This window comes from Triplophysa dalaica, chromosome 1, assembly GCF_015846415.1.
Source record: "Triplophysa dalaica isolate WHDGS20190420 chromosome 1, ASM1584641v1, whole genome shotgun sequence".
NCBI lineage: Eukaryota > Metazoa > Chordata > Actinopteri > Cypriniformes > Nemacheilidae > Triplophysa > Triplophysa dalaica.
The window spans coordinates 23,666,440-24,171,618 of NC_079542.1; the positions used below are offsets into that span (position 1 = coordinate 23,666,440).

General features: G+C 38.7%; 35 protein-coding genes, 1 long non-coding RNA gene and 7 other non-coding genes across 82 annotated transcripts in view; 17 read left to right on the plus strand and 26 right to left on the minus strand.

The window, feature by feature from the left end:
* Window positions 1-3,193, minus strand: part of LOC130425919 (cytochrome P450 26B1) — a 14,848-nt gene extending 11,655 nt beyond the window's left edge. The window contains exon 1 of the mRNA XM_056752364.1: window positions 2,331-3,193. Within this exon, the coding sequence (XP_056608342.1) occupies window positions 2,331-2,534 (204 nt within the window). The 5' untranslated portion in view covers window positions 2,535-3,193. The remainder of the gene's footprint in view (window positions 1-2,330) is intronic.
* A 12,250-nt stretch (window positions 3,194-15,443) lies between these two features.
* Window positions 15,444-104,933, minus strand: exoc6b (exocyst complex component 6B). 2 transcript variants are annotated; one of them, XM_056756483.1, is made up of 22 exons: window positions 104,807-104,933; window positions 87,981-88,146; window positions 87,733-87,780; window positions 87,545-87,635; window positions 86,786-86,831; window positions 85,017-85,221; window positions 76,705-76,866; window positions 74,864-74,932; window positions 68,411-68,494; window positions 67,713-67,759; window positions 67,117-67,237; window positions 66,842-66,913; window positions 66,617-66,714; window positions 65,715-65,820; window positions 63,613-63,722; window positions 54,585-54,696; window positions 52,002-52,136; window positions 51,661-51,840; window positions 42,928-43,069; window positions 39,718-39,791; window positions 20,688-20,800; window positions 15,444-16,872 (listed from the first exon to the last, which is right to left on the minus strand). In XM_056756483.1, the coding sequence occupies exons 1-22, from the start codon at window positions 104,893-104,895 to the stop codon at window positions 16,746-16,748; spliced, it is 2,397 nt and encodes a 798-aa protein (XP_056612461.1). In that variant the 5' UTR covers window positions 104,896-104,933; the 3' UTR covers window positions 15,444-16,745. The 2 variants fall into 2 exon arrangements, 1 of the variants encoding a protein (XP_056612461.1); XR_008907515.1 differs by lacking the exon at window positions 39,718-39,791 and having other exon boundaries at window positions 16,731-16,872.
* badb (BCL2 associated agonist of cell death b) lies at window positions 104,835-108,227 on the plus strand. 3 transcript variants are annotated; one of them, XM_056764367.1, is made up of 6 exons: window positions 104,835-104,974; window positions 105,575-105,682; window positions 106,010-106,033; window positions 106,460-106,593; window positions 106,919-107,124; window positions 107,287-108,227. In XM_056764367.1, exons 4-6 carry the CDS (start codon window positions 106,467-106,469, stop codon window positions 107,398-107,400), a joined length of 447 nt encoding a protein of 148 aa, XP_056620345.1. In that variant the 5' UTR covers window positions 104,835-104,974; window positions 105,575-105,682; window positions 106,010-106,033; window positions 106,460-106,466; the 3' UTR covers window positions 107,401-108,227. The 3 variants fall into 3 exon arrangements, with proteins under 3 accessions (XP_056620345.1, XP_056619572.1, XP_056618918.1); XM_056763594.1 differs by lacking the exon at window positions 106,010-106,033; XM_056762940.1 differs by lacking the exons at window positions 104,835-104,974; window positions 106,010-106,033 and adding an exon at window positions 105,482-105,498.
* Window positions 107,965-110,358, minus strand: zgc:101765 (uncharacterized protein LOC450036 homolog). Of its 3 annotated transcripts, none has more exons than XM_056758754.1 (3): window positions 110,150-110,260; window positions 109,676-109,760; window positions 107,965-109,530 (listed from the first exon to the last, which is right to left on the minus strand). In XM_056758754.1, exon 3 carries the CDS (start codon window positions 109,498-109,500, stop codon window positions 108,634-108,636), a length of 867 nt encoding a protein of 288 aa, XP_056614732.1. In that variant the 5' UTR covers window positions 109,501-109,530; window positions 109,676-109,760; window positions 110,150-110,260; the 3' UTR covers window positions 107,965-108,633. The 3 variants fall into 3 exon arrangements, with proteins under 3 accessions (XP_056614732.1, XP_056615476.1, XP_056613987.1); XM_056759498.1 differs by lacking the exon at window positions 110,150-110,260 and adding an exon at window positions 109,965-110,105; XM_056758009.1 differs by lacking the exon at window positions 109,676-109,760 and having other exon boundaries at window positions 110,150-110,358.
* A 67-nt stretch (window positions 110,359-110,425) lies between these two features.
* On the plus strand, window positions 110,426-118,835 carry LOC130431062 (membrane-anchored junction protein). 3 transcript variants are annotated; one of them, XM_056760314.1, is made up of 11 exons: window positions 110,426-110,573; window positions 110,778-110,882; window positions 110,973-111,024; window positions 111,110-111,185; window positions 114,334-114,453; window positions 114,522-114,556; window positions 115,417-115,562; window positions 116,912-116,963; window positions 117,532-117,556; window positions 118,030-118,099; window positions 118,570-118,835. In XM_056760314.1, exons 2-11 carry the CDS (start codon window positions 110,785-110,787, stop codon window positions 118,616-118,618), a joined length of 723 nt encoding a protein of 240 aa, XP_056616292.1. In that variant the 5' UTR covers window positions 110,426-110,573; window positions 110,778-110,784; the 3' UTR covers window positions 118,619-118,835. The 3 variants fall into 3 exon arrangements, with proteins under 3 accessions (XP_056616292.1, XP_056617762.1, XP_056617068.1); XM_056761090.1 differs by having other exon boundaries at window positions 110,458-110,573; window positions 110,826-110,882; XM_056761784.1 differs by lacking the exon at window positions 110,778-110,882 and having other exon boundaries at window positions 110,445-110,572; window positions 110,944-111,024.
* Window positions 118,836-120,629: 1,794 nt separating this feature from the next.
* On the plus strand, window positions 120,630-121,317 carry gpha2 (glycoprotein hormone subunit alpha 2). Its single transcript, XM_056757203.1, has 3 exons — window positions 120,630-120,747; window positions 120,851-121,035; window positions 121,213-121,317. The coding sequence occupies exons 1-3, from the start codon at window positions 120,630-120,632 to the stop codon at window positions 121,315-121,317; spliced, it is 408 nt and encodes a 135-aa protein (XP_056613181.1).
* A 2,858-nt stretch (window positions 121,318-124,175) lies between these two features.
* On the minus strand, window positions 124,176-146,001 carry ppp2r5b (protein phosphatase 2, regulatory subunit B', beta). 2 transcript variants are annotated; one of them, XM_056752466.1, is made up of 13 exons: window positions 144,562-146,001; window positions 138,360-138,556; window positions 137,729-137,830; window positions 137,506-137,598; window positions 133,834-133,964; window positions 133,686-133,745; window positions 132,454-132,562; window positions 128,902-128,955; window positions 128,751-128,801; window positions 128,241-128,360; window positions 127,970-128,097; window positions 127,748-127,849; window positions 124,176-125,899 (listed from the first exon to the last, which is right to left on the minus strand). In XM_056752466.1, the coding sequence occupies exons 1-13, from the start codon at window positions 144,755-144,757 to the stop codon at window positions 125,731-125,733; spliced, it is 1,512 nt and encodes a 503-aa protein (XP_056608444.1). In that variant the 5' UTR covers window positions 144,758-146,001; the 3' UTR covers window positions 124,176-125,730. The 2 variants fall into 2 exon arrangements, with proteins under 2 accessions (XP_056608444.1, XP_056608450.1); XM_056752472.1 differs by lacking the exon at window positions 144,562-146,001 and adding an exon at window positions 139,447-139,564.
* A 284-nt stretch (window positions 146,002-146,285) lies between these two features.
* batf2 (basic leucine zipper ATF-like transcription factor 2) lies at window positions 146,286-149,289 on the minus strand. The gene is made up of 4 exons (XM_056755912.1): window positions 149,134-149,289; window positions 148,075-148,548; window positions 147,860-147,967; window positions 146,286-146,937 (listed from the first exon to the last, which is right to left on the minus strand). Exons 2-4 carry the CDS (start codon window positions 148,150-148,152, stop codon window positions 146,584-146,586), a joined length of 540 nt encoding a protein of 179 aa, XP_056611890.1. The 5' UTR covers window positions 148,153-148,548; window positions 149,134-149,289; the 3' UTR covers window positions 146,286-146,583.
* Window positions 149,290-149,493: 204 nt separating this feature from the next.
* arl2 (ADP-ribosylation factor-like 2) lies at window positions 149,494-151,285 on the plus strand. The gene is made up of 5 exons (XM_056755901.1): window positions 149,494-149,690; window positions 149,829-149,939; window positions 150,513-150,675; window positions 150,801-150,881; window positions 150,962-151,285. Exons 1-5 carry the CDS (start codon window positions 149,626-149,628, stop codon window positions 151,094-151,096), a joined length of 555 nt encoding a protein of 184 aa, XP_056611879.1. The 5' UTR covers window positions 149,494-149,625; the 3' UTR covers window positions 151,097-151,285.
* A 790-nt stretch (window positions 151,286-152,075) lies between these two features.
* LOC130429766 (uncharacterized) lies at window positions 152,076-156,462 on the minus strand. Its single transcript, XR_008907682.1, has 11 exons — window positions 155,875-156,462; window positions 154,640-154,686; window positions 154,176-154,465; window positions 153,997-154,044; window positions 153,776-153,822; window positions 153,575-153,599; window positions 153,153-153,201; window positions 152,951-152,972; window positions 152,669-152,714; window positions 152,447-152,492; window positions 152,076-152,276 (listed from the first exon to the last, which is right to left on the minus strand). It is a non-coding gene; the product is annotated as an uncharacterized LOC130429766 (long non-coding RNA).
* Window positions 152,341-152,412, minus strand: LOC130431990 (small nucleolar RNA SNORD31). Its single transcript, XR_008908384.1, has one exon. It is a non-coding gene; the product is annotated as a small nucleolar RNA SNORD31 (small nucleolar RNA).
* Window positions 152,562-152,632, minus strand: LOC130431976 (small nucleolar RNA SNORD31). Its single transcript, XR_008908380.1, has one exon. It is a non-coding gene; the product is annotated as a small nucleolar RNA SNORD31 (small nucleolar RNA).
* Window positions 152,784-152,908, minus strand: LOC130431995 (small nucleolar RNA SNORD22). Its single transcript, XR_008908385.1, has one exon. It is a non-coding gene; the product is annotated as a small nucleolar RNA SNORD22 (small nucleolar RNA).
* On the minus strand, window positions 153,038-153,107 carry LOC130431962 (small nucleolar RNA SNORD30). The gene has a single exon (XR_008908378.1). It is a non-coding gene; the product is annotated as a small nucleolar RNA SNORD30 (small nucleolar RNA).
* On the minus strand, window positions 153,436-153,508 carry LOC130431982 (small nucleolar RNA SNORD31). Its single transcript, XR_008908382.1, has one exon. It is a non-coding gene; the product is annotated as a small nucleolar RNA SNORD31 (small nucleolar RNA).
* Window positions 153,663-153,732, minus strand: LOC130431970 (small nucleolar RNA SNORD30). Its single transcript, XR_008908379.1, has one exon. It is a non-coding gene; the product is annotated as a small nucleolar RNA SNORD30 (small nucleolar RNA).
* LOC130431954 (small nucleolar RNA SNORD29) lies at window positions 153,894-153,958 on the minus strand. The gene has a single exon (XR_008908377.1). It is a non-coding gene; the product is annotated as a small nucleolar RNA SNORD29 (small nucleolar RNA).
* A 1,281-nt stretch (window positions 156,463-157,743) lies between the features above and the next one.
* sb:cb1058 (uncharacterized protein LOC394209 homolog) lies at window positions 157,744-161,518 on the minus strand. 3 transcript variants are annotated; one of them, XM_056749557.1, is made up of 4 exons: window positions 161,395-161,478; window positions 160,642-160,705; window positions 159,544-160,167; window positions 157,744-158,596 (listed from the first exon to the last, which is right to left on the minus strand). In XM_056749557.1, exons 3-4 carry the CDS (start codon window positions 160,126-160,128, stop codon window positions 158,447-158,449), a joined length of 735 nt encoding a protein of 244 aa, XP_056605535.1. In that variant the 5' UTR covers window positions 160,129-160,167; window positions 160,642-160,705; window positions 161,395-161,478; the 3' UTR covers window positions 157,744-158,446. The 3 variants fall into 3 exon arrangements, with proteins under 3 accessions (XP_056605535.1, XP_056605533.1, XP_056605534.1); XM_056749555.1 differs by lacking the exon at window positions 160,642-160,705 and having other exon boundaries at window positions 161,395-161,518; XM_056749556.1 differs by lacking the exons at window positions 160,642-160,705; window positions 161,395-161,478 and adding an exon at window positions 160,308-160,436.
* A 986-nt stretch (window positions 161,519-162,504) lies between these two features.
* Window positions 162,505-167,367, minus strand: b3gat3 (beta-1,3-glucuronyltransferase 3 (glucuronosyltransferase I)). The gene is made up of 5 exons (XM_056748383.1): window positions 166,920-167,367; window positions 166,654-166,819; window positions 165,102-165,456; window positions 164,457-164,747; window positions 162,505-163,320 (listed from the first exon to the last, which is right to left on the minus strand). Exons 1-5 carry the CDS (start codon window positions 167,005-167,007, stop codon window positions 163,222-163,224), a joined length of 999 nt encoding a protein of 332 aa, XP_056604361.1. The 5' UTR covers window positions 167,008-167,367; the 3' UTR covers window positions 162,505-163,221.
* A 129-nt stretch (window positions 167,368-167,496) lies between these two features.
* naa40 (N-alpha-acetyltransferase 40, NatD catalytic subunit) lies at window positions 167,497-172,748 on the minus strand. The gene is made up of 8 exons (XM_056759511.1): window positions 172,398-172,748; window positions 171,476-171,571; window positions 171,293-171,345; window positions 171,082-171,177; window positions 170,197-170,355; window positions 168,874-168,957; window positions 168,691-168,768; window positions 167,497-168,525 (listed from the first exon to the last, which is right to left on the minus strand). Exons 1-8 carry the CDS (start codon window positions 172,401-172,403, stop codon window positions 168,381-168,383), a joined length of 717 nt encoding a protein of 238 aa, XP_056615489.1. The 5' UTR covers window positions 172,404-172,748; the 3' UTR covers window positions 167,497-168,380.
* A 1,765-nt stretch (window positions 172,749-174,513) lies between these two features.
* rcor2 (REST corepressor 2) lies at window positions 174,514-183,673 on the plus strand. 2 transcript variants are annotated; one of them, XM_056753493.1, is made up of 13 exons: window positions 174,514-174,968; window positions 177,674-177,796; window positions 178,089-178,145; window positions 178,424-178,504; window positions 178,916-178,968; window positions 179,055-179,216; window positions 179,527-179,651; window positions 179,754-179,820; window positions 180,326-180,571; window positions 181,038-181,115; window positions 181,387-181,444; window positions 181,683-181,900; window positions 182,033-183,673. In XM_056753493.1, the coding sequence occupies exons 2-13, from the start codon at window positions 177,676-177,678 to the stop codon at window positions 182,387-182,389; spliced, it is 1,623 nt and encodes a 540-aa protein (XP_056609471.1). In that variant the 5' UTR covers window positions 174,514-174,968; window positions 177,674-177,675; the 3' UTR covers window positions 182,390-183,673. The 2 variants fall into 2 exon arrangements, with proteins under 2 accessions (XP_056609471.1, XP_056609463.1); XM_056753485.1 differs by lacking the exon at window positions 174,514-174,968 and adding an exon at window positions 175,398-176,278.
* Window positions 183,674-183,794: 121 nt separating this feature from the next.
* Window positions 183,795-235,863, minus strand: mark2b (MAP/microtubule affinity-regulating kinase 2b). 7 transcript variants are annotated; one of them, XM_056753424.1, is made up of 20 exons: window positions 235,464-235,863; window positions 234,846-234,903; window positions 213,732-213,905; window positions 213,168-213,221; window positions 210,968-211,016; window positions 209,765-209,830; window positions 209,453-209,523; window positions 207,120-207,176; window positions 203,981-204,217; window positions 203,207-203,326; window positions 202,889-202,991; window positions 202,669-202,781; window positions 202,427-202,565; window positions 202,182-202,321; window positions 200,664-200,752; window positions 197,362-197,499; window positions 192,424-192,687; window positions 188,895-188,921; window positions 187,289-187,327; window positions 183,795-186,000 (listed from the first exon to the last, which is right to left on the minus strand). In XM_056753424.1, the coding sequence occupies exons 2-20, from the start codon at window positions 234,894-234,896 to the stop codon at window positions 185,565-185,567; spliced, it is 2,367 nt and encodes a 788-aa protein (XP_056609402.1). In that variant the 5' UTR covers window positions 234,897-234,903; window positions 235,464-235,863; the 3' UTR covers window positions 183,795-185,564. The 7 variants fall into 7 exon arrangements, with proteins under 7 accessions (XP_056609402.1, XP_056609410.1, XP_056609417.1 ...); XM_056753432.1 differs by having other exon boundaries at window positions 187,289-187,324; window positions 234,846-235,862; XM_056753439.1 differs by having other exon boundaries at window positions 202,889-202,988; window positions 234,846-235,860.
* A 164-nt stretch (window positions 235,864-236,027) lies between these two features.
* On the minus strand, window positions 236,028-240,458 carry krcp (kelch repeat-containing protein). The gene is made up of 13 exons (XM_056749995.1): window positions 240,272-240,458; window positions 239,820-239,981; window positions 239,669-239,741; window positions 239,408-239,467; window positions 239,040-239,301; window positions 238,802-238,933; window positions 238,528-238,715; window positions 238,206-238,402; window positions 238,007-238,098; window positions 237,619-237,673; window positions 237,337-237,434; window positions 237,046-237,140; window positions 236,028-236,953 (listed from the first exon to the last, which is right to left on the minus strand). Exons 1-13 carry the CDS (start codon window positions 240,331-240,333, stop codon window positions 236,819-236,821), a joined length of 1,611 nt encoding a protein of 536 aa, XP_056605973.1. The 5' UTR covers window positions 240,334-240,458; the 3' UTR covers window positions 236,028-236,818.
* An 806-nt stretch (window positions 240,459-241,264) lies between these two features.
* Window positions 241,265-245,376, plus strand: adad2 (adenosine deaminase domain containing 2). 3 transcript variants are annotated; one of them, XM_056751802.1, is made up of 9 exons: window positions 241,278-241,393; window positions 241,729-241,905; window positions 241,984-242,286; window positions 242,470-242,605; window positions 242,869-243,036; window positions 243,587-243,801; window positions 243,937-244,171; window positions 244,448-244,580; window positions 244,725-245,376. In XM_056751802.1, exons 2-9 carry the CDS (start codon window positions 241,770-241,772, stop codon window positions 244,833-244,835), a joined length of 1,437 nt encoding a protein of 478 aa, XP_056607780.1. In that variant the 5' UTR covers window positions 241,278-241,393; window positions 241,729-241,769; the 3' UTR covers window positions 244,836-245,376. The 3 variants fall into 3 exon arrangements, with proteins under 3 accessions (XP_056607774.1, XP_056607780.1, XP_056607769.1); XM_056751796.1 differs by having other exon boundaries at window positions 241,265-241,393; window positions 241,742-242,286; XM_056751791.1 differs by having other exon boundaries at window positions 241,729-242,286.
* Window positions 245,377-245,746: 370 nt separating this feature from the next.
* LOC130419136 (uncharacterized) lies at window positions 245,747-273,637 on the plus strand. 2 transcript variants are annotated; one of them, XM_056745595.1, is made up of 20 exons: window positions 245,747-245,885; window positions 254,169-254,552; window positions 254,837-256,522; window positions 256,605-256,877; window positions 256,955-257,335; window positions 257,417-257,842; window positions 260,874-261,140; window positions 261,248-261,505; window positions 261,596-261,841; window positions 261,925-262,182; window positions 262,260-262,568; window positions 262,664-262,933; window positions 263,014-263,097; window positions 263,175-263,337; window positions 263,579-263,643; window positions 263,745-263,956; window positions 266,012-266,265; window positions 266,340-266,453; window positions 272,808-272,979; window positions 273,148-273,637. In XM_056745595.1, exons 4-20 carry the CDS (start codon window positions 256,630-256,632, stop codon window positions 273,387-273,389), a joined length of 3,969 nt encoding a protein of 1,322 aa, XP_056601573.1. In that variant the 5' UTR covers window positions 245,747-245,885; window positions 254,169-254,552; window positions 254,837-256,522; window positions 256,605-256,629; the 3' UTR covers window positions 273,390-273,637. The 2 variants fall into 2 exon arrangements, with proteins under 2 accessions (XP_056601573.1, XP_056601581.1); XM_056745603.1 differs by lacking the exons at window positions 266,012-266,265; window positions 266,340-266,453; window positions 273,148-273,637 and having other exon boundaries at window positions 272,808-272,917.
* Window positions 273,638-273,967: 330 nt separating this feature from the next.
* fam113 (family with sequence similarity 113) lies at window positions 273,968-278,165 on the plus strand. 2 transcript variants are annotated; one of them, XM_056745616.1, is made up of 9 exons: window positions 273,968-274,019; window positions 274,174-274,261; window positions 274,356-274,435; window positions 275,556-275,788; window positions 275,892-276,042; window positions 276,718-276,952; window positions 277,067-277,135; window positions 277,507-277,632; window positions 277,708-278,165. In XM_056745616.1, the coding sequence occupies exons 2-9, from the start codon at window positions 274,186-274,188 to the stop codon at window positions 277,821-277,823; spliced, it is 1,086 nt and encodes a 361-aa protein (XP_056601594.1). In that variant the 5' UTR covers window positions 273,968-274,019; window positions 274,174-274,185; the 3' UTR covers window positions 277,824-278,165. The 2 variants fall into 2 exon arrangements, with proteins under 2 accessions (XP_056601594.1, XP_056601605.1); XM_056745627.1 differs by having other exon boundaries at window positions 273,989-274,019; window positions 274,170-274,261.
* Window positions 278,166-278,197: 32 nt separating this feature from the next.
* cskmt (citrate synthase lysine methyltransferase) lies at window positions 278,198-279,480 on the minus strand. Its single transcript, XM_056745682.1, has 2 exons — window positions 279,352-279,480; window positions 278,198-278,911 (listed from the first exon to the last, which is right to left on the minus strand). Exons 1-2 carry the CDS (start codon window positions 279,437-279,439, stop codon window positions 278,238-278,240), a joined length of 762 nt encoding a protein of 253 aa, XP_056601660.1. The 5' UTR covers window positions 279,440-279,480; the 3' UTR covers window positions 278,198-278,237.
* Window positions 279,481-279,507: 27 nt separating this feature from the next.
* On the plus strand, window positions 279,508-286,970 carry otub1b (OTU deubiquitinase, ubiquitin aldehyde binding 1b). 4 transcript variants are annotated; one of them, XM_056745658.1, is made up of 8 exons: window positions 279,544-279,576; window positions 280,093-280,181; window positions 281,207-281,305; window positions 281,478-281,693; window positions 282,464-282,582; window positions 284,204-284,288; window positions 284,386-284,580; window positions 285,108-286,970. In XM_056745658.1, the coding sequence occupies exons 4-8, from the start codon at window positions 281,586-281,588 to the stop codon at window positions 285,303-285,305; spliced, it is 705 nt and encodes a 234-aa protein (XP_056601636.1). In that variant the 5' UTR covers window positions 279,544-279,576; window positions 280,093-280,181; window positions 281,207-281,305; window positions 281,478-281,585; the 3' UTR covers window positions 285,306-286,970. The 4 variants fall into 4 exon arrangements, with proteins under 4 accessions (XP_056601618.1, XP_056601636.1, XP_056601626.1 ...); XM_056745640.1 differs by lacking the exon at window positions 281,478-281,693 and having other exon boundaries at window positions 279,508-279,576; window positions 280,123-280,181; XM_056745648.1 differs by lacking the exon at window positions 279,544-279,576 and having other exon boundaries at window positions 279,583-280,181.
* Window positions 286,971-288,167: 1,197 nt separating this feature from the next.
* shroom4 (shroom family member 4) lies at window positions 288,168-326,957 on the minus strand. The gene is given in 11 exon segments (XM_056747967.1): window positions 288,168-289,742; window positions 289,830-290,102; window positions 290,230-290,368; window positions 290,503-291,120; window positions 291,225-291,866; window positions 292,014-292,075; window positions 293,181-293,417; window positions 293,420-295,679; window positions 297,906-298,064; window positions 307,798-307,949; window positions 326,701-326,957. Coding segments are annotated over 11 exon segments (4,965 nt in total). The 5' UTR covers window positions 326,854-326,957; the 3' UTR covers window positions 288,168-289,472.
* A 3,590-nt stretch (window positions 326,958-330,547) lies between these two features.
* On the plus strand, window positions 330,548-336,367 carry cmtr2 (cap methyltransferase 2). The gene is made up of 2 exons (XM_056759190.1): window positions 330,548-330,697; window positions 333,757-336,367. Exon 2 carries the CDS (start codon window positions 333,793-333,795, stop codon window positions 336,001-336,003), a length of 2,211 nt encoding a protein of 736 aa, XP_056615168.1. The 5' UTR covers window positions 330,548-330,697; window positions 333,757-333,792; the 3' UTR covers window positions 336,004-336,367.
* A 6,409-nt stretch (window positions 336,368-342,776) lies between these two features.
* On the plus strand, window positions 342,777-353,568 carry calb2b (calbindin 2b). The gene is made up of 11 exons (XM_056751157.1): window positions 342,777-342,968; window positions 345,421-345,497; window positions 345,764-345,853; window positions 348,861-348,941; window positions 350,691-350,747; window positions 350,824-350,901; window positions 351,008-351,063; window positions 351,155-351,194; window positions 352,633-352,686; window positions 352,885-352,956; window positions 353,043-353,568. The coding sequence occupies exons 1-11, from the start codon at window positions 342,875-342,877 to the stop codon at window positions 353,157-353,159; spliced, it is 816 nt and encodes a 271-aa protein (XP_056607135.1). The 5' UTR covers window positions 342,777-342,874; the 3' UTR covers window positions 353,160-353,568.
* A 1,738-nt stretch (window positions 353,569-355,306) lies between these two features.
* On the minus strand, window positions 355,307-369,598 carry gba2 (glucosidase, beta (bile acid) 2). The gene is made up of 17 exons (XM_056746510.1): window positions 369,345-369,598; window positions 366,010-366,263; window positions 364,296-364,387; window positions 364,109-364,224; window positions 363,426-363,644; window positions 363,015-363,254; window positions 361,678-361,934; window positions 360,086-360,211; window positions 359,445-359,629; window positions 359,151-359,255; window positions 358,971-359,078; window positions 358,543-358,694; window positions 358,325-358,431; window positions 357,314-357,456; window positions 357,069-357,184; window positions 356,224-356,415; window positions 355,307-356,078 (listed from the first exon to the last, which is right to left on the minus strand). Exons 2-17 carry the CDS (start codon window positions 366,198-366,200, stop codon window positions 355,860-355,862), a joined length of 2,568 nt encoding a protein of 855 aa, XP_056602488.1. The 5' UTR covers window positions 366,201-366,263; window positions 369,345-369,598; the 3' UTR covers window positions 355,307-355,859.
* A 287-nt stretch (window positions 369,599-369,885) lies between these two features.
* On the plus strand, window positions 369,886-374,627 carry rgp1 (GP1 homolog, RAB6A GEF complex partner 1). The gene is made up of 10 exons (XM_056746522.1): window positions 369,886-369,904; window positions 370,027-370,167; window positions 370,489-370,604; window positions 370,694-370,827; window positions 371,559-371,642; window positions 371,936-372,085; window positions 372,706-372,852; window positions 372,998-373,125; window positions 373,771-373,948; window positions 374,054-374,627. Exons 3-10 carry the CDS (start codon window positions 370,489-370,491, stop codon window positions 374,275-374,277), a joined length of 1,161 nt encoding a protein of 386 aa, XP_056602500.1. The 5' UTR covers window positions 369,886-369,904; window positions 370,027-370,167; the 3' UTR covers window positions 374,278-374,627.
* Window positions 374,628-374,768: 141 nt separating this feature from the next.
* On the minus strand, window positions 374,769-375,865 carry msmp1 (microseminoprotein, prostate associated 1). Its single transcript, XM_056746531.1, has 3 exons — window positions 375,739-375,865; window positions 375,527-375,635; window positions 374,769-375,417 (listed from the first exon to the last, which is right to left on the minus strand). The coding sequence occupies exons 1-3, from the start codon at window positions 375,839-375,841 to the stop codon at window positions 375,252-375,254; spliced, it is 378 nt and encodes a 125-aa protein (XP_056602509.1). The 5' UTR covers window positions 375,842-375,865; the 3' UTR covers window positions 374,769-375,251.
* Window positions 375,866-379,743: 3,878 nt separating this feature from the next.
* pik3c3 (phosphatidylinositol 3-kinase, catalytic subunit type 3) lies at window positions 379,744-391,532 on the plus strand. Its single transcript, XM_056743628.1, has 25 exons — window positions 379,744-380,169; window positions 381,074-381,262; window positions 381,607-381,750; window positions 382,433-382,562; window positions 383,377-383,463; window positions 383,571-383,666; window positions 384,271-384,342; window positions 384,449-384,553; window positions 384,634-384,726; window positions 384,855-385,040; window positions 385,233-385,375; window positions 385,908-385,986; window positions 386,072-386,139; window positions 386,224-386,329; window positions 387,108-387,224; window positions 387,319-387,450; window positions 387,534-387,662; window positions 389,653-389,722; window positions 389,808-389,872; window positions 389,967-390,051; window positions 390,146-390,220; window positions 390,306-390,474; window positions 390,615-390,705; window positions 390,813-390,938; window positions 391,315-391,532. Exons 1-25 carry the CDS (start codon window positions 380,105-380,107, stop codon window positions 391,327-391,329), a joined length of 2,637 nt encoding a protein of 878 aa, XP_056599606.1. The 5' UTR covers window positions 379,744-380,104; the 3' UTR covers window positions 391,330-391,532.
* A 349-nt stretch (window positions 391,533-391,881) lies between these two features.
* On the minus strand, window positions 391,882-397,178 carry si:dkeyp-75h12.7 (uncharacterized). 3 transcript variants are annotated; one of them, XM_056743670.1, is made up of 8 exons: window positions 396,965-397,178; window positions 396,777-396,841; window positions 396,405-396,525; window positions 395,371-395,531; window positions 394,412-394,632; window positions 394,125-394,284; window positions 393,643-393,752; window positions 391,882-393,501 (listed from the first exon to the last, which is right to left on the minus strand). In XM_056743670.1, the coding sequence occupies exons 1-8, from the start codon at window positions 397,081-397,083 to the stop codon at window positions 393,040-393,042; spliced, it is 1,419 nt and encodes a 472-aa protein (XP_056599648.1). In that variant the 5' UTR covers window positions 397,084-397,178; the 3' UTR covers window positions 391,882-393,039. The 3 variants fall into 3 exon arrangements, with proteins under 3 accessions (XP_056599648.1, XP_056599663.1, XP_056599657.1); XM_056743685.1 differs by lacking the exon at window positions 395,371-395,531 and having other exon boundaries at window positions 394,412-394,538; window positions 396,965-397,176; XM_056743679.1 differs by having other exon boundaries at window positions 396,777-397,050.
* Window positions 397,179-397,191: 13 nt separating this feature from the next.
* On the minus strand, window positions 397,192-415,201 carry tesk1b (testis associated actin remodelling kinase 1b). Of its 3 annotated transcripts, none has more exons than XM_056743657.1 (11): window positions 415,074-415,201; window positions 414,217-414,739; window positions 406,616-406,737; window positions 405,677-405,725; window positions 405,070-405,216; window positions 404,176-404,258; window positions 401,725-401,815; window positions 401,515-401,598; window positions 400,260-400,346; window positions 400,057-400,159; window positions 397,192-398,572 (listed from the first exon to the last, which is right to left on the minus strand). In XM_056743657.1, exons 2-11 carry the CDS (start codon window positions 414,415-414,417, stop codon window positions 397,470-397,472), a joined length of 2,070 nt encoding a protein of 689 aa, XP_056599635.1. In that variant the 5' UTR covers window positions 414,418-414,739; window positions 415,074-415,201; the 3' UTR covers window positions 397,192-397,469. The 3 variants fall into 3 exon arrangements, with proteins under 3 accessions (XP_056599635.1, XP_056599627.1, XP_056599618.1); XM_056743649.1 differs by having other exon boundaries at window positions 414,941-415,194; XM_056743640.1 differs by having other exon boundaries at window positions 414,217-415,194.
* Window positions 415,202-423,076: 7,875 nt separating this feature from the next.
* On the plus strand, window positions 423,077-427,875 carry faah2b (fatty acid amide hydrolase 2b). The gene is made up of 11 exons (XM_056748608.1): window positions 423,077-423,641; window positions 424,339-424,421; window positions 424,498-424,631; window positions 424,841-425,050; window positions 425,159-425,278; window positions 425,382-425,517; window positions 425,610-425,727; window positions 426,359-426,478; window positions 426,594-426,702; window positions 426,882-427,070; window positions 427,479-427,875. The coding sequence occupies exons 1-11, from the start codon at window positions 423,456-423,458 to the stop codon at window positions 427,658-427,660; spliced, it is 1,587 nt and encodes a 528-aa protein (XP_056604586.1). The 5' UTR covers window positions 423,077-423,455; the 3' UTR covers window positions 427,661-427,875.
* Window positions 427,876-428,539: 664 nt separating this feature from the next.
* Window positions 428,540-434,002, minus strand: nelfa (negative elongation factor complex member A). 3 transcript variants are annotated; one of them, XM_056748588.1, is made up of 12 exons: window positions 433,898-434,002; window positions 433,327-433,536; window positions 431,838-432,009; window positions 431,185-431,346; window positions 431,009-431,098; window positions 430,780-430,907; window positions 430,512-430,581; window positions 430,307-430,395; window positions 430,094-430,205; window positions 429,658-429,959; window positions 429,462-429,561; window positions 428,540-429,371 (listed from the first exon to the last, which is right to left on the minus strand). In XM_056748588.1, exons 2-12 carry the CDS (start codon window positions 433,534-433,536, stop codon window positions 429,187-429,189), a joined length of 1,620 nt encoding a protein of 539 aa, XP_056604566.1. In that variant the 5' UTR covers window positions 433,898-434,002; the 3' UTR covers window positions 428,540-429,186. The 3 variants fall into 3 exon arrangements, with proteins under 3 accessions (XP_056604566.1, XP_056604575.1, XP_056604557.1); XM_056748597.1 differs by having other exon boundaries at window positions 429,658-429,956; window positions 433,327-433,581; window positions 433,898-433,981; XM_056748579.1 differs by having other exon boundaries at window positions 433,327-433,581; window positions 433,898-433,981.
* c1h4orf48 (chromosome 1 C4orf48 homolog) lies at window positions 434,002-436,543 on the plus strand. 2 transcript variants are annotated; one of them, XM_056748621.1, is made up of 4 exons: window positions 434,002-434,146; window positions 434,394-434,542; window positions 435,029-435,117; window positions 435,332-436,543. In XM_056748621.1, the coding sequence occupies exons 2-4, from the start codon at window positions 434,419-434,421 to the stop codon at window positions 435,401-435,403; spliced, it is 285 nt and encodes a 94-aa protein (XP_056604599.1). In that variant the 5' UTR covers window positions 434,002-434,146; window positions 434,394-434,418; the 3' UTR covers window positions 435,404-436,543. The 2 variants fall into 2 exon arrangements, with proteins under 2 accessions (XP_056604599.1, XP_056604609.1); XM_056748631.1 differs by having other exon boundaries at window positions 434,059-434,146; window positions 434,417-434,542.
* Window positions 436,544-442,527: 5,984 nt separating this feature from the next.
* On the plus strand, window positions 442,528-452,736 carry nat8l (N-acetyltransferase 8-like). Its single transcript, XM_056754152.1, has 3 exons — window positions 442,528-443,005; window positions 444,141-444,305; window positions 446,967-452,736. Exons 1-3 carry the CDS (start codon window positions 442,687-442,689, stop codon window positions 447,332-447,334), a joined length of 852 nt encoding a protein of 283 aa, XP_056610130.1. The 5' UTR covers window positions 442,528-442,686; the 3' UTR covers window positions 447,335-452,736.
* A 2,001-nt stretch (window positions 452,737-454,737) lies between these two features.
* LOC130439721 (DNA polymerase nu-like) lies at window positions 454,738-488,720 on the minus strand. Of its 7 annotated transcripts, none has more exons than XM_056772514.1 (28): window positions 488,647-488,672; window positions 488,127-488,319; window positions 483,377-483,517; window positions 483,137-483,197; window positions 482,950-483,036; window positions 482,019-482,824; window positions 481,701-481,822; window positions 479,746-480,234; window positions 479,467-479,630; window positions 479,194-479,306; window positions 478,919-479,067; window positions 478,508-478,576; window positions 478,351-478,411; window positions 477,969-478,033; window positions 477,396-477,479; window positions 477,045-477,137; window positions 476,788-476,898; window positions 476,466-476,531; window positions 467,703-467,760; window positions 466,465-466,542; window positions 463,507-463,618; window positions 462,368-462,450; window positions 460,417-460,548; window positions 456,913-457,023; window positions 456,175-456,250; window positions 455,767-455,834; window positions 455,584-455,645; window positions 454,738-455,285 (listed from the first exon to the last, which is right to left on the minus strand). In XM_056772514.1, exons 3-28 carry the CDS (start codon window positions 483,489-483,491, stop codon window positions 455,217-455,219), a joined length of 3,504 nt encoding a protein of 1,167 aa, XP_056628492.1. In that variant the 5' UTR covers window positions 483,492-483,517; window positions 488,127-488,319; window positions 488,647-488,672; the 3' UTR covers window positions 454,738-455,216. The 7 variants fall into 7 exon arrangements, with proteins under 7 accessions (XP_056628492.1, XP_056628249.1, XP_056628403.1 ...); XM_056772271.1 differs by having other exon boundaries at window positions 467,703-467,763; XM_056772425.1 differs by lacking the exon at window positions 488,127-488,319 and having other exon boundaries at window positions 467,703-467,763; window positions 488,647-488,720.
* Window positions 488,721-488,809: 89 nt separating this feature from the next.
* On the plus strand, window positions 488,810-498,472 carry ptgr1.1 (prostaglandin reductase 1, tandem duplicate 1). 3 transcript variants are annotated; one of them, XR_008909521.1, is made up of 12 exons: window positions 488,810-489,091; window positions 489,167-489,212; window positions 489,359-489,418; window positions 489,850-490,017; window positions 490,143-490,240; window positions 491,416-491,466; window positions 493,625-493,791; window positions 493,906-494,062; window positions 494,190-494,285; window positions 494,473-494,554; window positions 494,739-494,873; window positions 495,069-496,634. XR_008909521.1 is itself a non-coding variant. In XM_056772909.1 (9 exons), exons 1-9 carry the CDS (start codon window positions 488,986-488,988, stop codon window positions 498,439-498,441), a joined length of 990 nt encoding a protein of 329 aa, XP_056628887.1. In that variant the 5' UTR covers window positions 488,810-488,985; the 3' UTR covers window positions 498,442-498,472. The 3 variants fall into 3 exon arrangements, 1 of the variants encoding a protein (XP_056628887.1); XR_008909522.1 differs by lacking the exons at window positions 488,810-489,091; window positions 489,167-489,212; window positions 489,359-489,418; window positions 489,850-490,017 and adding exons at window positions 492,750-492,932; window positions 493,031-493,224 and having other exon boundaries at window positions 490,171-490,240; window positions 491,416-492,618; window positions 493,601-493,630; window positions 493,730-493,791; window positions 494,003-494,285; XM_056772909.1 differs by lacking the exons at window positions 491,416-491,466; window positions 493,625-493,791; window positions 493,906-494,062; ... (2 more) ...; window positions 494,739-494,873; window positions 495,069-496,634 and adding exons at window positions 497,675-497,739; window positions 497,881-497,986; window positions 498,120-498,238; window positions 498,331-498,472 and having other exon boundaries at window positions 490,143-490,351.
* The last annotated feature ends 6,707 nt before the right edge of the window (window positions 498,473-505,179 follow it).

Genomic DNA, 505,179 nt, shown 5'->3' on the forward strand with positions numbered 1-505,179 from the left:
TGGACTCCCCTTTGACCTGGAAACACTTTGTGGAGGGAGATTATGGTTGTTGAGTGCAGTGTGAGTGCTCACCCCGGGGACCCCCTTTTCTTCTCTATTCTATCCCCCTACCTTCCTCCTCCTCCCAATACTGCTGCCAAGCCCCTTCTACTTTCACTCCCACCCCCCCATTCCTAGAGACAAGAGGCTGTTTGAGGGGTTGGTGGTGCGTTCCAGAGGTGAAAATGGGGCCACACCGTGCTGGTGCCAGTCATGCCCGTTTCATGCTTGCTAATCCCGACAACCCCCGGGAGAGAGCGAAAGAGGGGGGCCGCTGGATGACTGTTCCTAAATCCCCAGATCTGTTCATGCTCTCTGGAATTCTGATCAGAGCCTCAAGCCCTGTACCCTTTGTCCCAGGGTGTGAGTGCATTTGGTAGGGGGGACTATGACCCCCTGAAGGCCTGCTTTTTTGCCACCCAGACAGAAGCAATCTGGGTCAAGGTGGACGCTTGGGGTAGAAGTAATCGTCTGTTGCCCGATGGATAAACTGTCCCCTCAATAACTGATATTGTATGCCACTCAGCATACAATGATATTGAAATATATGCAAAAAATCTGGTTGTGAACAGGAAGTGCTCATTTGAATGTATGCGTCAATATCGATTTGTGTGTTCTGTCACTCACAGTGCATTTGTGTTTTCATACACTGATGTGAAATGTATTTTTTTCAAAAATACAAAGCAGCACACACTAAAAATATTTTACCATCACTCTATATTTAACAGGAACTTGGAGCATTGTCGTGCAAGACAGACAAGAAATCTTTGCAGCTTTTGTGGTTATCTGAAAAAAATAATTCTCATTTTTAGGTTTATATACAGACAAAAATAAATAAATAAATCTTAGACATCCTGAAGCACTGCGCTCATCTATTATAAAACACATCTATATGATATATATCTGTGCTAATCACACATTTGACCCAATTTTAAATTCTGCCCCTGCACTGCTCAGATTAAAGTTAGTGGACCAAAAATAGCGTAAATCGACAGGGTTAAGATTACATCTTAAATGTATCGATATGCACAGACGCACGTTTGTAAAAGCACAATTAAGAAATATAAACATTTCAAAATGTGTTCTCTCAGTTGCTGAGAGATAGGTTACACCTTCAATATGAAGTGACATAATTTTGGCACAATGAACATATCCAGATCCTATTGATTTTTAAATATGTAACTCAAAGAAGAAATCAGTTTGCTTGTTTTTCTAGTAAGCCCGCCAACTGCATGGAAATTCTCTACTGGAGCGCCATCAACTTTGGAGAATCTATTCCTGACCAAAAAGAATTTGATCTCTGCACCACTCAGACCAGGACATTCCAGTCTACTGAATCTCAGCAAAACGATGAAAGCGACCCACTCCAGCCACGGCCATTCAGTGTCCAGAACATCAACCACATGCACCATGGATTTCAAATGGAAAGAATTCCTAAAACATGTTTATTCACGATGCGCCTTGCGAGATTTTTCTTGCACTTCTTTTATTACGTCCACGGTACTGGTTAGGATTTGTAATTGCGAAATAAAATGCTTTAAAAACATTACAATTCCCCGAAAGTTTCTTTATTTCTTTATTTTCATGTGCACGCGGTCTTTAGACTTTCTAACACAAGCCGGACCATCCGGATTTACCCTACCGAGAAATATGGCACTGATGTCCCCGCATGGATATACACAATCGTCTGAGTTGGCCTATTATAAATAACTGCTATCATTAAATCACTGCACATATTACACTACATTACCTGCATTCGCAATCCATCTCAGCAACGCGCTTTTCTCCTTGAGCCCGAAGAGTTTGTGCGCGTTCTCACAAGTTCTGCTCAGTGGCGGTGTACTCTTGCGCATCAGAAGCCAAAGACTACAATATTTCTGGCACGGCAGCGCTCCTAATTTGGCACTCGCAAACAGGTTGTTCCACGTGGATTAAAAACTGGCTGTATGAAACAAAAATCGTATGCTATCTACAACAAACAGATTATTAACGGCATGGAAATATGGCACGTATGAAATTGCACACATGGGAATGACTAACCGGCAGGTTGTTCTCTTTTTAAAGCGCAATATTGCGCACGAGCAAACACGTGTAAAAAACATTAGTCGACGTTATCCTGCTTCGTTATGTATCTTTGACAACCAAAGTGAGCTACCTAGAGTGGGACTATGCACTTGTGAACAGACGGAGTTGCGGTGCCTGGCGCGCATCAGAGCAGTGTGCGTGCGACAGTAAGGCGACTGGAAACTTGGAAAGCAGAAATGAGAGATGCTGAGAGATTTCGTGCTTACCTGAAAGAACCAGTGGCATGTTTCTCCAATGATGGGGAACCCCATGGATCCCTTGGGCAGCGGCAATTTGCATCCCTTGTCCCGTGTTGCGGTCCATCTCAGTTGCCAGAGTTGCTGGGACACGGCCAGGAGAAGTGCCATGGACACTAGACACGCAGCCAGCGTCGCCAGCGCCGAGACAAGGTCAAAACTCTCGAAGAGCATGGCTGTGGACCTCCGGGTATCTCTTTGGAGCTATGAGCACTACAGTGGATAGCCTTTTCAGGAGTAGCCTATTTAAGTGACTTAGTCTACTCAGTTATGTTTGATTTTCTACAACTTTTCTGAAAAGCAAAAGTTTTTTTTCAGATGAAAAAATATTCAAAAAGTTGTGGCACCAAAAAAGTTCAGTGGTGAAAAGTAAATTCAAGAATTTTGTGTTTCTTGTTAATTAAACGAGTGCTGGTTATTACAAACCGAGGTTGAATGTTGGTATATCATTTTAGATTATAAATCGGTCTCAACAATTCCTATTAAATTTTGAAATGTTTAATTGTGGCTTAAATGTGTCAAAGTTGACTTGGAAATTTAGTTTGTTTAACTGTAGTCTAGAAACTCTATTTAGTTACTATTTAAAGAATCTTCTCAGGAAAATATTGCACTAAAATCAAAGAATGATCATAAAGAAAACGCAGAAATAAATGATGAGAAATAATCCTCAGAAGTTTGATGCCTAAGAGCAGTAAAGATCTTCAGATAAATGTAGTGCGTCGCGCTACCCCGCTTTCTGATGCGCTTTTAGGCTACTCGCTACCTCTCTCTTCCTTCTCCCTCTCTCTCTTCACATACAGTTTCTCAATGTGAGTTCGAGTCGCACAGCGAGCTTCCAATGTGTGTTTATATACCAGAGGCAGCGCGGCGGCATTCGGCCAGGGTGCAAGCGGCTCCCCCCCTACCCCACCCCACCGAACTGAGGCGGGGTGAAAAGTGAACGGGCCGGGCGCTGGAGCGTGCGGGACTTGGACAAGAGCCCAAAGAGAGAGAGGGGAGGAGGGTGTAGTGCTTATATTGCATCGACGAGAACTTATCACCTGCGACTCGGGGAATATGCATATGGTTTGGTGGTGATGCGGGCTTTCATGATGCGGCCAGGTCGGGGATTGTGATTCTGCTAAACTATCTGGTTTAAGAAGCATTATGGCGAGAGGCAAATGGAAATGTTCGAAACAGCTCTTCGTGGTATATGGACCATTACTGCAGCATAATACACTTGTTGGTTTATGTTTTGTAACCAGTGCGTCTGTTCTGATGCGCGTCTGTCTCTATCTATCTATCTATCGCAAACTTTTGCTATTTGTTATTGTTCCAGATGAGCGCATAATCCCCTGCGTAGCGCTCTGATTATCCGAAGCTCTTCAGAAAGTGCAGATTCGTGCCTGTGTCATCCACTGCTGCCGGGACATGGTTTTGATCTCGGTCACCTTATGACCATAATCACCCACAGCCAGTTATGCAATGATGCTCAGCATATGAGACGACCTGTGCAGATCTGAAGCCCAGATGTTACCTTGCGTCTGCTGCACTGCCGAGACTCACAGTGATGCGCTCAATGAAACTAATACAACGAGAGACACAGAGAGAGAGAGAGGGGAGAGAGAGAGAGAGAGAGAGAGAGAGAGAGAGAGAGAGAGAGAGAGAAGAGGGATTCTCTACATAAAATATCTTCTATGAGATAATCAAATATGTTTTAAATGTTACAAGCCCCTAAAATACAAAAAGCACCGCAATTAACCGCAATGAAAAGACAGAGAGCAAAGGGAAGATGAAACCACACATTCATTCTCACTTTGGAAAAGTAAATGCTTACGAATTCTTCTTTCAATTCTGTTTTTCTTTTAGATTTTAAAGTGAAAAATAAGTCCGTCCCGAGTTTGAACTGTGAAGTTCTGCGGATATCTGTTGTTTGAAGATATTTTCCTCAGACATTCTTTCGCTCACGCTGTCTGCCGCTGTCAACCTGGACGCGTCTCTAAACGTTACACTGCCGCCTAGCGGACAAAGAGGAAACTGTCCAGCTCTCAATCCAGCGCTGTGTGTGTGAGGCTGAATTTAACCGCACGTCTATCATATATAATGTAGTTTGGCATTATCTACTTAATATTAAAATATCTGTTACGATTACCGTGGACCTTGAAATAGTAAAATAGTATACATAATCTCATAAAATGTATTATTATTTCTTATTTATGAATAAGTTTAAAAAAAGATTGTGCCATTATATGTTTTAATTCATATGAATTTATATAAATTGGTTACATTTGATTAGGAAATTGGAGTAAACTAAATTTCCCCTATGTTTGTAAGTGCAAGTGTGTATGAATATGTGTGTTTTTGTGAGTGCACTAAAATAGTCTTGCCCAAGATGCTAGATTACACCCCTCTGCAGAGGATAGGTACAGTAGGTACAGAGATGGATTGCTATTTGATTAAGTGTCTTTAGCTTAACCCACCTTTAACCAATTCAGTTTTTCATAACCAATGTAAGCAGTTCACCAGCCACAGAAAGGTCAGTATTCGATGTGTAGACGTAAAATATAAGAGTTGTGTTTTTAGTTATCTGAATGTTTTTTATTCATCGTTAAATCTCATAACTAATTGTAGTAAAAAATGACTTTGTCTTTACACAAGTGAATTAGTGATTAATTTTACATATTAATTTAAACATGTATCAACAACAGCCAGCCAGCCAACCAAAAAAGATGTCATGTTTTGCAGTGTTTAAATGGACATTGCATCAGCAACCAAACCTCTTACCAGTAAAGTCTTAAGTAATTGTGGATTCTACATCTTTTTACAATACATGTAAAACTGGGAAAGATCTGGGTTTTGATTGTAACGTGACTCACCATCGCTTCTCATGTACACAGTGAGTGCATTCTGAGCTGGCTCGTGGTTATAAAGCTGAAGGAAGTGACAGTGGGAAAGAGGGTACGTTGACTAATCACCATTACAGGAAACATAGGCCAAACACAAGATTAATGGATCATTAAAAAAAAAAAAGTTGCAATACAAAAACAACAGAAGTAAGTCAAATGTTTCACAGACATCAGTAATCAACTATTTTCCATCATCTACATTGTTCATGTTTATACCAGTGTATACCATAAAGGACTGAACTGTTTGTGGTTGTCATATTCTATTTGTTTAATGATTAAGCTTTCCAGAGCAACCACAGCTTCAGTAACTGAGTGAGGCTTTTTAATTTGTTTGTCACTGTGGTGATGTTTCCAGAAATCCAATTATTAACATGACCAATACTAGAGAGTAGGTAGATTGCTAGACGTTTGTTATATGAAAATCATCAGCATATTCCAATTCACTTAGATTACGCAGACCACTGCCGGAATATGAAGTTCACGGAGAGGTCTGATAGCTTTCAGCTGCTAATCTGGTTTGAATTACAGTTAGTGGACGAAGTTTAGCCACAACAGTTTACAGTACATAAAGTCATTACCTGATATAAAGCTTCAATCATTGCGGTTTGCCTATAAAACACTTATCCAATGTTTCCATGTCCATTTTGAGACCTTGTAGCATAACATTGAAATGTAAAAAAGTTTAACAATCATAAACCCATTGAACATTATCAAGTGCTAAAAGAGACCAGGTGAATCAGAGTGTCCAAAAAGTCACTTTGGTTTTGTCACTCAGTAAAATCAATAATCCTGTGCTTTCCCTTAAGAGACATGGCATCGGAAATATTTGCATTGACACTTGATTGTTTTTATTATATTGCTGCCACACTTCCAAACAATGCTTTTCTAACAAAAACACCAAGTTGTCCGGCTACTGACAGACAGGTGCTCATTTAGACTGGACCAAAATCAATCATTGTAATCAAAGTTGTAATGACAGAGAAAGTGAGATGAGAAAATACAGTGCAAATAAACATATAACTTATAATAAATAAAACAATATGAGATGAAACAGAACCATCAGCTTCAGCCATAAGACACGTTTCAACTGAAATGCCATTGGTAGTGATGTCGTCATAATATTTACCAATAAACACTCACATAAAGGATTATTAGGAACACCTGTTCAATTTCTCATTAATGCAATTATGGTGGTGGTGTAATGGTGTGGGGGATGTTTTCTTGGCACACTTTAGGCCCCTTATTGCCAATTGGGCATCGTTTAAATGCCACGGCCTACCTGAGCATTGTTTCTGACCATGTCCATCCCTTTATGACCACCATGTACCCATCCTCTGATGGCTACTTCCAGCAGGATAATGCACCATGTCACAAAGCTCGAATCATTTTAAATTGGTTTCTTGAAGATGACAATGAGTTCAGTCACCAGATCTCAACCCAATAGAGCATCTTTGGGATGTGGTGGAACGGGAGCTTCATGCATCCCACAAATCTCCATCAACTGCAAGATGCTATCCTATCAATATGGGACAACATTTCTAAAGAATGCTTTCAGCACCTTGTTGAATCAATGCCACGTAGAATTAAGGCAGTTCTGAAGAGGAAAGGGCGTCAAACACAGTATTAGTATGGTGTTCCTAATAATCCTTTAGGTGAGTGTATATTTACATTATTTGTAAATAGGCCTATTAAAGGTGTGATGAACTTTGCTTGTTCATTGGTTTATACTGTTATATGAGTTCTACTTATGACGTTCACATGGTTTTTACGTCCAAAAACATCAAAATCAATAAGTAATAGGCTATTTTCTACCCAGGTTTTGAGGCCAGCTCTGCAAACGTTCAGTATTAATGGGCGTGTAGCATTGAAGACACTTGGAAGTAAACACCCACTGCTTTGATTGGATAGCAGTTTGCATTGTTTGAGGCTTCTGTGAATTTGGTTCGAGACGTAACGTTGGGTTACACATTAGCACCATTCACAGTTTTTGCACGGCATTAGTATCTGGAGTCCTCCTGTGATTTATAAATGACATCCCCACATCAGTTTTTCATGTGACGCATACGCACGGCATGATTTTATTCAAATTTACTGACTTATTTCCCGGATGTGATGGCAAGACTTTGCGTACAGTTTGTATAGCCTATACTTGTATCGCGTTTAATGATATATGACCGAACCTGACAACGTTTGAGACCAGTGATCCCGAATCGGACAAAAGATCACCGCGATCGTGAGCCTCAAATGTTACGAGAGTTTCATGATAAATAAACAAACAGGAGACTCCCGGTAACTTATGGATATCACCCAGCACCCAAAATAGTACCAAAACACTTCAAAGCAGCCTCCATTATACGCTAACAGTGTATACCACCCTGAAAATGTATAAATGAGCCCACCAAATCACAGAGATTTTTAACGGCCTGTTTGTGGGCGGGGCTAGAGAAGTAGTCTTTAATATTTTTCTGTGGAGGTGGTGTTCAACCTATCAATGATAGGTGAACTCCAGCACCTGGCATTCACTGGGCCTGGTGTCAATAACAGATGTAATCTCAATAACAAGGGCGTTTCCAGCTCTGACACTTACATGATGTTCGCGAGAATACGATATGCTCTTATATAAAAAAAAACTCGGGTTAAAATTGTGATTTTTATTTATGCCTCCTTTAAATGCAAAAAAAATCTGGGTAATAACAGTGCGCCCAAAAGCTCTATTTCAAACACAAGTTTTTTAGAGAGTCAAAAAGCAAGAAAAATATCGAGACTCAAGGCTTCATTTAAACTGCATTACACAGATTAAGTATTATCCTGCATGTGGAGTTGTGTACAGCCTGACAGAGTCAAAGTTTCAAACACATTTATCCATAATTAACTCAACACAGAGTTTGACAATTTATTTACGGTGCCCTGGTGTAAATCGACAGAACACACGAAGCCAAGCATAAAAGACAGAGATCAAAACAAATGGCACGATAAATAAGTCACAGGAACTGCACATGAATATGTTGAGACTCAGTGGGGATACAAATTATTTAAACATGTTTGTAACAACTGCTTCATCACAAGTCAAAAGGCCACAGCTAAGAAGTTCAAAAGGACACGTGGGCCCAAGTATAACTCCAAAAGCAGGTTGCCTCGAGGTCCATCTGGGGTCAATTGAACAACAAGATGCAGGAAGTGTGATTTCTATTAACACTGTCAACTTTTTCTCATGTCCTCCTGTCACCCTTGCGCTGTGTTTTGGGCCATTCAAATTGCTTTGTTCTTTACCTCCTAAACGGATTATATAAAGTTATCATTTTTAAGTGGATGGCAATTGTGTGCTAAAAATGTGTTAAAATAGTAGTTTGTGTCAGGTAAGATCTGAACATGAAGTTTGGGTATGCGTAATTCGGGGAAAAGATAACTTTTGGTTTTGTTAATGAGAATCTTGAGTGGCAGTTAGTCAGGAACACCTACAGATTTTCACATTTTACTCTGGGAGTTTCCAAGGCTGAAGCAGATTTTCTTCAGGTATTAGAGAAGTGACTCAGTGGATAAAAGAGTGGAAAGACAGGATCGAATTAAGTAGAAGTGCCTGACAAGCAAAACATGTGAGAATCACATAGGCATACGTGAGAATTATGAGCAACTTAGTGTGAGAGACAGAGGTTAATAGGTGAAAAAAATAATTGTATTTAAAAATTTTATAAAGGTTCAGTACATTCTTTATGATAATAGATGAAACATATGATAATTTGGCCTTCATTTTGTTTGGGACTGTTTTCCTTCTCACCAGTATAATTATTAAAATTTTTGATCATCTGTGAACAATTCAAATTGATAAAATGTGATCAATTGTGCTTATAATATAAAACATTGCACAACACCTGCCTTACATGTAACCTAAACTGAATTAAGTGCAATGTTGTGCTGTTTTTGTGATTTTTATTTTTATTATAAAGATGCTCTTGTTTGTTTAAAAAACTATCTGTTCCTCTGAATGCATATGTCTATCAGCTCCTTTCCATTAAATAAAATGATGCATTTATATTACCTATCTCTTCACGAGATCTATTGTGTAAAAAGAAATTCTGCACAGTTTCATACTTTGGGAACCCCAGAACACTTGTGACCTGCAACCCAATGACAAGCACATTCCCGTTCCTCAAAACAGATGGAGAAGAGAAGAAACAGATGAGAGAGAAATGACTATTTTCTTGTAAGAAAGCCTTTCAGATGTGCCGTGTGAGTGTAAGGTTCAGCAGTAGGTTATCTAAGAGAGGAACAAATAAACTAAACTTACTCTCTAGTCTCATGCCAGTGAGACTCAATGTCTCTGTGATTTTTATTACAATGTAATTACTGCTTAATAACAGTTAATAGTCGAGTTATAATGCAAGTAAATATTTAATATTGACAGGATGTCAGTACACATATTGGACATGTTTCATCATCGTTTTCCTAATTCTTAAGTTTAATTAACCTAATTGGTTAGCTTTGTTCTTTCAAATAACCTTCCATGCAAACATCTGTTAGTTGCGCTAAAAAGTCCAAAGTCTGTGACGTAGCTGTGACCAGCATGATCCCACGGCACCTTGTAACTATTTTACGAGGTAGCTTATCTTATAATGTCATTCATTTAGTACGATCTGCTCTTATTATTGCTATTTTCTAACAATGAATTTTGTTCATCAAATTTTGCCTCCTTGTAAAATAGTTACTGATTCCTGTGACAGGCTGTTTGTGACACGCAGTTCCAGAGAAGTGTGAATACTTCAGTAGACACACCTTCATTATCTTATTCCTACAAAGATGGTGATGCCAAAACATGTTTTCTTGGATAAATACATTGTGCCTTCACCAACTAAGGCTTTTTTTGTGAAACAATGACATTCTCCTCCTTTTATTCAGAATAACCCAACAGTTTAAAAAGCTTCCCGGGCAAAATTAAGAGACCCTTGCAAACGTTCATTTAATCAGCATTTCTAGATGTGTTGTGGCCATTCCAGTCCAGTGCCTGTTGAATTTCAACAAAATCAAACATAAAGTCATCCAACAGCAATGTGAAAGACTGACAGCATGCCAAGACACATGAAAACTGTGATGAACATGTAGGTTTACACATACAGAATTATTTGAGAACTTTTCCTTTTCGTACATGTACAAATATCACTTTTGTACTGCTTAAAAGTGAATATGAACTTGATTTCCTTGCAATATTTGGGGTCTGAAAAATACATTTTTTCCGTTACTTTGACCTGTTTCTCCAGTTTTCATTTTCTGCTAATAAATGCAAATAGAAACCAATTTGGGGGAAACACATATAAATAGAAAAAAATAAAACATTCTCTTAATTTTTCCACAGCTGTGCATTTATTTATTCATATTTAGTACAATTACATTATTATGTATATATAGTATGAAGAAACTTTAATACACACCTTGAAATATGAAGAAGATCCAACCTTTCATCTAAAGCCATGAAGAATGGATTGAAGAATAGTTTTAATCGTTCTGGTTTGAAGAACATGTGGAGTCATTTTAGTCATAAACGTCTATAAAAAGAATCCTTTATGGTTAATCTCCTTACAGCTCAGTTTTGACATTTTAGCCCTCAGTATTGACATAAATGCTTGAAATCAAAATCGTTCTTGAAACCGTAAATAACATTATTTATTAGAGAGGGGGTTTCAATTTCAGGACAAGTTTCTACAATAGAGATATCAGCATTTGGAGAGTAACAAGACCCAAAAGAATCCGACATCCAAGGGAGTCCAAATCTAATCTAACCACATTCCCAGCAACTACATTCCAAAGCAGTCATTCAATCCAATTTTGTCTAAAAGCGGGAAGAATCTAAATATCTGGTCCTTTGTCTCTAGTATCGGATGCATCTAGCTGATGAATGAAATGTGGTTTAGGTTTTCCAGTACACTTTTATTAGTGTCAGAGCAAAACAGGTCCCTCATTTACTCTCGGCCTTGTTTAATGTCTTATGGAAGGTATGGAGCGACTTTAACATCTTGAACTGTTAAACATGACTGAGATGGATTCATAAGAAAATGGTACAACGATACGTGAAACTTAAATGAGAAACTCATCAGGTGTCCTGATGCCAGGAGCACAGGCCACATGTTAGATCCACATGTTACTGTAAGACTGACGTATTTTACCTTGATTGGATGAGATATTATTTGTGGCTATATTGCAGATGACGGATGGACATTCACCATGCCAACAGTGTTCAACTAAAAGCTGTGCAAAGACAGACAGTAAAAAATGGAGTGATTGAATGTTTAGGTGGATTGAGATAGATGGCTCAATGATGACCCCCACCATGCACTGGCTTTGTGGGGGCCACAGCTATTAGCATCTCCATGTGACAATAAATTGCCAATCACACACATACACATTCACTCACACCCTCCGCGCTTCACAGCAATGATGGATTGGCCCCTTTAGGCCTGTGTAAGAACAAGGGTGTGTGTCGCTGTCAGTGTTCAAATTTAACCCGAAACCCCTCCCAGAACCCCCCAAAACACCTTGACTGAAGGGGAGGACACACTGAGCTCAGAGGAAGCCTGCGTTTTGTTTCCGTAACCTTTGGCTCCTGGAGACCATCAATAACCTCCCAGTAGCACAGAAAGAAGGAGGGTGGGCCGCAATCCATCTTCATCGAAGGAGAGGAGAACGTGTGTTCGCTGTCTCTCCTCTCTGCCACCATCACTCCATCTTTTGCTGCACTCTCACTTTCCCTCACTCGTTTTTTCGTACATTCATCTGTTGTTGAGTTAAAAACAACTTTGATCTGTCCCAGATAAAAGAACCCAGTTTACCACGGTTACATCAAGTTTACTTAAATCGAATCTAATAAAACATTTCTGTTTAGTGAAATAAAATAAAATATTGGCCTCATTTTTTTTATAAACTTTTTTATAAACTTGAACTAAATGAAGCATTCAATTGTCAGAAATAAAATAATAAAAGTTTAAGTGACAAATTATGATAATAAACAACAACTAAATAAAATAGAAAATAAATTAATCTTATACTGTTCACTCATAAAAAAGTGCTTTAAGAGGTACTTCAGTGCCAGAGATGAACCTTTCTGTTTCACAAAAGGTTCTTTGTGGCAGAAAAAAAGTTCTTCAGATTATAAAAAAGTAAGAAAGAGGCGGTTCTTTAAAGAACCTTTGACTGAATGGTTCTTTGTGGAACCATAAATGGTTATTCTATGGCATCGCTGTGGAGAACCTTTCAAGCACCTTTATTTTTAAAATAAACAAACAAAGAATAAAATGACAAAACCATATAACAGAACTGCTAAAACTAAAATTAACTGAAAAATACCATATGAAAAGGTCATTCAAAATATGAATGAGACTACAATCAAGCTAAAAACAAAACTATTATAACATTGTTTGCTTATTGAGCATGAATGCAAACCCTAGTTACTTCACAGTATTGTTAGACTGAGGTTCAGCCTTCCCAATAAATACAGTATATTGTCGACATCAAACATAGCTTTGATCAGTCAAATGGAAGATTGTGGATCCTTATGCTGTAAGATAAACTACAGTGTACAGAATGGAAGAGAGAGACTGAAGAGAAAGGTATTAGTTCACAGATGACCATATTTCCATAATCAGTCTGATATAAAACCAGACATGCAAACGTCTGTTCTTCCCTCTTTAGCTTTTTATCTGACCCATTTGCAAACCCACACACACATTTTAACCATAACTTCCACCATCAGCACATAAACATTCAGGTTATATTTAACTCTCTTCCGTATGAGACTAATCTATCTGTGAACACACTATCAGCTCTTGTCATCGCTGTTAAAACTCACTTTTATCCGTTTCATTTTTGGGGGGCAGATGTTTATTCTATATTCTTTTGCATGCTATGATGTCCCAATCGTCCGTCTCTCTCTCTCTCTCTCTCTCTCTGTGTTTTTCTCTGGATGTTGAGACAGGGCTCACTCATTGAGACGGTGACCTCATCTGACCTCTGCTGTGAAGACATACAAGGAGACATGGCCACTTTTACTAGAGACATTCATCAATGTCTTTCTCTAATGGACAGCATTTTTTGCGCAGACAGATGTGTCAGTGAAACAAAGCCAGTCAGGTTAAACTAAGAAACAACATTCATTAAAACTTTTAATTTGAATTCATTAGCAATTTTTTTAAATAGGCTAAACTGCATCCCACTACTCCATTCTGTTTGGATTACTTAACTATTATAAACATTTTTTATTCCCAAAAGCAAAATTGGGCTTCCCAGTTACGACTGAACTGACTGCTAGAAAGCTGACTACCTCATACATCTATATACCATATGTATTCTTAAAGTTCTACTGGATGACTTGAACTGTTATTGTCAGGATATGTTTGTCAAGAATGCCCTTATAGAAGACCAGGAGTTTTTACAAATTTTTCACAATAAAAAAAACTTAACTGTTGGGGTAAATTAACCCAGAAAAGGATTTGACCCCCACAATGGGTTGAAAATAACTGCATTTTTTTGTGTGTGTTAAAAGGACAAATTTACCAAAAATCATCCTAAATGCACTTCTGTTTTTATATTATTGATTGTAGCCCAATTGAGCACATGGGACAATTTTATTGCATGCAAATATGAGGCCTGATCTTGATAAAAAGATGAGATCTTATACTTTCATCTTTTTCCATCTCTCTATCACACACACATATGCAAATCGACATCATTCTACCGAGCATTTGGATCAGCGTTGCAATGTAAATGTATCAATGCAAACACTTTTGGGTACAAATTCATCCCCAAAATATACTATACATGTGAGCACACATATTTGTTTTTATCGATTTCCACAGAGAAAAAATACTTTTAAAGTGTAAAAGCTGTATATTACATACCCTCAGCCGAAACATAACCTTTCTGCATTTTACATGGCTTGATTTTTAAGCTGTTTCCACTTGGGAACCAAAACATTTCCCAACTTGATTTAAAAAATGCTATCACAATCTTTGTGGGAAGACACGGTGTACCAGGACAAACCACACAAACACAGTAGCTTTGAAAGTAAAGTTAGGAGCGAAATATTGTGGCAAATCTTTTCTATGCTAGAATATCTCAAACTTTCAATCAATATTTTACTCGATCAGCTTTTCCACCTAGAAATTATTGTAAAGGGTAAATTTAACAGAACAATACAGTACAAGGTGGAATTGAGATCATCTTATACTGCCCATTTAAACATCATTAGAACACTGTCCGGATGACTGGGTCGTCACACTCGACAAAACTATAAATAATTTAAGCAATTCCATTTCTTCAGTTTTGCATTTGGCTCAACCGTCCATCCCATAACTGAAAGAACTTCCGAACTTTGCCCTAAGTCCTGGGGCTGGAGGAAGGGAACCGGGTGCTGAGATGGACAGTAGGATGCAGAATTCATCATCCGGATCTAAGCTGGCATCTCTCGGTTCATGAACCCTGACAAAAAGCCTGTCGCGCTCAAGTGAGCCCCAAAAGATTTGTTTTGCTCGAAACATGTGGGGGATCTGCAGACCCTGGAGGGCCACGGTGTCTCTTCTGAGAGGATGAAGGAGTGGAAATGGAAAATGTGTTTGTGGTATGGTCACAGTTCAGTGATGCTCTCCACACAGAGATAAATGGAGGTGGCAGGGTGCAGACCTCACTGCATGATGGGACAGTGATCACATGAAATTGGATGGAGCAGGTTTTGTGCCACCATGAAAGGACGGAAAATGGAATCTGATGGAGTGCAAGTGAATGAGAGTTGTTTACTTGGTCGGTCAAGTATAAAGGTTATAAAATATAGTTCTAGTTTATCTTAAGTCATCTAAAAGTCAGAAATTATTCACCACCAGGGCTCGACTTGGTCTCCTTTGTAATTTGCACGTTCTTCGTTTGCTTCTCTGGTGAAATGTGAGTATAGAAAATTTTGCATTTTGTTCTGCAATATTTTTCAAATGTCAATATAAACTCCATTATCAGATGATGTCAGTTGTCAATTATTTCAAGGCTATCATTGACTAATGATCAGAGCACATCTAAACAAGTGAGCTTCTGTGGAATATATAGTTTGAGTTCTAGTCAGTGACATGTCTCGACCGCATTCCCACAAAGCAAATTGTTCATTGAGTGCAATTTTTGTTCATGGCTAAAATTGGATCACATGTACAAATAAAGAGAAAAAAGATTTTTAAATATTTTTCATTTGGTTTATTATATATCTGTTGCCATTATTAATTAGTATTGTTATATTCATAAGTGGTTTAATATAATCTGTACAATGTACATTATCTCTCCGTAAAAATCATAACATAAACATTGTTCTCATCAATCACATCAGTCTGCTAATGCAGCATGTTCTTGTGCTTTTCTTTCACTCTTACCACACCAACACCGTCCATTATTCATATAGCCAAGTGCAGGTGTTGTGCGGAAGCCACCATGATCAATTATTGGCATGAAATTAGTCAAGGCACAGAAAGGAAGAGCTGAATGCACAAAGAAAAGACACTTGGTGAGAGAACAAACCAGGCAAAAATTCTCAGAAAATATAGATAATGCATTATGCATGCTGTGCCACAAATACAAGTTCCCTTAATATTTTCATTATTTTTTAAGGACACACATATTTTTGGACAATAAAAACAAAAATGAAGAAAAGACTCCTGTCTTTGCCACCTAAAACCCTCAGATTCATTTGAAAAGAAATACGTTTAACATATTGCACCCATTTTCAGAAAAAAAACATCAATGGAATGGGAAGACGCTGTTTAATAGTAAAAGCATGTATATGTTTAACACAAAAAAACTTGTTTGTGTTTTTATTTTGTTTATCAGTATCATTTTAAAAGGCAGGTAGCAGAAACATTACAGAACCCCACCTGAGCCAGCGTCAGTCAGTTCTTGCACTGAATGGTGTTCAACATATTTAAATGTACTGATAATGAGATGAATACTGTAAACCTCTCTTCTGATTATTAGAAATCCAATCAGAAAACATCTTAATCCATGTAACCTAACCATAACTCCAAAGCTGTCACTCAAATGATAGTCAGGAATCGTTACATGTATCCAGGGATATTATTACATTTGAACTGTGAGTGACTATAAAAGCAACTGTTGTTAGTGTTCCTCTTTTGTATAACTACTGCACAAATGTATGGAATACAATATTCACCACATAGAGTAACGGTAGCTGTCAAATTAAATAAAAAGACAATATGTTTCTGCTTCTGAGGAAATTTGGGACAAAATAAAAGTCCTATTAAAGGCAACCAAATGCCTGTTCTACAGAGACAAATATATTTCATCTATGTAGTAATAGAGGAAGACTTCAAGCTAGAAACAGACACCTTACCACACAGCCACAGGTTGGCAGATTTAACTGCACCTTCGGGAGGTGCATGCTTACATCATAAGGGACAACTCATCTCCATGTGTTCTGGTAGTGGTAGCTCATCGGGCTGTGGGATTGTCTGCAGGTGCATTGGCCTTTTCAAGCCTGGTTGCTGGAGATGAGATTTCTCAGCTGTTTGACCACAGTGTCTATAAGCTTCTGCTTGTCCCGCTCATTTTTACGGAACTGTGCAAACATGTTGTTCTTACGACTGGTGTCCTTCATCCTGCAAAAAACAAACAATTATGAGACCAAAATGCTTTTTGAAAGTTGAAAGTAAATGTTCTCCTCCGCTTTATGCTTTTAATAAAATACTGCTTAAAGTAAATCAAACTATTAAAGAGAGAGGAGAAAGGGAAGGATTAGAGGTTGAGCAGAGGCAGAAAAAGCAATGTGGCTTCATTAAAACAAAAAAAACTTTAGACTAAATGCATGTCCTCCAAAACCAAATTAGTCGTTTTACTGACTGAATGGCACATGACCTGAAGGCAAGCCAGGGAATAAATTGTGAACTAGACGCCATTTGCACTCACATACCATGTTGGTCACAGAGTGTTACATCCCTTGAGAGCTCAAGGAAGGGACCACGGAGTCTTCTAAGACAGCCTTTCCACATGCAGGAATTTTGGAGCAGTTCTGCATGGAGGTACAAATGAGCCCGCTCTCTTTCCTGACACGTGTGCCAAGCCCTCATTCTCAGTAGCGGAGAGATCACTGTGCCAAAGCACACACATTCCTGTCACTCGCAACCAGCCAAACCGTGCCAGAATCTCAGGACCGCAGTCTGACACAATACTTAAAGTGATAGTCCACCCAAAAATAAAACTTCTGTCAGTTCAAACCTGTTTGACTTTCTTCCGCAGAAGAATGTTGTTAACTGTCCTCAATTCACTTGCATTGGTTTTGTGTCCATACAAAAAAAGTGAATGGGGTCCAGTGCCGTTCGGTTACCAACTTTCTACAAAATATCATCTTTTGTGTTCTACGGAAGAAAGTCATACAGGTTGGAAATGATGAGAGTGTTAGTAAATGATGTTAAATTTAGTACATTTTTGGGTGAACTTTCACTTTAATGATCTACCCTCAAATATATATAATAAGGCATTAAAAACAATTCTGTTCTGCACAGTCTGAGCATTCGAAAGAGGACAAATGAAGAAAAACAGTACTTTAGTAATTCATCTGATATAGTATAATTTACCTAAATAAGACATTCTGGCCAGTCAGCAAAAAAATGATGCATACATTTACATACAAAAACAGCCTTTTAAATGATGGTAGAGAGTAAGTTGAAAACTGTACAATTAAACTGGTTTTGGCAGAAGAAACTTTTGTATTAACATCTTCAGTGTACAAATTAAAGGCAAAAAAGTATAGATTAGGACACCAACAATGCAAACTACAAATATTGAGAAAGAGAGTCAATCTACTACTGTGGTTGATACTGAGGCACTCTTTGCAACCAACCACACAGGCTCTCCGCTCACTGTTCTGCTCCTATCAACTCATCCTGTAAAGCTTACCCGCTAAGGGTTTTTGGGCTAGATAGCCATCACCACGCGTGCATAACTCTGTTGCAGTAGTGATACGGATCACTGCTTGTAACAGAGAACTGCCTATCATTGCCATGTAGATAACAATCATCACCGCTTTGCACAGAACCCTTGCTTTGTGGCTTTGTTGTTTGCTTCTGGGGAGCAACAAACAAAGGATGAAGTCAGACAGTGGGACTAATGTGTATTTGACAAAAGGAGTAATAACTTGCCTACCAAATTATGTATTTTAAGTACTGCATACATTTTTGAAGGGAAGTGTTATACAAAATGGCACACTTATTTGTTCACATATGCAAATTAATCATTTAACTGGTGCACCCCTATATTCTCTTTGGCCAACCATAGTTCCAAAACTAAACAGAAATATTTTTATACAAAGGCTGTCAAATGATTAATCTCATTTTAACACATCCATATTATAAATTTATGTTTACATATGTCTGTGCATAATAATTTTGTATTTATAAACACATACCCACATACAAATTTTTCTGTATATTTACCATTAATCAAAATAATATATAAATGTTAATAAAAAAATATATAGGTATACATAGGTATGTCTGTTTGTTTTAAAAAAAATAATAATATGCACAGTACACAGATATTATGTATACACAAACCTTTATACTGGATGCGATTGATTGCGATTAATTGTTGACAGCCTTAAAGATTTTTTACATTTTTTGTAGCTGTTTGGGTAAAATACCTTTAACTCAAAGTCAGTCAGACTCTGCCCCCTCCTTGTCGTCAATTTAGCTTGTCAATAGATTTAACAAATTTCTATATACCCATTTCGTGACTTTCTCAGAAAAAGCATGCCGTGACAAATCTAGAAATTTTTTGACAAACCACAGATTTCGTTCAGTAGAAAAAATCCACCATACTACTTTTCCCTCAAAAGATAATATAGACAAATATCTCAGAATATAGCCGTTTTCTCGCATAGGTTAACATGGATTCCGTGGGGCGAAGTTGTGATTATAAATCAATTAATACTACTATTTACACTACAAAATGGCATTTACAAGTGCAGAGGTGTGTAATTTGTCCTCTCCAGAGATAATCTTCCGCAAACATGTGTAAATCCATAAATGTTTTGACAGTGTTTTGATTTGGCTTGAGTTTTAATCGAATTCAATTCAGTAGGATGAATTGAATGAATAAAAGAAACTTGCTGGTTATAAAAGTACATCACTGTTAGTCAAACGGAGTCCAACTTCCTCACTTTAGATGCATTAAACTTAGAAACAGCCCTGAACTTTTCTGGCTAACGATTTTAAACAAAGTACAACTCATATTCTTACTCTTATATTAAATCTTTATTACCTCTCTCCAAATAGCAACTAAATAGCCTTGTCTTTCCAAGTACACTTTCATGGAGAAAGACTATTCTCTTCAACGAGTCTGCTGTGCTTTGACTCCAGACACACACACACACACACTGTGTATGTGTGTATTCCTGTTTAGTAGCGTGCGAACCCTTGCCAGGCTAAATAATACAGATCACTTTCACCGAGACAGAGGGGCAAGAGGGTGAAGCTGAGGTAAGTGTAGCACAAATGGGATCAGGCGGGTATGTGTGAGGGCAAGTGTGTGTGTAGGATTGTGTAATGTCAATCCACGGTTGTATATCACATATACAAGAGGGCAGCCAGAGGAGAGAAAGAGGGAACGAAAAGAAAAAGAGAGTGACAGAGGAAAGCTTAAGTGATCAGGAGGTCACAAGTTTAGTGAATGTAAACACACACACATAGAGGTTAAATAAACAACATGCGAAACACAAGATATAAATACTCTTCCATACCATGTAGAATAAAAAAACAATATTAGCCAAATCATACACAGAGTTGCTCGTGCGGGTGGGTTTTGGAAATGTTAAGTTTTGTGATTTTAACATCAAAAGTTATAAAAATGCAGGAAATCTAAACAATTCATAGCACATTAAAATAACAATTCAACCCCCCCAAAAATCTGTCTTTTATTCACATGTCATTCAAAACCTGAATATGACTCTTTCTTCAGTGTAATACCATAGAAGATATTTAGAAAAATGGTTTTGTGTCCATTCAACGGAAGTCAATGGGGATCAATGGGTTTTAGTTACCAACATTCTTTAAAATATCTTCTTTTGTGTCAATATTATTTTACATCCTTTATTACAGTATGGACCATTTGAACATAAAGGCAAAAGAAAATAATGTCAAAATGCAAAACAAGAACAACATTTCAAATGATCATAAGCATTGGCCTTATTCTCTTCATGCAAATTATAATTTCTTATTTAGGGCCAATCATGATTTGAACATTTCCACAAACGTAAAAAGCACTCTCATCACACGGTCACAAAATGCAAAGTACTTACGACCTACAAATCCTGCTCACGAGTGACAGATGAGAGAGCGAGGAGAGAAAGATTCAGAATGAATGAGTATGTTGCGATGACGAGAGGAATAGAGCAAGAAAGTGTACAGGTGAGACTCACTTCTCCAGAAGGGCCAGTGCCGTGTTCGGATTCACTCTCAGGTACTTGCAGGTGGGCCTGCCGTAGTCAGCCAGATACGTGGACCAGTCCCACTGAGTGAAGAGATCCAGTAACTACGGACGGTGATGGTGAGAAAGAAAAGACAAAGAGAGATCGTTAAAGTTCATTAAACACTTTGTTGGCCCTTGTTAGATGGGCCAGTTCACTTTTCTCAATGTTACATAAGTGAGCGGGGCCTCTCAAATGAGATTATAGAGGAGACACAGGGGAAAGTAACATGACAAAGCAGGGAATTAAAGGAGAATGGTGGGAGGTTAAAGAGGGAACAGCCATTTACACTCTTCCACGCTGAATGCGAGGCTGTTTCAGCCCCGCTTGTGACCCGGACCTGACCCGTTAATGGGCCGGTAATGACCCGTGATTGACCCGGCCGGTTACTGACCTTGCTGGAGCCCTGCCAGAAATGCACCCCTCAGCATTGGCTTTCCAAACAACAGCGCACATTCCTTCCTCCCAAACAAACCCGCACGCACAAACGCACACACATTCAGCTTCAGCGGTTTGCCGTGGAGTGCAAACAAACACAAACATGCCATCATCCTTACAAAGAAAATATGTCTAATCTCACACCTAAATACAACAATAAAGTCCATTTTTTCGAAACCAGAAAGAATCACATGTGTGTGTATGAGGAAAGCTTTATGATTGACAGCTGTGTGTTTGTAAGCCACCTTGTCACGACACCATACACAAAACAACCTGTGCGGTGGCAGATAAGCACCTGTGTGAGATAAGCGATTTGGGGGATTTGCATGCATATCTGGTTTTCTCCAATCCTCTTCCTTTTGGCATGGTTCATGCTGCTCTGGCATAAAAGGAAGGCAGCCACCGATGCTAAGAGAGGTGGGGCCAGGCCGTTCTGCTGTCATTTGTACCCCCCTACCCATACACACGCGCTTGCATACCACGTAGCGTTAGCTAGTGTGTCAAACTCGTCCATGACCTGGGTTTCACCTTTCCGCTGTGCCTCCCCGCCCCGCCTTCACCTTCCCAATGAACTTCCACTCAGTCTCTAGCTTTCACCTCGCCGTGACCCCCGACAGTGTTATCGGGTCCTCTCTGAACAAACAGAGGGCCACGCTAGAGAGGAGCTGGGGCATGGGGGCGGGCAGTCGCTGGATTATCACTTCCTCTCATTCTTCTAAAAGAAAGAATGATGGAGAGAATAGGAGACAAAATAGAAAACATGACGCTGCACATTGATGTTTTGCTCTCGTTCCCCTCATAGCCTCAGTGTCACCCCGCGTTCACACTATCGCTCCGCTGCGGGCCATTTGGATAAGGGCTCCTAGCAGTTAGTCTGAGCGTCGTACTTGTTTGTGTGGAACGCTGCAAAAACGACTATTCTCGATTATAGCCTAGGGGTGTTGGGAATTGACTGCTGCGTCTTTTTCTCCCCCGTAGACTTGTTGCTCTTTCTGGCAGCACTCTGGAAAAACAAGGTTTGATTTGTCGCTTCACGGCTGTAATAAATCTCCAAATGCTCAGATGGGGAGCTTGTTATGTAACTATTACCTAGTAGCCACCTACACACGGCTCACAAACAATCAGTCAATAGCCGACAATGATGCATTGCGACTTCATGAGATGACTGCAAATGACGGAAAACTGACAAACTGATTTTCTAACCCATTAACTCAGTTCTTTTGCTGTTGCGTTCTGTATTCCCCTCTGTTTTCTTTCTGCGATCACAGTCACTTCATCCATACCTTCCGCTCTCATTCTTTTCGCGTTAGTTCTCTTTCTGTCACCTCTGGCTGCCCTCTGGCTCTCGTCTTTGTTTAGCGTGTTCTCTGGAACTGTGCCGTCAGCCCCAGAGGCGCATGCAGGCCAAACTCATCTGAGCTCTACCCTGAATAACGATAACATTGATAATAACCAGCACAGAAAAGAGAGATCAGAATAGAAATAAGCAAGGAATAACACTAACCACCTTCATTTTGAAAGAGCTGAAACCAGAGAAAGATGAAGGGATGAACAGAAGAGAGAAACAGACACCAAAGTGTTTATTGAAAAATGTTATGCTGTAACACACATGGGCCTACGGTTATATCTTATATTAAAATTCTGAAATAATATATCTTAAATAAATACGTCTTTCAAAACTCTACTGAACATGGGATGAGTCATGATCTGCCGCTATGCATGTTGCAATCTGAAGCGAAGCAAATAGGGCAGAAGTTTACAGTCGTAAATCTCAACGATGAAACAAATCCAATCCAGATACAGCAGAAGGAAACCTTCATTGTGACCAAATGAGAGCACGAGAGATCCAGAACACCAAGTGCTCGGAGAAGAATGGATTCAAGATGATAACAGAGGACTGTGGATGATCTTGTTTGATTCTGCAAATGACCTTTGACAGCTTGAGGGGCAGTAGCAAAAACTGTTCCAATGTTTAAATCATGGGCGTCGGAAGCACAGAAGATGTGGGGGGTTTCCCAAAAAATTTTGAGAGTGTAAAAACGACGGCAGTTTACCAGCAGCTTTGGTTTTGTAGTGAGAAAGACACGTGACAAGCAGTTTTGAATGGTTTTGTCGCCATCAACGAAAGTTCTAATCCGCCTTTTGCCGAACTTACTTTTCTACAGTTTCACATTACATATCAGATCGCACAGGCATTTATTTAAAAAAAAAGGAAGATTTTTATTAAAAATGGCTAACAGGTGTTTCGTAATAAAGTGTATAGTAAGGTCATAATAAAGTGAATAGTAAGGTTAGGGGTAGTGTAGTCTCTGCCCCAGATGGCCGTTGGCTGAACATCTAATGCATAAGGCACACTTTTAGAAATACTTCAACATGTTCGAAGTCGTCATCTGATTGGTTGAATTCTATAGGATTTCCGGGAGAAGTGCATGTCGCATTCTTTAACGGTCCACCTGGAAAGAACAAAAAGCTTTCTGATCAAAGAAATAAGCTGTTGCGTTTACATCGATTGCAATAAGAATTTATCACGGTCGACTAAACGCTTTCTTAAAAGTAAGTGAAGATCATGGCATAAATGTATAAACGTTGTTGCTGTTAACTTATGACATGTTCATTAATGTACAATGGTCTGTTACTGTGGGGACACTTTGGTGCCTCTAAACATGAGGCTGCACAAAAAGAAACGTGATTGGTTGCTTTACCTGTCAACCATATGGCCTCTTGGATGGGAATTGGCAAATGAAAGAGGCCCAAGGTGGCTATGCAAGACTAGGGGCAGTAGGGAGGTCTTTATTTTCCTAACTATAGGGTAATCCATTTTAATACATATAATAATTTACACTATTATTATTGTATAATGTAGCTCCTTGCTGTGTCGAAACAGGATGGAGTTTATTTGACATTGACACTAAATTAGCTAGGAAGAATGGATTTGAGAAAGCAGCTGCGCCGTGAAAGTTAAGGCTGTAGCTAAAATGCGGAATGGAGTTTAATTTATTCGGCATTCCTAAAGTGGAATGGATTTGACAGACTGCGCTTTGAAAAGTTAACGACAAATGCACTCAATTAACGACAAATTGAGTTGGTCCAATATCATTGGTTTTAAAAAGTAAGTAGACCCGTTGCGATGCGTTTATTTGTAAATGTTATGTAATAGGAGCAAAACTGACAAATAAAATGTTTCGAACACTGTAAACTTCAATGCAGCTTAATATCTTATTCACCGAAATAAGAGCAATAGCACCATGTGATCATTAACAATCCAGATGATCAACAGTTGGCATTTGCCGTGCTCTATATAGTTTAAAGTTTGCGACAAATGTATTTCTAGGGGTCTGTGAGAAATCTGTTAACAGTAGTGTAAAGAGTGAAAAGTGCATCCATATCTTAACATCAACCTTTGCAGATAACAGAGGACTGTGTATTAGATGACTGGAGTCAAGAACACAGACACAAGTGCAGAGGGTAAAGGGGGAATGAGGAGCACTGAAACATCACTCAACATCTACCAAAGTTCAATAGGAGGAAAATGATAAGCAGTATCTGAGCTCAGAAAAAAGGAAAAGTGGCTCCCCGTTTCTCCAGCCATATTTCAGTCCTAACAGCAGTAGCACCACAGAGGTCAAAGGTTATCCGCTGAGGTTATCTTGACTTAGGCAGCATCTACGCTTAAGTGTCCAGCAAGCAGTAATCATGAGACGGTCAAACACAAATCCCAGTCTACATAAACAAACATGCTCTCAGCCGCAGGGGAAGGATATTCCTGTCCATCAGCGAGGTTTACCAACTCGAATGTGTGTTTTCTCTGTCTGTCAAGCAAACACTTTCAATGACAAAGTTCTAGAACGCCAGTGCTGAAGATAACAGCAACTGTCGATCAAAACGAGAGGAAAAACAGAGCATCAATGCAGAAACATGTGAAAGAGCAGAGGAGGGAAAAAAAGATAAAAGGACGGGAAGGATGAAAAAAATTAAGATTATGAGGAAGATGAGAAAACAATGATGAGGGGAAAAAGGCAGAGAGAGAGAACGACAAGGAAAGGGAGGCAAGTTTAAGTTGTTGTACAGTAAAGTTGTGTGCCAAAGGATATAACACAATGCACCTCAATGGAAATCAATCTGTAAACTGCACTTTTAAAGCAACTGGTAACTGTTTTGCCCAACATGACCTCAGTCATCATCAGTCTCGAGAGCAATCGTCTGACTACACAAATCTGACAGCCCCAGCTCTCCTACACTACAAAGGCAAAAAGGGGACTGTTGAATAAAGTGTTCTGCGTTCTACACTTCGTAAAAACCAGTTTAATGAGTGCATCATCCGGGGACATAAAGTGCACTTTTTTGGGGGGTAATTTTCAATGTGAACATGTTCATGAGACCGTAATGCATTCACCTTACATTGAACTCTGAGCAGAGGGAGACAAGAGTTTAACATTGAACAATGACCACTTACCACTGGCTCACTCTGATAGGATGCTTCACTCACTTGTGCTGGTGGGGCTGTGTCACCACTGAGTGGCTTGTATAATTACATTAGGAAAAGCAGAGACGTACGTGATTAAGACTAGACGTGAGTCTCAAGAGGGATTCAGAGCATTTTTCACGTCAGCAGTCCAGCATGGAGTATTCTGACAGCCATAACTTGATTAAAAATGGGCTATTTAATCCAAACATCTCTGGGTCTAAATTAAACAAAGCACTTGCGGCAAAAATATCAAGAGTAAAGATTCCAGCTCTTAAACTTGACACTTAATTCAGCGATGTCTAACTGGTGCGTGGCAGAAATAACAAGTCGCTACAGGACACTGATAATCTTTAATTGCCGAGGGAACTCCAAACATGTTCAAAAAAGCAGTCTCGGGTCAGCGAGTGGTCAAGATGACGATGGTTCTACTGAACGTACCAGCGATACACTCTGCCTCCGAGCTGAACCCCACTCGGGTTATTGTTCTGTTATCAGTTCTGCTCTGTTAGCAAGCTACATCAGGAAAAAGTGAAAACAGCCGTCTTCCTGAGGCCACCACGTCTAAGGAGCCATAGCCTGGGGAAGACTTGGCCCCAAACTCACCTTCCTGTCCTCTTCATACCAGGAAGAGTTATCTCCAGGGTTATAGATGGTCAAGCGGTCACAGAGACCTGAGTAGAGTGGGTGAACCCAACAGGATGCAAACTGGCCCAATGTTTTTAAACATTGACCGTGACCCAATGGTTAAATAAGTGAATGAGAAGCTTAGAAAAATCTGGTTTATCAAAATCATAATCAGGTCACAAAGTATGGCAAAATTATTATAGGATGCAAAGTCATTCAAAGCTCTGCTCTTGGCCTACAAGATCACCGCTTGTCTGATCATGCTGAGAGCAGTTTTATACTGTGGTAGGCTATCTGAGAGCAGTTTTATACTGTGGTAGGCTATCTGAGAGCAGTTTTATACTGTGGTAGGCTATCTGAGAGCAGTTTTATACTGTGGTAGGCTATATGAGCCCAGTTTTACTGCTCTTATGCTTTTTGTTGCTTTTATGTCCTTATGTTATTCAAATTGCGTCCATTGTTTACCTCATTTGTAAGTTACTTTGGTTAAGAGTGTCTGCTAAATGACTAAATGTAAAATTATGTAATAAACAATATTGCCTCATTGTTATTACTAGGTTTTATATAGAACATAGGATGTGGGATGCCCCTCTGTGCCCCTCTGGTTGACTTATTTAATAGTTACAGCTGTAATTCATGCACGTTTGACAGAGTTTACGTTAGCCCATGGGAAGACGTGGCCTCACTCTTACCTTCCTGTCTATTCAGAAGAGAGTGTTATTGCAAGGTCAATATGGCAACCATACAGAAACTAGCCTTGGTACAATAGCACAATGCAAAACAAATCAACCCAGAATATAAATCAACCATTTCTGGACAATAGTTAATATTGGTGAACAAAAGTAAATTGCTCAAGGTCAATGAGCTTAAGTTATCGCCGTAGTGGATCATTGGCAATAAATTCATCCTCACTTATAAAACATGAAAAACATCACAGTACAGTATACACTACCGGTCAAAAGTTTGGGATAACTTGACAAATATGTTTCTCATGCTCTTAAAATTCTTTTAATCTGAAGGTGTACGTTTCAATGTTTGAAATGACTTGTGTGGACAAAAATATAATTGTGCCAACAAATTAATTTCTTTGTATTTGTATTAAAATATATATTTTGGAAATATTACTTGGACAATAGAATGAATAAAAAGCAGCCATGAAGTTGTCTTATAAAATGCCAGGAGAACGATTTTGCAAATTGTAGTCAAAGGGCGACTACTTTGAGGGTGACAGATTAGAAAGTAGAGTTCACTTGTTTTGAATGCTTTTAGTCCCACAGATAAAACTGTATTATTCCATGTTTTTTATGAGTTTCCTATTATTCTAAAATGTGAAAAAAAAAAGTAAAGGATGAGTGACTGATCCCGCAAGTATATATTTCTCCAAATAAAATGTGTGATGGAAAATGTCCATGATGCGCTTATATACTAGTTTGACAGAAGCCCCTGGCCTTGGGAAGACATGACCTTCCTACAATGTAAAAATTGTTGCTCGTGCAGCATTGGGCCAGTCAGAGGTGTATTTAAAAACTCTGCAATGTCTATAGATGGTGTAGAAGTAAAGAGAGCACCTCAATGGAGATCAAGTTACTTTATACTGTTGAGGCTTATTGTACTATACTATATAATGTAAATGACATCAACCTTTAGATATCGTGAAGATACTATACAGTTTCACAGGGTTGTCTCTTTGCACATTACATTGAAAATGAAACTATGAAATAGGCCATAGCATAGATGAACTGTTATTTAAAAAAAACTGTGTTACACACAATATCTTTTGTCAATGCCACTCCCAGAAATCATATTTGTTCCAACAGTGTTATCATTGTTCACGTTTATGAGAAAAGATGTAGAAGTTCATAAGACTTACAGGAAACCGAGCTGGCCGAATCGAACAAATCAAAACTCCTCTTCCAACTGCTGTAGGAAAATGAAGATGGAATGTGAATGTGTGCGTGTGACAGACAATAAACCGGCATTACAGAACTCCTACCTCTTTCACAGGGCATGAATAACGGCATAATCTGATAAAAGGCTTTTTTTTGGTGATGGTGTGGTGCTGTCTCTATGGACATGAACTCTGATAGCCCTCATGTTCAGGGTCACATAGAGGCTACAGACTGAATCCTGCTTGCTCATGATCACCACGGCATGAAGACAAACAGATAAACAGCTGCCAAAGAAAGGGAAAAGGGAGAGAGAGAGAAAATAAAACTAAATGAAACTAAGGGTCAGGTTAATGCATGTCGTCCCAGTGGAATACACCAAATCCTATTTGCGTTCCTAAATGGCGATGGAATTGGCATTTGTAAATGACCTACAACACATTGTGCTTTCCGGTAAGAAGGTGATGAGGGTTGAGATGGAGGTTGTTAAAGAGGCAAGACCGGTAACACAACCTGTCAGACAAGTCTTAAAATAGAAAATAACAGCGTGGAGAGAAAAAGAAAATGATAGGAATTTTTTTTAGGGTTCTTTCTGTACTCCACATGTATGTGAATGGAAGTGGTATGGAGAGAGGGGCTCAGACTCTAGATCCTGCCTGACTCCCTGACTGGACCAAAGCCAAGGTTACTGGAGGGTCAGCTCTCTCTCTCTTCATCTTTCCAGCATGTACAACATGCACAACACACACAGACTTACGGCTTTACCATACAACCCCCCCTCGGCCTGCCTGCACTGACTGAGGCTGTGAGAGACTCAAGAGGGAGAAAGCGAGAGACAGATAGCACGCCTGGCTTATCGTCCGCTGGCTCCGAGGGAATGCGTACAGGGTCGGCCGGAGGCCACTTGACTGGCCCACCCCCCTCTCGCTCGCTTTCTCCTTTGGACGGAAAGACAAGCGGAAGGCTGGAGAAAGTGATTACACCTGGTTTGGTTCTGGCTGTTAAATAGAGGAAGGTCAGCCAGTGTGCGCCAGGGCCAGGACGAGTTCACTGTCCAAAACATCACATTCATGCGTCCTCCCACTTCCTCCCCTCCTCTCTCTTTCCTCATCACTTACACAGATGTCAGCTGTGTGAAGCTGGCGGCAGAAATACATGAACGTGACTATTTGTGCACTTTATTATATTGATGATGCACAGCATTGTTGCCGAGTGATACTGGTACGTGACAAAAAGACAGCCTCCAAGGAAATAAAGAAAGAAGACAGGAGAGCAATGCATTTAAATAATTTAAGTAAGTTACATTTAAAGCACCTTTACATTGAGAACATTTACATTTAAAGCATAATGAACTAGATTTAAAATGTTATAACTGTCATTTACTCTGCACAATGAATAGAATTGGTCTGATGTGAACATTTTCTTAGAAAATGCAAATTTGAGTTTTTCAAGTTTATACGTTTTTTTATTCAAGTTAACATTACATTAAAGTATGTTTAAAAAGCTAATTTAAAGCCATTTCCATTAATAACTTTTTGGTTAAAAACGTCTTATCTTACCCTTATTCAGCACGGTAAGCTTATAATAATAATGTTTAATTCAAGCTCTCTCTCTCTTCATCTTTCCAGCATGTACAACATGATTATGATTACACATAAACTGTCAGTTTGGTGTATGATATGAGAATAATAGCCATCAATACAACCTGCTTTCCAGTAAAGACCAGTAAAGATCCTACAACTATGGCATCATTTGTAACCCTGTCTGTGAAATGCAATGTTTTGTGATTTCCTGTTTGATCAAAATTCATTTTAAATAAAAGAACGTGCTCAACATGCGTCCAGAAGAGTATGCGTGTGGTGCAGATATAAAACACCTGCTCCTGCATCTACTCAAAACGCATACGTCGTGGACGCCAGCTCCTGCATCTGCACCGCATGCATGCATGCATGCATCTCGTGGTAGCGAGTTGGAGACTGACACGCACAAGACACAAAACTTTTTTAAAAATTTGTACAAAAGTATACACAGCGCTTCATAAAATAAAGGTTGATCCACTGAAGTCACATGGACTATTTAAACAATATCTACTTTAAAGGGATACTCCAGGCAAGAAGCCTAATTTCCGTAAGTTTTACACAACCCTCAAGGCATCCTAACTGAATATGACTTTCTTCTTGAAGAATAATGCAGTCAGAGTTATAATACCACTCATCATTTTTCTTCCAAAGCGATAGAATGGGAGTGAATGGGGGGGCATTTTTTGAAGCACCAAAAGTTGCATCCATCGATCAAAGAAGTGCTTGACACAGCTTTGTGGTGTTAAAAGTCTTCTAAAGCGAATCTATACATTTGTTTAAGAGAAATATCTACATGGACAGCGCTATAAACGTTAATGTCTACCTTTCGTTATCCCTCGGCTGCTTGTGAACCAGAGGCTTGTTTTTCCGGCAATTTTGTTTCTTGGATGAAGTAACCCTTCAAAGTTCCTTTGCTGTCTTTATAGGTTTCTACAGTAACAGCTACCTTCACGCTAGCAAGTCACATAAAGAAAACCTACTAATTCCTTGATTTTTAACATCATCCACAAAAACGGGGGACATGGATGTGCAACAGAGAAAGAGGTAGAGAACATAGAGAAAGATGGAAACGGGTGAGCTACAGAAGCAGTATTCATTTGATAGTTTCCCTCTCACTCCAACAAGAACACACACACACACAACCTACGTCAGTGTCATCCTCACAGGGCTGACTGAATGGGGTCGTATTGCAAAGAGAGATGTCAACCCCCTGCTCAGGGAATATCTGCTCCCTCACTGACTCCATACAAGCAGGGCAGCTCATCCGTCTGACCCCTGGAGACCTCTGACAGTGGCTCAAACAGGCCTTTCACTGACACACACCAGCAGGCCATTGAGATGGAGCAGGGGGATGGATTTAAGCGTGACACACTCTCTGGGCATTGAGGGAGGAAGCAAAGGGGGGACGATTAAACTGTGACACCTGTCAGTGGCTTGTTAAGGGAAACTATGGAGAAACGGTCTGATGAGAACAGTGCCCATGTCATTTCCTGCTCTTTCTCCTTCCTACATTTCCACTCCGTCCCACTCTTTTTCAGTTTTTCCATGAGCAACCTCGGAGAGCTTGTTTGCTTGTACAATCAAAGTTCTGTGGCAGTCTCCATTCTTTCAAACCTTCTTGCTTTCCCAAAGGAACCACACAGAGAGCTGATCTGTGGGAGGCTGGATTTAAAAGGGGTGAGGGGAAGACCACAGGCCATATGGTTTCATTCTCAATCTCCTCTTTCTCGCACACCTTTGCTGTCTGACCTCAGTTACTGAACCCTGCAGGTTGTGGTTCAGGGAGACGACGGTTGACCAAGAAGCTCCATTAAAAACAAACACACGCGCAGGGTGCAGTTCATCGTACATCACTGAGAGAATGTGGGACGGAGGTGGTCTTGTCAACTCCCCACCAAGCGGCAACCTTCCGATCTCTCTTGTGAAGCCAACAGAGAAATGACTTAAACTGCAATTCATTGACTGACCGCTAGAGACTGGCTCCAAAACAGAGCAGAATCTCATGGTACAAAATATTTGGTCTATATAGTTAAATTGACCCTTCATGTCAACTGTGAGGTGGGTCAATTTTCTCACCAGTTTAATTTATGTTAAGCCTTAAAACTCTGCAAATTAGGTGCGAGGTCACTTGAGTGACTAATGGATTCAGTTATACCGGCACCACAACTCCAACCACGTCCCGGCTCAGGCTTTTTAATTATCTGGGAGTGACGTGCTGGTAAGATGGCGATGGCCGATTTAATTTTCAAAATAGCTCTTCAAAAACCTACGGGTGACGTCATATTTCATACAGTCTATGCTCCCCACGCACTACTCGCTGTTGCTAAAGGTAAAAACAATGGCCTCAGTTGAGTAGCATGTTTAGCGTGATTATTCAGACAAAATGCTAATCTTAAAGTGTTTAAGTATGAGTTTACTAATTCAAAGAACAAATAATTATTTCATTGATAACTTTTGAAGGTAACTTGCATCTTCCACATGAGAATCAATGTGTCTGAGCCTGCACTAACCACCAATACATGGCTTTGGCTATGAATGTTTCATGCAAAATAATGCAATTATCCACATAAACATACGGGCTTGAGTGATGTGATGTATGTACAGTAAAAACCGGTGACAGTTACTGTTACCCAAAAACAGACAGGCACTTCAGATTTGTCTTAAAGAAACCGAGCTTGACTGGAAAATACCAAACAGTAAGTCTGGAAACTGTTGGAAATCCCACATCCAGGATTACATTTTAGTTTCAAAATCACAAATAACCTTTACATGCACCTTAAAGTCACTCATCAGCCAGAATTTCCACTTCTTCATTTATGATCACACTGAGTCATCATAAATCAAATATACAATGTTTTTCACTTTCATTTTGTCTTCCTGAAGAGCTGCAACGGTCGGGTGGTATGACATAAGATATAAAGGGAAAACCCCCAAAATATGGTATATTGGGTAACACTTACAAAAACACCAGTTCAATTGAAAACTGAAACAAGATTTTTTTTGTTTTAGCTTGCTAGCTTGGCACCTTGCAAACTTGCAGACAATATTTTCCTTTCTCTCAATGCTCTACCGCAACACACAAGGTAGCTTTATGTACAGGGTTCTTTCAGGCACACAATGCTACTTGATAAAAAAGTTATAGTTCAGCAAAAAGCTGGAAAAGGAAAACAAAATTGCTTGTTTCATTACGAGAAGTCTTTCTGACTGAAAGAACATTCTCCAGATTCCCTGACTCTCCAGAGGAGGCTGCTGACTGAGAATTGGGAGCAAGCAGCAAATTTCTCTTAACCGCAGTGAAGTCCTTTCAGAGGGGGCCTTTCAACTTCTGGCCCGCCAACATGTCCCCGCCTTGCTCCCTGTTGCCGGAACAACATTTTTTCACTATGGGTCACTAGTGGACTAAGAGTTTGTTTAGCAATTACCAAACACACACACAAAAACAAAGGCCTGTACACCTCTCCAAAGTAACCATAGTGCTAAATCACTGGATTGTGCATCAACATTATTCAGATTACAATTCATCTTTCACTTCTGCATACACCTTAACTCATGATTATACCAGAGTAACCACTTCAGACAGCACAGCTAAGTCAAAAGTCAAAACACAGAGACATATCGACTAGGAGAACAGTGATGAGTAAGACAAAAAATGGAGGTTAAAACTTGAGATAACCATAATAAAAACAGTCCGATACAGAAAGCTGACACTGACGACGGTGAGACTTATTAATGTCTAGACAATTCTATCTAGAAGGTGCCCAGTAGGATCAAACGGGCAGACAAAGCTTCTAATGGTGGCACTGGTGTAAGGGTTTACTGCCAAGGATTGAAAAAGCGGAATGGTAAGAGTTATAGAGGAGAAAAGCATATTACATTGAATCCTTTTAACAACGTTCCAGGAATTCTGGGATAATGCCTGCGGACAGGCCACAGGAATGTACAGCAGCCTCATGGTTCTAAAATTCACGGGAGAAGGGAAACGTTCTCCCGCCCCCTCTGCTTTTCTATGCTGTGCCCCAGAACGGGCCATGAGGAATGGGGAGAAAAGACACCACTGCAGGGAATGTGAATACCGTCTCTCAGACCATTGTCCTGTATGTGTCATTGGCATAAATAGATAAGGGTGAGCTATCATATGGTAACCTCTAAAATGCCTTGTGGCTGTAATGCACCTGCACAAGGGTGCCAAATTCTTCTTATAAACAGAAGCCTTCCAGCCCCTGCTGAAGTGTTTGGTACTCCAAAGACCATGTGCAGTTAATGATCAAATTAGTCAAAGCTGACAGTAATAATTGGCCAAACTCAACACTCACTAGCTGTTGAATTCCCTTAAATGATGCATGTGTTACGTCCATCTCTGTATCCCATAAAACAGTCATGTGAGCCCACAAGGTCCTCCGCATTTGCCTGCTGGTTGGCTCTTTTCACATCTCCCCCTAAACCTGAGAGTAATTTGGGAAGGCTGAGCATTCAGGGCAAAAGTTGAGGAACGCAGCAGGCCAGAGATTGTGCGATGCTGGGGGGACGGCCTCACCGCAGAGGCCAACAGGCCTCCCACACCAAGGCTAGCCAAGGGTTCCCTTGCCACAAACCTTCCCTGATATAATTCGCTAATATTGAGTTTTCTAAATATAGTTTTGAGGCTACGATTTACAATAGCGACTTCTTATTTTTATATATGCTTTCAACTAAAAAAAAAACTTTTTATAACCCAGCAAAAGACTGTCAAGAGATGACTTTTTTCATACAGCTTGCTGCATACACTCTTAAAAATAAAGGTACTTAAAAGGTTCTTCACAGCGATGCCATAGAAGAACCATTTTTGGTTCCACAAAGAACCATTCAGTCAAAGGTTCTTTAAAGAATCTTTTGAAGCACCTTTTTTTCAAAGTGTATTCTAGAAATGGCAACAATAGCCACCTACTGTACAGGATTGTGTGAAAAACCGGTGAGGCATTCCTAATGTACATTTGTGTTCCAGATAACACTCTTAAAAATAAACTTACCTAAAAGGTTCTTCACATTGATGCAATATAAAAAACACTTTTGGTTCCACAAAGAACCATTCAGTCAAAGGTTCTTTAAGGAATCACCTCTTTCTTACATTTCTATAATCTTAAGAACCTTTTTCACCACAAAGAAACCTTTTTCACACAATCCTGTACAGTAGGTAGCTATTGTTGCAATTTCTAGAATACACTTTGAAAAAAAGGTGCTTCAAAAGATTCTTTGATGCCTTAGAAGAACCTTTTGGTTCTATCGCTTTGGATAAAAGCGTCTGCCAAAAATGACTAAATGTAAACAAAGAACGATGTGAAACAGAAAGGTACGTTGGATGTTAAAGGTTCTCTATGGAACCATTTAGGCAAAAATGTTCTTCTATGGCATCGTGAAGCACCTTTATTTTTAAGAGTGAAGGAAGTCATAGAGGTTTTGAACAAATGTGGGTGAAATATCTTTTTCTCTTTGAGCAATTTTTGTTAAGAAAAAGGCATTTCTGCCATCCTTATTGACCCATATGACTCATATGCAGTGGTGGGAAATGTACTGGATATTTGTACTTAAAGGTACAATGTGTAGGATTTTGAAGGATTTATTCACCTAAATGTAATATATAATACAAAACTATGTTGTGAGTGGTGAAGAAATACCTTACAAAATGAAACGAAATGTTTATATTACCTTACAATGAGCCATTTTATGTATATACACCGCGGGCACACCCTTACATGTAATTTATTAATGTGCACAGCCATGTTTCTATAGTAGCACTACACGGACAAACTGAGCGCGTTTCGTAAAACGAAGGATGCGCGAGAATATGTTCTTCTTCTTCGGCTGTTTTTTGGGGCAGCTTCAAAGCGACTACATAGAAGGATTAGCAGAAGAAGAGGAAGAACAATAACAGCATTTACTTGTCGTGTTTTTTTGTAGAAATATAAACGGTTCTTTGTTGCAGTAAGAAGCAAAATTTGCGCTAATGGCGGACCACACATACTCCGCACAAGAGCCGTTAGAGCGTCAATCTGTTCGTTCAAAAAAGAGAAAATACGACGCAGCAAGGCGAAGTCGAGACAAAAAACGTCAGAAAACCCGAATAAACATCGGCATGGCTTTTCCCAAATGGAGGGCACTGAAGCAGGAAAAGGGTTTGCTAAGCGACGCCGAAGTTGCAAGCTTTCTGCTGGACCGGTAAGTTTGTCTAATTTCCGCTATATAAGTGAAGTGTTTGTTTGATAGCTTTAGCTAATAGATGAGCATGAGCATCAAGTGAGTTTTTCTTGTTTTTAGCACTTTGTTATTGTACTATAATTCCTTTTTGCATGGCCGTGTGCAAATCAAGTTAGAAATCATTTTTACAATCATAATTTGCATACATCGGGTGTAAACTATATTATAATACTGCTTAGCTTCTGTGCATACAAATGTGTAATTTAATAATTGATAGGATAAAATCCAAACTTCCACGTTGCATAGTTTATCAGTAATACAGTGTCAACGAAGATTTGAGAAGATACAATTGATCAATTGGGGTGATGCCTTACTTTAGCATTAGCAAGCGGTTTAAATAGGCTGTATGTTACGAACCAAGTTACCGTGCCAAAAAATGCTATGCAAAATAAGCGAATACATCACTGACACAATGTTATACAAGTAACAATCATTTTCACTATAACGATTAGAGTAAATAATGAATTAAGTCAATTTAATTAATTTGTTTTTCTTTGTAAATAAACCTCGTCACTTGATTTGCAAAGGTTACTCTCTGCTGTCTCAGACGACGACATCTCTGTCCTGTGTCCGTAACTTCAGTGTGTTGTTCGCCTGTGAGATGTAGATTGCAATTATCAACACCACCGATAGTGGCCGCTATCATTTATTGAACCCTTTTGTCCTGTGACGGCAACCGTAGCTACTCTAATAGAAGGGAGAGGATGGTGGTGGAGCTTTAGGTTGCAATTTCAAACTACGCCAATAGTGGTCTCTGTTACTTACACAGTTCACCTTTAAGTACAAGTACTGTTACATTGTAGAATTTGTACTGGTGTTAAAAGAGTAATTGAGTAAAAGTAAAACTTACTCTTCTCAAAAACTACTCCAAGTACTAGTAACTCTACTTTTTAGGCGGTGTTATTTGATGAATTAAAAATAATTATAAATAACCAAATTTGGAGATTTATTTACACAATTGCTACTTTTAACAAAAAACATCATTACCTCACTGATAAAGCATATAACTGGATACAACTCAGACAAACTAACCACTTTGGACAATTTAATCTCATGATATAGCCATTTGGATGAAACTTGGCGAACGGAGTGATACAGGAACTCCATATCTCAGACGAGCCTTCGTATTGTGTCCCTTTCCGGCAGTGAATTTCATGTGCGCAAAACCGCAGTTTTATGCTCGATAAATCTGTGTAACGCAAGTTTTCTATGCCCGATTTGAGTGGACGGGGTTACATGATGGGACTGATTATTCTCTTTAGCCTTAACATATAAACATTAAACATGTTAATGTAAAGTAAAGACGACAATTTAAGGAAAATAGCGCAGTAAAAGTATCGATACAGCACTAAAAATGTACTCAAGTAAACGTACACTGTTTTTAAAGTACATAAAATAGTACAATTCATGGAAAAAGCTTCTCAATTATAGTAATTTGAGTATTTGTAATTTGTCCACCACTCCTCATATGAAATACAACATGAGATATTTTGAAACATACATGCACTTAAAGGTAATTCATAGAACCCAATTGGTATATTCTATAGTCATATTAATAAAATAATTGATCATAACATTGATATATTGAGTCTTTAAATACAGTGACACATTAAAAACTATTTGGGTGAACTAATCCTTTCAGATCTTTAAGCATAACCAAGTTTTGTTAGAATGGTCACAATTGTTCTTTGTGTGCTTACATTATGTTATACATTCACTGTATTGACAACTAGTTGCTAATTGTGACGCCATTGATACAACGCACATCAACCAAAATTTTCCTCAGTTTTTGGTTATGACACCTGAATATTTCTGATTTTCATTTTGGTAACAGAATTAGGTTGTCACTTTGTCTCCAAACCAAAGGGTATATAACTGCGTTTAGTGCTCTAAACAGGACTGACAGCAATATTCTGCTGCTGTGTGAACGTAACTAGAGAGGACGAGAATGTCTGAGCATTTATTATGTCCTTTCGTCACATCAGTCCTTCTTCATTCGTCCTCTTGTTCCTCACCATCTAAGGCGCTTTGAAGCAAAGTCTGGATGCTCTTCTGTTCTTTTTATATTCTTTTCTTTTCAGATAGGAGAGTGAATCCAGGTTCCAGCCTCTCAGCAAAACCCCTCCCAGGGCTTCCGGACCTTTCCGTTGTCTATCTCCAGAAGGATTGACCCGCAGCCCCATCCCAGGACCCGGGAGACTGGGACACAAACGGGCCCTTCAGGTTGATTTATCGGGCGTATTCAGGCCCAGGCACGCAGGGGGATGCCTGGGTCAACAGAACGGTTCTGACGTCTCTGATCACCAGAACAACTCCTTGAAAAAGCCACCTCATGAGAGAAAAGGGAGTAAACGTGCACCTCAACCAACTTCCATCTGATGCTTTTGAAATTACAATAACAATGACAGTAAGAATAATACAAGATATCTTTGCAAAGAGCCACGCATCATGACAGCTCAAAAGCAAAACATGACATTAAAAAAAGCCAAATAGCTATTTTGTTTATTCTTTTATTTAGCATCCTCTTTTCTCCTCTCTTAAAAAAAACAAAGCAAAACCACACAAGCGCCTTCATGGATGAAGTCAGGTTTAAAAAAAAAAACTAAATGGAAAACAAGTGGCACTGCATCATGATGGCAGGCGGGACAAAACGGGATTGTTTTAGTGGAAGAAAGAGCTATCCGTCACTTTCTGTCAGCTCATTCATCCAGTACTCCCCGAGCATCCAGCTCATCCGTCATCCCCTCTCTGTTCCTGACATCAGCCCAGGTTGTCCACTTTGGCAACGAGGGAGGGGGTCCCAAATATGGACCCTTATACCCCCACTATTATTGTTTCCCATCCTCTCTAGATGTCTGAATTTAAGAACACACACACACGATACATTCTTTCTACCCACTTTATTTCAAGCGTCTTGAACAAACTGTAGGGATGAAGAAGTTTGCTACAGCTGAAACATGAATGGATGTTGAATTTAATCTAGCCTCCAAGCAATTTTTATGGTTAGTAACTTTTAAAAAAGAAAAAGTGATTGGTATAACATATGCATTCCTCCTTGTCAAAACCGTTGCCTTGTGTGTCTGGATCAGTAGCACAAACTGCTAGGCCAAAACTCTGATAACATAACATAGTTGTATATTAAGTAAACTGTGTTAGAGACAGAACAGTAACATAGTTACAGGATGTGACTATGGGAAGAAAGCTTAACAACATGCCCTCTAAATCTGGGAAGAATATGTGCCTTGATATGTTGCTTCTCTGGCTGCAACATCACCTTGATGTTATAATCAATGTGTTAAAATTGCAATGGCAGAGGCAATGGTTTTTATCCATGGTTCCAGCTCGGCAACGTTCATTCAATGCTGAAGTGTGTAGAGGTGCAAATAGGATAAGGTGACCCGTAAAGAACGAGCTGAAAAGTCTTACCTTAAACCTAACACGAGGAGGTCTTGAGGCCACCTCCAGACCAAACACCACAGTAAACCGAAAACCACCCGAAGGTGAATGACTGGCTGGGCCTTGAGACCACAGTTATGAATACAAACACACAGTGGCTCACATATCGAGGGCAACTTTTGGAAAGAAACGTTCAAACAAAACCAAGGCTAGCATGAAGGTTTAGGGGGTTGGGATTGGCGGTAGAGGGGAGAATAAGAAAAATTGGGGGGGATGTTGAGGGGTAAACAGGAGAAAACAGAAGAAAGGGGGAAAGAAGAATGAAAGAAACGAAAAAGGAGTGGAAAAAAACAAAGACCTACTTGTCTCAAGTCGATGAAGGCGAGCAGCAGAGTGTCCCCCTGGAAGCCAGGCACCGGGCCGGCCCTGGCAAACCCTGTGGGAAAGAGAGAGGGATAAAGAGAGCAGGGAATTTGCCATGGAGTGGGAGATTGGCAGACGGATGACAGCCGGGACAAGGGGAGGACAGGGGGAGGTTCACTGGGGGCGGGGGAGGTGAAAAGGGGGGGCTTTGAAGGTTTTGTGGGTGCTGGCAGGGAGGGGAGGGTTAGTTGGGTGTTTCGGGGCAGCCCCTACCATAGAGTCATGTCTCTGGGTCTGCCACCGGCTTTGTGCGGCCCATCCGAAAAATCATCATCAAACTCTCATTAATTCTCCTCAACGTCAATGTGGCAAGCCAGAGGACAGGACGAGAGGCTTCCATCACCCCGTAACCTAAAACTCAACACCCATTCCCATGTGGCCGCTGCTGTCCCATACCAGTGGTGTGGTACTGAGCGAAAGGCCGGCGACACTTGTGAAAAGCCAATAGGCTGGGGGTGTGTGAGGAGCGCAGGAGTTGTAGAGCGGTTTCTGAGGCCATTGGACCTTTCTGTGCCTTTGGAAGAGAACCCGTAAACAAGCAGCTTCGCCATTCTAAAAAACGGAACATTTGACACGCGGAGACAAAACAAGCCGGGGCTTGTAGAAATCCTTTTCACCTCGTGATGCTGCGTGCCTTTCTTGCCTCTACGCAAATTACACGCCTGCCATCTTTATTTCTGACCCCCGCAAACGCTGAGCCAGCGACTGCTTACCCAGCTAGCTTGCGCTTTTGTTGGCACGTCTCTGCCCTGAGACCAACGATTTTACGAAATTCCCTGTTTGTCTTTTTGCAGGAAAGAGACCTTTGCCAAAGGCAGTACTGGTCACATGACGTGTCAGAGCGCATTTCATCGAGACGTGAGAAAAGAGAACACCTCTAGCCTTTCACCTTACTGCCACATACTAGCATAAAGCCCTATTAGGGACTACGCTAAGAAACCTCTCAAGGGATAAAAAGGGACAAGCTGTCAAGACCTTTATGCTCAAAGTGCACTGGAAGTAACTCACGACACTCTCCTTTTGACTGTTCCATCATTCACTCGTGAAGCTGTATGGGTCAAGGAGGCACAGTAGAGGCCAAATCTTAGTTTAAATTAGACACTTGAGGCCTTGAATTAAAACTGCAGTGGGGTGACCACTAAAAACTTTGACTTGAGAACAGAAATGAATTTGTACTTTTAATGCGAGGACTTAACATCATAAGTCTAAATGTACAGTAGGGGTTAAATGACTTGAGATTTTTTGAGGTTGACTATTACGTGAAAAAAGTTGCGTTGACGTCAACTAGTCGATAACGTCAGTAATAAAAAAAGTACGAGCTAGGAAATGTTTTGCAACAAGATTTGATGGGTGTGGGCAGTAAGTGTGTGTGCCGGCTGCGGGAGAAGCCTCTACAGGCTATGCAGTAAAAGAAAAGCTAATGGCTGTGAAGAGCAGCCTGACGTTAATTTAGATCTGAAGCTTGTGTACAGACTAAACTTCCTTTGGATTTATAACAAGTCAACTAAAAGTGTCATGTGCACTAATAGACGAAACAACAGTTAAATGTGTCGAGCTTGTTTGTGACAGCCTATGACTTTAGAACAACGTCAATATAATGATAAGCCTAATGCAGCAGACGCTTTATCATAGCGGACTTACAAACGCATCATCTCAGTGACACAGGCTCGACCTGATTTTGCCAAGTGGTTGATGTACTCAGGACAACATATTTTGTTGACCTAAGGACAACATTTTTATGAATAAAACCTAAACCCACACCAAACCCCAATCCTAAGCTAAGGTACTGTGTTAAAATAATCACATGACCCGCGGCTAGTCGACATCAAGCTTTAAATGTCGCGCCAGAGCATTTATGTAGACTAGTTCATGCAACCCCTAATGTAAAGTAACATGTAAATGTTCAGACATGTAATAATATATCTAAAAACTTTCATAAAATTAAATAAGCTTACAGCAGCTTGAAATGTTTTTCTTTTTTTTTGGTGAAAATTTTAAAGATGATTTATAGTTATACAAAGACATGTATCATCATCATCAGCCCTCTTCCCAATCTTTCTCTCTCAAACTTCTCATCTCGCCCTTCTTTCCCCCTATCTACATCCCACAACGCAGACATGTCAACACTGTTGATGGATCCAACCACAGACACATCATATATGCATTCAAGTGGTTACATCTTTAAGAAGTTATTTTCGTTTTGTGTTATTTCCTTAGAAACAACCTTGAAACTTCAAAACCGTAAACACGGTGACCCCATACACCAAGACTGGGGCAAATAGAAGAGTGTAAGCGGTGGTTAAAAACCTCTTTCCCCTATACATGAGTGGCATTTCGATGAAAGCACAGTTTTGTGGTTTGGGGGAAAATAAAAATAAAAGCGGCGACATCCAAATCAATGTGGCCTCTCAAAACAAAACCGATCATTGATATGGTACTTATCAGACTGCTTGATAAACCAAAGAACTATCAGACCAAAAAGGCAGTGTACGGTGAAACTGACGTGGCCGTTTTGTGATGGGGTCATTTTGCCTGTCTGCCTGTGACATCTGTGTGATGGCGTGCGCTGGCTAAGGATCATGGGAAATCAATTAACCAGCTGGGGTTAGAAGCTCAAAGGCAGTTTTAGATGTGGTCACACACAAACGGGCTGAGCAACAAAGCACAAGCCAAAAAATGCATTCACTTTCTTTGAAGCACTCTCACCTTTTTAGAATTTAGGGTAAGATGTTATCAATGTTTCATTAAATGAGATGAATACACTACAGAGCAAAAGCACATTTGATGCATTAGCAAAAAAATGACGTGTTTATTTATATCTTGTGCTTTAGTGTGCCGATATGAATATCAAAATAGATTTCCAAACAATGTTAAACAAAAATTGTGATTTTTTTGTATGAACAAGGAGTCCTGCAGCAGAATGTTTGACTCACACAGAGATCTGATCCATAATTGAGTCAGTCTGAGATTACACGTAGAGAAAAAAACTCAAGACAGCATAAATACATTCAAACTGTGGCAATATCTCCATTCATGTTTGAAACAAACGATCCATCAGATCTCTGTGGGTCATCCGGTCTGCTAAAACTATGTTTTTTTTTTTAAGGAAGTTTATGAATTTTCTACAAATATGAAAAAGTGAAACTTACTCTCACACTCTCTGACATCCACATTAAACTGTTGCAGGGCTCCCATAGACACCTGCCTGACATCCGACTCCAACAGCAGCTGTAGCAGGGAGGTGGACAGATGTTTACAGGCAGACATGCATGCAGTCTGAGCCACTTTGCCCTACAGAGAGAAAAGAAAAAACATGTAAAGTTCACTAAGAACAAACTTCAGGAGAAGTTGAAACAAAGGACATTTATTGGAAGCGTTGGCATGTTTATTTCTCCCCACACATTGTTATCTCATACATAGATACTTCTTTCACTCTTCCGATTAGTTCTATGGGCGTACATACGAGAAACACTCACAACTCATCACATGACGTTGTATTTACAATCATACTAATCCATGCTTACATGCAATCTCACAAAAATACACACTTGGGTTTAGCAGCACTAAGCTGGGAGAATCACAATACTGTTTGAACACACTACCACACGATCACCGACACACATGCACATACGTAGACAACTGAAGCTACGAGCCAAAATCTCAAATATGCCTTGTCCACTGTCCAGCACTTTCCTGACAATATGGCTAATACTTCAGGGAAGACCCAAAGCTATTAATATGACACTAAACCTTAAAGAAAACAGTAGACTGGAGGGCCAAGAGTCTATGTGGAATTCTTATCTGATGGGGTCAAAAAATAAAAACAAAACACCATTATACAATAGGACTTCCTGCGCATTGGAAACACATAAATCTAGCAATAAATCTAGTGAAATGGGGGAAGAATGCACAATAAATCCATAAGAGAGAGGGGGGTCATTTTACTCCATTTCTGTCTATGTGGAATGGATAGAGAATGGAAGAACAAACACAAAGCTTTTCTTCAGACATGTGTTCACTTCACTACAGCCTTCCTAAATTTGAAGCCAGTAGCAGTTAGAACTTATGAACCGGTTCAGTTGTAGCTAACAAATAAAACTTAAACCTGCATTCCCAGTAGATCCAAATCGTATTTAAACAGTCGAGCATCACATAAAATAAACAAATGTCATTGACGTATAGTTGACAAACAACCCAACTGTGCTGCATGTGCAAAGAAATGTTTTTTCTTAGAACTTTCAGACATTTTTTATTAATATTGGTATATACAGCAGTGGAAAAATTACGAGGCAATTCTAGTCCAGTGTCTGTTATTCAACAGAAACAAACCTCAGGAATGACATTAAGTCACCAAACAGCAATGTGAAAGACCGAAAGAATGCAAAATTGTGAGAAAAAAAAACATTTTTGAACGCTTCATAAAATATATAAAAAAACATAAGTACTGTGTTGTTTAAACATGAATATGAACCTGTTTTTTGCAATATTTAAGCTTGCAGTATATGTAAGCAAACACTGCATCTTTTATTATCTTTATAAATGCTTATAAAAAAAACAATAGTTTGGGAATGGATTTTGGGAGAAATAATGTCAATTCACAGAATCAAACAAAAATAAAACACCAAAAAATAAAAAAAGTAAATTCGGAAAAACTGAAAATTGTTTTGAAGTGGACCCTTAACAAAGTGTTTTTTTCCACAGCTACTTTGTTCAGTAACGCATTATTCGCTGCATGGGAATCACATGCATGACAACCAGAAAGTATGTGAATACTTAATATAATAAAATATCCACTGTTTGAAGCAGAGGGTATGGGCAGGGGGTGGCCATGTTACATTTTAAGTTAATTTACTGAAGAGCTTCAAAAATGATGCATAAAGTATACAGTACACGCATAGCCCATCTGACCGATGTGGACCTAAAGGTTCAGGTTGAGTGGGATCAACAGGAAAAACTCTCCCCTGCTTCACTCTCTCTCTCTCTTTACAGAGGGGAAGCGTGGGGGATTGTGATTGTGTTCTGTTTGGAATCGGCTCCCCTGTATAATTGCACTAATCCATCTCCAGCAGCTTTGGAAATTTGCAGCTCCGGCAGTTTGTGGCCTTAGTGCAGATCTACAGAAGACAAGGAAGAAGACAAGGAAGGACATAAATGAGTGGGAAACGTTCCGTGTTGATCCAACATGACAGGTGTGCAAAAAGCTGCTTACCAAACAAGGTAGAAGGGTCGGTGCTTTTACTATCTCCCTCTCTTTCTCTGATATGCACACACTGAGATCACACTCAGTCAGCCACTAATCAGTCAGCAGCACTGCGAGCCCCGACCAGGCGATTACACATGATTACAGTGCATGTGTTGCGCTGCAGTGATTAAAAAATAAACACGCTTGTTTTCCGGCCCCTCGTCTCTGTATGTTTAATAGCCATAATAAATCACAGGGGCCAAGTAATAAGGGCTGTTTGTTGTTTCTTTTCCTCGTGGTGGAATGAAAACACAAGGATACCTGTCTCCTGCTTGGGCCGTTCTAATCATTCACAAGCTTGAATCATTTGGTCTGATTGGAGAGAGGCAGTTGTAAACTTGAAGTGGTGAGCTTTGATATTTTGTGGCAGATAGAGTCAAAACCTACGATCCAGTACTGTACGTTCTGCACAGGGATGAATAGAACGGCCTGGTGTGCGCTGATGCATTTATACTATGCAGTGTTTATTATTTTTACAAAATTTCAATTTCACATGCTATGGCATCCTGGAAATCATTGTATCGCTGTTTTCCTTTTGAAACCATATGTCCATATTTTGTCATTTTAAGTCAAACTTTTTTATTTTACATTATATGTTTTGCAATTATCTAAATAAAATGTATTATAAAGTGCTTTGCAACTTTGACAAAACGGAATATAAAAGCAGTGTTTTATCCCTATCCGTAAAAAACTGCGAAATTTGGACAATACAAGGTTTCGGAATGACACCGACAATATGTTGCCATATGCTGCACATGTGTAGTTTGTGCATGTTTTAAAAGGACGAAAATGTAAACATTTATGCCAAAGGTGCTTTCACAAAGGTAACACATCTGATGTAAGCAAAATGCAAAAATTGGAAGTTGTTAGTTTACATTTATGTCAAAGTTTTCATTTTGCAATTGCTTTTATTCAAATATCATGCATGCAAAAGTGAAACAAATTTCAGTTAGGTATAAGAATAGTAAAGCAAATCACTAGAGCTCAAAACATTTTTCCTCTTTCTCACAAACAAACAGGCTCTCTAGCACATCTGGTGGGTTTGCTATCATGATAAAATATGATATATTGTGATGTACCAGTCAAAAGTTGGGACACACTGAATTTATCTTTCTCATGATCTTTTTAAACCTTTTGATCTGAATACTTGCGGTTAAAATGCTTTTCAAGTAACAGCGCCTGTGTACAAAACAACATTTTAAACCAAAAACACTCTTTAATGAATGAGTTCGAGCGAACATTAAATACCCAAAGCAAAGCTGCATACTTTTGAAGTGAAAACTAAAAATTTTTTTGTTATTTACTACATTTATTTTATTTTAAAATATTAAGCAAAAAAACTCATTTAAAATACAGACCAATCAGGCTGTGATGCTTCTGAGATTCATCCTTTCACCAGCATTAACCAGCCATGCATTAATCTGTTAACACTTAAATGCAGTCGCTTACACGTGTGTGCGTGCTTTGAGGTTGATGCAGACAGTTTCTGCTTAGTGTGGCACACCCCACTCACAGTAGCACATTTGTTTTACAGTTCAGGGCAGAGGGATGTTAACAATTAGCCAAGGGGTTCGGGAAAGAGAGGGTAGAAAAAAAGTATTAAAAAAAGGAGGAAAGGTTGAAAGGACCGAACAAAGGCCGCCCGCTTTTCTCTCCAGCTCCTTTAATTAAACAAAGGCTCATTAAAAACTACTCAACAGAAACTGGCTGTCAAAACAAACAGAACAAGACAGTGAGACACAGAGAGACTGATATAATACCGAAGTGAGAAAAGGCAGCAAGATATGGGGTTGTGAACTCGATGAGGAGAGATTTCTTAATAATATGTTTGAAACTTCACAACACTTCTACAAACAACCTCATGGTGCACCGCATGCGGTCCACCCGAGAAAACTCTCAACGCTCTCTCAAGTCTCAACCCGCTCGTATTTCAAACGCTCCTGTGTGTTTGTGCAGCACACACCAATCCTTGTTTGCAAAAACAACAGCACCGTAACAAGAAGCAGAGAGCGATCGCTCGAGGAGAACTGATCCCTGTCCACGTTCATTACGGCCCGCTCTGAGTAAGGGTGATAATATGTGCTGAACTTCCCGACACCGAGCTGCACCGTTCCAGCATTTCCCAAACACACGAGAAAACCAAGACGGCGGCCAATGAGTTTGGAGCAACAATACACCTCAAATCAGGCTTTAAGTAAATAAAGACAAACACTGTTCCTCCGACAAGGTGTTTGATGATATCGATACAGAAGGCCTTTCTTTTACCTCTGGGTTTGCACAGTTGGGAGTGGGCCGTGAACCATACGATGAACCTGGTACATATTCTGACACCTTAAGAACTATTAATAAAAGCCTGTTAGAATGCATCTTAATCAAAAAAATAACTGCTATTCTTGAAAAGGTCTCGCCTACCAAAATAAATGGCTTATTCACACACACAAGCACACTTTAAAGGTGGTAAAACAGAAGGAAGACACATGCATGGTCCTTTAGCTCTATATGCTTGTGAGGAATGGTCACACTAGCCATGTTTCCAATTAAATATATGCGCAAAACTGGAATATTTGCAGATAAAGCACCGTTTCCATCCAACGAGTCAAAGAGAAGAAAACCGTAACTTCCTGATAAACTGCCGCCAAATATAGAAAAATGTTAGTTGCTTCGTTAGGAGAAGTCACTGTGAGCCTTTTGTTATATATAAAATGAATAACTTGCGTTTCAGAGCCAAGAATGCTTGCTTAAGGCTCTTATATTTATTTCGCAAAATAGTCCACTGTTTGTCATATCCTTTTTGAATCATCTCCGCTCGCACTTCTTGGAAGATTTGCGCTTTCCGCTGATGTTTTCCATCAAGAGTGGTTGTTCCTTCTTTGTCATATATGACATTTAAAAATGTTCGGAACTCCTCGTCCACCCGAACAAACCTGTCACTTTCCGTCGTTTTTGTTATCACGTGATCTGTTGGAGCAAAATCACATGACTTTTTTGAAGCGCATGCTGGAATTTATTTGGTAAATGCGTTTCCATCTTAGTTAATGCACATTTTTTCTTATCGGATAAAAAGTTTATCCTACTCCGTTCAAAATGTATGCGCATCTTGCCGTTTCCATCCAGGTTTTTTTTTATGCGGTAGTCCGAAATGCGCATAAAAATAGGTGGATGGAAACGTAGCTACTGACATGGATTCACACTAGGGAAACAACCAGGAGTCAATCTTTTTCATGAATGTTGGCCATTTAAGGAGACAGTGACCAAAGCGACAAAGTTGAATGCAAACGAGCAGCGACACAAATGTTTGGCTACCAATGGGAATGCAGACAGCGAAGCTTGCGTGACCTCTCTCAGATTACGAATCGAAAGCGATTTCTGATTTCACTGCCATCTTTATCCATTTTTCTTTATCTGTCATGTTTGCTAACATGTGATCCAGCAACCTTACCTCAAAGGAAAGGAACTTTTTTATGAAGGGATTCTGTATTAATTCGTACAATGTGAATTGTACAGAAATATACGAATATTAGAAAAAGCATGAATGAAACTCCACCCCTAAACAGTCACTAGGGTGAAAGTATACATTCGTATAAATTTATCTGTATTTAGTTTTAAATGTGAGAAGATTTAACCGGTAACCAAAATTTTAAATTGAAACCACTTCCAAATTAAATATAAAACATTGAAGCCACTTGGAAGATTCCTCAAAGAAGCTGACCATTCTGTGGCTGCACCAAATATAACATAACAAAGCTTCTTACTTTATATCTGCCGCCATTTTTTATAGCCAGAATTAAAAGCCAATTTTATAGAGATCAGCCACTGGGCACAAAACACAAAAGTTTGATGGATCAGACCCACACAACATCTGGCAAAGCATGACAGTCTATGAAGAGACTACCATGGTTTGAAGGAACAGCGTGTTATGGCACAAAAAAGGTTCTAATACTTTGCACTTCACATTCTTATTAGCTCATTAGCTCTTCATTTAGAGTTCAATATAAAGAAACACTGTCTTTTCAGTTAACTCCACCAAGTGAGAATTCTTCATGACATTTCAAAAGTGTTTTTGAATGTGACTTTCCTTTGTTACCTTTTGTTGAAACCAGTGTACAGCCAAGAAATCTTTTCTAGCCAAAAAACACAAATCTTGACTGGCGCCTCTATGTTCTAAAGCCTTGAGTTTAAATACAAGCCTTAACATACTTGTCATAGTAAATCACCACCATGTGATGTTACATATATATGTAGTCACTCCTTTTTTAATGCTAAAATCGCATGGAACAATTTGAGACTAATATTCTTAGTGGTGGGCACACAAGTTTTCTCTACAGTGAGTATTTGAGAGAATGTAACAATGGTAAACAAACCTCTGGGACACCTTGAAGGAAACGCTTATGCTGACATATCTACCGATGCCTCATTTGTGCTCCATAACAAGTGTTACAAGTTGTTGCATCTAAACATCAAAAGCATGAGTGGGTCAGATGAACACCAGGCAGCATGCGGCATTGCTTTATTACGGTCACGAGAAATGGCAACAGTTATGCCTTCATTATACCACACAGACAACCATACTCACCGGTAGCGTGGCGTGCTCTATAGCATTACCCTACAGAAGACAGATAGAGACAAACTTTAGGTCAAAAGTTCAGAGTTTACGACTTTCCCCGGGTTCAAACGCAACGTCGGTCAACCACTCTGCGTATGCTCATTTTGGCCGAACTGTTTTCCAATCGAAAATCCATTGGCGTGTCAGAGATGGGTTGTGGTTAAAATGGTAAAGATTAAGCGAGCAAGCATGACTGATGGGACTGTGGCTTTGGAGTCATTATCATTTTGGAATTGTGTGACAAGAAGCCAAGGTAGCTCACTTCTACACACATGCACGTAAACTTCAGGTTATTTCCAGAGCGGCAAGTTCTTCAGCTATCCGGAGCGTGAACCGGCACGTGTATGGTTATGAGAACTAAGCTCAGTTAAACAGGATGCAAATATACACATGCATGGCTGGAATGTACAAACAACAATATACGTTCCATAACTGAGATTGTTTGCCTGTGCTTGTGTATTTGGGAATCTTTTGTAAATTCAGATGGTGAAAGTGAGACTTTCAGCCTGACCCTAACCTGACCTAGGGTCGTACAACCTCTGCCCACTGTTGGTGAAATCCAACCAACAACACTAGGGCTGTTTTGAAGTGGGTTGAAAGGAGCTGTTCTTCTCTTGTAGTGAGAGTTAAGAAAAACGGGAGATTTTAAGAGATTACAGAAGTAAAAGGGCAGCACTTGAAGCTGCCACCAGCCGTGAATCAGGCGGAAGGAGTTTGGTTGAGGCCCAAAAAAGGGAAAATCCTTAAATTCTTTGATTATTAGAAATCCCCAGGGTCAGGGGTCAGGGCCAGTCTTCAATAACCAGAGCCGCAACCATAGGTCACGCCACAGGATCTCTGTTACTCCATGTCAGCTAAGCCGCAGGGACTTAAACACCCGGAGCACGGCAATCCTCTTACATGCTATGACCCCACCAAAATTTCCCTCAAAGTTCAAGTAAACTGGGAGTCCAATCACCTTTAAAGCAATGGAGTCTATGGACACAAGCTCTTGGGAACGTCACAATGAATGGCTAACAATGCCAATAAAAGTTACAGTCCTTCATAGAAGGATAATGAATAAATAAGGGAGACTGCGGGGTACAATGATGGATGATGTGTCACATGGCCTGACTCATAGAAACAAGGCAATGCAATATAAAATTGACATTGAGACTAATAGCACTTGTTCTCCTAATAACGTAACAACATACAATCAATGATTAAATGGAAAAAATATATACATATTTTAAAGATGCATCAAAGCTGAAGAACAAATTTAAAAGAACAAATAACAGTAATATTGTGATGGATTTGGTCAAAAGGGTTGTTGAAGATTTTTTTTTTTTTTTTTTTATCACTTGAAACAAAAATCTGTGTAAAACTTTGCAATTAGGTTGTATTTTTTAATATTAGTAAATGCCTTAGCAAACATGAACTAATAATAAATGATACAGCTTGTCAGCATTTATTAACATTTGCTACTTAATGTCAATATATATTTTATGTTAATTCACTGTGCAGACGCAACTTAAGGTTTTAAACATGTATGAGTGAATTCTGACATTAACATGAACTAAGATTAATAAATAGCTCATGGTTGGTTTGTGTTAAAAAATGTATTAACCATGTCAAATACGATCTTATGGTTACAGTAAGTGTTACCAATATAAGCAATTGATAACAAAAAGTCACAACTGCAGAATTTAAAGGAACAATACTGTAGTGGAGTAGGCGGGGCGAGACCGTGGTTCGAGTCCGGTGAGTAATTGTGAATTAGCGCCAGCTGTGCGCACACCGGGCTCGAATCACGTAGGAGATTGGGAGCATATAAAAGGAACGAGCGACCGGACCGTCGAAGAGAGAGGACCGGGCACGAACTTGTGTTATGTTTGTATTTATATTGATGTTTTGTTCGCCGACGGTCGTCCGTGAGGGGCCGCCGGCTGTTATATTACTTTATTAAATGTTTTGAATGTCTTCCGGTTCCCGACTCCTTCCTTCCTTTTAATGAATCTTATTACAAATACAAAGATGCAACAACAGTGAAACACTCACAGGTAGGTGTGTGAACACGGCAAAAGTGCTGCAGAGAAAAGCGATGAGGTCAGTCAGATAGTCACTGGCCTGCCCGCCTCCCTGTGCAGCTGTCCAATCATAATCCGCCAGCTGTAGAAACTGGTCAATTTTTTGATTCAGGTTAGTGTAGATCTCTTCTTCAGCGGCATGCCTTGCATCCTGGATGAACAGTAAGAGAATCAAAGCAATAATGCATTATACGATTAACAGTCACCACAAGAAGGCGTTTTGTTGGTCGCTTGGGAAAATAGAATACACAGAAGTTTTCAACATCATGTCTGAGCTAACTGACAAAAAAGCCCCTGGCTCCAGTCTCTTACCTTGAAGGTGGAAGTTCCATAGAGTTTGGTTGCATTAATGGTGTCAGGTGGCACGTTTGTAATGTTGGAGATGAACTCCTCTAGGTAGTGACAGCACTGCTCCAGGTGAGTGGTGTTGATGATGATCTGAACCAACTTTTGGAATCAAATACAATTTAAAATCAATACTTTGGATCATTACATAATCCATGTTATCCGTTGAAGGATCCAGTGCTATTATTTACATATTCATTTTCATATGAAAAGGAGTTGTGGCAGAAAGAGACGATGAGATATAGTAGTTTGTAAAAATGTCACAATATACAGATATCGTCAATAACCATGATATTAATCACTGTGATTATTGATATCGTGTAAGACTACACATAAAATAATATTGTACATAATTCAGCGCCAGTATCTGGTTGACACTCCAACATGATAAGTGGTGGTAATTGTCTAAACTATTTTTTTATTTTGCCTTCAGAATCTCTCTCTGCCTCACTACACTTGTATCTTGAGTGTGATTCATTGGCCAAAGAAAAAACACACAAAAAAAAATATTAAAGATACATTTGACTGATAGCACCATTTCATTTGATTATGTTTAAAAATAATAATATTATTGTAAATTTGTGAAGATGTTATTGTGTCTGATATGTACGTCACTATAGAGTTACAAAGATGACATGTTCACATACAAAGTTTAAATAGGCTTATGCATTAAATGTATACAATGCACACGGCGCGTAAATAGGATGTTTAATAGTTATGCATCATAGTGTTATGCAGGTACAGGTACAAATGTAACAGTAATAAACTTTAACAAAAAATATTACACGGCTCATTTTAATGCTTGATTCTGATTGGCCAGTCGCAACATTACAATGGTTGTTCTTTTCAAATAACAACTACTCAAAACTAATAACACCCTGTAACCCGGATGCTGGAAATCATTTTGAGAGGAACAGTTTAATATTCCACAAAAAATAATTATAAATATGTCTTTAAACAACATACATGATATTATATTTACAAATGATTAAACCAATTTGACTGTTCGTGACATTTGAACATCGTTTCTTACTTTAAAACCGAAACTAAACTGCTTTTTCTTGCAGAAGGTCTTCATTCTGTAAAAATTAGCTAATAAAATATTACAAATTCACATTTTATGTCAACTTTTTTTCTTATGTGGCAAGAAGCTGTGTAACAAGCAGGATAATGTACAAGCGGCCGTCTGTTACCGCGGAAGAAGCCCCTTCAGTGTGATACAAGACCGTCCGCATCGCAAAGGGTCCTGATCACACTGTCGGGGCTTCTGTCTGCCATAACAACCGGCTGCCTGCACATAATCCCTTACTTATTGCAGTACCCTAATCACAGAGAAAAAGCAGTGCATTAGAGCAAAGATAGTGGAGGTATGAGAAATAACAACCAGCAAACATGCCAAATGGGAGCAATTCCAAAGGGGAAAGGGTACAGAGAGGAAGTCAATGGTATGTTTAAAGGGACAGAGAGGGTCTGTCTGTGGAAAACAGACCTGGAGCTGCTCTACGTTCAGTAAGTTAGTCTGTGGTGCACATTTCGAGGTCCACAGGCAGGCCAGAGCTGTCAGCAGCAAGGCACTGAGGCACATGGGTGCTAATTGAGCCCAGACCTTTAGCTTGGACCCTCGGTTCCCTCCCGCTCGCTCTCTTCTCTCATGGTGCACCATGCAGGGAGGGAACCCCGGCGCAGAGCCTGGGTCACACTTCCGCACCTCTGCCAGATCCGGGGCAGGAGAAGGGGAGGAAAGAAGTGTGATATCTGATCTGGTGCCTCACTGTGTGTGTACAGGCTATGCTGCACGGCTAACAAAGTAATACCAACATCAAAGCCTTTGGTTCAGTGTCAGCCATCTGAATGAACTGAACTTGAGACGTTATTAACAGGCCTTGCTGCAACAGTAAAGCACCCATCTCTAGATCACCAAAGTGGAGAACAGACATAACAAACTTGTGCGAGAAACACGGGCACCAAAAGTGAAGTAGGGATGAAGAAAATAATGAGTTTAAAGGAGTATATTTCAGAGGTGTGATGAATTACCTAGATATAAGGCAACGATATAATATATAGTGCTAAGGTCTGATCAGTTTAGAACACTTTTCAGTGGATGGGAGTTTAGGATGGGAGTAAACCAGACAGATACACCCACGGAAAAAGGTCAAGAAGTTTTTCTAATATTAAAATGTATTATTTGTAGGTATGTGTTTAGGTCAAATGATCATTTGTTTCATTTTGTTAACTCCAGCTCATATTCACTTTTAAACAATACAACAGTAATATTTTATATGTACTTAGGAAAAGTTCAAAATATATTTTCATGTGATAACCTCAAGTTTTATCACAGTTTCCATGTGTCTTGTCATGCTGTCAGTCTTTCACATTGCTGTTGGATGACTTTGTCACTCCTGAGATTTAATGTTGTTGAAACACAATAGACACTGTGCTGGAATGACCACAATACTAATCTAATCTAAATGCATATTAAATGAAAATTTGCAATGGTCTTTACATTTTTTCTGCGACTGTATTTTGAAGGAAAATAACAAAGATCCTCACCTCTGCCAATCCTACATTCTTCTTCTTTGTGGCATACTGTAGACAGTGGCTGAGGGTTCGGGTGAGCAGCAAGTTTGTAGATTTACGGATCATGTCATCAATTTCTGTCGAGCTAAACAAGAAAGTGAATGCTGTTAGAAATCCAATAACAAATGCAATATCCACAATCAGAAATGTCTTCTCCTTGAACAGAAAAGCATTCCATTTCCTGTACTTCAAGATGCTTTAGATACTTTGTGACAACATACTCATTGCTAAAACGATACTTCACCCAAAATAAAATTCTGTCATTATTCATTCACCTTTATGTCAATCAAAACCTGTGCTTGACACTTTCTTCAGTGGGGCACAAAATAAAATATTTTTCCAAATGTCTCTGAGAATTTGTGTTTATACAATGGAAGATTCGATTCGTCATTAATTTCCAAATTAAAATTTCAAATACGACAAAATTCCAAATTGGCCATTCCATCAATGGAAGACCGGGGAAATATTTTGGTCATGTCAGATCATCACATTTTGAAAACCAAGTTTGAAAACGGCAGTTAGCACACAAGAAAATTGCTTATAACTTTTGACCAATAGGTGGCACGGTCACCAAATTTCTATGGAGCGAACAAGATGTGCCAATGATGATATGTACAAACTTTCGTGTCAATAAACAAAGTTTTGCAGTGTCAATATTGTCAATCAGTAACGTTTTGTTAAATTATAAGGCAACTAAGTGGCACAGACCCACCACCTTTTTTGTGTGTTCTCAGACTGTGTCCATAAATCAACGTGTAAAGTTTGGTGAGTATTTCTCATTTCGTTAAGAAGTTATAAGCATATACACTTAGAAAAGCAAAAAAAAAACACAAGCTATTTTTTCGGCCACTTGGACACTCCCCAAGTTTCGTATCGATACTTGACAGTTTGGTGAAGATAAAGCATCAAATCTATTTTGGCGAGCTCTCCCTCTAATTCATTGACGTGCTGTACAATAACTTTTTGTCAGCACCGTCTCTAGATGCTACGTACCAAATTTTGTACAATTGGGTCAATAGCTCTAATGATGGAATTGGCATGAGGATTCAGAGGAAAGAATAATTTTGTTTCTATGCTGTACGGTTCAGAAGTTATAATAAAAAATGTATGTGAAAATTAGGACTTTTGGTGGCACTTGATGGATTGAGATAGAGACTGCAAATTTGAGACCATAACATATGAGACTGTCCTTTATTTGTGTGCCAAATCTCATACCTTTCCCATGTACGGTTATATGGGCTGCCATAGAAGAAGAAGATGAAAAAGACTAACGGATACAATGAGAATCTTCGCCTTCAGGGCTTGACCCCTTATAACAATAGGGGGATGTGCTTTCATTCTTAAATATCGGGTAACGCACTCAGTTTGTGCAAATCTCATATAACTCTTGAGTACCTATATAGTAGTATTGCATACGTCGTATCATCATAGAGTATTTAGCTTGATTAGGGGTGGGCGATATGGACAAAAAATAATATCTAGATATTTTTGGTGATTTTAACGATAACGATAATTACACGATATCCATTAAAAATGTGATTTAAAAAGGCAATTTAAATAGATTTAAAAAAAAAGAGTTAATTCATCACTGATGATAATAATGGGCACAATGTAAAATGAAAACATTGCTTATTTATTTTCTTTAACATGTAAGTATTGAAGTAAAAACAATTCAAAGACATACAAAATACTAATTGAACTAGTGTAAGAACATCAAACTCTGAGTAAACATTCAGTTGTACACCTCTGCTGTAATGTAAATTGTGCAGCATACAAGCAAGATGAAATAATAATAATAATGAACAAATAGCATCTGTAAATAAAGAACTCTGATCTGTAACATATTGCACACAGCCATGTGTCCTTAGGGCCTTATTGCCTTACCACCTATGGCCTTATTGAACAAATACCTAACTTCAAGTACTGCCCAGTACAAAGATTGCACAAAAATAAAAAGGAAAATCTGCCCAAAAGGTGCACTTCCAAATCAGATTATCTTAAATAATATAATATACATTTGTTAACAAATGACATCAAAGTAAACAAGGTCCACAATTTACAGACAAATAAACTATAGTCACTATTATTAAAGCACACACTGGCATGGACAGATTCTGAAACTTTATAGAACATTATAGGCAAACTGCTCACTGTTCACATGTAGATTTACTTCAAATTATGAGCCAAGACAAATCCGTCATGATAATACAGAATGTACTCGGGTCTTGTCTTTTAAATGAAAGAGCTTGTTGTGCAGTATTCAGTCGCCGTTTCTGTTTCTCCAGAAGTCGGCTTCGCGCATAAGCTACACAAACACAAGAGCGCGAGGCAACATGACGTCATCGTGGAGTGGGCGGTCAGGTAAACAGTTAAGAAACTCCCCTTCCGCGCTCGCGTTCACGTGCGCCAGGCACGTTCTCGCGTGAATAATTACGAAACAGCTCTCTAGTCACAGATTTCGATGGGTCACAGATTTCGGCACAGCGCCGGTGTTCAACTTGCGGGCGGCCATTCGCTTACCATGCCTGTGAGAGAGATGACGACGTGTATGCGCAGAACAGCAATCACGTGACGCCCTGCTGCAGCCTCTGAATGTGTGGCGTTTTAATGCGTGTTTTTTCGGAGTAATTTAAATACTCGATAATGAGAATTTGCACATCGTTTACACAACAAACTCGATATTATCGCAGACGATATATATCGCCCACCTCTAAGCTTGATCAAATTTATAAAAGAGTATTTCTGGAAAAACACGAGCTGCTGGAGGCTGGCAGTGGGACGGAACCACAGAACGAGCACACAACACATTATCGCATTAAACCCTTCGTGTTTTTTACCCCAACAAAGAACAAACTTATGACTTAGTTTGACTTACAGCTAGCAGTTCATGTCCGGCAAGTTTTATAGCTTGGACCGCTCCATCTATCAGTTTCAAACAATCTAAAATCCACCATTATATCCACTGTTTATATAACATCCATTACTAAAATACTGTGAAAAAACAGTCACAGGAGAGTTGCCCAATAAAAGGTATAGGATCCCTGTTACGAAACAGGAATCCAGACTTTTAAAAACTTTCTGGGGGGAGTGTATCAAGCACAGAAATACTATGTCATACGTCTAATTAGTTTTTTAACAAGTTGACCCTGATAACCATGAGAAGCAAGCATGATCAACAGTGTAAAGAAGTCAGAATGCATGACATAGCATGTTATCCCGCCATTAAGGTCCTTGCGGCTTTTACATAGCATATAAACATTTTCTGTCCTTTTTGCTACTGATGAGCTAGCAGTGTTTGGTGCAGCTAAACGTCTTTCAGACCTAACATATGGAAAGCAGAATCACAAACAACGCTATTGTGGGCCAGAATTACATAAGCACCGTCTGAAGCACAAAGTTTTCTATGTGCTCTAATCTCAGGCGTATTAACCCACCTCCTCTGAGTGAAAAGCAGTTCAAAGTGGAACCAAAAACAGAGCAAGATGCCGACGTATACACACATGAACACTATCATCCACACCGACATGGACTAAAGGACTTCACTCCGCTCCTCAGAGCCCAATAATCACATTCTCTGGGTTTCAACGATGCATGATACAAAAACCAGAGACCAACCACACACAAGTACACAGTTTAACTTAACATGAGGGAAAAGGGAGATATCATGTTTCTTTGCTCTTCTCTTATGTCTTATTAAAGAACAATGGGGGTGGGCAAAGAAGGGAGGCTAATTTTGTCAACCAGTGGTCCCGTGCTCATTAGTGTAACTGCAGCTGCATCGTCCTCTTCGTCCCCCCCCCCACCAAATTGTTCACAAATGATTAAAAAGAGAGTTAAAAGAAGAAGGGACAATAAGTCTCAAATGTGTCAGTCAATGCGAGCCAAGGCCCAGGGTGCAATAGCAGTTCCCCCTCGATCGGGGCAACAAACACATTCCTCGCAAATTACTAAATCGTCTTTCATTGTGTTGAGAAAGGCTGAGAAGGAATTTAAAAACGTTCCTCTTCTCAGCGGGGGAAAAATCTGTGAGCTCCCTCTGCTAACTTGGCAAAAGGGAAACCGAACTGAGCGAGAAACTGAACTGAGCTGAGAGACTGAGAGATGGAGGACAAAATAAAAGGACAGGCACAAATTAATTCAACAAATTCAAACAGGTCCATGTGCATACAGTAAGTAGAAGCATACAGACGAATATAATGACAAATACACTCGCACTCACAGTCTGACCCCAAGGTCGCTGTGCAGTATTCAGTGTTATATTGTTGAGAAATCATACAATGACTTGAGGTTTTCAGCTTACCCTTGTCTGTCTAACTATGTACTATAACACAAGTGTGATCTCGTGAAGAAACATTATTGAAATGTTTTTAAGACAATGCTTTATAATGTTAAACCTCAGTTTGAATCAAGTGTGAAAAAGGACTGTCTTTGAAATGACGACAGAGGGACTCCGAGTATCAAGGCAAGGAAACAATTGGTCTTTTGGTCTTTTGTGATGAGCTATCTGGAAACTGACTGCATGTTTGGATGAATTTAAAGCCTCTGGCTATTCCTCATCTTAAAGGGGGAAGGGCTACAAAAAACAGAGAAATTGGGGTCTGATTAAAAACAGACATTATTCTGGCATTTTCTCTCACGTGTATTCACTGAAAAATGGGGAGGGCAGCTTTAAAAAAAAATAGAGAGGGACAAGACTTGATTCTAAACCCTGAACACAAAACAGGAGACGCAAATAAGAAATCAAACATCACCTTGGGGCAAAGCTGAAAATATCTGTTATTTAACCATCACAAACAAAATTGTAATTTTAACAAAGGTAACTTCAGGTTACACAACATGAGGTCTTGTAAGGAAGGGCTAAAGTTTACTAGACATACGGGTAAAGGAGTCTGAGACATTCCTAAAGTCTGGTCTCAGAGCACCTGCACATGGACCCCTTCCCTCTCTCTCAAACCGCATCTCATCTCAATATTAGTGGAAGGAGACCACAAAGACTAATTGCCTCCGGTGTACTAGCCTGAGTAGTAAGCAGACCTGTTCCTTTACTCCTTTAGTGTGTCAATCATAGATTTCCGTTTCCAACAGCAACAGGTATTTTACCCACCCCCCTTCATACATACCCAACACACAATAACCAGCATCCTGACCCTGCTGTCATCCGAGACCTCTGGTTTGAACGCCATCTGGCCACATCTTTTCCCCATACTCAATAACACTTGTGCTAATAAGGATCCATTTTTACAAATGTCAAATACGCAAAAATCCAGCCAGCCGAGCCTTTATTTGACAGTGTTCTTAAATTAGCTGTGGAAAAGGAGGGTTTTGGCTGGATCTGGAACCCTTGGACCCCACACACTGAGGCTCGGACTGCTCAGAGTACAGCCAAGAGGGGACAAATGTTTATTTTTGAATTTTACTTGACACGAGTGTTGGGATCGACCACGTTCCGTAAACCACAAAGGACGTGGTGGATGTAAAAGGAGGCAGTGAGTAGACAAAGTATTGTCTGGAGTCCCATAAGAAGTGAGACAACTTCTGTATATGCACAAACTGTAATGCAAGTTTAGTATACAACACACTGTTATACATGGCAGTGACTACTAAACTACAAATCTAAAATCTAAAATGGCTCATCATTCCCAAAGCCTATTCTTACACATTATACCACATGCCTGTACTATGTGGTACATTTCTGAGGACACTGAAGAAGAACCAACTGTCTTCAACTATCCTGGTGAACTTCTATCGCTGCACGATAGAGAGCATCCTGACCAACTGTGTCACAGTCTGGTACGGGAACTGTTCTGTTGTTGAGCGCAAGGCACTGCAGCGGGTGGTGAAAACAGCCCAGCGCATCACAGGAACTACACTCCCTTCCATTGAGGACATCCAGAAGAAACGCTGTCTGCGTCGAGCTCGCAGCATTCTCAAGGACTCCTCTCACCCCGCTCATAGACTGTTTACTCTCCTGCCTTCCGGTAGGCGCTTCAGGTGCCTCCGGGCAAGAACCAGCAGACTAGGAAACAGCTTTTTTCCCAGAGCTGTTTCATTATTGAACTCTGCTCCCCACTGATTTCACTACTTTAACTTAATGCTGCTATTACATTGTTTACATTGCACTACAGGGCTGCCATTCATGACTAAACTGTACCCACCAGTACTTCATGTATCTGCTCTACCGGACTGTTTACACACACACAGCATCATTTGCACTCTATACTGCTCACTTGCACACCAGTAACATTACACTGAATGCTCATTTGCACTAATGGACTACTTTCATAACTGCACTAACTCACCTACTGCACTGTAACTCATCTATTGCATTATTGCATCTATCGCATAACTAACTGCATCTACTCATCTATTGCACTATAACTTCAATAACTGCATTAACTCATCTACTGCACTGTGACTGTATATCTGCATCTACTCATGTATTGCACTGTACCTTTAATAACCACATTAACTCATCTACTGCACTGTAACTTTAATAACTGCATTAACTCATCTACTGCACTGTAACTGTATATCTGCATCTACTCATGTATTGCACCGTACCTTTAATAACCACATTAACTCATCTACTGCACTGTAACTTTAATAGCTAATGTCTCTAACTAATGCACACTCAAGTCACTTGCACTATTGTATAGTCTATATTGTTATCTGTTCATAACCTCCTGTACATTAATGTTCACAATATATAGCCTTCTGTATATATTGTTCATAGTACATACCGATTGTCATATTTTCATAGTACATGCCCATCGTAAATTATTTTCCTAATATTGTATTCTGTATTTATTCACACTGTATATCTGCACTTGCTAATTGCACTTCTGGTTAGACCTAAACTACATTTCGTTACACTGTACCTGTATATGTGTAATGACAATAAAGTTGAATCTAATCTGAATCTAATCTAATCTATGTGAGGGATAATGTACAACATGCTTTTCATTGTCACAATATCATAGAATGTATTAGTGCAAGAATTTACAATGTGAGAAGACAGAGGATTGATATTAAAGACATAACACATCTACAGCAAGTACGAAATTGGAATATTTAAATTAAGATTCACCATATTGATAGGTTTGATTTCAATATTTGGTGGTTTCAAGTTTTTTTTCCAAACAGTTTTCCATGTCAGGTAACTGAATTGTCAGTCACATCCATAACGGAATTGTGACATCCATAACATTCTTCATAAATTGGCACAAAAGAAAGTTTAAATATAATAACTATTTCATGTTCTATGAAGAGTCATCCCTTCTCCATTTGTTGTGTATCATTGCTTCTGGTTTGCATATTTTATTTTGCAGAATCCTAAAAAAATGTCACATCTATAACACATTATTTTTTTCCCTCTTTTAAAATAGAAAACTTGTGCATAGACTGGTATTTTTCTGATGTCTGAATTAGGGGTTTAGTAAAATAAAAACAGATGGTTCGATATATCCCAAATAAATACATTCTTTGAGAATTTATATTTCAAGTTTCGACTAAAAATGTCACATGCATAACACTCAAATTGCCCATTTGGAGTAATTCTTGCAGTGATTGTAGAAATGTATTTCCAACACAATGCGCAGGTAGTCCAGAACAGGGCAATCATTCCTTTGAATTTAAGCCAAAGATCTGAGAACTATGTTCAAGTATGTTCTATTATCGTGGGCATCATCTGCAGGCTACAATGTTAAAAGTGTCTGGTCGGCTAGACGGTGTCTCAAACATGAGTAATCACTAATGATGATGATAATGGAGATGTGGTAGGATTTAGGTTTATATGAGTTTTCCGTCCTAAAGCATGCTCCCAAATTTCCTCAGTGAACCCATAAGGTGTGACACGCCAAAAAACCACATAAACATGCACACATGGATTAGGACGCCCAGCGGAAAGATTGGCTTCTTAAATAACCAGACCTGACGGGGCACTCAAAGAAAGAGCCAGAGACAGCAACATCAAACAATTTCACGTGGAAGGAGACGTCTTAGAAAACAGCTTAATCAGAAGGTAGTGCCTTTCCCCCAGACGGAAATGCCAGCGATAGCAGCACAAGACTGTGACCTTTAGGCCCGACCCCGTGACCTACTGTTCCGTTTAGGAGATTAGGAGACGGGTGAGATATCAGATCGCAACACTACGTGTCTGGGCTGGGTGGTAGAGTAATGGTTAGGGATGAGGGCGTTAAAATGAAGGTTGAAAGTTCAATCTCAAGCAGAAATGGCCTACGTTTTAAATTGATCATGATCTTTATTACAGAGATTGTAAATATCGAATAACATGTTGCGAGTTTTAATTGATAAACTCTTAACATCTGGTCTCCAAAGGATGTGATCAATGATGTAATCGAAGACATTTCGAGTCTGTTTACACTTTTCAAAAACACCAACTTAATATAACATGTTGCTTAACAGAACCTTAGACACCGACATAATATCGCTTGTTTATTGGGAAAGACAAAATTGCTTTTTTCACAACAGTTTGATTTCTACCCATGCGAAACGGACTTCACTTCTGAGAAATATCATAAAGGGAGATCATACCGAGGCACCATTTCAAAGAGCAGTTTATGCTGTCCAACATTCTGCAGATTAAGAGTAGGCCACACTAAACAGTTCAGAGCATCTGGCAACCTCATCAGTAATTCTTAGAACTCATAAATTGACCAGAGATCAGTCAACACAGAAAAATTCCTTGAAAAAACAGCCACTAGCACTGAGCATGCAATTAATTAGGAAAACACACAGAAACTGTTTGGTGCCTATGTAACTTCCACTCTGAAGTTCAGCTGCTTCTCTAGGGGATTGACTTAGACAATGGGGTGTTTTTAGTGATTTCACAAAAGAAAAATGAAAGGTTAAAATCAACAAATAGGCAGACTGGAATTCAGGTGGCATTATTTACTAATGAGGACATTTGGACACAAGGAGTATGTATGCAGGTGTCAAACAGCTTAAAGGATGTTTCCTAGTACTACGTGCACACACTTACCTAAGGTGCAAGTCCTCAGAGTACTTCAAGCAGGCATAGATGAATTCTTTGAGCTGTGAGTATACTTTAGGCACAAATTCAGAAAATGGCAGCTTCTTCGGACAAGGCATCTGTGTAAAAGAAGAATTATCCTGGTAAATGCGCATAGCTTTTCAAGACACACCATTTCACACATCATGACAGATTGGAGCAGGTTAAAAACAAATATGGCTCTATCAACAGCAGCAAAGTTCCATGCAGCCTTGGAGCCAGTTGTCCAGAAGGTTACAGACAAAAAAAACATTGCACTTCAACATTTGTGTTGTAAATCTGAGTGTACATATAATTATTTTTGATATTGTAATATTTGAAATGTCTTAAATATATTTATAAATAAATATGTTTATTAATATTATTATATTAAGTTGATCTATATATATATTAATCATATTTAAGGTGGACTATTAGTTACCAACATAATGTTAACCTTTATATGCATTATTGTGGTTACTTCAGTGAAGAATGTTTTCTTAAGTAAAGAGGATCTTTACTTTTTTAGGACAAATAGTACACTTTTATTTTCACTTGAGTGGACATCTAAAGAGGTGACAGTGTATGAGATGTCCTAGTTTCTCTTGTAGTGGCTGATGTGCAGCTATGCCCTCAAATCCCATGCAACCAAAATAAATGGCTTTTTGAATAGCTTTCCACTATAGTGAGTAAGGGATATTGTACAGGCAGCCGGTTGTTATCGCAGAAATAAGCTGCGAAAGTGTGATTAGGATCTTGTATCACACTGAAGGGGCTTATTTCACGATAACAGTCGACTGCTTGTACATTTTCCCGCTTATTACACATGAGTAAAAAATTGGACATGAAATGTAAATTAAAAAATATTTTATAAGCTTAATTTTACTGAATGCAGACCTTCCACAAGGAAGAGCCATTTACTTTCGGATTTAAAGTAAGAAGCGAAGTTCAAATCTCAAGAACAGGCAATTTGGTTCAATCCTTTGTAAATATAATGTCGTATATGGGTCAATGACGTGACATGTATTTTTTGTGTCCAAATTCATTATTTTCCTAAAAAGAATTTGAATAAATACATGTCATATATCAAATGGATCTACAATATGTCCTTTATAAGAAACCCTTGAAATTCAATAGATTTTTTGAGTTTTGGTGTTTGAAAGACCAAAAATGTCAGGTGGTGCGACCGTCCGAACATACAAACAGAGAACAAAACTGAGAAATAAATGTTAATTTTCTCAATAAAATTCTTAATAAAATATTTTGGCATAATTTTATGTTAAATTTCTTATATATGAGGGGAAAAATACTCAGTGCTAAATACATTAAATGTATATTATTTTAAATTAATATATGGTTGCACCACCTGACATTTTCTTATTTGTCATTGACCCATATGTTATTAAAATACATATTTATATTTTATTTGTCAAAATTATTTGCTCCATCCGGGTTACCGTTTGTTATTAGTTTTGAGAGGTTGTTATCTGGGAATAACGAGCCTGCAAATGTCGCGGCTGGCCAATCAGAATCAAGTATTCCAAAGAACCGTGTAATAAGAGTTAATATATTTAACGTTTTATGACTAAAACAATGGATATTACCTTAAATCCAGATAAGTAGATTTTATTTAAGCAAACCAGATGCCCTAAAAATATTAATGAGTATAAAAAACTTGAGTGAGTTTAACCATGAATTAAAAATTCCAGCTCTTCCTAGTAAAATCCACTTTAATCCATATAACAACACAAGATTTCTTACATTTTTTGTGATAATAGACAGTTTGCCACCAGCAAAGCCAAAATTCCTTTAAAATAGAGAACAAAGAGCATACAAACTGCATGATAAAACAGCTGTAAGTACTAAGATAGCTAACCTCCTTTGATTACTGTAACAGTATGGGGTGCACTTCTTGTTGACGTCAATGAAAGAAATTAAACGCATGGTTTCGTTCAAGCACCTCCGTGGATGCGCATGTTAGTAATCAGCTTCTTGAACATTTGTGCCTATGTGAGGGACTGTAGGATGTGCAACTGAAGCAACCCATGAGAAAGTCTTTGAGATAAAAGCTTTCTTATGTGTCTGATGCTCACCTTGTCAAGTTCAGGATCCTGGAAAGGGAATTGGCCTGTGATTCGCTGGTACTCCTCTGGGGTCGCCACAGGTATGGGGCTATAGTTGTCTTGATCCAAGATTTGCCTAATCAACAGAATAAGTGGGTGTCATGTCAGTTTTGTTCAATGAGAAAGACAGTGATTGAACTGAACTGACTTCACAGATTAATCGCTCATAAACCCAAGGGCAATAGCGGCGGTATATTTAAAACAACTAAATGATCTAAAAAACATTCCCTGGAACCATGAGCAGTGTGTCTGTGCATCAAATACACACACAGAACGCATCTTTGAGAATGCCAGTGTTCCCAAAGCAATGAATTATTGAGGCAATTATAGACTCCAAATCTTCTTTCCTCCATTGAATGAGTCAAGTGTCTCTGACATGGACCGAAAGAGACTTCAGACAAGGTTATGACAACCTTTCAAGATTCAAGACTAAAAAGTCTTGAATCTTGATCTTAAACTATCCTTCTCAGAGGAGCTTTAAAGTATTTTTATTAATGAATTGACATTTCTGCTGTATTAACGTTGTATTAAATGCATTTTAAAGGGATCCCAGGACAAAAGAGAAGAAATGTTTGTCCTTCAAGCAATATGATTTAGTCATAAGGGGGACATTTGATAGTGATTTTATTTAGTTTGGCCTGATAACATTTTCCTGTCCTTCAACTGTTGTAAATCCTTCAATCCACAGCTTCTAGATCTCAGGATACCACAGATATCAGATTCAGGCAACTTCCTGAAATGCTTTATAAACCACCATATAGTTTACTTTTTGGGGATTTTTAGTAGCCGAGTATCGAATTACACAAATTATTGCTGACAAACAGATACAGAGATAAAGAAAACAGAGAGGGAGAAAGAGAGAGAGGGAGCACCTAAAAGACTGATTCCACTTCTTTAGCAGGATCTCCCCATACTGATCTCTCATCTCCAGCAACATGTCAAACAGCTGGTTTACTGGGAAACCATAACCCTGCAGAAAGAGAAAAGGAGAAGTGAAACATCTTTTTTAAATTTATTTTTTGGCCAACAAGTAAAAGCGGTTTTGTTTGGGCCAAAAACAACAGAAGTCCTGATGGTCAGGCAATTCCCCAACTCACCTGCAGTGTGTCTGCAAAAAGCACTATGAGGTTCTTCAAATCCAGAATCAGGTCTGGGTCAGTACAATAGGACTAGAGACAGAGAGAGATGGATTACAGCAAGACCACAGTTGTGATGTATGAGTTGAGTGTCAAATACATCATCTAAAAAATAGCATTTTTAACATTTGTTTTACCATTTCCGAAAAGTATTTTTTATATATCTGACAGTTGTTATTGGTGTCTTGCAATTGCTAGTGAAATGAATATGTTTAGCGAATAGTGAACAGACATACTGAATGGGTGCGCAAGGCTGCAATGGTCTTGGACAGGGCCAGCTCCCACAATTCCTCCACGTAAGCCCTGTTAACCAGACCCTGTGTGGTGTGCAAAATATGGTCCTCCACCACAAAAAAACTACAAGAAAAATATGCCAATATTTGAGAGATTAATATGAAAATATGCCAAACAGACACATTGAGCTTTAACAGCTCCGAGTCCATAAGAGGAGCCTAAAAACAGTGCCTGACATCCCACTGCTGGAGAACCCTGAGCCATCCTTGTGCCACTCAGGGTGTTTATAAAAGCCTCTATTCCAAACACCAGCCTTCCCCGCATTCCCATCCAGACACTCAGAATAACACCCATCTGCCACTACACATCCCCAAAATCATAAATTTTAAAGCCCAGAAGGTTTCTCGGCAGCAGTGGGATGGAGATTTAGGAAAGGGCCGGAGGAAGGGTGGTGTTTGGGTAATGGGAGAGTCTACCCTGAGCCAGGAATGGATTCGACTGTTTTTATTCTCCCCTTTATTAAAACAGATGTTACAAGCATGTATAATTGATTTTCAGTTAATTTTGCAATTTCAAACAAAATGCACACTGCACTTACCCGACAATTTGATTGAAGTAGCGCCTGTACCCCTCTAATGTTTCATGCTGGAGACCACCCAAGGAAAGGGGAGTTTATGAACGTTAGTCAAATGAGCAGTCTGCCGTTATACTATTATTATATGTTTTCATGAAACCATCAACAATTTCCAACAGATTTACACCTAAAATATTTCCCTAAAACGTCTACATTAGATTTGCTTTAGAATTAAATATACCTGAGAAAGAATGTTACCTATTCAAATGAAGTCACAGAGCTGGTGAAATAACATTTAATAAACAATTTCATTAAATAAATGACCTCAACACTTCCTATTAACATAATGAATATAGTAGCATTGTATAAGGTGTAAAAAACATTACAATTTGCACAGAGCAATTATAAAACAAATGGTGGCAAGATATTATGTGACAGTACCATAACATTCATTTTATGTATTGAGGCAGGCTGGTGCATTGAGAATGACTAGATGGTAAGACCTTTTTGCAGAAAGTACAGTAAATAACCCTGCTCTCAAAAGGACTTCAAAAATGTTAACAAAATACTATCAGCAGAACATTAAAACTGAATCAAACGTCACACTTTAGAACTTGATTATATGTGTAAAAAATAGCTTTATCTTAAACAAAAAGTGCTTTTGGACAATTGTTGTTTACTTGCAAAATGGTCAACAGAGACAGTGCAATCTGAGATCATACCATGTTCGAGTGGGGCTGCAGTACTAGTCGGGCCTGTTTCCGTCTCTGCTTCCTGTAGTAGTTTTCAAACGTGTCCCGAGCACCCTGGGTACAACAGATGAATGAGACGGAGACTGTTACTATGGCAACAAATCCTAATGAGTGTCCTTTAAAGGGATAGTTCAACCAAAAATGAAAATTCTGTCTTGAATTACGCACTGTATCAATTTATTTGTTTGGTTGAACACAGAGAAAGATATTTGGACGAATGCTTGAAACCAAACAGTTCTTGGACCCCATTGACTACCATAGTAGAGAATTACAATTACAGAATTATTTGCTGCCCTACATTCTTCAAAATGTCTTCTTTTGTGTTCAAAAGAACAAACAAATTATCAAGAAATTTTTCCTACTATGCAAGTCAATGCGGTCCAAGAACTGTTTGGCTACAAGCATTCGTCCAAATATCTTTCCCGGTGTTCAACCAAACAAAGAAACGTATACAGATTTAACTCAAATGCGAGTAAATGATGAAAGTTTTTATAATTGGGTGAACTGTCGAAAAAGTCGTGCAGAACCAGAGTAGTGATTGAGAGGAGCTCTTCTCTCCAGTTGATGTCAGAAACATTAGAGTCTAGCTTCCAATAAGAACATATCAGTTGAGTTTATTTCTAATCTCGTAAAGAAACTCATACCACAAAGCACCCAAGGGTTTAAAAACAAAAGCACTCATTCACCACTTAAAGACTTGATCCTTTTCCCCAAGTGCAGGGCCTGCCAGCCTCCTATCTTACACGAACTGTTATCAAAGTCTGTAAGGTCATGACACCAACACAAGCACACACGTCACCAACAGAACAGAGAGCCGAAACGATAACATACTCTAACAGAGACACAGGAATAAAGACAGAAAACAGAGGCAGTATGGTTGGTGCTTATCATTTCTTTGCCTCTGAATTTAATCAAGTCAGGCATGTGACTGTGTTTCTTTTACTAAGACAGTACACAGGCTTGATCACACTATCACTTCACATCTAACAGAAAGTGGTACTCACTCGCCTCGGAGACTCAATGCACAAGTTTATTTTTTTACTCACTCATTCTTTTAGTATTAGAGATGCATCGATATATTGGAATCAGGATCAGAAAGAGCTTTATTGGCAAGTATGTTACAAGGAACTTGTTTTGGTGACAGGAGCATCCAGTACACAGAAACAGCAACAACAGTACACAGAGACCATCAAACAATGGAATACAGTACACAGATGATTTAAATAAGGCCCTATAGGTATATAAAATGAATAAATACAATACAATATACATATGGTAAAGATAGAGAGAGTAAAGCTATGTGTGTATGTAAATATATACAAGTAAAAAATAAGAATAGAATATTGTAGTACAAGGTATGTGCTTTATACAGCAGAAATGAACAAATATCATTTATAGAAAAAGTTGTATAAAATCAGGAAACTGATTTGATGGACAGGAAAATCACCAGTTTGATGTTCAATATTAATAGTCATTATTAGTGGTGGGACGTTAACGGCGTTAACGTGCTGCGTTAACGTGAGACTCTTATCGTGCGATAAAATTTTTTTTGCTGTTAATCTATTCTCAAAGTTGGGGCAGTTTTGACTACCTTTGAATTTTTCCTACCATGGTAGTCAATGATGGCAAAATCTGTCTGGTTATAAGCATTCTTCCAAAAATCTTTCTCTTGTTATCAGAACAAAGAAGTTCATACAGATTTGGAACAACTCGAATGTGATCTACAGATTTCACTCGGAATAATCGGTTATCGGTAATGGTGGAGGAATGTAGTATCGGTGCATCTCCGTTTAGTATTTCTATTGTTGATTCTTAAATATATTTTTAAATGGCATTTCTCTTGGCTTGTCTGTTAACTCAAAACTATGGTATTTATCTTTTGCAGAATAAGAAATCCCAAAATGAACGGCGAAATTTTGTCATGGTCAGAAAGAATTCTAGGATTGCCTACTCAATAGAATGCCATCTGCAAGTTTGATCTTTTGGATTTTTGAATCACAGAATATTGCTGCTGCCTATGTCATAGAATATCTTTCCCAATACAGCACTTATAGATTTTGGAGCAGAGTTGTGTACTGCTTTATGACTTGGTTCAACCATCAAAGCATGCCTATTACGCCACAACACGGAGTCCCTAGAGGGGTTTGGACCTGCAAACCTTCAGATACCAGCCCAGGCCTTTGACCACTGGGTTACACAACCCCTAGACCACCCAGATGTAATGATGTGTGAGGAGGAATACTGTTTGAAAATGTCAAATAACTGCGAAATGACCTTTAATAACAGTAGGGATTGAAAAGATATTCAGATTTGATCCACAACAGAAGACAGAAAGGAAAAATTCTGTGGAAATCAAAATGAAGATAGTAAAAAAGAACTGTTGGAAGAACTTCTGTTGAGTGCAAAAAAGATGCAATAATTAGTTATCCGAGAAACGCTTGACATTGCCGTTTATGTCAAAATGAACGACTCCTGCAACTTTACATTTAAGATCTGTCTCTAAAACTGTGTTGAGAAGTCAAAGTTATTTTATACCAGCAAGAATTTGATCATTGGATGTTGGAAGCCTGGCCACTGGACAATCAATCCCACCATCGAGCCGAGACATAAATCATACAAGAGATTTGGAGGACGATGGGAAGATTCAGATTTTGATGAGAGATTATATGAGGGCACATGAATAAAAAAAATTATGACAAACACAGATAAATGATTTGTAAGCATTTTTAGTATTCCATATTTGTTCCATTTTAATTTTATGGTGAATTTAACAATAAATAAGCAATAAGGAGACCTGACCTGACCTGAAGTAGGATGCATATATTACATCTAAATAAGTCAATCAGCTGATGCTGGTGGAGAAGGCGTAATTTGTTCTGGGTATAAAGGGAATATAATGGAACAGTCCCCATCACTCAACATCCGGTTAAAACGCCTTATCTCTTACAGACGTTCTTAACCCTAACTGCTGTTGACTCTGTGATTCACTTATCATAAAATACAGAGCCAAGATCAACTAAGCAAGACCAAAAAGTCTCTTCTGAGACAGAGAGTGATGGATAGACTGGTGCTGGATAGCTAGAGTCTGGGTGTGGTTCTCTTCACCGCAGAAGTAGGATGGAGGCCTGCGCCTTTTCCTTATCCATGGTTTGTGGCAGCAGCTGGCCCATCACCATTCTGTTTACATTGATCAGAACTACAAGCAGGACGGGGTACAACAGATACATTGTTCAGAGACTCCGAGAGTTTCATCAGGAAAGAGGGTAAGAGGACCGAGTACAGGAAGAGAATCTTTATCGCTACATAACCGCACCTAGTGTAAATAGATCACGTTCTGTCTGAACTGGAGTAATTACAAGGCGACTGTGAGATTTCACTCTGAACGGTTTTACTATGGACTACTCTGGCAACAATCAAGCCAACAGACTCCATGTATGGCTAATGGCTGGAATGCACTACAAATTTTTAAAATCTGAACAGTTTTTTTCGAGCTAGACATCATACACTTGCAGACTTTTTGAAAGTTTCAGATAGAAACACACTAACTGATCGAATCTGCAGACTGGCACAGACTTTCTGCAACAAGTCCAGACTAAAAATCTGGGCAAAATCTGAGCAAAAGTCTTGTGTATTTTAGCCTCAAGTTGTTGATGACAAAAAACAAAGATATCATTCCCTCAGAGATCTCTCCAAAACTACTCTTCCTCATGCCAGTTACTTCATGTCTTGTTAAACAGTCAGACAACATTCTTTTCTATATTGTAACATCACAATAACAACAAACAAATACATTTATGGTTATTCTTAGAACTTTATGAATGCACAAGATGTACAAAATGCTATTAACCCTTTCACGCTTAAATTTGTGACGACCTCTTTTTCTCTGATTTTACTGCTCTTTGAGAATGTAAAACAGAATTAGTTTAAATTATGCTTTGTTTTGGTTTGAAGATAAACTGTAGCTCTATGCGACAGGGTTTAAAATGAATATAAATATAAGATAAGCAAACTACCAATACATTTTATGTATATAATATCAATATCAGATAAAAGTATGATACAAAAAAACAGACATAGGGAGAAAGAGAACACACTACAAGCCTTAATGGAAGAGCTCTCCATCAGTGTTTGATCTCTTGCTCTGTATCATCATTAAAACTCAATATTTTAACACTTGATCTACACACTCCACCACAGCCCATGTATTCATTCAGTCAATTCATGACTCCTGGCTCAGTCATTTGTAATGTTTCAGAAACAGAGCAGGAGAAAATACGCCTTTATTGGTTCTGGAAAAGTCTGAAAGGAACTACACGAAAATTATGCCAGATTGGTCTTTCGAGTTTGGCTGTATTCTGGCAATGTGAATACAATAAGGCAACAATGAGAGACCTTGAGGCAGGGAGGTCGCACTTTCAACACCTAAGACCTTGTATCGCTCTTTCTCCTTTCCCCATTTGTCTGCTATTTTCTTTCCTCATTCAATCACTCCAGCGGGAACACATTTTCACGAAGTCCATTTAAAAGTTATTACCTCGTGCCTCATAAAATATTAATTGTTTGACAGCGGCGTGAAAAATGTCAAATACATTGTTTGCGTTTATTTCTTTCAGCGTACTTGATCATTCCTTCTGCATTCTTAAAAAACAGAACAGGCTACACCCTCTCGGTGACACTCTGACCTCTCGCATGTCCTGTGCTCTGTCCTTATTTTGTCCTCAGTTTGGCTTTCGAACCCAAGTTCAACTTCCCGTCTCTCTGCATCAGTTCCAAGCGTATAGTTCCAGGCACCGCTGCCTCACACACACACACACACACACACACATAGATACAAAGCCAAGGGACATCTTGGCGAGGTCATGGCCTCCTGGTATGAAGGAAACCTAGGTGAACCCCCTCTCCATCTTGCCTGACTCCAGTACACCAACCTCCGACTTCGAGCCATTTAGAGTTGAAGTGCCATTGTATGTCTAAAAAGGTCATAAATAATTTATATATTTTATCATTCCCTCCATTCTAAAATCTTTCCGGATCGCTCAAGTCGTCTCCCTCCTTACAGTGGTGTGTAACTGTGTTTACATGAAGTTTGTTTAAATTATCTGGAGTGATGTCACAGTAAGGGCAGTCATCATATAAACATACAGCAGCCTCAACAACTTCCTTTCCTGAGGGGGCGTTTAGGACACCGCATATGCAGTAAATGGAAAGTACCTGTGGCATGAACGCCCCCATAGTGTGTGCTCACCATAAAAAAAACCTGTCCTTCAGGGATGTATAAAGTGTCGTTCTGATTGTTTTTTTATAAGCGGTCTGATTTCCCAGGGTCTGGGGTGACTCGAGGGTCAGCGTTAGAGCATCAAGGGAAGGAAAGGCAAAAAAACATTGACATTCCTCTTGAAAAAGAAACACATCGACTTGCATATCAGAGACGGCGACACTCTTCTCATTTGTTTGCTTTCTTTACTTTATCTCTCGCTCTCTCCGTCACAGGCCGTGGGATGTCTGCATCACTTGGCTTAATACAGTGTAAGCGTGTGCACGGCGTGTCCTTTTCGTGACTCCATTGGTCCCCAACCCACTTCGTCCTTGCATTTCCTTCTTTCCTCAGCGTCCTGAGACGGCTCCCAGACCCGGTCTCTAGAGCCGCCTCAGACTGGTCGAAAAAGTCAAGATGTGAACTTTAAAGACTTCCTTTTTACACCAATCTCTCAGCATGCAATTCTCACAAGCCTCCTCTACAAAGACTATTGTAGAAATGACAGGCCATCTTCTCCCACACGAAATTTACAGGCCAGAGGGTCATAAAGTGACATTCCACCAACTCAAACAATTCTTCAAGAGACCATGAGCAGCTGTCATCGGGTACGTACTGAAAACAAACATGTGGCATACCCACGCTCGTACATAGACCTACACCCATTCTTGGTTGGATGTTCAGGCATTAAACAAAAGCAAATAGTTTAAAGAGTCTTGACTGCACAGATGAGAGTCTAGCGAGTTAATAGCCAATAAATTAGCATTGATGCATTTAAGAACTGTTTTTCATTACTTGTGGCTGCTTTTGAATGCAATGTTTGTTTGTGCAGGAAGCACTTCAGGGTACTTCTGGGTGGAGAACTTACGGGTAAACTATGGAACAATTTCAGTGGCAATTTTGTGCATACCAATGGACAGAAAATGAATAAAACTCCCTTAGATTACTGCATACAAACCTGGCACGGATCAACAGGTTTACAATCAGTATAACATTAATACAATGTTTTAACACACACACAAACTCAAAAGAAACTGTTTCTCACAAAAAGAAACACATGTGTATGCATACATGCTAAAAAACATGTTCTCTGCCTTAGATCCAGAAAGGGCGAACCTGAAATAAAACAGACAGCAACATAATTTCCAAATGAGCGGAGAACTACTCACCAATACACTGTAGATGTGTAAACAGCGATAAACAGGTGAGAAGTCCACCAAATCCTGTGCACCTGAAACCTGCAATACATGAATGAGACAAAACACCTGACGTCAGTGAGACACATCACCTGTACCTAAACGTTTAAAGTAAACTAATAGAAATGTTTTATAAGACTCTTTAATTACAATCTATTGAGAATTCCAAGATCCAAGAGAGGAAGTGTTATGCCTTAAACGGATAGTTACATTAAACAGAAAATTAAATTTGGTCATCATTTATTCATCCTCATGTCATTCAAAAGTCATGCATGTGACTTTTTCTTATATGAAACACAAATTATTTTTGAAGAAATGCGTCAGTCAATGGGGGCCAATGTTGTTAGGTTACCAATTCTTCAAAATATCTTTTATAAGAAAGCAAGCCATACCGGTGTAGAAGGACATGAATGTCAATACATGATGAACGAATATTTACAGAAATTTTATTTAAGATTTTGATGTAAAGCTTGTAAGGCCAAATGCATAAACATACATTGAATGTAAATACCAATGCCCTTCAGTGAAATGGTTGCAGTGCAGTGCTTTTCTTTCGACCTGAACAACCCTTGACCTTACCAGTATAGGAAACACTCTTTTCCAAAACACATGCCAAACAAATGACCGCTAAACAATGTCAGCCTGATCTGGTGCCCACAAAGTGGCAACAAGGGAGATATAAACCCAGCTATGTCACGGCAACAAAGGACAAACAATAACCAAGAGAGAATGAGGAAAAACCATTAAGTGTTGATGCACCACTGGGACGGCACTGGAAGGGTTTGACTGGTTCAAGAACACCATGATCACACTAAGGTGCCACCCTAGAAAAAGACAGGATGTACATGAGTATGAGAACATCGCTCGTGTGAAAAAGGGTCAATAAATGGGCACGGATATGAGGCTTTTAGACACGAGCATTACTCAGGAAGCCCTGTTGAGATTGAGGCAGACACTAGCATTGCCCCTCGCACAGAAGCCACAATAGAAAAGCATTATGACGCATGGGAAGATGGGAAGAAGTCAAACAATAGACAAAACTACAAACCCATATGCTGTCTTTTTCTCATGAAAAGTATTTTCCAAAACTGAATTTTCTTGTTTTTCACATGCAACAACAGTTCAGAATGTCCACGCTCTGTCAAGATCAGTTTATGAAATATAAGGAAGTCATATGATTTGACCTTTTGTATCACAGAATCCATGAATAAAAGAATGATTGAAAAGACCCAATAAGGTTCTATGTTACTGATGTTCAACTTATACAATAGGTAAAAAAGATGTGGAGGTAAAAATTCAGTTTTGGCATGTTATTCACACAAGTGCCCATTTTGTATTGCTTTGCTTTCAGCAAGACTCACACAACAAACAACACTTATCTGAGCATATCCAAACTATGAGCACCAATCTTGACTGCATCACTTTAACATATCTCCCTGGAGTAGTCGCAGTTGGGGAGCACATCTCACATGCTCCACACGTCTGGCACTGCTCCTCAGAGGAGAGGGACAGCCGTAATGACACTAAACAAGAGCAGAGCTGAGACGCTCCATTAAGAAAGGGAGGAGGTCCTGGACTGGGCCAGAAGCCCAACAGCAAGTCCATGAAGATATTAGAGTAAAGAGGCAGTACAAACGGGACGGATACAAAAAAAGAGTGATAACCATGAGATCAAACAGTAAAAGATAATGGGACTAACGAAAATCGTTAACAGATATGAGTTTTCAATGTCCTCCACTTCTCAGGTCAGAAAATCTCTGTAAATGCTGCTTTAAATCTATTTTATCCACAAAGCTTGATGGATTCGCTCTCACCTTATCCGCCTCTTCATTCTCCACATCTAGTATCCCAGAATCCTGTTCTGTGAAGGGGTTGCTGCCAGTTCTGTCCAGACACGCTTCCTTTTGTATTCTCCGTCCACTCGCTGAGTGCTGCTGTGATGTCACGGCGTTGTCACGTGCGATCTGCACCTGCGCCTGAAAAGATAAAATAATCAGAAACATGCAAAGCAGCAATAAACGCCAAAAAAATATATATATTTCTGTAAACGCTGTGCTTAGATCATTAATTCAGTGACCACATCAGTCAGGTTCAGGGATTTCATGAATTAGGCATCACAGCTATCAAGAACTTACGTATCTGGCACACAGGGCTGAGCTGGATGTCAGGATTTTTATAATCACTTAATAACACAAAACTTTCCTAGGGCTTCTGAAGACTGGGAATATAAGCCACATATGTGACGCTGTACGTGAAATTCGGACTCAAGTCTCATAAGACTAAAGTGTCATTCAACAGCAATGTGAAGACTTAGAGCATGACAAGACAAATGAAAATGAAAAAAAATTGAGGTCATCACATAAAAAATATTTTGTAAACGTTTTCTTCATACATACACAAATATAACTGTTGTAGTGCTTGAAAGTGAACAAACTTGTTTTTGCAGTATTTGAGGTATGAAAAAATACAGAGAATCTTTTCTGTTATTTTGGCCCGTTTCTCCAGTTTTCATTTTCTGCAAATTATTGCAAATAGAAGCAATATTTTCATTTGAAATTTGGTAGAAATATTGTTAGTAGTTCACAGAATGAAATGATAACTAACATAAACATAAAAATAGTAAATTAAAATATAATATAGAGCAAAATTGCAATAAAATAGTCTAAAACAAAAAGTATGCATCAATCTTTTATTTTATAAAAAGCTGATTTATCATGGCTAGAACAATTAAATATAACAAGACATCAATGAAACCATGGGAAAAAGTAAGTATGCACTAATTACAAAAGCCTACCCACCCTCAAAACAGAACTACGTCAAAGCTGCACTGGTCCAACCAAAGTAGTGTCCCAGTAGTATTTCCCAGTAGTGCCAACAAAGGGTAAGGCACCTGTGAAATTGGACCCCCCAATATGCAAAACGTGAGAAAAAGTTGACTGTTTTTCTCTCAATAGTATGCTATTCTTTAACAAAGACCGTTTGACATCATTACTACGCTTAACGCAAATGCTTAGGTTATTTAATAGAAGGCAGGATTGAGGCATGGAGGGCCCTCAAGCAGATGAAAAAGGCCCTCATTATATAAAGAAAGAAAAGAAAACGGGGGAAACGTCAGTGGAAGATGCAAAAAGAAGCTGCAAAGGATTTAAGATTGATGCTGTAGATGCTTGGTGGCTCCTTTAAAGGTAACATTATTTGTTCATCTCGGAGAAGTTCTAGATGTTCAAAAATGCTCTAATTGGACTAAGCAAAGATTGTGCCTGTGTCTATTGTGCTCAACTCGCGTTGTGTTCCCTTTATTTCTTTAGACACGTCTGAAGTTCTGGTCCTCTTTCTAGTCTCGAGTAGAGGCATTTGCGTCATTGGGAGGTGGAATGGGATTGGGACACATGAAGAGACCTTTGAAATTCAAGAACTCCTTCGCATTAAGAAAATCAAAACTGAAGTACTTCGTTTTAAGTGAGCTGAGCATTTAAACCCAGTCTGCGAGTTCAAACTCCAACAACAAGGTTCTGCATACTTGTCATGTATCTTAACACTAGAGAAGAGTTCTGGTCCTGATAGGCTTTCTTTTGGTGCATTTATCTGTATATAAATTATGTTGTACCCTTTATTGTCCCCATTTACGTCTGATATGTTAAATTATAAATGCCCCATTTTACATGTTGTACTTATGTCTTTAAAGACAATGGGTTCATGCTTCCTCATCTGAAGTAGTGACATGTGCGTCAGAGAGAGAGAGAGAGAGAGAGAGATGGAAAACAGAAGAAAGGAAGACTGCAGGAATTCTTCCCCTCACATGGCCAACTGAAGAGCCCCATTATGAAGAATTACTGCATGTGAAATGAAGTCCATGTTACCAACAGTAGCACATTTAAGGTTTTAAACCACCAAAATATGACTCTGATGGATAATTTGTATGGCTTTGGTGTGCAGAGGGAAAAGACTATGACCATTTACTAAATTAAATGTACATTAATATAATTGTCTGTATAACATTGTACATGTAACCAAACTCCTCCTAAAACCTGAGTGAAACAAGATATTCAATGAAAGAAACTGTAGGATAGGATTTGGATTGGATGGATTTTGTCAATTGAGATATGATTGGACTGTGAAAAGTGGGTGTAACATACCAGAATGAAGCCAGGTGGTTGAAGCGGAGAGGGTGGAAAACACCAAAAAGATTTGTGAAGTCATTTGAAAAGGAAAGCTGTTTTAAATGAGAAGCATTTTAATGAATTTTGAATAGATGAGCATGAACATAGATGAGTACATGGGTATACACTTCTGGAATGAGCATCTCAGATTTTCTTCCTCCTTCAAAGTGCAAAAATACACGGCAGGAGGTCCACAGTAATAGTACCGAAATTGTGAACATGGCTTTCAGAGAAAAACAGCCGAGGTTTCAGAATTAAAGGCGCTGTGTGTAATTTTGGAGAATCTATTCACAGAAATGCAATTTAATATAAATGTTTCCAGAGGTGTATAAAGACCTAACAATAGGAAGCTTTATGTTTTTTATACATTGGAATGAGCTATTTCTATCTACATACACCGCAGGACCCCACTTCGCAACCTCACCACTTGGGCCGCTGAGTTCCTTACACTGGACATTACCAAAGTCTACAAACACATTTTTAATTGGCATGTCATCAAATTGTTGTTAAAAACAGAAATGGGTACAAAGAAAGGGAATATGTAAATAGATATATGTTTCCATCCAAAGTTAAGAATTTGACAAACTGGAATATCATATAAAGTTGCAAATAATGCATCCAAAAATCATAACTTTCCTTCTGATCATTTACTAAATAAATAATACATATAATAAATAGCTTGTGCATTAGAAAAAAATATTTTAAAGCACATTTTTAGAATTTATGCGCATCTTGGCGTTTCCATCAAGCTTATTTTATGTGATATCCCAAAATGTGCAGAAAAATAGGTGGATGAAAACATGGCTAGTAGTCATTTTGTTTCTGTTTATTTATGTATAGTGTTCATGGTCTTTGTGTTCCCTTCTTTTTCAATGAAGTTCTAAAGTTAAATTTGGTTTGTCTGCAAGAAAAACCTATTACACCACAGACAGGCGGAATATGACATCACAGACAATGCTAGACAAGTCAAACTTTTCTTGGAAATACAGGCAACAAAGAACTTGTGATCAATAACAATCTCTGACTAACCAAGTTTTCCCTATACTCAATCCCCCCTCACACACATATGCTTGACTCTCCCTATGCTCGACAGCTTACAATGGAGCCATTATTACAGCACTGGATATACCAATATATTTATTTTCAGATCATTTGTTAGTGGAATTAAAACAATCACAGGCACAGAGACTGAGCCTAATTTCCAGTGGAATAGGAACCAGTCTGCGAGTCTGGATAGCAGAGCCCCTAGACAAATAGCCTTCTGTTATTAGTGGTTCGCTCACTCGCTCATCTGGAGTCAGAGATGGAAGAACAGAATTGGGGGGAGGCATCCAAATCTCAAGAGAAGCCATCTCCGCCGTTAAAAGGAAAGTGGAACAAGCTGAGGTTGAGGGTCTTACACTGGAACAATGGATTTATTTATTACCCAAAGGTTCTTGTTGGTGGTGATGCCGTGTGCCTAGTGATGTCAACCTTCGGAAGATGGAAACTTCAACTGCAATGCTGACAGTTACAATGTGAGCGTAATATGGGAAAGTAGCCGTATTGGCAAATATAACCGAGAACTGGACAGGTTAGGGGTTTTACGCAAACTACACTGCAGCCTCTATTAAAAGAGGGATTTGATTATGGCTAGAAAAGGCGTTCTGTTCTTCATCAGTCAGCGGTGACCAGTTGATCGATTCTTCCCCCGATTTAACAGTCGGAACGTCACTCAAACACACAACCACTGGAGCAAAAACCCACAAAAAGGGAGAACAGCCAATGGCATGCTCCTGTATTTAGAAGAAACTACTAGAGAAGAACTACAAAAAGGCCACTGGGAGCACCGACAGTCACATCTGTTCGCGAAGAGAGGTCACAGGTCAGAAGCAGGAGCCAGTGTCTGCATCAACAATGAAATATATAAGAGAGTGCTATAGATTGATTCTCTGAGCTAACAGGAAGCTTGCACACGGTGACATTAGAGCTTGATTTATCTTCTACTCGGTTTACTTTTGAGGAACAATTCTGTATAGCTTTGCTCAAATCAGCACGTGCCGGGTTACAGCCAAAACACACACACGTGAACCCGAGCCAGGACGACAATTCTTCCAGGACTCAAAAGACATGCAAGAAAACAAACTTTTATATGAGGAATGTGAGGCTTTGGCAAGTGCCGGCTGGACAGACACTTTTTTAGAAGGTTACTGGAGTTTGAATCTTGGTTTAGCTCTACACCAACATTCCACCTCTGCGGGGGATCTTACATGGCGGTGGAGACAGACGAGATCTGGAATGTGCTCTGCTGTCACCTATTGGACACGCATGGAACTACAGAAATAAAGTTAAAATAAATAAAGAGTCCTTTTTTTGCCAGCCAATGAAAGAGATTGATAGCATGTTTAATAAGAATTGAAGTAAAACATGAGTGAAGTTTCTGGGACTTTCTGATTGGTTGGTTGCAAGGTAACCCCAAGTCAAATAAGCCCACCACTTTTTAAAATAAATATTTGTTTGTGCTCAACTAAACAAAGTAATGGGAATGGCATCAGTAACATAAGTAGAAAGTATATTATGAGACTTTTTTGGGGGGGTGAAATGCTCCTTTGAAAGAAATACATTTTTAATTTACACAAGAAAGAAAAAAAAAAAAAAAGGCATGATGGTATAAAAGATTGCAGCCCTTCCTGGCAAGGTCTAAATATAAATAAATGAATGATCTTCATTTTACTAACATAGTACATTTAATCCAAACCTTTAAAAAACGAACTACTCCATTTCTCACTTTCATAAGAAGATAGGCCTCAGGATACACAGACAGGCTCCGTGAGGAACGATTAATTCAAACATTATGTTCACAAAAGGAAGTCACTAAAGATCTGCTCCAGCAGCAACTCAGATCAAGGCTTATCTCTGAGACTCCAGCAGTAGCTGAAGATGGTTGCCAAGACTAGGCCAGACATGGATCTCATCAGCAGGAGCAGAATCTGGGTCAGACTGAAGCCTGTGATAATGGGTGGAGGAGGATGTTGGTGTAAGAGGAAGCTCAAATTTCCATATTTTTAACCCAAACAGTCACACCACGTGTTGATGCTTTAGACGCACAATAATTATGTGCATTTGTGTGGGTAGAAGCGCTTGTTGCAATTTCTTGGGTTGAAGAGAGTAAACATAATAAAATACAATAAGCTGTTCTGAGGAAGAGGCCACTTTAAGGACAATACAGACACCCAAGAAAACGCATAACGAAAATCACATGGGCAAGTGTCTTTCATTATCTGTTTGGCAATCGTAACACTTTTACATGCAGCCAATATTACACTCAGGGATTCTTTTTTAAAGTGGCAAAAGAACATATCTTGGCATCTACAGAGCTTTCTTTGAGATTGTATGTTTGGAACAAATGTACGACGTAAACAAAACATGAATCTCCAGTGATTTCTCGCAATTTCCCTCTTTTCATCTTGCGCAATCTACTTTTCACCCGGTTACATGATTCCCTACTCAATCCCTTCAATAAATCCCAAAACTGAATGCAATCGACCCGTAATTCTTTGCAGCGAACTGGTTACAAAACAGCAAATGAAACGAGGTACTTAATAGGGTTATATCCTACACTAAAAAACGTTGCTTCAAAGGATTCTCGATACCAGAACCGTTTGGTTCCATTTAGAACCTTTAACATATCTGAAGAACCGTTCCGTTTCACAAAAGGTTCTTTGTGGCACAAAAAGTTTCTTCAGATTGTAAAAAGTTTTCAAAAATGGTTATTCTATGTCATCGCTGTGGAGAACCTTTTCATGTGATGCACTTATAGCATTATATTTTTTGCACCCAGGTCCAATTATGTTGACCTTTTTTTTTTCATAATTTAATTGCTACTGTAACTTTAAGTCTATTTACTGTATATTGGACAATGTAACCAAATAAAATAGCTGAAAACAAACTTGGTCTGTAAAATGCAATCGATATACGGGAGGTCGTATATAAATTATTTTCATCATCGTTTCATGTATTGCATGATGTGTCCCCTTCAAAGGTAAATCAAGAAATCTCATGAATGGTGGCACCAGAAGAAGAACCCAAGTCGAGGGATGAGCATCTCCTTTAAAAACAAAGCAGATGATCAGACTAGGCAGCAGAAGCAGCGGGGAGTTCAAACCAAACCGACCCCATTATCCAGATTGGACTGGTGGAAACCAACCAAAAGCTGGAACTTCAGGAGCCAACCGTTTGTTCAAAGCATGGACCACGGCGGAGGCTGATGAAGAGAGGGAAAATAGGACAAAGTGGAACGAAACTCTGGGCTGGGGCAACTGGAAGGAGACCAGCATGAGAACAAACAAGTATCTTTGATTACGACTCATGGTGTCTGACATAAGCAACTGCATATGGAAATACTGAATAACTTGCTAGTAAAACCCATATCTACTATCATACCTGGATGAAAACATGTTCTTTCTCATTCTCACTAACTTTTTCGAGAAAGCTTCTTTGAATTTTAAAGCTCAAGCTACAGTATATATTCTTTGAAGTATTTACCGTATACTACAGTCAAAGTCCTCTTGTGAAAAAGCAGTTACAACCCATGCCTTGAATGGCGATTTTTTTTCAAACAAAATCCTACTACATTTGACCAATTTACTAAAATACTACCATAATGTAGCATTTTGTAATGCCGCACCTCTACTGAAGTGTGCACATACAAGCAACACTTGTGGTTATCAGGAAAGAATATGCAGAGAAACGGGTAGTGAGGAAAGACAGAAGTTTCTGAGGAACATGTTAGTGCTGTCAATGCAACAGTGCTTAGATGTTGTGGGTAGTTACCAGCACGTTGTTGTTTGGTTATATTGTGAATTTTAGCATTTTGCTATTGATTTAAGAGAACAAAGACAACCCCCAGCTCTCCTTGATATACTGATCCATTTGCAAAATACGGGTCACAGCGTTATTTCCGCACGTAAGTTCATTGTTTTAAATGTAGGCACGTGTCAGGCGTGCGTAAATAGGGAGCAATGTGGTCGGAATGCGCATGCGGTGTGAAGCCCCCGTTTTTCTAAACGCATCAGTGCCGCATCAAACGCTCATCGCATGAGAAAGCAGTGCGGCTCGCGTTTTCTGCGTAGTTTTACACGCAAAATGTGAATCGCCCCTTTTGGGAACGTTAGCACACTACTTATGTTATTAACCAAAAAAACTAGTATTGTTCCTTAAAATGCATAATTTGAGATTTTATTCATAACAGTAGAACATGCAGCGCTAGACAAATAATACCAAATTGTAATATTTAGGGTTACCTAGTACTGCAGCATTGCTCGTAACAGACACAACCAATAAAGCACAATAATACCAGCCATCTACCAACCAGCTTTCTCTTCTATTAAAAGGGACATAGAGAAAAGATAATAAATATGCAAAAGACAAAAAAGAGGCCACGTTTCCTTGGCGCTGGGCGGAGCTCTTAATGCTTATTTGGCATTTCATATTTTAATGCACTCCTCACCCCATCTTGCTCTAATAACTGTAAAAGAAAGCAGAGGACTTTTCTGCATTCCAATGAAAAATCCAGTCAATTTCTCTCATATGTGTTCTCTCGGTCTTCTCCGCGACTCCGTGCACTGTCCTTGAAGCAGCGTCCACACGCAGTGTTCCACTGCTCCTCTGGCATAAACAAACGCGACCTGAAACAATCTTTGATTCGGAACAGATTGGTAGCTCTCTTTCCTCCAGACTAAATTACTAGATGGTCAAAGATAAGAAGATGAAAAGAAAAATTACAATGAACTAGAAGAACAAGGCCTCTGTCCTTCCCTCAGAGCACTCGCATTTAAACCTAACTGTGACCAGCAGGTCAAATGTGAATATGAACTGTAAGGCAGCGGTCAATGAGTGCAATAAAAGCAGTGTAGTTCTGATAAATCTCCAGTCATTATTCAGATTGTTTAATGTCATCTCCCTCTCTTACACACAAACACACACACCTGTTTCATGGCAGTCTCTCCGATCTTATCTGAATGCTTGCGGATGCTCTCCAGGAAGTCTTTGAGGTCAGACATGGAGACGTCTCTGATGTGTGTGCGCAGACGTGATATGTTCTCTGCCATGATGCTGCAGAATCGATACGATCCCGCTTGAGGCAAATAGCTCTCCTCCAGCTGTTCCAAGGTTCGTAGTGCCGGGTAGTATCTGAGGAGGCACACGAGAGGGTCAGGGGTCAGAAACTTAAGGTACAGAATATACAGGAATGAAAGTTTGAGAGATTATTTTAAAATCTGCGTCATGGTACAATAACTGTAGGGCCACTTTGCAGGACACAGGCCCTCCAGGACTGACTTTGGACACCCCTGCTTTAGGGTTATTTACATTTAGCGTACACTTTATAAACTTGTTCCTTGCACGATTACATTCTTAGTTCATTCTTGGTTTAAAAATAATAAATGAGTGCACATCAAACTAATGCAACAATACATTTAGAATCGTAAACATCAGTACAGTAAAATATCAGAATACTTAAGTGCACATTTTTATAACACACTTAATAGGAAGAAGCAGTATATATCTCGTACTTCAAAAACATCTCTATTTTAGATCACACATGCGGTCCATGTTTTTAACCTTTGGTTAAAGACTTAAGATCTCAGCATGATAACAATTTAACCCAATCACAATGATCTCAGAGATGAGCTATGCTGGACTCTGGGCGAGCATGTGTATTCACACACTCGCAGGCAATACTGCAACAAAGTCACGCAACATTACACAGCGGACCTGATGCCGAGGAGAGCGAGTCGCTCTTGGCCGACCCTGCCACTACCTCCAGGCTAATGGCAAAACCAAGCGCACGAGAGAGACAGAGATAAACAAAGATGAGAGATAAATAAAAACCAAAATGGATGGAAGAGTTACAGGCCCATGTCAATCTTCAGGTCACATAGAGGACGAGACAAACCAGAGGAAAACTGAAAAATCGCTTATAACACATCTTATAGACAGTTTCATTGGACGCACGCGCCTGTAACCCAGTTTTAACTCTGGGTCTGTCTTTGAATATCGGTCTGGCTAGTGGCTTGAAATATAATTTATATTTGATTTATATCATTATTCATTTAAATGAATACTTTATTATACATCAATTGTATTCAATTCAAGTAAAACTACTCAGTTGCTGATCCTCTACCGGGCCACATGACCTTTGTTTATGTTGTTGCCACTGTCTATAACACAGAGTGACGCATGTAAACATATTGTGTTAGCAGAATATATTAACTCATATAGTATTTTGTCCTATACAATATGGAAAAAAGGCATAATAACACTAAAACTCGGGACAGACAATGTTTGCATCTGCTAAATCTTGTCAGAAGAAATCCAGTCTCTTTGAAAATGTATCCCTCAGTGCCTTTCAGGCCTGATGGCTGCCAAATGCTGCTTTGTACATCTCAGACGTCCCTCTGAAAATCCCTGGTAAGCACTCCAGTCAGAGCAGACTGCATGAGAGTGGTCAGAGACTGTTTAAATAATCAAAACCTTTCTCTCTTTCCCAGCTGAGAATTATCCCCTTCTCATCCATATCTAAACAATGTCACATTTTTGACATTTTCAAAGTAAATGTGTTAAAAATATTGTGGTGACTGTGAACTGCTCTTATGTGTTTAAGTTCAACAGGCATACATGTGACTCTGCTGCCATCTGGTGCCATATAGTCACTGCAGTATACAGAACTTTGGCCAAATAATTTATAATCTCATACCTTTTGGATCTCATCTGCTCTTGCAATTTGCTGTACATCTCCAACACTGAGGATAAAAGCAAAATGTGGGAAAAAAAACATAAGAATCACACACCTCAGCACACCTGAACATTTCTGCTTCTGTAATGAGCACTTCAGAGGAAAAACTAAATTTGTATGATCAAACCTTGAAAAAACATTTCAAATATTTAATAACTTTTATACCATACAAAAAGTAATATATATTATAAGGACAGTTTTGCCTTACACATCCTTGTGTCATTCAAACCTGTTTAGGGTTATTTCTTCAGCAGAACACAAAAGAAAATGTTTTGAAGAATTTTGGTCCAAAAATCACTGAGACATTTCTCATTTCCTCTCGTGTTCCACAGATGAGTCAATGTACAGGTTTTGAATGACGTTAGGGTGAATAAATGTTGACAGAATTTTTATTTTTGTGTGAACTAAACCTTCAAAGAGTTTGGTTTTGGAAAAGTATTTACAAACACATTTGGGATCACAACTGTATACTCCGCTATGTTATTTGTTGGACTTAATGTGTTTTATGTTGAATTTCAGATTTGATCAGTTAAACACCAAAGTTACAGATTGGTTATTCTTCTCCTGATGAAGAGTGTCAGAACAAACAAGATATTGGACTTTATATAGAAATCGAGGTTATAAAGAAATTTGAGAACTCAGTTTACCAGCTGGAAAAAAGTGCAAAAAACTAAGCCCGACCCTCAAATAAAAACACAGGCAGATGGCAGATGGTTATACCTGGTAAGCAGTGTGCGAGTTTGTCAATGGTGGTGGCAATATTTCTCTGTTGCAGACGGCATTGTCTCAGTTCATCCATTGTTGTCAGGAGCTACACAAGAGTTAATCATTTATTTTATAAACACACTGAATGTATTTTGGATATGTTGCATTCTTAACCAGATAATTAAGTATCTCAAGTTTTGTACCCCTTTGCCATTGCTTTGGAGCTTCTGATTGGTCTCAGTCACCTGACCCTGAAAACGACAAGACAGCCACTCAAATACTAAACCATAAAATCTTATTTTAAACATTTTTTCCTGTCAAATTTTTCACAAGCATGCAATAACCGATTGTTTATTTATTTAGAAGCACTATAACAAGGACCTTAAATAATTTAAAGTAAATTGTTTCATTTAGGATGTCTCCTCTTTCTGCAACTTCCCTTAAAGCTCACCTTAAGTTTCTGGGCTTCTCCACGCACTTTGAGCAGTTCAGTAATGGAGTCCACAAAGCCCTGGAAGTGATGGTTGCACATCTTCTCAATTTCGCGGTCGTGGTTACGGATCCGCCCCTCCAGTTTCTCCATGAAGAGTCCATGCTCCTGCCCATCGTAAACAGACCTGCAGGGAAAACAGGGAGGACATGAAAGATCAGCATGAATGAAGAGGATAAACTTATAACATATGTAATACAGCTCAAGTTTCTTTTTTTGTAGGAAGAGATACTGATTATTACTGATTAAGTATGACATGACTGGAAAGAATACTCGGAATATGACAAATTTAAGTTATTTTAAACTTTTCAAACACAAATGTCAGCTTTATTAGACTTTTTTAAAGAGATATATTTTAAAGAACGCCACTCACACGCACTTGCCACTTTTCACCATTAGGTGGCAGCAGAAGATAATAAAACTGATATAAAGTAGATAGTATGGCAGAGAATATGCATGTGATGTTCTGTTAACTAGCAGACCAATTCTGAAGTCAAACACACCAGCACATGGCTTCGCCTGTGCTAACCCTTATCCTGCGGCTCAGGAAACCCCCTCCTTCCATCAAGAAAGTCTTGACAACGCTTATCAGTCCCGCCACAAACATTCACACACAGTAAACATCTCAAAGCCAAGGTTACACTGTGGTGAAATAAGGTGGACTGCATTTAACATTTTTATCTATAGCGAGAGGAAGATCCTGGAAGGAAATGGAAGACCTGTACGTCCATAATGTGTACTGCTGAAGGGCCTATAGGAACAGGATTGGCAGCCACTGGATTTCAAGTCATTTAAAGATGAACTTCAGACTATAAACAAACACAGGATGGCATTTCAATAATAGCAACTGCAGGCTATAAAAGTCAGACATCATTTTGGAATATTTGGTCTAGGGTGAGTCGCGATTTATCACATCCAGAATAAAGGTCTGTGTTCACTTATTATATGTCTGTGTACTGTGCATATTAATTTTGTATTTATAAACACGTTCACATGCGCATATATGTACACATATTTAGGAAATATTGACATGTATTTATTTATATTTACCAATAATTAAAATTATATATATTAGTTTAATATTTTATGTTTTCTTAAACATATGCATGTGTATGTGTGTGTGTGTGTGTGTGTGTGTGTGTGTGTGTGTGTGTGTGTGTTTATAAATAAAAATGTCCACAGTACACATACAATACAATGAGGGAAATAATTATTTGATCCCCTGCTGATTTTGCAGGTTTGCCTGCTTACAAAGAAATCTATAGCTTTTATTGTAGATTTCAAGACAGTTTCGACCACAGTTAGCAACCAAACCATTAGTAACACACTATGCCACAATAGATTGAAATCCTGAAGCACCCGCAAGGTCCTCCTACTCAAGAAGGCCCGCCTGGCTCCTCTGAAGTTTGACAATTAACATCAAAATGATTCAGAAAAGGCTTTGGCGAAAGTGCTGGCACTTTCTGAGGGAGAGAAATGTTGACTATGACCCCAAGAACACCTTCCCTACAGAGAAGCATAGTGTTGGAAACATTATGCTTTGGGGCTTTTTCTCTGCTACGGGTACAGGATGACTTCACCGCATTGAGGGGCTGAGGGACGGTCCCATGTATCGTAAAAAGGATGTGCTTTTAACATGAGAATGACTCAAACCATATTGCCAAGACAACCAAAGAGTGCCAAAGAGAAGCACATTAAATGTCCTAGTCAGTCTCTAGACCCTAGTCCTATAAAAAAATCAGTGAAGGAGGCAAAAACTCCAATTTATTCTGAAATCGATTGATCGTGAAAAAATGTTTGTCAGCCCTTATTAGGACATTAAATATGACATTTGATGAAGACATGGGAACTATGCAATTTATATTACTAGATCATATTTACCATATGTACGTTTATTGCAATAATGGGGAATTATAAACAGGTGAGTCTTGTTCCTCTCAAGGCTCTTCTCCCTGAACTTCCTGAATATGCCTTTGTCTTGCTCACTGGCTGTAAAGTTCCATTGAAAATTATATGTAATTGGAAAACCAACATGCAAATAAAATGTATATTACTTCGACACTTTATGGGGTCATACAAAATGTTCTTTTGTTCAGGGAAACACAATAGGATGGTGCACAGACAACCCAGTCTCACAGCAGTTTGTGACATAGTCACGAAATTTTTCATGTCAGTCCATCTTTCAAAACACATACCACGTATGTATTCAGTATATACATTTACAGCCAAACAAAAACTACTCCGAAACCAGATACATACTTTTTTACTAGTGGGTGCATGATGCTGTCGTTCATTTATGTAATTAAGTATAGCAAAATAAAGTTAACTCACTGTGACAGATTATACCCATAAATTTCTCATACATAGGACTACCAGTAAAACTGATAAAAATTTGAGACTAAATTATTCAGACACTTTGACCTGACCGTGTTTTTTTTCTTTCATTACTAATATACCATTTTACACCATCGGCTGATCAAAATTAAGCATTGTTTGGTAATTGGTTGCTCTAAATTGGTATTATCTAATTTTGTACTAAAATTTAACAGCTGAAAGCTATTGAACCTAATCCATTACACAACTTTCTATCAATTGATCTAACATTATCAAGATAAATTAAGACACAGTTTAACTCCGAGTTCTTGTCATATTTTATTAGCATTTCGGTTTGACTGTATATAACCTTAAATCTTGGAAAGCCGTACATATTTTAAGAGGTGCTATAAACCTCCCCTTACCCTACCCAAACCCTTAAATCTCAGACGCAAAGACTGATTTTGCTAAAACGCACTTATTTTACGAGGTGGCAAAGCAATGATTAAGGCCCACACGAGGGGGCAAAGTCAAATCATAACATAACATATAAATGAGAATTCACACGAATGAACCACCTCGTAAAATAGGTACCGATTCTCATCAGACAATGTTGATATTTATATATATGAAAGGTGCTTTGAATCAATAGATTACATTTTGTGACTGTCACGAATTTCCATGAGACTGTGTTGGCACAGAACACAGGGATCTTGAAATGCGTTTTGGCCTGAATGTGCAGACTACTAATCAGTTAAATATGGCACTGACTGCACACTCCCTAAGTAGGGTAACTGATAAATACCTAAACACAAGCTAAATAACATATTCACCAACGTTTAATGCACAAAACTATTATAGTCCACACTAAAACTGGGACCCTCATATCATGCATAATACAGCAAACACAGCTTACAGCTGGACAAAAGTTTCATGCTGATATATTGTTAAAGTTGGAGAATTTGTTACAAAAATTATGCTTTGGTGGCTCTAGAAGCAAAGCAGATTAAATAGTAGAGAATGTAGAGATACATGTTCTCAGAGAGGGTTAAACAGCTGATGGAACTGTTAGACTAAAATTAATTCATTCCCTTTCAACAACATTATTAAAAAGATTAAATGAAATGTAGACATTCAAATTATTAAATTATTGTTATTTTAAAAATGTGTCCAAAAATGCATAGAAATAAGGAAGTGTTTACATAGAGACACAAGAGCAGCAGGAATGGGAAGAAAATGTTGAACAAATTGTAATGAGCACAGCTGCAGAGGTCCTGGAACACAAGACTTTCACCATCTGCATTTAGAAAGCCTTCCAATCGAGTAATTAGAAATAAATTACAAACCATTCTGACGATCAGTCAATTTAACAAAACATATGAATGTTTGCTTGTGTTAAGAATGTTTCCCCACTGACTCTCTGAACTGGTTCTTTCCGTTTCACAGCGTGGGCCAACGGACTATTTGATGGTCATGACAAGTCATTACTTTTGGCTCTCGTATTTAAAAGGCACTTTTGGGAAACAGTGTGACTGTTCCAGAACTGAAATGTGATATTCTCCTTGAATAAAATTGGAGCTTGACATCTTACTAACACTTCCCAGTAGAGAAGCAGTGAAGAAATAACAGATGTGTGTACAATATGAGTGCACAGGTTTGAATGCACTTACAGTATGAGAGCCAAAAGTTTGAAAATGTCCCCACAAATATATAACGGCGGTGGCATAGGACCTACTAGATACATACTACTGAACACATGTGGCCACATTCTTTCAAACGATTACAGCATTGCTATGAGCTGTAAGTGCCTGTGTATGTTTGTCAACCTGTTACACAGGATTCCTATTCACTCAGTTTTACTCTACAAACTGTCATCACCCTTTAACCAACTCAAGGGAAACCTATGCTTATGTGTGCTATGATGTCATATCCTGTTGGCTGGCTGACTTCTAGAGATAGGTCAACGGCAGCTGGACGACTGAATGGATCGGAAATAGGATCTAAACTTAGAAAAGCTCTCACCTCAGATCAACAATAGCACACCTTTTTAGCCTACATAAATCAACAGATACAATCTGAAAACAATGTGATGAAAAAGTACACAACATTGTCAATAATAACAGGACATGTATAATTTTATTGATGGTCTCTGGGCCCAAATATGCAGATAATTTACAGAATCAAAATGTATTGCTACAATGGCATTTGCTGTATTATAATGACAATCCAACCATTTTTGCTCCATAGAAAGTAACCTCAACATAAATCATATCTTTAACATGAGCATAGTTGGTAGAATTTATTGTCTTATATAAACGCTTTAGTAGTAAGCTGAAGTGATGTATCTGGTAGCCCTATGGATCAACCAATTTAAAAAGATTAGTGCTTCAGTTTCTCAATGAATTATGGTTAAATGCCACCATATCAGAAAGCCAAAGGGCGCTCTCGCGCAGAAACTCTGAATATGGGACACAAAAGAAGAACAGTTTACACAAGTAGTTCCAGGAAATGCCAATGGTCATATTCTATCGCTGTTCTTCTAACCTTTTCAGGTATTTTCATGATAATAAAGTATATTTATAATGATGATGTTTGACAAGTGTTGTTTTTTCAAATGCACATTATCAACGACTCAATCTCGTAGTGATTTTAGATCGAGCAGTGCTTCCTACTGATCAAAGAGCCATTGTTCATGGAAGAGCTACGCATAAAACACAGTAATGAAGCCTTTGCGATTTCAGAATCCCCCCGTCATAAAAGCTCATCGGCGCCATCTTGTGCAACTAGCCCATAAGTGTGACTAGATATATATCGTCCCAATTTTTAAATAATAGTTCACCCAAAAACGAAAATTCTGTCATCATTTACTCACTCTCTTATCATTTCAAACATGTATGACTTTCTTTTTTCTGCATAATTTTGGTAACCGAACAATGACGGTAACCAATTACCTCCTATTGTATGGACACAAAACTAATGCAAATCATTGGATACCAGCGTTGTTCGGTTGCCACCATTTTTCAAAATATCTTCTTTTGTGTTCTGCAGTAGAAAGAAAGTCATACAGGTTTGAAATGACAAGAAGGTGAGTGAATGATGAAATAACTATCCCTTTAAAGGAAACTTTAAAGGTCCTTTATTTACAGCCATGTCATTTAAAACCTGTATGACTTTTATATGAGATATGCATATGACATTTTGAGAAATGGAAGTCAATGGGGGTTAATCCTGTTTGGTTACCAACATTCTGCACAAAATCTTCTTTTGTGTTCACCAGAACATGAGGGTGAGAAAATAACATTTTTTTTTTTTAAATGAAACATACCTATGAAACATACCTCAGCCAACATCATCTATTGTAGTTCAGCCCATTCTCTAGTTAGCTGTATCTACCTCACCTTTTAAAAACCGGATCAGTCAATTCTTACTACTAGCTATCAGTCAGCTACTTATAGGAGTTGTCCAGGTACAGACACAGGCCAGGTACAGTTGTCCATCACCTACAGCTGAACCTTTCAAAAACAGAACTGCTTGTAATCCCGGCTGATACAAAGACTTGTCACAACCTTTCCATTCAACTGGGCTCATCAACCATCACACCTTCCAGAAAGGCAAGAAACCTTGGAGTGGTGATCGATGATCAGCTCAACTTCACGGATCAAGTTGCCAGCACCGCCCGGTCCTGTAGATTCATCCTCTACAATATCAGGAAAATTAGACCCTTCCTATCAGAGCATGCTACGCAAGTCCTAGTGCAGGCTCTAGTCCTGTCCAGACTGGACTACTGCAATGCGCTACTGGGTGGACTTCCAGCATGCACAACCAAACCACTACAGATGATCCAGAATGCTGCAGCAAGAGTTATCTTTAATGAACCGAAGAGAGCACACATCACTCCTCTACTCATTAAGCTACATTGGCTCCCTATAGTTGCTCGCATCAAATTCAAGACTCTGCTCCTGGCCTACAAGACCACCACTGGTTCGGCACCACCTTATCTTCACTCCCTAATACAGACATATGTACCCGCCAGATCCCTACGCTCTGCAAACGAACGCAGTCTTGTGGTGCCATCCCATAAAGGTAAAGAATCTCTCTCGCGCACCTTCTCCGGATCTGTTCCACCTATGTGGAATGATCTGCCCGCTGCTAAAAGATCTGCAGATTCTGTAGCCATCTTTAAGAAACACCTGAAAACACATCTCTTCCGCCAACATCTGACTGATCTGTTCTGACTCTATTTTCTTCTCTACTCTTTTCTTCTCTACCCATTAAAAAAAAAAAAAAGGATGAATGAATGATTCTGTCTACTGTGTTAGGCTATATGAGACTAGTCTTCTTTTTGATTGCACTTATGCTTTTGTTGTACTTGTGCTGTCCCAATTGCTTCCACTACCTACCCCACTTGTAAGTCGCTTTGGATAAAAGCGTCTGCTAAATGACTAAATGTAAATGTAATGTAAATGTAACATGACAAGCACTTCAAGCAAATGCTGAGCTGGATAAGGTCTGGCTCTTGGATGTAGCTTTATTGACCCTGCACTAGATGCTCATCTGCCATCGAGCACTGAACTGAAGGTTGTAAAGTTAGAAGCTCTAAAAGAAGAAATAGCCTTAGTGCAGCACACGGACTACACACTGAAACTCGATCACACTACTGCGGCCCTCTACTGCAGGGAAGAACTGGCAGCCACAGGAGTTCATTAATCTCAAGACATTTTCTCATGTCAATGAACTTAAATAACCTTTCCTGTCTTAAGACTTTATCATTTTGTGCAAACCAACCAAGCACATATTTATAAAAGCACAAAATGACTTCTAGTCAACCACTCTCAAAATGCTGACACCGTTTTGCTGGATCCAGTAAGAGAGCATTGTTCACATGTGATTATCAGCTTTGAGAAAATGAAACTAGCTCAGCATGTGAGATACTCCACAATCCTTATGACTCCTCAAAATGAGCTTCAACACAAGTTGGCCTGACAACACAGAGCAGCATTGGAGAACAATGATACTATTTGAAAGGATAAAATGTTATCCCATGTCATTCTAAACTTCTCCTTTCCTGTGGAACACTAAAGAAGATATTTTGAGATACGTTTTTGTGATTTTGTCCATACAATGAAAGTAAATGCTTTTTTGGTCACCAACATTCTTCAAAATACCTTATTATGTGTTCTGCAGCAGAAACAAAGTCATACATATTTGGATTGACATGCGGATGGGATTTGTGGGTGAACTATCCCGGACACAAATAAAGAAATCTAATAATAAACTAATGAAATTAAATGAATTGTGAAAATTTTCAAATGTATTTAAAGCAACAATCTTATTGGCAGATCAGCATTATGAAAGAATACTAAATATTAATTGAATAAAATAAAATAAGGAAATGTGTAGTCAAACAGAGAATGAAATAAGTATGTAATAAAAGCAAAACTGCCAGACACTAGAAAATATTTAAGCCTATTGCATGCAAAATTTATGTTCACACATAATGGTAAAGGCAGGACACAGTTATAGAAGCAGCTAACATCTGAAACACCTAAGGTGTTGTCAGAGGTGCCAGATAGCGAGAGTGAAAGACAGATGGGAACAGTAATATAATAAGTAACAGCAGTCACTCTAGAAACTGCAAATTTATCTGTGGGTACAGAAGCAGTTGTGTACAGATATAACAGCTGGACTACGAGACCAGAATAAAACCCCATATGTACTATAGAGAAAGATTGCTAGATGGCCTAGGTAGCTGTGCAATGCCAGATTTAAAGCACTGAGCAACAGAATGATGCCTAACGTGTAATTCAAACATTGCTGATATTTATATAAGACATAATAAAAAACTTAATTAAAATCTCAACTGTTAAGACAGCAGGTTTGTTTACCCATGACATTGCAAGAAATGCTACAACAAATATTGAGAGTTGAAGTTGCAAGTTTTTTTTTTATTCCTATTAAAATGAACAGTACTTTTAGTACAAATATGTAAAAGTGGCTCTAACACGCAGGGTTTCTCATATTTATCTTGAATACCTATCGACTCGTATTGCATACATCATATCTTCGAAGAGTATTTAGTTTGATCAAGTTTATAAAAGACAGATACAGCTGTACGATTACTTCCGAAATCATACGGCGCGTGCAGGGGGGAGGGGTAGGATGAACTAAAGCACATTGTCAACAAAATACAGACATCAGTTTCACTCACTGCATGCGGCATCTTTAGCACTGGGACGGCTCCATATATCAGCTTCAAACGATCTCCAAATGAAGTGGTATATCCACCGTTTATATAACATTCATCACCCAAATGGAGTAAACAAACAAACACCTGAACTTTGCAAACATATGCTCTCTCTCTCTCTCTCTCTCCTGCACACAAGTGAAAGTGACGTGTGCGCGTGCTTATTCTCCTGCTCTCAATGCTGTTGCAAGGGCGTGCCACATGCTTTTCCGGGAGAATTGTCCAATAAGGGACTAAGCAAAATTGTTACAAAACAGTTTGATATGTTTGAAAAAAACTTTTTGAAACCTGTACGATCGCTGGGGGAGTGTGTTGAGCACAGAAATACTACGTAATACGTCCAACTTGTTTTTGGCAAGTTGACCATGTTAAGCATGAGAAGACAGCACGTTTAACATTGTAAAGAAGTCAGAATGCATGACACATCGTGGCAGCACCTCTTTAAAAACTCACAATAGGTGAACTCATTTATATCAAATGCCTATAAAGTATATCTAACATCAGGCAGGCTACCCCTATGGTGTCCATAATGTTGATCAAAAACTACTGCTTTATAAAGTAGCAGTAAACATTCTTATGACATACAAATATTTATGGAAATAGTTTTAGATAAAGTAAGAGATCCTTTTGTAGCCAGTGAAACAAAAACTAAACAAGAATAATCGACACAAAGATTGTGTCTTTGACATGTTTTCATTTTGAAAGAGGGAAAGTTCTTAAGACTCTATTGCACTTCTAATCTAGTAAACCCCTGCAGAGAAAGAAGGAAATTAATTTGAAATGCTTCTCTGGTAATACCAACCCAAAAATAGACCTCAGACAAGTTATGACACCAACAGAACAATTTCAGGGAACATCATTCAAGCAGCATTAAATTGGTTCAGTTGGGCCTGCAAGTAGTACCCTAAATGTGTGTGCTTTTGCAATGACTCAGCTGGGTGTGGACTTGGCTTGATCTTTGTGGTGAGTTGGTCCTTATTGCTCAGCGTATGTAGCACACAGATTCATTTTACTCACCGTATGGATAAAAACAAATCACTACAAACTCTGTTCTGCTGTATGTGATTGTTTACTTGTCACATTATGAATTTAAAACCAAAATGGCATTTGGCAAAACTACATACAATAATCTCAAGCTTTGGCCACAGATCAGACTTCTGCACACCCAGCATTTGCGCCCCTACTGTGGACATCCATAAGTGATTTCCTTCATCAGAATGTGTATTGTTGGCAGGTTACATTCAATGTGATTTCCGCTTTTGTAAAGGTATTAAGTTGTAGAGGGTTTTCAACTGTGCAGCGAGAAAAGAAAAAACTGATGCGTTTTATACTTCGGTGGATTGTGCAATGAATTTATTGAAGTGCCATATGCAACCAGCCCTTAACACCAGCCATCAATTCAACATTATCAGCCAGTTGGCTAGTAAAGAATAATTTCTGGTCTTTAAATTTTGTCTGTTCTGTCAGTAACCACCAATTATATTACCTATTCAAAATGGACTTGCAAACTTCTAACAATAACAGTCAAATATGCAAAAAAAAAAAATATATATATATATATATATATATATATTTGAGGGGATTTTTGTATGACCAGTCATTTCTAATGAAATTCACATTTGTCACACTTTGTTGCTCATTCTTTGGCTTTTACTGAATTATAACCGTTCTTTAAATATCCTGTCCTATAGAAATGTTCCTACCTAATAATTGGCCACAGTGTTGTGCAGTGTTTCTTCGAAATTCCTCAGGTGGACGCAGGAGACAGCTAAAAATATTTCCAACATTCCTCTTCCCATAATTGGAACAAAGAGAAGCACCCCTTCCTTTTGGAAGGGGTTAATAACTTCACATGGGCCAATACAAGAAGGGCTCACACACAGTCAAACACAAATGCGACAAATTCCGAAGGACATTAATGCAGCGTTCAGCCTGCTTGCAAAGTTTCATACTAAAGAAACGAGCACACAGATGACAAAACTTAAAGAAAAGATTTACTGTTTTAATGATACTTTAGAGATTGAACCCTCAGAGACAGTCAGAAAGATAACATTGTGATATTGTACAACAGTTCAATTGCCAATCAAAATCATGCATGCTGTTACAGCTACATATCGGCACTCTTTGTTTAGTGTGCTAATATACAATCATAATGCATTCTTGCTTGTGTAATGCCAGGTTCTGCAATTGCATAAATCTGTCATCTACATTGGTTGAGCCTGTTTATTCGTTACTACGCAAGTAAGAAAATGGACACAATAAGCACTTCTGTGCCACTGCCACTATATAGCTCTGCAGCTAGGGTTGGGAATCGTTTGAAATTTATCTATTTCGATTCCAATTACGATTATTTTTGTCGATTTCGATTCTTATCGATTCCTCAGGCCATCTTAGATGTAGGTGACATTTTTTCTTGAGTAGAACCATAAAGAAGATTGTTTGATAAATCCGCAGCCCTCTCTGCTTCATGTAATGGGAGTTTATGGGGTCCACCGTTCTAAGAGTTCCTAAAGCACATAATTCCAAAATGTGGTTATTGGCGACATGTTGACGTTTCGTGAAGTGACTAAATTTGAACGTCATTTTTAATTATATTAGCCATACTGTACAGTCTCAACACTCCCTTTCTGCAGGTGGTGCTAAACGTACCAGATGCTGGTATGCCATCCGCCACCAAATACTACAAGAAGAAGATTGCGATTGTGTGCAGGGGCTGCACATTATGGCCAATATTATTAAAAATGATGTTCAGTTTTAGGAAAATATCAAACGTCAACATGTCGCCAAGAGCCACTTTTTGGAATTATGTGCTTTGGGAACTCTTAGACAGGTGGACCCCATAGATTCCCATTATATGAAGCAGATAGGGCTAGGGATTTACCAAACAATCTTCTCTATGGTTCTACTCAAGAAAAAAAAGTGTCACCTACATCTCGGATGGCCTGAGGGCGAGTAAATAAACGTCAAATTGGAGTTATTGGCTGAACTATCCCTTTAAGTATCCGATTCCTATTCCTTTTGTTTCAAACACGCTTCCTACCCTATCCATTCCGATTCCGAATTGGAATTTACAATTCCTAACCCTATCTGCTGCCCTACGAGACACGACAAGAGATTGATTTTTTCTTTTCTGTGTGTGTGCTATGCCAAAGGGCATTGCAATAGGAATGTCATCACAGGTCCTGGCGTGCACACACATTAGGAAAGAGCCACTCACTACAGTACACACTAAAAAACAGCCTGCAGTTGCATGAACACGGTCATTATAAAGCCATTTCTAATACTAGCCATAACCTGCCCGTTTGAGTGAGGACATTTAACCAAATTAGTTACACAACAAGTAACCAAACAAGTAATTATAGTATGAGCAGAACTACAACTCTTTGGGGAGGCATGCTGGAAACACTGGAGAGCCGAGGCAGAACAGTCTGGGGAAACTGACTCACTAAGGAACATCGAGATAGACCAAGACCCAGTCTGTCAGTTTTCCCTCTCTCTCTGACACACATAATTTCAGACATAGAGGAACAAAACTCATGCTTGAACGATGAAGGACTGCATCTAAAGTCTGATATGTTTATGACACGCTTTAGAGTCAAGTAACAAGGATACATTGTTAATTATACAGCCCACGGGCCACGGTACAAATACTGACACCAATGTATGCCATTATGCATTAACAAAACACACGTTGTTTTTGTGCCAACAGCAACTCACATTTACAGGCAGAGGCTTTCCTGTAGCTCAGTGGTAAGAGCATTGCGTTACCAACACAAGGTCGTGGGTTCGATCCCAGGGGATTGCAATACCTATGTAAAATGTATATGACCCACACTGAAAAATAAAAATAGGTACCAAAATGGTAGCATGAGAATGGTTAAACTTGCATATGTCAACAGAATATATGTAAACTGCAATTTAGCTTCTCCCAGTAAAATAAAAAATTACAATGCCTATTTTTTCCTTAAACACTGCAGCGTTTTGTGTAAATAGTTCATCATACGGCTGCGCGATAATTAATTGCGAAACCACTAAATCCTATTGTAATCGAGCTGGCTGCGAAATGCAATGTGTCAAATTTTTTGAATGCATAGCTTCTCCGTGAAACACGGCTCAGGGATCAGTAGGAAATGCTGCTCGATCTAAAAGCAGTGTGAGTTTAAGTTGCTTATAATGTGCATTTGCAAAAAGCAACACCCGTCAAACGTGATCATTATAAATATACTTTATTATCATAAAATACCTGATGAGGCTTGAGTAACAGGGATAAAAAGATGTCCATAGCCATTTCCTAGATTCTAAAATGTGTTATGGTCTTCTTCTGCAGTGCGTATTGTCTTTCGGATGCAGCAGCATTTTCCCGTACTTCACTCAAAAGCTGTGCTTAAATCACGTGATATTTATCGTCGGTTTATCTTGACAGCCCAAGTGGGTCATTCTCTTTAAAAAATGTGTGCGCCATCGTCATCTTCATTGAAAATATGAAAATGCACTTCCTTCCAGCAATGACTATCCATCTTAGATGACCTCTGAAATGGTTTTGGTGTAAATTGTTATTTTTTCATTCACTAATGCTCCTCACAACATTTTCAGAGGTTTACAACCACCTGACTTTAAATAAATCTTGTTGACTTTGTGGGCAGCACTGAATGTTTCTATCTATTGTAATAGTTGTGTATGAGTTTCTTGATTGTCCTCAATATAAAAAGATGAATCTCAACATCACACAGTTACTGTTGGACATGAGTTAAATATCCAGAAATGGTGAAATAGCAAAAAAAGACAATACTTTTTCAAATTATTAATATTTAATCAATTGAGCCCAATCGAATATGTATATAAAAAGTGAACATCTGATGTTTTTCTGATACCCACAGTTTGTAGCCTCTGGTGCTACAGCAAAGTCCTAGTGGCCTATTTTAATATATAATATAACTACTGACAACAAATTGTAACAACTGAAATTAATTTTATCATGAGTAGAAGTACTTACAAAGTAACTAACAAGTAGCCTTTCCATGCCATTCATAATATAACTAATTCTAAATAATCTCCAATAAAAACATGATTCACTCTGAAATGCTCTTAACATGCTGATTTGACAATTAACATCAAAATGATTCAGAAAAGGCTTTGGCGAAAGTGCTGGCACTGATGTGAGACCAAAATTGACGCCTGTTTTTGGAGGGAGAGAAATGTTGACTATGACCCCAAGAACACCATCACTACAGTGAAGCACAGTGTTGGAAACATTCAGCTTTAGGGCTTTTTCTCTGCTACGGGTACAGGATGACTTCACTGCATTGAGGGGCTGAAGGACGGGCCAGTGTACCTTAAAAGCTTGGATGAGAACCTTTTCCCCTTAACTAGATTTTCAGCGACTTGTCTAGAACTCGGGTCTCTGGTGTGATAGTTAGGAGATCTGCGTTGTGCTTGCCAAGTATACAAATAGTATGTCCGAATCCGCAGTATTCATAAAAGAGTAGGTGAGAAATTCCCGGATGGCTTACTGATGACACCCCCACATTCTGAAGCACCCAGCGACAGATCCTTGGAATACTTATCTATACCATGAGCCCACGGGACAGGATAAGGTCATACAGGAGCATGGCGGAGAACTGCGAGGCAGGTGTTTTCTAAAGTGAGTATTACTAGCCAACAACGACGTGTTTGTTTGCATTGCAGTCGCATTTGTTAAAGTGCTGTACCGTAAAGTTAACCTGTAATATGCTACAAAGTAAAGTATATTTGTGATTTTGCTGTGAAAATGCAGTGTTTTAATCTTGAATCTTGTTTGACTGTTACATGGACAGATGACCACACTCGTAAAAATCACAAAGTTGGTGACTGTGGTCAGCTGCGAGATGGCAGTAGGATGTGGAGTTCAATGCCTGTAGATCATTTTTTACAACAATAAATTGAAATAAAGCATTAATTTATGTGAGGTTTGCTTGTATATGTATTCATAATTATTAAATTCATTTATTTTCAAATAACCCATCAAATTTACATATTTTTTATTCATGTTTATTCTATAGTTTTCTGTAAATAAAACATTTTACATTACTTCATGCATGTCATTGCTTCACGGAAAACGTATGCATTCACATTTTTGTATTCTGTATTATTGCATAGATGGCATATGGCAATACTATTACATTAAGTAGCCTTAATACAATACTGTATATCATTTTCAGGAAAAATAAAAGTATTGGTCAGCACTTCTCAATAATATTGTGAACAAGTGTAGGTGTGGGCTAGCAATGCATTTTTAGGGTACTCTTAATTTATAAGCAATAATAATTATATTCTTGAAAATAGAATCAGAAGTGCTCTCCTAAGGCAAGATCGTCAACAAGTTGCCCGACATCTTCTTTGTGAACACATAACAAACATGTTGCAAATGCTGTGAAAACTCATGGAAGGTAAAGTTAGCATTACTGATGTTAATGCACCTGTCTCTCATAACTTAAATTGTTGCGCTAGTTATTATGTCGCGTGGATAATCTCTCGCCTATGTACACTCCAGTACCGTAGGTGGCAGATATTCACCACAAACGTATTTTGCTCCCCGTCATTAAAAAGGAAAAGAAGATCATCAATATGGTTCTTAACCCATTTAGGCCCATTGAGAACGTACCTACTGAAATTGAGTACGTACTCATTGAGTATGCGATTTCGGACTCAGCAAATGATTAACTAACCTTACTTGAAGCAGGGAGGAAGCACTGGGGGTAAGAAGTCAGACTAGTAGTCAAGACCCAATAACTGAATAAGAAGCAAAGTAAAAACACAACTTAAATACCCTAACAAAGCACAGGTGACCTGGATAGAACTAATAAGGACACCCGAGGAAGAGCTAAGGCAGGGGGAACACCGTGGGCCTCTATAGGCATGGATAGACCCAAAACATATTGCAGAGACAACCAAAGAGTGGTTTAAGGAGAATTACATCAAATGTCCTAGTCAGCCTCTAGACCCTAATCCTATAGAAAATCAGTGAAGGGGGCAAAAACCTCAATTTGCTGAGCGACAGCCAAGAAACCTTAAAGATAGGAGTGGACTAAAATGTATCCTGACACATGTGCAAACCTGGTGACCAACTTTCAGAACTGTTTTACATCTGTGCTTGCCAACAAGGGTTTCTCCACAAAGTTTAACTTAAGGCATATGCTGAAAATATACATTCCTTATGAACATTCTTTATTAGGCCAGCAAACATAAGTCCAGTACATGCCTAACAACACACAGACTTTATTCTATTGTGCAGTTCCCTATAGGACGTAAAAATAAGAACCAGTTACATACAATGATAAAAGTTGTGTTGCAACAATATAACTTCAAATATCACCAAGGGAATGAATGTCACTTCACAATCCTGTATGTGAGTCCCACTACAGGGTGTGTAAAGCTAAGAAGCTGTTATCAATGCACCCCACACACATACACCCGCACAAAGTTTAAGTAACAGGCATTGGCTTTACTGAACGATTACAACTTAATACTTGGTTGAAAAACACTTTCAACGTTAATTTTATATTGTTAGGGTTTTGTGAAACTTACAGAACACCAATAACGAACTCATTATTCAAAGCGAAACTCTGATATTTGACAGGTATACATTATACTGCTCTCAATAAAATACAACTTCATCTACTAAAACAAAATACTACACGTATGTTGTTTTTCCCTATATTTTCCATAACATTAACAAGTCCTGACAGAGACTCCTAACTGAAATCTGTGATTTAACTTAATTGGTTAAAAGGTTCAATCTCAAAAACATTTAGGCGTTTCTTTTGGTAAATGCACTTGCTTTTCATGAGCAGTATACAAAAGCTTTCAACAAGCTTTCTCTCAACCGAACAGTCTGGGAAGTTAAAAGCCTGAGTTACTTCCTTAAATACAATTGACAGCACCAACACAAACTGTGTTCGCGTCTCTTTTGGTTCGTTTTTTAGATAATAAAGAGCGTTATTCATCATTATACTCCAATATCAGCCTCCTCTCCGGGTGTCACGCAGAGACACATGTGAGAGGAATGATAACTAAACTACTCTCCGGCTCTACCAAGCGCTCACTTTACCAGCCTGACAACAACTTGAATGGAAGATTTCTGGCAACTGAGAAGTTAAAGGAACAAGGAGAACACCCTCCCAGGGCACCTTTGAATCAAAATGTCACCACACACCCCGAGCCCCTTTACCCTCCTGTCCGGTTACTGACTTACCGGAGTGTGGGCCCGATACAGTTAGTGTCTGTGCTCTCAATCTCGCGCAGGATCCGCTCGTGCTCTGCCGCTGTCTCCGCGCTCGCCATCTTCCATGTCCTCGCGACGCGCTCGAGAAAATAACGCGCTGCGAGAGAGACGGGGAAAACACTGGAGCTTTTACTTCCGGTATTACTATTGAGCGATCAATGACGGGGATATAAGTTTTATAGGGAACAAAATAACCTTTTAAGTATGTTTAATCATTACGAGAGGATATACCAAGAAGAAGTAGCTACATTAAATATTACACATGTTTTAATGCAATTTTTGAAATGTTTATTAAAATAGAAAGAGAATGTTTACTACAGGGCATTTTGACGAGAAACGTGTTTATATGGTTTATCTAATATATTGTAATTTGTGAGATTTCAGATGATAAATACAACTTCTACGTAGCATACACTTAACCCAATACAACAAACCATTTGATGTAAGACAGTGACATCTAGTGCTTCATGTGTAAAACGATCAAACTAAAAATGGCCAAACATGTTATGTGGCGCAGAACTCAACGAGACAAAATAAACGATAGTTGCGCAATTGTTTGATAGGCTAAATGCTGGAATGAACTCCTGGAATTAAATATTTGTTTTAAAATGTTATATGTGCTATACACTGGGAATCATTCACACGCTTTGTTTAGTTTAAAGGTTTGTATTAACAAGTTGTAAGTGCCTTGTACTGTGTTAATGTTTATATGAAAGCTGTTGCGCTTCTATACCATAGATTACGAGTGTAAGGAGAGCAGCAGAAGTCCAAACAGAGCCAGTCCAAACATCAACGCCAGAGCACCCGGAAGAAAGCGCACAAGGCGCCGACACACTTAAGAAATCGGTAAGAAACTCGATATCTGATTCAGTATTTGGCATATCAATAATTAATTCATGGAAGAAGCTAGTTTACAAAGTAGGGCACAGTTTAAACAAATTAGAAACTGACTGCCCCTGTTTTAAAAACGTCGACTTTGAACACGCGAGGATAAAACGACGTTTGTAGACTGATGTTTTGACGCATTAGAAGCTTGACAAACGTCATCATGTGTGTAAAAGTCTCAATTTCGGAAAATTGACCCATGACTGGTTTTGTCGTCGTGGGTCACATATAATCATTAGTAACTAACGTTACTTTATTTTTGTGTTTTCTTATGTTTATTTATAATAGAAAAACAGTGTAACGTCCTCATGGGTATGTACGCTACTAAATGTATATATATATTTCGCTATATAAAGGTGTAAGGTCATACAGATTCGTTCTGTGAATTCACCTCTTGAGTATGTGGCTTTGCCAGTTTGTATCATAGAACGTTCACAGCAGACAAAATGAAAGTTAACGCCATCACTTTTCTTTTGTGTTGTGGGGTGAGATGTTGATTGTGTTTTCTCTTTGTGTTACTCATACAGCTTCAGATCCATGATATGCTCCTACAGTTGTCGATCTCCATATGAGCTCTTTTTTATGTCAAAAGCACTGATAGCTTCAACTCATTTTCATATCATACTGTCATGGGTTAGAGATTTAAAAAAATGTGTAAAGTACCTTTCCTAACAAATATCAAACTGTATAGGTTTTAATGAACATGTCATTAATCTACCTGTTTACTTTAACTTACAGTCTAATCATGGCACAGATATTTACTGTTTCTGACAATGACTCCGAGTCTTCAGATGACCAAGAGGACTCCCTCAAGACACATAAAGAATCACCGCAAATAAAGCTGCACATTACTGTTTCTGCCCGTCTGAAACGTAAGTCTCAAGTGCCTGTGGGATAGTTACAGAAAACACGTCATTGCTGCTGTATCCTGGATACACAGCACTTCAGTACATCTACACCACAAATACATAACTGTACCATTAATATCAATTGATATGCTTACATAAATTAACCACAACATTTGTACTGATTGAAACAAACAAACTAGAAGTTAAGGACAGTCATATTTGCCGTTTCATTCATCCATATATTCGATCTCAAAAAGTTATTTCGATGAGTAATTAAATCAATTAATTTTCATATAGTTAAAAAGGTAAATCTGGGTCAAGGGTCAGTTATAATCAAATGTCATTATAGGAGAACAACTGGCGAGACAAAGGAATCGCTCGATGAATGAAGAGGACTTGCTAGAAACCGGAACAGGAGAGGAAGGTGAAAAGTTTGGAGGTGAAGCTTTTAGGCGTCGAACCCATTCCGCTCCCCCTGCACTGTGGGCAGCTAAGAAATACGGCCGGCAGCTGAGAAGAATGAGTGATGAGTTTGACAACCTTCATGATAAAGGGGTAGGAATACTACTATTGGGTGTAATGAGAACAGTAATGGTTTAGGCTTAAAAAATATTAAGCACCACCACCTTCAAAAATGATTTCTGATGAACCGTTACCCATAACATGAAAAATAATAATACATTAATTCCATTGTTTTTTTACCCCTAAATCTTATAGATGAAGAAAGTGAGAAGTGCAGGAGCAGCACGTCAGATGCACCCATCCCCCAGCTGGTTGTCTTTCCTTTGGAGTCACAAAGAATCTGATGCGGAGTCGCGTCCCGCAGAGTGATTGAAAGGGAACGTATAATGGACTACTGTACATAACAACTGCTTGTAAAAGAAAAGGATGCACTGCATTGAAGAGAAGGAACAATTTCACTGATTGGAAACCTTTATCATGAACGTCACTGGTGGGACCCTTGACTAAATGAAAAGTATGATCTGACTGGCATGTGCGACGGAGAAAATACCCATAATGGCGATTACGCTTTTTTTTTTCTCTGGGAAGATTATGCAGAGAATTTATGACTCTGAGACCTTAATATCACCATATACAGAGCACATACTTTCTGACACTTCTTTTTCAAAAAGTTACATCAAGATGACAAAAATAGTCCAACTTTTAAGGGCTAAAGCCCTTTTGTTTAAAAGGTAGATTAACAAAAAGCTGAAATGATGTAATAGTTTTTAACAAATCACATCAAACTCTAAGATGTTTTATTTTTGCATACAAAGTGTCTACTGAATTTTTACCAATATTTTTAGACAATTGTCTGTACAGCAACAATGAACTTGATAGCATCTACAACGGCACACAAAGGATTACTGTAAAAGGACTTTGACCACTTTGAGGACCCTTTCATTTTTTATTGGAGTGATAATAATTTGCGATGGTCTACCAAAGCAAATTGACAAAACAACAAAAATGGATTTAAATACCCACAACTACATATTTTTAAGTTCTTGAGATCCAAAAACCAAGAATAGGAGCGTCATCGTAACTGGTATTACTTGAAAATGACAAAACCATTTATGAATGTTTTTTATTACTTTTCTTTGTAATTTAATGTTTTTACCTAGTAATATTAGAGCCTAATAAAATCCTTTTTACCCCAATACTTGAGGTACATGTTCTGTTTTTGTTATATTGAAATGTATGAATATTAAAAACATACTGTACGTAACAATCTCTGTAGAATCTGCATTAGTCATGCTCTGTACATTTTTGTTTGCATTAGAAATTGTAAACATATGCTGCACCTTGAACTAAATCTAATCAGCATTACTGAGTTTGCCAACTGAAACATAAGTCAGGCTAATATACTTGTATTGTGTGAACTTCTGTCCTATAGTTAAATTTGAAAGCCATGAGTCTCTAAACTAACAATCAAAATCAGTTTATATAGTATATGTTAGAGAACTCAAATTTGTGTTGTGGCACTTATCGCAATGACAGTTAAACAATCTTGGAATTTTGATGTTGAACTTGGTGACTTGAGTTCTCACATCACATTAATCTCTGTCAGGACACTTGTGTTGGATCCCAGCAAAACTTTTTTTCACAATCAAGAGCAGAGATCCTTTCCATGTCTTTTCCACTAAGCTCAAAGTCAAAAAGACAACCATTCTCCTTCACACGTTCAGGCTGACGTGATTTTGGAATGACTGGAATGTCCTGTTGCAATGCCCACCTCAGCAACACCTGGGCTGATGTCCTGCCACTCTCTTTTGCTACATCCTGAACAACAGCATCTGACAGAAGAAGCCCTGTTCCAAGAGAAGAGTAGGCTTGAAAACACACCCCTGTTTCCTTACACATTGCCCTCAGCTCCTTTTGCCCGAGCTTTGGATGGAACTCAACCTGGAGAACAGCTGGAGGCACTTTACAGCTCCTCAGAAGCTCTTTTATGTGACCTACAGTATAGTTAGAGACCCCAATGGCCCGAAACTTTCCTTCGGAGTAAAACTCCTCCAAAACTTCCCAGCTCTGAGCACGGTTTTCAGGGTTACGTTTATCCCCCACTGGCATCCCCTGTGTACCTGGCCAATGAATAAGATATAGATCGATGTAGCCTAGTCCCAACTGCTCCAGGCTCCTCAGGCAGCCATCCCTGGCTTTGGAGCCCTGATCCTTGGGACCTAGTTTACTGGTTATGAAAACATCCTCTCGTGATAGACCGTGCTTGGGCAGCAGACAACGAAGGGCATGACCCACATGTGTCTCATTATGGTACACTGCAGCCGTGTCAAAAGCACGGTAACCTGCTGCCAAAGCAGCATCTACAGCATTGTTGGTGTCCTCTTGACCTTGCAAATGAAATGTCCCCAGTCCCAACAGAGGCATCCGCGTCCCGGTGTTGAGTAGTACGGATGGCTGTGGGTCTGTCATGAGGAGACTCTGGACACTATTAAAACTCTCCTACAAAGAGATCAAGTATTGACAGTAAATATATCGGTAAGTATCAATGTATTTAAAGAATAAACGAAAGATAAAACAGCACTTTAACACATACAAGAGACACAAACTTACACAACAGGTTTTTTGAAACAATAAAAAGACAAACCGTTGCCTGTTAACTTGATCAAAGTCCAGGGTACGTGCTCCATAGATTAGGAGTTATAAATAATGCGTTCCACATCTGAATTAACCTGAATAAACACGAGTGTTACCACGAGATAAACATTGTTGCTACAACCTAATCTGTAAACAGCTTCACTCTCACTACAACGCAAGCTAACCTGATCATGTGACAAGAACGGGGCGGAACGTATTTCCATACATGGCTAGAAATCAGTGCTGCGTCCGAAATCGCATACTATGACAGTATGTATTCATTTAAATGAAGTACCTACCTATCGACCGTTCAACACGTACGTTCTGTATAGTATGAATAGATTTATGAACGTACTGCATCCCCCTATGTTTTATTGTCATGTGACCCGTATATGCTCCTAAACCTATGACGTAACACCAAACTGTATTTAGGCGTAGGAACAAACGTAATTTATTCACGAGTAATTAATACATCTGTACTCACATTAATTAACTTGACTCCCGCTTTGAAATTTGACCGTTTCTCAGCTCCCGTTGAATCATGGGATAGAGAAGTGTCCATCCGGAGCACACTCACAAATCCGGCGGATGTAGTAGTAGACTATCCGAGTATTTCTCGCATACTGTTTTTGTGCAGGTTTTGGACGTACTACTCATGACTCATACTCATTTTCGCCTACTATGTAGTATGGAAGTAGGCGATTTCGGACGCAGGGTTGGTCACCATAGAGATCGCAGCAGTGTCACTCCTCATTGGATTTCGCGGGGGACCAATCAGAGTTTGTTGTCGTGTGACCTGAAGGCGGGAACGCTGACACGGTTTCGCAAGTCAAATTTAACCATTAAACCGCCGGTGTTGTTGGAAACGTTCCTGCATTGAAGTTGGCTCAAATATTTGATACTCAACGGTAACTTATGTGCTTGTTTTTAACCATGTCGTTTTCATTCAGTAAACATCATACACATTTATTAAATAGCTTCAGACGTTGAGCAGTTCTTCAAGTCTAGTCAGTAATTTTGTCTTTTCTAGATACAGTACTTTGCTTAAATACAAGTGATTTATTATACTGTACTAAAGCTATCAGTAATACCTTTTACTTTGATATTTTAAGTGAAGGCATGCCAATCCAGGCTTTTTCTTTTCCTGTACCTGAGACCAGATTTTTTCAGGCTGGACAGCATGTCTACAAATTTAAAATAAGGCGAGAGGGGAGCAGGTAATACCGTGAGGACTTTGGTGGGAGAACATAAAGTGTTTTTCTTCCTGTTGAAATGTTTGGACATGTCATGGATTTTGTCTTTTAAAGAACATATGAAGAAGTCATGCTGGATGGCGCACTAGTCAGTGAGGAGCTGGAGGTATCATCATTGATATTATTAGTTTAGATGTGATTAGACTGTACACAAAGAATATTTTGTTATTACATGTCAATTTGTTTTGCAGTCTGCTGTTCGTGCAGTGCTTGCAAACCTGGATGGTCTTCAACCTTTCACCACCCAGCATTTCAACATTTTTCCATGTATGCTTCTTTTCATTTCAATTTATTTATATAGCGCTGTTCACAATGTGCATTGTTCCAAAGCAGCATTACAGGAGCAAATCAGAAAAACACAGCACAGCGCATGGTGATAATAGAACAAGCAAGATCTTTCTAATAAATAATATCTAATAAATAAATAGAAAGAACCGGTCTCCCGGTTAGCAAGCCAACACTGCCCTGCTGGGGCGAGGAACCCAAACTCCAATGATTAATAATGGAGAAAAAAAAACAGACTCAGCCGGGAGGGCCAGATCATAGCTGCACTCAGTGACCCTGATCAAAAGCTACCGAGCAAACATTCACGAAGCAAAAGGGGAAATTCAACCACCCGCGACCCAGGAAGTCCCACTCGCCAAAACTGTGTAGGTCCAACCCGGTCCCACTCCGCAATCGACACCAGAAAACAGAAGAACAACCAGGGAAAATTAGTAATACCATAATGTAACTTTATTCCTCTGTTGTCCGACATCGACCACACAACAAGACCAAACCAGACCCACACAGCCCCAACAAATGAACCAACCACAACCAACAAGCCCCCCCCCCCCCCATTCTCACAAACACCCACCCAGGAACCTCCAATCAGGGCCACTGAATGCAGCTATAACTTCAAACTGCTGTCATGTGATGTAAATTTAGCGATTAATACCAAGTATTTTAATTTAAGCATTAATGTGACAAGTAGTCCGTCTTTGCTCTTGGTTGGGGAAGGAATTTCTGATCTGGGATGGTCAGATGGTCGCCTTTCTCTTGGGTGGTGATGGAATTGCCTGAGATGGAGCTGGGATGGTCAGTCAGCTCTCGCATTAAGATGGGACAGGATTTTCAGCTGTAGCTGGCGTACTCTCTAGTTGGGGGTGAGCATATGACGTTCATCTGGGCATGGCGGAATCTCTCCCTTTGGCAGAAAGAGAACAATTAGTGTAGCTGCTGTTCATTTACTATGCATTAAGTGAAAGCTTGGCTGAAAAGATGTGTCTTTAATCTAGATTTAAATTGGGAGAGTGTGTCTGACCCTCCAATAATATCGGGAAGGCTATTCCAGAGTTTAGGTGCTACGTATGAGAAAGCTCGTCCCCCTTTGGTGGATTTAGTTACTCTAGGTGTTATCAAAAGTGTGGAGGTTTGAGATCTTCGCGAGCGCAATGGGATGTAATGTGATAGATGGTCTGTTATGTATGTAGGGGCTTAACCGTAGCCTGTAGCTCCGTGGTAAGAGCATTGCGTTAACAATGCAAGGTTGTGGGTTTGATCCCAGGGGATTGCTAATACCTATGTATAGAATAATGCAATGTAAGTCGCTGGATAAAAGCATCAGCCAAATGCATAAATGTAATTGTAATTAAAATAACTTTATATCAATACGATACTTAATGGGAAGCCAGTGAAGGAATGATATCAATGGGGTTATGTGATCAAATTTTCTTGACCTGGTTAGAACTCTGGCAGCTGGACTCTGAACTAACTGTAGTTTGTTTATTGATGATACAGAACAACCACTAAGTAGTGCATTATAATAGTCAAGTCTTGAGGTCACAAATGCATGAATAAGCTTTTCTACGTCAGCCACACATAAAATATTTTATAATTTGGCAACACTTCTAAGGTGGAAGAAGGCTGATTTGTGGCATTTGAGATGTGATTTTTAAATGACAGGTTGCCGATTAATATAACGCCTAGGTCTTTAACTTAATATAACGCCTACTTAATATAAAGTCTAATATAACGCCTACGTCTTTAACGCCTAGGTATTTGGTGGAGTAACAGTGGAGCCTTCAATTTGCAGGTTATAATCCGAGATATTCTGTTCAGGTGTTTTTGGTGCGATAAGTAATATTTCTGTTTTGTTAGAGTTTAAAAGAAGGAAATTAGTAGTCATCCAATGCTTTATATCTTCGATGCACTCTGCCAATTTGGATAGTTGGATGAAATCATCTGGTCTTGATGAGATATATAGCTGAGTATCATCTGCATAACAGTGTAAGCTATTTCCATGTTTTCTAATAATGTTGCCAAGGGGCAACATGTATATGTAGAAAAGCAAGGGTCCAAAAACCGATCCCTGAGGTAATCATTAATTTACTTGTGTAAAATTTGACGATTCACCATCTAAATTGACATATTGATATCTGTCTGTTAAGTAAGATCTGAACCATTGCAGTGCCTGTCCCTGAATACAGGTATAATTGTGTAAACGATCTAAAAGTATTTTATGGTCTACAGTATTGAAGGCAGCACTAAGGTCAAGTGGGACTAGAAGTGAGATGTTACCTTTATCAGATGCTATTAGCAGGTCGTTTGTAATTTTAACGAGCGCAGTTTCAGTGCTATGATGCAGTCTGAAGCCAGACTGAAACTTTTCGTGTACGTCATTATTTTGTTGGAAAGAGCACAACTAAGTGGAGACTACTTTTTCTAGTATTTTAGACAAGTAAGGTAGATTTGATTAGAGGTCTATAACTTCCAAGTTTATTGAGGTCTAAGTTTTTTTTTATAAGAGGCTTAATGACAGGCTGCTTAAAGGGTCCTGGGACATGGCCTAGATTAATTGCTTCTTTGAGTATTCAATATTTTGACAGAATTTGAGCTGATAACAGTGCAATTTCATGTAAAACTCGACCTTATGATGCAACAATTAGGTTTTTACCAAAGGTTTTCACCGTACTGATAGGTCAGATGTCAACATTTGGTTTAAACACCCATAGGAAGTCTATCTTAAAGCAAAGTTTTTTAATGTCAGGTTTGTGAATTGTCGCAGCTATAATGACCCATATTCCTCTGAAATGTGCACACATTTAAATAACTATTTCATGTTCTATAGCCATCCCTTCTAAATTTGTTTGTTATTATTGCTTCTGGTTTGTACATTTTTATTCACAGTGCATCCTTACTCGTCACATACATAACGCATGAATTTGTCTCTCTTTTGAAGTAGAAAACTTAGACTGACTTTATTATCAGGGGCTTAGTACAATTTAAACAGATGATTCAATATATTAAGATTCAATTTATATTTTATGGTTGGACTGAAAATGTCACATCCATAACACTGGATTATTCAGCATCAATTTAAGATTGATAAGTGTATGTATACAAATCTGATAATATTAATGTTCGACACATCTAGATATGAGTAAATGGGAACGAGTTTCCAAACTGAGATTTATGAAGGGAGGTGTACAACTGTCTACGTACCCTTTCGTCATCACGCTGTATGTGGAGTGTCATGAACTAGCCAGTCAAACAGGTGAGACTCAACTCAAGCCAACTACCTAACTATTCACTATCAATGCAATGTCTGCTCTAATTTAACAGAGACAACCACCAGTGGCTCACCAGTGCCAATACCGGTGAGTGTCTCTTACCACATTTTCGTTACTAATGTCATATTCACAAAAATAGAAAGCCAGTTTAACTTTCAATTGCTTTAACTGACAAATTAAATACAGACATAATTCTAAGGGGACAGGGACACATAGCTGGCTCCATACATAGCTGTCTCAAAGAACTAGTTTGACTAAATTCTACACTATAACTCACATGTTAAACCCACTCTAGAGCAGCCTAGTTTGAAGCTTGAGTCTGCAACTTGGACTCGAGTCGCACATAAAGTGATATCTTACCCAAAAATTAAAATTCTGTCTACTTTACTCGCCTTTTGTTCTGGTGATACCTCATAAAATTGCGGACAAGTACCAAATTGTCGGCGTTTTAATATCGTACAGACCGCAATGCCTCAGAAAATCCGATCTGCCTCTTTACATGACAGTCACATTGACACATATCTGATTTATATCAGTTTATTTACACATTTGAATGAGGCCTGAAACTGATCTCTAATATCCGAATGCATGTGTTTTTTTCCTGTTTACACTATGGTGGGTCATATCCGATCTGTGTCACATTGGAGGAAAAAATCAGAATTGGGTCACATTTAACTGGCAGTGTAAACGGGGCCTTAGACTCGACCTCACTTGACTTGTACCTCAGAGACTTGCGACCTGTCTGCAGTACAGCGTTCCCTTACACCAGAGCATTAAGATACATTGTACTGAAGCCAACTAGCCAGATCATCTGCCTGTCAAATCTGATACTTGTTTTGTGAAAACTTTGCTGTTTAGAATAAATTGGTAAAACCTAGTTTTTAGAAACAATACATTGCTTTGAAAATCCATGACAACAAGACCAACTTCAATGATAATACTCACAGGAAACAGAGTCAATGCAAAACAATCCACTGTGTGGCAGTGATTCAGTGAGGAAAGTCCAAACCACCTTGGTGGCACATCCAGATGAGGGCTCTATGAGCCAGGACTACCAAAATAAACTATCTTCACAGAACGTTCAAAGCCATCAGTAAGTGTTTTTGTGTTATATAATCCTTGTTTTGTATTCTATGAGGAAATAAATCATCATTGTAACTAAGGTCGTGCCAATCCAATATCTCATGGTGTATTTAGACATAAATTTAGACACTATGAGACATAAATAATTAAGAATATAAAGTAATAACGAAATAAGTTTAGCTCCACTTCATGAGCCTTTATCTGTCATAATCCTGCCCCGCCTTGTCATGCTTTTCTAGTCTTGTGGCAGTCCCACGTGTTTAGTGTGGAGAAAGACATGGCATTGTTTATTTTGACATGCCATGTTCTCTCCTGTCGCGTATTTTAGCCCAGTCCCCTTGTTTCCACATTAATCTCGCCCTCAGTGTTTGATTCTCTACACCTGCCCCTTGTTAATTATCCTTTGTTAGTTCCCCTATTTAATACCTTTGTGTTTGATGTCCTGGGCTGTTTCGTTTTGTTTGGTTCATTGCGTGTGATGTGTTGAATTTACCTTCCTTGTTCAGTAAGTGTAGTCCTGCATAGTGTCAAGTTTTTTGAAATCTGGTGCTCTTGTTTTTTTGGGAAGACTTTGCTTTCAAGTGTTAGTTTTGGTTTTCCCCCATCGTGGGCTTTTGTTTTTGTTAAATAAAATTTTGTGTTTTGCACCGCTGCCTGCGCCTGGCTTCTCCTTGACATCCCTGACATTATCTAACACAAGCAAATTGATGTCAATCATTTAGCAGTCCCAGTGATGACATGCCATCAAATTAGTTGTGTTTATAATACATTTTATGGGACCTTGCTGTCAGACCAGCACAAACCCCTGAGATATTTCTGGGATTTTCCGTATTGTTTTCTGTATGAAGTCTTGAGTCAGATGCAGCAGTTATGAAACAGCAGAGTAGAGGAGCCTGAGCGCTGGGCGCCATCTCAATGAAGCTGTCATTCAATCATCAGCAGGCAGAACATAGTAATTTAGCTGTTAAAATAACATCCCATCTCATCCAATTCCTCCTTATATGCAAAGATGTACAAATCAATAAACAGTGGAGAACAGAATTTGACATCTCATCTTAATTCCGTTGTGTCCTCATTTACTTTGTGGTGGGCGATGAGAAAATTCTGTCGGTTCATTCTGGCGAGGACTCAAGTAATTCAGTGGAGTTTACACAACTCACCTACTGCGTTGTCAAAAATAGATACTTTACTGAGGATTTGTGTGCGTTTGATGCAAGCCCTCAGGCCGATAAGCTTGCAGACTTGCCTAAAACAGGTCTTTTGTTTTTTTATTAAATGTGGTGGAAATGGGAACAGGAATTCAATGTGTCAAATAAAAAGAGAACAAATAGATCTTTCTCTCTTCGTTTTTCTCTTTAGGAAGTCCCCTTGCTTGACTGATGGTGCAGAAGAGATGGTTTGTGGCAGTAAGGTAAGTGTGTGTGTGTGTGTGGTTCTTGGCAGTGTGTATGGACTTGGTTTTTATATGTTAGTGGGGACCTAAACCTGAAAGCACATCAATTCATGGGGACCCGTCTCACTGCGGGGACAAAAATTGAGGTCCCCACGTGCAAAAAAGCTTATAAATTGTACAGAACGATGATTTCTGAAAATCTAAAAATGCAAAAAGTTTTCTACAATCTTTACGTGTAGGGATTGGATTAGGGGTAGCGGATAAAATATACAGTTTGTACATTATACAACTCATTACGCCTATGGACTGTGTGCGTGTTTGTGTGTGTGTGTGTGTGGTAGGCAGTTATATCACTCACACACTGTCTTTTACTGTTAATCATCTGTAATTGCCCCTGCAGGGTGCACAATCTGACACATTAGCCCATTCAGGTGGCATGACTTTTCCATTATGTTAATTATAGAAGCTGATATAAATAAAATATCTGTTTTAGGTACATTTGATTTCAGAAAGATTTAGGATTGAACACATCCATCATTGTTAATCTCTCTCCTATTTCTTGCTCTGTTATTCTTTTATTTTGCAGATTCATGCTGATTCAGAGTGTAACGGTATATTGCATACTCAAAACTATTTTTCCTACCTTGCATGTTTCTATTCATTTTATCCAATTTTTTCTGATTATGTAAGTGCAGTATTGTCAGGATAGTACTATAATTTTGTTCAACAACAAACAGTATGTTTGTTTAAGGAAATGGTCTGACGAAAAATAAAAATTATGTTCTCATTTATTCTCTTTCATGTCATTTACAACCTTGTATGTGACTTTATTCTGTGAAACACAACATGAAGTTTATTTAACAAAGTTTGGAAAGAGCATGATCATGTAATCCAACCAACGTCTTCTTTTGTCCTCTGCAGAATCAAGTCAGATAAGTTTGAAATGACAATAGACTTAGTAAATGATTCAAGAATTTTCATTTTTAGGAGAACTATTCCTTTAATTTCTTTACTTTTAACTTTGTATTAATTTAAATCTTATTATTGTTTTAATTTGTTTATCTTTTTCTGACACCTTATTTAGCTGCCCCTGAAACTCCTGACCCAAAAACAGAAACTGAACAGAAAATGGGGATCATAACTCAACTTGCGAGGTGAGAAATTGTACTATTTAAAATTTGTAAAAGTACAGTGGCAATTTTTTTTACAGCTGCAATGTGTGTTTTTTCCACCAACGGATTTGCAACAATGACTATTTTCCAACAGGTTTCTAAACACTCCTGTCTTCCATTGTGTGAAAAAATGTTGCTAGATTAGACTTCTTAACAAAAAGAGCAATGCTTCAAGCTCAAAAGAGCTACATTGTTTTTAGGAAATCTCCATTGCTCATAGGCATCCTTCAAAGACTGTAATAGGAAACAATTATAAAAAAAAATCACGCAGAGCAGCTTTAAAAATGAACAATAGCATGTCTTCCAGTGCTTGCAAGTGCATTTTTTAATATTCACATCAAGGTGTCTAGTTAGGTATAATAGTTAAGACCTTTTTTAAATGTTCCATGAGTTAACTAAAAATAGCCTGTTTTATATTATTCACCTACACACTCCTCATGTTCTTTCCACAGCTCACTGTTTCCCTTCTCTATGTTCTTCCGCAAGAGTTCTGCAAAATAACATTTCATCGTGTGATTCCTTGACATTTGTAGATCTTAAACCTGTTCTTGTTTGAGAAAATCATTTTCAGTTTGAAATGTCTTCAAGGTCTGAATTGCAGATGTTCAGTACTTATTGTACATAGTTTATGTGTATTGTGCATTATGTTTTTGAAATTTGTTTAAGCTTTATAAATTACTGTTCTAATATGTGTTTGGTTTTGCAAAATGTTCCTAATAAATACTTCCAAACAACTGCTGTTGAGTGAAAATTCCTTTTGTTGCATGTCATTTTAAGCCTGAAATGACGTAGTGTGTTACTTGCATTAAGTGTGCACTTTTATGTGAGCATTCACCTAGGGCAGAAAATAGAGTTTCTGTGTGTTTGAGCATCCATTCACTAAAGTGAATATGTGTGTGTGTGTGGCAGAGCACTCTCAGTAAGATGATGTCATCAGCCAAGGCATGCCTAATTCCGTTACTGTGCATAGAATTCTCAAAACCCACACCCTTTTCTTTGCAAATTGTTATGGGATCAAATGGAACTCGACGAAGATCTGATTTATTTCTCAGACTTCTAATTTAGATTCATGACTCAAAAAAGTGAAGATTATCTATACTGTTTTTTTTTTTAAAGAGGTTTTATATTACTTTAACCTGAAAAACATGAAAGGCAGTCATGATAAATGATATAATTATGGATATACATATATTTCCATGTGATATATATACATATACTGTATGGGTCACACAGGGTTCTTGATCATGAAAGACCGTGTAAGTCCCTCTCGATATAGAGGCATTAGGGAGGGTCTCCTGATGCACATGCACAGTTACACTGTTTAGTGGGTGTGACTATGCTGGAAGATGAGGGCTCAGTCTTACCTGCACTACATATATCACTCTGAAGAAAAGAACTTCATCTTGTGAGACTTCATCCACTTGCCTACCTATCTTGAGGTCAAGTTTCTTCTGAACACACTTTGACAAAATAGGATTTACACACACAGGTAAATTTTATAATATTAGAATATCAAAAACATACTTAAATGTTTGCCATATTGTGTGAAATGTACTTTAACGTGATATTAAGTGGACTGATTTTCTAGTACCCATTATTTATTCTTGACAGAAGTAAGTTCAATTTTTTCAGGGGAAGTAACAATTCTTTGTATTTGTATTATCGTATATTTATATGTCATTCCAAAACCAGCTAATTCAAGCTTTATTTATATTACTTTTTTCTAAAACTTTTCAAATTTGAGCTGTATTTGTACTTCCATGTTCCTCATTCAGAAACATGTTGGTTACATTTTTTTAAATTGTGTTGCTCCAAATTTTAGATCCATCAATATAATGCCTTAGAGCCAAAAATATTTTAGGCTTTTATGTTGAAATGTATTGGGGTTACATTGTGCATACGGTATTGCCTTTTTGGTTTGTTGGTTATGGTTATTTGTAAGATTTTGATTTTACTTATTGTAGTTTTTAATTTCCAACCCCAACTTTGTGATGTTACTGAGAGACACAACTTTTTACCTCATTTGTAAGTCACTTTGGATAAAAGCGTCTGCTTAATGACTGAATATAAATGTAACTTTAACAAAGAGGAGCAATGAGTTGATCAGATAACAATATGTCGAACATAAAGAGCATGCGGAAATGCTCAACAATTTTGCATTTATATGATATACGCCTATTTCTCTATTATTTGAATATTTTGTACTAATAATATTTTATCCTCACTGAGCATAAATAAAACTAAAAACAAAAACATTTGCAGCATGAAAAACTTTACTACAGTTAATAGGAAAGCAGCAGAATAAATTCCCAAGACAAAATGATGCACTGATCAGTCCTCACAAATAGGAAAATGATTTAATACCAATTTCTTATTTGTGAGGACTGACCAGACCTTCATTACACAATATTCTATATATCAACAATTTTCTCTTAAATAAAACATGAATGTTTATGTACAGTATAGGTTTTAAAATCATATCTCTTATTGTGTTTGTAGGTTTGACATCCTCATGTTCCGCTGTGTGACATCTGATCTGATTGTTCTCATGTTGCCTGTGATTCTGTTTTTTTGGCTAATGCCTCTTACCTGGAGCTTTCAAGCTTTGAGTCCTGGTTGCCACCTCTACCGTGAGTGAAAACTAACTCTTGTGTATCTACACTTGTATTGTACAGTGCATAGTAACTTATTGATTCAGTGAAATATCTAATGGAAACTTCGGTCTATATACAGCATTTAATGTAACCATACGGACAGACAAGCGAGGGACTTGTCGAGGAACTCAAGTAGTCTATGCTTGTGTGGGTTACTGTGAGTCGAGTGCTTTCCCGTCCCGTTATTCTGTGTCACTGGCCTCCAACTTCACCCACAACATAACATCTGCTTCCCGCTGTTGCACCATTAGCAAGGATGCAAAGGTATATTAATGACACCATTTTATGTTGTTATTTACACCACTGTCATTACTAGATTAGGGATGGCTGGAGATTGGATTGCTATTTCCAATATATATTTTTGGGGAAATCTGCTTTAGGTTCAGAAATGGAAATGATTTTTTAATCATTGGTTGTCATTTATTTGTTTTGTTTTCTTAGGTGAAAGTCCGTCTGCACTGTCCTCGTGGTCGACACAACGACGATATTGAGATCTTGACTGCACGTGCCTGTCGCTGCAGCATGTGTCACAAATCCCGTTATTGAGATGGCGTTGTGTACTATCAAATAAGAGCAGAACTCACTCCTTGACAACTCAGTCTAGAAAATTAAACACACCAATAAATATTGTTTACCCTTTAATCTTGAATGTAAAATTTTAAGAGGATTCAGTTGAAAGACAACAAACAATGTAAACAATGACAACATAAAATCTGATAGTCTCTATTTCAAAACTCCAGCATCAGTGTCACCTAATGACATCAAGAATGTATATTATATATAAACACATATATCAATTCAAAAAATATTTTGCACAAAATTTGCGTTTATGTTTTTGTACAAGATTTTGTATCTAATCTTTTGATGAATTAAAGTACATTGTATGAATGTTTAGTGTCCACTTTATTTAACTATTGACTTTTTTATATAAAACATTATATTGCTTTACATAACAATAACTATAATTATTTTTGTTTTGCCTTAAATCTATCTCTGCCTTAATTCACAGATACTTATTTTTATTTGATAGATCGTAATAATATTGTTTTCATGGATTCTTTTGGTCACAAAAAATAATTCTAACATACAAAAGGGTCCATTGGACATTGTGTTAAAGATGTTGCTACTATTGACTACATTGACTCTCCAAGCTTACACTGGGGAGGTACAAGAGAAAACAGATTTTACAATAACCGAGCCAATTTATAACAGAAAGATAAATGTGTTTTAAAGCTTGTTGTTTTGCAGAGCCTCACAGTTGCTATGAGAATAGTAAAGCCTGTAGTTAGGGAGTACGGAAAATGTTGTTTAAGGAAAATAAAATAATATTTTCAGAATTAATATTTTTTTCAAATCTTGTCTTTGGGGTAAAACGCCTCAAGGGGGCATTGCTTCATAATACCATAATTTCCATTGTACGATTATTATCACATCCTTTCCATCAAATGTAATCTAAGTAGGTGTCTGAACAAATATATTTGAGCTTTACATCTAAATATTAGCATCATCTGACACCGTTTTTCAGCATGGCTCATTTATTAATAGGCTATCCTATTGATCTGTCTTTTGAATATTTTGCTGTAGCTATATAAAGCAGATTGCTTTGTCTGGGTGGGGGCATATATTTAATCACCTTTTTAAAAGTGCTTTTAAGACTACTTATCTCCCTCTCTGACATAGACGCCTTTACTGTTAGTAAACATTGTGACACGTTTTTGTGGGCGGAGCTTAGGTGGAGGCAGAAAGACCCCCTTGACCGCATTACTAATGCTGAGTAGCACGTTTTGTTTGCTTGATTTTTGACAATGACTAAAAAAAATCGGATTAAATTTGAACATGTAAGGACACATGTCTAGGACACATGTCTGTCGTCCTTGTTTTTTGTTTAGAAATGGCAGCAGGAATGTGTTAAAATGTCAAATTGGAGACTGTGTTCTGTCGATTGTGACACTAAACAACACAACAAGATGATATTTTAAACTCCTTGTGTAGCCGGATCTGTGTTGGTGTGTGTTGGCCGCTTCTAACCTTCCCTGTGTTTTACCTCCAGCTCATGCCGTGACGTAAGCGTGACGTATTGCGCAAAAGGGTCCATAGAGAAATCTGACGTCACGCCCTATGTTGTATGTTGCGGTGGCGCCGCCTTCTTGAGAGGATAATACTCCACTGCTATTATTGATTTGATATGTACCGTTACTTGTTTTGTGTGATATATGGAGAAATTGAAGTGAAATTACCACGGGACAGTCCTGAACAGTCCTGTTTTTCAACACATCAAGACCGGCCAACCATAGTTATATTTCCTAATCAAACAAGAAAATCAAAACAACGCACTAACATCCATCCTCCCGAGATGGTGCAATATTAAACGTGGCGTGATGTCTATTAACAAGCTCTATATATACAGAATATCTGATAGCAACTCTCACTTCGGTTATGTAAACTTTGCAATTCAAAACACCACAATTGTGTAACATTAAGCAAATTAAGTAGGACTACTTACATTTAAATTGTTGTGTAGGTTTTGTTGTCACATAAAAGGAAGCCCCAAATGGTTTGCAGCACTTTGATAGTGCATGTTCGTGCTACTCGTAAAAAGTCATATTCAATGTCTATGAAAAAAAAAATTGAACCGATCAATTGCTGACAAAAGTATCTGTTTAGAATTATGGAAAATATATATATTCGAAGAATTTAAATTGCAAAGTGTTAACTTTCAGCGCTGTATGCAAATAATCTGAGGAGACTTTGAACGTGACATAGTGTGTTAATGTCATCATGAAACTTTGCCTTTATGACGCCACACAGAGCGTCTGGTCTGGTCTGGTCTAAAGCACAAAGGTCTAAAACACTAGAACTAGTCGAATAGAAGTAGGCCAGGGTCTGCGCTTTAATGTGGGTGGAACACAGGTCCCTCTTTGTAACATCCTATTTACAGTGTTTAATGGTAAATAACATGTATTTAGATGTTATGTAGATTAGAGATTCTGTAGATTGTGCATTATGTAAATACTTTTTGTCAGATTATATATTATATTGTATTTATTAACATTTGGAACATAGCTCATTATCAGAAGCTTCTAAGAAATTCTTTTTTTAACCATAGTACCTATTGCTGTTGTTAAGCACGTTTATCATACAGACATCAATGTAATTATAATTCCCATTCATCTCAACTGGAACATTGCACAGCATTATAAACAACTGCTTATGTTTAAGGAATGAATAGGAATCATAAAATGTACCCTGCTTTATCGACCTCATTAATGTTTTTGAACGGTTAGTTTATAATGTTTCAGATGTAAATAAAAAGTTACAAGAAAGCTGAAACGAGATCCTCTGGTATGTCAAAGAATGAGTGAAAATAATGAGTGTTCTTGATGCGGAGTCACTCAACAGACGTATTCATGTTTACATCCCACTTTTATACATTCATATCCCAAAGCCCCCCATCGCTCCCCCAAAAATACATTGCTATGTTTAAACACAAGACATTGATCAAAAGGACAGTGCAACTCTATTGATGCTACTTCTGCATACAGTTTCAGTCCATATTTATTGCCGTCTCTATTCTATATCATTTCTTTCTTTCGTTTGCTCATATGAAATGTGATGTTTCGCAAATACCGGTTCTGTCAGAGTGAAGACTTTCTTTAGAAGGAGAACAAGAATGATATTGTTTGCTATTTTCATGTTTTTCTTGGTAAATGAGAGAGACTATTGAAATCAATCATGGACAGTGGCAGTTCATTTGAGTTCATTTAAGCACAATCAAAGTGAATGTTACATTCTCATCTAATCCCTGTTCTTCACTAAACCTCTGCTCTACAACATCCAAACATACGAGCACACTCTCACACACAGCGCAATCTCTTCCTAGGCTTTCTTGAGATGGCTACACAACCAGTTCCTTTCCATTATCAAGCCTCCACATTAATAAATATAAACAACAAAAAACAAATGTACAAAAAACAAGAAAGAACAGAACTCTGTTCTCTCTTAAAATTATACTGAAACACAAGATTGCCAACAAGCATTTTGATTGAAAAAACAAATAAATAAAAATCGGCCAACATAGATTATTCAAACAGATAACAATATTGCTAAATTAAAATGTGATGAGTGTTTTCATAAAAAAACAAGATAATAACAGACTAAAGTATTGTCACTTCATAACATGTTTAGTTTTACCTAGCAGCATACTTCAGTCATGTTTATGAGGTGCTACACTAGTTTACCCCCACCAACACTATAATCAGACATAGATATCATATTTATAGATATATATATATATATTATATATATATATAAAAACATCAGTTATAGGAGCATAGAAGTAGTACTTATAGAATAAGCTGTAGAAGTAGGAACATTAGAATCATTACTAGAATTTTCATCTTTAGAATCATTAGTAACTTTCCTCTTCAGTGTTTGACTTTATGCAAGAGTCTGTTGGTCGGTAGACGGGGGCTCGGATCGCGCCCGAGAGAAACAGAACCAGTTCTGGAATGACGGCAATGTACGATGCATAAGTGTTTTTGAATTTGAGTGTGCGCGTGCGGCTTCCACGTCTGAACCCTGGGCAGGTACATTTTGCACGGTAAGGTTTATGATATAGGTGTGTGTTAGAATACAAATAAAAGATGCAGAGAGTGTGAAAAGCGTGAATGAAGCATATGAAAGAGTAGGACGCATGTGAGAGGTACTATTTTTTTCTTTTACAGTATGTCTCACTCGGGGTGTGATGTGTGCTTCAGTGTGTGTCAAATATCTACATATGGACTGCCTGTTGTATATGTGCTCTGTCTGGCACTTGGAATCGGACTGTTTGCATGGTGTGTGTGTTTTTTTGTGTGTGTGAGATTGAGGCATCGATTGGTTCCGAAGTCAGAAATATTGATCATTTTACAGTGCTGTGATATTTTTGAGTGAGTGTGTGTTTGTGTTTGCGTGTGGTTTCTAGGTGGTATTGGTAGTGCTGGTCTCTGATTGGCTCCTGGTGGCGTTCTCTCTTTCTTGCAGGTTCTTCTGGTTTCTGCTGGCCTCGGCCAGGCTCTGCAGGCGGCTTTCCTGCTTCTCCTCCAAATTCCTCCACAGCTCAGCTCGCTCCCTTTCTTTCTTCAGCTCCCTACAAAGAGAAAAAAATGAGGGGGCAAAGAGTTGGGTGAGTGTTTATAATTTTAAGAAAGATGAAAGATTAAAAACTCAACAGGAAATCATAATTGACCTTCATTCTTTTCTTTTTTGGACATCTGAGATTTCACATATTTTAAAGGAAGAGTTCACCAGTAGTTCTTTGGTTCTTGCATGTCTCCTGACTAATTGTCATGTGCCTGTTTTGGCGGCACCAATGTGTCATAATGATTTGTATTTGTATTGCATGTTATATTGGTAATAACTCTCTTGCAGTGCTGTTCGGCTTGTTGCGTTTCAAGTCTGGAGAAGTGTTTGTATCATGTAGTAAGTGTGACGGTATAATGACATATGCGCATTTCTATAGGAAAGCACAGTAAGGTAAAATACCTTACTGTACTCTGGTAAGTGTGTGCGTTGGGGGGTGTTGCGCATGCGCAGAGGGCAAAGCCCCAAACGTCATGGTTTGCTACTGGTACAAAGACAAATATTATGTGAACACAAGCTTTTATTCCATAACACAAACTAATACTGTTGCATAGTTTAAATGTAATTTACTAAAATTCATATATAATATAAGTATATTTATATACATTTAATAATACTAAAAATAATAATACTAATAATATATATTATTATATAATAATAATAATATAATATATTAATATAAATTAATCTGAATAATCACACTTTTTCTTAATCGCACATAAAATTAATGTATAGTTTTAAATTCTAGAATTTCACATTTAATCTCCAAATTACTGAAACAACAGATTTCTTTAACAGCATCATTTTATGAATGAAAGCTAACATTCTGATTAGTACTGCAACTGATGTCTCCATTAAATTGAAAAAAATATATATTTTAACATTCATTTTAGCAATTGTACAGTACAATCGAAAGCTATCATGTCTAACATGTAGGAAATATATAAAAATGTAATGAAGTTCTTAAACACTTAACAGTCTTTAATGCTTAATTCTAAATTAAAAACATAATAATTCTCATTAAAGCTACAAAACGCATTGAATTCCTTGTTTCTTTTGTTCTTTAATTGATATTAGTGACAGAAGTCACAGCAGCAGGTTTAGAATGGGGCCCCTTAAAGAGCTGCTTCTCTACGCAGATCTGACGCCCTTTCCCATTTTCACAACTCTTTGCATTCATTTGAGATTTAATTTAACATGTTGAAGTCTGTGCTTACGAAAATACTAGACAAAACGCGCTTTCTGGCATAATCTTGTGTGGTTTTGTTCATTCAAGCACGAAAGATTAACTTAATGCTGGTGCGCTGTCTGACAGATTCTGACAGAGAATCAGTGACGCAACCTTTAGCCCTTGACTGTATACACCAGATTGAACTGCTGTCGCGTTGCATTTTACCGCGTCGCAGAGCTGGAAGCTGTCTATCTACACTGAATGCGTCAAATCTTCTGTTTCAAATCATGTAGCGCTAGACAAAGGCTGACAAAACAAACGGATGCTGCGTTAAATATTTTTTATGCGTTAGTCTGAAAAAAAACTAAACATATGCGTTAACGTGTTGACAGCCCAAATATAAATAAATAAATAAAAGTGTTGTATTATAACCAAAGATCAAAGAAGTTAACTTCGGACGAGGTACGGATGTCCGATGAGACGTCTATTCTTTTAAGCCCGTCCCCACCGTCCACCTGGTTCCATTCTAATATTTAATGCTTAATTATTCCATTCCAATCAACTCCCATTAAGTCCCATCATAGATCTTCTTCTGCAAATATACTGGGTTCACCACATTACAAGAAGTACTGTTAAAAAAGTAAAATGTGCTGTTTATATTTTACCTCTAAGCTGTGTACTCACTTCTGTTTCTCCACTTTGTACGAGGCAGTGAGATCATCAAAGAGCTTGCTGTTCATCTCCATGAATGTCTTCAGTACATTGTAGATAAGAGAGATGATCGTCCTAAAAATAAAATGTAGAAATGTCTTATTGGCCTGGTGATGGATTCTGATGGGTCTCTTGATTGACGTCAATAACATTTTTAAAAGGTTTTTAAATGAAGGATTTCAAAAAGACACTGACTGGTTCCAGTGCTCTTTGGAAACTCTGTACAGAGTGCCGAACACCAGAGGCAGAATGACCTGGCAGTTCTCCTCTATAAGACTCAGAATGTACTCATTATTCCAGAAATACAGAGCCCGCTCTGCAACCTGAAAGAGAAAAATTAAAATAAAGAGAGAGAATGAGGGCTTTTTCATCACTCGTCTTGTGTTCTACAGCACTGATGACAGACAGACAGGGGTAGTATAACACAATATGGGAGTTCTGCTGGAGTGTGGAAGAGGAATTTGACCTGGAAATGAGGGCTGGAGATGCAGGCAGCGATCTCTTTGAACAGAGGCTCCTGCACCCGGATAAACTGAGATGGTTCAATCACATCCAGAATCTCCTCGATCTCTCCCAGGAACATCACCTGAGGATTATATACAAGCTATCAAAATCCACAGAAAATAAGCAAAATGTAAATCAAGAAATGTTTAAAAATATAAACTATGAACACCATCAATTAATCGTCTCGATCAAAATATCAGACTATGGACAAGATTTGTTTTGCAAGATGTAAACAACACGGCCCAGAAGTACTTCCTGTTTCACCTGACAGTATGTTAGAATAAAATACAACCAATAGAACAAAATACAGATTTGAAATGTGAAACTGACATCTTTGAAATGGATTCAAGTGTGAAACACATGTAAATAAATAAATACAAATAAAAAACCTGAAACAGGAAGTGCTTCTGGGCCAGTGCTGTATCATATCTTGCAGAACGAGTTTCCACGCTGGTATTCATGCTATTCTTACCTCTTTCTGAGTGCATGTTTTGGGCCAGTATCTCAACAGCCCCCTGATGATCTAATAAAGACAGTAAGGAGACCAAAAAATGTAACACTCATCTTGGATTGTGTGTGACATATTTGTTTTCAAAAGCATGACAGAATGACATTTGACTTGCATGTTCTGTAACTGTGGCATCCTTCTCCATGAATTGCACCACACAGTAAGCCAGCTAAACAACAAAGAACAACATTTGAATAAAGTCATCCGTCTAAGTCTACAGGTTGTCTACACACCATATGAGTAACCTCAAAGCCGTAATGATTGTATCTGCAGGGGCTGCTGGTTTGAGGGTGTGTGTGGAGAGGGTTGGATAGGGAAGGAAGGTCAGGGGGTGATGGTGGTCAATGGAGCCATACATAAGGGAGATTGTTCATCGATTAAAGTGCAGACCCACCCCTTCACTGTGAGAAAAAATACAAGCTCTAATCTGCCTTACAGTTTGAGTTGAAGGAATGAGCTGACATCACAAATAAAGTCTCCTGCTAATCTGAATCCTGAATGCCCCCACATGGCTTTATCATCAATCTGCCAGCAGTGACACATACCCATACTGAACAATACATAAAGGCATAGTTAACCCAATAATTATCATTCTTTTACTATTTTACCTTCCTTCTACGGACCCTCATGTCATTCCAAACCTATATGAATCTGTTTCTTTCTCCAAAACAGAAGATATTTTGACGAATGTAGGTTACAATTGGTCCCTGTTGACTTGCATTGTATGGACAAAAAACCATTGAGACATTTCTCAAAATCTTCTTTTGTGTTCCCCAGAAGTCATAAAGGTTTTTTGACGACACAAGGGTAAAAAAATAATGACAGAAATTTATGTTTGGGTGAGCAATCCCTTAAAGTGCCAATATTGTTGCTATATTTAGTTGAAACTAGTTCACCCAAAACTGAAAATTCTGTCATCATTTACTCACCCTCTTGTCCTTTCAAACCTTCATGACTTTCTTTCTTCTGCAAAAGACAAAAGAAGATATTTTGAAGAAAGTTGGTAACCAGGCTGGTGAGAACCATTTTGATGAATAGCAATGTGTAACATGTATAAAGCAAGCACTACAACTGCACTAAAGTAATAAAATATGCAAGTTTATATGTAGTAAGTATTCATTTAGATGACATTTGTATATTAAATGATTTTTGACTAATGAAATTGATCTCCCAGGTTTATTTGCCTTGCTCATGTCTTGCCTTCTATGGGCTTTAATCATTAGACCACATTATTTACAGTATAATACATTGAGTTAAGGTATAATGTGTTTAAAATGAATTTCTGTTGCTGACAATTGGCTAGATTTTCAATACGTCTGGCAAGAATGCCAGTTTATGAGTTCAGGGGAATTTCAGAATATCAACCGTAACCTAGACTTTCTCATTTATTTGCTTAGTTTCAGTTTTGATCAATTAAAAAATCCCTATTAATATCCCAGAATCATTCATCTGTGGAGTAAAGGTATTTTTCATAGAGCCAATAAATTGCAGAGTTACAGTTAATGACACCATACGTTTCTGTACACTCGAAAAGCACTTAATCTACATTTTAAATGTCACTGAACCACCGAGACTAAACAGAAATAAATAATGACACTACAAAAACACACAATCACGCATGCAGAATTTATATGAAGATTAATATATACCCTAAAGAGAAGACACACAAAAAAGCATCTGAGCCCCAGAGATCACAGACAAGACTGAGAAAAAGATGCTTTTCCAAAGGGACGTCACACAACTTGTGTGTTCACATGTGTATGCGCCTCTGAGTGCATTCGGGGTTTTGGTTACCACGGAAGCCCTTCTGCATGGTTGCCTGGGTGAGATGTTAGGGTGGAGAAAGGTGTGTGTGTGTCTTATTCGGAAGGACTGATGTCACATCTGTTTCTTTCCCTGGGGGGTGAGAGGCCATCACCTGTTGTTTTATTATTTTCCTCCTGAATCTTTATCTAACTCAGGAACATTATAATTATACTAATAGTTTTTTATTGTCTCTATTGTTTCCACTATACACCATACTTTCCTCCTCGAATTATTTCTTATGCAAATAGTTAAAAATAGTAACTATAACACCACCCCCACATGTGACACACAGTGCAAAAGAAACATTGAAGCATACAGTGCCACACAGACTGGTGACAAAATCATTTCTCAAAAAAAAGTCTGTCAGTCTGTTTAGACTTTCATCTTCCTTAGAGCTCTCTAGAAATGTGTGATGTGCTGGAGAAGCCTTGGGTAATGAAGAATTTGGCTGCACTGTGCCTTCGATTCTATGGAGGCTGCATAAAAGAAGATTGGGCCAACTGAAGGCATTCCCTGGGAGCACCCCCAATGCCCTCATGGGCAGTAAGAATTATAAACACCCTGGAGTGGGCAATGAATTATGGATGGGGTGATATTGACAAGAGGCGGGAAAGTGAAGGAATGTAGGGCAAGCGCTTTCAGAATACAAACATACACATGCTGACATTCGGGTACTTGATGAATAAGTGTGTAAATGTTATGTGTGGCCAAAACCAAACATTTGAAAGAATCTTAAAGAAAGATTTTTTTCTGTACAATGACCATTTATAGTGACCACTTCTCTACAAAAGACAAATTAAAAAAAGCAGTAAATTGCCATAACTGCACTCCATAACAAGAGTCTTTTAAAGCCAAATGGCAAGGTTTTTAGATTATCTTTTGAGAGTTGTAGATTTTTTAAACCATTATGCTTTTTTCTTTTTGAGCTTGACAGAAGGGATCAATATTTTAGGCAAAGAGCAATTTCTTATTTTTTACCCCAAAGAAAAACTGCATGTATGTTTGCAAGTAAATCATGACGGAACTTTTCTTCTTAAGTGAACTTTTCAAAAGTGTCAAAATATTTTTTTGACCTTTGTATTTAACATTATTTAAAATGAGTACTTAGCGCCCTCATGTGGTGTGTGATCCATTCATATAACACAATGTAAAAAAATAAGTGTTTCGCCTTCATTTTTACTCTTTCTTTATGAAGTTTAACATGCTTAATACGAAATTCAAGATTTTTACATTTGAAGGTCCGCACAAAACGACATAATAGTTTCACACATTATCGGTATTACTACTGGTGCGCAGAAATTACGAAGTACTGGCATAACACTCAGAGGTGTGCATTTGATTGCTTTTGTCTTTTGTGACTAAAACTGTCCTCACAAGCTAAGTTCCAGACATAGTCACCAATCCTCGCCTCACCCCACCTTCCCTCTGGTACAGAAATTTCATAAAAATTCTGTCAGTTACAATTGGAAAATACATTTTAAAATATGTGAAAATTTCTACTGTTTTTGTTTATTTGCAATATACCATCCGATATATCGTAATTAATGATATAAGCTCATAATTTTATTCAGCGAATTTTATACACCAAAACATTGATGCTACATGAAAAGTATTAAACAGGCCTCAAGACTGAATTTAAGCCCTAAAAATCCTACCTCCTAATGAACAGAAAAAGTGTTTACCAAAAGGCAGAAAGAATTATTACTCTACTGAGGTAGGCAGCAGTTTAAAACTATTGTGTTGCATTACTACTGAGATTACATGAACAAGCTCCTTCTTTCTTATAGATCTCCATTCACTTTACAGTTTCAGAGCTGTGTGTGCATCCCAGTGCGGGTGTCACAGTGTGTCTGACTCTAACCTGCGCATGGAAAATAGAGAGAGACTTGGCAGTGTGCAGGGGGATCAGGACCCTCACCAGGAACTGCTTATGCTCTGATTTGAGGGGCAGAGCAAAGCCATTTATGATACTGGAGGAGAGGAAGGAGAGAAAAGGAGAGCAGAGGAGTGAGTAGGATGCAGTAGAGTAAACAGGATTAGTATCAGTTGTCTGCATGATGCTCTGTACACTCATTCGCTACGTTATTGTTCATCAACTAATCCCCCGCTAACCCCCCCATCATTCCTCTCTTTCTGACTGTCTCCTGCTCTCTCCTCCTATCATTTGTTTTGTCTTATCTTCCTTCTCAGTCTATTCCTTCCATTGCTTAACTATTATTAATTCCATTCTGTCTATATTTTCTCTCACTTCATCTCTTTATTCTACCACCTAACTATCTCTCATGCTTTACATATTCAATCTCCATCATCCCTTATGTCTCGTTCTTTAGTCTTATTCTGCATATCTCTTTACTTTATCTCTCATCCTGTCTGTCTTCTCCCTCGCTACAGCTTTCTCATTCTACCTCATTCTCTCTTTCTCAGTAGTGATCAGAGAGATGTGTGGGTGGGAGGCACTATAAATACTACTGGCATCAACCTGAATTTAGACCTCCATCCCCAACACTCTGACTCATCCCTCCCCCTGGTCCTGTCTCTCTCTCCCCTCTTTCTCTCTGACAGAGGTTTGCTTTGTTTATGCTATTAAACATACTCAGAAATAGGCATCATTTTGATTTGGTAGAACCAAATAGGCAAAGTGGCAGAGGTTCGCATAGAACATGGCTGTGAATTACATTTCTGGACATGCTAAAACGGGCAACGTTTGAACACGCAGACGATGCAACCGATGATGTTGGCGGTGTCTGAATCACCAGCTTACACACAAAACATATAGCATCTCGCCACAGTAATAAAGTAATACAGGGATATCAGTGTGACGTTATGTAACACTATGATTTACAGCTTTGAAATGATGGTTTCAAATGTCATAAGATATATTTACTTCATAACAGTGGATATAGAATAAATCATAGGGAGATACACTATGATTGAAATATTCATTTGCTTTGTAAATGACATTTGATAAAATAAATAAAAATAATATATGTACATCATTTTTACTATTATTTAATATAATCAGTGATCTAAAATAAACAATAAATGCAGTTCAATGTTGTTCTTTCTACTATGAAGGTGTAAAACAACATCTACCTCCCCAAAATCTCCAGAAGTTCAGCGACTCCGTTGAAACGCTCAGTTTCATAAATGAACCTGTAATGTTACAAAAAAAAGTAAAGTAGTAAGCGCATTGGCTGTGTATTATCATTCCATGTCATGTTCTTTGTTTAATGTGTCTGACCTGAGGAAGATATTGTTGATCTGTTTGCGGATGTAGGCCCTCAAGCCCAGGAGTTTGCCGTAGACACGGTGCAATATGGTCTTCAGATATTCTCTCTCTCTTGGGTCCTCACTGTCAAATAATTCCAGCAGCTACACCCACACACACACACACACACACACACACACACACGCACACCACACACATACAGTCAGCCTTTTTGCACATTATTAAAATCACCAATGGTATGTCCTTACACCTAGCGAGAATGTTTTAGTGGTGTTATTTGCCATTTCTTGCTAAAAGCAGCAATAAACTGAGCTCAAAAATAAAACACATTATAATAGTCAGAGGTGGTTATAGACTCCCTTTCACTAGGGGTTTAGAAATGTCTTTTAGGAACTATCAGACATTATATTAACCAAAGGATTGAGGTTTGACCAGCTAGCTTTGTCCAGTTCGACCATGTTGGTAGATGCTGAGAAACTCAACATGTCATCCGCCACTTATGCCCTAGTTGAGGAACTCCCATTGAGATGAATGGAAATGCTTACAGATAGAGGTGTAACAATACGCTTAGATCACGATTCAATATGATCAAAGATTTTTATATTAACAAGATACTGTAGGTCACTGCCACTGAAATGAATGGGGAGGAACGCAACACTTAATATGGCCGCCCTAGCGAAGCTTTGCACATGCGAAGTATGTAACGCAACAAGAACAATTATGTTGTTAATCGAAATTTTATCATAGGAAACAAACGTTTTGGTAAAGTTAACATCATTGTTTAATTGTTTAATTGGGATTTCAGTCGGCGATTGTAGAAATACCAGTCTTCCTGTCTAAATTTGGGCAGCAAAATCCGGGAGACTTGCAAACCTTGGGAGGGGGGTGGATGTGTTGTTGTGAAGGGCAAAAAGGGCAACCCTCTGTTATAAATCTTTTAATTATTTTATATCTAACATAAGATAATTATGTTATTACATGTAAATCAATACATTTATTCAGAATAATATTACAAACTGTTTCATGCAGCTCACATGCCCATGAATCCATGCAAGGTATCATTTTAATTAAATATTTAAAATTTAACGTCTGACATAAAATACATCTAAACGCAGTTTAAAAGGCTCGAGCACATTGTCCCTTTGCGCGTCCCGTAGTTCGGGTGTTTTTACTTTGTTTATTAGTTAGCAGAATGTTTTATTTTCTATTTACATGGATTGTTGGATGTACCAGTGTTTGCATATTGCAGTTAGTATTTACAAGAACCGCTTGAAATAAACCCTTTATGGACTGTTTTATTCAAAGTTGTCTACAGTACTTACAACTCTTTACATAACACGTTTTTTTCTCTCTAGCAGTGGCAGAGCTAGAGTTTTTGTATGGGGTGGCCGGGGGTGGCCAAGACTTCTTCAGGAGGCCCACAGACCATGACAGAAAATTGTTGTGTAAACCTGACCTGGCATCGAATTAATTATAAATAAATAATAGGATAGCAGATTAGAGGTACAAGTGATAATTTACTTCCCAGAGTTTGTCACAAATGTGACAAATGAATACAAAACAATTGCACAACGTAATGAAATTGATGTAATTCTAAATGTATGTAGATGTTATACATTATAAATATAAATAATGAAAATGTTGAAAACAATTTAATCCTAACAACTTGTTTAATTTACACAGAAAAAAGCAGCACCATAGGTGTCTTTGTGCTGATGTGGATCGTACATCAGCATCGTATCAGATTTTATAAATATAAAACATATACTCATTTCATTATTAAAAATAAATGATTGATGCTGATTATTTCCCTTGATGTTGTCATCTTGATTATTACTTTCGGATATTAGAATACATTAAAAGGTTTTACATGCTACAAAACAAGGTGAGAAGCTGTTTTGATTCTCTAAGGAACACAAAAATCAGTTATTCAAACGGGAAATATATAGAAAACACAACATTCAATCACTAAAACACTCAACGGCTTTAGGATATACATTTAAGTGTCTGACTACTCTACATAATTAATCTCTTTCTTAAATCCTATCTGTATGCTGTTATTACAGATAAACTTTGTAAGCGTGGCGCAGCTCTTCTTCACCGGTGAATCGTTTAAACTCCTCTGATTGGACAGTATATTCATACAATAAACTTGATAGCTCTAATGCTCAATGCTGTAGCAGAGCCAAAATGCTGTCATCGACATTCATTCTTATTTAGACTGTAGCTGTCATAGATCCTTTTTTATTAAGCAGGGACCGTTTGCCCTCTTTTATCTTGAATTTGGAGGGCAGTTTTGTTCACCTTTTTGTCATATTTCTGTTCATTTCCGACACCGATGTAAACAATGTATGTTTGGAACCAATAATTCCTTTTAATAAAGACTAACATAAACTTACACAATGATATGTTTAAGATTATATTAGGTTGGATTTGGTGACTTAAACAACCAACTGAGAAATCGAAGAATAAAAACATATGATGAAAATAGCGGTAAACGATGCTGTTAGACTTGCTTGACTTTCGTGTGCGGTGAAGTCATGTGCACTGCCACCGAATATTAAAAGCTTTGTTCAATGAGAGGTGAAATCAGCTTTCAATCAACATAAGTAGCAAATCAAATTTTGGGGTGGCACCCAGGGTGACCAATTGGATGTTAGGGGTGTTCAGTGCCCATTGGACCCCCTCTGGATCCGCAACTGTTGTAAAGGCATAAAAAGCTTAACAACAACAGCTAATGTGGTTTTAAAATATGATATAGGTTTCAGTAGTTTAACTTTAGGGAGACATCCAAAAATTCTGTTACAGTAGACCAAGAGAAAAAAACAATACATTTACGACAGAAATCCTTAAAAAAAGAGTGAAAATATTACTTCTGCAGATCAAGCACTAGCTATAGACTCTGCATCTAGACTACATGTCTAGGAACGAGCGTTAAATGAAAAACGCCGAGTGTAATATGGGGACCTATAGCTGTGTAATGAGAGGACATTTTTAGCGGGTATCCTCTCTATACTACTCCACTTCGGCTACCGTTCAATTTCGCCTATCAAAGGGCGCCTACACTGGCTCAAGCCACGGAGCCATCCTCCTGTTCAAGTGAAAGTGTTCTGGTTTCCGTCGTAAGAAATAAGGAGAAATAACTAGATACAGGAGTTTACAGGAGAAATAACAAAATGGAAGGGTGGCAGGAGATGGGTGTACAAAACGGGAGACTCCCAGTCAAAACGGGATTGTTGACAGGTATCCCCTTAACAGACTTTGATACAGTACACAATACTGTGTTAACAATTACGATTGCATTATGAATTTTGTAAATATATACATATATTTGACACTCAAATGACAGATTTTTCCCAAAACATTAACCGTTTTTGTAACATTTGTTATTTTGTAAAATAATTGTCAACATTTAAGGTTGAATTCAACCATTTTTATGTAAGCCAATAATAACTGAATAGAAACTGAATAGAAATACTAAACTTTAACATAAAAATATAAAAAATATATCTCATTTTTAAATATATTGCCATAGCTACGATATATTTCTTAGTAGCTCTACGATACATATCTTAATGTTTTTGAATTGGGATATGCGATACATTGTTACACCCCTCCTTACAGATCCTTATGCTTTCTCAAGGTATTAGGAAACTCTTAACACACACAAAAATAGCTCCATACCTGCAGAACGAATTTCTGGTCCACATAGCGCTTGGCAAGAGACGGCTGGAAATCTGGACTCTCAAGAAAGCGTAAAAAGAACTCATACACCAGCTACATTTAAAAAAAGAAAAAGGAGAGAGAGAGACAAGCTTTAAAAAACTCATAATGTTTTCTCATCCCATGGTGTGAGTATATGTGTTAGTGTGCGTTTATGTGTATATAAATGCAGAAAGATATGTGCCTGTAAATGCGGCCAGGAAGCTTCCAGAGCTGGTTCATCCTCTTCTGGGTCAAACTCCGGGTTCTCACTGGGTGGGAGAGTTCTAAAAATGTTCACTGAGATCTGCAGTGAAAGAGTAAATGAGAACCAGACGAAAAGAGTTAGCACAATAAGCATAAGATTATTCAAACATCCCTTTAATGTATGTTTTTAACCTCTTGAACATGTGTAAAGTGATATTAATACCATTGTACATGATTTTGTTAGCATTGTACTAAATTATATTCATATATCACAACTTTGCTTGGAAAATCTTGGTATTACCATGGTGCCCTATCCAAAAATATGACAGTGATAAGTGACCTGTCGTCCACAAAACAATACAACAAATTTTCTATCAAAATATTAAACGGACTGCTTAACAAAACAAAAATCAATTGTTTTCCAATTAAGGTGTTTTTCTAATCCGCTACATACAGTTCAGAGCTACTGTAGCTAAACACAAGGAAACAAATGGTTCTTTAAGTGCACTTTAGAGCACTGAGATCCAGCACGTTCCTCAACGCCAATTTATCTCCCTCAGCCTCATCTGCTTATTTATCAAATCTCATTCTACTCCATCACTTTTTCTTTCTTTCATGATCCATCTCACCATTTTAATAGCCTCTGGGTAAAGGGGCTCGATGAGGACCCCGCGGCTGGTGGCCACGCTCTCCACCAGCTCGTTGAGCGCCGCACGTTTGATCTCTTTTCCCTTTAGGTCGGCGACGCAGTCCAGAAAGTCGAAAAGCACACTACACTGTTGAAGCTTCTTACAGAACAAGTCGTGAAGTTCGGCCACTGGGACATCTAAGAGACAGGCATGATAGCAGAGAAATCAAATTTAATGTACAAAGCACCACAAAGCACCAGACACGTCAAGATCTTCATTCCTTTATGCAGGAGAGCACAAATACATCGCTGCACATGACATATAGAAGCGAGAGGAATATAAATTCTTCAATTTACAGTTATATTACTAGATACATTTATAATAATTTTGTTTAAACAATAGTTATAGATTTGTTAAAGTATATTATTAAAATAGTTTATAATAATACGTATCACATATTTTGGCAAGCACTTTAAAAAACACAGTGCCACACTTTATTCATTAGCACCTGTGCTAATAATAAGAAATATCTTCTCAAGTACAATTGTGACACAGATGAATTCGTTTTTACAGATGGACAAAAACAAGGCCTGGTTTTATTTAACTTTGAAAATGTTCATATTTTTCCCAGCATTATGGGTTAAACTAAAATCTAGTGCTCGGGCTTTTCATTATTTGATAAACATAGTGTTCAGGTTAAAATGTTTAAAATAATAGTAAACAGAAAGAATAAAAATTGTGATAAAAAATCACAATTTTACAAAGTTTGGCAGTATTTGATTTTAGCTAATTGCGTTTATCTGATTTCTTCACAAACATAATATTGTCATTCTGTGTTTCCACACTTTTATACTCACAAATACACACAGACTAACATCTATAGGGTAGACAGACAGCATGGTAATGTATACTTTTGAAGTGTATGGATGGGATGCTAATGAGAAATGAGCGGAGGCGTCTGGTGCTAACAGGATTAGCGGGTGCTATCTTTAACCCTGCGCTGTCTTGGCCTCTCTGTGGACGCAGCTGCTCAGTCACCATAACTATGAAAATCTGCTTCATTCATCCAAAAACTCCCACAACTTACATGTCCTAATGTTCCTGTTCAACAACATTCTCTCAGTTTTTCCAGTCCCAGCATGGCACTTCATAAAATTATTCTCCATTAAAAATGAATAAGTCTTAACCTTCACTGTGTGCCTCAGACAGAGTCAATCAAAAGGGGTGGAGTAAGGAAGGTGGTCAAATGAGAGATGTTGAATCAAAAGATTGTGGAGTATATAGACCTAAGCCATTACAGAAATGTCAATGGATTTAATACAAAATCTAATGGCTTCCATTACAATGCTATTATGAACAGGGATGCACATAAGTGCAAAATAAAATAAATGCGCTCTTTAGACCGCTCATTTGCGTACTGACACGGTTTAAAGCGCTTAATGCACAAGTACAATCCCTGTTTTAGACGACCTACGTGTATTACTGGATAAGATTTACTTTAGAACTGAATGCTGTTAAATCGTATGTGGTTTGTTCCCGGTGTTTAAAAGGACACTTGGTCTAAATGGCGACAGACCGGAGTATTTGTAGCTCCGCCTTTATCGGTTCGTCTATCGTTCCTAGACAAGCACGCGTTGCACGCAGACTCTGTGAATGTCTAGATTTGCAATGCTCAGCGCTGCACGTCGAAATAAATGCCGCTTCTCGTAAACTTTCTACAAAAACAAGCTGTTTAAACTTGACACTTGCACGCAGTCCGTGTTTATTAATGTTATACTCGATCCTAGCTCCGCACCGCACGTTTCCATGTGCGCTCGCAAATGCTCGCAAACTTACTTCTCAGCAACCTGTCAAAGGTTGTCGTTTTAGGTTTCAAAGTTGGTGTTGAATATTAATATTAACTAAGAAGTAATACATTTTCATTGTACTATAAGCTTTCCTGTATCTCAGTGGTAAGAAGAGCGTTGCGTTAACAACGCAAGGTTGTGGGTTCGAAAACAGGGGATTGCAAATGCATATGAAAATGTATAGGATAATGCAATGTAAGTCGCTTTGGATAAAAGCGTCTGCCAAATGCCTAAAATGTAATGTAGAAAATGTAAGTTTAATATAAATATAGTTTTAATCACACTGTATTATTTTGTTCATTGTTCTTTAAAAGTAACTTTTTTTAATATGTAAATATAATTTTTCACACTATGTGCGGTGTGAGCACCCAATCTCCAGGCGCTCTCTGACAGAGAACCTGACAGAAAAACTTATGTGCACCCCTGATTATGAATACCATTATCTGTTTCCAATTGAAACCATTACAAAATTGCTTTGTGTAGTGTTTTGGGCCTTATTCCAGTATAGTCTTTTATAGTGTTATATTACCCACCAAATAGCGTACCTTTTTATCGTTACCATAATAGTGGCGTTGACTCCTATATTCTCTCAAATTTTATCGTTATAATTATCATTCTTGGTGTAAAGAATGAAGGACAATGATATGAAAGAGTGTCTTATGTAATACTGTATGTGTTTGTGTGTGTTGTAGGAAACAAAGGGGAGGATGAGGTCCACGAGAGCGACACAGCCACAGCAGTCAGAACAGCTAAATTGTCCAGGGAAACACGTGCACAGAGACACAGGGCGGAGAAAAGGAAAACTGGAGGAGGGGACAGGGAAAGAAAACAAGTGAATGGGAAATTCTAGAAATATTCCTTAGAAATTAACTTCGAAACCACAAGAAAATGTTCAAAACCAAAAAGACATTATACTGACTCGGGGAAAAAGAAAAAAACAAGAATTTCTTGTCCGAACATACCATTTTTGTTATAACAAGTTAAATAATGCATATCTCCCTTTTGACATGACACTGTTGTAATAAACTCGGTAATGTTTTAAACTCATAGCTGCTAAATATAGAGTAGCCAATAACAGTGGGACATGAGAGCGAGAGAGATGCATGCTAGGAAAAGAAACCGTGAGGAGGGAGAGTGGGAGATGATGTCATCGCTCTACCCAGATCTTCTCCTCATGCTCTCACTTTACCCTCCTCTCCATCCTTCTCTCACTCCCCCTGTAGTTCTTTCTGTAGCAGTGGGTTTTTAATGAGGAAACTCTTTCTAGTTAAAACATATTACTGTGTTTGGGTGGCAAAACAGTTCTTGTTATTTTGGGCCACCAAAACCACCTCTCTGCCAAAACTATCAAAACCGCACGTGAAAATGACTGCAGGACAAAACAGGAACAGCTACATTTTACAGTAGACTTTTATGAGGATGTGAGGATTTTCAAATCCAATTTTCTTGTGTTTCTTTGACATGATATGAATCTGTTAACGTTTTAACATCAAAACAATAACTAAAAGTAACACTGTTTGGTGCTTCCAGGGAAAGTATCACAACCTCACTCCGCTAAACTCAACTAAACCCCAATGAAGAACCAGAACGAATCATTACTTGGAATACGACCGCTATATATTTGTTTTCTTTTGCCAATAATGGTAAAGCTCTGATGTTATGTATTCAATCCAAAAACATCAATAACAACTATTACAACCTCCTACCAAACGGTTATTAATAAACCTTATCTCAAAGTCATAAGACAACAAAAAATCACACCCTTTTTTTCTATTCGCCATTCTTCACAATGAACAAGGATAGATCTGGCCTGAGGTCTTTTGCTGAACAATAATAATTAGTCGTCTGTACACCGTGCAAGCACTCTACAGCTCGCCACTGCTCCTCCACTTACTGCTTCACATGCTTATCCAATTCACTCTCTCTTTCTGTCTCTAATGCTCTTCTGTCTCCTTCTCTCTCCCTGTCTCAATAATCACTCACTCCCTCTCTTGTTTTCTCCCTCTTCCAATCTTGCCCCATTTATTGATCGGAGGAGGCCAGAGAGGGAGCAGGCCTTCTGTGTACTGTAACCTTACACCAGGCCTGACCAGCTGGACCCTGCAGAAATAAGCAGACAGATACATATAGCCTGCATTGTGAAACGCGGTTTCTTAAACAGAAATAGATAGATTTTCACAATGAAATAATAATTCAAAACTGAAAAATCTCATCGCAGCATGAATCATGTTCTCTACCCAATTCCACAGGTTCTTATTGCTAACCATGAGCAAACATATTTGGCATAGAATTCAAATGACAGAACTTATCTGCATATACACATATCCTTGCAAACAGAATGTATAAATATTTAATATTGTAAAAATGTTACACACCCTAAAATGTCTCGGTTCAGAGCACATGGAGTCGTAGAGCTCTGAGATGCCTATTGTCTAAGTGAGAGTTTCACCCTCCGGCAGCGACAGCTATTTACAGAGACACAAACTCACGAGGACTTGAACTCAACTCACTATACTGAGGTGGATGAATAACACAAGCTGACATTAAAGGAGAATTTATAAATGAGAATAAACACTTCACCATCACATCATTAACAAGCCTACGATCTTATTCCCATAACTAATGACAGCCTACAGAACAAAGTCAACTCGAATGTTGTACATATTTTTGAATGGTCAACCAATTAAAGACTTGGGTCACGTTTTGGGATTGATAAGGTGTCTCTGCTGTTTTCTTCACCTGGTCGCTATTACACTCACACACACAGCTTATGAACATAAATTCACAGCACTCAGACCAAAGCACTCAGATGCACTATATGTCAGGTGATGTCTGTCATGCTCCAAACAGCTGATCTTGCATTTAAGTACTATTTGTCACATTGAAACATGGTGTACCAGTAATGGAGTTTATGAAAGTTGCAGATATACAGTACATAAAGAAAACCTGCAATTATGCAATAATGCACAAAAAAAATGTGGCACCGGTGTCATTCCAGCGCATGGTAACACAAAATACTTTGTTAATAATGCCCTGTTCATTTTAAGTATTTGTTTTTGTATTTCAAAGTGTCGTCTTTGATTGCAAGAATTTTGTGAGCTGCAAGAGCTGATTTGTCTATGTTGTCTATATACTCTCTAAATGTATGTTATGCTGTAATATGTACTGTATTTATTTGTATGAAAACAGTAAGAAATGTTGGGGGGGGTGAGAAAAGCAGTGAGTTATTAGGTATTGATTAACCCTGATGGCGGACATTTGCTCTGCCATGCACTAATAACTGATAGATGTTATGTTTACAGTTGTGACCATTTGCTTAAATATGTATAAATAAATGTTTTTGCTATGAAGGAAATCTCTGTATTTCAGAAGGATTCAAAAATCAAGACTAAAATGGGTTTAATGATATTTGTTTGTATTCATTCTTTCAAAAAAAGCTCTAAGAAGCCCGCAGAATTGGATATACATCTGGAAGACAAAAGAGCCAAATAAACCCACAGCCAGTGACAGGGTTGAAATTAAACACATTGGATTTAGTGAAACTAACCCAAACCCTAGAAGTTGATTAACACTGGAGATTTGTCTCAGTGACGTGAATGACTGAAAGCAGGTCAGCTGGATGTTTTAGCAGGACAGAGGTTCAGTCTGGAGTCCCTGTGACACACCAACTGGCAGCGCACCCTCAGCTGGAGTGTGTCCTGGTACCACTAAACCCTGCTTCACTGGAAATGTCACTCAGATGATTCCCGTATTACACAAAATGAATCATATCCTGCAAGAGTGTGAATCATGAAGTCGTGTAGGTTCTCTAAGGTTCCTATCACAACGTTGTATAACTGATTTAGTAAATCGCTTTATTGTTTTGCTCAATATTGTAAGTGGCTTTTTATAAAAGAGTCTGCAAAGTATCTAAATTTGTAGGCTAATATCTATACGCAAAAGGCCGAATTATTTTCTACCTCCATAATATATTTAATGCAGGAGCTCTTGACTGCTTGGTGAATAAGCAGTTATGGCCAGCTCATAAAAATCAGGATAAAACTAATAGGGTCTCCTAACTAATGTTTTTGAAAAACATTTCCAAAAGAACTTGCTTACAGATAAAATAGGCCATGTTGATCTGAGAACCATTATGCTGAGATGCCCAACTGAACAAGCTGATGTATCTACACATGGAGTATTTATGGTGGTCGTCTATCCAGCAGCCTTATTATAACATCAAATGATTCTCAAGAAAGCACCATCAATTCAAAACGATCCAAATATGTGTGAATACGCCCAAATTAAGGATTTTTGTCTGTGAACAACCTTTATCTTGTGACTAACCACCTCATGTCCCAGTTAGATGTACGTACCTTTAAGTAAGGGCAGCGGCGTGAGCTCCACCTGGGAGCTCTGATAGCGGAACTGTGAGGAGCTATGGGACCGTCGCTGCCGCGCACGGCGCATCGAGCGGCGGGGAAAGCCGTCTACCTTCTCCGCGCTCGGCACTGAGAAGCCCGTGGTCGGCGATGATGGGCTCGACGGAGGTAGCTTCGTTGGGGTCTCCATAGCTGCAGCGGCGGTGCTCGAAAGATGATTGTGTGAGGACGGAGCCAATGGCGAGAACAGGCTCTTCTAAGCTTAGAGTCTTTATTCACCTTCTTACTGAGTCAATGTGTGTTTCTTGAATGGAGATAGTCAAATGATCGAGCGAAGATTGACTGAAGTTATCTAACCTGGTCCAAATACGGATAGAGAGATGGTGGAGAGCTCGTAAAAGCTATCTCTGTTCAATTTGACGCGTCTCTTGCTTGTGTCACATTAAACCCCATCAAAAACGAAATTACAATCGTAAATAAGCACAAGGGGGATCCGATTACTTATGTCTTAATTAAGAGACATCAGGGTGAACAGAAATTGCTACAATAAAGACATCTCTGTCGTACTGTCGTCATCGGCCTAAACTCGGTATTTATTTAAATATTTATAGGTTAGAGGAATACATCGGTACCGAATTTAAAATGGGGTGTAATAATCATTCTGCTATCCGTTCATCGCGGGCCAATCGTTCAACATTGAAAACAAATACGCGATTATAAAATCCTGTCATATAACTCCTTTACACAGGTACAAATGCATCACTTATTCGTTTGAGGTTATCGTCACATTACCAGTCACCAGCTCTGCGCCTCAAGTCCTTATCAGAGTCACCCAATGTCCCCCTGTTAATTCCGTTATTGTACCGTCGGTCGGGTTCTGATCCACGCAGGGCGGGGATGAACTGCCTCAAACGTGCCTACATGTGCACAGCATCACGGCGGCCGCTGCAGCACAGATACCCTCTTCTACCTCCTCGCGCTCAAATACACCAAACCGCCGTTCAATGACTTGAATCACAAGAAAGTCGATAGTCTTCCTCAATATCGTCTGTCGTCCTTCTTCTCCGTCGTTTCCCCCCCGTTTCTTTATTTCCCAGCAGCTAGTGTCGGTCGTTGTCTTCAGGTGGTGCAAGTAGATGTAGATGCTACACACTGCAGATGACGCTCACGTCCTTCTTATTTATTTATTTACTTATACGCGACCCGTTGTTAGTCATCGCGATGTTATGACTATACCCTACCGATAATATGTACCGTTTATCTGACTGATTATTAGATGTGTGTTTTTTTTATTTCGTCCGTATCTTTATAAGACAGCTGTTTTCTACCTCAGCCTCTCCCCTTCTCTTCCCTCTCTCGCTCCCTTCTGGCTGACAGTCTCTATTAGCCGCTGTGTTTTGGGACTGTCAGGTTGGCCATTGTTCTTTCTTCATTCGTTCATCATTCCACCAGCTAACCCGTTGCTGTGTTCACGATTTTTTGTTCAATCCGGCGCTAAGTGTTGAATAAACCCGAGGTCTATGATATTGTTGTACCGACGAGGTGTTGCAGACTTATTTTAAGACCACTAAATGTGATGCGTTAAGGGCGTTTTGGCTACGGAGAGACAATCCCTAACTGCTATGACCCCTGAGAAAGACGGAATCCAAGTGGCTGTGATGTTTAGAAAAAACACATGAAACATGATTTATGAATACAAAATGATTTTTTCCAAGCATACAAAATGCATAAAAAACAACTTGGGCCGAGCGGGCCATGGTCTTGAGATGTACATTAAATATAATGCTGTGTTATAGCTACATGTAATTTAAATACTTATCTCATCTGTAAAAATGGTTTAAATAAATACGACAAATTTTATTAACATATTCACACCTAGTAGGGAGGGACATGGTTTTGAGGAACAGTAATGTTGTAATGTAATGTAAAAGAACAGCATTAAAGACTCTGTGCAGTAGGCTTTGTTGTAGTGTGTAAAGCATGTCACCAAATAACAATGCAACTGAGGTTTGTGTTTTAAATTTGCGGCAAGTAGCCAACACCATTCACAATGTCCCAAGGAGAAAATTCGCTACTGTCAATGAGTTCTGTTAAAGACATTTCCAGTGAATTATGTGGAGAGCCTGACAAAAAATCCAGGTCCAAGGGCAAGGGGTTAGGATCAGGGATGAAGGGGAAATCTGAGCGAGGGGGTGTAGCTGTGGATGGAAGTCCTTGAACGGTCATGGGTACTGGTGGACCATGTGGGCACAGTTTAATGCAATGAGGTTCATGTTGTTCCAAAGCAGTGGTATAGAATTGAAGCTCTTTCTTCAGTTCTGCGATTTCTTTCAGGTATGCCGCATTGGACTGCTCTAGAGTTTGGAGTTCCTGTGTGGGAAGATAATTAAAGTTGTTCAAATGTCGTTAGTTGAAATGGAAAAGGTATACAAGTGGCAGGTAACTTTGGAGGATAGTAACAAAACATTAAACAAAGATACACATTTCAACTAAATAAAAACGGTACAGGAAATTAGGGTTGAAATGAATCCCTCATTTACTGTTAATCTTGGAAAAGTTATAGGATGTGAATAGACTGGCACGTAAAAAGGGGGAAGTCCAATATTTGTACAGCAATAGAGAAACAGAAAGTGAAAGGGATACACTTTAACTACTTTAAAGTTATATTGAACGCTGGAATAAAAACACTAGTCATTAAAATTATGCAACTGTGAAATATCAAAAGCAAGTTAAAGAAACCTGAGACAAAAACTCTGTTATTTTAACCAAATTACAGTCATGGCTTATCAGTCTGTTTTATTTGTCCCAGTCTCAAGCTGGGTTTCCCAGAAATGCCTGTCAGCACAGACGGATTGTGCAATGCTTACTTTCATCCACACCTACGTACTACCCAGTAATTATTGACAAACGAAAACCAAAAGTTTGCTCCACAGTACAGAGAAGCTACAGACACGCAACACAAACTGACATCAAGCCCTTTTTGCAGGATTGTCCATCGTTATTTTTTTAGATCAACATGTGGCAAAGGTTACATGGCTGGTAAATGCAATAAATACAAATATTTAGCACAAGCACACTGTTCCTGTTACTCAAAAGAACCAATGAAATATAATGATAAAACGTCTTTGTATATAAGAACCTCCCAAATGCATACACTAATTCAAAAAAGTAACAAAAATATTTGTGTGGCTTGCAAGTAAACACATTTTCGAAACAAAGTGAAGATTATGTGTGAATATAAGAACAAAAGATAATGGCATTCACAAAGGGAGAAACATTTAAAGGAACTGACCTCGTGCAACACGTCTGCTTTTTCCGTCTGTTTTTTGCGACTCTTGCGAGCTGCATCTCTGTTCTTGTCTCTGCGCTGATGCTTATGTTCACCTGTTTGTTCTGTCGTCTAATATACACCATCAGATCACATGATCAGAGTCACAATAAATAAACAGTGCATATGTCCTGTATAAAATCTAATAAACTTAAATAAGCTAAAAATATTTATCCTACCCAGTCTGGAGGACTTTGAGAATCACTTTGAGAGAAAGGACTGCCTCGGTCAAAGTTTTCCATGAAGGCAACTGGCATCTCTAAATATACGGATGAGTATTCCGCTAACAGTTGAATTCCTTCAATCGCTTGCACATGAGAATGAACCACCAGTTCTTGCAAAAAATTGTTTATTAACGCAAACGCGTTCAAATGAATGCTGAAGCAAGTGTTGAAATGAACTGAAGTGCCTGGTCATGATTGAAACTTTTTATGTCCTTTGTAACGTATGCTGTAGGCGGTGGAATGAGCCAATAGCTCTTTCATGAGGTGACGCAACAACGAAGCGCATTGAAGTGTTTTCAGTTTCGAATTATTTTAAATGGTCCGGTTAGCGGAGGAGGAAGGTCAACTCCTTCCGGAGGGGTATTGCCCGTATTTAGCTTGTTCTTTTCCCGCTCCTCAGTGTGACGTTTCCGAAAATTCTGGGATTTCCTGTAATAAAGTGCGGCACACACGGATAATGTTTTGTTGGAATGTGCATGCTTCTCTTTACGTTTGTCATTTTAAACTTGTAATTTCACAAAAAGCAAATGTAAGAAATCCTAACTCACATTGGTTAACTGTATGTGTTGTATTCGTGTTCATATTATTTCATTTATTGAAGTAAGGTTGTGCTGTGTTGATAGAATACCTGCATGGCTCTACTAACTAATGCATGCTTGGTTTCATTTCCATTCGGAAGTCCGTAATAAAAAGCATTACTGGTTGTAAAATGGACAACTCGTTGATTCCCAAAGTTTGTGTCTTATTAGAAGAACATGCCAGTAATCAAGGATATGGTTCTGCTTTGTGAAAATCTGATGGCTGGACCCCTTATCAGAGCCTGTGGCCATTAAAACCAAATTTTCCAGGTAGTAATAATTGTTTTTCATTTAATTAAAGAGGCTATTTTGTGTTCATTTTCTTTGTGAATATATTTGATAAAGTTTACTTTTATCTTTAATGTAAAAGGACATGCGACAGAGTATGTGATTGTATAACTATTAGAAAGCAATATGTCAGATATTGGTAACTTACCCAATAGAGTGATCAAAAAGTTTTTAGGTATGATAAGAGTACCGGACAAAAATAGATGAAACCATTATATCATTTGAATGGCCTTGTTGTGTGATTCCTTCACCTCGTGTTTCTTGTGTTTGGAGAATGCACAGGTTGCGCTGCTGCACATATAGCAACAAATGTTAAGGGCTGACGATTTTTTTTAATCATGATTAAACATTTTAACTGACGGCAATTCACACCAATCCAAAACGCAGACACGCCCTGCAGCGATGTTCCTCAGCCAATAGAATAAACGAATGGTCAAACGACAGATGCATCCACCAACCATATAAAGCTAACGTTCTTGCTAGTGGAATTTCTAACCAATCATGCATGAGTGTGCTGCGTCATCTCAAATAAACACTTCCATGTTTTCAGAATGGCTGTGAAAGAGCGCGTGTGTTTTATTTGTTAAAGAATTATTTCGCATTTAAACCAATTAGGGTGTTTAAGGATATAACATTGACGATGGGATTACTCACGATCTTGAAGAAGATGAAGCACAAGGAGCGGGAAATGCGACTACTGATGCTGTATCTTTTCATGACAAATGCATTCAGGATGTTCATTTCATGTATTTACTCTTCTTATGGGACTAATGTTTAAAAATGTGTGTAGATTAACGTCATTTGTGTTGATGACACTGTGCATCCTTAACATTTCGATTTCAGTGGTCTTGACAATGCTGGAAAAACAACCATCCTGAAAAAGTTTAATGGGGAAGATGTCAGCACTATTTCTCCAACGTTGGGGTTCAACATAAAGACTCTTGAGCATAGGGGGTAAAACGAGACCCGATGTTTCGTGATCCTTTGTGTTTATGTATTTGCTCAGCTTCAACAAGAAGTGGAGAGCAGGCCTACTGCATTGTGGATGTTTATAGCACACAAAAATCTGGTTTACGTCTATTTGACGTCTGCATTTACATCTGCAAGACAATCGCAATACGTAGTTTGCTCATCTGCGATAGGTGTTGGGGCACATAATCTGTAAGATGTTTATGATTTATGATGGATGTAAAATTGCTTTTTCTAAGATGTTTAGCAAATGTTTTATACACAGGAGATGTTTCCCAGATCTTTAGCATACGTATAGACATCTCCGAGACGTATTGATGAGTTGCAGTAAATGCACACGTCAAACATACGTAAACCAGATGGAGTGTGCTATCAAGGTTGATTACTAAAATGTCTAAAATGACTAAGGCCTTCGAATAGTTAATGAGCATGTTTAGAAAAATATAAGCTATTTTCATTATTTATGAATTTGTTGTTGATTAATAAAAAACAATATGCCTTAATTTAACATAATGGGGAATTAGTCTTCATTTAATAAAAAGGTATTGTTTTTCATAGGTTTAATCTGAATATCTGGGATGTGGGAGGTCAGAAGTCGTTGCGGTCGTACTGGAGGAATTATTTTGAAAGCACAGATGGACTGGTGTGGGTAGTGGACAGTGCAGACCGATTGAGACTGGAAGACTGCAGAAAAGAGCTGAGTGTCTTATTACTAGAGGAGGTGAGATCGCCAGTGTCTTCAGTTAGATGATGTTTATTTATAATTACCTTGGTAGTTGTATAAAAACTTTTATTTTAATAAGCATATTTTTACATTCAATTCTTCATTTGCGTTCTCTTAAACAGCGATTAGGAGGAGCCACTCTGCTAGTGTTTGCCAACAAACAAGACCTGCCTGGTGCACTATCAAAAGATGCCATACGAGAGGTATTTCTTACACTTCTGCATGGCAGGACACAACCGTGAATAATCAGTTAAAGTGATCATATTTTTTTTTTGCTCCACAGGTTCTAGGCCTGGATGACATTAAGATGCATCATTGGTGTATAGTGGGATGCAGTGCAGTGACTGGCGAAAATCTGCTGACAGGCGTGGACTGGTTACTTGATGATATAGCAGCTCGGATCTTTACATCTGACTGAGGGACTGAACATTTCAACACATAGGGACAATTCAGAAGGCTCCTGTTAAACGTATTAATACAAATATATCTTAAGATTTAAAGTTTAGCTCCAACACAATGTACCACTTACGGATGAGATATCATTATACTCCTTTTTCCATTTGCCCAGTATATCTACTGCATTGTTTCAATAAACCTGTTACCATTACCCTGCTCAATTCAATTCCTGGCACACTGCAGAGATTACCTTAAGGATTACTGAAAATGACTTGTTTTTAGTATTGGAGCTCAACTGCGCTTTCAATTCAACCCTGAAATTAGCACAATTTCTTAATGTTAGTCTTTTAATCCATTTTGCCAACTCTTTAAAGAACCAGCAGTCCTCGTTTTCTTTAAAAGGCAGCTTTGTTCCATTGATATACTTAAGGTAAGGCTTTAACTCAAGTTTAGTTTGGATGCTTTGAAGGGGAATCTAATGCATTTAATCTCATTTCTATATTTGGGTTACAGGCCTTTGCTTTTCAGGGTCAGGTTTACCATAACTAGTGAATTTCTCCAATGTAGTCCAATTCACTTGGTTGAAGCAGAATCCAGCACATTTCAATGCGTTAACATCCAACAAGCTTAAACCAAAATCCAAATATAGCATCCCTTGAAACATGGGGATAACAATTCAATTTAACATTCCTATTTCAATTATTCAACCATGAAGAAAAGTTTGCACAATACAGATTAAAATTTTAAATCAAGTGATAAGCATTTCTTCTGTGTATTCGTCGACTTGTGCAACGGTTATAAAAACAATGCACATTGTATCAGTCACATTTCAGCCACACAGATTTAGAATTTAATGCAGTTATTGATAATCACCACATAGGTAAATATGATACATTAATCCTTAAAATTAATTTCAAAGCAAAAAAAACCCCAATTACTTTCATCCTAGTTGGGAAACATTTCTAGATGGCCGGTAAGAGACATGAGATCTGAAGACAAGATATGAGTCAAGAAACCATTTATTCTGTATAAATGCACATCCAACATCCCAGTACAATAATTTCAGAAGTAACAAGTATCATGAAAGACATTCATTGTTAGTGCAAGACTGTACAAATCAAGCATTGAGAGATATCAACTAGTCATGAAACATCAGACTGAGACAAACGCAGAAACACCAGCATCCAGTGACATCAGGGAACCTAGAAAAGCAAAACATAACATTACGGCACAAGGAAACATTACTGGTATGGGTTTGAGTTATGGTTCGGTTCAGAGGGGTTACCATTCACTCATGACTTTTCAGTCTGGGGCGGTATTCACATCATCATGTCCATACCAAATTTAAATGTAACAAATGCGGTGTACCTACCCTAGTAAACATGCAGTATGGCAGCAGAGGCTATGCATGGAGTCCCCTGAGAGGAGACCGGAGAGTGTGCGATTAGATTATGTGCAACATTATAGGTGAAATTAATCTTAATACTTTGAGATCAGAGAGTACCAATCAGTCACTTAAAACTCAGACTGGGGCGATATATCAGTCATCACACCTACTAGTTTACAGATAATTTAGAGGAATCTTTAGTCTTACCCACAAAGATGAAGCACTTCCAAAAACCACCAGTTCTTCAGTAGTACTGAAAAGAGCCAACAAACAGAAATTAGAATGTTTGTTTTTCCAAACTAATTATCCGGTTAAGGCTAGTCCCTGTCAGACTGTTGGCAACCCCAACAAAGTATCCCCTTTTTGCACAAGCAACACCAGTGGGTTCACCTTTTCAGGTTCTGGTGTTGACAAGGCGTAAGACGTGTGCACGTTACATCATAAAAGGACGAGCAGTGATTTGTAAAGCAAGTGTAGATGTGTACTCACCTATAAAGCTATGATGAGTCACCTATAAACAAAAGACCTGAATGTTACTTCAGACACACAAGCAAACATCATTCAAAGTAAGGACTGTAACATCAGTTAAAAAATTTGTCAACAGAATTTCAGTCGAACAAGATTCCACAAGTATATCATCATGAGTTACAGCAGGATTGTGTTGTAGGCAAAAATGGCACCTATCTCTCACCTGTGGGTCCTAGAGCATACAACTCCTTTCATCTTTGATCACAAAAGCCCTAAAAACAAATAGAAAAGCAGTGTCAAACAACACCAGTACAGTTCTTGACATTTGACTTCGTGAAGCCCATCCCACAGCTGCAGCTGTTAGCATGCAAATGATTTCCATAAATCACATACCAACCAAAAATAAGTTTAACCTCATTTCCCACCAGTGAGCCATATCAGTAACTACATTAAAGATCAGTGATTTGGTCAAAAGGATTTCACCCCACATGAAGTATAAAACTGAGTATGGATCAGAGTGGTTTACCAATCAATCATGATTTTTCAGACTGGGGCGGTAATCACGTCATCAAGTCCATGACCAAATCATGTACACGTTAAATAAAACCAATAGTGATGTTTGTATAGCCAGTGTAGACAACTCACCTTTTCATATATCTGGTGCACCACCCTAAACAAAAACACATGCATGTCACTTCAGACACACACAAAGACCAATGTTCAAAGTAAGGACCAACTTCAGTTAAAACATTTGTCAACAGAATTTCAGCCGAACAAGATTCCACAAATAAATCATCATAAGTTTCAACAGTTGTGTTTTGGGCACAAATAGCACCTACAACTCACCAGCAAGTCTTGAGGATACAACTCATTTCATCTTTATCACAGAAGACCTGAAAAGATATTAGGAAACAATGGTTGGCAGTGTCGCAGAGAGCCAAAGTTGTAATACAAAAATCTATCAATCTCTCAGTTGTTTGTGTCTTTTCACATTGGTTCAAAGTGAGCTAGGAGTTCTCATCACAGAGACTTGAGCATAAAACTAGAAAGTGAAAATCCATACACACCTTTACAGCTAGGTCACCCGTTTCAAGGTAACTTTGTGCAGGGACCACCTGAGAGAAAAAAGATCTTTCATGTTTGGCACATAGAAAACAGCTAAATTTAACTTAGTCCGGTCAGGTCTTTGGTGACTGAAGCAATGGGGCAAAGATGCAGTTAATAAACAGAGGTTTAAAGAACTCACCAGGAAGCCAAGGCATTCCAATTCTCCAGTAGAATAAACTCAATGAACCTAAACAAATAACAGAGATAAGAATGGGAAGCTGCAGGCAAAGACTTCATATACCACAAAAAAAAAATCTGATCAGACTTTGGTGACTAGGATGCCATATGACAAGTCTGTCGTCCAGTAAAATAATGGTAAAAAAATTAATCATCTCAGACCAAGCTGAATTAAAGACTTGTGTATATAAAAACTACTTACAAATATAACATGGGCACTCTGCACACTCAATCCCAGCTTCATGTGGCACCCTTAGAATTAAAAACAGAAAAAAATTATATTGCAATTGGATGACACTAGATCGAACACCAGCAGTTTGCGTCAAGTCAGAATATAAAAGACAACATCACTGAAACTCAGACATATGCTTGTCATGGAAATCATCATTCTAAAAATTATAATAAATCATTGTGAACAAAACTCACCTTGATATTAAAAGCCCTTGACTTCAAGGCACCAGAGGCAACTGAACCTGAAAGATATGCCAAATTAATTTACAGGGTCTAATATACAAACACTAAACTAACCCAAACAACATTTCAATGTGAGGTGGCAGTTCAATGCTACTCAGTTAAGAACAACTTCTTCAATGCATATCAGGAAGAGAGAATTCATTAAGTCATCAAGGTAGCACTTCATGAGCCCTCAGCGTTAAATTGATAATTTGACAAACTGCAAGTGTACATGTAACCAACACACTGCTTGACATGCTGGCTAAATTGAAAAATTTAAGACCGATCACCCACAGGTTGTTCCATACCCAGGCCTGTACAGTGAGACATGTCACACAGAACGAAACAATTATGAATGATAAACTATATAACCTAAAGAATAACTAATGACTAAACTAATATTTACTGTAGTAAGCTCAAAAACACTATGGTAGCTGCAAAAGGAGGAATCTTTCTGGCATATGTGGACAGATATACAATTCTTGTACAGTAAAGGAATGGAAAACGCAGAACTCATTCATATATTTGGCCAAATTTACCCAGCTCTGTGTAATAAACTACATAGTTTTATGGGTATATATACTTTAAAATAGTAGACGTTTATACATAACTTTAAACCTCTGAAGCACCAGTGCTTGCAAAAAAATAAAAGTTGATGTAGAGCTACACAAAAAAGATATTTGGAGAAATGTCAGTAACCAAACTGATCTCATCACCCTTTAAATGCCATAGTAGGAAAAATACATACTATAGGAGACAAAGGGGTCGAGATACGTTTGGATACTGATATTCTTCCAAATATCATCCTTAACGTTCAGCATAACGCATCAATTTAATAGGAACAGAACACTTGCATTGTACACCAAACCATCATCAGAACATTTTCATATTTAATACCAAGTTCTATGTTGAATTAAGTTTTCCTGTAGCTCAGTGGTAAGAGCATGGGTTCGATCCCAGGGAATTGCAAATACCCATGTGAAATGTATAGGATAAAGCAATGCAAGTCGCTTTGGATAAAAGCGTCTGCCAAATGCATAAATGTAAATGAGTTGAGCTACAATTGATCTTATTGGAGAGTTCATTGATAACCATAGTTAGGCCTGATTCAAAAGCGAACATGTGCACCAATGCAAGCGAAAACGTTAAACCTTATAGGCTGAACGTGAACAAACGAATACATGGACATCGCACACATATAAACTCACCTTTCCAGCCCATCAGCTGTAGTTTCATCGTGGTCCGCATGACTGCAAAAGAAACTGCAGTTAGGACAAGCATAGCCACGTGGAGCTTGCGCAACATGTGAACTTTACTCGGTTACTGTACATTTGAATAAAACACCAACTTAACCAAAACGCCAATCTCTCGTCAGATAAATATAGTGCAATCACAGTGTCTCAGAACAGGTCTGTGTAAGTTATCATCATTGAGAGACAGAGCTAATCTAAGCCGTTAGAAAAAAAAAGCACGTTTTTAAACAATCATCCATAAAATATACAATTATTGCAGATTAACATCAATTGTTTGTTGAGGAATAGATAAAGCAAATGTAAAGAAGTGCTAAACGAGTTAGGATGGTTTAAGATTCAAGCGATAGCCTAAATCACCATCGGTTTAACACACCGCTGCATGTGCTGTATTAACTCATAATGATAAAAACGAGCAAAACGCATATCATAGGCACACGGGGCCACATTTAACTAGTAATAACATCGCTGCAGAGAAATAAAAAAAAATACTAACGCACTAAAATTATATGTTGGTTGAAGAAAAGATGAAGACACCTCACCTAACCAGAAGCTGCTGCAAAATGAAAGAAAAAACAGAGCCGGCGCCTTTTATTTGCGTCACCGTCCGAAAGCCACACCCACTTTGCGACAGCCCGCAATTTCAAGCATAGATATAAATAACTAGATCCAACGTAAGCATCTGAGCCGGTCCGTTAACTCAAAATCAAGCTTACTGTGATGATTATGAAAACGTATTGTTGTGTAAACTGAAACATTATATCTACTACACTAACATATGACAACAACGAAAGGTTGTCCATTTTGTTCGGGAAATTAAATTCTTTCACAGCCATTGCACCGCAGTGTTGGGGCAGTCTAGCCAACTGTGAGTGACGTCAGTGGACCGTTCCAAGATGGCCGACACGTCTACGTGCCTGGAGCGCTTACATGTGGCATTTAGTTATTTATATCTATGCATTAAACTGCGCGGCACTCTGTTTATTTAATAATAATTCAAATTTTCACATGTATGAAATAGCCAGACCTACAACATTTGAACAACAGATCACAGTATACAAGAAAGCACAACATGTGGTATATTTTATTCCACGGTGCAAATCTTTCATTTCCAGTGGTATATGCTAAATGAGTAGCCTATCAGTTGACTTTTAGCCTAACTTTCAAAAATTCTCAACTTACTGTTTAATCAAACTACTAAAAGATAAAATAAGGCAAAGTATGGTGTTCAATTCTCTGAATTTGTGCTCTGCATTTAACCCATCCAAGTGCAGTAACACAAACACCGTGAACACACACCCAGAGCAGTGAGCAGCCCAGGGAGCAGTTAGGGGGTAATGTGCCTTGTTTAAGGGTCTCACCTCAGCCGTTGTGTTGAAGGTGGAGGAGAGCCCTGATCATTCACTCGCCCCACCTCGATCCCTGCTGGTACTGAGACTCGAACAAGCAAAGTTTGGATTACAAGTCCGAGTCTCTAACCATTAGGCCACGACTGTCCCCCAAAAGCCAGTGACATGGGCGCAGAACCTCATTCAACCCGTAGTGATACAGTCCTAGGGGGGAAGCCCTCGCCCAGCCCATAAAGTATATTACTGTTAACAATGTTATTATTGCATAATGTGTAATGTTTCACATTCGGTGTACTTTATAGTAAACACTAAACACCATGCTTATATTCCATTCTGAACGCAAGCAGGGAGAAAATTTTCAATGCACAGACAGGTTTTAAAGAGGTGAACCCCAAAAGCTTGATTATTGCCATTTAAAAATATTTCTTAAATGCAAAGTGGAATTTTATGAAGGAAATTGAATTGCATAAGACTGTAGTCTGTTTTTCCCCTCTTTTTCTTTTTTATTGATATTGTGATGTTGTGATAAATGTGTAAAACAAGACATTACAAAACGAACAACACCCCTTGACATCTACAATCTTCTAATTTCACTTTATGTGATGTCTAAGGAAACTGAGTACTGAAGTAAAATAGGTCTACATTCTTTACATTTCTTGGCTCAGTTGTTTAAATACTTCATTGCCACTGATGTTATACCAGTTGATAACATTTCCAAAAAGCTTTTTGAGCTCCCAGAATTGTTTTTTAACTAGATCCTTTGGAACACAATCTCTGGAAAAACACAAGATCGAGGACAAAGTACAGAAGCCACAATACTGTTCACAGCTCAAAAAGCGATCACATCCATTCACAATCTCTCATTATGGGATGATTAGGGGCATAAGCCTCATGTTTTCCCATGAGGGAAAAAAGATCAGCTGCATGCCCTTTACTGCAATAGTTAGTACTGCAATAACATATTTATACACTGATGAAAAGTTTAAAATGTTGACCTGTCTTTACAAGTTACATAATGATTAGTAAAATAAAGTTTGGTGCTGATCAGTTCCACTCAACAGAAGAGACATATTAAATATTGGAGAGCATTTACGTTAATAAATAAAACTGATTGGTTTATTAATAATTAAATGAATAACTTTCATAAACTGATCCATACTAAAATGAGGTCTGATCTACTCTTATCTGAACTCTGCTAAAACACAATTCCTGTCCATTTTGGATCTGACTGGTGGTGAGGATGAAGATGTCGATGAGATCGGTGTCAGGGTCACACTGTAAAGATTGGTAATAAAAGACTCCCATCCACAACGCAAAGCTCTGTCAACGGCCTACAGAAGAAATGAAAAAATATATTTATGTTAATGTCACAGAAAACTACAGTCTTTACAACTTTATAACAGAGAACATAGTGAATTACTAAGATTCTTGAGAAACCCTCCCCGACTAAGGTCACCTTGCATAAATCTATACTAAAGATGGTCATAATATCACAAGCTTTTTTCTGACTTCATTTTGACCAAAAACTTTAACATATCAAATTAATAGAAAGGAGAGCAGTTCGTTTTTAGAAATGGCAAAGAGATAGAAGATGAACTGACATGGTGTATTGCACTACAAGTAAACAAAGTGATGTTGGCTTATCTTGTCTAACAGTCCGTGTTTCTGCACATTGTGAAAAGGAACTTTACCCCAGATGCCTCTCTAAAATATTTTCCCTTTTGAAACAGAATAACTCAAGTTCATAATGACAAGAAGAGTCAATTAATATTAGTATTAAAACATTAAATGTTGTATACAACTTGTGGAGAAACATGTTTTAGACTCTTTGCTCTTATAATCACACATGGGAACACAATTAATAAAATAAGAACTCTATTAATGTTTTTTAACAGTTTCTTGTGTTGTTTTAAAGGAATGGTTCACTTAAAAATTACACTAAAATACAATTATCATTTACTCAACCCCATGTCATTCCAAACCTGTATGACTTTCTTTCTTCTGTGGGACCAAAATAAGATATTTTGAAGAATGTTGATAACCAAACAACATTGGCCCCCATTGACTTTCATTGTATAGACATAAATCCATTTCTCAAAATATCTTGTTTTATGTTCCACTGAAGAAAGAGTCATATACAGGTTTTGGATGACATCATGGTGAATAAATGATGACAGAATTAGTTTTCTGATTAAACCATCCCTAGTAGTTTCTCTCTGTGCTAATGTGTAAATCTTCAATCAACACTAATTCATCATTCTTTGCAGCTATATCTCACCTTGCGGTAATTCTTAAAAGTGTTCCTCTTTTCAATCTCTGTTGACTCTCCATTTATCTTGCCTTCAGTCTTGTTCTCCTTTCTTACATTTTCCAGCTCATTTTCCCGTTCCTTCTTTCGCAAAATCAGAATCTGATCATCTGCTTGCTCCCTTACAGAGAAGTGGACCAGATCTGGTTCTCCGTTGTTTGTTACCTCCTTAGTTTGAGCTTCCTGCAGCACCGCTCTATTATCAGTCTCAGTGGTTACGTTTTGGCTTTCTTTTCCTGGGGATAATTTTGTTAAAGTTTTCCTGCTCCAGCGGCGACTCAGTCTGCTTGGCTTTCTCTTTAATAAAGTGGTTCCATCGTCATCCACCATTCCCTGGTTAAATTCAGTCAAATGGTCATCCTCTTCTATCCAGCCTGCGACTGTCATGTTGTCTGGACTGCTCAGGTTTTGCATCGGCTCATCTGTGATATTCCACTCGATCTGTACATCATCTCCATCCATCTCATCCAAACGCCAGTAGAATCCATTAGCCTTGTCCAGAAAGAGAGGAGAACGAGGGGCCTTGTTCTTCTTGGAGCTCTTGCCGATAGTCATGGTCTTGTTAACTTGAAAAGTTAATTCGGTCTTTGTAGTCTAAAGCGGAAGGAAAAAGGAAACAAGTGACTTCAACATGTGATGCTGTTCATAGTCATCTATGGAAACACATAACAAATATATCCACTGTTGCTGGTTTTAAAGGCTTGAAAATTTTATCACACCACAATGTTCCTTACACAAATAAAAAGATAAACAAGAGGGGGCGAAGAACAGCTGGATTCCTCAAGCTACTGTTAAAATGAAATCTGCATGGCCTGAAGTTTATCTCTTCCCTCAGAAATGTGTTTATCAGTCACGTCATCATGGGCACACTGTTCAAAGTTCAATCTGTGTGTATACAGCGTATCAGTAAGTTCCTATTTATGGACAATATGTCTACTAAGCTACACTCATTTTATGACTCAGATAATATGAACCTCTTAAAATTCTTTGACTTTGACTTGGGTTGGTCGCGCTGGAACTTTGAATGGTGCCAGAACAGATGACTGTCTGTGAGCCATAGTCACTCACATATATTTCATACTGGACAGAGGTTTAAAGATGATTGTATTGCTGTATTCTTTCTTGCAATAGTCTGTGGAATTTTTGACAAATAACAAAACAAAATGCAGTGGAGTAATAGTGGTTATACAGATTGGATCATTTAAGCTGTGAAAGTAAAGCCTATGACTTGCATAGACTTACAGATGAGAACAATGGGAACTCATTGTATTTAAGATTTAATAATATAATCTTAAAATACCTTTCTATGGACATGTCAGTTTAGATGTGCTATTTCCTTCTCAACACAAAGATATTGTTATATATAATTTATTGTTCATTTAAAAGCATTGTATAACTCCTGAAGTTGAAGCTGTTTACAGTGAAATATGAATTTTGTTGTTAGATAGAAAAGGTTCTAAGAAACCCTGCAAATCCAAATTCTTTCAACATTTACTCATTCTCATGTCATTCCAAATGACTTTCTTCTGCTAAACAAAGAATGTACTTTGAAGAATGTTGGTAACCAAACTGCACTGGCCCCTATTGACTTCCATTATACGGACACCTTTCACAGAAGAATGTGACATGCATATGTTTTTGAACAATGAGAATGAATAAATGCTGCCCGAATTATTCTTGGGACAAACTACTCTTTTATTTCTAGCAGACTGGCCATCCCTGTCCGAAAATGGTTATTGTAGTCCAATAAAATATATATTTTACAGATATACAAACAAATAAAAAGAACAAAACAGAGGATGAAGAAGCTGAGTGACTTACCTGCTGGCTGTTTTCGAGACTCTCTCTCAGTACTTCGTGGCCAACTCACCTTACTCTGACAAACACAATCGTCATACTGTCTAAACCTGTCAGAAACTCCTCTCTCTCTCTCTCTCTCTCTCTCTCTCTCTCTCTCTCGTGTTATGTGTCATTTAATTAACTACAGGGGGTAAGCAGCCAACAAAAAAGAAAAGCCCTTCATGAGCTATCTGACTATGAATCATAAAAACAATCAGTATCACAGTGCTGTGTTCCAAAACTCCTAGGTGTCCTATGCAGGTCTCATAACCGTGTTTTGGAGATTATTCACAAGGTGGGATAACATGACATTGTGAAATATTTCTGAAAAAAAAATCTCCACATTTGCTTATTTGTCAAAACAACAGTGGATAATATAAAGTTTAAAACAGCGCAAAATAAGAGCAAGATACATCGTAGAAAGGTGATGGAAATGAGAAAAGAAATGGGAAAAGAATGAATGGAATTCAGAATTGTAAACATAAGGTGTGGCATTTAAGAGACTCATTGGCAACAGGGTAATGGTTTTTTAAGTTGCCTACTTAAGAAAATACATGCAGACGTGAATATCTACATGTTATTTTACAAAGGTGTGTTGTTTAACAATCTCTGTTAGGATCACTGTTTTCTTCAAAATCTAACTGAAGCTTGAAGCATCTTCTACCCTAGTACAATCGCTCTCATATAGAAGGGTTTTAATGATGTGTTATAATCTTTATTATATTGCCCAGTGGCAATGTACCTTCCTAGGTGTTGTCAAAAACAAACAGCTGTTCAGCAGATGTGTTTGCCATTGTATGTGTGACCGTAAGCCTGCAATAGAGGCCCCTAGCAGAGGTGCAGTATTGCATCATAAAACAGAGGGCGTGTAGAGTCTGGATATTCATTTGTTGTGGTTTCATGTGCTGTAACTCACATGGAAACATTTTAGCAGTAGCAGGTGAAAGAAGTCATACAAAAAATCAGGATGTCTCAGAATCTGTTCAGGAGGATGAGACATTAGTTAACCTGCATGTGATTGAAAAATGTTGATAATAAACCCCTAACAATGAAAAAGTAAAACTTAAGTAAGGTAGACAATACAAACTGGGCATTATTTTATCTATTATAATTGTCACATCATTACCTCTCCACAAAAATGTTCTTGCATTCATAAAATATTTTCATTATTTTGTCACAAGTACAAATGACAATGTCATTGTACTTTGTCTCCCGGAGCCTTATCAGCACCACATACACAAAATGAGATTCACAAGAGATGAATGGCACAATAAATCGCACCATATGTTACTTAATTCTGCCCTCACCTCTCAAACCAAAATAAATAGTTTTACATTGCCATAAACAACAACGATAAGACAATCACAACAAATGCAACAAACAAGTACACTACTCTTACATACAGCATATACAGATATTCCAGGCTAACCCACACTACAACAAAACATTTCTAATGATATAAATGCAAAATATATAAATACAACCTTAGTTTACTGTTTTTAACAGTAAGCTAAATTCTCTTTTAGGTACAGTTCAAGTGTACAGATGATAAGGACTGAATATGAGATACACTGAAACCATTTATGGAAATCCACTTCCTCTTTGCCTGCATTGATTTAAATACACCACTTTCATACCTAATACATCTAAACCAAAGTCCAAAGAGTATTTTGTGTGTGTCAGGTCAAGGAGTCAGTTCATTACTAGTGTCGTTTTTTTATGAGAATCTCTTAAAATCATAACTTTGGGACGACGGGGGTTTTAAATCTTTGTTGATGAAAGTCCAGAAATGTTTTGAGGAAGTACAGCTCACACCTCCACATCAGGATCTGAACCCAACCCTTGTCTCTGCAGTGCGTCTTCCCGCTTCATCTTTGGTTTCTCAGTTCGGGTGTGCCACACCAGCACCTGAGCAAGAGGAAAATAATGCCAACGGTAATTAAAGCTTAAAAGTTCATTCCGCTTATTACAATTCATAACGAATGACTCAATGGAAGATGAATAGACCAATACATCATTACAGATTACATTTATTTGGCAGACGCTTTTGTCTGAAGCGACTTACATTTCATCATCCTATACAATCATCCTATGTTTCTAAGTATGTGCAATCCCTGGGATCGAACCCACGACCTTGGTGTTGTAACCGCCATGCTCCAGCCACTGAGCTACAGAAAAGCTGTTTAGTCAATTAATGTTTTCAAGAATTTTGTCTTCCTGCATGACAATGTGGCTAAAGATAGAAATAAATAAAGATATTTAGATAAATAAATATGTAAGCAATATAAATATTTAACCAAACCACAAATTAGTGTGAGAAATGGCTGATGCCACACAACAGTTGTAGTAAAAGAGAACTTCTAAATCCAAACCATTCATTTATTTGGCAGATTAAATGGGGAGTTAAATGGGTTATTTTAGGCTGATTGAAAACTAGACGTGCAAATTTCATCCTGGATCATTTGCAAGGGCTTGACTGCACAATCCAAGTGCTACTGTCCCAATAAAACCTTGCATCTCCATATTTCATGATTTTTATTTTTGCCCTAAATCACTCACCGTTTGTCACCGGGTTTCGCAAATATCTAACCAATAAATGGTATTAAAACGTGCTTATCAACTATGACGACAACAGGGTATTTAGTCATTTTTAAAAGAATAGTGTTTTTTCCCATTTCCTAAATATGGACTTCTGAGATGTGCCTTTTGGAAGGACAGTGGCGATATGATCTATACTATTATATCAAATTTTCCCTAAAACAGATCATACTATTAGATATAAACAGGGCTTAAGATTGCAGTACATACTGACGCTGTCAGACTGAAACCTAGCCCAAAACTAATAACATATAAAAATGAATTCACTGCAATGAAAAAGCTATAATACTTTATACTGATTAAATATTTGCAGAACCCACAGATAAACAAGAAGGGAGACCAATAATAACAATTTAAGTAAAAAAAAAAACCATCAAAATGGAGATATGAGGTTTTAGTCTGACAGCGGCAATACATGAAGTCTGGGAGTTGACGACAGGCCCTACCTTGGTACACAGGTCTGCTTTAGGTTCAAGGTCATCCATAGTAACCAAATGCTGAAGGAAGCTGCTTTCCAAGAAGCCCATCTGAGCATCACCATCAAAACATGCTTCAGGATTAGACAGAATCAGCCTTAGGGATACTGCAAAACCAGCCATGTCCATGGGGAAAGGCCGATTGGGACGCCAGCCAGTGTGGAAGCGCACAACCCTTCCATCCTGAACCACCGGGCTCTCAAACTTCATCCCTCCCACTAGTCCCACAGGCCACACAGAGACGCGGTTTGTGTATCGCATCTGAGATATTAAAACATATATAAAAAAAGACCTTAACGGTAAAAAGACAAAGATGATAAAGAGTCTGGTAAAATATAGCACCACTCAGACTGTTAACATTTTCATGCAAAACCTTAACAAACATTAGCCTATTGCATAGATCATTGCAAGATCTCTCACCGAATATCCAGAAGTCAAAACATAGGACCACATAATGGCTTTGAGATACCCTATGATTTCAATCACGGTTGTTTTAACTACACTTACACACTAAAAACTGTCTCTCTAAAAAAGATGTGTCAATCCAATTGCAATGTGAACACATGCATTTGCATCTAAATCCATGTGTTGGTGTAACCTTGCGACACAGCTTACCTCTTCAAAAAGCTGCAGGCTGTAAGTGTTGTCATCATCAGCAAAGTACACCACAGCCTCTTCAAGAGCGGCTGCCTCTTTTCCCTCTGCAGCAGCACCCATGTCCCTGAGCCAGCGCAGACCCTCATTTCTCTGCTCAGCACCCCGGGGTTTCAGCCAGCTGGGATCATTCTCCTGAAGCTTCTTGTCTTTGGGGGTCAGCTTGTGTAAGTGGGTGTAGGTCAAGCCAGACGCAGCTAGGAAGTCTGTGACAAGTGGAGTTGGCTGTGCAGCGTCCTCCACCACGATCCAGTGTAACCGAGGAACGTGGAGGAAGGTGTGAGACAATCGACTGAGCTCAGCCTTCTGCACCAGTCTAAAAAGACATGAGAAGAATACAAAGAGGAAGAAAAAAACGAGTGTTTTAATGGGAGACTTCTTAAACTTCAATTATTTGTGTTTCTTCTAAACAAACTTCTCTAATACAGCTCAGATTGCTTAATTAATATAGATACAGAAATACGACTTGTTTTGTTAGCTCGACGAAGTTAATGCAAATAATTTTTTTTAATTTGTATACTTTTTGAGGTACCAAAAACTGACCCAATGGAACATGTTTTGTAACTTGAAAGCTTTTATTTAAACAGACCTAATAATCAATTTTCATCGGTCACTATGACGCAAGGTGATTTTACGTGCCAATTAGCATATATGTGACGTCATCGCGACTTAAATGCGTTCTTTGATTTTCTATATTTTAATACCGTTTACATATTTAATGTTTCTGTTGTCAGAGATAAAAGACTAATAACAGACAAATGCTCACGTTCGGTCAGTAACAATGACACGTGCTTGTACACGCCGTTTTGTAATAATTAATGTATTAACTTACAAGTAACTTTAAGCTGCTGTTGGGTCATGAAAGGAAAAAAACGGAGTTAGACTTTATTCCACTCACGGAATGTTAAGGTTTATACAAAATGACGCTGGTCGCTAAAAACGGTGTGTAAACACCGCACAACTGGTTTGTGCGCATCTTTATGTGTATGAGTGCACGCGACGAGAGGGTCTTATTGAATGACAGATGCACGCTTTCAGAATCAGATCCAGAATCAACGCCACAAACAACGTTATTAGAGATCGATATCTGTTACGAAAAGATTTTCAGTTCGTTTGAAACTATGACGAAACAAATTATACGGTGGTGGCACGTCATGTTTTGTTTATATACGCCCATGGCTCCGCACCGCGAGTCTCCGTGAATCCCGCGTGAGTTTTCTGAACGGACGAGGCGTTGAATGGGAAAGGCCACGTCCCCTTATTGTAATCCGTCAAAATGACTGACAGCCTTCAGATTTTTCCGTCACGGGTATACAAAATCTGTCAATGACGGAGAATTTTCGTTTAACGCGACCTCTGCTTTACCATCCAACATCATGTATTATGTTATATTGCGCTCTTTCTCTTCATGCACAGCACACATCTAATACCTAAGAATACACCTAAAACCTGGCAGCGCTCAAAAACGGATATTCTTTCATTGCACACGATTATTGTTTTGCTGACTCTATACCTTGCATATGTTGGTGTTATCACATAAATTGCGTGCAGATTAGGTTTAGAGATTTTTGACAGTTCTGATGTTTTTATGTGTTCTTGTAGCTTCTGCAGCTCCCCTCTGAGTTGAGAGATCTGCTGATCTTTAGACTCGCCATAATCTCTGCAGTCACAGCGCTGACCTGCAGAAAAACGTTCACATCATAACATCCATGAAACTGTTCACATTTACACTCGTAACATAAATAACAGAAGTTATAATATAGACAAAGGGCATCTTACCGAGCTGCATTAGCGCATATATGAGTCCTAGCAGGGACACCATGAAATAGAAGACAAACACAGTCTTCAGCTTCAGTCTCACTCTCATGATGACCTGCTGATGCTGAAATCAGGACTGACGGAGGGCGATGGAACCAACTGTTATCCGGGCATCCCATGTGAATGCATTACAACGACCACAACTGCGGCTTAGGGAGGACAAACAGGGTCGTGCTTTGCACGCATACACTGATATATCTTGATAGGTGGTGGATAAATACCACTATGTGCGCTTACTGTCGCAATGCGTTTCAATCAGGATCGAATGGGTTATGCACTCCTAGACAAAATACTATTTTCCCGTTACTTCGTTCGGTATGTGCATTTCGGACTGCATTGTGACCCGTGCATGCAAGTGCATGCAGTATAAACTACAGTGCTCCCATTCATCCTCTGCGCACTCCCAACAACTTCCGCTTCGAGCGTGCAACACGATTGAACGACCGCCTGAAATGTGGCGACGTATTATAGTTCCGCTCTTTAACATTGTAACACTTCTACAAACCGGATTAAAAAAACATCAGTCAACATCAACAAGTCAAACAAGATTCCTTTATTTGTTGCATACAAATCAAACACATGACAAAGCTGGAACGATGTTTCGTTTCCGTTCAACAATGAGCACACAAGAGTAACGTCCACCAATCAAACTCTTGCCACTTTCGAAGTCGTATGTAACATTTTCCCATGACCTCGTGAAGGAAAATAAAATGTACATGGTAAACAGATTTTATACAGTGGAGAAAAATAAAAAATATACAACAATGACATAAAATGCTACAATAAAAAAAAAGTAAAATGAAAGTTCTACACTTGGGGTCCACCATAACTTTCCAAGCATTTTTGCAATTCAAACAACATAACCCTCATCCATCAAGCAGTTCCCTAATAGAGCTGTTATAAAATAGTTTGTTACAAGCTTAAGTTAAATGACCTGAGACAGTCTAAGCTCAGTGATTGATTACATAAACAGTACATGTTTTTGTTTTCGGATTCTTAAAAGTGATATTTTAGCAAACTTCAGCTTTTGTTAAAATACATTTACCCTGAAAGTGGTATAGAGTAAGATGGTTGTTGTAACCACTGTGACCACCACTTGCATTCACTCACGGTGTTCATAAAATAGCGGAGGATGGAACTCAACAATCTGGAGAGGAAAATATGTTATGAAAAATATGGACAGACATAAAGCTGCACCTCACCATGCTGATACCTGAGGTGAGAGAAGTCAAATTTGGCTCACAGTGGCCATTAATGAGACTTAGATTGGAATACTCTATGTGTAATTGTAAATGAGCATAAGTTAAAACCAAGAGCAAGCATTGAGTGGCCTATATAGATGGAAAGATTGTTATAAGGGTTGAGGTTGTGGAGAAGGGAAGGGAATGAGGAAGCTCAGAAACAATACTGGTAGGCTTGCACTTAATGGCAGCAGCCTCCACAGTGGCCGCCTCCATGAGCATGCCCCGAAGCCTCGCCATATTTTGTTCTTCGGCTCAGGATCTCATAGGTGCAGTCGTCTCCACAGCAACCGGACATGCTGGGTGAAGTTTCATCAATCTCAAAACTGAAAGGAAGAAGATGGCCAATAAAGTATTTATGTTTTGACACCGAATAAGAATTCCAGGAAAATCACAAATACTGTTAATGCAATAGTATATACATTTAAATAAAGATGTGAAGCAAGAATATCATAGACGGAGGAGAATTCATCCAGACGCATTGGACTTACTGTAAAGCCTCCCGGAAGAACTGGTAAGCCCCATGATTGTGTTTAAATACTGTCAACATCACCTTTTTCATTTGTGTGCTGTGCAAGAAACAAAGGAAGAAACTTGAATTCATGACTCTGCCTTAAAGTACTGAACGGACATAAATTCAGTGCGAGGATGGAATGGAGTGTTGGATGTAATACCTGTTTGCAATAAGCTGAAGGATCTGGATGAGGAATTTCCCCAGGCCTTTCCGTCTGAGTCTACTCTCTAATTGAACCTCATAGCTAAAGGAAACATTATTAGAATCAGTTAAATTAACTCTGTCATCATCAGTGAGAACACAACAGGTGCGATTTCAAATAACCTATTCATAACGTTGTGTCTATACCAGAAGTGAGTGACACAAGGTGACAAAGCACAATAAAAGCCAGTATAATCAGTGATGGTGTACACAGTGGATGCGGCACAACACGACAAATGTGTCATTCTTAATGGGTTCTGTTGTCTTTTGACACATCGTATCATTTACGTCTGGTGTAGACACTGTGTTAGAATGTTGGTGTTGCCTTGGTCTGTTGCGATAACAACTTTTTGTTTGGCGATTAATTGCATCAGAAATAATTGCGATAGTCGATATTATTGTCATTTTATAAATATTTTAATGACATAATATTGCAAGTACACCCTTTAACAGAACAAAGACCTTTTAATATAATATTTGGAAATTGAAATTAGAACTTAATTAATAACGGGAGTGTAAATATTAAAAATTAATAACGCAGACACTTCCAGTCCTCAATTATAACTGGTTGATTTACGCTACAAGCTGTTATAATAACGTTTAGGGTAAGCAGAGCCCTTGATATGTGAACCATGGAGAGGGCTGCTCGATTCTATGTCCTAATGTGGCCGTTTAAAATACACTTGCCCAAATGAGCAATGAAAAACAATGGCTCTTTATCTGGAACGACTTTTCCATTTGTGAAGTGCCCTTCATAGGAACAAAAACAGTGCATTCATTTTCTTCTAAGGTGTATTCATACATTTGACATGTCATATTTAGCTTAACTATCTGTAAGACTTCTCTCGAGCTCCAAATCTTTTCACCTGCCACTGTCTGCCTGTGTGTGACTGTGCTTGTGATTGTGTGTGCGCCGAGCCCAGGTTTTGACACAGAGGGCAACGCGATCGGATACAATGTTAAAATGTTTTTATGTAAACTATACATATATAAACACAATGGCGATACATTGCATGCCAAAAACTACACACTTGGACCGGCCAAGTGTTGCCATTTCTCGGATCAAAGTAAATTATACTTAAGTTATGTCATCACACTACTTCAATTCTTCATGTATAGTGCAATGGCTTTCTCACTATATTTAACTTGTTTTCACTAAACTTACACTGAGGTTAACAAACTCATTTTATCAAACAAAATGTAATTTAAATATTGATTCATGATACTTAATTTCATTTTCTCAGTACTGAACAATACCCGAATTAAAAATATAGAAACTTACCAATACAAAACTTCATCTCCACACTCTACATCAAATCGGAAGTGGGAAAACGCTACAGGTGATGAATCAGCGTCACGGGCAAGGAGATACCACGCCCTCTCATCCTTCATCTCGTCCCTTTTCTCCCTCTCCTTCCATCCCCACTCACTCTGTTCATATCTGCCAGAACACAATTACCTCATTAAACGCCAAAGAAATTAAGTAAACACCACATTCCCCACAGATTTATAGTAAACACATCCATTTAAACTAGAAAATTACTAGTGAGGCTAGGATCACCAGAAAAACACTTCGACTTAAATGTAATATGTAAACATTCAACTGACTTCTGCTCTGTCCGCAAGATATACTGGAATATCAATAGTAAATTCAAGTTAATAGGCATTCTGGACAGAATCTTTTGATGCTATATTTGGGGGGAAAGCACAACCTTCTAGCAATAACAATTTGTGTGACAGTCTGTGAAATCCAGGCTGAAGTTGAGATAATACCTTGTATGAGATGGGCATGAAAGTTTGGTCATTAACTTCACTATGATTTCAATTTTTTGACATGCCTTTACTCGGTCAAATATAAAAGGGATATTTCACCCAATAATGAAAATTCTGTCATTATTTACTAACCCTCAGATTGTTCCAAACCTATATAAATGTCTGTTCTGCTGAACAAAATGGAAGATATTTGGAAGAATGTCAGTAACCAAACAGTCCACAAAGATATCAAGCTTATATTTTCACAGAATATCATTTGCGTTATCCAGGATGACTTTATGTAGAAAACAGTTTTTTTTTTAAATCACAAAAAATAACTTTAGCTGGGTTTTCACAGACCGGGTCACATTTAGGACATTGTATTATCCCACATGGTGACTTGTTCAATACCTACAGCGTCTGCATGTTGGCTCTAGTCAAATTATAGGCCCACTCCACTGTTTCAGGACTCAATGCAGCTACCCGTTTACACTCAATCTCCAGATTTAACCTGTGTTAGACGTACACAGTCACAACATTAGTATGGCAGAATAAAACAATGTAACTGTTTCACGGTTTTGCCTGCTGTCCACAAAATTGATGGTAAGAGGGAAAAGATAGCGTACCCATTTCTGTCATACTTTTTGAACACTGGAAAGGCAGAAAAGGGGTCTTCAAGCTGAAACCAAACCATTGAACTCTCTGTTAATACTTTTCTATTGTAAGCACTGCATACAGAGACATATTGACACTACGCAAATGACTACGTTAAAAGGTATTTTCATTAAAGCACTTTTTAGATGACATACCTTATTGGCTGCAACCACCTTGGCACACACAGCATCCATAGCTGCCCTTTCTTCAAGCCGCCTCTGCTTCTTCTCCTTTGCTCTGTTTGACTTTCTCTAAATGTTAATGGAGAAGCAGTGTCAAATACAAATCTTCAGACACAGACTGAACATATCATTTATAATACACCAAAGAAACGTTTTATATTCAGCTAGAAGCACAGGAAGAACGTTTTTTCATCTGCAGGTAGAATGGTATAAAAAGCAGGAAACAGGTGCTGAGCAACTCTTGAACACGTGGAGATGAGCGTGGTTTATAATACTTTCTTAAAGGCTTCACGATGGCGGGTTCTGTCTGAAAGCTCACTTTCCTTTTACTAAAAGCAGCCATTTATGTACAATTATAAGTCGATTGTTATTATATATGAACGCATTGCTTTCGCGGGCTGTTTAATATTGCAGTGGCTGTCTGGCATCATGTCCGCCGATTCAAGATCTGTATAATCTTAACATAATAGACAACATCCGCTAATTGCTCATCATCCCGTTATTTTGGGGGGTTTAAAGTTTCGAAGGGTCGTTAATGTTAATATCGTAAGTTTGACAAAATCGGCAACAGTTTGCCTTGTTAAACAGATCAGTGTTCTGGCGCAGTCGACAATCTACGTTACCTGAAATGAGCAAGAAACGAAAGGTCGACATTATGAAGAACATACTGTACAGAGAATCGACCCAGGAAGGCAGGAACTGACCATTTTAAACCATGAAATCTTCACTAGCGTTCACACCTCCTAGTTTTACACGATCTCCATCGCGCACACACACACAGTACTTGAGTGATTTGCTACCATTAGGTCTTTGTTTAAATTGCTGCACGCATTTATCAAAACCCAACGAGCGTTAAAAAGGCAAAGCTTACAAAACACAAGACGGACAAACTCACCCCCATTTTGTAGATTTAATGCGACCACCTTGACGCGACTACTGTGGCGTTACTTAAAATGCTTTAAAGAAGTTAGAGATCAAAAATGATGAGATGGGGCTTGTGGTAAAGAATGTTAAAATGCTAACGACCTAGCTAGTTCGGTAGCTCGAGAGTAATAAAGCATTTAGCTACGGCCGATCTTAAAAAATCTCCCAGGTTCGCGCCAAGAAACAGGATCGAAAATTCCGCGCTCCAATCTGCCTTTCTTTATCTCCTTCTTTCCTCCCTCCCTCTCTTCACTCTTTCTTTCCCTCTCGGCAGCATTGGGCATTAGCGGCAGCCGCTGAGTCTTGGGGAAATGACGACATAGGGTTTGGGGTTAAGGTTCAAGCTGTTTCCACATGCTTCCTCGAGTGAAGATGAATGATGACATAAAGCAATTAAAAGAAATTGATTTAAATACCCAACAGAATATATTAAAGGCATAAAGCTGTTTTTGTTGATTGCAAAACAAATCCCGTAGAATTGTTAAAGATGATACAACCAGATATGACGTGGCAAAGTTATTATTGTACTCACATACACTGGAATGTACTGTATCAAATTCACATATTGTATTATTATATAGGAATAGATTTGTTGGTTTTTATTTCTTTCACTTTTAAATTCAAGATCATTCTTATCAGGAAGAAATTATGCAAAATATGGAGAAAATCTTCCAGAAATACAGTTGACTTTGTTGAAAAGCCTGACATAATGTGCAATTTTAGAAGATAAATATAAAATCAGTGCCATCATGTTCGGCAAATAACCCTTTGCTTTCTTCTCAAAGAACAAACATGATCTCTTTCAGCTTCAACATCATATGTCATCCATTCAGGAATACTTGAACATGCATTAAATTATCTAATTACATTTGTTCATTTATGTGTTTGTTTATGGGGATTAATGCAAAGAGGCTGGCAAATAATAAAAAAGTGAGATTAGATTAGATTCAACTTTATTGTCATTACACATATACAAGTACAGTGTAACGAAATGTAGTTTAGGTCTAACCAGAAGTGCAATTAGCAAGTGCAGGATATACAGTGTGAATAAATACAGAATACAATATTAGGAAAATACTTACATTAATTTACATTACATTTATGCATTTGGCAGACGCTTTACCAAAGCGACTTACATTGCATTATCCTATACATTTAAACTTGGGTATATGCAATCCCCTGGGATCAAACCCACAACCTTGCTCTTACCACTTAGCTACAGGAAAGCTTTACAAATACTTTACAATGGGCATGTACTCGGAAAATATGACAGTCGGTATGTACTATGAACAATATAAACAGAACGCTATATAGTGTGAACATTAATGTACAGGTGGTTAAAAAAATGTCTTGTATCATAAAGGAGACACACAATTATGAATAGTGCTTCACAGAAATAAGAAAAAATGTCTTACTAGTTCAACAGAAAGGTTCATGTTTTGTATTGTAGTTTGCAAATTCAGTTTAATCTGTAAAATAAAATTAATCAGAAGTGGAACAGTTAAACTGATCTTCAGAAATAACAGATTTTTATCTTACCTGAAATATCTTGGAAACTAATGACAAGAGATGTCAGATAAAGTGCATTTGACGTCCATGGTGGCAAAGGGCAAAGACAGCTAACTCCAGCTCATCAGTACCCCATTTGTCCACAAGGCAGCAGTAGTTGACTGCAGGGCAACAACTAAGTTGTTACTGTGTGTGTGACATGCTACTGTGTATCACAACGACAATGACCGAATGATTTGGATTGCGTTCAGTGTGTATTTTTATATGCCAGTGTTAAAATGTCTAATAACACTCAAAATAAGAGCGGGTTGACTCTACAGCAGAAATTCTTATGTGGAATCTCACATGCGTTCAATGAGCAGTAAACATAAACAGAGGTGACAGCGACATAACTTAAGGGGTATTTCCATGTGTTGAATGCTGTTAAAATTCTGGCCCCGCCCCTCACGCAGATGGCCCTTCACAAAGCCCCGCCTCGAATCTTTTGTTTTCGGGTAATCTGTCTCGCGACGGGGAGAGATGGCGTTTTCATAAGGGGAAGCAAGGGGGGTCAGAGAGTTTACCGCTGTTAAAATCGCTGCTTCCGTTGCACCACAACTCACATTAGAATCACGTCTGCACTTTTGATCTAGGCCTATTCGAGTTGTGTGATATACAGGTTTTAATAAATGAATAACTGTTGTGTGTTTCTGAATGACAATGGGGCTGACTAACAAGGCCATATTAATGTGGCATAATAACAATAGGTCGGGCCTCACCATGTGTATATCTGACTGTTGGTTGTGTGTTGAAACTGGGTTGCTGCTACACTATGAGGCCTGTGGTTGCCAGCAGAGAATATTAGACTCTCTGGCTGGTGTGTATGTGCGCGTGTGCACGCCCGCGTTGGGGGGTGCAAGAAGAGGAGGAAAAGAGAGAGGGGGAGGGGAGGAAACTCAGAGGTGATGAGGATGGAGGAAGCCTAACAGAGAGGAAGAGGAGTAACAGAGGAGGAGAAAAGACAAGGATAGATTATCATAAAAGGACAACTAAGGTGAGTTTGGAGAAAATGGAGATGTTGCTTTTGCAGAGAACTGGGAAGATGGCAAAAAAGAGAGGAGGGAGGAGATGGTAGGAGAGGGAGAAAACCAGAGAGAGAGGATGGCTGGGAGGGGTCTTGTGCCACAAGTGCTGGTATGTCTATCTCTGTTCTTGTTTGCAAGTAAAAAGAGCCACAAATAAAGAATATCAATGTATATGGACGTGCCAGGAAGGATCTGTCCATCACTTGGGCCTGCTGGTAGAACAGTGTCTGGAGGGGGTGTTTCAGATCAATCTGAATTCTATCTGTTTATTTTAATATGTATTTCAGTATGAGAGTTTTGTAAATATATATATATATCTTAAGTTTGTTTTTACCAGTAATGCCTCTGGGTTTATATTTAATTAGTGTAAACCAAGGCCTAAATGATTGGGATTTTATTTGGCTCGTTCATCCCTGTTTTACTTGATAGGGCAAACGAGCTAAAATATGATGCCTTCATAAAATGCTCATTAATGTAATAATATAAGCAAGTTCGAGTCTTCTTTCTCTTGCACACATTAGTGAAAGCTCTGGACAGCCTCAGCACTGCATTGCACAGCTGACGAATCCCTCCGCGCACACAGCAGGAAGTAGTTCCGTATGATTTAATGTGGGGGCACCGCAGGTAACACAAATTAAGCGTTCGCTTTAATGCATAATATTGATTGTTTACAAAGCTTCTCACGATAGGCTTTAATATTTGTTCGTATCCCAAACAAACAGATATTAACCTCTAAATAACGAATGTTGTGATGGATTCCAATTAAAATTTTGTTTACAACCGAGAAATCACAGATATGTAACTAAGATGACCTTACAAGAAACGAGCCCTGCATCGCTCGCTTATTTATTCCGATGCCGGTATAATGGACTATATAATTGACATAGAAGTTAGTCGGGGAGAGGCGAACCAGGCGGAAGATTATCTCAGTAGTGAGAGGTTCTCAGGTCTCCCCGGCACATACACGGATAGGATCTCTATGCGGCCGATGCTGTGAACCGGAGAGAATGAGAAACGTGTGAATATCCACTCAAGTTTATACGTAGTTGCAGCAACATAAGGAAACGTGGCCAGAGTTGATGTTTTAGAGCACTTGTCTGTCGCTCAGCAAATTTGAATAGGAAAGAAAGCAAGCCAGGTAGTGAACTGCTACTCGGACTCGTAACTAACGTTGTAAGGCAAATGTTCAGCGACAGCTAGCCAACAACTGGAATAGGGACATAAGCGTGGCTCCACACAAAAGGACTCAGATTGAGTGAGCGACTGTGCGAAGAGTGAGGTGAGGAGAAAGATGATTTCTCATTTTTCTTTACTTTTTAAGTTTCAACGATATATTACCGCCGTCCATACATGATCCGTGCGCTTTTACTTGCAGAAATGTTTAAATGAACAAGGAAAGGATGATTGGATGGTGGACGGAGTGATGCGACCTCTCGGAGGAGTTTAACGAGACAATTGATAACTGTTTTTCAATTGAAACGCCGTTAAGGCTCGATAGGGACAGTTTGTTTAGCAAAGCACTGCCCACCGCCGCAAACAAAGTCTTTGACGCTCATCTGAAGAGTGCGTTTAATTCACAATATACCAGACGGCAACTTCATTCAATAGAGACTCTGATTGTGACGTCACAGCCCGTAGTAAATGGTCGTGACGGGGTCATTGTATAACGCACGCACACTTAAGTGATTTTGAACATTAACTTAAACTAACGTTCGTCTGCATTTTGTGATGGGTAATACCCATTTAACAAAGTTAAGGATAGTTAACTTTTATTGATACGTTTTACTATTTGTTCTTCTCACGTATAGTCTGGCCGTCTTTGTGGATGAAGTTTGGTGGTTTGCTATCACAGTGGCATCGTTTTATCCGACATTAAGAAACAAAGCCGAAATGAAACAAATACTTTCTGGGATTGTAACGCGCGAACGTTATCACGATGTGTTATTGTAACATTACTCACTCAGTGTCCAGCGCTTAGAGACACAAGCAAGCGCATTTAAATCTCTTGCTACAAATAAGATGCATTTCAGTTTGTAATGAAAAGACATCTTTGCGAATATAGCAAGCCATCTGAAAGAATGTGACTTTGGTAGTCAATAAATATTCAGAACTCTATTTCTTGCTGAGACATGTTCTCCTCTTCCTAATCTGTATTGTGCAACATAGTGGTTAGAAGTGTTTTGATCACAATGTACTACTGTGTCTTCTTATGAATAAAAAAATCAAGTTTCTTTCACATTTTATTACATTATGAATCCTTTTGAAATCATTTGTGTCAGGGATGCTGCAACATGAAGCGCTTGTAGGACAAATTGTGATGGTTCACCTAAAAATGAAAGTTCATCATTGGCTCACCCTCTTGTGATTTCAAACCTGTAAAACTTTCTTTCTTCCGCAGAACACAAAAGAAGATATTTTGAAGAATGCTGTTAACCGGCATCCATTCACTTGCATTGGTTTTGTGTCCATACGATAGATGTGTATGGGTGACGGCACATTTCGGTTACCAGCTTTCTTCAAAATGTCTTCTTTTGTGTTCTGTGTAAGAAAGAAAGTCCTACAGGCTGGAAATGAAAAGAGGTTGAGTAAATGATGGTAGAATTTTCCTTTGGGGTGGACTATACCTTTAAAACAAAAGCTAATGCTGACCCTGTGAATCTCCTTTCTCCTTTAGCCATGCCATCGGTGATGGAGCGATCGGGCTCTGGTGTACTGTCCCGAAGCAGGGCCAAAACCGTCACGAATGGCAGCAGCCAGCACTCCGAGGACGAGAGCAGTGATGAGGAACACCCACATGGTAAGTCTGACACATGCACACACCATCGCAACAACCCGAAGCCACCATCTGCACCTTAATTCACTCGTATGGGAGCCAAGAGTTTCCTTCCCAAATTGCTTCTTTAAAGTGTAAAATACTTCTGTAGATTTGTGTCTGTACGAGTAGACACCCATTTATGTGTTCTCTGTGAGGCAGGCTGTTCTCTTTCCTGGTGTCTCCTCCCACTTTTCATCCTCTGCCCTCTGTGAGGATGCACTGCCGGTGTGATTTCATTTTCCCCCTAACCGTCTCTCTTGCTCTTTTTAAACAGACAGTATGATTCGCGTTGGCGGGGACTACCAGGCACAGATCCCAGAATATAAACCAGGTAAAAGGAAAATGGGATTCTCTATCAGAACTGCATTCCAACTCCATGCAGCCATTTTTGTAACATGATAAAGGTGCTTATGCATAACACAGACAAGAGACAAGAGAGAAAACTGCTAAGTTTACATCACACCAAATAAAGCCAGAAGAACAGCAAAGAGGTGCAATGTTAAAAAAGACATGCTTTTGCAGGATTGTGTTATTTGTATGACACTAAAGTGAGAATTACAGAACTGAGATAGGCTGATACGTGACAGAGGTGTTTCCTTATGTTGGCAGACTGCGCATCTCGCTTTAGTGAGAAGGACCAGAGGAGCATGCTGGTGTGGTCCCCCAACAGCCGAGTGTCTGATGCCATGTGTAAGTATATTATTCACATACAGAAATGTCTAAAAACGGCTCTTGAGTACTTTGAAAGGACACTACTATAATATACATAGTCTAAAGAAGGAAGTCCTATTTTAGCAATGTACTACTACTAATGTATTTCATGGTCGTCTGGAATATATGATTCTGATTGGTCGATGGCAATGAGAAGACACTTAACCGTTCAAGTGACATTTTACTTTTATAACTCTGTAGTTTTATTCTGATTGTATAATTTATATTATACAATATTGTGATTCATCACATTGTCCACAAATGAAATTCTGCATCGCTTTGTAGCATTTTTCCACTGGGCAACACTTAATGCTATGAAAGGGTCAATGCGATTTGTATATTCTTGAAAAAAGGATTTACGTCACGTAAACATTAATCTCTCACCCTCAGTGGATGAGTACATTCTGCTGGCCAAAGAGAAGCATGGGTACAACATGGAACAGGTACTTGCTGCCATTTCACATCATACAAATATTAGGCCTCATCTGTCGGATGTGACAGTCTCTGATGGGATGCTTTATCTCAACAGGGTCTTGGCATGCTCCTGTGGCACAAGCATGATGTGGAGAAGTCACTGGCCGATCTGGCCAACTTCACTCCCTTTCCTGATGAGTGGACATTGGAAGACAAAGTCCTCTTCGAACAGGCCTTCAGTTTCCACGGCAAGAGCTTCCATCGCATACAACAGATGGTGAGGGAGAAAGAGCGGGAGGCAAGATGGATTATATAAGAGTCATCTGCCGCTCTCACATCTGCCTACAGGAGAGCAGGCGTCTGTAGATGGAGCCCAGTATAGATTCGCAAGACTTTCTAGAGAGTCTTAGCGAGGCGAGGTCTTGAACTGTTGAACTATTGATTTGTATTGAGCTGAGGGTTTTCGTGAGCTTTACGGCTCTGTGTCTGATCGCAGTCAACCATTACACTAAAACATACAACTACCACGATCCAGGATTGGAGAAACTAGTGTGTGCATCACACATTTATGCATTTTTATTTTACAGCTGCCTGACAAACTGATCTCATGTCTGGTGAAATATTACTATTCATGGAAGAAAACCAGAACCCGGACCAGCGTCATGGACCGCCAAGCACGCAAGCTCCTCAGCAAAAGAGAAAAGGATGAGAGGTAAGATGAGTGGAGAGAAAAAGACACTGAGAGAAATATGGAGAGAAAGGAAGATGAATAGTAGAGTTACAGTTTCTAAGTGTGGGTTTTTGTTCCTGACAGTAATGATGAGATAGAGGAAGGAGATCCAGGCAGCGATAGTGACTTTGAGGTTAACGCCAGGAAAGAGGTGAGCCGTGACTGTTAAACGCTATGACAGATCCTGTTGCAGTTCAGTATGTTATAAAGTGATATTGATCAATACCTGTTGATGCTAATATTATGTGTGTAAATACATGTTAACCATATAGTTAAATGTATGCCTTTTTAAAGCTGTATGCTAATGCTTTCTATTATTGGGGCACAAAGGAAATGATTGCAACTATTTACCATACAATAACAATAACCGTTGATAGTGCTCACAACAAAACAATACATTTGCTAGTTGTTGCGTGTGTTATGGGGACACGTGCCAATTAAAATGTGATTTTAGAGCTTCAGCTGAGAAACTTTGTCAATTATTAATATTTATGAAAAGTTTACTTTCTAGTGCAGCATAAACTGTCTGTGTAGGGAAACACTAATGAGGTTCTTCCAAATTTCACTTTTGTTTTGCCACAAAGATGTGGAGTGAATAAATGAGTTTTATTCTTTGTTTTTTATAGATGTTTTACTTTTCATGTGTTGCATTTTAGTCTGCAAAGCAGAACCCTGGAAAGGGAGGAGGAGGAGGGAGCGATAAGGGCCCAAGCAAGACTGGTCCAATACGGAAAGAGAACCAGGGTGCACAGTATCGACACCATCCTCTACGGGCTCGCCGGAGACCTCCTAAAGGGATGTACCTGGAGCAGGAGGACATTGTTGCCGTCTCGGCCTCCACTGACTCAGGAACTCTTACGATTAGACAGGTGGACACACAGCTGGTGTCACTTAAGAGACAGGTGACATACACACAGATACATCACTTGTGAAAAACACAGTTGAATGATCAAGTCAGTGCTAATGGTAGTTCCTATAGAAATTGACTACATATACTGTACATTAATAGCTGGAATTAGATGTGACCACAAAAAAAGTGATCAACTGTTTGTATCCCACAGGTTGTGCACTACTGAAGTGTACGATTTAACCATATTAGAAAAAAAGTAACTTTCCTTTTGAGACATCTAAAACATTACCGCATAACATTATAGTATTTATGCTGGAAAGAGGAAAAAAAATGAGATTGTTGACTGCATTATTAAAAAAAGCAGCTAAAATATTTTCTTGGAAAGTTTTATCAATGACTACCAACCAAAATGCAGTGCCAAAATAGTTTGCATCTTAAAAATAAGTTTACTGTTACCAACCATGCACACATTAATTATCAAATTCAACCCTCTTTTTTTATGATCTTGTTTTTATTAGGTCCAAAGTATCAAACAAACCAACAGCCTGCTGAAGCACAACTTAAATGAAGGAATTGATGGCGTGAGACCAGCAGAGGTATTTCCTCATGTGTACTTCTCTGGCAAACACATCCACACATCATTAAGAAACTGTAGTAATTGTAGCACAGAGGTTTCATTGAGGAAGACATCACATTACAAGGTGTTGAGTTAATTTTGTACAGGGTTCATTTCCAAAACTTGGATAAGGCAAGCAACAGCATACACTATAGTGCAAGAGCTTACTAAATCTGTATCTGGATTCAAGGCCATTGTGTTATGGTAAATCATAATGATCATTTTTTTCTTGTATTCTTTTTGTTCTTCAGCCCAACCAAAAATTGAACTCACGTTGGTCAACTGAGGAACAGCTTCTGGCTGTTCAGGGTGAGATACATGATCATGAATAAAGTTGATCATAGAAATTTTGCATGTGGTAACCCATTCGGTGTTTACCACGTGTGTTTAACACAGCACATTTATATACATACTGTTGCCGTGTACAATAAAATATTTTTTGAAACTAAAGGACCCTGAAAAGATGGTTTACCTGCTATGTTGATCATGTTGGATTCTGGGTTTTCTCAGTTTTATAATTTCAGTATATTAAATCTGTCTCCTGCAGCTGTCCGGCGTTACGGCAAAGACTTTGCAGCCATAGCTGACGTGATTGGCAACAAGACTGTAGCACAGGTGAGCTCATTCTTTGTGAGCTACCGAAGACGCTTCAATCTTGAGGAGGTGCTGCGTGAATGGCAGGCAGAACAGGATGTGGTTCTGGGCAGCAGGGGGAGAACGGCAGACGTGGAGCTGAACGGGTCGACGGGAGTGGAAGATGATGAGGTTAGGGATGAGGAAATTTAGAGCATCCTTAACATGTGAACAAAGAAAGAATTGTTGTCTTATGACTTTTTTTACTTTGTAATGTTTAGAAGTGCTGTTTTTTCATTCTTGTCATTTCTCTTGTTGTTATAGGCGAGGATGGATTGTATCTCTCCCCCTCACTCTGACAGTCCCCTCCCCTCCTCTGACACCAGTGTTACTGGGAACACCAACTCGGCCCAGTCTTCTCCACCTCTGGCTCAACCTCCACCTTTACTGCGCCCTGCTCCCCCCGCAGCGCCTCCCAGCCTGCTCCGGCAGCCTCCCCCATTACAAACGCGACCTCTACAAACCCGGACGCCCCACAACCACCCTCCCCCTCCTCTTATCAGACCGGCAGTGGCATCCTCTCTCCACCAGGGGACACTGAGGAACTCTCTAGACTCCTCTACCGGACAGCTGCCGCCCTCTCTGGTGGGACTGAAGGTGGAATCCACCCAGTCACACTAATCGTGGTGTAGCTGTTGCCCTTTTACAATGATTTAGGAGTTTTAGTGACCCATATTCTTTGATCAATGGAGAATTTACAAAGGTGGTTTGAAGTCCGTGTGAAAGGGCAATGTTAAAGAGACAGAATAAAAACAGAGGTGAACAGGAAGCAAAGCTGGGTTGGAAATGCACCAAAACACATTAGTGAGTTAGGTCAGAGATGGCTAACATGCAAATCACAGAGGGAATTATGCAGTATGATCCCCTCTTCAGGACAGAAGGGACCCCTCAGTATACAACCATATACATAAAAGAACTCAGTCTTGCCATAAACCTTACTGCCCCACACTCACCTGTCCTCAGGTTCTACTGTTATACCTCATTAACAATCCCAAGCACAACTACAGCTATTGAACACCATCTGTCATAGAAAGTTAAGCAACAACGTAGAGAAGTTTTAATTTTAACCAAAATTAAGAGGTGAAAAAACCTTATACACTGGATTGCTATGGCAATGGAAACTGTCATGAGAACAGTCACGTGAGTTCCTTCCACCATCTCTATGGCAACAGCTGCACATCATCTAGTGTGTGTGTGACTACATAGTGTTTTGAACCACACCTGGTATCAGGAAACTGGGAAATTGTGTTTACTCTCCCATTGAAGAGCCATGATCAGAGAAGCGGACTGGCTGAAGCAGTTTTTCTTGTTTGTAAGATTAGATATTGTTAGTTAGTGAATTTATGTAGTACTAGTTAATATTGACTAAGCACTCGATGACGCAGAATACTTGATTGATTTTGTTCCAACTCTGAATACACTGAGTTTATCTTGCTCTTAAAGGCACAAACGTGAGCCGTTGAAACACTAATTATGTCTGAAAACGCTTGCTTTTTTGGAGAATTCTCGTTTCTTCCAAACGTTGTACGTGAGTACTGTTTACATGTGAAATGGATTTAATTGTGATTATTTTTGGTTGTTTTCAGATTTTTTTCAAAATAAAGAAAAAATTACCAAATGAGCATGTTAGATGTTGCATACAAAACCCTAGTACAACTTGTTATAGTGTAACATCTAAGATGTGGGGTGACAAATTTCTAGCCACAAGTAAACTTGTCTATTTGGTGTTTACGATGCAGTTATGTGGCCTGGGCTTTGGACCAATTGTGTATTTATTTGTGGGTGGGACTTTCCACTAGGAAACCACAGAAAACAAGTAACAAAACTTGTATGTTTAGTTCATTACAGTGAGCTATTGTAGAATTTAAAGGAACGCTTCTTTTACATTGCACCTGGTTAGCTAAAGCGCTCATTCAGTGAGCAACTAGAAAAGATAATAATAACACTTAAGTGTAATAATAAATATTCTTCCCCACACACTATGCATATTAAGCCTTCAAACATGTCTGTTTATATATAGCCAGACTGAATGTAATTGCTTTATTACTATTATTGATCATGGTCATCTTTGCACAAAAAGAAAATATTATGTATTTCTCTATCCAAACCCCCTTAAACCCGAGAGCAAAGAGTCCGACACAACATAAAATTACAGCAATGAAAAACAAATGTAAATACAAATAATCAACCCTGAAGAAAATAACCAATACTAAAAAGAATTGGATCCCCAGCACCTTAAACAAATTATCATTTGTGAGAACAGCAAATTACGTGACAAAAATTCATTATTTTCTATGAAGATATAAAACATGTGCACAGTTGTCTCCAAACTGTTGACTGACTTTATAAGGAGACATGATCCCCTCATCTTTAAATAACAATAAAGGTGACGGTGCACCCAATGTCAACTAGAGGATCCATGCAAGCATGTACAGTTCAGCAGAGATGGACGGATACACACGTTCACTGAAGCACGACACCAGTGTACCCTTTTCCCCCTGCTTTTTTTCCTCCACTTCCTTTATTCTTGCACTCTTGATGTGCTTTTGCACGAATGACGTCGGATGTTTCAATCGTGAAAATGATAATGCAGAAAAAAATATTGGAATTACCAGACACCCGTTGAAGGCTCCAGCCAATGTCTGACTCTGCGGCCGTCACTTGTGGTCTCAAGGTTACGTGTTTATACAGTCTCTGCATTGAATATGAAACTAGCCTTTTGGTTATTCGGATATGACACTCCATCATCATCATCATCACGGATACACACGCTCAACATTTTGAGTGTACCCTCAAAGCCATAATGACAAACCACCACCTCCAGACAGGACAGAGATGAAAAGTTCTTAACTTGAATCGTGTCATACCAGGCAGGCGTTGGATGAAGGATGATGAGAAAGAGCTTAACATCAGTTTAGTCACAACATTGGCATGGAATGATTTAGTTGCAAGTCCTTGTGTATTTTCCAGTGATTTTCTTTAACACAAAAGTTCATACCGCCCCATAATCCTTTAGGGCTAGAGTCTGAAAGCTTCAATGGGAGTCATATGGTGCTTATAGGACATTCTTAACACAAAGGCAGGGTACGATCAAGTACACAAAACCACCAAAAATATTGTTTCCTAAGAATATTAAAACAATCATTGGTAAATACAACAGTGAAACATTAAATTTCTCTAAGAAAATAAAAAGGCAACAGAAATACACATATTCCAGTGCAGCAAATCTAAACCCAGCAGATTAATTCAAATCACTTTTGCCATAATATATACTCTTCTCAGTACTGTAATGGCCCTTCACTTATGGTTATATGGTTTGGTGTGACTCCGTTGACAGAATAAGGGATGCTGGGAGTGTGTGTCTGGAGACAAAAACATCAATCCTGTCCTACACTGAACAACTCCACCCTGTGAATACTGGGGGGGTTAATGGGCCCCCATTTAAATTAGGTTTTTAATGGCGTCTGTCCCAATTGGCAACAGGTGTGTGCATGTGTATGAGGAGTTTAAAACCGAAATGAGAGAAGAACAGCAGAAACAAACCTACGACTCGTCTCCTTTCAGGGACACTGATCTGAGAACACTTACAGATTTTCCCACGTACTCCTAATTGTAATCTCAGTGTGCAGGATTGAAGGGCCAATGCTCTATTTTTCCTGTTTGTGTCAACCTAAACCTGTCTCACACCAGCAGTTTACATTGTGTTATTGAGTAGTGGCAATTTTCTCCACTCTCACTTGTTCTGAGACTTTATTTAAAAATGCTACTTGTGCACTTCCTGCGTTTATTTCTCATTTCAAAGTTTCAGCTCATTGGCGATTTTTGAAGCGATGTTCTTGAATGCGATGGACGTTCCGGATATTCTCTTAAAGCGCACGCCGTTGAGCGAGAGGCGAGGCAGCTTGCAGACCTCCATCTCCCACTGAACAAAGTCGTCGCGGGCGGGGTTGCCGGATATACACAGCAGCATGTAGCGCTCCCGCAGCTCGTACTCGCAACTGTTGGCGTCCAGCACCTTCCGAATCTCCTTCATCATCTCACCTGGCTCCATGGAAGAGGTGGTCTTCATGCTCCACGTGAAACGGAGCGAGCGAGGCTTTGCTGATTCTTTGAGTGCGGAAAGGGGCGCGGCCGGAGGAGTCCCGTCCCCTGGGGAGGAGGAGGTGTCCTTGATGTCATCCTCCGCCCCCACACTGGTCTTCTCAGACTTCTCTGCACTGCTGAGCATGGATCTGGAGAGAGAGATGGACAGATAGGGATGGTGGTGGAAGAGGTTGAGAAGATGTCGGTAGGGGTGAACAGAAACAGAGAGAAATGAGAATAAAGGAAGATGTGTGGGGGAAAAGTGAGAAATGGTTGAGAGACAAGAAGGAAAATTGAGAGTGGAGGTTGTTGAAAAAAGAGAGAGAGGATGAGTTAGCGGTAATGGTTGGAGAGAGACACAAGGTTTTAAACAACAGGAAAAAGAGTATGCATGCACATGTGTGTGTGTAACTTATGTAGTGCAAACACCTGAGACAGAGGAAAGTCTTTTGCTGTAATTGAACTCTCTCACTTACAGACATTCTCATGTCTGCTTCAGCTCAGGATGTGAAGTTACACATAACCAAATTAGAAATATTATTCTCGACTACATATGACAGCTCAACAGAGTTTCATCCAGTGAGAGTCTGAGCCTCTAAAAAGTCCTGTTGAACCGGATGTTGTTTTAACTTCCGTATTATATTGCATTTTATTTTCATTTCACAGGGACTTTAAGAAGCTCTGAATATTATCAAATTGGCTAATTTTATATGGTTACCCTTTCATGCATTAATTATGATAGCCTCTTTCAGAATGGGTCCAGTTTGTTTATATTGAAAACAATATTTTAGCAGTTTTACATATTTTTTTAATTACTTTTCTCATTTGTTCAGTAACTTGTGATCTAGCTATTTACTGTATTCATGTAAAATGGGGACCCTAGCTGACTTCCAAGAGGGCCTCAGGATGACTAATAAAAAAAGACAAAATGAGCATAAAAAATAAGGATTAATAGTCAATATCGGCTCTGAAATATTTTGTTGTGTAGAAATTTTGGTTTGTTGTGAGCGGGAGGGGGGCCTTGAATATAGTTGAATACAAGGGGGATTGAGAACCCCTGATCTAAACTGAAGCAGTGCGAATGTTTATCGATGGTTTAAAAATAGTTAGTAAAACTAGTATTATTAATAGTGCACAAAACAAACGCACAAGCAAAAAACTTTCATCTATACATGTGTTTGCCATGTAAGAAAGACCGGCTGTAATTTGAAGCTCCAAACACATTAATCTCTTCAAAATCATGACACATCTCAGGCACTCGAAGGAAAATTCCCTCACGTTTGCAAACACATCCACACTCTGCAATTATTCCTCCAATTAAATCCTGTCTACTTCTATTTGATTTGCAAAACAATCATTAAAAAACCCACGTCGATGCCCATCTACACCTCTTTACTGATTCATTTGGATATAGGAAACCTTGCATTTTGTTCTCACCTGCTTCCCTCCTCTTGACCCTCTCCCTCATAGGGGCTCCTCGAAAAAAGTAACAAGTTTAGTCTTAGTCTGAGTTCTTACTCAACTCAGTACTCGTACAGTTAGTGCAAAGAAGAAGGCCAGTCTATCAGCACGTGAGCTTATAAAAACATTTACTCTTCAAGAACCACCCTGTGGGCACAGAGTCCATTGATTCACTTGTTCACTTGCTTTCATTTCATATTTATGACAACGCAACACGTGTGTGTACAATCATGTATGCGCAAAAGGCCAATGAACAAATGAATCGGACAAAATCTTTCAGTTTTATGAGAATGATGCCCAAGATGCTCTAAAGGATTTCTACACAGCCCCATCACCATGGTAACTACACATCTAACAGTCATCTGCACCTACAGTCCACCTGGCTCATAACAGAACACACAAGCATCCCAAACACCAGACACCTAAGCAACCAATATTATTATCATAACCCTACTAATAAAACCACACAGAAGACCGAAATCACTAACATAGAAAGAAAGTAAAGAAAAAACAGAACACACATTAATCTGTAAAGAGAATGCAAGGGGTTAAAACACATGCAAAGCTGCAGTTAAAAGGCTCTAAAACAAATCAAAGCATTACATTTCATCAAATAACAAACAGGAATTAATTACTATATACAGATTTCAGTTTTGACCACCAGAGGGCACAAACACATCAGCGTCTTAAACTGCTCGCTTGTGCTCTCGGGTGGTCTGTAAAACCATACAAGCACCTCACATCATTTTCAAGGTAAACAGGTTATGAACACAATATAATTACATCAGATGAAGAAACTCTTTTTTTTGTTAGGTTAACTCAGTGTGTTAGTGACTTCAGACAGATGGTGGCTTCCATTCACCAGGTGCCTGTGTGTGTGAGTCATCAGTCCAACACAGATTCAGATATAAATATACAGAGAGACAGAGAGATATGTGATGGGAAAGTTTGAAGATGTTTGATCTCAGCTTCTGTGGCTGCTGTCTTTGTTAATGTAAAAAACACGCTTCATTTACCTGCTCTCATTTCCAGCCCATAGAGTTTTTCAAACAAAACCTGACATTAACATTTATTATTTCATTTAGAAATTGCCTTTATTGTAGTAAAATACTGCTATGGTTTATTAGGATGATAGATGAGTTTTGAGAAAGACAAAGTGTTTTTTTTAATTGACAGAGACCCATGCAAATCAATGCAAAGGAGTTGAGTTTGTAGGCCTAGGCTGCCGATTTCTTTTTTCCATGACATCATATCCTATTAGCTGTCTTAATGGTGACAACAGGTGTTGTTATCAAAGCCCCGTGTTATTTGATCAGGCAGATGCACTAGTCACACAGTATCTGGGACACAGGTGAGATCACCAGGTAAACTGACAGGAAGGGGAAATAAAGGGATGGAGTAGGGGAGAGGCTTTGGGTGTTACTCTGGTAGTTAAAGGCGGGTGAGGTTTTTAGGGCTGGAGTTGGTGGTTAGTGGGGGTCATGACACTGCATACAAAAATAAATTGAAAAAACCCACTGAGGGACGAGGAAAGAGAAATATAAGGTCTTAAACAAAGGGGGATTATGTCATCGTTGCCTACCTTCTGGGGAATCTGAATGAAAGATTTCTACAAAACAAGGTAAAAGAAAAAATAGAAAAAGGAAAGATGCATACATGTAAATTAAAGACCAAAAACAATGACATTTTCAAAAAATGCTTGGTTTCTTGGGGCATGGCAACAATCAATTGAAGGTTATTTGATGGGTTATCTGTTTCAACTCTTCAAGGTGAGCAGGTAACATTAGTAAACCGGGTCACAGCATGCAAATAAACCATCATTGTCAATTATTAACACTCCTTTAAAGGGTTTAAAACATAAAATCCCTAAAAAGCACTCAAAAACACACGACAACTAGTCACAATACATGTTCACCATCTGTTTGTGTTCATTTCACCCAAAAAACTCTATACAGTACATACATATTCACAGCGCTTCACTTTTTCCACACTTTGTTGATACACCGTTATTCCAAAATGGATAAAATTCATTATTCTACAATGAGTACTCCGTTTGAAATCAAAAAAACAAAAAAGCATAAGTATTCGCAGCCTTTGCTCAATACTTTGTTGAAGCACCTTTGGCACCAATTACAGCCTCAAGTCTTTTTGAGTATGATGCTACAAAAGCTTGTCACACCTATTTTTGGGCAGTTTCTTCCACTCTTTTTTGCAAGACCTCTCTAGCTCCATCAGGTTGGATGGGGAGCGTCTGTGCACAGCCATTTCCAGATCTCTCCAGAGATGTTCAATCAGGTTCAAGTCTGGGCTCTGGCTGGGCCACTGAAGGACATTCAAAGAGTTGTCCTGTAGCCACTCCTTTGTTATCTTGGCTGTGTGCTTAGGGTCATTGTTCTGTTGGAAGATGATCCTTTGCCCCAGTCTGAGGTCCAGAGCGCTCTGGAGCAGGTTTAAACCGAGGATGTCTCTGTACATTACTGAATTCATCTTTCCCTCGATCCTGACTAGTCTCCCAGTTCCTGCCTCTGAAAAACATCCCAACAGCATGATGCTGCCACCACCATGACAATTGCTATTCTTTTATCAGAACATATAATTTTGTTTCTCATGGTCTGAGAAAACTTTAGGTGCCTTTTGGCAAACCTGCAGGCGGGCTGTCATGTGCCTTTTACTGAGGAGTGGTGTCCGTCTTCCGTCTGATTGGTGGAGTGCTGCAGAGATGGTTGTTCTTTGGAAGGTTCTCCTCTCTCCACAGAGACATGCGGAGCTCCGTCAGAGTGACCATCAGGTTCTTGGTCACCTCCCCGATCGCTCAGCTCTAGGAAGAGTCCTGGAGGTTCCAAACTTTTTCAATTTACAGATCATGGAGGCCACTGTGCTCATTGGGACCTTCAATGCTGCAGAATTGTTTCTGTATCCTTCCCCAGATCTGTGCCTCCATACAATCCTGTCTCGGAGGTCTACAGACAATTCCTTGGACTTCGTGGCTTTGTTTGTGCTTTGACATGGACTGTTAACTGTGAGACATTGTATAGACAGGTGTGTGCCTTTCCAAATCATGTCCAATCAACTGAGTTTACCACAGCTGGACTCCAATCAAGTTGTAGAAACATCTAAAGGAAGATCAGTGGAAACAGGATGCTCCTGAGCTCAATATAGAGTGTCATGGCAAAGGGTGTGAATACTAATGTACATTTGCTTCTTTCGTTTAATCTTTTTAACAAATTTGGAAAGATTTCAAACAAACTTCTTTCACGTTGTCATTATAGAGTATTGTATTGTAGAATTTTGAGGAAAATAATGAATTTAATTCATTTTGGAATAATGCTATAACATAACAAAATGAGGAAAAAGTAAAGCGCTTTGAATACTTTAGGGATGCACTGTATATGAACTGTTCTCTCACAAACACATTGTTAACTTTATAAAAAGCATTTTTAACTATTTTCAACCCATATTTTTCAAGTCATTTGGATTAGTTAAATGATACTGTGGATATATGTGCTTTTGGAGCTTCATCATTTAGTCCCATATAAAGATGACAAGATGGGGCTTTTAATATAAAAATGTTTGTTTGTGTTCTGAAAATAAAAGTCATATACATCTGAGATGGCATGAGAATGAATAAATGGAGTGAATTTTAAATTTTGGGTGAACTATTCCTTTAAAGTCAACTGACCCCATTTAAAGTGTTAATACAAATTTCTGTCAGTGCAAATTATTCTAAAGCAACAAATCTTTGCAGTTTAAGAACATAAAAGTAAAACTCATTATTACAAACTGTTGACGACCATGTGACTAGAACTAGAATCATTTAAACTGCATGTGGAGTCATTCCCACACTGCCTCCCTCAAACATACACACAAAAAGAACATAAAACAAACAGACAAGTAAACTGGAACACAAATGATAGGTTTGGGGAACGGCGACTGTGATTTCATCCTTTCCTTTTGAAATCTGAAACTGGGCATGAGATGAAACACTGCTATTGTACATGTAGTGAAATCTGAGAGATCGTGATTCTAGTTCTCACGTGTTTTCTGTTGTGCTGTTTAAAATTGCACTATTTAAACAAAAAATGGTCATGTTGAACCGTCTTGTTTCGCAGCGTAAGTTTTACATTGACTGCTATGGTGGTATTAGGGAGAGCATGCCAAGGTGTCCCCGCCATAAGTATTTATAGAGCAGGGGAATTCAATACCTCAGCTGTTACCAAGGATACTGTCGCCAGGGAGGTGCGGGAAAACTAGCATTGTGTTGAGGCGTGTGCTGGAACTTAGACACATGGATGATGAAATTTATGAGAAATATGAATGTGTAGAAATGAGATTCGTTTCGAGATATGAGGGAATAATAGCACTTTGAATGAGAAATAAAGGCCTGACCTTCGTGAGCTTCATGAGCAAAAATCGACATTCATTAAAGGGAAAGTTCACCCAAAAATGAACATTTTGTCATCATTTACCGGCCCTTAAGTTGTTCCAAATCTGTATAAATGTATTTGTTATGTATAACACAAGAAGATACATTTTAAAGAATGTGGGAAACTAAACCGTTCTGGGGCAATATAGAATACCATAGATGTTTGTCCTACTATACTAGTCCATAGTGCCCCAGAGCTGGTCAGTTACAAGCATTCTTCAAAATATCTTTTTGGGGTCAGCAGAACAAGAAAATGTATACAGGCTTAGAACAGGGTGAATAATAGATGGCAGAATTTTTCATTTTTGGGTGAACTATCACTTGATCTGAAATAAATTGAATTGTTTCCACATTCTAATTCATTGTAATGACAAAATATTACACACAAATACACACACACACACACACACACACACACACACACACACACAAAGCTCCCCTCTTAGCAGGAAGCAGAGGTGTGAGAATGTGCTGATGCCGCCATCTGTTTTTTCCTCCATTTAACAAGTCTCTTGTTTTTCATCACCACTTAATGCTTCCATCCTTTACAGCCCAAAATACCCAACATTCATCACACTCATCCTCACACCACATCTCTCAGCAAGACTCAGGCTTCTTGTGTTAACTGCCCTGTCTCTCAGCACAGCATGTCAATCCAGGGATGTACTGAACTTTCTTTCTCTCTCACCTGCGCACAAACTTAGAGGTGAACTTGCTGAAAATGCCGGAAGCCGCTGGTCGTCTTTGTTGGCTGTTGCCGTGGGAGAGCGAAGGGGAGGCAGGGGCTCCGTGGTACGGAGAACCCTGTTGGTCTCGTGCACCCCTCTGTTGCCCGAGGTGGAAGGTGTTGCGGGTGGGCACCCCTCTTGGGAAGTTGGTACGGTCCGTCCCAGCTGCGCTGCTGATATTGTGGGCTGAGGGGGAGGCACCAGGTGCTCTCTGTGGGGGATCACTGTGACAAAGCAATTTTAACCGAACAAAAGGAAACAAAAATTAGGAAATAGCAAGATCATTATTAAAATATAAGCAATATATCTAATATATAAAACTTAATAATACATAACTATGCATTTATTTTTTGTTCTGAATTTTTAACTAGTTAATTTGTTAAAAGCTTTTAAAAATGTTAAAAACCTCAATTAATGAATAACAAATGAAGGAAGAACATGCAAGGTTGATTTCCCCCATTTAAAAAGAATTGCTGTTCCACAAATGAAGGGTGGGTTCAACCTTAATACGTTCATCAAAGCTGCATCATCAAATAAATGTGAAAACATTTTTATTATTATTTTAAGAACATACCATTAACATTAGGGATGCACCTATACCAGTATCGGGTAGCGGCCCGATACCAAGCTCATGTACTATTACTGGTACTCGTACTCGTACTGACACACCGATACCAATGACCGATACTCACGTGACATAGGTTGCTATACTGAACATGAATGCATTGTGCTTGTGAAGCTTTCAGAGCCAGCGTTTAACTGCACAATGACACGAACACATAGACAAACACCATTTGTGGCAATTCGTCAAAATAAAAGTCTGCTTAACTCAAACAAACGCTCTTTGCGGCATCCCCTCAAAATTAAAGTCCGGTTGACTTGAACAGATTATAATACTCTCACATTTTACCACACCACCCCCCTTGATTTCTTTATAATTCGACCACAGAGTATATTGTTTACTTTAGCAAACTGAAGTAAATGTGCTAGTAAAATTGTGCAACTTATCATACAATTTTTTAACTTAATATAAGTAGACCTAAAAACATGAGAATTTTTTTTAACCAGTAAGATACTGGTTTATTAACATAATTTTACATTATACAGGCATCGGTTATGGGTATCTGTGAATACCAGAAAAATGGTATCGGTCCATCCCTAATTAACATAGGAAAAACAAATATGTGTTTGAATCATGTCCTCAGGAGCTCAGACATACATCTCTTGAATACATTATGTAATCTCACAATGGAGAAAAAGTCAGCTGCTTAAAAAAAATATCTGACATCACATATCGGAATCAATCTTTCACCCTGTAATCGGCTTAATCTCGCTCTCTGTCTCACAAACATATTATATTGTAAAATGTTCACGTGTGTGTGTGTGTGTGTGTAGAAGCGTGTGCAGTGAATCATCCCAGCTCCCCCGTAGCTAGCCTTTCTGCACGCTGTCTGTGAAAAAAATCTCACTCAACCATGTCATGTCCATGCCAACATCAGTTTTAAGTGCCAACCAGTGTATCTGAACCTTGCCAAAACCAGGCGCCAATTGGTACAAGCCAGGGAAGTCACATGACTTTGGGAAAACAATCTGCTGAAAAGCTAGATTACAAAACACTATCTGAACACTTCAGCGAGGAGGTGATGGTGTCAGAAACATGGCTGTGTGCCACTAATGACCTTATTTCATTCATGCTTTCACAAAGCTACACACTGGTTTGCATGAAATCAAAATATTAACAAAAATTGTCATGTGTGTTAACATGACTTTAATAAAGATAATAAAAATCTTGATTCTTCACGCAAAATTGTAATCTTGTCTACAATGGTCTGCATTTAGCCAGTTTTTTTGTATTTCTGACCCATTCTGGTGTAAAATGGGCTAAGTTTGTGATCCATCCAGTTATTGAAGATAAATAAATGCAGTCCTGCAATCCATTCTAAAAAAAATCTTAAATATCTGTCACAATACAAAAGTGGTTTGTAAATGCAGTTTCATGTGGACTTCAAGACTTTACAGCAAAGCATAATAGTTGATTACCATATGACAAACTCATTTCTGTTATATCTCAAACATCTCTTTCTATGTTGTTCACTTTTTGTTACCCTGCTTGGAAACTTCCGGCCATCCAACATGACTTCAATACATAAACAATTGTGTATTTTGAAGTTCAACAGGGGAATTCACATCATTTCATAACACATCAGAGAGGAACAGAATCACTGCACACATCATCACGGGTGGAGTATCTAGTTTTAACACTGTACAATGGAGGAGGAATATTCAGGGGTCAATTTGGGGACAATCTGATATACAGGCTCAAACCAGCGCAAACACAGCACCTAACTAAAAGGACACAGAGGTTCCCATGGTAACACTATAGTATGCTAGATAGGACACACCCACCTCTGAAAGCAACACACATCTGAACACACGGAGCAAACTGTATGAGTTTAAAGTTACAATCACAACTCACACACACACTACACTAAGATAACTCGCTGGTTATTTTCAACTCATGCTTGGGTCAACCAATGAAACATACCCAAGCACTGGGTTCAGTTAAAGTCCCGTGAACCGGAAGTTGCGATAGTTTTTACTTCCGTATTTTGACGCATTTCCAAGTGAAATGGAATTCCTTGAATGAGGAAAAATAGTGGGTGTGGCTTTCGTCTTTATCTCCTATTTGATTGGATGTATAAAAACTGCCATTGCATTTTGAGATGGAACTGACAGTTGAAGGGAGGAGTTAACAGATGGCCCCGACCAAACCATCTAATGTCTAAGATGGATAGTCATTACAGGAAGGAAGTGCATTTTCAGATTTTAACTAAAGATTATGAGGGCAGACGGTGTTTAAAAAGAGAATGGCCCACATTGATAAACAATTTAAAATAAACACTTCAATATTTCATGAAAAAATAGGCATTGTAATTTTTTATTTCACTAGGACTTTAACATAACTATTTCACCCAACCATGAGTTGAAAAGAACTCGGCAATGTTGTTTAGAAAATATAAGCAGGAGCAAAAGCCCTGTGAAAACACATCTGCACTTACTTGAGCCACGTTTCTACGGACTCTTGCTGCTGAGATTTTCACAGTGGCAAACCACACATTTCAAAGTTGTTAAAGTCAAGGCCCATCACATGACTTGCATCATTCTTCTCCAATGCATTAAACACGACAGAGGTCCGCAAAACACACCTAACCATCAGTGGACGATACTTAAAGCTGCAGTGTGTACCTGTTTCTCCAATTTTTATTTTCTGCAAATAGCTGCAAAAAAAAAAAAACTATTTGGGAGGAATATTGTGAGTAGTTAACCTAAACACGTACCTAGAAATAGGTCTTTGAAATGGTCTATCTTTTTATGTAGCGAGGAAGGCGGGATGAGATCTGTGAGGCAACGAGGGTGGGGTATCTCACAGAGGAGATCTGGAGGATAAGAGGAGGAGCGAGAGGACTGCTGACGAGAGAAGACCTGACCCGGACATGTGTTTAGTTTGTATTTATGTTCTTGTGGCCGGCAGTCGACCGTGAGGTGGCCTTTTACTTCCGTGTTATTGTTTGATTATTTTGATTAAAGTTTGTTAAATGTTTGCCGGTTCCCGCCTCCTTCCTCCCCTACTTTGAACTGTATTACAGTAAAGTTAACTGCCATCTCCTGTTTCAAACAGAGATGGCGATATAGAGGCAAAAGTTATGGATTGCAGCTTTAAGTAGACGGTGTCAAAACTATAACCTCAAGTGCTAGCCATCTAAACTGACTTTAGTAAAAACAAAGTTTAGTAAACCAATTATTTTTCACCAATATATCAATTACGTGACTTGACTATGTAATATAATTTCATGCTACCTTCACTTGTTTTCACTAGTTTCTTCACACACACTCCTTTCCTGCTACCTAGCGATGCCTCTATATGACACCATATGCAAAGTTTTCCACATGGCGGTCAAAGGGGCGCTTCACACTGCGCCTTGAAGCCCTGATGCAAATCATGTGAAAGGCCTTGAGAGACAAGGGGGAGTCACACTATGTGCTATACATGGCCCGTCACTCACTCATATATACAATGCAGAGATCTGTATATATGTCCCTACCACTGAGGTAGAGTTGAAACAACACACAGAAGGATAACAAAACACAAAGGAGTGAGGGAAGCAATGTATCAAATCAGTAGTACCTTTCCTCAATGGTCCCCAACCACGCTCGGAAGAGCCTCAGCTCACTGCATGCAACAGACCAGCCATTCACTTACAGCAACAGTACTGACACCAACCATTTACACATCATGCAGTTTCTGATGTGTGTAAAAATGCATTCCATAGTATTGATGATAGGGACAGAAAGATGAATATGATGCAGATGATACATGACGTCGCAAGTCGGACTCGTCCGCGCACCGCCCACATTAACAGTAATGCTCAACAGTAGGCCACTGCGCCGATGCATGTGTTTTGCTAAGATACGGCACATGGAAATGTCATTTGGCCAAAGAGTGAAGTGGGGTCTGTTTATTGTCAGCAGAGGGATGTTATCTTTGACTGGGGGGATACAGGAATGAGGCACAATTGCTCCACGGAGCACATTCACGTGATAATAAAGTTAAAATTAAAAAAACTGTCCCTTCCGGGGACAGGTATCGTCATTAGTCTTCTTAACAAGCAAAAAAAAAACATAACTTGATTAAAATGATTATTTCTTAACTTTGTCCTCGAAAAGCTGCTAAATAACACCGGTGCTACATTTCCCACAATCTCTATATTCACCCCTGAAGAGACCCCTCCCTATTCATCATAGCACAGTTCATCACTTAACGTGACATCGTACTGTAGTTGACATGACTAGTCAACTATTTCCAGTCTGGCTCTCTCTGCGGCGGCGTGTGGACTTGCCTGGGCCGGTGTGTGTGCAGGTCTGCGGGGCAGGGATGGGCAGAGGTGGAGAGGGACTTGTGATGGCGGGGGCGTGAGGAGGATGAGAGCACGGCGCCGGCCGAGGCCGTGGAGGCACGGGACCCGGGAGTGCTCAGGCTGAGGGGAGAAAGAGAGGACAGCGTCCCCCCGAGCGCACACACGCATAAACCGACACACGAGTGTGCACGTATGTGTGGAGGCAGGGAGGGTGGGAGAAGCATTCCATTAGAAAAACCACTCAATGCACACATTAGACAGAATGAGACAGACCGATAGACACGTAGAGAGAGAGACCACAAAAGAAGAACATGAGTCTGGGCATAAAGAGAGAGACAGTAGTGAATGGTACAAGAGCGAAACAGAGGTCAAACAGAGTTCTGATTTCACAGAAAAGCACAAAAGAAACACACACACCCACACGCAGCATGCAGGGATTAGTTGAGCTTCTGGTGGAGAAATAACATGCTACCAACTTGCTATGTGGCAGAGAGAAGCTAAGCCTATTACAGACGACTACAGGAATCTTACAACAGAGTTAATGGTGCTTTTCCATCACAAGCCACCCTAATCCACTTTAAGATATACATACACTCACAAAGACATAAAGAAGCACACTCACATACGACACAGACAGAATAAAAACAGACAGAGTGAGAAATGGAAAAAGGAAGCGGGATGTGTTGGGAATATTTAACCCGACACAATGAATATTGAATGTCTTCAGATAAGCTCATGAGAAAACACAGAGTTAAATCATTAAGTAAACAAAAGGTTATAACTCTTTAAGACCCCATGAAATCACTGCCTTCTTGCCTGGATTAACTTCCTATTAACAAGGATGTTAAGGCAGTACCTATTAAAGGTCTTTAAAAAAAAATTAAGAGAGTACTTAAGAGAGTACTTGTAAGGATTTGTTATATTTCTGAGTAATCGAAAAATAAAGAAACTGCGTACATTTCAAATGCATTCATCTGCTTAAGATTTGTGTCAAAAGTACACTAACTTATTTAAAATTCAAACCAGCTTTTTTTTATTTCATGGGGTCTTTAACAAAGTCATTTACACAAACCCATAGATAACAACAAATGCACTGCACAGTGCTGGCTTATTAAAACAGTTAATACTTTTTCACACTTAAGGTCTTTGCACATTCAGTCCGAAATTTTCTTATGCGTTTTTCCCTATTTGGCTCTTGTTTGTACGGTGTCTCTGAATTGTTATAAAAGACCACTCAAAATGCTTACCCGGATGCGAAAAACGCTGAAAATGTGATTGACACAAAGTGAGGTCGTATTTATTTTTTAACGTGCGGAAATTTCGGACTCAATGTGCGATTGGCTTGAGTCTGGTTCTACAAAATGAAATGAAAGCAGAAGTGGACAGTACTTAAGGGGTAATTCACCCAAAAATGCAATTTGTCTGGGGAACACTTAAGAAGATTTTTTTTTTTAAATGTGTCATTGGTTTTGTGTTCAAGTCAATGGGGGCAATGTTGCTTGTGTACCAAATTTTTGAAAATATCTTTTGTGTTCCTCAGACGATTCATATTTTTTATTTTCGAGTGAACAACTCCTTCAAACCCAAGTACATTCTGCAGTATCTGTACTTGATTAAAATGTTTTTACTTTGTTAAAATGTTACTTAACTACATTAAGAAGCATATATCATACCTTTTTTACACCACTGCATTTAATAAATGCATGCTTTTAAACCTGTAATACTTTCACATAAGTATTTTTGCACAGTGTTACTTGATTGTTAAAAGGTAAAAAAAACATTTAAAATGTCTTTTTGTAATGTACACTCTTAAAACAGTTGTGTCAAAAACAACCCATTTTGTGTTTAGTTCAGGACAACACAATAATGTTTTGTTCTTAACTGAACACATTCTCTGTGTTAACACGTTTTGTGTTACTTTTACACATCTTGACATAATGTGTTAAATAAGATTACAAATACAATGTTTTAAAATTAACACATCCATGTTAAGAGTGTAGTGAGGTAAAAAGTACGAAAAATGGTTTATAATGTAGTGAAGTAAAGCTTTTTGAAAGTAAAAACACTAATAACTTACAAATACTTGAAAAAAGTTCTTCAGCCATTAAAAATACTACTGTCCACGTCTGCATAAAAGTATAACACTTTTTGCAAAACAAATCACAAATCTCCAATCGTGCTTTAATGTTCTTCAACTTCCTATTTAGACATGCATTTTAAGATGTTATATTATGACGAATAGTAACGCAGAATGGCATTTAAAAGGACATATCTACTATTTCAACTGCACATGTTTGTTATTCTTTGTGTAACTGCTGTAACCCAAGTCAATTTCTACACTGATGGGTTGATTCTTTACAGCCTATTGTTCAGCATCAACAAAAACAATAGTTGAGTCATTGTGGCGCATTAATGTGAAAGACTGGACACTTAAATTTTACTTTAAAATGTCTCAATCTTTTCCAACCCAAATACTAGGACCTAGTGTGAACAAGCCTTCCGTATGTCTAATGGCACAGGGGCTTCTACACTAGAATCTGTGAATTCAGAGGAAACCATCTTTGTTCAACATGACTCCAGTAGGCAGAAAGCTCTTAATAAAAGCATGTCATGCATAAGCATTATGAATACAGTCATTACACAATCCAGTGCAATGTGTGGCATGAAGCATATGCATGTATCCTCAGCAGGTTATGTTAGTCAGAGAGGGGTTATATGGTTAGTGTGGAGGTGCAGTGGAGGAAGCCAGAGAGTTTGTGGTGATTAAGGGGTGGGTTTGGTGAGAAGATGCGGACTGATGGGGGTTATATGAGGTTGGGATGATGCTGGTTGATATTATAATGTTATGCCGGCGAAAAGGGTTAGGGTATGTGTCTGTGGCTACCAAAGGGGTTTAAAGGCAAGAGATTTGATTGTGTGTAGTTGTGTGTGAATTTGAATGAAACAGTTCTCGATAATTCAAATCAAAAAGTCTCATTATTCCTTTCGCAATCCAGGGTGACACGTTATTCAGGCAGGATTGTGTCTTTCTGTGGATCAAAAGCATGCCAGCCTGGTCATGAAGGTAATGGCTAACAGCACAGAGACAGCGGCAGACTGACCATGTCTGTATGGGGATGCATAACGGTGTACATTTTGTGACTGATTTTGTCGGTGATCTTATTTGGATATGTGCTTGCGGTAAAGTACTTTGAAAGGTACAGAAAAACCCTTTTTCTCAAACGAAAGTTTTTTGTTCTTTGCCATTTTTAGATGTATTATCTTGGATGTATATCTGGATGTACCTGTCTTTTCCATTCTGCACTCCTAGAGTAGCTCTCTCAGAAATGGGTGAGTTTCTGCTCCGGCTTGTGCCCGTGGACAAGATACTATTCTGAAATCACAAATACAGACACACATAAAAACATTAAAATCAACAGAAAATTATAAGATGTAAGGAGACTACTTTAGGAGTCGTTTTGTTTTGCCTTTCAGAATATATATATATCGAAATATCCTTATACAAGCTCAGTTTACTTGAGATGCAAAAAATGTGCAAGATAATATCTTTATCTTAATAATCTTACAGAGAGCCATTAAAGTTGTTTTATTCTATTGAACAAACACTACCGATCAAAAGTTTGGGATTACTTGACAAAAATGTAGAAAACTAAAACAAAAAATGGATAACTTGGATAAAATAATGAATAAAAAGCAGCCAATAAGAGTCGAGCATAGATGGAAATCCTTCAATACAGTTTAAAAAGCGTTCCACGTTGAGACATCAAGAAGCTGGCTTAAAAAATGCAAAGAAAATGATTTAGCAAATTGTATTCCAATGGTGACTACTTTGAAGGTGCTTTGAAAAAATATAGTTCATTTATTTTGAATGCTTTTAGTCACAACATAATTCCAACAGTTACAAATGTATTATTCCATGGATTTGATGAGTTTACTATTATTCTAAAATGTGGAAGAAATATAAATAAAGAATGAGTGAGTGATCCCAAACTTTTGACCTGTAGTGTAAATCTTAAAAAAGTTTCCTTAATTTATGGTTAAAACTGAAGTACTGGACAGTGGGGTAAGAAAAAGATAATTAAATTTTCTGTTAACCTCTGTAATTTTTTGTATGTTGTATATTTGTTAGTTTTTATTTATAAAGGTTTCGACACATTTTTTAGTTAATAATTAATTTATATTATATAAGCATATCTAGAGAACAAGATTTAATTCATGTTCACCAGACTGACTGTAAACAGACTGTAAACCCTGTATGAATGTTTAATGGGAAATTAGAAACAAATACATGTTTCCTCTTTTTTACTAAACGGATGTACGGCCATCCAACTCATTGGGCACTATTAAAAATCCCAGTTTTGCACTTTGTATGAAGTACAAAAAAAAGAAAGTGGAGACCTACACATCTACAAATATTTGCCTTTTTGGCAAACCCAGAAACTCAAAACTCTAAGTTTGCTTTCGCAATGTGTAAACGGAAATCTCTGAAGCGTTTCACAGAAATAACCCAAGACAAGCCAAGAACAATGGACATGCAAAACTTCTCCCAGTCAGAGGGAGAACACTTCAACACTGGGCAAGACCTCTCAGCCATCTGCTACTTAAGAAAAATCATTGTGAAACACAAACGTCTATCCAGGAACAGAAGCAACAGTTTTAATAATATGTTCTTCAAGCACAAGGATATCCTGCAGAACATGACCTGAAAAAGTTGAACATGGCCAGCTTTATTGAAATGAACATTACTTGCACATATAAGATCAAACATACTCTTAAGCAAACCTATGCATCACTGAACTTACAGTAGAGGGTGTGGAGCTCTTTTTGCGTTCGCTGGGCACGACGGGACTGGGCGGAACTTTGGTGGAGCTACTTGAACCTTTCCTCACAGAATCCTCACCTCCAGCCTTGTTTTCTCCCTGAGACCTTTTCGAGTATGAGCCTGATGAGCAGAATGACAGAAGAAAAAGAACGACAACGTATGTAAGGATTTAGATAAAGTGCTTTGTGAGAGATTTTAATTCACAAAACCTGCAAATCAACGCACCCTGATCCGTCGATCTTCTGATCGGCTTCTGAGTGGATGACACGCTGCGCTGTACCTTATGGGGGGAAGACTGGGCGTTACTGTTTGTGAGGTCACTTCCTGGGCGTGGATTTAGAGACAAGATGACACCCTCATCGAGCTGAAAATGTTCAAACACGCATGAGAAAAAAGAGGTTGACAGCTGATGAGAAATCACAGACAGATTTTGCTGAAGTGAGGTAAGTGTGTACGTTTACAAATACCTCAGAATTCCTAAAGTCAAGAAGCAGGTAGGTTGCCATGACTTCATTGTATTTTTGGGTGACGAGGGACTCCTGTATTTCCTCTTGAAAGAAACCCATCTGAAGCATTATATCTGCATGGGCAACACACATACATACATCATGTAAATAAGACTCATTCTGAGATATCATCATGACAATGTCGGAAAACATTTAATTTAGACCAATGTGTCATACACACCTGTCCTCCTGGGGTCTTTGTAGTCGGGTTGGGGTTCAATATAGGGCTTTAACTCTTCTTCGTCAAAACCTACATTCATCCAGCGATCCTTCATGATCTGCTGCTGAGACAAAAACAGACACGCAGAAAGAGAACCACAACGATTGTTAAAGATAACATGACTACATCTGAACTATTAGAACGACAGGTTGGGCTGCTAGCTGAAAGACTGACGGTTTAAATCCTGCAATAAGCATAAAATTAAAGATAATGTCTGTGTCTAGTGCTTCAGTTTACATTCAGATATCAAATTAGTCCATACGGTTAAATCAAGCTCACCTCCAAACTTCCTCTCTTGGTGGGGTTGAGGATGAGGAATTTCTTCAGGAGGTTCTCACAATCTGTGGACATGTAGAAAGGAATCCTGTACTTTCCCCTTAACACACGCTCTCGCAACTCCTGTGTCAGAGAAAGAAAACAATAAGAATAGGCATGTGACCAATTTTACAAACAAGACTAGTTGACATACAGTGTAATGGTGGAATTTTGTTGCATTTAATAGTCAGATAACTGTCATCAAGATCAACACTTTCCATCTCCATGTAGTATTTTTGTATTAAAATGCAATTGTATTCAAAAAAGATATCTACCATATTAAATTACACGCCTTATGAAAATGTATATGCAGAATATATAATTAAATCTAATAAAAATAATAATACTTGTATAATAATAATCTTTTTGCTATTAGCGTAATACAATAATATTTGCATTATTAAAAAGATCAATAAATTCTTTGTTAACGCAGGGGATGCATTCTGAATCTCGACTTTTTGATGCAAAGCTACAGTAATTTTTTAAGAAATAAACAAATATATTATTTAGGATAATTCACTGTATTGAGCATGGTAACAATATATTTAATCAGAATCACAATATTTGAATGACTATATTAATATTAAATATTGAATAACATTAAATACAAGCACACGTATAAATGAGACAAAGCAAAAACTAAAAAGCACACTTATTAAAAAAATATCAAACAACTGAAAGAGAAATGACTGTATGAAACACCATAAAAACAGGCACTTACTCTCGTCTCTGCCATACCTTTAAGTTCTGTCCATCAAAAGGTAGCGAGCCGCTCACTAGTGTGTAGAGTATGACCCCGAGACTCCACACATCCACCTCCGGCCCGTCATACTTTTTTCCTTGGAACAGTTCAGGGGCGGCATACGGTGGGCTCCCGCAGAACGTGTCTAGCTTATTGCCTACTGTAAACTCATTACTGAAGCCAAAGTCAGCAATCTTGATGTTCATGTCAGCATCCAGCAAAAGATTCTCAGCCTAAGGAGAGAGAAAGAATGGAGTGATAAGGATGTATGCTTTTAGATGTCACACAGCTTTGAAAAAGAGGGACGACGCTTTAAATAAAGAATAAGATTCAGCAGTCACAGTCTCACACAATAAGAAATACACACATGACCCACATCTCGTTTTGAATTTAAACACACTGAATTTCAGAACAGAACTGCCTCTTTCTCTTCCTCCAGTGTGTCTATCCAACTTTCCTAATGAGTTCCCTTATGTGTGGATCTGTAAGGTGCGTGTGAATCTGTAAGGCATGTGTGTGTTTGTGTTGAGACTCGCCCTCTGAACTGCCACTCAAGATCTCTACACACCAACTTCAGATAAACAGGGAGGCTGTGTTGCCTAGCAACAGATGTGTGGTGCCAACTGGGCTCAGTTTGCAGAGTTAAATATTACTCAGCCAACAGAGCCAAACTTTAACAACGACACACACACACACACGGCAACAAAGAAATGGACGGATGAGGCATGAACAGAGTGTACATCTGACAATTGTGCTATTATACCATCCCTCAGCAGATAGAATTTAGCCGTGTTGCCCTTTGATAAATCTTATCTGGGTGTTCGCTGCTTTCTTGAAGCTTCATGTCAGAGGCTTTAAACAATCACATTTCACAGACATCTTGAAAGACTACATTTTGTTTTTGCAGAGTAATAAAGTTTAAAGGGATAGTTCAGCCAAGAATTAAAAGACTGTCATAATTTATTCACGCTATTCAAAATCTGTATATGACACTTTCTTCATTGAAACCTAAAAGAAGCTAGTTTGAGAAATGTCTCAGTGGTTTTGTGTCCATAAAATAGAAGTCAATGAGGCCAATGTTGTTTGGTTAAGGCGGACATTCCCCACAATCGCATTTTTCTAACTTTTGTAAGCGAGTAATATTGCTCTAATAGCATTAACAATACCTGCTAAAGGAAAAAGCTCAAAGTTCAGTGACAATCGAGTTATGGTCTTTAAGACAATTCACTTTCAAGGACTACAAAGAATGGCTGGAAGTGACTACAGCCCTCTACTTCGCGGGTACATGATGTCACTATTCCATGTGCTTTTAATAACCTCCGCCATAAGGAAAACACCAAAAAAGGGCCGAGGCCTTGCTCAGAGAAGAGAAAGAGCCGCTGGATTAGTGTTCGGTTATCAGAGATTGTAAACATTAAACTGAGCTACGGGCTAAACTACTTTCACTTTCATCACAGTCCTACAGCAGGTAAGAATTCAGCTACACACATTCTAAAATAACCAACGGTCAAATAACAGCTTTCATGATTTTAACATTGGCTGGGAAAGCTCTTCTCTGTAATACACTGATATTGTGTGTGTGCTCATACCTCTGTCTTACACACGTCTATGAAACGTCCTCTGAAGTCCTGCTTACAGTCTCCTAGTCAATCTGCTTGCTTTATTATCCAAACCGGGTCCAATATAAAAAGGCAAAACTAACGCTTCTGTTATTAGTGATAATATAACCGGACTGATGCCATTCGGTCCGGTGTCATTTCCCTCGCCATAGTAGAAAAATAGGTGATCTCTGACAAAGATTGACGTGTGCGTATGCACTAGCAGACCTCCGTTACACTTTGACCGATCCGCGTGTTTTTAACTGATGGTGTGAAGTTGACGCCATTGTTACGGTTTATTGCTGAAAGCAGAAGCTTATGAATTCACGTGCATTGAGAGGGGGACCGACCAATCACAACAGCTTGAGTAGCACAAATCGCTGATATGGTATGGGTGGGACATCTTCACACACACACTCTAATTGGGGAACCAATCACGATAGGCCTGGTCAGCTTTACTAGTCAGAGCGTTTCGTAAGGCGGGACTTTAAAGAAACCGGAAGAAATACAGTCGTTTAGTGAGAAGAGAGACAGCAGTGGACGATAGACTTGAAATATGTGAAATTAAAAGGGTTTTTTGAAACTAGAAACATGAACATTCATTGTTAAACACCCCAAAAATCAAAGCTTCAAAAAACATCGGCCTTTAATACCATTCTTCAAAAAAAAGAAGAAAGTAAGTCACGGGTAATGATGCATTTTCATTTTTAGTTCAACTAATAAACATGTTATAGAATACAGCATAATCATTTAAATATTATTTAATTTTTGTTATATAATTAAAACCATTACATCCCACCTTTTATGAATATCTATTTTGACAACATGATGTCATGTGAATCAGACACAAAGTAACACTTTCAGATTCTTTCATGTCTTGTTGGCTGATTTATTTAAAGCATCAAGCTTTTGAAGGTTAACAGTTTGCAATGAAACTTTTATTCTCATGCTGCTGTTGCTGACAAACAGCAAGGACAACACAAAGATGCCTTGTCTTTTCTGGCATTGCTGGGTGTTTCTCTCACATGAAGTCTCATCAGGATCAACTTGCTCTTCAGCTACAAAATATCTTTTGCCTGTGGTGCCGGTGCAACAATCAACACGGCTGAAACTGCCGCATGAGAAATACGATCTAGAGCCTGAAAGCCAACCCTTAACAGCCAGAAACCTCTGTAGCCATAAAGGTGTGGTCTAGCGGTTTACACACACATATACACAGATTCATCACACATCTGAAAAAGTAAGTGCTTTATTATTTGTGGTTCTACTATCAAGTCAATATGTCTAACCTTGTTGTATTGTAATCAATACAACTCAAGTACTGCGGTGCCATTACTTGGACATCTGTGTCTGTGTCAGACAGATCACTTTATTCTAAACCTATCTGGAACCATGTTTTAAAGATAAAATAAGATGGTTGTGATTTAACATGTTTTAAAGTAACATGTCACTGTAACTGTGATTTGGATAAATTAACGTGATTTCTTCCCCTGAACTTCTGTAAAGAACTTTAATGACAGGAACATAAGAGCCTCACCTTGAGATCTCTGTGTACAATGCACTTCTGATGGCAATACTGCACAGCAGACGCAATCTGGAGAGATAGAAACAGAAGGTGAGGTGAGTATTCAGGACAGTAAGTGAAGTCGGCACTTTAATTCAGTTGCTCTATCAGTGATTAAGCTGCAGAATTAATGAGCGCACACACAAATGCACAAGCACACACACATTAATACCACAGTAGATGTCTGAACCATAGCTTGTCACATACAGTGGGTGCGGAAAGTATTCAGACGCCCTTCAATTTTTCACTCTTTGTTATATTACAGTCATTTGCTAAAATCATTCAAGTTCATTTTTTCCTCAATATACACACAGCACCCCATATTGACAGAAAAACAGAATTGTTGACATTTTTGTAGATTTATTAAAAAAGAAAAACTGAAGTATCACATGCTCCTAAGTATTCAGACCCTTTGCTGTGACACTATATTTATATATTTAACTCAGGTGCTGTCCATTTCTTCTGATCATCCTTGAGATGGTTCTACACCTTCATTTGAGTCCAGCTGTGTTTGATTATACTGATTGGACTTGATTAGGAAAGCCACACACCTGTCTATATAAGACCTTACAGCTCACAGTGCATGTCAGAGCAAATGAGAATCATAAGGTCAAAGGAACTTCCTGAAGAGCTCAGAGACAGAATTGTGGCAAGACACAGGTCTGGCCAAGGTTACAAAAAAATTCTGCTGCACTTAAGGTTACTAAGAGCACAGTGGCCTCCATAATCCTTAAATGGAAGACGTTTGGGACGACCAGAACCCTTCCTAGAGCTGGCCGTCTGGCCAAACTGAGCTATCGGGGGTGAAGAGTCTTAGTGATAGAGGTAAAGAAGAACCCAAAGATCACTGTGGCTGAGCTCCAGAGATGCATTCGGGAGATAGGAGAAAGTCAACCATCACTGCAGCCCTCCAGCAGTCGGGGCTTTATGGCAGAGTGGCCTGACGGAAGCCTCTCCTCAGTGCAAGACACATGAAATCCTGCATGGAGTTTGCTAAAAAACACCTGAAGGACTCCAAGATGGTGACAAATAAGATTCTCTGGTGTGATGAGACCTTAATTCTAAGCGGTATGTGTGGGGAAAACCAGGCACTGCTCATCACCTGTCCAATACAGTCCCAACAGTGAAGCATGATGGTGGCAGCATCATGCTGTGGGGGTGTTTTTCAGCTGGAAGGACAGGACGACTGGTTGCAATCTAGGCACAGAAGAATGTGGCCAAGTACAGGCATATCCTGGACGAAACCTTCTCCAGAGTGCTTTGGACCTCAGCCTGGCCCGAAGGTTTACCTTACAACAAGACAATGACCCCAAGCACACAGCCATAATAACGAAGGAGTGGCTTCACAACAACTCTGTAACTGTTCTTGAATGGCCCAGCCAGAGCCCTGACCTAAACCCAATTGAGCATCTCTGGAGAGACCTAAAAATGGCTGTCCACCAACGTTTACCATCCAACCTGACAGAACTGGAGAGGATCTGCTAGGAGGAATGGCAGAGGATCCCCAAATCCAGGTGTGAAAAACTTTTAGCATCTTTCCCAAAATGTATTTTCTACATCCCTAATGACCATCATTAAAGTACCAGGGGAACATACCACACACCAGGGCTGTTTAACTGCACATAGCCCTGGTGCAGCTAGAGAAGTTTAACATTTTGGTGAACAGGCCAAACAGTTTATGTCTGTTGTCCTCTTTAAAAAAAAACACAGGTGCAGTTTATCACACGAATAGGCAGGTAACTGACAAACGAAATTAATGTTAAATTCAGATGGATAAATTAGGGCCAGAAGGGCCATATCATTTTTAGTTTACATAAACTAGTTTTCATTTTTCTAAGTTCTGTTCTATACAAAAGTAATATATTTGTCCACAAAAAAAATGCAGTAGTATTCAATACTATAGCATTTATTATGGTAAACTGCAGTAAAAGTCCTAGATACAATAGTATTTTGGAATCCTACAATAGTATACTACAGCTTTACAACAGTTTATCAATTCACTACAAGGGTACTACAATTATCTATAGCGTATACTACAGATTCTTTGTCATCTTATTGTTCAGGTTAATGGGACTTTTATTTTGACAGGTCAATGACAATGATAGTCAAAAGTGCCCCAGAACTGTTTGCTCTCCTACATTCTTCAAAACATATTCTTTTGTGTTCAACAAACAAGAAATGGATGAACTAGAAATGAATAAAACATTTTTCCTACTAAAGTTATTTGTTTTCAAGTTTATCGTACAGACGAAAAAACTTTGACTTTAACACTGTAACATGACTCACTCACATGTGCTCACACTCACCTGTCTGAATTTGGCACGCGCTTCCTTTTCTTTCATCCTCCCGTGTGCAACAAGGTAATCGAACACCTCACCTTAAAAATGGAAAAGGGGAACACAACAGAGCAGAACATGACAAAGAAGTTGTTACAGGTGAAGAGAGGGTGATACATTAAAGAAAAGGGGAACAGAAAGATTAGTAGACAAAGAACAAAAGAGAAAAGGGAAGATATAAGAACATGACCACAGCGGTGTCTGAAAGTGATGTGAAGAGAATGTTTGTCAATTCTTGACTTGATTGACAGCTGACAGTTCACATTCTTGTAACCCGCTCACCTCCACTGGCGTATTCCATGACTAAGTACAACGTCTTCTCTGTCTCGATCACCTCAAATAACTTCACTGAGGAGAGAAGAAAAGAGAGAGAGTTCACCACAAATCAAAAAATGAACACTAAAATAAATATTTTAATGTGCTTGCAAAAAATATCAAAGTCTGACTGTAAATTAAAAAAAAGTGAAATGAATTTGAACAAATTACACTTTGAAATCATATTGCTGTCCCAACAGGTTTGCATTGTTATACTTTTGTGTCATTTCATTGGTGTAAGCAAGCCTTCACACAAATCAAATTCTGTAGGGGTAAAACATCCCCAAAACTGATGAGAAAAACTACATAGAGGGTGTTACTGCTGTATGGACACCCATAAGGCACAGGAATATTACCCCATGAGAAACCCTGTGTGATTTATGAATGAAAGCAGCAGTGATAAATACATCTCTGCTCAAACAAGGCGCTGCAGGCTTTGCTGTAAATGTTGTGAAACGTCATATCTATCTCCAGCAGCCGAGCGGATCAAAACCAAAGTTTAGCTCTAAATATTACATTTACAAACTGAATGGAGTATGAGATTCACAAGCAAGCAGCTCGAGAAGATTTTCTTTTTCTTTTCAACAAAGTCACTCAAAAAAGGCAACTACTGTTTGACAATGTTATGAATTAAATACAAAATCCCCACTTTGTCTGTCATCACTGAAAGATCAAGGAGTGTTTCAGAGTTATCAGACTCTGCCGTTGAACAGAGAGAGCGAAAGCTCTGCATTTGGACTGATTTCTCTTTCTCTCTCTCTTTCTTGTGCTTCATCCTCAAAGGGGGCAGGTCTCTCCTTTCATATTTCAGCTCTGTGCTTTGATATTTATGAGCACACGCTGAGCGCTAATGAGCTAGCGCTTCCATCAAGACCGCGAGTCCCTAACCGCGACAAACACAGTTCGGTTCATCAGCATCATTTTACTCGTGTGTAAGTTTGTGCAAGTCTGCCGTGAGTGATCGCATATCATCCCACAGCAAACCTTTCATGGCCAGTGACATCAAACCTTTATGAATGCTGATCTCTGCAATTTTAGCAAACTGACGTGGACTGGTCAATACCAATTATTTATGTTAAACGCTGAACAAAATAATGACATAATTATATAAAGCTATTGCATACAGTGGTAAAGCCGGTTTGGATAGAGGCGAAACTCTGGGTCACTCACCGATGTTTGGGTGATTCAGAAGCTTCATGATTCTAACTTCTCTAAAAAGCTGTGAAAACAAAGAGAAGAGAGTTTGAGAAGCTCATTGGATACCTGATTTCTGAAACTGATAGTGAGTTCCAACTGCCTCAAGGCATCAGTGTTTTTTTCACATACAAAAGTCCAGGGCAGACTCCGTAAACAGACACTCATGTGAAATGTTCCATTACATTTAACCCAAACATGACGGCATCATACAACATTCATTTACATTCTGCAAATGATGAAATCAATAGGAAGGACTTCTTTATATGTAGAAATATCACCAACTTCGCAAACAGTCTTTGAATTCTTGCAGATTTGCGTTTCCAAGTCTGTATTTCTAGCGCATTTTAGGGTGTTTTCACACCTGGAATGTTTGGTTTGACTAAAATGAACTCTGGTATGATTGTTTGGTCCTGTTTATTTGGGTAAATGTAAACGCTGCCTTCCGATCCCTGGTGCAAGGTTTGAATGAAATCCAAACATGGACCAAAGGCATGTACTTTAAACGGACGAAAAACAAGAAGAGATAAGATGCGAGCGTAAAGATCACACAGTTTGGTAATATATAGAGCAGTGGTCTCTAACGTGGTGCCAGCGGAACTTTGTGAGGTGCCCGCCAAGTTCAGGTCTCAAAAAATAAAAGCTGCACATGAATGCTTGGGACGATGCCGATTGGGCGAGTGCTGCATCATCATGAGTGTGTCTTTAAGCTTCACCAAAGTGCAAAAATATTTCAAAGAGAACTCTATTTCATGCCTGTGAATTTGATGTGCGTTCTGTGTGCAGAAATATCACATAAATCGGAAAGACATGTTATCATATGAAATATTTGTTTAACAATGTGAATGGTGCTCTGGCGAGACAGGTCCAGATTCACAAGGAGAGCTCTGCACAGAATGCACTGCGCTTGAGTGGGGTTTTGGCGAACAATTTCTGATTAGAATAAGTAATGGCGTCTTAAAGAGATGACATAATTCCAAAGAAGGTAAAAAAATTGCCCCTATTTAACAAATGTAAACAGTTCAAAATAAAACGCATGTGTGACAGTATGCTGAATCTGCTTATTAGCACTTAAAGTGAAGATAGGATTAATCTACATTTAAATTAATATCGAATATATGCAGTGTTATTTTACATTAGATTATTTTATTCAATTACTGTATGAACAATTTTGTATAACATTAAAATAATATATGTGAATGGTTAAGGTGGTAGACTATAATTAAGGGGAAATTGACTGTTACATAAAACAAAAGGATTAAATGTAACATAACCATAAAAGTTAAGTAAAACGAAAGAATAATGCTTTGCATTATGTATCGCACAGTTTAAAGTATTTTATTTTTATTTCCAACAAGTAGCCCTCTGGATGATTTTATCTCTTCAGGTAGCCCTCGCTTACAAAAAGGTTGGAGACTTGTGATATAGAGTGTTTATTAGATCTGCGTCTGTGTTTATGATGGAAGAATTCCTGGTGCAGGCATACACTGAGCAAGTATAAATCCGCGGTCACACTTTTCGTTCCATTAACTTGCATGCATTTGCATGCGAATGCGTCAGACCGGAAACGCAAGCCCATCCAAAGATATTTTGCATTTCGCTGTGTAGCCATGTTGAAGTTTGGTGAACTCTGGCCTGCAAATTCCCGTCACATGAGTGCGTGAGACAAATAGAAGATGAAAATGGATGATGAAAGGTAAGTTCTGTATCGCAATATACATCATAAAAGCAGTCCAATCACGGTTTCTACTTTATACATATGTTGTTAGGTTTAGTAACTTTAGGTTCCTTGTTAAAATGCCAGTGTGAACGCAAGCTAACCAAGACTACATTTATTTTTTTCTTTCAAATGCTTACAAATGCTTATGTACCGCAACAACCTGTGATTACATATTAACATAACTGGACTTACATCACATTAACATTATGCCAGAAGCAACAGCAGTGATGCATTAACTACATTTTATTAATGACCTCTATTATGGTGCAGCAGTTCTAGCAAAAAGTTTCACTGATGTATTCAATATTTCGTGGTCAGTGTCAGTCTGTATGAGTGTTTTGGGGGAGGTAAAGGAGGAACTATTCATTCCCGTCGGAGGAAATCCTTCAGCCTCTCTTCCTGTAATTACTCATATCTCCACACAGATATACAGATAAAGATGATCTGCAGACTCACTTTTTGAAGACTAGTAGAGTTGAGCTGTGTCTTGTCTATGATTTTCACCGCTACCTGAAAACAAGAGCACAAGCGAATCTTTACACGACTCTCTCGGTCACATTTTTGCTGTTATGAAATTTTTAAAAAGAACATCACCACATCATCACACATACTACAAAAATGACTATAAATGCAGTTACATCTACGAAGAAATACATCCTGTGGACAACTGATAATCTAGTTGCCTTATTTCTTTACAGAACTGAATTGCACAATGACCCCCTAACAAGTGTACTGTGACTCGGGATAAGCATTAGCTAAATAACCTATTTGTTATGACCTACTAAATAATGGTGGATGACCAATATTAAATTAGCGCTGTTAGTCATGTGAACATGAAAACTATATTAGAGGGGTTTGAGCATGTACTGTAGACCAGTTTGACAAACACAAGACTGTTTCAAGGTTCAATGTGTTTATCATCCATAGATAATACTTCTCAGACTTGACAAACCAGATCCACAAAACACAACACTTTACAATCTTTAAAAAGAGACACAGATACACAAGTGGTCAAGTTACCTCTTTACCGGTGAGGACATGTCGGGCCAGTTTAACTTTGGCAAAGTTGCCCTTGCCGATGGTCTTCAGCAGTCTGTAATTGCCTATGTGGGGCTGCTCTTCGGTTGTTGTCGCAACCAAACTCCGACATCGTGGCACGCTAGAACGCCCTCCACCTTTGGCATCGGAATGGGTCTGAGGAAACAGGAAACAGACATATGAAGATACAGATCATATATGACAAAAAACTTCTAGTAACAAGCAAAGATGTTTCAAGGTTTTTCACCCCCTGGCTCTTAAAGAGCCGCAATCCCAGAACATGCACTTTTAAGTGTTTATCCAGCACAAATTGAGTCGCCAGTGTGTATGCAGAAACACCCTGTAACTATACAAATCTATCTATTCTTATTTTTGTAATCTTAAAACCATAACAGTGACACAAAACAGGCTGTTGGGGATCCCCTAACCATTGATTTACGCCGGACCATGATCGGTCGCAGACTCCGCCTTATGAGCAGGTAGCTCCACCTTTTGCCAGAGACACACTGTCAACCCCTTCCAGGCAAGAGTAGATGTAGCCACTAGCCAGCGACAAAAATGTCTAAGAAACAACAAGTGTGTGCTGTTGTTGGATGAAAAATGGAACTTAGAAGTAGGCCGGGAGGAGACCTTTCCGACGAGCCCAAGTTTGGCCCGCTGCGACCTCGGGGGAACGTTGTTATTAACGATCGAAAGTCCCGGGTAGGATGCCGAGAACTCCGCTTCAGGGCACTTTTTTGGGATCGACAAACAAACATCCGCCGGTCCGTATCTCCGGTCAGGAAAGACTTAGAGAAACAAGCCAGGACTCGTTGGAAAAGTCTCCACCGGGGCATTCGAATGATGCAGCCCACGAGTCGATGCGAAACCTAGGTCGGGAGCTAGAGATCCCGGTAACCAGAAAGAATGAAAAATCTAAGCTCTCGGAACCAATGGCCTGTCAGTATAGCATGGGTTTTGCCAAAAAAAAAAAAAATACTCCAGAGTGAACGGTATCATCTGTTTGTGATCAAGCTTCATCTCTGGAAGAACTAAGTATTACACATAGTTTTAAATCGCCTTTCTTAAATAATGTGTTAAGCACATTCGCGGCTAAACCTGAGACTTTACAGTGGTCCAGAGACCGGTGTTAAGTCGTAACGTTAGTGGTAAAACGCATACCGGCCGTCGGTTCAGATGACTTGTGACCGACATCATTTCTTTGAAGCTTATTACAACGAAAGAAAGTTATGGCAGTGTCTTTCTCGGTGAGTTCAGTGTTTTCTTTTATGTCCTGAGTGCGACAAGACTTAAGGGCTGGTTATACTCGACGCAGTCGCTAGTTCGCCTGGGTGTGCGCACCAAATATGGCGTCATCGCGGTGTTCGCTTTGGGTGAGCGCGTGCTCATTTCGCGTGGCGGCGTGCACAATAATTCTTGTGACTCGAGCCAACAGTTCGCGCGGCGCCGCAGTCAACATGAAAGCTTTGAAGAGATTTTGCCTCAACATGTACGACTGTACAGACATCTTTAATCATCAGTGTGTCTGTTTTATATTGTATTCAGAATAAAACAATATTTATAAACATTGCTCTTTTGAACTGTTCTTATATCATCTTATTTTATATAACAAAGACATCCAATGGGTTAATCTATGGCAATGTACATTTAGCAGTCCCTAACCAACAATATGTAGAAAAGTGTCTGCATTATGCACAGAAATGAAAGAGTGAACAAAAAGTTTGATATAAAAATGTATTAAATCAACAAACAATAGTTTGAAATGCATTTCCCCGTCCAGCACATACATCTGCTTCACAAGAGCGATGTATTCTACATCTCCACGTTTTGTGGCATGCAGTGGGTGAACATTCCATCTCCGTTTTAGCCCTTTTTTTGATAGTAGCAACAACACAAAATCTCCCACGTTTCCTTGTCGAGCAGCTGCTCGCAAGACGCCATTCTGAATGATCTGACGTAATTCCGGTAAAATTCCTACTTTTCTTCTACTTCCTGCGGATTTACAGAACGATGTTGTTTGTGCTCCCCCTGTCGTTTCAAAGAATATCTCAATGGCGAACGCGTCAAGTATAAACGTCTCTTCCGTTTGGGGAGTTGCGCGCGGACAGCGAGGCTCGCGAAGCGGAGCCAGGCTCGTGTATAAACAGGCCTTTAGAGCGGATAGAAACAGAGTTCGCATCTGTAAGACAACCTGGTTGCTGATCTTTACATACTGTACCTGTCTGTCATATACAAGTCCTCTGAATGCATGTTTTTGCCAACATCCGTGTTTATGTCCGTTATTAATATGCATGAACATGATTAATCATCAATGGCCAACATTTCATACAGCATATGTTGTTCTATCTATGTTTTTGTCTTCTCCATTCAATTCGTATTCATGAACAAGGCATTTAGGTGATTTTTATCACAGTTAGTGTATGGTTTTGGTTGGATAGGGCATAACAGGCGTAATTGCGATTTCCACCATATTGCTCGTCTTGATGTCATCCAAAGCACACGTGTAAGTGTCCACATCATATTTTGCATACGGGGAGAGGAGCAGAAGCTCATTTGCATTTAAAGAGACTCACACAAAAGCGGCGCGTTTTCGATTGCAGCCACAAATGGCCATGTTAAACATATTGTAATGAAAGATATGTGGTGTATTTTAAGCTGAAACTTTACAGAGACATTCTGGGGATACCACTCACTATTTTTACATTGCAGAAAAAAAAAACTGGTTTTGTGGCCCTTAAATGCATCATGTTTCATTCTAGAGCATCAGTGAATGTTTGAACCTTTTTTATTAGTTTGAATCCCTTAATTGTCCTCGGCTGAAATTATGGATGGACAGTCACTGCTAGAAAGGGTTAAAATATGAAAACTAAAGAATCTGAAGCACATGGAGGATTTTTTTCTGAAGATCAGTGCTCCGATGGCTCTCTTGCGCAGAAACTCCAAATTTGGGAAACAGAAGAAGAACGATTAGATCCAGGAAATGCCAATGGTAATATTCTATCGCTGTTTTCTATAAACCTTTTCAGGTATTTTCATGATAATAAAGTTTATTTACAGTGATGATGTTTGACCAGTTCTGCTTTTTCAAATGCACATTATAAACGACTCCGATTGAGCAGTACATCATACTGATCAAAGAGTCGTAGTTCACTGAAAAGCTGTGCATTAAACAGATTTGATTCCAGAATCGATGAAGACATGTATAATTAGCGTGAGTCGCAATATATATCGCCCAGCCCTAAAGCACAACTTTTTTTCACGGCATTTGTACTATTTTAATACTTTTTGCAAAACCCACAGACAAACATTAAGGCCAATTTTACTGAATTATAATAAAATAAAATAAGTGGAGTAGCAAGGTGTCATTTTGAAGGTCACAAAATGTTCATTTTTGTTGTGGATGGTTTAGATGATTGATTGCATGCTTCGAAATACGGTATTGAGAAAATGGTGGCTGTAAAGTATGGGCCTTATAAACTTGCTGAAGTGAAATTAATAACAAAAGTTCGGAACTGGCAAAATATTTATGTTTATTAATCGTGATTAAAATTTTGAGCAAAATAACTGTGATTATCATTTCTCATAATCATGCAGCCCTACTCAGGACAGTAAATAAAAAAATAAAATGCATTTAGCTATACAGCACAATTTAAAAATCACTCCCGTAAACACGGCTGTCAATCTAAATACAGGTTTTGTAAAGGCATACAATTTCAGCTTACACTTACCTTTTAACAATATACAATACTTATAATATACATGATTACAGCTCAGAGAAACATAAAATGAATACTGTGTAAACTAAAGTAAAACATGCCTATTGTTAATTTATGAATTCCTTTAGCACTAGTGAACTCGCTCAATGTTCCTTTATTGGTTAACTCTGACCCAGCCCCAACCTTACACACACACACACACACACACTAGGGCTGGGCAATCTTCCCAAAAACCCATATAACGATCTTCATAGCAAAGAATCTCGATCCACGACCTGAATTTAATACAGGGCGGTACATTAACTTTTTTAGGTTTAAAGATTTGAAGCACAGGCCAAACAGTTGTACAGGTACCAGAAGTATAAAACGTCTGTTATCATCTTCAGAGAACACAAATGCAGATCATAAAAAAATAGACTGGTTAACAACAAAGGACATTAATGTTATATACAAATGGATCAATGAGGGCCAGACCATTTTAAGTTTCCCATTTTTTATTGTTCGGTGTTGTCCATTTTTTACGCCACAGTGAAGGCTTATCAGCACACTGAGGCGCTAAAAAGTGTTGCAGAACAAGAGCTAGCTGTGTTTCACAGCTGTTTGTTTTGCATCCAAGTCCATTTCATTTCTTGAAATTTCTTAAACATGACGTACATCATTGTAATGTCTTTAGCTGTGCAATTTAGGATCGTTGATCAGCGGATACTGCACACAGCGAGTTCGCCAGTATGAACGCACATTGCGCTCAGAACGACTCGCACACAAACTATAGAGTTGTATTGCATACTTTGTATCTTCGAGGAGTATTTAGTTTGATCACATTTATAAAAAATAGATACAGCTTTACCATTGTTTCCGAAAACATACAGCACGTGCGGGGCGAGGGATAGGCTGAACCTAAGCATGTGCGCACCCTTTGTCAACAAAACACAGACATCACTTTCACTCACCGCATGTGGTTCATGTCCGGAATCTTTTAGGCTCCATATATCAGTTTCAAACGATCTCCAAATCCAACGTTATATCCACTGTTTATATAACATTCATCACCCAAATGCAGTGACAAACAAACACCTGAACTTCACGAACATATGCTCTCTCTCTCTCCTGCACACAAGTGAAAGTGACGTCTGCTCATGTCCCTTCTCCTGCTGTCATTTGGCCGTGGCGCATGCTTTTCCGGGAGAATTGTCCAATAAGGGACTTAGAAAAGTTGTTTGCGAAACAGTTTTATATTAAAAAAAAAAAACTTTCTGAAACCTGTACAATCGCTGGGGGAGTGATTCAAGCTCAGAAATACTAGGTAATACACCCAACTCCTTTTTGACAAGTTGACCATGTTAAGCATGAGAAGACAGCACGTTTAACATTGTAAAGAAGTATGAAAGCATGACACATTGTTGCAGGGCCGCTTTAAAGTTAAACACAGAGAATGCAAGATGTGAATGAGTTCCTCGATAATATAGTGTTTTTTAACCTTACTATAGTAAACATATAGTATACTACTACCGTTGATCAATTTACAACAAGAAAATACCACATTTTGCTATATCAAATACTATAGAACACTACAGTATTTTTTCATTTGAGCGTTTAGGTTAACCTTTGTTCTATTTTGACGGGTCATCGTGAAGACGCTCCCTCAATAGATGCTTGGTTTTCTGTGTGTGTAGTTTAGTGACGATAGTTTTTCTCAAACCGTGAAAACACTTAAATACACCTGAAATAAACTCTCACGGGAAACTCAGGAAATGATGTTCATGTGTTTATGACCTTATACAGTGAGACACATATACATTCATGAGTATCACGCGCATGTTAAACTGTGCAACACAAACTCCTTCAAACACGCAGAACCGGCAGATGACAGATTTATAGCAGGATTCTGCATCCTCATAACTCATAGCGCTTAATGCAGCCAGGAAAAGAGTTTCATTTACATTTACATTTAGTCATTTGGCAGACGCTTTTATCCAAAGCGACTTACAGTGCACTTATTACAGGGACAATCCCCCTGGAGCAGCATGGAGTAAAGTGTCTTGCTCAAGGACACACTGGTGGTGGCTGCTGGGATCGAACCAGCAACCTTTGATTTACCAGTTCAGTGGTTTAACCCACTAGACCACCATCTCCAACCATCTCCAGTTTCAATCGCAAAATAGACTAAACTAAGTAAATTAGATCAAAGTCACACGCAAACAAGCACAAGGACAAACACATTTCACACAAACAAGCTGCTCTGTCTAATGGACTTGCAAAACTGTATCGCACGTGTGAGACCTCACAACACGGCCAAAGTGATTCGAAAGCATCTCGCGGTGCTTCAATGTCATATGTCAATGGGTCTGTGCATCGCTGAATGATGTTGAACACACCTCTTGTTTTAGTCGACAGACAAGATCATGATCCATGAGATTCTGTTACAAAGTGGATTGAGGACAAATTTAGGATAAAATTTAGGGAGCATATGCGACTAAAATGGTGTCAATTTTGAGCCCTGTACTCCATCATGCCAAAAGCTTGAGGATTTTGTGTTCACATCGGATCTCGCGAGATCTCATCACACCCCTAAAAATGAACATACAATCAAATTCAACCCATTGTTTACTTAACACATATACAATAAAACACATTCTTTAAAAAAAAAAGGTGCTTCAAAAGGTTCTTTGCTGCCATAGAAGAACCTTTTGGTTCCATAAAGAACGTTTAACCTCTGAAGAACCTTTTGGTTTCAAAAAAATTCTTTGTGGCGATAAAAGGTTCTTCAGATTATAAAAAAGTAAGAACAAGATGCTTCTTTACAGAACCTTTGACTGAATGTTTTTTTGTGAAACCAAAAGAGGGTTCTTCTATGGCAAAGCTGTGAAGAAACTTTTAAGCACCTTTGTTTTTAAGTGTGTACAAACAAAGATAAAAAGGCTGGATGTTTTCTGTTGGAACTTTTTACAAACTCAACTGAGTCACATAGTTCAGCATGTTGTAGTTAAGAGAGAATTCAATTTTGAATGGGGAAGTTGAATTTACCAGGAAAGTACGTCAACAAAGTTCATTAAATAGCTCAATAGTTCATCACAGCTTTCCTGTAGCTTAGTGGTTAGAGCATGGCGCTAGCATCGCCAAGGTCATGGGTTTGATCCCAGGGGATTGCACATATTATTCAGAAACAAATGGTATAGTACAATGCAATGTAAGTCGCTTTGGATAAAAGTAAATGTAAATAAATAAGTGCATCAGTTTACTTTATCTTTATTAAAACTAAGGCAGTTTTGCACTGAAATTCTCATATTCTGTTTATGTCAACAGTAACTCCCGCCTTTTTTTATTTGATTGGGCACCTCAATGATATTGACAGTGAAAAGTGTTGTTAGATCACTAAAGTAGCTCTCAACATCTCTAGCTATTGTATAAAAATTGCATCACCATAATACAATTAGGCATTTATTTTAGGGCTTCTAAAACCACATAAAAATACGGGGACCACAATGGTGGGTGTGGCCATAACACCCTAACACCACCACTAACAACAATGGACACACCGAAATTTCTTTATATAATGGAAAAATAGCAGTTGAATCTTACTTTTGGCCACTTCAGCATTTAAACGGTGACAATACAGAAAGAGTTTGTTTGCAACTGCACAAGTGCCATAAGTGAATCCGCTGAATGTGCACTTACCGCTAGGCCAAAGGACAGAGAAGACAATGACGTGATCATGGCACGTAAGTAATTGGACAAGAGAGGAGAGGAGGCATTAGCATAGCAGATGGCATCCAATGAGTGTCCTAGTGCAGTGGTTCTCAAACTTTTTTGTATTAAGTACCCCATTTCAGATATTTTCAAGCCAAGTACCCCTTGACCAGACAACAACATTTTACTTAAAAATTCAGTGAAAAGAGAGTCAAACAGTCATTATATCTAAATTTATTAATACATTTTTTATGCATCTTTGTGTAGTCCCAATTTCATATTTAAATACTATTATCATAATTTATTGATTTTCATTATGTATTCCTAAATGTCAGTTTCTCTCAAGTACCCCTGGGGGTACGCGTACCCCCATTTGAGAACCACTGTCCTAGTGAATGAAAAATCCTTATCTCCTCTGACCTCGCTGCAGTCCAGGATGTGATCTAAAACACCCGACAATCCCCTAATCCCACCAAATTACCTCAAATCTCCACTCCAAATTAAGATTAAATCCCAATTTCCCACTTTACCCCATTACACAGGAGAAACATACAGATCAAGAAAGATTAGATTAGATTGGATTAAAGTGGATTAGATGAAAGCAGATGGGTACATCTGCTAAAATCACACACAAAACCCAAATGTGGACCTGCGCAATCAACTGAATGCCGAGGTTTCTCTAGGTTTCCTGTTCTTTCATTTTACTATTTATACAATAATTAAAACCATGTGAAAATGCCAAAAGTAGCATCAAGGACTGTTGATAATTTTCTATCTGACTTTACGGGACTTTCTCCATTTCATACTCTGGCTAAAGCGGACAGTAATCTCATTAAAGATAATTTCAATCATCAAAGAGGGCCCCAGCCAAATCCAATATGCCAGTATTTGTGTGTTGTGTGTGTGCGCAAACCACAGTCCACACATCTGAGCACTGTAATTCATGACTGTTCCATCTTCAAAGACCAACTTGACCAAAGTTCAAAGCTGTAAACTTGATGCTTGACGTCATCCCACTTAATGGTGAAAACTCAGAGCAATGTATCCGAATACAAAACTTTTCTTATTTTATTTAACCATTTCACAATTTTGTAAGGGAGGCCACTCACAGGAAAGGCATGAGAAGCAAAGGGCAATACAAATACAGTATTCCCACACTGTGTGTGTAGATGTGAGTTTACATGTAAATTGAGCCAAGAGGGGTAGCAAAGGTCAGGGCATGAAAGCATAGAGATTGACAGTGTGCTGACAGGAACAGGGGGCAAGGACTTAAGGCATTAGAGGGCATGTGTGCAGTTATGGCTGGCTAGGTTTTAGACTTTGGCACAGCTTGCGTCCAAAGTCACAGGAGTGCTGATACATAAAGCAGAAGCAATATCAATACATCACTCATAAACAGTAATGAATCACCAGGTTACAATGACACGATGCACTTTTACAATCGCACACTCCTTAATGGCTAGTCTAATTTCCTTGTGCATAAGAACTACACGTGATGTTGTGTTACGCTTGGAAATGCATGAGATCGTACTATTTGTACTCGATATAAGTAATAAATAAGTGACAGAAACAATTTTGTGGCCGCGGTTCTGACAGAAAGGCTATTTCAAATTTAAAGTATTTGATTCTTACCAAAATTCTACAGATTAACAATGAACTCAGAGTCCAAGTAGTTATAGGGTTGGGGCGTTGTCTTCGAGTGAAACATTGTGATGGACAATTACATTCGGGTTGTGCACGAAGTTATAAAGTCAAACGTGATTTTTCTATACATGCATGAGCTGAACTCTATACATGAGCAGCGCAGTTTACAAAGTCACAATGTCAGCTCAAGATCGTGATATCTATCGGCCCAACCATAAGTGGATATAGTCAAATGAAAGTTAACATTTTCAACAGTTTTATCAATCCTATTTAGTACTGAAAATTTCTAACAAAGTAAACATCTATCACTTTTCCAAACCCGCTTGTCCGTTTTGCAGGGTCGTGGGACTGTGTGAAAAATGTAACTAAAATTGCAATAAACTGGTATTATTAACAACATTCAAGGTTTAATTGAACCTGATGTAAATGAATCAAAATGAGAAATAAAACAGAATTTTAAAGGGGTCATATGGCACGAATACATGTTCTTCTGTGTCTTTGGTGTGTTATAAGTTGTTCTTGCATGTATTAGACATGTAAAATTGCAAAAATTAAAGTGTTGGAATAAAAAAGAAGCATTCTATTCTATCTCACCCAGACCTGCCTGAAATGCCTCGTTTAACCACAACCCCACAAATCTATGTCAGTTTGTGGTATGATTTGACTAAGACCGCCCAAACGTATACGCAAGTAAGGTGGGCGCACCTGTGAGCACAATTACTTTGGAACCTTGATGTTCCATCCCGCTTTTCAGAGCGATGAGCTTTGTAAAAAATCTGCACGTTTCAGAGAGGCGGGGCAAAGAAGAGATACAAAAACAGCGTTTTTTTAACCTTAAATCGTAACCTTAAACATTACATCTCAAACAAAGGATAATATTCACTTAGCCGTATCATATGACCCCTTTAACACAAAATTAAGAGAGGAATAAGAAAACCTAAACCATACACAAATACATTTAACTTGTTGATGCAGATCACATACCAGACAATTCATATCATAAAACATACATATTTATTTTTCTATAGCAGGGTCTCGTAACACTCCTAATAAATAATATACCGATACAGTATACAACTGTATTCATCTATTCACTGGCTCATCAATTCGCTAGTGTATGAACCCCCTTAGTATACAGCTGCTCAAAGATAGACAACGAGGCAGCTCGCAAAAAAAAGTGGCTGGAGAGTCTGCAAAAGGGATCATTTGTAGTATCTCAAACTATATTCTTTGGCATCAACCTTACTATTAAAGAATCATCTATGAGGGAGTCCATCCGGGTGAAACATAATTCACTTTTTGCTCCCTCCTCTTACTGGGTCTTGTCATCATCTATCTCTCCATGTAATTATAGTCTACGACACACACAGACAGCAGTGTGGATAGGATAATGTTCTCTCTGACAACATGCTGTCTGTCGCCAAATCTTTTTTAGGTTTTCTGGAGTCCTATACACTTCAGTGCTGAAGCTTAAATACCACCTTATCCTGAGATCCGCTGTTTAGCTGACACTGGTTCACCTCAGCAGGAAGCTCAGGACAGCTGATCAGACCAGCAAAACACTTCATGCATTTACACGCCATGGAAAGGTTTGACTTTTAATGACTTGGTTATCGGTGTCATCAATGAGCCTTCAAACATTTCTCAACAGCCTCTTTTAAAAACTGTGCGACACATTGAACCAGCAGCACGGGAATCTTATGGCAATTTTCCACTGCATTGTACCGTCAGGTTTAGTACAACACTGCTCGGTACAGCTCACTTCACTTAGGCTCAGTTTGCTTTTCCAGTTTCCAAAGCAGTTTAGTACCACTTCAAAGTGGGTGGGATTATAAATTTATCGTCAAAGTTGCGCCATCTATACTGCTGTAGCATCATTGTGAACGCGACAAACACATGCACAACACAGGAGTAATGGAGCATATCGATTGCGGATGGCAGCAAAACAAAATACTGTAAAATACCAGAGAGTTTGGGAAATCTTACAGCAAAGCAGACAACGATCATTTGGTTTGTTCGTAGCATTTAGCATTGCGTTTAGGGTGTTAATCTCTATATTTGTGTCACAAAGCATATAACGAAATGCCAATATTACATATTAAAATGTGTATTCGTGTGCTGCAAATCCAATGACGCTGGTAATGATACTCTCTGCCCAATCATTCACATTTTTTAATCGGTACAGTACGCTTGGAACTAGAGATGCACTGATTGCAATTTTCTTCACCGATTCCAATTTTTGCAGATTCCGATTTTATATCCACAAACTGTAATTGACAGTATATAAAAAAGTGTATCTTCAATACACATTTTTTTATATTTTTATTAATATCATTACATAAATTATTGAACATTACAATTTCCCTAAATACAGTTCTACAACCTGCATTGAATTACAGAATCTTCTCTTGCCCAAATAACGGTTAAAATGAAGAACTCTGCGACTGAAAATAAGTATAAATAATAAAATAAAACTAAACTTAATCAACCTTTTTCATTTTTGTACTCTCACAAAAGTCTAAGATAACAATAAAATACTTCAACTTTATTCTTGTCTGTTTCTGTTTATGAAACTATCATTCCTTTATTTATTTTTTCTGAAATGTAAAATAACTTGTCTTTATCTTGGGTCTGTGGTACTAAAAGAAGTGGGTTGATATTAGCTGCACTTCAATAAAATGTGAATTCTACTCTAAATATGTATATGTTTTTCCCCTTTTTTGTGTTAGTAAAGAACTCAATCAGATATATATCACAAATATTGGTTGATTTATTAATGTTTTATAGAATGGATTTTTTTCAAGTCGTGTTGAATGTCATTTTACCTCAGTGAAATGACCATAGTTTTAACATTAGATACATAGTGAACGACTTCAACATGAGTTTAGCATTTGTCAGAGTTTAGCATCACAGTTAGCATGTATTACATACCCGAAGTAGACTGAGCAACAAAGGTGAACTACTGGACAGTCAAAATTTGTCTGTGCACTACATAATGTGTGTGTGTGTGTGTGCGTGCATGCGCATAGACTCCCGCAGTTCGGTGGAACCGCGCAGTCACAAGCGTGAGTGAGCCGTGAAAGACAGCAGTCTTTGACTTGACTTACTTGCGTATTTACACCGGTCACGGCGATCATGCGAAAACCGGCCGATTCCAGTTTCTGACCGGTCATTCGGTGCACCTCTACTTGGAACCTCAATCGAAGTTGTACTAAAAAACTCTTAGGTACTAGGTACTGTACTCAGTGGAAACCCCCCCCCAAAAGTGAGCTGTACTGTGCAGTACTATGCAATGGAAAAGCACCATTACAAACACTCGACATACAAGTAGCTGTAAAGGCTGCTTTCTTGTTCTGCTTCAAAACATACATAAATACTCTTGCACACGATCCAGCACATCTTTAAAGAAGCAGTCAGTCGCTGGGTCGTGACTGCAGCGTTACCATGGAGATCTGTTGTTCGTCCTCATGCTATCTTCTCTTTTCTTAACCTTTCTAAAGGACAGTTTCCTTCTCCCTCTGCCCTCTCCCTCCTATTCTTTCTACTGGCTTTCTTGCTGTGGTGAAGTGAAATTGGGCATAATATTCCAAGCCATTTCTGTCTAGAAAGAGAGAAACTCTTTTTTTAACGTACACAGATGCGGTCATACACGCCCAGAGAGCGACAGTCACGATGAAAAAGAACTATAAATACTTCACCACCTACACATACACCATCTTTCTGCTTCTCTTTTACAAACACCAAACGCGTTTCCTACAAAATGCTATTATATAAACAACATACTAAATGTACCATACTATTTTTGGTAACATGCAATAAGTTTATTTAAATACAGGCATACAAAAATTACTCTTGCTAATCTGCAACTAGGAATAGTTATAACCATCTACTCAGTGAGTCCAATACAATAAGTGCTCCAGATTCTTAAATAATTTCTGATCCAAAGCATCAACTTTAAGTAATTATTAGTCTGTGTGACTTGATTTATTGAAGCAATTTAATTAGATAAATTGTAAGGCACCAGGTGTAACAAATGTCTTCGTACAGTGCAGACAGTAAAATAAAGCACATAAGAAAGTCCAATTTCAGTAGATTCAATTCAGTCTGCAAACTCACAGTGTTTTCTAGCAGCGCCACAGATGAAAAGCAAGAAAACACTGCAGACAAACTCCTACACATTTTTTCCAACCAAACACACTGTACTGCACACAAAAATTATTACAGGTAAGTGTGCAGTCCTGACTAGGACATAAAGCTGTTAGCTTGTATCATGGTTTGCTGATGACGGCGTGATGGTGTGCGAGTAAGTGAGATTGTTGAACTATCCCTTTAGGGTGTCAAACAGTCACACGTAAACACAACATCTATAAAGCAAAACATATTCGTTTGGATAAAACCAGCACTGACTTATCAGTCTTTTCTTCCTCTTTCACACACACACACACACCTACATGACGTCAAGCTCCTGACAAAAGAAAGGAGGCCTTTGCACTCCCTTCAGTCAGCTTCACACCCAGTGCAACTGGAAAGGCCTGTTCACACACACACGCACACAAGAGTTAAAGACTCTGGACTTGATCACAGTGACTGCATGCTCAGTGCTGTAAAAAATGCAAAGCCGTGTGTAAATGTGAGCCCTGTTCGAGCTGCTGAAGGTCAGGGAGCTAAAGAGGGTTTATAGTTTGCAGTGTTCACAGTATCACGTTAAGCGCACAAATCAGCTGCACAACCTCACAATGCTGAACTCATCTTAACTCCATGTTGGTGCGCTGCACTGCTTTCTGACAGTATTCAAATTCCTCCCCTTTCAGAAAGGTGAATCTTGCATGACTCCTGTTTTTTTTAGGATACTTTCATTGTTTGGGTGTGGTACTTTCGCCAAAATGTACTTAATACCATCTTCTATTGATCAGTACACTAGCTGGTTTGAAAGCAAACTTCAAGCGGTGTTATAAATAATAATAAAATAATCCTCTGCATATCTGACATTGGACTCTCCGGCTAGGTTTCTTTCCACGGGTCAACCCCAATGCATTTAGACAACTACATAAAACAGGAGAGGGACTTTTTGGTATACCCGGCAGACACATTGGAATTAATTTCATATTGTAGCAAAATAATCAATTTTATATACAAACTACAAGATTGTGTAAAACTGTCTGTAGATCTTGTTTGTAACATACAACCTAAATGGTACTTAAACACTGCATGTTGTTAAACCCCGACACTATGGGTGGGGCTTTATTATAACTATTTCTAATAATTGTACGTTTTTATAGGATTTACTTTGTAGGATTTTATATGAATCAGCCACCTACGAATTACCGTAAAAAGAGACCGTAACATCCTGCTCCATTCTGACTGGAACTTAACCTGAAGTAAATAATCCATTAGATTGCTAGGCAATTTTGTCTTTGATCACTTCCAAGCTAACGTTGTTCATGTGGAGCAGATCTAGTTAATCATAACCTTCTGATGTTTAGTGTGAAACGTCCTCTGCATCATAAAAAGCCAGCTTTGAGGAACATGACGGTTCGTTTTTCTTTAAGGGGAGTTTCCCATTAGCACTTTTGGTGTGTACCCGAGTTCGATTAACGTCAGAGTTCGATTCGTTTGGATGATGTGAACGCTGTTTTTTGAACGCGGGTGCAAACCAGCAAACTGTACCCGAGTCCGCTTAAAAAGAGAGGTGAGGAGCAGTCCATGTGAACTTCAGTACGGAGTGAATGCAATTGTACCAAATCGAGGAAAGTGAACCGCTATTTATGACACATTATTTGGTAAAAATGTGTCTTTGTGAGTGCGTTTCACTCACTTTTCTGACGAGTGTGACTGACGCGCTCCAAGCAGAGAGCTGTATATCTAATTTATGTTCCCCTTATGTGTTCTTCAGAGCATTTGCAGTAGATTAGTAAGACAGACAAAAGTGCCGTTATGTACTGAAGCTTTGTATACCAAACTAATGGTTCAAAAACTTAGGGATTAGGGATAGGACCAGACAGTCGAACAAAAAGGTGAAGTGAGTATTGTTCTCTATGCTTAAAAGCTTTCGAACGTCATTGGCTGGTTACGGTAATAAAACAAAAAACAAACACCTCATTAGTCTTACAAAATCAGCAATTGTGTTCTGAACTGCAAAATCGACTGAGCTGTAAGCTTATGCAATACATGTTAAGATCACTACATTGTAGGTCTTCCCTACCTCAATGAAAGCAGATTTCCACAGAGCTAATCATACGCTTATGTTCCGTCTAGTACTTTTTAATGACAGTGAATCTGATGTAATGCCTACCGTCCCTTCAGATTTCACTATAACTGTAACCAAGTAACCATGACTAATCTCGAAAAGATGACAAGCTAACTTTAGCCTTTGTTTCTGAAAAAAACATTGACAAAACAGATTCCCATGTCAACAAATGACAAATGTCCACAAGTGACAGCCCTAAACTCTATTACACTTATTACAATTTATTTATTTTAACTACATTTCCCTAGAGCTATTGACATAAGGTCTTGGTATCAGTAACACGCAGGTGTCACAACTTAACACATATTGTTATCAAGTTCCAAAAACAGTAAATCACGATATTGTAGGGATGGGCACGAGTGCTCGGACATGGCAGCGATGATCGATGATGAAAATGATGATCAAAAATGCCCATCATTACAATATTGTAGTATCTGTGATGTCACATGAGCCAATTAATTTTCATATATCCTGCCTATACAGCAAGACAACAACCACTGGCATTCAATCTATTTGTGAATGGATCGGAAGTAGATGTTTAGAGTTACAATAAAATTGTAATAACAGTAGACAAGCGTTTCTCAAAGTGTGGGGCCGGCCCTACTGGTGGGAAATAGAGACATTACAGGTGGGGGGCAGCAAACAATTCCATAACAGCCTTTGAGAATGATTTCACTTCTGAATGTTAATTGCAGCTGCACAAAAACTTTAATGTGGAGAGGTGCATCGCCCTACGGTGAGCAGTTTCTGGCACGAGCTGGGCAGAGACACATCTTTTTACAGCGTGAGCTGGGCAGTTTTCAGTTCAGACATTTTTATAGCAAGAGCTTCACAGACATAAAGTGAGGTTTGAATGTATTCTTATTCTGATGTTATATTCATTAAAAGAGTTAGAAATTATACAACGAGTTAGAAATGTATACAACGCAAGCTGCACAGACACGCGTCTTCTTTATACAGTTATAAGGTCAGGCGGGTCTGCGCAAACTACGCGTCCTCTTTATACAGTGCGAGCTACAGTTATAAAGTCAGGCTTGTCTGATATGTACAGTGCGAGGTTTAATGCCTCTAAGCCTTGTTCATATTTGTTTACAACGCGCACCCCACAGCACAGCACAGCGAGAATCACAAGACAAAAGTGAAACATTTGTTGGAATCACGATGCCAGCTCAACATCGTCATGTCTATCAGCCATCGGCTATGCACGATGGCATTATCTATCGGCCCAACCCCACAATTGATAAGTTTGTGAAATGGAATGAAAAGAATTTGACCAGCAGTCAAAGACAGACATTGGACAAAGTTTATTACCATTTTGTCAGGGCGATTGGGGACAGGTGGGGCTCGAAGCCTTCTCTACCTCCAAATTGGAGAATTTTAATTCAATCATGGTAGTCCCTCGAGGAAACATCATACAGAGTGATAGGAGTACTGTTGCTATAACTCAACAAACTTTTCCTCCATTGCATTGTCCCACCTAGCAGCACCAACACCACTGTCTCTCCTGTTCTTCGCCATGTATGAATGTTGTGTATGGAAGAGCGGTTCTATGCTATGCTTCTATTGGTCAACGTCACTATAGCGTCATAGCTGTCGTGAGCGACCAGGAAAAAAATTAAACATGCTAGTCTTTCTGTCGTAATGTTGTGTGACCTCGCAGGAGCACTTTTGGTTATCGTATACTATGGCGAACTATATGAGATGGCACAATTGAAGCTTACGTCTCGATGGCCCATGTCGTTTTCAAATTACTCATATATCCTACGACATGCAAATTAGGCCAAAATCGAGCTAAAATCATGTAATCTGGAGAGGCCATAAATGAGCCAAACTGTTCCTGGCAGTGGTTTCTATGAAGTCTTAAAGGGGAAAGACACAAAACAGACCTTTTCTGCCTGAGAAATTGAACATATATTATATGTTTTATATTACTATGCCATCTGAGAGACAAAAGAAACATGTCATGACCCCTTTGTGTCAAAACTAAAGCATTTAGAGTTATGTCCTTTTAAGATTAAATCGCTTTGGATAAAACTGAGCAAACAAGGAATTACTGACTGGCAATCCCTACAGATTACATGACTATAGTTTGTTGAGCATCTAAAACGATAACATACCTGAAATGCTCTTAAGTTCCTGTTCAGTATCCAGGGAACATAAACATACTGATATATTAACAAATGTATAGCTTTAATGCACTAAACTGTATGCATAAACGTAAATGTTTGCACTTACACATGTACCATGGTGTATTACAAATTCCCCTTTTATAGCATCAATGTAGCACATGACCTATTTTGTTAATAAAAGAATACCACATCACAGTTCACAGTTTGAGGACTTTGACGACCCTAATGGGATAGTTCAGCCAAAACTCAATTTTTTTTATAATATTAGCCATAATGTGCAGCCTCTGCACACAATCGCAATCTACTTCTTGTAGTAGTTGGTGGCGGATGGCATACCAGCGTCTGGTACCTATAGAAAGGGAGTGTTGAGGCTGTACAGTATGGCTAATATTATTAAAAATGACGTTGAAATTTATGAAAATATCGAGAGAGTCACTTCACGAAACGTCAATATGTCGCCAGGATCCGCTTTAGGAACTCTTAGAACGGCAGACCCCGTAGACTCCATTTATATGAAGCAGAGAGGGCTGCAGATTTACCAAACAATCTTCTTTATGGTTCTACTTAAGAAAAAATGTCACCTACATCCTGAATGGCCTGAGGGGGGAGTAAATAAACGCCAAATTTGAGTTTTGGCTGAACTATCCCTTTAACTTATAAACAAGACGTTATCTGTTAAATGAGGCATGACATGCCTGACAGTCCACAAAAGCTTCATCTACGAGCACAAATAGTGATTGCCAAAAGATCAAAAAGATGCAAGGTATTACACACTATTCAACTGACATAAAACATCTCAGTGACACCCCAGACCATCAGCTTTAGTATTACTGCTTACAATAACCAAATGCCAGTAACACGATTGATCCCAGAATGCTAATTTTACAGAAATGGCATGGAGAACACATTTAACTTCAGGGCAGGATTTGATTTTGTCCATTGGTTGGATCGTGAGAAGTGGGTGTTCTTGTTGTCCAAACCATATGAAACCAGATATGAATAATAATTTGCAGTGGATTGAGGACTATTCCACGCCTGGAACATCAGCATCCACATGTGAAGAGGCTTTTTAATTGAAGGTCAATTTCACCCCATGAGAGATCTAACAGGTTATTTTGCAAAGTTTTCTCTATGTTCTATAACAAACCCATTTGGCTATTGCCCAACAATATTTTCCCTGTGTGTGCATCCTAGGTGACGTGGACTGGAAAGGAAAGTAATTTTAAAGGCAGAGGAAGTTATCACACTCTGACGAAAGATAAAGACAGACATTGTTTGGAAAACCATACCATTTCTTTCTTGTGCAGAACACAGAAGATATTTTGAAGAATGCTGGTTACCGAGCAATGGCGGTAACCATTCACTACTATTGTATGTACTAGGGATGTGACGATTACTGGTTTAATGTATAACCGTGATAATAACGTCCAACGTTTAGTATTACCGTATCATATTTGATTTACTGTTAAACCGTCCTAGTGTTATGACTTGAAAAACCCAGTCCAGCATCAAACAAAGATATCAAGAGTATAATGTAGATGCATCATGAAACATGGGTTTTGTTCATTTATGTCAGGTGTAAATTAGGAGTATTGATATTGACACGTTTACTCCATATTTCTGTTAACAAATGTAAATCAAACATTTACAGGTAAACTCAATATTAAATTTGGTTTTATATTTGATAATCGTGATAATGTTGTTCACTATAACCGTGATCTGAAATTTTCACACCATTACATCTCTAGTATCGACCAGGGGTGCCTCACACGTTCTGAAAAGTGAAGTTGATGGCTGTTTGATCGTCCCCTGGTGGCTGGCTGCAGCGCATGTCGTAAACCCCGCCCTCTCCATGTAAACAAATGGAACAGGAGCCACATTATATAATTTAATTAATTACTTCAAATATTTTTTTTCGGAATATCTTTTCTGATATTTCAATCCGTTTTTTTATGACATTGATGTGTGTCCAAGTGTTCGTTTTTTTATAAGTTTGGTTCATGTTAGCTATAAGATGTCATAAAAAAGAGGTGCGGTAACATGATTTCTTCGTTTACGATTGAGTCATCAGGGAATATGGGTAGGACAGTGATACCGCGCTGCACTTCGTCCTCACTACTGCGCAGACTCTGGCTCCACTGACTATTCCTTCCGTGCATGCCCAGGCTCCAAACTGGCGTTTTGGGGTAACATGTCAGCCCCCTTCATCAGATGTGTTCCGATCAGTTTTCTACAATGGAAGGAAGCAGTGTCACGCCGTCCATCTTATATTCAGTTTATCGTATGGACACAAAACCAATGCAAGTCAACGGGTACCACCCTTGTTCTGTTACCAACATTCTTTAAAATATCTTCTTCTGTGTTCAGCACAATAAAGAAAGTAATAAAGATTAGAAATGACATGAGGGTGAGTAAATGAAAGAATTTTCATTTGTGGGAGAACTATGCCTTTAAGAGAAGCAGGTGTAAGGCTTTCTCTCTAAATCTGTGCTGGGATTCCAGTGATCTGTAACAGAAGCCAATGGTGTCAGGTCACAGCACCAGTAAGGTGACACACGGAGGACAAAAAACCTCTGCGTTCACACTTATTTGGGTCGCGTGTGCTTTTTGATGCCACAGTGCTGGTGAGAAGACTGACATGGTCCTCAACTCAAGATCATTTGATCCACATGTCCTACTGACATAAACACTGCTGTCAAGTTTATTCTGCCTAAAGTGACGAAATAGCACTGCAAACATATAGATCACATTTCCAAAAATGCAAAGCATGATCCGAATCATAAACATAAATGCAGCCTCAGTTTCAAGTCCGATTTTTATGCAAAGCATCCTTCATTGTTCCTGAACAAACCCATAGCGAATAATGCAAAATTATAACACATTTTCATACCTCTCCTCCTACATAGCAGGCTGAATCTCACCCACAACCTCACTAGTATGATTAACACCACTGATTCATTTTCACATGTTTTCTCAGCTAAAACACACACCCTCTGAAGAGGTTAGAGATCTCGATAGGGCATCCACAGAGCTGGACAAGGAGATAAAGTCCTTCTCTCTTCAGTACAGCACATAACATACACATTTTAGTGATGGTCAGCTTCCATATTGCATGAAGCACACTCAGCATTAGTCACAGTGCATGAATTATTAATGAGCATCGAATCTGTTCGTCCTCCTCACTCTGAATGGCTCGGTTTTCCATCCTTTGGTAGTCACACTGCAATCTGTGCCTTATCACATTGAAAGGGGCAAGGCAACTTTCTTCATATTTTGTAAGACAAAATAACCACCTGTTGACTCTTTAGCCCAGTTTTAAACACCAGAGTAACGTTAACTTTGTCCGTGAGAGCAAGATATCTGACACACAAGATGACAGTGTTTATCCATTGAATAACTTTAAGAATGTACATTATAAATAAAAGGAGTCATACCAACTTTATGACATCAGCAGTAAGGAAGAGCAAACCTTGAAAATCAACCCATTAAAAGTTAAAGGAAGTCACGTTGCTTGACGGAAAACTCTTCCTCAACTTGTTTCTTTCATAGTCACCTGTCACGTAACTTTAAATGCTCTTAAGGTCAATAAAATCTGCCGCAGAATGTTGTAGTTCAATGCTTGTCAACTTAAAATGTACACAGCTATGTGAGTTTATTAGAAGATGCGTCTCACCTGGCTTGATGAGTTCTCTATAACACCTACTCCTTGAGGCCGGGTTGACATTTTCGCCCTGGAATTCTCACAAACAGGGCCAAAGGGGGAAATAAAAAATGAGAAGTTTTCAGTGGTGGAGAACCATTTAGAAGCTGGTTATCCGAGGCTATTCGTTGCGTTTCAGATAGAAGATATCAACGTTGCTAGCTAGCCCGAACTAGCCACGCAGACAGAGATCAACAAGTTGAAGCCCAGCATAAGTCCAGGATAAACAGGTCCTCAGAAATGATTTTTTAAGGATTTGAAGTTCTCCTAAAAAGGCTAGCATGGAACTGTCGTAAATTTGTGTTTGCTTCGCTAGCAGATCAATCAACTTATAAAAACAATTCATATACTTCCAGTTCCTGAGAATGGTTGTAGAGATCACGAAAAGAAAGCAGTTTGATCTGCACCTCTGCGTGGCACGTAACGTACACACCGATATAAAGCGTTAGGCCGACAAAAAATCATTTACAATTTGACCGACCTTCAAAAAACAATAAGTGTCAACAAAAGGTTGAAAAAAAACTCCTCATTCAGTTTCAGACAAACGAACCAAAAGTCGCTGGAGAGACGACAGACGTAAAGAAAAACAACCTTGAGTGTTTATACTGAAGGTCTTACAGACGATAGCCGGGTTTCCAAAATGATCAATCCCCAAAAATCCTCAAGATCCACAAAACCGTCTTCTATCACTCAAGGGTGGTCAGAACCGGTTCTTGTATGATATGAAACGTCTTCGCCTTTGCGCTGGGACTCACGTCCGAAGACAAACATCCACGATCAGGTTGTTAAATCCATGATTGGCTGTGGTGGTGGTGAAATTGGCTTAGGTGGCGGGGATCGGTGTCGTACTGCGGCCGAGCTGCTCAAACGCTCGTGCCTGATACCGGAACAAGCGCGAGAGGCAACATGGCCGATCTCCGGAGCGCGCTGTACGGGGAGGGGCGGCGGATCCGTACGAGGATCCTGTCACGGCGTTAATCAGTGCTCACATACTGCGGTATTCGCTGCTGCAAACGGCGACTGCAGACGTCGGGTGACATCATGTGGTCGTTGTTGCCGTGAAGATTTTGAAATACAAGCAAGGTACCCGAGGAGACGTTTAAGACTTTCACATCGTGACAAATTAATTAGCTATTAACCAAAGAAATCAGACGCTGACCTTTAAAAAGATTTAATTTTGAACAGATTTGCATATTATACAATAACATTTCACATAAAACATTCCAAAGTAGTGATGTCCACCCACCACCTCTTGTAATGGGCACGATATCAGGTGTAGGTTTATAAAATCCATCTCGTTGGAAAAAAATCATGGAATTAAGATTTGCATACATTAAGTTACATATTTCAAGTCTTATGAAGCCATGCAATAGGAATTTATGGGAACATGACTAAACTTTAGTTGCGCACTGCAAATATTTCACTTAAGTCATAAAAGCTACTTTTCTCCAAAGAAACAGAAGGAATGACGTTTATCAATCTCATTTAAGTGCAACCTGAAGTGATGGGTCATAAGGTTATATGTGATTGGAAAGCAAATGAGAAAGGCACGATTTTCACTGAATATCGACATCAAATCTGTTGTATGGATCCAAACGTGGAACATAGCACACTTTCAGGTACTGGAACATTTGCTAAATAAGCTGTGATGACATCAAATATAATGGTCAATAATGACATTTCTTGGTGACTTATTCCTAACAAGCTGCCAGGCCACAACCATGATATAAAACATAGTCCCCATGGTTTACACACAAACAAATGCTAAGTAAGTGACATATTGCAGATACCTGAGTTACACACTATTACATGTCTAAGGTAATTACACCATTTGAACCATTTAAATAAATCCACAAACAATATTGAAATACCATAGCATAAAATGTATGTAAAATTGGGCGATCTCAGTGTCTCCTAAATGTAAAATTAAATCCGAACACAAATATTTATTCTTGTTTTAGCTCATTTACTGGCATAGTGATAAGGTCAGAGAAGAAGCTCCCTTCATTGTCACCCCCACCAAAAACCATCAGCATTTGTGAAGCTGGGTCTGAAAGTTCCTCCTCCTCATCCATAGATTCCTTTAAAATAGGACACGAGCATAAATCACATTTAAACCTGTCAAGACTTAAACTGATTAGTATATTCAGTGCATAATTTTAATATGAAGTACCTTTTTGCATGTGAATGGCATGGTAATGATGGAATGTCCTGCTCTTGGTATGGAACTCAAAGGGGGTAGAGTCAGAGAAGACCAGCAACTAGTGTCTGAAACACAAACATATTTAGAAGAACAATAGGAAATATGCTAAGGATCAAAAATCTATAAAACAAGCTTAAATAATTCGAGAAGTACAAGCTCTATCAACAGCATCTGTGGCATCACTCATATGTAGAGGCAAGGTATGAAACCCTGAGCAAGTATGGAGCAATAGAATTAGGCCAAGAACATCTTAATCTGCACCTGTGTTGAAAATGAATGCGTCACTCAGGGCACTAGTCCCATTGTAGCCCCCATGGATCAGGAAACGGCTGTCTGAGACAACAGCACAGCCATGCCAACTGTGATACAGGAAGAGTCAATAAATCAATTGGACAAAAAATGAAGACAAAACCTTAAGTTTCCCGACCAAGTAAGCCATGCATTATTATAAAAGAAGGGCATCCAATACTATAAATGTTAATTTAACAAACTTCAGAGTTATAGTAAACCAATAGTCATAAAGTAACATGTAATTTCAAAAACCTTCTGGGAGAAGGGGCAACTCCACTTGTCTTTACAGCAGAAAATTCCATCAAGCCTGAAAAAAAAATAGATTTGACTAAATATTAACTATTTATAGAGCCTTGAAGTAATTTTCAACTAACCGTATTTGTTACATAGACATACTAGACATAACCAGGAAACCTAAACATGAACAGTAGCCTCACTAGCATTATGAAAAATGTATTTCTCCACATTTCACAGACAAAACTTTACTTTCGAGGTAAAACTAAGCCCTAAACTTAAAACAATTTTGCACAAATACAGTAGATGTAGGTTAACATGAGACTGGATAAAATATTCACTTGGTAGACTTTACCACACAGTGAAACTAAAGTAAAAGCAAGTAAAACATTCTCAAATTGTTTACCAAGGTCTAGCATGAACATGTCATTGAAGCAGACAGGGGTGTCCCATCCTCCAAACACATATATTCTTCCTTGCATCACACATGAGGAGTGCCTGGACAGATTGATAAATATCCATTCATGTAACAGAAAATTCTAATAATCATGCATCTTGAAAAAATATACTGACAAGCACTTCAAAATATGCTGAAGTGGTCTTACCCAGAGCGAGGAGCAGGCTTCTCTCCAGTGACAATGGGCTGATACCAAATTGCCATTTCAGGGTTAAAGATGTAGATGGAGTCACTGCAGCCATCTGGCTCTGGATGGGGGCGAGGAAAAACTCCTCCAAACACAAAGAGCTCTCCTCTGAACATACTGCAGCTGTGATAGGCCAGGGGTGGCACTTTACCCTGTGCCTAAAATGGTAAACAAGGATATACTTAAATCTGTTTAGTGATCAAATGTTTCACATTTCAAACACATAAGGAAGGTTAAAAGCTGGTTTGTTGTTACCTTTGAAATAAACTGCAAACAAACTAACCTCAACCAAAGTCCAGCGCCAGCTTTGTGTGTCCAGGATGTGCACATCATTGAACCATTTCTTGTGCTTTGAGCCGCCAAATACAAAGATACGTTTTGATTCTGGGTCATAGGTTGCTGTGTGCCCGATACGAGCCTCAGGGGTGGGTCCTTCAGCCAGAGTTTCGGCAGGTACCCAGGATAGATCCTCTGAAAAACATCAGTAACAGTTATAACCAACCAGTGATAGCGTGGTATCTTACAATGCAATACCAAATTAAGACTTCTAAATTTACCTGTGCACAGTTTCCAAATGGGATCTTTGCAGAACTGCATTCTGGCACCTTGTCCTCCAATCGAAATAGCTGTCTGTGGATCAATGGGACAGAGAGTCTGACCCCAGCGACCTGACGGTTTGTCCAATGGAGCTGGAAAAGGATGCAAGTTATAAAACACACAATTCCTAACAAAGTGCACATGCGCATATAATCCTGACCTGATCTAAATATGCAAGTAATAGCAATGTTCACCTACCAGTCTGTGAAGGAGTTTTGGATTGCTTTCCTTTAGCTTTGTGGTTCTGAGAAGTGGCAGCTGCAGTTTGTTCTTCTTTTTGGGAAAACAGACGTGTTTGTCCTCCCCGGGGATTGTTTTTGATCCGTCTGTGAGGTGTTGCTTTCTCTGAGCCATTAGGACAGATATTCTCCTTTCCTTTACCTTCATCCACCACATCTTCCCCCTGTGACCTCTTCCTCTTGCCCATACACTCCTTCAATGCAGAGTTTGTAGGGTTGCACTAGAAAGGCATTGAAAGTAAACACTGACGTGAGTAATAGTAAATATGCACCTTTGGTGTGGTCAATTAATGCATAGTCTGCAAATAAGCGTAAAGCCCATTTCACCTCTGGTGTGCATTCCATCTGTGAAAATGTCAGCACCTGGTCCAATAATTCACTTGTAGTCTAAGGAAATATGATTGGAAAATTTGAATAAAAAAAAAAATCATACACAGAATAGCCAACCGTTGCCCCATAAGTTCTCTACACAAATCGAGGTCCATGTGTGTTCTTGGTTAAATATTATGTGATTCAATTTAAAAATATATATCAGGAGATACATCTGGGCTTTGTTATGCAACCTATTTTTTTTCAATAAACACCTACTTGGTTGACTTTGACAGTTAAGGTTGCTCCTTTCGACCAAACACCATCTTCAGGAGTCTCCCATGAAAGACATCTAAAAAAATACAAGAAAATGTTTTGTAAGAGGTTCAGAATTTAGGCTCAAACGATTTCATCTAAGTGTTGAACTTACTTGCTAAATGGTGTTAGTTTTGACATATTAATGGGGATGTTCTCTTCATCTGTGAATTCGACTGAAACAGAATCTCTGTTTCCCCAGTCTCCTCTGGTGAAGAGAACGATTTGCTGGACACAAGGCTGGATCTCAACTGAGTTCTGCCATCCATCACGGCAGCTGTGAGGAATGATAATGAAAATAATTATCTCAAACAGAACGTTTGTTATATAAACATGTTATACATTTAAATCAGAGAAACGACATAAAACAATGAAGTAATTGCAGCATTATGTATCATGCTATGGTTGAAAGAAAGAAGTTCTCAATATGTAAGTTATACAATGTATAAAACAAGGCTATCTGAACCGCTGTACCATGAAGATAGACTTTCGAGCGGCGTAGAATTAGAGTCTTATTAAACACACAAACAGCCTTGCATGCATGTTTAATTCAGTAAACAACATTACCTCCAAACGAGCCGTGGTGGCTCATCTACTGCAAATACTGCATAAACGCCGAAGCCTTCCATTAGAAAGCGTTTAAATGTATATTCAGTAAAGCTGATACAGTAAATATCCAAAAACAACACCACACAACTACTAAATCCAGAGGTCTATTTCCCGCCAACCTGGCTCGTCCCGCAATAAATATAAAACTCGCGCCATCCCCAACACACAAGATTCATGGAGCTCAGTGATTGGATGAGTGGGTGGGGGCATAATGGAATTGACCAATCCAGTAGAAGAAAAAGAGAGTCTTCCTGTTGTTAAAATTATTGATTGACAAGCAATCTCGCCAATGGATGAATTACGTTTGACGTGCGTTTTTCTTTATGTACAGAAAACTGACAGAATTCTGTTGAGAAATGAAAAACGCACTTATTAATATGCAATCAACCCAACAAATTGAATCAACGAAATCTTTTAAAATAAATGAATCTGAGTTATTTTGAGTCATAATTGAATTGTAAATTGTAAAATCATGCCAGTGACGATTTTGGCTAAGAAGGTGGGTCATTGCCTGGCTGGACATTATCAGTTAGCAGAAATTTCACTAAATAAAGAGAAAAACAAAGATTAATCCAAAGAAGTGGATTGTTGAGTGTTGCTTCATAATACTGCTCAAAGGCGACATCTGCTGATCAGCTTTAGATCGTGAAGGGTTAATATATGAAGAGTTTGGTTCCAAAATGAGATAAATCCTTTTTTTAAATCAAGCTTTTTATTATCTTAACATGTTTTTATATTGCTTTATTATGTTAGTTAGCTGTATTTTTGCTGTTTTTTGGGGGGGTTATTATGGCTTAAATCAAAACAAACCAACTGCAGCTTGATTGATTTTAATTGGAATACACAACAAGAAAAATCTATACATTTAAATCTATAGTTTAAATAAAGTGTCAAAAAATAAGAATTTATATATGTACAATACAAATGCGAGCACTGTCACGTGACTGCAGTGTCGTAACGTATCCGACTCTGCGTAACGTTACTTTTGTGCTTCATAATTAACGAGCGAGCGAGCAAGAAGTGATCAAGGAGTGCTAATTAATAACTGGATGTGACAATAAACAGCATTTACTAAGTCAGGTACAGTTAAACAGCGTGTAAGCTACTCCTGTGTTGTTATTAAACGCCAAATAATGCTACAACTTTACATTTCAAATAAAATCAAGCTTCGCGAGCCTTTTAGCGTTTGGGCGCTGACCACGAGTCAGTTTATTAAATTACATTTACACAAGTTCTTATGAATTCGGATATGCTTTAAAGTAAATCCAGTGTAGTATTTTGTGTTCAGTATCTAAGCCCGACAAAAAAGAAACAGTTCTCACAATTTATGGCTGAAATACACGAGTCAAATGCTGACTGAACACAAAATCTTTATTTCAACGTGTGATGTCTCTTAACATGAACATAAATTGCAGTGTATCAATCCAGGTTTTAATACGACACCATAGAGAAGATAATGGCAGGTCATAGTGGCAATGCAGAGGGGAAACGTCTTCCACGAATGGCTGCCACATTTATGATGCGCTTTGCCTCTGAGCGCGAGCCCACCCTTGGCATCCACAGGGCCAGCTGTCGGCCTCTTGTCCATTACAGTGAGTTTGAAGATTCTCCTCATACTGGAGAAGATTGTGATTCCACTCAACCAGACCTTTGTAACCTTGCTGATATAGGGGAAGCTTGTAATGTAGGCCCCCAGACTTCAGAAATCCAGCCCCTGGAGTCTCCACCCCATGTGGAGGACCTGGGATCTGACCGAGACTCTCCTTCTGCATGGAGTCTGTCTGAAATAACAGCAAGGGAAAACAACCTGGAAGGACTGGAAAACTCTCCACATGAGCAGTCTGTGAAATTTACAGACTGGCACAAAAAACGCATAACAGCTGTATGCACTGAACAGTTCGACAGGCTGCTCAGGGAATGTCCAGAGTACCACAGCACCAAGAGCTGCTTCGCTGCTTTTGTACTGGAGAGAGGTAAGTATCTGTCCAACCTCCAAACAAAACAATTGCTGTACTTTTGGTGAAAAGTGCAGAACTTGTATTTGGCTGTGTTAGAAACTTTACAGTTGCCTTGTGTGTATATAATATACCTAAAAAGCTGGTTTTTAACCGTTTTTATCAATGGTTAAATATGTTTGATATGTGTGTGTGGTACAGGTGGGCAGCGCTGTGACGAATATGAAGTGGTGGCTCTGGGATCGGGTCTCAGCTGTTGCAGTGGTTGGCTTTCTTACACAGGCTCTGTTGTACACGATGGCCACGCCATTGTACTTGCACGCAGAGCCCTCAAAAGGTGCAAATAATTGAGTGTAGTGAAAGACAGGGAAATATAGACAGAGTTATTACAAACACTTACTCTACACAAGTGTTGCACTGTTCAGAATATAACAATCTTTTGTTCCAAATGAAAATATTTGAAATGTTACTTTCTGTATTTCAGAATATTTATGCACGTTATCAGTTTCTGGGACAGATGTACTCACATAAACTTAATAATAGACTTTAATCCACCGTAATTAAAAACATATATATGTCTTTTCTTGTGTGATGTCACAGGTACCTGTACAAACAGCTCCTGTTGTTCTACAGTTCTGATCCAGAACTGCAGCAGCGCTCCATATTGGAAAGCATTTCATCTGAACGACTGCTTCAGCTCAAACCACATACTTATCTTCACCTGTACACTAACAAAACACCCAAAGGAGCAGCTCACTGCATACTTCTGTAAGTACCAGAAGTTTTGTTGGCAGAGGATTGCGTCAGCGTCAAAAGTGATAAGTTCGATCCCAAAAAAACACATTTTGATAAAATAAATTATAGATTGAATCAGTGTTGATCAATAAGAATGAAATTGGCATCTGCCTTTAGAAAGGTCAAACGTGTGCTCTTGAATGAAAAATCTTTTATCATTTACTCACCATCAAATGCTTTTTTACATTTTCTTTCTACTGTAGAACACAAAAGAAGATTTTTTGAAGAATGTTGTTAATCAAACAACATTGGCCCCTATCGACTTACATTGTATGAAGACAAAACTACTGAGAAATTTGTCAAACTATCTTCTTTAGTCTCTTACAGAAAAAAAGTGTCAAATACATGTGTACGAAATGTTGACAGATTTTTTATTTTTGGGTGAACTACTGTTATCTCCTTTATATTGTTGCCAGTTGAGTATAGTTTGTCAGCTTGTGTATGTTATACGTAAAAAATATCTACTGTATATCTTATAGATAATAAATAACTGTATGTACTTTATATATATTTGTCTTAACAGGAAGTCTGACAGCAGTGCGTTCTCCTCTTTGAAACTGCAGTGCCATGCCAGAGGCTCTCTCATTCCCGCTGCCTTCCTGCTTCCCAGCATCGGGGGTGCTCGCATCTGCTGCATGTCCAGCAGTGATAAACTCACACGCTGGACTGTCACTGGAGTGCAGGGAGCGCTGCTGAGTCATTTTATTAACCCAGTCTACATTACCAGCATTGTACTTGGTAAGCTTTGAGGATCGGCAAATGGCTGAACAAGTGACATTTAAAAAAAGGCAGTATAAATTGTCTATTTAAAGTCATTTCTAAATGCCAAAAGAAAAGTAGTATTTGCTAACTCTCTCTTCGACTGTTTCCTAGGTGATTCCAGGCACTGCTCAGAGAAAGTGTCTGAAATTATCAACAAGCGCCTGGGCACTGGGTGGAAGGACCCACTGCCCCCTCCATTTAAACACACCACTGTGCTTTTTCTGAGTGGAGAGAATGTAGGGCCTGTCGAGAGCTCAGACTACTGCAAAAACCTCAGTGTTAACTGGTGTTTGGGTGACTCCAGTATTGAGGTTTTGGACTGCACAACTGGATATGCAATCAACAAGTCAGTCATACTGTTTGCACTTTTGATACACTACATAAAGATACATTGGTAAAAAATGTATTTGAAAATTTTAGTTTACTCTGTTAATAACCTTCCTTATTTACATTATGTTCTTGCCCATTGCTTTGTTATTTTAAATTATATTTGGTGGGTATGTGGGATATTGATATATTAAAAAAACAGCTTCTGAATGATTTTCATTTAATAGTGCTTGGTCTTATTTATAAACTGTAACTTATTTCTATACTGAGATTGCATTTGAAATTATTTTTTCAGTTCTCCATTTGTAAGTGGTCCTGGATTCTCCAGCAGACTTTGTAAACGAGCGTTTTACTTCTGCTTCAGGAAAGTCTCAGCACTGGCTGGACATCATGACTTTGTGTCATTTGCCACATACTTCAATGCTAAAGTATGATTCTTTAGTTAGGATGATAACATTATCATCAATTTAAAATAAGTTTTTTCTTTATACATTAACTGTTTGAGTCTGAAGTAGTATAATGTAAACGTAACGCATTGTGTGCACTGTTAAACTGTCGTCTGTTCTATCTAGATGGCTGCTCATCTATATCAGGAAACCAAGACTATGGTCAATCTACAATTCTTGGCCAATAACGCAGGACCTTGGAACTGCAAACACTTGGTAGATTGCTTTCTTCGTTAAATGACAGGTTGAACCAGGTTTAGGATTCTCTTAGGATGCCAGCTATTTCAAGCTTCAACTATTGCTTTAAGTGTTTGATGTTCGACTGATTTACCTTACCTTTGCTTTTTATAGGTTTTTGATGTTTAAAAGCAGTCATGATTCATAGTGTTCATTATCAGATACTGAGGTGGTTGAAAAGTATATGAGTGTAGAACTTATAGATTTCTGTTGAAGATGTTTTTGTTCCAAAATGTGAAAAATACCTTAGAGAACTACCAACTAGTTTGATTGTGCGTTAGGTAATTTTTGTGTGCTTTCATTAACTTTACTTTTGCAGTGTTTGGATTATGTGTTTTTGTTTTTTTTGTAATTTCTTTAGTATAAAAGGAGGGATGTGAACAAATTTTCTTGACTCACCCACACATTAATGTTACAGTAGTTTAACTCAATGCAGAGAACACATACAACAGGCATGTAAGGCTTGTGCCTCTCATAATTCATGTTGTCTCTTATTCCTAGTTTGTAAAGCAATAAGAATAAATAAAAAATACATTGTGAAGATGGTTCGTTCTATCAGAGTATTGGTGTGAAAGGAATGTATGGATGTATGATTTATTGAGATATTTTAATTTGTAAACATCTTATTATTGTCAACAGAGCAGCTATTTTCTTATTACCTTGGTCGAATTTGAATGTTGAGACAAAACAATGGCACTGATAGGCCTGTATTTGTCAGTGCATGCTATTCTCAGTTTAGACAGCACTAACATCTATTTTAGTCTGTCTGGGACTATAGGCTAATAGCCTGTCTGGGAAACTGCCACTTCAAGTTAAACTTAACTTACACAATGTATAGCATTGAAAGCATAGATTCATTTCCCCGCCCTATTCGAAAATGAAAGTAATGAAAACGAAGGCTGAACTAACCACAGCACAGGAGCTTATATATATAAAATGTTTGGTTTGTAATTTTTGCAGTGTACAGCAATGGTAGCTTTGCTCATGTGCCTCTTGATGATGAACCTTGGATGACCAAAATGATGCCTTAAAAACAGGTGTCGGTTGGAGGTATGTTTTATTAATTCATTGTAAGCATACCGTAAAGGAAATACGAAATGTTGACTGCTGAAGAGAGCCGCTGTTTTAACCGTGAGATTTACGGCTACAGATGTAGTTTACTATTCATTTTGTTAACAAATATTGTTAGGACCCAGTCAAACAATAAGATAGGCTATTATTTGTCATAAGACCACAATTTTTTCATAAGCCCTTTCAGGGAGCAGTGATGTCGAACGTCAAATGAGCTGTAGACTGCTCTTGAAAATCGCTTCAGGGGCCAACTGGCTAACTGCAATTAGTTGTGACTAATAAGTCTCACTTTTTAGATTTTAAATTAGATCAATCTACCTTTTCATGTGACTGACTTAAAGAAGTTTTTGTCTTGAAGAAAAATAAATGGACTCTCAAGTCAAAGCAGTTTATGAAACTGGCACCAGGTCTGATTCTCTTCTCTCTCTGAGCTGTCGTATAGGCTGATTTTATTAAAACTACAGCCAAATGCACAATAAAACAGTTCTTATTAACTTGTTATTTTTCTTGTACGTAAAAGGGAGTAAACACGACCACTTAAAACTACACAGTCAGTACAATAAACTCATAAAACCTTGGATAGCCGCGGGAAGTGCACCCCCTGGCGTCGAGAGACGGACAAACGGAAAAAAGCCGGTGTCTTGTTTCGAAAGGCTGCGTCCTTGTGTCCTCCCAGAGGTCCAGGGGGGCACAGATTTTGTGGCATTTATCAAATATGGAAATTTATCTCAAATTGTATGCAATCAAGCATGAGAAAAATAAGACCACCATCCAAAGGAATCGATGTTCCAACATTGTATAACTGAATATGTTTTTCGTTTAATTAAAATTCTACGTTTAAGATTATGAGTCTTTATTTGGGGGGCGCAAAGCGATGTACAGTACAGAGAGGGGGCCTCGAAAAAGTTTGAGAACCACTGTTCTAAAGGATACGGTACACATAGGATTCTCAATTTAGAAGACATACATGTAAAGGAAACCGGAAGTACCACGTTGCTATGACAACGTTGCACTCGCGCACCTGTCAAATTATTTAAAATAATTTCTACCTGATTTTAAGAGGTAAAAATTTGGTTAATTTGTACCCTTAACAATGCCAAAAGTGTTAAACAAATATCAAATGTTTTGCATTACTTTTAAATGTAACAAAACACTTGTAAACCTATTTACTACAGCTGCCTGCTAAGAATTATAAAACGTCACACAAATTGTAAATTGTTAACATTTGTTAACCAGCGTGACAGGAGATCGTGGTTCTAATTAAACTCTCGCTGAAAATGCTCTTTTAACTTTTTCTATCACATTCAGACCATAAAGCCATTTTTTTTATAAACTTGATTTAAGACTAAAATTTCATTTGTATTCATAAAGTTTAGGTTTAGGGTAAGGTTTGAGGTGTAGGGCTTTAATATCTCAATAAATTGCCATCATTTTGATATATTTTTTAATTTAATAAATTTAAACTATGTTATTATTGCATAATGTTTAATGCACAACAACACTGAGGTGCAAATAGTAACGTTATTTGCCGTTATTTATAAGTATTTGCGATTAGTGTAATTCCTGCCTTCTGCGGGCTATTTGTACTCGGTGTAAATAGACACTCGTGAATGAAAAACTTTGTATCAAAAATAAATTAATTTGAATTCATTTGTCTATTCACTAATATCTTTTGAAAACATTAATAACATTACAGTTTTGGTATCAATTACGTTACTGTTCCAATGACAACAAAAGTGTCTCATGACGTCACAGCAATATTGAAGATCAAGTGTCACGAGCGGTCTTGTCCAAATGGCGCAAAAACGAATTTCAGACTTTTTTACTCAACATTAATATCCTCATGCAGGACTTTATCATCTTCAACCCTGAAAGAAAGGAATCTTTCGGAGTTTTGTAAGCAGGTCAGCAGTAATGTAAGACAGTTATTTCTTTATTTGAGATTGTGGCTAGGTCTCCAGGCAGAATGTGTAACGCAATTGCAGCAAGCAGTTGTCTAATAGTGTGAATGGTTTGACCATGGTTATTATTGGTTGATGTTTGGATGGTTTAGCTGCCGCCGCTCAACTACTTTTGGAAAACAGATTGCGCTTTGGCGCGAACCCTCAGGGCCCATCTAGGCCCACTGTGATGCCCTAAACTGGGGAAAAACTCCTTGCAGTGGGCAGTTGGGACGGAGCAGGACCCGTCCCAGATCGACCAACCAGCGATCGAATGGCTGGGGATGGGGCCCAAAGGTATTCTCCCTGGGGTCTTCCCATGAGGGCCGCTTCTGCTTCTGCCGCGGCTGCTGACGTGTTGGTGGTCGCCTCTTTAATGTCTTCCAGGGGGGCGCTTGAGTTGGGGGCATCGGACCCGGAGAGCGTCGAAGAGGACCAGGGCTGCTGGGAAGCGTACGATGCACGGGATCTTGGCCGCCCTATCGTGGAGGCTATGCTTGATAGCCTCGGCCTGCTTCTTTACTGTCGAGAACTGCTGCTCAACAGTATCACCAAAAAGCCCCCCTCGCGAGACGGGTGAGTCGAGGAGGCAGACCTTCTCAGCATCACTCATCTGTGCAAGGTTCGGCCAGAGGTCTTTCTCTTGGACCATAAATGTGGACATCATCCGTCCCAGGGCCCGCTCAGTCACCTTGGTGCACCGAGACAGCACGTTCCACCTGGGGCACATAGACGTATCCTCTAGCTTCCCCACCATCAAGGAAAGAAAGGGTGGCGGAACTAGTTTGACGTGTACGCGCCGAAAAAAGGCCGTTTAGTGTACATTTGTAATTGTATTCAGAATGAAATCCTACAAGGACTTCTTAAAGAACCATATGCAACTAAAATGACATCAATTAGTTTTGTAATACAGTAGTAAATGTTTCTTTTGTTAATTCTTCATTGACATAATTATTCAACCTGTAAGGTGGTGGAAAATGTGAGAACAGAAGAACCACCAACCACCCACTGGCCCAATGGCGGAGTCCAAGTGGCATGGCGAAGGCATTCGCGCGTTCTGTCTTTCCAGCGCTCTGGGTTGTTACAGTTAACGTTATTTTAACATTGCATAATTTATCTGACTCCAAAAGATAAAAAGGAAACCTCGTTGAATGATATTATTTGTATTTGATTATCATGAGTGATAATAATCCTGTAATTTGGGTCAATGTTCGATTCTTCTGCCTTATTCTAAATTACACTCCTTCATCCGATTCTCAGTGTCGCTTAGAGTCTCGCGCCGGCCGTTACACGCGGATCTCACGGTCACAAACTCGTCAGTCTTGGTCACTGCCAGAGGTTCTATAAGTAACACTCAGAAAGCATTATTTTATCTAGTCCCCTTAGACTATAAAAACTTAATTAAAGTAATGATTATTTCTAACCAGAGGTCATGACCACTCCATAGAGATAAATAGACCAATCTTATTTCCTCTGATGGTAGCTTTGTATAATCATGCCATAGTTTCCTATGTACACTTAGTTAGAATAATATTTCAATAACCAGAGGTTTGAGACTTACCTTATTTTGATTGGTCAGACAACATATGTGCTGTTCTAAACGGAAACATTAGCCCCTACGGTCTAAGTACACTTAAACTAATGCCAAGTAGTTAGCCGGAGCTCTAAGATCTCAGCTGGCGTGCCCCAATGCTCCACCTAATACAGGATTTTAGTCCGTCACTAACCTGAACGTAGATTTGTGGTAACAAAGGATATAACGTGATCTACTAAAGTTCATAAACTCAGAATAATGCGTAACAATTCAAACATGACAATTTATTAGTCAGGTAAATGTTTCTTGCCAATTACAATTCAATTCAATTCAAAGAGTACGAAAACAAAACATCAAATCCTCAAAGATTAGTCTACGAGTCTAAGACGCATACCTGACAGTAGAAAAAGATGCGATCGGAAAAAACACAGTGCTGTGTGTCTGAAGGCTCACACACAGAACCGTGGGGTTCATCATAGTAAGAATTCCCCAGAACATTTTGCTAGCTTCCCTTAAAAACCCAGACCAAAATATCCTTCCTCCACACAACAACAATTTACATTGTAAAGGACTCTGTCCTGGATCTGATCAGGCCACAAATGGGCATTTGCATGAAGACACAACCTCAACAGTGAGCAGAATTTCTTAAAGCCTCAAACCTATGTTATGATCTGCTCCACTGCTGTGGATATGAGACCATTGTACCAATCGCACTGAGACATTTCAAATGATACCAAATATGCATATGAAGATTCTTTGTTCTTATAAGATATGGTATTTGTCAAATCCAGTTCATGGGTGAGCTTTGAATTGCTCTGAGCTCAGTTGGAGAGAGATGAGAGGGGGAGAAGAGAACAGATGTAAAGGTGTGAGTTGGTAATCATCATTCATTGTTATAAGCTGTCTGAGATGGAGATGCAAACTCTGCGGGGAGTTCATTGTATTGGATGAAGTTCTGTGTTTCCCAGGATATGGTGCCCTTTTGGTGAGGACACCTTGGCACCAGCCTTACAAACCCCTTAAAGACTACCACCCTGAAGAACAGAGGATCAATGAAGTGTTTTCAATCAGGTATTGAAAACACCTGTGGATATCAGGGAGCAGCAATAAAGCCTAATAAGCACCAATTAGGCAGCTTTAAAATGACTGTGATACTCAGCTCCTTCTAGACATTTACTGGTGTGGTTACAAACATGGTGAGGTCAAGAGAATGGTCCAGGAAGACAAGAGAACAGGTGATTACTCTTCACAGGAAGGGCAATGGCTATAAGAAGATTGCAAAGATGTTAAACATACCAAGAGACACCATAGGAAGCATCATTCGCAAATTCAAGGCAAAGGGCACTGTTGAAACGCTACCTGGTCGTGGCAGAAAGAAGATGCTGACTTCGACTGCTGTGCGCTACCTGAAGCGTAGAGTGGAGAAAAGTCCCCGTGTGACTGCTGAGGAACTGAGAAAAGATTTGTCAGATGTGGGTACTGAAGTTTCTGCTCAGACAATACGGCACACCCTGCGTAATGAAGGCCTCCATGCCAGAACTCCCAGGCGCACCCCCTTGCTGTCCCCAAAGAATAAGAAGAGTCGACTGCAGTATGCCAAAAGTCATGTGGACAAACCACAGAAGTTTTGGGATAGTGTTCTGTGGACTGATGAAACAAAATAAGAACTGTTTTGGCCCATGGATCAACGCTATGTTTGGAGGAGGAAGAACAAGGCCTATGAAGAAAAGAACACCTTGCCTACTGTGAAGCATGGCGGGGGGTCAATCATGCTTTGGGGCTGTTTTGCTTCTGCAGGTACTGGGAAGCTTCAGCGTGTGCAAGGTAACATGAATTCTCTTCAGTACCAGGAGAAATTGGATGACAATGTGATGGAGTCCGTCACAAACCTGAGGCTTGGAAGACGTTGGACCTTTCAACAGGACAATGATCCCAAGCATAACTCCAAGTCCACTAGAGCATGGTTGCAGATTAAAGGCTGGAACATTTTGAAGTGGCCATCGCAGTCACCAGACATAAATCCGATTGAGAACCTCTGGTGGGACTTAAAGAAAGCAGTTGCAGTGCGCAAGCCTAAGAATGTGACTGAACTGGAGGCTTTTGCCCATGATGAATGGGCGAAGATACCCGTAGATCGCTGCAAGGCACTTGTGTCAAGCTATGCTTCACGTTTAAAAGCTGTTATAACTGTAAAAGGATGTTGTACTAAGTACTAAGATTGAATGTCACTTGGGGGTTGAATAAAACTGATAATGATGTGAGCTCAGAAAAGACATTTGTGGTTATTTCATTATAAATGTTATGTTATATTTGTCTGACCTACACGTGACTCTTTGATTTAATTGTAAGCAGGATGACTGAATGATCATAATCAATGTCAAACCGACCAAAACAATCAATTTCAGTGGGGGTTGAATAATTTTGAACACAACTGTATGATAGATGAATATTGTAATACATGAGATAAATGAAATAGAATAATAAAATGAAAAAAAAAACAAGAAACAAGTGTATGTTTCTATCCTGATCTATCAACAGTAAAGAGAGACGTTAGTCTTAGGTGGTTTTATGATCAGACTTGGAGGCAGTGTCTGTCATGTGGTCCATTATTCTGTTGAAGAGCACATATGCGACACGCTGATCATGATGCATATGTTTGATAATGATTTGTATTTGTTATGCGTGATATTTTGGTGAACTGTCTTGCTGTGTTCGGCTTGTTGCGTTTCAAGTCTGGAGTAGCATTGTAAACATATAATATGGTAAGTGTGATGGTATAATGATGTATTCTCACCTCTAAACTGTCACGATTCGTGCAGGAAGTACTCGAGACCAACAGATAGACAAAATGGGTTTTCTTTAATCCAAGGAACATACAGGTAACACACGACATCAAGAACATTCAATACTGGACAATGACTACAAACAAGGAAAGAATTTATATGACACAGGTAACAAGGGATACAAGGTGGGGATTAACAAATGTCCAGAGATGGAGATCAGGAGAGACGGGTGCTAGGGATTACGGGAAATGTAGTCCGGTGATGAAGATGTGTAGACGTTGAAGTGTTATAGTATGCCCCCCCTCAAAAAGGTGCGACCTCGCACCATAACAGATCCAACAGTGGAGGGTGGCAGGGGGTTCAGGAGAGGGACGTACTTTGGTGGGAGACAGGTGAAGACAGGTAGACAACCAGAAGGACCAAGGGGGTGTTGACGGTGGAAAGAGCCAGGGTGGAGACAGAGGGACCGAGGACCAATGTGTAGCCGGTGAAAGGGAGCCCAACAGAGCCAAAGGAGGTGTCTGGAGGCCGGACGGGACCGGCTCTGAAAGTCTCTGGAGGCCGCATGGGACTGGTTCTGAAAGTCTGAAAGTCTCTGGAGGCCAGACGGGACTGGCTCTGAAAGTCTCAGGAGGCCGGACGGGACCAGCTCTGAAAGTCTCTGAATGTCGGTTGGGACCGGCTCGAAGACCACTGGAGGCTGGACGGGACCAGCTCGGAGAGTGGGGCCCCTTTAACCAGCCCACAGATTAGGTCCCCTTTAATGTCCTTTAGGTCCCCTTTGATGTAGAGTGGGTAAACTCTTTTAAAAGTTCAGTGGTTGTCAGCTGGGCAACAGGCTTAGTCGACCGGGTTGGCGCCTCATGCTGTTGGGCAGCGGGGTCTGTCAGCTTGGCAGCGGTCTTTGGCGGCTGGTTAGCCGTCTCTAGAGGCTTGGCAGCGGGTTTAGCAGACCCCAGATTTCTGCACGATTTGTCTCTGATGGAGGGTCTCAGGAGATCGCGACGTGAGCTGGATCGTTCGTCGCGTGCATGGATGGGATTGGATGATGATCGAACTCATCTGGAATGGTCTAAATCAAACGGAGTCGAGCACCCAATAACCACCGGATGAGATAGATACACTCCGCAACGGGTCTGTCCCTGAACTCAGGACCCCGACGCTGAAGTCATCATCCAACCCCATCAAAAAACCAAGATCATTCCAGCTCCCCTAGCGACTCAGAACGAGAAAGCCCTCCACGTTTATCTCCATAGGACGGTCGTCCTGGCTGAGATGGTCCTTCAGATGTTAAACCACAGATAATCTATTTTTCTTTAAGGTTCCAGTAGTCTGTCACAGTTTGTGCAGGAAGTACTCAAGATGATCAGATAGACAAAACGGGTTTTCATTAATCCAAGGAACATACTGGTAACACACGACACCAAGAACATTCAAAACTGGACAATGACTACAAACAAGGAGAGAACTTAAATAACACAGGTAACGAGGGATAAACAGGTGACGGGGATTAACAAATGTCCGTGGTTGGTGATCAGGTGAGACGGGTGCAATGGATTATGGGAAGTACTGTTACAAAAGCACAGTAAGGTAAAATACTTACTCTACGTGGGTAAGTGTGTAAGCGTGTGTGTTGGGGGATGGGGTTGCGCTTGTTCAGAAGCCCAAGGCTCAAACGTCACGGTTCGATTCTGCATAGGCATACATATAGCATGTGTTTATGTGTTTGTTTTTATCCTCTATCCTATAATCTCACTGACATCATTCTTTATTCTCGGCAGCAAATACTTTTGCCTCCGTTATTTATTAACATTAAACTGAAGCGGCTCTCCCATGGCACAGTCATAACTTCTGCCCTGGCACAAAAAAAAAAAAACACAGCACCTCAAATACACTCAAACAAGGACAATAAGTGATCAGCTGAGCCGTTGATGGCACTCTTATATAAAAATACACTAAATGATTCCAAACACTTTTCTTCTTTCTGTTCCTCTATTATCTCTAGGAATTTAATTGGGATAGAAGAAGAACAGAATTCCGAGGATGGCGAGCACCCTACAGTCTGCAGAGCAATTCCTAAGAAATGGGCGAACTTTACTAACTGCAAGCCACCTGAATTGGGATCCTGTAATGGAACGCTTGGATCAATGCAATTTTTTTATAAATGATGAGAAGGATTCAGTTAACTCTGCAGCAGATAGGTGGAATATTTTGTTCGATATAGTTTTTTCTAAAGGAGAAGAAGCATGTCACACATTTTTAAAAATTCTCGACAAAACAAGATTTGATGTCTTTCCAAGACCTGGATTAACGAAACCAGATTTACATTACTGGATTAGCTGCTACTCCTTCCAGGATGAGTCACAATTTCAAAATGCAAACAAATCAGGTTGGTAACATGCACAGAAATGTTGTTAATACCATAATGCAGTTGATTCAGACAATTAGTTTTACTAGTAATTTTAATTTCAATTGAGGATAACAAGTAAAATGCTACTTTGAAACTTTCAGAGTGTGGCAAACTAAATTACTATTATTTTTGATAATTTATGTCAGGTTACTGGAAATATATGAAATTAGTTTGCCAGTGTGGCACAGTTGACCTGTGGCCAAATGTTCTTAATCTCGAGCACAGTTTGGAGATCTTGATCAACAAACCTGTTTCTTTTTCAGACTCAGATCCTTGTACAATATACCAAGACCTTTTGAGGCTAAAAGCAAGACAAATACTGGATGAAAAATGGAAACAAACCATAAACTTCTTGAAAAATAAGCCACAACGAATGCCCTTTAAATATATACCTCTTGTTCTGGACACAGATTGTGGTGCTGTTTCAAAACTTAAAAATAAAAAGGCTCATAAAAGTCGCTGGAAAAAACTGAAGGTCTGCATTCCAACGAACAAGAAAATGTTGTCACCTAAACAGTTGGTAATGAATGATGAGAAAAGCATTTTGCTTGTGGGAAAACCTGGAGTGGGAAAGACAACAGTTGCCCTTGAGATTCTTAGGCTCTGGACAGAAGAGAAAAGCATTCAAGTGAATTACAAGTATATGTTTTATTTCGATGAGCCACTGATGAGAATCTTTTCCCAGTCTCCATTTCCTCAGACCTTGAAGGACCTTCTTATCCACAACTACGTATCCCCAAATGAAGCATCAGATCAAGTGCTTGAAAATATTGAGAGCAATTCAGAGAATGTTGTCCTAATCTTTGATGGCATCATGGATGTAATTAGTAAGGCAGTTATAAAACGGCTCATGGATAAAGAACTTTTAAAGGATGCAAAGATCTTGACCACTTGCAGACCAGAAGCTGAGGATTCAGGTTACCTGTCAGACTGGTCATCTTATAGAGTTGATGTTCTGGGCTTCAATAATGAATCCATCCATGAATACTTCAAATGGATGTTGGGGACAGAGGTTGATTCAGTTGTCTGTGCTTTGGACAACCCGGAGCTATTTAGTTTGTGCTCTGTGCCACTGTATGCTTTCATAGTGACTACAATCATTTCAATAAGTCCAGATGAAGCCAGAAATAAGCCATTTACAATTACTGAGATGTATGTAAGAATTTTCGCTTTTGCATGAAACAGCATGGGGACCAAAATGTGGAAAACCAGGATAAGTACATTACAGACAACAAGAACGAGATTGCATCCTTAGCTCTCGCCTCATATAAAGCAATGCTAGCAAAGACAGTGAACCTAACAGATATTGAACATAAAGACAGAACTGTACAAAATGCTTTTTTGACAACAATGCATTCCACAAACAAGCCTTCTACCTCTTCCAGAGTGTCAGCATTCCTTCACAATACAATGCAAGAGTTTTGGGCAGCTCTCTTTCTCATTCTGAATCCTGACAACATACCTCATTTGCTGAATCAATGTCGCAGCAATGAAGAAGGAAAATACCTCAAATATATCATTCCATTTCTGTCTGGACTTCTGTCCGATAAACTGGGGGAGTTAATAGAGTGCTTGGTCCCGGTAAAACAGATCCAGGCAACACGTACTGAGTACTTTCAGAAGATTGTAGACACTTACCTTTACACTAATGAACTGAACCAGGATGGAGATTGTGAGCAGTTTGACAAAGCTGAGAATATCCTTTTTGTGTGCCGATGACTTTATGAGTATCAGTCTTCTGAAGCATGCTGTCTCTTTCTGGAAAAGATTCAGTATGAACTTGATTTACAGGAACAAGGGACACTTGATTCCCATCAGTGCTGTGTCGTATCCTATGTGGTCAGTCAGTCTAAGAAGCACACTGTTAATCTGGACCTCGCGGATTGTGAAGTTTCTGACCCAGGGTTAAAACTTATTCTAAACTCAGTAACAAATCTCAAATCTCTTAGGTACATGGTTTGTCGGTATAAGACATTTATTTTTGTGTTTGCCATTGTATTAAAAGTATTGAACATGCTTCTTTTTTGCCAGGACAACAAGCAAGTTGCAGTCTCAGATGTGGAAAGTGGCACTTGAAACAGGACAGTTTTCAGATTTTGAGAGTCTGCTTCAATTATTCAGCTCTGAAATGCATCTTATTGTTCATGAAGAACAAGACCAGATAGTGATTCAAAGAATAGGTGAAGTCCTTATGCGGAAGAAATCTAAGAATGTTCATCTTCATCTGCATGTAAATGAAAGCTCTGTAACAGGATTTTTGCCGCAGACCATATTTAAGAGCCTTCCCAATATTGCAACCATTAGGTAAAAACAGTTAACACTTTTAGCACAGATTACAATGTATATGAACTTCATACATGTTTTTGTTCTGGAATTCCTAGGATTTCTCCCAATCACATGAAAGTAGCTGTAGAGTCAGAGCTGTATCTTCAAGGAGCTATGTATGAGAGGAAGACAGGTCAACGATGTGTAAGAAATCTACTGTCCGTGCTCAGCAGTGATCAAAGAGAAAACATTAAGGAGCAGTGTGATTTTGTAATGAAACTGCATGCGCATGCTAGGAAGATGGATGTTTGTCCGCTTTTGCAACCTGTGTTTCATGCATTGCCAAGTATATGGGTTGTACAGCCTTCAAATGTAGCATTGCTCCTGCAGACCATGAAAGTTCTAAAAATAACAAAGCCAGCTGAATTAGATGTCACATATGAGCAGTGTGAACTTAAACAGTTTCTTCAATGCATGCCCTATGTTTCAGAAATCAGGTAAATAAAACATCTACAAACAGTTTTGTTTTAAAAGAATTTAGTTCTTGTCTTAAAACAATCTCATCCCAAATATTACAGGTTCCCTGGTGCTTTTAGACAGCCTGAAGAAATCCACAAGATTGTAAAGATTGTTGCTGATCTTTTCATTCTCGCATCTGAAAGTGGAGAGGAGGCACTCTGGAGCCTTTCTGTAGCGTTTAGTTACTCAACATTCCCCTTTGCTGAAGAGGCTGAAGATGTGCAGAGCTCCTTCTTTTTAGATCTCTTCACCCATCTAAATGAGAGTTCGTCAGGGAAAACTGCGTTGCCGGCATTGAAGCCTATTCTTAACGTTGCTCCAGCTGTATGGATACTGGACCAACTAACACTAAAGAAGACACATGCTCTTAACAAACTTCTGGAGCTTCAGTCTGTTAAAAAAAATGTGGAGCTCAGATCCTGCTCATTCGACAAGGATAAACTTAGGAGTTTCCTAAATTGTTTATCCTATATTTCAAACATTAGGTGAGTTGATTTGCTTTAGATCAAAAGTTACCAGCCTTTTTGGGTAACACTTTTTAATACTGTTTCATAGTTAATAGGTAGTTATGCAAAAACTAATGCAGGACAAATAGTTTGTGCTGCATTAACAATGTAGTAATTACTGATAACTAATAAGGAAGAAAGATTAACTTATCAGCAGTTAACAGTATCCAGTTGTTTAAGGTAAGTAACTGTTGATTACTTCTTTAAAAGTCATTAATAAATACTGAATGCTGTGTGTGCTGCAGAATTGTAAAATAGCTAAGGCTCATTTAAAATATTTATCTATTAACTACTCATTAACAGCTGCTAAAAATACTTGTCAATAAACTGGTGATATATGTTCGGATTACTATTAAAAATACAATTTGAACTAATTGTTTATTTTCAGTAAACTTTATTTTATTTCAACAAAGTATCGTCTAATATTGTCCTTTTCAAGATTTTATTTTTCATATCAATCGTATCATTGAAATAAATTTAATGATTCTTTAACTATGAAATACAACCCCATTATTACTGCACAACTAGTTAATTTACCTCACAAACATATCTGACATACAGTGGGTACGGAACGTATTCAAACCCCCTTAAATTTTTCACTCTGTTATATTGCAGCCATTTGCCAATTCATTCAAGTTAATTTCTTTCGTCATTAATGTATACACAGCACCCCATATTGACAGAAAAACACAGACTTGACATTTTTGCAGATTTATTTAAAAAGAAAAACTGAAATATTACATGGTCCTAAGTATTCAGACCATTTGCTCAGCATTTAGTAGAAGCACCCTTTTGATTTAATACATCCATGAGGCTTTTTGGGAAAGATGCAAAAAGTTTTTCACACCTGGATTTGGGGATCCTCTGCCATTCCTCCTGTGCAGATCCTCTCCAGTTCGGTCAGGTTGGTGGACAGCCATTTTTAGGTCTCTCCAGAGATACTCAATTGGGTTTAGGTCAGGGCTCTGGCTGGGCCATTCAAAAACAGTACCAGAGTTTTTTTGTGAACCCACTCCTGCGTTATTTTAGCTGTGTGCTTAAGGTCATTGTCTTGTTGGAAGGTAAACATTAGGCCCTGTCTGAGGTCCTGAGCACTCTGGAGAAGGTTTTCATCCAGGATATCCATGTTCTTGGCCCCATTCATCATTCCCTTGATTGCAACCAGTCGTCCTGTCCCTGCAGCTGAAAAACACCCCCACAGCATGATGCTGCCACCACCATGCTTCACTGTTGGGACTGTATTGGACAGGTGATGAGCAGTGCCGGGTTTTCCCCACACGTACCGCTTAGAATTAAGGCCAAAAGTTCTATCTTGGTCTCATCACACCAGAGAATCTTATTTGTCACCATCTTGGAGTCCTTCAGGTGTTTTTTAGCAAACTCCATGCAGGATTTCATGTGTCTTGCACTGAGGAGAGGTTTCCGTCGGGTCACTCTGCCATAAAGCCCCGACTGCTGGAGGGCTGCAGTGATGGTTGACTTTCTCCCATCTCCCGAATGCATCTCTGGAGCTAAGCCACAGTGATCTTTGGGTTCTTCTTTACCTCTCTCAACAAGCCTCTTCTCCCCCGATAGCTCAGTTTGGCGAGACGGCCAGCTCTAGGAAGGGTTCTGGTCGTCCCAAACGTCTGCCATTTAAGGATTATGGAGACCACTGTGCTCTTAGGAACCTTTAGTGCAGCAGAATTTTTTTGTAACCTTGGCTAGATCTGTGCCTTGCCACAATTCTGTCTCTAAACTCTTCAGGCAGTTCCTTTGACCTCATGATTCTCATTTGCTCTGTCATGCGCTGTGAGCTGTAAGGTCTTATATAGACAGGTGTGTGGCTTTCCTAATCAAGTCCAATCAGTATAATCAAACACAGCTGGACATAAATGAAGGTGTAGAACCATCTCAAGGATGATCAGAAGAAATGGACAGCACCTGAGTTAAATATATGAGTGTCACAGCAAAGGGTCTGAATACTTAGGACCATGTGATACTTCAGTTTTTCTTTTTTATTTAAATCTACAAAAACTTCAACAATTCTGTGTTTTTCTGTCAATATGGGGTGCTGTGTGTACATTAATGAGGAAAAAACATGAAATTAAATGATTTTAGCAAATGGCTGCAATATTACAAAGAGTGTAAAATTTAAGGGGGTCTGAATACTTTCCATACCCACTGTATATCTTCTTGTTGCTTATTATGAATCTGGTGGACAATAGCTGAAATTGTGTTTTAATTATTAACTATTAAGAAATTATTGGTGACTCATTATTCATGACTAGAAATGAATTAACTTATTACGGAATTATAGTTACTATAATATAAAGTTACTATAAAAACGAAAGCTTGTAACTTTAGTTACTTACAATCTACATACACACACCAAAACAGAGCTGAATTTTTATGGACACCAAAGATTTATTTTAATAAATACTAACAGAAACTTTACAGTTACACAATAGAAACAGTAATCAATACAATATATAAAACTGGGTATGAATTTATCGCAAGAATTAACATATTTGCTGCTGTGACTTCTGCATACAGAATACAGTGATTAAGAGGGGGATTCTTTTTTACTTTTTTTGTTGAAAAGGACAATAGATCGATATGTTTTGAATCAATATAGATAAAAATATTGCAGTATGCAGAATTCTACGAAATTCCCAAAAATATTTTTTCTAATTAATTAAAACTATTCATATAATGACTGTTTACAGGCAAAATTATTATAGTATATAGTTCTGCAGTAGACATAAAAGCATTTAGTTGTAATTAACAACTATTAAATAAGGAATAAGTAACAAATTGTTACTTACCTTATACATCTGGATCTGTTACCTGCTGATAAGTTAATCTTTCTTCCTTATTAGTTATATGTCATGACTAAACAGTCTTAATGCACCACTAACCATTTGTTCTGCATTAGTTCCTGCATAACTTCCTGTTAAGTATGAAACAGTATTATAAAGTGTTACCCATTTTTGTATAGTAACTTTCATTTCATGCATAACCCTGCCAGCTGTGCTGAGGAGTTTTTCCAGGCAGTGTGTGGGATCCTCTCAACTGACAGGGAATGGAATCCGAAACAAGTTACTGAGCTGTTACGACTGCTTGGTTTTAGAATTTCGTTGACAGAGATGCTGCCAAGTCGCCTATGTCAGGCTATTGGCAGTGTTCTTAAACTCCTGGATGAAGAAGAGATTTTTATAAGTCTCCTCCCTCAAGACATCTTGTGTCATGGTTCCTTTTTACTTTTTTCAAATATAAAAAGGCTTCAGACATTAAGGTATTATTTTTAGCAATAAAAAGTTAATGTATTGCCTTTTTTATTAAATGTAATCGACGATGTTTGACTGTTGTAAGATTGCTCCTCTTGCTTATTTCTCTCCCCAGAATAAATGAAATCGCAACATCTAAACTAGCAAGACTGGTTAAGTCAGCTAGATCAGGAATAAATTCCATAACTGTGGAAAAGCTGTCCGTGGTTTTGTCCAGCTCTGATCTATCAGAGAGAGCACTTTGCCAGCTATTAAGTAGCCTGACATGTCTTCTTAGGGTCTGGACCGTGCACAACTTGGATCTTTCAGATTTTAAAATTAAGGCTCACCTATTCATATGCCTCCTGAGTCATCAGGGTCCGTTGTCTATAACGTAAGTGGAAACTTGTTATCCGTGACGTCATAAAAGCTGGCATATTTTACAACGTAATCACATTTGAAATTTGTAATTTTGTAAATACAGATTTCAAATGGACAGTCTGCAACAACTAGCAGAATTTGTATATGATGCTCATGATGAAGATCTGACACAGATGTTTCTGGAAAAAACTGATGGAGACTTATCACCTTGTAGTCTGTCCTGGGATGTTTTATATTATCTGATACGAGGTGCAAAGAAGCATGTGACTCTTGACCTTGCAGAGGGAAGATTTAATTTAACCAACATTCCGAGCCTTCTTACTGTTCTTGACACAGTTCGCTTTAAGAGGCAAGACCTGCACATTTAAATTTAAGCTATACCTTCTAGAATTAATGGTGTCGTTAATATTAAACTCTCTTCAAACTATGCAGGATAAGTGCACGATATGTGAGGGCTGCATTGAAAGAGATATACCGGCAAAAGGCAGGCCATCTAATTGCAAAGTTATTGCGAGCATCAGCTGACCTTATTAACCTTTCCATGAGAGAGTTGGATTCCACTGACTGCAAATCCCTCTGCTTTGCCCTGCACTACAGTGATGGAGTTAAGCTCAACCTTTTGAACTCTATCATACCACATAATGAGACTGAAAACATTGTCAGACTCCTGCACAGAGTTTCTGATCTCAGGTATAGGTATATTATATGTATTGTTTTGTTCCAACTCACACTTACTGTTTTACTTATGATGCTTTTCATTCGACCAGGATTGATAGAAAGCTGCTGTTAAACTTCCTTCGTGTTTCTAAGGCAATGGAAAAACAAGGTTATTCCATGTCTGCGCTCTTCACCGCACTAAACTACAAATTGGACTTTTCCGGTCATTCGTCGGTCAGTAGTGGTCGTTTTGGTCATGAGAATGCAGATCCTCTTTCTCTAAGTGTGATGGATTGCACAGCCATTTCCTCTGTCATTGAAACAACAGTCTGTCGCACAGAATTATTTTTATATGACTGCCAAGCAGATGATTCTGCACTTGAATGTCTGTTCCCTATATTACACAAAGTGCATCTTCGGTAAGTTTCCAAATATTTTACATGGTGGATATAAATGTACTTTCATTGCATTATTTCTACAGGTGATTCATTTGCAAAAACGTCTGTCTCAACAGCTTAAGCAAAGGTCTCCTTTGCCAGTTTCTGACCTTGATTTTAAATTCCCCCATGGCTATGTCTTTGAAATGGGCATCATCATTATCCAAAGCACTTGGAAAACACCTAGACCTCAGTGACACTCCTCTTAACTACCGTACCTGTGAGTCTCTGCAGTTAGTCTTGGACTACACAGAAGAGCTTACCGATCTGAATCTCAGTTATTGTCAAATCACAGATGCATGCTTGGATCTTTTAGCCCTTCACCTAAACAAAATTATGAATCTAGAGTGAGTATACCTGAGCAGTTTTCAATTGATTCTTTTCATATAAGCAGCATTTTTATTGCCTAACCCTTGCTGTTTTTAAGTCTTACTGGCAATGACATAACTGAAAAAGGAGTACAGAGACTGTGCAGTGCCTTAGAAGGAAACAGTTTCACAAAGACCATATGGTGATTATGGTGTAACCTTTTATTTCATGCCATTTACATTGTAAAGGAATAAAAGACTCATCAAATCTTTTTTGCAGCCTTTGTGACAACCAAATAACAGAGACTGGCCTCCTGGTGGAGGAAGCACGTTTTGTTACCCTACATTCTGGTACAATGCGACATGCAAAACAGCCTAACAATTTTGTGACAAAAGATGTTGGATCACAAAGCAGGATGCAAGAAACATGTTTGACTTCTAAGGTATGGGAAAACTTATGTAGTGTGAGACATGCAAAAGCCACGATGCAGATCAATTGCAGATCAATGCCACACTTGGAAACTTAAAAGGATTAAGACATTCATGTAGAGTAAACTGAGTACAACTGTTCTTCTCTTGTGAAATACCAAAAGTACATTCTTGACAGATGTCATGACATATCAAGCTCTGTAATATTTATGATACTATACCTTTATTGTAAAACATTATCCTCTTATTTCACAGAGACAAGAACATATGGAGCAGTTTGATCCTGAACTAGAAGTGAATAATGGCAGGATTTTCTATAGGTAGCAAATACTATTTGTCTATGCATTACTTATATTATTATATCCTGTCTATTCACGTCCTCTTTATACAACAATGTTACATGTTTTTTCTTATGTTGCAGGTTTCAGTGCAGTACAGGAGGCCTTTTCATGTGCAGGGCAACTGGACTCGTGTTCGGAATAAAAGGAGCCGGATGTGTAGAGTACAGTTTGGTTCACTGGGATATGCATCTCCTCTGCGAAACACATTATGAGCCTGCTGGTCCTCTGTATGATATCAAAATGCCTACAGGAGAAATGTATGAACTTCACCTTCCACACTGTGAAACACAAGGTAAAAGTCGTTGCTAGTTAATCCATCATATTGTTGTACTCTTACTATTTGTTAAGTGCTTCTTTGGAGGTGCAGAGGTGCTGGCTTATAGTTCAGTGTTCTTGCAATCCATGAACCAGTCAGCTAGCAGTGTGAATTTAACTCATTGGATTTCAGGTAGTTTATAGCCAATGACAACTCATGCTTATCCTACTTCTGCATTAAAATAGTCTTATTGGCGTGCCATAAGTAGTATAAACCAACACACTGTCAGAAGTCTTGGTGAGTGGTGAACCACGTCCACCCCCAGCTTCACATGTCTGGATCTCTTCACTGGGGATATTGTGCCTAAGCAGCACTTGCATGCTCATAGCAGAATGTCTATTATCAGTTGCAAGTTCCCCGCAATCGTATTTTTCAACCTTTAGTTAGTGTGTAATCTTGCTGTTAGATCATAAACAATACCTGCATAATGATAAAGCTCAAAGTTCAGTGCCAAGCGAGATATTGTCTTTAACAGAATTCGCTTTTCAAGGACTACATAGAATGGCTGGAATCGGACTACAGCCCTCTACTTCCCGGGTACATGATGTCACTATTCTAAGTGCTTTAAATAACCTCCACCCAAAGGAATACACCAAAAGAATGGGCGAGCCCTTCCTTAGAGAAGTGGAAGAGTAGTGTTTAGTTATCAGAGATTGTAAACATTTAGAGCTACGCGCTAAACTACTTTCACTTTCATCACAGTCCAACAGCTGGTAATAAGAATACAGCTACACACAATCTAAGATAACTAATGCTCAAATAACAGCTTTCATGACTTTAACATTGGCTGTGAAAGCTGTTCTGTGTAATACACCGATATTGTGTGTGTGTGCGCTAACCTCTTTAACACTTCTTTGAAACGTTCTTTGAAGTCCTGCTTGCAATTGTCTTCTGGTCAATCTGCTTGTTTGATTATATAACTCTGGTCCAATATAAAAAGGCAAAACTAACGCTTCTGTTATTAGTGTTAAATAATATAACAGATCTGACACCATTCGGTCCGGTGTGATTTCCCTCGCCATAGAAGGAAACAATGCGCAATCTCTAACAAAGATTGACGTTTGCACATGCCCTAGCAGACCTCCGTTACACTTCGATTGATGCGCATGTTACTGTCTATTGCACAAAGCCAAAATTTATGAATACACATGCAATGAGAGGGGCACCGACCAATCAAAACAGCCTGAGAAGTGGAAGCTTGCTGATATGATATGGGTGGGACATCTTCACACACACTCTAAATGGGGAACCAATCAGGACAGAACTGGTCAGGTTTACCAATCAGAGCGTTTCAGAAGGAGGGACTTTATATGGACAGGAAGAAATCCAGTCGTTTTGTTAGAAGAGGGAGCGCAGTGAACAATACCCTTGAAATATAAAAAGTTTTTTTTTATTAGAAACATGTACATCCATTGTTAAACATCCAAAAAACATAATAAAAGGCTCATAAAACAGCAAAGACTGGCTCCTTTAAATATAAAGTAAATTAGTGTTTTAAACACTCTTTATGGACAGAACCCCCCTCACATTTTGCTCTTAAAGTGATAGTTCACCCGAAAAGGAAACTTCTGTCATCATTAACTCACTCGCATACAGCCTTACGCACACCCTTGCAAAGTACAGTGCTTCCGACTTGTAGGGGTATTGAGACACACGTGTATTGAGGCATGTGTACTTGTACTTTGTACATGAGGTAACAAGATTCCGGCAGCGTGTAGGCGTAAAGAAAGGGATCTATTCTTCAGCCTTTAGACTGACAACAGTATTTAAATTAGATGGAACTATGTTGTTATAGTTACTTTCCAGTAAAGAACAAAACAAAACCTAATTATACAATTTCAAAAAGTTGAAAAGTGGTTTAGCTTGGTGATTTCTTTATCGTGATATGTCCAATGTTTTCTGAAATGTTTCTCCACCAACAAACAGTTCAAGAGTAGACTCAATAGTGTTACTGTACCATCATCATTATGCCAAATAATTTTTTGTCATTTCTTTTTTCAATCATATATCTTAATCATATATCTTTTACAGTTGATGCAATTGGAAATCTTTCTGTTGTCCATACACACGAAAACATACTGGAATTCATTGCTCCAGTTAAAATGACTAAAACCCATATAGCTGTAAATGTCTGTCGGTTATCTAACTATGGTATCGTGGATGAGAACAATCAGGACTGCAAAAAGATCAAAGGGCAAGTGCTGCTGTTTCTGGAACCTAACATCTCTGATAAACAGCAAAGAATATGGGTTTTTCTATTGCCTAACAGTGTCCCACTCTTGGAGGTATGCCGGCCCTTAATTTAAACTTTCTGTGTAATTTGTTATAAACCTCACACACATTCTTGTTTGGTTGGTAGATAAAGGAACAGCAACGAGAATATCAGTTCATCCAAACCAGCTCTAACTGCACACTATGGATAAATTCCAAGTACACTCTGTTCGCAAAAAAGGCAGAAAGAATCCAACCAAAGGTAACTGGATTCAGATATTTAGCCTTGAAGCTAACTCTAGAAACAGAGATACCCACTGAAAATGAATATAATGGAAAAAGATCTCAGTACCACAAAAGCAATTGGAAAGCAACCAAGCATTTGGAGTCCTATACTCTCAAATCACTGTCATAGTACACGTGGGCTTAAAATAAATACTAAAACTAAGAATACAATACTATTATGACTATAATGATAACAATAACCAGTGCTGGAAATGGCAAGCAGAAAATCAAGGTATCTTTTGTCCATTCAATATTCGTTTTCACAAAATAAAAATTGAAATTATTTAGATTTTCTATATTTTGTTATGGAAATTAAAATAATGAACCTCTTAAAATGCCGTATTCTTAACCTGAAGCTACAGCACGTTTTTTTATGAACAGTTACGAAGCTCACCAACCGGGGTGGCAGAGATGCTGCTAAGGAACTTCCGTCATTCGGGTCCTTTTACACAAACTATCATGGCATTTAGCAGGACTTGCAGATGAGATTCTCTGCAAGAAAATAGTTAATAACCATGTACGGACATAGTTCTGAACTAGACAGCAGTGTAAATGACAGCAATAAATATATTTCTTGCACTTTGCCAGACTTACCATAAACAAAGAGAATTTTAAAATGTTGTTTGTAAAGTTACTTTGTTTGATGTTAATGTATGTAAGCACTTATTTGTTATTTTTGGTTGTCACAAACTGCTCCGAGACTCAGGGGTTGAAAATCTAAATGCAGCCAATGTTCAGGGCAGGCAGAAAACAGTCAAAGGTCGGGGGAGGCAGCAGAGGTTTCCAAAACGATAAACAAATCCAAGAATCAAAACACAAGAAATCCAATAGAAGACCACTCAGAAATGCAGTGGGACACAAACAAGACTGCACAATGACAGAATGATCGAACCAGGCTTATATTGACAGTGGTAATTACACACGGGTGAGAATGATCAGCGTTCAATGAGTCCGGGCAATGGGTTATGGGAAATGCAGTGAATAATGAAAGTCCCCGGTTGCCAAATACACTCACATTGAGTTTCTGAAAGCCAGAAAAATGACGGTCACCCCAAAGGGGGCGATGCTTGACGTGTCCCATAATAATGCACCTGACAACCCTGATGCGCACACATAGCGGCTGTGCACATGCAGGACAGGCAACATGTATGAAGCACACACATGTAACAAACCCAGCAACACATACAGTATATAACACCCAGGCAGGAATGTGAATGCATGCTTGGTGACGCATGGCCCACTGGCCCATTCAACCTTGGATGCTGACCGACTGTTGAGCCCTCAAAATCCACATGACAGGCAGAAATAGCGGCCAGGTAGAACTTAATTGTGGAAAAAGATTTGACTTTACCCATAAGATCCTGTAAGAAACACAAAACATCAGGAACTGAGCACTGATATGATTTGAGCCAATCACACCACCCTTCAAACACTTGCCAATTACAACCATATAAGGACCGTGTAGAAACGGCCCTGGCATTTTGTAACCACACACGGGTGAAGCCCAAGCGCGTTTAAGTTTGTCCTCTCATGGGCCAGGCCCAGAGAGCCACCTTGTCCAGATGTGGGTGATAAATAGGTCAGAGCGAAAGGGGAGGCATCACAGCTGGGCATATAGCAGAGGGATTATCTCTGCCAGCTACGGTGCTTTGGACCACCTGGGAGCTATTCGAAAGAGTGACAGGCCCTTCTCTCTCAGTCTAGCCAGTGTGGGAATTATCCGACACATAGGAGGACAAGCATATAGCAGCACCTTGGACCATGGGTGGGCCAGTGCGTACACCTGGAGGGGCGCATGCAAGTCCTTTAGCGAGAATAACATAGGACAATGGGAGGTTCTGCCTGACCGAATCTCCTCCATAACAAGCCCACTTTCTGAGGGTGGAAGCGCCAATCTCCATAGTGTGGTTCCCCGCGACAGAAGGTCCAAACCTCTGTTCAGGATGCCTGGAACATGAGTCGCGAAAAACGACAGGAAAAAACGCCGGCTCAACACCAATAGCTTGTGAGCTAGAGCGTGAAGTTTCTGTGAGAGTAAACCACCCTGGCGATTGATATATGCCAACGCTGTGGTGTTGTCGCAGCGTAGGAGCACATGATGTTCTTGCAGGCGGGGCAGAAAATAATTCAGAGCTTTCCATATGGTCAGGAGCTCTAAATAATTTATGTGTGAACATAGTCTGCTCGCCCACAAACTGTTCACCATCCTGCCCTCCTGGGTCGCACCCCAGCCTGTTAGGGACACATCTGTTGTCATGACTTTCCACATCACTACTGTTCCCAAACGGGTTCCCTGTGCGTAAGAATCTACGTCCCTCCAGTGGCAAAGAACTGCCGTGCAGGTGTGCATCACTGCTACAGAGCAGCCAAGATCGCCTATCAAACTGAAATGTTTCATGAATGCTCTCATTCTCAGGAGTCCCAGAGGCAAAACCTCGATAGCTGAAGCCATAAGACCCTGCAATCTGAGGCATGTGGGATACTGCACTATCGTCCCCTCTCTAAACTGCAACACGCAGCTCATTAGAGAGAGAGAACGCGCTCCTTTGAGAGAGGTGCTCGCATGGAGACCGAGCTCAGCTCCAAGTCCAGGAAAATCACACACTGTAAAAAATGTTCCGTAAATTTTACGGAAAAATACCGGCAGCTGTGGTTGCCAGTAAAATTCCGTAAAAAATACAGGAAAGGAACGTAAACAGCTTTGCAGTTTAAAACTTCAAGCTGTGTATGAACTTAATACATTTGAGTCTTTTACATTAACAGAATTTCTTTATATAAAATTTTAACTTGGTCCAAATGCACAGAAGTGAAAACATTACATTTACTTAATTTTCTTCTTTGTAATTTGTTATTAAAACATCAAAGTCATTTTTAAACAAAGCAACATGCAGCATGACATCGGCATGCTATTGCCTGACCTTGACTTAAACACAGACTCCACTCTTCAGCATAGTGGTGACCCACAAAACATTAAATATCAGAAAAAAGAGAGAAAATACAAATTCCGTAGTTTTTACGGAAAAATACCGGCAGCTGTGGTTGCCAGCAAGCTACCGTAAAATTACGGGAACATCCTGTTTTTATTCATCCAATCAATTCACAATGGAAAACATGAGCCGCACCCACTATTCAGCTTTGAAATACGTCAGAATACTGAAGACGATCATCACTTCTGCTTCACAGGGACTGCAGCATAACAGCCATGACTTGATGCTTTATTGGTGTATTCAAATCACCGTTTTTGTGATCAGTGTTTGCTTTAGTTGGCGTCTGTCAGCCGTCATATATAAATTACCATTTTACTTTGGGCTGCTATGACATTGTTTTATATAAAACATAGTTTTGTAGCAAATGACAACAAGTGAAAATGTGTTTAGATTTTTTCAAAAGCTAATTCCACGATGTTGTTTAATTACTTTTTTTGTTTGTTTCAAACGTCTAAATTAATTTACATTTAAAATTCATATTTCCAGAAACAATCAAAAACAATGAACCGTCACAAGATTTGCATTTGGTCTTTGACTCACAAATCAAGAATCAGTGTATGAATCTCAACAGTGGTGACTAACAATTGAAAATCTTACACCCGCAATGCATGCTGGGAGTCATTGATGAGTTTTGTGCTTTGATGATACCCAGAATGCATTGCGTTTATCTTTAATGGTTTTTTCTGTTGTCACCATTGTTGAGACACACTGTTATATTCTAGATATCTGCTAGAACATTTGTTATGCGTCACATGTGCTGTCAAAGACTTTCAGTATATTATTTAATTTCATGCAATATCATAAAAGATGATAACAAATAACTTTAAAGCACTGCCTAAACTCTCAACCATGTATTTACTCTCCAACCTAAAGAAGTTAATAGTTAGCTTTGTCTGAGCTTTTACCCACCTGTTTCGGTCTATGTTTCAACACACAGATATCAAAACTGGGGAAAGACTTCTTCACATGGAAAGCAAAGGGTCAAGATCCCAACTAAAGCAAACACTCATCACCATAATGGTGACTCAACAAAACCATTAACATGTAAACTTGTGTTAATTCTCAATTAGAACTTTTGTAGACGTGCAAGAGAAATAAAGTGACAGTGGTGTCAGTAAGTGAAGGTGATAAAAGTGTTTGTGGAGTTAAAAAAAACTCATCGTGAAAACTATGGAATTTCACTGTTCAATTCCCAGAGAATTTGACAGTGTTATTTTTCGTATTTTTACGGACGTTTTTTGACAACAGTTTTCTCTGTGAAAACTACAGAATTTTACCGTAAACTTTTTTTGCGCTTTAAAGCACTTTAACAGGGTTTTTCCGTAAAAACGATGGATTTTTGCTGTTAATTTTACAAACAATTTTACAGTGTTTTTCCGTATTTTTTACGGATGCTTTCTGATAACATGTTTTTTGTGTGAAAACAACAGAATTTTCCCGCAAACTTCACGGGCATTTTTAACAGTGCACTCTGACTGGGTCCAAAGTTGCTTTTGTTCACATTCACCCTTAACCCGAGAGATGTGATGTGGGTGTAAGCACACTGCAGGTGTACCTCAGCACCTCCTTTTCTGATTCGGCCATGATAAGCCAATCATCCATGTATGTCAAAATCCGCAGACCTAACATTCTCAGGGGAGCCAGGCCGCCTCCACACACAGACAAAAAATCATAGGGCTGAGTTAGAGGCCGAAGGGAAGAACTGTGAATTCGTAACATATGCCCTAGATAGGCGAAATTACAGAAAGAGAGTCTGATTAGCTTATGGCTCGCGAACGTGGACTCTGGGCCCCCAACGGTCGGACATCAGGCCGGGTCGGTAGGGGTTGGGTTGTGGGGTTTCCTGGCCGCGGTGGGAGACGGTCTTCCCCAGGGTTTAGCATTGGAGGGGGTTTGATGGGCGGTCTCTCCTTGCTATGATGCGGGTTTCGCACCCCCACGGGGGGGTTAGGCAAACGCCTAGTGGGCAACTGACGCGGAGCTCCTTTCTAGGGAAAGCTTCGTCCTCTTTCTTTTTGTCGTTGCACCATTGCTGCATCAAAGCCACGAAACATTAAGAGCCCTGACAGCAAAGGCCTAGGATTTATAAGTGGCTTGATGAACGGAGGAAGAAAAACGGTCCATTTTGCCAGGCCATACCACCTTCAGGGGGGAGAGCAGCCAGCCCTGGACGGGGTTGAGATGCCTGGCGATCGACGGCTCGACAGCGGGGATCACCCAAGCCAAGAGCCTCCCTATCTTTCACCTCCAGACCTGCGAGACCGTGTTTAAGGTTCAGCTGGTCGCTCCAGTAGTGCCTCACGTGCTTCATGCACGCTGCCAGGACAGGGAAGAGTTGTTTCCTCGGGTCGGGAGGGGGCCCAGCACTTTCCCATGATACATATCCCTCTCCTGGTAAGTGGAGCTCTGCAGAGCCGGCCACGCAATGTCATGGCAAGCGGCCGCTTGTTCCCACACGTCCAGGGGGATGTACTGGGGTAAGGCCGCGGGGGTAAACCTGGGGAACCAGAGAGTTGAATGGCCTCCACGTCCTCTGAGAACCAAAGAAGGCCCGCGTCTTCTTAATGCCGGAACCAACTGGTTCATCAGGAGGTTGCCCCAAAGATATCCTCTTCGGGGAAGCAGGGAGGTCAGCCCAATTAAGTGATGTTACCGTGTCCTCCATCTGATTCAGAAAGGCAGAGCTCAAAACACCTGGTAGCTGCAACTTTGAGTCGACGCATCAGGAGCTTTTTCTGCAGCACAAGGCAATGGCTGGAATGCTCCGGGTTCTCCAAAGCCTCTTCTGCATGCTTGAATGTCACGTCTGGCAGATGCTGATCAGACGATATCTCCTCCTGAAGACACACAGTGAGCAGAGGTATCCAACTGAACTATGTTACAGCAGAGATTGCGAGAAGCGAATGACAACCGAAGAACAGCAGCGCAGTTAGACCTTATATGCTCTCAGGTGAGGCCTTACCTGTGATTGGCTACGCGCTTCTGTCTGTCTAGCCAGACTTGGTGCAATTGGATGCTTCTGCAGAGGTCAGGTTCGGATTCCCTTCCCCATAGGTGGATCTCGAACACGAGATGATGAAGAGAACCAAAATGGATGCAGACAACATGCTGCTGCTTTACATTTTTAATGCTAAACATTCCTACCTTTTTTTCTAAATCTGACCTCAAAGGCTGGTTGGTTGCTCTGTGAAGGCTGAAAGTGTGCTTGAGTCTGAGATGTAAAGCAAATATCTTGCCAGCTTGCTCCGACAGAAATCTATAAGTGTTATATCAACAGCCCTTTAGTTTTAGAAAGCTCTCTACAGCTTTTTGATATATGATTACAGATTTTTTGTATTTTTCAGGCAAGCTTATTTGAATCTCTTCATGCTGATAATTACCATCCTACATATGAGGTCTTTTTAGATAAATCTGTGATTCAACTGAAAATTAAAATTCTACGTAAAATAACGGGGAAAGGAAAGATGACCCCCAAAACAGCATGGAGTCGGATGATAATTGTTAAAGCAAAACAAGGTAATAACACTTTTTGATTAGATATTATTTGTGCACAATATACAAGTATGTAATTATCTGATTCTTTTTCTTTATTTCATCTATAAATATTCAAAAACAATCAGTCTCTTATTCATGATACAGTAATATTTGATGTATTTCTACATGATTTTAAATTATTTTCTTAAGTGTGTCCCCAAGGAAACATAGAGCGTAACAAAAAGTGGAAATCTGATCTTGGTAAAATCATTGAAGAGCTCACCAGTGACCAGCTCAAGAAACTAAAGCATTTAATGCGAAACTGTGAAAACAGAGTTTCCATTCCTGCGTCTAAACTTGAAGAAACAAATGAAGACAAGTATGAGTTGGTCAATTTGATTGTTGAAACATGGGGATTTGAAGAATCGGTTAAAGCCATTAAGAGTTTATGAAAAAGCTCCCTCGCAACGATGAACGTGTGAAAAAACTATTGGAACCATACCTGACTGTTTGAACTTCATGGTTAGAAGAATATCAGACCCTGCAATGTTTACATGAACATTCAACAGTTACCATAGAATGGTGTTATTTTATGCCTGTTTGTATGCAGCTTGTAAATATAACTGTATATACAGTTGTGTAATATATTTTGACTGCATGGTTGTTCAGGTTCATGCATGTAATGCTAATCATGTTTGGATGAACTGCATTAATAGATTGTAAAGAAATATATATATATATATATATATGTGTGTGTGTGTGTGTAATATTTTTGTCATCACAGATTGAACCTTTCAATTAACTGAGCTCACATTATTGTTTATGGCTTTTCTGTTTCAATCTTTTGGGTTTAAACCAACAATGAGTAAAAGGTCATCCCTGACTTTACACCTTTCTCTTGCCTTTATACTGTTCATTTTTTAAATACATTATGATACAATATAATATATATTATATTATATTATATTATGTACACTTAATTTGTCCTCTTAATCACCACAAGGGGAGCACTTTCACATTTGTTCAAAACTCAAAGCTCATTATGACAAGCACTTGATTCTCATTAACATCTATCTCGACGCGTGAGTGTTTGTGGTATATTCACTGTAAAAGTTATGCAATCGCAAATATTTCGACACTACGCGTGTCTGATTGTCTTTGGTCAACATAAAGTTCAGCGAACAATATGATGATGACTTGTTGATTTTTAATGACTGTGATATTAATGTCAGGCAGGCAGGTAAAACCATGATGGGGATGGTGACTCAAAGTCAGGCATCTCAGCTCCTTCACAACAAGTTCGTAGTGGTTTTAGGAGATTCAAGTAAGTAATGACGAAGTTTAATATTGTGACCATAATATCCTTCTTGATTGTTCACTTAAAAGAGTTAACTTACATGATGCTTCTTTTTCTCCAGTCCAGCGCTCCGTGTACAAGGATTTAGTTTTACTTTTGCAAAAAGACGCTTATTTGACGACTTCTCAGTTAAAAAGCAAGGTAATCCGATGTCAATTTCAATTATTAGTGTGCTGTGCTTTGACTACATACAAGCTTTATCATGCGGTTGTCCTACGGACAAGTAAACTTGTCATTCACTTTTCCGAGTACAAAAATGACTTGGCCAAAGATAATAAAGGATATTTCATTTGAATTCCCAATATAATTGTTTCGGATCTAGATTGGTCAAGTTTGCTCGAACTAGTGTCCGCTTTGGCGCCTGAATTTGGTTATAGGCCTACTCTCCGTGACTGCTATAAAACAAAGGCAAGCAGTTATAATTATTGGTGTTAAGGCTGTAGATTCACTTTTTTTGCACATAGCACTGGTGCTACAAAGGTTTAAAGCTTGGTAGCACAGGACAAACTGTAGGAGCACAAGTATAAATCGTCTGTTGTCATCATTAAAACAAATATGCAAGTGCAGTTCATCGTAAATAGACAAGTAACTGACAAAAGACATTAATGTTGCATACAGACGGATACATTTAATGCTTTTTTCCCCTCTTTTTTACTGTACAATAGTGGTATATTTGTCCACATAACTTACTGTAGTATACTTTAGTAAACTGCAGTAAAATGTTTAGATACCATAGTGTTTTTAAACTTTACTAAAGTATACAGTGTTTCTCAATTCACTACATGGGCACTACAATTTTCAATGGCAAATACTATAGTTCAGTACACCACAGTATTTTTGTCTGAGTATTTAAGGGGACTTTTATTTTGACGGGTCTTTGGGAAGATGCTTGAGTTTTTGTGTTTGCCTATAGCTTCACTCAAACTGTAAAATAAACTCTTCAGAGCATCTTTGGAGATAAATTCATGTGTTCATATCTTCATACAGTTCAGACGCAGATAAATCCTCATGTTGTATGTAAAACTGTGCACGTAATTCACTGATTGATGTTTCTATCACAGTAAATAGTAGACTATACATTGCTTAGATGAGTATCATTAGTAACTCCCATTCACTTGGCAGTTTGAACCATAAACTTTTGTTTTAGGACAATTTTGTCAGCACCTAACACACACGCGTATAGCGCTTTAAGGTAACATTACGTGGAGTTTTGTGGTTGTGCAGTAAGTGATGCTAAACGCCTCTCATTCATATTTTCTAGGGCGAGCTTTCATTTGAGAATGATTGTCTAGTGGAAGGAGGGAGACTGGGGACGATGAACAACGGAACTTCATACAGGGAAGTGCGGCAGTACCGAACAGACCACCATTTGGTCCGGTTTTATTTTGTCACGCGAGTGTTCTCGCCCTACATGAAGAGTATCCTGGCAGACTTCGACCATGGCCTAAAACCAGACCTGGTCATAGTTAATTCTTGTGTGTGGGATGTGTCCAGGTGAGCTTTCACTTCAATATATTTCTATATATACACAGCGCAGGTAAGACAAAAAACTGTATTGCCTTAACTATTGTATTGTTGTTTCAATTTCACTGCACAGGTACAGCCGAGAATGGGCCTTGGAATACAGAGATAATCTTCGAAAGTTCTTTGTGCAGCTAAAGAATACTTTGCCGGAGGACAGCATGGTTGTGTGGAACATGACCATGCCTCTGGGCAAGAAAATAGTAGGAGGTTTTCTGGTTCCCGAGGTGGGTTAAAAAGAGTGTGCCATATGCAATAAGGGCTTTCGTGCCACGTTAATGATTTCGTAGTTCCAGAACTATTTGTCGCTTTTTGTTATGTGCACACTGCAGGAACCGGCATGAATTTAGCTCAGTAACGCCTTTTGGAGGGACGAAAGTAGCTCCTTCTCTGGAGCAGAGTCTAACCCAGAAATTAAATAACTAACAGGCATGTTGACTGGTTGATCCCACGTGACAGAAAAGTCATTTAAACTGTTACAAGACAAACATGCAGAACGATAATGTAAGCAACATTTTCCTGTTATCTGTCTGCACATTGTTTTTTCTTCGGTGATATGTAGTACTTAAAATTGCCATAGATTTTGTCTCTTAGCCCTCCTTTTTGCTTTTTTAATCTCAATTTACAATCAAGAGAACCTCTACAGACAACAAAACACAACTCGGGTCGTTTTTTTTGAATGCCGCGCTGTCGACCAGCCTATGTCGTAATGTTGTTGTCATGACACATTGGTGCAAATGCACCTGCTAAAAGGAAAACTTTGTTCAACATCCCTCTTTTCACTAGTTATGGAACTTTGTTCCTTAAATAATCTGGTGCGAAGCAGCTATAGAGCCTGGCAAAAAATGTCAATGGTAGCAATAATGTTTTTTTTATTAATTTTTTATTGCCCACAAATTCAGATCCAGCACGTCGGTCCACTATTAAGATTTGATGTGATTGAGGCTAATTTATACGGAGCCAGTCTTGCAAACGAATTTGGATTTGATGTGCTGGACATGCACTTCCAGTTTCGCTTCAGCCTCCATCTACGTACGAACGACGGTGTGCACTGGAATGCAGTTGCACACCGCAAGATGACATGTCTGATGCTTGAACATGCCGCACAGGCATGGGCAGTGCAACTGTCAAACCCTGGTGAGAAATTCGGTGTTCTGTTAGCATAAATGTCTCTGTTTTGTGTATGCTAACATTTGGAAATAATTTGTAATCTTGTGACATTTTCAACGGGCGGTCTGTTTTCCTTTACAGATGATGGTAAAACAGTTTATCGCCCACCATTGCTTCAGGGCCCTTTTCCACAAACTTTAAATAGTTCTGGTCAGTTTCATGGCACTGCACACTTCACACATTATGTTTTGTCATTCTTATAACATTTCTGAAAAACTTGATTCTGTTTGGCCAGTGACAATATAAAGCACTTAATATTTTGGAAAGCCCAACCTCTGTTTTGCAATTAATTCAGAATAGGCCTGTTTTAGTAAGTTTATCTAGAGATACTTTAAATGACCTTAAAAGCCTGTCAACCACTACTGTATGGTTAGAAGTAAGTAGTAATGTCCATCAAAATGTTTTGGAAGAGAATTAATGATAAAACTACAGAATATGCTGTCAGTAAGTACTGGCAGATATTGTCTGTAGGACTCCTGTTTGTTTTGTTTAAAGTGACATTATTTACCCTCATCTTTTAGGTCCAGGGTTGAAAACCGAGCAACCAAGGCAACATAATGGCTTTGGAACACAATTCTATGTGGACAATATACCTCGACCCTTCACAGCAGGTTTTCACAGCTTTGAAACGGGCACCTTCCGCAGAGGTTACTTCATCAAATTATCTTTATGTAAGGTAATATTGTCAACATGGTGCTAAACAGTGGATTTTTGTTTTGAAGGTGGTGACAATTCAGCCTCCAGCTGGCCTGTGAACAACTTTGTCATGAAACAGAAACACAGAAGACCATATAATCCATATGCACGAGAGAAACCACGTTACCTCTACAAGAATTAAACCCATCGCAACAGAGTTCTTAAAACTATTGTTCTGGCCCTTTAAAGTTAAAGGTATTCTGCATGCCTGATTTTTCGAAAGAACCGAAACCTTTTTGAGAATATAGGCCATATTGGTTGTTCTGCTAGATTCTCTTGTTATATAAGACGTGTATTCATTAAAGCAAGCAAGGAAATGTTGATGCAGGCTTTTAATCATGTTTGAAATATCTTTCCTATACATACTGTACTCATTTACTCTGGATAAGTGAAAGATTCTTGTTGACTGCTGCCAGAGAGTGGTTTGTGTATTAGTGGCTTGCTACAAAAAATACTCGTTTTTCAATAAACATTTATTAAAACATTTACATTTTGTGTTCAAGCTGATGACAGGTAACCAGTTTTGATTATGAATGACTATGATTACTAACATACATTATTGTTTTAAAGAAGAGGCAACACGAGGAGTAATCTGATAGCAGAAATAACTGACCCCTCTCAATTCCCCTACCTCTTGAACTCCCACATCAGCTGCCTGATCTGTTTCTCTAACCTCTCTCTCCAGCCAAACAAGCCTGGCATCAGGATCCTCGTCTGAGAACTGTAAGAGACTTCCCGAGGTCCTCAGCACCTGTAGGCACTGCTTTATTATCTGACCAGCCTTGACTCTCCCTTCATTAGATCTAACTAAAGCATCTGTAGTACCCTTGTCTAGTATCAAGTCCAGGCTTTTGGGCTCAAACTGTCCTCTTAACTGTGTGCAGTCCATCTCTATGAAGGAAAGAACAGAGGATGGGTTCTGTGAGTGTAATGATGAGGTATTGGTGTGCTCCTCCAGCAGTCTTATGGCCACAGGAGAGATGTCAGCACATGTGACCTTGACAGCACATGGGGAGTGTTTGTAAACACAAGGTCCCAGGGCAGAGGTACCACAGCCCATGTCCAGGATGTGTAATGGGTGACTGTGGAAATGAGACATGGTCTGTATTACAGGGAGAATGAATTCCTTGACTGGGTGAAATCCAAAGAACCACTCAAAAGTTTTGTTTCCATTTTCTACGTAGAATCTGTCCCATGTTGCTTTTTTGTCCATGTTTTCAATCAGCTCATCTGTGAACACATAATTAGTTTAAATGTCTTTTTGTCAGACTGAATTTATGACAGAAAAATATCCTGTCATAATGACAAGCTCTCTTGTCTTTTCAATCCAGTATGACTTTCTTCTGCAGAACACATAATATATTTTGATGCACAGCCCCCCGTTCACATCTAGTGTAACTATTGCAAGTGAATGGGGGGCTATTAACGACATTCTTCATAATATCTTCTTTTGTGTTCTGCAAAAGAAAGAAAGTCATACAGGTCTGAAATGACAAGAGGATGAGTAAATGGTGACCGAATTTTAATTTTGAAGGTGAACTCCATAACCCAGCACTCCTTATCGGTCCTAAATGCACTGTACAACACGGCTTTGGCTTCATTAGTGCCTAACAGCATCTGTTCTGCACTGTCAGCAAGAACCTAAAATCAATTCAGAACTGGTCACTAACTTGTCAAGCTTGTATGGTGCCATCGACGCGGCTTCGTCAGCTTTTGAAAATGCCTCCGTGAAGCAGCAAATCGGTTTAATAGCAACATTTTAAAGACACTGCGTGCATTTGCGATCAGTGAATGACATGACCCGGAAGTATACACAGAATGAAGGGGACGGCAGAAAAATAATTGAATCAAGATGGCGGATGAGCTGCAGGAATCCTCACAGGGAGAGATGGAGGGTAAGTGGAAAAATAACGTTGCTTCCCTCTGTAGTAAAGATCGGTTGCCATGCTTAAACAAATCAACCAGTAGGGTCCCGCGCGAGGGATGTTGGGTTAGAAATTAAATCAGCAATGCAGAGCAAAGCACATCAGCTGTAGAGAAGACACATCTGGGCTTTTTATTAAGAAACGAAATGTGTCAAAGAATATCACACTGTTTTTACATACTGATTCGTATTCGCTACGCTTATAAAACGACGCTGTCAGTTGAAACGGCAGGTTGTGAATCGGTTCTACTGTAATAAACAGTAATATGATCGTTTTGATGTTTGTTTACATTACGTCTGATTGCACTGTTGTATTCTGTGGTATTCTGTATTCTTTACTCTATGACGTCACCGTGAATGCAGCGCTTCGATTGACTATAATATCTCATATCTCTCAAGTCATTATGGGTCCATTTATTTCGTTGTTGTTGCTGGTGTGCAACTTTTAATAGACATGAATGAATACTTTTCTCAATGTTGGTGACAGATTATTATATGTGTTCTGGTTTTCATTGAGGAAACTGCCTCGCATCTGATGAGGCCATATTAGCGCAACAGGACCGTATTCAGCATGAGGTGAGTGATCACAATTATGACTTCATACTTCTGTGTGTTCTCTACTAAATGCTGCTGTACACAACCCCGTAACAAAAAGGCAAAATGCTGTTCATTTGAACATAAAAGTGTTGTGAAACACCAAAATGGAAAAAGGGTCAGAAATGTCAAATGTTTATCTCACCTGTCCTCTATTAATAAAATATAACAATACATACACTTTATTACAGTGTGCACAATACATTATACAGTGAAAATACTTTCCTCCTGCTGTTGCTGTTGCACTTTGCCATGCCATATTCAAATTTACATTTGTGCTTTTATCCGAAGTGACTTGTACACACATTTTATTAATATGTGTTTACTGAAAATCCACATCTTGACCTTTGTGTTGCTAACACAATGCTATGCATTTTCCACATTTTTAGAATAATAGTAAACTCAATGACACAACTGTTATGACTAAAGAATATTTTCTTTCTACATTTAAGCATCTTTAAAGTATTCCTTGTGTGCCTAGAATTTGCTGAAATCTGCTCTTGGCATTCTGTCAGCCAGCGTCTTGAGATCTCACCATGGGATACTTTTCAATCAGTATTGAAAGATTTCTCATTAGTTCTGGGCTGTTGTTGAATGCTTTTTTATTATTTTTTTGAATTCTTTAAACATGTAATTTTTTAATTGAGAACTTTGTTGGAGTAAATGATCTTTAATGACTTTTTGTTTTTGCTGTCTACCTCACGTGAAGCTATGACATGGCTTTAGACAAGAGGGCTTTGATAGACTGTTTCAGCGGCAACAACAAAGCCAAATGTTATGTGGCCCAATCTTAACTTCCAGTAGAACTCTGCTAACAATCAATTACTGTTGAGTAGGTTTAAATTAATTTGATACAATACATATACAATAAAAAATAATATTAATATAAAACAATTTGTTACAGATGGCGTACAGATTTACAAAGTTAGGACGGTGTTGTGAAAGATGACAGAATTGTAAGATTTGGGTGAACTATAACTTAAATAGCTTGTCTTTTGTTTTAACAGATAGCCACCACTAACCCTTTAGTGTCAGGCAGACAAGATCTCTCTGTGCTTAAGGGGGAATATGCTGCAGAGGACACCATCTACCAACTCAAGATAAAGGTGACTGCAGCTTTATGAGCTCACTTGGGGCTTTTTTGCACTGCACAAAATTGACCCACAAACTTGGATTTCAAATCTGGGCACGTATGTAAAAAGCCACTCACTCAGAGTAAAATTTTACTCTCAAGTTGATCAAAATTCTAAGAATGACCTAATTTTACTATTCTTACAGTTAAGAACGAGTTATTCAAAAGGATTCATATGTGTAGAGTAACAAGATGTCAAGAAGATGACCCTGTGGGGAGTTCATTGTATTGGATGAAGTTCTGTGTTTCTCAGGATGTGGTGCCCTTTTGATGTGGACACCTTGGCACCAGCCTTACAGATATCACCCAGCACCCAAAATAATACCAAAACAGCCTCCATCAATTTCCATATTAATTTAAAGGTTGATCTGATATTTTTATTAATATTGTTTTTTATGTGTGTTCAACTTTAGTTTTTCTTGGTTTTGGTATTCTTGTACAGCTGCTTTGATGCACTGCAAACTTTTAAAGCGCTATATTAAACTGAATTGATTGACAGTGAGTTACACAATAAGATCGCGCAGGGTTCATGTTTGTGATCGATCCTTGTAGAGAGAAGCTAACATCTCCAAGACAGCGCAGAAATGCTATAGCGCCAGAAATAGAAGTAATCATAGAAACATATTTGTCAACTGGAGAAATGCAACTATGCAGCAGATATGATTTGGTTCTGTTACAATGGTCACAATCTAATTACACAAACAATTACAGCACTTACAGAAACTTACTGTGTCACTGTTCATTTTCTATCAAATACGTTGATATTAAAACAGCATGGAAAAAATATCTGTATATATACACACACACACACATGCAACTGCAAACTAATGACCCCATACTTAACAGCGCCCTTTTTTCCTTCTTGGTCAACCAACCAACCACAGTCTTTAAAAGACTGTGTCATACATAGCAACGGGGTCAGCCCCGCCTCCTCACTAAGATACATTTTTTTTAGTCTTTTCCTTGCTCAAAGTTGCTCTCGGATTGGTCCTGAATTGCTTTAAATCTAAGACACCTCTTTAAGGCTAAAAATCTAATATGAAATTGAATTTCATGTTTTTAAGAGAATGTTTGCTTGTGAAACATTACCCTCATTATGGTTAAGGTCTTCACATTCTACTCTCATCCACAGGACCTTCAAAAGAAATATTCCCACATTCGGAAAACACGGCCGGATGGGAATTGTTTCTACAGAGCCTTTGGCTTCGCGCATTTGGAGTCATTACTGGAAGACAGCAAAGAGCTGCAAAGGTAATGTACTGTTTGATATGATCATCCCAATGATCCAAATGATTTTCCTGGTGGGCGGGGGGTGGTAACTAAACATATATTTTTGGCCCCAAACTATTTCCTATAAACAAACTATTTACAAAAGAACAATTTAGCTTTTTGAAATGTTCTTACGTCTTGTATTAATATTGTATATTTTATTTCTACATTCTTATCTATATATATAGCCTACATATACATTTATTTGACAATATAGTAACTTTGGATTTGTTAAAAGAATTAAAAAGAGCTATTCATATCCAAATAATATTCACAGCATTAACTTTTTGCTCATTTTAGATAATTCTGTCACAAACTACTCCATTTCCAGGCCATGTGTTATTGCTTTGTCATGAGCTAAAAGTACACGTTTTTTTCTCTCATGAAGCATTGTTCGGCCGAATGGTGTCAAACCCATAAGTCGTCGGCTGAACCAGTAATGTTTGATGTAACGGGTATACTAATTATTCATCTGTCATTTGGGGTTCTTGTGTGGGTTGGAAAATAATACGCATGGGGGAACGCGGATCCAGTAGCCAAGAATATTTTGACTCGCCTCAGCTGATACCAAGCTGCTTTAACACGGTCCTGTGCTTATTTGTGTTCAAGCTCTGTCTGAAGAGCTGGTTTCTAATTGCAGGGACTTTGCAGCGTTGAGCACTTTAGCCAATCGCAGGTAATTTTGGACAGCAGCCAGCTATAGTGAGAACTCCATACATTGTCACAATTTAAATAAACGTTTAAGCTCATAATGATCCTGGTCTATTTTCTTAATTAAGCTTTATTTAGCCTTGATGGGCTAAATGGGCTTTGCCTTTACAGGCTTTGGTAAAAAGGTAACGGAAACTTTTGTTAATATCACATGAACAATATAGGCTATTTCTAAAATATTTGCATAAATCAAAATACATTTCATAAATCACCAATCAAATATAGAATAGCTAACAATATTTAAGTGGAGTCATTCTGGTTGTCTCTCCAGAAATGATGTCATATATAATTACCACATGTTTAAAAATGCATTAACCAGGAATTCCTATTATTTTGTTACTTGTTGCGTGAGAACATAATCGGTTTTGTCTACATCATGTAGATGTTATGCAGGTGTGGTTTGGGTCGCAGCGTTTTTGTCAAACGTTTAGGGTCGGGTTAGGAAATAAAATAGTGCCGCTGTTTGATGGCAGGTGTTCTTCAAATTACTGCGTGTGCGGGTTTATCAAACAGGACCCATGCAGGACTCTGACACAAAGTCGCTGAGAGAGAAAGTCACGCAAGTCTGTTCACTGCAATGGAACATTTTTTTCACAGCAACAGTGGTTCACGGATCCTCTCTCTTAACGGCTCTGGGTGGAGGCAGGGTGGGCCAAGCTTCTGATAAGGGGGCATAGCCACCCTGGCCTCCCTGTGGAGCTGGGCCTGGCTGTATCTCTCTACACACCATGTACCTAAAGTTGCTGACATCTGCACTAGCTTCTACCTGTCTTCTAAGGAACATTGTGTTGTGATATTAAAATAATTGTTATCCTCCTTATCACTTTGTTGGACAGTGTTGATTTACATTTTTTTTAAGTCCCTATAATCAGTTCTATTTTTAACACTTTAGGTTTAAAGCTGTGGCAGCTAAGAGCAAACTGGACCTTGTGAACCAGGGCTTTACCGAGTTCACTATTGAGGACTTTCACAACACGGTGAGTTATAAAAATACACCATGTTCAACCGTGTACATTTTACATAAGCACGAATAGTTTCTCATCCGCTTTAGTTTTCTGTGATTTTCTCTATCAGTTTATGGACTTAATTGATCTGTGTGAAAAGCAACAATCGCTTGGCGAGCTGTTGAGCTCCTTCAATGACCAGAGCGTGTCTGACTACATAGTGGTTTACCTGAGGCTTCTCACCTCTGGATACCTGCAGCGAGAACATGGCTTCTTTCAACACTTCATAGAGGGAGGTCGCTGTGTCAAAGAGTTTTGTCAGCAGGTGAGAGAAAGTTGGAATTGTTGTAACATTTTTTTTTATAAACTATTGAAAAGGGCATTAAAGTGATGCAAAAAAGTGTTAGCTACATAATATTAATTTTCATTCAAATAAACAGGGGTCTAATGTAAAGAAATGTGAAGATTTGCTTCTTTAGGTGTGCATATTTACACTAAATGTATTTTTCAATAAATCCCAGAATGTGCTTGGAGAATGTTTTAATGCCCATTTTTTTATGTACATAACATCTATCTTACTGTTATTTTTACTTTTTCATTGAGCCCAGACTTATCTTTAGAACTGTTTAATTCATTAGTGCCCAGTTTTACAGACATTTTAAATAAAAACAACTTGCCCTGACATTTCTTAAAATATATCAGCGTCTCAAGATCAAGTGCACCAGTTTACGTTTTTATAAAAGCCACTTATATATCCTAATTTAAGAAAGGCATAATCCAGGTTTAAACGAAGTCTTGTCTGTGAAACGGATCATTTACTTGTGGTCCTTAATACTCGGTTTAATTTTTTAGGAGGTGGAGCCCATGTCAAAAGAAAGTGACCACATCCATATCATTGCCTTAGCAAAGGCACTGAATGTGCCCATATTAGTGGAATACATGGACAGAGGAGAAGGTGGAACAGTGAACCATCATATCTTTCCTGAAGGAAGAGAGCCGCGCATCTTCCTCCTGTACCGTCCTGGCCACTATGACATCCTGTATAAGTGATTCTCTTTTACTCTATGGTTCCATTGTAAAGAAACCAGCCCAGTTCAGCAAGATTGAATCATACGTCTGTATTCAAAGCTTTTGCTAGGATTAAACAGTTCTCACTTCAGTTTCCCCACAATTACAAAAATACTTCTCAATACAGAATTAAAAGCTCTCGATCGCAGAAAATGAACACTGCGTCAAATGATAGCGTTAGGGTTGTACAGTAGGGTTTTCTTTGTAGATGTAAATGTTATCGCCTCGCTTTTATTGTTTTTCTTTTGTTAGACTTTCATGAGTTTTATTAAAGGGATTTACTTTACACCTCACTTAAGGTCTGATGTCAGTTTGTGTTGCCAGAAATTCCTCATCTTGTTTGACTGTAAACCACATGTTACAATGTGCACGTCAGTCAATGTCAAAAGGTCCACGAGTTTTATTTGTTATTTATAAACTAGTGCTTCAAAGACAAAACACCATTAAACGACCATTTTTGTCGTAACACAAACGGCGTTCGATCTCGTTGATCTCGTTCCTCATTGCGGTTTTCTGTGCAAGTCACACGAGTTGGACAGGATCCACCCAGCTGGACCAAGAACAGCAAAAAAGATAAAGCCCATCACAAATACACTCTCCTATAAAAACAATGTAAAAGACGATGCATTAGTGTGACACTTTTCACATTGTAATTAACGTGACACGGAGGGAAAACGCGTTGATTTAAAATAACAGTTGTACACATTTGTTTCAGGTAAACTTACCGCAACGCCGATACTCCCTTGAGCGGTTTTTGTGGTGATGTTTGAAGCATGTCTAAACGCATATTGTTTAGGTAGAAGTCTCGCAAGCTGGACAAAAGCGAACATCGTTTATAAATCACACGCGTAGTCACAAGAGAATGGCCAAACACACACGCGCACGCTTACTTTAGAATGTCACGTTTCCCGCCAAATAGTTCTTTCAGGTGTTTGATGACGTGCAGGCCAATAGTATCCAGCTGCAGGCCCGTATCCACTCATTTTAGGACACACATTAACAGCATGGCGGAGATCACGGTGATTTATGTCCGGTTTTTATTTATTAGTTGTGAAAAATCAATGTATAAGTTATGTGTTAATCGCAACTATAAGCAGACACATTGGATAAAAGAAATCGTTGTACTATTAATCGTTTTGTGTGTTTTATTTCTGCTGACACTCGGCTCTCTTTTTAAAAAGGGTCTTGTCCATCTTTATATTTATTTATTATTTGTTTTTATGTTTCTTTATTTAATACATAACTCATGTATTTATGGTTTGTGTGACAAAGTCACTTTGTCAGTTTAGACAAACAAAATCTTAGCTTCGTATACTGTGATAGGATGACTGAGACCAGTTTTTACTGCACCTGTGCATTGTTGTTCTTTTGTTGCACAAATTGCTTCTATTGTTCTTCCCTATTTTGTACGTCGCTTTGGATAAAAGCGTGTGCTAAATGATTAAATGTAAATGTAGACTGTGAGTATGTGTGTATTTTTCATTTCTTTTTTTTATTCCAGGAAGACATGGGGTATATTTTGTGTGAAACACGTGATAAAATGGGACTGAAAGTTAACTCTTCTTTTTAAGAGTCTTAATTCCTAAGTGTTTATTATTTCGGTTGCAGTTATGAATATACTATAAATCTATTAAAATGTAAAACATATGTTCTGTTTGAGTGTGTTTTGTTGATGTTTGTTCATATAAGAAAAGCAAGACTTTGTTTTCTATTTATTTTAATTCTGAAAAATAATGTATATTTGACATTAAAAGTCTAAAAAAAGTGTTTGTTACAAACTGAACAGATTCGCGTATTCGTTTAATAGGACTAGTTGTTATAATCCTACTGTTTCAGCACAGTTTAATTGCCCAATAGGACATTTCCCATGACTTATGCATTACAGGGGGAGCAAAGCTTATGGATAGAGGAAAGGAGGTCGGTTTCATGGGTTCGTCGGGTAGGCATACTCGGGGATATGATATGAGGGATATGGTTTTAGAAATGCATAGCACATTATTAATTATGAACATCAAGTAAATTATATTTTGAATATAATATATTGATTATGTAGATATTATGAACATTAAGTAAATATTATATCTAGTAAAATAGAAAGAACTACGCAAATAATAACTACATTAAAAAGTACTTTATGCATTTTCAGATATTGTACATAAAAGTGAAAAAAGAAAAAAACTGTTGGTAGAACGATCTGCGCTAAATGGTTCGCCTTCATTTCTGGCCTGAAACTGCTGGTTTGCATCGTGTGGCCTCAACGTATGGTGCTGCGGGCCTGCAGCTGGTTACATCTCGTTCCGGCCGTCATGTGTCAGATGAAAACAGGCTTGTTTGACCAAACGTTTTATGGTTATTCGACTGGCTGGTTTCGAATCGATCTCGCGGTACTGTGACGTCATCCGCCTGTCGGATCTTGCAGCGCAGCATCAAGTGGAACAAGTCTATTCATTCACACTGAACTCTGATCGTCCGCAATATTTGAATCTGATTGGTTGAGTAGGTAAGTATGTTATTTATGAAGGGGATGATTTGAGACAAGAAATGCTTTTTTACAAAATAGCAGAGAAACCACATTCTTAGAACAAGAGAAAGTATTTCAAGTATATTAAGAATACTAGAATGCATAACATTTTTAGGTTCAAATAAAGTTTTCCTAAACTGATACAAAATGTCTTAAGGTTTTGACTTTTTTAAACCTCCCAGTTCTTTCAGAGTTTGGTATCGACACATAACTATTACTGCGATGTATGGATAAGTATAAAATAATAAGCAGAATTGTCTTTAAATAGTTTTAAATGGAACACACAATAGCATGCCAGACTTCATGAAACTACCCTATACAACTTCAGAAAAAATACTTTTAATGGTCAACAATTTATGTTTTAATCAGAAAAAAAGGAAAAGGAGTAATAATCCACATATTTTCTTTCATCTCCTTCCTGACCTATTTACCATGTATGATACAATTAACAGAATGAACAAGAACTTTATAGTAAACAAACTATAAGGTTTATACACCTTAAGCAAACCTTATTGAAAATTTGCAGCTGTAATACAAATACAAACATGTATTCCTTTTTTGCCCTTCAAATACAAACACATTTACTTCAGATTGTTTTGCAGGGCGACACAATGTAAGAACTTTAAGGCGGGTAATGATTATTAAAGCAGCATTCTCTTTCCTCTTTACTAGTGTCCAGTTTCTAATAAGAAGGAAAAGAAAATCGAGTAGAATTTGCCCCAAATGTTGTTGTGTCAATGTGTAAGACATCTCATTTAACTGAAAAAAAACATTCACCATATTTACAGCACATTGACTCCAATGTCCATTAACCATCTTCAAAATTCCTACTATTGTTAACACCATATTAGGTTTTTGGTAAAGTAAGGCAGGTATTTAAGACATTCCTCAAACTCAATCTTTGGTAACAAAAATTATCCGAGAAAAGTTTAGCAAGCACAATAAGGCATATTGAATACGAATAAATGAGTATAAAACTGGGTGCCTCACAAGCAAACTAATCACAGGCCAAAATGTTTCATTAAGAAAAGTTCCAGTTAGGACAGAATGAAACTTCTGTGACTTGAAGATGCACTGGGCATCCACTATGTACACTTACCCAATGTACATACCAATTCTTTACAAAACAAAACATTTTAAATGAGATTTACAATAAGCCGGTTGGCACAACGGTAGTGTTAATTATAAATGAACCCCTTAATGTATTATTTGATTCTCTATATTATTTACTAAGAAATCATATGTGTGGAAGTATATTCACACATAAATAAATAAAGACAAGCACAATCTCCCTGCTGTTTTCAAAGAGCAGTGTATGTGCACACATACAATATGTTCTTTGGCGGTTTAAACAAGTGTCTGAGGTTAACTCGTGTAAGCGCAAAAAAACATTCCGGCCGATATTAGTGCAGCTGCGGTGGAGTCCTAAATGACCACCTCAAGTACATGTAGTGTATTGTTTTCACGTTGAACTGAGTTCAGTCTTCAGTAATTGTGTTTCACCAAATGCAAACCTCAAACCATTATAATGTCCATTTTTGGGAACATTTCGCTGTACATATTGCAAAGCCATTTCAGTTTCTAACACACAGACAGGTTAAAATAACACCCATCAATCAAACCTAGGGTCAGTAATGGCTGTACCCCAGGCCCAGGCTCTCTCGAAGTCCTCTGAGCTGCTCCTCCCCAAGCCTGATCTTGTCCTCCAGTTGTCTCTGTTCTACCAGTAGAGCCGCTTTCATCTTCACGAAGTGACCGTAGTCACGCATCTGTTCTGGTGTCAGGCAGCGACCCAGGACCTGGCCGACAGCCTGCTCACGTCGGTCCACGTGTTCCTTGAGCTCCTGAGCCTCTCCCATCTGCCCCAAAAGCTGCTTTTTCTTCTCCAGAAGTTGTAGCTACGTAGAAGTGGCAAGTGAAAGAGCATAAGGATGATTTTTGGCATAATAGTAAGGAACACATTTTTTATACACCATCTCTCTTACCCTCTCGTGGTGACCAGTCTCTGGATCGACACAGTCCAGGGCGCTTTCCACCCGTAGAAGCCTTCCAGAAAGAGACAGCAACAGGCTGGTCACCTTGTCCAGGTCACCAATGAACATGCGGTACTTGTCCACCTCATTGGGCTTACAGATAGCGAGAACCAGGCTCTCCACCTCTTCTCCCAGCTGAGCGTTGGCCCGTATGTCCTCCTGAAGACCCCTCTGTGCCTCGCGGAGAACACCCAGCTTTTTATAAAGGCTCTCCATCAGCTGCTTCTGTAAATATGTTTGATCATGGTAAGGATGTGAAAATACACGTAGGCACAAGTAGGCTAAGATGATATGAGTTTTGCAATTGTAACCACAACAATAACATTTAAGTGTTAAAAGAGACAACTATCACCTTATAATTAAGTTCTTCTTCTTCCTCCACTTTCCTTTCAGATATCTCTCTCATCCTGGCAAGAAATTGGGAGTTCTCGGGTAATGTGTAACAGGTCGACCGTGGGACTTGAGTTGTGGTTGTTAACAGTCTAGAAGGCCTAGGAAGGAGGCATGGATATTGTTATTGATAATGATGGCTTGGTTTTGTGAGGGTTGAATATGACTTTCAAACAAATGTCAAATATAAAACGTTTAAAGAACAAAGAATCTTCTCATAAAATAATTGTAATACCTCTCCAGAGTGCCTCCACTCATAGGGTAGCCCCCTCGCCAGCTCTCTCCACTCATTTCTGTCTCTGCACTCTGAGGAAATAAATCTCCTATCAGATGTTTTCTAGATACTCCATACTCCTCATCCAGAATGGAATCCACCAGGTGCCCTCTTGTAATTCTTGTTGATGGAGCCTCTTCCGTCAGCATGTTGTCAAGGTCTGTTTCCAACACAATAACTGGTCGGGCAAAACCCTGCATCTCAATCTTTCCATCCGTTTCCCTCGTGTTAACTTCTCCGGCACGTTCATTCTCACCGATCTCATCTATGTCTGTCTCTATAGGGAAGTTTCTGTCGCCAGCACCAGATGGACTGTGAGAGTAAATATTATGGAGTTTGGGAGCGGCACCAGAAAAGCCAGCTTGCTGGTGGTAGTTGTTCATGGAGAAGTAGGATTCTGGAGACACAGGACCAGCTGATGAGCTTTTTTCTGGTACTTCCAGAGATCTTGTAGCGGTTTGTGTAGCAACAGGGTGAGGATGACACCTATCCCAGTCTGCTTGGTGCTCATGAAAGATCGGTTTTACCAATGTGGATCTAGGCTCATGTTTTGGCATGACAGAAGTATGGGCAGGAATTCTAAAATCAAACAGAAAAATATTGAATCAACAAAACTATTCACTGCACAACATTTTACACAGACACTTACTCTATATTGTTCTTTATTATACGTCTGCATGTACCTTGTGCATGGCTCCGCTTGCGTTGAAGGTTGAATATACTCTCTTCTCGTGTCATAATTCTGAGGTGACACATCTCTCTCCCTAGGAGACAGGGCAACAGGTTTAAAAGTGCGGTGTGTAAGGGCCGGGCTGGGAGGAGCTACTGAGTATTCCTGACAGCAGCAGTGATGGTTCTCGGCAACGTCTCTAGGAGGAAGACTATAGGAACGCTGACGTGTCATTTCAGGGACACTAGGGGGATAGGGTGGGCACTGCTGTGGCCGAGGTGGGGAGGAAGAGGGGGAGGAATATAGTGGAGGGGATGTGAAGAGGTTGTGGTGGGATGCTCGCCTCTTGTGGAACTGCTCCCATTTTGGAGGTGGTGGACGAGGAGGTGGTGGTCCTTTTTTCTTTTTTACCTCACCTATCCCTACTCTATTCTCATCCAGGTCGCCAAGAGTGGACGCACGCATTCTGCTGACATTGGTGTTGGGAATGGGATTTGGGTGTTGTGTCTCCACACGAATGTCATTTTCTGACATGGCACGGTTTCTAAGAGGTGAAAATAATGCAGGATGCTCCTCGGCGCGTTCAACTCTGTGACTGCTTCGACCAGCATAGGCAGGAACAACAGCACCCTCTGCCGTCCTGTACCTGTAGTCTCTGGAGAACAGAAAGAAGACACAAATATTATTATGTTATATGTGAAGTTCTACTATGAGGGGTTATTATACGCTATACATTTTTTTTTTCGAATTGTCCTTAATCAATGAAACAGCCTGTTGGGAGAGTTAAAAACAAACACTTTACCTCTCTGTCAGACTGAATTTCCTGTTTAGTTTTGTTTGTTCCTGTTCCCGTACCGGATGGACCTAGAGAAAAAAGAAAAATGTAAAAACTAAGTTGAATAATAGGATGTTTCATTGTCTTAAAATGCTTCCTTACATTTATTTATGCTGTATGGCCAAAGCAATTATATATGAATACAAGTAAATATGAATGTATTTTGACAGTGGGAATTTAACTAACTTTATAATTTATCATATTGACAAATTAATAACTCTTGAAATTTTAACACACTAATTATTAAGCATATAGTATAATCTGACAACGTGCTGTGAAGACTACAAATAATGCCAGAAAGGATGAAGAAAATGTTTTTGTCTGTAAGAAACCATACATTTTTTCTTACCCATAGGATTTCAACGAATGTTACGCCATCCATTTATATGATCGCACAGATATTAAAATGCTAAGTTGATATCACCATCTTCAAATGCTATAGCTTCTTAAAGTATACACAAATAATGCTTTTTAAAAGGATCTTAAAATGTATTTAAAATATTTATAAATTTACGTGAAAAAAATTAACACCAATAAAAAAAAAAAAAAATACCCAAGATAATGGTTGATTTAAAAGAACTTCTTTAAAAACTTTTTTTAAGAGTTACTTTGCAATTACTCTTTTACTATGTGAACATTCAGTTTTTATGTATTGGCAACTGCTAAAACAAAACGCACAAGTTTTTCTTAAATTTTAGAGCCATTTTTACTGTTCTAGCCAACTTATATAAAGTATTTTTGTGATCTATATGGCACCACATCAAAATTTCTTAACAATGACAGCTCAGGTGTAAAATAGTTTTTTTTGTCTGTATTTGATTCCTTCTGTGTGGATATATATATATATATCAATGAACAAAAACGCAAAATAATAAAAACATTCAAATAAATAATTTTGGTTTACTGCTTTTTGAAACGAAGGCTTACTAAGTGGACTAAAATTCCTTCCATGTCCAACATATCACTACCAACACACACATAATGTATAAGTTTTCATAAATGTTCTTATGGTAACTACAAAGTGGTATGAAAATCTGGCATTTAGCTGTGGTGCAACGGGTTGATGGTTAAAGGAGCCCTTAGTTTGAAAAGCTATTTCAGATAACAGAACATGCTTGATTCCCTTCGTCTTACCTCTGTTGGGGTGTAGGTCCTGCTCTTGTAGGCTGGATTTCCGTGGTAGCCATCATACGGATTGTGCTGGCCAATCACAGGCTGGAATGCTGAGCAGTGCTTTTGGACATTGGTGGCAGTGTTGCCATAGTAATGCTCTGAAAGCTGGTGGGAGGAAGGGACTTGTGGACCGGATGTCTGCTTCCGACAGACATCATGAGATGAACCGTGAGAAATCGTTTTGCTGCTTATACTCTCTGTTCTGACTGAACCGTGTCTCTCTCTGACTCCCATTCTTTCTCTCTCTGTAGCAGTCTCTGCCTCTCATCCCATTCTTGAAGTATTTTTTGCTCTTTCTCCCTTTCTCTACTTAATCTTTCCATCTCCCTCGCTTGTTCTTGAAGCTTCTCTTGCTCCTTAATTCTCTCTTGCTCTCGTCCCTTCTCCTCTTTCTCTCTTAATTTCTCCTCTCTTTCCATCAACACCTCTCTCATAACGTCTTGGTCATTTTTTACACGCATAATCTGTCTGCTGGTGTCCAGTGAGTGGATGTAGGGTCCATCTTGGACCACACCCTGGTATGAGAATCTCCGTCGGCCCAGGTTAGTGGGCCCTGACTCAAGTGGCTCAGGTGAGGATGGATGGTTCTGTCTTTGTTTGTCTGGTCTCTGGTTTCGACTTGTCAAGCCTGATAAGTTTGTTACAGACTGACTCAACTTCCTGCTAGTTTCCTCAAAAAACCTCCTGCGGTCCGCAAAGGGGGGAATGTCGGACTCGTCTGATCGACCTAAACGACCACTACTGGAACTTGTTCTTCCTCTCAACGTCCCATTTTTTCCATACGACATCTGTCCTGTCGCTTCTTTATTCTTGCTCTCTGTGGGCTGCTGGTTGACCAGTGGGGTTTCTGGTTGAAGCTTGCGTTCTAGTGTCCAGCGCCATCGCCGTGGTTTGCCTGCAAGTGTTGACTCCTCCACTACATGTACACACGCTTGACTGTTATGTTCAAAGATCTGGGTTTGCGTTTGAGAAGTTTGATAACTCGCAGGACTTGATCTGGAATGTTCTTCAGCATGTGTGGTATCATGTACTGGAACTTGTAGAGGGGTTGGTTTGGATGTTTGCACAGATGCAGTTGGAGGGTCTGGACTTGTAAAGGTTTGTGTTCTCTGTTGATTTTCTATCTTTTCCAAAGGAACGACTGCCTCTGTTTGAAGATCTGAAACCTCCTCCTCCACCGTCTCCTCACCGCAACCACCAGAGTTTCTACTTTTCTGAAGCTGAGCCTTCTGCCTCTGGATCTCATTTCGCAAGTTGGTGGCAAAACGTTCATTTCTACGACGTGATTTAGAGTTGCGGAACTGCCGCTTCGATGACTGTTTTGTGACCTCGCCATCATCTGCCTGCGCTTCTCCTCTACGGGTCTCATCAGGGTGGGTGTCCACACGAACTGCATGCTCAGAGAACCTATTCCCTGTACGATTTTCAGACTGCGGCCACGCATTCTGTCCACAATCAAGCCTTTCTTCATCTAACCTGGGATCCTCAGGTTCTGAAGTTGCCAGTGAACCTGGTGTTGAACACCTGCTTGCTCCCCACTTACCCTGGGCCGTATCTGGGCCGATCTCATTAAGATAAAGTGGAGACTGTGACCACTGGCATGTAGAAGATGTGGAGCGGTCACTTTTGTCACTGGAGAGATTCATCACACGTAGGTGAGGGGCTAGAAGTTTCTCTGGGGCGCTGTGTCTGTGCATGGCTGGCTGGACTTGGGTAGCTATGTCTTTATCTATGTTCCTTTCCAAAGAGGTATTCTCTATAGATTCTGATTGGTCCTCTGAGTGTTTTTTCTCACTCGCTCTACCAGATTTTCTTTGAGAGTTGAAGGTATAATACGGTTCTAATCTGCTCCCTTGTTCACGGTCTTGTTTTCCATTCAAATAAACATCGCCTGTCAACACTTCCTGGATTGGAGGTTTATCTTCAACCACGCAGCTGTCCAGACTCGGAATGCCAACAGGTGCAGACACACATCTCTTATCTTCCACACCTGATTGGCTCCTGGTAGCCCTGAAACTATCCCTCCTCATGGGTGGCTGAGGTGGTGCACCTCGCTGCTCCTCGCAACCGTAGGAGGATGGCCGGACCTTAGCTTTGGGTCTCTGAGACAGTATCTTTGATTTAAGACTTTCACATTCTTCCTGTAAGTTTCCAGCAGCCGAATGTTGGCCTCTGTCTGGATACCTGCTAGAGGAACCCAGACCCTGAAGAAGGTTGTCCATTGAGTTGGTCTCCTCAGGTTTGACCGGGACTGTATAATCAGATGTGTTAGAGCTGGCAGAGAAGGAGCTGTAAGCGGAATCACGTTTGTTGTTGAAGATGACCGGATCGATGGGTGAGAGCTGACTGTCATAGTATCCCTGGTGAGGAGGATTCTCTAGACTCTCCATACTCCCTATTGAGCTGCTGCGGTCTGTGCTGTAGTGCCTGGAGATATGACCCCACTGCATGGACAGCTCACTGCACAACAAAAAAAAGAAGCAGAAGTGAGGAACAAGGTGGGACGTTTTTTTATAAGTCCTTGAGAAAAGCATAGTGATAACCAGAAAGAATTTACAATGTCAGCATGGAATGTCAGTATTAAATCAAGGAAAGTGCACATGGCTGTGTTTATAAATATTTGGATTACATTAAGGAAATCTGGATTGTAAAATCCTTTAGTGATTGAGTAGAGGCATAGCCGCTCCACTCTTACAATGGAGGAAGAACGCAAGTGAGAAGAATTTACACTTCCACAGGGAAATCACCATCAATTCTAGTCCCATCCCAATCTCATCACCCACCACCTCATACAGAACATGTCTGAACATTTCACCATCAATGTAACCAGGGCTGGGAGCCCCTCCAAAATTACCCAGAAGACAATTAAAATAATAAAAAATGTAATACTTATTTGTATTATCTATTAAACAATGACAGAAAAATGTAAACATGATGCGTGGAATGAATTTTGATTATATATCTGCCCAACCAGAACATTCAATTGACCCCCAGTTGAGCCAGCCTAGTACCAGGTGTGATTGTAACATTATATCTATACAATAAAATAGGCAGATTGGGAGGAGGATTCACATATTAGAGGATAGTGGGAAAAACAGGAATAATTGTATTCAGTAAATATCTTAAATAAAGTTCAGTGTTTTATCATACACCTAAAAATTCAATGGTTTGTCTAACCTGAGGGGGCATTAAAAGCAAATATTCTGCAAATATACTGCTGGACATTACTTTTGGTCACTACTATACTGGATATAAACGTCAACTATACTATGCCCTTTATTTTATGATACAAGTATGCTGCACTAATCCACCACAATATCTAACATAAGTTAAACGTTAAAGGTATGTGTGTTTGGTCACTTTACTGGTGATCTGCTTGAATCATAGGTCTGAAAATAGTGGTGGCATCCTGTGACGAATTTGTTGACATAAGATGTGAGATCATCAGCTTCCTGCTGATTGTTTTCGTTGTGAAACTTGCTGGAAGCAAAATTCCCTACTTCAACAATGGGTTCTATCGCTCACCCTCTATCTCACACATACAAAGATCTATTAAAGGAGCCAGTCTTCGCTGTTTTTGAGGCTTTGATTATGTTTTTTTGGTTTAACAATGGATGTTCATGTTTCTAATAAAAAAAGCTTTATATTTCATATTTTGTCCCTCATTTAACAAAACGACTGGATTTCTTCCGGTCTATATAAAGTCCCTCCTTCCCAAATGGGTAATGCTGACCCAGTCTGTCGTGATTGGTTCCCCTCTTAGAGATTGTGTGTGAAGATGTCCCACCGATTCCATATAAGTGAGCTTCCGCTTCTCAGGCTGTTGTGATTGGTCGGTGCTTCTCTCAGTGCACATGTACTCATAACTTTGGCTTTGAGCAATAACAGTAACAATGGCGTAAACTTCACTTTATCTGTTAAAAACATGCGGATCCATCGAAGTGTAACGGAGGTCTGCTTGTGAATGTGCAAACGTCAATCTTTGTAAGAGATCGCAGTTTGTTTCCTATTATGGCGAGGGAAATGACACCGGACTGAATTGCCTCAGACATGTTATATTAATTAACAATAATAACAGAAGCGTTAGTTTTGCCTTTTTATATTGGACCCGAGTTGGATAATAAATGAAGCTGATTGACTGGGAGACATTTGCAAGTAGGACTTCAAAGGACATTTCATAGAAGTGTTTAAGAGGTATACAATATCAGTGTATTACACAGAACAGCTTTCACAGCCAATGTTAAAGTCATGAAAGCTGTTATTTGAGCATTAGTTATCTTAGTATGTGTCTAGCGGAATTCTTTTTACCAGCTGTAGGACTGTGATGAAAGTGAAAGTTGATAAGAAAGTAGCTCAGTCAAATGTTCTCTGATAACCAAACACTACTCCAGTGGCTCTTCCTCTTCTCTGAGGAAGGCCTCGCCCAATTTTTGGCGTTTTCCTTTGGGCGGAGGTTATTCAAAGCACTCGGAATAGTGACATCATGTACCGGGGGAGTAGAGGGCTGTAGTCCAATTCCAGCCGTTCTCTGTAGTCCTTGAAAAGCGAATTCTCTTAAAGACAATATCTCGCTTGGCACTGAACTTTGAGCTTTATCATTATGCAGGTATTATTTATGCTCTAACAGCAACATTACACATTTACTAAAGGTTGAAAAATGCGATCGCGGGGTGGTATTTAACCAACCTGTTTTCACCTCCAGAGTGCCAGGGTACACTGAAAGGAGTGAGGTGGAGCTGCATAGCCGGCGTGCCATCTGAGTTGTCACTGGTGCCCGTGGTGCAGGGTGCCTCTGACAGCTTCGCCAGGTGCCAAGAGTGGGGACGGATCAGCGGTACAGTGCGTCTGCTCAAAGACACAATATTATTAAGTCAGAGAGAATGAACAGTGCGGGATGTTTAAAATCAACCAAACATTGACAAGCATCAATTACTGACAAGATGAAACCACAATCTGGAAACCACAGTATTAAGCAGTTGGGAGAAGGCCCTATATTCCCAAAGCAGAGTCTTGATAAATGCAGTAAGCGATCTAGGGAAATCTGTTCGAAGTAGCCATCTGGAACAATTTGTATATCTGCCATTTACTGGTTTACTAAAACGAGGTTCATTGACAAGAGTGAAATATCTCACTAATAACAATTTAAAAAAAAAAACTCAAACAAGCAACTAAAATATTAGGAAGAACAATATATTGGTATGACGAAGAAAGCAGGAAGCTTAAAGTTTCAAGAAAAGATGAATGCAGAATATTAAGATAAAAATTTCTACCTCTATTCGTTTTGATTAGCTATCTAATAGTAGTTTTACCTCATAGTAGTTTATTTTTCGTGGAATATTTATGTAATATAACATGAGATAAAAGGTTCTATTACTACATACGCATAACATATTCAATAAATAGAGGTTAATATAGTGTAAACATCTTCAATTAGCTCAAAACAGAAGCATAACTAAACATGTTTTCTTAAACAAACCTCGAAGTGTACAATACGAATACAATTTAACCCCTGATTTACTTTGTTTGCAGAAGAACTAGACAAAATTCCCCAAAAAACACTATTGCCCTTAGCAGAAATATCAAATGTACAGTAGCCCCAAGTTTAGTAGAAGATATCTCCTGTTCCTATCAAAACACCCTTCAAAAAAGCCAGTGAAGCAGGCTGAAACAACTACTGGTGCCTAAACTTCGACTTCTGCTTTTCTGTTTCTTTACAATTCACAGCATGTACAGATACTCACAACACTCCAGATGTTCTCACCGAGACAAAAAATGTCAGATAAATCCAATCCAAGACTGTTGATAGATGGTTAGCTTCAGGTTCAAGGTGAAGTTCAGGCTTAAACCGTCAGGAAGTAACCCGCTTTAGTAACCAAAGGAAAACCCTGAGGTCCGTCTGCGCTCTGAGTGGTCAGTGTTTATCAGGACCTAACAGCTTCAGCGGTCATATGAGTGAAGGTTAGCAGTCATTTAGTGGTGATGAGGCCGCCTGAGGCTTTGACCAGATTCCTAGTCCAGGAAAAAATTTACAGACAAATACTCCCCCACTTCCCCTCTTAAACATCAGCTCGTTCTCTCTCTCTCTCTCTCTCTCTCTCTCTCTCTCTCAATATTTTAAGTCACATCCAAAGACCAAACATTCACTGAACTCCCTCATAGGGCACATTCTCTCTCACTTACACACATCCCACTCGCTCTCTCTAATGACATTAGGCGGAGAGGAAGCGGTGCTCAGACGAAGAGGAAACTTTGTTTGGGGAGATAAAGTGGCAAGCCACCGCTAAAATAATAGCTAGCATTCTCTCCTATTATTGTTTGAATGGGGAAAAATGTGAGGGCCGCTTCCTGTCTCCCTGGGAGAGCAGTCGATTTCAGCCAGCAGTGGTGAGCGAGTGAGGGGGTAGAGAGCGAGAGAGTAAGAAAGAGAGAAAGAGGATATATGGGAAAATATACAGAATCTGGTAAGCAGAAAAATGGGAAACGAAGCGGTCGAATAAAACAAAATAATTGAAACAATACACTGTTGATGTGGCATTCAGCCAGGTTTTTGTTTTTATGCTCTTTTTAACAGTGCTGAAAGCACAGCAAAACAAAGCTTATACAAAATTGTGTGTGAGGTGTTATTTTGGCAATTGTCTGACAATACGACAGAGCGAGAGAGACATGTGATCAGCCAAGGACAAAAAAGAAGGAAGACCGCACGCACCCTCGTCCAACACCAACCCCCCCCCAAAAAGTCTTTAATGTTACTTATTAAATGTTAAATGATTAAAAACAGGAAACTGTCTACCAAAAATATACACAAAAACAAACTATTATAAACTTCTCAATTCCATCTGCCAATTTTGGAAATATCAGTTCTAATGTTTATTTGTTTAACAGTCACCTAAACAATATTTAATAAAATCGGTTGATGGTTTGTGCAAATATCTTATGCTAATATCAAATAAGATGCCATTTACAAATGGCCCTTGAGGAGTTTATACTAGGCCAATTTTAAGGAATTATTACGGATTACAAAAAATTTAAACAATAATTAAACACAAAAAGTAAAGAATATTGGGACGGTTTCCCAGACAGGGTTCAAGCCTAGTCCTAGACTAATTTTAATGTTTAACGAAAACAACTAGCACTGATACCTTAAAATATATGAGCGCGATGTTTCGTATCAAGATGCAGGCCTGTAAAGTTGTTTGTAAAATAAGTTTTTTAAATTGACTTAAATATCCTATTTTAACTAAGGTCTAGTCCTGATTTAAGCTAATCCTTTTCCGGGTAACAGCCCCATTGTGGCCTCTAGAGACTTCCATACACAGCTATGAATACATATCTACATGTGCTTTTTTGTTTTTTATTTTTAATAAATTTGCAAAGATTTCAAACAAACTTCTTTCACCTTATCATTATGGGGTTTTGTTTGTAGAATTTTGAGGAAAAGAATGAATTTAATCCATTTTGGAATAACGCTGTAACAACAAAATGTGAAAAAAGTGAAGCGCTGTAAATACTTTCCGGATGCACTGTATACATTTATAATTTCTTAACTTTACTATGCATCATATATATTAAAGTTGATTTTTTTAGCATATATTGGTTATATTAGGTAAAATGATTGACACCCCACCACCACAGACATATACTTTAATTATTTAAGCAACTGTGCTGAGGTTGTGTTTAAAATAACTGATGACATCACATCGTTTTCTTTTTACATTTGTGAGGAATATTTGGTGACACACATACATGAGTCAGTTGTCCATTTCCTCTGTTCAATACTATAAAACCCCCTCATCTCTCTTTTGCCTTCTCACATCAAAGTTTTCTCTAAGCAGGGATCTCTCTCTTACTGTGGGGTAAGGTGACATGGTTAACCAGAGACAGTTCAAAGCTTCAAAATACCCTACTGGCTGTTTTAGTCTCACATTTAAAAACAAGCCTAACATTTGTTGTATAAATGCTGTATTAATGAAATATGTAGCATATTGGAATTAGTTCCCACGTAAAAATGTTCTAGTGTACTTTAGTATTTAATATAGCAAACATTACTCAAATTATTTCGTTTTTTAGTCTTACCATGGTAATTATTAAAGTATCCTACAGTATTTGCTACAATTTATCCAATTATTATAGATAATAGTGCAAAATATTGCAGTGTACATTAAGCAAGTGTGGTAATACTGTAAAATATTACAGTATAATACAATTTACTAGTATATAAAACATTTTCATCTAGATCTGTGTATTTAGAAAATGTTGGTTTATTTAAAAAAAGAACATGGCACAGCAGCGTTCGTGATACGACATGAAACCGTGATATGTCAGCTGGTATAGTATCACAATATATGTTTTGCTATTGTGACAACCCTACTGTGGGGGATGCATAACTTACTGTGTCCATAACTAATCTATATTCGTTTATTTAGCATAACAAAGCAACCCAGAATAGGTCATGTCTATGGTCATTTGTACAGACTGTACTGCAGATCTGTCAATTCTGTTTCTGCTCAGATCCAGCTGGCCATGTCATTAACAACATTAAGTATAATTACTAAATCATATTAGTTTTTAGTCAGATTTCACTGGCCTTTCAGGGAGACATTCCAAAAGAATGTGTGTGTATGTGTCTGTATAGGCTATACTTGTGAGGGTCCAAGTAAAATAATGGTACGAAGTGCAATCAGCATTGTTTGCTCTCTGGTCACCCGCTTCCCAAAAACAGCACACGAGACATTCAGGCTGCATTCCATGTAATCACCCAGGCTTTTACCAATATGGCCACAGTAAAAAACCCAATGCAGGAAGGGAGCAGTCGTGAGCAGGGCTCTCCAACACAATAGCTTGTTTGTCGTTTTGGATTCACTTTCACTCAGACGTCCTTCTCTTTAAAATTACTTTTCTAGAGGAATGCATGCATTTAAAACTGCTTATCAACCACTTTAAACCCAAGCAGAGAGATGTGACAGGTTATGTACTACGTGGCCTTCCTTCAATCGAATGGTAATGTTCATAATAATGTTGTAAGTCAACAGTTTGATCGGTCTTTCCTTGGCAGCAGCACATTTAAAATCTCGTCCAGTATATCAAAATCAGTATGTTTGTACTGTAAAGAGAAACGGGCAGAATTATGCACAGCTATCTAGCTTAATGCATCTGTTAATACATTTTTTTTGCAAATCTGAGAGTTATGTAATTCCAAATGTATTGATGACATGGTATATTTCAGCCTGCTTTTTTCTATTACTGCTGCAAGATCAACACTATTCTGTAGATATACAGTAAACACAAACAAACTTAAAACACTTTACAAGGTAAAAGTGTTAATTGGGCATACAAATGCCACTACGTTGCACTAGGACTGCAAAGGTTGTGAATTTGACTCCCTGGAAGCATGCATTCTAGAAAAAATATATAGCTTACCACTGTCGCATTGATGAAAAATATCTGCTATATATATAAATGTAAACCTTTACGCTACACACTGAAGCTGGTGTGTAAAAACTTTTCAGAGGCTGTTTTGCTCCTTACATGTGGAAAGTCAGGAGGGGGGGGGGTGGTGGTAGTGGTCTTGAGAATGTGAGGAATGTCCATTGTTTTGGCATTGAGTCTCCTTTGTTCTTGTTTCTTAGTGCAGCGGGCAGGATCTTACTGTAAGAACCTCGCTCTGACCTTCATAACTTTCCCCTAGAGGCTCGACCAAACCACTTTCTGTTAGATCATAAACACTTGAAGTGCAATTGAGGTTCTCCCAGAGAGACCAGGCAGCTTTTGATAGATGATCATTGGAATTGCTTTCCACACGTTCTTTTCCCCCTTGAGAGCAGTGGGGTGCATTGCTTTAAAACCAGCATACGGCCAGTTGGATTCTTCCAGAAGATTACAGATTGGTTTCTGTAATGTGAATACCACATGGCTAAATGTTCTCATTTGTTAACTTCTTTTTTTATTTAATGGGAAGTGCCGAGACATGGAAAAATTGTAATGGTTAAAGTTAATGTAATTTTAAAGTGAAAAATATTCCTTCTATTACAGTTTTATGGCCGAGACAACTATAAGGAATCCATTCATAGTTTGACATTGCTGCTCGCCTGAGTATCCAGATGTGCCTTTGCAGAATTGGAACCTTTTTTGGAAACTATCAATATTTCAGCAATTCTGTTTGAAGGAACTAGTGTCTCTGAAATGAGACAATTCTGTGTATGGTTGGTCTATAGTAGATATTTGAGCCATAAATCCAGTATCACCAACACATGGGTTTCCTCATGTAAGGACCTACCCTTCCTTTATGTCCGGACACACTTATGTGAGTAATTGTGTCTGCGTATGATTATTTCACAGCAAAATATTCACAGTCCAAATATGGCTAAAATGTCAGACTTGGCTTGATTTAGGGAGAAACGACATAATTTTGAAATAGTTCTTCCACCTCCAACAATATAATACAATTGTTTGCTGTAAACTAACGGTTCTGTCTCATAGTTCCCAGCCCAGCTCCTAAAGTGGCTGTTAAAGTCTGTATGTGTAACAGGAAGTTGGAATAGGAACTAGGAGGAACCAGACATCCAGAAATTTCAGAGCCACACTGTTCTCTCTGTGGCAAGATGGGCACCACACCCCTGGTTACAAGGATAACCTCATCGGATCACTTCAACACCGTTTCAACAAGGTATAATGACAAAATGTATATTTTTTCGAACAAACATTGACAAATAATGGCAACACCGTCCTGTTGCTTTATAAACTTTGTTGTTTTATATACGCTTATTGAAGCCTCAAAGCCTTGGCCCCAATTCAATGGGATGACAAAGCCAGGTAGAGCCAAGATACTGTTTGATAAAACTCTGATTGTGTTCATAAGTCATACACATCCGGGATGGCATGGGCTGGGAAAAAAAGTGGGGTCATTTTTTTAATGCAATATTATTACATCAAGAACAATCCAGCTACAAAATCACAAGCTGGGGTCAATAAACAAACACGCATGAAATCTGGATTCCAGACAGCAGCTGCTGAACAATAGGAATGTGCGTTTTTGACCACCGCACACCACAAACATCCTTTGAACTGGACAGCTCACCTTCCCATTCACAAAAGAGCAGCTTGAGGACACTACATCTCCGTTCATAAACTGAAGGACAGAAGGGAAGAGAGAGTCAGGGAGAGAGACAGGTGATGTACACACATGCATAAACGACACAACCTAATCATTGACGGGAAGGTAAAGTAGTGGTGCACAAAACACACACAAATACCAACATCATATTTTCCTTTGTTTTTAACTTGAGGTGGAAATCTGCCCTGCATGATGCATGTGACCCTGAGCATCCAAAGACAAAACTCACACATACTTCAATCTATTAGGAAAACTCTTGCACACACAGTCACGCTGAGGTCTTGTCTTCCAGTCATGAACCAGCCAGGAAGAATCTGTTTTCTCTATCGCCCAAACATACATTTGCAGAAATGCTGCTATAATGTTGCAGAACAGATGCGATGGGAACGCAGGTAAAGCTGTTATGTATGGTAGTACATGTTTTGAAACATGGAAAAATACCATACGCGTTTTCTAACCTAGTCACTATCGTTGTACACGCACACTAATGTACAAGCTGCACACAAAAGAAAAACATGTAGGCCTCCAGTGGTGTTTTTTTCACACGCTACCAAACAAGCCGCACTGTTAAATTAGACCCCTCCAGGAGCCTCCAGCAAAGTTCTGCTAGTGTGACTAAGGCTCGAACCCACAAACAGAAGAATACAAAACACACATATGTTTTGCCAAAAAAACACAGTCAAGAGAGAAACCACAGGCAGAGTACACACAGAACTTCTGAGCCGATGCCAAAGAAACGGATGTTAAAGCAAAGAAAAGGAATTTTTCTTTCCATCTCTACAGTCTACATCTTTCTCTCTCTCTCACTTTGTACCCTGTATTAGCATCTGCAGAGCTGGTGTTTGGACGGTTCTCCTGTTGGTTCAGAAGTGCACATTTTACGTTTGTTCTTCTGAGGACCTAGGGTATGTTTACACAACACCGTTTTTAAGTAAAAAATTAAAAAAAATCATGTCACAAAGGTCAAAAATGTAAAGAATAGGGGTGTCACAATATATCGGTATTGGCAAATAACAGTGATATTAAAAACTTTGTCTATCAATATTTTGTTAATACTACACATATAATAATATGATAAAAATAACTCTGCACCTGTTTTAACTTTTGCATTGAAAGCCTTAAGAGAATTCTCTTTAAAAGTCCCATGAACTGGCCATTATAAATGATCTCCCCACATCAGTATTTCATGTGACGCATTTGCAAGGGATAATTTGACTCAAATTTACTGATTTATTTCCCGGATGTGATTGCAAGACTTTGCGTATAGTTTGTATAGCCTATAGTTGAATGGTGTTTAAAGATATATGACCGTACCTTTCAGCATTTGAGACCCCTGATCGCAAACTGGACAAAAGATCACCACGATTGCGGGTCTCAAATGTTACGAAAATTTCCATGATAAATAAACAAATGGGAGCCTCCCTGTAACTTATGGATATCACCCAGCACGCGAAATAATACCAAAACACTTCAAAACAGCCTCCAATATTATGCTCAGGGCACATCAAGAGATTTCTAACAAAGCAATTGTGACGCATAGTACAAAAATGTTTTACTCACATAAGATTCCTATCGGATCCATTATTCATGACACAGCACTGCTTATTAATTTTGGTCATTCCACAAATCCAGTGTCATTCTCTGCCTTGTTCACGAAGGAATCCTCGGAGAAATGAAACAAACAAATGCGCCATGTTTTTCCCACATGAGCTTGAACGTCTTTAAAAATAAACTTTAACCACGCATTACTAATGTCAAAATCCGTAGGAAGGTTGCGCAGCGACTGTATTTTTCCAGGGACCAGGGATTGCACAATAATTGCTTGCTCGCTCTATCTGGTTCCTCATCGCGCTACCTGTTTTACTTCAGAACTGTTATGCGCAAACCAGGAGGCGGGGCTAGAGAAGTAGTCGTTGATATTTTTCTGTGAAGGCGGTGTTCAACCTATCATAGATAGGTGCATTCCAGAACCTGGCATTCACTGGACCTGGTGTCAATAACAGATGTAATCTCAGAAACAAGGGCGTTTTCAGTTCTGACACTTACATGATGTTCGTGTGAATACAATTCCCTCTTATAGAAGAAAAGCTTGGATTACAATTGTGATTTTAATTCAAGCCTCCTTTAAGTGTGATTCATTGGCCCAGAAAGACAAATAAAAATTAAAGATGAATTTGAACTATAATAACATAATTTATTACACAATAAATGTAAATAATAACTATAAATATTATATAAAGTCACTGTCCTTCCGAAAAATCAGATGTCCAAATTTACTGTTTTTCATGAAATGGAAAAAACACTTAAATTAAAAAACACTTAAACGATTGAATACTGTGTTGTCAAAGTTATTAAGCACTTTTTAAATACTTTTTATTGGTTTGATATTTGCAAAACCCAGTGCCAAAGGGTGAATAAAGGGTGATAAAGGGCGACTAATAATTGTGAATAAAAATGCTGAAATATGAGATACGTTGTTTTAAAAGGACAGCAATGTACAGCAGCGTATCATTATATAAATTATATACAAAGAGAAATACTTTGGGCCCCAGTAACAGTGTTTTAAAAATCTGATATCGCGACAGCCCTAGTTAAGAACTTACAGAATGATAGAGGTAAAAGTATGTTGCTGAAAAGAATGAAGACAGGAAGGAGTAGATTATAAAGAGGGAAGTAGGACAGACTAAATAAGTGAGAAAGGAGAGAGAAAATGACAGAGGGAGGAGAGAAGACGTAGACTCGGCTGTCTAATAGCTGCTGATGTAGTAAGGCCTCATCAAACTGGAATGTGCTGGGCTCAGCTGACTAAAGAAGTTCAGGGAATCTCCCACCGACTGGATGTCCAGTCCACAATCACACAAAGCACATCACTTACCCTGTTAAGCCAAGCATTCATAGGCAAACATTATCACCTAGAGCGTGTGCAGGCATTTATAAAATGTGTCTGATGTTTAGATGCCTCTTGTCTGCACTTCTTCCCTTAACCACAACGAGGCAGCATCACATGACACTTGGGTGACTGTCCATATGCCTGGAAATCCCATGTGGCCAGACTCTGTTTACAAACACTGACCTGGGTGCAGTTTATACTTTACTGCCCTGTAGCTAGAAGTGTTATGGGATCAAGAACTCTGATCCGAGATCAGACTACACCGAGTGAGTCAACAAGGGTGTGTAATTAAATTTCTGTCAAGGGCGACAAAACTCTCTAGTCTGCCAAACTCTACAGACGTCATCTCACTTCACTCCAGCTAAAATAAACAACAGACACATAATCAGAGGCTACCGGTGGATTTAGCCACTGTGCAGACACTCTCCCACAGTGTATATCCAGAACACATACTATGATGTGTCACAGTATTTTGGTAGGCGAATAGCAGATTCACTATAGTAAGCATGTGTTTTTCAGATTATGGCAGTAAGCAGATAATATTGGTTAAGTGTGTGTGTGTCTATGCGTTAACAAACCTTCTGACAATGATTTTAAGAATCCTGTAAGAACCTTTGATGAGGACGAGAGCTTCTTGACGAGACCCATAGAGAGCAGAACCATTGATGTTCACCAGTTCATCTCCCACTCGCAGCTTCTTGCACTGTGCTGCTTTTCCTCCCTCTTCTATCTGTAAGAGAGAGAGTTTTGAGGGTAAATATCAGAATCTCTTCATCAGTACTCTAAGGTAATGGGACATGACACAATGAATATATTCCACAGATGTGAAAATATACATTAAATGTTGTAATATTCAGTATTTCAGTATACAAAATGCAATACACCATTCTAGAGCAATACTTTTTAAACTTGTAGGCCATGGCCCCCCGGTGGTCTGTAGTGCTATTGCTGGGGGTTAAATACATTTCTTGTTCAGTAAAGTCTGAATTTTGTTGTGAAAGGAATTACTCTGTAGCTTCTGTCACAAAATTTTATATCATTTGTGAACTGTATGCACTGTTTTTATAAATTACATACAATGTAAGAATTATATTACATTTTGCCAGATTATGATTAGCAAACATTAAATACATTGTCATATATGTTGTGGAATTTATACAGTATACTGTAATTATACTATAGTGTAATATACTTTAGTGTAGTATAACTAATATAGTATCCTGCTATCATATCATTGATTAATGGTTAATTAATAAAACTGTAGTTTTTACTACATTTACTATAGTTATGTTCATATGACTGTATATGATTCTTACGAAACCTTTAAAACTATGAATATTGGCATACTATTAATAAATTTACTTATTATATTACTGCCAACTGACAAGAACAAAGAATGGGGGCCTTGAAGCTTTTGGTATGTTTTTGGGGATCTTACCCCTCTGATGTTTGGAAAGCTCCTGGAGGTTCCCCAGCTTTACACTTTTTGGATGTTTCTATACTCAAACACCTGATTCAAGTCATTTATTTACATTTTAGAATGTTTCAAAGCATGAAATGTGTACGTCCAACATGAGAGATCTCAAAAATGTCCAACATATTATATAGACACATATAGAGACTCTACTATCAACCGGAGTTTAATTGCTTAATAGAAGGGATCACTTCACACACACTGAACCACACATACCTGAAGATAAGCACATTTACACACTCCGTATTGTGTATGATCTCCATTTCACATTTCTTCACTTCCTTCTGTGGTGTCAAAGGTCAGATATACATACCGTGTATATCTCACGGCCATTCATCAAACACACTTACAGACACACAATACCAAGTTATTCCATTAGGAAGCCTCCTACATAACATAGAACAAAGGTTCAAAGATTAACTCCAAAGCCACATAATTCCCATGCACAAAACCTCAGTCTACTCAAAACGCACTCATCACACTTTCGCTCAGTCACACACATGTAAATCGCAACCTCCAACATAAACATGCACCTCTCTCAGACACACACGTTACAAAGAGTATGTCTCACATTAGAGCTTAATCTTCAGATTAAGCACAGATCTAATGCTGCAAAGCTTTTAAAATAAAGTCACACTATGAAGTTTGAAGAACGCTTAAAGGGGGATTGAACAGGGTTTCATGCATTTTGACTTCATAAATTCTGACACAAGTTGTCAAAAAAGTTGAGTGTATCACGTAGTAGTTCTGTGATCGATACACTCTCCCAAGGTTCGTATAGGTTTCGGAAAGTTTTTTTCCAACATGAAAAACCATTACGTAACAACTTTCCTTAGTCCCTTATTGGGCAATTCTCCCAAAAAGCACGCCCACACATCAACCAGCGAAAGAAAGAGCATGCCTTGTAATGTGCTTTGCATAAGTACAGCTGTGTTTGTTCACTGCATTTCGTTGAGGAATGCTATACAAACGGTGGATATAACGCCTGATTTGGAGATCGTTTGAAACTGATAGATGGAGCGGTCACAGCGCTGCACATGCAGTAGTGAAACTGATTCATGGGTCAAATACGTTAATATGTTCCCATCAAAATAAATTTACAAAAGTGATTTTATGTCCATAAAAAGCACATTAAATGTAAGTAAAATGTTTACTTCATGGTTTCAACTAAGTTTTTGGAGAATAATAAGTCAAAATTTGGTTTAAATAATGTTACATTGTCATCGGTTGTAACACAATGGGGCAGTGTCCCGGACAAGGCTTACACTGTGTCTAAACTGGATGCGACAGGCGTGAAGGGACATGACAACCTGCTTTTTCTTAATGTATCGCCGCGCCACATCCAGTGTGGACAATATTTGAAGTTATAATGGGTTCTAGTGCGTTTCTAATGTCTTTTGTCGTTGCGTCGCACCTGTCACGTCTGATGTAGACACGGTGTCAAGCCTACTCCCAGACTAACTGAAATGTTAGAGGAGTCATTGACGAAAACAATTTACACTGGCATATCTTAAAATATATCAGTGCGATTGTTTTGTCTCAAGAAGCACAGCAGTAAAGTCCTAGTCCTGGCTTAAGATAATACTTGTTCGGGAAACCGCCCCTCTATTTATGTACAAATTCAATCAACATGCTTATTATAACTTGTAAATATTAAAATATATAAAAGAATAGCAAATTACATCTTGTTGTGCTTTAAATGAGCAAAAATTCTATAGGTGCTTAAGATTAATATGAGATTGAAACTGCATGTGTTATATCCACTTTAAAGCACAGATTGGCAGGCAGCTTCATGTAAACTTGATTAGGGGAATAGAAACATATTGTTTGCGTAACTATGGTCCTGTATGGCTTGTGAATGATATATATTTAGAGTTTGTGTTGACTCTATTTCTCTAAGTGTGCATTGCTGGGATTCATCTGCAGGATGCACATGTGTTTTACCCAACAGGGTTTCAATGCTCCATTTAGAAAATGTTATTTATGTGGTTACCGCAATGAGTTTTTGATTGTCATGAAATCTCATTTACATGATGGACAATCACAATTACATCCAAATGGCACTTATGTTTCATAGAGAAATATGTTTATTTATTGGCAAGTAGTTTACACCATTATTGTGTTGTTTCATAAAATTCTATATTGAAAAAGAGGTCAAAAAAGGATATACAAAGCTTTTTTACAATTTAATTTCTTTCAAAATCATTGAACTAAAGAGTAAAATAATACACATGACCATTTTGTAACAGGAGAGACCCCGTGTTTTAGCACCGAAACTAAATCTTTCTGAAAGTTTTTAACACACTTTTAGCATTTGTAGACTCATCCACTGCCAACTGTCGGCCTGAATTGCAGTGTAAATTGACACACATGTGTTGTGTGTGAATGTGTGTATGTGGTGAGCATTGCAGGAATATTTGAATGTGGTTTTGGAGAGATCAAAGGCAGAACGTGTCCAGAAGGACATAATGGTAATATTCATGATGACTGAATCAAATGCTCAGTAGGGGACAGAGAGTGTTGGGATGTGGGCAGAGTTCAGACAGACCTCGTGACAAGATAAGCAGGCCCAAAAGAAATCTGTCGAAGTGTTTCTATGCTGATTTTGAGAAGTTCTGCGAGAAGGATTTTAGCATGGTAGAATGTGTTCAGCAATCAAACGAAATGCTAAACTTTATTAATGACAGTTGTTTCATTTCTGCAGAGATCTGTGGAGCTCTGCATGTGCAGTTCAGCATGTAAGCTCATATCTGTTTTTATACCTATTTGGATGTTTGCTCATTATTTCGTGTAACCTGAAAGCAAGCATCCTCAAAGACCAAAGATGTTTCAGGGACATAATAATAGAATAATATATTAATACATACAAAAGAGAGAACATTCCATTTTAAGACCAAAAGACTTAGTGATTATAGTCATTTTAAATGTCTGAAATGTGATTCCACAGGAATTCCCATAAATAAATTCAAGTTGAAGCAGTGTCTTGTAAAGTAAAGCCAAAAAAACTTAATTAAGGAACAAAGGCTGTCCCCACAAACTAAATTTTCCCTTTTGATTATTTTGCTGGCTGCAAATTTTAGAATGGCCTTTTATTGTGGCCAGCCTAAGTCACACCTGTGCAATAATCATGCTGTCTAATCAGCATCTTGATATGCCACACCTGTGAGGTAGATGGATTATCTCGGCAAAGGAGAAGTGATCACTTACACAGATTTGAGAACATTATTTGAGAGAAATAGGCCATTTGTGTACATAGAAAAAGTTGTTTAAACATACATACATACATAAAAGTGTTGCGTTTATAATTTGGTCAGTATAAATATTGTGTCTCCGCTGGTCTTAACAGTGCACTAAAACATTAATAAATTTGTTGACTTGAACCACCATACAGTACTGGAGGCCGCCTTATTGTTTTGGCCATACTCACGCGACTGAACAGATATGCATGAGTGTGACGTCATCGTTTTCAGAAAGGTCACGGAGACGATACTGCCGCCAATTTAAAAAACTTTAAAACCTGTTTAGAAAAGTTTGTTTTTTCAGTCTCCCCAAAACGCATAAAAAGTTTTCAGTTTCACTTGAAAACTGCGTTGTGCAAACACCCTCTAAAACTACCCCGTACAAAAGCGTCTTTACTGTCTTATGAAGAAAGCGCATAAGCAATGCAATAACTCAGTACAGAGATGCTGACTAAATGCCAGACTCCCCATTTCTTCACTTTTTTCCGAAACAAGGTTTGTATTTTTCTCATATTCTGCTAGTATGACATGCACGATACCCAGTTGCATGTAATGGAAAGATTATTCAGATGTATGGTCACAATTACAGCATTACTGGGGACAATTACAGCTTATTCTGTTTCAGTTCCTCCATCCCATCTGAAACAATCAAGACATTTCTCCATAATCAACAGTCACACAAAAGCCTTCAGAGCTCATGAGAGCTTCATCTCATTTCTGAGAGGCTGCATGTGTTTGTTTGTATATTTGACATTGTTGAATAAATCTTTTTCAACTGACTCACTGGAAATGTGTACCATATCAGAGACAAGGTGGGCTGAATTTGTCTAAATGAAAACTGTTTATGTTTTCCAGGTGCACCGGTGCTTTTAGGCCAGAGAGAAGTGATGTAGCTTAACATTCCATTATTTCATAAACTCAAAACAAACACAGCTTGTTTCCACCTTTATATCCAATCTGCCGAACATACTGCATTGGAAAAAGTCCTCAGAACAGGTACAATTTATGGCAGGACATGTTACAGGGTTGCACAAAGAGAACAAATTCACTACACATGTACAGTTGGCGGGCATACCCCAGTGCCCCGTGAGCACCCGTGCCAATAAAACACACAGTCTTACCTCATGTGCTGCCAAACTGCTCAGAACTTCCACAACTCCCTGCGAGGAAGATGTGAAAAGGGAATAAAACGCAGAGGGAAGAATAAGTAAGAGCGATGGCTACGCTTCACCTGCTGTCCTCAGCAGACCTAATTCCTTAATGCCCTTTATAGCAGATAACCCAGTCCATGATGTAATGGCACATCGCCCTTGGATGCCAATAGTTTATTTAGGGAAGAACATCATGAAGGTCTCTCAGTCTGGACCTCAGTGGACCTCTATACATCCACCTTCCTCTCCTTCTTTCCTCTCTGCCCACCCAGTAGTCTCATTCCCTCACTTTTCCTTTCTTCTCCCTTGAGCTCATATTCTCCTTGGAGGCTTGATAAAAATAACTGTAACCACACCTACGTTCCATCAGACCTTATTCCGTGTGTATTTATATGAGCCAGTGTGTTTGCATGTATCCTCGAGCGCTTGTTTGGTTTGGGCACGAGGACCCGTCGTCTTGCTCCCTGGTGATCGCGAATAAAGATTTACAAAGAGACCTTTATAAAGAGTTAAACGGTTCTACGTGACAAATCCCTTCTTTCTTTCCGTTCTTTTGCTGCAATATTTCTTTAATCTCCCACAGGAACGACCACTCCTTACATGCCAAGCAAGCGAAGAATAAGAATTTCCGTAGCCGTCCTTCAAATAAGACCTGGTAGAAAACACTCTTGAGGTGCTGAATGTTTGGGGGAAGTTTCTGCTAGCAACTGCTCCAAACTTTTGTGTTTACAAGAACAACCCAAACGAGGGGTGCGTGCAGCAAACAAATGGCACCATTCTGACTCCATCCCTGTCAATTCTTTCTGACATGAAACAGAATCTAAATTTTGGCTAAAGGAGGCGAGAAACGCCTCAGATTACAAGAGAGAGGAATTGAGAATTCTAAGTCCCATGACGGGAATAGCTTTTATACAATAACGGCTTTGAGAGGCTTTTCATAGTTATGCTGTCAGTGGACCAAAAAATGCATGCACACACCCAGGCTTTGGGAGCACAGAATGGAAGAAGAGTGTCTAGTGTCTGCGTCGGACAGCTATGACGCAAGCACGTCCAAACCTCACCCACTACAATGTTTGCTAATTCCAGCACAAAGCAAACAAAATGACCAAGAATAACACACTAGATAAAATCATGAATTGATATTCAAACGTGTCTGAATGAGATACTTGCACATTAAATTATAAAACCAAGTGACTAAAATGTACACACATACACACACACACACACACTCTTTAAAAACATATATTGTTTTTGATCTGATTGACGGATTTGATCCAGATGCTGAACATAATGTTTGCAATAATGCAACATTTTTCTCCATTTCCAAATCTTCTACTGTACTACTGTTAATTGTAAACACACATCCAGAAAAGCAAGGTCTATTATTTTAAATCAGTACTAACTGATAGTCCAAACATAAATAACAATGACAAAATTCTTACAAGTCATTAAATATTCCAACTATTTATCTTTACAATTTTTGTATTTGGAGTAGCTGGGAAAAAAACACAATGCTTAATAATCCACATGCAAAACTGTCATGCAATGCAGCCAGGGCTACAATAATTTTCATCATGCCAGTAGACAATCTGATTTTTACCTGCGCGTAAACATCAGGAATCAGCCCAGTTCTTGTATTCATCATGAAAACCAACAAGAGTAAAAGTCAATCTGTAGTCAGTATGAGGTCTATATGGCCCACGGGCCTCTGCAGTTGGAAAAGAATGGCCTCCCTGTCTCTCAGTCCCAGCATCAGCCCTGGTCTTCGCGCCGGCTTCATGAGGTCAGCCCCCCATCGCTCTATAAATAACAGGGTGTGTTTCAGGTCTTTGCCAGCCTGGCTCGCTGCCCACCATTGTGCCACAGCTGGCCAAAAGAAGGGTTTGCCTGAGCTGCCTAGTAACCTGAAGGGTCCAAGCAAGCATTGCCAAACACACAAAGAGCAAAAGAACACGGGGAACACAGTTGCCCGTTTTATAGGAAACATTTGGACACGGAGGAAAAGAACTGCCACTTGCAAAGTGGTTTTCAAAGTGAAATGCGAGAAAGAGAAAAAACAGAGAGAACGTTGCATAATGGCAGAGTATTTCACATTGACTGACATTAATCTATGAAGCTTCAGCCTTTGAATAAACTCATTTGTAAGGGAACCTGTCATAACATTTTTCACAGGACCTACAATATATGTCAGAAGAAAACCCTCATTTTTCAGCAGTAATTCACAAGTTTTCCAGCGGGACCTTGAGTGAAGAAGTGCCTGACAGGAGGGTTGTCCAAAAACACTTCTCTAAAACAAGCACTGCTTTATCAATGCTTGTAATGGTTTCCCCAGTCAGAAAACCACTAACAGAGAGCTGCCAGAACTACCTAGTTCAGAATCAGCCTCAGAGTACAAAAGTGACCTGTGTCTGTATGATAGAGAGACATTCATACACTTAACTTTATATAAGTACATTATATTATACTGCATGAGGTCGAACTGTGTTTGAGTGTTTCCAAACAGTCATATTTGGAAGGTCCTTATATCTCTTTACAGTGTATGTGTGTGCGTGAGAGAGAGAGAGAGAGAGAGAGAGAAACGGTGCTATGACAATGATTAACACATCCAACATCTGTTCTTCAACCAAGTCTCTCTTTCCTCCTTCTATAAGAATCCAGATAAATACTCTTGACAGAAGTGTAGGAACCCTCCTCCATATTCATGTTTTGGGCAATAATCACTATACTTTAAGAGAGTTGTTTTACTTGACCAAAGTCCAACAAAAAACAATGTATAGCCGCACACAGACCAACAGCTTTAGGAGTGAGCAAATGTCAAAAGATGATAATATGGTTGTATTTGTTGATGAGTAAATGCATTAGCTAACATAAACGACCAATGAACAATACTTCTATGGCATTTATTAATCTTACTTCATGTTATTTTCAGCATTTACTAAAACATTTTTGAACGTGAATCTAACTGTTAACATTAGTTAATGCCCCATGAACTAACATGAATAACTGTATTAAAATGAACTAACATTAATAACTCCATGATAAAAAAATCTATAAACTAACTACACCAAAAACTTAATTGCCCATTGTTAGTGTATGTTAGTTAAAGCATTTACTTATGAAAAATATTGTAAAGTGTTACCTGTAATTTGTAAAAAAAAACTGCCCGTGTTGATTTGACCCCTGACAAGTCTTTCACTGCACAGCAGGTGATTGGAACCAATAAGTAATTTTGGGTCCTCCCGGGAAAGAATGAAAAGGAAGAAAGTGTTTGGAAAATTGGGAAGTGTGGGAGATGAAGACATTCTAGGCAGATCTAGAAAGTGTGGGGAGCATGGGTTTTTGGCTCGGAAAAAACAACAGGCATCACAGCAACTGGAGCAAGGAAAGGGAATTGAAAGCAAGTCACACATTTGTGTGGGAATGACTGTGCTCCAAATGCAAAAATAACATTCATACTTAAGTATTTCTGCTAGGGTAATTTTAAAAAGGTCAAAGAGAAAATGGCTTCTACAGTGTAATTTCCAAAAGACTAAAACTGGGAAAACCCTTATACTCCTGCGCACATATAAAACAAGTTCAACTTAAGACCTTAAAATCAAACAAACATGCCATGTATTAATTATTAGGCGTCTTTACTTTCATGAAACATAATAATGTCTCCCACTGGCTTAGTGCATATCCAATTGTTCCACTGCATGCGTTTATACATATTCAATGTGAAAATTAATACCAAATGCCAAACTCCACTGGGAATGTGATTCAGAACATCCATTCAACAAAACACAAACATACCCTTATACACACATATATATACACACACAGACGTAGAGCTATCCCAGGCTTTGCTTTCATTCCACAGCAATGAAAAGCAGTCAGTGGGTCACTCTGGTAACCCCCCAGTGCACAGAAACCGCCACTGGCCTCAATGAGACGAGTCCTAACAGCTGCCATTCCCTCCTCAAGAAGCTTCCAGGAACCTTAAACTTTTCTTCCTGCTGTTTTCCTTGGCATCTTCACTCTGGGATCATTTATGTATACAGCACTTTTCATGTAATCAAGGTGTTATACACACAAGCTGGAATTTTTTAATGAAAATCTAATTATATGTTTTTTTATTTAAAACTAAAAACCCACAATTCGATTTACTGATGCTCTACGCCATCTCTGTTTAAAACATAAAACTGCAGGTTACTGTAAGCATATTTATGTTTCATGGGTTTAAGTGACCTGACTTCAAATTAACATTTCACGGAAAATCTGACCTGGCCGCTGAACTTTTAAATTATTATTATAACTTATAAATTGGGGTAAGGTAAGTAGACAGTTTGCATCACTGATCTTTAATGTATTTGCTCAATAACTTATTTTTGTTCATTTTAATAGAAAAAAATACAGATAAAAGCTATACTTAAGCCCCACCCCTTATCCCACCCCTAAACCTAACATCACTGGCATGAAAGCCAATCGTACTACAAACCGCGAAGGAGATCGTACAAATTAGCCACCTTGTAAAATAGTTAAGAATATCAGAGAGATTGTGTTGGAGCAACTGTGTTGTGTTCGGTGAAGCACTTTGATTATGTGACTTAGGTTTATGTTTAGGGACAATACTATCACAATACTGATCACACTGTAAACATTGTTTATTAAAATGAGTTTAGAAAAATTAGAAATGAACTAGTGCCCTTTTATCATTTCTCAAATATTGCACATTTCTTTTAAAATAAAAATATATTTTTTATGTCAAATAACCAAACAAATATGCAATTTTAAAACAAAACCAAATCAGATAAAAAATGAATAATACAAAAGTCTCTTTAATATAAGACTTTGTGCTTTTCCTTAACAGGATTTTTTTTATTTTAAAAAATGTAAAGGTCTGATGAACTATGCTTGTTGCTTACTGTTTTATTCTGTTAAATGAGGTCTACTTATGACGTTCGCATCAAAACAAGGGCGCTTTCAGTTACGACACTTACATGACGTTCGCGTGAATATGATTCCTTCTTATATCACAAAAGCTTGTGTTAAAATTGAGATTTTAATTCATGCCTCCTTTAAAGAAATATCAGTACATCCACGTTTTCCAAGTTTGCCGTAAACACAGCGGCCCCTGCTGTTCAAAACATGCATTGCGATCATTTAACGACTTGAAACTTCACATATTATAATCGATTTTCAACCGGCTCACAGTGAATCGTTACATCTCTATTTATGTTTTGTGTTTGAAATTCAGTTTGTTCATTAACCGAGCATCAGCGTCATCTCATAATATCTTCTCATTAATGGAGGCATTTGAGCAACACAACAGCCACTGAAGAGCAGTTGTATTCACAGCCCAGGAAGCTGCTGGTCAGTAAATGCATTCAAGTATCAGGTCCGAGTTGCAGTATTCTGCCGCTAACAAAAGAGACAAGAATGAGGTGGCGAGGCCTGAATGCCCTCCTCCCAGCAATGTCTTTGTCTACTGTTTGCCAAGGATTTCAGCCACCACTCAACAACTCAACCCGACTGACTGACATATGTATTATCCTCCCTGAAGTTACTTTATCTGTCCACATGGTTTTTATCTCGAACAAAGAAAACAACTCCGCATTACAGCAAAGAAGAAGCAAAGCCCCTACCACTAAGAACAAAGTGCTTATCAGAATGTTTTCCTTTCAAATCTTAATTCACCGCTGCAGGCCGAGACAACTCTGTCCTTGAGCTGCCCTGACCTCATACACAGGGAGGAGACGATGGGCGTGAAGCATCCAGACCACAGGAAGGGTGATTTTTCCTGAGCGTTAAGATCTCTGTATGTAGGCTAACCTGGAAAGTGACACACTTGTATGCATTCAAGGTCAGAGTGGATGAGAATAATGCTGCCGGCTTCTGGCTCCTTCATTTATGAGATAAGACAGAACAGTGGGGGTAGTGGGAGAACAGAGAGAGAGGGAGAGAGAAAAGGTGGGAGAGACATAGGGTGACAAAGACTTCATTCAGGCTCCGGCTGAAGGGAAAATGAGAGAGCGCTACCTCAGTGTGCCGAGCTACGGCTGCGCCCGACTGACTGTGAAGTTCCATTGTGCTTATAGACTTAAAAGGTGTGACACACAGCCACGGGTCAACACTGCAACTGAATCAACAGCCACTGACCTACTAGAAGAGGCCTACGTGAATGCACAAAAACAGGAATGAATAAAATGCGAATGAAATGAAACGAAACAAATGTGGTTGAAAACAAACAACAATTAAGAGTGGGTAAATAAATAAAAGTGGTTACACATAAAGAGTTTTTTGTCCATCAAACGCACAAGCTCACGCTTCACAGTGCATGTTTTGTTTTAAGGGGAGACTCAGCGAGGAAGGAATGTCTCTGTGGAGAAACATTTTATCACATTCCACAATTTGTTTGCTTTCTACAAATGCCAAAAGCTGTCTGTGGGGACTTCCTTCTTAAACCAACGTAGCAGCTGAACATGAGTGGAGATCTGGCTTGATCCATGATCCATACTTTTCGCCTTCCACATGCAAACTCACACTTTATGGGATAGTTTTTCAAATTTACTCACCCTCATATTATTTCAAATCTGTATGTCTTTGTTCTGTTGAACACAAAAGAAGATATTTAGAATAATGTTGAAAACTAATTCATTCTGGGGCACGATTAACTACCATAGTAGTTTTGTTTACTATCCACCTTATTATTGAATGCGGAAGTAAATGATGTGACGTACTTCCTTTTTTTTTTTAAGTCTTCAGTATTATTAGCCGGCCGGTGGAAAACAATGGAAGTGTGTCGCTGCGCATGCACACTCAAATCGCTTTTTAAACCTGCAGATTAATATTTTTCACACCCACAATGTATTACACAGTGGGAGGATGAAGTGCCTGATTTATCACATGAGGGTTTATTCAATAACTTCGTATTTTCTCTCGGAGTTGACGAGTCTTCAGTGCGCAACCATAAAAGCACACAGACATAACAGGAACGTTACATGCACAGTGGAAAAGTCAGTCGAAATGAATGCATGACAGACCACAAAGTCGTGTTTTTAAAGCAGATATGAATACCAGTCAAGGTGGAGCAAACATTCCTGGATCCTTACGACTAATAAATGAAAAATGGAGACGGCTGGTTGCTGTTGTATCGCAGGTATCCACCGAGCTGCAGCCTCCATCACAACTTTCTAAAAACAACTCAAAAGATCCTAACCAATAACTGTCTGTTTTTATGTCTATTAAATAAAGACAATATTTTGTGTAGTTCATTCTCTACCATGCTTGCTTCACCTTTAATCCTCCTAGTAACAGTAGCCTACTGTTTAGCGTGTTGACAAAATCTTAAATGTGCTTTGGATAAATGCGGCTGCCAAATTAATGAAAATGTATTGTAATGACAGGGCAAGTCGTGCTGTCAGGCATGCAGCTGCGATCCTCTGGCAGGTAAGTTTGCTTTAGCCAATTAAGTTTTTAACTGCTAAATACATATAAAAATGCTAACAGCAAAATTTTAACTGCTACTAATATTATATTACCACTAATTGCTTACTGTTTTAAGTGTGCGAAATATGTTTTACATGTCATCTGATATTTTACAATAAGTGTCACTCTCCCCGTAAACTCACGCCTCTGAAAGTTTATTAATAAATGTTAGTAATGGTTTCTTAGTTTTTGTTGTCAAGTAGGTCAATTTTCCAGTAGAACGGACATCCAGTAGGGTAAAATAATGAATAATGGATGTTGATCATAGGGTGCACGATATCCAGATTCAGCTCCGGTGCGTGTTTTATGGTCAAAGCAAATGTTTTGAAGACATTTTTTTGCGTTTGTACTGGCTATTACCTCAACCTCTCACTACACACATTACGGCTGTACCTTTGGGTTCCATAATAAATATTAACTAGCCAGTAAGAACAGCACACTCATACAACATGCAATACGACTGACATTAGCTATAGTGACTCACCGGAAGTCTTAACACAAACAGCTCAAAGACGTCAGCGCCTACATTTACGCGAAAAATAAGGTGGATTATGGAAGTCAATGGTGCCCCATAACTGTTAAGTTATAAACATTCTTCTTTTGTGTTGAGTGGGACAAAATAAATGTATATAGGTTTGAAACAATTTCCCCCCCCCAACTAAATAAAATCCAAATAACTAAAATCCTACCAAAACAAAATCCTATTTTATAAAGATACATTTTAATCTATTCAGAAACGGAACTGTATTAACTTCTGCTGATTCATAGAGTTATACCTTATATTGTATTGCCATGAAGACAACACCTATAAACACAAACACAGAAAGTTTAAATAAGATCACCTTATTGCCATTTTCATGGAGTATAAACATACCAATTTTCACATTCATGACACCCATATCACAAACATGACTTTATTGTTCCGTCACTTGATCGTAAATCAGTACAGCTTATTAGACTCACTTAAATCTCTATTCACCCAGTCATCAGGACAACACGTTTCACACCGCTTGTAGATGTTTCCACAAACATCCCAAAATAATCAATCATGTCTTCGGCATTAACTGGGAGAACCTCCATCTTTTGATGCTGATCCAGAAACAGCAGTGTGTGTGCTCTGAAAACAATGTGTTTCTACTTGAGAGGTGAGAAGCCATTTTGAAGTGCAGCCAAGAAGAAGCCTCCTGAGGGGCAGATATTGTCTTTGTTTAAGCAAAGTCCAACGAGAGGCAAATTAAATGAACATCAAACCACTTCCCAGTGCATTTGGCAATAAATTACTTTGGTGATTTGGGGTGTTATTAGAGCAATGGAATCGTTCGAACCCAAGAACTGAATGTACGATTCATAATCCAAATGCACACAAAATGCTGGCATGCTTGGCTGGAGTGGGAATTTGCAATAGGAAATTGTATCAATATCTGGGTCACGAACGTTTAGTGTATAGTTATTTAAAACTGTAATAAATTGCAATGCTTTAACCCCTTTCATCTGAATTGCACTTTAGGGGTTTTGCAAATTCTTTTTTAATTTTTGTACATTTTGGTGGAAAATAAATAATCATGTGTATTGACCTAATGCTTCAGTGTTTCTCCTTCACACAGATCTGCTCCTAATACCGTTTCCAAAATCAATAATGGATAAATTTACAAAACAATCATAGCATGAGAACATCGCTATGGCATTGTGAGGTAAAATCCCAATAGACTGAAATAAATAAAAAAATACCACCCCCTACCGCCTCGACGCAAATATTGAGCGTATCCCAGGTTCCGTTTCGGAAAAGAACAAAATGGGGATGTGACAAATTCAGCAACCTTTGGTGCGAAGTTAACTTGGATTGACCTATCACTGTCATAACAGACAGGGGCCTCTGTTTCCTCTCATTCATGAATAGGTCTATAGTGAGCCATTTGAGGTTGTAATGTGTGTTAAGTGACCTTGTCCCCTCAGTTACCCCCCTCCCCCAGACTCACCTCCCTTGGAGTAAAAAGGACTTTGGAGTGGTTTTGACGGCTGGTTGAGCCCAAATGTTGGAAACAAGGTTGGCCGACAAAAGTTTGGTGGAGCGTTTGATGTGGTCGGTCCCCTGCAGAACTCTGCCGAAGCTTGAAAGGTGACTCCCTGATTATCATTTACCATGTGTCTTTGCAGAAGATCCTGAGAGAACCGCAAACTTTTTCATCAGGCTGCAGTGGGACGAACGCAAATGTCTAATTACGACATAAATGACTCCATATATATAATCAGTGACAATTTTGCACGGTCCTAATCTCAAATCGTATGCTTTACCGCAATCTTTCCTATTCCGTTTAACCATTCACTCTGAGAACAGACACGCATGAAGCGCACAAAACCTTCACACACACGGCTCGCTGATTAGAAGTCCTGTCACTCCCGGTTCTGTTTAGAAGACCATGTGGAAACAGTGCAGAGTGTTTGTGGTGGAGGGGCTCAGGCAATAAGACCCCAATATCTCTCCCACCATCAAAGCCTCGCTGCCCAAGGCAAAGGCAATGGGATCCAAGCTCACATTCCGGTCACATATCAGATCCTTCCCACACCCTAAACAGCTGTGGACCACAATCAACAGACCACTCAAACAAGCTCCCTTTTATCAAATAATCGAAGAAACAACTGATTTACTCTATTAAAGCCAATTCAGTAACAGTTGTAAATGCAAGCGATACCTGCAAGTGCTGAAGAGCTCCATACAGCAGAGTCAGACCAAACCAAAAAGGTTTGCGATTTTGGGAATCTATCCAGTGATAAGAAGCAAGCTGTTACTGAATAACAGGAATGGGGAAGTAATCCAATCTTAAACAAAGATTCATTTAAACAGGCAAATAAAGCTGGGCTGGAACAAGAAGGACAAAAAAGTGTGTTCTGGAAGTAAATATCTTATTTGAAGAGTGTAAATGCTGAAATGTTCTTCTAAAATTTGCGTTTTTATCAGGCTCCTACATTTAGGTTCAGTGATATGGCTGTGAATATGTCCTCTTTTCCATTGAAGTGAAATAACTTTTATTATAAACACAGGGGCAGTGTTTAAAAAAAAATTGTCAGACGACACTTTTCATTTATTTCATACCACAGAGAAATAAGTTATAAACTATAATGTATAAATCTTTCAAGATAAACCTTATACAAGCTTTTGGGTTGTTAATACATTTTATGCTTGTTTTTGTTGAACTAACAGTTAAGTAAAGTTAAACTTTGAAAAAACTTTGTTTATATTTGATTTGATTATGTTATGATAAACTTACAATAGTTTTTTTCCCATTTACAAAATACCCGTTGTCTTTAATTTCAAGGTCATACTGCTATTGACATACCTATGGAAAGAAAACAATGGAAAAAAGAATTCCGGAATCATTGCTGTTGAAAAAGTGTGTGTTCACCACACTCTCTATTGAAAGCAAACTCTAAGCCTTCAAACGGTGCCTTAGTAAAACATTTCCATTTCCTTGTCCAAAATTTTCTCTCTTTCACCTCAAAACTCCAGTGCCTGAGAATAGGTTCCACTGACCAATTAGAAGTGGGGAGAGAGGGATGACTGGAGTGCCATGTGGTCTACATAAACTTCACGGAAGAAAGAGCACAATGCAAGGAAATGCACAATGTTTCCATCTCTCCAGTCTGAAATGAGGACAAAAAAGAGGGATTGTGAGAGAGGGATGACTAATAAAGTGGTCAGAGGGCTTCAAAAAAGCTAACAATCAGTTTTTCATACATAAAATCAGCCTCCTCCTCATGTGTTCTTCATGTTCCATCAGTATCAAATTCAGCGCCATTGAAGTTTGGGGGTTTGTTTGGGTACAAATATGGAAAATGTGGCGTTTTTTGTAAACAATAGCTTTAAATGTATTTTCCTCTACAAATTTCAGACACAAAGTTTTGTCACGCAGTAAAAAAGTTGCTTAAAAAAAAGTAATATTTAACAAAGTTCTTTACTGAATTTTATATTCTATCAAAATGGATTTTTTCAACGAAATGTACAGCTAGCTATTGTTTGTCATTTATGAATGCTGATTTATTTGTCTTCGGCTGCAGTACAGCATGACCTAATGTGGGATTTTAATTTGAGCATGTAATAAACACCGGGGGAGTATTGTCTACTGTCTAGCCCTGGGTACCAGGGCCCGGTTGCATAAAACACTTTAAGTGTAATTTTCCCTTAAGTGTGCCCTTAAATATATCCTTAAGTTTTACTTAGGTTATTCTCCTATTATCTTTGGTAAAGGGAAATCACCCCTTAAGTGTAACATTTAAGGGAAAAACTTAAGGTGCTTTATCTAACTAGGCACAGATCCTGAAATTTGCTGTTCGAGATAAATGTCTGAGAACTCTATACGTTTAGAAATACATGCCCTCTGGATGCAATGATGAGACATAGAGGATAAAGGATAAGGATTCCAGGCAAACATTGTGCTCTGCCTCCAAATTAGATGAAAAAACAATCTCCCAGTTACTCCCAGTCTCTGGAACCATAAAATCAGGCAAAATGAGACAAACCATGTAAATCCAGAACCAAGGGAACACCTAATGTCATATTAATGGTGAATTCCAAACAAAGTCCTTATAAGCAAGTTGATAGAGAGGCACACACAGATACACAGACTGTGTCAGACAAAGCATGTGTTTCAAGTTAAGCAGTTACAAGACCAGTCAGTGAACATGAGGTTATCAGATTGGCCGGGATCCAGCTCCAAAAGCAGAGGGTTGATACTCTGCTTACTGACAATGAACCAGACACCTATTGAGCCCTACTTATTAATATCAAATGAAACAGTTCAATTTTAATTCAACAATACTGACAGCCTTGTGTACTTGTAAGTTAAAAAGGCATGAATCCTCCTTTAGAACTCAGTGTCAAATATTCACATGCATACAACATTGGCTCTTTTCTCAGATGGTAGAATATTCATCTTGACTGCATTTCGGGCACGCTGGTGAAGCATTAAGAAACAATGATTGAGTTAACTGACATTGAAATGTCAAAGGCCTGGGACTGATAAAAGGCACAATACCATTTTTGAATGCCAAGTATTAAAGCACATTACTCACTGCGGAGCTCAAAGATGCAATTTATCGAATTTACTGATGGAACAGACTTCATGTATGCACAAGGTTTTGTGTACCAGCAGAACAACTGCTAAGTAAAACTGAAAGAGGCACAAACCATATTAAGTTATTTTCTCTTTCACACCGACTCTGAATACCAGGCTCTCTCCATCAACCCCCCGCAATGCTGGTTCAGGGGGCAGAGTCTAGGAATGTGATCTCTGGGGGTCCTGTCCCCCAAAACATCTTAATTGAAGAAAAATAAATCAACACCGTTTGGTAAAATGCGGTCGGAATGGCAATGGAGGGAGGAAGGAGGGAAATAAAAAACGCATTCCCTTACTCCCTGTAAGGAAAAATAACACAACCCGGCCAAGGGATGAGGTTTTGTTTAATGTTGATGTAATACCTTGAAGTTATTAGTTTATCAATACATATTTTAATACATATGAAGATCTTAAATTTGACTCATTTGCAATCGCTTCTGTCTCCTCATGTGTTTCAGCTGAACTACTGAACAAGTCCCCGTAGGTTTTACACAGAAGTAAAGATATTATAGTAAAGAGTTAATGAGTCGATGACATACAGCAGCAAGCAAGCAGCAGTCCACATGGTGTGCACAAGGGAAATCCTGAGACAAATCTATAACAATTATTGTCACAGGCTGATTTGATATTCCCACATCCAATACACAAGTGCAGATTTTTTCTATTAAAATAAATAACTATAACACGAACCTTTGAACCAATACGCTTCCCAACCTAACATAGAGAGTAAATAATAAGGATAAAACGGGATTTATAATTTAACAAAGTCCAGTAATTGTTAAAAGAGTAATAAAAGCTGAGATAACCTATTTATTTAACATCTTAGAGTAGTTTTAAATGCAGAGTGTCACAAAAATAATTGGATGCCAATGTGTCACTCACAAGATCAACAAGTGACTAACGTTAAACAAATCAATGAATGGACCTTTACATTTAACCCAAACTGCAATAGAGGTAACGAGACATTAGTTTTAACTTTTGGCGCACAATGTTCAGGACTTAACGGGAGTTTCTCGCTCTCTGTGAAGTGCAGTCTTACTTTAGTAATGATGAGCGGCTCGCCGTGCTCCAGTCCTCCTTTCAGAGTGAATCCCCACGGCGCGCCACCGTTCAGCTGCACATGGATGTGCTGGAAAGAAACCAGCTGCTCCACGGTCTCCATTATAACTTCTGTGCATTCAACTCCGTCCATTCGCCGTGCACTCCCAACTCAGTCATTACTAACGTTACCCTACCAACAACCGGAGTCTTCAGGCACGAGAGGACAGGCGGTGGTGGGCAGGCCGGTGATGGGCTTTCCATGGTCTGTTAGCGGAGGAAGTGGTCGAGACTGAAGAGTGCATTTGAATGACAGGTGAAACGCCCACTTAGGACACGGCTTCACTCTAACTGACCAATAGACGTATCTGATGGGCGGGATCTTTGGACACCGCTGTATAGTCCATTGTCCGACTGTCTGGGAAAACTCGTAAAAGTAAAATAAAAACAAGTTGGCTGTTATCAACTCTTGATTGTCAAACTACTGAGATCTATCACACAAGTGAAACCAAGCAGCGCTTCACATGAGCATGTAAACACATCTTCACATAAGTCAGTGGACTGAAGTTATCCAACCGTGAGATTTCTGTTTGTGCAGCAAAACGACTGATGGCGATGTTGAGACTCCATTATTATTTCGTGAAGTCGTAATCACTACTCTGTTAAGACAGATGCAAAAATCATAGTCAGGTCACTTCTGTGTATGTGTATAAGGACTGCTGTGAGGAAACTACAAAACTAATAAAATGTAAGAGAAAATGGACACACTATGTGACATGACACGTGAAACAAAACATGCAGTCTAAAGATAGGGCAAAGCAAAGTTATGGAATAATGTGAGTATGTTTACGACACATTATTTCATTATTTTTTTCTTACCAACTATATTCAAAATGTATTCCCCTTGTTAAACTATAAATTGAACATTAATTCCTCACTGGACTCGACAATCTAAATCTGTAGTGCAATTATACAAATAAAGGCACTGCTTTTGCAATTCAGGTCTATTTAATACACAAAAAGATTTAGGACACAGAGAAACAATGAAAGAGATAGGATAAAGCATGGCGCTAAATTGTAAATATTCCTAAACTTTTAGCAGGCCACAAGGAGGGGCTGTTGTTTCATTCTGTGTGGAGAAGAGATGGAGAGCTTTTCATGTTGAGTATGTGACATTGTTCGACGTACATAGGAACATTCGGGTAAGATGAAGCATCGGACGATCACAGCTTCTGGGTGAGCTGTTTTTTCATATGATGTTATGTTTGAGCAGAAAGTAAAAAGCATGTACAGAAATTTAGTAGGCTTTCATTAAAAAGTATATAAAATGAACCCATAGATCATTAAAATTCGTCTTGCCACTAGGTTACTGCTACAGATTACAGTAAAGAGCTTATCTCCAGGTTTTCCTCACTGCATGGAAGAGATCAGATGGGTCTCAGCCAGCTTTCATTCTCAATTAGCTCTAAAATGCATATATATTGCAAACTATGGAACAATATGAGATGCAATGGTATCTTGTATATCATAAATGACTATAGCCACGTTTTTCACTAATTTAGGAACACATACTTGAGTAGGTCATTGATCACTCTTACTGCTCAAGTTGTGGCCCTACAAAATAAGATATGACTCTGTATATGCATAAGTAGTCATTTAACAGACTTTCAGTTCACTTAAAGGTCCAGTGTATGAAATTTTGTGGCATCTAGCAGTGAGGTTGCGAATTGCAACCAACGGCTTACTCCACCCCTTTTTACTTCTTTGCCGAAGGAGATAACTTATTTATGAAATGCAATCTGTATAGATGTTTGTCAGTTTAGAGCTACTTTGGAAACAATATGGAGAATTCCATGTAAGGAGACCTGTCGTGTATGTAGATAGGAGTAGCTCATTCTAATGTAATAAATTATAACCCTTCATTATGTAAGGTCTTTATTCACATAATTATTCAATGCATTTCTGTTAATGGATTCTGATAAAAATAGACTGACAATACCCCAGGGAGGCACCCGAGTTTAGGTACCCTGTTAAAAACACGTTGTCCTTTTTCTCAGTATTTCCCTTCACTTTGGCAGCTACCACTTTGTCAATTGAAAATATCATAGAAGGTTGTGTGTACCATAGAACAGAACAAGAAAATGGATTGGCAGAATTATTCTTACTTTAATAATTTTAATTTCCGGTAAATATTTTATATTTGTCTTTTCATTCCATTTTCTAATCAATAAGATTTCTAAGTGTGCTCACTTAAAAACAGCGCTCGTGCACATGAATGCACATTTATTTGAAACAGCTGAACGCACATTTAAGCACAAGTTTCCCCACTTCGATGAACACACTTTCCACACAGAACATTATACTGTACATTTATGCATGACAGCACCCACACATCAGCTCAGCTCTTGTCATCTAAATAGTGTTCCCTTTGACAATAAAGTCTCCGGGTCAGCTGGCGTAAGATCTTATGAAACGCACTTTTCAGACACATTTTCAATTCAATGGAAGTTTATTGATATAGCGCTTTTCACAATGTGCATTGTTCCAAAGCAGCTTTACAGGAGCAAAAAAAGAAAAAAACCACAGGAGGAAAAACACAGCACAGGGAATGGTGTTTACAGAACAAGCAAGATCTTTCTAATAAAAAATATTTAATAAATAAATAAAAACATTTGTCTCCCGGTGAGCATGCCAACACTGCCCTGCTGTGGCGAGGAACCCAAACTCCAAAAAAAACCTCGGGAGAAACCAGGCCAGATCCTCTCTGAAGTTTATAGCTGCAGTTGGTGACGCCGACCAAAATATCCACGAAGAAGAGGGAGAGCCCACCACCCAAAACCCAGGAAGTCCCACTCGCCGAAGCCGTGCAGATCCAACCTGGTCCCACTTTGCGATCGTCACCAGAAAACAGAGGAACAACCAGGGAAATATAGTAATGGCATGTAGCTTTTTTTCATTTTCCTTACTCATTCTTATTTTTTTTCCTCTTATTGTTATTTATGTATTGTTACTTGTTAGTTGTTGTCAGATTTCAACAGCATATTGGCTTGTAAACACTAAGGAGGTGGAGTAGAAATTGTGCATTTATATTATCTATTATCTCTGTCATAGGCCTATGTATTTATCATTTGTAGCAACCCCTAGATTATGCCTGTATATTGCTATTGCTTTTATTTGCACTAACTGCCACTTTAAATACAGGACTCAATTCTTCCCTTGACATATTTCTGTTCTGCTTGGACAATTAGTGTTAAAATCTGCCTGTAACCATGGCAATATTCTGCTCCATTCATGCGAGCAGTTTGTCATCTATATGCATGACCTGACAGATTACTGTGCTTAAAAATCACACTTGCACATACAGCCCCCCCCCCATGCTTCTAATACGCTGAGCAGGGGGATTTATCTGCATATGGCTCTTATCTTGCAAACACAGACTCAGAATGCATAGTGGCTTTATTTTATAGATGTTCCATGATGTACTTGACACTTTATGAATTTCATACATTTTGTTAGCTAAAATGCATTCAGCTGTAAAACACACTACTCCTTATGTCAAAGACTTGGACAGTGGACCTCTCTCAACAAATAGGCGACTGTAGCATGTTGGGGGGGGGGGTGTACGTAGACGATTCAATGCAATAGCAAAAGATTGCACCAATACACTTTCTAAATGTAAACTGTAGTGTGTAATGAGCTTGATGCTTGAACGATCAGCCTACAGCTACTTGAGATCAGTCATCTATGTTATCTTACTTATGACATTTATTTTATTCTGCACAGATATTAGAGAGAATAAATGCACAAGGCACATGTCTCGACTGCTTATTTGAACTGATGAAAAGCACATGGACATTAATTGGCCTTCGCATTAATCTCAATAGAGTTTCTTCTGCTGAAAGTCACACCTACTCTTGTCACAACACAACACAACAGAAGTCGCAGCAGTACACTCAGCGGTGCTATGCATGCGGGACCGAGAAAGTTTTCTGAGATTGGTAAGCACAAAGATATCGCATTCCCTTATTATCGTAAGCAAACGAAGTGATAGCAGACAGGAAAAGGAAATCGGAACAATAATACTGAGTAGTTAGGTAACTGCTGCGATTGGTAAATTTAGCAGGCCGTAACCGACACCTCGTATTTTCCTGCAAGTCCTGTCTATCTAGCCTCAACTCTCCTTTAGCAACGATAGCTTCCTTCCCTCCGTTGTTCCTCCGTCCATCAGCTGCATTATGTCACGCACATGAAAATCTTTATTACGTAAAAACATTCACTTGGTTTTTAAACTTTCATTCATTTTTGTACTGCGCTTTTATTTGCATTTGTAAGATTTTGTTGCAGCGTTAGCTGGTTTGCTAAGCTAGCCGGACAGACAGCTCAGAAACAATAACACCTGCGTCACTAATAGTATTTCCTCTGAAATGCTTATGTATGCAATGCATACACCCTTATTATATTTATTTATTAAACTTTTTGGTTTTCCCCATACTAATGTCAGACGGCAATATGTGGTGGTTTAAATACTTATATGAAGTGTCTCTAAAAGTTTTAAAGCAGTCTTTTAAGTTTTAATGCTAAGTGTTCTGCAGTCAGGTCAATGAAGTGTCACATCCAGTACAGAACTGTAACATACAAAATGCTCCACATAAAATAATAACCATTTCATTTTCTATAAAAAAACTGTCCATTCTCTAGTTGTTGGATATTATTTCTTTTGGTTTGCACATTTTTACAAATTTTCAAACTTTAGTTTGTGTGTAATATTGCTATTATAGATTAAATAAATAATACCTCCAAACAGATCAAATTCAAAGTTTAATCCCATATTAGATATTGTCGTAAAACAGAATTCACTTTTCAAGGAGTACAGAACGGATGGAATTGACTACAGCCCTCTACTTCCCGGGTACATGTCAGTATTCCGACTGCTTATATTAACCTCCGCCCACAGGGATACGCCAAAAAAGGGCAGATACCTTCCTCAGAGAAGAGGAAGAGCCGCTGGAGTAGTGTTCAGTTATCAGAGAGTGTAAACATTTGACTGAGCTACAGGCTAAACTACTTTCACTTTGATCACAGTCCAACAGCTGGTTAGAATTCAGCTACACACATTACAGCTTCCATGACTGTAACATCGGCTGTGAAAGCTGTTCTGTGTAATACACTGATGTATGTGTGTGCTCATACTTCTGTCTAAAACACTTCTATAAAACGTCCTCTGAAGTCCTGCTTACAGTCTCTTATAGCCCTTTTCCACCAAGGCAGTTTCGGTGCTGGTTGGGAGCAAGAGCCTAGTTCCAAATCGGTTCTTTGTCTTTCCACATCCAAAGCACCAGCTCCGAACCAGAAAAAGTGGTTCTTATCTAGCACAGAAACGTTGCTGGGCTAGAAGTAAGAACTGCTTGCGTCAGGTGGTGGGGACGGGGTTACCGTGATCACTGACGAACACTGACCATCATTTGTTAAATCAATTAAATTTAATTTACGATGGACGCAAAAACAAAAGCAACACTGGTTTCGTTGTGATTCGCCGTGTTTGGATGCAGATGTAAGCTCTCAAAGCCATGAACATCACAAGAAACGCCATTGTTGGTGGTGTTTTAGGTTTGGCGCCACCGCGCTTACGTTGCTGTGAAAGATGAGACATAATCAGTGACGTATGACCTCGTTCCCTTGTGGCTCTCTAACCCGTCGAAAAGCAAACCGGTTCTTAGCAGGTTCACCTGTGGAATTTGGATCATAACCAGCAATAGCACTAGCTCCGAACCAGCACCCAGTTCAATCAACTCAGGTCCAATATAAAAAGGCAAAACTAATACTTCTGTTATTAGTGAGAACCGGTCTGATGCCATTCGGTCCGGTGTCATTTCCCTCGCCATAGTAGGAAAAACGTGATCTCTGACAAAGATTGGCGTTTGCATATGCACTGGCAGACCTTCGTTACACTGTGATCGATACCGATTATTTCCAAGTAAATTAGACCTATGACCGATATTTTGAACCGATATATATATATATATTTATATATATATATGGTGTAAAAACTTAAATTTGTACAAAAATTAAGAACACAGGCTCTGAAACATTTGAAACATTTTTAATTCTCACTGAGAAATCTTAATCCTAACACTTATATTAATAATAACAAAAGAAAAATATGCTCTGATGACTTAAAAATTGCATACAATACTAGAACTATTCAATTAATCATTTTGCTCATCATTGGATTAACTATCAAAATTTGAATTTATATAAAAAGTGTAAATAATTTAATTGCCTTCATAGCTTTATTATGTATGTTGTTGAAAAGTCCGCAGATGTTTTCAAGAAGCTATAACATTAAAAGCAAATTTTAGGCACACTTTGTTAGTACATTAGCCTATTCCTTGAGTGTATTGTCGGCAAAACAGGCATTTAATCACACCCATGTGTGTCTGAACTCTTATATATGTATAAATAAGTTGCGAAAAATAACTCGATCTAACATTTGTCGCGAGCAGCTTGAGATGCAGAGTCTGTGTGTGTGTGTGTGTGTGTGTGTGTGTGCGTGTGCGCGCGCGCGGTGCGTGACAGCTCTCTGACAGAAGACCGACGATTCAAGTTCTTTATGCTTTAAAACGGCTTGTCTTTTTGAAATGGCGTTACTTAAAATGACATGCAAAATGCCAGCTCGATCAATTACAAGAAACGCGTGTGCAGTGTGCTGCTCGCTTGCAGAGCAAAATCATTGTTATACTATGGATGACAATTATATCTACATGATAATAATGCGTAAATCCTGCAGAACCTAATTTGGCAGAGCCAAAATAGCGCATTTCAAAATTAAATGACTTTATCGCAAATCGGCTTTGAAAATGACCGATATCGATTATCGGCTAAATCCTTAATATCGACGCCGGCAATCGGCCAGTTCGATAATCGGTCGACCACTAGTGTTACTGTTACTTAGCAGATATTCGCCAAAAACATTAGAGCTACAATCCCTGTTGTATCAGATTGCAGCCTATTCTGTCTAATGTGCTAATGAAAAACTGTACTTTGTTTTCTTTTTCAGTTTTGTTATTTATGTCGCTCAACATAGGATTGCAGGATGAACAGGGGCCGGGGAGTGAGAAAAAGAACTGCACCAGAAAATGCCCCTGAAACCTTTGATGAGGGGATACTTGCAGAGGTGCAGGAGCTCTTCAGCAAGGTCAAAGCATATGTTCCTCCTGCTGGAGGAGAATGGACCTTGCCTGACCCGAGTGTGGTGCTCTGTGAGTCTAATGTGAGTCACCCACGTTTGCAGGTCCTAAAACAATCACTCAATGAAGTGAAGAATCTACTCAGCGATAAGGACCTCTCGATATGGCACCAGCACACTTGTTCCACCAACCGAGCAGGCACCGTTACAGCCCATCTTCGATCCACTGCCAATGCAGAGCTATGCACCCAGGCTTGGGCCAAGTTCTATGAGATCCTGGGCTCCTTTCAGCTTTTACATGAAAATGCATTAAAAAGTTGTGAGTTGAACTCCATACATCTATGTGAAGCCCCTGGTGCCTTCATATCTGCTCTAAATCACTTCCTGAAGGCGAATCGCCTGCACTGTGATTGGAACTGGATTGCCAATACACTAAATCCATACTACGAAGCAAATGGCCGTGGTTGCACCATTACTGATGACAGACTTATCACGCACACCCTCCCTTGGTGGTTCTTTGGTTCTGACAACACCGGGGACATTTTGCTCCAGAAGCATCTGCTGGAACTGAAGAGTTTTGTTAGTAACATGTCTACTGTACATTTGGTTACGGCAGATGGAAGCTTTGACTGTCAGGGGGACCCTGGGGAGCAGGAGAGCTTAGTTGCCCCGCTACAGTATTGCGAAGCTGTGTGTGCTCTGCTGCTGTTAGGGATTGGAGGCTCGTTTGTTCTAAAGATGTTCACGTTGTTCGAACACTCATCCATCTGTCTGCTTTATCTGCTGGCTTGCTGCTTCCGTTCAGTCAACGTCTTCAAGCCGGGGACCAGCAAATCTGGAAATTCAGAACTTTATATAGTGTGTTTGGACTATCAGCCCAAAGAGTCAGTACGACCGTTGCTCTCAAAGTTAATCCGTAATTACGGGCCAAATTTGGCATCCACAACAGCCCTCTTTCCCCACCACTGCATTCCAAAATCATTTCTTAGTCAACATGAAGAGATATGCAATTATTTCCACGCATTGCAGGTTGGTACAATTCAGGAGAACCTCTGGCTTTTTTCACACATGAGTGTAGAACAGCGCAGGCATTTGGACCAGCTCAGGGAATGTACTGCAGATTTTTATTCAAAACGTTTTAACATTCAGTACCTCCCACGGAAAAGCTGGGTTTGCCGTGGCGGTGTGGCCAGATGGGTAAAGCCCAGCGAGAGGAAGCAAATGGGCTCTTTCAATCAGCGCAAAGAGATGCAGCTTCAGGGATGGAAGCAGCGTCTTGCTCAAGGAAATCATGGGGGATTCATTGAAGGGCACCACGTGGGGATGGAAGGTTGTGAGATGGTATTAAGCGGCCCAATGGATGAGTGTGATTTGGGAATCTGGTTTGTCCTTGAGGGAGCTGCCTTACCAAAAGTGTGCAGTTCCACCTTCTGTGATCAAGAATTGCTCGACTTTTTGAACGAAGCTCTTGAAGAGAACCTAAAGCTAAACAAACCGAATATTATGCCAACATGTGGCTCCTGCAGCATTGACTCCCCTGTAGACATCTTATCTCAGATTTGCAGCCTTCCCGATGTAGCATCTTGTTTAGTGCTGGGTAGCCGGTCATGGTGTGACAGAACACTTGAAGGAGTTAAGTTTCAGCCAGATTTCCCTCAAGAATCGTTCCGCTGTGAAGTACAGGATTCCACATTGCACGACGGACAGCCAGACTTTCAGCTTTGGCTTCTGCACGGTGTGTTTTCTGCTCTGAAGGAGCAGAAGCAGGGGTCAGCCCTGGTGATACCATTATGTTCGGCCTTCACACGTTTCACCGCTGGTCTGGTGTTTACGCTCCACCTGTGCTTCCGGTACATCACATTCCGTTGCTCATCCAGTTGGCCTCCAGGTGCACTTTTGTGCATGGAGTTCTTGCCACCATCAGTCCTACCCCAGCTTCTGGACATTCTTTGGGACGTGATGGAGACAATGAGGAAAATCAAACCTGAGGAGGGAAGGCAGGTTTTGCAGTTTGTATCTTTGGAGGAGCTTCTGAAAGGGTCATTACCTCGCTTCCTGTCGTCTTTCAACACCGCTGTAGTAAGGCAGCATCTGCATGCTCTTATGCAGGTTGACTAGGGCAATTAGTTCATTAGCCCCAGGGTGTATAGTTTTCAGTTAAACTGTATTGTAATTAAGCCTTAGTTTACTCAGATTGCAGTCATAGCCCAGTTTACCAGTGTCATAGAGGGTTTTTAGGTTAAGAGCGCAGACTTCCTTCGATGTATTATGTTGTGTTTTGGATTATAATGGGTGGTATTATACTGGGGAGAGAAGTTTGTTTTGATTATGCTGTAGAGGTTATATTTCTTATATTTATAAGACTGCATGTACAGTTGTACAGAAATGTTTCTCTTAATATTTATGTTTCAGTATGTATTATTTTAACACCTGAAGATGATTTTCAGTCGTGCCTCAGTTATTAAAACCTTTTCTTAATGAATTTCTGGAGTGTTTTTATGAAATGTCCATTAAAATATTTACTACTAGCAACTAGTGTAAACAGGCTGTGAGTATGTTTGGGTCTGCACTATATGAGCAAATTATCTGTTATCCCAACAATGTTGCACAAGCTGGATGTGGAAAATGTGGTTTACATTTTTTTCTTTGTGGTATAGCCAAACTAAGTAATTAGAAGTATTATAAACAAATACAGGGGTTTGGACATTAAAACTGAAATTACCTTGTTTTAGATAACAATAATTTAATAATATCGCGTGAGGCCTCCTTTTGCAGCCAATACAGCATCGTGCACTTTTTGTAGCTCAGTGGTGAGAGCATTGCGTTAACAACGCAAGGTTGTGGGTTCGATCCCAGGGCATTGCACATACTTAGAAAACAAATGCATAGGATAATCCAATGTAGCCTAAATCGCTTTGGATGAAGCATTTCCCAAATTCATAAATGTGAATGTAAGTTCATTTTAGGAATGACCGATACAAATCATGCAGTGGCCAGAGGGATTTTGAGCCATTTCTCTTGCAGAACAGTGGCTATGGCCCTACGTGATGCTGATGGTGGAAAACGTTTCCTGACTTGCTCCTCCAAAAAACCCCAAAGTGGCTCAAAATTATTCAGATCCAGTGACTGTGCAGATCATCGTAGATGTTCAGCTTCACTTTCATGTTCATCAAACCATTATCATCCTGATACACGGCACCACTTTAGGGAACAATGTTTAAACTATTCGATACACATGGTCCTCCAGAATGGTTCAGTGGTCCTTGGGAATGATGTGCCCATCTATTGTGAGGTGCCCAAGTATTGGGACTACACTAAAACTATTCTATAGTTTTGTAGCAGGTTTGCCAGTAACTTGCTGTAGATTTAATTACAATATAATACTACTTTTCTGTTAGTAATGTTTTCAATTACTTTAATCAAAATTAAAACACTGCAAAAAAGGAAATTCTTTCTAAGCATTTTTGTCTTGTTTCCTAGTAAAAATATTTTAAACTTCTTAAATAAAAACAAATTTACATAATAAGAAAAGTGACCCAAGATATTTAGTCTTGGTTTATGAAAGAAAAATATATAAACTAGGTAAGTTTTGCTTAAAATTAAATTTTAAATTGAATCTACAGATAGTTAATGGCTAACCTGCACTGAAATTACAGCAAAGTTTTACAGTGTAGGGAATGCCATGATATTGCATCCCAAACCATCACTACTCCACACCTATGCATCAGTTCGAGTGGTAAGCTTCTTTGGGGCTTCTTTACACTGAAAGCCCAGATCTAGGAAAGACAGTTAAGATGAACTCATCAGAGAACAAAACATGTTTAACATTTTCAATAGTCCCAAGATTTGGGTTGCATTGACACACATGACCAAAGGTTTGGCTTAAGCAGCCCTGGCCATGTACTTTATTTTGACCCTGTGGAGCTCCAGACGAACAGTTTTGGTGGAAACAGGAGAGTTGAGGTGCAAATTTAATTCTGCAGTACGTTGGACATTCCTTTTAGACAGCTTCCTCTTTCGTCGGCAGTTACTCCTGTTGGATGTGCTTGGTACAGTCTGTGAAATCAGTGAAGATTGGCAACCGGGCTTCGCAAATATAGCCATGAAACCCCCAACACTATGACCCGGTTTCACAGATAAGGTTTAAGGCTAGTCCCAGACAAAAATGAATGTGTGACCTGTCTTAACCCAATATAACTTGAACAGAAATATCTTAAAATACATACCAGTAGTGTATTCTTTTGAGGATTTTTTTTTAAAGCAACATAAATATCCTAAATCAAATAAGACATAATCCTGTCTTAAACTAAACCGTGTCTGTGAAACCAAGCATATATTGGCCAGTGTTCTGGTTTCATTGTCCAACCCCTGTATAAGTATAAGTGCTTCTATAGAAGATTATATAATGCCATGCTGGAATTACATTTTCCTCTTTAATTGCAAGTGATTTAATACTTTGATCTTATTAAAAAAAGATTATTTTAGTGTGTTGACTGGAATAACTATATTTTGTACACACATTTGTATCTGATCTATGGTTACTGAACCCCTTACCAATATACAGCGACATCTCAAAAGATTATGATATCATATAATAGGTCGATATTTTTTGTCAGTCATTTCAGAAAGTGAAACCCATATACTATATAGAATATAACTTAAGATCAAAAAAAAAGGCTTCTAAGACGTATGTTACTTTCTATGCACTCAATATTTGGTTGGGCCTACTTTTGCATGAATTAACTAATCAGTGTGGCGTGGGATGAAGGCAAGCAGCCTGTGCACTGCAGGTGTAATGGAAGTCCACAGTGAACGCAGCCATCTACCAGGAAATGTTAAAACACTTCATGCTTCCTTATACTGACAAGCTTTATGGAGCTGCTGATTTCTGTTTCCAGCAGGACTTGGCCCCTGCCCACACTGCCAAAGTTACCAAAAGCTGGTTCAATGGCCATGGTGCTACTGTGCTTGATTGGCCAGCGAACTCGCCTGACCTGAACTCCATAGAGAATCAAGACCCAACAATGCAGATGACCTGAAGGCCACTATCAAAGCAACTTGGGCTTCCATTACACCTGAGCAGTGCCACAGGCCGATTGCCTCCATGCCACGCCACACTGATGCAGTAATTCATGCAAAAGGGGGCCCAACCGAACATTGAATGCATAGAAATCAACATATTTTTCAGAAGCCTGACATTTCTGTTTAAAATATCCTTTTTTCTTATTTAATATTCAAATTTTCTGAGACACTGAAGTTGAGGTTTTCCTTATCTGTAAGCCATAATCATCACAACGTCAAGAAATAAAGGCTTGAAATATTTCACTCTATGTGTAATGAATATATATAATATATGGGTTTCACTTTCTGAAATGAGTGAAAAAAATATTGACCTACCTATACATACAACCAAGAGTCCATCCAAACCAATTTCTAAACTAAATAGTAAAAAGGCAATAAGATGATTGCACTATAATGTATACTATGTCTTTTACCCATCTAAATCGCCATTGATATTTTGTATATAACACTGTAAAAATGGGGCATATACTCTATTAATATGAAGGGAATTTCCACATTTTAATAAGTTTTCCTCTCCATTGCATTGTGTCGGAGCATTAGCAGAAATGTCCATATAATACGACATAAAGTATTTTTATATGATACACAGTATATACTTTTTTGATGTTGAGCTGAATTTTGAATTGACGAAATGGTTGTGACATCTGTGAAGTTGTTAAGAAGTTATTGAATGAATTGGCAATTTATTCAAAGTAAAAGTTAGACTTTTGGGACTGCAACTCTATTTTAAACCTGTGGCACTAAATGCTGCTACAATGCCTTATTATAATATCAGGTGGGAAAGGGAATCATACATGGATGATTCTACAATTATCCTTTTCAATATGTGGAGTTTTTGTGCAGTGGTTGGGTATTGAAATCGACTAACCATTATGAAGTATATATACATTATAAGTGTGTTTGACTGGAAGCTAAACTAGCCTGAAGTCAAACAGTTTTTAACATGCAAGTTGTCAATGTTAAAATATTTTCTCATTTCTTTTTATTAACTGTAGGCGTAGTTCCTAAATTATGCATTTTTATGATTAATAAAACTGTGAGGCACGCTCATTAAAATGTATAGAATGAGCTGCTCAATCAAGAGCTTTCCATTTTAATACGGTAGGATTAGAATGCATGAATATAAACATGTATAGTGTTTTTATGCAAATTTTGCACCCCTTATGTAAAGCTGCAGCCATCTGCCAAAAAATCCTTAGTGGTTTATAAACTGTGGGGACCATGGACAGATTCACAGTTGTAGGATTTTCATGGGCATCTCTCTCTTCCTCCTAAAAGCAACCATCTGTCATGCTTCTGCCTCATCTTGTCAAGCTTTTCCTGTGGCAGAATCATGACAGTACCACGTGTTCCGTGTGGAAGCGAATAGGCATCGCTAGTTTCGGCATGCCACAAGCTCTGCGGTCTCGTCTATGTCCCAGCCTCTAGTTGCCTAATTAATTATCTTGTTATGTTTTCATGCCCCTAACATGTTCCCTTCCTGATTTCATCCCTATATAATGCCCTGGTGTCTTCTGTCTTGTGCAGATTATTTTGTATTGCTGTGTTCTTTGAGATACATGTATGCCTAGTTATCTTGTGCCCCTTGTGAATGAGGTTAAGTCATTGGTCTACACCCTTGGTCCGTCTGGTCTAGTCTAGTCTAGTCTTGTCGATGTATTAGTCAAGTGTTAATTAGTAGTCAGTCTAGTCTAGTGTCTTGTTATCTCTGTGAGGTCTTAGTTTACTTTTTCTGGTTTTGCCCCCTCGTGGGTTTCGTTTTATGTTTATATAATAACTATAACTATAACTGTCTCTGCTTGGGTTCTGATCACAATCCCTGATACCATCATCTTATCTTGTTCTATAAACAAACACACCCATGCACAGAACATGTTAGTTTGAGATTAAATCTGTGTAATTTTACTATAGAAATACAGTGCTAAAAGTGAAACAATCTGTACATAAACAAACAGCTGACACAGAAGGTATCTGGACATTACATTAGCCAGGATATTTACTAATATCATGTACAATCATATGTTAAATGTTTAGAGGAGGAGAGTGCATGCAATTTATTTCTTAATAGAGTTATGATGATCAAATTTAAAGAGCTGTCTTTGATGAATGTTCTGAATGTTCATTCAAATAATATTTAATGGACACTTTAAATATTTGATATACATAATATTTTGTATCCCCCTTTTCATTTTAAGTCCATTTAATGGTCCATAACATTCCTGGTCTACTTGACTCTTTCCTGCCACTAAAAGGCTCTAAAACTGTGTGTGTGCCCGTGCAGGAATGTGTGGCATGCTTCATGCTGGCCAGCTGAAATTTGGAAAGTGCTCTGAGGGCTGGAGCCTGAACACTCCGATTTGTTTAGTCAGCCTATGAGACACTCTCAGAAAATTACTATATTGAATCTTCTTTTTTAGCTCTGTTGTTTTCATTTATGGGTAAAAATTATAATCTTTCGAAACTGCTTTTTACTCTGCTTTCTTGAATTGTTAATGTGTCTTATTAAAAAAACATGAATCACTTAAAATAAAGGCTCTTCAATGTTTCTCTTTAGCAGTGTTCTGCACTGAATCTTCACAATGTCAAAAATATCATTCATTTTCTGTTTGATCATTGGTCCTTCAGCAGAATAAGTTATACTGAGTTTTTGCATCAGCACTTTGATGGTTTTCTAAAGAACAGTGGTACTTTTCATTCTGTTAAAAGCCTTTTTGGGGCCTTTATTTATTTTTTTAGGAGTAAATATTTAATAATGCAAATAACACACATGTGACGATACATGCATATTTCTTGTGGAAGTCTTAGCTTTCCCAAGTGTGAAAATTCTGATGGTCACAAATTCAGCAAGAACATGCTTTGTATTCATACAAAATAAAGGTTATGGCAGTTAGTTCTGATAAAATAACAGTTCTTTGCAAAAGACACATGGTTTGATATGGTATATTATTATTTATTTTTTTACATTATTAATTACACTATTACAAACCATTTAGACAATTCAGTGTGAGACTTGGCATATACATGGTTTTCTTTGCTGTGTACCTTACGAAATGTTATATTAATCAGATCTAGCATCAACTACAGCTATCAATCAAATCTACTCCTATCATTAATCAAAGCTATAGATAGCGATTTGTAATTATCAGCTCTTTGATATTATATCTCTCTGTCACGTCTTCTTACTGAATTCTTTTTAATCTTGTAATCATTTCTCATTATTCCCCTTTGGAAGAATTGCACAAGTTTGATTATATCCTTCAGATGTTTGATTATTTCTCATCACCTCTCCTACAGTATAGGATTACAGAAGGCTTTTTAAAAGTAATCACAGGACCAGGAGACCATTCATCACCTCTGCCTGGACATGCAGGGGCTTATAGTCATCCTTGTGTCTGAACTGTAGAGATTGTAAGCAAATCTTTTGCTTGAAGAGGGAAAATAAATTAGCTTTTGTACTTTATCTTCTAAAGGATGATATGTTGTTTGGCATCAGTAGATTGATTGTAAATGTATTAAAATGCATAATGTAAATGTCATTTTAATGTCTCTCCAGACATGCTTAAAGCATATCTTAACAACTTTGGTCAGTCAATATGCTTTAGGAAACTTTGATGTAATTTTCTGCTCGTGGAAGCGTGCGCGCGCATTTTAATGTTGATGTGCATAATCCCGCTCTGCTGCAGGCCTGAATGCACTCGACTCGACTACTCAAGCTGTGTGTTTTATCTCACAATGCTGCCACCTGTCGATAGTTGTATGAACTGCAAACTGCATTACCGCTAGTGGGGGTTAAAAACTGCTGTCTCTGTCCGGTAATTACAGTGTCTCACAGAGGTGTAAAGGAGTGCTGCCAAGACAGGACATATATTTCCTTAAAAATCAGAAAAGGAGAGGGAAAACGATAAATATGGCGAATAAGGCACCAAAGGGGCTTCATCTGCACCAGGCGGAACTCACTGCAACACAATTTCTCGACATCTGGAATAAATTCGACACTGACGGTGAGTGTAACGTCCCGGGACATGTGACTGTAAGACCTCACTGAAAACCAACATAAGTAATATTTATGACATTGTATGTAAGTTTGTATATGCCAATGTTATTATAGCATTATATTAAATATATAATTTCTGTCCAATAACTACAACATCGTGATTACAAAAGATGAATACGATGTTAAAATGATGATGTTTAGCTATTCAGTTTAGGCTGTAGGTTATGTGAATAAGTTCAGAGGTGATAAAGAAATACTGTTAACTTTATCAACTCTAAACGAAAGACAATGAATTTTGTCTTTTGGTTGGTTTTCGTGTAGGCTATTGGAGGCATAAGTGGACACCGCGGACAGAGCCTATATTTTATTTATGTTATGTTGCTTTACAAGAAAAAAATATGAAGTGATAGATTGAAACGATTTATATGCAAGTATGTGGTGATCGAGCTGTAACTCAACATGCAGTTCAGTTTTACGCTCAAGCGTCTTGAATAATTCAGTGCAAATTGAAAAAGCGCCCCGACGCCCTGTTGACGTCTTTCATTTCTACACATATTCGCTGCTCAGTGAATGATGTCCCTCGTGTGTTGTTGGAATTATTGATTTTGCACTGAAATAAAATCCTTCTTTCTAATTTATTAGTATGTCAACTCTATTAAGACGAGCAGTGGTGGACAGTGACTGGCAGTGGGTCAGTTTATATGAATCATTCTACTGCTATTTGCACAAATTCTTTGCTGGGAGATCCACATGGTACAGATCAGGGGCGTTTCTAGACCCAAGGCTCTACCGGGCACATACCCCCATTACTTTTTATATCACATTGTGCAAGAAGTATGCAACACAATTCACCACACAAACTTCCCTTGCTTAAACAACTATTCCTTCAGTTGCACAATACTGGGGAAGATAACCACCATGTATTTAAAAATGCTTAAGTATCTTCAACATACTTAATTTAAACTTTATTTACTTCTTTGCATGCACTGTATGGAAATAATGAAAGCAAATATCATTTTCTTCTACTTCTGGACTCAGCTTTCCTATAGCTCAGTGGTAAGAAGGTCGTGGGTTCGATCCCGGGGGATTGCACATACTTAGAAACAAAATGTATAGGATAATGCAATGGAAGTCGTATTGGATAAAATCATTATCAATCAATATCATTTTATGACTCCAACTAATATAAAGAGCATTTTTTATCTTAAAAAACAATATTTTCTGATTTCACAGCCAAGTCCAGACAAAGTTTGTTCGCATTTAATTACATGTACTGCATTAAACTGTACTGCCTATAATAGCACATTTAACCCAGCCATAATTACTGCCAACTTTTTATGTAAACTAGAGCTAGTTAATGAAATGTTAATTTCTGCAAGTACACAAAACAAATGTTTTTCTAAGTAACAGCAAGTCTTACAGACTTGAAAAATGTTAACCTGAGACATTTTCCTCTAACGTTAATGTCTGAGCCCTGACTTGCTGGGGATGTACCGTAGTTTGTTTATCAAGTGTCCCTCAAACTCATCATCTCTCCTTTCTGCTTCCATTTCCATGTTTTAACTTGAAATGTATACTGTGGCACAGCAGATTTAAACTGGGTCACGTTAAAGGGGTCTAGCATACCCCTGGTACAGATCAAGACGTTTCCACATCAAGAAAAGAAAATGCCATAAAAATAGATTTTCAACAGCTGTTTACTTTTTGGACAATATTTGAAGTAAAAAATGATATTGCTGTAAGGGTCAAAGCAATGAAATGGTCAATAGTAAACAGCAAAATACGGGAGGATACTACAAACAGTAGAGTGCTTGGGCTGCCTAATCATACCTGTAACTTGCCAGTGAAGAAGAAAAAATGCATATGTGAAAAATATAAGAAACTTTGTGTTTATAACGGCATCTGACGAATCTGATAGTCTGATAGTGATTATACATGAGGGAGATCTGTAACCCTGAAAAACAAATTTGTACAGTCTTCCAGATGCTATATGAATATGTACGAAGAATTGGCTTGCAAAAAGAGATATCTGTGTTTATTTATTTTTTCTCCAAAAATCATGTTTTTTATTGTGTTATCAGGGTCTTTGGGGGGTTTTATTGTGTAAGTTAGCTGTATTTTTGGTGTTTTTATGGTTATTATGGTCAAAACAAACCAACTGCAGTTCGACTGATATTAATTGGAATGCAAAATAAAAACAATAAAAAATTGTGTTATCTCATTTTGGAACCAAACACTGCAAACGGAAAATACCAGTAAGGCTGATTGAAATAAATTTAAAGGGAATATTGTGAGAACCTATTTTGGTCTTCAATAGTTAAATGAATAAGGCAACGACTGAGTTGAGTGGATCTTCATCTCTCTTATAAAACAGACTGATTGTCAAATTACATCAGAAAAAGTGAGAACAACCATGTCTGCATTTAAGATGTTCATCATTCATGTTCTATATTTTCTAGGGAATGGCTGCATTGAAGGGAAAGAACTAGAACGTTTCATTCTGGAGCTTGAGGTAGTGCGGAAAGGCACAGGCGCGGTGAGTCACACATTTTAATGTTAAAAAACATCATTGCCTTTTCACCTGATATGTGGTGATCTGAATGGCACATACAGTTCTTTAGAACTACACAATGATATCCACAGATTAATCTTGCCTAATGCTCTTGACATCTGAGCAGATACCATCTGTCTAATATTTTCCTATGTCAACGCAATTTCTGGATGGCATATTGTAAAGATTTTTTCTTGGAATGTTTGAATAGTTTTAATGTAACAATGAATGAAAGTTTGGTTTGGTTTAAGGATACTTCAAAGGCTTCGTTCAGAGACCGAATGAAAGAGTTTATGCTGAAATTCGATGAGAATGGTGATGGGAAGATCGAGATGTCAGAGGTAAATTCACACCCTTTTTCATCTCTGGTGTGCAGTGTGTTCACAGCAGTGGTTTGAAGCTTTGGAGCGAGACCGTTCTGCAGTGCCAACATCTGAGATCAATGAAGCACCAGGAAGACATTCAAAGAGGACAGTGAAGGAGATTAGGGGTTTGGGTGGCATCACTCAAAACATGACAGAATGATGAAGGGTGGGGCAGTGAGCGGGATGAGAGGACATGGGTGAATGGGGAATGAATGTAGGGAACAGGAGAATGGGTTGGGGGCGGCGTCCATCATGATGTCGGCATGACTGGGTGGATTAAATTATATATCTTGAACAAAAAACCACCCTAATCCAGGAAATAGACCACTGGCACATATTGCTTCCACTCAAAAGGTTTTTGTGAATGTGGCTAGCTGTATTGAATATATTTTTCATTGCAAGTTTCTTTCCCTTGCTTCATTTGTAAGAACAAAATTATACATTCCTGGAGGTATGATTTGTTTTCGGCAGACAAAAAACTTTTGTGCCACTATAAATTAAAACTGGTTCTATAAAAATGACCAATGATTCTGCCGAAAGCTGCAAGTAACTATGGCCAAAATCCCTCTAGTTTCTAGTCTATAAATAACAGCATATCTCTCCAAAGTTATGAAGTCCATTCCACTTTTTACTGGCACTTAAGATAGTTTTGGTTGACAGTTTCTGTCTGGTACTAATCCTCACAGCTGGCAGCAGTTTCACAGCTCATTCAGACTCTTTCTCCAGATTTGTATGAGTCACTGATCTGCTCGCTATGTGCAATATGTGAAGCTAAACTGGAACCTCAGATTAGCCATGTTGGGATCATTGTATCAGGCAACTTCTGGTGAACATTTTTCTGATTGACTGACTGCTTCAGAGAGATTTTACTAGTGTGTCCTTTTTTTAGGTAAAGCATTAACAGAATAAAAATGTTACTGTAGTATGTATAAAAATTGAACAAAAAATCATCAATTTCCACAGGCGTATTCATACTTATGATTAGCGTTTAAAAAATCAGATAAACGGCGGAGTGAGCTGTGACCACTGCATTAACCAAAATACCTCAACTGCAAAACCACTGAAATAACCAAAATATCTGGTTATTACAGAAATAGCGACAGCCTTGTCACATTGATGATGCCAGATCTTGGCAACTCCTAATTTAATAGGTTATCCTCATCTAAGATTATAGGTTTTTGTACTGTCCAAAAATATAAACTTCAAACAATCCCAGCAAACATTTGCATAGAATGAATTGAACAAGTGTGAAGTGATTGAAATTCTAAAAATATATAAAATAGTTATATACAGGACCTGTCAAAAGTAACAAAACTGTCAAAAGTTGGAAAACGTAACAAAAATGTTTCTAAAGATCTTACAATTCTTTTAATCTCAATACTTAAAGGGATAGTTCACCGCCAAAATAATAATTATTTCATCATTTACTCACCCTCTTGTCATTTCAAACCTGTATGACTTTCTTTTGCAATACACAAAAGAAGATATTTCCATTAGAAAACCTTCTTGAATAGGTTGTACAATAGAAGTCAATGGGGGCCAGGGCTGTTTGGTTACCAATTTTCTTAAAAATATCTATGTAATCTGTGGAAGAAAGTTATACATGTTTGGAATGACAAGAGGATAAGTAAATGACAGAATTTTCATTTTTAGGTGAACTATCTCTTTAAATGTTTAAAAATACTTCAAAAAAATAATTAGAAAAAAAAATCTTATGGTAAAATACTTATAATGGATGACTTGGACCAAGAAAAAGCAGCCAATATGAACCATGAATACACTGAGATCGCATTCAATGTGCTTAAAATGCTGAAAGGTGACAAATGACAAGTGCAAACAGTACGATTTAGAAAATTCTAGTCAAAGGGTGGCTACTTTGAAGATGCTGAAATATAACATAGTTTTGAATTTTTTGCATGCTTTTAGTAACAACATTTCCACAATCACAAGTTTATTGAGTTTACTGTTGTTGTAAAAGGTTATAAATAAATAACAAAAAAATGTTGATAAAGAATGAGTAAGTGATGTATGTGATACTAAAAAATCCCAAATTTAAAAAAAGTATATAATCTTACTGCACTAAAGGAGCATACAGTATGGACAATCCTGAGTTGTTGATAGTGAGCATAGAAGACATGTCTAAATATGTGTGTGTAGGGGGCCTCATGTCAACTGAGCTCATAAATACAGAATTAAAGAAGTTTTATAACATCCACCCAGTAGTCCATACTAAAAGGCAGGTTAAAGGATGCTAGCCATCACTGCATGCCACTTATGTGCTTAGTCAGTTTCCTGCTGAAGCAGCTTTTGCTGTTTTTCCTCGCACATCTTTTACCGTATTGTTTCTTTCTCTGATAATTCCATGACCACAAAACTATCGTTTTGTGTACACCAAATATATGCTCATTCTTAAATTGGACGAAAGTATAACTATTTCCAGTACAGTGACCCTCTGGGTTCATGTTTGTGTGTGGTACAAGAAGTGGGACTTTGCTGGCTCTGTGCTTTTAGGTTTGATATGGTTTAGTAGCTCTTCAGCAGTTCAGCAATGATGAGCTCCTCTTTTTAGGCCAGAAGAGATAACCAAAGGCATACAATGGTCTCTCATCCCTGTCCAGTTCTTGCAGGCACCCTCATCTTAAGCCAGAGAGATAGGCTTTATACACAGCTCAAACAGCAGCACTTGGTCGATCATGTAGCGAAAGACTGCTTGGGATAAGAGTTTTGTGCTCCACTGTGTGGCTGTCCATGGTGCTGAAACCCTCTTCAACTGTATTACTGTATTTCGACTCTAGGAAATGTTGTGGGTTAGAGAAAGTGGGCACTACAAGATAAATTATTTTCTCTGTTTTATTAAAATCATAATTATTGAAAGTAGAAATGATTGAGCATTAGATGTGATTTATTAATCTTGTAATGTGTTACATTTTAAAAACTGTAATTGTAAACTGATTTTCTCTTTCTCTGTTTCTCTATCTTTCAGCTGGCTCAGATCCTTCCAACAGAGGAGAATTTCCTCTTATGCTTCAGACAGTTTGTTGGGTCCAGTGCAGAGTTTATGGCAGTATGTGTAACACCAAATCACACTGGGATTGTTTCATGTTCTGTAGAAGTTTTTAGAGTAGATTAAATGTGTCAGTAATCAGATTGTTTTAAAGGTGTCCTGCACTGACCCTTTTTATTGTTTTATACTGTTGTCTGAGGTCTACTTGTGACATTTGCATAGTTATTATATTAAAAAACATCAAAATCAGTAAGTAATAGGCTATTATCTACCCGGGTTTTGAGGCCGGCTCGACAAACGCTCAGTGTTAATGGGCGTGCTATATAGAAGCCTTGGAAGTTAATGCCCACTGCTATGATTGGATAGCAGTTTGCCTAGTCAACTTAGCTTGAGCCTTCTATGAATTTGGTAAGACATGTAACGTTAGGCTACACATTATCAGCACATATCAAGCGATCTCTAATAAAACAATAGTGACGCATCGTACAGATATTTTTACTCGCATAAGATTGCTGCTCCGTTCCTGTGCGATCCAATATTGATGTCACAACACTGCTTTTTAATCTAGTCTCTCCGTAAATCCAGCGTTAACCTGTGCCTTTTTCACAAAAGAATTTGTGGTGAAATGAAGCGAACAAACGCTCATAGTTTTACCCACATGAACTGAAACATCTTAGAAAAAATCCTGATGTCGGAATCCGAAGGAAGGTTATGCAGTGTTCTTCTCCAACCACGCACTACACAATATTTGCAATCTTTCATGGCATGTTTATTCCTTGCACGCTCTCTCTGGTTCTGCGCCAATTGTGTTAATTCAGTACTCCTATGCACAAACCAGTGGGCTGGACTAGAGAAGTAGTCGTTGATATTCTTCTGTGGAAGCGGTGTTCAACCTATCAATGATGTCATATATAGGTTCATTCCAGGACCAGGTTTCGCTGGGCCTGGCGTCAATAACTGAAGTCATTTCAGTAACAAGGGCGATTTCAATTGCATTCAGGTGTTCGCTTGAAAACGATTTCCTATTATATAACAAAAGCTCGGGTTAAATTGATGTCTTAATTCATGACACCTTTAATGTCTCCAATAATTCAAACAATTGTCAACATCTTGTGTGATCATGAACCATGTTTTTAAGAGCTGAAGTGTTTCTGTATGCATCTGTGCGAAAGTAAGAGTGAACAAGCACGAGGAAGCAAGAAAGTTCGATTTGCAGTAGGTTATCTATTATGAATGGCCTGCAATACATAGAGAAACCCAGAGTGTGCGTGTGTGAAGAACTGGGTTAATGGAGATTTATTTGTATGACGTGGTCATTTTGTAAATAATACAAAACATGTTAGTTCTGTAGAGAAAGGCTTTTCAGAACATGATGAAGCTGTTTTGTTTTACAAAGCAGATGGATTCACAGGCATTTACAGTAATGTACATAATAACATCTTGCCCTGGTAAATTAGGGCAAGTGGGTGTTCTTCCACATTAGATCAGCTTCCCAGTAATCCCAGTTTGATTCCAGAATATCAAATATAATGGATAAACCACACAAGGAATATAACATTATTATGTACAAATGTAAACATTCTATTTGTTTAATCTTTTTGGTTCAAAAGATTTTTATTTGATTTGTTGTGTGTGTGTGTGTGTGTGTGTGTCTACCATTGTTGAGGTTAGATAGGGATAAGCTTAGGAAAGACATTTATCTCAATCAAAAACAAAATGAGTTGATAGAAAATCCCCTCCATATAAGTTAAACGTGTGTACAGTAGGTGTGGATGTGTCTATGCTAATAGTCAATGTTTAATTTTCCAGGCATGGAGAAAGTATGACACGGACCGCAGTGGATACATTGAATCTAATGAACTAAAGGTATAACTCAACACATCAAACTTTCTGAAAGCTGTGATATATTCATTAGCAAAATAGAGACGTTGTTTTCCATCAGGGCTTCCTCTCAGATCTCCTGAAGAAAGCAAACAGACATTATGATGACAAGAAGCTGAGCGAGTACACACAGACCATAGTGAGCAAACACACACATATAAATATACAGTACAGCTCTTATTCTCTCACACACATAGAGTACACACTCGCACCAGCTGTTCGATAATTTGTGTTTTTTTCTGCAGCTCAAAATGTTTGACCTGAATGGTGACGGGAAGCTGGGATTGTCTGAGATGGCGAGGTGAGAAAGTTAAGACAGAGAGAAAGTGAGCGAGAGGCTAGGAAATGTTGAAATGCAATATTGTATTATGTGTTGCTTTCTGATCCTCCAGACTTCTTCCTGTGCAGGAAAATTTTCTCCTCAAGTTTCAGGTGAGATCAAGCAGCCTTCATAAGATTATGATAGATTAGATTACATTCAATTTTTTCGTCACGCAGACTGAGTAGCACACAGTTGCCATCTGAGCAAAAGTGCAAGCATTAATTGAAATAGCATTTCAATAGTATTATAGTGGAATACTAATGGTAGCAGATAGTATTATTTATGATTGAGAGAAAGAAGTCAAAATATATTTAGAAACATATATGGCAACTGTGTAGAGAGTTTTTGTTGTTGTTGCAGATAACATGAATGATTACGGTTGTGTGTTTGTTTGTGTAAACCTGATGGCAGATTGCTACTGATTTCTACCAGAGTGCATGAGTTGATGAAGATTATATAAGTAACAATAGTCTTCATTGATTATTCTTGGACCTAAAGACATACTTGGCTTGTATAATAGCACTCTCTACACTGACTGCATGATTTATTTGTGTATCTCACTCCCTTCCTTTAAACACAATAAATGAAAATATGTGAGGGCAAGAAGAACTGTGCCACATTTGGTCTAGTCCAACAGATTTATCTGCATCATATCATTCGCAATTTATCATCAAGGGTGTCATTGACAAAACACATTATTCAACCCAATAATCCATTTAATTTGCATTTTTTACATGATATGTCAAAACACAGATATTAAACGGATATAATATGCTGTATGTAAATTGACATAACAAATAGCATAATCACATACAGCCTGCGAGGTTTGAATATATATATTTTTTTTTCATTAACAATGCTATTTCCCAAATGATTTTTGTGCATACGTTATTTTTAACCAAGCATTCGGTCTGCAAGGGACAAACCCAACCGCTGCATTGTCATTTAACTTGGGCTATCAAACGATTCATCACAATTAATCGCATCCAGAATAAAAGTTTGTGTTCACATAATATATGTCTGTGTACTTTGCATATTAATTTTTAATCTATAAACACAAACACATACATGTATACATTAGGGGTGTCCCCGACTAAGAATTTACATAGTCGAATCAGAATTGTCATGTCTTGCCTATAGTCGACTGACTCATATTCAGGAGATATTTACATGTATTTATTTAACAGTAATTTAAATGATATATAAATGTTTATTTTTTATTTTATGTTTTTCATAAATATATGGATGTTTGTGTTTGTAAATACAAAATTAATATGCACAGGACACAGACATAAACTTTAATTCTGGATGCGATACAGTTTCTGTGTTAATTTAACCCAACCTTTTGGATTTGTATCTTTTAACCCAATGTTTAGAAATGATGCCTTGTTTTATTGCAATCGCAGGGATTAGGGGGATTATATTCTAGTGATGAAATTCAAGCCTTGAAAAATAAATCAAAGCCAAACCTATATTACGATATAACCTTCTGCCCTACTCACGCATATGATAAGCATAATCTGATATCTTTTTCCTAATCATTACCAGAACATCAAACTGTCAGCTGTTGAATTTGAAAGCATCTTCACCTACTATGACAAGGTCAGAAGCTTTTGTCTTTATTTTATATTAATTTATCTATTTTTATTTTATTGTATTTACAGTATCTATTGCAGGTTGGTTACCGGCCCACACAGATCAATAGATTTAGACCATATGAACACAACATGTGAACACACAATTCAGCATTACTATACATTGAAACTGTACCATCATACTTTTCATTCTTGGCCTCTGCAGGACGGTAATGGTTACATAGATGAACACGAGTTGGATGCACTCCTAAGAGACCTCTACCAAAAACATAAAATGGTAATTTGCTGTTGGATGGGGATATAGCACTCATTTCGGTTAATCTGGATACTTATTAAAAGCTGTGCATGTGTGTTTGTCTTCAGGTCATTGACACTCAAAGTCTGGCCAGCTCGAAGAAGAGCATCATGGCGTTGTCTGATGGAGGGAAGCTGTTTCGGACAGAATTAGAAATTGTGTTATGCAAAGACCCATCATTCTGAGCTCTTTCACTTCCTCTACTGTACCGTCACCCACCCCAAACTAGTCGAGGTGCATGTGGTGGCTCTGAACCACTTTTTATCCTGTCAAAGTAAAACAGCATCCAAGACGTACCCCTCTCTCTGTGGCATGCCCTTCCCAGAGATATGGCTTCTCGATCATGTGTTCATCTCTTGCTCGTCTTTTTAATGTCATGTAATTCTTACACTGTGCTAGAATGGATATATGGTCCTTATTATTATCCTGCTTGTACTAAGGCTTCACTTAATTTAAAGCTATTTTATGCAGTCTGCTCTCTCTCTCTTTTACCAGGACTCTCTTTTTTCTCTCTCTCTTTCTGTCTCTCCCTCTCTCTCTCTCTCTCTCTCTCTCTTTGTTGTCTAGCAAGACTGCAAACTAAATTGCCAACACTTCTAAAACAATGACTAAAATAAAGATTAAATGAAATGTTTACCTTACTCTACTTCCATTCTTTGTTTTCGCATCTTAGGATATATAAATGTACCATCAATGTACTCCACAATGTTATTCTTTTATCCACTTTCCATTAGATTATACATTTGAAGGAGACTTCAGATTGGCCTTGCTGGGAATCTCTCTTGCATAGAATATGGTTATAGCTGAAGTTTCTGTTTTGCAAGCAGATAATGGTAACAATAGGCACCTATTATCGTGGTTTAGATGTGCCAGCTTCTCAGGCGCAGCATGATCTAATTTTCCATTTAGATTAATTCAAAAGCAGTTGTTATCTTTTGAGCGCTCTAGTAAAGTCGTGCATCTTGAAGCAGGAGCAGCAGCACAATGAAGCATTTAGAGCTTATCTATTTCTTTACAGAGGAATGAGGGGTTTTCTTTAAACTCGGATATAAAACAGGAAAGAAAAACGTGGTGATTCTGACTTTCATAAGCTTCATTTTTATCCTACATATCCTCCACAGAATTCATCTAAAAGTATATTTTTAGTACTCTTGCACTCTGTTGTCCGTTGCTTCACATGTTTTTCTTGATATTAGCCTATCCATGTTTTTTTCTCCAAAACATCCTTTGCAGGTTAAAGATAGAGCTATGGGCAGAAATGGAAAGTTATCCTTATACAGTCAATGTTGTAATATTATGCATATGTATTTTTGTATGAGGTTTTTGTTATAGCCTACTCTCTCACTTCCTCACTGGCCATAACACAGCACCTCTAACAGTGTGGGTTGGCCATCAATTAAATATCAGTTTCCTCATATATTTTTAACAGTGTTTAAAATAAGAGCTAGCTCAGAGTGGCCAAGCTCAGATAAACATCGTATGCACTTGAAACACTTCTCTAGCACTCAAGAGAGATGGAGCACTCAGAACTGTAGGACCGCTTGAAAGAAAAAAAATGGGAAGGTCAACATTGACCTCTAGTGGTTAATATGCGCTAAAGCATAAAATACGATACTACTTTCAGAATTTACTATCTTTGTTAATGTTTATTCATGTTAATACAATAATATTCATAATGGTGCATTAACTAATGTTAACAGTTACAGCTTAAGATCTTAAAATCTGTTCATTGTTCATAAAACAATAACCAGTTATCAACAAATACAACCTTACTGTAAAGTGTTCCCCTATTTTCACTGAGCAAACTTTTTTTATTGACTAAATAAGCGTTATGTAATTCTTTTTTGGTGTTTCAGTTAAAAAGCCATCTAATTACACTAGCCAGTCATGTCCATCTCGGTTCCAGATCCAGTTTATTTGAATCAATCACCTGATATATTAAAGATTTTAAGCTTTTTACTGTTGCTTAGCTAATCACTCTGGAGCCCCCAGAAAAATCATCCTGGCACGATAACGGCACTGCAACAATGTGGAAAGTCTGCAAGTCTATCTGAGCTGAGTCTTAAAAAAAAAGATTGATATATGATAACCTATAATACAAATATATGTGAAATGTTACTTTTTAAAAGACTCCACAGCCTTCCGAACAAACGTATGATTGACTGTTTAAGGAGAAACAGCCTCTTATTTATTGTTGGGATGGTTACTGTGTCATTTTTGGATCTGTGGGTTTAAATCTATACATTCTACCAAAACTAGTAATGGCAAAAATGTAAAGACGTTTGAGCATATTCTCACCAGTCCTAAAATATATGAACTGAACTGAATAGAATTTATTAAACATTCCCATTTATTCATTTATATATTTCTTATTTTTGTTGTAGAATAATGTACAGTACTTGTAAATGCCTCAGATAGATACTAATACTACACATACAGGAGTTAAAAGCAAAATATCTAATAACAAGACAATGGAAACTGAAAGTACTTTATCCGCACTCAAATAAGCATTCATGTAATGAAATTGTACTCATTCATGATCTATTACTCAATTCCCTAAGATTCAGATATTGTTAATAACTCTGGATCTTATATCATCAAGAACACATGAGTGTGACATTGTTCAACAAGTTCATGCCTTCAGTTGTAGACCCATGATCACAGCTTCTACATGTAAGAACTTTGGTAGAGCTTATGCAGGGTTTCAGTGAAAAAGTCAGTTTTTTATAATATTATATAAAGGTATATTGTTTTTGTGTGCACAGGTATGTAACTGTGCTACACACAAACAAGTTCTGCAGTCTTTTAGACGTTCAACAATCAAGGAAAATCAAAGGTAACTTAATTTAAGACAGTTTAAGTTTGCTTCAGCATACTTCCAGGACTCATTCCAGTCCCGTGTCCTTCTCAGTGGTTTTAATGTACTTTGGTCGATTGTTCAGTGCAAGCTGCATTGCCCAAATGCTCAGAGGCCTCATATAAGCTAGAGAGCGGTAGATGCCTTTCTCACAGTATGCTTCAGGAGTCTGGAAGGCCATTCCCAATCGCTCCCATACAGTACGATAGCAACCTTCCGCAGTTTGCAGACCCTCTTCCACCATTCCCTAGGAAACAGAATATAATATGTTACAATCAGGCATATCACACTTGATATACAATTGGAGAAAGAAATCATTAAGTATGATTTCCATGAAATTAAATGAATGGACCAAAATAGTAGCTACAACAATGACCTGAGGTCTGTCTTACCTCGTGTATCATTGTTGCTGCCAATCCATACACCACACCCACCCACACCTCATCTGATTGGACGCTGGAACGATCAGGCACGCCCTCTGGCCTCATTCCATTAACTGCACCCATCTGTCCTTTCGCAAAGCTCATAACATTGAGGTCAAAGACTGATCTCAATGCACTATGGATTTTCTCCTTAGGAAAAGCCTGCGCAGAGAAGTGCATGTTCAAAAGTATTTGGTTAGGCATTGTCTGCCATTTTTTTTGTCCAGAACAACAAATTCCAGCAATTTCAGGACATTATCACTAAAAACAATCGCTTGCACTCATGGTGTATTCGTACGGCTAAAAGATTGGGCTGCATATGGGTGCATGGACACATGGGCAATTCCATGTAAATGTCAACCATACCATGAAATATACCAAATGACAGACGTCAAAGTTTGATGGTTTTAATAGCCATGTGAGGTCTCAACGTTTTAGAAGCATTGTTTTCATTTTTTTTGCATAATTTTACATTTTAGGATTGTCACATCTATTATGGTACATACATCACATAAATTGGCAAATTAAATTTTTTATAAAGAAACAATTTTATGTTCTATGAAGAGACATCCGATCTTTATTTGTCGGGTATTTTAGCTTCTGGTTTTTACATTTTAATTCACAAAACTTGTGCATAGTCTGATATTTTTCTGATGTTTAGACAACCAATGGTTCAGTATATTGTAAAAGAAATAATACATTCTCTGAGCGATCAATCATGAAAAAAATGTCACATCCATAACGCTGGTATTGCCCATATGCAATAGCTGTCCACCAGATGGAGCATAACACAGTATACTTTGGTCTTTGCTTACCTGGAAGTCATCATCCCCAAGCCCAGAAGCCTTGAGAAACCAATGGCCTGCACACTGGTCTGACATTACACTGTTGGAGAGGTTTCGTCCACTGCTGTCATAATTGTAGTACTTGCCTAAAAAAGTAAGAGGAAACTTTTACTTCAAGTTGTGTTCTCATCCCAGATGATCATTCAATATGGAAACAGATCGAATGCCGGACCTGCCTTTCACCATCCATGACATGACTTAACTGTCCTACTCACCATTCCACAAAAGTTTGTCGAAGGCTGCACTTCCTCTGTCTAAAATATCTCTGTAGCGTTGATAAACAGACTCGCAGTTCAGCAGACGGGCCATTTTGCACATCATGCACACTGACGCCAGCCACAGACCACCGCAGTATGCACTAGAACATGCACAAATTTAACACACCTGTTACTTATGTATGTTGTTGTTGACTGTAAGTGACATTTTATTACATAACAACCCAGCTAGAATAAGCAAATCTTAAAGGAGGGATGAATTAAAATCACAATTTTAACCCGAGCTTTTGTTATATAAGTGGGAACCGTATTCACACGAACATCATGTAAGTGTCAGAACTGAAAACGCCCTTGTTACTGAGATTACATCTGTTATTGACACCAGGCCCAGCGAACGCCAGGTTCTGGAATGCACCTATCTATGATAGGTTGAACACCCCCTCCACAGAAAAATATCAACGACTACTTCTCTAGCCCCGCCCCCTGGTTCGTGCATGACAGAACAAGTTGTGCAGAACCAGATAGAGCGAGCAAGCAATAAACAAACATGCCGTTAAAGATAGCTAAATATTGTGCCACTCCTGGTTGGGGAAGAATACGGTCGCTGCACAAATTCAGATTCTGACATTAGTAATGTGTGGTTAAAGTTTATTTTTAAAGACGTTCCAGCTCATGTGGGAAAAACATGGAGCATTTGTTAGTTTCATTTCTCTAAGGATTCCTTTGTGAACAAGGCAGAGATCGACACAGGATTTGTGGAATGACTGAAATTAAAAAGCAATGATGCGTCGTCAACATTGGATCCGATAGGAATGGTGCAGTATCTCATACAACAGTATAAAACAATAAACAAGGCCAGTTCATCACACCTTTAATATAAACCCACCTGTAATAGAGCAAGAATGTACTGCACACACAACAATAGTTGAGTAACCCACACTACACTATGTCCAGAATCACCCTCATGTATCCTATTATATATTTTATGTAGTTTTTTTTGCCATACTGTACCTGGGTCCAGTCACTGTCCATCCATCATAGGTCTGGTCTGCATAGCCAGAATTTTCAATCAGTCCATCTCCATCCTTATCGAACTTTAACTCTGTTTCCATGACTGTCTGAATAAAAAATAAAGCAGATCTGTGAGTGATGTGTGCCGAAACAATTGGAAACGTGATCAGGCTCCATTTTTACATTCAGAGGATGTATTTCTACACGGTTGAGCCCACCTGGCATATGGGCCACATGTCCTTCAGATACTGCTCATCCTGGGTCAGATAATAGTCTCGGTACACTTGCAGCACAAACTTCAAGTTCAAATCTTTCCAGTCGGCTGTATCGTGAATCAAGTAAGCGTTGACACGACACCATGGCTCATCATCTGTTTGAAAAAGTAGTTTTAGGAATATTTGAGCAATTGGTTTTAAGAATACAGGGAACATTTGAGTCTTATGAAACCTTTAAAACTTGAAAGATTTTAGTTAAAATCTTGGTTCCTCTAATAAATTTAGTATCTGATGTCTATAATGTTATAGACATATATATATTTATATGAAAAAATATAAATTGCCAACATTATTATTTTTTGCTGTGTCTAAAACATTATGCTTGAAACTGTTTTATGGTTAACAGGGTAATAAACATGGTATTAACTTACCAGGGTCTCCAATGTCGTGAGGCACAACACCCCGGGTCTTGACTGGTGAGCACTGACCGCTCATTAGATTCAATCTCTCTGTGGGGTCATGCTGTACGACACTACCAGCTGAAAGCGCAAGTACAAACTTAAAAAACAAGATCTATTCATTTCAATATCATCTTGAAGTGTTAAGCTCACCAATATCATACTGCAGACTCAGAGCCAACTTTGGCCACAACATGATAAGTGCGAATGAAGCATAGAAGTGCACATCATAAGTGTTATACATCCTGTACTCCTGACCTGTGTTTAAAGAGGGAAATAAACAGAAGTCATCATATCACCTCAATCTAAACATGACTCCGTTTCAACACAAATGGACAATAATCTCAATGCTAACCTTTATTTTTCAAATGGCTTTAATAAGCCTATGCTAAACAAATCCTCAGTTTAGATTACATATCAATTTAATGATAAGCACCATGCAATTACCCTCTAGGTAAGCAAATCGCCCATATTCCTTGACAACTTGAGGCTGAGCTGGAAGCCCCCCATCCTCAGTACGGAGCCCACCACTGACATCGCTGTCCTCTGGAAGCTCCAGCCACACAGTTCCACCATCCACAATGAAGTAGAGCTCATTAAACAGAGCTGATTTATACCATGCTGGAAGAGAACTAGACAAACAGTAAATGAAGATGTAATGTATAAGTGTCAGCTGTACCGGTTGTCTACAGTAGAGAGCAGCTTAGCTCATATAAATGATGAGAAAACACTTCATTCATGGTTCATTTTTGTTTATTTCAACCTATTTAAAAATGGTAAAAATAGGTCGATCAGAATAGGTTGATTAGGCTTAATCAGAGTGGCCATGGTTTTATCTAATAGACCAAACAGTAACCAAAAACAAAATATGCCTTATGTTAAAAGGTATAACAGTGTATGCGGACAGTACCACACCCAACACATATGTATGAAGTGCACTTAACAGGATACGAGTAATAATACACTAAATGGCACATAAGGGTTTATTCAACATATTACACAATACACAAATACATTGCCTTTTGGAGAGAAACTTGCCCCATGCAACTTAATTCATAAACTGTTACTACTGAAAAATGTATTTTTACCTGTCCTGTAGAATGGGCCTCTGCCACTCATCTATGCTCTCCTCCCATTTTCTGTAGTGTGTGAGAGCATAGTGGGACAGCGAGGGGGCAGCGTCCCCTTTGCTGCCATAGTAACGTGTGTATCTCCTGAAACAAAGACTCCACCCTGTTACTTCATACAGTCATTGAGATAAGCATCAGTGCAACTGTTAATAAGTTTCCATGTTACATATAAAGTGTTACACAAACTGTTAACCTACTGGTTTTCCTCATATATTTGAAGAATGTCCCAGTTGATACATTTTTTCCCATCATGAATTTTACTCACCCTCATATTGTACCATGACTACCTTTCCTCGATGGAACATACAAAGAATATCTTTAAAAGGACAGTTCGACCACAATTAAAAATGATGTAATAATTTACTCAGACTTGTTGCGTTCAAATCTTCTAAGAGCAGGGGGTTGAAATGGGAGTAATAGTGATGCTGAACTTCATAAGGACACAAAAACTGTATAAAATAACTCCACATGACTTATGTTGTGTATTTCAAGTGTCCTTAACGAACACAAATGGGTTCGGTGTAGAAAAAATATATATAATCTGTGATTTGATTAAGATTTTTTTACCAAAATTTCTGTGTGTTTGGCTGATGTGTCCTAGTTGTTAGGGCAACAAACAGACAGCTGTTTACTTTCACGTGAATGATTACATATTAACAGATTTAATATTATCTACATCAAATCTAATTGATGCTTGAAATATACAGCACGAGTCATCCATCCATCCATCCATCCATTTTCTACCGCTTATCCGAACTACCTCGGGTCACGGGGAGCCTGTGCCTATCTCAGGAGTCATCGGGCATCAGGCAGGATACACCCTGGATGGAGTGCCAACCCATCGCAGGGCACACACACTCACTCACTCATTCACTCACGCACTCACACCCTACGGACAATTTTTTCCAGAGATGCCAATCAACCTACCATGCATGTCTTTGGACCAGGGGAGGAAACCGGAGTACCCGGAGGAAACCCCCGAGGTGTGAGGCGAACGTGCTAACCACTAAGCCACCGTGCCCCCCTAGCACGAGTCATGTCCCGTAAATTTTTTATTTTCCTGCGTTATTTCGAAGTTTGGGAATTTGGTCCCAATTCACTCCCATTACTACCACCGAAACAACATTTTGGTTTCAGGTTTGAGCGACACAGTGGCGAGTAAATAATGTTGAAACGTTTACTTTTGGGTGAACCATCTCTTTAGGAGATGTCAAAGGTTAAAAGAGCATATTTAACCATTTATGTAAATCCCAGCAGAGTTAAAAATAAAATCTCCTTATGTGTTTCACACAAGAATATAAAAAGAGTGAGTAAAACAACAGAATTTTCTGTTTTATGTGTTTAACATAACTATTGACTGAATGTCACTCAAAAAATAAAGCTTTTTACAGACCCTGACCCACAGTTCATACAAATAGAAAGAAAAGGTAGATTGATAGAAAAGATAAGGAGTTTGAGCAGACTCTATATGAATAAGGAAGTGTTTGCATTCGCCCATTCGTAAACAAAACGTTCCTGTGCATGTTAAAAAACATTGAATGTACACACACCTTGCATGCACCCTCTCTCTCGAGCCGAAGGTGACTGTGGGCATATCCCAGGCCAAACTAAACTCCATACTGTTGTGTCCATTAGCAGGCACCGAGCAGCCCACGGCCAGGGCTGCTGCTACATTCTCTCCCTTCTGTGTGGGTGTGCTGGGGCCCTCGGGCGAGTCGAGTCTTCCATCAGTCATGAGGTCACTCCACAAAGCACTACAGGTTCCCTTTGGGCTAAACGCGGTCTGGTGACTGATCTCTAGGCCAGACTGCAAAATGATGAGTTTTATTTTAATTTCTATAATAAGTTAACTTTGTTCCTGCTTCTATAGAATGCTTCTTAAAACTAGGCATGGGCCGGTATAAGATTTTGACGGTATAGTAACCTTTAGCCAAACTAGCACGGTTTGGTGGTTGCAGCTTTAAAAAAATTTTTTAAATGTCTGGGTAAAAACATTGAACACAATAGGTTTTATTTTTAAGCAACACAATATATTTTGGGACAGTAGTAAACATGTACAGTATGTCAGGTTAAATCAGCATGGCACCCCTTTCTAGTCTTCTTTTACATGTATTTCCAGTAATTAAACTTCCATGCATTCATCCATCAATATATACATAACAAATTTAGTGCAGATGAGCAAATAACTAATCAAGCATGAAAAAAAAGGCACAGAACCTGATTGATTCCTGCCCTTTCCGTCTTTGATAAAAACAGCTCATATCTTTGAAACGGTATAACAGAAACTTTTAGTGGTTTTAAAACAATGACGTTTCCAAACTGCGGTATACCTTGAAACAGGTTTTCGGCCCATGCCTGCGTGAAACATGTCAAATATCCATTCTACAGTTGTGCTCATGAGTTTACACACTCTGGCAGAATTTACGATTTATTGGCCATTTTTCAGAGAATATGAAATGATAACACAAAAACTTTTCTTTCACTCATGGTTAGTGTTTGGCTGAAGCCTTATATTAATCAACTGTGTTTACTCTTTTTAAATCATAATGACAACAGCAACTACCCAAATTACCCTGATCAAAAGTTAACATGCCCAGGTTCTTAACACCGTGTATTAAATGGCCAAAAAATCATAAATTCTGACAGGGTATGTAAACTTATGAGCACAACTGTATCTGATCATATATTAGCGCCGTGCAAAATAAAGTCAACCAATTAGCAAGTACAAATCTCTAATTTTCTGAAAGGACCACATGCTCAAACAAAAGAGTGGGGGTGAACTCTGAAACTTGTTTGGCAGATTGCGTTTTTTCTTGCAACACAAGACTAATTTATGTGTTTTACTACAGACCAAACCTGTTGCTTCAACATTTTCCTTCGACATTACCTTTCCTCTTGCAGCGATACACATAGTGTATGGGTTTACAGGTGTTTGGTGATGTAGCAAGACCCCAGACACGGATTCTCCCTCTTCTTCGTGGTGAAATGGTTCATTCCAGTGGCCCCCGCACATATCGTCTTTATCGCCCGACCCATTAACCATTGTGAACATGATGGAAACGTCGAGCGCGTAATCATTCTTATTCTCAATATCCCACACAAACACAGCCACAGGCAGACTGGAGTCCTGAGAAAGAGAAAACAAGCTTAGCTTATTTGAGATGGGTCAATAATTTGGATACGGTTTCATTATCTTTGTACTGTACATATTGAATGCTTCTACACTAACCACATGTAGTTGAGGTAAATTACAACAATAGTGGTGGCGATATAAAACAGGTGTCAAAGAGCTGGTCACCTTGTAGTCATGGGGGATGACAGGTGACACTTGTCTGCAGGTGAGGTTGACATTCTGGCCAGGCAGGTGGTAGACCGTCCAGGCTCGTGGATACAGTGCATGGTAAAATGCATATTCACCGCAGTAGCCCCAGTTCCAACCCTGAAGTGCAGGGGGACGTTCGGTAGACAACACCTGCTGGTATACTGTCTGACCCCCCCTGCGCAAACATACTGTAAACTAGAGAGACAGAAATTTAGGAAGACTTAAACTTGGCGAAGAACAGATGGACAAACTGGAAATAAGCACAAAAAGCTACTGTAACTATTTTATAAACGCAAATACAGTTTTAAGGTCCAGTGTATGAAATTTAGCGACATCTAGCGGTGAGAGTTTGCAACTAATGGCTCACTCCACCTCTCCCTTTTGAAACACTACGGTGGCTGACACAGGGCAAAGATGTTGTGACGTTTTCGCGATTTGTAGAGCTGTTTGTCCGTTTAGGGCTACTGTAGAAACAACATGGCGAAGGGGACCCGCGGTGTGTGTAGATAGAAATAGCTCATAGCTCATAAACATTATGCTTCATTGTGTTAGTTCTTTAGTCTATATAGACCTCTGAAAAACATAGTTATGCAAGTTATTTTACGCATTGGACCTTTAAAAGCACCGGTGAGTAATTTATTTATAAGTGAATCAGTTACCTGGTTAGCTATAACAGTTTTATAGTGGTACATTCCAGGGTTTAGTTGCCATCTGCAGAAATCGCCCTTCCATCCGCGGGTGATACTACCTCCCCCAATGCCACCCAGAGGAACACCTAAAAAACATTGTTCACGTACATTGGTTTTTTTTTATTGACAGGATGTTTTTGCTTGCATTTGTACTCACCATAAATTTGTTTCAGCTGTAAGGCCCGAAACATATCAATAAAAGGTGCTTTCTTTTCAATCTGGGTCTTTTTGTACCACCATCGTAGATACCTGTTCAGACAAACACAAGAGATGAATATACAGACTCAATGACTCACATTTTGACTTTTCAAATTGGGCTTTGTGGCTCTCTAACAACTTTAGTCATAATAATGCAGCTCTTTTTAATACATACTTAGTCAGCCTCGAACCACCCCATTGAACTCTTTGTCTTATTGCTCCCTGAACTCTCTGCAAGTCCCTTTGGATAAAAGCGACTGATTATGACTAAATGTCATTGTAAATGTAAACTGATTTACACAAACATAAAAGGACAGATGGCATTATGGGATACACCGATACAGCTGTGAACTGTTTCTGCACTGCAAAAATCGTTTGTGTTCATCACTTTCTTCAGAATAATCATAACAGAAGGATTTAACATCTCTTATATCACATCAATATGACCACATATCTCAACTTTCACCGAGTCATAACATTTAGATGTCAGACATGTGATTACCATGGAAGTTAGGTGAATAATCAATCAAGTGTGGGGAAGGTTTAGGAACATGAATACACTAGTCACATTCGCATCAGAGCACTGATTGTATCAATAGGGATCAATGCACAACAAAAACTCAAAGTGAATTAATTTTTAAAGGATCCAAGGGGTTAGGAAGGCTTCCTTGGCCAAGCATGCTGGATAAAAGGCAGTGGCAACAAAAACTTGTTTGGTGTATATATCGAATAATGCACAAATAAGAACTTTGCCAATAATAAAACTCAGCCACTGACGATGACTTTGACCATGAGTCAATCATTAATCATGAATGCAAAACAAGATCAATATTTATCAATCAATAACCAGCTTGAAGCTACATAGTTTCACAAAGCCTTATCTTGATGTCAGATATTAAACAATGTACCAGTCTAACAGGCCACACAGGTGCTCAGAAACCCCACCTGATCCAAGTAAAGACCTAATACACCTGGATGGCTGATAGCAGTCATTTCTTTTATATGTGAGCAAGTAACCTACAAATGAATGAGCTGTTTTTGCTTCTACGAAGCTAGTAATGGTAAACCTTATGACAGTATTACCTTGGTTTACTTAATATGGGTGGCTGCTTACGAAGAAGCAGGCAGGGAAGAGTTTGGCAGAAGAGAAGAAAACCTTTTTCTGAAATATTATATTATCTATCGATTTCATTTATGCGTAATACTACAGTGCAAGAGTCAAAAAATAAATCACACTGAAAGTGATAGTTCACCCAAAAATGACTCGTCCTATTTTTTAATTTCCAAACTGTTCGACTTTCTTAATTCCGCAGAACACAGAAGATATTTCGAAGAATGTTGTAAACTCGCCGCCATTCACTTGCCATGGTTTTGTGTCCATAGAAGTGAATGGATGACACTGTTGTTCGGGCTACCAACTTTCTTCAAATAGCTTCTTTTGTGTTTTGCTGAAGAAAGGAAAGTCATACAGATTTAAAATGACAAGAGGGTGATCAATGATGACAGAATTCTCAATTTGGGCTGAGCTGTCACTTAAGAGGAACGACTGTTAAGGTCTGTTATGATTTCTTACTTTTTATGAATGACATGATACAATGTCACATGAACGGAACCATTTAAAGAACTGACATGAAGATTAAAGGAATCTAAGGCCCATTTATTGCTAAACATACCTGAGACCTAGACCAACATGTTCGATCATGTTAGAGATTGATACATCTTTGGCTTGAAATGGTTTCCTCTTCTCGTTGAACTCGTGTGCCAGACATATCCGCCAACCATCCTTCGGGACACCAAATCCAATTTCTGTAGACACATACCGGCTCATAAGCTCCGCCAGAGACTTGCTGTCATTTAAATCCATATTTTGGAGCTTTAAATCGACGGTCCAAACTAAAAGCTGGTGTGTAAAACTGGTCTAAATGATCTACATTAAAAGCAAAACAGACAAAATTGTTAATCTAGGTAAATGAAGCAAATATGTTAAATAACTTAATGACACATTAATGAAAAAAAAATGCTACATTGTCTCGGGTTGTGCAGAGCAAGCCTGATCTTTGTGTATAGAGGTAGGTAATCTAAGTTATATATGAACCCAAAGTTCATCTGTCACCAGAGTGATCAACGCCAGTGCAGCCAACCACAGGCTGGAGATGTAATTTGATCTTATTCTTTTAAATAACTAACAATGTCTTGCTCTTTTCTGCATTGTACACTTCTTTCAAATACACCAATCGGTGACTGACCGCTGTAAAGTTAGGTTGACGTTATTCATTCATTAGACATTCGGTTTCATATCAATTAAGCTCTTTGTGCCTGTTATGTTTTGAGCCCAAAATAACTCAGATAGACATAAATATATGCCCTTTACGTTGCACAAGGCTTAAATTCTAGAAAAAAAACGATATATAAATTAACCATGAAAATTTATTAAACCATTTAACTACATGACAATCTATAAAACCAGTACTAAAATGTTCAGGAAAACATGGCTGTTATTGCACAAGGCTCCGTTTTTTTAAATAAGCATTTTATAATAATTGTACAACTTTTAATGTATGTAATTACATAAATCCATTAAACGACAACATCATTTGAGATAAAGGTATCAAACCAACTGTAACATATTCAGAGCATTATACCCTATGATGCACAAGGCTTTAACCCATTTAAATACATTAAAGTTGTACACCACTTCAGCTAAAGGAAATAAACCAACTGTGAATTACTCACAGTTCTGTCTGATGTACAATGTAAGTATATGCAGGACTCTAGACTAACTTTTTGCAATGGTTTCACTGGTGCGCATAACTTTTTTTCTTAGGTGCACCAGCACAAAAGTTAGCTACACACAAATTTTCGACCGCATCGCATTTAAGGCATTTAACATTTTATTGGCTTTGCCAGTTCACTTTTTTAAATGTCCATATAGGCAAAATTGACTTGTAAATGATTAACTAACAACCTGGTCAACATAAAGCTCTTTATTTGAATCACAAATCTACAAGAAAGGTAATTTACAGAAAAAGTGTTGGTGCTTAAAGTGCTTCACTGAACTGAAATTTAAACTCAAAAGATCTCAAGATAAATGGACCAGGGCTTGACATAACCTGGGAGGTTGATGGCTCCGTGTCAGAGCATTGCTTATGATTTTCAGAAGGATCAAGCCTTAACTTAACATTATTCACGAAAAAGTTGTCAATCGTTCTTTTCATCTTCTCTCATCATCCGCGGCTACATCCACTCTGTTTAACTGAGGGCCCCATTCTGCTCACCTCTGTCTGACTGCAGCACACGCATTTACAAACATACACACCACAGGTAACGCTGGACTTCTTTATAGTCCGTCATTTTGACTGACGTCCGTCTTTATCTTTTATTACCCGTCACAATGGTGCAAGGTGGCGTTAGATGGTGAGTAGTATGTTAGTGACGTCATCACGCTGTACTTGCGTCTTGGAACTTGTTGCATTTTAACACAGCATTTTAACTGAATGCCCAAAAAATCCGTTGTTGTTCATTAAAGCAATAAGCCCCGCGAAGCCGTGGGTTACAGTACATTTTATAACAGCTAAGGGGCGATGTTGTAATGCCTAAACCGCCATAGCTGTTATAAAATGCACTATAACCCACGGCTTCGCGGGGCTTACTGCTTTTATAAAACGGTTAATCCACATGCTTAGTTAGGTTTCATGAAGTAAAACACAACAAATATTATGTTATTATTTTAATAAAAATATATTCTTCCAACCAAACAAAGTAGTTCCTCAGAAACAGGTGTGGCTACAACAGTGCGGTTGCCATGCAACACAGAAGCAGCAAAGCATGAACAGACCACATAGTCTGTTTATGAGTATTCACCTCATTTCTAGACTTTTCGATGTCTTTAATTTCGCTTTCATTAATTTCAGCGTGTCGTCTTTGTTGTTGGTCTAATTTGTCTGTCATGTCAATCTCTTCCCACAACTCATCCATGCTTAGCCCACCAAATAAATCAAAATTCACAACAAAATCGGACATTTTGACAATGATTCTGCTGTACGTAGCAAGAGTGGCGCAGTGATTCTAGGTAATGCGGTCAGCCGTTATATATCGGGATATTTTATAACGGCTTGGATCTCCGCTCAACCAATCAGAATCAAGGACCAGAACTGACCGTGTTATAAAAAACTTTGCATGCCATAGTTTACACAGGACTGGCGGGAAATGTGCATTGATACTCCTTCATTCTTCATGTTTTACTATGATAGGTGAACTGTCTTTCCCGCGTCCCAGCGCGACATCCGACGGGTTTTCCCAGATCGCACCACAATGACAGGTAAAAACACACAGGTCACTTCGCGAGCATATCAAGCTCTAATGAGGTGAAATCATTGAAATCCGCCAAAATGACGGACGGCCTTCAGATTATTCCATCACTGGTAAAAACGTCCGTCAACAACAGAAAATTTAATGTTAATGCGACCTCTGGTACACACACGTACAGGAATATCTGGACCACGGCCAATCAGAGGGGGGGTCCGCCCTTCACTATCTCTGATTGGTTTAGACCACGATATGGGCCTAAGTGTGTCTGTTGTTGAATCACAGGGACACTTTCAGAGTTGCAGAGACTTCTTTCTCCCTCGAACGGCTGGTCACACCGGTGCGACCTCTGATCATTTTGTGTCGCACCATTGAGACATTTGCAACCAAATAGGTGGCACTCTAGAGCCCTGATATATCGTTTTTTTCTAGAATTTATCCATTGTGCAACGTGGAGGGCGGATATTCATGTCTATCTGAGTTAGTTTGGGCTCAAAACATAACAGGCGCAAAGAGCTTAATTGGTATGAAACGAATGTCTAATCAATGAATAACGTCAAACCAACTTTACCGCGTTGACAGACTCTCGTGTTCTGCCTGCTTCAGTCACATTTATGTAGTTACTTCTGCGACTACTCATGCATCATTTCTAATACTTTTTATCTCATCATGTTTGTTTTGGAGAGGATTTGATATCTCTTACCTTTCCACCTCTTTTCTCTGCACTTGTCTTGATGCTCTCCAGCATGACTATGTCAATAAAGCCACCGGCTCTCGCTGTTCCTCCTTGTTAAATCATGGAAAAAATGTATATGAATGTAAATCGCAAAGACTATGTACATGGGGAGGCATTTGTGTAGCATTCAAGAATGTCTTCTTATGTAAAACCAGATGTTCACAGCATTACATCGCTGTCTTTTACTGTTGAACTGGTCACGCCAACGTCAGCTATCAATTCCTACTGAAAGTGTTGGGTTAAACCAATGACATCACCTGAGGGGTAGCATGGGAAAGAGTTTTGCCATCTCTATATCTGTGTAGGTAACCGCTATTTTTTTTATTTTTTACATATATATTTGTTTACTTATAAAAAGGTTCTTATCTATCTACACTTAACATAAATATTTTTACGGTGGAATATTTCTCTAGATTAAATCTACCATCCCCGTATTTGGATTGTAACGTTACGTCACGTATGCCACGGAGCCAATCATGTTGGCTAATCGTCTTTACCGGAGTTAAGGAATATAGACGATCTTTTATGTATTGTACTATTATATATTGTACTACCTAAAACAAGCCTATGCATTTAAGATTCGTCCCAAATCCAGTGCAAGAGCCTGACACCGTTTTATGTTTTTCTGTATATGAATGTCGTCTGACAGGCGTTTGAGAAAACTCGGGGAAACGTCATAAGGACTCCGCTTCCGGTTGTTTTGTTTTGAGTGTCTCAGTTTTGTAGTTTATGTTCAGTGGAAAATAACAATACAACGAAGTCGTGGTGCGTCGTTTTAAACAACGTCAAGGTATTTTTCAACTCCTAATAGATATGAATGGGAAATAGATCTGCTGCTATCCTGCGTAACGCCAGCTCACCTTATCAGACATCATCTGAGCTGTAACATCTAAATTACGTCAGTCACAGTCTGGATTTGCACTAGTACTAGTGTCCATTAATGTCCATAATACATCTAAATATAAATTCTTTAAGACTATATAGTTTCAATAATGTGCGTCATGTATACTCAAGCGCTTGATAGCTCCATTATTCCACACATAAATTACGCAGCTAAATAGCTGAGAATGAATAATTTTGCGGGATTTTGTCTCTGTGCGTTTTTTCTCAGATGATTGAGGTAGTGGCCTCTATGGCACGAGGGCCCGTGTTTTTGGCAGGTGAGGTTTTAGAGTGTCTCATAACCTTCACAAACCCCATGTCACATCTGTCTACATCTGCCAGCAGGTAAAAACAGGAAGACAGTCCTACCTGTTCTCTGATATATTTTCACATTTGTGATATGATTGCTAAACGAGTCTCCCAATCTTCCACAGTGAGGTGTTGGCTTGGGCCAGTGCTCAGATTCACTGCCAGTTCCATGCCAGTGATAGTCGTGTGGCTCTGCCCGCTCAGGGCACCAAGCAGGATGTGCAAGCCGAGAGTGACACTGTGCTTATACCAAGCAGAGGTGAAGCTTTTTCAGCTGAATCTGAAAGCTACAGATGTTGCTGTATTAAAGATAAATAAATCCAGAAGTAACCATATCTACAGTTTTACAATTTTTGTCAAAATCTCTGCCAGGGGGAAAAAGTTTATTGATAGAGCTACATTGAGTAAGTAAAAATGCAAAAGTCGAAGAAAGGTTAATATGATTTGTTTACACTGTTTGTGGCAGTTTAGGAAAGTAGTGCTTGTGGTTGTGGAAACTGAAAATGATTGTATTGACAGAATATTTACTATATAGTAAGCTACTAAGCATTAAAGTATGTATTTTAAGGTAGGTAAAAGCGTAGCGGTGTACAATAAAGATTGAAAACACAACCAATGGAACTCGGGAGTTATCAAGAAATGCATAGTTGTAGAAGTGCAAAAACAGTGGATGATAAATCCAAACAGATTGACAAAGCATCACCATTTTGAAGCATTTGTAAAAATGATAGAGATTTCAGAAACAATCCAAATTATGTGTTGATTTTTTCATTTTGTATAACTAAACCCATGTAAAGAGAGACTGTCAGAATGTGTACATTGGAGTAACAAATGGAGGAGTTTTAAATTTGATTTCTTTAATCTCAGATTATTCATAGAAAGCCTGGATTTAGAACACGAGGTTCATCAAGTTTTTCGCACACCTCAGATTTCTAATGAATTGCTTTCATCCAAAGTGATTTACAGTAGAGTTTCTTATTGTTGATTCAGGTGAACGAGGGCAGTGTGTACTGGACACACCACCTAAGATCTTGTTCTGTGACCTTCGCTTGGACCCTGGAGAGAGCAAGACCTGTAAGAAACGGAATACATATTCAATTACAATATTTAAACAGAGTCCCTTTATCGATTCATAATGAAACCAATCCCACAAGACCAATATATTGTCGGTTTTCCAATGAAATCCGGTTCATGGCATAGTATCAACAGATGGTTCTATCAACTGGCCACAGTTCAGCTATACAGTAATGTAATTGCACATCAAGCTTGGCTAATGTCATCCTGAGCTACGCAAAACAGACATTATTGTGCCACATGGTTTATTTTTAATTTTGATAACTAAAGATCAATATTTTCCCATCTCGCAGATTCCTATAGTGAGGTTGTTCCCACTGATGGTCCACCAAGTTTCCGAGGTCAGGCGGTGAAGTATGTCTACAAGCTCACAATCGGCTGTCAGCGAGTCAACTCGCCCATCAAGTTACTCCGTGTCCCTTTCAGAGTTCTGGTACTCCATGGTAGGTTGTCGTTATTGTCTCCTGGCCTTTTTTGTTTAGAGCTTTCCTTATGTTTGTCATGCAAAGCAGTTTGAGTTGCATTACCAGCTGGCTTTAAAGGTGCAGTACATCCGTTTTTTCCATTGTAGTGTAAAAGGTTTCACACACAATTAATTCATTAGTTTTATACCTAAAGACTTTAGCCATGCTTTGAACATTATGTCACTTGACATTTTGAGTTAAGTAAATAGTGTAAAATAAAATAAAAATCTATGCTATATTTAATAAATAAGCCAGTATATCTCAATGTGAACATGAATTCCGATCAAGGAATATCGTTTTAATGGTTCATAAAAATGATTATGATTATTATTATCAGACAGCTAAGACTGTCCCATTTCCTTCAGTGGATAAACCTAAAAATGTTTTTCTTGGTCAAAGTGAGGCAAATAAGCAATCAAATACCACTTGTACGAATTAAACTCCCTAACAGTTTTGTTGGACACTTCCACTTGTAAAATAAATGAGTCACAGGTGCCCGAATTTATTACAATATCATTACCTTATATCAAGACATTTGTTGGTGTAGCACGATTCTGGTGCATTAAAGATTATGAAAGATTTTTGTGGATTTGTTATAGGTATGCCAGAGCCTCCATTCCCACAGGATGAGGAAGTGGCTCCCTCCAACCCATTCCTGGAGGAAGAGGAAGGGAGCAGGAGAGACACTAGACCACTAGAAAGAGCTCTTGACATGCTAATGATCACCACCTCTAGACGGTGCCCATGTGAGGGAGCATATGTGTTGTTATGTCTTGTGAAAGTACATTCTGCGGTTTCTTAGTTGAAAGGTCTAAAGTCACAACTGGAAGTCTATTCTTGGGTCATGGGCTTCTCAATTTTTGATTGGGCGAAAATGTGTCTTCTTCACAGACATGTTCAATATCACAAACGTGCGGGGAAAGGTGGCTAAGTTTTGCATCTTTAAGACCGTGTACAGGCTTGGAGAAGATATTATTGGCACCTTCAATTTCTCAGAGGGGGATATTCCATGTTTACAGGTACAGGATGTCTTTGAGCATGTGCATCAAACTTGGTCGATTCATTTGAAATTTACAAAATAGAGAAACTCTTCTAGTGCTACTGCTGGAGAGCCTCTATCCTGTTTAGCTCAAACCCTTATAAAACCCAGCTGCATGTAATTTTCAAGGAACTCTGAAGGCTTCTGAAGATGAGCTGGTTTATTAGTGTTTGATTGGTCGTTGTGATATTGCCAAGTCAAGACGTGTTCTTGGATCAACATCATTGGTCTTGAAACATCATTCCTGTCAAAAACTGTCCCAACCTGAACCCTACCCATGACCCAAAGCGTACAAATAACACACCCCTTAAATCAGAGAGAAGTAAAGGTTTGGCCCTACCCCAGTCTTAAATTGAACATTGACCCTAAACCTGGTCCTCAAATCTGATAGGTTGATAGAAATGTTGTTTCAGGACTATCAACGATTTTGATCCAGGAACATGTCCTACTCTGTGAAATCACATTCATCTTTTTAAATCATGTTTGAGCCAAACTTTGGAGAACAGTGGCCATCACTTCTTTTCTTTAGAAATAAGAAATCACATTTCTGAGGAAGGTAATTGTTCTTTAGATGAATGCTGCTTTATGCCTGTAGTCTTATTTGAATGTGTTTATTTCTGCTCAGTATTCAGTTAGTCTGCAGAGTGAGGAGGAGGTCAATGAGCAGTACCAGAGACGCCCCTGCCAGCCGGTCAGTGTCACTGGTCATGGGCGACACCTCGAGTCCTGCTTGCACACAGCCTCGAGTCATTTCTCTCTCCCCATACCTCTCAACGTCACGCCAGGATTCACCACAGATATAGGTAAGAAAATATCTGTGTTATAAATGGTTTTTATTAAATGGTTTAACAAATCCACATTTTAAATCCACATTGATTTTTATTATGTTTTAAATGTCTCTTCACCAGTGTCGTTAAGATGGCGTCTGCATTTTGAGTTTATCACGGCGCGGGAGCCAGTGGAGGCACCTGTGGTTCTGCAGAATCAGTCGGAGGTCACGGTATGGACTGGGGCGGAGAACGTGGATGTTGACACCTTTAGTTGGGACCTGCCAATCAAAGTGCTTCCCACCAATCCCACTCTAGCATCATATGTTTCACAGTTTACAGGGACAAACAGCATAACCATTTGAGTTCTTATATTTGTATCTTGGAAGATTTTAAAGGAAATTGTGTTTTGTGGAATGAGTGCAGTCACATTTCATATTGAAGAGTTGCTGATTTTTGTTTCATAGGCGTTCGTTTTGCAGTGCAGTAAATTCATGTAAACGTCTTGTTAACTTTTCAGTGTTATCCTACAAACTGCTTTACCTCATGTGAAAAATTCTGTATTTATGTTTAAATTCTTTTGCTCCAACCTAAACCTGTAATTACAAATGTTACTATTTTAAGTTAAATGCTCTATCATAAGCGTTTTATACTGTACATAAAATCTTTATCATGAGACTTTCCATTTCTGAATAAAGAGCAAAGACCAAAATCATCTTATAAATTGCACGTTGCACTGTTCATTGTTGCCAAATTTAAACTTAAGGCAATGAGATGATTTTCTATGTTTATTTCAGTAATAATTTTAAACAAGACAATTACATGGGCTTAATTTGCTTCTTTTGCTGATTATTTACAAAAGTGCACAAATGACAAAGAAAAGACTCTTATTAAGATTACATTAAGATTTTTATGCAGAGAATCATTCATGTTTTCCTCTGAAATCCTTGGAGTTTATTGAATATACCTATGATAAAAATGATAAATGAAAAGATAACATGCAGTGCTAAGAATTTGTTATAAAGATAAAATGCATTAGATAAAATACACATTGATAGTTATTCCTCCATTACATCCTTCAATTGCACAACCTCGCAAATAGAATTCTGATTTCGATCTCACTTTAATAAATTCAACACTCTCCCCCTCACATACTCATTACTTTTCTTTATCAGATCACTTTCTTGCTTCCTTCAAATGGAGCTTTTGAGCAGCGTACATATTTAAGTTTTTTTTTTAATGTTGTTGCTTTACATGTAATTTTCAATCTCATCTGAATGATTCAGATGTCAGCTGACAGGAAGGTGATTTGTGATTGACGGCTTGGTCTCCCTCCAGGCTAACCTGCTAGATTCATGTTGATGGCCCCATGTCTTGGGTCAATGTTGTTCTCTCCGGGAATGCACAGCAGACGAGGGTCAGAGGTCATCACAAGTGTGACCTGACAGGTCAGGGTTTCAACTCGAACTTCACACCAAGCAGGAAAATCCACAGGCTGATGCACACTGTAGTTTAGCAGATTAACTTTAATATTTGGTGAAATACAAACAAACTACTTACAGTTTTACATAATTGAAGTACATTGTTTGTTAATTATCCTGAAGAAGTTCTTACGTCTCACAGCATCCCACTCCCACAGGGTGCAGGCAGGTGCACTGAATACAGCCTTGCTCCATCCAACTCTCACCCATAGAGTACTGCTTCCCCTCATATTCACACAGAGCTATAAAGAGGACATAAAAAACATTATATGATCACACAAGTGCACTCCAACTGAGAATTCAAAGGAATAATTGTGAAATCCTCAGGCCTGCACCTGGTCTCACCTTGAGAGTTGAAGTGGCACTGCATTGGTGCCGCCAAACAAGCTGTCAACATCATGAGACCAATGAAGATCCTCATTGCGCCGTTTCTCATCATGGAATCCATCTCTTTAGTTGTGTTGCTGTCCCTCTGTCCGCTTTCGCACCTCCATATATACGCCCTTGTGCGCTCACGGGTACACAGTGAGAGGAGTGGTTTGCCCCTACCTAAGGTGTGTCTCTGAGTTGGGGGCAGGTTATTTAGGCTTTTTTGGGGGGTTGTAAAGGAAAAAGCTGTGGCTTGGCAGCACTCGTCCTTTTTCTCCAGTGATTGCCTTTCTCCGCTCCACTGAGCATGACCTTGAAAAACTATAGAAATTCTGACACATCCTGGGATGACTAAGAGAGGAGGAGAAAAGTGTCAGAAAAAGAAAGTGAGAAAGCAAAGAAGAGAAAATTGGGACTGATCAGATACGAATCACCAGTTTAAGACGATCCAGGTTTGCCATTGTATGTAACTGATAAAGCAGCAGTTGTGTATTGAATTAAAAGTTTAAGCGAAATGCCTATGATGGTCACTAATGAATTGGTGGGATCTAAACATCACCATGTGGTTACTAGGTGATCTTTAAACACAAACACAGGTATCCGTCACAACCGTGGTCCTCAGAGTGCATTGACCCTTGGACTGATCTCATGCTGATGATGTCATGCCGGTGTCTCCTGTCAGTGACCTCACATGGGCCCGGTCCAGCTGAGGATGTTCATGAGAAGGAGGAAGCTCATAAAAACGGGATTGGATTTTTATTGCACAACTGCTGCAGGTGTGTGTATGTGTTTATGACCAGAGGAGACGAATATGTAATATTTTGCCCTTGTGTTGTTGAGGACGGATCCTAGTAAGGTGTTGAGGAGAAAGGATCAGGGCTTGAAAGGAGGCGGAGAAGGTAACCGTTCTTTGAGCCAGAAGCAAATCTAACCCGCTCGTTCACACATTAGCTCATCCCTCGTCATCTTTACTATCAACATGGAAAAATTTGCGATTGAAGAAGTAGGCGTAAACTAAGGAGACCCTGGGGTACCACAAAGTTGTGTTTGTAGCCTTCACGCCTGTGTCACCCCACAGTAGTCTGAAAGGTGTTGAAAGCTCATCCGTGTGTACTACATGCAGTACTACTGCTCTATAGCTCTGAGTTGCTCCTTGGTTTGGTTAAAGTGACTCACAGACTCTCTTCTGCTCTGGCCGTACACCTCAGGAGAAAAACATTCCCTTCCGCTTGAAAGTTCGAACTTATGAACTTATATATCATGATACTGTGTGTGTCAAATTAGAGGTGAAAATGTAACAAACGACAATTGAGCAGTATTTTCAGTTGTCAATTAATGTTAAATAATGAGTTGGTAAAAATACTGAGTTACTTTAAAACAGGATTTGAAAAATTCAGATAACTCGTGCACTAAACATTTAGGCAATTATCACGTTTGGCAACAATCTGTTCCTTAAATTGATATAATCTTAACGTAGCCAATTGAAAAAGAACAAATTAGAGAGGTCTACTTATTTATAGTGTATAGTGAAACTGAATGATTGTCGTGCTAAAAGTACAAAATATCATGAATCGTTGCACTTTTGGTTAATTTAAATGCTTCTATTCACTTCATTTGTTAGTATTGCAAATGTTATCACTTCTGCCTCAGTTGAAATAATAACTGTGAAAGTATGCAAGTTCAGAAAATGAGGGTAGTTATGCTTATTTTTTAGCATTCACTGTAAAATAAATCTGTATAAATCACAGTATTATTTGCAGCAGTTTGCCAGTAACTTACTGTTGATATACATTTATATAATTTACTGGCAACCGTTTGTTCAAAGATTAATGAACATTAAACATTAACAAGTCTTTATCTTTACTGAAAATTGCCAATTCTAATCATAATACCAACAGATCAATGTTGCAGGTGACTGATATAATGTACATGAAATTGTAATACATTATATAGACTATAGCCTATTCAGAGAAAAAGAGACTGATATTTTGAAAATGATTAAAAGTTCAATGCACATTTATTCACGTTGAATATTTAATTATATTATTAAAACTGCATTAAATAATGTTTGCCTCTCTATCAGCATCTCTGGTAGAAGCAAAAATTTGCAACTAACTTAATAAAACTTTGGTTTGAAAGCTGTGACAAATGACTTAAATTTAAATTATATTAAACTGACCTAAAACATCTAGTTCCATTTCTTATAACTTATAAAATCAATTAGACATTTATTATTTTAATAATTTTAAATAACCAAAAAAACTTGATTTCTCATTGAGCACATCATTTTTTCCAGTGTTGTTATCTTAGCTTGAGTGGATGTCAAGCTATGACAAAGTGACATAAATTATTCTTACACTTAAAAAATGAAGAATAGTTTAAATAATAGTCTTAATATTTATAAGTCATACTTTCTGTTTTAAAAGTTTAAAGGTAATGTTCACCCAAACATGAATATACTTTCCATAGTTCCATATTTTGTTCTGTTGAACACAAAATAAGATATTTAGAAAAATGTAGGAAAATAAACCTTTGACTACCATATAAACATTTTCTACTATAGTCAATGATCTCCCAGAACTGAAAACTGCTAAACATTTTTCAAATATCTTCATTTGTGTTCAGCAGAAAAAAGAAAAAGATACAGATTTGAAGAACTTGAGGGTGAGTGAGTGATGACAGAATTTTCACCAAAAATAAGTACAATCCAATTCTTTACAGGAACCTCCTTGTAACTGTGAATCATTGACCTTCTTGACCAAACGAAACACGTCTACTAAAGCAACATTTGTGTGGTGTTATTACGATGAATTAAAGCTAACCTACCCAACATTCACAGTATATGCAAAAACTACGATTATTAACCAGTTATTGATCTGTCACAGGCAGTGCTTAATTTATAAAATTCAGGTCTGTTGAGCCCTATTCAGTGGAAACCTTCATCATCTTAAAAGTGCAGCTGCCCTTTTGGCTTAAACTCAAAGGTGTATAGTTCAGGAGCAAGGAAGCAGAGCCCCCTCTGTGAATGTTCGGAACACATGAGTGGTGGCAATGAGCCTTATCCTATAACAGCACTTGAATCCCGAGGGGAGCATGTAATGGACTGTGATTCTGTTCTGTTGTGAAGTCTGACTCATCACCATGAATTATATAAGCACACACTAATGTGCAGGGGGGACACAAGGTTACTCTAAGTTTTAGGAGCAAGTGATCAGATGCCAAGCTGCCAGTGAATGCGAATTAAAGAACAGTATGTTTTTTTACTGGCTTGGTTTTGCCTCAACAAACGATGACAAGAAACACACTTTATGTGAAGACACTTTTTAGGAAGTGCAGCTTGGTGCCTGTATGGACAAACAAAACCATTTTGTTTATTGTTATAATTGTTTATTGCAGACATTTGGAGAGCATATTGTTCATGTCAGGCACTCCAAAGACTGTTAGCAATTTAAAATGACTTATCCACCGGAGCAGAATGGTTCACTAAGGCCATAGCAGCTAGTTTTATGGTAGTTTTGAGGTTATTGAAAAGAGAAACAAAACGTTTTGTATAGAATATAGGATATATTGTGATTATTATGATATTTCTTGTAGCTTTGTTGCCAAATATTATACATAGATGTTGAATATGTGATTTGTAATTGAGATTTAACTCGTAAACCCCCCAAAGTTATCATACTAACGTTATAGCTCTAATTACATAATAAATAAAAAGATGCGACTACATGTCATTATTAGATTTTAAAACATAAACAAAGAAATATGCCACATTCAATTAATTATGTTAAAGCGAATAAAGTGTTTTGTTTATTTTGAGTATCTTGCTTAAATTCTGTTCAATTGTGTACACTAATACACCTTATATACAATTTAAGAGGACTTTTAAGTGCTTCACGAAGCATGTCCTCTTCTACTATCCGTTCTTCGACCAAACAGGAAGTGACTGAGATTCACCAGACCAAAGAAGTCATTGCTGATCGTTCCCTCTACACAAACAGCCGCGGCGATCTAAAAAATCGGCATCGATTATTAATGGCTAAATGTGATGTTTCCTCTCTAAAAGCAGACGCGATGATGCCCTGTCAGATGTACATTACAACTTTATTATTGTCTTAAATTAAGACTGCTAATGTCTTTTCTAGCCAAATTGGCTGTCAATAACCAGGCTAAGTTATATCGGCAGGAACAGTAGAGAAAAGCACAATCTTCGTCAGATTGTGCGAAGAGTCTTTGCTCTTAGGCCCTGCTGTTATTTCCTAACGCCTAACAAATCTGCTTTTGTCTTTTATATGCGTTTCATGTCATCTACTAGCGTTTTGCAACACTTCGTTAATTACTGAAGATGGACACAGACAAGTTTAACTATGTGTATAGTTGCGATCTGGACATAAACGTCCAACTGAAAATGTAAGTATGTTTGTTGCCCTTAGTCATTGTTTTGATCGCAACTGTCAAACATCAGCTACAATATCGCGTGATCACGCATGTCAGTTTAGCCGAGATTAAAAGTTTAACTGGACACTTTGCATGTGTAATATGAAAAAAGACCTATCTGTCATATGCATCTATACAGAATTGTATCCGTATACAAAAGTGTGTGTCAATATATTAGCATAGAGAAACTTATTTTAATAACGTTAACGTTACATGTATTGCCTGGTGGCCAGTGATGAAAGTGGCATTCGCTTTCATTTCAAAGATGACTTCCTCACAGAAAAGGTTTTGAGATGTTTACCGAACTCGAGCATGACAGCAGGCTGAGTCAAAATAATGAGTCCGATGAGAGCTTTCGGGTTTTTGGGCTGACATCTGTCTATTGACATCATTGTCTTTTCGCCCTCGAATTTAACGAGTCTATGTTCACTGGGTGCAACATAAATAAAGATCATAAATGATTCCTCGTGCCGTATAAGCGCATAACGGAATCAGTTGATTTCATTACGTTAGTAGGGAAGAGATCCCGGGGTGCCAGTAAGCGATCTTGCGCAAGACATCATAACAGGAGGCCGATTGTAAAAGCCAAACCGCATGAAGAAAAGCCACCAACCCGTGAAACACTTGAGATTGTCTCGGGGAGCGAATGACGGCGTTTTGAAACAAGGTGTGCCTACCACAAACGTTTACAAAGTTAAAATAACCTACAAAACAATATACAAGCACCTAATACCAAACGCTGGCGTGTAGAGGTAACTATAGGAACGTTATTGCACTCGGCAACATTGTCATTACTTCTCCGCACTGTGTTTATATCGCAGTATGTATATATATATATATACAGACAACAGAGACAGCATGATGCTTGCTTTTGCAGAGGAAGTTTGGAGGGGAAGAGAGAGCAAAAGAGTTATAAATCCCTTCTGGAGGACCCCATGCTGCGCTTCTCAGGACTCTATCAGGAGAGCTGCTCCGACCTCTATGTCACCTGTCAGGTGTTCGCGGAGGGCAAACCTCTCGCCCTGCCCGTACGAACCTCCTACAAGGCCTTCAGCACTCGCTGGAAGTGAGTACATGGTGTATATTAAAGCAGTCAAATCCTGCATGTGGCTGTGTGCTCGCATAAAAGAGAGTATGTGGTATAGTGTGACATAGACATGCATCTTTGTGAGGTGTTTGGTGTTTTTATATTTACACTATTCTAACAAATCCAAGGCATTGTTTTTCATTTCTCCATTCATCAAGTTTATTTCAAATGGTCACGCTTTACACATCAATGCCTCTTTTCTATTAACGGAATTGGCTATATGGATGCTCATGAACTTTCATAGAAATCCACTTTATATGAATAGCTATAGGTTGTCTATCGTGTTTTGTCAAGTTGTTATTCCTGACTTTTCTTCACTGCAGCTGGAATGAGTGGCTTAAATTGCCCGTGAAGTATCCTGACCTGCCTCAGAGTGCCCAGGTGGCTCTAACTGTGTGGGATGTGTATGGACCCGGCAGTGCCAAACCTGTTGGTGGAACTACAGTCACTCTGTTTGGAAAATATGGGTAAAGTTCCGGTTCCTTAGTCAAAAAGTCAATGGCATTTGGCTTAAATGCCTGAAATGAAGTCTGTGGTTAAAACAAGCTCAGTTTTTGTTCTATTACATAAAACACACAAGTAATTTGTCACTCGTGATTTTTTAAAGATTTTATCTTGCAAAAAAGACGGTTGCTAACAATTTGCTGCATTATACACCAGATGTTGTCTCTGACATTAAACATCATGCATAAAAATGTAAAAAAAAAAAAACATGGGCTCAATATCCAAGAAATGTGTGATTAATAAAGGAAACATGTTTTTCATAAAGTTAGATTTTTTTTAATAAAAAAAGATTTACTTGATAGACAGAATCTGCAAACAACTGGCAACACTTGTGAGTTTTTTGTGTAATAATCCAAAAGCTTATAGGAATATTTCTATTGCCTTTTTGTTGTGGGTACCAGTGTGAGCACCTCATATTTTCTGGATAACAAAAATATGTCATCTCTACAGCTATCTAAATAAACACCTTATCAAGAAAAATATCTGTCCAGAAATAAAATATATCTGATTAATAAATAAAAAAAATCGTAATAATTCTATAAATTTAGTAAATGATCTGATGAATAATCTGTTAAATAGAAGCTCAGTCAATTCAAATAAACACATTTATTGTTTGATCTTTCTATGTCTTTTGCACTGCTTTAGAATGTTCCGACAAGGTATGCACGATCTGAAGGTGTGGCCAGGCGTAGAGGGTGATGGTTCTGAGCCCACAAATACGCCAGGAAGGACCAGCAGCATTTTGGCAGAAGATCAGATGGGTCGTCTGGCTAAGGTCAGTTGTGCAATAGAGAGCGGAAAAGCCAAACTAAGACAGCAAGAGGAAAATACGCCTGTGGACAGATATTGTACATAAGAGACATATTAAATGACGAGAAGAATGCTGGGTGGATAGATAGAGAGATGAATCGATGGATATGCTCCTGGTGTTTATAGATTACTCAGTTTGTGGAAAGAATGAGACCTGAGAATGTTTGTTGTTGCAAGGGTGTGTATGAGTGTTTTAACTGCCCTCTGTTCCAGGGCCCAGACCTGGAGATACTTAGTGACGTGAGTATGAGAGAAAACAGGACAGGAATGCTGATTTTGTGTGTGTGGCTGTGTGTTCGTGTGTATGAGTGTGTACTTGTGTGTTTATTTATGTGGTATATATGAGCAAGATGTAGGACAGGTTACCTATTAAGTTATTGTTTTTTCTGACCCACATTTTCACAAATAGGATGAATATATTGTTTTACTTTTTTTTTGCTCTTTAAAGCTCTTACATTTTATAATATGCTGCTTGCCTTATGTTTTTATTTAGACCTTGTATTGGCGATATTGGTGGCTTTTGGTTGAGACGTGTTATTGTACTAACTATAACTAACAGTTTGTTATTAAAATGAGTCATCCTGGTGTGCTACAACTTCATATTGGCACTTGCTGACTGGCATTTGGGTAATAAGTGATTTTGTTTGTGACGGTTTTGGTGGCTGAAACAGTGCTCTCACGTGATTGGCTGAAAGTTTGCACTCACACGTTCATAGGGTTGCTTGTCATGCAAACATGTTTCTTCTTAAAGCCTTTTTGTTTGCTTCTCTCTCTTTCAGCTAACAAAGGCTCATCGTCAAGGTCACATGGTTAAAGTAGACTGGCTGGATCGCTTGACATTCAGAGAGATTGAGATGATCAATGAGGTGAGTGGTCCCAATATGACTTGAACCACTGTGTAGAGTCCAAAACTAAAAATCCACAGTTGGTTCAAATTAGGATATTGTATAAAGTGTGTGTGTTTTCTTTACAGAGTGAAAAACGTAGTTCTAATTTCATGTACCTGATGGTGGAATTCCCACGGGTCAAAACCGGAGAGCGCGAATACAGCATTGTCTATTATGAAAAGGTAAATGCATTTTGGTGGAAACTAAATTTCCTCTCACAAGATTGTTCTGATCTACAGTGATTTCTTCTGTTAGGTTAACATATCCCAGTAGAATAAAGTTAAATGGATAGTTCCCCAAAAAAGAAAATTCTGTAATGAATTACTCACCCTTAAGTTTAACCTTTAACCTGTATACATTTCTTTGTTCTGTTGAACACGAAAAAAAATATTTGGATGAATGTTAGCAACTTACATTTCTGAGGTAGTTAAAATGGTAGTCAAAAGTTCCCCAGAATTGTTTGTTTTCTTCTTTTGTGTTTAACAGAACGAAAACATTTACAATATTCTTTGTTCTACTATGGCAGTCAATGGTGCCCCAGAAATCTCAGTTGCTAACATTCTTCCAAATATCTTCCTTTGTGTTAAACGGAATAAAGAAGTTTATACAGGTTTGGAATTACTTAATGGTGTGTAATTCAAGACAGAATTTTAATTTTTGGGTGGTCTATCCCTTTAACTTTTCTTTGTTTACTTCTCTTAGAACACTTGAAATTGTATTATTTTATATAGAGTAATTCAGTTTACATGTACATAAGTTCATCTATATGCCTCTTTTTGTCTTCAGGATGCAGATGATTCCTCCCCATTGCCAAGCAGGTCAGATATTGTAAAAGTTCCCGACCCTCAGATGTGCATGGTGAGAGCAGATCAAACCAAACACATAAATCACATTTACTGGATTTTAAGCTAAAGATGTTTTCTATTGATGTTGTTGGTCTAAATATAAGTTTGTTCCGTTGCAGGAGAACCTTGTAGAGAGTAAACACCATAAACTGGCTCGTAGTTTACGAAGTGGACCATCCGACCACGACCTCAAACCTAACGCAGCCACACGAGATCAACTCAATGTTAGTGACAAAGACAAAGAGTGCTACACAATATATATCAACAAACATGTGTTTTTAGATTAAAATGTATGTGTTTATAGATCATAGTGAGCTACCCACCCACTAAACAGCTGAGCTCAGAGGAACAGGACCTTGTGTGGAAGTTCAGATACTACCTCACCACACAGGAGAAGGTGGGTGAACATGTGTACATGGGTGCTTTGATACAGTATCCTTTGGGATCAGGCTTGTGTCTGATTTAGTGTCGTCTTATACTTAACCTGTGTCTAGTAAAGTAACTCTTTGTGAATCTTGTTTTGAGGCCTTGACAAAGTTCCTGAAGTGTGTGAACTGGGATCTAGCCCAGGAGGCCAAACAGGCCCTGGAGTTACTGGGAAAGTGGAGGCCGATGGATGTGGAGGACTCCCTGGAGCTGTTGTCCTCTCAGTTCAGCAACCCCACAGTCAGACGCTACGCTGTTGCGAGGCTGCAGCAGGCTGACGATGAGGTAAGTGCTGTGTGTTTGTTTCCTGTGTGTTTGTCAATATAACAGTTACATGCATTTATTAGCAATAAAGTTCTCTGAAATAGTTTCTGGATGCTGAGATCTACCTCTTGATCATGCATATGCGTTTTTAACATGTTCAAAAGACATTCTTAAAAGTTTTCTTGGTGACAGGAAACTCTCTATTTTTTTCAGGATCTTTTAATGTACTTACTCCAGCTGGTGCAGGCGTTGAAATATGAAAACTTCAATGATATCCAGGGTGGTTTGGAGCCTGCCAGTAAGAGAGACAGTCAGGGGGGTCTGGGAGAGAGTTCAACGCTAGGTGATCTGGAAAGGTCAGCTACATCAAACATCTTGTCTGTTTCTTAGACAACTTAAAGGACGAGTTCACCCAATAACAAAATGCTGTCATCATATACTCACCCTCGAGTTGTTCCCAATGTTTATACATTTCTTTGTTCTGTCACGAAAGCATCAATCACATTTTCTTCAGAAAATGTATCTGTCTAGTTTTTCTTACTATGGTACTATGGCTTCTGACACCGTGCCTACACCGGACGTGACGGGTGGGACTTGACACGTCACATAGCTTGTTCTAATGGGATTGTTGCGTCCAGTTTGGACAATTGTTTTAAATTAGAATGGGTTCTAATGCGTTTCTAACGGCTTTTTTCGTGGTGCCTCGTTCCGGTCACGTCCGGTGTAGACGTGTTACTCTGTTCATCAGAACTAAGACATTTGAGAGTGAGTAAATTAAGACAAAACTTTCATTTTTGGGTGAACTGTTCCTTTAAAGTCGTAAAGGCTTATTTTGATGTACCATACAAAGATCCTCTTACGTCTATGAAGTATGTGTGTTTTTTGTAGTTCACAGATGGCGCCTGCTATGACAGCGACGCCCAGCTCACAGAAAGGCAAAGAGGGAGCAGATGCTGAGAATCTGGAGGTAATAAAAAGTAAAATGATCAGCGGCGTGATTATGGAGATTATGGTCTGTGTGTATGTAACTGTGTATTATCTGTTTTCAACAGCAAGATTTGTGCACCTTTCTAATATCACGTGCCTGCAAGAACTCAACACTAGCAAACTATTTATATTGGTGAGTAATGGTTTAACACCAGTTGTAACTTGCTAGTTACTCTGATTTTTTATTCAAAGTTTGTGACATTGTCTTTTTCTGCAGGTATGTAATTGTGGAGTGTGAGGATCAGGACACGCAGCAGAGAGACCCAAAGACGCATGACATGTATCTCAATGTAATGAGGAGGTTCAGTCAGGCTCTGCTCAAGGTACCTTAACAGTAATGTTTCCGAAATCATTTTTCTGTCCACACTGAATGTGAAACAACACATTCGCTGCCCTCAAGAATATATGTGACCCTGGACGAATTTTTTTTTGAAATAGAGATTTTTACATCATCTGAAAGCTGAAAAAAATAACTTTCTATTGATAAATGGTTTGTAAGGATAGGAAACTATCTGGGGGAAAAACAACTGTTTACAAAGCTGGAATCTGAGGGTGCAAAAAAGCAATATATTGAGAAAATCCCCTTTGAAATGGTTAATCTGAGGCACTGTAGCAGGCCATCCACTCAAAAATACAGTTTTTATACATTTCCTACTGTAAATGTATAAAATAACTTCATGGAACATGATCTTTACTTAATATCCTAATGATCTTTGGCAAATAGAAAAATCAATTTTTTTTAATATAATTGGTTTTACCCATACAATGTATTTTTGGCGATTACTAAAACTGCTCCTGTGCTACTTAAGACTGGTCTAGTTGTCCAGGGTCACATGTTTAATGAACGTTTAAAAAGAAATGAAACCAATGAGATTTAAGGGGGCGGGGCTAATCAATGCACCCTTTTCTATTTAAAGGATGTCACCACTTTTGTGTTCTTGGCTCGATAAAGCCAAATATCATCCACATACTTTCAAATATAAATGTTAATTATATAACTTATTTACCTATATATGTTTAAAATGCTAATAATGATATAATACAAAATGGCAGTGTATTACAGGTGTAGTGAGATAGTGATGTGTGTGTATCTGTTGTCAGGGCGATAAGAGCGTGAGAGTGATGCGCTCTCTGCTGGCCTCCCAGCAGACATTTGTAGACAGACTAGTGCAACTCATGAAGGCTGTTCAGAGAGAGAGCGGAAACCGCAAGAAGAAGGTATTAAAACATGCAACTCTTTTACTATTACTTCAATATATTGCTGTTCATTAGTCAATTTAATCTTGTAATTTGACTGTTTGTTCTGTGTCAGACGGAGCGGTTGCAGTGTCTGTTGGCTGATAATGAGAAGGTGAATCTGTCAGAGATCGAGCCCATTCCCCTCCCACTGGAACCTCAGATCCGCATCAAAGGCATCATACCTGAGACTGCTACTCTCTTTAAGGTATTGTGTGTATCTGTACATATCCATTACACATTGACCCACATGTATCACTCACCCTTGAGCACTGTTTCTCTCTTTCCCAGAGTGCTCTTATGCCAGCTAAGCTCATCTTTAAGACAGAGGATGGGGAGCAATATCCCGTCATCTTTAAACATGGAGATGACCTGAGACAGGACCAGCTCATCCTGCAGATCATTTCACTCATGGACAAGGTCAGAAGATCTCATTACATCTTATTACATTTTACTAGGGGTGTGACGAGACACTTATCCCACAAGACGAGACACGAGACTGGGTTAGCGAGAACAAGACGAGACTTTGAAACATATTAAATGTTTTAATTTTAATAAATTATATTATGCACTATGCACTGCAGTAATAATAAACAGTAAACAATGCAGTAACATTGCTAAATATTTTGTCACAAAATCACTGGCACGTAAATGCACAAAAATAAACATTAACACAAACAGTATAAATTTAAATAAACACAAATAACCCTGCACAAATATCAGTGACTATATCGGCTGTATTTAAACTCAAAGTGCAAAGAAATACTGAACAATTAAGCATGAAAAACAGCAAAAGGGTTAACTACACAGAACAAACAGCCTAAGATAAGGCCATGTTCTTTTTTAAGAATATTTGCATGTCTACATTTTCTGGCAGCAATTGTGATTGTGACCTCTGGGCAGTAACTATGTCTCCGGCAGTTGAAAAGACACGCTCACTTGGAAAAGAGGTAGCAGGGATGGAAAGATATGCTTTGACAAGTGGAGACAGCAAAGGATATTTGGAGCTGTTTTATCTCCACCACTTCAGGGGGCAGCAACTGAGTGAGATAGATGCCTCTCTTCTGTAAAGTTCAATTTCCCTCTCAATCCCTTTGCTGGACTGTTCTGACTTAGAGAAAGAAACCCCTAGCAGACCCTCAAGCGCTGTCTTCTTGGAAGCAGGTTCTGTCTCTTCTGAATCAGTTCCACTCTCATCTCCAAGACCTCCATCTCTCCAATGTGTGGAACAGTGAGCTGATGCCTCTATTTTACTCTCCATCTTCTCTTTAATGAACAGAAACACTGTCTTTAACCTTAATAAGCAGCAAAGGTAGAGTCTGGAATCTTGGGTCCAGCACAGTGCTTTCTAGCAGGTAGTTGTATACATCCCCACTGTATCTCCCTGAGATATTACTGAGAATTGCTCTTTTGACGTCAGCCACAGTGGGGGAATCACTGTCATTTGGTGCCATGCTTTGTTCAATCATGTTCTTCGGTGGCACAATGAGAGACACTGTGGGGGTTTTCTCTTCACACAAGACTGTGGTAGCTGTCTTTAAAGGATTCAGAAGCTTCACAAGGTCTTCGGCATTCACGATGTCGCAGGTGTCCAGTGTATCAATGGTTCGGGCATGCTGTCTTACCTCTGGGCCGGTGAGCGCTGCTGCTATGGCAGCTTGCTGCTCTAGGTAACGAACCAGCATATCCAAAGTTGAGTTCCATCGCGTGGTGACATCCATTATTAATTTGTGTGGTGGCAGTTCAAGCAGCTTCTGCTTAGACGTCAATAAGGCGGCAGCCGTTGAACTCCGGTGAAAGAATGCAGTTACACGTCTCACCCGTCCGAGCAAACGAGCGACACGCGCAACATTGAGGCCAATGTCTTTCGTTATTGCCGTGGCTCTTGCACTTGACGTTGGAAGTTTTGCTGCAAAGGCATTTGTTATTGTTTGGTTTCCCTTTCATGCGACCAGAATTGCTCTCCGTTTTCGCAGCTTTTAAAGAGCTGTGGTTATTTTGTTGGTGTTTCTGCATGGTGGTCGTGTTAGCAGAGGTATTTGGTATTAATTTCTTACAATGTTTACATATTGTCTTTGTCTTGTCTGTTATTCTTTCGCTGTTTTTTTATCTCCACCGAAAAACCCAAAATGTTGCCACACAAACGATTTAAATGTGTCGGGGGCATCTTCGATCATCATTTCACCCTCCATGGTGCCAATTGCGTGAGGATTGTTACGTTCTCGCGAGACCAGTCAGATTTAGCAAGACCAACCGAATCTCGCGAGATATCGTCTCACGAGATCTCGTCACACCCTTACATTTTACTACTTGAAATGTCATCAAAAAATACTTTTTTGTTTCCAAAACAAGCACGGCTCAGAAATATAGCCAAGCCTTCACACACATCTTTAAACTTTATTTTCAACAGCTTCTGAGAAAAGAGAATCTGGACCTGAAATTAACACCATACAAAGTTCTGGCGACCAGCACCAAACACGGTCAGTACTTCGTAATGTGTGCGTCACAGGCCAATCTCACCTCACACATGAAGCACTGAATGCTGCGTATATATTTCATCTACAGGTTTTATGCAGTTTGTGCAGTCAGTGCCTGTGGCTGAAGTTTTGGCCACTGAAGGCAACATTCAGGTAAGCTTTAACTGCACATTTAATCGTGTGATTCACCATCATTTTCTGTATTTTGTTCATTAAGTATTTTTGGTCTTTAATTGTGTCCATAAAGAGTTTCTTTCGGAAACATGCTCCAAATGACAAAGGCCCATATGGCATCAGCTCTGAAGTCATGGACACATATGTTAAAAGCTGTGGTGAGCTTCATTTAGCATGTTTTATCCATTATCCTTAGACTAATCCATTAAATACTTAAAGACCACATTTTGATTGTTGCATTTGTGTTTCCAGCGGGCTATTGTGTCATCACCTACATTCTAGGAGTGGGAGACAGACATCTTGACAACCTGCTTCTCACTAAGACTGGTACCCTCAGTGATAGATCACTCTTTTTATTTTCATTCAATCTGTTACGTTTCTAAATGTGTTGACGGGTATGTCTGGCTTGTAGGGAAGCTGTTTCATATAGATTTTGGATACATTCTGGGGCGTGACCCTAAACCTCTGCCACCACCCATGAAACTGAGCAAGGAGATGGTGGAAGGGATGGGGGGAGTGCAGAGTGAACAATACCAGGAGTTTAGGAAACAGTGTTACACTGCATTCCTACACTTGCGCAGGTGAACTGCTTACATATCCACATTTAACCGAGTGAAAATGGCCTTTTTACCATGAATTCACATTAATTTCGACACATTTATTATATTAGTAAACAGATCCTTGAAATTATTGAAATTCTTTTTTTTGTTGTCTCTTACAGATATTCCAATCTTATTCTCAATTTGTTCTCTCTGATGGTGGATGCTAATATTCCAGACATTGCACTTGAGCCTGACAAAACCGTAAAAAAGGTTTGTGTGTGGCTCTCAATGTTTTGCTTCAAAACCACGGAGATCAAGCAATAGAATAAAGTATGCAGGTAGTTTTTACCATTTACATTTTTGTCAACCCACCGCAGGTTCAAGACAAGTTCCGATTGGACCTCTCAGATGAGGAGGCGGTGCATTACATGCACAGTCTGATTGATGAGAGTGTAGGGGCGCTGTTTGCTGCTGTGGTTGAGCAGATACACAAATTTGCACAGGTATGTCTATACAGTGTCTTTCCTATTGTCGAAAGCAACACTTTTTCTTTTGGCAAGAGTTGTTTTAATTGAGTTTGTGGAAAAGTTACTTAAAGCATGAGTTTGTGCTCTGAATGTTTTTTTTTTGTAGTGCTCAGTTGATATGTTTTTTCTAAAAAGCAGCTGATGGTTGAAGGGCAGTGTAATACACAATAAACAAAATGTATTTTTTATCTGATTTTTAGCAATTCAGTAATTAACTATTAAAAATAAAACCCCCAAAATGTGTGTTCAATTTTGGCAAGGCAAGTGGTAGATTCCACAGCATTGAAATAAAATTGGCACAACATTTGGCAAAAATGGCATGTATTACGAATGCTTTGTTCAAAATTCACAGTATTGGCGCAGATGAGGTCGAGGTTGGTTCTCACAGTGCGCGACAGACAGATGGACAGCAAACACAAGTGAACAACGGAGAAGAGATGGACAGGTGCCAAGGCCACGCTTGTGTTGTGTATTCACAAAGTCTGAACTCTAAATACCTTTGTATATATTATTTAAAATTGTATTATTCACTTCATGTAAAAAGACAGCCAAATAAATATTAAAACTTTAGCATTTCTGTTTATTTGCTACATGGTTTCATAATATAATGGTTAAAAACAAGTTTGATGAATCTTCTGTTAAATATGAATGTGAAAACCCTACATTAGGCTCGGTTATTTGTTAAAGGGAATTTACCTTCTTTATGATAATGAGTGGTTCTAATGAATATGGTGGTTTGAATGGTTGCATTGGATGAGGTCCTTAATGTGCAGAGTGAGTCAGCGAGTGAGTCACACCTTCCTATAAGGATCATTCTCACACAACATTATTAATTAATGTTAAAACATTTAAAACATAGTTTAAAATGCATCACAGAATTATTTTTGGAACTTGAAATAGTTTCAGACCGACACCAAGGTTAAGCACTGATATAATTACAAAGGCATTTATTCTTATTATTCTTTCACAAAAATGATTCAATAGTTGTGCTTTTATAATTTGAAGGCAATTTTTTTTAGTTTGTGTCATATGCAGTACAACTTGATTTTTTTTTTCAAAACTTAGACGTGTGCACATATGCTTGTTTTTCAGAATTGTGGGCTGTGGTTTATTAAACCGATCACAACCTATGCTGACTTGTTTTCCACCTTGCTACGTTTGGTCAACAAGAAACTTGACATTTACAACACAGTCACATGTCAATTATGATGGCAGAAATAACCGTGTTTTAGAAATCAGTTTGGAGGCGTTAAACGGTTTAGGGTTCAGGAAAAATCAAGTAGTCACAAAACAAATTTACCAGTTTTAAACAGTACTCATTTGCACATTTCCATTTATAGTTATAACAACAAAATTCATTAAAACAAATAAGACCCATTTTAAAGATGATACAGGTTAACGTCATCTGGATGTACACACACACACACACACAGAAACTTAACGTACATGCTAAACTAAATTTTCCAGAACCTAGCATTACACTTGCTTTTTGGGAGCATTTCCACAAAGGTTGCAGTTAGTTTAGCAACATCAGCAAAATTGAGCACCTTGGTGTGATTAACTGTGAGACACGGTCCAGAGAAAATGAGAGTCAAAATGGGCCAACTGAGTCAGAGAGTAAAAACCAAGGAATCAAGCCACACAGGGGCCAAACCGTACCCCTAACTACCCAAAAAAGAATACTTGAGTTGATAGGGTGTAAAAGCTAGGAAGGATTTATAGTGTTCTGCCGAGTGAGTCACGAGCTATAGGGGGTAGCCCCAAAACTAGCGGAGGGCAGCTATAATAAAAGCTAAATAGGCTGGTGGCTTTAACCAAATACATGAGAAACATGCGTAACGTGACTACGTATAGCTCAACAGTAAAGTGTCAAAGGGAAAAATATGTTATAAACGAATACTTATAATAATAATAGAGGCCGAATTTTGAGATTCATTTAATTATGTAAACATAAACACTGGAGCAGGTTGTCGAAATCATGCACTAAGCAAATGCAATGTCTTGGCAACTTGCAGTGGATGTATTTGAAGTAAGCACGTTATCCCAAGGGCAAATATTCTCCAAAGGCACACAAGCCTTAAAACAAATACCAGCTCTCCTCTTTCATCTGGTCCTCATACTGTCCTGGGACATCAGTTGTTGTCTCTTCAGGGCATTTCACTCGCACTGAGCTCAGAGGAATGTTGAGGATTTTATCACACTCATCCAGATAAGGACATCTTTCCCCTCTTTCAAGAATCAGATGGGGTGTCTGGAGAAGTTCAAAACTATGGCTTTCATCTGTTTCCCAGGCTCCGGACTCCACATGCAAGCATCCTGAAGACTCTTTAGTGCAGCCGGGGTCATGCAGGATTGGGCTTCTGTAATAGCCGTTGCCCAGACTTTGAGAGCTGTGGTAGTATGACTGGTTGTCCATGTGTGTAAAGACAGCGAGGGACACAAAAGAAATCCTGTCACTCTCAGAGCTCAGACGGTCTGATGCGGTCTCTCTGGAGTCAATAAATGTCTCATTACGAATTTCCTGGTCATAAAGTAACGCCTGAAACAATACAATATGAATTGCTCTGAATGTAAAAGCATTTAAAAAATATCATTTTTTCATGGATTTGTTTTGAACTTGTTTGTTACGGATTAAGTGAAAAACAATGAATTGATTACTATATAAAATGAAGTCACTTACCAAAGATTTGGGAAGAGGGCGTTCAGGAGATGAACACTGTCTCCAGAGAAGAAGAAAAACTAGGCCAAGAACGATGAGAACAGCACATACAATCACAATGGCAAGGGTCTCTGGAGAACATGAACACCATCATTGCAAATAATGCACCATTATACACATGCAAAAAAAGTATGTGAGATCTCAGATTTTCACCATAATAGCACAACGCTGAAAGAAGAATAGTTCACTCAAAAATCAAAATTCTATCATTCACCCGCCCTCATGTCATTCCAAACCTGAATAACTTTTTTACGCTGAATACAAAAGGTATTTTGAAGAACATAAACAACCTAATAACATTGGCCCCCCATTTACTTTCATTATATGGACACAACATAAATGAGAAAATGTCATATTTTAGGTCATATACAAACACGATGGTGAATTAATGAGGAGAGAATTTTAATCTTTGAGTAAACTATCTTTATAACATTACTGCATACCGATCTTTGCCGGTATAGAAATACACTGTGGAGGACTGGAGAGAGAAGATGCTTCAAATTCGGATGTGAAGTTGGCGACAACGCAGTACACTTGCCCTGATAGGACAAATCCAAATTCTTCCCTGAACTGCTTTGTTTCCATCACTTCAGCATAGCGTATCTTTAAAAATGAAAAAAGCACACATTTTGTAATTTTATAGTAAAAATGATTATAAATGTACGAATTATTGTAAATTTACATCTAAACAGCAATTTCTACTGACAAAAATAGGTAAATGCAGTTTTACCTGTTTGTTTGATGGTTTATGTTTGTTGTATAGCACAACTGTAACTGAGAGTTCTATAAACTCAGATACGAGGCAGGGGCACAGCTTATCCACCTCTTCCTCGCTCTCTTCGTCCAAATACCTGCAGCTTACGGATGGAGCACAAGGAAAATTTACCGTAACCCAGAGGCTTCCATTCTCAATTGAAACGTTGATGGATGGAGGACTAAATGTGGCATTACCTAACAGAAAATTGACATTGAGAAAGTGCGAAAACTGCAACAGTAAATTGTTAGTCTTACAAAATTAATTAAAGGGATAGTTTACCCAAAATGAAAATTCAACATCATTTACTTACACTCATGCCGTTTCAAGTCTGTATAAATGTATATGTTCTGTTGAACACAAAAGAAGATATTTAAAATATTGTAGGAAACCAAACCATTCGGAGGTACCAAGTCAATGGAGCCCCAGAACTGTTCGGTTACAAACATTCTTCCAAATATCTTCTTTTGTGTTCAAACAATAAAATGTACACAGGTATGAAACGACTCGAGTGTGAGTAAACATAATTTTCTTTTTTGGTTGAACTATCCCTGTAATGTTGACCAAAAAATAAGTGGAAACACTTTCCCTAAAAGTTACGATAAACGTTTAATTTACAAACAAATGAATTAACGTGTGCTATACTTCTTTTAAACTTAAAGTATACTTTCAGTATTTAGTGTTCCACAATACTATTGCTAAATTACTTAGACCATATGAGTACACTTATATACTAAAAAATGTAAAAATCAAAAATTGAAACAGCACCTTCAGTACAAGTAACGTAAAGGCTACTTCTAGTAATATTTAATGTACAAGCAAGCACACTTAAATTTAGCTTAGATCTACTTAATTGAAAGGGTAATTGTTATAAATGTACGAAATATCTCATGCTTTATTCTTTATTTTATTTGAACGTGAGATTTAAAACGGACCGTCATTCATTGCGTCACATAATTGCGTTTCACTCATCCAGAATTGAAGCCCTTCTGAGCGCAGTCTAATGAAGTTGTAAGAGTTTAAGTTTGTGAAGACGTTTGACAGATCACAGCTGTGTCTGGAGATCTGGATGCAGTCTGAAACCTCTTTCCATTGGCTGTTATGCACAAAACACAGAATTCAATAATGAAAATAATCTGAGTACTCTCCTAAAACTATGGAAGCCCGTTTCCGACAGGGTTGGGAATTTGTTTTTGAATTAGTAAATCATAATAATGACTTAGTATCTCATAATAATGAGATAGTAAATCGAAATTTCGACTTAGTAAGTCATAATAATGACATAGTATCTCATAATAATGATAATGAGATACTAGGTCGAAATTTCGATTTAGTAAGTCATAATAATAATAGTAAAGTAAATACTAAATCGAAATTTCGACTTAGTATCTCATAATAATGACTTAGTATCTCATAATAATGAGATAGTATCGAGATAGTAAGTCATTATTATGAGATACTAAGTCATTATTATGAGATACTAAGTCGAAATTTCGACAATTCCCAACCCTTGCGGAAACGGGCTTCCATATAAAACTGATGTACAAACAGGCATTTAAATTCCACTTTCATTTTCTCAAAAACATGACTGATGCGCATAGGCATAAACACAAATATATGAAACAAAAGAAGGGCAAACTGATCGCTTTTTCGACTTTCAGAGGAAACCCTCGTGTCTGACGCACAGACAATATAGCGCATCTAATGCGAGGCAGCAGGCCTGGAATGTGTCCTCTGCGGTTTCTAGCTCCACCACACGCAGTTTCACCTGCTTCCACTGCTTGCTGCCTTCTGCTTCTCATTTGCAATTTTTACATAAAATATCTCACACCATTCAGTCATTCCAATTGTTCAACTGTTTCCAAAGCCCTTCCTTTAATCTGACTAATGTTGGTACCCACGCGTCATGAACATTACCATTATTACTTATAAAAGCATTTGGAGATATACGCGTGTAGATGATACCCACCCATTCTCTTTTCTCTGGACAGTGTAAGTTGTGTTTGGCGTGTCATCAGGGCACTCCCAGTCAAGGTGACATCCAAAATCGACTATTCTTACACGTACGTCGCATACAGAGAGCACGGAAACTGAAGAAAACGTGTACAAAAAACATTATACAGTATTGACATCATGTATGCATTCGTCAGACACTTCTGAGTTCGAAGCCCTGATATTTGCACTGCTTATGCAGTGTTCTAGAAACTGAGCTAAATGAACACAACGTGTTCTTATATAATACTTAAAAATACGCAGCCTATGTGATTAAATAAAATAAAACAAAATATAAAACATTAACAGAGACTTTAGGCTAAAAGGATACACAGACAACTGTACTCACCGACTTTAAGTATCAGAAGAAAAAAGCACAAGCTTTGGAGAGCAACAGGCATCCCCACAAAAGACCTATTTTTGTTTGTTTTCAGGAAAAACGCACTAAATAAACAGCTTTATTTGATAAAACTTAAAAAGCTGATTGGTCTTAACGTCTAACCACCACATTCAGAGAGAAATGGGCAGCAGATTTACCTTAAACTGATGAATGGAGTGATTTCATTAGCTGTTACTATCAGTAAGGGAACAGAAAGAAAGTGAGAGCAGGACAGATGGCACAGCTTGACACAAGTACATGAAACCACCTGTTTCATAAAAAAAGAAGAGAGAGGGGCTGGGAAAGAAACCAACACCCTCTGGCGGACACTATAGCAATGACAACAACGATTTCTTGAATGTCATTTTTAATGTCATTAAGAAAATATTAAATCTCAGCATTTTTTCCATTCTCAAAGTATTTTCATAAACTTTCAAATAACAAAAATATTGACATAAATCAGTCTTTATTACAATATAGGCATAAAACTAACGAGAACATTCAAGTTTAGAGGACTAGAACATTGGATCAGAACTGACCCACCTAGTCTAACCAATATGCAGTGTCACTTTTCAATTCAATTTCAGCTCGAACACAAAGCAGTAGCATCTACTTTAAATTTAGTGCGTATGTATCATGCAGCATTCATTTACATCAGTCTCATTATGTCCTTGTGCCAGGCAGAGCAACGTTTGGCTCTGTGGGTGAGGGTGGCAACACCTTGCACAGAAGCCTTTTCCCAGCTGCCTCGCCATTCAAGTTCTTGTAAGGGTTCTGTCGAGGTCTACGTGCACAAATGGAGGGGAAACTCATCCCCGATAAGCAGCATCCAGGACAGGATATGACCTCATCTGGTTCTGGAGGCGTAAGGGGACTCGTGGCGCCATTAGAGCTGTTAGTCCCCCATCCCACGGGTCGACTTATGGGGAGGGTGCCGTTGTTGTTGTCCATGTCTAGTAACGGTGGCAACGAGGGTGGTCCGTTCGAGACAGGGGTGCTCCAGCCACTGAAGAAATTTTTGGGTGATGTAGGAACATCGCCATCTGGTGTATTAGGAGAGCTAGTGCAGTCCATGGGCTCCTCAAAACTCTCCTCTAATGTCGATTTGTTTGCAGATTCAAGATCTAACGGCAGTCCGGAGTCATCGGCTACAGCATCACAACTTTTCGTTTCGAGATTCCTTTCCTGGTCCTGCTCAGTGTATGACTGCCTAATATCCTCACTAGGTGTATCAACAAGTCCACTAGTATTAGGCAAGTCAAAAATACTCTCATTGCTCATGGTCAACAGACTGTCTCTCCCCATGTCCAGCATACTGCCATTCACAGGACTTGCTTCGTGTGTAGGCACATCATGTTTCAAAACATCCATAACACTCTCATTATTCCTGCATTTGTCATTTTCACTGCTGCTGCAAAGGGAATTAATATCGTCTGCTGTGCCAGGCAGAGATTGGCTGCGTCTATGAAAATGGGGTGGGGCTTTATTGTTGGAGATGGGGCTGCAGGGGTCAGGGGGTGGGGGGAGCGCAAAGGTGAGGGAAATGACAGACTTGCTCGGGGTATCAAAGAGCTTGATGTGGCCGCCGTTGAGGTCCTGCCGCTGGGAGAAGGGGTTGACCCGGGTGGGTGTGGCATGGCTCAGGAGGGAGTCTGAAGGGCGGAGCACGTCTGACTTGCTGCGGCATAGACGAGTGTCGGCGGGGACGTCTAGAGAAAGCTTTCGATTGAGAATGCTTTTCGATGCAGAGCTCGGAGACAACAGGTCTGAGACAGAAGAGATAACAAACACTCGGCTCAGAAAATGAAACAGAAACTGTAGTAACCACTTTTACATGAGAAATATTTTGTTGAAATTTTATTAATGGAAGTTATTTTTGTTTTGTAATATTTCCAGCTATGGGATTCGAATATGAGGCATAGATCTTTTTCTTGACTTTTACTTTTAATTGCATTGCATTCCCTAATTAGGGGCCAAGCCACTATTGTTGGTGTCAGTAATCTTCTTCTTCTTCTAACCATGGGTGTCTATGGTAGCCCTATGAACCGTACGTAGGAAATTGGTGAAATTTGCACACTCGTAGGGGTGGTACTCATAAGTCACGTGACTAAATATGGGGTCATTAGCACTCACTCTATAGCGCCACCAACAGATAAAAATTTCACATTTCAGACGGCTGTGACATTTGAACCCAGTGATGTACAAAAATTGTACTCAGCACACGTCATGCACTTGTCACACTCATCGCATCCCATGCCTTACACTAAGACTCCACCCATTACAGTAGCGGACATCTCAAAAAGTAGTCCTATAAAGTGACTGATTGTAGTCTGATTGGACAGAGCTACATAGACGTGACTGAAAAGAATTTAGATTTTTCACCGTTGCACAAAAGTTACGAAATTGCAAACTTTTCTAAATTGACCCAAAAATGTATTGGAGGCTGTTACTCGTACAAAGTGTCGTATCACTAAATCGAATATTGGCCTTGTCAACTAAACCTCGGAATGGGGGTCCTTGCCAAAATGGGGAAACTATGGGTCACGAGATATGAAACATACATATTTTTGATACTTACTTTTGACATTTTTGTCAGAAAAACCATCGGGGTGTCTACGAATTCCGGTGTCTACGGTGAGTCAGATTATGTTGTGACTGAACAATCGGCTCGTCCGCCATTTTGAAATGTGTTGTAAATTGCGATATATGCTGAACCGTGTGATATATTGTCAGAAATTTTGACATGCATCACCAATTTATAGTCCCAAACGTAACCCGCAAAGTTTATTCAGCGTTCGTGAGATATTACTCTTTTATATATATTTTTATAACCCTTGCGCGCTGCTGGGTGGAGAAAGCCAACTGTTGCTGCATCAAGAACGTCATCTGAGTGGCACAACTGATAAACCGCAAGCCTGGAATACAAGAGTTTTCGGGTTCGAACCTCGTGTTGCGTATTTAAGCATTTCGATTTGCAAGTGCCCAAATAGTGCAAGTATGTAAACAAACGAAATGTAATGTAATTTTAGTAATGAAATAAAATAGCAGCTATTGTGTTATTTGTGTTATTGTTTTACTCATTTGCAGTACTTTTAAACGTTGTCAGCATCTATGCTGCAAATGTTTCAGCAAAACAAACATCAGTTCAGTTCTTGTCAATAAAGCACACTTAAATTAGAATGAGAACGAGTGTGTTTGTATGACTCTGCCTCTGGCAACACATCTCTGCAGTATTTGTTTGCTGACTCACCCGGTACATCAGGCTCCACACATTGACTCTGCTCTCCATCTGTCACTCTCTTCTCCAGCTCTTCCACCACCTCTGTGAATGAGGGCCGACTCTGTGGATTCATCTGAAAGACACACATACATATTCATAATACACCTGCTGACACTCACGGCCATTTTCCACAGTTTTGGTTTCATTGTATAAATGTGTGTGTCATGTCTTACGCTGCAGCAGGTGACAGAGAGGTTAAAGAAATGAGGAGGGCAGTCTCCCACCATCTGCTTGAAAGCCTCCACATCTAAACCAAAGTCCTGCAACCAGAGCGACAAAATAAACATCAAAAATACTTTTAACTGCACATTTGTAAAATTCACATATAATTCAAAGATGGTCAATTCAAGGACAGCAGGGAATAGAACTGTTTGCAGAGAAGACGAGACTGTGGTTCGGCAAGTGTCCACCAGGGGCTGTTCTGCACTACATCATTTACATTTACATTTAGGCATTTGACAGCGACTTACAACTTACATTGCTTTATCCTATACATTTTACGTAGGTATTTGCAATCCCCTGGGATCGAACCCACAACCTTGCAATGCTCTAACCACTGAGCTACAGGAAAGTAACATCACTTTTATTAGTCATCCACATGTTTGACCAAACTACAAAAAAAACACTGACAATGTAGACAGTTATTGTTTAGTTGTAAATCCAAGTCTTGATTTATATCAATATTTCCCACTTACAGCCCACGATTATGGTGGCAAACATAATTCATAATAATATGAATATGATAGGCTACATAATGAGAATTTAGATAATGCTATCATCAAAATCATCTTTTATTTTGCGTTTTCTCTGTTTTTTGCCAATGAATCATATTTGAAATATGAATGTAGGCAGACTTGATAATTTAGATAAAGCTATTATCGAAATCGTCTTTTATTCAGTGTTTTCTCTGTTTTTTTTGCCAAATAATCATGCTGCTGCTGTGACTCTTGTCACTAATGTTAAAAAAAGAACAAAAGAAAAAATCTAAGAAATCAATGTGATTTTGAAGCTTTAATGAGGATTATTGTGTATTTCATATATTTAGCAGTAAAGACTGTAAAGTGTTTGAGAACTTTATTTATTTTCCTTTTATTTCCTATCTGTTAGAAATAATACTTATTATAATGGGTTTGATTAGTAGAAAAAATATATATATTTAATAAAGACATCAGTTGCAAAGCCACTAATATTAGAATGTTGGCTTTCATTCATAAAATGATGCTCTTAAAGAAATGTGTTGTTTCCACATTAATTTAGAGATACAATGCAAAATGATTAGAATGTAAAGGCATATTTAAAAAAAAAAAAGCTGTGTGTCATTAATTGGAAAATGTGCATTTAATACATCATTATGCACGCACGCACGCACACAAACACTTTTCAAATGAGTTTCAACAGATTTAAAAGGCTGTATTTCTATTGTTGTACCTCAGTCCGTGGCAAGAAGTCAGGATCTGCCTGTATCCGACCAATGATCTCGCAGAGAATGATACCATATGCAAATACATCCACCTGTAATGTAACAAATAAAAAAAAACATTACACTTTAAAAAACATCTATATATAATTCTTCAGCCAACGGAATGATTACACAAACTTTCATTGACAACAACTCTATCCTGTATCTCAGTGTCCAACCTTTTCATTGTAATATTCTCCTCTCAGCACTTCTGGAGCCATCCAGTATGGAGAGCCAACGACAGCCAGGGTCTGTTTGTTTGTCCCATCACTAAAACAACATAAAAATATAGCATTTTTTTTTTAAGTGAATCTTAAAATAAAAAGATCCTTCATGATGAATACTGATTTTCAGTGTCTTTATGCAAGTTTAGAATTAACTCTCAAAATTTGAAATGCTCATTAGTAAAGATCTAATAATATTAACCTGTCTCTGTGTAGTGTTAGGCTTAGAAGTGGCACAGAGTAAATATCGTTATCTTCGTATGAAATAAATGTAGACGTCCTCACTAAGTTTAGTGTTTGTATTTTAAAAAATATAATGTAACACTTCTCAATAATAGCTGGCACAATCACACAATCAAAGAGATATTTCCTCAAAAATATTTTGGTAGAGAGAGAGAGAGAGAGAGAGAGAGAGAGAGAGAGAGAGAGCTTGTCGGAGTGAGCAAGCTGCTGAAATACTTTGTCCTTATTAGGAGAGTTTTCCAAATAGCCCCAATTTAGCAAACAGCTCCATGTCCCTAACACATACAAACATACTTGCGGTTACAGACATAAACAGTTAAATTCATGGTTTATATAAATTCCAACATTGTGAAAAGTAAGGGCCCGTCTACACTGCAGAAAAGCAGCATCACTGAATCTCTCAAACTGCTTCGCACACTCTTGAAATAAACAGAACGGAAATGAACCCTCACTGTCTCTCATGTACACACACTCTATAATGATAGACAGTGATGTGTAACACAAACACAGAAACAGTTGTGAGGGCACTTACGTCACACACACACACACACACACACACAAAGTTTGGGTTTGCTGTCTGATTATGTAATGCTTATGCGGAGACACCAAACTTGGATATTCAGGATTTTTGGCTCAGATTGCCTAGATAATACTGTATGTCTCAATATGGCAGACTGATTAAAATGAATTCAGGGTACAAGGGTTATCTGTTGCCATACTGTTTGAGCTCATTATTAAACAACCTGGAATACATCATTAATACATCATACTTCAAAAACAACCAACAGGCCTTTTTACATAGATATACGTAATCAAGTTCAATGTGATATGCTAGCAAGGGTGAACAGTTAGGAGGTGAAGTCAGTGTTGATAAAGTATTTTAAACTGGAGTTATTCGATCCAACCGGATTTAAACATAAGCTCACAAAGAACACTCAGATTTACCTTAAAATATAGGAATTTCATTACATTACATCACATCACATAAAATATAAAATCTGTCATGTGTAAACAAATAACTGAAGAATCTTCCTCAAAACTTATGTCACTTTTCTGATCATTTTCGCAATGACATGTGATCCAAAGGTCATATTTATTGTATCTATGAAGTCAGTTCCGTTCAAGTTCATAGGTCTGAAAATTGTTCGTACAACAGTATGTAGATCTCTGTATGTCGAGATGACAGGACAGTGGCTTTACACTGATGATACAGATGGTTTCATCAGACGCACGCGACTGGCTTGAAGTCCAGACCGTGTTTGGTTATCGATCTGGCTAGTGGCTAGTAATATAAAAACCTTTTTTATTAATATTAATTTATTTAAGTATTGTACTAAATCAAATTAAAACTACTCAACACTAATTGACTCTCTGTGGAGGTCTACCAAAAGTAAAGTTTGGGCCACGTAACGTTTATGTTGTTGCCTCTGAAACGATCTATAGTGATTTGATATACAGTATAGACTTTTCTTGAGGAATGTGACATGCGTCATTGTGACACGTGCACATTTAACAAACATAAGGGCACGATTATTAGTTTAACAACGTGTTGGATTGCCACATCATGTGACACCTATGAGTTTTATGGGTGTGTTGTGTATAAAGCCTTTAAATAGCATTTGCTTTGAAATATGCAGTAAAAAAATAGATATACATGAAATTTTTCGGGTGGCCAACATACTGTACTTTTATATTAAATATATATATATATATATATATATACATATAAAATACAGTCAAATGCATTAGAATCTTGCTAAACTCCAAATATTGTATTTCAGGAGGAACAGCACCTCAATTCATGTTGAAAGTAGTTTATATAGTGTGTGAACACTGGCTAATGAGGAGAAATGTCAACATCATACCTCAAGCATTACTTAACATCCATTCAATTTATACAGTATGTAGGTGTGTACAGGGACAGTCACAGAGCTACTGAAATATCAACATGACGTGCACCAGGCCGGGCTGCACTTACCTAAGGATGTGCTGACTACATCGCATACATTTAATCATTTACTCTCCGGCTGTAGATACTGCAGGTGCTTTATTGGAAAATGGAAGACCATCAATCAGTCTTTGAATCCCTCTCTCTCGCTCTCTCTCTGCAGGGGTGCGGTGTATCTAATCTTATCTAGAGTTATAGAGACACAATTTACTGACCTGTGCTCAGGAATTTTCTCTGCCAGGCCAAAGTCCCCCACCACAGCACTGCAGTGCCCGTTCTCCAATCGCACAAGACAGTTCTACACAAACACATCCAGAAAGATGAACGCTTGTTTTTTCCAACCTTCAACTGCTGTTAAACATTGTTGTGGAAAGCCAATATGAAGTCTGCAATACATGCACAGTAGTGATGCGCGGGTCGTCTAATAACCCGTGGGCCCCGCGGGTAGGATAAAATAAATTCATTTGCAGGGTGGATCATAAATGTATGTTATGTTATTGTGTTTGTATGTTGAGTGCAATTGCCTATAGAATATATATTTTCATATTTTATTTGGTTCTTGATAAGGTTACAATACGTAGGCCTACGTAGCAACGTAACTTGTGTGATGTCCCCAAACAGAACATGTCACGAAAGCGTCAAACAAGTCCCACCACCAGCCACGACAACAAAAGAAACCGAGAAATAAAAGTGAAGATAGAAGATGAGGTGCGGTAGAAATTAAGGTCGGGAATTTACATCATTAAAAGAAAAGAAGGTCAAGCTGCTAAATCTAATGTTTGGGACCAGTTCTCAGAAATAGTTGCAGCAGGAGACAACAGCAGTATTGAAGTGAAGCACTACGTGAAGTGCAAGTTTCTATTGTTGTTGCCAGTATACAGGGCGATGTATTCTAATGGCTGTTTCCAAGCACTTTTAGGCTCTTAATTCACATTACAATGCCTAGTATGTGTATTTAATGGTCGTGGGTGCAGGGTAGGTTGTTAAATAGATACAGTGGTGCGGTGCGGGCTGGCCAAATAATTTTATAACAGCGGGACAAAACCCCAACAATTAAGTATTTAAGTATATATCTTTTTCACTTTTCCTGTGTGTGTGTGTGTGTGTACCTTTGACGTGAGGTCTCTATGAAATATGCCCTTGCTGTGGAGGTACTGCAGTCCTCTAGCAATGTCCAGACTGAGGCTTATTCTCACAGACCACGAGAGGAATACATCACTGTTCAATTGCTGCTCCAGGTCACCACCATTAATGTACTACAACACAAACACAGGATAGACATTACTTTTTGAGGTCACTTGGAAACGTGCCAAAGATTAGGTGTAAAATTTCTAGAGAGAACAAACTGATTTGCAAAAATAACTGTGTAGGGTTTTCTTAGTTTCCTACTAAAAGGTTTATACTGCATTCCATTCGAATTCCTATCTGGGACATTCCTTCTCAAAATCCATGCCCATGTACACAATGTTTGTGTGATCCATCCTTCTTAATAAAAAATCTGATTTTTGTATTTATTTCAACAAGTGATTTTCTCTACATTTTAACTCTGATGAATGGCAGTATTGTAACTACAGCTACAGGGCACTGCCCCTCTGAACTCTCACAATGTGTCATGAAAGTACAACATTTAATCATACAATGAATACAAAACATGATAACCTTATATGACAAAAAAGGTTGTGTATGACTGTTATATCTATGAAGTTCAAATCTTACCTCCGTGAGAGCATGGAGGTGTCCCTCGTGTACACACACTCCCACAAACCTGAACACATACACAGATAGAACAAGGGTGTTAAAAAACAATAAAACAGGAGAAAACCCCAACAAGTTTCTTCAGGAGTGGCCCGTCTCAAGAATGTGAGATAGAACACCTGCATTTTGAAGGCCGTGAACATTTTAAGTATGCATCCATGTAAACACTCGCTCTCACTCACGGACACCCGCACACACTTATTTTTCACACAGAAGACCACACAAGCTGATGCAGGTAAAACAGATAAAAGATTTAGACATCTTGTACCGGCAATTATAAACAAACACACCCTAGATATTGATGTGGGATTTGTCTGGGATAAATTAAATTTTAGTTCATGGCTAATTTGTTGTTCTGTAAGACTCAATATTTACGGAGTCCAATGTCTACCCCTCTAGCGTTCACTTAAATATTTTACTCTATATAAACAGTGGCAGCGGTTATAGTGGCCTGGTGAAGACAAAAGCTGTCATGCTGTGACATCAATAATAAACCTTTAAAACAAAGCTGTGTTTATTGCCCAACAGCATAGACTGTGCTCTAGGTTTGTTGATCTCGGAACAAAATAATATTTTAATATGTGGATGCAAAAGTCTGTTGGACTCAACCATAATGTAAAAAGATATCATATCATTTGGATGGTATATTAAGTTTACATTTTGTTAACTGTAAACCGGTATATTGACTATGTATTAAAACACAAAGATCATACAGAAAAATTTATATCACAAACATTATATGGCTTAAGCGATACTGCTGTTCTACTTCAGCTGGTAAGTACAGTTATTCGGTTTTGTCTATTATTAACGAAATAACTCATGTACAGTACTCGTAGACGTGTTTGGAAGAAGGTTCTTAAGTTAGAAATACCCAGCAGGAGTTATATTTTGGATGCAGACCTGAGTATGTTGGGATGCCGGAGGCGGTTCATCAGTTGTACTTCCTTTAGCATGTTGGCTTTGTTACTGGCCATAGTGTTCATCTTCAGAGCCATCACCTTCCCTGTGACTCGATGCTGCACCTTGAGAGAAGAAGAGAAATGCTTGTGTCACTTACAGATGACCTACAAGTCCTTCTGCGCTATTCATGTCTAAAGCACCCGGACCAACATCTCCAACCCTTTCTCTCTCTCCACAAACAAACACACACACGCACTCACACACACAGTATTACGATTCATCCAAAGTCACTGACTCCAGGAGAAATTATCTGCCCTGAGAATGGCCTCAACCAGGAGTGTGACTGCGTACACACAGACACACACTATATAATAAAAGGATAAACATTGGCTTGAAATATTTAAGTATGAATGTTGGATCTTGATTCTCTAAATATTTGACTGAGCCATTGTAGTTCGCATATCCTTAAGTGCATCAGGTTTTAAACAGGAAACAGTCTCACAATAAAAATGAAACTGACTCACAATACTGGCATTAAACTGGGGGTTTGCCTCTCAAGCTCTGTTGTTGATATGACAACAGCAAGACCTCCCCAGTTTCCAATAACAATAACAAAATAGAGAAAAAAATGTGACACCCACCCCACCATCATCACCTCATTTTTGTATACTATTGGTGTAAATTGGGGACATTTAGACAGGTGGTCTGATATTTTGTGTCACCATCAGCTTGCCCTACCCTTGAATGGGGGTTAAGGTTAAGGTTTGTGGAGGGGTTAGTGCTATATCTTGTGTGGGACGTGGCACAATCTAAGCAGGTAGCACAGATGCTTTCTTTCACCTGTAAAGGGCTACTCGCCTATTAGGCTGGCTGGACTGGGGGTATGTTAAATATTCTGGCTTAGTAACAATCTTTCAATTAATGTATTCATAGTTCATTGTATGCCTATATTTTTGCCTTTAAAATGAAAAATCATTATTTAATAGGAAAAACAAAGTATTAGTACAAAGTATTGAATGTTTAATGTCATTTGGACATTTTTGGAGGGTCCCAAGGAAAATCTAGGGGCAATGTTCCCCTAGCTCTCCCAGACCCATCCCTTGAATTAGGTTAAAGTAAGATTTAAGTAAGCTAGCAGTTCAAACCCGTGTGTGTGTGTGTGTGTGTGTACTGTGTACTTCTCTTCTGGCAAGCCTTCCCCATTCTTACCTGAGTCTCAGCCTACAGCAGGTAGTTGCCATGAAACCTTAACAAATAAATACTTGAGAACTGAGTTCTGCTGTATTTCGAGCCATTGATTTTGATTCATGAGGCAGAAATTATGCGTGTTCAGTCACTGAATTAAAGATGTCACTGCCTGCCTGAACACAACCCCAGATAATGAAGTTATTTCCCCAAACCTGAAATAAAACAGCCCAGGGTAACAGTTTCCCTTAACCACACATACAGGGTTGACTCACCCAGTCTCAGATCTCTAAGAATAATATTTATAATTTCCTCATCTTCAAATCTGATTGTCTACACAAAAACAATATGACCATCTAATCAAGCAAAGGTAAAAATCCTTCCATGATGAACTATGATCAATCCTGGATCTTAAGTCAACCAGAAAAACAGAGACCTGTGCTGTGCTGTGCTGTGCTGTCTGGCTGATCTTGCCATCAGCCCTAAAGCAAGCAAGCTAAAATATCACAATGAGCACCATTATCTACTGTTACACACCTAGAATTGATCAAAAAAATCCATAAGTGATCTTGTAGAACGTTAAACCAGCAAGTAGAGTGACGGAAGAGTGTTCACACACCTGAGTGGGTTTGTGTGTGTCACTCACTACATTTATCAGGTAAGGTAAACTGTGCTGAAGTGCAGAACATTCTTCTCAGGGCTAAATAAAGACGCCCTAAACACACACTCGTAGTTATTTTAGCTTCCTGTGATGCAAAGATCTCTGTACTGGAAATAAATGGTCATTAAAAGAACAATTCACCCAAAAATTTAAATTCTGTCTTCATTTACTCACTTTCGAGTTATTCCAAATCTGTAAAAATGTCTTTGTTTTGATGAACACAGGGAAAGATATTTGGAAGAATGCTTGAAACCAAACAGTTCTTGGCCACCATTGACTACCACAGTAGGAAAAATTGCTTTTTACATTTCTTTGTTCGGTTGAACACAAAAGAAGACATTTTGAAGAATGTAGGAAAGCAAACAGTTCTGGGGCACTTTGTAATTGTAATTTTTCCAATGGTAGTCAATGGTGGCCAAGAACTGTTTGGTTACAAGCATTCCTCTAAATATATTTCTCTGCAGTGTTTCCCATACATTGATTTATTTGTGGCTGACCGCTACAATATCAACACTGCCAGCCACCAATAAATTTTACAATATTCCCCTTTACATTTTTATTTTAAAACGCTTATTTCATTGTAAAGTTGCACGCAAGCATGTTGAACTTGCATTCCCATGTAAACATCAACAGTTACTGGCAGAGAAGACGGCTGACGTTTATTAGGACTTAACGGAAGGTAAGCAGTGTTTCCTACACATCGACTTTACTTTATATTTGGCCATTAATATACCTGCCTAAGCATATTTGGCATAAAATTTTGTTATTTTTTATCCATCCGTAATAAAGAATGTATCTGCAATCAATTGACCTTCTAAACAGCTCTTTTCTGACTTGTTTGATGTGAGTGGCGTGTACACGCACTATCTCTAGCGTTCGCATGCTCCCTCTTTCTGATTGAGCTCAGTGTGTGCGCGAGCCCTCGCCCTTCACCAATGAGTTCAAATACACCTGGCTGCAGCCTGGTACGGTGTGAGTTAGCTACATGCTAACAGTGTATTCTCACATATATATGTCTAATTGTCTGCATTATATGCAATGCATAATGAAATTGACACTTTCATTTAAAATCAAATAAGCGCTGACAATTCAGCAGCACATTGAGGAGAAAGAGCAACCCTGCTGAAAATAACAGCATACGCTGGCTTGGAATGTTTGCTGGTTTTCGCTGGTCATGTGCTGGTCAAACCAGCATCAAAACATACCTAACCCAGCTAGGCAAGGGCCGAATACTGGTTTCATGGTTTTCCGCAGTTTATACAGCCACAGTTTTAAAACGACTAAAAGTTTCTGTTCTACCGTTCCAAATGTATGAGCGGTTTTGTGCATGAATCCATCAGGTTCTGTGCTATATTTTGTTTCAGCTTGATTAGTTGTTTGCTCATCTGCATTTAATTTATTTATGTATATATGTATGGATGAATGTGTGCAAGTTTAATTACTAGAACTGCATTTAAAAGAAGACTAGAAAAGGGTGCTATGCTTTCAAAATGTTGGGGAAGCACTGATTTAACCTGACATACTGTTCATGTTTACTACTATTCCAAATATTTTGTGTTGCTTAAAAATAAAATCTATTGTGTTCAATGTTTCTTACTCTTACATTTAAAATAACCCATTTTAAAACGGCAACCGCAATACCAGCATACAGTGATAGTACGGTTTAAGATTACCATACCGTCAAAATCTCATGCCGGCCCATGCCTAAACCCAGCATATGCTGTTTTTTCCAACAGGCTGTGCGCTCCGTGAGACAAAGAAATGACATAGCCAAAATCACCACATATATATACGCCCTTTAATGTAAATGTATGTGGTTTTGTCAAACGATGTTGACTTTATAAATCAGGAAGCACCAGTTAAAGTGACTGCTGGCTGTATTAAAGATCGGGTCTCATGCTATGTCATGCATTTAGACTTCTTTACGCTGTTATACGTGCTGGCTTCTCATGCTTCACATAATCAACTTGTTCAAATATGAGTTGGACGTAGGATGTATTATTTCTGTGCTTGATACACGCCCCCCACACTCCAACTTGTTTCGGAAACAGGGATCCTATTCCTTTTATTGGCCAAAAGCACGGCAAGGCGAAAGAAAGAACCTGCCCACGAGCCAACCGACAAGCGATACCCACTTACCATCATTGTTATGCTGAAGCTGTGTCAAGCTTCAGCACTTTACTCTTTCGATAGTGTAGTTTAGCTGAGTCTGTTTGTTCACGGCGTTTCAATAAAGGATGTTTTATAAACGGTGGATATAACGCTGTATTTGGAGATTGTTTGAAACTGAAAGATGCTGCTGTCCCAGCACTAAAAGATGCCGGACAAGAACAGCACACAGCAAGTCAAACTTAGTCATACGTCTTTGTTTTGTTGGCAATCGGCATGTATGTGCATAATGTACAAAACACGAAGGGATGATATGTTACTTGCTTGTGCTGTAGTTCCGTCCCACACTCCCCACTAGTCCCACTTTTAGCAGTTCATGTTCTTCCGGAAATAATCGTACAGCTGTATCTCTCTTTTATAAATTTGATAAAAAATTAAATACTCTTCGAAGATATGACGTAACTGTCCCTTTAAGTTAAAGTAAGGAGAGACAGACAGACTTGTTTTCTTATTTACATCCTGTGATAAGCAAATTAAAAAATTAACAGTGCACTATTGCCGTGCTGATTTGGGGATCTATAAAAACTTCACCCAAGCAGGATTCAAACTTGGATTTCCCAAATAAACACCAGAGTGCAATGCGTCACAGTGTGTGCACTATTCACCAGGCCATACGCAATCTATATTACATATATTTAAGCACACTCGCTCCTACTCAAAATTACACACAGCAGAATAACTGAAGGTTCATAGAAGTCGCATCATACACTGCAGTGAAAAGCGCGGTCGTGTGGCACCATTCATTTTTATCATCATACTTCTAATATTGCTGTTTAAACAGTCGGAGATATCCATACGACTCTCAACAGAACATCTTTGCCACTTACTCCCACACTACCAGAGAAACCCAGTCCAAATAGAGCTCTTATCAGGCCCTTAAACGCTCTCAGACACATAAAACAGCTTTCAAACATCTCCACATCTTACATCGTTCATAAAACGTGCTTCACCTTGAGCACTCCCTTATTTTTCACATTCGTCAACACATTAACAAACAAATTCTGGATGAAGTGGCATTGAAACCCAGTTTAGTTTGGCTGCGTGACATTTAGCAGACATGTTTTACCTGAAATGACTTCAAGGACTATATTCCCCTGCCTGCAGCAGCCTGATATTAGATGCCTTGCTCAATGAATAAACAACTCTCCAAGTAACAAACTGTAACGGACTGTTTAAGCTTTTAAATAACATTTATCAAAATCTTTAACCATCCTACCAACAAACCTTTAAATATATAAGACATAAGCCAGCAATTACGCAGGCCCAGCTGCACCACAGACGGCCCTGATATTTAAAACATACGCAAACTTAAACAAACAAATGTACGCGCAAGCTTTGAGGCAGCAATGGAGATGACAACCATGCATGCCCTGACTAGTAAGAGACACTAAGGAACAAGAATAGGGAGGGACGAGCGAGCGAGAGAGCGAGAGAGAGAGAGAGAGAGAGAGAGAGAGAGAGAGAGAGGCAGACAGAGAGAAATATGCAAAAGGAAAACACTAAAGGGGGACTTTGTGTTGTAAATTCAGGCTTTCAGAATCGTGTCAAAACTAGCTTTCAAATCGACCAATCAGAACTCCTCTTTAATGATCACTTCAAAATCCCCCCCCACTCAAACTTTAAAGAGAAGTTCCCCAATGAACAGTGTGGACTTTTTGCAGCAAAAAATAAATTCACCTACACTTTCCAAATGTATATTTTATGGCCTTGAGTCCATTTTAAAACGTGTGACACCAAAGAGGGATTGAGATCTCATCTATGAGCACCTTTTCTAATTGTGAAATTCAAGATGCGTTACATGACATCACTGCTTTGTTGGAGATCAGTGTGCAGTTGACAAACTAATTACAGTTTCAGAAACACACTAACACAGAAACAGTGACCCTAACACAGAGCTTAAATGTAGCACTACACAAATACTGAACCCAAGCAAGGCCATTTATTTAAACCTGTGTGTAATTTTTGGGAGGATCTATTGACAGAAATCGATTAAATATACATAACTATTTTTTCAGAAATGTATAAAGACTTTACACAATGAAGAGTTTTAAATGATTTCTTTATCTTAGAATGAGCTATTTCTATACTCTGCCGGTCCCCTTACATGGAATTCGCCATGTTCTACAGTAGCCCTAAACGGACAAACTACTCTACAGAGCGCATTTTGTAAATATGTTATCTCCGACAGCAAAGAAGGAAAATGTGACGGCATCTTAGTCCTGTGTCAGACGGCGTAGTGCTTCGAAAAGGGAGGTGTGCCATTGGTAGCAATTCACAATCTTACCCCTAGATGCCGCTCATCTTCATACAATTGACATTTAACAATCTTTTCTAAGCCATTTTAACATGTTCTTATTTTATTTCTTCCACACTTAATAGGCAATAGGATCAGCTTCCTCAAAATTAACCCAAGTAAAGAAAAATCCTCCCATAATGAAGTGTCACTTTCTTTAAAAGTCAAAAGTGGGAAAAATGATTATCACCTTAGCAACGGTTTTCTCTTGGCACCACTTAAAAAGACCGGTCTGCTGATCATCAAAACAAGAACAATATTCTCACCTTTCATCACTCCTTCTGTTGCTTCTTGTAAATGGAGAAAAGTGCAACAGTGAGAAGAACATAATGGCCTTTCGCTCAGCAGAGTCGATGATATATAAACCAAGCCATTATCTAAACAGACGGAGGCAAGTCTTAATGTTTTTCTTATCGACCCAGCAGATATGCATGAGATGGGAAAAACAATTAGAAGAAATTTAACAAAAACATATTTTTTCAGTCAAGTGCCAAATGACAGATTACAAACTCTTAAAACAGCACTTGAAGGATATGTCACGACAGGTACAGAGTCAGATTGCATAACCGTATTATTGTTGCCTATGGATGGAAGAATAGATAAGACTAACTCTGGTTTTAAGCAGTTCAAAATAAAACCAATAAACAAACACTCCAATTAATCTGAAAGATTGTTACGCATGCATGTCAGCATTAAACATGTCATATTTACATCCATAGCACTTTATGCAGACACAAATAGCAGTTACAGAATTTGCATATATATTGATCTTATCAGCTGTGACATTTTGGTATGCGGCCGGCCAGTAATTGGTATAGGAAGCTATTATCATATTCAGTGACAGTATAAAGTGAGAGATATAGGGTGAACTTTGAGAAAGATGGCTAATTAGTTCTCCCTTCTCTCAGGCTCGGTCTCGGATGCGCACACAAACACGGGGGTATAGGGTTTCCGGCCACCTGCGTACCTTGTCAACGGGTATCCACTTTCAACAACACAGACCTACTGTCCTTACACAGGTCACGACCCCTGTATGCTATAACAATGAGATAGCTTCTTATCTGTTCAATTTTAGATCATAAATTGACAAGGCAGAAAAACCTGGAGCCATATTATGACAGTGCAATCACAGCAAATTCAGTTTAAAGTGAAAAGATGGTAATTTGTCCCAAGTAATTTGACCAGCTCGATCACAAATTATATCAACAAAATGACGCATTTGGATCATTTGTAAAATACAAAAATGACTTCTCTGAGAACAAATTGCGCAACACAAGGTATTAAGTAATTTACCTTGAACACCTCCGAAAAGAAACCGGAGCCGATCTTCTCGCAAATAAAGTCATCTATTCGTGCCAGGCTGGACACGGCGCTTCGCAGCGCCCGGTAAGAGGAGGGCCTGGGCCGGTGCGCTCCATAAATCCCGTGCATGGCAGAATCCGAAGCCTCCGGGTCCAGGTCATAGTGGTCCATAACGATGCTCCCGGATAACATTAGCTCGCGCACTTTAAATTCCAACGTGCGCGTTTACATGTCTCTGACACGCACGCGACACTGACACTGCAGTTTCAAGGTCCATGTAATTGCTTGACAAGAAAAAAGAGCGGTCCGCCTCCAGATCAAGTTAAGAAACGCTATTCGCAATCGTCTGGTTCCTTTAAGTGCGGTTTGTGCTAAGCACAGCTGTCAGTCCGGCCTTGCGCGGCAAACACCGTCTCCAAAATCCGTGACCGATGTTGCGGTGATCTTCAGGTTTTCGTGCGCCGCTTTCTACAAACTGATGTCTGGCCGACTTTCAGCAACGCGTCACATATTCCTGTTGAAAATAAGCGATAAAGATCAATATAGGAAACCGCATTCTTAGAAAAGACAACTTAGACTTGTCTGATGTAAATGAGAGTGTGAAGCGATGCGCGGCATCTTCCGCTGCAATCTTTCCTGACTGCGTATATTAAATTAAAGAGCCTATCCGAGCACCCTCCATTCGTTTTAAACTGCGATTTATTTGCAAACCTACCAAGTCTGTAAGGCAACCTAACAAAAATGTCGTAATTTCACGACAATTTCGTCCATCGGAAATCCGTTCCGTCCAGTTTACCTACACTGCGCTGTTCTGCTCTACAGGTATCAACTTAAAAAGTCTTAGGCACCTTATAGATGTTGCCCCGTTGTAAATATAGCGTAATGAAATCCTCCGATGGTACGCTTAGGTTTCCTCGTGTTTCATTTAAAATGCTACAAAACGGGGAGCCCCCGGTGTCTGCGTGTGTGTAATCGCAGGAAATGTGCGCAGAGTGAGTTTGAATTCTTATTGGAACAGACTCACCTGGGCGGGTCCACAGCAGCGGCAGCAGCTCACCTGCAGGGGCGCGCGCTCAATCAAACTCGAGTGTTTGAATCCGCGTCCGTGAGTTTATATTCGTGTGTTTGCGCCTGTTAACTGACATCTCTCGAGGCCAAAGATCAACAAACATGTCACGATTAACTGACGCCAAACCACATACCTGATATTTTAACGTTTAACAGCATTCAAGAAGAGCGCAGTATTTCTTTCAGGGTTAAAGTAGGATACAATCTTTATTCTTCAAAATTTTGGTTCGTAGTGTACGACAAACTGCCCTACAGTAGCCTATAAGAAACTTTACACGAGCTTTACACCCTGCTATCAGATATACAATCCATGAATTATTTAACAAGGCTGTGCTATTTATGAACCTAAAAACTGTTTTTGTACTGACGATAGTATTGAACACCATTGAATTTTTTTTGTTTATCAAGTTCGTGACACGATGTGGTGGAAAAAATAACAATGCCAAACGTGAACGGTAATTTACACCAATTATTTATTAATTCATAGGTGCTCAACCTTTTTGACTTTTAAATGTCTGATCAGTTGTTATGTGTAAGAATAGATCACATACGCAAAATAAAGCACGCATGGCTTGTTGAGGAAATAATTAACGCGTGAGTGCACCGAGCGCATTTCATTGCTTCTTGTTGCTATTAATGGGTATAGAGTTGCATGCGGTTGTGTAGCTAGATGAGTGAGTGCATGTTTCTGCAAGTGTGTGCGACAATAAAAATGCGCAGATAAAGGTTAGAGAAATGTGCTGAATTCATCAAATAAATCAAAAGGAAATATATTGCACAAGCACCATCCATTATCACCACCAGAATTCCGTCTTTTTTCTAAATCAATGATGATGGAGGATATTTTTAGTACAAATAAACTGCCAAAATAAATGCCAAAATTACCCTAATAATATTATCCACTATGTTACCTCACGCTGCCATCTAGTGACAAAAAAAGATGAAGGAAGAAGTCTGGTGCAGAGGTAAATATAGTCAATCTAAAAAGGTTCAAATTCTGCATTTCTTAATCACTCTGAGCCAAATCTCTCTTTTTCCAGGATCAATTTATCAATCCTTTCTAGATTACGTAAACATTATTCTACAGATAGTGATGTATGCATTTAAATTCATCTTTTTTATAAAAGTGGGAGATCCGTGCATATCACAAACTGTAAATGCATATAAATAAAAGCGCTCTTGGGTTGACAACTCATGCTGCTTCAGCTATAAATGTAATTTTCTAGATTCTGCTGCCATCTAGTGGCACAAAAACAAGTGGGCGTATTATTAAATGTCATCTAGAGGTATATACATCTACAGTTCTGGTCTCCATTATGACTTTGTGAACATTGGTCCAATGTGCCGCTACGCTGAAGATCTGCTACCGCCTCTGAATATTATGGCTGGACCCAATGCAGACAAGTGAATATCAAACACAAAGATATAATTCAGGGAAATCAAGGCCTTAAAAGTGATGGTGTAGAAATGCTGAAAAGTTGTGTTGTCCAGGTTGTCCCTCTCTCAAAAGGTGGATCTGAGAAAGCTGCGTTACTAGATCTCACTTGACAACGGCAGTAGACAACCAGCTCATTGAAGCTCAAAAGAGGGTGAGAAGTCTTCCGAAACAATGGCTATAGTGATCCTCGTTTGGTCAGTACAACAGTAAACATATGAAACAATCCTTCTTTATGAACTTTCCTTAAAAAAACTATTGTGGCCATTCCAGTCCAGTGTGTGTTGAATTTCAACAAAATCAAACCTCAGGAGTGACAAAGTCATCCAACAGCAATGTGAAAGATTGACCGCATGACAAGACACATGAAAACTGTCATAAAAATCAAGGTTATCACATAAAATAAAAGTTTTTGAACTTATTCTAAACACAAATATCACTGCTTAAAAGTGAAAATAAACTTATTTTCGTTGTACTATTTGAGGTGTGAAAAAATAGTGATTATCTTTTCTGTTATTTTATTTTCTGTTATTTCTCTTGACAAGATATAGTTTATTTTCTTCAGAATTAAAGTTGTCTTCAAAAAAAAGTAAAAGCAAACAATGTATTGATATTAAATCATTATATAATATATTGTCATGCCATTATTGTTTTAGCTTTGTTTTGTTGGCTGAAATGACTGAATTGTGAAAAGAAGGAAAGTGGGGTTACAGTTTTTTACAATCACTTTGGCACTAATTTTAGAACCCTGACGCCATTTTTCAAAACTCTTTTTGCTTGGATACAATACACATGAAACTAAGATCATTTGTTCATCTAACAAAAATCACCTGTTCAACATGACACAACTTAACATCAAAGTATTACTATTTCAAAATGCAACTCCCACATTACATCTGAGTTGAGTGTGTATTCATTTCATTACAAAGATAAAAACTATCAATTGCTACAACTGCTTAAAATGATAAGTAACTGTTGCATTACTCTTGAAGCAAAGCTTTTATGGAAGTTGATGAACAATTGAGTCCATGTTTAGATTCTGAATGTTTCAGGTTAGATCATTCGACACCAATTACCACAGAATATGACCCAGATGGACTACATTATCTATGGAAGTCATATTTCATTCTTTATCAGATATGGTTTCTATGGTCCCATGTACTTCTTTTACAGAACACATTTTCATATTCAACATAACTGTATGCAAGATGTCACTTTTTCTGTAATTGCATTTGTGGTTTTAATGAGTTACAGCAATGAATACTCATTACTGCTGATTGATTTCACATATTTGTACGCATATATAAGTATGATGAGAGGTATCCTAGTAGCCTACTCAACATAGTGAGGACATGGAGCCAGAAGTGGAAAGTGAAAGGCTAGGATTACATGGTGGTCAAAGGAATAGAAGGGGACAACCACCCCTTTTGAGAGGTGGCCGTGGGCCTCGTCATAGAGGAGGGCTTAGGCCTCACCAGAGAGGTGGCCATGGGCCTCGTTTGAGAGGTGTGGGGGAACGTGGTAGAGGACAAGACCACAGACCTAGACATCGGCAGCAACAGCAAATGGTGTCGAAAGAAATCGGAGCTATGGTTGTCGACTGCATAATAAATAATGGCATGACAATGAGTGCAGCAGCTACAATGTTTCAACCAAACCTCAGAAGATCATCTGTGGCCTCAATCATCAGAACTTTGCGCAATGAAGTCTTCAGAATCCACTAAACTTACACTACTTGAAACTGTTACAGTGAGTAGAGAAATTTCGGCAGCACATCTTGGACAAAAACGATCATCAATGTGGAAGCCATAAATTTGCCGACTATTGCACGGGTGCTGAAAAGCCATCAGGTGTCTTTAAAACAACTATACCATGTGCCTTTTGAAAGAAATGCAGATAGAGTGAAGCAACTGAGGAATGAGTATGTCCAGGTATGATCAATTTGCCGTTTTTTTGGGGGAGAAAAAATCTCTAAACATTCTATGTCATTGTAATCAGTAATTGTTTTTGTCTTTTTAGAGGGTGGTGGAGCTGGATGCTGATGAAAACCATCACAAATTCTTATTTTTGGATGAGGTAGGCTTTAACCTAGCCAAGACAAGGAGAGGTCGGAATTTCGTTGGCCAGCGGGCAACCATCGAAGTACCTGGACAACGTGGAGCCAATATCACCATGTGTGCAGCTATATCAGAAGATGGAGTGGTTGGACGCAGACCTCGTGTTGGGTCATATAATGTAGCTCTCCTCATAGCCTTCCTTGATGAGCTAAATCAGGTCTGTAGAGCTGATGGTGTGACCTACGTAATAGTTTGGGATAATGGTCCAAGCATGGTTTCAGGCCCATCCACAATTTCTCACCCTGTATTTTCCTCCATACTCCCCTTTCCTTAATCCAATTGAGGAGTTTTTCTCCACATGGAGGTGGAAGGTCTATGATAGGCACCCTCACGAACAAGTCACTCTTCTCCAGGCCATGGATGATGCATGCAATGACATCAGAGCAGAACAGTGTCAGGCCTGGATTCACCATGCCAGAAGATTTTTTCCAAGATGTTTAGCGAATGATAACATCCATTGTGATGTAGATGAGAACCTGTGGCCAAATCAACAAGACCGGGTTGATGGAAACGTAGATGCATAGTGCAGAGAGAAACACTTCAGTTTACAGTACACAGTTTTTTTTTTAATCTAAATTGTTCCTTTGGAAAACGTATGTTGTGATTTATTTCATCAATAAATTCCAGATTACAGTATTTCAATGATACCACTGTGTCTGTACTATTCTCTCTAGTCTACAGTAAATTAATGAAACCTGAATCACACATTTTGTAAAACTATATTTAATGATTGTACTAACAAATACACAGTGAAACTATGGGTATCTTGTGTATGGATGATCTTAAGTAATGTTCCTATGCTATTTCATTATAAATTAGTCTTTTGAAACCATGCTTCTGCAAATGCAAGGTCTCTTTAAAGATATGAACGAAATATGCAAAGTTTTCAACACTGAACAGCCTTTTACAAATAATAACTGTTTTGAGTTTTGAAAAATGACATGAAGGTTCTGTTATTAGTGCAAAAACGATTGTAAAAAACTGTAAAATACCCATAAAAGACACAAAGATATGTCTGAATGATGGTTGTTCAGGATTATTAGCATAAACACTGCCAGATGGTTTGATATATAGACAGGTGATGGGTGGAGGAGACCTCATTGTTGTATATAACATGTAATTCCCTTGTGCCTTCCTCCCAGGTTTGGCTCTGTATGAGAAGACTCACAGCAAGGTACTATCTTAGTTCATCCTGAGACAGAAGGAGGAGTTGCAGAGAGAGATGGATGAGCTGCTGGGGAGTTTTGCTGTACCACTTTGATCGCCCCAAAACACCATCACCCTCTAATCACTAACGTAGCTTACACAGGTAGGAAAACACATGCAGATTTTTATGGCAGCTGGTTTCTGAAATTGACCATAATTCATTTCTTTAAGGGGCTAGATGTGATGAAAGACTCTTAAAGCTTGTGGTAATCAAAAACATTAGATAAAGAGTAAAGTGTATGCCACTTATGAGGTTGGAACCTTCAACCTTGCAGATACCAGCTCAGATGTTTTACCGCCATGGTATTTCTGTTCTCATTTGTGATTTGTAACTCTGGCTCTGGAACAGAGTTTACTCTATAGAGGGCTTTTTTAAGTTGACATAAGGAGTGTTTTTATTGATCTGAGAGGGGGAGAAACAGGGCAATAGTTCAACGAGTGACTCATGGTAAAAAGTTTAAAGTAAAATGCTTTTAATTAGGTCACAAGGCAAAAAATATCCATTGTACACTTAAATGTAAATCTGAAACAATTTTGTAGATATCTGATGAATAGACATAAGCATTTGTATCTTTTTCTACATGACTTTATCCCAAAACAGAGTCTGTAATAATAAACTATAGATGTTAGAGTGACAGAACATTCTTAAGTCATTCTTAAAACAACTTTTTTCAATTATTCTGAAGAACACAATCGTGCAAAGACATCGTTTTAAAACATCCACCTTATGTGTCCAAAGAAATCGTACCGTCTAAACCCTTTTGTAAGTCACATCAGAACATTGGTGCTATATTAAATCTTTCAACTAATTTCATCATTCATAATCAGGAAGTCTAAACGCATCTTCCATGACTTTATGTTTTAGACAAAAACTTCTTGCCAGACCGAACAGGTAATTAAAGATAAGTGTTTTTGAAAGTGGCTCTGTGTTGCAACATAAACCAATATTATTTCCACTGTGGGTTTGGCAATGAACTAAACACATCTGGACATTTTCATTCATTTCCTCCTTTTAATATTCGCTTAATAGGACTAGGTGTTATAATCTCACTATTTCAGCACAGTTGAATTGCCCATTAGGACATTTGCCATGCCTTATGCATGACAGGGGGAGCAGTCAAGAATATGAATGTAGGAAAGGAGTTCTGGGATCATCAGGTAGGCATGCATCCTCTGTGTTTGGGGGATAAATTATTATAGAAATACATACTTACCTTCCCTTGCTATTATAAGAGAGACATCTCCTGGATGAAAGATGCCTCTTGGTGAGGTACTGCTGATAACGCCCTTTGTGATTCCCATCTCAGCCTTATTGGGTATCTCGGCCCTTTATAACAAGACACCCTCACCCAAGGAGGCCCACCGCAGGTTGATCTTACCTGGGTGTGTGTCGCATTGTTACAAGGTCATCTGGGAGCCCATGCTGTGTCCATTTGGCAAAAAAAACATTGGCTTCTTCTTTCCACATCACTGGCCAGTTATTGTTTATCCTTCACTGGACCTGTCCTCTGAGTGTGACCTATTTGTCAGCTATGGTGACCTCTGCATTTAACCCATCCAGTGAGTAGTAAACTCAAATACTGCAAGTCGAGAACACAAAAACACCAAAACAGTGGGCTACTATCACTGCAGCGCTGGAGGAGCAAGTGGGGGTAAGGTGCCTTGCTCATTACCCACTGGCCCTGAGAATCGAACCGACAACCTTTTGGTCACGAGTCTGACTCTCTAACGCCGTTGGCTAAGGCTGTTCTAGCCCCACTGGCACCGTTAATGCATGCTCAGTGCCCCAGGTTCCGTATGGCGTAACATTATGACACACAACAACATTTGATTACGTGGTTCTTTGAATACCTTGCTGGGCTTGAGAGGCCGCTCTGGCGCATCTAATTGTTTTCTCTTCCTCTTACCAGTTGTAGCTGTTCCTTTGATGTAGCTTTTCGTCTTGTGGGTGTGGTTGATGCCAAACCAATTCCCCATCTGCCATGTTGAACTTTTCCCACGATGTCCTTATGTCTGAGGGCTGCCTTGAAACTCCTACCGCTGTTTTGGGTTCCAGCCCAGTCTCTACTGTTGGAGCAGCATCTCTTAAACAGGGATCACAGGATTCTTTCAGCATCCTCTCTAACCTTGTTTTGGTGTATTTATATTCCTCCACCAGGCTTGAAATGAGAAGAGACAGAGCTCCATTCCCGTTCAGCCCTATGTTGCTAAGGCATCTTGGTGGCCCAAGCCATATCCTCACTTGTGTACACATCAATCTCTCCAGGTCCTTGGAATGAGACACCGTGAGCTCATACATTGATATTGGCCACCTCATGCATGGCAACAAGGCAAATTGGAAGCACCAGAGTTTCAGTTCAGTTCAGTTTTCTTGAGTCCACTGGCTCACTCTTGCCTGAGTTGTTCTTTCAGGTCTATGGTGTACCACCGCCAAGGCTTTTGATGGCCTTTTCCATGGCCGTTGGTATGGGCTCACACTTTATACAGAACCTGTCATTGGTAAACCAGCCCATGACTATATAAATTCTGTGGGATTTCTGATTAACAACTTCGAAGGCAATTTTCTCAATGTTGTTTGCACCCTCAGATTCTGGAGAATTATATGGTTGTAGATCTACCAGATATTGTCCTAACGTTACCCTAACAACCCATACATCAATACAAAATGCTTCATTATTTTATTATGTTAGCTTTCAGGTGATGTAAAAATCGATTTTTTTTAAATTGACACATAAGACTGGTTTTGTTGTCCAGTGTCACAAATATGGTTGCACAATACACATTTTGCCAAGTGGGCGTTTTTACCCCACTACGCCTAGCCTTTAGAAGACGCTTTACGGTGCATTTAAGATATTCATTTTTGACGTCACATACCATATATAAATAAGGTCATATACCGTTCCCATATCCAAATGCTGTGATTGCATAGTCCACAATCAAATCTAGATGTCCAGACAGCGGATAATTTCCACAATTCGACTCTACGGGCGGATCGTTACCGTACAACCCCGTGTAGACACGCGTAATTATTTTTAAGCGTAGATAGCGGACCGCACTTATCCGAACCGCTGATGGCTCCAATCTCTACCATACACGGTTGATAAGAAAGTTCAAAGCTCAGTATTTTATCAAGTGTACTATATAAAAGTACACATTTGTTCACTGAGTCCTGTCACTATTCAGGTGTTACACTACACGACCATCTGACCGCTCCACGACCGCTCAATTATTTTTATTAGACTACTGTTGGTGGCCGCAGTTGTTATCCGGGTATTTTCGTCTATTCTTTGTGTTTTTGGCTTTTTTTATATAGTGTTTCCCTGATATACTGGACACTCAGTGGACGTACTATTTTTCGCATACTATATATAGTTGAAAACTAGGTATATTCGGACTGTTGCACGATGTCTTGGACATTCGGAGAGCGCGTGCAGCACTTCCTCCAGGTCTTGGTACCTAGGCTGCTTTTGGCACTTTTTAGGATGGTCTCACCCGGGAGATCAGGCAGACCCAAGCGTCTTCCTCTCATTAGAAACCCGCTTCTTACGCTTTCTGCTGCGCAGTTGGCTCAGAAGATACGCCGGAGAGAGGTTTGTTTTTATTTTTGCATTAGCCCTTATATGGTGAGTAATAAACATTAGAAACGCATGTGTTGAGGGATGACAGTGATTGAGATGACGTCATGTCTAACAGCTTGTTTTCTGTTTATGTACTATAATTTATGTGTTGAATGCGTTGGTTTTGCACATACATATTTTGTCTTTTAGATATCTTGAGATTTATCTTTAAAATGATTTACGTGTCAGCGTTATCTTGAATATGTGTTGTTTTGGCTCCGCAGGGTAACGTTTGGCTAATTTCTTCTTTCACTCGGACACCTTTTCAATAGAAAATCTCTAGCACTTTACACATAAGGTCTGATTAACATTTGTTAATGCGTGCATGATCATAAGTGTAACTTTCTTACAGTAAACAACAACATATTTTTAAAAGCATTTATTTAATGCATCTTTTATAAGGTTTGTATATGTTAGTTTGAATGACAGTATAACCAAATAACTAATGTAATAACCAAATTAAACCTTACGCAAAGTGTCACAGCAAAGCATCCATATCTTCTCCTAAACATACATATTAAATAACATAATTGAACATAAAAATGCATGTACATTACATAAAAAGAACAAACCATTAGTTCCAGTCATGACAATCATGTCAACGATTATATAGTTTATGTGGTTTTCTTGGTCTTTTGAATTACTGAACATCTCTCATTTGTACATTTAGGTTACTAGTGTGGAGGTTGTTCAGGCATACATTGACAGAATACAGGAAGTAAACCCACTTCTCAATGCTATAGTCAAAGACAGGTGAGCTCTCCACTTCACTGCATTTACAATCATCTAACTTAAGAACACTACTATACATTTTTTTTCTCTCTCTCAGGTTCTCATCAGCCCTTTTGGAAGCTGCTCAGGCAGATAAAAAAATAGAGGAGAAAGGAGGAGAGGATGTTCTGAAACATCAGTTTCCACTGCTGGGTGTTCCCATAACTGTCAAAGAGTCTTTTTCACTTCAGGGTACACAACGCTTAATGCATTCTGGTCTCTTTCAAAAACAGCCATCTATCCGTCTTGTTCTAGTGCACACTTTGTTTGATTTGTAAGGACTGAGTTCTTAGGTAGATTTATATCTAGAAATCCCTGCATGTAGGTCCAGAATTAAGTTGTGCTTTATTCCTAACAGACAAAAGTAGATGTTGATCGATCTGTCTCTCATTTGCTCCCAGGTATGCCCAATGCTGCCGGGTTGATATCCAGGGCTAACACCATTTCAAGTGTGGATGCTCCTGTTGTGGGCTTGTTAAAGCGAGCTGGAGCAATTCCTATAGGTGTCACAAACACCAGTGAGCTCTGCATGTGGCTGGAGTCCAACAACCACCTCTATGGAATCACCAACAACCCTTATAATCTAGAAAGGATAGCTGGAGGAAGTTCAGGTCTTGTATCACTGTGTTATTCTGTTCTATACTGTTTTGATTTTTTCTTTTTAAGATGCATCCTATTAAGGGAGACTATAGTATTAAAATGCATCCTCTCTTCTGTAGGTGGAGAGGGTAGTATCATAGGTGGTGGTGCATCTGTAATAGGCCTCGGCTCTGATATTGGTGGAAGTATCCGCCTTCCGTCGTTTTTCAATGGGATTTTTGGCCACAAAGGCACAAGAGGTCTGTGGGACAATAAAAGCAAACACAGCCTTCTTCTGTTATTTTGAAAAGTATGAGATTTGTATGTCATAGGACAAGAAAATGACGTTTTTATCGATTTCAGGTGTTGTGTCAAATGATGGTCAGATGCCCGAATTTTCTGGTCTCCATGACGACTTCGTGAGCACTGGTCCAATGTGTCGCTACGCTGAAGATCTGCTACCGCTTATGAAGATTATGGCTGGACCCAATGCAGACAAGTGCATATCAAACACAAAGATATAATTCAGGGAAATCAAAGCATTTAACAGTGAAGGTGTAGAAATGCCGACAAGTATTCATTTTTTTTCAGGTTGTCCCTCTCTCAAAAGGTGGATCTGAGAAAGTTGCGTTACTTCACCGTAGTAGATGATGGTGGATCTCACTTGACAACGGCAGTAGACAACCAGCTCATTGAAGCTCAAAAGAGGGTGAGAAGTCTTCCGAAACAATGGCTATAGTGATCCTCGTTTGGTCAGTACAACAGTAAACATATGAAACAATCCTTCTTTATGAACTTTCCTTAAAAAAACTGTTATACAGCCACAAATAAAATTACACGACCATTAACATTTTCATTTAATCAGCATGTCTAGATGTATTGTGGTCATTCCAGTCCAGTGTCTGTTGAATTTGAACAAAATCAAACCTCAGGAGTGACAAAGTCATCCAACAGCAATGTGAAAGATTGACTGCATGACAAGACACATGAAAACTGTCATAAAAATCAAGGTTATCACATAAAATAAAAGTTTTTGAACTTATTCTAAACACAAATATCACTGCTTAAAAGTGAACATGAACTTATTTTCTTTGTACTATTTGAGGTCTGTAAAAATACAGAGAATCTTTTCTTTCAAATCGTTTGTTTCTCCAGTTTTCTTTTTTCTATTTGGAAGAATCCAAATAATTAGTAGTTCAAAGAAGGATACAAATTATTCTTTTACCCATACACATTCAATCAAATTCAGAAAAACAGAAAATAGTCTATGAAATGGTCTATGAAATGAATTTTTTCTGTGGCAGTATATATTGAACTGCAGATAAGTTGTTGTTTTACAGGTGGTTGCTAGTTTTGAGGCTGATCTAGGAGTTACTGTGAAGCAAGTTAGTTTTCCACAGCTCAAATACGCTTTTCAGATCTGGGACACTTTCTTGGCCCTGCCTGACAAAGATGGCAAAGTATAGTTTATTTTCTTCAAACTTAATTAATTGCTGTCATCAGAAGATTTGAACAACAGCATCTGGTTTTGTCAACAAAACTAAGTTTGATTGTTTGTGTGTGTGTGTATTCTAGCCTTGCACACCTTTTGTTGAGCTAATGGCTGAAGGACGATCTGTTTGGCTCGTATGGGAGGTGATAAAGAGAATTTTTGGAAGATCTGAACATACAGTGGCTGCAATTGGTAATGCAACCCTTCTAACACTAAAATACCCATAAAAGATACAAAGATATGTCTGAATGATGTTTGTTCAGGATTATTAGCATAAACACTGCCAGATGGTTTGATATATAGACAGGTGATGGGTGGAGGAGACCCCATTGTTGTATATAACATGTAATTCCCTTGTGCCTTCCTCCCAGGTTTGGCTCTGTATGAGAAGACTCACAGCAAGGTACCATCTCAGTTCATCCTGAGACAGAAGGAGGAGTTGCAGAGAGAGATGGATGAGCTGCTGGGGACAGATGGAGTTCTGCTCTACCCCTCTCATCCTTTTATCGCCCCCAAACACCATCACCCTCTATTCATACCATCTAATGTAGCTTACACAGGTAGGAAAGGAAAACACATGCTGACTTTATGGTTGATAAGCAGTGCGTTTCTGAAATTGACTATAATTGGTTTCATTAATGGGCTAGATGTGCTGAAAGACTCTTTATCTAATGTTGTGAGGTTTGAACCTTCAGCCTTATAGATACCAGCTCAGATGATTTACCACCATGCTATTTCGGTTCTCATTAGTGATTTGTAGCTTGGGCACTGGAACAGAGTTTACTCTATAGAGGGCTTTCATTCGTTGACATAAGGAGTGTTTTTATTGATCTGAGAGGGGTAGAAACTGTGTTATAGTTCAGCGAATGATTCATGGTAAAAAGTTTAAAGTAAAATACTTTTAATCAGGTCACAAGGCACAAATTATCATTGTAAAAGACCATTACATTTTCTGTTACGAATCATAGGAATTATGAACATCTTGGGGCTACCAGTGACCCAGTGTCCACTAGGGCTGAGTAAAGAGCAATTACCCCTGGGGGTGCAGGTGGTGGCGGGGAAGTTTCAAGACCGTCTGACGATGGCTGTGGCGCTTTATCTGGAGAAGACTTTCGGAGGCTGGAGAGATCCTGGAGTGTCAGATGATTGAATCTCTCTGAATGGTTATATCTAAGCATGATGTTGCAAACCTGAACAGTACTGTTTTAACTTACGTGAGGTAAATGAGCTGTTTGAAAAGCTTCTGTCTTGGCTACAGTTATAATTCCAAGCTGTTATATTTTGGAGAAGTGAGATTTTGTTTTATTTGTGAAATTTTTAACCTTCTTCTGTAGTAATGTACAATTAAATGTAATTCTAAAACAATTATGTAGATGACTCATGAATGGACATAACCATTTGTATCTTTTTCTGCGTGATTTTATCCTATAAACAGAGACTGTAATAATAAACCATAAAGTTGTGTTGAATGTTGTCTACATCGGACGTGACAGGCCCGACGCGTCACAACAAAAGACATTAGAGCCCATTATAATTTCAAATATTGTCCACACTGGATGCTGCGCAGCGAGAGGTGACAAACCCATTAAGAACAAGCAGGTTGTCATGTCACATCGTCCCTGTCGTGTCCGGTGTAGAAACGGTGTTAGAGTGAAACAGAACAAGTAATTCTTAAAAGCTGAAATCAATACCACATGAGAAGAACTACTTTTTAAATTATTCTGAAGAACACAATCATGCAAAGACATCATTTTAAAACATACACCTTATGTGTCCAAAGAAATCGTACCATCTAATCACTGTGAGTCACATCAGAACATTGGTGCTACTTTCAACTAATTTCAACATTTGTTTATAATCAGGAATTCCTACAGCATATCCATGACTTTATGTTTGAGACAAAAAGGTCAAATTAATTTACTTCATGCCAGAACAAAGAGGTAATTAAAGATAAGTGTTTTGAAAATGTTTCTCTGTTGCAACAAACCAATATTATTTTCACTGTGGGTTTGGCAATGAATTAAACACATCTGGACACTTTCTTTTATTTTTCCTCTTTTTAAAAAGTAATATTCTTAACATTTTGAACACAAAATAACCAGTTTTACACTTCTCTTTTTTGTTTGTTTTCTTTTTTCTGCCCTTTGGTCAAGAAGGAACTTTTTCCTAACATATTCACTTTGAAAATGGATGCTTTTTTAATTTGTGGGACACGGTTATAGCATGTTTGTACCCTTTTAAGATCTTGTAATCACGTGTCAATAAAAACTAACAACCCCTGCCTCAATTTTGCAACATTTCCCTGACACTAGGAATCCGAAACGAGAAACAGTACAAATGTTAACAAAAAGATAAAGAAAACAACTGTCTAATAAGAGGGTCCCTGTCTTTGGCAATGCAGGAACAAACAGAATGTGAGGTCATTGAAGCGGGAAGTCCTGCACCTGTCGGAAACCAATATCCAAAAATTCTCCCACTACAATTCCCAATACCTAAGAATTTGGCCCCTATATACATGTACAGTCCAGCATGTGTACATGGTACTTGTGTTTATAAAGAAGTCCTCCTCAGATGATGATTAAGAGGAGCGTGTGAATGTATACATATGTGTCTATGTAAACGCACCGAGCAGGTGTGTGTGTGTGTTTGTGTGTAAGTTTGTTAACCCAGTCCTCCTCAGGAGACGTTGGTAATGGGTTTGTATTTCTTGAGGCGGGTCCATTGCCCGGTAGAGTAGTTCATTTCAAACACTGTGTCCACCAGCATGGTGGTGCTGCCGGTTCCATCGGCTTTGGGTAGAATCTCTGTGTGTTCGCTCAGTTTGATCTGAATGATGTCACCCTGCTCTGGACAGGGGTTCTCTGTTGGACCAGACAAACATTAAGACATTACAAACTGAGTTTGAGGAACGTAAGAATGTTATGAGAATATATATAATAAGATCAGAATACCTCGCGATCCTGCCATGAAGCCCAGGATAAGGGCTTTTTCTGGCCTTGTGACTTTGTTTGCGGTCTTGAACATTTCCTGGGCGGCATACATTTGTTCTCTCTGTGGGTAGGCAAGCAATGTGAGATGACAATTTTAACAAACTGTACATTATGCAACCAATGTATGATAGTATGAATGAATTAAAGATGTTCTCACCGTGAGCGACAGGTTCTTTTTGGGTTGGGTCTGTGGAGGCGCTGGTGTGGGTGCGGTGGTGGGTGACTGCGTGGGCATGTCTTGTTGTGCGGCTGTTGCAGCAGAGGGCGGGGCATTGTTGGTGGGGGTGCTGGTTGGCGTGGTGGGTGAAGTAGGGGCGGTGGGACTGGCAGTGCTGGCGTTATACATGGGCGGCCGCTGTTTAAACTGATTAGGTAGTGAAGCAGGAGCAGCACTGGGTGTGGACAACTCTTCGGACTGCCGGTTTGTAGTTTCGCGCCCTGAACCACCAGCATTCGCTGCTGAAAAAATGTGACTTAAGAACTCTTTGAAGGAAACACATAATCTACATATTTTGGGTTTTTTCCTTAATCATAATAGTCACATCTGTTTTGACAAATTATTAGATAATCTAATGTAATCCGCAAATGCTCACCTGGCTGTGTCTCTGAGGTGGGAATATACGACGAGGTGGGAACCATACTGGGGGTGGCGGGAAGGTAGCTGGTTGATGGCATGGCACTCTCGCTGTTTAGTGCCCCCAGTTTCTGTCAATGTAAATGAAGAAAAGGACAATGAGAGATTGTTCTGTTCCAAGCGTTTAACAACCCCACAATCAAAACAGCCGGCAGGAGATTTCTGTGAATACCTGTGTGGATACCAAGCCAGCAGCATAGTCTGGTGTTGCATTCTCGACCACAGCCTCTTCTTTGGCAGCCTTCTCTCCAGCTTCTGTGTCTGAATGAGATAAAAAACAATACATAAAAACTACAAACCCCAGAATCATTCTTGATCAGGTCAGGTTTACCGTAAGGTGCAGAAACCACACTTTTGAATTGTTTTCCTGAACTTACCCACAGTCTTTCTTCTCCTCTTGGCTTCTCTGCCAGCTCCTACCATATCCAACTCAGATATATCCAACAGCTGCAAGTATATGCACACAATTACAAAATGTGACAATGGAAACCAGTTTGTAGAGGCCCAAACAATATCCAATTTGCGATTCACTCCATAATGTAACTGTTAGCTGGAAAAGTGAGCTGATTTTCAGTGAATCTGTAACAGCGTCTCATATCACCCGTATTCTCAATAACCAAATTATTTCCCCTGCAGGATGTTTACCTTGACTCCTCTCTCCTTGCGCAGGGGCGTACGTGCAGGGGCGATAGGAGTTCTGTTGCTGGGAGGGCTAAACATACTTGGGGTAGTAGGGCTGCGGAATGGTGCTTTGGGAATTCCCTTCAGTGGTGCTGTGAGAGCAGACAGAGGGATTAATATCACTTTTGTGTGTTGCTTTGTTACAATAGACAGAAACGAGGAAACATTTAAGGGAAGGTCAGATGAGTCTTACTCGTGGTGTCAATCTTTTTTACCAGCCCTCTTCCTTTGGAGTGGAACGGCACTCCTGCTGTCTTCTTCAATTGCTGGGCCGTCTCTGTGGCTTTAGAGCAAATTAAAAACCAACATGAATATGACCACACATAATATGAATTGTCAAATTAAACGAATAGGACTACTTAAACATACATTTCTGCAACAGTTCAGCTCTGAGCGTAGCACTCTTGGGTTTCCTCTTCAGCTGGAAATGCTTAATTGGTGGAGTGAGCGGCCCCACCAGTGTAGTCAAAGCACTTTTATTCAGATACTGACACTCCAGAGGCAACATGGCTGACGCTTCACATTCATTTACTGAATGAAGAGAGAAAAGCACTTAAGTTCACATTTTTATGATTCAACAAGTGCTTATGTGTAGACCTTTTAATTGTAAATCTGGCAATAATATAACATTGTAAATCAAAAATTGCAACAATAAACTCAACATTTCCAATGCTGTATTTGTGAAAATATGAAAATAGACATGCAAAACCCAAAATTTCACTAATATTGGGTTCTTTCATGTTGAAATCATAAACAGGCTTCACAGTTGCCACAGTTCCTAGTGCCTGTGTGCATGAATGGCGAGTTCAATTCAGTCTTGTCCAGCCCACAGAATCAAATAAATACTACTAGATAAAGCATTACAACAGAAACAACGATCATAACGTGACGACAAGTCTATATTAGGATGAATGCAGATTTTAAACACCAGTAAAGATGCAATGTATAAATGTCAGACTTAAAAGCTAGCTGAACAACAACACAAGACCTTCTCAAAGCACTCCAATCCACTCATGTCTGACCTTTCTCACGTAACTCTCCAAGTATGTCCTGTACGTTAGGGTTCTGCTCTTCCAGCTCCAGGTTTAGTGAGCCTGTCTCTGGAAAGGATTTCAGGATATCGGCCACCATTAAAACCCATGGCTCAGAATCCACTGTGGCCAGCTGAATGATCTCTGACAAAGCCTCCTTCATCTAGAATGAGAGAACAGAGAGTGAGGTCCATTTAATCAATCACTTAAATGAATTTGTTACCACCGCTGTTGGGTTTCCCTATAGTTGTGATTGGATCATACTGCCATTGTTTACATTACTGCTACTGTATTTGCTTTGGCATTGCAATTAAGCCAGACATAGTTTTCTATGTTTCTTTTTAAATACTTATATTCAAAATAAATACTATTAAGTTATTCTGTCTTACAGCAAAAGTGCAATGCTATCATAAAAAGTAGTTTTTGTTATTACTATAAAATGTGATAATGATTTAATCAATTATCATTTATGGATCTTCAAAGTGTATCATCTTTCTTTCCTTTTTATGACATCCGAGGTTATACAGTCACAATTTTGCACAATGACAATAGTATGTTGCTGGAACATGTGACCCCGGATCACAAAACAAGTGTTTAGGAGCACAGAAACATTTTTAGTAAAAGCCAAAAATACATTGTATGGGTCAAAATTATAGATTTTTATTTTATGCCAAAAATGCTTAGGATATTAAGTAAAGATCATGTTCCGTAAAGCTATTTTGTACATTTCCTACCCATAATGTATAAAAACTTTATTTTTGTGAGTGCCGAGAGTGAGACTGAGAGTGCCTGCTACAGCACCTCTGATTAACAACTTCAAAGGTAATTTTCTCAATATTTAGATTAAGGCACCCTCAAATTCCAGAGATTTAAACTGTTGTATCTCTGCCAGATAATGCCCTAACCTAACAACCCATACATCAATAAAAAGCTTTATTTTTTAATTATATAAGCTTTCAGGTGATGTAAAAATCTCAATTTCTTAAAATTTACCAATAAGGCTAGTTTTGTTGTACAGGGTCACAAATATGGTTGCACGATGCACATTTTGCAAAGGGGGGCGTTTTATCCCACTATGCCAACATGTATTCATTTAACGTTACCAGACGCTTTGCGGTGCATTTTAAATATTCACTTTTGATCAGTATTACATGCCAATAACGCTCTCTCTCCACCAAAGTTAAACGTATGCCTAAAGAAAGCAGCATCTTAAAGGAAACACACAAACATGCTAGCGAGTTAGCGCGACTGAAGTTATGCTTAGAAAGTTTACACGATCCAGGCAGCAGCTTGCAGCCATGTAAGCTACAGGGGTCTCGTGGTGGAAGCCACGTTATTATACTTTACATCCAACATATAGGTGTCAGTAACACAGAACACAAATATTACCAATAATTAACACGTCATTCCTATAAAACATGGCACGCTCGTGAGTGAAGACAGTGTGTGCAGCAGGTCAGAGTGAGTCCTGCAGTCGCACCTCATCCACGGTCCTGCGCGGGAGGTGCAGCATCCCAAGCAAAAGTTTCAGCTTCACCGGAGGTGAAAGGGTGGAAAAACACAGGCGTATGTTGTCGATGACTGACACTGTTAGTAGGGAGGCGATGCTCAAAGGTGTCCACAGCTCGTCTGTCGATCCAAGTTTGTTGTGGAGCCACAGGCCGGTGTCGCTCTCCCTCATCGACGCCATCTTGGAAAAAGACGAATACTGAGATCGGGCATTTTAAAAGGCTACCTAAGAAAACACACACAAGCAGAAGGACCCATGCGATCATGACTAAATTGTAGCGATTGAAACCATTTAAAATGGAAACAGTATGTCTTTTTTCTTGTGAATGTTATTTAAAACATATTTTTTTTCACTAATTGATGTCGTTTATTCTGTTTCATGGTCACTTTAAGACCCCTTACAGTGATATATGGTTTTTATTGGCACAGTAAATAACAAAGCACGAATTCATGCCATATGCATTTTAATAAACAATGCGCTCAGTCAAATACAATATCTGATTAAACGTCATCACGTCATAAAATAAGTAATGTGAACGTACTTTCGAGACATTAACGTTAGCCAAGCACGCTCTGGGCTGGTCAAAGCGGTTTGAACGTTAAAACCCATGTGACCGTCAGTCAGCAGCCAATCAGAACAAAAGGAATAAACTGAGCATTAGGAACCTCTGGGCTCCATCCTACGGTGTTCCGCGAAGGACAAAATAAATCGCTTCTCAACGCTTCTGTGCCCTGAATACGACGGCGGTGGTTTGACTAACGTTACTGTCTGGTTTTGTCTGAGACTACAGGTAATGCACGTCTGCTCTATTCCAGTCTTTAAAACACATTCATGTTTTATTCTGTAAACTGGCAAAATTAAGCAAAAAAGATTGCTTGCCAGTCCAGCAATTGCGCTTTTTGTGGGGTTATTTGTCTTTAATAAGTCGATTTAAACAAACGCGCCTAAACGATTACATGTGGATGTTAAACATGTTGTTTGTAGGTTTTATTTTTTCCTTTATTTGTAGCGTAAGTGTTTGTGTTGTAATATTGCAGAGATTGTCGCCTCGTTTGTTCAGTGATGCTGCCCGACAGAATGAGGCCAAGCGCTGCTGTAGCGACAGTGATGCTGCTGATGCTGCTCCAGATCGTCTGTATCAAACCCACTAATGCCGAGGAGCCAGGAACAGTCATCCCCGCTGAGAGTAAGACACGATGACCTCTGTATCCATATGCGTTTATAGACAACGTATCGTATCGAATTTATAATAATGTTTATAATAGATGTTACGCTTGTTGTTACGCTGTTAGAGGGACAGTTCACCCCAAAATTTAAATTCTGTCATCATTTAATCACCCTCAGATTGTTCCAAACCTGTAAACATTTATTTGACCTGCTGAACACAAAGGAAGATATTTGCAGTCAGTAATTAAACATATCTTATCCCCCATTGACTCCCATAGTATTCATTTTCCCTACTATGGCAGTAAACTGGGAATAAGATCTGTTTGGTTACTGACATTCTTCCAAATATCTTCTTTTGTGTTCAGCAATTTCTACAGGTTTGGAACAACCTGAGGGTGAGTAAATGATTGGTGAATGTTACCCCTTAATGTAACTTGAGTAACACAATGGGCTCGAGATATGCACCTGCATCACATCCTGAACTAATTTCTCTGTTGTTTAACAGGCCGACCATGTGTTGACTGTCATGCGTTTGAGTTCATGCAAAGAGCCCTACAAGATCTGAAGAAAACAGCTTTTAACCTCGATTCACGGGTAAGACTGAAATGGGAACATTTTGAATCATGAGGCATGTAACCATTAAATGTCTTTAAAGTTCTGTAATTACAATATCAATGTGTGAAACACGTTACTCATTATGGTTATTGTTTGCAATAAGTGCTGTTAAGAACAAACTGTTGATATTTTGCAGAGAGCTCTACTGTGGGTCTTAACTTTATCTGTGCTTTACCTGCCATTTGTTTTTCAGACAGAGAGTTTGGTATTGAGGGCTGAGAGGAGGGCCTTGTGTGACTGCATGCCTACCAGTAGCCTGCGCTGAAAGGCCGGACATAAACACCCCACAAAGATTTAGAAATCCTTATATACTTGTAGGATACTACCTGCTCTTATGGCCATACACACACTCTCAGTCTCCCTCTCAAACAAACATGCACAAGAGCATTCATGGATACATGTTTACTTTTTCACCATATCATGTGCTTATAACATTATAAATAGACATTCCTAATTAATTAACTCTACACAAATAAATGAAAGTTAAAAATGCCAACGTTAAACAACACATTCATATTAGGGAAGTGGCTCTTATACACTTGCATTATGTTGCAGTTACAAATATTGCATAAGTGTATAAAGAGGGGTCAGTGTTTCATCTCTAGGCACATTGCAGTGGAAAATATAGGCCTACTGCAAAGTTTAAAAACATTATTATTTATCATTATGATTATTTGCACGTTCGACAGTTAAACCATTATTTTGCTTTTCTCTGTTTAGAACAGAAAAAATATATATGATTACAGTCAGACAAAATAGCATATTTCTTATTCTCATATTTATATTCATTAAGATATATATATATATATATATATATATAACAAGTGTAGTCTTATTAAATGTAGAACTTCAGTTGACATTAGAGAGTTTGCTAATCATAGATGTATGGTTAGATACAACTGCATGAAAAGTTATAGCCTGGCATTTTATATGCAGAGATTTAGAAAGGAAAAATATCTTCACAAAATAAGTTATGAGGGACTTATAAAAGAAGGGATAATAGATTAGTTTGCTCCAAAAGATGTAAATTCACGTCTGTAACGGTGTCTTTTTGTGTGTACAACAGTTATTTCATGACATCATATTTGTAACAAAGAAATTAAAGTGATAGAGAACATAATTAATGCATTTTTTTTTAATTAACTTCACATTTTGATACTTAAACTACTAACATGTTGTATAAAGGGCAGCTATAAATGATCATATGTCTTCTGTTGCTTATACAGGAAACACAGTTAATATATTAATGTCATGTTTTATCAAGCTTATGTAAATGAGTTGTGCAAACCAAAGTCTGTGTTTCTACTTGTTCACTCTTGTGTATTTGTGACAAACACCATATATGTTAATTGGTTATATTATGTGAAATATAGAAATAGAAATATAACTTGGCTCACAAAAATGATACACTCTTGCTCATACTATTTATTGGTTTTGACAGGGGCTGATGACATCCAATTTTAAAACATTGTAATGTTTCTCTTTTTATGAAAGTCCTCTTTTCTGTTTAATACTGTTGGTAATTATCTGGTTTTGCTCAAACCAACCTATTATAAGAACACTATTAGTCCCAGTCTTGACTTGTTCAATGTACTCCCGCTAAGTGATTTACAGTTCTGCTTCTAAATGACTCTTCAAGCAGAATGCACCATCTTGCTTTAACATCAACTGACCAGATGGGGGAGCAAAGATATAAAGGTTTAATATAACTGTCGCAGCAATGCAGCACTTCCCTTTGGGGTGTGAAAACAGCTCTGCAGAGCAAGCAAGTTTAAAGAAAAAACAGACACAACACCAGTAAACACAAGAGTTCAGAGATCAGGATTCCCATCACTTATATGGTAGAAAACTGCAGTCTCCTGGCGCAGCTAAAATGGCCCAAAGCCATTCAAACCATTGGCAACACTGCAATATCAAACAACGGTCTACTAACTCTCAGAACATAGTGTTCATTTCTTTCAACACAAAGTATCGGTGAGAAAGCAAATGTACATTTGCTGTAGTGCAGTTGTGTAGTGGTGCCTGGAGAAGTTAGTATACTCTTGATTTATGCCCCTATTTTTAAAGCATCCCAGCCTAGGATGAACGCCTCTGTGTTATAATGTAGCCAGGTTTCCACATGGTTTTGTGCACATTTTGAAGTTTCGTATCAGAAATGAGTGATGGCCACATAAGAGGTGCAGATTCTGCAATCAATCCTGGTTTACAGGCTATACGAAGAGACAACCAGGTTAATACGCAGGATTTTAGAAATACCAATGTCCAAAAAAATGTTGACTTCCTTTATCTATATGTGCATTTTAAGACTTTTAGAGTGCAAATTAGATAACAATAGCTAACTTTCAACCATGTCTGTCTTTCATGATTATCAGCATCGGTAAAAAAGGAAACTCATCATCGTCAATATTTTTATACAAATATTATACAATCTATGTTTCATGAAAGAGCATGTGGGTATGAAATTACATTAAGGTAAATGAGTGATAACATAATGTCAAGTCTTGATTGAACTATTCCTTTAACCTTTACAGTAATAACACGGACATCAAATTACAAAAGTGGCAGATACTTTTCTTTTAACAGGTAACACTTAAGTAATATAAGAAAATAATTAAAGAAGGAGAATTGTTTTAGAAGTTATGCATTTGAAATATTTACAAACATCAAAGCTGGTTTAACCACAACCTAAAACACCTGAGTGACATGCCCTTTAGCATGAACTAGTGAAGATCTGGTCATGTTTTAGTCATGTCACATTGACATTACCTGAAACCTGTACATGCTTTTGGGGTTTTGTAGTAATATTTTACATTCAGTCGTTTACCATGTTGACGCAGGTCAAGCGCGCCCTAAATGACACCATGGGCGCGCAAACTCCCGAGAGCTTTGGAAAGGAACCAACGGAGCTAGCGTTTTGCATCGGTTTTAGACGTGACATGTGAACTTTCAATTATAATTTCAAATATTGGTTTTCAATTTACATTATAATTTTAATTGAACACAGTTAGTTGATGGGGGGAAACAAGGTGTGTACTGAAAGGCCAATCACTACAAATACTTTATTGATCAATTAGGTCGAAATGAACTTGCATTACGGATGAGATCAGAATATAAACAACATATACTCTAATATGAATATCTAATGGTAACTGCACCGGTTTTCGCTCAAGTCTATGGAGTGCATTCCACCTATGATGATGAGGACCACATGAATACTTAAAGACCATAATATGTGAATTATGTATACATGCTTTTCCAGAAGCCTCAAATGAATTACTGATTAGCAGGCTGGGCTATGAATATGCCTAGGCATGGCTATGTCTAATAATAAAATATTCACTTTTCATATGCATGAAAGAGAGATGGAGAAAGTTCTTACAGCCGTGTGGAGTGAAGATTGTCTGTGCAGGGGGTCTACGGAGGAAAAGATGTAAGTTGCATTAAATAGATTGAACAAAAAACTGCCCCATTACACACACTGTAAATGTGCGTGTGTGCTACTTGAGTGACAATCTGGTACGCGCCCTGTTGCATTATACATCTGCTGATGTCTCCGCATCTCCTGCTGATCCTCGAAAAAATAAAAGCAGAGTTGCTATCTGTTTTTCGAGGAGATACATACACCCCCAATCCTCCAGACTCCCTCCCAGATCTGTCTGTCTGTCTCCTGAATCTGGTTGGTTCCTGTTCCCTCCTCCTCCAGTATTTCTCTTTAGCTCTCTTTCTTACTTGCACTCACTAATGTGCTTCTGTCCCTCGCTCTGACCCTGTGTCCTGATAGTGACAGTCCTGGTTGGATGATGCCCCAGCCCCTGGCACTAGACATGTGTCCCAGAGGAAAATGGACAATGTTTCGAAGAAAACAAGTGAGACTGGTTTGCTGGAATTCATACGTTTACAATGGACACATGACACAAATACATCATTTTGTAGTCAGAAAGTAACGCAATTTCAATCCTCTATATGTATGTACTGTACATGTGGCAGAATTGACAATAAAGCTGACTTTGACTATAAACTGTATGCTTGTTACACATACCGTTAAACATTTTAGGATCACAAATTTAGTCCTTAGAATGCAATCAGAACAATAATGTGATAATGAGAATGATGTTAAAACTAAGGAAAACTAAAACAATGCTATGTTAATACTGTCTTCAAAGTGGCAACTATTTACCTTCAATTTGCAGAATTGGCAGTTTACTAGCCAGTTTCTTTAGGTTTGACCATGCAATGCTTTTTTGAACATTATTCAAGTATTTCCCAGGTGGGCTCTTATTGGTTATACTGTACCTGTACTCTTTTAAAAATTCATTAAATAAAATGAAATAAAATATTTATATAATAACAAATGTACAGCCACAGCAAAAATTAGAAGACCACTCCAAATGTTCATTTAATTGTGACTTTAGATTTATTGTGGCCATTCCACTCCAGTGTCTGTAGAATTTCAACAAAATCAAACCTCAGGAGTGACATATAAAGTCATCCAACAGGGTTGTGAAAGACTGACAGTATGACAAGACACATGAAAATTGTGCTAAACATTAAGGTTATCACATAAAATTTAATTTGAACTTTTCCTAAATACATGTAAAAATACTGTATTACTGTTGAATTAGGCCTACTTAAGTGAATATGAACTTTTGCAGTATTTGAGGTCTGAAAAAATACAGAGCATCTTTTCTGTTATTTTGACCTGTTTCTTCGGTTCTTATTTTCTGCAAAGAAATGCAAATAGAAACAATAGTTTTATTTGAAATTTGGGAGAAATATTGTTAGTAGTTCACAGAATAAAATAAAAATGATCATTAAATAGTAAAAAGTGAAAAACTAAATATAACTTTAAAATGTTTTTTTTCGCAATGCTTTTAGATCAAATTTTCCCCAAATACATTTTAGTCAAGTGATCCTTAATTTTTTAACAGTATAGTTTAAAAATATATAGCATGTTATATATTAGTATTAAACTGACCCTGCATATCAGATCCTGAAAGATGCTTGATTTGTTGAATACATTTTTGCTTGAGTCATCAATTTTCTGATCACAGCTTGGTTCACATAATTCTGGGTAATCCGCTGTTTATGAAGATGGTGATGGAGACGTGCAGGTTTCCTGCCAGTTCTCTCTTTGTTTCTGCCACTTCCCCTCCAGTTTCCTGCCAGTTCTATGAGTTTACCAGTGAAGCTGTGTGAGAATTGTACTCTTTCAGGTTTACAGATGCAATTTGTCTATATAAGCCAAATGTCAGCAACCACAGGTAAAAAGCATTATAGGCCTAATCATTATTTTAAATTGAACTTTAGTATTCTAAATGTAGGATGTAGAAATAAAAATATATAATTATTCAGGATCAGGATTTCTTTGGAGCACAAGATTAAATGTAAATCAAAATGTTGTGTATATTAGTAATAAACATACTTTACATTGTACTTTACAAAGGGATTGCCAGTTTTAAAATGAACATCAGTTTGTGTTAAATTTGCAAGTTTTTATTTGTGACACGTAAACACAAACAGGTACTTCTATAAACAAGCCTAGACGCTTCCTCACTATAAATATCTTCACATCTATACAGACTTCTTGTGTTGAGCAATGCTAGCACTATATCCTAGTACTGAGGGTTGAAACTCAAAGACCCACAGGCCCACTGCAACAGACCTGTTAATGATGGATCCCCAACCGAAAAAAAAACAGTGGGCAGATCTCCTCGTTGCATGACATTTGAGGTCACCACTTCCCTCTGGACAGCTAAGGTCAAGGGTCAAGCTGGAGAGACATTGAAAAGGATGAAAAGAGAAGTGTCCTCATACCCTCGTTTTAAAGGGTCCAAGGATGATCTTTAATAGTCACTCAGATGGGTTGGTTTGTATAGAGAAGTTTTAATGTGAACATACAATGCAACACATGTAAAAACCGTACAAGCCATTAAAAATGAACAAATATAGCACATACAGTATTTGTTAATAATGCTTTTTAACCTGAACGAGTGTCATCATCAATAAGTTTTTGAGGCATAGAGCACCTGGACATCACATTAATCCCGAGAGATGCACTCTCTATACTATTGGACTGTAATAATAAACTGATAGGATCTAATTTTAGGTCAGACCGACTTGATAAGAAAGAACACGGTGTTCTTGCATGCATGGTCTCGAACACGGTATCCTCATTAAATGAGTACCCGTAAAATAATAATATACAGAGTAATAATAATACATACAAACAGCATGTCTACAGTAGCTCTGCATGTGAGGATACGCTTGGGGAAATAAACAGGAATATAATTCCTCTCTAGATTCTGCATGATTCGCGCATGACTGTGGGCATCACCAGCCTGCCCGCGTGCACAGCAGATGCTGAGCAATAGACCCGCGTCTTTACAGGAGCCACAACACTGTATAAGTTCGATATGTAGAAATATCGCATTCGTGTTTGGATTCACGCAAAATACGCAGGATACACACGTTGAAACATTCGGGGAAAATGCGACTCTTTTCCTCTTTAGGATGAGGGGCTGGGAGAGGGGGAGCGTGAGATCCAGTCGAAACTAGTTCTGTACAATACGATTGGAATGCGTCCCATACAAATCGGCTTGTATCGAAGTTTTTTTGGGCATCAGTCGTTCATTAAGGCATCGTAAAGACATAATGGCGTAATATCATAAATGATCTGTAGCAGGTGCGTTGAATGTTTGTTTCGTGTAAAAAATAATGATCAAATAAAACGTTCCTCGTGTGATACATGAGAGGTAAGAATTTCAAATATCCCACAATACGCGTTTCCCTGCATTTTTGCTATGGCACAGACTATTGTTTAAACCATAGTGAAATAATAGAAAGTATCACAAACGTCACAAGAACAAATGTGTGCTGTTTGAGTCAATATAAATCGTCGGTCGTAACAGTGCAGCATAGATGTGTCACTCACACACTCAAAACAGAAGAATCAGCTGCACGTCGGTAAATGCAGAAGGCACAGAACGAACCTCTGACATCCGATCCAAGCATCAATATCTGCACGCGCATCTTGTAAAATGTGTCAGACGGCCGTCACATGTGGCGTTACGCGCGCACTAATGTTGCGCAGCTTTGTCTCATGCGGGAAAACCGAGGCGTTTCATGACGTTGTCGATTCTACAAGAGTATGCGGAGCCCGTAATCAAAAGAAGCCATCGGTTTAACCCGTTTCCGCACCCCTCCCCCAAAATACGCATATGAGGAATTTCGCCGCTGTACCGACGGATTAAAAAAATACTGTTTTAAAAAGACGCTTTCGGGTGTTTCTTTTGTATTCTCGCCTCCCACCACTGTCATGTGGCGCAGTGCTGCATCCAATCAGCAAGATGCAGAGAACGCCCACACCCTAGAATCTGAATGCGGGTTTGGCGCATTATAAATACACCGTGATGCACCGGCAAGTCTTGGTCGCGAGGAAGCTCAGGGTTGCAGCAGTACATCAGTCTTTTTTCTTTCCATAACAAAGAAAACCATCATCCATCATTTCCTTTTTTTCTCCCCAATTCCAGTTAATTTCAGGCCAGTTGCATGCATTGTTCGTCTCCCAAAATGGTTTGCGAGACAAAAATCGTTGCAGACGATCATGAGGCCATACCTGGGACCAAAAAAGATTCAATTATAGTTTCCTCCTCGCAAATGTGGACGTCCTCTTCTTCGCCTTCTCACAGTGCGCGCGAGACTAAGGTGGTAAAACGGAACCAGGTCATTATTCGTGAATATGAACGCTCAGACCATGAGGAGGTGCTCCGGATTTTCAAGGAGGGAATCTTGGAGCGGATACCCAATTCGGCATTTCGGGGTATAACGCAGCAAACTCGAAGCCAGTGTATCTATGCTCTCCTCACAGGTAGGTGGCAAAATTAAAGGTGTACGATGAGCGTAACGGTTTGCGTGTTATTCATTTGTACTCATTTAAAGTCACTACGCATTCTGAATTACACTCTGAACTGTTTAAGTACATTGCATTCATTTAATTAAAATCAAAGGAATCCTACCAAATTGGCCAAGATAGAATCCCACCAATCCAACTACCCGAAAAATGTTCTGCTTATAACGGTAACAGTTTTTTCTTCATAAAAACCTCAGTAAATATGACAAAAGAAGGCACAAAGGCGGCATCAGTTCAGAGCATGAGGCATGCATTGCCGGTGAATGCGTGTATGCGCGCGAGCCGAATGAATGAATGCATCCCGCGCCGGAGCACCAATGGCGCTGCGTTTACTACATACGCCTCATGTGCACGAAAACTGTTGAATTCAGCTCGCATGTTGTGTTTTTTAACTGTTAAAAGTGTATTTTAAGGATGAACGTTCCCTATATTATTTCATGTTTTTATTTCTATTTTTACTAATGCTGATTTCAAACACAGGCTGTAACTGCTTTGATCCGGCCAGACAGCAATCCGTTTTACATTTACGTTACACTGACAAAGTCCTCCAGTTACATACCCTTACAGAGCACAACGCATCACTGTAATTTAAGTACACGATGATGATTCTTTAAAATAGGATAAACTATTCATATAGACCAATTGGTCGGTTTGGTGACTTTAAATAAGCGCTGTAAAGACGCAGGTATCCACGTTGAGAGTAAACAGTGCACATCGTGTGGTCCTGGTAGCAGAATGTGCGGCTTACAGCGTGAAACATACAATGAAGCGAGATAAGTGTGTACTCAAGGGCGCCCTCTAGTGTCATTACGCGCACACTTGATGCCCATGGGTTTAACTACAGCTATACTGACACCTTTATTATTATTCTGAAACGTTCAGGAGGAATAATTAAACGGTTGTTTTACAGGACTCACGGTCAAATCAGTCATTTTTCCATAACGCATTACATCCCATTGGCCTGGTCGGGGTCGTATTGTTCTGCACACTGTTACTCTGAATACATGTATGTTTGTCTCTCCACTGCCAAAAATCAAACATTTGATTCTTTTTTCTGACAGGTGTCGTTTATTTTTCTTCCATTTCTCCATAGTAATGTGCTATGTTATGACCAAATCCTTCACACTGACCTTCTGCATGCCCTTTATTCTCATGGGCGCACGTTATTACTACAGCAGAAAAGTAATTCTCAACTACCTGGAATGCGCTCTGCACACCGACATGGCTGACATTGACGGATATTACATGAAACCAACAGGTAAGGGTTTTTACACACACTTTTAAAAGTTTAGTTCATCCCAAAAAATCTGTCATTACTTAACTGCACTTTATTATGAACCTGTATGATTTTCCTTGTTCTTTGGAAATACAAAGCATGTTATAAAAGTCAATAGTAACATGAGGAGAGTAAATGAGAGATACTTATTTTTTGGGTATTTCATGTCACTGTAACAAGTCATCATTTAAATAGTAAATACGTATTTCTATATACTGTAATATTAACATGTAAATTTATAGTAATCTAAAAAGCTATACATAGTAAATTCAGATATATTGGGGTTCATATCAAAGTTTCCCATCTACATACTGAGTTGCACACATTTGTCATCCAAAATAAATAAATGTGCCAAAAAACACATGTGAAGGATTAATATAGCAACTATATTTTACCTAAAGAGAGAACAAGTTCAATGTATGCAATTCTGACAGCAGCCTTCTTAGACATTCATCCAGCAAACAGAAAAAAGCATCAGTTTCTGTATAGCTGGGGTTAAATGCTGCACTCTTACAGGGCTGGAGGGCTTAAATAGCTGATGTGCAGATTTTTAGTGCTGAAGGCTGAAAGCTTTTCTCGGTTCTGCATAGGATAACTGTCCAGAGTCACATGGCCCTATTGATTACCTGCTAGAAAAAATGCTGATACACTGAAACTCTATTGCGGCAACCTCAGAATTACAACCATAATTGAGAATCCGTGTCACCAACACAATAATAACAATAACTTCTGTCCTAATTGTGAGCACAAGCATTTCCAGTTTAGTGACAAACTGCATATTTTTATTACTCTGAGGGGAAGGAAATTCAATCAAGTTCTTGCCAAAGCGAGTCCTTGCAGTTCACATCCTTGATTGATTAACTTTGGCCTGAGCATATATGCCCTGATTTTAATATTCCACTGCAATTAAGACTTCCATTAGTCAGGCTTAAATGGAACACCTTCAGACACACTCGCCATTGATTGAAGGATGTCAAGATATGATTTAAGACATGAAAACAAGTAAATAAAAAGGCAGGTTGCCTTATGCTGTAACAAATGCTATAACACAACACGTCCCATATGCATAGAAGCACTACAGAGCAAGATGATTCAGGATTGTGGGAGTGTGTTATGAATTCATCTGTTTCTGTACAGTTACTGACTCATTGACAAGATCTGTTTTCTCATCTTGACAAATTTACTGACATACACACATGAAATACTGTAGCTCCCCATAGCTACAGTGTGTGAAGCCTATTAGATATTAGTATGTAAAGCAAGTTATAGATCATGTATTAGTGTGGTTTAAAATACGACTGATGTCTAAAAGTAAGTAGAGTTAAATATGTGATAAACTGACCTATCCAAATGAAGAAAAGACACAAGTCTGAACCAATGGTGACTTTTAATTATGTGCTCTGAGTTTAATTTTGAAGGGTGCTCGGAATAGACTCTGTGCCCAAAATACCTATAACCTTATATATGATGGTATTTATAATCATGGCATTAGTAGTCATTTTTGCAAACATTGGTTGTCAGAAACGAGCTGCCCAGAATTTCTGCGTGTGCGCAATGTACAGGCGTCTTATTGAGTCCCGTTGAAAGAGAGGATTGAAGACTTGGGTTAGGAAATGGGGGAAGGTGTGAATCAGAGCCCCGCTGTGAGTATGTATGGTAGTTTTGTGTAGTGGCAGCATGCAGACAAAGAATTCTCCCAAGGGATTTTCTCTCTTGCTATGCTAATGCGATATCCAGCATCTCTAAGGAGGGAATGTTAGACAAATATGTGGGTTAGCGGTAAGGGTGAGATGGATGCTTCTTTAATGCATTAAGCCTCTATACTGACTGGGTTTTATATGCGTAAAATACTCGGTAACATAAAGAATTCAATGCATGTAGGCTATACACAATTTAAACGAATTTGGGTATGAAACTCTTTTTTGATGTTGAAATTGCATATACATTTTTAAACAATGACTGGTATTTCTGTGTAAAAGTGAATTTACAGCGTATGCGGCTATCATTGCTACTTGAAAATATACTCATCGTACAGCTGGGGTTGGGGTTATGCAAATGTGTTGGTGTTCAACATCAAACCTAATGGGGGTGAAGCAGAACATAAATAGTCCTATTTCATGACAGGACACAAAGAATAAATAACATTCTCAAAAAAAAATATATAGTAGTTCACAAATTAGATTATGACATTAAAAAAAAGCAAATTTTAAGGTAGAGAACCTCATTTGTGAAAAAATTACAATCTTTTTATTGTAAATTTTGAGAAATGTTTAAGTGGTTTGTGTCCATAATAAGGGAGTTGTCCATAAAAAAGGAAGTTAATAGGGGTAAAGTAAACAAGGTTTTGTTTACCAACATTCTTCAAAATATCTTCTGTGTTCTGCAGGAGAAAAAAGTCATACAGGTTTAGAATAACATGAGAGTAAATCAAAGAATGCCAAAGAAATCAATGGATTGTTCTACACGTTATATAAGACAATATAAGAATATAAGACAAATTGATGTCAGTAGATCTAGGACTGAATGGATTTAACAAGGTTAAAAAGGCTCTACATCATTAATCCATAGGAGAATATCATATACAGAGTATGTAAAGGCTTTCTTTCTTTAAGACTAATTGAATTTCTTTTTTAAATCCGTCAGGTTCTGATTTCTGGGTGGCCGTTCTGCAAGGCCAAGTGGTGGGCATCGTGGCAGCTCAAGGCCGAGAAGACGACAACACAGTGGAACTCCGTCGCATGTCTGTGGACTCTTGCTTCCGTGGAAAAGGCATCGCCAAAGCTCTGGGTCGACGCGTTCTAGAATTTGCAATGTTAAACAACTACTCCGCCGTGGTTCTGGGAACAACGGCAGTCAAGATGGCCGCCCACAAGCTGTACGAGTCATTGGGTTTCCGGCGAGTGGGAGACACTGAGGACTACACGCTGCCAGGGATGACCCGCTCACCTCTTGAGAGGCTCTGCTTCCAGATTCGCTACAGCCGGTACCGATTACAGCTTCACGAAGAGTGAGAGGCAGAAATTTTACTTAAATGTGAAAGATAGAATATAAACAACGCCGCCGGCAATGACCCTGAACCATCTGCTGAACTGGTCCTTTTCAACCTATTTATTTATGTTGTTTTCCTACAATTTTATTTTTTATGCTCATTTTTAATGGATGTTTCATTCCTTTTATCGCTCTAAAAATGTCTCTTTTCATGTTCATCGTTCCACCCTAAAACACCATAACCAAGTCCAGTAATGTTTTGGATCAAAAAACATTTCTTCAGTGAACTTTCTTTAAAACACAAAAATCAAACAAGACAACTTATTTCTGGCTCTGACACTTTTCCAATTCATCTTAAGGGCCAATCCATAAAGTAGCACAGATCACTTCAAAACAGTTCATGAAGTAGTGGACGTAGGGACTAGAGGGTTGGAGGCAGAAAAGTTTTATCCACCTTTTCTGAGGAAATACCGAAGAATGCGTCTGAACCATCAAACAGCAGTCTGGTAGGATTTGTAAGTCTGTCCAAAGCACAACATGTCTTTTCTAACCGTGTCTGTGCGCCCCTTCTGCCATCAGTCACAACTTTGCAGCATAATCTTTGTTTCCATGTTGGTCGAGCATGTTCTTTGTGTTGAGCTCGAGCGGCAACCTTCCGGTCTCCCTCGTGAAACCAACACGGAAGTGACTTAAACGGCATTTCATTGACTGGCCGCTAGAGACTGGCTCCAAAACAGAGCAGAATCTCACTAATCCCCAACTTTATAGCAGAAAAAAAATGTTTACAGCCTGGTACAAAAATTAGTTTGGTCTATAAAGCTAATTTTGCCCTTCATGACAAGTGTGATGGGGGTGATTTTTTTATAACTCATCCATTTAAATTATATAAAGCCTTAAAATTCTGCGTACTTAGGGGCGTGGGCACTTGAGTGACAAGTGCTTTCAACCAACCAGGCAACTCTGCTTCACCCACATCCCGCCTTTTCCCCCGTTTTTATTATCCGGAAGTGACATGCTGCCAAGATGGCGACGGCCGGCTCCGCCCACTTTAGGCTTCAAAATAGCTATTCACAAACCTACAGTTGACGTCACCGACTCTACATCCATGTACGTCTATGGTTGAGCTACAGTACCAACATTTAAAAAATCTGAAAGTTATTTCATGGTAAATATAAAATAAATTCTTTATTTGGCTGAGGTTAAATTTGCAGTGAATTTAAGTTTACAAATGTAATTACTGTTACAAATCTAGATTAAAGTGAAATATGATTTGTGTGAATGTACACACACATTTCATATACATTCAGATTCATGAATCAGAATTTTAGCACACACCAATTTTTGTACTGGGGTTAAATAAAGCTTTAAAAAGTCCTTAATTACACTTTTGTATACTTTGCGGCTAACTTTAATGCAAAATGCGAAATATGGTGATCAAAATAGTTAAATGCGAACACGTTTGAAGCGTATTTAAAATGATCTTGGGTGACATAACAGAAGCAATATAATGAAACCATAAATTCAACTGAGCACAAATCGAAATTTGGATAAATGTTAAAATCTAACTGTATGAGTATACAATATATGACTTTATATCCGACAACTATTCAATATGTATATGAAAAAAGTTTTAATACATATACACAACATACCACAACACCATAATCTCTCTCCGTGTCCATCTTCCTATTATAGTACCAGCAGAGTGAGAGATCCAAACCACAATGAGCCTCATCTGTGACTAACGGTTGTATAAAGTTAAAAAATAATCAAATGTGATAAAAACATATATACAAAGAAGTAACATGTAGTGCAAAAAAACATGAACCTCACCAGTTTTCCTTGACTTGACTTTAACCCCACCCCCATCCAAAAATCTGACTGCAACCCTGGGCCAGACCCCTCCCTCCCTTATGTCCCCACCCTCTAACCCAAGCCCCATTTCTGCATGCCCCACTTTTTGCACTGCCTTTTTCATCCGAGCTTGTACTACCCCATACTTCCCTCGGTGATGTCACAGTAGCAGTGTGGAGATTATGGGCGTGTCTTAGAATGTGACATGGGCGGGGTCAACCAAATAATAGGATTACCCACCAGCTTGCTGCTTCAATGACATCACAGTTGCCAAAAGTAGAATGCAAGAGCAATGCAAGTGTGTGGCATGCCTTTGTACCCGGTTTGTGCGTACAGTGCCTGCCCTTGAAAAATAACTAAACTATATTTAAAACTATGTAAAACAAGCTTCAGTTTTTAAACGGAACATATACCAAAAGTGTGTGCTTCATTGTTCGAAGAAATTGTTGTTGCATGAAACGTCTTTGAATGAAAAATGAGCAAGAAAACACCATCTTTCACATGGCAAGTCTTAAAAGAGGAACTGTTGCTTTTATTTAATTCAAGTTTATTCTAAAATACTTGATTGTTATGTTGTTTTAAAATATGGTAAGATGTGCTTTTCTAGCTAAGACGGCCTGATTGTTATTACCAATGATTGAATGCAATGTTTTGATGACGACTAGCCGAGGAAGGACATTCCTAGACCAGCTATGTGGGTTGACAATGAAAAAGGCACCAAAACCGCAATTTCAGACACTTTAAAGACACAGATTTGCCAGTCAAACTAGCATTCACTGGTTTCCCTTAAAACAGCCCACATGTTAAATGTTCAGTGAAACTGCATTTGAATGCATTGAGTGGAAAGGTTGGGCTGATAAAAAATGTGAGGTGATGTTGTGTACACCATAAGTATGAACATTGCCTGTGTAAGCCTAAAGCTAATAAGCTACAGAAGATTCCACATATCTGAGATATCTACTATGTAAGGTTATTAAAATCATTTGATCGCTGATCTGTTAAAAAAGAGACACTCCAAACTACACATATGGAGTATTGTATGAAAATATGAATGCAGAAATGATCTCATACTCTATAGCCTAACCCTAGCAGGCACAGGAAATACCGAAGAATGCGTCTGAACCATCAAACAATAATTCAAGGTTCATATTGACAGAAAACCACACAAATGGTATTTATCTCTCATTAGTCTTAAAAGGGTCAACCTCAGTCGTGGCAGTTGTGAATGTACATGGAAATCAGAAATGTATTAAGTTTTTCAAAGATCCTGATTTGAACGGTGATGTATTTCGGACCTTTTGCTGCGAGTGTTATTCTGCTGTAGGGCAAATGCCTTGACTTTAAAAGCGTATTATTCTGAATGCAGTTAGCATGGGGTTGGGAATTTCCAGTATAAGGTGCATGTATTGTTACCAGAGCCTTACTGTAATGCTAAAACGGCAAGCAAGTGCAAGAACATTGATCACTGCTCGGGTTAACTAAATTTGTGGAACAGCCCTGATCATGCCACTAGTTTTGCACACGCTAAGACTTTTGCACACGCTAAAGGCTCAACTAAATAGGATGTATGTATGTAGTTTGTGCGAAGGAGGCTGGGTGAAGGGTTTAGATCGATACCTCAGAAGCAACCGAAACAGTCAACGGTTTCATTTGATAACAAACGGCTGTTCAATGTTTCTGAAATTTGTATGCTGGAATTTTTCAAGTGCTCGAGGCAGTTCTGAAGGAAGGATAATAAAACTGGGGTTTTACCCATGAAAGTGCATTTTTTGTATATACATTTCTAGGGTATGTGTTAAAGAGAAAGGTTGAAAGTTATCAATGATTAATTTTCCTCGGATAGCTGCTACAATGGAGCATGGAGGGGTGGAGATGGGAAGATGGTCTCTGTATGTGATGGTGTGGAGTAGCTCCCCTTCATGTTTCTAATTGAAAGCACTTGCAGCATATTTGTATTATATATATATTTTTTGTCCCATATGCTTATGATCCATTATAATGTATTAATATTATTTTAGTAGAGTTACATTTGCCAAAGTTTAGCTGTTTGCTGTATTTCATTCTTTTGCTCTTTGTTTTTCAAATGTATAATTGTTGCAATGACTCCATATTTGTAGGACTGATTTGGAAATCAAGCCCACGTGCCATTTAATTAAGCAATAATACAAAGTTGAAAAATAACATGATCCATGAGATATAAAAAACCTGGACATAAAAGTGTTCAAATGCTGCAAAGATGTTCAATCCCTCATACTTTACTGGTGACAGTCACAACTATGTTATTAGTATTGGCACAGCAACATCAACACAGGCAAGCCAAGGTCTGACCAGGTGTGAATGTGAATTTTGTTTGTATATTCTTTTTATTTTAGAATTCCTTGTTTCTAATTACAAATAACATGTTTACTTGCATCTTTGAGATGAATTCTTATGTTTACCGTGGCTTGTTGTGTTGTACTGATCCAAAGCCCATAAAAATGAACACGTTTGACCGAGTGATGTAAAGGACCTCTGAAAGTTACGCCAAGCTCTGACGCCAAGCTCTATTGGTCAATCTCAATTCCACAGAGACTCAAACAGTCTACTACAGTTATCGAAACCCGAATCAACTCCAACAATTTCCCGAATGGCGCAACACGCATAGGTTTATATGAAGCTTTTATGATTTTATGGAAAATAAAAACAATTAACCTTTTTTATTAACATTTTAATATGTGTAAAGTTGTAAAGTGTAATTTACTGTAAATAGCATCTGGGGACTTTTTGTGATCATTTTGTATCAAAAACTACATAAAGATAATTATTTTAAGATCTTTACAAAAACAAAAAAAACCTACACTCTTTGGGAAACAACTGCAAACTGAAATTCCAATATCTACAACTCACATTTGTGCCAATCAGAGCAAAGCAACTTTCAGAGTCCCTGCCATCCTCTCAGCACTGAGTTTATAAGGGGGCATCCGAACTGTAGGTGACTGTCTGTTACGGATAAATCCCTGGGTAATGTATGGCACTTATGAGGTTATTTTACAAGATTGCTGTAATACTTCTTCGTTTCAGTCCACATGTTTACAAAGTGTAAGAAGGCATTATTTGTTCCTATCATGTCAGCATGCCGACCAGTTTCAGTCATTGGCTGCCTGTAACTATAGAGACAAACCCACCCAAAGCAAAGCAGGGAAATGATATGCAGCCCTACATAGGAGTGGGGTCAGTTGCCACAAGTGGGGATGTGTCAAGTGTAGGGGTGGGTGTGGCATAACAAAAAGTGTGTAAACGGGTTTGAGGTTTTCGGCCGGGCAAATCTGACCTTGCTTTTCCTGTTTGGTTGCAGTGATCACCTAATGGTTCTTTGAGTCTGAAATCATTTTACAGCCTTGATTTATTTTAATTTTCTTAAAGGTTTTGTTGATTGTTTTTAAATGCTGTTCACTTGCCCCCCATTCTCTTTTCCTTTCATTTCCTTAATACACAGGAACTTTGTAAAGATGTAAAGAGAAGTTTTCCTGATTTATGGAAGAAAGGGATGTAAATACTGTATTGATTAAAGGTGCGATGCATAAAGCTTGTACACATTTGTCTGGACAAGTTTTGAAAGCAACTAGATACCTACACACACCAAGGGCCAGATGTATCACACAGGGCAAAATAGCACGAGAGTGCAACCTGAAAAAGCGCATATGAGAATGGAGATTTTCTGAGGGCGATTTACTAGAAAGGTGCACATTAAAAAACACAGGCACAAAATCTATAATGACCAACACAATCTAGTAAGAGCAGCCAAATTAGCGCAGGGTTTAAGACATGCTTCTTTGGCAGCTAAATAAAGCCGCAAGTACCAGTACAATGATGAGCACAAACCTAAGTAAATTCCATTGACGATACATTTAAAAATAGCTATACTCACCTTTTTAGCACAAATTTTCACAGCATTTCTTTAGTAAATACAGACCTTTTTTTGTAAATCTGGCCCAAAGTTACACAAATTTTGCCTATTATAAAATTCACAATATATATATTACTCATATCGTCGCTGTCCTTCTTGAACCTTGGATCTCCAAATTTGGTGTTTTTTTAAAATGGAAAAACACTACACTGTTAAAAACTATCTATTAATATTAACATGCTGTTTGTGTTACGCTATTTAACACATTGTGTGTTCTTTTTAACACATTTTGTGTAAAATAAATGAAAGAGACAACACGAGTTGGGCTTAAAGAACACAAATGTGCTGTTTGTTGTGTTGTTTTAACACAACTGTTTGTAGAGTGTACTTTTGAAATGTTTAAAGGAATATTCCACACAAAAATGCAAATTCTGTCATCATTTACACACCCTCAAGATGTTTCAAACCTGTATCAATTTCTTTGTTCTGCTAAACCAAGAGGGGCTTTTTTGAAGAATGTTAGCAATTTTCAGTTTTGGGACATCATTGAGTGCCATAGTGGGAAAATATTTAAATGGAAGTCAAAGGTGCAAAGAAATTTATACGGATTTGGAAAAATTTGAGGGTGAAGGAATGGTGATAGAATTTTCATTTTTGGGTGAACTATCCCTTTAAATTCTGTGTTGTCATAGTTGACAAGCACGCATTAATACTTTTATTCCTTACGTTTTTTGCAAAACCCAGTGACAAACATAAAGCTTGACTTATAATAATGCTTTATTATTAAAAAACAAATCACAAAATATAGAGATAGATGGGTCTCCGTAAATCATTGGTTTTTCGAGTCTTGACGTCATCACGCAGCCTTTTTTTTTGTTGGCAAGATCATGGAGCATGGGTAATTTAGATGGTTAGGGTTTAGTAAGACACGAAACACCAAGGATTTAGTCAAAACCAACAAGCCACGCCCATGAATCTGACTCCAAAAACCAAGCATTTATTGAGAGCCGTTTCAGAAGGACTTCAGGGATATATCTAGAATAATTGCATGCAGAATAAAAGCTTGTGTTTATATAAAGTCTGTTTGTTTACTGTGCACATTAACTCTGTATTTATAACACGTACACATGTATACATATCTGGAAAATGTTACATGTAATAACTATGCACAGTTCACACACAGATTATGTGAAAGAAATATTATTCTGGATGTAATTAATCGACATTAATCATGTGACAGCCCTAATATACAGATTATATTCTTTAAAAAAATGCAAACTCGTAACTAACAATATCTTACACATTACTAAGCAAAATCCTCTCCTAAACAAAGCATTAGTAATGAATATGTGTGAACAAACACCATGACGCTGTCGGGTAAATGTGGGAGGCTCATGAATATATGTGTCAGACCGTTAGGAAAAGGCTTTCAGGGACATCATGACATTATTACAGCCATCTAAGCCTCTAAAAATACAACAGCAACAATGGATTTTTTTAAACTTTGTACTCAATAGGGATCATTCTGTGGGGTCATCACAGAACAGATACAACATCGGGCCATTTTGTTTACCAGAGAGATGATCGGCTGTCTACACACACAAGTAATGCAAGGACAGTGGATTGCAGCAGCTAAATTAGGAATTGGAAGAGACAAGAGGTTTCAAATGGAGTGAATGAGTTTATTCAAATTCATAAGGAGACAGAGGTTCCATTACATTGGCTGAGAGACAGATAGCAGTGACACAAGCACGTGCTTCAGTAATACATTTGAAATTACACCCATCCTTATATTAAACATCTGAGAACCACATTGAACTCATAAATCATACTTGTCTCCTTAATAAATAGAAATACGTTGTAAAGTGAACAGCTTAGCCAATATAAGGGTGTTAAGAAAAAAACCCATTACAGATTTAAGGGAATTCTAAGTGATTCTACAGTGTGAGGAACAGTATAATCCAACAACAGAACACTTAAGGATAAAAACGAATCAGCGAAAGATAAGGAAGCCCCCAAAAATGGAACTGGTTCGATCCAGACCTCTCCTACCGTTGCCCTCGGATACTTCAATGGGAAGAATTAGGAGCTGCAGCTGCTCGGTTACCATAGCGATGGGATGGCGAAGAAGAGCAAGAGACTCGGGGAGAAGTAGCTACAGCGGTTCACACGAGGTTCATCTCACACATTGAGCCCCATGTCTGTCCTGTAGACAGTGAGACTTTAAGGGGCACCTGAACAAAATGAGAACTAACCTGTGATAATGATCATTATATCCCCTACATCCCCTGACCTACATCTAATGCGTCATTCGGTCTTACTGTAACGCAAGCCAGGCTTAAAATGGGGAGTCTGACAGGAAATGCAATTAGGCTACCAGTAAAACATTGTGACAGTGAATAGCTTTCGTGTATAGTGAACAGATCTGTTTGATACGATTAAGGCTTCAATTGATGAGATTTTTCAGATGACTGAATTCTATGTGCTGAGCTCAAATTTTTTAATCTAAATGAAGCGTGGGTGCGCACTTACAGAGAGACTCACTCCTAAACTTTCGATGTGCTGAAGGGATTCCATGGTCTTCTTAACCAAAACTGTTCAACATATTATAATACATGTATGAAAAACACAGTTTATTTTATTTTGACACTGGGTCTACAATAAGAAACAAGATAATATGACTTTAATATTCTTATTACAGAAGGACACCCTCACCAGCAAACTCATTGACTTGTGCGAACTCCACCTCAAACAGCAGCTCATCGTGGATCTGAGCCACCAACCTGAAAACAAAAGAACTATCAATCCAACACAGAGACATATAACGGCTCATGACCACCAATCCATGATGTAGTTAGATTCAGGAGTGTAATAGCATTATTAAATAAGATGTTTCAGTAAAAGGCTCTACATTCTCTGCATTGGGGGGATTGGAAAACCCTCAGCTGCAGAGATATATATCTTAATAGTTAAAGAAAGGAATTGTGGGAGAAAAGAGGAGAGGGGTGCAAGGCTCTTAACAAAGATAAGTGTCTGTAACATAAACCTGGGAAGTGATTTACACAGATAAGCTGAGGGAAGAGAGACGCGGGAAAGCATGAACGTTAAGAATTATCTGTGTACCTGGCAGTGTAAGAGGTGGAGGACACTTGGGAACAGATTTTGATCATGGCCATTTTGGCAAGATCTGCAGCTGAGCCTGAAGGGCACACAAACACAACATACAGTAATAGTATCATAGATAACGGCCCAGTTGCATAAACTTATCCACTAAGTTAAGACTGCATCTTACAACTAGTCTTATTGACTAGCAATTAGTTAGGACTAATCAGTTATGACCAGTCTTGAAGAAAATATTTAGTTGAATTACTTCGAGCAGACTAGTCCAAGCAGTTTATGCAACGGGCCCATTGAATGACATTTAAAGGACCAGTGTATAAAATTTTGCGGTCTCTAACATTGAGGTTGCGAATTGCAACCAACGGATCACTCCGACCATCCCTTTTAAAGCACTAAGATGTCGCGTTTTCGCTTCTTTGCAAAACGAGATTACGTATTTATGAAACTCTGTAGAGCAGTTCCTCCGTTTAGGGCTACTGTAGAAACAACATGGAGAATTCCATATAAGGGGATCCGCGGTGTAGATAGAAAGAACTCATTCTAAGGCAATAAAAACATGACGCTTCATTATGTAAGGTCTTCTTTAAACACCTCTGAAGACACTTTTATGTATACCATATTGCATTTCTTTCAATAGATCCTCCAAAAAATTACTCACAGCATCTTTAAAAGAAACCTTCATACAAACCTAATAACATGTATTGTATTGTAACATCACACACAAATAGATGGGCACGGTACCCTGTAGTACAAAGTTGACAGCCTGCCTCTCTGCCTGGTTTCGAAGGCTCCAGTCAGCAGAATGAATGTGAGGGAGACAACGCCGTCTTCCCATTATAGACTTTACAAAACCTAAGGCGCAGGCAAAAAGAACAGATAAAAACACAAATTACACTCATACACTCTTTCATTGACACAGAGATTCTGTAGAAATCACTAATGCCAGTACATTGCGGGAAGTCAGACAAAAGGTTGAGCTTTGCACTTAAACCCCTGTTGGAAAAGGGTGAGGTCAGCTGGTGGTCTCATTCGGAAAATCTTTGTCCCAGAAGCACAGAGGCACAAAGAGAGACCGCATATGTGTGACAGGGTTTAGGAATGCACGCGTTTGTCGTATGTATGGATAACACAGATGACGTGTCATTGGAATGTGCTTCTGTGTGTTTTTCTCCTTTTGTGACTGTCCTGTCAGTACATGTGTGTGTATGTACAGAAATGTGTTGTATCGCTATGTTCTCCATGTTAAGCTGTGTGCAGCGAAAATAAATTATGTTGACAAAGTTAAAAATTGAATAATGTTAACAAAATATGACAAACATGAAGGATTTGCCAACATAACAATTTGTTTTAACAAACTGGCCTCAAGGTAGTTTCACGTTGATGTGGACATTAGTGCACGTCAAGTTCATGGTCTAGCAAAATAACTATAGGCAATATTTCATCATTGACACAGTGGACAGGTTTTATATTTGACATGGAGAGTCCCTAAATACTTACAAACACATTTCAGTATTTTATCAAATACAATGACATTTATACATTTAAAGAGCCATAAATGTATAAATACGTTTTATGCCCACGATAGTTCAGACTGAAGTCTGCTTTTTTCTGTAAGTTCCAGCATTAGCTTAAGGATCAAATCTGTCTTCTTTTGGAATCTTGTTTCATTGTCTTGTTACATACATATACATCTTGGGCAAGCATTGTTGTTGCTGTGTAGTTGCCTAAGGGTAGGGTGTAAGTCTCAGTAACTGTTGAATGAGTAAAGAAGTGTCTTCTGTGCTTGTTCTCATGATATTTGTCTACTTTAATTTTGAGCTGATGGAGCAGTAACTACAAATCTTTCGTTGTTACATTTATACATTATAACAGAACCTCCTTATTTTTGTTTTGCATTCATTTACAGTTAAATGTGATTTTTTTCCTCCTTTATTGATTTACCTCACACCTGGCAGCATTTGGCATGCCAAATCAGCACAATAAATACAACTAAAAGAAAAAGTTTTAGCCACGAAAAAGATGAGGTAAACTTCTACTGTAGATTGGATATATTTAGAAGGAACCACAACTGTGTGAGTCACAGAAAGAGAAGTTAAAACGACATGTTCACACTGTAGTGTGAAAGGCATTATGTGTTTAATTACCCTAAAAGTGTGTGTGAACAGTTCGTTTTCTGCGAACACTCGTAAAAATAAAGGTGCTTCACGATGCCATAGAAGAATGTTTTTTGTCTAAATGCTTCCATAAAGACATTTAACATCAGAAAAACCTTTCTGTTCCACAAAAGGTTCTTTGTGGTGAATAAAGCTTCTTCAGAATATAAAAAAGTAAACAAGAGATGGTTCTTTATAGAACCTTTGACTGAATGGTTCGTTGTGAATCCAAAAATGGTTCCTTTTATGGCATTGCTGTGAAGAACCTTTTAAGTACCTTTATTTTTAAGAGTGCATGCCAAATCTTAGCAGCTGTCCAACTGTTGGCACTCTGGTGAATATCTCAAAACTGCACTTATTCAATGTTGTATATTTGAACTATTATAAAAAAGATATTGGCCATTCTGCAGAAATGTTGTAGTTGGAAACATCTTTAAAAAAATCCCAGATTTTTTATGGATGCAAATTATATAACATCAAAGGTACACATTTCTAGTAATTTTCATATTGTAATTTCAGAAATTTTTGAAATATTCTTCCTCTCCCCAATTTTGTCAATACCGAAACACAACAATATAAAATTATATTATATTTACATATATGTTTAAATCTACTTTTTAAATATATTTTATGCTATGTAAAAAAAATCACATGTAAATCAATAACAGATAAAATTCAAACAATAATTAAATTGTATTTGATAAGATTTGTTGTATTTTGATTCCAAACTTTCTTTGTAAAAGGCATACAATTTATCCTACCAATTTCAAAGTTAAGGATTCACTAGTTTATATATACATTGAAGTAAACGCTATTATAACATCTTAGTTGATAATTTAATATACTTTATGTTTGAAATCGTGACGCACTATCGTGACGCACATTTTCAGTAGCAATGGTAATGTTTTGGTAGTGATTACAATATATAATTTGCACAGGCACATCTGAATCAGACTTACAACATTTTATGTCAATACAAATAACTATTTTGCATTTATGCAGCTCACACACATATCAGCCACATGTCTGATGGTAAATATCTAGTAGAAAACCTACAGCTCACATACTATATCACTACTAAAACATACTAAAATGCTAAAGATTTGCATAACTGTACAGAGTTTAGTTTATTTCCCCAGATAAAAGGATTAAGACCTTTTTGTCACTACCCAAAAAAAATTTGTGACAATTTTTGAAGGCTTTGCCTTGCTCAAAGATGCCAATCAGCACATGGTTAGCAAGCACAGTTCTGAACAGATGTACACACATACAATTTTATGGAATAACACCCAAAAATTGTGCTTTATTTCAGAAAAAGATGTTTGGTAGTGAGTTCCTTAAAGTTACACACAGATTTTGAGCACATTTGCTGTAAAATGATAAGACCGATCTACTCACCATGTAGCTATAAGAGAGAGGGACACAGTTATAATTCTTGATCAATAATGTAGGGATGTGGCTAAAATCAGTCTCAGCCAAAGGACTAAAACATACACTAGTGACATGAAAATCCAGGACACATTTTTTTACATAGTTTAATCATTTACAATTTTTTTAAATAAATATTTATTTGAACTTCACTTTTTAAAACATCAAAATGATATTTTTAAAAACAAAATTTTTATTTTAATTGAAATTTAGGGGTTTGGGACACCCGTCTCCCAACTGAAAGTTCCCAATAAATGATAATTTTATATATATTAAGCTTACTGAAATATTGTGGGTTTCAATAGATCTTAGAAGGGTCTTAGTAAACAACTAAGATTTTAATACTTGATTGCTTTTTATTGATGTGTTTTTTTGATGTGGGAAAGCAGTTTGCACGAATTCTGTAAAATGGCCCATATATATTTTAAATCATGTCCACTTACATCTTATAATTAATTCAACCGCATATAAGCAGCCTAGCATAAGCCAGTTTATTTGACACGGAGCTGGACTGGCATCTTGGGGTGACATGATCAGTTGAATACTACTTTTTTTTCTTATTGACCGTATAATGCTTTTTACACAATGCTACATCCAGACCACTAAGTTTCAGGGATGCACACTGTGAGCCACTGTATCTGTCTTTCCTCTCCGTGTCACACACCTTGTTTGTGGCAGTGCTGGATGGTGTGTTGGATGAAAGCCTGTACTTCTCTGTAGGTCTGCAGGAAACTGTCCTGAAAACGACTGGCCTCCTCTGCGCTCACGCCCAGAATGCCAGACAACCGCTCTCTTCCTGAGTGTAAGGGAGCCAGAGAGAGAGAGAGAGACTGAATGTGTCGCAGATAGTGTACAACAGCGAGAGAGGACAGAAATATTCCAAGCTCAAAAAAGCACAAGGTTAGATAAAACAAGATCTGAGGAGCAAACTGGTGTTATAAAAAGAGGTTTAAAACGAGTCTCCCAATGTTGCTATGACAACAACTACCATGACAACACAGGGCACTGACTTTCACATATTGATTTCACAAATGTGCTATCACAACACATGGTAAATAAAAGCAACAAGATTTGCAAGTAGATTCATTTTCTGAAGACGATGTAAGATGTAAGCGGTGCTCATCTATGTAAAATGCCTTGACGCTGGGGTATTGCGAATGAGATTCATCATGCATAAGGCCAATGGTATCAAATGTGAGGTCTCATTCAAATCCATAGTCCTAATTGTGCAATTTGCAATATGACAGCGAGAGAGAAGCGGGCAGAAGTGATGAAGAGTCTGTGCATTCTGACTGTGCGAGGTCATTTTCCCTATAGTGCTTCTCCTTTTGCCTAATTACTCCACGTCTGCTCTAAATCATCCTTCTCTCCAGGACCTTCAATAGTCACCTCTTATATCTGACCCAGTTGTGTGTGTCCACCCCCTTCTCCTCCCCCCATAAGTGTGTTTCCTTTACAACATTTTCTTTAAGTATTCGGTAACTATGGTTATATGCCGCTTTCTGCAAGATTATCAACATATGCTGACACTATGACTCTCCCGTCCCCTCCTCTCACTCACTTTCTAATTCTAACATCGCTGAGTCATTCATCATGCTAACCCTCTCTCCCTCCCTCCCTGGCGAACTCTTCATCAGTTTTTATGAGATGTGGAAAAAATGAAAATGTTTGTATCACATCATGCCTTGCGCCTTTGAAAGACTCCAATATATCTATTTTTCAGCAACTTAACACTGACGCACATGGGCAATTTTGTGAAAATATCAATCTTCCCATGAAAAAATGAAGGGTTTACTATGATAAATTTTTTCTATACTAATAGCATAGATTTCAATAAGTCAGATACACGTTTCAGATACAAAACTTGTTTTTAAAAGCATTTGTTTTATTTTAAGTGCATGATTTTCTAGTCAGGTAAGAGCCATTTTCAGTAGTGTCACATCTATAACGGTACATATTCCTCATGAATGGACACATGAAATTAAAATGAACGCTATTTTAATTTCTGTCAAGAGTCTCACTTTCACCATTTGTTGGGTATTATTGCTTCTGGTTTGCAAGTTTTTACTCAAAGAAATACAACAAAGTTTGTGGTGTCATTGTTTGTCACATTCTTGGTCCATATCATTGTTATTGTATTATTACAAGCCAAAATGAATTTTCCTACAAATAAAAATATATTAATCTGTTTTGTTATTATATTTTTTTTTTCTAAAAAATAATATTATTTTTTTGTATGTATGAAGTTTTATGTGGTGCCATCAGGCACTGTCATGTTGGTCCTAAGTTATTAGTCACATGGAATTTACGAATCAGGTTCCAGCCAACTAACTGGCATTAAAGTAAAGGTTAACCCAAAAATGACAATTCTGCATCATTTGCTCACCCGCTTGTCATTTCAAATCATTAAAACTTCTTTAATAAATTCTTCCGAATATATTTTCTTTGTTCATTAGAACGCAACTTAAGGAAGAATAAATAATGAATGCATTACTTTTGCGTGAACTGTACCTTTAAGATAAAGGGGAATACTAAGGCATGGCATGTTAAGATATCTTTAGGGGTCTTGATTTTCTTTGCTAGAATGTGAATGCATTATGGGCAACAGTTCTCACCAGCTCCATAAACCAAAGAGTAGACAATACGTTTGGAATGCTCTCTGTCCTCCAGACTCACTTTGTCCTCGCTCACACCCTTCCTAAAAAGACAGAGACATTTATGTAATGAAAGGGATAGCAGTGCTGGTAGGCTGCAGGCATCAGTGTTTGTAGACTGACAAGGGAATGAAGGCTGCCCTGCAGAGCGGTCAGCGTTGGGTCAGCACTCAAACTGTATTATGACAAATTGTGAGCTCAAAGACGTAAGCAATACACATAAGCATGTTAACTTAGATGCTGTGATGATCTTAACAGAACAATGGGTTCATAGACTCCATCGTCATGACAGAATACAGGGACACACAAACCCACACAAACTGAGGTCATCTCATGAATCAAATCACACTTTGTCTGGACATGCCTGTCGACCTGTCTTTAGGTAACCGTGGACATAAGCATCAGACTGACTGCCTATCCTCTTTTGGTCTCTTTTGTGTCGGACTCTATACTGTCTGGTTCACTGGACTCAGCCTAAGGGCATAACACACAGACTGGTTCTGCAGGAGACTCTGTCCTCTTGTCAGTCTTGCAGTTTCTCTTTATGTGTGTTGTGCTTGCAAAATTCTACAAAAACTTTCTGCTTTACTGTTTGGGATGTACATATTATGCCGTGGTCACACTAGACTTACAGTGTTGTTATTTTAAAGCTGTTTGAAGAAAATTTGATTGTGTGATATTATTCAAAGCATTTCCTCCAACTGAAAAGGTCGTGGCATGGCGTATCCAACTTTTATTTGGTCACACGTCATCAAGGGACACAAATTCAGAAAACTTCAGGCTGATATTAGCATGTGTATGACTTTTGGGGGAATGGTTTCGGGGCACCCGCCACGACTACCATTTTAATTTTGGGGTCAAGGATGGCCCAAAAAATTTCAGTTTCTAATATTCTTCAAAACATCTTTGTTTGTCTTCATTAGAACAAAGAAATGTATACAGGTTTGTAACAACCTTATCATTTTGGGTGAACTATCCCTTTAAGTTGCAGTCTATTGTCTGTGGCACAAGCAGGCACAAGCTGAACCATGCCATTTGTTGAGATGGTAATGTGCCGGGAGTAGGATATTTGTATCGTGTATGGAACTATGTGTACACACCACTGGGCTGCCAGCATGGTGAAGGCATCTGCTTCAGGTCTCTGAAAGATTCCCAGCAGCTGGGGGTCAGACGACAGGTGAGCCAAGAGACGCAACTCCACCTGACAGAAATCTATGCAAACACACAATGAGTTTCCATGTGTTATTTGGACTTTCTACAAACAATTTTTATACTGTATTAACATTGTAATGTTTCCCCTCATCTTATTCCTAAACCTAACCCTCACACAGACATTCCTGCATTTTCAAATAAACATCGTTTTACTTAATAGAACTGTCTTAAACAGAAAAAGCCCCACAAGGTCAATCATGACTTGTATTACTATCTTTATAACATTTGATCCCCACACTGTAGGGTTTACCAGGACCACACGTGATGCAATGACTAAATCCCAAAAACTTCATCCATACCACCGCTTTTAGCTATAACACTTGTCTCTAATAGTAAGGTAAAGGTGGAGGAGATGACAGTGAGCAGTGTGTGTTGGCATCTCTCGCATCTGTGTCAGCAGGACCCATAATCCACCCAGCAGCTTCTCTGTCACATAAAAGAGAATGTCTGAGAGGATAAGCTCACATTGCGGTACAGACTGTACAGAGTGTATGTGTGTGTGTAATGCTTTGACTAGTAGTTTGGTGACTCACTCTTACACGTGCACAAACAAACACAAGCACCCACCATACTATATTCTTTATTCTGTATTTGTGTGCAACAGCTAAAGTAAAATGGGAATGTTGGTTGGATGTTAAAACTTTTTTTATAGTGTGTCTGTGAGATGGCGGTGTCAGAGAAGTGTATACTCTACGCGACAGGAGCATCAGCTAAATGCTGATTTATAGTACCAGCTAAATACTATACATTATATTTTTTCTATACATTACACAGAATATATCGAATATAAAAGCCTCACACGTGAACATCTCATAAGGAATGAGAAGCATGTTGGCAACAGTGTCAGTCAAATAATACCAAGTCAAGTCACTTCCTTTCTGTCACCGCAGTGATGTGACAGCAGAATTAAAGTGCATTACATCATAACCTGTAAAACTCTTAGCCACTGTCAGTTCTTGGAAGTCCCAAGTAATCTGATTTGAGGCAATCGCTGTGTCAATGCTTTTTTAACATTTGTTGATATTTGATGGAGAAACAATAAAGCTAAACACTCAACAACAGGAATTCCCCAGGGCCAGTACTAAACTGTTGAAATAATCATCATTAAACAGTACAGTAGTACATGAGTATATGTGGCTTTTTATTGATCATGTATACGTGTATTTTGGGAGTTCAGGCAATATAAATGTATAGTCCCTCAAAGTAAATGTATTCTGTCATCATTCAACCTTTTGTCATTCAAAACATTTGAGAAATGTCTCAGTGCTTTTGTGTCCCTTCAATGGAAGTCGATAGGGGCCAGTGTTGTTTGGTCACCAACATTCTTCACAATATATTTGTTTTGTGTTCAGAAGAAAGTCACACAGGTTTGGAATGATTAATGAGTTAATGATAAGTGATCAAATATTTTAGATTTTTACTGAAAGACCTCACAGAAAGAGATGTGCCACACAGAGCAACAAAGTCGCTTGCCAGTGTGAACAAACCTAAAGTGATAGTTCGCAAATAAATGTAAATTCTATCATTTACCGCTTATCATTTCAAACCTGTGTGACTTTCATTCTTCTGCAGAACGCAAAAGATCATTTAGAATATTTTGGAAAACGATCAATAGCAGAACCCATTGACTTGCATTGGTTTTGTGTCCATACAAAAGAAGTGAATGGGTACCGCAGATGTTCAGTTAAAGAGTGTCTGATTTTTGTGTAGAAATAGTCTCATTGACTTTTAGTAGAAAGACAGTGTAAACACAGATGAACAAAATCAATAACTATATAACCGGGTGCTCAGATACCAGAACGACTGTATCCACACACATAGGCTCCTAGCATGACTGATGTGATTTAATACCCAGTTGAACTGAGGTAAAATAAATATATGGCTACAAAGATACATCTTGGTTCTATATGACTCAAACTCAAAAGCGAGCACAATTGATAAACTCAGGGAATTAAAATTCCTCATATGTACTTGTGGGCTAGCAGTTACCACACATGGTTCAGGCATATTGGTCAGTTATGTTCATGTTGATGAGTGATTTAAATCTCGCCTGTGTCCTAAACCCATTGTACCCCTTATTCCCTTAAAACTTCCTCTCTCCCTTCAATACAGTTTTTACAACAAAACAGGCTTTAGTTCTAAAATGGATGCTTGTATCTCTTTAGGAAAGGCATGAGGGCTTCCAGGAAAATATATTTATTCATAGTGGGTATTGACTGGTGGAGCTATTAAGAAAGAGGTTGTAAGGCCTTGTGGGAATGATGGTTTGGGTTACAAAACTGTATCAGCTAGCAATCTAAGAGCCTGTAGAAAAGGAAAGAGTGAAGGATTGTGAGTTGATCTGAGGTTAGCATGTGGTACAGAGGCTTCTAGACGGGCTGTGAACGAGAGATGACTTTGTGCTCATTCTAGCCCCTCTCTCTGTTCTCTTTCTGGAAGCAGAAGGATCTCGAGCGGATGTGACAAGGCCACATCAGGGAAGAATGCTCACACTGTTCCTCACCCACATAAAAACTATATGAACACATCGGCGTGTTTGTGAAACATTGTTGTCAGGCCAGTAGAAGAGGTTGTGGCTAGAACAGGCTGTTTTCAAGGTTATGATTATGCTATTGGCGGTCTGGAGTCTGGATTTGTCTGCTACAGGTTATACAGTCCTTGCTGTGACACTATAACAAAATTAAACACTGGCACACATCATATACATGCTTGTGTTTCATCAGAACAAAATCAAACAAACCGCTGATGATGTGCATGGCAATACATTCCTTTACAAATAAAATAAGATCACCTCAAGGTTATGGAAGGAGTATTAAAATAAGAAACACACGCTGAAGATGACCTACCTGCAGACAGGAAAGTCCAACCCTCACGTGGAATGAACATGGCACGAGGGTGCACAGAAACCACTTCAGAATTTTTACCTACACACGCACACACAAATCATAATCAAATAATAATACATTTTAACATATCATTCATCAAAACTAAACGCACAAATCACTTATTGTTTAGGAGTATTCCAGGGATTATGCAGTATCATCATGTTTGAAACATTGTAAATAGAAATTCAACTCCTCAGTCATATGAAGAAACCTCAATTTATGAGTCACCCATGAGTGTCAAAAGGGTCCGTGTGAAGAAAGAGAAACAGAGAAGACAAAAAGATCAAAGTGAAACATTTAATAGAAAATATATTTCAAAGTAGAAAGTATTTGTCTATATAGTATTTGTCTATATTTCTGCATGAATTTGCATACATTTATCAAACAGATAAAATATGGATTTTATCAAATAGCTTGCGTTTTAAACAGTATTGAAATCTCTCTATTCTGGCTGGCTCTTAGTGACTTTAGTGAAGTCATGGCTGGCACCATTATATTTTTCTTGAAATAGGTCATTTCAAACATTTAGACATGATAAGGTCTTACTTTACATGTCTGTCAAGATTTACATACTCTAATTCTGTGACAACGTATTTGCATGATGTGATGTTTTGTCACGATGTGAACCTTAACAAAACAAAAAGTTTCATATTAAACTCTAGAGAGAAGCATCAGGTTCCTACCTATAGTTTACATCTGCACTAAACAAAATATTTACCACTGTCTTTAATGCTTTAACAACATTTTAACTTGGGACAAGAAAAAATATATTTAAGCAATAAATTTTACTTTCAACACATCATTACAACACTAATTTTGTGTTTTAAAACGAAATAAACTGTTTCCGCTCTTGAAAAGTCCTCCTTCAAGTAATGTTTGCAAGATAGAGCCTTATAATTCTAATCAGAAAGTGTGTTTTTTAAGTTAGAAGGTTTGCATTTGACCTGTTCCAAAAATCACCTTTTCAAAATTTCAAAGGATTTTGATATTTTAAATTCAGAATACATTTAGGGTCTCATGGAATGCAAAAACTTGGTTTCTCAAAAAGGCTCAGAAAGAAGAAAGGTGGCAATATGGTTTTAAGATCATGAAAACCATTACAGTCACGTGACTTTTATATATATATATATATATGTGTGTGTGTCTAATAACACTCCTGAGCTCTTTCACACTGTAAAATCCTTAAAGATGTACATTACCATGAACATACTGCTTCTTCAAAATCTGAAGAGGATGCTTTGGAAGAGCTTGAAAATTCTGCTGGATAAGAAAAGAGCCAGTTAATATTCAGTCAAAACGGTCTGATTCAGTCACCCTGAAAAGCACAGCTCCGTACATCCAATATCACAACACAAAGAGCAGGTTAAATTTAGCCCCAGCTTTCACAAATATGTGGACTTCGCAGCATTTTTTTTTTAAAAAGGGGCGCAATGTCTCAACCCATTGGAGGCAGACTATTCACTGTGACAAGTGAATGAGATCTGTCTCTAAATGGGTTTTGAAATTCTTTTGAAACTATCTATCACTTACTGAATGTGGGAAGGAATATTAAATGTGCTTTGCCCTTTATCTCTCTGCTGGGGATAAAAGACACTAATGAGAGAAGAGAAATTAAGTATTAATATGTCATGACAGTTTTTTGAACATGTGATCAGTGGAAGATGAGAACTATTCAGCAGACAGGCAGTAATCTCCAGTCTGTGCCTCTGAAATCAACCCTGTGTCCGTTTTTTGGTGGGGATGGCTGGCAAGGGTTGTCTGTAGCAAAACCATCAAAAGCCATAGTTATCATTTATTATATGGTTTCCGCAGAATTTGAGCATTCAATTTTGTGTGTGTTACACACAATAAAAAGAGAATCAGATATATGGTTTCATTTTATGTCCATTTGAAATATGTTACAAGAAAGCATGCGGGTAAAAGGTTTGTATATGTCTGAGTGAGAATGCTGGTAGAAAAGTCAGTTCTGGTCTCCTTTCAGTCCTTCATTACATCAGATATTGCTGTGAGATCTATACTGACAAGACCCATCAATACACACACACGCTTTTGTGCATTTCTGCAAACGTACTATGTATACTATGTCCTAACAAATGTGAACAGAAACATGAAGCTAGATTAGATGATTTTCAGCTTTCTTCCTCTCAGATGATCATCTCTTGTCTACATCTGTATTATTAATGTAGTTGCAATAACCGTACCTTCTAAAACTGTTCGGAGACCAGCATTCTGTTGCTCTCTGAGCATGCATGTAGATACAATATCAACTGCTCTGGGATTATTGGGTGCAGTAAATCTTTTGGATTTGACAAGTGTTGCTAGTCTGGGAGAGAGGAAAAGCTTTAAATAGCAGCCGAGGCTCTTTGCTTCTGTTTGAGTAGCTCTATTGATCTTCAGCAATATAATACCAATGGAGAGAGAGGAAGTGAAATGGCATAAAAAAATAACAACTGATACTTGATTCTCCTATAGCTTTTTTTTTGCGGTCAAATAATATAATGTCTGCTAAACGGTTTTATTAACTGTTAATAATAAACTGTTACCAAAGGCAACCGATTTCCTAGCTGCGCTAGTTTCATGTCTGTATGGACGTTTGTTAGAAATAAGATTTCTTAAAAACTCAAATCATCATTTCATGCCTAATAATTTGATGTGTATTAATCGGGATGGTGGAAGGACAGCCAGTCACTATCACGAAATAATATCAAACAGGCACTTTATCCCTTAATCACATAATTTAACGTATTACATGGATTTCTTAATTTTTGCTATTAGTCTGCACCCTTTTATTTTAGACAATTTAAGTAAGTTTATAAACTTAAGTGTATAACCTTACCAATAATAAAGCATTTCGAAACCAACTCAAAGTCAAGAGTAAGTGAGAGAGATGAACGGAGGGAAGAAAGCAAAGACTAGAGTTGAAAGAGAGTGAGAGAGGGAAGGGTGGTATAGTATTGATCTGTGGATAAAGCTGAACTCGGCGCTTCAGTTTGACTCTAATCCGACTTAATCTGGACAAGAAAATACTGCTCACCACGCTTTTCTCACATCAGCACACACAAGGGCACATTTACACTTATCTACACAGAGCTTTAACACACACACACTGAAATCAAGAGGCGGTCTGGTGAGAGATGGATGTTTTTTTAAATGCGCCTCTCATTTTACTCTCTTTCACTCCTTCACATTCATTCTTCATTTTCGTGGCAGGTGATTTTGCTACACTAGTGGAATTCAAAATAAAGCACAAGCCACTGCCAATCCACAACTCATTTGATCAATAATTAAATATTGGAAAAGTGAGCCAAAAGAAAGCCAAAAACCAAACAGACAGATTGCATATTAAAAAAATACAGAGGAAAAAGAGTACTTAAATTTAGAAACGCATTAGAACCCATTATAATTTGTCCACACTGGATGCACCGCAGTGCCCTTCACGTCCGGTGTAGACAGTCATTACTGAGGGGGGGGGTGATGCTTAATGTTCAGACAACAGGGAGCAATGTACCCAACATATACTGTAGATAAAACAGGCATTCCGCACAATATATCACACTACACATGCAGGCCTAAAAGTGCAACCCTTTTTTATTTTAGACATCCCTCTCACTCCCCCCCCCCACACACTAACTGACATTAATAGTGCTGGGACTGCAGGAGCGTTGCCAGGGTGACAGAAGGCTGGTCTCCACCCTGTAAACCTCTCCCCTCCTGAGCATATGCTACATAAGGAATATACACACTCACACTCAACAGGACAAAAGGAGCTCTTTCTTTCACACATGGTAAGAACAGTAAAAGTCTACCACCCCAAAACGTCTGATCGACATGCACACAAGCACACGCACACACACGCAAACGCGCGCACACACACACACACACACACGCCCTGTCTCATCTGGCATCTGTTTAGGCAGTCTTTACATCCATCCTAGGTTTTTCATCTCTGTTGTCTTTCTGTGTTAATCATCACATCAACTTTGAAATACAGTGCAACACATGTGCAGCAGTTCCAGTATGGGATGAGTGATGATGCTGATCGCCATGGTAACAAAAACAGATGACAGGTGAAAAATTAAAGCCAGCTTGGGTCAGCTCCTCATGCTACTGCTGACACACACACAATCAATACACATTTCTCACATGGACGCTATCCTTCAGTTTCCTGCAGCTGTTGACTCAGGTCCTTCTTAGTTGACAGTAGTTTAGTAAGCAGGAGAGGAAGTGTGTTTGAATATAACCTGCATGGTATCATTTATGTTCGTTTAGTTTGTATTAATGCATTTACCAGTGACATTTTTTCACAAATACAACATTCCTACAAAAAGGCAGTGGGGATGGTAGACAGCTGTTCAGTTGAAATGCTAAATATATTGTATGTAAGAAAAAAGTGTATTGGAGCGAATTGGACGTTTAAAACCAAAATTGTAGCTTTTCAGCATTAACACAAACGTTCAGATATTGGGAACATAACGATTTTCGCATTGTCTCGAGAAAATGCTGGGATGCATTAAAGCCAAATTCACAGTATGCAACAGATTTAGCAACAGTACAAAGACTAACACAGGAGCAACAATAATGATGCTTGCCCTTCTAATAATAGCACAAAAGAGAAGAAGGTCCTCGGGTGGCTGCTAGAATGATGAAATTCATCAACATGTCTAGACATTTTCGGGTTAGAAAAGTTAAACATACAACTGACAATTTAGTTTGCAGTCAAAACCTGCTCTGGTGAGAATGATGACATTGCTGCTGTAAGGTTATCTATTTAACAAAAAGCTAAACAATGGACATAATAATTTCTCACCCTGAGTAGTAATGGTTGGATTGCTCAGACCTATTGCCATCTGCTGGAAGCTTGGTATCACTACAACTACATCATCTATACTGCAGTACACACCAACGCCCACACAGCAGATCATTATTTCACACAGGGATGTTAGATGTTCATTAACCGATACAACAGGGGGTTGAGGCTGAAAAAAGAGAAATGGATTGCGAGCCGCATGCAATTGCTTTTTGAAGACATGGGTGGGGCAGTAACACTGGCCAGTAAGGCTTAATAAATCTGCAATATTGATTCTGGATGGAATTCACCAGCGATTCCATCACAGCCACCAGTAAACACACTGTATTCTGTACATAACGTCCTTTCACAAGCATAGCCTATAAACTATTGAACTTGTAACCTCATCCTTTCGAAGTAGTGCAGAACAGACGTTTTTCAAAAGAGAAACTATTGTTATCGCTGAAACGCAGAAATGTCTCCATTCGGGCACACACAAGAGATTTGCTTTATTGGCAGATGTTAACATCAATTCCGTTTCTGCACATTCCAACTAAAATTACCCCCCACCGTAGTCCTTCTCGCTGTGCTTCGGCACAGTTGCCATAGCAACACACCCCTCAATCATCCGGGCGGTGGGCAAGATCCATCGCCATCCCACAGCGGCACCCTGTTGGCATGACAACGCTGAAACATGCTGCCTCTGCTGTTTCTGAGGCTGAGTGAGAGATACATTAGAGGCCTCTGTTGATCAGCAAACACACATGTGCACAGTTCCATTCATGCGCCATAAGCTACTGCAAATATTTGTTTTGAGCAACAAAAACTCACTCAAAGCTCTCTCTCTCTCTCTCTGTCTCTCTCTCTCTGACAAGTCGGTGGATTCTTTAGCGAAAAATTGTAAAGGTAAATTTATGTAGCTTAGCAACTGCTCTAAGGGCAATTCCGTGAAAATATCAACCTTACCACGAAAAAAAAATAGTTTTACCAGTGATTTTTACAATGGTAACAGCAAATATATTAACATTTGGTGGTTCAAATACATATATGAGATCTCTCTTCAAATTTGTAAAGCTTCCGTTTTATTTTAGTGCGTGATTTTTCATTAGCAGGTTAGTGCCATTTTCAGTATTGTCTCATCTATAACGCTACATATTCCTCATAAATGGACACATGAAAATTAATCTAAAGTAACTATTTTATGTTCGATAAAGGGGCAGCAATTCTCCAGTCATTGGGTAATATTGCTTCAGGATAATGCATTTTATTTTACAGAAATCCTACAAAGTTTGTCTCCGAAAAACAGTGTACTTTTTTGGTCAAAATTCGGCCACACTTTATTTTAAGGTTCAGTTTTCGGTTTTAGTACACTATTACATACAACTTTTGCTAAGGTAACTCTTATTTTGTTTCTTATTAATAGTTAGTAAGGTAGTTGTTAGGTTTACATATTGGGTAAGATTAGGGATGCAGAATAAATATGTGCTTTATAAGTGCTTATAAACAGCCAATATTCTAATAATCGGCATGCAAATAAGCAACTAGTAAATAGTGAGAATTGGTCCACTAAAGCGTTCCCAAAAAATCTATATGTTGTGTGGGGGGCGTGGTTTAACGAAGTCTGGAGAGAGAGAGAGAGAGAGAGAGAGACAGGAAATAAGTAGGTCAAAGGCTGATCATAAACACCTGTCTCTTGTTTCAGTGATTGGTGAGAAGAGGATAAAAGCCAGCAGAGGAGAGAACGAGGCGAGAGAGTTTGGCAGAGCATGAGCGAAGGAGAGAGAGATAGAGAACGCTGCCATAGAAGAATTTAAATAAAAGTGCAAGGAGGCTGTTTTTTTATATTATTTACTTTTACTTTGTGCTATTATTTCAATAAAGAATCTGCTCAGCCACGCCGAACCTGTATCCTTCCTTCTGTTATATTGAACCTTGCTACATTATACAGTTGAAAGAAAAAGTATGTGAACCCTTTGGGCTTACTTGGATTTCTTCATAAATTGGTCATAAAATGTGTTCTGATCTTCATCTAAGTCACAACAATAGAGAAACACAGTCTGCTTAAACTAATACCACACAAACATTATACGTTTTCATGTTTTTATTGAACACAACATGTAAACATTCATAGTGCATGGTGGAAAAAGTATGTGAAACCCTAGGCTAATGACTTCTCCAAGAGCTAATTGGAGCCAGGAGTCAGCCAACCTGGGGTCCAATCAATGTGATGAGATTGGATGTGTTGATTAAAGCTGGCCTGTCCAATAAAAAAAACACACCAGTTTTGAGTTTGCTGTTCTGAAGAAGCGTTGTCTGATGTGAACCATGCCTCGCACAAAAGAGCTCTCAGAAGACCTACGATCAAGAATTGTTGACTTAAATAAAGCTGGAAAGGTGGAAAATACGCCTTCTGGAGTGGCCCAGTCAGAGTCCTGACCTCAACCCGATTGAGATGCTGTTTCATGATCTCAAGAGAGCGATTTACACCAGACATCCCAAGAATATTGCTGAACTGAAACACTTTTGTAAAGAGGAATGGTCCAAAATTTCTCCTGACTGTTGTGCAGGTCTGATCTGCAACTATAGGAAACGTTTGGTCGAGGTTATTGCTGCCAAAGGAGGGTCAACCAGTTATTAAACCCAAAGGTTCACATACTTTTTCCACCCTGCACTATGAATGTTTACATGTTGTGTTCAATAAAAACATGAAAACGTATAATGTTTGTGCGGTATTAGTTTAAGCAGAATGTGTTTCTCTTTTGTTGTGACTTAGATGAAGATCAGAACACATTTTATGACCAATTTATGAAGAAATCCAATAAGCCCAAAGGGTTCACATACTTTTTCTTTCAACTGTAAAATTTTCCAAGTTTCTTTACTAAATTGAATTGGCAACATTCTTAATATCAGTGAATAAGGAGAACAGAGGACAAAAAAAAGAAAAAATTGACAAAAGATCCATTGTGTAATATCAGTTCCTATAGGGGAACTAAAAACCCTTTATGAGAGCTAAAAATCTCATGTCTGTTAAATCAATTAATGGAAGCAGAAGAACCTTACTGTGGAGGTTGTCAAAGATCCTCTTTACGGTTTAATTTATGCCATTGTGATACATTAAGTCATACAGCATATGCTTAAAGGTCCAGTGAATGAAATTTAGTGGCATCTAGTGGTGAACGGCTCACTCCACAGCTCCCCCTCCCTTTAAGAGCACTACGGTGGCTGACACAGGACAAATTTCCGATTCTTTGCAGAAGGAGATAACGTATTTATGAAACGCGCTCTGTAGAGCAGTTTGTCTGTTGGTCTTACTCACTGACAAACGCATTTATTCAAACACACTCAGCTTGTGGGATTCTGACACAATATCCTCCTCTAACACAAAAGCACAATCCTGCCTGGCCTCTATGTCAGAGCAGAATCTAATAATCTTGCACATAATGTGAAACAGTGACTCAGACACCCTGCAGCCTTGCTATTATGCATCGCTCAGTGATGCTTGGGTGCAGGCAACTTTAAATGACTAAAGGAAAGCCATCAATCATTGTAATTCAGCCCCTCGCAGGAGAATGACTCATCTGAAGGAAGCTGAAAATTCATGACGAATGAAAACAATGTTTATTTGATGATATTTATGTGTAATTGCACTTCAAACACACCTACACAACCAGTTGAAGTGATGTATTAATCAATGAATTAAGTGAAAAAACATTAGAAAGTTATACTGAACACACTACAGGCAGATCCGTTCCCTGGTTTGAATTTCTGGCTAGAAAGTTTCTGATAGTTCTGATGTATGTAAAAGACCAAGAGATTTTATTCGTTAAGGAAAACACCTGACAGCACACGCCTATTTGAATACATGAGTGATGTCTGGCCTTTTGTCAAAAAACACTTTGATTTTTGCACCAACAACAGCTACTTTTTGGGGTTTCTGACTTTTAAGAAAGCAATGCCTTAAACAAACCCATGTGAAGATAAAAGGCTGCTACAAGCTTTTGTGTCTTAGCTGATTTGTGTGTGTGTGTATATTCAAAGACAAAGAATGAGAGAGAGGAAAGACAGAGGGAAAAGACCCTCCTCTGCAGCAGAGCAGAGACAGCATTTAAGTTTCTCCAGTCGACAGAGCACAATCCACATATACTGTGGTGTATTAATAGATTTCATTAATGCACCAGAAATAATCAGAACGTTTGATACGATATAAGTCTGTTTAACATATCCAACGTCGTCTAGGACAAAATCTAAACAGATAATAAAAAAAAATTGAGTGTACATTTTAATAACATTTAAGGTTAAACCCTCACTTGAAGCAAAAGTCAGTTCTGCAGAAAAAATCCTTTATTCCTTCTTGAAAATGCAAATTCTTAAGCCATCTGGCTTTGACTTGCTTGTGAAGGATTTTGAAAGAGCACAGGCATTATAATATGAAAGGCAAAAACATAGTGGCAATCTCACTTGGCTGACGGTATAATAAAAATTAAACTCACTCACTGGAACCGAGGGAGAGAAAAGTATTGTAAAGTTTAGCTGAACAGGGAATTGCATGTGAATTTCAGCTTTAATATCACAGTCATTCAGTGTGATTCAGCATGATCTTATTACAGCCACCTCAGGGGAGACTTTCAGTCTTACCATAGACTGCAATTAACGCATGTTGATCTTTCTCAATTCGTCCCAGCAGCTAATGAAACTCATTTATGTGCTACCTCATATAAGCATGACATTTACATGCACTGGTTACTGTATAAAACGGCAGTGCATTGCCACGGGTGACTTGACTTATTTCAGTCTGCAGGGGATATGCATCATTCAAAATCATTTGTTACAGGTTTGGGGTCTGAGGGATTTCTTGAAATAAAAACAATAAAAAAACTCAATTGGAGAATGACTGGAATGATGGATTGAAAATTTGGCTCAAGAACAGAGTGTTTGTGTAATTCCCAAAGATTGCAGGCGGATTTGCACTGTCAGACAGACAGAAAGGATATCAAAAAGGCTGACTAACTGTCCAATTTTGTTTTGGTGATATTATGACCAAGTCCTAAAGGTACCAGCTTCCTCACATGCAATATGTTGTATGTGTGCTATTCAAACAGAGCATAAGGAAAGAGAAAGAAATGAAAAGGTGGTACCCCAAGTACATGATGGAGATAATGAGATGGAGAACACTCACAGGGTGTTTAGCCGACAGTCTGCCACTCACTGTACTCGTCTGATTCCATGTCGAAGAGATGAATGTCTAAGTAGAAACATAAGATTAAAGTAACTTTCTGTTAGTTGTGAGTTAACTTTTTCATTTGCAGTATAAATGTAACTTTTAATAACATTATCAGCTCTGCAACTATCTATTTTATTCTGGAGAATCAGACACATAATCAACCAACAGTAATACGCCTGTACTGCCACCTAGTGCTATTTTCTTTCTATGTCGCTCTTGTTCAAAGGATTTGCAAATTTAGTTTTCAAAACTTTGTGTATTATTGGAATTGTCTCACCTTGTTCGTACATGACAATATGCCATCCACAAATGCAGTCTTGATTTTGTGGATCTGTCTGTATTGTAGTATAATGTTAGGAAGTGGATGCAAGTTTTGTAGTTGTAATAACTAGAAGAAAAGATATTTAAAAAAATGACAACTAATTCTACTAATTTCATTTACAGTCTATTCTGAGCAGAGAATATCAAATCTTAACTTGAATGTACATGAGACTATACTATCTGACAATAAAAATAAGTAATAAAAGTGCTTACTGCTGTTTCGGATGTGGACTGCTGCTGTTTGATGGTTTTGGGGAGCTTCTTATTCTCACACTGTTCATGCAAACGCAACTTCTCAAACAGGATCTGAGGGAAGGCACATAGTTTAATACACACACACACTCATCAGCCAGTTGTATTGAGAGCAATAGTTAGAAACAAATGAATGGAAAGACATTAAATGGATACCTCAACCAAAAACGAAAAATTCTGTCTTCATTTACTCACCCTTAGATTGTTGCAAACCAGTATAAATGTCTTTGTTTTGCTGTTTTTGCTATTTTTGGGTGAAGTATTACTTTTACTATTTTAAAACAAGGTTTTGAAAGTCACAAACACACTGACCAGTCTGAGCTGAGCACTACTGGACACCAAGAACTGTTGACCTGCAGCCTGATGAGCCTCCTGTTCTAACTGCTTCAGTTTAGACTAAAAGACAAAAACAAAATTGTCTGATACCTATTCTCATACAAGGAGTCTCCAGCATATTCTGACCCATACCGCAACAGCCAATAATCTAGCACCACTCAATCCATCTCTTTCTCTCATCCAAATGTACTGGGAGAGGAAGACAGGGATATAGCAAATAGAAAAATAATAGAAGATAAGGGTGAAGAGTGCAGGAGCTTATGAAATAAAGATAGACAAACCTCAGGGGAAGATCAAATGTAAAGTGATGAAAAAAAGATGAGAGAAGGGAGAGAGAGATGAGAGGAGTTGAAGGAGAGATGGTCATGTTCTTTTTTAGAAATAAGGTGCCAGAAGTAGAACAGCAAAAGATCTAGTGATCAATATTAAACTATAGTTTTTATCAGAAAGCCTCCACACCCCCACAGGACAAACGGTCACTGATGTTTATAAAAATCTCAGTGCATACGTTTGCGTGCATTACTCTTTTAATGAATCACACACTCTTACCCCTAGCATTTCTGAAGTCTTTTTTAAGGCTTCCTTGTCCACATGAATTGTATAACTCTCCATTGCTAAAACAAAAGAGAAAGGGTTTTGAAATAACACTTCAGAGATAATGATCATGGATTCCTTCAGATATTTTACAATAAAAATGTCTGGACTAACTCAATTACAAAAACATTCTTACAGATTTAACTAACTGCTGGTTTTACAAACAATTTGCAGATAAATGTTTCTTGAATAAGCCTCATTACATAAAATTTGAAGCTACATGCATCATTATGATTTTATCATAAACTAGAAGGATCATGGTCATGAAAGATTATGTGTCTGTGGCACAGACGTTTGAATTTAAGAATTGAATGATTTAACATCAGTTTGCTTAGACCTGCCAGAACTGGAATCATCATCTGTTCTATGCCAGAATAGAGCTGCCACAGGCCTTGAGTCTGAAGAGAGTCATGGAGAATGTCAGATGGGGTTAGAGCAATCACATGTGTACAGAAGGTTATTTGAAAAGGATTTTACATTCAAACAGAAAGTACCTGAAGCTTGTTATGCAATTCATCCATTAGTCCATGAAGAAGTGATAAATTTGAGATCACTTGAGTCACCTAAAAATAAAGGAGACATTAACCACCAAATAGACAAAATTTTGGACTTGAATGGGTAGCATCAATAAGTTTGCAAGTTATTTTGCAATTATTGACTGATGATAAAGCCATCAAACATAAAAAAAGTTACTAGTGAAAAGCTGTAAAATCTTATAAACTACTGTAAGGTGCAATCACTGCAGTATGTCCCATGTTAATGACTTACAATAATGTTACAACATTGTGAGCAGCCTTGGAAGTTGAAGCGGTGTTATCCCCTTAGTGTAATTCCTACAGCAATCTTGAAGTAGTGTATACAGATACGGCTGCTGGGTGCATTTTCTGAAATGTGTGTATACTGACCTTGGCTTGTACGAGCACAGGTTGCAGTGATGTGCGTGTAACTGGATGTATGTAGTGTTTGTAGACCAGGGTCTGAAAGCAGGATGCGGGGTCGGCTGGATCTAACAACCAGGCTGCAATCTGAGGATCCATTATCTGACACCCCAACACTGTGTAGAACCATTAATACCAGTTAAACATCACCAAATATTACCAACTATATCCCCTTCCCGACTAAAACACTTGGCAGTGTCTTTTATATTCAGACATAAAGCATCTGTATGTGTATTTGTCACCTTGCTTCCAGCTCAGGTCTTTGCTGAAATGTCTCAGCGCTGTACGGAGTAGGTCTTTGGCTTTAAAGCACACAATTGGCTTTCTGCCGCACACCATCTGCAGCAGCAGTTCTCTATAAACACACAAACACAGTGAACATCTGTTACAGCACCTCTTTATAGAAAACTAATAATGAATGTCACATACCACCTGTAACAAAAATAGCAAGGATGTCAAAATACAGTAAATAAAAACACACACATCTCTTTGTTCACTCCTATGCGCGCACACACCTGGTAATGGTCTTCTGATTGTGTTCAAGGTCTTGTTGGGCCCACGTTGGTGTCTGCTCTAGTCTGAGGTATAGCACTTTCTCTTGCGGTCTTTCCTCAAGACTCTCCGAGTCCAAATCCCCCTTCAGCAGAACCAGTAGGCCACACACGGCAGGACATGATCTCTTTGAGAGAGATGTCAGACATATGCAACTTTCAATATTCATACACACATTACGATCATCAAAAAAAAATCATCTAGATCACAAAAATCTAGATGTGGTAGCTTTGTAAACACACCTGCTCTGGGTCCAGTTGTATGGTGCCATCCTGGTACACCATAGTAACAACCAATGCTCTTGCTCTTCCAGCCTCCTCACACACACGCCCTCGTTCCTCTTCTGAGAGACGGCCTGTGTCACACACTCTAGGATCAGAGGTCAAACTAAAGCCTCCTTTTGAGGTTGCTGTGGTCAACTCTTCATTTCTATCCGTTTCTGAAGGCAATGTATTAGATCCTATGTGACTTGCTACAGAAGGCCTGGGTGCTTCGGAGAGGTTTGATTCCTTCCATTCTTGACTTGATTCTCTCTGGGGTCTGAAGCGGTGTCTCGGTCTCTGGACCTCACACCGAGGCACTTTTGTTCTTTTTAAGGGCTGCACTGAGCCTGTTTTTACGGCTGCCTTGTGGGAGAGCTGTACTTTGGAACTTGCGGGGCTGGTAGTTAGACTCCAGTTTCTTTGTGTCCTGCTACTCTTCTCAGGGGATAAAGTGGTCTTATGAGCTTCCTGTAAGGGTCAAGCAGGTTTCAATTTTAAAGAATGTTTCGTACTCGAGTTCACCTTACCAGCCGGTGTGTTTTAAAACAAATGCAGACCTCACTTAAGCTTGTATTCACAGAACTACCAACGTGCTTAATCAGAAATAAAAGACAAACTTATTAATGTGACTGTCAGCACCAGACAAATCTGCTTAAAAAGGCTTTAATAAGGGACAAGTTTGCAGTCACCAGGCTGACAAGAATAAATCTCTCTAAAGTAGTTTTCCATGCTGAAGCCCTCACACTAACTCTTAGTGCTGCAAGGATAAGTCTTCGCCTGCACTTCTCAACCTACAAATGACCCTTGTGTGCGCTTCTTTACATAACAAGACATCTGCAGTAAGCCATTTCCATTATTCATTAGTCGGCTGTTTCACCTTGAAAGATGTTCAAATAAGACTACACATAACCAGCACTCTGAATCAAAACATTTTTGCACACTGAATAATTGATCTTCAAATAAGAGTTGGTGAACTGTTCTGTTTTTATAGAATGTCTATAACTTAGTATGTTCTTTGAGTTTGCCAGCTAGTTTGTCTCATATAATACAGTCTTTGGTTTATGTGTTCAGTCACTGTACTTTTCTTTATCATTTCCTACTCCTGGGGATGATTTTTTCCTTTATTTAGGTTGCTGCTGCTTCTGCATTTCCACAACGTATTCCAGTGCTACTTACAGCGTGTCTACACTGGACGTGACATGACAAAAGACATTAGAAAAGCAATAAAACCCAATACCCAATAAAATCAATTTTGTCAACACTGGACCCACTAAAAACAAGCACGTTGTCACGTCGCATCGTGCCCGTTGTAGACACGGTATAAGAGTACTTATTTTAAGAAACAGTTCACCCAAAAATGAAATTTTATCTTTATTTGCTCACCCTCGAGCTATCAAAAATCTGTTCATGGCCACTATTGACTAACATAGTACGTAGCAATAATTACTTTACACATTTTTTTGTTCTGTTAAATCGATATCTTGAAGAATGTAGGAATTCAAACATTTCTGGGGGACTTTTAACAACCATTGTATTTTTGTCCACCATGGTAGTCAAAGGTGGCCAATAACTGCTCGTTACAAGCATTCTTTCAAATATCTCTCTCTGTATTGTTCAGAAAACAACTCAACTCAAGGGTTTATTTTTGGGTGAACTGAGCTTTTTTCTGAGCAGCATTGTCAAACCATCTTATCGTTTTGAAACAGAATACACTGTGATGGAAGCTTTTCTTTTTGCAGTTTAAAGTGCAAAGGTAATATATAGAGAAACCTCTAAATATACTCATTCTTCATAAAAGAATCATAAAAGTGGCACAAAATTAAGTTCAAAGAAGGTCAATCTTGGATCCAAATGAGCAAAAACCTACTCTCTGCCAAAACGAAACAAGCCCACAAACTCTGTTCCATATTTAAAGGTCGGTGCATGTGCACTACCTGTGTGAGGGACTGGATGCTGGGCTGTGCACCTTCAAGGGTGATGGGCAGTGTAGACTCCATCACGCAATTTTTCTCTCCAAAAAGCATCGGTAATGCAATGTCGTCAGGCTGGAGGAAATCTGCATGCATATGTGACATCAGAGATGACCTTAGCACATTTTGTTGTACTATTAGCTTGTACAGTAGATATATAACATCCTGAATCACACTCATCGAAAAAGTCTAATTGAATGAACAGAAAGACAGAGAACTGACTTTTGCTTGAAAAACACAACACTGGGAGAATGTGGTTTACTTGTTAAACACTGCACTTACTAGTTCTACCCTTGAGAATCGGAGTTCTCTCAGATCCACTGTCTTCTTTCTGCTTCGATAAGTCCAGTAATTCATCTGGTTTAACAGATGTGTTCTGATCACATTCATGAACAGTGCTGCTCTCACATCTTTGGAAATATAGACAGCTTTCCTCTGAAGCAGATGACTTTGAGTGTCTTCTGTCTTGTGGGAAAAGGCTTGTCTCCAGACCTGGCAACCTAGATTTCGGTTTCACTGCATTTGATAGAAGACCAGCCTGTGTTTGTATAAACACAGCTTGGTCACACTTGGTTTCTGAGATGACCCCAAAGTGTGGATCAATGTTACCTCTTTCAAGCAACTCCTTATTCATGAAACCATTCTCTCCTGAATATGATTGGTGGCTACAAAATGGGTTGATTTTTTTATTCTTAGTCTGCTTGTCCACTTTTAGTTTTTCTCTGGATGCCTTATTGCAGTTGTCCATAGGCAATGAAAGCTGTTCAAAGCAGCACTTTTTCATTGGAGGAGCTTCATGTGGATTATCGCACTCTAAAATCTTTTCAGGAAGAATCCACCTCCTTTTGCTGAGGGTTAGCATTTGTCCCTTTGATTCTGTCAGAGCTTGGTAACCCTGGGTGATTCTCTCAAAAAAAATGCCAGAAACAGGTGAAAGCACCTCTCCCTGTGCTACTGGCTCAATAGACTGAGTATTGGGATGAACAACATCATCGAAAGCAGCATGGTACATTTCAATCTTCTCATCACTGAGCACACCTTTTGGCTCAAAACGCTTAGAAAAGTCCAATCTATTTAAATTCAAGTCTCTAAAAACCAAGACAGAAAAAAGTGATGAAATCAGACATCTCTAATAATAACCCAGGAAAAACAGATACACTTTTTGACCAGTGTTAGAGACAACACATCATGTGACCTGAACACCAAAACTCACTGGCTCGGCTTTGGATCTTGAGAATTCTGGTTCCCGCTTTCTTTTAGAGAAAAACATTGAGAACTCTCTGGTCTATCCGTATGAGAGCTGTAAATGGTTAAACAATACCTGATTTTAATTAAGTAATCACAGAGAATAAACACACTGATAAAACAATCATTGCATTGCTTTTTTAGACAATACTCACTTAGTTTTTTCCGTGAACAAATTATTTTGCTCAGAAAGTCTGAATCCTCTACCACAAGAAACTACAATTTAAAACAACAGATTACCTTTCAGTAACTTTCAAGAGCATCTACACAGATGGAGGTCAACTGTCTTTTTATGTTTTATGTCTTTCTACAAATCATTTACCAAAAATAAAATGTCAATTTCAGATTTCTGTACATTGTCCAAATATTTTATTCTAATGTTCTGTCTAACTCACTAGCTCTGCATCTGTCAGCTCTCTGAAGATACTGGACCCGAAGTGCTGCTAGGATGGTCTGGCCAGCCACAGAGAGAGGGGCTGCATTCAGACTACTACAGAGGTAGGTCTTCATCTCACAATCTGATCTCAGTAATAAACCTGCAGACACACAGGTAAATAACAGTATAATCTAACAACAATATATGTTAATATTATTTAAGCAAAAGAACACATTGGCTGCAGCCAAAATTATAAGTGGAGACGCATTATGGCAATTCTAACCGTCTATTGGTCAGTATAGTCAGATCTATCAGTTATACACAGTCAGCTAGTACAGTAATCAGTGACATAAAAGCATGTCTTGAGCAAAGAAACAAATGGCAATAAAAGAGTTTGAATTCAAGGTTTCACCAAAAAAAAGACAGTGAAGTAAATGCCTGACAAACAAATGTTTATTAACCAAAAAAAGTGTTAGAACAAATTTATACAAGGTGTGACATCAATGCAAATAATTAATATCTGTTGATGCTGAACAAATTATTACAATTTATTTTCATGTATGATAACCACAGCATAGAAGCAACATTGGTCCATGTAATATGCAACGTATATCGCATATTATTCTCAGTCAGCTTCTTCTGCAGCTTGGACCTACACGTTGAAATTCATGTATACATGTTGACTGATGAACTAGATATGTTTAGATTCCAATCCTACATAACTGCTGCTCGAGCTTCCATATCTTTGACCGCTTTGCTGAGTAGCCTAGGGTCCAGATGGAAACAGACATACAGTTCCCTCTCTCTCCGCAAGGTGGCACTGCGTTCCAGCCTAGCTCGTTTGGCCTTCAAGTCTCCAACTATGTTCTGAAGAAGCGTGTAAAGAGTCTTCTGCTTACCCTCCAACTCATCTAGAACTATTGTCATCCCCTAAAATAAAGAATATGAGTTAGACAGGAAGGAGGTGACAACAACAGAGGACAGACAGAAAAGTGTGACGATCATCGTAAAGGAAAAAAGGAATGTAAAGTATATGTAACATTATAAAGAAAATAGAAACATATCAAAAACCACATCTCATACATATTACCCTTGAAAACATTATGTTAGAGTGCTCTTTGTGTATGCAAGTTAACACTTATTTGCTCGGTTTAAAGCCAACAGAAGAAGGCATTTATCTGCAGTGCAATAGAAAGAGAGTGAAAGAGAAGAAAAAAGCATAAGGTCTTACAAAAACGTAAGAACACAACTGTGCAGGAAAGCCAGACAAAGCCAAACCAACCACAAACCAACGAGAGGTTACGAAAAACAAGAAAGAAAAGCACTTGACAAATATTAATCTTCTCACGTTTCTTGGGATTCAAAGGGATGAAGAATACGGCGGTGAGGGTGAGGAAGATAAAGACGAGACATACCTGTGCATGAGGGATGAGTTCCAGTGCAGATGTGGTTCTAGCACATACCTGCGGCCTCAAAAGAGGCTGCACAATGTCAGAGTATGCCATTTGGTCAAGCATATCACGGTCACGTTCCAGACATGCACCAGTGTAGGCCTGTTCTCGTCTGGCACCATCCAAGGCCTCCTGTACGCTGGCCAGCTCCTCCTGTAGATTGAAGGCTGCTGCTTCTAGTCTACCATAAGTTTGAAATGGATCTTCTTGCTCCATGGAGGCCTTACCCAACTCAAGAATCTGAAGCAACCTGAGGGATAAACACAGGATGCAGATTTACAAACTCTACCTACGGGGTTAATTCCAGAACTTTGTGAATTTTAAATGTTTGTCATTACATTGTATGTATCTAATTGAGAGCAATGTTACCTGCTAAAGGCTGTGTCCTTGGAGCTAATGACCTGTTGTTTGGCATTAGGACCAAGATAGGGGGCCTGAGTCAGGTGAGGTTGTGTCAGAGTGTTCTCTCTTTGAGCAGCAGTTTCTGCTGCATGTTCCAGCCTCTTTGCTATTTCCTCAAGCTGCTCCATTACTCTCCTTCCCCTAAGAAGCTCCGTATCTTGGGCAAGGTGCACAAGTTCGAAAGAGGCCTTTTGACGGAGTAGCTGATCACGAACTTCAGTCTGTCTGGAGGTGTAGTAGTTTTGCCTGGCTACCTGAAGAGCTAGGTCACCTCGCACCACGGGGATATTAAGGAGGCGGGCACAATCTCGCACTGCCAAGCGAACTGGGTCTGACAGTAGAGACTGAATTTCAGACTGAATTGAGAGAACCTCTGAGCGAAGATCGGTCTCAAGCCTACTCACCTGTGAGTAACAGAGAGGCTACGGGGAGAGAAGAATGAGACAGAACATGACGAGAAATTTATATATTTATTAGCAACCCCGGGGAGAGGAAATAATAGCACTCTAATTTGATTATATCACTTCTGGCACTAGAAGTCTATATAGATATAATTCGTTTCTTTTGTAGGTTTATCAGTTTATTTATGTTTGGTGCTTTTTTCAGTTTAATTTCTATATTGAACTCCAGTGTTCAGTCTTTAATTTCAATACACTTTATTCTTTATTTTTTTAAATGTACATATTTTTCTTTGCACAGTATATAGAGATTACGAGAAAAACATTTCATTACAGGTTGTAAACGTCTGTTGTCATCTACATCCTGTAGGGCAGTGGCAAGAGCATTGTGTAGCTATACCAAGGTTATGGGTTTGATCCCAGGGATTGCACATACAAATGAATAGTATAATGCAATGTCTCTTTGGATAAAAGCATCTGCCAAATGCGTAAATGTACATTTAATAATTTATTTTATGAATATTTTATGTTGATACGTTATGTGCAGAATTCTCACGGGCAAAATGATCAAAACATAAAAAGATTCACCTCTGTGATGTTCAGCAGTTTCTGCATAAGCCACTCCTTTGATGCCTTGTCTCCATACTCCTCTGCCCTCTCTTTAACCAGCTGGTACTGTGCCACTATGTATCCCCATTGCAATTGTGCCATCTCCTTTTTCCTGAGCTCTACTATTACAGCAGTCTCTACTTCTTCCCTCTCACTGCAGCAGCTCAGATTGGTCAGCTGGCAGTGTTTTGACGTCTCCATTATGTCTGAGATTCCCTGAAAAAACTGTCGTTGAGTGTAGGCAGCTAACACTTTGGTGAACTGTTCCTGCTGATGGAGGAAGGGCTCTAGAGACAACTGAAAGAGGAGCAATGGTTGAGGAACCGATAGTGGAGCGGATATATCTTTACTCGAGGATAGATTTACTGTTTGAAAAATGCCAGCAAGCTTTGTGGCCTCCTTTGACAGACTCTCTATAGCCGAGTTTGTGCATGCGTTTTCAGCGGCTAAGGCAGAGTTAGCATCCTTTATCATACTCCCTCCATCCTGCAGCAGTGCTTGGGATGCAGAGGAGTTTGCACCCCGGCTGGTAACCAGCATCTGCAGCTTGTTGAGTCTGTGTTGTTTTAGTTGCTTCTCCTTGTAGAGAGCTTGAAGTTCTGTCTCAAGATCCTCAACCAAAACATCTTCCCCGCCACCCAGTGCAGAACAGCCCTGTGATCCTACACCTCCATCCAGAGAAGAACAGGTCTTAAGAAGGTCAGCTAAAGTTGCCTCGTCCAAGATGGGCTTCCCGGACTGCTGGAGGGCCTTGTATGCCCGCAGCTCTTCTGGAGTTAAAACGTTGCTGCGGTTTAGTCGGTTGCAGACGACACGTAAAAGATGCAGGTTATCTGGTGCTGAATCAAATAACCAGTCAAACTCAGAACCTTTTAATTTGGCCGCCTGTGGGTAATCCAACCGTGACAGCACCTCAACAAACTGTGCTCCATCCAGCATGGCTGCTTATCTGAACAGTGTTGACACTCTGGAGTTGTTTCCTTGTCTTGACACGGATGGTCAATGGACATGAAAGTAAGCCCAACCTATTCTATGCATTCATAAAGAAGAAAGTTCAGCTGAGGTGAAAAAACAGTAATACAAGCCTGAACACAAACACAATTGCTGAGCGAAATCTAAATGATGCTGCGTTGGAAGTCCATCATAAACAAGATTGGAAGAGCATTTTGTTTCGCAATTTTAGTAATTGCAAAACAATGTCAATTAGATAATATTGCATAATTATTTTGCCTAAAGCAGCAAACTTGTTTGGAAATAACACTATGTTTTTACAAGTACGAATAACATTTCTAACTTTATAGGTTATTATGAACCATGGTTATCATAAATAAACAAGAATTTAAGGTAACCATAGTTCTACCATTTATATTTGATTATATAAAAAGTGAATGATTGATTAATTAATTAGGCAAAAAACAAGGTTAACGTACACAAGAACGAAAGGTTGATTTTCGTAAAGGGATGCTGTCGCAAAGCTGTAAAACCGTAAACAAGCCAGACAGTTTTTACATTTATTCTACACAACACGTCTCGCGAGAACCACAAAAAAACGTTCACTGTAAGCAGAAACGTTAGTTTTTAGACGATTTAAGTGAGAAATAAAGATTTTGAACATCTTTAGCCGTTGAGCGACTTGTAACGTATTAACGTTATTTATTAGCTTGCTTGTTAAGTCTTACGTTAATTCTCACTGATGTAAAGAACGCTTTTGTTGGAGTTTTAGATGAGTGTGAAACCACCTGTAAAGTTTGTTGGATTAACGTCATGAATAATTTAGAGTGTTGATGTTTCGGTCTGTTTGTATTTGTAGGTTTAGCCTTTAGCTAATACTGCTAATACGATTTACCAGCAGATTTTTTTGTCATAAAGTAACACCTTAAACATGTTATATACACAAAAACATTCGTACCTTGTAAAATAACCCGTTTGATGTTTACAAGCTTTTAAAATCTTGTCAGTTTAGTCAGTCTGTCTCCATTGCCACTTCCGAAATGCCCGCGCTTGCCTACGTCACAAGGCGTAGGGCGGGCAGTTGCTCAAATCTTTTCCTTTTTTTACTGATTATTATTGACGCAGATGATGCATGCGCATCATATTGCAGCCTGAAAGTGAGTAAACATTTATTTAAAAAAGAAACATAATCAGTTACTTCTACAATTTACGTGATTGACAATTGACCTGTGATGACAACATCTAGGATCATGTAATGTACGTCACTTTGGATAAAAGCGTCTGCCAAATAAATGCGTAAATGTTCATGTACCGATGAGGGGAGGATTCAATTAACTTGCATTTAACATCTTTAATATAGAGAGACACTGAAATGTAGAGCTTCGTTTATGGCCTAACGTTACATTTCACATTTTGCTCTTTTTGTGTCGGTTTAGGAAATTCAATAAAATAAATTCCAGTCCTCTCTGGACACTTACGTTCTTACAGTGTTTCTCTATGGCGCCGAAACCTGGACTCATATTCAACGTTCATTGGATCATATGCGTTCGAGGGGAGGGGGTTACTGATAGGTCAATTGGTTCATCCAACCATATCAAAGTAAAATGTCACCTGACAAATGTGGGCTGGTCCCTCTCAGTAAACAAAAAACTGTCTTTTAGGGTAGACGCCAGGAACGTTGACTGTTAATTTTATTGCTGTTAAAGGAGGGCGGTTTTGAACTGGTTTATTTTCTCGTCTTTGCATTCTTTGTATTAACATAGTTTGCATGTTGTATTGTTTTCGCTTATTTTACAGTTAACGTTACGCAGATAGCTATGGTTCAAGCTAAATCTTGGGTCCTAAAACGGCACTTCGAGGGATTTCCTACAGATGGCGACTTCGAGCTGAATGTAGTGGAGCTCCCTGAGCTTAGAAATGGAGGTTTTGCCCTTAAGATTTCAACTCTGCTTTTTTTACCCTTTTAAATGCAAGGTGTTGATTATTGCTGTATTTCAGAGGTCCTTCTGGAGGCCGTGTTCCTCAGTGTGGACCCTTATATGCGGTAAGTGAAAAGGTTTGCAATAAATGAATACCTAAACAATTATTATATGTCTTCGCTTCTCTTCTTTTTTATATGTGAATGGTATTTTGTACAGATCATTTTGTGCCCAAAAAACAAATCTTGAATTGTTTGTGTTTTTCTCTAAGACCATTTAGTCGTGTTCGAATGCAGGCTGGAGATGTGATGATTGGAACTCAAGTGGCCAAGTAAGAAAAACAGCCATAACAACTGCACTCTGTTTAAATGACGGAAAGATTGAATTGCCAACAGTTTTCTCTTGATTGGACTAGGGAAGCATCTGTGATTCATTTACAATCACTGGCCATGAGTTCAGTGTTTAATAAAAACATAAGGGTTGGCAAAACTGTTTAATGTAGTGACAGTTTATAACAAATTTCTGTTCTCAGACAAACAATACAATGAGATATTTTCTCCTGGAGGAGCTTTCACCTTCTGCCTCAGTAGCAATTTTCTTGCAAACAGAAAGGCTGTCATTTGATGGTGAATTGTGACTTTTGAAAATTTACAGTATTTGGATTGTCAATAGACTTAACCTTGTGAAAAAGAGGTGTGCTATTTTAATTCATCTGGTTATGTTATAGTTTCATTTTTTAAATCTCTTTATTTTGGACTTTAGGGTAAATCAGAGTAACAATCCTTCATTTCCTGTGGGCTGTCATGTGGTTGGTCGATGTGGCTGGAGAACACATACTGTGTCAGATGGAAGTGATATTACACGAGTTTTGGCTGACTGGCCTCAGGATGTCTCCCTCTCACATGCCCTTGGAGCCATTGGGATGCCAGGGTATGGACTCACTCCAGGGCTTCTGGATGTTAAAGGGATAATTCAGCCAAGAAACAAAATCTGGATGCAGACAAAACATCTGATAAAATGTTAATATAGTTAATTACATTAGCTTTGCTCCACAGGCTGACTGCACTCTATGGTTTGGAAGAGGTCTGTGCCATCAAACCAGGAGAAACGTTACTGGTGAATGCAGCCGCAGGAGCAGTGGGCTCTGTAGCAGGTCAGATAGCCAAACTTAAAGGCTGCAGGGTTGTGGGCTCAGCTGGTGGTGATGACAAGGTGGCATACCTGAAAGAGCTGGGCTTTGACCAGGCTTTTAACTATAAGACCGTCTCCTCGCACCTGCGTGAAGTTGGCCCCCCTCCCGACATAAAACATTTGCAAAATAGCCTTAATTGTTTGTGCTCCGTTTGTGCTGGTTTGTGCCGTAAAAAATTTCGTTTGTGCTGCTTCCGTTTTTCAGATATTAGAAGAATAACTTTAGGTCATTCTGAGGTCACTCATCCCCCCGAAATGCTCCAAAACCACCCAAAATAGTGCCGCTTGTTTGTGCTCCGTTTGTGCTGGTTTGTGCAGCGAAAAGTGGCGTTTGTGCTGCTACGCTTTTTTAAATATTAGACATTGAATTATAGGCGATGACGTCACCAGCCCCCCTACATGCTCCGAAATCATCCAAAATAGCCTCAATTGTTTGTGCTCCGTTTGTGCCGTAAAAAAAATCATTTGAGCTGCTTTAATTGTTTTAATATTAGACATTGAATTATAGGCGATGACGTCACCAGCCCCCCTACATGCTCCGAAATCATCCAAAATAGCCTCAATCGTTTGTGCTCCGTTTGTGCTGGTTTGTGCCGTAAAAAATTTCGTTTGTGCTGCTTCCGTTTTTCAGATATTAGAAGAATAATTTAAGGTCATTCGGAGATCACTCATCCCCCCGAGATGCTCCAAAACCACCCAAAATAGTGCCGCTTGTTTGTGCTCCGTTTGTGCTGGTTTGTGCAGCGAAAAGTTGCGTTTGTGCTGCTACGCTTTTTTAAATATTAGACATTGAATTATAGGCGATGACGTCACCAGCCCCCCTACATGCTCCAAACTTATCCAAAATAGCCTCAATTGTTTGTGCTCCGTTTGTGCTGGTTTGTGCCGTAAAAAAAATCATTTGTGCTGCTTTAATTGTTTTAATATTAGACATTGAATTGTAGGCGATGACGTCATCAGCCCACCGACATGCTCCGAAATCATCCAAAATAGCCTCAATCGTTTGTGCTCCGTTTGTGCCGATAAAAATATCCTTTCTTCGACTATTGTAACTATACAGTTGAGGTAACTTTATCAAGGTAACACCAAAACGCCCCGCCAAATCACATTTGTTATCTATCAACTCTGCGTTTTCAGGTTTAGAAGGACACAGCGGATTACAGAATGTGTGGAAACGCAAACGCCAAGGTAAGTGTTTTTACTTAGTACTTTATATTGTTGTGTGAAAAGCCGTGGTAAAATGAATGTATGTGAAAGTACACGCACTAAAAAGACGCGCATGCCAATCATTAGAGAGGCGCGAGGTGAGGCACATGTTTAGTAAACGTGAGCAATAACAAATGAATGTGTGTGTAGTTTACGTCTTTGAATGATAGTGAGTACCCGTTTCTTCAAAGATATTTATTAATTTAATCAGCTATAGACACTATTTTATAAATTAATGTCATGTTTCCATTGTTATGGGGCGTTAAGACCTAAACTCGCTGGGTTAAGATAGTGCACTCGGCGCATTCACCTCAGTTTATATTATTGAAATTGCAGTGAAGTTTTGCTGTAGTATGTCCATCCGTGTAGCCTCAATTGTTTTTCAGACATCATGTAGCTGTAAGGCTGATGATAAGTTATTAGATATGAATATAATTCTGTATATGAATATATTGCAATTGTATAGTATTGTATGTCGTAGTTTGTTAGTGCATAACTGTCAATACATGTTCTAATTGTTTCTTTATTATTGTAGATCCACCCTCACCGGTTAATCTACCTTTTCACAATAAACCCTTGAATTGATTCTGAATGCTGTATCCAGTGATACACACCAGATACACACCAGAAGATAGGTTTTAGAATATTCTTACACTTTCTACATATTTAACATAGTCTGGTTGTATATACTGTACAAATATATGGTGGTCATTACATACACTGCAGAATCTGGAAAATGTCGAACATTTAAGAAAGGCAAGAATTTTGTAAACAAAGGTTTGTTTTTAATTTTGCCCTGAGCTTGATTGGCCTGGACTGTCCACTGATAGTAATAACGATCACATTGTCCCCTATCCAGCGCTTACTATATTAGCCACAAACATTTAAACAGTGATGCGCAAAGAAGTGAACACGTTGCATTTCTACCACTAACCTAACCCATTTAATTAATGTGAAATTGAACATGTACTATCCAACATCTATTTGCAGAAATAACAGATATTTAAACACTTTAAACCTATAAACTCTTAATGATGTTTCAGAACTACCAAACTGAATAACAGATCTGAGTACAAACATCATCAAGCCCAACTTACAGTTTTAGACTCTCCAAACAGGACTAAGAACACAAAGGTTGGTGGCATACAGCAAAAATACTGTACTTGTAAAATTACTTTTAAACAATGTAATCATTCTTTTGTGTATAACACAGCATGTGGGCATATTTTTTTTTTTTCTGACACTCCTGTCACTCCACTCTTCAGGTCGTCATACAACTCCCAGAAACATGGAGGCCTCCTACAGTAGGCCACATAATGTCCAAGAGCATCCTGGGTTAAGCCTCCTCTGAAAGCAATTACGGCCCTTAAGGTAAATCTCTTTCCTTGGAGCATCAGACTGGAAGGAAATTCACACAAAGGAAATTCTGTGGAGTTGCTGTTTCCCAGGTCAGTGTCAATCCACAGAAGTTCTCTTAGACTGTAACTGTGTGAAACTCTCCCAGCACAGACCATTGTTTCTGAGGTAGACTCTGTCTTGAATTCAGAAGGACACTGTGTTGGATTTCGGATGGGCCTGAGGCAGGGGGATTCTGGATGGTTAAGGCCTTCTTCCACTGCTGTCTGAAGATGAGCCATACCAGAAGCCTGCAGTACAGCAACAGAAGGGGAAACAAATGGAATTTCCCTTGTTACCTGTTTATTGAGAGCGCAGTACTGAGAGGAGCAATGTTTTGAGAAGGTAACACATGCACGTTTTGTCATTGACTTTTCAATGATTGTAGAGATGTGGCACTGTGCATTGATCTGAAGAGCACCTGACTTCAAATTGACAGCTTTGAATATTTCACTCAGCAGCTCTGCCCTCTGTGTGTAGACCTGAGCATTCAGACCATTTGTGGTGATAGTTTTCACAAGCTGGAGGACGTTACTGGCGCTTTCACTTTGAACTATATTTCTGAAAGTGCCACTATCGCAGAAAGCACAACACAAACATTGACAAAAAGCATCAAAAGCACAGGTGTTTAGCACAGAGATTCTTGATTTCCTGAATTTAACAGGCTGTTGATTATTTCCATTTTTTAACGTTTCCACTTTCAATTTTTTCCCCTTTACAGATTGATCTGCTTGGAGCCATTCAGGACAAGGTGAGAGGTACGATTTTCTCTTCCTCTTTTTGGGCGGAACTGCTAAGCCTCTCCAGTTTTCAACCACGTCTTCATCTTTTGGATGGATGTCTGTGACAGTGTCAGACTGTGCAGAAGAGGCAGCATCCATTTCTGGTTTTCCATCTACATTGCAAGTTGTGGTGGGTAGTGTATTCGCTCCTGTGATGATGACTGTGGCAGGATCTCCATCTTCTTGACCTTGTTTTTCACCTTTTTGTTTTGCGGCACAAATACGCATGTTGCCTTCAATGAAGGACAAATGTCGAGCAATGAATCGATCCACACGCATAGGCAGGTTTTCATGCTTGAAAAGGCCGTGTTTGATGTTTTTGAACTCTGCTTCAACATTAGCTGAACTAGCAGTGACGTTGGTGCTACGGAAGTGAGGGATCATTACCCCTGTCCAGAGTGGTAAGTAACTTGCAAGCCAGATTATATTAGGAATAATCTCAGGGAGGAAGTGCATATTATCACGATCACCATTAGCCACAGCAAGTGACCTGCTCTCCTCACATATGTCTGTAACCCACTGCTTTAGGTCTGTCTGTGTTTGGTCACATGGATCCAGTTCGTCCAGGTCCTCACCCTCTACATCTGGAATGATCACACACTCTTCTGCAATTCGGGCTTTCAGGTATTTCTTGCACCTTTCAGATATGAGGGGGCCTCCAGAGCTGTCATTGCCCTCTGCTTCACTGAGAGCAACAACAGTTATACTGCTTAGTATCTCCCTTGCATCGTCCATGGATTGTGACTTCAGAAGCTGTGCCATTGACCTCACATAGAAATCTTTGATGCGATGTGTTTTTTTCCGCAAACAGTCCCACTGGCAGATCATCTTGATGCAGTGTGCCACATCAACCCGTACAAAACAAGATGGCACTTTTGCTGACTGTTTCCCAAGTAAGACACCACAACACTCATTGATGTAGGTCTTGAGATCCCGATGAGAAGTAAATGCTTTGACCAGAGCTCCGAGCAATGCCAGAGAAAAGTCACTCACAACCTCTTTTGGAGTTGGTGCACCTGCACGTAACCATTCTGTCATCCAATTTGTTATTGCATTAACATCATGTCTCTCTGACAGCATTTGCAGCACTGGGACACCTCTGCTTTCGTCAACTGCCAGAATGCCCTGATATAAAAAGATATGACCAGACATACCATTTGGTTTCTGTAGTTTCCTCACTACTGAGCCAGTTGCATCAAAACTCACAGTGGGGTTAGTAGATGTCTTTGATAATGTCTTGTAGAGATACATCTGTGTTTGACTCCAATAGTGACAGAAAAACTTGTCCAGTCCAATGTCTTTAATGCTACCACTGTGAGGTGCACTGTATTTTAGCATCTGCAGTGACAAAATAGGATCCTTGTCACCTAATTCTAAATCATTTCTCTCTTGCTTTGCTTTTCGCAGGGTGGCCAGATTAGGCAGATGGCTCGGCTCGGGATCACCAAACTCCATCAGTTTTGTTGCCTCTGATGCCCTCCATACATGGGGTTCCATTCTACCCTCACATAGTTCTTTGGATATCTGCACACGCAATTGCCCAGAAATTGCACGCTTGGGACAGCCAGTGTGCAGGGTGTCATCAGTGTTTGTGACAAAACACTTGAGCACCATCGGGGTGTTCATTTCAGGCTCTCGGTCACATTTTATTAGAATGTTGGCATGACACTCCTTACAGTCGCCTCTGATTTCGATGTATTTCTCTCTGTCTGATGGGTAGACCTTAGCTCTTTTAAAGGCAAATGTGCAAGAGCTCTTCACTTCTTGCCAGATATGAGAATTTATCACATGCGTCCAGATGCCAGGTTTCAAAATTGTATATTCTTTTTTTTGTGTTTTAGAGAACTTGTTTTTGTACTCAACTTTTTCAGGCATGAATTCAATCCATTTCTGAAATGGAACTTGAAGATCAAAAGTCCAGCAGTCTTTTGGTCTGGGGGAAAAAGACCCTGGCTCAAAGTCAGTGTCATCACTACTGACACTTGTTTCATGCTCACTTTCACAAGTATGCCCTAAAGCAGTCCAGATGTTGTGTCTGTTTAATTTCACAAAAGTGTATAGAGCCTTTGGGGTGATCTTGTTTTCTACCTGCTCACTAAGCTCTGTCCAGATTCTCTGATTAGGAGTAGCTATGTTGCCATATTGTACTATTGCCTCTCTTGATGAACACAGGACTGTGAACATGGAATCCCTGTCAACTGCTGGTTTCTTGGGCATCTGGTATAAGCAAAATGAAATTACCCACATATCCTGACTATAAGGTCATTCATAGCATAGACGTATTTTCATGGATAACTGTATTGGTCAGAATATTAGGATAATATAATGTACTAACAATAAATGTGAACCTCCTTTTGAAAACCAGGCTAAAGTCTCATAAACAATGAGGTCCTGAGCAAAAAAAAAGATTTTAACTATTATTTTCAAATTGTGATTTGGAAATTGTGAACTGGTTAATTAAATATATCAATGTTATATTTTCACAGAATGCTTATTGAAAGATATGAAGATATTTTCACACACTGTTCTTTACATTATGTAGGATGATTTTATGAATAAACAGCAAACCACCCAAAAATGACTAAAATGACAATGACTGAAAAAATAACTTTAACTCTGTTTTCACTGGCAGGGTTAAACATAAGAATATTATATGGCCCTTTCTGTAAAAACAGAGCTGAAGTGTTTTGTATGTGATTTGCTGTTTTTAACATGAAATCATCCTACATAATGTTAAGAACAGTGTGTGAAAATACCTTCATATCTTTAAAATCGACTAAGTAATACCATAACACAAATTGAAATCTTAGTGAAAATGAATGGTTGAAATCAAACTTTGTTGCTCATGATCTTATAGGCTATGAGACTTGAGCCTGGGGTCACAATTTAGAGACGTGTAGCTGTAATTAGCATTTCATGACGGATACTGATATTAGCAAGGAGTTTTTGGTTGAATAAATATTGACAATCGAAGCTTTCTTGAATGTCCTTCCCTTCATTTTTAAGGAGGTCTAATAATATTGCAACTGTCAGTGTGAAAATGGTGTACTTACATTTGCCAGAAATTTGATATAGTAACTTAATAATGGATTTTTCCTCTACTAACACTATTTACCATAGGATCTTGTTTAACATTGTGTCATGCGCAGTGTTGGCAGTGAAGCGTAGCAGATGATAGGCTACTCCGTGTAAATAAAGAAAAAGACAAGAGAACCCATGAAGAGAGGACAAATATTTATTGAATAAATATATTAGTATTGACAGAAAGTCGGCAGTTGGACTGAGTGACCTCGGAATGACCAATTCTATTTTTTATCATATGAAAAACAAACAGAAGCACAAAAAAAGAAGCGCAAACTTAATGTTTTAAGGCACAAACGATTGAGGCTATTTTGGATGATTTCGGAGCATGTAGGGGGGCTGGTGACGTCATCAGCGCCAATAATTCAATGTCTAATATTAAAACAATTAAAGCAGCACAAATGATTTTTTTTACGGCACAAACGGAGCACAAACGATTGAGGCTATTTTGGATAAGTTTGGAGCATGTAGGGGGGCTGGTGACGTCATCGCCTATAATTCAATGTCTAATATTTAAAAAAGCGTAGCAGCACAAACGCAACTTTTCGCGGCACAAACCAGCACAAACGGAGCACAAACAAGCGGCACTATTTTGGGTGGTTTTGGAGCATCTCGGGGGGATGAGTGATCTCCGAATGACCTTAAATTATTCTTCTAATATCTGAAAAACGGAAGCAGCACAAACGAAATTTTTTACGGCACAAACCAGCACAAACGGAGCACAAACAAGCGGCACTATTTTGGGTGGTTTTGGAGCATCTCGGGGGGATGAGTGATCTCCGAATGACCTTAAATTATTCTTCTAATATCTGAAAAACGGAAGCAGCACAAACGAAATTTTTTTCGGCACAAACCAGCACAAACGGAGCACAAACGATTAAGACTATTTTGCAAATGTTTTATGTTGGGAGGGGGGCCAACTTCACGCAGGTTCTCCTCGCTGGAGGAGACACTGAAGAACGCTTCACCTGAAGGATATGACTGCTACTTTGAGAATGTAAGAAACCCCTTAATACTCACAGCAAGTTCTAAAGACAAAGAATCTAAGATAATTTTATATGATGTTATAAAATGTATAAAAACACCATTGTCTTAAGAGACTGAGAATTTGAGTTTTAAGCTTGAATTTTGGTTTCAGGTTGGTGGTCACTTTTCCAGTGTTGCTATTCAACAGATGAAGACTTTTGGCCGTATTGCTGTGTGTGGAGGAATATCCCTGTACAATGACACCACCCCTCAGACAGGTCTGTCTTTGATCTGTGTGTGATATTTTTAGTGCTGCTATCTGTTGTAAGTTACAATTAGTCACCATTATTAAAAGAAACATGCAGATGGACTTTCCCCCCATTTACAGAAGTGATATTTGTGTATTTGTAGGACCTTATCCACAGCTTGCCATGATTTTTAAGCAGCTGAAAATGGAAGGTTTCTTGGTGGGTAGGTGGGAGCATAAAAATGAAGAGTCACTGAAGCGAATGTTGACCTGGATGCAGGAGGCAAGTTAGAGTCTTGATATAAATGTCTTGGCATGCTTAAAAAAACCTCAAATTCTAAATATGATAACATTAAGCTGTTTTTATGATTACAGGGAAAGCTGAAGTGCAGAGAGCATGTTACTGTTGGGTTTGAAAATATGCCTGCTGCATTCATGGGGATGCTGCGAGGGGAAAACATAGGCAAGGCCATTATTAAAGTCTGATGCCAAGTCAATAAAAGTTTCTTGTACAATTGTTCAATTTCATTTATTTACAGAGCACATTAAAAAAAAAACAGAACCGCCTACAGAAAACGCAGTAATAGGAACCAAAATATATAGTAAAAAATGGATGAAAAGTGGATAAGTGGTAGGCCAGGTCAAACAAATATGTTTTTTAACGAGATTTAAAAATTAAAAGAGAGGGTGCCACTCTGATCTGGAGTGGCAGATTGTTCCTCAACAGAGGGCCAGCCACAGAGAAAGCTCGGTCTCCTCTAAATTTCAGTCTGGACTGGGGGACTAAAAGGAGATTGTGATTGCTGGACCGTAAGCTTAAAGTGGGGGTGTAAACGTGCAGCAGCTCTGACATACAATAATTTTGAAAACAATTCTGGTTTGAATGTGCAGCAAGTGGAGGGCCCTCAAAATAGGGCTGATTTGGTCGTATTTTTGGCTTTTTGTAATGAATCTCGCAGCAAGCATTCAGAACCAAGTGGATGATTGTTGACAAATCAATTAGTCTAGGCGTGAAGTGTGGACGACCAGCTCTAGCATTGTAGCGTAAAAGAGTTTTTGATTTTAGACAGCAAGCAGAGTTGGTAAAAACTGGAGCCAATTACGTAGGAGATATGCTTGTCTAATTTTAATGACTCATCAAAATGGACACCCAAATTGTTCACACGAGAAGATCTATAGGCTGATAAGCAGCCCAGATCAGACTGAAATCAATCACCTCTGTTTTATTTTCATCTAGCGTAAATTTCTTTTGAACTAGCTAGATTTTAACCTCATCTATGCACCTTAATAGGGTATTCAGAGTTGAAGGATCATTCCTCTTAATAGGTAGATAGATCCAGGTATCGTCAGCGTAAAAATGAAGGATGCATAAATGAATGAAGCCTTGAGGCAGGCCAGATGAGTGGGACAGTGGAGGATGAGATGTTACCTAGTTTGACAAAAAATGTTCTGTCATATAAAAAAGACAAACCACTTTAGGACCGCCCCATTCATGCCCACATCAGACTCCAATCGGGATAATAAAATGGAGTGGTCCATGGTATAGAATGCTGCTTAAAGATCTAAAAGAACCAGGACCACGGAATCACCTGAATCTGTAGCTAAAAGAATATCGTTTAACACTCTAAGAAGGCATGTTTCCATACTATGAGGGGGCTTAAAACCAGACAGAAAAAATTCTGTAATGCAATTTTGTTTTAGAAAGGATTGCAGTGGTCGAAAACAACTTTTTCCAACACCTTTGAAATAAAAGGCAGGACAGTAATGGGAAGAAAGTTGTTCAGAATAGAAGGGTCTTGTGAAGGCTTCTTGAGAAGTGGGGTGACAGTAGCTACTTTAAGAGGAGCAGGAACTGAGCCAGTAGAAAGACATTTATTGACAAAAGACATAAGGCCTGGTCCGGCAGTGTCAGTGATTCATTTTAGAAATTAAGGATGTATGGTGTAATGTGGGCAAAAAGAGAGTTTGATTTTAGCAATAATCTCTTTGAGGGATTTTAGAGTAATGGGTTCGAATACAACCCAAGAAACAGGATGCCGAGAGAACGGAGGAGATACATTGTATAGGGAGATTTTATCAATCTAGTGTTTTAAGAAACTTTCAAAATTGTGGTAAATGACTGTTATATTCGCCTTAATATTTAGGACACAGAAATGCATGCTGTCAATAATGAAAAAGGAGGACACCTGTTATGTTTTCTAATATTGTAGGAATGAGAGAAATACAATATTCAAAAAATGTAAATAATTTAAATACTAAAAGAAAATATTTTAATTAAAATGATTTCTAAATGTTGTAGCTAAAAAGTCTATTTATATGAAAAACATACACATTGATAGATCTGGATAGAAACATACATTGTTTCTTGTTTAATTCATTTTATTATTCTATTTCATTTATCACATTTATTACAATATTCATCATATGTATTCATTCATTTATTTTATTATTCACTTCTATTCATATTATTTGCTCATTACTTTCCTGTTGTTTAACCTCATTGGGAGTTGTATTGTGTCTTATGCTGATATGAGTATCCATAGGTCTCCATCTCAAGGTCCATAATAATGTCATAAGACAATGTTTTGATACTGTAATCTTGAATGGTTAAAAACACATATTGAATCTGTTTCTAGGCAGACGAAGTTTGGCAGAGCTTGACTGAGCATCAACACACAACTGAGATTATTCAATAAATCATTTGTCTGTCTATTTAACATCACTTCGTCTCCTGCCTGCTGTTCTTCCCTTCAGCTCTATATCTCCCTTTTGTTTGGGTTAAAGGATTGACTCACAACGGAGTTGATATCTCCAGGTGTAATTTGTTCCTGACGGAGAGAGATCTAGTGAAACTGGACTCAAAGTTTGGATCTATAAGATCTACAAGCCATATCTCATAGTTGGATCTATCAACATAGAACAGCATAGAGTGGTCATTTTATTTAATACAAAGTGGGGAGAATTTTGAAGGTATTAGAAATCATGTAGGTATTAAATATATTTTAAAATGCAAATTACTGCAGATGGCATTTCATGATAGAAATCACACTGTACTTCTGTGCTAGGGTTTTGATTACCCTTATTATTCTAACTTGTATCGCAATTTGTGGTGCATCAGCCACGTGTGCCTACTTTAAAGAACACTAACATCTGCTACTTCAGACATTTTGGGTTTTTATGCATTCTGGTATTGTTTAATAGATGTGAATGGGGGTGCTCTATGTTTGAGTGGCAGTCAAACTGTGTTGAAATTGCATGTGCTAAAAGAGATAGGTCACCAAAAGTAGAAAATACCGTCTTCATTTGCTTACCCTCATTTCAAACCTTCTTCAAAACACAAAAGTAGATATTTTGAAGAATCCTAAAAAGTTATAAATAAGATATACTGGATATATAAATGTACACATGTTAATGAAATGTCCCTATTTTGTTGTTTGAGTGCATTAGTGAACACTGCAACAAAATGTTAATAAACTTCCTCACCGGTAGGGAAGTTCTTAAAATCACTCTTATCCTCTAGGTTATAATTGATACATAAAAGTTTATATTATAATAAATGTGAATAAATTATAGGGAAGTTGTGGCTTTATGGCTAAAGGTTACAGGATCAGCAGGTCAGGCTTTGTGACCCAAATGGAATGACCTTACAGATTTGACTTTCCAAGATCAAAATACTTAGATTTTGAAGTTTTTTTGTACTTTTATCTGTATTTATTGAAAAATGTATTTCCGATCCTGAGCCTCCTCATGGAACCAGAAATCAATGCTTGCTCCTCACATAAACAGCTCTCTAGTTATTTAAAGGTAATTAAACACAGGGCTCTCAAGTTTAATCAAAGGTTTGGAGTGAGATCAAATCTGTTTAGTAACCACTCAAAGTTTCAGCAGCGACCCCTGAGTCCCACCCGATTCTCTCAAGGTTTTCTGAAAGTTAAATTTTACTATTGTTATAATTCACCGGCACAAATAAAAGTGTACACTGATAGATAAATTAATCTAAATTAATTGTGTTTAAAAAAGAAAAAAAAGAAATTTGGCCCCAAACAAGCACTTCGCAATGTATTGCTTTTCTGTTATGTTACACATATAGAAGGATTGTAGAAATTGTCCTGAGCATCTATGACAAGTTGTGTGTGTAAAGCATTATTGAAATGTTATCCGGAGTGCTCTGGTTAAAGAGATTTAGTCTTAGCACAGCTGAAAATAACATTTGTGTAGGAGAATTTTGAATATTAAATACCTATCTGCATCATTAAACTATGATTGGTTGTAATAATACTCAGCGCTGTGAACACGGAAAAATCTTCGATGCACCGTGATTGGACGTAAACGCAATGCTGAAACTGACACGTTGTTCATCTTCACATTTCATTGCCACATCAATTAATTGTATGAAGCGGGACGAGTTATCCTTTATTTCTGTGGCGTGTAAAGAGATGCAATGACACATTTTTCTCATTCACTGAAATCTCTCCCTCGAGCACAGGACGTCTTGTCTTAAAGGACTGTCTAAAGAACAGTCCTTTAAGACTGAACACTTTGAGGAACTTCTGAAAACACCAACACTACCGAACTCCCCAGTCATCTAAACAGCCAATGTGGATCTAAATATCAACTGTGAGAAGCCGACCAGAGAAGAGATCAGGAAGGCCATCACCCTGATGAAGAACGGGAAGGCCACTGGACCTCAGCAACTGTAATAATTACAGGGGCATCACTCTCTTATCTGTGCCTGGGAAGGTCTTCAACCGGTTCCTCTTGGAGAGAATGAGGGATACTGTCGACCCACAGTTACGAGACAAGCAGGCTGGCTTCCGGCAGAACAGATCCTACACGGACCAGATTGCAATGCTCCGCGTCATAGTCGAGCAGTCCCTGGAATGGAATTCGCCAATTTATATCAACTTCGTTGACTATGAGAAGCCGTTCGACAGCCTTGATCAGGAGACCCTCTTGAAGCTCCTTCGGCACTACGGAATCCCAGCTAAGATGGTCAACCTGATCAAGAACTCCTACGACTACATGTCCTGCAGAGTTATCCACGGAGGGCAGCTCACAGACAACTTCCAGGTGCGAACTGGAGTCCGACATGGGTGCTTGTTGTAGCCTATTCTCCTCCTCCTTGCCATCGACTGGATTGTGAAGATGTCCACCAGTGATTGTAGGAACGGAATCCAGTGGACTTTGTGGAGTCAGCTCAATGATCTGGACTTCGCTGACGACCTTGCTCTTCTTTCCCATAGCCGACAGCAGATGCAATAGAAGACAAGCATATTGGCAGCCACATTGTCAGAAGTCGGCCTCAACATCCACAAGGACAAGACGAAGATACTGAAAATTAACTCCTCCAGTACCGAACCAGTCACCCTGAACGGAAGTTTCCTGGAAGAATTGCACTCCTTCACCTACCTGGGTAGCATCATAGACCAGCAGGGTGGCACAGACACGGACGTCAAGACAAGGATCGGCAAAGCAACAGCCGCCTTCATCCAGCTCAAGAACGGCTGGACCTCCAGAGAACTGTCCTTGACCACCAAGATCTGATTGTTAAACCCCATTGTGAAGTTGGTCTTGCTGTATGGAGCAGAGACATTGAGGACAGCCAAGACCACCCTCAGGAAAGTCCAGACCTTAACGAACAGTTACCTCAGGAGGATTCTACTGCGCTGGCCTGACACCATCAGTAACGCCGACCTTTGGGAAAGGTCCCGCCAGCTTCCTGCTGAAGAAGAAATCGGGAAGAGGAGATGGGGATGGATAGGGCACACCCTACGCAAGCCAGCACCTAACGTTACCCGGCAGGCGCTGAAGTGGAACCCCTAGGGAAAGCGGAAGAGAGGCCGCCCAAGAAACACCTGGCGACGCAACATCAAGGCTGACATCACCAAGATGGGCTACAACTGGAGTCAGTTAGAAAAAATGGCTTGGGAAATGTCTTAATATTGTTAATGCCGGTCCAGGTAAGCATTGTTGCAAACGTGTGGTGTAAATCCTGTATGATTGAACATAAGCACAGTTGTTGATATTGTCAGGTTATGATCATAGTTTGTAACATGTCAATGTAATCCTGTATTGCATTCCTGTATCCTGTATTCATACACATAGTACCCTATATGCTTATTTAAAACTTCATTCTGCGTATGTGTGTGAATGGGGGGTCCATAAAACACTTGTGCCCAGGGGCCTCTGAATTTTTAATCCGAGCCTGGAGGGACATCATTTTCACACACGCACGCTCGCACACACACGCGCCAATCACGAAAGACCTGGTCAGCTTTATCAATCAGATCGTTTCAGAAACCGGAAGAAATCCAGTCGTTTCGTTAGAAGAGAGACAGCGATGGACGATAGACTTGAAATATGTGAAATATAAAAGTTTTTTTTAAACTAAAAACATGCACATTCATTGTTAAACACCCAAAAATCACAGTCAAAGCTTCGAAAACAGGGAAAAAACGGTTGACTACTCTTTTTCGCCACCTGCTGGCGTATTATAGAAATGGCCACTGAACGATTCAGTGAACGAATCTGAAAAAATAATTTTGGTGAACGAACTGAAAAATAACGAATCACTCAAATGAATAATTCCCATTGAGAGTAAGTGGTAACTTTTATTTGTGCTCCAAGTATGACATACAGGCTGACATACAGAGGCCTCTCTACTCCATTTCAAATTTGACTGACACTCGCTTTCTGTTGACTCCTGGGGAATATAACCCTTCTCACAACTGCAGCAGATCAGAGAATGCAAAGGTTATTTCTTTTCAGTTTTTAAACAAATACTGCCCTGTCATATCAAACAGACCTCTTAAATTGAGTTATGATACCTCAAGAAAGCAACTCTACAGCTAACACTGACAGTGATACCTGAAAGTCACCTTGCTTCCGTACGTGAAGTTTGTCCCATGCAGGATTCCATACTTAGGGAGAATTGGATGAGCACAAGAAAGGGCTGTGAAGAGTAATTTCCAAAGTCATTACAACATTTATTATGTTCAGATTTCTCAGTAAACCTCATACTTAATTTTTTCTTATGATAGACATTGTCACATTACATTGTTAAATAGAGAGATAAACTTTACATTATGTGTAATGAAATAGTCAGGTTCAAATTGATTTAAAAACAACAAACTGGGGTTCAAACTAACAATTAGATTATGACAATGCTGAAATATCAAAGTGATTGAACATGTTGAACTGTTATATTGGGTTGTATATAAGTTA

Coding starts and splice junctions, on each gene's coding strand:
- nelfa (XM_056748588.1), bottom strand. CDS start 433,536: ATGGCGTCGATGAGGGAGAGCGACACCGGCCTGTGGCTCCACAACAAA. Junction 432,010..433,326: donor CGCGCAGGACCGTGGATGAG/GTGCGACTGCAG, acceptor CTCTCATTCTAG/ATGAAGGAGGCTTTGTCAGA. Junction 429,960..430,093: donor CACCTCAGAGACACAGCCAG/GTGAGCATTTGC, acceptor ACATTTTTTCAG/CAGCGAATGCTGGTGGTTCA.
- gba2 (XM_056746510.1), bottom strand. CDS start 366,200: ATGGATTTAAATGACAGCAAGTCTCTGGCGGAGCTTATGAGCCGGTAT. Junction 364,388..366,009: donor CATGTTGGTCTAGGTCTCAG/GTATGTTTAGCA, acceptor TTGTCTGAACAG/GTATCTACGATGGTGGTACA. Junction 364,225..364,295: donor ACAGCTGAAACAAATTTATG/GTGAGTACAAAT, acceptor AATGTTTTTTAG/GTGTTCCTCTGGGTGGCATT.
- batf2 (XM_056755912.1), bottom strand. CDS start 148,152: ATGCCAGTTGCCTTCATGGAAAACTTTGACCGAGGCAGTCCTTTCTCT. Junction 147,968..148,074: donor CTCAAAGTCCTCCAGACTGG/GTAGGATAAATA, acceptor GGTGTATATTAG/ACGACAGAACAAACAGGTGA. Junction 146,938..147,859: donor AAGCAGACGTGTTGCACGAG/GTCAGTTCCTTT, acceptor CTTCCCACACAG/GAACTCCAAACTCTAGAGCA.
- c1h4orf48 (XM_056748621.1), top strand. CDS start 434,419: ATGCTGCCCGACAGAATGAGGCCAAGCGCTGCTGTAGCGACAGTGATG. Junction 434,543..435,028: donor AACAGTCATCCCCGCTGAGA/GTAAGACACGAT, acceptor GTTGTTTAACAG/GCCGACCATGTGTTGACTGT. Junction 435,118..435,331: donor CTTTTAACCTCGATTCACGG/GTAAGACTGAAA, acceptor TTTGTTTTTCAG/ACAGAGAGTTTGGTATTGAG.
- cskmt (XM_056745682.1), bottom strand. CDS start 279,439: ATGTTGCTATTAAACCGATTTGCTGCTTCACGGAGGCATTTTCAAAAG. Junction 278,912..279,351: donor GCACCATACAAGCTTGACAA/GTTAGTGACCAG, acceptor ATGTGTTCACAG/ATGAGCTGATTGAAAACATG.
- LOC130431062 (XM_056760314.1), top strand. CDS start 110,785: ATGCCAATCCAGGCTTTTTCTTTTCCTGTACCTGAGACCAGATTTTTT. Junction 111,025..111,109: donor TAGTCAGTGAGGAGCTGGAG/GTATCATCATTG, acceptor TTTGTTTTGCAG/TCTGCTGTTCGTGCAGTGCT. Junction 118,100..118,569: donor ATCATAACTCAACTTGCGAG/GTGAGAAATTGT, acceptor TTCTTTCCACAG/CTCACTGTTTCCCTTCTCTA.
- LOC130419136 (XM_056745595.1), top strand. CDS start 256,630: ATGTGGAAAGTGGCACTTGAAACAGGACAGTTTTCAGATTTTGAGAGT. Junction 261,141..261,247: donor AAAAGGCTTCAGACATTAAG/GTATTATTTTTA, acceptor TTCTCTCCCCAG/AATAAATGAAATCGCAACAT. Junction 262,569..262,663: donor TTACACAAAGTGCATCTTCG/GTAAGTTTCCAA, acceptor CTGTCTCAACAG/CTTAAGCAAAGGTCTCCTTT.
- nat8l (XM_056754152.1), top strand. CDS start 442,687: ATGCATTGTTCGTCTCCCAAAATGGTTTGCGAGACAAAAATCGTTGCA. Junction 443,006..444,140: donor TATCTATGCTCTCCTCACAG/GTAGGTGGCAAA, acceptor ATTTCTCCATAG/TAATGTGCTATGTTATGACC. Junction 444,306..446,966: donor ATATTACATGAAACCAACAG/GTAAGGGTTTTT, acceptor TAAATCCGTCAG/GTTCTGATTTCTGGGTGGCC.
- rgp1 (XM_056746522.1), top strand. CDS start 370,489: ATGATTGAGGTAGTGGCCTCTATGGCACGAGGGCCCGTGTTTTTGGCA. Junction 370,828..371,558: donor TGTGCTTATACCAAGCAGAG/GTGAAGCTTTTT, acceptor TTGTTGATTCAG/GTGAACGAGGGCAGTGTGTA. Junction 371,643..371,935: donor CCCTGGAGAGAGCAAGACCT/GTAAGAAACGGA, acceptor CCCATCTCGCAG/ATTCCTATAGTGAGGTTGTT.
- ptgr1.1 (XM_056772909.1), top strand. CDS start 488,986: ATGGTTCAAGCTAAATCTTGGGTCCTAAAACGGCACTTCGAGGGATTT. Junction 497,987..498,119: donor TGACACCACCCCTCAGACAG/GTCTGTCTTTGA, acceptor GTGTATTTGTAG/GACCTTATCCACAGCTTGCC. Junction 498,239..498,330: donor TGTTGACCTGGATGCAGGAG/GCAAGTTAGAGT, acceptor TTATGATTACAG/GGAAAGCTGAAGTGCAGAGA.
- mark2b (XM_056753424.1), bottom strand. CDS start 234,896: ATGTCAACCCGGCCTCAAGGAGTAGGTGTTATAGAGAACTCATCAAGC. Junction 202,992..203,206: donor CCAAGAGAGGAAGTTTGGAG/GTGAGCTTGATT, acceptor TTTTTGTCTCAG/CAGCAGATCATGAAGGATCG. Junction 186,001..187,288: donor GGTCAAGAGGAGGGAAGCAG/GTGAGAACAAAA, acceptor CTCTCTCTCCAG/ATCCATGCTCAGCAGTGCAG.
- cmtr2 (XM_056759190.1), top strand. CDS start 333,793: ATGAACAGGGGCCGGGGAGTGAGAAAAAGAACTGCACCAGAAAATGCC.
- rcor2 (XM_056753493.1), top strand. CDS start 177,676: ATGCCATCGGTGATGGAGCGATCGGGCTCTGGTGTACTGTCCCGAAGC. Junction 177,797..178,088: donor TGATGAGGAACACCCACATG/GTAAGTCTGACA, acceptor CTTTTTAAACAG/ACAGTATGATTCGCGTTGGC. Junction 179,217..179,526: donor TCCATCGCATACAACAGATG/GTGAGGGAGAAA, acceptor TTTATTTTACAG/CTGCCTGACAAACTGATCTC.
- gpha2 (XM_056757203.1), top strand. CDS start 120,630: ATGTTCCGCTGTGTGACATCTGATCTGATTGTTCTCATGTTGCCTGTG. Junction 120,748..120,850: donor TCCTGGTTGCCACCTCTACC/GTGAGTGAAAAC, acceptor GTCTATATACAG/CATTTAATGTAACCATACGG. Junction 121,036..121,212: donor CCATTAGCAAGGATGCAAAG/GTATATTAATGA, acceptor TTGTTTTCTTAG/GTGAAAGTCCGTCTGCACTG.
- pik3c3 (XM_056743628.1), top strand. CDS start 380,105: ATGGACACAGACAAGTTTAACTATGTGTATAGTTGCGATCTGGACATA. Junction 381,263..381,606: donor GCCTTCAGCACTCGCTGGAA/GTGAGTACATGG, acceptor TCTTCACTGCAG/CTGGAATGAGTGGCTTAAAT. Junction 390,052..390,145: donor CACATATGTTAAAAGCTGTG/GTGAGCTTCATT, acceptor TTGTGTTTCCAG/CGGGCTATTGTGTCATCACC.
- ppp2r5b (XM_056752466.1), bottom strand. CDS start 144,757: ATGGAGACCCCAACGAAGCTACCTCCGTCGAGCCCATCATCGCCGACC. Junction 132,563..133,685: donor CTTCTGGAGATTTTGGGGAG/GTAGATGTTGTT, acceptor CCTCTCCTCCAG/TATCATAAATGGCTTTGCTC. Junction 128,956..132,453: donor TCTCTATTTTCCATGCGCAG/GTTAGAGTCAGA, acceptor TTTGTTGTTTAG/CTGGCTTACTGTGTGGTGCA.
- sb:cb1058 (XM_056749555.1), bottom strand. CDS start 160,128: ATGACTATCGGCAAGAGCTCCAAGAAGAACAAGGCCCCTCGTTCTCCT. Junction 158,597..159,543: donor CTTTTAAGAATTACCGCAAG/GTGAGATATAGC, acceptor TTTCTTCTGTAG/GCCGTTGACAGAGCTTTGCG.
- faah2b (XM_056748608.1), top strand. CDS start 423,456: ATGTCTTGGACATTCGGAGAGCGCGTGCAGCACTTCCTCCAGGTCTTG. Junction 424,422..424,497: donor AATGCTATAGTCAAAGACAG/GTGAGCTCTCCA, acceptor TCTCTCTCTCAG/GTTCTCATCAGCCCTTTTGG. Junction 427,071..427,478: donor ATCTAATGTAGCTTACACAG/GTAGGAAAGGAA, acceptor TACGAATCATAG/GAATTATGAACATCTTGGGG.
- adad2 (XM_056751796.1), top strand. CDS start 241,770: ATGGCAGGTCATAGTGGCAATGCAGAGGGGAAACGTCTTCCACGAATG. Junction 242,287..242,469: donor TGCTTTTGTACTGGAGAGAG/GTAAGTATCTGT, acceptor TGTGTGGTACAG/GTGGGCAGCGCTGTGACGAA. Junction 244,172..244,447: donor ACTGGATATGCAATCAACAA/GTCAGTCATACT, acceptor TTATTTTTTCAG/TTCTCCATTTGTAAGTGGTC.
- exoc6b (XM_056756483.1), bottom strand. CDS start 104,895: ATGGCGAGCGCGGAGACAGCGGCAGAGCACGAGCGGATCCTGCGCGAG. Junction 68,495..74,863: donor TACACATCTACAGTGTATTG/GTGAGTAGTTCT, acceptor TGTTGTACCCAG/GGTGCTCGGGACACGTTTGA. Junction 67,238..67,712: donor TACTTCAATCAAATTGTCGG/GTAAGTGCAGTG, acceptor TTTTTCTTGTAG/TTTTTTTGTGGTGGAGGACC.
- msmp1 (XM_056746531.1), bottom strand. CDS start 375,841: ATGGATTCCATGATGAGAAACGGCGCAATGAGGATCTTCATTGGTCTC. Junction 375,636..375,738: donor GTGCCACTTCAACTCTCAAG/GTGAGACCAGGT, acceptor TCCTCTTTATAG/CTCTGTGTGAATATGAGGGG. Junction 375,418..375,526: donor GGAGTGGGATGCTGTGAGAC/GTAAGAACTTCT, acceptor GCTAAACTACAG/TGTGCATCAGCCTGTGGATT.
- naa40 (XM_056759511.1), bottom strand. Junction 171,178..171,292: donor AAAAAGTATGACAGAAATGG/GTACGCTATCTT, acceptor CGTCTAACACAG/GTTAAATCTGGAGATTGAGT. Junction 168,958..170,196: donor GGAGATGAAGTTTTGTATTG/GTAAGTTTCTAT, acceptor TGTTTCCTTTAG/CTATGAGGTTCAATTAGAGA.
- tesk1b (XM_056743657.1), bottom strand. CDS start 414,417: ATGTTATCCGGGAGCATCGTTATGGACCACTATGACCTGGACCCGGAG. Junction 406,738..414,216: donor TCTTTTCGGAGGTGTTCAAG/GTAAATTACTTA, acceptor TCTTCTCTCAAG/GTGCAGCATCGAGTCACAGG. Junction 405,726..406,615: donor CGGCATCCCAACATACTCAG/GTCTGCATCCAA, acceptor GTATGTGTTCAG/GTTTGTGGGAGTGTGTGTAC.
- otub1b (XM_056745640.1), top strand. CDS start 279,534: ATGGCGGATGAGCTGCAGGAATCCTCACAGGGAGAGATGGAGG. Junction 281,306..282,463: donor TCTACCAACTCAAGATAAAG/GTGACTGCAGCT, acceptor TCTCATCCACAG/GACCTTCAAAAGAAATATTC. Junction 284,289..284,385: donor TTGAGGACTTTCACAACACG/GTGAGTTATAAA, acceptor TTTCTCTATCAG/TTTATGGACTTAATTGATCT.
- badb (XM_056764367.1), top strand. CDS start 106,467: ATGGCACAGATATTTACTGTTTCTGACAATGACTCCGAGTCTTCAGAT. Junction 106,594..106,918: donor TGTTTCTGCCCGTCTGAAAC/GTAAGTCTCAAG, acceptor ATGTCATTATAG/GAGAACAACTGGCGAGACAA. Junction 107,125..107,286: donor ACAACCTTCATGATAAAGGG/GTAGGAATACTA, acceptor TAAATCTTATAG/ATGAAGAAAGTGAGAAGTGC.
- calb2b (XM_056751157.1), top strand. CDS start 342,875: ATGGCGAATAAGGCACCAAAGGGGCTTCATCTGCACCAGGCGGAACTC. Junction 351,195..352,632: donor ATTTTCTCCTCAAGTTTCAG/GTGAGATCAAGC, acceptor AATCATTACCAG/AACATCAAACTGTCAGCTGT. Junction 352,687..352,884: donor TCTTCACCTACTATGACAAG/GTCAGAAGCTTT, acceptor TGGCCTCTGCAG/GACGGTAATGGTTACATAGA.
- si:dkeyp-75h12.7 (XM_056743670.1), bottom strand. CDS start 397,083: ATGAAACAGGTGGTTTCATGTACTTGTGTCAAGCTGTGCCATCTGTCC. Junction 396,526..396,776: donor TCTTCTGATACTTAAAGTCG/GTGAGTACAGTT, acceptor CGTTTTCTTCAG/TTTCCGTGCTCTCTGTATGC. Junction 394,285..394,411: donor ATAAACCATCAAACAAACAG/GTAAAACTGCAT, acceptor TCATTTTTAAAG/ATACGCTATGCTGAAGTGAT.
- b3gat3 (XM_056748383.1), bottom strand. CDS start 167,007: ATGAGAGTGAGACTGAAGCTGAAGACTGTGTTTGTCTTCTATTTCATG. Junction 164,748..165,101: donor GCCTGCAGCTTTTTGAAGAG/GTAAGCTGTGTC, acceptor TTAATATCTCAG/ATGCGATACACAAACCGCGT. Junction 163,321..164,456: donor AAGCAGACCTGTGTACCAAG/GTAGGGCCTGTC, acceptor CCTCTTGCTCAG/GTGCTGGTGTGGCACACCCG.
- LOC130439721 (XM_056772425.1), bottom strand. CDS start 483,491: ATGAAGACCTACCTCTGTAGTAGTCTGAATGCAGCCCCTCTCTCTGTG. Junction 476,532..476,787: donor TATTGTCATGTACGAACAAG/GTGAGACAATTC, acceptor GTTTCTACTTAG/ACATTCATCTCTTCGACATG. Junction 457,024..460,416: donor CCAGCACTGCCACAAACAAG/GTGTGTGACACG, acceptor CCTGCGCCTTAG/GTTTTGTAAAGTCTATAATG.
- zgc:101765 (XM_056758009.1), bottom strand. CDS start 110,227: ATGGACACTTCTCTATCCCATGATTCAACGGGAGCTGAGAAACGGTCA. Junction 109,531..110,149: donor CGGGAGTCAAGTTAATTAAT/GTGAGTACAGAT, acceptor ATCTCTTTGTAG/GAGAGTTTTAATAGTGTCCA.
- krcp (XM_056749995.1), bottom strand. CDS start 240,333: ATGGAAGGCTTCGGCGTTTATGCAGTATTTGCAGTAGATGAGCCACCA. Junction 237,674..238,006: donor CATGTTCATGCTAGACCTTG/GTAAACAATTTG, acceptor TTTTTTTTTCAG/GCTTGATGGAATTTTCTGCT. Junction 237,141..237,336: donor CGCATTCATTTTCAACACAG/GTGCAGATTAAG, acceptor TTTGTGTTTCAG/ACACTAGTTGCTGGTCTTCT.
- fam113 (XM_056745616.1), top strand. CDS start 274,186: ATGATGGGGATGGTGACTCAAAGTCAGGCATCTCAGCTCCTTCACAAC. Junction 275,789..275,891: donor TGTGTGTGGGATGTGTCCAG/GTGAGCTTTCAC, acceptor TTCACTGCACAG/GTACAGCCGAGAATGGGCCT. Junction 277,633..277,707: donor AACGGGCACCTTCCGCAGAG/GTTACTTCATCA, acceptor TTTGTTTTGAAG/GTGGTGACAATTCAGCCTCC.
- arl2 (XM_056755901.1), top strand. CDS start 149,626: ATGGGATTACTCACGATCTTGAAGAAGATGAAGCACAAGGAGCGGGAA. Junction 149,940..150,512: donor AAGACTCTTGAGCATAGGGG/GTAAAACGAGAC, acceptor TGTTTTTCATAG/GTTTAATCTGAATATCTGGG. Junction 150,882..150,961: donor CAAAAGATGCCATACGAGAG/GTATTTCTTACA, acceptor TTTGCTCCACAG/GTTCTAGGCCTGGATGACAT.